The sequence below is a fragment of the Desmodus rotundus genome, chromosome 2 (assembly GCF_022682495.2).
Source record: "Desmodus rotundus isolate HL8 chromosome 2, HLdesRot8A.1, whole genome shotgun sequence".
Classification (NCBI taxonomy): Eukaryota; Metazoa; Chordata; class Mammalia; order Chiroptera; family Phyllostomidae; genus Desmodus; species Desmodus rotundus.
Genome location: NC_071388.1, coordinates 159,672,389 through 160,249,104, shown reverse-complemented (window position 1 = coordinate 160,249,104; position 576,716 = coordinate 159,672,389). Strand labels below are relative to the sequence as shown.

Genomic DNA, 576,716 nt, shown 5'->3' with positions numbered 1-576,716 from the left:
TAACGGGGTTCAGAATTCAGGGTGCCCAAGGATCTAGGAAAACCCCCCACTAACTTGGTTTGGGGGATGGAGAAGCAGATGACAGCTGTTAAGAGTTACTTTGCATTACTATGGCACTTGGCTAGCTTCATAGTTATGTTAAATAGCTGTGCTTGCTGTGCTCAGGGCCAGGGAGATGGGTGTGACTTTAACCCATCATGTAGCTGGGAGTTTACAGAGCATGTGTTAAGCCAGGACGTAGTTCCCCAGTTACAGTGCCATGCGGGAAGCAAGGGACAGTTCACTCTGCATCACAGGGTGACACCTAGCTGGCCTGGGAATGGCAGCTCAATGAATGTAAGATGCCAAGAACTGTCAAGATGTAATGCATTGTGGGAGGAGTGAGAAATAGGTCACACCGGAAGCTCTGGGCCAGGATTTAAACTAGACATGGCAGCCATTCGCTCTCTTGGCCATGTGGGTTGAAAGGGTACAGAAGGACACCCATAGGCCCTCAGTGAGGTCCACCATGTGGAGGTGCCACAAGGTTTTGGATTGAGAGCTGGAGAACACGGTGACACAGATGATGGTGCTGAGAACTGCAAGACCTGTCCAGCCAAGCACAGATTAATGGGAGATGCCTGAGATACTAAACTGTGACCGGGAATGCTAAGCTCAAAACTTCAGCTTTTTTTTCTCTGAAAGGCAGCACCTCTGACTGGCATGTTCTGAGACTGGCCTGATTTGGCAAAAGGGAAGCAGGAGTATGTGTGTGTTTGTGGGTGTTTTAAAAGGAGTGGGACTTAACAACAGAACTCTGCCATTATTCTAAATCTGTGTAACTTTTAAATAAACAATTCCATTCCTTTTTACCAAACTCCAGCATTGGGAGTCTTGGTGGCAGGCGATCGGGCCCACACATCTGGTTCAGAATTGCAATGGCTGGGTTTCTGTAACAGGCTCTCATCCAGCAGAACTGGTGTCCTTACAAGAGGAGAAACAGACACCGGGGTGCACGTGCACAGGGAAAGACCACAGCAAGAAGGTGGCCATCTGCAAGCCATGAAGAGAGGTTTCAGGAGAAACCAAACTTGCTGACACCTTGATCTTGGACTTCCAGACCCCAAAACTGTGAGAAAATCCATTTCTGTTGATTAAGCCACCCATTCTGTGGCATTTTGTTATGGTAGCTCCAGCAAAAGAATGCACATGCCTATCTAAGATTTTACTTTCCATTATAAACCCCAGACTTAATGTGTTTATAGACATTGAATGCCATCATATCTGGGTACATTTGAAAGAGCAGCACATGGAGACAGGCCCGCCACCACTCTTCACTGACTCTGTATCTCAAACAATTTTTGTAACCCTTTGGAGCCTCAATTGCCTGACCTGGCCAGGGGGCTGAACACATTACCTCAACACTCTATGGAGCAAAAGCAGGGGAAGCTGCTCAAATTCAGCAAGGCTTATAGATCACTTCTTCAAGCACTGGAGTAGCTGCATCCTGCCAGAAGTAGCTCCGAATGACGAGTGGGCACGGGCCTCCCTGCTCCACAGAGCACTTGGCAGTTGCCATCAGACTAAAAGGAGTCTCTTTGTTTTCCTTGCAGGCTTTCAAAAGGAGGAGATAATTTAACCACTGTTAAAAGATATTGGGCTCCGTGGGCAGGTCACTTAGAGACAGCTATATACTTGCTGGCAGAGCTGTCATTCTCTGGCACAAAATGCCTAGTCAACCTGCCATATGTTTGCAAAACTGTGACTGCTCTGGGTGTGTACGTGCCTGGAGCACTACCTCCCTCTGTGGCCTCAGGCAGTGCACGGGGGTGTGGATGTGGAAGAACCGGCTCACCACTGGGGTGGCTCTCCAGTCACTCTTGCCCTGGGTATGGCTCCTTGAATCTGTTAGCCAAGGCCTCCTATAGGCTCTGGGCCTTTCTGGTTTAAATTGCTAAAATCAAAGATATCAAAGATAGGGGTACATGAAATGAAATTGAAACATATGAAAAATATGTTAACCTCAAAAGCAATGCCAACAATATATTAATTTGATAGCTGCTTGCAATTTAACTATGTTGAAATTAAAATACAAACACATTATAAGCTAAGTTTATTATGGCTCTATTTTTTGTTCTTTTAATGGTAAAAACTGTAGATGTGTTGTAACCAGATTTACAACATAAACATAAAAAGACACGGGGCCCTAGCCGGATGGCTCAGTTGATTGGAGTGTTGTCCTGTACACCGAAAGGTTGCAGGCTGTCTCCGGTCAGGGCACGTGCCCAGTTTGTGGGTCTGATCCTTGATCGGGCCATGTACAGGAGGCAGCTGATCAACGTTTCTGTCTCACATTGATATTTCTCTCCCCCTCTCTTCCTCTCCCTATCCCTTCCTCTCTCTCTCTCTCTCTTTCCCTTCCTGTCTCTCTAAAAATAATAATAAAACCAATAAACATATCTTCAGGTGAGGATTAAAAAAAACACTGAGAAAATTTAGGTTTTCTTAGAAATCTATTTACAAAATGATAGATAGATAATAAAATCCCAGACCAGAGTAACCTATCAAGCTGAACTACCAAGAGAGATAAAGGAAAAGAAAACTAAAATTAATTGAATTTCTTATGTTTTCTAACCCTACGCTCAGTACTTTACAGCTAGTGTCTTATTTAGCCCTCACAACAACTCAGTCAGGTCCTTACCCTCAAAAGAAAGATGAAACCTATACTGGGGACTAAATAATTCGTGATCCCTCTATTTAAAGGGGATAGAAGTGGAGTTCGAATCAATGTCTTTCAGCTTAAGGTCCATGGCTTCTTAGATTTTTGAATGAATGGTCTATGGCTATTATGGTGAAAACAAAGACGACAAATTAACCTCAAGCTATTTGTGACCTCAATTAACCAAACATTCATCATCAACTTAAGAAACACTTTAAGATAGTGTTTCCCAGAAATACTATATGCTAGCGTAACAGTCTTTGTCAGTGTCCCAAGTCTTGTTTTGTGTTTTTTAAGGGTTCTATGGTCAAATATGTTTGGGGAAATGCTGCATTTTACATCCTCCTCTCGCAGATTCACAATGCTCACCACCTTATTAGAAGCTACGAGAAAGATTACGTTTTCTCCTGTGGCGCTCTTGCCGTTTCAGGAACCCCTGCTCCCGGGCAGCATCCAAACAGCGAGAATTCACACTCCCACCAGCGATGCTCTGCAGTCCAGAATGGAGGCAGTGAATAGCGGGTTCTGCTGTTGGGGAGAAGTGGAAGTCCAATCGCAGAAATAAACTGGATAGCTGTGTTGGAGTTTAGGGGAGGGTACAACAGCACTGTGAACCAACCGAATCGTGCGGAGTTTTCTGTTGGAACTGGAACTCTATGTAGGCCTAGGGGTCTAGACAGGATGCCAGCCCCGGAGGTGGAAGGCGCTGTCCAACAGCACTTTAGCATGCCTAAAGTTGAGACTGACTTCTGAGAAACAGCTGGAGGAGGTGAGGTGCGGAGACGAGAGTTAGCGCACAGGCCGCTTGCCGTGCGGGTTGGAGGAGACTGCGACTGACCTTATTTATCACAGGGTTCCCAGCAACGCCCTGTAAGTGCCCAAGTCTGGACAGTTTTCAAAGTGCCCTTTCCTGCGTCATCTCCACACACACAATATCACAGCCGTGGACAAATAGGGGAGGCAGGAATGGGGGTAGTGGGGCTCTGCTCTTGGTATCTCCTCCCCCAACCCCTTGAAGAAAGGAGTTTTGTAGGGAGAGAGCTATTTACCTTTGGTCACTACAGGAACATTCTACAACTTCCAGGTTAAGGATCAGTCAATAACATATTATCTGATTATCTAATCCAATTATTATCTCATTCACTACAGTACTGGGAGGCGTCAGCACCTCACATATGAGGTGACCAAGATTCAGAGAGTGAAGTGAAAGTGTTTAGACTCTCGGGTAGTCTGGGCCGGAATCACATTGATGAGAACAGTGAAGGCAAGCAGAGGAGTGAGTTGTAAGTATTTGGAGTTGAGGGGAAAGAGCCAGGGGAGAAGAAAAGACTGAAAAGGCCACATGGAAAGGGAGTTAATTGAGACAAAAGGGAGTAGTGAGAGGTGGGGGAGGCTGTCGGGTTGTCGGGTTGTCGGGTAGCCTTGGTGAAGTGAAGGGACAGCACTTTGCCTGAAACTGCGAGCAAAAATGAGGGATAATTAGAAGGAAAGAAACCCCCTGAGGGGAGGGTAGATGTGGGACCTTCTGGTTGGCCTCAGTCTCGTTGGCAAAAGAGGAGATGAGGTACTCTGCTGGGATTGAAAGGACCAGGGGCTTAAAGAGAGTGGAGAAGTGTGGGATACTTTCAGCGAGGCGTTATCAAGAGAAGAGGGATGCTTTGCCCAGAAAGGTAAATGGCAGGAATGCACACTGTCGCCAGCAATGATCTCTAGTTTTTCCAAACTTCTGGAAAAGTAAAAGGAGTCTACAGGTTTGTGAGTGATGCCAACAGGTGCTTCTGTGCTCCTGTAACTCCCCAAGCAGCGGGTGTCACTGCATTTACACTCCGAGCTGATATAGACAACACTTCAGGGACGTCTGAGCTCCTCCAGTGTTCAAGTTCTGTAAGCCCCGGACGAGAAGGGCCGAATAATAGCTACAGTTCCTTACGCCGTGCGGACAATACTCCAAGTAGTTTCCCACAGCTCACCGAGCTCTGTGTAACCTTATCTCAGTCATACACACTAGCGTGGACTCAGAATTCAAAAGAAATTAGAAGAGATCCAAGAAAAGTCAAGTTGTGGGAAATACAAAGTTTAATGAAAATTCACAATCTTGCCCAAGGGCCATCTTCATCCTCAGCCTGATGGGAACTACGACATTAATGAACATAAGATTTACACTGGCATGGCCGAAGCCGTCCTGTGAGGTGAAGGGTTTTTATGCTCATCAACAGCATGGCCACGTGCCAGCAGTTCTCACAGGCTCTGAGACCCAGCGATCCAGCAGCGTGTCTGTGGTGCAGCCTGGCCTCTGTGTTGCCTCACTAAAGTTAGCCTGTGAAAATATTTTATAGGCAGATAATTTTGAGTGAAAAAACAATGCTCCATTCAAACAAGGGAATGCTCAAGAAAAATAAGAGATAAATTATTAACCAAGAAGTGTACATTATTAACACAAGGCGATGAGGTGCATTAACCCAAGAAGAAGTTTGAGTGTCACAAGTAGTTCAATTTCTACTAACTCTTAAAATCTACACGGCAATTTCAATTCAAAATGGGCATTCTGAGATTTCCTGTTCCACTAATTTAATTAAAATTTTAAATTACTTTTCTTTTATTGATTCTAGAGAAAGGGGGAGGGAAGGAGATAGAGAGGGGGAAAACATCAATGGGAGAGGGAAACATCCATTGGTTGCCCCCTGCACACGCCCCTACAGGGGACAGAACCCACAAGCCAGCCATGTGCCCTGACGGGCAATCAAACCAGCGACCTTTACGTTGGTAGGATGATGCCCAACCAACGGAGCCACACTAGCCGGGGCCCATTTAAATTTTAAAAACACAGTAAAATTTTTCAAGGAAAGTATGAAATACCTTCAAAAATTGTATCAGAGTTAAATTTGGCACTTTAAAAAAATCAATGTATAATTACTTATTTTTGAGTAACACTTAAAGTTTAAAATCTGACATTTCTTTATTGCATTTTTGTAATTTGATGCCTCGGCAATTTATGGTCTGTACACAATGTATTATAATGTCAGAATAGTATGTTCAAATTTAAAATTAAAGTATCTAACTGGATCACTCATATTCTCTACCAGAGTGCTTAAATGTTCAAGGAATTCCTAAGGGAAATAAGGAATAAGTTTAATAGCAATTTATATTCCTACATCTTAAAGATACTTCTGGTAAGTAAACATTAAATTCTGACAGATGAAAATTCAAGTTAAGTGATACGCCAAGGCTCTTCAGTAAAATGTGGCTAAAAATGTATAACTGCAATGATGAATTAGTGGCCCTGACACTCATATTCTACTCAAAACAGTAAACTTTTGTTAAGTGGTAGTTTGAAGATTAAATTCAGTATGTCACTAATTTGACTTTGTAACTCCAAAATAATACTAAAAACAGAAAAATTTCATGCTCAAAGATGTGGACCCAGCATTACTTGTAACTGAAAAATGTTAAATAAGTAAACACTTTAGTCCAATGACATTTGGGGATGGAATACTGAGTTTGTCAACTCCACGGAGCGCTATGCAGTCCTCTCTGCACGTCAGAGACACAGGGCTGGGAGGTTCCAAGGCCTCGTGTGAAGGTCTTTCTCTCTGGACACGTCATTTCTTCAAGGATGCCTGTAAGAGTCAAGGACAGCACACCTTTTTTTTTTTTTGAAATAGCAAAAGGTAATATCTTGATGTTTAAGCCATTTCTCCTGTGATTTATTCCCTCCCACATGTTAGTTTTGAAAGTATGATCAAGTAAGTCTATATGTTTAACAGAATGCCTGGAAATTTTGCCAAAATGTCAGTGCATTATCCAGTTGACTCTGTGGTTAACCAGAAGAAAAGGAATGCAGCGAGAAATTGACAGTAAATTCTCTTTTCTCAAATTGTTTATGCTCTCGTTGGGCCAGCACACTAGAAAAAAATTGTTGAAAACATAAGGGCACTTTAAAACATGGTATAAATGAGGTGCATAAACACTGAGAAGCTGTAGCTAACCAAAGTCAGGTGGTGCCAGTCCAGGCCGGCGCCGGAGTCGGACCGGTCAGGGCCCGCACGGAGCTTGCCTCTGTCAAGTTTTAAAGGACATGAACAAAGTACAGTCACTGATCCAGTCGGTGGCATATTTGCTCACTTCATAAGCTGCTTCTTACACAAGCTGATACTGAACGGGAAAACACAGGCAAACGCATCAAGTCTGTGAACAGACGGTGCTTCTGTCTGATGAAGACAAAAACGAGGGAGAGAGGGACAGCAAGTTTAAAAGAGATCGCCCTCTCCCCTTCCCCCTATTGTCTGTCTGGTTTCCTCCAGACCTCCTCCCATCAGCCTCGTCTTTCTCTTCAGCTCCTCCTACCTTTGTTAGCATGAAAGATGTTACAGGTTGGAGAGATAGAAGATGAGGCTTAATCCTAAATCTCCTTTGTGCGTTTTAGTCAAGCCCTTGTCTCCCAAAGTAAAATAAAGAGGCACAGGCAGCTATAAAATGGCAGCAAGATTGTGCACAAACAGCAGAGGGCATATGGTGACCTTCCTTTGTCCCAGCTGGGTTGAGGCTCCATTTGCTGGGGAGTGGGGGCTGGGGGGTCTTAAATATCATTTGGACACTATTATTTGTCTGAAGCTTAGAAAAATGTGACTGTCTTGCTGAGCTGGAAGGAAGAATCATCAAAAGAAGGATTTATGGAAATGCCTGGAAATTTTGCCAAAATGTCAGTGTACTAATTGTCAGTAGAATTACATCTGAGGCAGCTCCATCACTGCGCATGGGTCTGAAAGTGGATGTGTACTTTCTTATTGTGCTTTGATTCTTTTTGCCTTGATCAGGATTCCTTAGTATTCCAACAAGAGTGGTGTGTGTGCGTTACACGGAGAGTGCCATGCTGTAGTGACAGTGACCACACACCCCTAAAAAATCTTTTCCAGGGTAGCTCCTCTTTCAAACATTCTGTGTCTGTGTGTCTATTCAGTACTTTCCTAGTTTTCAGACCATATGTTACCCAGGTTTTTTACTCCAAAAATAAATCATTATTGGTCCCTTGTTTATTATGAAACAAATACATAGTAAGCATGAATAAATATTGCAGGAAGGAAGGAGGAAGGGAGAAAAGGAGGAAGGGAGGGAGGGAGGAAGGAAGGCAGGGAAGGAGGGAGGGAGAGAGGGAAGGAGGGAGGGAGGGAGGGAAGGAGGGAGGGAAAGGGAAGGAAGGAAGGAAGGAAGGAAGGAAGGAAGGAAGGAAGGAAGGAAGGAAGGAAGGAAGGAAAAAGCAAAGTGCCACACGCGGAGGGGTCGGGAGGCTTAGACTTCAGTTGTAACTTCACCACAACTGGTCTGATGGCACTTAGGTGAGAAATGTAAACCTCTGGGTCTTCAGTTTCTTCATCTAGAAAATGTCTGGACAAATGTAATTTATTCCTGAGATACAACCAGACCCCAAAATCTGTATTCTAATAAAAGAAGACTTCTTAAGCCCTTTTTCTTGGTTCCCAGTATGATGACTTCATTATGATTTATCAAATTTACCAGTCCTCTACATAAGCATGAGCAATGACATGTAAGTTTCTTTAGCCTGCGGTATGTGGCAAGCTCAGGACTGGAAATCATTAAAAGAAAAATCTATAATGGGGCAAATATAAGCAGAAACAGAATTATTTAAGCCTATCACATTTCTTTAAGAAAAAAACAAGTATAGCTTTAGGGCAGAGGAGATATCAAGGTGTGGAGGCAAAACTTAAAGGAAACTTAGTTAAGAATTTGAATACGTGATTGAAGAATAATATGCTAAGTGAATCGAAAGATATAAAAGTGAAATATGAGCAATCTGGGGCTTGCATAAGGCTGTTCTGCAATGAAGACAAGGCATCTGCACTCACAGCCAAAGAAAGGATGCCTGTAGTTAACTGCCCTCACTCACAATGTGGTACAAGTTGTAAGAGAAGTCATGAGAAGCACTTTTGAAAATAATTTTTATTCTACTATTTCATTTTGCTGGAAAGTGTTGTAATCTAATGCAGTAGTTCAGTAAAAGCTGATAGAGATGTAAGAAATTCATTCCTTCAAAGGCTGGGGTGTCTGAGGAGATCTCTAAGCTGGGACAGGGGGAGAAGCCCTGTGGGGAAGAGCCAGCAGCAACCAATCTTTCTCTACACACACACACACACACACACACACACACACACTCCACATTCTGCAGCATGCTAAAGGATTGCTCCCAGAGGACCAGGAAGAATGGAAGGAAACTGGGGGAATACACCTCGGCACATTTCGGGGTGATGGGGGTGGGGTATGTCTCCAAGGGAGGCCACCCAATCCTAGTCAGTATCAGGCACCAGAATACCAATCCTGAGCGAGTAGTATGTGCTATCTGCTACAAGAGCAACACAATGAACTCTTTAGTTACTTATTCTCTTCTTATGCAATGCTTTTCATCAATCAGTTGGCAAACAGGTAAGTTTACATAAAGGGATTATTTTTAGAATTGATAATTTTTTAAAAAGAAGAGAATGAGAAAGAAAGAAAGAAAGAAAGAAAGAAAGAAAGAAAGAAAGAAAGAAAGAAAGAAAAGGAAAGGAGGGAAGATGAAAGAGAGGAAGGAGGGAAGGGAGATAACATGCTGCAGCCCCTCTGCTCCCCAATGTAAAAAAAACTTTGTATTTTCTAAGTCCAGCGTCAGAGGATGTTCTTTGCTAAAATCCCCGGTTATATTCCCAGCCAGGAAAGCAAACAGCTGGTCACCGGGACATAATTCTGAAAGTGTTTTTGTTATCTGTTGATGTTCCCAAGGCAGCATCCAGAGACAAAAACAAAACCACCAAGTTTTTGTGTGGCACCGAAGCAAGGAACGCCACTAGTCACTCTCCACCCCCTGCTCCCTGTCCCTGCAAGCTCCCTTCTTGCTTAGAAAAACTCATTAAAAAGAGAGAAAAATGCACTTTAAAACATAGGCTATCTACATTAGACTTTGCACAATTTTACTAGCTCTGCCATTGATCTAAGTATTTATTCCATCTAGAATAATAATAATAATGATAATGATAATAATAATAATAGCAGCTATCACATATGAGCACTCAAAATATGGTCCATGTGCCAGGTAGTGTCCTAGGCACTTTCCATGTATTAACTTATTTAGGCCTCACAGAACTCTATCTGGAAGTTAACATATATTAGTCCCATTTTGCAGACTAAGAAACTGAGGCGAAGTGACAAGTCCAGGTCACATGACCAGGATCAACCACAGGCACTGTGGCAGCCATGTCTGTAATCCTGACACTGTGTGAAGTTGAAAGGTTTTTGCTGGAATTAAACTTCCTTCGTTCACGTATCTTCTTCCTTTTTAAACCACAAATAATACTTCAGCTTTTATTTTTTCAATGAAAACTGGAATCAGAATCAAGTTTTTCAAAAAACCATACGTGTGTGTGTGTGTACATATATACACACACACAGATACACATACAGAGTAGTTCAAAGAAATTCAAGTCTGAAAAAGCTCTGGAAGCATATTTGTTCATATTAAAGGATTTTCAGCAAAAATTCTAGTGTTTTTAATCTCTACTCCCATATGTTTAAAATCAAAGGCTTTTATTAGAGCAAGTCATTGAACTAAGATGCAAATGTTTTTAAAAAATAGAAAGAAAGAAAAAGACTCCTGAAAATGACCCAGAGCCATTGTCTTGGAAGAAAATAAATAGGACCACAGATATAACCTGTTTTTAAAAACTCAAAGAGTTTTGGGGCTCAGTTTGGATATTTGTTACATGTACCTCTAATCAACAGGGATGGCCATTGTTAGCATTTTGGAGAATTTCCTTCAAAAAGCATTAATATTCTAACCACAACAATATTGCTTATGTCACTTAGCTCTTGGGTTATGAGTGTGTTGTTGTTTGGGGCGGGGAGAAGGCTGGCAGGCAATGAAGAGTTTTGTGCCTTATAAACGGCCCCCATAGCTTGGGGAAAATAATGGTATTAATGTGTCAAAAGAAAGTGTCCACAGCACCCCAAAAGCAAAAAGTTTCACGAAAAAGTTAGTTCTGATTTAATTATAAGTGCATATTTAATATCATTAGGTGTTACCATTTCCCATCTACAGAATAGACCTCTGCAACACCAGAACAACTTACCGGGCAAATAGCCAGACTCTAGCTATTGAAACAAACAAAAATCCAGTCAGATAAGAGTTTGAGACCATGAAAAGGAACAAAAGAAATTAACCACTGGCAATGTCTAAGTTATAAACTTGAACCCAATTTTTGACACTGTGGTCAAAGATACAGCTTCATTTAACCATTTCCTTTCTTCAGTTCCTACCATAATATAGTTCAAAAAATTTATTGAAAATGTCTTAAGATGCTCATTGAATTGGAATGAAAAAAAATGAAACGAAACCGGCCAAAACAGTTTGAAATCTCCCTGAGAAGTTCCTAATTCATGAGGAGTTCGTAGAAATGATTGATAATTAATTGTGTTCAAGGACATCCACTTTTTCTAGCACATCCCGCAGCATAGATGTCATGATATTTGCGCACCGTGACCTATGTGGTTCAGGTCAATGTGAGTCAATTACAGTGGGATGGTAACTTCATGGGTGTAACCCAGTGGTTCTTAGCCCTAGCTGCTTAGTAGAATCACTGATGCCCTGGCCTCAGCCCAGACCTACGTCTCCAGACTCTGTGGGTGTGACACAGGAGCAGGGGTGTGCTTGCAACTCCCAGGGCACACTGCTGGTGTCAGGCACCCTGGTACAGAAAAACTGCACTGCCTTTGGAGTCCGCTGGTGCTGGATTCAGAGACTGGCCCTGGCCCTGATTAATTGTGCAAGTTTAAATCTTATTTCCCCAAAGAAGACAGACAGATGGCCAACAGGCACATGAAACGATGCTCAACATCACTAATCATCAGGGAAATGCAAATCAAAACCACAACGAGATAGCTGTCAGAAAGGCTATTATTGAAAAGACAACAAAGAGCAGGTATGGGCGAGGATGTGGAGAAAAGGAAACCCTTGTGCACTGTTGGTGGGACTGCAAATTGGTGCAGCCGTTAGCCACTAAGGCAAATAATATGGAGATGCCTCAAAAAAATAAAAATGAAAATACCATACGACCCAGCCATTCCACTTCTGGGTATTTATTCATAGAAAACAAAAACACAAATTCAAAAAGATCGATGCACCCCAAGTTCATTGCAGCATTGTTTATAATAGCCAAGATATAGAAACAACCTAAGTGTCCATCAATAAGCAAACAGATAAAGCAGATGTGGTACATACACACAATGGAATATTACTCGGCCATTAAAAAGAATGAAATCTCACCATTTATAACGTAGATGGACCTAAAGGGTATTATGCTAAGTGAAATAAGTCAGGGAAAGACAAATATTGTATGTTTCACTTATATACGAAATCTAAAAATAAAACAAAACAGAAACAGACTCATAGATATAGAGAACCAGCTGATGGCTGCCAGAGGGGAAGGAGGCAGGTGGGTGGTGAAAAAAGTGAAGGGGATTAGGAGGTGCAAATAGTCATTATCATCATAATAACTTTGTATGGTGACAGATGGTCACTAGACTTATTGTGGCGATCACATTCTAAAGAATATAAATATCAAATCACTATGCTATATAACTGAAACTAGCATAATATTGTATGTTAACTGTACTTCAATAAATAAATAATAAAATAAACCCCATTTCTTTGTCTGGAAAGGGAAATAACACCTACTTCATAATGTCATTGTAACTTAGTTGAAAAATATGTAGAAAATGCTTGTTAAACAGTAGATACTCATTAATGCAATGCTCTATCCCTATATATCTTCAAATTTTTTAATACTCTGAAACAAACCTAATTTTGCTAAAATGTGGTGTGAAATGGGAATCTGACCCAAGGAGTTTTCTTTAAAATAAGGTATATTCCCTGGCTGGTGTGGCTCAATGGATTGAGCGTCAGCCTGTGAACCAAAGGGCTCACTGGTGGATTCCCAGTCGGGACCCATGCCTGAGTTGCGGGCAGGGTCCACCGTGCAGGGGGTGGGGTGGGCGCATAAGAGGCAACCACACACTGATGTTTCTCTTCCTCTTTTTCTCCCTCCCTTCCCCTCTGTATAAAAATAAATAAATAAAATCTTTAAAAAGAAATAAAAATGAAATAAGGTATATAATGTGGTCTTAAGACCACAACAGTTCTCACCTTACGGACCTTGAGAAGCTCATGCGCTTTGAGAGGAAGGAGGAGTTTGCAAGTGGGCCTTGCTGGGGAAGTCAGAGGCTGTCCGCATGCGCTGTGGGCCTTTCAACAGCAGCCCGCTCCTGGCAGCCTGATGCAGGGGCCTGCGAGGAGGTAAGAACTGATGAGCCCTTCTCAGCAGTGCTCTTTTCTCATCTGCAGTTCAACTCTCAGGCAGTAAGATTTCCCGGATTCAGGAAAGGATCCGGAATTTTGTTGACTTCTGTGTTCACTTCAGAAAGAGAGAATTCTTTCCATTTTCATCACCGTATTTCAATGGCCTAAGTTAAATACTATCCTCTCTTCCTTAATATTCATTATTTTGCCACGAAATGATATATACAGGTTAGGGTTCAAGTTTGAATTTTCACCAGCTAGAAAAAGCTCACACTGTATCCTTGGGTCAAAGACAGGAAACTTTCAAACAATTAGCCATGGCAACTGCATCAAAAGGCCACTGTACTTCTGTTTCAAATAAGCCTGCACTTCTTGTTACATCTGCGGTGCACTGCAGGACTGAAATCTGTAGCTTTTCAACACAATATATGTCTAGTTCAAACAGTATTAAATAATCATTAAAACCTGCTTTGTCCTTCCTGAAGAGCTGCTCAGAGCCTCGCATTGTGCTGCGGATACTAACGGAACATGGGATGTTATAGAGAACGTGAATGGCAACTGTCTTGTGTGGTAGACAGTTTACTGAAGTATTATCCAGAACACATGCTATCTGATTTACTAACTTATTATCCATTAAAAAAAATCCCTGGGTAAATAAATGTGTAACTAAAAGAATTGTTACTCTATATAATCAGATGAATAGATACAAACAGGGAAGATTGCTGTCATTATGTTGTATATTGTGCTAAACAGATGCGCATGATTCTTGTCAAAGAGTTTGCTACAGCAAACTGCTTCCTTCCGTCTAGGCTTTGCTTTTATCAATAAGATGTTTTATATTTCCAATCAATCGTTGTTCTCGGAGAAGACCATTCCTCTCCCTCTCCGCTCCTTCTCCACCCTCCTGCCTTGCTACCCTGCCCCAAATCCTTCAGCCAGGGGGGCTTGGTACAAAAGTAGAAAGGACTGGAAACACCAGGACGTGACTGTGTTGCTAAGCACGGGGTCTGCCCTTGCCCTAAGGAACATATCATGCCACCCAGCACAGCAAATACCCAATTCTAATCACAGTGACCAGAAACTGGGTCCTTGGAAGGTTGCCACTGCCCCAGATATATCTGCTGTGACAGTAATGAGCAAAGCGTATCAACATCGTTTGTGTTTGGGATCCTTCCGCGGATAAATGCGGAGCTATACCAACCCAACCATTCCTCATTTGTTCTCTCCATTGGCACATATATTTGGGGTAATTGGTAGCATTCTCAGAGCAGTCAGGAGTTTGGGGAAAGACAATCCCTGGCCTTCTCCTTCCATCAGCCTCCTCCTTCCATCCCATTCATGCCAGAAACCTTCTTGGGCGCCTACAGCATCAGGTAGCATGCGAGGGATGGAGGTGGAAGGCCCCCAGAGACCTGCTAGCAGGACATCGTTTATACCATGGAGTGATGAGCGGTGCCTGGCTCCTGTCTGAGATGCTTTCGGAGCACGGAGGAGAGGCACCAGACCCACACTGAGGCCCAACCACGGTGCTATAGTTGGAATCAAGGGAAGGAGGTAAACACTAAAGTGGAAGAGGTGGGGAGGTCGGGGTGAATTCCAGACTCTGGGTTTGGCAAAATGGGTACAAAGTGGTGGCATTTATCAAGATAGACAGTTAAGGAGGATATGGCGTCCGCCACGTCTTCACCCCTCCTGCACTGCTCAGTGGCCAGAACAAAGCAGGGTAGACCCTAGAGGATGGCTGAGCAAGGTTAACAGTGGCAGCCAGGAGAAAAAGCACACCAACACCTGGTATTAACGTGGCAAGAGCTGCTCTGGGTCCCACTTTTCATGACCCACTGTGGTTTCTCTTCTCCCGAAGCCTGGCTTTATTTTATTTATTTTTTTGTTTGTTTGATCGTTTGTTTCAGCTTTAATAGGTTTTCTCACATATGGATCCTTACAATAATACCATCATTATTTGAAATGGTTCAAATGAACTTAAAACAGAAAGCAGCTAAGAGGGACGAGGGAATGATGAATTCAGTACAGGGTGTGCTTCCCACGAGGAGTGGGGCTTCCAGCGGGGTTGGCGTCGGGAACAGAAATGCCAGCAGGAAGGCAGTCAGGGCTGTGAACAGAAGCCTGCAAAGGAGAGTAAGCAGGGGCAGTCAGAGAGCTGGTTGCAGAACCAGGAGACAGTGACTGTGGACCAAAGTCACAACTCTGGTCTCGTGTTCCAACCTAGATGCCAGCAACCTTTGCAGTATGGCTGCTGGCGTCTTCATTTATTTCTTCCACCCGCATAGGAAAACAAACTGATTTCCTCACTCTGAACGTTGATTTCCATTTAACTCAATGAACAGTCATTGAAGACCGATGGATGCTGTAAGCAACATCGGCATGAGGGCAGGCAGGGTCGTGATTACGTCCCTAGACTCAAGGTAAAGGAGAGTCCTAGTGTTTATTGTGAGCTTACCAGGGGTCAGTGTGACACCATGCAAGATACTTGTTTGTTTTCTTACTTAAATTTCTCAACAACCAATGCAGAAACTGTGAGCAATCATGGGCTAAAAATAGACAAAACATGGCTTCGGACCCAAGCAGCATCAATCAGTGATTGAAAAACCTTGCTCTAAGCTCCATGCAAAGTGGGATAATAACAGATGCCTCTGATGCCTCTGGGGTTCCTGTGAGTATTACATAAGTTCTATAGACTGAATGATTGTGTCGCCACACAATTCATATGTGGAACCCTAATCCCCAGTGTGATGAGTTTTGGAGAGGGGGCCTTTGGGAGGTGATTTGGGCATGAGGGTGGAGCCCTCCCGAATGGGGTTAGTGCCATTATGGAAGAGACCCCAGAGAGCTCTCTTGCCCTTTCAGCCACCTGAGGACGCAGCTGAGAAGATGGCTGTCTGGCTATGAACCAGGAAGCAGGCTCTCACCAGACATGGAAGCTGCCATTGCCTTGATCTTGGACTTCGCAGCCTCTAGAACCGTGAGAGAGAAATTTCTGAAGTTACAAGCCACCCAGTCTGTGGTATGTTGTTACAGGAGCCTGAAGAGAATAAGGCACTAAGATAATATGTGTGCAATTCCTCATACATAGAAGTACTGAACACATGGAAGCTATTGCTGTCACTATCACTACTGCTTGTAAGGGGCACACCTAGTTTCAGCCCCGGGTTTCCAGACTGAATTGTCCACTAGCTGTATTTCAGGCTATGCGTATGAGGGACGTGTCCACCAATAACCACAACACAAAGCAGAGGACAGGGCGGGGGAGTCAGAAGAACCAGCTCTGACCCGGCCACCACTTCTGCACACACACTCTTTGTGCAAGTCGTCTGCCTGTCTCCCCACCACTCCCCACTCCCCCACTCCACCTGATTGTTTGATGGTTCAGCTAACACCATGCACAACAGCATTCTGTGTATTGTAAAAATGTGCAAAGGTTACAATTTGAGAAAACTGGGAAGGACCGGCCAACTCGGGCTTTGTGAAGGACCTCTGGATATTCAAGATCAGTTTTTCATGCAAGCGTATCCTTGGGAGGGGTCCCACTGTCATATTTATCAGCCCCCACCTTACATAGGCAATAACCCTGTAGGAGGGAACACCCAAGTTGGACCCCGGGATACACAGAAGGGTGAGGATGCCAGGAGAGGGCAGAGGGGGCGGAGACCAGCGTCCACACCGTGGGCGCTCACTTCCCTGCCGGTCTTTCTGGAGGAGCCCAGGCCCCACAGCCCCACAAATCCTCTACTAGGCCACCTGGGGCGTTGGTGCCTTCTGTGGCTACAACGAACTGACTGAAAGCCTCATAATTAGCCACAAACTAGAAAAACAGAAAGCCAGGAAAAACACCACATCAGTGGAAGTTGCCTTTGGAGATGAATTCAGACCACCCAGAAAGGCACTTAATTCTGTGGGGTTCAACACATCATAGTGCACAGCATGTCGATAACAAAGAGTGAGAAGTAAGCCCCAAATCACTCTCTAATTCCAAAACGAAGAGAAACTGACACACAGACAGTGGACAGAGCACGCAACACACACCATCAGCCCCAAACACATCCTGTAACTCCGAGGTGTGCAGACCTGTCGTCTGAAGGATTCCCAGAACCCTGCCGTGACTCGCTGAGGCTTGGTGATTTGTATTTAGAGAGGCACCACAGGTAAAGAAAAGAATGTTAGGATGTAACCCCTGGTTTTGTGAATATGAACCCCAGCAACAAGGCAGGATATAATGAGTGCTAAATTGCGTGACCTTGGACTCTAAGAGTTTAGCAGTCGGCAGATACCAGTGAAGGCTGGAAATGTCAGGGAGGGCTCCAGAGAGGAGCCAGAACTTGAGCCAGAATTTGAAAGGAAGATTTTCTACTTGATGGGAATAAGCGCCCGGCACAGAGTAGGTACTCAGTTAATTTTTGTTGTATTTTTTTGATATTGTTGAACAAGGACACACAGATGGCCATGAGCAAGACGGATGCCCAGTACGATGTCATACTGCGGAACCCGGTCCCCCGTTTCCGTATCTTCTCTCTGATGCACCTGGCCAATAACCCCAAAGAAAGGCGCTCAGGGAACTCCATCCCCGAGGGAAGGAGAGGTGGGATTTGGGGAAGAAGCAGCAAGGCCCTCCTAGCACAGAAGATCTGCTCACTCCAGCCGCGTGCCCTTGGAGCTACTTAGGAATAAACCTTCAGGTGGACGCTTTCCAACTCACACCCTTTCCTTAACGTTGTTCCTCACTGCCACCAGCAGGCACTTGTTCAGAGGAGCCTGTAAGTCCCTACAGTCTGTGGAATCCTGTCAAAATTCTGGGTAAATGTCCTCAACAAGTTAAGTTCATTTATTTCATGAGTGAAAACAAAACCCTTGAAGTCTTGCACGTGAACAGCAGAGAGCCATGCATGCAACTCTGCCATCGAGTGAGCAAAGGGACAGATGAAGACAGAGAAGTGGCCACAGGACTAGTGTGTTTTAGAAGCCAAGTACAAAGAGAAATAGTGCTTCCCGTCGTCATATGATTTTCGTCCATTTTGTCTGTTCCCAGACCAACTTGACCACTTACTTTCAATACATATATGTGTGATCAATTTCCATCTTCAGAAGCACAGGTTTTAGGAACCCAATGTACCCGAACATCTGGTGTTCCCCTTCCAGCCAGGAGCCATGTGAGTGTGTAGCACCGGATGACTCTTTACTTCACAGAAGAGGAAACAGGCCCAGACCGGCTAAGTGGTCCTTCAAAAATCATAGCGACAGTTAGATTCAAAGCCAATCCTCAGACACACGCAGGTTTCTTCACCCCTCGGACATTGCTCTCGCATCCGTGCTCAGCATTCCTCAGAGCACGCTGCAAAGACCACAGTGCCTGGGTGTCAGGGCTCCCTGGAGGGGGAAAATATCCCACGGCCAGATCAATTACGGAAATGCAGGGTTAAAGAAAATTAAGTGGTTTTTTTTTTCATTTGTTCATTTGGACTGTAGAATTCCTAGGACTTGTACCAAGCTTTCTGGCCACAAAGAATGGGGGGAGGGGGGAGTAACTGTACATGGATAATATGTACAGTCTCTCAAACTGTGTGACTGCAGAACTTTTTGCCGGAGATACCTGGGGGTTCCCTTGGGACCGCAACGCTGCACACAGCTCAGCTTGGAATATGCTGCTCCAGACCTGCTGCCTCTCAGATATTTCACAGGCTGCAATGGTCTGTGCAGTGCATGGCTGGTGTTGTGGCGCTTCCCTCCTCCTTCTGCAGAACCAGTTGCACCAAGCACAGACGAGATGGGAAGTGGATCTCTCCGCCTGATACAGTTACCACTTAAAGGTTTTGTGTCACCTTCCGGGAAACCCACAGTGAAAGCAACAGGGACCCAGAAGTGACCTACAGCTGGTTGAAGGCATCGAGTTACCTGGTTCATCCCAAACACAGGCGGCTCACACAACCTGGGCTGGACCCCCCGATTAATGTATCTTCAGAGTGTCCTGTCAGACTGCAGTCCCTGATGGAGAAACAGAACTGTGCCTGGGGATGGAGGAAGGGAAGAGAAGAGGCAGAAGGGGCTTCTCCCGCCCTTCTGTTTTTGGAAGACTTGGTCACTCACCTCTAAAATGCCTCCTTTGTATAGCCAGGGGCCTCAGTTTCTACAAAGGTGTTAACTGCTTTCCTCGTCCTGGGACAGTGCGATGTGAGATCTCTTTTTCTGGTTCAGCAACATCACCTGTGGCTGTTGTTACCGACCTCTGCGACCTCAGAGCGCTGACAGAACTATCAGGTCCAGACCCGGTGAACAGCTTTCAATGACCGTGGACGGGTTTCCAGAGTTAGAGCTCCCCCTGCTGGCTACCAAAGCACTTCGTAACCTTTCCTGGAATCCTTTTATTTCTGCAAGGGTGTGCAAAGCCCTGACTGAGTGAGCTTTCAGTCAACCACTTTATTCTCATGTTTTGACATTTTCCAAAGACTCGAACTGATATCAGTGTTCAGCCATCTGATATTCTTCCTATCCCTTTGCTATTTCCCCTGAACTGAGAGACACTCATTGTTTCCAGCCCAAACAGAATTGGACTCCTCCGGGCTGGGAATTTAGGGTTGGGCAATTTCCCCGATTAAAACATGGAAGTCCTTGTACGACAAGTTTCTCGGTAATAAAATTACATTTCTCAAAGATCAGAGCCTTTGCATTGCCCATCTAGATGGAGAAAGGAAAGAAGGAAAGGAGGAAGGAAGGAAGGAAGGAAGGAAGGAAGGAAGGAAGGAAGGAAGGAAGGAAGGAAGGGAGCCCTGCTTTTCTATCAAGGTAATAAGACATGTCTAAAAAAAATGTTTCCCTTAATTGGGCCCCAGGGGATGAAGGGTGGAAACATACCTCGAGAAAGTTTCCCTTTGGAGTGAGGTCTATAGCACGAACTCGGGGAATCTGATTTCACTCTGCTCTGATTGCTCAGCCTTTCCCTGCTATCGGACCCTGTGGTTTCTGCCGAGAAGAATAAACAGTAAACCTTCCCTCATTTCGAACTTCATCGTCAGAGACCAGACTCTCCAGGATCCCTGGTGGCTGAGTAATTTCATGTTCCTTGATGTGGGGAATTCCTGCTAGATAAAGCTTTAATAGACACCATCCTATTTAAAATTGAGAACTCTGTGCCTCTTTTTATTTTCCAAAGGAGAAAATGAAGGGAAAGAAGGAAGGGATGGCCTGAAATGTCTACCCGCCTTTATGGTGCAGGATAGGAGCAAGGATTTCTACTGTGTATGTGTGTGAGTTTTAATCAAATGATGACATATTATTGGTACAGCATCTGGAGTCTCGAGGACCTTAGAATGAGAGAGCATGTTTGCTATGATTCCTTCTTCTAAAGGTGTTCCGTGTGCCCATTTGGGGGCTCATTGAAAATAGGAAATGGAAAGACAACAAATGCAAAAACCTAAATAAAAGCATACCTCCTTCAACCCAATGAATAATTATTCAGATTTACAAAAATGAATAATAAGGGAGTAAAGCTTCATTTTACAGAAGGCTGCACCATGGGATTCCTTTACATTCCAAGTTCCCCTGATGCATAAAACATATGATTAGATTTACAAAAACTTGATTTACATGGTTTTTTAGGAAAACATCTTTGCAGAAAGATTAGGTGTGATTAGATGCAAGAGCTCTTCTCTCAGGAAGGAAAACAAATGAGCTTAGCTTGCAGGAGATGGTTAGGAAAACTCTTCATGTCATTTTGGAGAGTTGATTTCAATTTTGTGAAAAGTTCTTAGAGATTTCTTAGGCACCTCTTATGGCTGCTTACAAGGATAGGAATAGGACTCTTCTAATGGACTGACTCACACACTGGGTGGTGTTCAACCTTTTCTGAACTCGTAAGTTCTAGAAAAGTATGAACATCGCAGCTGAAAAATTGTGGAATCTGTCCCCCTCTGAGACAAAGGGACTCTGCGCATTGTCCTTGATAACTGAAATACTCCCCTCTCCTTCTGAACTGTTGTTCTTCCATTGGTGTGAGGCAAAACACGAGAGAGAGAGAGAGAGAGAGAGAGAGAGAGAGAGAGAGGGAGACTTGTGTGGCTGAGGCTAAAAGGAGAAACTGTTATTCTAAATTAATCAGTTTGCTGAGAGGGAGGTCTCAGATTCTCAGAGCCTGCAGAATAGAGTTGGGTTTTCTAGTTGCAATTTCCATTATTTCCACAGACCGGTCTTCCCATGAAGTCCGGCCATGTAAAGGGCAAACAAAATGGCCAAGTGGGTGATACGTATGTAGGATGATCTCTCATCTTGCTCCTTGGATGGTCAGAATCCACTTCATTTTTAAATTTAGATTCAGGATAATTAGCCATTCTAACCTTAAATGAAAAAAAAATATTCAGTTCAGATACTGTCTTTTCTAATACAGAAATGCTACCCTGGAGTTCCTGTCACATGGCGGTCTCATCTGCTTTTAGCCTTCCAGTCTGAGCAGGAGCTGTGAGAATCTATATCCAGGTTTCTTTCTCTCCTTTTATTCTCTCCACGGCGGCACTTCAGGATTGTTAGGAAAGGGAGTGTCCTCTCCTCTCTCTCTCTCTCTCTCTCTCTTACACACACACACACACACACACACACACACACACTCCAGGCCTCAGTAACCGTGAAGACCAACGCAGACGTCCACGTCCCTTAGCTCCGTCTCTGTCCATGCCGCAGTGTCTAGGATTTTGCACCGCTCCTGGTGATGCAGCACATTTGTAGCTCATGAATATTTGATACCGAATTATACCATTTGTCATCCTATTACATAAAGAATACAACTTAGTTCAGAGCAAACCATTGAAAGAGAACTCATTATTACAATACCACAAGTTTATTTTATTTTATTGGAGTGTTTTGATTGTTAAATAGACAATATGTCTTTTCTCTCTTATAATGTTTTTTTGTCTAAAAGAAGAAATCCTGCCTTTTACTTTGCAAACTACGTTGCTTGTTTTCATTTAAATAAGAAAAAGTATTTTTCTAAAATATCATTTGACTTGGAACAAGTGGAATAATAATGTTTTGCCATAGACAGTGCTTCAAAAATTAGAAAGGGAATATGTACCTCCTTTAAAGAGAAAGGCCATGTATTTAATAACAATTCAGCTAGAAGACAGTTCAGAGAACCAGCAGCAGCTGAGTTAGAATGTTTGTCAATGAAGAATCCATAATTGAGTTTTGTGCACATTGTTTTGATGAAATGGATTCATTCAGCTATGCACGGACACATTATAAATGTTGGGTCATTGTCAACGTGACTGCTACAACAGAATCGCTGGCTTGTGCATCTGATCAGGACATACTGTGAGCAATGACGAAACTAGGGTTTTGTTAAGTGAGCTGGACAGGCAACGGGTTCCTGCCCTCCCCACCCTGCTTTGTGGTAGTTTCTTGCAGGGAAGCTGACCTAGGTGCATGGATCACAGACTGCATCAGGAGGACCTGACCCTGCCTGCCCTGTACCCTCAGGCAGAGATTGACGTCCCGACAATGACATTGGGTAGCCTGTTCTACAGCCTGTGTACCCAGCCTTGGTGAGAGGACATCACAGGCAGGAAATAGACATGCTCGGAGACAAAGCTCCGTAAACATGCAGAGATGGAAAATTGTTCACAGCCCCGACCTGTGTGGCTCAGTTGGTTGGGTGCTGTCCCACAAAGCCAAAGGTCGCTGGTTGGATTCCCAGTCAGGGCACACGCCTGGCTTGCAGGTTCAGTCCTCAGTTAGTCCATGAGAGAGGCAACCAATCAATGTTTCTCTCTCACATCGATGTTCCTCTCCCTCTTTTTCTCCCTCCCTTTAGCTCCCTCTAAAATAAATAAATAAATAAATAAATAAATAAATAATCTTGTTTTTAAAAAAGAAAATTGTTCACAAAAACGGCAAGGCTTATGTGTTCGTTGATGATGGTCATCGATTTCACTTAACATAGCTATTGTCTTGTGTGCATCTGAATTGATAGAATATAATGCCCAGATCATTGTAATTGGTGTTTTTATATTAGTTGCCCATTATTGACCAAAAGGTAGATTTTATTTTTTTAAAATTAGTAATAACAAAAGCTGAACTCATAGAGTCAGTTAAAATGAAATACTGTGTTTGCACTCTTTGACTATATTTTTTGTTTTGTGGTTTGGTTGGTTGGTTGGTTGATTTTGAAAATTTGAGGACTCAGAGTCCTCAGCTGCAAAATGAGGTATCACCTGAACTCTGGGTTTCTTATAATTCTGTTTCAATTTAAGGGCTGGCTTATAAAGCAAAACTTTTTAGGGTAAAATAAATAACTTAAGCTAACTCCTCTGTGTGCACTCAGAGCCGCCCGGCATCACCGTCAGATCACCCAGCGAGTGGGACCGACCTCACAGAGTGGGGCGCAGGGCTCTGCTCTCTTGGCTGTGATGTTGCTGTTTGCTTTTTGTTGTTGCCTCTTTTTTTTTTTTTTTTTTTTGCTTTTCCACTTATAATTTGATTAATTTGATTTCTTTCTTAGCCTTCTTATTCTCTCTCTCTCTCTCTCTCTCTCTCTCTCTCTCTCTCTCTCTCAGTACCCAATGCTGGGTACTCAGGCAGAACAGACTTTCTGTTCATTCACCATTTTCCACAACTGCCTGTTTCTAAATCACTTTAGATGTACACCCTCCTGAAAATTTCCTGGTTTGCCTCACGACTCCCGAGGGCTAAATGGTCTCATATCCTGTCATGGCATCAGGCTGCTGCCTAGGGTAGAAAAGGTAGAGTTGGACTATATTTGAAAAATGTGGCTGTCTTTGGTCGTGAAGAGGAAGAGCAAGAGAAGACTAGAAGATATCATTGTAATGTCTTCATAGGAATTCAGACATACCAAGAAGCTTCATAGCTAAAGACTGGCCCCAAAGAGAAAGAATGAGTTTTTATCCCAGAAGTCACTTAAACATGGGGAGACCCAGTATCTGCTCCCCTCTGTGGGCTTGCTGAAGGCTTCCCAGCATCTTTGAAAGCACCAGATTAGTGACTGCGTCATCTGACCATGTCATTCCTGCCAACAAGATACACAGACGGAGCTTGTCTCATTGTTCATTGTGGTCCCTCCGTCACTATGAGTGAAAGGGTCATTGCAGCCTCCATCAGTCATCCTTAACAGTACAGCTTTAAATGAAATGGAAACCACTCAGGGGTTAAAGATTAATCACACCTGCCTTGGCCAGGTAGCTCAGTTGGTTAGAGCAATGTCCCGATATGCCAAGGTTGTGGGCTCAATCTCTCTCCAGAGCACGTAATCGATTTCTCTCTCCCTCTCTCTCCCTCTCTCTCTCCCCCCCTCTCTCCCTCTCTCAAATCAATAATTTTTTAAAAATTTAAAGGTTAATCACGCCAAAGTTCACACTGCTTTGAGTCTTAGGAGAAAGCATAGCACTTTAAAAAATAGTGAAGTAGGTCGTCAAATACGATGTAGTAATAGAGGCCAGCACCTATAGAGCAGTAAGAAACACTTTCTAAGAAATCAAAAAAAAAAACCCTCCCATAGTTATTACAGGTATTTTATACAAACCATGCTTTCTACCAACAGAAAGTTATTTCCCACCTAGTCACTGCTCACATGGTTGCCAGTGCATGAAGCTCAGACGACTTTATCCTCCACCGTTGCTGGAACTTGGCCTTTCAGCTGCACATGTAAGAACCTGTCGTATTCACTGGGTAGCCCACAAAAGCCGAAAGATAGCTGGTGTGAGTGGGAAGCAGTGGCAGAAATCCTGGACTTGACTGTGGCATACAGAGTGAAGACCCAGGCTCAGACAGAATCCTATTCTTTTTTTTTTAATCTTCAGGGATTGATCCCACAACCCTTTGGTGCACAGGGCGATGCTCCAACCAACTGAGCCACCCGGTCAGGGCCAGAATCCTACTCTTGAGACGCACACTGAACAAGACCTCCAGGGCCCTCAGGGCCTCTGGATTAGCCACGCTCAGCAAGCATTTGTTGAAGGCGCACTCCAGGCCCAGACCCAGAGGAGACAACCTGACCCCAGGCTCAGCAAAGGCATCAAGCCCTAGAAATCCAGAGCTACCTCTACCCAGGCCAGAGGAGCCTTGCCACCTGCTAGACATTGTCCATTCTGCCGTGGGCAGGAGACCCTGCAGTGGTACTTTGCGGGGGCTGGGAGTGCTGCAAGAATGAAGGGTCAGCAAGGAGAAAAACAGCTGCTACCTACAGGTGCTGCGTGGACATCAGCTGCCTGTCAAATGATTTTCATCTCCAAATGCAACCTTGCACTGCACTTCAACTGCCACATACTAGCTCTGGAAAGAAGCGTGTGACGATGCCCCGAAATCACTTGAAATTGGCATCTCCCCACAATTAATGAAGGGTAACAGTGGCTGCAGTTGTGGATAAGGCCTCCTGGGGTCAGTTCCCATTTGGATGCACTCCCGTTCATCCGGTTTGCTGCAGAGCCACAGGATAAATGCCCTCTGCGAGTCCGACACACAACGCCATTCCCGGGGCTCTGCTGGACCCAGAGCCCACTCCGGGAGTCGTGGGGACGGTAGATTTTTGCCAATTCCATTTTGCTCCATTGTAGACTGTGTCTTCTTGCGCAAGTAATCGGTGGTCATAGCAAAGCAATGAAGGGAAAGGAACGAAAGGGGGGGAGGCATATGATATGTCAGATGTCTCCTGAAGCTGTTGACCACATGGGTTAGAGAACTGACGTTGTCATCTGCGATATCCGCAGGCACTTTTGTGGTTCAAGCAGCTCACCTTCTTAAAATAAACAAGCCTCATCAATTGTGCCAGCTGAGGTTTTCTCGGCACTTCGCGATTTAGCTACCTTATGTGTTTTTATGGCAACCTCCTTCCCACCCCCACCCCTCCATTTATCACGTCATCTTATCACAGTCTCTCTCGGTGAGACGCAAATAGCACACTAATGTTTCCTTTTGTTAGGGTGAGTTGTCAATCTCTTCAGAAAGGGAACAACTGCAGACAGCTCGCTTTTGATAATCTTCCTGACACTTGCAAGAGCCCCGGCTGATCCATCCATCGCAGGGAGCCCGGCTCAGTGGAGAGGCGCATGCCCACAGTCAGTCAGTATGGATGGCACTTGGTGTCCATCAAGAAAATACGGAATGTGAATTATCGTGTATTTTGTTCTAGTAAATAGCCTCCTTTTTCCCTAAACCTTGTCTGTTTTCATGGGCTGACGGCACAAACACAACACACAGAATCTGCCCTTCTGACATGCAAGTCCGAAAGCTGTCCTCTCTGCAGTTTTCAGCTTATCGACGTACTCTGTTATTTTCGATGACAACGGAGGGGGAGCACAGATGGGAGGACTCAAAATGCCGTATGCTGGGCTCACGAGCACCTTGTTGGAACTGGGAACCCTGGATTTGGTGTGAAATTGCTGAGAAGTTACATCACCAGCCATAACCCCCCAGTTACTGGAAATCTTCTCATAGACAACAGTCATTGCTTCCCAAATGCGAAACAATCCAGAGAACTTGTAGGAGAAAATGAGAAATATGAGGCCAGAAAAATATAGCACAGTCATCTCTTCAAACGAATTTGTGTACATCAGACTCGTGCGAGTCCAAAACTTTCCCTTGAAATCTTTTTTTTTCTTTCCATCTGACAGGTGGAGGATGGAAAAGGAGGAAGAATGAGACAGCCCAGGGGTTTGGGCCCTGGAATGAAAAAATAGCAGGTGTCCCGGAAGCCAAGATAAGACCAGGTGGCCAGAAGATGTTGAAGCCATTGTTCCACATGCACAGCTGATCAAGGTTTGGCCACTGTATGACCTTCCCCGGGTGGTGGTGAAGAGCAACACCAGCACCTTGCCCCCACAGGGAAGGCCTGGAGGTAGTGGGCAAGCATCCCTATAGAAGAAGGATGTAACACCACCTGGAAATGGAAAATTTCACTCCCCAAACTCTTCACAAGCCCCACTTTTTGCAAGACCGCTTTGTCCCCAGCTTGTGAAAGCAGCCAGGCAGACCCAGCCCCAGTCCCATTCAGAGGACCTTCCTTTCCTCTGTGCTGCCTCCCTTGTGCTCAAGCATGAGCTTAATAAAATCCGTCTGGAAATTTCTCTGGAGTTGCCTCTCGATTTCTGTCTTGAGGAACCCAAGAACCCTCATGCCAGTAACAAGAAGAGGTTTTATATGTACGTGTGTGTCCTGGGTAGGCAGGCCAATCACTGGCTGTGGGTTGTCCCATTCCTTCTTTTCTGGGGACAGAAATGGGTAAAAACAATTCCCAACCAATTGTGACTGTCCCCAGCCTGGCTTAGGATCTGTGGCTAGAATTTTAACTGGACCTACGAAATACTTAGATTCAGTGAACAGGCTTTTAAATAGAAAAATCTGTAGCAAACCTAGATGTCCATTGATAAAAAATGATTTAAAAAATTATAGGAATTTGTACTGTGGGAACTTGTACTGCTATTCAAGAATGAAGCAGGTCTTTGTGTTCTGCCACAGAGTCGTAGTACGTAGTGTAGTGTGGAGGGAAATGGCTTTTGGTGTTCTGCTACGGATAACGCAATCCCATCTTTTATTTCTAAAGCATGACACAAACATCAGCTATTAACAATGATTAGCCCTGGTTGGGGCGGCTCAGTGGCTTGAGCATCAGCCTGTGAACCAAAGGGTTGGCGGTCGGATTCCCAGTCAGGGCACATGCCTGGGTTATGGACCAGGTCCCCGGTAGGGGGCATGCGAGAGGCAACCACATATTGATGTTTCTCTACCGTTCTCCCTCCCTTCCACTCTCCCTAAAAACAAATAAATAAAATCATTAAAAAGTAATTTAAAAAAAACAATGATTAACCCTGAGGTAATGAGACCATGGGAGGCAAAGTTTTACTTTTTAAATTTTACCTGAAAAGATGTTTGTTTGAATTTTTTAAAAAAGGAATTTATTTGCTTGCCTCTTCCTTTTATGCCAGTAAGAAATATTTTCTTTCTTTCACACACACATAATTTCCAGGCCAGGAGGGGTTTGGGGAAAGAAACTTCACGTGCTTCTATTGCTTTGGAGAAGGGGACGTCTTTTTTTTTTTTTCTGGATATACTCTCACAGAAATTAAAATCATTTTTTTTAAAAATCCATGTTTAAAAAATTCCCAGGCAGATTTTGCTCTCCTTGGCTGAGAAGACTAAGGTGTTAGTGTGCTCTGCCAATGCGGGTGGATGGAACTGAACTTGTTTAAATGGAAGAGAATCTGGTTCTCTTGGGCCTCCCACAAAGATCTAGGGGTCCCGTGACAAAGAACTAATAACCCCTGTGGCTTCCAGACTAAAAAGAATTCTGTAGAGTTGTAAACAAACACCTTAATAAAAACCCCTTTTACTTGAAATGCATATCTCCAAGAATTATTTTTCTTGTCTCTTTAACTGAATATAAAAGATATTTTTTAAAAATAAATTTACTGACCAGGAAAATGAACCGCTGATTTGAAAATTCAGCAGACGTGCCAGCCCACGGCATTGGAGTTCCAGAGAGAATGTAACTCCTACTAAAAATCATGCGGTGTTGCGCAAAAAGCCCGGGGTGGGGGCTGAGCACCAAGAGCAGTGACATTCATGGATGAGAACGGACAGAAATGAACTGTGCGCATTCATGGAGGTGCTTTCCAGGCAAGGGGAAGGGGCGACAGTACAACAATTTGCAAGTATCAGAGGATTTGAGTCAGATGCAGGAGTTTTGTTTGTTTTGCCCCTGTGAATTGAAAGCATAGAACAATCTGTGAAGAAATGAAATGAAACCTGATGAAAAGTTTTAAATGGCTTTTACAGCCTTATGACATGGTGCGTGGGCCCAAACATACTTTCCGCTTCCTGCCCCCAGGCCGGGCTGGCCGGGACGTCCAGCGCAGCGGTGACAGCGAGCACACACGCTGTTCCGCAGCCTGTGCGAGGAGGGCCCTGCCTGCTAGACAAGGAGCACACGCGCCGGAAAAGAGGTGGACGATACACGAACGCAGTTAAGAATACTCACCTTAACAACAATTACACTAGGATTACAAAATTTTTAGAGTGGATTTGCTCAGAGATGTTGCCCTAATGGTATTTCTTAAATATAATCACAAGGGAACGATGCTAAATCCACATCATAGGAAAGTAGTTTACAGACTAGGCTACATGTGATAATGCAATGCAGCCATCACAAGTGGTGATACAGTTTTACATTTACTGACATAAAAAAAACTATATAAAGTAATAATTATATAATTATACATGTGTGTGTAATATAAATGTGAGATTTCATTGGTGTTATATAAAGTGATTATATAAATATTTATCATATAAATATCACACAATAAAATGTTCATTTTATTATGTTATATAAAGTGGGATTAGATTGCAATGTTCTATGAAGCGTTCAATCCATTTTGGCAAAAATGTATGGCATACACAAAACAAAGGTGAAAGGTATAGTACAGAGAGAACAAAGTACAAAACTGGGATACGTGTATTACATACGCCAGGAGAGGAGGGACCTCTGGGAGTGCGCTGACTGGAGGGGACACGCCGGTTTGCTATGGTATGGGAAAGTTCTGATCAAGGGGGCAGTGACATGAATGTACACTACCTTTAAAATGTTTTAAAATGTTTACATGTGTACTTATGATCTGTGCACTTTTCTATATGTATTTTATACTTCAATGTAAAAAAAAAAAAGCATAGGACCAAGATAGTAATAATGCTGTTTTTAGAAAACATGGTTGATTTGTATTTTGCTTAGTCTTTCTCTATTAAATGTTTTATAACAATTACATCTGGGGGGAAAAAAACCCATGAAGTGGTTAATTAGAAAACAAATAAAACTGTAAAGACCAGGATCGTAGTGATTTTTCAGCATCAAGATACAGTGTCCCCCTACAAGTTGCATTTCTCGATCTGTGGTAGATACATATTACCCAAATCATGTTTTCCATACACTGTACAAATTGCCTCCAATCCCAACGAAATCAACGGTTTTTCCTTCCTGGTGGAAGGTGTAGGGAACATGGAGACCTAATCCTCCTGCCTCGTTAGGAAAATATCCAACCAAAAGAGGTCGTAAACCAGAGCAGTGTCCAGCCCGGGAGGGAAGTGAATGAGAGAGGAGATGAAGGAAACCCTATCTCAGCTTCCTGCAGCTCTGGCCTCCAACTTGAAGGGCTCCGTTGAGGTATGTTGCTGTGTACGTGCCAGGCTATGTTTATTTCATGTTCTGAATGATTCCTTTTTAACCTACCAAGTATTTATAGCCCATAGAAACTCAGAGATGAAAGTTTTTCCAACGTGCAAAAGCCACAAATGACAAAATCTTGTTAGAGTGGCCGAAGCCAGGAGGGCTCTCAAGCCCATGTGTGTGTCTGTCCGTCTGAAGCCCCGTTCATTACGACTGAGCTTTTCTGGGCTGGTCCTCAGTGGAGAATGGGTGACCCTAGGAAACCATTGCAACCACTGTGTTGTGAGCTGAAGGAGAGCCATTGAACACAACAAAAAGAATGCTTCAAGGACGCATTGCAACACAATCAGAACCATGCCACAGGCTCTGATGGCTAGGAGGTGACAGCAGGAGTGACACAATTAGGGACAGGAGTGGTTCAATTTAGGGGGGAAAACCAATAGAAGTATGCTGTTTGCGGGACAAAGAGGCTGAGTTCTAACATACCCCCAATAAGCAGCGTCCACAAAGAGCTGACCATGAGCGTGTAGCAGCTCTGCAGATGGCTCTTTCAGCCACACTCAGACCTGGCACTCTAAAAAGAGTTCAGGGGCAGCAGGCTGGCAGGCAAGGGAGAGTGGAGCTGCGTGAGGGTGTGCGTGTGCCCTTGCGTGCCACAGACAGTCTGGGCCAAACAAAGCCACACCTGGCAGGACTGGTGAGTCTCCAGCCTGCTCCTGCTCTCCTCCTGCTTCTTCCCATCCTCCCCTCCCAGAACGCCCTGGTTTATGCATTTTAAAGTGATAAGCCAGTTTAGAAGTCCCACATCTGATTTGTTCAGCCATTTTGGTTACAAATCTCAGTCAGCCCATCAGTGAATGCTTTTCCTTTAGACAAAAATTCTTAGAAAATAAAAGCTTTATCATCTTCTGGAAGGACAGGTTGGAAAAAGCTGCATCTCATCAAGCATGAATACTAATGATGTCAATGATACCCTCAGTGACAGTGACTAAATATCAAGGATAAGTAGGGGGATGATATCGATGAAAAAGGGAAGCGGGAGCCCTGGCCGGGTGGTGCAGTTGGTAGAGCACCATCCCCATACTCCAAGGTGGCAGGTTGGGTCCCTGGTCAGGACGCACACCCAAATTAACCAATGAATGCATAAACAAATGGAGCAACAAATCAATGTTTCTCTCTCTCTCCTTCTCTTTCTCTCCCCCTCTTCCTTTCTCTCTCTCTAAAATCAATTTTTAAAAAAAGATAAATGGAATAAAATATGCATCTAATCAAATCGTTCCCCTGGAATACCAGGCCCAGGTTAATCTTATAAATGCGTCCACAACCCTCCCGCTCCAAACGAATCTCCCCCAGCATTTCCTGTGCTCCTGTGGTAGGGGCGACGAGGAAACTCTCTAGCACTTGATGCTACCACACGGCTCCTGAGTTTGGGGTGGCAGAGAGCCAACCGTACATACTCTAAACATCGATATTTTGACTTCTGGGAGGGCCCTGGGTACAGATTTTTAACTTCTTTTGCAATTCTTGTGGGAAAATTTCCTTCTTCAAATATGCGTGCAGTTTACAGTAACACTAGGAGAGAAATGCACGTGCATCTTTTAGAAAAGTTAATCCCTGTAAGTCCTATCAGTTTGAGGAAACAGACTTTCTGTACTAGTAGGCACAGGAGTAGTCTCCCTCAGGAAAAAGACAGACTTCAAATTTACCATTTTGTCAGCATTCGAAGAACAGGATGTGGGACTCGAGGCTTCTCGTTGCTTGCGCAGTTTGTGTTGGGAACAAATAAACTATCAAGTGCAAGCTAACCTGCCACCTGTGGAGGTGTTGCCTGAGGCAAACGCAGTAGATGAATGTTCATTCTGGGATATTGTTTATCCTGAAACAGGCCAGGTACTTGCTCTTCTGGTCTCTTCTGCATCCTAGCTCAGGTGTGATGGCAGTGCCTGCCTTCACAAGCCTTCACTTCGTCTATCCTATGCCCCCAAAGTCCATCTACCAGAGGATGAGTACTGGGCGTCTTCACACTGCCGCGCAGCAATAAACTCACCAGCTGCCCTGGGTGATGGTAACGATTGTACGCACGCACTGGATTTCTGCGATCTGCGCGACTGCCAGGGCCTGCGCGGAGGGCGTTGCAGATGAGAGTACTTAGTCCCTCACAACTCAGAGAGACAGACTGGCCCAGTTTCAAACTCAGGTCCGTCTGTTCCCGGGGTCACATTCTTTTACACAGTGACCGTAGGGCCGCTGCTTCCCTTCAGTCCCTCTGACCATCCGCGGGCTTCACGGGCTCTAAGCACTCTCCCACCCAGGGGTGCAGCTTCCTGTGCATCCAGTGCTCCTCCACCCTCCCCACCTCCCTCTCGTCATTTCCATCCTCTCCCCTATCCTTGGATTTTCAGCTTCAGTACCGCTTCTCCAGATCAGTTAGGCTTCTCCCTCCCAGCACGTATCTCACACAGACGCTGGGTGTTAGTTTGCACTTGTTTTATTCACCGTCTGCACTGCTGCTCTGACGTAGGAGCCTGGGGCCTGGAATGTGCCTGGAATACTTTAGGGCTGTTTAACATCTGATGAATGAATGAAAGAATGAATGAAAGAATGAATGGCCAAGGAAGACTTAAGCAAGGCAGACGCTGAAAATAACACTGCAGCTTCGACTGAGTCCTTTTCAAATTGCTTCTAGTTTAGCCACATGTGATTTTAATTGTGAAGAAAACTCACAATTACCATTTACTCCTTCCTTCAAAAACCATTTTCTGAGCACGTATCGGTGCTTCAATCAGCCTCCCTGAGGAGCCCCTGAACAGCCCTGGGCTCGCCAGCCTCGCCGCTGCTGCACCAGCCTCTCCAAAGAGGCTTGACCTTCCCTGGATGATGAAATTCCAGGCTCACATCCCACAGCAGGGCCATCTTTCCTAGGTTCTCCTGGTAAAATGCAAGGCTGCTCACCTTTTTTACTGTTAATGTGACTCAGTCCCACCACTAAGTACAATATTACTCATTAGTTTCGTGTACAATGATCATATTATAGTGGTATAATACACTGTGACAATCTTGATACTTTAGTCTGACAAGCCAACAAACCTGACAATCTCATTTTAAGGCATCTGCAATTTAACGAAAAAACGTACACTCTAATGTCATCACGCCCTCCCCACGAGAGGAGGGGTCGAGCCCACTTGGAGTACGACATTCTGAGATGCTGTCAGAATTCTTAAAGTTAAACAAAAATCCTCTTGGTGTTACAAGGGAGGAGACAATAGCAGCCACTACCTGAATAGATAGCTGTCACTTCAGACGACAGGTTGCCTGCTATTCAGACATGTTGTTTTCTGAGGGGGAGGCTGTGCTGAGGCTTGGCGGGCGTTTCTGCCGGGCGACCAGATTCCAGCTGCTGGCGGATGGGAGGCCCTCACCTCGTCACCCAGCCGGCCAGCTGTGGTTCTGCCTGGGAAACAAAGGCTGCCTTGTGAATCCACAGTGTAGCCCTGTTCTGGGGTAAGGCTGTTATCCACCATCAATAAGATTAATGCAGAAAACTGCAGTATGAAGCCATGTTGAATCACATCTTGTCAAGGTTTAATGTTACCACTTAACTCCGTGAATGTATTTTTTAAAAACTCTGCCTGCCCTCAGATCAATATATTCTGACTTTTTACATATAGGCTCTCAATCAAAATTAATTATAATAGCCTAGCTCCATGCTATAAATAGAAGAGCAAAAATTCTAGCCAGTTCTGAACCTTCAGCGGAGGAAGAAACCAAACCCCCCAGGAGCTTGGAAAAACCATCAGCTGAGCTTGCATTACAGCAGGCACCAAGCTCAGCGGCTGGTGTTCAAAGCACGAGCCGAAACTGCACCTCCGTGGTCAGAGTGGAGCCCCCAGACTTGAAGGGCGGTGTGTGTCTGGAATCATTTCCCAGCCTTAATAAGAAGCTCTGTCCTTCCCCGGCATCGGATTAGTGCTCCTCTGTGACCCCAGCACGCTGGCAACTCCAAGGCGCTAAGATGATGCTCACCTTTGGGGAAAAGAATGCTCTAATCTTGATCCTGTTCCAAGAATCCCCCCCTGGTCGCCTGTCCTTGGTCTTTTTTTCTAGTTTGCTTTTGTGGTCTGGGTACACTGATCCTTTCCTGCCTGGGTGAGAGAGCTGCGCAGGGCCTGTGGGGCTCCCTCCCTCGCATCCTCATCTGGGTAGCAGGCTTTTTCAACCCCCAGTCCTTCTTCACAGGTAGGAAGCACATCACAACTCATTAGTAATTTACTGCTACAGTAATTTTTATAATTACTGCCAGGAGGCCTCATTAAATTTGATCTAATGAATAAATATTGTATTTTTCAACGTGATTACCAGAACAGCTTAAGCTGAGTGCCATAAACAATTATTTTCCTCACTACTCAGGATGTTGGTGACTATTGATTTTTATTTCAGAAAGAATTTTACCGTAGTAATACCTATAAAAATGACTTCAGAAATAGACAATATCCCCCATGTCAATTTGCAAGCAGCATACAGCCCCAGAAAGCAGCCAAAGGGGAAGGCTGGGTGTCAGAAGGAAAGAAAAATCGGTCTGGAATAAAGGTCTGCTGAGGTTTGTGGACAAGGGAGGCGAGGTAGGGACAGACTGGTGCTATTCTGACTTGTCGTGAGCCGAGATCGAACTTGTGACTCCGGACACGGGGGTAGTGAGCTCCTGGGCAGAACAATAATGCTGGCAGTTGATTATTTTTGCATTTTGTAAAATAGTTACTAAATTCCGCTCAGTTAGAAATGTCCGAAGTGAGATATAAAAATCGGACTATAACAGAAGAGACCTGCACGGAACCCGAGTTATTAGCTTGTGCTTCTTCACCTCCCCTGACTCTGCTTTCCTGATTTCTCTTTTTTTAGTTTGTAATGGTGAGTAATGGGCTTCCACCTAACTAGTGAGATGGGTATTTCCCTACATCTTCTGGTTTTTATTGCACTTAGCACTCTATCCTCTTCATACCTAAGCTACTGTGAAACATGAAGGGATTCTCTGCGATTTTTTCTCTTCCTCTAACCAAAGCAGCACTTAGCTGCCCCAGGTGACCCTTACTCTCCCCTGGCCCATCTCTCCTCACACCTCTCTTCCACCCCAGAGCAGTCTCCCTCAACCCTGGCTGCGCATTAGAGTCACACAGGAACTTTTAAGACATGCTGATGCCTAGGCCCTGCCCCACAGATTCTGATTTAATTGATCTAGGGTGGGGCCCTGCTGCAACCATTCTTTTTGAACTCACTCGGTGACTCTGAAGTGTGGCAAAGGTTTAATCCTACTGCCCTGGAAGGTAAATAAGTGAAATCAGGAGGTAGATAAGATGGGAGCCAGAGCTCCAGGCCCAAGACAACCAGAACTGGCCGAGGGTAGTTGTTACAGGCTGAATTGTGCTCTCAAAATTCGTGTTGTAGACCTAATCCCCCTGTACCTCAAAATATGACTGTGTTTGGAAACAGGGCCTTTGAGGAAGTAATTGAGGTAAAACGAGGTCATATGACTGGGCTCTAATGCAGTATGACTGGTGTTCTCAGAAAAGAGGAGATTAAGACACAGACAGGCACAAAGGAAGACCACGTGAAGACACAGTGAGAAGGTGGCCATCTGCAAGCCAAGGAGAGAGGCCTCAGAAGAAATCAATCCTGCCAGTGCCTTGATGTCAGACTTCTAGTCCCAAATTGTGAGAAAACACATTTCGGTTGTGCAAACCACCCAGTCCATGGTACTTTGTTATGGCAGGCCCAGCAAACAAAACAGTAGTCTTCACTGACTGTGGAACCTAGTGGCTAAACGCAGAGATTCTGGAGGTAGGCAGAGCTGGGTTCAAACCCGAAGTCTCACTTACCAGTTGTACAGGAGCGGGCAGAAGTATGTTTACAGTTGACCTGGCTGGGCGGCTCACTTTGTGGCAGTGTTGTCCCGCACACCAAACTGTGGGTTCCATCCCTAGTTAGAGCACTTACCCACGTTACAGGTTTGACCCCTGCTGGGGTATGTACGGGAGGCAACTGATAGATGTTTCTCTCTCCCTCTCTCTTCCTTCATCTCCCTCTAAAATCAGTAAATGTATCCTTAGGTGAGGATAAAAAAAAGTAGATTTACAGTTGTGAGTACATAAAATACAGAGTTAATAAAGCTATTGTAATAAGCAAAACCTGCATGTCTTTTTCTTTTTTAATTTTGCTTAAGATTATATTTATTTATTTTTAGAGTGAGAGGAAGAGAGGGAGAAAGAGAGGGGTAAGAAACATCAATGTGTGGTTGCCTTTCACACACACCCTACTGGGGACCTGGCCTGCAACCCAGGCACGTGCCCTGACTGGGAATTGAACCGCCAACCCTTTCGTTTGCAGACCGGCACTCAATCCACTGAGCCACACCAGCCAGGGCTGCATGTCTTTTTCCAAATGAACAACAGTAAACCTAGTTTTGCCCATCCCTGTATATGCCTTGATATTCTGGTGACCTATACTATGTATTGAATTACCTTAGTGGCATAAAACAACTCTTTATCACACTCATGGGTTTTGTGGGTCAGGAATTTGGACAGGACATAATGGAGACAATTTGTCTGTTGTAAAATGTCTGGGGCCTCAGCTGGGAAACTGGAAGGATGACTGGCTCTACAGCTGGAATCTAGAATCACCAGACAGCTTCTTTTCACATGTTTGGTGACTGATAAAAGCAACTGGCCGGGACCTAAGTTGGCACTATTAGCCAGAAAAGCTACATGTGGCCTCTTCATGGAGTCTGGGCTTCCTCACAACATGGGGTTGGATTCCACGGGAGAGAAGCCACAGGGAGACAGACACTAAGAAGCTGTTCCGCCTTTTAAAACCCAGCCTTGTAAGCCATGCAGCAGCAATATTTCCATGGCATTCTACTAGTTGAGGCAGGCACAAAGGCTTCCCAGGCTCAAGGAGAAAGGAAATAGACTTGAAGGCAAGGGGGAATGGTAGGGTTCTGGAAAAGTGAGGGGGACCCGAAATAATTGGTGTGGCCATATTTTGGGAAGTGTTATCTGTCACACTTGGACAAGTTTCTTAACCTCTTTGAATCTCTGTTTCCTCATCCTTAAATTAGAACAATGTAAACTGACTCCTTTGGTTGTTATAAGGATTACCATGGCAATTTCACAGCAGAGTGCCTGGCACATAGTTAAGTGCTTAGGAAATTCAAGTTGCTCTTAATACCTGGGACCAATGTGCTTATTCTGGTCAGGCTTTGAGGGATGATGAGAAAGAGGGGGGGAAAAGATAGGGGGTCAAAAGATAGTGTCTAAAGTTAATAAATCAAGAAGTCTCAGGAAAGAAATATTGAGAATATGGAGACTATTCCTCAAAAGTTATAAAAACTTGAGTTAAAAGTTGTCCCCTGGAGAGTAGGACTGGGGTCCTAAGGTTCTAGAAAAGTGGGGGAAAACATCTGTGTTTTTGATTATGAATCCTTCAGAACTATTTGATTGTTTTAACCAAATGCATGTGATACTTTAACTTCAAAAAAGAAAAAGAAGGACCCACAAAAAAGACATGTCAAAGGTGGCTGTCCAAAATAAATGTAAATAAATTACTATTATTTCTTATTTTTGTAGTGTATTTAAATTGATGCATTCTAGCAGTCATTGTAATTTAGATGTAAATACAAAGAAAGGTTAAAAATTATATAGAAAGTATGATATTAGTAATATTAACAATACTCAGGTTCAGCACTGAGGAGTAACCCAATTCTTTACTGGTTACCTATGAGTGGAAGGATTATGGGTGATTTTTTTTATTTTATTTGTTTTAAAGATTTTATTTATTTATTTTAGAGAGGGGAAGGGAGGGAAAAAGAGAGGGAGAGAAATATCAATGTGTGGTTGCCCCTCGCACACCACCCACTGGGGACCTGGCTCACAACCCAGGCATGTGCCCTGACTGGGAATAGAATCTGCGACCCTTTGGTTCACAGGCTAGCACTCAATCCACTGAGCCACACCAGCCAGAATGGATTATGGGTGATTTTAATTATGAAATTCAAATTTTTCATAACAAATAATCAAAAGATATTTTATAACCATCAAAATATATCAAATAAAATATATAAGATAAATTTTACAATAATGAATATAAGCTTATTTCTCATCACTCTTTTGTCTCCTCCCTAAAATTTCTGTCAGCACTTTTTTATTATTTATTTTTTGTTTATTTTTATTTTTTAAATTAAATTCAGTCAGCATTTTCAAATGAAGTATTATCTATGTTTAATTTAAGAGCAGGAACTTCTTATTAATAAGGAAGTGTTGAAATGCCCATATCAAGATGAGTAAGACTAAGGAGGGTGATAATATCTTTTAGCATTTGGAAAGAATGAGAATCAGAAAGTGACTGTTAACCCAGAGAATTAGAAAAAGTTCTCAAGGATTCACTGGTATGAAAACAGTTTCCTTTAAAACAATAGTAACTTCAATGTACAAAAATGAGTTGTATTTCTATATATAAGCAATAAACAATGTGAAAATAAAATTAGGAAAACCTAATGGACAAAAATAAACTAATGAGCAAAGTAGAACCACAGATATGGAAACATGGAACAGACTGACAGTGACCAGAGGGAAGGGGGAGGGGAATAATGGTGGAAAGAAGGGGAAGGGACTAGTCAAAGAGCATGCACGAATGACCATGGACATGGACAACAGGGTGGGAATTGACTGTGGGAGTGCGGGTAGGGGTGGAGAAGGGCCAAGAGGGAAAAATTGGGACAACTGTAATAGAGTAACAATCTAAAAATCTTAAAAGAAGAAAAAATAATTTCAGTTATAATATCATCAAAAATTGGGATGTGGGTATGGATAAATTTAACCAAGGAGATGTAGAACTTGTACACTAGAAACTACAAAACATTGTTAAAAGAAATTAAAGACCTAAATAAATGGAAAGACATCCTGTATTCATGGATTGGAAGACTTAATGTTACTACTATGTCAATAATTCCCAAATTGAACTACAGATTCACTGTAATCCTTATCAAAATTCCAACTTTCACTTTTGCAGGAATGGATGAGCTGATCATAAAATTCACATGGAATTGCAAAGGACGCTGAAAAGTCAAAAGAATCTTAAAAAAGAAGAAAGTTGGGAGGATTATATTTCCCAATTTCACAACTTATTACAAAACTGTGGTAATCAAAACAGTGACAAACTGGTATAAGGAGAGACATAAACATCAACGGAATAGAACTGAGAGTCCATAAATAAACCCATACTTTATGGTTAATTGATTTTCTTTTTTTTTAAGATTTTATTTACTTATTTTTAGAGAGGGAAAGAAAGGGAGAAAGAGAAGGAGAGAAACATTGATGTGAGAGAGAAATATCAATTGGTTGCCTCTTACACATCCCCAACCATACAACCAAACCCACAACCCAGGCATGTGCCCTGACTGGGTATCGAACCAAGGAACTTTCAGTTTGCAGGACAATGCCCAACCCACTGAGCCACACCAGTCAGGGCTAATTGATTTTCAACAAGGGTGCCAAGATCATTCAATTCAATGGGAAAAAAAGAGAGTATTTTCAACAAATGGTGCTGGGACAATTAAATATTCATCTGCAAACGAATGAGGCTGGATCCTTACCTTACACCATATACAAATTAATCATTGACCTAAATGTAGTAGTTACAACTATAAAACTCATAGAAGAAAAACATAGGAATAAATCTTCATGATGTTGGATTTGACAATGGATTCTTGGATATAACACCAAAAGCAAAAGCAACAACAAAAAAGTTGATAAATTGGACTCTATTAAAATAAACTTGTGTGCATCAAAGAAGACAAGCAAATGAAAAGAAAGTCTGGCAGTTACTCAAACAATTAAAAATAGTTATTATATGACTCAGCAATTCCACCTAGGTATATATCAAACAGAATTGAAATCAGGTGTTCAAACAAAAACTTGTAAACAAATGTTCATAGCAGCACTATTCACAATAGCCAAAGGTGAATACAACCAAAATATCTATCAACTGATGATGGATAAATTGTGGTATATCCACAAAAGAATATCATTTGGCCATAAAAAAGAATGAAGTACCGGTATCTACTACAAGAAGAACCTTGAAAACATTATGCTAAGTGAAAGACACAAGATACAAAAAGCCACATATTGTATGCTTCCAAATGTCCAGAATAGGCAAATCCTTAGAGACTGAAATCCATAAAGGAGAGAAAAAATGGGAAGGTAGTATTTAATGAGTATCTGCCTTCTTTTGGGGGTGATGAAACTGTTCTGGAGCTACATGGTGGCAGTGGTTGCAAAACTTTGTGAATGTACTGGAAGCCACAGAATTGTATATATGGTTAATTTTGTTATATGAATTTTACTTCAATTTTTTAAGTTAAGAAACAAAATGACAAAAAACTAAACAGTAAACAAAGACCTAGCAAGCTTGACATGGATTATTTTCAAAACCCAGTGCTTTTCTAAAGCAAACTAAGTTGCAATAGAAACTCTCCCTCACCAGAAGCAGCTCTCCAGTTCTTGAGTCCTACATCTCGCTTTGCTGAAATCAATTAATAGGGCTCTTGGTGTCTGCCCTAATCATCATGCAAACAGATAAAATATAATTAATATCCTTTACTCCCTCCCCAACACTGAAAAATAAGATAAATAGTATCTATCTCCATAATTTTACTTAGTCATTTATTTCAGTAGCATCTGTTTATCATGATTTACAAGAATTTGGCTGGCAACAAGAGTTGCAGGAAGCATTTGCATAAAGGAATTTTATTTACATATTTTCCTCCTTAAGCGCTATGGATACTCAAAATGATCATGTCTTGGAAATTCAGGCTAGTTCTAGTGATGATTATTACTTTTTTAAAAGCCATACTGGATCGTCTCCAAGAAGTGAAAAACATTTACAGCTATTCAATTTAGAAGACAAACTTGAGAATCAGTCTATTAAAGAATGTGTAATCAAATAAAAATAAGAGAAAACTGAAATACTGGTTCCCGCTGATACGGCTTGCCTACCAAGCGTGGGAGAAAAAGATTTCTACTTCCTTGGCACAAGCTTACAGAACAGTCTGTCCTTGGGCGTTTGAGTAGGAGAAAAAACCGTTTTCCACAATATCTTTTCCACTAAAACTTTAAATCTTAGTTCCATGTTAATATATGTGAGTATAATTTATTATTCTTTGTATGGTCATATCAACTATGCGTCTCTCCCATATACTGTATATAATATAGTTAAGTAAAAAAAAAGGCATAATAGAGAAAATTACGCAGTATGTATGATGCTGCCATTTATCTGAAAAGGAAAGAGAAGGGTACAAATATATACACACATTTTCTTATAGTTTTTGAAATTCAAAGTATAAGGCAAAACATTTTTTAAATGTTTACCTATGGACAGGGAGAAGGATCAGGATGGGAGAACAGAAATATCATCTAGACTTCTCTAAAAAAAAATCTCATTTGTAAGCTTGACTTTGGAAATATATAACTGTTTTACATCATTATAAAACAAAAGTTTTTCTAATTTTTAAAAAGGCGGTCTTTAAAATCAAATGCAAAATAAAACAAATGAAACTAACAACATATCAAGTTGGTGACTTAACCACATAAAAAGGAACTGTTTGAAATGATTTTAGAAACAGTAATTTATACCAAAGGACTTACACTAAGGACTAAAACAAAAAAATTCTAAACTATTTTCTGTAATAATATTAATATTTTAGTAATGATATTGGTATTATTATTTTGAAACCATCTACATGTCTTATATAATAATATTAATATATTTAGATATAAACACTAATATATAATTGCTTATATATAAGCATATTTATATAAGTTATGTATATGTACAGGGGTCTAGCACAAATAACATCCCTTTTTTATTAAAAAATCTTTTATTACAAAATCATAAGCATGTAATTCTGTAACATAATATTACACTCAAGCACATCATATGACATTTTTGGTGAAATGTTCAAATTAAAACTATAAATTATTATACCCATATTATCACCCTACCAACCACACTCAAGCAGGCATTACTTCTGCCAGATCTGTAATATAAAATACAGAGAGATAATATACAGGAAAGAAATGTGTTTTGAAAACAAAACACTTTGGAGAAATGGTTGATTCTAGCTTGGGACAGAAAATGCATACACTGAGCCTGGAACATTTTGTCTTAGCAGAAACAAAGGAAACTATCAAAGACCCCTGGGGTCATATCAGAAGGATGCAGGAGGCTACGTGAAGAGGCTCCCATTGGGCCAAAATTGGGTCTCAGTAATAACAACTGGGACTTCTGGCCAAGATGGTGATGTAGGTAGACACACTTTGCTTCCTTGCACAACCAACAGAAAGACAACAACAAACTTAAAAACAAAAAATAACCAGATCTGCCAGAAAATTGAACTGTATGGAAGTCAGACAACCAAGAATGTTAAAGAAGAAACATTCATCCAGACCTGGAGGAGGTGCGGAGACGGGCAGCCAGGGTGGAGAGACACATGGCAAGGCGGTAGCTGGAGGACCAGGGTGGGTGAGGCAGTGGCTGGCAGAGCAGACAGTCCCACGTTTGTGTGCGGATAAACCGGGAGGAACAACTGGGCAGCAACACAGATAGTGCAACCCACGGTTCCAGCCTGGGGAAATAAAGCTTCAAAATTTCTGGCTGTGAAAACCTGTGGGGATTGCGGTGGTGGGAGAGACTCCCAGGCTTACTGGAGGGTTTGTTGGAGAGACCCACAAGGTCCTAGAACATACACACCCACCCACCCAGGAATCAGCACCAGAAGGGCCCAATTTGCTTGTGGGTAGTGGGGGAAGTTACTGAAAGCTGGCAGAGAGCAGAACAAGTGGCATTGTTCTCTCTCAGACCCCTCCCCCACATACAGTGCCACAACACAGCCAAGTGGGTTGCCCCACCCTGGTGAACACCTAAGGCTCTGCCCCTTACTACATAACAGGCGCACTGAGACAAAAATGTATGGCCCAGTGGGAGTGAGTCTTCTCAATGTATATCTCATTATATTGTTTTGCTAACTGTACCATATGAATGTAATTACCTATTCAAAACAAAAAATAAAAACTTCAATGTAAAAAAAGAAAAAAAAAAGTATGGCCCAAATGAAAGAACAGATCAAAGCTCCAGAAAAAATATAAATAAGTGATGAAGAGATAGCCAACCTATCAGATGCACAGTTCAAAACACTGGTACATTAGGATGCAACAGAAATGGTTGAGTGTGGTCGAAAAATAGAGGAAAAAGTGAAAGCTATGCAAAGTGAAATAAAGGATAATGTACAGGGAACCAACAGTGCAGGAAGGAAACAGAGACTCAAGTCAATGGTTTGGAGCAGAAGGAAGAAATAAACACTCAACCAGAACAGAATGAAGTAATGAGAATTAAAAAAAAAAATGAGAAGAGGCTGAGAACTTCCAGGAACAACTTTAAATGTTCCAACATCCTTGAATCTTAGGGGTGCCAGAAGGAGAAGAAGAGTGAGAAATTGAAAACTCATTTGAAAAAGTAATGAAGCAACTTCCCCAATCTGGCAAAGGAAATAGACTTTTAGGAAGTCCAGGAAGCTCAGCAAGTCCCAAAATGTCCAAAAGTTGGACCCAAAGAAGCACACACCAAGGGACGTCATAATTACATTACCCAAGGTGAAAGATAAGGAGAGAATCTTAAAAGCAGCAAGAAAAAAGGAGACAGTTACCTACAAAGGAGTTCCCATAAGCCTATCAGCTGATTTCTCAAAAGAGACCTTGCAGGCAAGAAGGGGCTGGAAAGATGTATTTGAAGTCATGAAGGGCAAGGACCTACACCCACGATTACTCTATCTGGCAAAGCTATCATTTAAAATGGAAGGGCAGATAAAGTGCTTCCCAGATAAGGTCAAGTTAAAGGAGTTCATCATCACTGAGCCCTATTATATGTTAAAGGGTCTTATCTAAAAAAAAGAAGATCAAAAATATGAACAGTAAAATGACAACAAACTCACAACTATGAACAACCAAACCTAAAAAACAAAACCAAAAATGAACTAAGCAAACAACTAGAACAGGAACAGAATCACAGAAATGGAGATCACATGGAGGGTTATCAGCGGGGAGGGAGGGCGGAGAATGGAGGAAAAGGTACAGGGAACAAGAAGCATAAATGCTAGGTACAAAATAGACAGGGGGAAGTTAAGAATAGTATGGGAAATGGAGAAGCCAAAGAACTTAGATGTACGACCCATGGACATGAACTAAGGTGGGGGGGAATGATGGTAGGAGAGGGGGTACAGGACAGAAGGAAATAAAAAGGAGAAAAAATGGGACAATGTAATAGCATAATCCATAAAATATATTTAAAAAATAAATAAATATTCTGAATCTATAAAAAAAGAGAAATTGCTACACAATATTCTCTAGCATGAATACACATCAATTTATTTATTCATCTCTGGTTGATGACCATTTTATCTCCTAAATTTCATTACTGCAAATAGGTTGCAATGAATATTCTTGCATACACTTCATTAAGCACATGAGGAAGGATTGTCGGGTAGATACAACATAAGAAATTAAAGATTCATAGAGTATATATATTTACATTTATTGGAGTGTCAACTTGACCCCTAGAGGGAAGCTGGACTCACTAACAGCCACTAACATTATTACACACCCACAAACAGCCTGTTGAAACCGTTGTCTTGATATTGTCAAACATTATGTAAAGAATTTCTGTTGCATTTCTCAAGTTTCTTACTGATGCTAAACATTTTATACACAGTTGTTGGGCATTTCTGTTTTCTTCTTTTAATTACATCTTCATGTCTTTTTCTTTAAGTTGTTAAGATTTTACTTAACTTTTTGATACTCCTTATACTCTAGATAGTAATTCATTGTCTGTTACAAATGTGTTCTCCCAGTGTCTCACTTGTCTTTTATAGTATCTTTTATTGTACCAAAGTGTTTTATTTTGATGGAATAAAATGATCAATTTTTAAGTGAAAAAAGAGAATGACTTCAACAAACTGAAACACATCAAATATTTGAAAAATCCAAGAGTTAATATGATACTTTAGGGAAAAAACCTTGATAGGCACCATTAAAGATATTAGAAAACAGATTTTTTTTTAATTCTGAAAACTGGGGGGGGAAATGAGTCTTTTCTGTACAAAGTCTATTTAGGATAATTAAATAGTTGATATGGGGAAGTTTCCACCTGATTAAGGAAGAGGGAAAGAATTTTCAGGAAATGTTCACCAATGGCCAGTAGAAATACGAACAGAGAGAGAAGAGAACAGTAGGAGCCTTCTGATGTCAGCACACAGCACTGTGGATAGAGGGTTGTTGCTGCATCTGAATCAGATTGAGCGTCCAGATCTAAAATGACACCATGGGGTTGCAATTCATAAAATGTGGGAAACTGGACAGAAAAATGACTGGTTTTTCAACAAATAAACTGCAAGGGGTGGGGGGGAATGGAGGGAAAACCAATTAATTAAAAGAGAGTTTAAAGAAAGGAAGAAAGAAAGAAAGCCCATCAGTAAATGAGTGGATCAAAAAATTGTGGTACATTTACACAATGGAATACTACACAGCAGAGAGAAAGAAGGAGCTCATACCCTTTGCAACAGCATGGATGGATCTGGAGAGCGTTGTGCTAAGTGAAATAAGCAAGGGGGTGAAAGACAAATACCGTATGATCTCACCTATAAGTGGGACCTAATCAACAAAACAAGCAAGCAAGCAAAATACACAGAGACATTGAAATAAAGAGCAAACTGACAGTAAACAGAGAGGAGGGGCAAGAGGGATAATAGGGGAAGGGCCATCAAGGAATACATATAAAGGACACATGGACAAAGCCAAAGGGGGTAAGTTTGAGGGTGGGAGGCTGGGATGGGTGGGGCATGGGGACGTGGTGGGGTGAAAATGGAGACAACTGTACTTGAACAACAATAAAATAGAAAGGAAGGAAGGACGGAAGGATTAAGACTCCTGAATTCAAATAAACCAACTATATGAATAGAGAGTGAGGAGGAGGGTAGGATAGTGAAAATTTGAATAGTGACTAAATATTGATATTAAGGAGCTTTTGTTAATTTCAGTAGGTATAATAATGATATTTTGGTTATGGTTTTTGAAAAAGAGTCATTATCTTTTAGAAATACTGAGGTGGTATGAATGTCATAATGTCTGGTATTTTCTTCAAAATAACTTAGTGTGTCGGGGAGTAAAGGAGTACAGATGAGACAGGACAGACCATGAGTTGATCATGCTGAAGTTAGTAATTGGCACATGGCTGGGGGTGGGAGGTGGGGATGCGGGAGGCTTTTCTCTTTAAAAAAAAAATTATTCTGAGGTCACTTTCCAGTGGGTGGCAGAGTCAGGCTGGAGTTGTGAGGGTCAGGGGCACCATGGGGACCCAGCCGGGCAGACTCCAAGGGTTCCTGAGAGCTAGGAACCCTTGGCACATAATATAAAGCACTGGCAGGTGCAGCAATGAGGCTGCTTTTCACAGATGACGACGAGTTTCATAGATCCTGCCATCTCCATGGACCTCTCCGGAACTGTGCTGCACCCTAGCATCAATGAGGACATCCAGACTGTCATCGACGAGGACTTGAAGTTCTTCCAGAAGGCAGCACTGAATGTGCAAGACAACCCTGGGGAAGATGTGGATGCAGAGCCGCTGATACAGGAGGCCTGTTGGAGCTGCCTGGAGCAGGCTCAACTACTTTTCCAGATGGAGAAAGTTATACCCAGATTGACCCATGAGCTTCCAGGAATAAAGCGTGGTCAGCAGGCAGAAGAGGAACATGCCCATCCAGGAAGCCCAATTCCCAAAACGAGAAAGGGACAGCCTCCTGTACATATCCTGTCAAATGGCAGGGCGGCCACCAGCATGGTGTGGAAACTAAAATCCTGGGAACCAGTCCACCAAGAAGGCCCCAAGTGGGACCTGGCTCAGCTGAGTGAATCTACCACCTTTGCATTGGGATCTCCGGCCAACAAAGCCCTGGGGATGGAGAGTCTACATCAAGCACCCATACCTCTTCAAGTATGCAGCTGATCCCCGGGACAAGACTGGCTGGCCAGGCAGCACCACATGCAGGCAACGCAGAAAGATGGGCTGTCTCCTCATCAAGGAGGACATCCTGGACCTTGCTGCCAGCAAGGAATTCAGAGGACACCTGGACCTGCAATTGGAGGAGCTGAAATCCTCTTTCCTACCCTGCTGGATGGTTGAGAAAACGCAAAAGCATGTGGAGACACCACGGAGAGAGAATGAGCATCGTGCTGTTGAAGCCGGTCCCCTGGCTCCACTTAGCAGCTCTCCCCCAAGACCCTCTCACCCACACGGCAGAGGCCACTGCTGAGACTGCTCCTGGGTGGAAGACAATGGCGTTAAGCTGTGCTTGGGCTAGTTTGTAGCAACTCACTGAAGAGCACTCTCAGACTGCCATGTAGTTCTATATTTGTAAAGTTACTAGGGTAAGAAGCAATTAAACAGTATGTAATAAAAGTTTAAAAAACAATCTTCTATACACTAAATTTTTATCACCAAAGTTTTTCCCAACAAGTGGATAATACTTGGAGCTACTATATCTAAAATTAATCTTTGTGTAGCTCATTTCTAGCTCAATGATATAAATGAGAATAAAGGTATTCCATTACAGTTAGTATGATGACCTAAATTGTATTTTCCCATTGAAAAATACATTATTAGAAATGTATTTTTAAGGAACTGACCAGGGCAGCTTCATAGCAGGCTAGGCGTTGGGTCACAAAGACAGGCTTACAGGCTCGTGAATCAGTGCTTTCAATGTTGGGGTCTACCTTTACTTCTCCACCGTAATGTTACTTCTCTACCCAAATCCCAGGAACTTTCCTACCCAGGACACTTGACTTATCTTTTGCTAACTATTTAATAAACATTCATTCAGTATCCACTATATAATAAGGGTATTTGGATCAAAGATAGTCTTGCTTTCAAGGACTTCAAGGTCTAATGAGGGGAAAAAAAGCTAAAATAAGCTGTGAGTGGCAGATATATGGGTCATGATCAAGGTATGGAGCCAGATCTATCAGAATACCTTAGAAGGCCCTGGCTGGGTAGCTCAGTTGGTCAGAGCATCATCCCAATATGTCAAGGCTGCAGGTTTAATCCTCAGTCAGGACACATACAAAAATCAACCAATGAATGCATAAATAAGTGGAACAACAAATCGAAGTTTCTCTCTCTCTCTCAAAATCAACAAATTAAATAGAAAAAAGAAATCCTCAGAAGAGTGTTTGGCTCTAACATGTCTCTTCTCGGGCTAGGAGATGGGCTCGAGTCTTCAGAAATCACTTAACCTCGCTGAACCGCCTCATCTCTAAACTCCCTGCTATGAAGGACTAACATACACTGTGCCTGGTGCGTAGGAGGTGCCCAACTAACTCGTTGCCCTTCTCTGTCAAATATTTATAATGGTGGACTGAGCACTGCTGCAATCATGCATTATCAGCAGGTACTTTCACCTGACAATGAACTTCCAACAAATTCAAGTCATGAGATTACACAAAACAGTGTTTCTTAATTTGGCCAGGTATGCCCATTTGCAATGTTACAGGATGAGCCACCTACTCAGAGACAAGCCTCCCATGTGGGTTTCTAGTTAAGGAGCTCCTCTCCTCTCCCTCCATCCATGGGCTGCAGCCAAGTTCACCTAGAACTCTGGGCAGTTTAGGTCTACAGACCAGGCCCGCATTCTGCAAAATCCCAGCCTCTTACCTTCCTCCATCCCTGTAATTAAGTTACTGTACTTTCTAGAAAGCTGTTTTAACCCAAGATGTAGGCACAATAATACTAATTACAGCATTACTCATACAAGCAAGAGACTTAACAATCCAGATACCCACAAGATTGGAAATTATTTAATTATGGACCATCCACATAAACAAATATCGTATAGCCATTTAAAGTGTTTTGACGTTCTTCATGCTAAAGAAGTTGTACATTGTGCCCTGGCTGGTGTAGCTCAGTGGATTGAGTGAAGGCCTACAAACTGAAGGGTCGCTGGTTCAATTCCCAGCCTGGGCACTGCAGGCCAGGTCCCCAGTTGAGGGCATGTGAGGGGCAACTACACATTGAAGTTTCTCTCCCTCTTTCTCTTTCCCTTCCCCTCTCTCTAAACAATAAATAAAATCTTTTTTAAAAAATTTGTACATTGTACATATAGTATAAATGGTACCATGTAAAATAAAATGCAGGGGAGGCTGATAAAACCCAAATGTTAAGGACTTTTACACTTAGATGGTGTCTCCTTTGTTCTTCACTTTCGCCTTCAAACGAGTCTTGCATCTTCTGCATGTCATCATGGGTGAAGTCCTCTACCTGGGACATGCCAATTTCTCTGCCACCAGCCCACTCCTTACACATACCCAAGCAAAGATCCTCAGCTGCCCATTGTCACTCCAAACTTCAGACCCTCCTTCAGTCACTCATAGCTTCACCACCTTTGAAGATCCTGCCCTCCTCTTAGCTGCCCCCTCCTTCCCCAGCTTTGTAGGAAAATAGGAGTATTCTCCTACCCACAGAACTTTCCTGCCCCAGTTAAAAAGCCTGAGTGTCCAACATCTATGCTGATTACCCAATACCCTCATTTCCTACTAGCCCACTCTCAGCGCCTCCTGACCACACAGCCCTTGGCCCTCTCCCAGCCCTGCCTGTCTTCCTGCTCAACAGTTTTTACAGAAGCTATTCAGCCAGGCTTGCTCCACACCCAAACCCGCCTGTATTCTCACTGACAGAACCTGATTAACCCCCTCCTCTGCGTTCCTGACTCCTAGGGCAGGCAAGTTCTGGTTAGTTTAAAAAAAACAAAAACCTAACAAAATCGTTAACATACCAGTTTCTCTCTGCCACTTTATATAACATCTGACAGTTGTTACCTTCTCTGGATTTATTTCATCTTTGAGACATGATCCCAGGAATGTATGGTTAACATTAATAGAACGGTTGCTGTCACTTTCCTCTCAAAATGTGACTTTCCAGCCCAGCTCCAAAGTTCTCAACTCTTCCTGCATTCCCCTGGTCTGCAAGTAACCCAGCTTTCTACCTGACCTGGAGCCATCAGCTCCCTCTTCTTTGTTCTAAAAACACAACACCATGGACCAGGCCCTGTGTGGTGATTAGTGGGGGGAGGGGGTAAAAGAGAACTAAATGGTAATGGGGGAAAAAATACAAGATTAAAAAATTTAAAACCAAAAATAAAACACAAACCCTTCCTACAGTACCTTTTCCCCTCTTCATTATTAAGTCCGTTATAGTTTCTATTTTATTTCTCAACCCCATAGTACTGTTATCAACCTCAGAGAATCGGGGTGGAGACAAGTACAAAGGCAATTGTTGGTTGTTTGGAGCATGACCACCATGACACAATCTACTTGCATCTAATTGTCAGAACTTTTGAGTTCTCTCAACTCCGAGGCTGGTCTGTGGAGCTTTGCAGTGGGGTGTGCGGAAGCAAGGGGCTCCCACAGCCAAGACTGGGACTGAGCAACCGATCTGAAGCTTCCTTGTCAGCTGGGAGTCATTACAAAATCCATGGGCCCATCAGTGCTAGAAAATGCTTGGTAATGAGAAAATCCCAGTTACTCCCCCCCTCTTCATGCCTACTCAGGTTGTTTATAGATAGGTTTGTCTTAGTTCCTCCACTAGATGTACACCCTGTAAGAGCAAAGGCCTTGGGAGTCAACTGTTAACTAATCAGTATTTCTAATTGAAAATTATTAGTTTCAGTAGCGAAATATGGTACCTCCACAATGTTCCAAGCTACCACCAATTTTGAATAATCCTACAAACTTAAGCTTCCCAATTATACACCTAAAATTTTTGGTTGATTCCAGTTTATGAAGATACCCATTTCTTTTAGATCTATATAGAATATGAAACTTCAAATGATTATGTATTGGGTAAGGAGGGTTTCTCCTATAACTCTAGAGCAGGCCATATTGCCTGTCACATTTTTTACCACCCTCCAAAAACGTAAAAAAAAAACCATACTTAGTTCATGTGCCACAGGCACACAGGCTGCAGTTTGCCAGCCCTGTTCTGAAGAACTGGGTTAAGAGCTTTCAGACCATGCCTTTGTCTTCTCAGTCCTGGAATAAGCTTCAAAGCACAGTGTGCCTTTAATAAATATTTGAGTGGCTGATAAAAGCAAGCCAGGTGTGGTGAAATTGCCGTTAGTGCTTCAGTTGGCAAATGGTGAAGGAAACACTGCAAAACTTCATGGGAACATATAATTTCCGGTGACCTGGCTGCCTTGGTTGACTTTCTGATCATAGCCACTAGTCATATAGCCGCGCTTGTCCCTCTTCAAAAGAGCTGGTCTTTGACCTTCTTTTGACCTTCAGGAACTTAACACAAAAGGGAGACTCTAGAAAAGGCAGAAATGGTTTGCTGTTTAAATATGAGAAAAATTAGAATTGAGTACAGTAAGATTGAGCATTAAAGATTGAACAGGCAGACAATCTAGAACAAAAGGTTTTATTATCAAAATAAAAACTTTGTATAAAAGCATTACAGATCAAAAGCTCTATTTACACTTATTGATCCAAGGTCCAATTCTGCATCTAACACTGAATAGGATCAGCGACTGGCTGCACATGCAAAGTAAAATGGACAAACACTGAAGCTTCCACCTCTACTGTTAACCGTTTTATGATTAATGCAGAGTGGGGGGAGGGGGAAACGACACACACAATCTGCCCAGAAACTCAGAGTGGCAGAGATGTCAAGTTAACAAACTGGAAAGTCAGCCATCTCTACAAAAAGGCACTTCTCATTGTTCTAAAAGTGCTTAAAACCTCAATGCAAACTTCTGCCTAGCTTATTTCTTCAAGAAAGCAAAAACTGCAAATTGTAGTTAATATTGGTATCAATTTTCCATGCAAAATGATCAAGAATTTATTTTAAATACCTTACATTTATGAACAGAAATAAACTTGGCAAACTACCATGACACCTAAGTTTGATACCGTGAATTCAGACCCGCCTATTTCTGAAGCCTCGCCATCCTGCCTCCTTTAGATAGATGTCTCTTCTGCGACGACTGCCAAGTACAGCGCTGCCCACAATCCTGCGGGTTGTGAGGGGGGGGGGGCCCAATGCACCACCCAACCGCACGGTGGGAAAAATCAGCAACTAAATCTCTGTGACACCAACTTGTGCAATAAACACAAGACATGGAATTTTCTCACGACACGTGTCCAAATCCACATGCCCCATTTTCCAACAGTTACCTCATCCCTCCACAGGGCTTTAAGACCTTTCCACCTTGATTCTGTTAAAAATGTCAACTAGTGTGACAACCGTGCCCCCAGTTTTTGTAGAGACCAGGTAGAGGGCTGGTCTCAACAGCCGTATTTAGTTAACGCCACTACTGTGTTTCTAAGTGCTTGGTTTTCTAGGTGAATTCCAGAGCTATTTCAACACCAATTAAATCAAACATGCTTTCATGAGACTGTCATTTTAAAAGAATTCAGAAACTAGATGGAGAGAGAGACCCCCTTGTAAAAAGAGGGAGATAGTTAGGGATGACAAGCAGGGAGGAGCAAAGGAGAAATGGCAAGAGGGCAAAGCGTAGCTAGCAATAGGCCTTTGGGATGCTTGGAAACCCATCTAATGAGATTAACTTGATTTGAGTTTCCTGTAAAGCAGACTGATCATCAGAATTCTTAGTTCAGGTTTCCACCACAGGACAAAACCGAAACTTTAACGAGAAAGACTGGTGCAGTGGAAGGCCGGCAGTAGATCTTCCGAGTATCACGCTTGCATCTCGAACTCGTGCTTCAAACTGAAAAGAGAAAACGGAATGTGTCAGGGCATCATTTTCAAACTGAGAAGTCTCTTTTGAAAGCCTAATTCACTCTTTAAAAAATGTCTTCATTGCCCCGGCCAGGTAGCTCAGTTGGTTAGTGTCGTCCCAATGCACCGAGGTTGCAGGGTTGATCCCCAGTCAGGGCAGGTACAAGAATCAACCAGTGAATGCATAAATAAGGGGAACAACAAAGTGGTGCTTCTCTCTTCCACTCTCTCAAAAGAAAGTTTTTATTGAGTTATAACATGTTTTAAAATAACACATTAAGTGTACAATGTGAATTTTCATAAGCACATATGTGCAGGTGAAGATGTAAATGTTTCCACCACCCAGATGAACATGTAAAATGTTTCCAACATTCCAAAAGACTCTCCATGTACCCCTTTCCGGTCAAAACCTGCACCTCCAGCCAGAGACAACCACTACCTTACTTCTACCATACTTTTAATCAGACACACAAACGCATGTAAGATTCGAGTGTGGAGGAGAACAACCCACCATCACCTTTTCAGGTAAGCATGCACATTCCCAAAGCCATGGTACTTAGCCAAGTACACAAGGACCCCAGTCGCACACCGCCCATCTCGCTGACGGCAGAAACTGCAATTGCAGATTCTTCGACAAGGTGGGCAATGCCAGTTCTAAAGGAGAATTGTGAAAAGGCACAATTAAACCAAATCTACTCCCTCCCTCTCCCTCTTATTTACCTGCTTCTGTTTAAATTCTAACATGAGTATCATCGACTGCTTTTAAATCTTTATTTTTTTAATTAAAAAAAAAAAAAAACTTCCCATGGTTAATGTCCATTAGTTATGCCTAATATTCCCTTAGGTAATCCTGCACAGAAAGCCTCACGGCAATTACCAGACTGAACGGAGAATCCGACTCCCCTGAACAGCCAGGTACCCAGCACCCTGGAAGGGGCTCACACCTCCAGCCCCAACATCATGAGTTTGCCTGCTTTTCAGGGAATGAAAGTGCCACAACACCGAGGGCTCGACCCTTTCGCCGATGGCATCTCTCTGGCCCCAGCTGGTGCCTGACCTTCAAGCCCACAGAGAACCCCCCCCTTCACGGCACCTACTGGATCCAGCAGAGCATCCTTGACCTCCTCTCCGTAACGGTTTCGAAGGCAGGGCCCGCAGAACTGGCCTCGGACGCCCCAGCACTCTGGGTTTCTGCAGTTCGTTTTGGTATCGATGGTTTTCTGGCGGCACTGATGACAAGTAGATCCCTACAAATACAAAAACACCGTGGCTTTTTGTAAAGAAAAATGGCACATTTAAAGAACGTCCTTTATGGATATAGTCTGACGTGTTTGATATTTATTTCATAGCTTACATACACATGTATATGCTAGGGCATAAAAAGTATCTCAAGCATGGTGGTTTCATTCAATTGGCAAACTCAGTATTATCAAAACTACCTTTCTTCAAGTAAAGATCTTATCAGGCAAAACCCCCTGCCCAAGTCCTTTATCTTCAGCACACCACCTTGTCCCAGTGCCCATCTACGCAGACACGCAACATAGATACACAGTAAATATACGCTGGATGAATCGATTTCTAAATTCAGAGAAAAGACTTAATACTACGGAAGACTTGTTTAGCTTGTCAGCCAATCTCTAAGGACAGAAGCCATCCATTCTCTCTCACAGACCTGTACATCATCAGACATAAGGTAGAGGCTTTTACCAATGAACGGCTATATATCTTCTCTCGAGAACTGTTGCAGATGTTGTCCAGCTCCTCCTCTGTAATTTCTTCCACCGGGCGAATCACGTGCGGAAGGGTCATGGATCCAGGGCGGCGACCTCTGCGTACATCATCTTCCTGCAAAACCACAAGCACGGAGCAGTGTTCTTACTGGCCCTTCCCAGATCTGAATCTCAGACACCTGGTTTATAATTTCTTCAGAGAATTCAACCTGGAAATCTTTCTTATGGAGAGGAGGCAAGTCCAAAGTTTACAGGACACTGACATGGAAATGATTCCTGTAACTATGACAAGCCAACAAAAAAGAAAACTTTGACTTCCTCACCTGCTAACAAAATTCATCAAATATTCCAGACATTCACAACCTGGAGGCACAAGAGAATCATATATAGGAGAAAACTTAAAAATGTAGTGAGTGTGGTAAAATCTTTAGACAGACTTCCAGTCTTACTCAACATAAGAAATTCTATAGTGGAGAAAAACCTTACAAATGTAGTGTATGTGTCAAAGCTTATACCCGATTTGCAAGGCTTACTGAGCATCAGAGGACTGAATAGAAACATTATAAACCTAGTTTATATGACAATGCTTTTAATCAAAGCTCAAGCTTTGGGGCTCCCTAAGAATTCAAACAGCAAGAAACCTTACACATACGATGGAGATAAAACTTACAACTGCTCAAGCCTTACTCAACATCAAAGACTCCACCGTGGAGAGAGACCATGTATTAAGTTGGCAAAAAAGTCCATATGGCTTTTTTCATAAAGTAAAAGACACGTTTTTCATTTTCACCAATAACTGTTGATTTGGACATTTTGAGTATGTTGGCTGTCTCCCGAGTGGTATAATGTTGATTATTCTCAGTTAATGTCTCAATTTGATCACTATCAACTTCAGCGGGTCTACCTGACTGCGGAGCCCCGTCCAGCGAGAAATCTCCAGCATGCAACTTCGCAAACCACTTTGACATGTTCGATCAGTCATAGTACCTTCTCCATACAAACCTTTTTTTGCGTTTCAGTTGTGGTTGTCACCTTTATTGAAATAGTAAAGCATAATATGCCAAAAATGTTGCTTATATTCTTCCATCTTCACTATTAAAATGGCGACACAAAAATTCACCAATTTTGGTAAGTTTTTTTTAATGCACACTGATAGGACAGCTGTCACCATACAAACCAACAAATTGTTTCAAATGAAGTTAAAGACATCTAAGCACTACTGGAACCATCTTACAGAAAAAAACAAACAACCTTTTTGGCCAACCCAATATAACACATGTATGTGGCAAAGCCTAGAAACCAGGGCTCACACCTCACTTGCTATCAGAATATACATCCTTGAGAGAAAATACACACAAATGGCAGGGCTAACCCCAAGTTTATGCCTCCTGGAACCTAACAGAATTCTTACTAGGGAGAAACTTTACAACGGTATTGAGTGTGACAGCTTTATCAAAAATGTACAACTCTGTGGTCACAACAGAATTCATGTAAGATGGGAACCATACAAATGCCTCAAGACCTTTAGCAATGACCTGGATATACCAAAGAATTCCTACTGACCAGAAACATTACAAAGGTAATTCAGATGGTAAGTTTAATTATTCTCTCAATGAACCACACAAGAAAATTCATACTAGGGGTCACCAAGTCTATTACTTTTAACCAACATCAGAGTTAAATTCCACAGAGAATTAAAGTTAAAATTATTTAAAACTCAGGAGAATGCCGTGTGTCAATGGAGCAAGGAGAACTGTGTGTGGAAAGGTCTAATTATCTTCAGTTTATAAAATGTTTTTGTGTTTACTCAATCATTTGAGGTTTCTTGAAAAGGCTACATTGTTATTGATGACATTCAAAAAAAGGAAAAAAAAGCACCATCAAGCCCTGGCCAGTGTGGCTTGGTCAGTTGGAGTATCGTCCCGTAAACTAGGGGTTGTGGGTTCAATCCCCAGTCCAGGCACCTATGGGAGGCAACCAGTCAGTGTTTTCTCTTTCACACTTATGTTTCTCTCTCTCCCTTCCTCTCTCTAAAAAAGCAGTGAAAAGATGTCTTTGGGTGAGGACAAAAAAAATTTTTTTTTAAACATCAAATAAGTTGGTGTGACATTAACAATTCTGAATGGGTTGAGAAGAATGTTTACTGCGAATCATTCGGAGTCGAGGCCGTGTGTGCACCTGCGTTGTGTATGTGACACTGAGCCTCCAGAAGATGCAAAACAGAAGAGCCAGCACAAATGTGCAGAACTCACGTGCATGTAGCCGTCTGCGGTTCTCCTCTTTCTCACCAACATGTATTTGTCCTCCTCCTCTTCCTCCTCCTCCTCCTCTGTGGGTAGAGCACTAACAGACCCAAGGATCCGGGACCTTGACCTGGTAAGAGGACGCCCTCTCCGATCAGGGTTTCTCCTAAGAGTAACACCTTGGAACGTACGCCTTCGGGGTGTCTTCAACTGCTAAACAAAGCACACGTTACAGAACCCATTTATGCCGGAATGAAGAAAAGCGGCACCTTCTCCTTCTGTATGTTTTTAAGTAAAAGCAGAGCTCCATTTTCTAATCTTCTTTGTGCTTTCTATACCGCATAGAACATGAGCCCCCCCAACGACAAAGCCATTGTGCTTCTGCTTTTGTAACACCAAGCCAGTTTCTCTCAAACTGAGAAATAATTTACTCATTCATCTACATAATAAAGATGGAAGAACAAATCTCGTTTTCCACAACAACCTTTGCTACAACACCTCTGCAGCCCTGGCACATACTCACTGTTTCTACATTGCACAAGAGAGAAATGTATGCATGGTTTTCCTTCTTCAATTCCTTGTTCACTTCTTCCCTTTCTCTCCCCAAGGAGGGATGGGGAAAGAAGGTCTTGGCTTTTGTACCACAGCAGACACATCAAACTCCCTGAGTTGCATCAGCTTAGTTCCTCAGAATATAATCACACACGTATTAGATAGACTATGACTTGGTTAAAAAATCGTTTTTCCCTTTCAGATTCTAAAAACATCTATTACTACACATCTACCATGAAAAAGCAATGTGCTAATGCTGGGAATACAGGAAAAACATTTTCCTATCTTTATTCCTTGCCCTTAAGAGGTTCAGTCTAGTTGGGAAGAGAAATAACAGATCAAAAAGGGGGTTGAGACTGTGAGAACACGGCTCGGGGAAGCCACACCTTCCCCAGGACACAAGGAGGAGCTCCCAGAGGTCCACCCGAAGGTTTCCGCTACTTCCTCCGTGTCTATAAGACCACACAAAATAAGGAGACTGGATTTTCTCAAATATCGTAACAAATCTTCTTTACACCTGCCCAAAATACTACTACGGAAGGAGCAAGGATTTGCACTTACGGAACTGGGGCCTGGGAAGGAATGCCGTCCAGGGAACGAGCCCGGAAAACTCTCTAATTCCGACATTAGTTTTGCAAGCTAAAGAGGGGGGAAGTGAAGCAGAAATTATTGGTTTAGGACAACTACTGAAAATTAGCAACTACTGGAAATTGCTGTAGTACATCTCAAAGCGTTTCCGATTTCCTCTACACATTTACCAAGATTTTAATAGGTGTTTTTTAAAAAAGGAAAGTTAGTTTAGGGAAAGAAACATTTTAAAGCATACCTTGTAAAGACTTCATAGCTACACTGAAAACAATTCTTGACACACATAAGCAACAAGTGGCTTAGATAAAAGCTGGGAAGAGTTAATTCTAACACGTTCCAAGTCAGATACCTACCATTGCTTTGTTTTGCTTTATATTTAAAGCCCTTTTCTCCAAAAAACTCATGCCACTTTCATCTTCTGAATCAGAATTGGGATCAGTCACAGATTTCTCTGCAGGTTCCGGGGCTGCTGCGCTTCTGCTGGCTGCTCCCCTGGTCCTTCGAGTTGGAAACGCCATGGCCACCCGGAGAGGTCCAGAACGCCTGCACTGGCTGCGGGTCCTACAGCCTGCAGGGTCTGACTGTGACCTCTAGTTAATCAGAACAATTGAGTCATTAGGACTTGTTTGTGGAACAGGCTACAGCAGCAATGACTACAAAATCCCCCTTGAACAAAACACATTTGCATCAAATATACTTTAATTGACCACTTTAATTGTCAATTTTCATTGATAGCTCGGGATAACAAAATCAGGAATTAGAAATACACGCAACGATCTGCGTGTCATTTAATTCAGGCAGCCTATCTGGACACACTGTTAAAAGCCTCTTCACAGCCCCTAGGCCAGAGGCTCTGAGCCATTTTTTTTGAAATGTGAAAATTCCAACTCTCTTTTTTAATTTAAAAAGAGGTTTTTATGTATTTTAAAAGAATTTCTATAGGAACATTCTTCCATAAACATGGTTTCGGTGCTTATGGCAATGTTAAACTATATTAAAGATGCCTCGCCCTGGCTGGTGTGGCTCTGTGGATAGAGCGCTGGCCTGTGAACCAAAGGGTCATTGGTTCAGTTCCCAGTCAGGGCACGTGCCTGGGTTGCAGACCAGGTCCCCAGTAAGGTGCATGCGAGAGGCAACCATACATTGATGTTTCTCTTCCTGTCTCTCTCTCTCCCTTCCTCTCTAAAAATAAATACATAAAATCTTTTTTAAAAAGATGCTCAAAGCTTTAATCTACTCTTTAAGAAAATTGGGGTGAAATATACATAACATAAAATTTACCATTTTAACCATTTTTTAAGTGTATAGTTCACTGGCATCAACTACATTCATACTGTGCACCATCATCTCCAGAACATTTTCACTTTCTCAGACTGAACCTGAGAAAATGAAAACCCATTAAACAACTCCCATGCCCTCTCCCTGCAGCCCCGGCAACCACCACACTACGTTGTCCCTCTGAATCTGACTACTCTACATGCTAATAGACTTTTTAGAAGACTAAAATTTTTAAAAAAGGTAATATTTTAAAGTAATAGATTTCCATCATTAAATATGTACTATGATTAGCCATTGGGGAAATGCAAATATGAATTACAAAATACCACTTCATACCCACAAACATTGCTGGTTGGAATGCAAAATGGTGCAGCCGCTTTGGAAAACAGTCTGTAAAATCCTCAAAAGGTTAAACTGAGTTACTCTATGAGCTAGCAATTCCACTCCTAGGTATATACTCAAAAGTCTACGTTCAGCCCTGACTGGTGTGGCTCAGTGGATTGAGCACAGGCTGTGAACCAAAGGGTCGCTTGTTTAATTCCTAGTCAGGGCATGTGCCTGGGTTGTGGGCCAGGTCCCCAGTGGCAGCCACGTGAGAGGCAACCACACATTGATATTTCTCTCCCTCTCTTTCTCCCTCCCTTCCCCTTTCTCTAAAACCAAATAAATAAAATCGTTAAAAAAATTTTTTTTTTAAAGTATACGTTCACACAAAAATTTGTACATGAATGTACATAGCAGCCTTATCCATAATGGCCAAAAGGTAGAAACAGCCCCAACATCCATCAGCTGATGAATGGGTAAGTAAAAGGTAGTCTACGAACACAAAGGAATATTACTCAGCAATGAAAAGGTATGAAGTACTGGCCCATGCCACAAAAGGGAAGAACCTAAGTAAAACAAGCCAGTCACAAAGGCCCACACGCTATGTGGCACACTCACATGGAACGCCCAGAACAAGCACACATCTACAAAGGCAGAAAATGTGCCGGTGGTTACCAGGCACTGAACGTGCCGGGAGAGGGTGCAACTGGTTTCATTTGGGGGTAATGAACATACCCTGAAATGGATTGTGGTGATGGTTGAGAAAAACATAAACAAGAAACAAGAAAAAATATCCCCCATAAAGTTCCAGAAAGGCAAGACCCATTGTTAAATTCAAATATTTCTAACATCCCCACCAGCTTTCACTATTCTTCATATACTTTCAGTGCACATGGATCGAGAGACTACAAAATGACACAAAACTTTATGAGTCCTGAAGACTTTAATTGATTGACATTTTATTGATTGCAACAATCAGCATCTACAAAGAACTGAAACAATGCCCAGAAGTGATTCAGGCTGTACACAATGTTTGGGTCACATCCAGATTTTCAGGCCAGCCCTTGCAATAGCTCCAACATGCACTGATTTAGACCAACATTACCTATCACAGGAAATATTATTACATTACCATGAAGTCAGGTAGGATAAAAATATTCCCCGGCCAGGCACTCTCACGTATGTCAGTGTCACTCAAGTGTGAGCCGGGCAGTCAGACCACAGTGAGCTGAAGAGCATGCACCTGACTGCAAATCAACACACTGCTTCCTTTGTCAAAAAAGTCTTGCTAACCAGAAAACATCTGCAGAACTGAGCAGTATGTTCAGGGAGAGTGTGGGACCGAGGGGCAGCAGCAGCAGTGGCCTGAGCAGGAGAGGTTACAAAGGTAAAGCAGCGTGCACAGGAAAAGCAAGACCCAGGAGCCAAAGTGGAAGCAGGAAGGGCCCTAATTGTCATTATCTGCACTCAAGTCCCTGCACATGAGTCATCACAGGTTTTCCAAATGCATAGGTCCACATGGAAACGTTTACCAAAGGCCTGGTCCATGCCAGGCAGTGGACTGGGACTTAAATGCAAATATAACTCATCTTGAGGACACGATGCTTCTCCTGATTAGGCTGAATTTCTTCTGTAATGGAAACCTGGAAGTTGGCCAATTTTATCTTACCAGTTTCCAAGATTTTCAGAGCCTACAAAATGTTCAGGCTTTACAAGTAGGACTACTTCAGTAAAAATTGCTTTAAGACATAAATACTCTTTAATTTTAAAAAGATTCACAAAATCTCTGGCATGACTAAAATGAAAATTACAAGAAAAAAAAAAGCTTTTTTAAAGCAAGTATGTCATGCCTCAAAATGTACTTTACTTCTTGATATTGGTGAAATTTTCAAACTCACCATTCCATCTTGTATCTCACTCTCTGAGAAACCGCAAAATGATTCATCGTCAGAGTCGGCGTGAAAAATACTGGCCAGTTCGTTAGTGACATCTGGCCTTGGTTTCTGTAAAAATCCACAATGGTCTAACACATCTTGCACCTCACTTTCTGAAAAGCCGCAGAAAGATTCATTATCAGAGTCCTCATAAAAAACATTTGCCAGTTCTTCACTGATATCTGACCTGAATTTAGGTTTCTGTAAAATAAATAAATAAATGTGGTTGTGCATTTCCCCCCTTTCCAAGAACCAATTTTCCATAAACCGTGCAGAGAGCAAATCACATTCACAAGTGCACTACAAGAGAATAGCTTTTGTTACAAAGAAAAATGGTTCAGAGGTTTACAAATGATTTCTGAGTTGTTATGGCAAATCATCAAGCATGTTAGGTTAGGCGACATTTCAAAAGGATAGAATAAGTAGCTAATCTACCTCCACCAATTACTACCTAGAACCACAGCAAAAAGTGAAATGAAATTACAGTGCATACTATATTTTCATAACGGCTGTATAGAAATGTAGGCGAAAAGCAAGCAGTTTTAATCACGCACAAAGCATTTGGGGCATTTTGAGCACTGCAGACCCAATTCTGTTTATTCTCAGGCAGCACTTACCGTGTTTGCAAAATTATCAGAAGCGAAGCTGTCACAACTGTCATCAGAGGATGACAAGGTTTCCATGGAAATCAACTTCACATAGCTGAATTTCTTGAAGTTCTTTACTCTGCGACCCTTTTGCTGCAAATGGAAATGGCAATACTATTCAGTGGATGCTCACTACTGTATCTAACTGAGGACACCACTTTTTAGTTTAGTAAATTCAAACAGCGCAGATATGCCCATTTCTTATGCCCTATACAGACAAGGGGGAATTTGCAACTGCTACAAAAAAATTTTCAAAACTAGGTACAATCCTAAAAAGGGATCTCTTTGAAGGAAAACTGTCATATTTATCAACTTATTCAAACATGTGTAGAGCTACCCCTGTACCCACCTGAAGAGCCCCCAAGCTCTTAGCATTATACTGAGCTCCCATGGAGTTGAGTGCCTAACTCCTCAAATCTGGCCTTTAAAAAAAAAATTAGACTGTACTTCTAATGTACAAAATGGTGGAATGATTTCTCTCCCTCAGCCAAAATCAAGTTAATGAGGTTTTTTTTTTATGTAAGCTTTAGGCTATGTAATGTGATGCTAAGTTCCCAGACTACAAAAACGGGACAGTACCTCCTCTACTTCAAGACGGCAGGCTTTCAAATAGGCCTTGTTCCATTTGAGGTTGGGGCAGGGGGCAGGGGGAGAGTGATTTCAGTACAAGTCCTTATAAACCATATATATCAACCCAGTGAACAAATGTACAAGGAGCCAAGTTAAAGGTCAAACAGCACTCCAAACCCAGGTAGAATGCCTGATTCTACTCCAGCACTCCATTAGCCTGGCCCGACTTTCAGCTCTTTCGCTGTTCCCTTGCTACACAAGTCTTAAGAATCTAGAAGTACTTTCACAGGGCACAAATTACTTGTAGATATGAAAATACTTCTTTCACACATCAACACTTTACAGCCTGGCACTGCTCATCAGAAAATGCAACTGGTATCTATCTCATGTAAAAAAGATAGCAGTTCCTGGCATTTAAAATGTAGTGAGTTTTCTCAATGTTTTATTAGTTCCTATATTTTTGTTTCTTAAATATGGCCACGGAATAGAAGTGACGCTTTACAGTGACAACTTTGAAAGGGTAAGCACTGCTACGGGTCCTTCAAATAACACAAGGTGTGAGGGTTTGGTGAAATGCACCTAACATGCATTTCATTGCAGTCTCTTACAAATAAAATTATTTCCATGATGATGGTACCCAACCACCACCCTATGCTCCTAAGTAGACTCCATTCTTCAATCATCTTAGGAAGTGTATGTCCTTTGCCCTTTCTTCAGAAAGGCAAGAAAATTTGATAAAAGGTTAAGCTATACTACCTATTAAGAGGGATCTCATCTCAGACCCTGGCTGGTGCGGCTCCGTGGATTGAGCACCAGCCTGTGAACTGAAACATCACCAGTTCAATTCCCTATCGGGGCACATGCACTGGGCCAGGTCCCTGTCTTCCTCCATCCCTTCTCCTCTCTCCGAAAATAATACATAAAGTCTTTTAAAAATAAAAAAATAAAAAATAAAAAAGCGATCTCAGAAACGCCCCATTTTCCACATGAGGAAATTAAAGGCTCCAGGGAGATGAAACAGATTATCCAAGATCACAGAGCTGGAAGAACTCAAACCTGCAATCTCCTAAAGCGCAGTGTTTTTGCATTTATGCTGGAAGTACCACCATTTACTCATCAACCTATCTGCAGAGGCCCAAGGCAGATCAAGGGAGGCATTCCACTGCAAATTGTCAGGGAAATACTCGTATATGCTGGGCTTTTAACGTGTCAGCACATGCCAAGAGTTAAGTTACCAGGCAAGTGTTCTATTTGGAGGAAAAGTCATAGAACAAACAAGCAAATAGTCATGGTTGAGATAAATTTCTCTGCCAGGCAGGTAATAACTAATAGCGCTTCATAGGTGTTTTTTGTGCCAGGCATTAAGTATGCTTTCACATTATAACTGACTCCTTGCGACAAAGGTGTTTCATTATTCCCATTTAACAAATGGGGAAACTGAGGTTCAGCGAGGCGCAATGGATTACTGAAGTCACACGATGGCTTAAATTTGAACCTAGGCACGTCAGATTCCAAACTCAGGCACACAGGGCTTCTTCATCTAGAAAGCCAAAGCCTAGTTCCAGCGATTTCTGAAACCACGCCCCCAACGCGCTCTCCCCAGCCCCCAGCGCCCCCACTTGTGAGCCTTACCCTAGATATTTATTTTAAGCTTGTCAAGCTCTTCCTTTTCACCCAACCCCCATCTTCTAACCTCTCAGAGGGCAGACCCTACGTTCCGGTTTCCGTTAAGAGCAAAAAAGTAACGTTCCATTCAGGCAACATCCTGCAGTTTTGAGAGTAAGGTTGGGGGCTGGGGAAGGGAATGGGGAAAAAAGCGAATGGCTGGAAACAGTTCGGACCGCCAAATCCTCCAACTGCACTTAATCACCGCCTGGGACTAGAAGCACCTCCGCCTACGTGCTCAACCAAAGTGTTTGCAGGACCTTTAAACTTCAAACCCATCAACTTGAGCGGTTAGAAGCGGCATGGCTGAGGCAAAAGCGGATGGGGACCTCACCAAGGTCCCCACAGTGCGCGCGGGTGGAGCCGCCCACCCGCCCTGAGCTAAACGTTGTAAAGGGTTGGTGATGCTGTAGGGTAAACTCCGAGGGAGCCCTCTAAGTCCCACAAGCCGGGATCGGCCCCGCCGACAGTGAGGAGCCCGCAGACACACTGGGGAGACAGGCCCGCCAGGGCTGCTGTGCCGCGCGCGTGCACCTCGAGCACACGTGGCCGTGGTCTCCCCAGCGATGCCAACTATCCCGTAAACCGCTCAAATCTTTGAGCCGCCGGCGCATCGGTTGCGCACGCCCCCAGACCCTGAATTATGCCAAGTGCACAAAATCCGGGGCTTGCCTAAACGCGCGCCGTCCTAGACGGCCACCAGTTGATAAGAAGCCCTCAAGTCCTCGGAGTTAGACGGAGTCGACCCGCGACCAGCACCCACCATGCCCGCCCTTCGGGTTTGCCCGCCAAGCCCTCACCGGCACGCGGCGAGTATCCATGCTGGCAGCCGGGGCCCAGGCCCGAACTTGCAGAGGGGAAATCAGAGTTGCCGCGCGCGCCGCCGTCCCACCAGCAGCAGAGTCGGATGGGCTGGGCGTGCAGACCGTGTCCCCGAAAGGCGGGGCTCCGACCCGCTTTCCCGCGGTGTGGCGCAGGTCCTGCAAGCTGTGGTAACTGCCCTCCCGGGCGCATGACCGGCTCAGCCTCGGAAATAAAACCGAGCCCCCAAATATTGTGAACTCAGGTGATTGCCTTGGAATTCCCTAAAATCAGGCTGAAAAGGTAGCGTTTTTAGAGCTTCAGAACTCCTTTTTTTACGTTACTGCCCGGTCCTGAACGAACGGCGCGAAAGTGGTTCGTATTGCCCGGGGGTTAGCAAGCTGATTTGCATGAATTCTGGGGTTGGGAGAAGAAATGTGAAAATGAGGGTAATGGAAAGCACCGCGAGGGTCCTGTGGGTCTCTGTACTTAGCACTTTCATTGCGGCCTGCAGTTTACATTATTAAAGATAAATTTCAAAAAATCAAGCACGAACTCCACCGTTTATTAGCTCAGGCACTGTCTCTGGGCGTAGCACTTATTATCTGGCAGCCACGCCATTATCTAAAGCAACAAAATGTGTTCAATCCTGACCTTTCTTACAACAAAGCACAGGAAGCCGAGTTGTTTTTACCTGCCTTGAGGTTGATTACATTAGAAACCCGCCGCTGTTGTTAAGACAGATCTATGGGACAATTACCTCTTTAGAGATAATCTGTTGTGGATAGAAGCTAAAGACAGTATTAATGTGGTTTGGAGATCTTCCCCCCGCCCGTCGGAATTTAGGATTAATCAGTGCAGAGTGAACGTGAGCTATTTTTCAGTGCTCTTTTACTCAAATCTGACATTACAACGAAATAAAGTGTGAAACAAATGTTTGTAAAGGGCAGGAAAAAAGTTTTTAGAAGGAAAAGTAAAATAAACTGAGTTGTTTTAAAAAGACTCTAATTATAACTTAACATTTAAAACAGGTGCTTGAAATGAATACACTCCATTTTCTCCCTTCAAAACTTTTCTCTGGAATAATTCCCTTGCAATAAGAGCACGCGTGAACACATAGTGTTCCTTTTCCGATGCAATTGATACAAAGACTTGTGAACAAGTAATAATACATGAGAACAATGATGGGAAGAATTGGAAGGAGCCGGCTCGCCAGGTCTTCCACCCTTTCTAAAAACACCTGCCCAGGGCCCCTGCGCCACAGTGCAAGCAACAAAGAACTCATGGTGTATAAGGTAGGCGCGAGCAGAGGCCGTAGGTCTGTTTGGTGAAATTCCCGGCAGTGGCGGGAGCCCTCAATATTTGTTGAGCAAATAAGCAACTATCTGAATGGTGAGTGAACTAAAATTGTTAGTGCTGTGTCCTTGGGGATACAACCTTGTGCCACTACAATTAAATATATGAGAATTTGAAATTGTGAAATGCATAAAATGGGAGGAGATTAAGTCACTTTGTCTATGAAGGTTCTGACAGGAAAATTCTTAGCCCTCCAGAGGCACTAGAAAATAATTTGGTTGACATACTTTTTAAAGGATCAGATCAGATCTGACAGTCGTTTTAGTATTCAGGCAAATGCAAATTAAAACTAGGAGATAGTTTTCACTCAGACTGCAAAAATTTAAAACCCAGGTGTTGGCTAAGAATATGAGGAGATTCTGACAATGATGTTAGTAAAGCGCAATTCAAGAGTGATTAGTGAAACACCAAAAAACACTTTCAGGGTGTTTTTTTAAGATTTTATTTTCTTATTTTCAGAGAGGGGGGAGGGGAGAGAGAGAGGTAGAGAAACATTGATGTGTGAAGGAAACATCAGCTGGTTGCCTCTCACCCGCCCCTAACTGGGGACCTGGCCCACAACCCAGGCCTGTGCCCCGACAGGGAATGGAACGGGGACTTTTTGGTTCGCAGGCTGCTGCTCAATCCACTGAGCCACACCAGCCAGGGTTAAAACAAAGTTTTTCATACTGCAGGCTACACTTTGTAGTTGCATCTAGCATATTTTTTTCTTCTATCTTCCTTTTTGAAATAAAATTAAAAATAATAGTGTGAGTATTGTTTCCTGAAACATTTGTGTCACTTGCATGTTTGTGTGTATACCGTATCTAAACTGTATTTCATGTTGTACTTCACCATCAACAAAGTTTTCAATGTGCTGTCCTGGAGCATGTGCATAGTGAGTCTTGTACTCATGTTCTCTCATTCAGTCAAGGGTTGCCGAGCCGCACTTGCACGAGGCACAGTTCTGAGTACCAGGACGCAAAAGCCGGGGAGCTTTACCTGCTAGCAGAGAAGCAGAAGTGAACAAATAAGATAAATTCAGGTGTAAAACCTGCTGAAAAGAAACATTAAAGCAGCATAAGGAGATAAGAAATGAAGGAAGTACCAATTTAGATAAGAAAAACCTCAAAGACTTTTCTGAGGAATGTCTGGGTCAGGAACCTGAACGAAGTAGGAGAAGGAGATGAAGAATGTGCCGGCTTCAGCATGGACAACTGGTTCAGGGTCTCTGCGGCAGTGACCAGTGGAAGCCCCGTATGCTAGACCAGAAAGAGCTAGGGAAAGAGAGGGAGAGGGGACAGGTGGTGTGGGATCTTCATGGCCATAGGAAGACTTTTAGATTTTATTCCAGGTTGGATGGGATGGATTTTGATGAAGGGAAGACCCCATCTGACCTTATCAGCTAAGTGAGCTATAAAGTGAAGGGAGTGAAAGTGGAAGCTGGAGACACAAAGGAGCCCCTGGAGGAGAAAATGATGGCTTGGTCTGGGGCCCTTGTGGGATAAGGAAAAGTGGTCAGATTTGAGATATATTATTTTGAAGGTAGAGCTAATTAGACCTAAGGAATGGGTGTTCATTCATAGTAGCATTGTGTATCAGGAAAATACTGCAAACAATCTAAAAGCCCTCAGAAGGGAAACGGATACATGACCAGTTTGAACAGTAGTTCAAATGAATGGTGTGGCTTACTTGCATCAGTGTAGATAAATATCTTTTTTGGCAGTTCTTAGTTTATTAATCCTCTCGTGACAAATCCACACAGTCACCACAGATAAACTCACTGAAGAGCCTGTTCTTCTTTCGCCAGCACCACCCCTGGCCTTTACAGTCCCCCCAACTTTCTTCATTTCTTTCCCGTGTTCCTTTCACTGTTTTCTTGAGGTCTTCATCTTGACAGGCCATGCTGTGCAAGTCTATGTTCGGGTTCACTTTTCTTTGCATAACCCAAGGAATCATAAATCATGCCAAAGCCAGTTGTCAAAATGCCACCATCAAAATGGGTTCTGAATCCAAATACGAAGATGACATCTGGTACGTTTTGGCTAGTTTTTCCCAAATTTCTGTCTTAGGTACTGTTGCCTTCCCAGGATGAAGGCTGTCAATCACCATTTGTTTCTGCTGAGGTCGTGCGTTGGTCATGAACTTCCTGGTTCAGACAGTTACTGTGTGTCATTCATGAAGCCAGCCATCCTTAAGCAGCTGGGTGGGGGAGGGGAGTGGTGGGCAAAGAAGGTGTAGATCAATCTCAACAATGTTGAATGAAAAAGCAAATTGAAAACGTGTCTGTAAGGTATACCCCTTAGGCAAATTTTAAAGACACAATACATACGTAAGTTGTGAACTTACAAAAACATGGACAAGCAGCGTAGGGTAGCGGTAAACTCTGAGGGGAAGATGGAGGAAAGGGGACGGTAATGTCTTCAACTCTATTATTAATGTCTTCTTTAAAGATGAATGGTATGAAGCAATATGGCAAAGTATTAAATGTGTTAAATGTGAGGGGTCTTATATTTTTACTTTCCATGGGTTTTTTTTTGTATCTGTAACATAATACAACATTTCCAAATTTTGAAAAATTTGTCCTGTCAATCAAGACATATATATATATATATATATATATTTGTAGTGTTAAAGTATATAATCCTTTTATAGGGTCCTATAAATGGGAATACACGTTTGTCCTGCAATTTTAGGTACCTCATAAAGGTTTTAAGTCACTATGTTAATCATAGGCTGTAAATATGTTCATTGTGAATGAAAGATACAGAATGAATAAGAATGGAAATCCAGTGTGTGGGGAATGACGGGGGCCCAGGCCACAGCCACAGGTGACGTGACATTTCGTAAGCACACACCTGACGTACACTGACAGTATTTGATAGGAGGTCTGTCGATACACCAGCACTCGGCAAATACTATCGGCTAGAATGAGTGAGATGGAATTTTAAATCTGGAAAACATTTTAAAATATCAGTCTGCTGTTCAAGAGCTTTGAATTCCTCGGAATGGTATGAACTTTAAGGATTGTGTTGTTGTCCTGTGGCTTTTATTCGCCTTGCACAAAGAATTCCATTTTGTTACGATACTAAGTTTGAAACTTGGCCCTGAGGTTCTGAGAACTCAGCACTTACATAAAGATGTGAGCTGAAGTCAGACTTGAACTGAAGGTGATCGGTTTTCCAACAAAGAATGCAACTAGTAAGATGTGTCCGTTTTAGATGCAATTTCAAAGTAAAGTTAATGTCCCAGTAGATGTGCGGCTCTAAGCCCCGCGCACCCCTCCAGTCAGACAACATCCCATGTAACAGGAGCCCAAGCAGCTCTGTAACCCTCAATAGACCGCACACACCCCGAGACAAAGGGCTGGAGAGAGTTTCCATTGTTTATGGACACAGGCAGATTACAGTCTGTCAGGTCGCAAATCTCTATTTTAAATAAACCCCTAATTATAGATTTACCTCCCCCGTGCCGGCTTTTCAGGGGGCACAAAGGCAAGAAACCTAAAAGGCCTTAAGTTACCCAGCCACTCTGTGGGAGGGCACAGCCCCTTACCACCGGGGTTCAGTCTGGTGTAGAAATCCAGCCTCTCCAAACTACATCGGTATGTTTGCTGTTGACCACGTGTCAACAGTCTTTTAAGTAGGTCAGTTTGCTGACATCTGATACTTGATTAGTGAAAGATGTATGGAAATGTGAATGCAAATGTAGCCATTTTGAACAAGAGAAAATATTTGTGTTTTTTCCTGGATCAGTAATGTTCATTGTGAAATCTTGAACTGCTAGTATTAAATAAAACATCATTAACACTGGATGAGATAAAATTGAGTCTTAGTTACTAAATCAGTCAGTTCCAATTTTATGGAAGCTAAATTATAACTATAACCTAACTCTGCTTCTGCTTCACTACCCAAAATTCCCCTCTAACTTCTCCTTCCATAACATCTTTTAAAAATTTGCACCTGGCAAGATTTTTTATTGTGATGCAGATATCTCTTTGAGTTAGTGACTTCATTTCCTTTGGATATATATACCCAAAAGTGGGGTTGCTGGGTCATACGGTAGTTCTATTTTTAATTTTTTGAGGAATTTTCCTATGTTTTTCACAGTGGCTGAACCAATTTAGATTCCCACCAAGAGTGTACGAGGGTTCCCCTTCTCCACACCCTCACCAACACTTACCATCTCTTGCATTTTTTCTCTTGTCTTTTTAATGATAGCTATGTAACAATAACTTTTTAAAAAATACAATGCAAGGAGGTAAAAAAATAAAGACTAGAAAGATACATGACAAAATGTTAGCAGAGATTTCTTCTGGGATGAGGGAGCTGTAAGTGATTTTTCTTTTCTTTCTCCCCTTTCTGTTCTTTCCAAATGATCTAAATTAGCACAAATTATTTTGAGGCACAGGAAGAAAATACAAAAGAGCGGCCCCTGTCCTTAAAATAACAAAAACTAACAACGCAATGGGAGAGAGGCTGAGGTGAGTCAGTGTGACTTGAAGAGGATGAAGAATTAGGGGGAGCAGTTGAATAAGGGAGCAAGACAGGAAGATGGGGTCAGGGAAAGCGAGGGCCTGCTGCTGGGGGCAGCCAGCCCTGAGGTGCTTCCCAGTTGTCCTGGGGGCTACCCTGAGCAGGCTCTGTACCGCTATCCCATAGGCATCTGGCAAGATTTTTGTTTGTTTTTACTCAAGAGCTTTGTGTTTTGTTTTTAATTTGACCATGGTCCCCTTTAGAAACAACTATGGTATACCCCCCCCCAAAAAAAAGGTGTGAAAAATCTCTGTTCATTGCACAGGTAAATTATTCAAAACTGTCCTAGTTGTGAAATCCCAGGTCACTGATTTCTTCATCAGATCTGTTCCCTTTAAGCAGCTCTTTGGAAAGATAATTGTTGCAGAGAGGAAGTTTAATATTAGCTAAAAGGAGATTTACGGATTGTCTGTAGATTGGTTAATTTCTGGAGTGAACAAGATTCAAGATGTTGGTGGGGGCCTGACCTGAGAGAAGAGCTGATCTGCACTTGACCTGTAGTGTTCAAAACCAGTCTACCAGCAGTCCTCAAAAAAAGTAAACAGAACTACTGTGTGATGTCAGTTGTACTGGTCAAATGGCTGGATTTCAGCCTTTCCTTTGTTTTCTGTCTCTGGGAGTTCCCAAAGGTAACTGTGAATAGCAACGGTTCATCCTAATCTAATTGTTTTATAAGCAGCTTTCCATCATCCTCAAATATAAAGCACACAGACAGCCTTACCAGTCGCTCTGGAATCCCATGTATCCCAACCTACAGAATCCATTAAACAGAAGAAACTGACAGAAACCAGAAAGCTCACCTTTCCTTAGGCTTTCAGAAAAACAGTTGGTACCATGCCCAGCACACCCATAGTGGGTTGAATGGTACCTCCCCCCGCAAATATATATGTGTCCTTGTCCTAATTCCCAAACTCTGTAAATGTTACCTTCTTTGGAAAAAGGGTGTTTGCAGATGTTATTAAGGATCTTGAGATGAGACCATCCCGGATTACAGGAGTTGCCCTAAACCAATGACAAGTGTCCTTATAAGGGACACAGAGAAGTTTACACAGAGGATGGAGGTGGAGGTTGTGGTGAGCAGCCACAAGCTGAGGGATGAAGACGGCCACCAGAAGCTGGAAGAGGCAAGGAAGAGACTCTGTCCTCGAGCTTCTGGAGGGAGCACAGTCCTGCCAATAACTACTTCAGACTTCTGGTCTCCAGAACAGTGGGAGAGTCCATTTCTGTTTGTTTTTTTTTAAGCAGCCTAGTTTGTGGTAATGTTTTACAGCAGCCACAGGAAACCAACACAACACCACTGGCTTCCAGTTTGTAATACGAAAAAGAGGAGTCCAGACAGAGCCAGCTCAACCAGGCACTTATCTAGAGACAGGATTGCCATCACAACTACAGTGACAACCTAGACTAGATCTTTCAGACCTTTACTCTGAAAGGAAATAGCTAGAATAACTAGGCTTTGCCAATTTCCAACTAGTATTCATGACTTCAGAACCGGTGCTGTGGACTGAATGTCTGTTTGCCCCCTTGGCCCCCCTAGATTCCTGTGTTGATGTCTAATCCCTAACGAGATGGTGTTTGGAAGTGGAGCCCTTGGAGGTGATCAGGTCATGGGGATGGAGCCCCCATGAATGGGATTAGCGCCCTTAGAATAAGAGACGTGAGAGAGAGAGCTTATTTCCTCTCTCTCTCTCCGCTCTCCACACAGGAGGATACAAGGAAAGGACAGCCATCTGCAAACCAGAAAGCAGACTCTCACCAGACACCAGGTCTACCAGCACCTTGATAGTGGACTTACTAGCCTCCAGAAATGTGAGAAATAAACGCTTGCTGTTCACGCCACCCAGACTACAGTGTATTTATTATAGCAGCGTGAACAACTGCTGTAACTGTAAAAACCGAACAGCCACCTTTACCTTTCTAATTTTCCCAAGTTTTGGATAATTCTTCTTAATACTGTCTTACTGGCCATTTAGTCTCTTGTGCTTCCTCATAGCACTGACTCACAGCAAACTTTGATGTGTCATGGACTCAGAGCATCCTTTTGCCTTTGATCTTACCATTGACCAGCATTGTCTCTTAGTATTAACAAGAGATTATTAACTAAGCCAAAAGAAAGAAAATGATTGGCATAGTAAGTTCATCTTCTGTACATGTATATGGGGCCTTAGATCCACTAAGTTTTTGTGGATCTGCAGACCCTATGTCAGGTGTCCAGTCTGTGGTGGCGGGGAGCAGGGGACATTATCATGTGGTATCAAATGTGGGGCTTAAGCGATGGGGACTGGGTATTCGGATGCTGTCTGGCACAGTATAAAGGTAAGGAGTTTGGATTCTCCCCACGTTCTAATAGTATCTCCGACATCCACCACATGCTTTATGACCTCAGGCATGTTAATTTCCCCTTATCTCAGTTTTATTCTCTGATCCGTATAATGGAGATAATCATCCAAGTCTGCCTCATAGGGCTGGTGTGTTGGCATATAGTAAGTGCTCAATACATCTGAGCTATTATTAGGGCTCTAATCTGCCACTTAAGCTATTGACCATATTTTTGGACCATAAGACGCACCTAGGTTTTAAAGGAAGAAAATAGGAAAAAAGATTTGAAGCAAAAAATGTGGTAAAATATTTAATAACCTAAATAACATAGTATTTCACCAATGTAAATGTAAGCTACATTTGGACTATAAGACACACCCCCATTTTCCTCCCAAATTTGGGGGATAAAAGATGCATCTTACAGCCCAAAAAATACAGTAACATTTTTCTTACATTTTTTTGTTTCTTTTTTGTTTTTCTGCCTTCCTGTGGGTTACTTGAAACTTTTTTAAATTCAATTTTGATTTATTTATAATATTTTTAGTGTATCTCTTCATTGGTGTTTGCTCTAGGTATTACATTATCATAGGTAACCTATCAAAATCGGCTGGTGTTTTTCACAAGTTTAAGCCACTATTATTGAGCCTGATAAGCTCATAACTTTTCCCATTCTGCTGTTCCAATGGTATCTTAGACTGACTAACCTTTTTCAAACATCAGGTTTCTAATCATAAGCTCACATTTCTATTCCCAATTATATATTTTTTAAAAGCTCCTAAAATTACATCCAGCTACTGTATCTAGAGAGGATATTATGGGGTAATATTAAAGGTGCTTCTCAGTCTTAGAGTTTGCAGCCTGCTATCCACGCCATCTGGTTCTGTTACAGTCCTCTCCTGCCATTCTACAACCTATGGAATAAGTGGTACCTTTAACCACCATCAACGCTGCTGATACAACATTTATTAAATATTTATTATTAATACACTTATTAAAATATATGAAAACACCAAAATATTTAAGTGTAATATTAAGTATATATGTCTTTATTAAATGAATGAGGAAATTTAAAAAATAAATTTCTGAGAATCAAATTAATTGTAGGATGAGCTCAGCTTACTATGAGCCTTGCTCCAGGAAAACCATATCCTGCATTTCCCTGCCTTCTGTTAGTAGATGTTATCATAGCGCTGAGTACTCTCTACAGAAAGAGCAGGTACACTGACGTGAGATCTTTGCTATATGTTGTTATCACCCCAGTAATTACATAATTTCAACTAAAGATCAATGTTGTACTTTATATTTCTAGCTTCTTTTGTTAGAGTCATGGTTTTTAGTTTTCCTCCTAGTTTTCAATATATATATATATATATATATATATATATATATATATATATATATATCCAAACTTTTATAGCATTATGAATGTAGTTCTTTGGCTCGCTGTTGAGGACACCAATTAGATTCTCTTCCTTTTAACAACAGTGCTCCCAGTCTCTTTTTTAATTCCATCATTTTACACTCCTCTCCCACTGGTTATATTCTTGCTCTCTCTGACCTCCTAAATATCTCTTATATCCAGTTTCATGCTCACCCCTTCCTCTGAACCTACCTGAACAATATTAATTTAGACCCTCATCATTCCGTGACTGGAATAGCTTCCAAGCTACTTCCCCAGAACCAGCTTTCTTTCTCCCTTATTAAAATATATAAATAAATCTCAAAACTCAACATTCATCTGCTGCCAGAGTGATTTTTCTAAAACACAGATTTTATTATATTGTTTCTTTGCTCAAAACCCTATTGCCTTCGGGTTATAACCCAAACGCCTTAATTAGTTAGGCCTTTCAAATTCTAGCCCAGGAGGCTCCTGTGATCTCCTTTGTTTCCATGAAATCATCCCTGGCGCACCGGCCTGGGACTCTTCCCTGCTCCCCTGCTTGGTGGTCCTAATCAGCAGAGTACCTTGCCATTTCTACTCTCAGTGCCTCGTCATCCCCTCAGTCACTAATGCGGGTGTTTGGTGATACTTGTAGCTACAGATGCTGGTCTTGCTGAGGAGGGAAGAGCCTCTCCCCATCCCTATTTTTACAATTCTTTCATTAAATCACAAAAGGAGTAGCCATTCTGAGTGACAACTAAGGAGAGACAGGTTTCACCAGGCCTGCTGGGAGACCATCTGAGTGGAATCATTGTGTTCCTCTCCAAAACAGCCCTCTGGGCCCCAGCTTCACTAGCGTCCTCAGACATGCCTAACCTAGCCTGAGTGTCCTATCAGAGTCATCGCCTTCCCACTGGGTGATGTTTATGGAGGGAGGAGGATGCCAGATCTTCCAAGGCTGCATCTGTGCCCCTGGGCCGGATGACATCCCTGGATTTCTTTTCACTTGTTTCTGACGGCTCACGCAGTGAGTACATGTTGGTGGCCATAGAGCTTATATGCTGTGATGGTGAAAAGTGCTGTTATTTTGGTTTATCAGGTGTAATTATTAAACACTGTTACAGCAAAAAGGAGCTGTGCATGATGATGGCTGCGTGGACTACCAGTAATTCTATCGCACTTCCAGCAGCAATTTCTTCTCTCTGGAAATCTGGGCGAGGGCGGGGGCGGGGGGGGGGGGGAATGTGGTTCTCCTCCTCACTTTCACCATCTTACACCTGACCTGAGAGTTCTTGTGGAACTCAGATTTCTGGTGAGCTGGGGTTTGTTTTTTTTTATTGTTGTTGTTTTTATTGTAGTAAAATGTACATAAAAGTTACCCTTTTAGCCATTTTTAAGTGTACAGTTCAGTATCACTAAACGCATTCACCATGTTGTGTGACCATCACCATTATCCATCTCCGGAACTTCTTCCTCGTCCCACACAGAAGCTCTGCGCTCATGAAATAAGAACTCCCCTTCCCCTCCTCCCCTGCCTCTGTCCCCCACACTCCACCCCGATAAACTCCACTAATGAAATTGAGTGTGTAGTTTAAAACCCCCCACAAAGGACACATGCAGGCCCACGTGGTTTCACTGGAGATTCTATCGAACATTTAAAGAACTAAGACAAAATTAATTAAGCTTAATTAAGACAGTTTGGGAGAAGATATTTACAAACTGCGTATCTGGTTTTAAAAAACAGTATCTAAAATATATAAATAAATCTCAAAACTCAACATTAAAAAAGCAAATAATCTAACTTGAATGTGTACACAACACATGAAGAGACATTTTACAGAAAAAGATAGATCTATGAGATTTTTAAAAGCACATAGAAAGATGTTTGATATCATCAGCTATTAGGGAAATGCAAATTAAAACCATAACAAGATGATCACTATACACCTCTCAGACTGCGTAAGGTGAAAATGAGTGATGCCCCCCACCAAAGGGGGGTGAGGGTGGAGAAAAGCTGCGACCTGCGCGTGTTGCTGGTGGGAACACAGAACAGTAGCACTGCTCTGGGGACACAAAGCAGGCAAATGCCAGGTGGCCCAGCAGTTGTGCTCCTTGGGCACTTATTCTAGAGAAATAAAGACATGTTTATACAAAATCATCTACACGAATTTTCATAGGAACTTAATTCATAACAGTGAAACACTGGAAAAAATCCAGGTTTTTTAATGTATTTTGTTTATATTATTTTTAACTTTTATGAAATATAGAAAAATCAGATGTCCTTTAGTGGCAGAATGATTAAACCAACTGTGGTATACCCATACTTGGGAATACTACTTAGCAACAAAAAGGCACAAACTACAGATACATACAACAACCTGGATGAATTACGCTGAGTTAAAAAAAGCCAATCCCAAAAGGTTACATGCTGTATGACTCCATTTATTTTTGAAATGACAAAATTGTAGAAATGGAGAACAGATTAGTGGTGGCCAGGGGCTAAGGAGGGGATGAGGGCAGAAGGGAAATAAGTGTGGCTATAGAAAGGCATCATGAGGAACCATTGTGATGATGGAAATGTTCTGTATATTGATTGTATCAGTGTCAGTATCCTGGTTGAGACATTGTACTAAAGTTTTGCAAGAAGTTAACCTTGGGAGAAACTTGGTAAAGGGACATGGGGTTTCTATTATTTTTTTACAACTGCATGTGAATCTACATTTATCTCAAAAATCAAAAGTTTAATTAAAAATAAAGCTGTCAAGCATAAAAATACTGGTTATCTATAGAGTAACACTTAAAATAAAGCTACTGTTCCTAAAGCAGGCCAGTTAATTTTTTTTTTCAAAGACATAGAGACAAATCAAATCAAATAGCCTAAGAAAAAAAGCACTTGTGAGGTTCTGCTCCAATGTGGTGTAGAAGCTCCTATTGGACCAACACTCAGACAAAATATAAAAGTCAGTTGCCTGAAGGTACTACAGAACAACCAAAGCCAGCAGAACTGCAGAGTTGAAAGGAGGAAATAGCTCTGTGTGAGTTTCCCGTTTTTATGACTTTTCACCTGAGGGTAATCCTTAGCTGGCATCAGACAGGTTGGCTAAAACTCGTACAGAAAACTGCAGTCTTACTGGTTTGAAGAACCAGAGTTTGAAGTGATCATAGCAGCTGGAAACCAAGGGGAAAATCTCAGCAGGAAGAGACTCATAGAAGGTTAGCCTCAAAGTCTGCACATACCTTCTGCCCAGATCTTTGCCTGATTCCTCAACTACACGTGTGTCAGATCCAAGAAGTTCATCTACGGCTAAAAGAACTAAGCAGAGATTTCAGCTGTTGCCAACTGCAGGGGAATCTGAATTTGAAGTTCAAAGCAGGCCTAGTTAACTTTCTGTTAAAACAATCAAGACTCTTTGAAAGAATAAAACAAAATCCAGTGTCTCTACAATGATTATGTATACTATCTGGAATAAAGTCCAAAATCACTAGACATGGGGGGGGAACAAAAGAAAACATGAGTCACAGGCAATCAATGCAGACCGACACCAAGATTCCCCAGATGTCAGCAAACAAAGAATGTGAACCAGCTATTGTAACTACGCTCAATGACATAAATGATAATGTCTTGAAATTAACAAACAAGAGATCATAGAGAAATCAAAAGTATAAAAAATGAAAATTCTAGAGCTGAAAAATAACTTAAATGCAATATTTTATGGATAGGCTAAATAGCAGATTGGAGATGATGTAAGAATAAGTAAACATAAAGATAGATGATTAGAAATTATCCAGCCTGAAGAACAGTGAGGAAATATAATTGGGGAGAAGGAAGGAAAAGATTAGAACAGGGACTTAGTGACCTATCAGACAATATAAAAAAATTCTAACCTTTGAGTAATTGGAGTACTAGAAGGGAAGCTGGGGAGAGAATGGGGCATAAAAAATACTAGAAGGAATAATGGCTGAAAATTTCCCAAATTAATACATTCAAGAAGCTCAGCAAAACCCACACAAAATAAATACAAAGAAAACCACATCTGTGATATCCTTGGTAAATTTTCTGAAAACCAAAGATGATGAGAAAAATTTAAAAACAAATTTTTAAAATACATTATATGCAGAAGAATACAGTGCAAATGACCATTAACTTCTCTTTAAAAGTATTTGTTATTTAAGTATTCCAAAATCTGGGTTTTAGTGTAATTCAATTTTCATATACGACCAGCCAAAACAGACAGTAAGGACACGTGTTCACGAAACCAGGCCCTGAGCAGCATCATCAGGAATTTTTTTCTTCAGTCCCATCATTCAAAATAGATCAAAGACCAAGCTACTCCACAGTGGACTAACTAAAGCCTAGCTACTTGAGAAAATAAATTTTACCTTCATTATATAAATAAGTATTTGCACCATGTTGTCATACCAACCCTTGAAAAGCCAGGGTAGAAAGGACTGGTAGCAGAGCCTGCAGAAAGGATAGCTGATTAATTGGATTATCGCCCTGACAGGCCCTTCTTCTAATCTCTAGTCAAGCTGTCTTCCTGGGGGTTTATTTTCTTTATGTTCTTTGGATAATAAAAGTGTTACTATTCAGGTGATATTGACCTGATCCAGGACTAGAGTCAGATGACTTAAAAGAAAAAATTTATAACTCTCCTCAGGATCAAGATCAATGTAGAAAAAAAGAAAGGTATTCTTTTATATAGATATACCTGAAATTGGAGTTTCATCAGGCACATTCAAACAAATGAACTTACAGTGGCGTTTTGAAGCTACCTTCACAATGGTTGGAAATAGAAAGTAAAAAATGAAATAAAAAAAAACATAAATCAGAAGTGGAATTGAGCAGGTTATATTGATTCTTACAAAATTTGACAATCTATAAGGATAAAAACATCTCAGGGAATCAAAGATAGAAGAACCTCTTAGAATGGCTGTTTCTCAACAACGTTTACATGAAAGTTGTAAAACCTGATTCTAACAATGGCAGTGAACTGAAGGCCTTTGAATTCTCTAATCTCTATTTCCTTCTCTACCCAGCTCTAGACTGCTGTTCACCACTGTCTCTCGGTCAGAGGAAGTTTGTTACTGAACAGTATTTTTCTGACTTCAGGCACCCCATCACTGTTGTCTCATGTTTTGCCCGAACTGTATAACCCTTGTACCATTAGTTCTCATTACATTTCTTTATACTGAAAAGAATGTTTCATGTTTACCTAGTCTTTACATTTAACTTTTTTTTTACATGTATAAAACTTAAAATTATAGCTATAACTGGCATCAATAAAATGACAGATGGATAAAATATATAAAACATGAAAAGGCCCCACATAGCAAGAATGATCCCAAGAAAGAAGAACAAAGTTGGAGAAATAATGCTAGCTAATATCAAACTACACTATAAGGCTATAGTAATCAAAACAGCATGGTGCTGGCATAAAAACAGACACGTAGATCAGTGAAACAGAAGAGAGAGCCCAGAAATAAACCCACACCTTTATAGTCAGTTAATATTTGACAGAAGAAGCAAGCACATACAATGAGCTAAATGTAGTTTATTCAATAAATGGTGTTGGGAAAATTGGACAGATACATGCAGAAAAATGAGGCTAGACCACTTTTTTACACCACACACAAGAATAAATTCAAAATGGATCAAAGACTTAAATGTTATACCCCAAACCATAAAAATTCTAGAAGAAAACATAGGCAGAAAAATCTAGGATATTGCCAGTAGAAATTTTTTATTGGATGTATCTCCTCAGGCAAGGGAAACAAAAGAAAAAATAAACAAGTGGGGCGACATCAAACTAAGAAGTTTTTGCACAGTAAAAGAAATCATCAACAAAATAAAAACACAACTTACAGAATGGGAGAACATATTTACCAATACATCTGATAAGGGATTAATATCCAAAATGTATACAGAAATTACAAAACTCAACACCAAAAACAAACAAACGACTCAATTAAAACATGGGCAAAGGACCTGAATAGACACTTCTCCAAGGAGGACATACAGATGATCAATAGACATATGAAAAGATGCTCAATGTCACTAATCATCAAAGAAATCAAATTAAAACCACAATGAGCTATCATCTGACATGTGTCAGAATGGCCATCATCAATAAATCAACAAACAACAAGTGCTAGCAAGGATGTGGAGAAAGGGGAATCCTTCTGCACTGTTGGTGGGAATGCAGATTGGTGCAGCCACTGTGGAAAGCAGTACAGAGATACCTCAATAAATTAAAAGTCGATCTTCCTTTTGACCCAGCAACCCTGCTTCTGGGACTATATCTGAAGAAACCCAAAACACTAATTCAAAAGAACATAAGCATCCCTGTGTTCATTGCAGTGTTTACAATCGCCAAGATATGGAAGCAGCCCAAGTGTCCATCAATAGATGAGTGGATAAAACAATTATGGGAAATTATACAAAGGAATACTACTCAGCCATATAAAAGAAGAAAATGTTACCCTTCATGAGAGTATGGATGGACCTGGAGAACATTATGCTAAGTAAAATAAGTCAATCAGAGAAAGACAAATACCATATGACTTCACTCATATGTGGAATCTAATGAACAAATTGAACTAACAAGCAAAGCAGAAACAGACTCATAGTTGGAGAGCAGATGACAGCTAGCGAGGGTGGAAGGGTTATGGGGTTGGAAGATGGAGCAAAAAGGAAAAAGGACTCATGGACACAGACAAAGTGTAGTGATTGCTGGCAGGAGGGGTGTAAGGGGACTAAATGGTAATAGAAAAAATACAATAAAGATTAAAAATTTTTAAATGATTATTAAATTTCATTTAGGTGTTATTGTCTTCCAAAATCTGAGCCCTGTTATTTCTTGGATAAAACAAAAAGTGTCTGACATTAATATCAGACTGAGGCTTTCTTCCTGATATAATAGGATTTTTAAAGGATTTAAAGAGGACCGAGAGTTATGATGTGGCTAGTGGTGGAGTGGCCAGAACTAGGCTAACTCTCCCACAGATAACAATTATAAACTCCGGGCAGAATGTAGCCAAGCAACAACCTGAAGACACTGGAGAGGGGCCAAAAGCAGACAGAGACTGGAGGGGGATTCAAGCCTTAAAAGAGGGGAACCACGACACTGGGTAAGCCCACAGTTACGCAGATGTCCCCATGTCGGTGCAGCATGGACCAGCAAGATCTCAAACAGAAGTCTGTAGTCCCATCGGCTTGAGGTTCCAGAGATAAAAAGCCAAAAGAGGAACAAAGATTGGATATCAAAAAATGTTTGATTTACCAAACAGAAGGATGGAAAGGAGAAATAGAGGAACAAAAACCAGTTGAGATAGATGGAAAACAAGCAGCAAAACAGTAGAATTGAATCCAACATACCAATAACTACATGAAATATTAATGAACCTAACACACCCATTAAAAGGCTGGGATTCTCAGGCTGAATAAAAATAGGAAGACAAGTATGTGCTCTCTAGAAGAGACCCGCTTTAGAAGTGGCCTTATTAATACTAGACAAATTAGACACCAAATCAGGATGAATCACCAAAGAAAAAGAGGAACAGTTTATAATGGCACGGGGATTACTTTACCAGGAAGACATATCAACCTTAATGTATATAAACCTAATAACAGGACCTCAAAAACATTAAGAAAAATCTGACAAAATTAAAGGGAGAGACAGAAATTTCTCCTTATAAATTGAAATTTATAACCATAGTTGGAGACTTTAATACTCCATCTCAAAAACTGATAAAATTAGACCCCCAAACCCCAGTTAAAGCAAAAACCAGGGTATAAAGAATTAGAAAAACACAACAAAACAGCTTTACTGAATTACTCAATTGACATTTATTAAACATTTCATCCAATAATTGTAGAGTAGCAGAATACATGTTCTTTTCAAGAGCAAATGGAACATTTATCAAGATACACTTTATTCTAGGTCATGAATAAGTCTTAATAAATTTCAAAAGAAATTGCAATTATAGTATGTTTCCTGACCACAAGAGAATTAAATTAGAACTCAGTAACATTAAGGTAGTTAGAAAAGCCTCAGGTATTTGGAAATTAAACAGCACACATCTAAATGATCTATGAGTCAAAGAAAAAAAATCGCAAGGGAAAAATATTTTGACCTCAATGGTGATGAAGGCACAACATTAGAGCAGGCGCAATGAAACGGTGAAAACAGAAACTGGACAGTGCTGGCCTGTGGCTGTGGGGGTTAACGAAGAAGTGGCCTGAAGGGTGACATGTTCTTAAATTAGCCCAGATGTGACCTCATCAGACTGATTTTGAGAAACAGATAACATGAACCCATAGCAGTAGTGCTGTTGTACCCTATAACTCCCAATATTTTACCTTTAGCCAAGAATTTCCCTCTGAACTGCAAACTTATACATTAAACCAGTTACTTAATGGCATTTTGAATGTAGTATATCAATAATAAATCTGTTGATTACCTCTTCAAAATCCATTTATCTGCAAATCATTCCACTTCACAAAATATGATTATTATTTACACAGTTTCTCAAGCCCTAAACCCAAGTGCTACTCTTGATTCCTCACTGTCCCTTATTTCTCATTCCAATCAGTCACCACATACTGCTACTTCTACTTCCACAAGTATAACACAAATCTATCCACTTCTCTCCTTCTGCACTGCATTGTTCTGGTCTAAACCACCATCATCTCTTTGGACACCAGTGACTGCCTAGATTATACTGAAAAAGGTGAAAGGGGTTAAGAAGTACATATTGCTACCCTGGCTGGTGTGGGCCAGTGGATTAAGCGCCAGCTTGTGCACTGAAAGGTTGCTGGTTCGATTCCCAGTCAGGGCACATGCTTGGGTTGCTGGCCCGGTCCCCAACTGGGGACATGTGAGTGGGGGCATGCAAGAGGCAACCGATGAATGTACCTCTCACATGTTGATATTTCTTTCCCTCTCTTTCTCCCTCCCTTCCCCTTTCTCTAAATGTAAATAAAATATTTTTTAAAAAAGAAAAAAAGAAGTACATATTGACAGTTCTAAAAACAGTCACGGGGATGTAAAGTAGGAAATATAGTGAAAAATGTTGTAATAGCTGAATGTAAGGTGTCAGCTGTATGTATCATACTAGACTTACTGGGGTGATCACTTCAAAAATCGTATAAATGTCTAATCACTACATTGTACTCCTGAAGCTAATATAATACCGTATGTCTACTGTAATTGGAAAATAAATTAATTTTTAAAGATTTATTTATTTATTTAAAAACAGGGGAAGGGAGAGAGAGAGGGAAAGAAACATCAGTATGCGTTGCCTCTCTCACACCCCCTACCGGGGAATTGGCCTGCAACCCAGGCATGTGCCCTGACTGGGAATTGAACCTATGACCCTTTGGTTCGCAGGTTGGCACTCAATCCACTGAGCCACACCAGCCAGGGCATAAATTAATTTCTTTTATAAAAGACAGATAATTTCACAGGCCTAGTGAGAGTAAACGACACCCAGAAGCAGTGCATTTGTTTATACACTCTCTCTGCAAGCCAGGCTGCCCTAGAATTTAATTTGCAAAGGCTCTCCAGTCTTTGCAGTGGGCCCCATAGATTTGTGGCCCAGCAACAAATGTCTCACTCTGACCCTCTACTCCTTTTACTCAGTTAGCCTAGGCTAACTCTTCTTAGAAAGTAGACCAGAAATAGTGGCCAATGAGAAATAATATATACTCTTTGTTTTAAATGGTTTATTTGCATTTTGAGAACTTCCTTCTTAGGAAATACTGGTGTCAAAGAGCTTTTGCCTCACAAAGCAACATGCTCTGAAAGGGCAGGTTCTTTCTTAGTTTTCTAGACTTTGTAACTGCTCAGAAACCTTGTTTTCTTTAATCTGTCCCCCACCCCTTTTTTTGTTGTTTTCCTTTCACTCAAACTGCCCTTACCCAGTGCCCTGAATCACCCACCTCCCTCTCCCTTGCTTAATGGTTAAGTCCTCAGCACAATGAGGCCCGGGTCAGCATCTAGTAGTCGTAGAAACAAGGGCCTGGGGCTACTGACTACAGAGACAGGGATTTCTATCAAACTCAAGATAATGTCTTGGCCTCAGTGGCATCTCCAGGTCCAGGAAGGCAGAACGATCCCACCAAAAAACCCTGGCAAAGTCAGAAAGGACAACCCCGTGGCTGACATCAGGACCAGAAGCAATGATCAGTCACCCCCTACCCTAGCACCAACCAATCAGTAAGACCACACCCCCAACTCTCTTAGTCACTGTGATTAATGATTTTTCCTCTGTACAGCCCATCCCCTGGAAGCCATTGGGGAGCCAGGTCTTCGAGCATCAGCTTACCCATGACTCTGGGCTTGGTGCCATCTCCTTAAAGTCCGTACTTTCTTGGCTGCAGACTCCTGTTCGTGTCTTACTGGGCTTTGATGCACACAGGCAAACGGACCCCTTCAGTCCAGTAACAAGTTCATTAGTGTGGACAGAAAGGGGTTTTGGGGAAAGTAACCTCACAGGGTGAACTGATGAAAAATTCCTGGCTGGGGAGGCCATGGCAGGTAGTGATGCCCAGGCCTATAACATTTTAGTAAAGGTTTATCTTTGCCTTAAGCAAGCCCTGCCAGTCGTTTCTGTGCAAAGGTTAACACGCCTTTGAAATAAACTGTACCTCCCCTCAGTGGAGCACATCACCCTGTTAACTATCCTGTCATCCAATCCTCACCTGGCCCTCTCCTACCTCTATACAATCTTCTGTACGTTCTCCTTAATTCTACTGCATAAAAGAAACTGCAAAACTGTTATTCTCCAGGGCATTTCAGATTTTGCTCCCCGGCATATGTAGCCAGTTTGACTCAAACAAACTTACAAAAATTCTCTGCAAGTTCGTCCAGCTACATTTAGTGTTTCTTTTCTGAGCCCCCATCAAGAAGACTATGTCATCCCCTCAGCTGATCTCACCCCACCCATTAGGATCCTTGAGAATAGGGACTGTGTGTTCCTGATGCCCAGCACAGGAATGGCAAGGGAGTTTCTTTTTTTTCTTTTTCCTTTTAAAAGGTAATGTATTTGATGTTGTTTGATGTGATGAAAGCCACGGAGTGGAGTTTGAATGCTGTTAAAGACAAGGCCTTCTTCTTTTTATTTTAATCCTCACCTGAGGACACGCTTACTGATTTTAGAGAGAGGGGAAGGGAGGGAGAGAGAGAGAGGGAGAGAAACATCAATGTGAGAAAGAAACATCAATTGGTTGTTTCTTGTATGCTCCCCAACTGGGGACCGAACCCACAGCCTAAGCATGCTCCCTGACTCAGAACTAACCCGAGACCCTTCAGTTTACAGGACAATGCTCCAGCTGAGCCACACCAGCCAAGGCAAGAGTTTCATTTTTTGAGTATAAATTCTGATGAACTGGTAGTGGTTGCCTGGAGCACTGAGAATGCTGGTGACCTTGGGGTAAGAGAGGAGAACCTCAGCCACTCAACTCTAGCTTTCTAGGAATTACTAAAGTAATGAACTAATGGTCACAACACTGCATTCTCCCATGAGTCTTCATCCTGGCTGAGAGCTGTCTCAGTGTCTTGTGTACCAAAAACAACCCTGCAGACCTCCGCCTCTTCAGTGAGAACTCTCATGGCCCTTCCATCCCTACAGGAATGACTCAAAGCAGCTTCCAGTGCCTGTAAGTCCTGTCGGGCCTGGCCCCCATCACCACCACCTGACCAACTCGAGTCTCCAGATGACGCCCATCTGCTTTCCACACCACGCCTACTACAACAACAAAGGAGCTGGTGTATGAATTCTCTTAGCTCTCGTTTCAGCTCCCCAGTCTCTACCTTGGATGCAAAAGCCGCAGCCCTTTCAGCCACAGTGGTGCTGCCCTACCCACACGCCACTCCTCGGGGAGCTGAACACTGCTGTAAAGACCATGATGGTGAAGCCTAGTGTCACTCTAAGTTCATGATGTCTAATTTAAGGTGGGTTCTCAGTGCCACTAATCAATGCTTTCTACGGTTCCAGGTCAGTTCCTCTATTGAATCCCACGGAGACTTACCCAAACCATTCATCCTCCCTCTGCTCTTAGCTTCTTTTTTGCTGAGGATTCTACCTCTTACTAAGTAGGAAATAAAGATGCAATTTCTTGCCTATTTTCCACCTAACAAACACCTCTGCAGTTTTGTCTCTTCGTAACTTGCCTCCTTATCTTCTGTTGTTCAAGACAGTCTCCGTGTGTGGTTCAAATCAGTGCCTTCTCAGTGTGGTTCCGGGCCCATGGTTTGATTTTAGCTGGGGCCTTGGAACGCGTTAAAAATGCAAATTCTTATAGGTTCCCGCCCCCACCCCCCCAATCTTTCACTCTAGGGATGGACGCAGCAGGCAGCTGTAACAAGCCTTCTAGCTGCTCTGAGGCAAATAGTTCGAGAATCTCTGGTGCAGACTTCGTGTTCTGAGGATTTGCCTGTCCTTTCATCAACCTTTACTCTCTCTCCTTTTCACATAACGTTTTCTCTTCTGGAAATCTATCCTAAAGACATAATCTAAAATAAAGACATGGTTTCTTATACAAAGATGTTCATTACAGCATTATTTGTAACTGGGAAAAATTAGAAGCAAGCCCAATGTCCATGATATGGTGAGAAATTACTAAGGACAATGGCATATAAGCATTAATTAAAAATAATGTTCAAGTTTTTAATTACACAGGGAAATTATGCCATAATACTAAATTTTAAAAAATTTAAAGAAGATATGAACATACATACAAAGGCTAGTTGAAAAGGTTTTATTTATATATTTATTTTAAAGTTTGGGTTTTTTAAAACAAGACTTCATTTATTTATTTTTAGAGATGGGGGAAGGGAGGGAAAAAGAGAGGGAGAGAAGCATTGATGTGAGAGAGAAGCATTGATCAGCTGCCTCTTGCATACCCCCAGCGAGGAGTGAACCACAAACCCAGCATGTATCCCAAACCTGCCTGGCCGGAAATTAAAACCTGCTGCCTTTGACTTTGCAGAAGGGTGCCCAAACCGACTGAGCCACACAGGTCAGGGCTAAAGGTCGGTTTTGATACCAGTAATTAGCTACTGTATTTTGCCAGGTAGAATGCACACTCTTTTTGCCCAAATTTCAGAGGGAAAAATAAGGATGTGCATTATACATGGGTAGTACTAATTCCATATCTACATAAAGGCTTTTAATTCTTTTATTCATGCTTATGCATTAAAAATATAACTTTAGAAAGCAATAACCATCTCCATATGCAAAATAATACCCTTAGAATACAAAAATCAATTTTGTTTCTAAATATAAATTTAAAAAACTGAATTAAAAAATTAAAACAAAAGATTTTTTTCCTGAAAGTCTGGGTCAAACACGTGGGTGTACATTATACACAGCAAAACAGGTATGTTTCCTTAGCAAACCCCACCCAACTCACAGTAACAGGGCTTTCCTTTGCCTTTGTTTTTGTTTGTTTTTAAAAGAGAAAACCACAAGATCAAAGAGATTAGGAGAGGAAACAAATGCAAACAGTTTAGAAGCTGAAAAAGAGAGTAGAATGTTAACCAAGTGGAGAAAATGGGTTCCTTCGTTATGTATCAGTGCAGAAAACACAGAAACAGACCTGTTTACGGTTACGGTTACGGGGCCGGAAGGAACTTTACTTTTGGGTTCTCTCAACTGGTCTGATAATCAGAGACACAAGTCAGATTAGCAAGGGCCAACGGCCAAATATAACTACATGCACACATATGGGAACCCGGCATACACGAGGGAGTCAGGGAGCCCGGGAGCCCAGGTGCACTGGAGGTTCTGAGACAGAAAGAGAAACTGTGTTCCATGTAAGAGACATTCCAAGCTAGGGATGAGGCAAGGCAGAGGAGCTCCAGAAGGAATTGCAGGGAGAGCATAGGTTCAGTCACCAGTTTGCCCTGCCATATAGTTAGCTTATCTCTGATAATCTCTTACAGGCAAGGCCCCTAATTAAAGTTCTTCCAGGTAGTTAAAGGGGGGAGGGGGCACAGAAATTTGTCTTGAGCTCACAGGGTCTTCGTCGTCTTTAGCTCAAAAAAATCCACACACAACAAAGGCACATCTTGGGGTGGTATGTGCTGAACCCCTACACAGGGCAGAATTCCCAAAAGATTGAGGAGCAGATAACATTGTATTTCTTTCTGAATAGAGTACAAGTGAGCTACAAACAGGAAGAATGATTGAAACGCAGGAGCAGTTGGAGCTGCAGCCCCTCCCCCGAGACGGGAGGGTTTTGGTCTGCTGTGCGTAACACAAAGGGCCACCCACGGAAGTGAGGAAGTCCGCACCCGACAACAGGTGATTAATGACGGTTCACATGGGGAATATCGAAGATCAAGGCCTCCAGCTTCCACCCCTATTTGACTCCCAGAGCTCTGGCCACCAGACATGAGGGCCAAAAGGGAAAGTGTTTTCAGTGTACTTGTCAAGAAGGTCCAAGGGATAAGGTTTGGCCAGGGAATCCCCAAGAAAACAGGACAGCTAAGTCACCTCTACCAGTGCTTTTCAAGCTACGGTGACAACATATTACTGCATCATGAAATCAATTTAGTTAGGTCATGTTCATAAAGTAGAAAGGAGAATGTGAGAATGTATGCCATATAATGAAGTATTGCTCAAGTATTGTAAAACTTTTGTTTAAGACACACACTCACATACAAAGGGTTATTATGTAAAGTGAATTTCTTAATGTTCACTTGGCTGGAACGGCTCTGTGGTGAGATCACAGCTGACAAGCCACACTCCTGTGTTCTGAGCTTCCCATCAGCTCTTCTTCCTCACTGTAGAAGCTGTCATTGGAAGAAAGCATGCAAATGAAAGAGACAGAAAACCAACAGAAAGAGAGAGAGAGAGAGAGGAATCAACTTGGTGAAAACAGAGACTGCAGGGAAAAATAAACATTAGGAAAAATGACATTAATATCCTCAGAGAAATGAGAAGATATTAAACAAGAACAGAGTGCGATAAAAAAGAAATGAATATTCAGATAAAACAAAAGGAAAGCTTTTCAAAATAAACAATAAATTAGAGGAATGACAACCCCAATTATATGTGTTAGAAGATAGATTTGAGGAAATTTCACTTACTACCATTGTATCCCTTTCTATCACCAAGTCTTTGTAATTCAAATAATAATGAAAGGTTTGTTACATGACTGACTCACTGAACTAATGACTGTAACACAGATAGGTTAAGTAATTTGTCTGAGGTCACACAGGGAATTTGCAGGTATTATAAACCAGGTCACCAGGTTACCATACCACAATAGTATATAAATATTTAATATTTAACTGTATTTTGTTTTCTAGAAGGACATGTTTTGCTTGCCTTTTGACATGTGGCGAGAAAGAGGAGGCTGCCTGGTCTGACATGGGCACACTGGTGGTGTGATCTGAATTCACGGTCCTGTCAGTCAAGTTGATAGCGCCAGCTCCTCTGTGTCTATTCTGTGGAATTACTGGATGCTCAAAGGATGTTATCAATGACCAATTATCAGGGGATCAGGAGAGAGCTCTTGTGTAGTGAGAGAGATCAACCTATAGAAACACTGAGAGCATTTTAACACTTTATTACATAGTCTGTGTTAAAATCTAGTGTTAAACCGCCTACCCTGGAATCTACGGAAGCAGCAGTTGGACACCGGGCTGCCCCTGTAGTCCTCAGCGTGCCCCGTTCCGGCACGTTGCAGCTGGGGCTGACAGTGGGCCTATCCATTTGCCACACCAGATGTTTACACGTGGTTAAATGTGATCTCCACAGACCGTTATGAACTTTAGACATCTAAAACTCCTCCTATATAACCTCCAATTTGTCACAGCCAACAGCGGAATTCTCAGAGCGCTGGGAGTTCACTAGAATAAAAAATCAGACAAACCACATCTGGGCTCCACATCATATAGCCCATCACCAAATATTTCAGCTGATCTCCATTTCTACCCCCCCCCCCCCACTCCCCGCAGCGAGAATGGTTTTTTCTTCCAATTTATCGATACAAAATGTCAGGAGGTCTTTCTGGCTCAAGTTTTTCCTCTCAATTGGAAAATCCTTACCAAATAAAGCAACTTGTCTTTTCTAGCTCAGGGTAATAATAATAATTAGGTCATAGGGCATTTCACTATGGAAATAAAAATTCAAATGAGAATCTTTGAAGCACATCCTCAGTATCTTTGGGAGTTGATTTTGCGGAAACTATAGGCTTAAAAGGCAAAGGTCTGATCCTCAGCAGTATCGTTTATACCTGGTAACAGAACCGGCCGGGTGCTGGTGCAGAGAGGTCCTTGTTGTGAGTGACTGCACACAGAGCGGAGGGAGGAACAAAGCCTGTCTGAGACACTCGGTGCCCTTCAGTCAGCTCAGCAAGTTTCCAGCTAATGGTGAGGAGTAGTTTTGATGTGTCCACTTGTGGGGTATGCTTCCGCTGGCCTTCCCCAAGTACTTCCACAGGCCTGGGGACATCTACTGGGGGAGGCTGGAATAAAGGGAGTAAAACCAGGGATTAAACAAATAAAAAGAGACTCAGCATTCAAACACATCTGAGATGACTGAACTGGACCGGTGGCAGTCAACCAGTTATTACTGTATTTTCTTTGGGGAAACCCCCAAACCAAGTTTCTCTGCGGGAGAGAATATTGTGCTGTCACTCAACTTCCGGTAACGTCTGTCATGCAGAAATTACTTGAGACTGTCTGGATGCTGTGTTCTCTTTACTATGACAATTGTATGCACATTCAATGCTTTTCTGACAATGGTTATCATTTGAAACAGAATAGTGCACGTAGGCAGTTTTCTATTCTGACGGACTGATGGCGTTGCAAATGTTTGTGAAGTCTATTTCACATATAGTAATAGCTACTTACTATATGCTGGGCTCTCACCATTCTAAGCACTTTACCTTATAAGCTGGGATAGGTAGGATACCGCTGAGGACACTGAAACACAGTGGGGTTAAGTAACCTGTCACATAGTTTGAAAAGGTGGGCTAGAATTTGAGCTGAGGCAGCCTGATTTGAGAGACCGCTGGCTTTTTAGCCTTAAGAGTTTCAGAGGCACAGACTTAGAATCTTCTTTTAAAAAGATTCAGAGTTCTTGAAAAATCTGAAAAATCAACACTGGTCAAGAAGTATTTTATCAACTTAATTATTTACAGAGGGAGAAGCTCTTGAAGAATATAGGTGGTTAATAAAGGACAAACACTGAATTATTTAGGGGTTAGCAGTAACATTTATGATTTGGTAGTCGTTTTAACAGCTGCTAAATCACTCTAAGCAGCTGAACTAGAGACAGACTTAGACAGGTATGCTCCCGCCTGTGTGTGAAACAGTAGTATCTGAAGAGGGGCATGCATCTTCATCTTTTCACCACCAAAGGATGCAGCTGGTTCCTGTTCACTGGCAAGGCTGGCTGTGTAGAGGAGGCCCTTCCTTTCAAAGACACTCACACTTAGGAGGTGGTGGAAAGGGCTGTTTTACCTACAGAGAGGAATTACAAGAATGGTTGCCATGTGTTGAATGGTGGCTCTTGCCAGGCACTTGGTATGAAGTTTTACACTCATCTCTAATACTCACAAATCTCCTGTGAAGTCAGGATCTTGTGTTACCATGGGCAGTGAGCTAATTATTAATAATTAATGGGAAGAAATGGAATTAAACATTGAGCTTAATAAACTGGGGAGCATAAGCCTGTTTGCTTCACAAGGAAGCTACAGCCTCACACCCCAGAGGATCACAGCATTGCTGTGCCAAGGGGATTCACACCCTCCCTTCACCACCTCCAGTACCTCAGTACCGTGTTGTTGGGGGCTACATGGGGTGGTGTCTGACCACAGAGGCCTGTCAGTCTAACTAGGCAATGAACCTATCAAAAATCCTGCAAAAGCTTGGGAAGATCATTGGTTACTTTGAAAAGCACCTGGTCTGTCCCAAGCCCAAGCCCATATAATCCCAGGGGAACAAATAAACTCTCTCACTTCCTCTCCCCCTCCTCTTGCTCATCCTCTCAGTAACACACTCAGCCCATGGTTTGCCCGATCTCTCCTGCCTGGCAGCACGGGACTGTGACCATGTGGGCCTAGCAGCTACCGCGGCCCACAGCAGATGGCGTGGGCTCTGAAGGACTGAGCTTTAATATGAAGCAGAAACTCTGGACCTTAGCTTTTGTTTTGGCCTTGCTGAGGACACAGTTGGACTTTTTCCATGGCAGGACAGACAGATAATAGGACATTGGAAACCAAGGAGGCATCTTCTATTTCCACCCAAGTAAACCATCTTGCCACACCACACCTCCCATGTGTGGGTCCTTGAGATATTTTCCTTGCGATCCCATAGAACAAGCCGATTTCCACCAACAGCACTCGTACCCATTTTTTAGATGGGGAATGCGTGTCTAACATGGCACAGCTCCCAAGTGACGGATGAAAATCTGGGCATGTCTCAATCGCAAAGGTGAAATTGATAGAGCAAGAGCTCCGAGCACTTTTCAGTGGCAGGGCGCTACCTGCGTAAGGGTTGTTGGCTGCCCCTTGACAACGCCCGGCTGGCCTCAGGGGTGCAGCCAGCGCACTGGGCTCATCAGGAATCTCTGGTGTCCCTCCTTCAGAGCCAGGTGAGATCCGAACAGAACCCACCGGGCGGAGGAGATGGAAAGCTCTCTCTCGTAGATTTACCTAACGATATTAGATTATAATATTTAATAAGGACATTTTCAGCTAACTAAAATGAGATACAGGTAATTTACCTTCAAATTTTGAAGTAATCAACAGCAGCAAAGACAAAGTGCCTGGATCCCACCACCCAGAGATAGTTAATATTTCACTGCATTTTTCCACACTTTGTTTTCAACACACACGGTGTTTTTGTTTGTTTGTTTGTTTAACTGTAGTTTTTGGTGTAATAATATCAGATTGGAATCTACCAAAATTCTACGGAATTGTATTTAATTTACCAAGCCACCATAGTATTTAGTGTTTAGGAAACTACAAACTCTTGTATAACCAAGTCCCTGATATACAACCCTCTTAAAAGAGCCAGGGCCTGGAGACAATAGGTATATTTATTTGGGGGGGGGAGGGGAGAGAAGTTGACTACATGATAAAATTTTAACAAATTTAAAAGTTAACCCACTACTAACACGGAGTCTTAAAGCAATACAAAAACAGAAGAAAGAAAAGGCCTGCGAGAAGGACTTAAACCAAAGGGATGAACGAACAGACTGAAGCAAGTGTGTCAGTGCCCACCTGGGCCACAGACGCGTGCAGCTGCCTCGTTTCTATCGCAGGCTGGCCGCCTGAGTTTGAGTTCTAAGATCGACTAAAATACTCCCAGCAACAGTGATAAAGGTTATGCTGTACTGAGTCCATGGCAGGCGCCAGCCCTAAACTGAGTAGTTAATGTATGTATCTTTTCATCTTTTAAAGATATTTATCTCACTCTTTCATTTTTAGGGCCTAGTATCTGATATTTTATTTTTTATATTGTATTTTTTTCCATTACTATCTAGCCCCTTTTGTGCCCCCTCCCCCTAGCAATCACCACACTGTTGTCCATGTCCATGAGTCCTTTTCCCTTTTTGCTCACCCCCTAACCTCTCCCCCCGCCCCCCACTCTTATGTTTGGAGTTATCTTAGTAATCTTAGGCTAACAAGAGAAAAATAAAACAATTTCAGTTACTTACATTGTAACCCACAAAAAACCTGAGACAGAAAGGCGGCCAGAGGGTTGAGATTTACGTGCCGTTCAGAGCTAAGGACCTGGAGAGGAGCTGGCACTTCAAAGGGGGAAGCAATTCAGAGCAGGCTGGGAAGAGGAATGTTTGGTTAGCAAAGGTTGCAGTAAGTCCCTCAGGTGAAAAAGTCCCTGGGGACAACTCCCTTGGGGGGGGGCAGCCCCCTTTCTAATGTAAATTTCCTTTATAAATGTAGATTTCCCTTACACAATGGTAATTTCTATTCTGTTTTCAGAGCTGCTTCTGCATCTGCAGTTTCTTAACAATAATTAGCTTAAAGTAATCCTTATACCAAAGAGGTGTATTTTGGGGTGGCACCTTCATTTACCCTTCAGTAAGGAGAAGAATAATTATCTGCAGAATGTCCTTTTAAAAATTAAAATCTTTATTTAGTTTGGTTTTAGTCTTCTCAGTTGTGTTTACTTTGGTGAGTGAGCCAGAATTTTCAGCGTGGGTCCAACAACCAGCTGGGCTAGGGGAGGCTCCTGCGTACCCTCAACCCAGCTGCCTTTGGTACATTCACAGATCTGCCCATTGTTAAAGGTCAAACCCTGGAAGGGCTGACATGATGGGATTTCCTTTCCTTTCCTTTGCCTGTTGCCTGTTAGTGATAATGTTTGGTTTTCAAATGCTGAAATCAGCAAACTCAGGAATGAGGATTTAAACAAGAGACAGTAAGTGTTAATAACAATTGCTTTATATTTTTGTGTTTTCATTTTTATTTTTTTTTAAGATTTTATTTATTTAGCCCTGGCTGGTGTAGCTCAGTGGACTGAGCACAGGCTGTGAACCAAATGTCTCTGGCTTGATTCCCAGTCAGGGCACACATAGGGGTTGCAGGCCAGGTCCCCAGTGGGGACTGTTTGAGAGGCAACCCCACACTGATGCTTCTCTCCCTCTTTCCTTCCCTTTCCCTCTCTCTAAAAAATAAATAAATACATTCTTTAAGAGCATTCTTTAAAAAAAAAGAAAAAAGATTTTATTTATTTATTTTTATAGAGAGAGGGAAAGGGAAGGAAGGAGAGGCACATCAATGTGGGGTTGCCTCTCACACACCCCCTACTGAGGACCTGGTCTGCAAGGCATGTGCCCTGACCAGGAATTGAACCAGCAACCCTCTGGTTCAGAGGCAAGCACTCAATCCATTGAACCACACCAACCAGGGGTGTTTTTGTGTTCTTAATCATTTGTTTTAAAAGTAAACTTATTACTTGAAAGGGCACCTGGCCCTGAGCTGGTCTGCCTAGGGTTGGCAGGTAGTGTGTGGGTTCTTGACTTCGTGCAGGAAAGATTTCACAACAGGGCGATTTTTAGGGGACTTTCATTAAAGCTGGGGACAGTGAAACAAGGAAGGGCTTAGGGATAGAAAAAGCAGCAGGAGAGCCTAGGCGGGGCTGTTTTGGCTGTCTGGAAAGTCAGAGAAAAGGGGCTTTGGAGACAGGGTCAGGGGGTTAGCCCAGGAGGAACTGCCACTGCCCATTGCTTTCTCCATTGAAGCCTCATAAGGTCCCTTAGAGTTTGGGAGACACGTGAGCCTGTGGGGGAAGGAGAGCGGAAAGGAAAGCTATGCCCGCTCCAGGGAGGGAGAGGGCTCACTGGGGACCTTGGTTTTGAGGGTTTTTAAAGGCTGGGGACTTAGGGGAGGTCCTGGGGAGGTTCTCCATAGAATATTCATCAGCTTTATGCTGATGAACTAAAATGAGATTTATTCCTTTAACTTTATTTGTCCTTGGGTGTGGTTGGCAAATGGCACTAACTGGATTTCTGCTACCTATCTTCCTGATAGGGTGATCTAAGCTATTTACCCTCTGGTTGGGGAGATGTCCTGGGTTTAGAGAGGACAGGATTTACTAGATGGCTGCAAACTGCTTGTTTAACTGTTTCCCTATTACACTTGTCCTGGTTTACTAGCCTGACTCAGAATTAATGTTGGTACTTTTTAAAATGGTATAACATCTATGCTAGGGAGCTGCAGAACAAATATATCTTGTATTTTATTTTTTAAAAGGACTTATTTATTTATTTATTTTTAGAGTGGGGAAGGGAGGGAGAGTGGGGGAGAAACATTAATGTGTGGTTGCCTCTCGCACCCTCCTTACTGGGGACCTGGCCTGCAGCACAGGCATGTGCCCTGACTGGGAATCAAACCAGAGACATTTGGTTTTCAGGTAGGTGCTCAATCCACTAAGCCACACCAGCCAGAGTCAAATATATCTTTTAGAAATGCCTAGACTTTATTTAGTAAATGACTTGTTAACAAAATTTGAGATACCCATCCCATATGATAGAGCAATTGGCAGGGGGATTGTTTTTCTGGGAAATTCTCTTTTAAGATATGCATACAATTAAAGAGGGAAATATTTCCATTATTATAAATTGTATGCTTTTCTCCTGTTTATCTGTCTTGGTCAGTGTAACTTTCCGACCCAGGGATCCTCATACAGTCAAGGAAAACTTGTCCTCCAGCTGCAATTTTTTCTTCTGTTGCTATGATTAGAATCGGTCTTGCGACGACAGTGTTGCCAGTGGGGCCGCCATGATCTGAACTAAGGGCTAAACCTGAGTTCTTCTGCACTCCAATTTGGACAGCACTCTGGATGTTTGTCGTACCTGTGTTCACACAGGGGCGACTCCCGGTTACGGGGCCTGGGCATTGGTGGCTTGGTTGTTGCATACTACATAAAGGAAGAGCATTGTCACATTTGATACTTTCCTTGCTTGGGTTTGAGAAACCAGGAAGGTGGACGTCAGAGTCAAAGTGATTGATTGAGTGGAGACGAGAGGGGTGTTTTCTTTCAAGGAACCTGGCTAAGGGAAGTAGCTCACAGCAGAACACTCAAAAATACAAAGGTTTCCACTAACATGTAAAGTGTCTTTTCCTGAGAACCCAACCACAGTCATTTCCCGAGTGAAATGAGCTGCCTCTCTTTAAGAACAACAAAAAGCTCTCAAGATAATGGCTGTACAAGTATTATTCATTCATGAATCAAGTAAATAGACACAATAACCTGATTCAGGTTGAAAGTGACACCCTTCGGGGAGACTCAGGAGCCATTCATCTTGAAGGACTGCCTAGCTGAGGAAACTTCTTCAGCCAGACAAAGGCGTGGGAAACCAAATGGCAAACAAAACAAAACTGAGGACAATTCAAGATCTGAGGAGTCGGATCCAGCATTAAACCAGGTAATGCTGGTAAAGCACTGAGTACATGGTAAGCTATAGTTAAATTGGAGTTATATTTATTGCTGTTGTTTATATTTGTGACTAAGAATGGGAGGGAGCTACAGTAAATTGGGGGGAACAATAATGGGACAGAAGAAAGGTGAGAAAAGTTGGAAAACCATAGACAGCAAATGGGCTGTGTTGCTCGTAGAAAGTGGGGCTCCTTCATGGGATCATGAGAAAGGCATTTCACAGACAAAAGCATTTCACAAACCCACACGTGGGAGGTTGTGGTCTGAGAAGATTTATTTGGGTGGAAATAGAAGGCTGTCCCTGTGTCCCACCTCTGTGTGTCCCACCTCTGTCCATCCCACCTCTGTCCATCCCACTGTAGAGAAATCCAACCATGTCTTCAGCAAGGCCAAAACAAATGCCAGTGTTCAGAGTTTCTGATTCACGTTAAAGCTTATTCCTTTGGAGCCCACAGGCAGCTGCAAGGAGGTCTCAGTCCCCATCTAAGTAGCTTGGTGCTATTCCCCTGGTGCTGCTGTGCCCAGACTCCCGCCTGGAGGCTGCTTTTGGAGTCTACAAGGCTGCTAGGCCTGCATGGTTGCTATGGAGAGAACTTTTGCACAGGTAGGGCCAGCTTGTATTCCTGTATGAGTGAGTGTGACAGAGAGAGAGAGAGGGAGAGGGAGAGGGAGAGAGACCGCTTATTTGTTAAGCTGAGTTATATTGGGCATGGGACAAACCAGGTGCTTTTTCAAAATAACCAGTGAACTTCCCAAGCTTTCACAGGCTTCTGATGGGTCCACCTCCTCATCAAACCATCCCCACCCAGGCTCTACCAACAGGCTCCTATGGTTGCCGTTTTGGCTCCTAGAGTGCATGTCTCATAGATGCACCTTTGCCAACTCCCCCAACAATCTAGTACTGGAGGGTGGGCTCTCGCTGTGTGGGGGAGGAGAGGGACAATGCTACTATCCCCTGGGGAGTGTGTGAAGATGTAACTTCCTGGTCAAACAAGCTTATGCTCCTCAGTTTTATTATATTATGCTTAATAATGTCTGATTCCCTTTGCTTCCTTCCTTTATTAATATCTAGCTACCTATGCTAACAGAAGCTCCTAAATAATTAATTAAAAATAGATCTACCAATTCCACTTCTGGGTATAAACCAAAAGGAAATGAAAACAGAATACTGAAGAGGTATATATCTCCCATATTTACTACAGCATTATTCACAATAGCAGATACGGAAACAGCCTAAGTGCCTGCCAATGGACAGATGGTTAAAGAAGATGTATGTAGATACAATGGAATCATGTGCATCCATAAGAAGGAAGGAAATAGTGCTATTTGAGACAATATGGAGGGACCTTGAGGACACTATGTTAAGTGAAGTAAGTCAGACAGAGAAATACAAATACTCTATGATATCACTTACATGTGGAATCTAAAAAAGTCAAGCTTATAAAAACAAACAGTAAGATAGTGGTTACCAGGGGCTAGAGGGTGGGGAGAAAGGAGAGATGTTGTGTAAGGGTAAAAGCAAGTGGTAAGTAAGGCCTACAGATCGAATGCCCAGTATAGTGACTATAGACAACAATATTATATTATAATCAAACTTGCCAAGAGACTAGATCTTAATTATTTCAACCCTTAGAAAGAAATGATAATTATGTGACATGATAAAGGTGTTAATTATCATTACAATGGCAACTATAATATATATATGTATTAAACCAATGTTGGGAACCACCCTGCCTGGTTTCAGACACTGTAACCCCCCATGGTTAAGGCTGAGTCAGAGACCTTGGGACCATAAGCCACTAAGGAGACAAAGCTTATCTCCCTGGCAGGGGCACCGCCTCTGCCCACTTTACTTCGCCTTGCCTGGCCCCCAGTGCAAGACCGTTAGCCAATGACAGATAAGATCCCTGAAGGGAGGGACGACCAAAAACAGGCACGGTCGCAAAGAGGCCGTCAGGGAAGGACTTGGGGGGCTATAGAAAAAGGGGGTGATGGACCCTTGCTCCTCAGCTTTGACATAGCCTGGGTCCTCATTTTGTCTGCAAGAAATCTCCTAATCGCTTGGCTGCCTTACTTCCCCTCCCTGACTTAAGCCTGAAACAATGCCTTAAGCTTGAAACAATGCCGGAGGTGGGTGCAGCCTTGTGCTGGAAATGGTGGGTTCCCTAGGGCAATCAGGCCTAAGAAAGAATACATAAAATCCTAAGAAACCTACTTTGCTAATTCCCTCAATTTTCTGATAAGGGTCCAAGCGTGGAATGAGTTTGTTCCTGAAGTTTTATGGCCCTTTAACTCTCTGACCCTGACTCAGAATAAGCACTGAGTTCTTTGAATGTTATCTATTATTTGGTCATTTCTGCCTGACAATGATTGATCTACTCTACTGTTTGCCCTGTATTCCTATGCAAATTAAACCCAATAAAAGCCCATTGAGGAAAAGTCTCCTGGCCCTTCTCCTTTGAGAGATCGGCCACCTTTCCTCCCCAAGCAGATCATGTCTTGGTAGACTCATTCTCATCTGTGGCGGATGGGGGGGCCCTGTGGGCGGAGCCCCCCCACAAACCAACATCTTGTACACCTGAAATTGACAATGTTATATGTCAAATATATTTCAACTAAAAAAAAGTCAGGAAGTCACAGTCAGGTGATTCAGCTATGCAAGGACTGACAAGCCTCCCAGGGTGGGGTTAGGAAAGAAGACAGGTGTACAAAGCTGGTGCTGGCTCTGTCACCAGCTTGCTGTGGTCCTGGGCACTTGAATTCAATAACAGTTAACCGAGGATCTAAATTCCTGGAACTTGGAATGAATAAGTCACCATTCCTGTCTGAAGTAGCTCACAGGTTTCTTTATCTTTCAGGGTCCTATGTCTGCCATCTGAAAATTAGTAGGGCTGACCTAAATCAGTATTCTTCAAACTTGAGTAATGCATGGTATCCTTTTAAAGGGAAAAAATTAAGTTCTGTCAGTATTACTGAATTATGGTGTTAATAATGGTACTTTAAAATAAACACAACCACCTATAGAAGCATAAACCTCTTACCTTATAATTGCCGTTCAACTATACAATTGAATCAAATTTGTAAATTAAATATTTAAAACAATCAACCTTGAGAACATTAATTGGTTTATGAAGAACGATGTTTTTTGAAGTCAAGTTTCTGTTCCCATTATGAATACAGTGCCTTCGCTCGCTCAATTCTGTCACCCTTTTCTCCGTTCAAACTACTGGGAAACCAAACCACTCCATGGAGTGAGTTTTGGCATAAATGCAGTTCATGTTGTTGGGGAGGGAAAAAAAATCTCCTCTGTCCTTCTAAGTTCTTCCAGCTGTGGTCTACAAATTAAATTGAAAACAAATTCACAGGAGAAAATCAAATTTCACTAAGCCTAAGGGAATAGTTCCATAAATATTTCCTCCTGCTAGTCTAAATTTAGAAAGAAAGAAGAAGGACTCACCGCTTTTGTTTCCACCCTGCCCACAGACAGAGGTCCAGGTCAGAGGTCCCAGGATCTCTCAGCTAAGCAGCCTTGTGGGGGCGTCGGGTCCAGCCATTAGAGTTGATTTGGCCAACTACACCAACTACACTATTGAGAAGGAAAATTTTCTCCTTTACCCTTCTAGGTTCTTCTAGCTGGTCTAATAAGTAAATTGGCATGAGACAGATTAATAGCAGAAAAAGCAAATTTAATTTCATATATACAGAGCTCCATAAGAATACGGGGGTCACCCTGGCTGGTGTGGCTCAGTTGGTTGGAGCATCATCTCGTAGACCAAAAGGCTGTGGGTTCTATCCCTGGTCAGCACACATACCTAGGTTGTGGGTTCAATTCCCCCCACCCCCAACATCGGGGCATGTTCCAGAGGCAATCAATTGATGTTTCTCTTTCACATCAATATTTCCATCTATCTCTCTTTTTTCCTTTCCTCTCTCCCTAAAAAGCAATAAAAAAAGATGTCCGTGGGTAATGGGGAAAAAAACAATATAGGGTCCACAAAGAGTCAGGCCATTTGGGCTTATATGCTATTCTGAACTAAGGAGAAGGGGTAGGTGTGTGGGACTTCACAGGCGAGGAAGAAAATTCACATGAGGGTGGAAAAACCTGTGCTTGGTAAGCAAATGTTTGCTGGGCCATGCAGACACAAGACACAGAAATGATTTAGGCCTGCCAGCCCTGCTGAGTCCCTGCTGGGTTGCCCCTGTCACATCTAGCCCGTATTGTTTTGCAGTGACCTCTGGTGATAGCTTTTCTCCTTGGAACAGGCCCTCTATCTATATTCTTTTAGGTTGTTAAGGGGGAGGTAAAAAGCTCTTCCTGTTTTGGGCGGTCTCAGTTGTCTTTCACTTAAAATAATCCGTATGCCAGGGTAGCACATTGTGGGAAGACTTGTTCTGAGCCTATACAATGTGTATTACTAAGTTCTCCTCTTTTATCGTTAGCCCATCAAAATTCATGTTGATGCTACTTAGCATCTACAAAAACAGACTCACACACTGAAATTGCGTAGGTTTGAGGAGGCCATACAAATGATCCAATAGGCTCGTATTTGTTTTAGATTATTACTGGAATACAAACACAAAACTTAAAACATTTTTCTTAAAAATGTGTCATGTTTAGAATATATCTACCCCAGTTTGAGGAAGACCGAGTGATTCCTAAGCCCTTCCTAGCCCTCAAATTCTACAAACTCTTCCTACTTATAAGAGTTTGTCCTTGATGTTACTCATAGTAGGAGCTTGATTAAATATTGGTTGAGATTGATTACACTTTGGTAGTAAAGCTATTCAATTTGTGAAGCTGCAGAAAAATTGTGTATTAGTCTTTGCTCCCAGTTCTTGGCACAGAGATCCTAAAACCCTTGTAATTTCCTAAGCAATGAGTACCTAGGAACATCTTTTGTTCTAATATTTGGTCTTTGATTTTGGTTCCTGGCTGGGAAGCAAAGGCTCCTACATCCCTTGGGATTCACTGGGTGATAGGAATGTCTTTTGTTTCAATGAGGTAACCCTCGGTTGGCTCCTAGATTGGGGGCTGGTCACAAGAAAGACCAAGGCATGATTAGAAGCTTGGAACTTTCAGCTGTACCCCACCCCTCATTCTCCAGAGAAGGAAGAGGGTCTGGAAATGGAGTTAATAATTGATCAAGCCTATGCAGTCAAGTCCCCATAAAACCCCAGTAGTACAAGGTTTGGAGAACTCCCCAGTCAGTGAGCATGTGAAGAGCTGGGAGAGTGATGTGTCTGGAGAAGGCATGGAAGCTTTGCACGTACCTCGTCCCACGCACCTCTTCCTTCTGCGTGTTCATCTGGATTCTTTATCATATCGTTTTATAATAGACTGGTAAACAATAAGGAAACTGCTTCCTGAGTTCTGTGAGCCTCTCTAGCAAATAAATCGAACCTGAGGAGGGAGTCAGGGGAACCTCCAGCTTATAGCTGATTAGTCAGAAGCACAGATGAGGTAACAACCTGAACTTGGAATTGGCATCAGGTGTTGCGGGGGCAGGGTGGTCAGTCTTGTGGGACTGAGCCCTTAACCTGTGGGATCTGATGCTGTGTCCAGGCAGATAATATCAAAATTGAGTTAAATTGTAGGACCAGAAGCCGGTGTCACAGAATTGCTTGGTGTGGGGATAAAAGCCCACATCTAATATTGTTAGGAACGTGATAGTAAATAAGAAACACAGGAAGAGTTTAGGTTTCCTACTCACAATCCAATATTTTTTAAAAAGCAGACATTTTTATCTGTATACTTTTCTTGGTACAGTTCGTATAAATGCCACATAAAAATATTTATTAAATTAAAAAAATTATTAAATTCAGCAAATTTGTACACTTATGCTCTTCTAGAAAACAGTGTAGCTTAGACATTAGAGGATAAAAACATGCTGGACAACTATGGCTTTACTCTGTTCTAGGAGAAACCATTGCAGCTGTGCTCCCCTGCAGCCTCGCTGGCCCCACTTTGCATCCAGGCCATGCTCGCACTCCTCTCATCATAGGCCACAGGACAGGGGCACGGGGCAGCCTGGGGGCTGCTGGGCAACCTGTGACTTCTCTGATCTGCCTCAAAAAGAGGAGCTGGGCCAAGTAAATGCTCTCTCTTCAGAGACTTCGACACAAGAAACATGGAAGGAATTTACCAGTTAAAGGCGGGAGCTGCAGCAGAAAGTCCAGGAGGCGGCATGAGAGATGGGAGGCTCTGCTGGTGCAGGCTGAAACGTGGGAGAGCAGCAAACCCCGGGCGTGGGGGGCCCTCCGAGAAGCAGCGGCTAGGCAGGCGTAGCTGAGTCACAGCAATGGTAGAGCATGGGGGCAAGTATCCAGCAGCCCTGCCCAGGCCTTTAGGCTGATCTCGACTTCTGAGCCCCCCTCTAGCACCAGCTTTTGTGAGGTTCTTCCCTGTTACAGTGCCATTTCTTGAATTACCTTGGGGAAATAACCAACCTCTTTCTGCCTCAGTTTCCTTAACTGTAAAATGGAGATAACAATAGAATCTACCTCATACGGCTGATTGTGGAGATTAAGTGAGGGAGGGGCTTAGAAGTGGGCTTGGCATATAGCGATCACTGAATAAATGTTAACTCTAACCATTTCTCCCAGGATGTATGTGATATTACATTACAATAAACGTAACTGTGTTTGAACTAGCTAGAATGGGACTCCGTTTCTTATAGTGAAGCTTCAGTAAAGCAGGCAGGCGTTGTAATTTTCTTTGTCAGTGTCCTTGGAGCTTCATCTGTAGCAGTAAGAAGTATGGGATTTCTGAAAAGCAGTCACACGGAAGTGGAGCTCTCATTTTTCGTGCCCTCATTGTGATTCTCGGATAAATTAAGACTGTGGTTTCCCATAATGGTTCACATCTAAGGAAAGATCATTATTGAGTATGACATATTAAATACAGGAACGAATGAATGTTTGACAGTTTTTTAGAGAAAGTCAAAGAATAATTGGGTAAACTAAGTCATGGAACTTCAGGTTCAGAGCCGCAGGTTGCCCAGGCAAGAATGAAATGCATCCGGTGAGAGGAAAGGAAGGGACTGGGGTGGTGTGCAGAGGGGACCAAAGAGCTGGCGATGGAGTAGGAAAAGAATTATTTCTGTCCCACACGACGAATGATTTTTCTTTTTCCATTTTCCATTTCTATTTCTTTCCAAGTTCCCAACTTACTCTAAAGGAAAACAATTCCCCCTACCTCTGAGGCTTGTTTCTGAACTAACAATGGAAATCAGAGGGACGGCAGGGCCAGTGCCTAACACGCGGTAGGAGCTCAGCAGATGTTTGCTTGCCTGAACTGAGCATTAAAATGTGCTTTACAGACAACTTTGTTCAAAATACTTATTCCTTAAAGCAAATGCTCTCGTGAAAGCACCACGAAATCCAGAGGAGACCAACACAGTCCTGAGGAAAGAAAGAGCAGATGCAATTGTCTTAATGTTTGATTTTTAGAAGCAATCAGTCACACCTCATCCACAAAGCCTCACCCAGTCTCCATGGAGACCCAAGAAGATTCAACTGTAAAGAAGGTTCGACATAAAGTAAGTATTAACTTTGAGCTTCCAGACCTCATGAATGCCAAGTTCGCGTGTCATTAAACATTTCACAAAGCATTGGGCTTCCAGAAGAACAGTGTAAGGAAGGGCTGAGTGGCCCTGAGCATCGCTTTTGCCTGTAACCCACTGGGTAACTGGACATGTACTTCTCCCCTACAGACTTTGGTTTTTTCAACCGTAAAATGAAGACATTAAACTTGTGGAGACAGCCTTTAAGGTGTCTTCTGGGCCTGGCTGCTGTGGCTCAGTGGATTGAGCACCTGCCTGTGAACTGCAAGGGTGCTGGTTCATCAGGGCACACGCCTGTGTTGTGGGCCAGGCCCCTGGTTGGGGGCCTGTGAGAGGCAACTGATTGATGTTTCTTTACCCCTTTTTCTCCCTCCCTTACCCTCTGTCTGAAAAAATAAATAAATAAAATCTTTAAAAAAATTTTTTTAAAAGATGCCTTCTAGCTCAAACACTCAATTGAAGTATGCTCGAGTTCAAAATTTAGGTTGTGGGAAATGTAAAATAAGCAGAAAATCCAAAGTTCAGGAAAGAAGACATCAAATTACAATTGGGGAGTGCAGGATTCTGAGGAGTCTGTGGTAAATCAACCTCCCCCACCTCGGTGATTCTGGCCTCCTGGTACTCACCCCTCCCATATGGCCTAGGGCCCACCCGTGTAGACAGTAGCATTTACACAGTCACTTTTAGAAGTGATGGTGTGTGACTTCTGAGGCTAGGTCATAAAAAACACTGTGGCTTTCACTTTATCCTCTTAGATCACTCGGGGGGAATCTAGCCACCATGTTCTGAGGCTACGTTAGCCTGTGGAAAGAGTCACATGGGGCAGAAATGAGGACTCCTGCCATCAACCAGCACATGGCAGAGAACCATGTTGGAAGCAGACCCTCCAGCGCCAGTCAGGCCTTGAGATGAATGGAGCTCCAGTGGACACCTAGATGGACACTTTATCAGAATCCCAAGCCAGGAGCAGTCAGCTCAGCCATCCCTGAATTCCTGAACCATAGAAACAGTGTGAGATAACAAATGTGTATGCTTATTTTAAGCCACTCAGTTTTGTTACATAGCAACACATAGCTGTTACAACGAATGTAAGAAAAATACAAATGTTTTTACAATAGGCGCTGGATGTTTCACATTCACTCCTTAATTTATTCACTCATCGGAAAATTTATTGAGAACTTATTTGTGCCAGGCACTGTGCCAGGTGGTAGAAATTCAGGAAAAAAATTAAGTTGTCTATCTTTAAGCAGCTCATAATCTGGGAAGCTGGCGGTGGGGTGAGTGGTGCCAAACCATAAATGCTTGTGACAGTTGCCACGTAAATATCTCTGCTGTAATATCTCATATTCTCTTTCTGCCGGTGCTTTGAGTACATAAACTTTGGCTGTGACTTCAGTGGTTGAAGAGAATGCCTCGTGGTTGTTTGGGGTTTTAATAAGAGTGATCAATACCATCAGCTCCCCCTTTAAATGCTAACGGATGCTTTAACACAGCAGATGCAAACGTACAGTGTGCTGCAGATTAAAATTAGGCACAAAATTCAATTGCTTACACATAGCAAAGGAGCCAGTTTGACCATCTTGATAATCAGTGACAACCAGCTGACAAATCTTGAATTGTCCTTGAACCTACACTAAGCCTCCCCCGGTTGGGCGCAGCCAGAACAGGCATCATCTGGCATAGGAGTGCCTGGTGTTCTGGGTCCAGAAAGGGAAAACAGCCGGGTCAGACCTTCAGTCAAGCTTTGGACGTGGTCACAGCAGGGCAGTAGAGGGCACTAGGGCTAGGAGCCATCGACATCTGAAGGGCAGCAGAATTTGTTACCCCAAATACGCCTCTTCATAAGGATTATTTTAGGCTGATTATTTTTAAGAAACTGAAGACCCAGTAGAAGCTCTGAAAGCAAGTAAAATTACCTGTTTGTAAGAGGTGTAAGAAAAGAGAAAGACGTAAAGGAAGAGAAAGATGACCAAATCTCTAGAAACTCATCGATGGACAAGGCGATGACTAAAATCTGCCTAACGGCCTTGCCCTTGTCTACTGTGCTTTTCCTGATCACCTGCATCAGGGGCTCCCCACCACCACCCACCAACACGTATGACATGTGGGAGTTACTCCTTTTTCCTGGGTATTTCCTGGGTGTACAGGAGGCATACATGTTAGCAAACTTCTGTTTGTTTTTCTCCCATTAATCTGTCTTTTATCATGGGGGTGGGAGTGGGGACTCTGCCAAGTTCCTAGAAGGAGAGAGGAAAAACTATTTTTCCTCCCCCACATATTCATTACACAAACAAATGAATCCAGAACTTTGGGCTTCTGGAAAGTGAGAGAGTGAGATTCTATAAATACCTAAGAGGACGATGTCTATGTGTGAATTTCTTGAACATACATAGTGTTTCCATTCGCTTTTACTCCCCCAACAAGTGTTTATTGAAAGCCTGCGTGTGTAGTGCTATACCAGGTGTAAAAATTCAGAATGAGGGAGTGAAAGTTTCGAAGACAAGAGAAGCCTGGCGGCTAATTCAGTGGGGCTGCAGTGCGGGGCTTATTGCTATGGGGAGAGGCAAACGGAGAGGCAGACAATGTAACAGGAGCTGGATCATACGACCAAGTCCACAACAGGTCATATCTCTCTGCCTGGGTGTGCTCTCAAGTCACTCTGGGAGGGGCTCTGCTGGACAGCACTGTCCTGCTTATGGGCCTCCATGCTGGTGCCCTGCACGAAGACCCAGCGTGGACAGTCCAACTAACCTTTTCCTTTGTGGATCATTTTATTCTGGGCTTCCAAGGCTGACCACCCCAAACCCGCCCATAACCCTGCCACTGCCTCTAAAAGACTCATGCTGTCTTTGGATTGCTTCATACCTCCCATCTGATTTACAAACGTGTACTTCAGGCCTGGGAGGTATTGCAGTGTTGCGGCCATGCCATCAATTCGTTCTCGGGACTCAGGCTTATTTTCCTTATCATCAGTTTTGTGCGCATCGCTGCACTATTCTCATAGAGCACTTTCAGGGGTGGGGGATGGCAGGGGTTAAGTAGTGGTGCAAGGGAGTGTGTGACAAAGGCCCCCAAGGGGAGCACAGAATGCAGAGAGTGGCTGGACTGTGAACTGTATGGGGAGACCTGTGGGGAAGCAGGGTGTCAGCTGAACCTTGAGGGCTGAGTGAGATTCATCTAGGATGTAGGGAAGGAAATTCTTTGGGACAGTTGAGTGAATGACACTGGTTATGAAGAGTACATCTTGATTTTAGTTTTGAATGAACCATGAGGTCGTAAGTTGTTTTCATTGTTTAACTCTCATGATTTGGTCATGTAGCATTTGGCCAGCTGATTACTCAAAGGGAAAGGGCAGTTGCCTAAGAAGTCACTGGTACCTGCAACACAAAAAAGCCTTCATAATTTGACCATGAACTTGGCACTTTTTATACTGTGACAATCTCATAAACCAGATCCAGTAATAGCAGGCAGAGCTGGGTCCAGGTTTTATACTCTGGCTTCCCCAAGGCATCTGGGCTTTACTGCAGCTTTTCAAACCCAATGATGGCAAGAGATTATGTTTTTTTTAAGATTTTATTTATTTATTTTTAGAGAGAGGGGAAGGGAGAGAGAAAGAGAGGGAGAGAAACATGGATCCATTACCTCTCACATGCCCCCAACCAGGGGACTGGCCCACAACCCAGGCACATGCTCTGACTGGGAATCAAACTGGCAAACTTTTGGTTTGCAGGATGACACCCAGCTCACTGAACCACACCGGTCAGGGCAGCAAGAGATTTTTTAAGCCTCCTGAATACAGCGTGTATAATTCCAAATTTCAATAATGCTGCACCCTGAACGAGCTGGCACAGCCTACATCACGGCATCTCAAAACTGAGTAGTTCCTGAGAGGCAGAGTTTCAGACGCGTGCTGTGGCTGTGCCGGCTTGTGGAGGAGAAACGGTAAATTACAAAGACGGTACTTGGGAGGCTTCCAGAAATATTTGGTACTTCTGAACTGAAACAGTTGCAGTTAAGTCAGAATGCCCCGAGCCGTGGGCAAAAAGTTTTGACCCTGCCGGTTGGTACCGGGTATTTTGATCTTGCTACTTTGACCTTAAGACATTTTGACTCTGTGTCTGTGGACAAAATATTTTTTATCACAACTATATAACTATTGAGAAATGTTTTTGTCAAGAAAGAATTTCATGGAGTGAAAATGTCAGTATGTCTATTTAATTTTCTAATTTTTTATCCAACCTAATTTTTTCTCATTTTCATATTGAACTTTTTCTTGTACTGATTTTCTTTAATGAGATCAGTTCTTTTCAGTTTCAATTTTACAATGAAGATTTTTATATATCCAACTCACTTTTGTTCATAGTAAATTTGACCAATTGTCACCTGTGCCATTGAAAGTTTTGTTGTGTGTGTGTGGCCATTGTTTTTTATCTGATTTTGCTCATGTCAGATTCTCCTGTTCAAATTTTACTATGAATAGTTTTAAACACGGCAGTATGGTTTTTATTTTTATGAAATAAATTAATGAATTGGTTGAAAACAATTGCCAGTTTACATTTATGTCTGAAGTAATCCTTGATAAATAGACTGCAGTTCTCCATTACTGCATATTTGGGATTATATGTAATAATTATGTAATTATTCAGGTTCTTTTTTTTAATTGACTTTTTGGAGAGGGGGGGACTGAAACATCAATTTGTTGTTCCACTTATTTATGCATTCATTTGTTGATTCTTGTATGTGCCCTGACCTGGGATCAAACTCACAATCTTGGTGTACTGGGACAATACTTTAACTAACTGAGCTACCCGGCCAAGGCCTCAGGCTAGTTCTATAGCATAGAAATGCTAATCCAGTGACTTTGTGCAAGAGCAAATTATCCTGCTTTGTCTGGGCTGTGCCTGGAAAAGTGACTGTCTCTATAGTAGCAACCGATATGGATTTAGCAGTTTCAGACTTGATCAGAAGCATATTTAGGGTCCACCAAATCCCTACATTTAGAGATGCCTAACCCAAGCTATACTTGCTTAATTTGCTCCAACTATAATTTTTTCCCTAAAATATCCCTTTGTTTAGGGGAGGGGGATAATTAACCTCCGCCTCTTGAGTTTCTCTAGTTGGCAACTGATTTAGTTGGATGGGAAAAGAAATCTTGTTGTTTTGTTCTAGATTTACATTCATCTTTCTACCTGGCAAGAGACTTTTGGTGAATAAGCATCATTAGGGGAAAAAAAAAAGGAAGAACATCTAACTCTTATTATTATTATTTTTTACAACCAAGAGGCAGACTTTAGATGTTCTTATTTTGGTTTTGACTGAGAGCAGTGATGCCGACAAGTATTTTCCCATGAGATACTATAAAGCAGCCAGTTTTGTGGACTGTTGGAATACCATCTTTGTGATCAGCTCCTACACTAAATAGAGCTGAGGTCATTATTTTACTGCTGGCTTGGATTCTCCAACCCCAAAAAGCAAGAAAGGAAAAAACAGCGTGACACAAGCAATCATTTACATAGCACCTTTATTTTTTCAGTTAAAGATTTTATTTATTTTTAGAGAGAGGGGAAGAGAGGGAGAAAGAGACAGAGAGAAATGTTGATGTGTGAGAGATGTATTGACTGGTTGCCTTTTGCAAGCCCCCAACTGGGGACCTGGCCGGCAACCCAGGCGGGGAATCGAACCAGCGACCTCTCAGTTCACAGGCCACCACTCAATCCACTGAGCCACACCAGACACAGTTACATAGCACCTTTTAAAACCTTTTCAACTAGTCTTACATAATTCCCCAGAATTCACATTTTTGTTTAGTTGTGAAAGCCATACTTTGTGTTCCTCTCATAGGAACTGACTCAGTTAAGATCCCATGTTCAGCTACTAACCAAATTCTAAACAAAGCAAATACTTTGCTGCATTTGGAAGTAGCATGCCATTAAGATAGCATACTTTGTATTAGGACCCTTTTCTTTACATTTAAATATGGACAAAGGACAAGGGAAAAATAATTAAAAACAGACTGTGGTTGATGAAAGCTTAGTGAGAAAGGATCACAGTGGAGCTTAAAGCCGCAGAGAAGGAATCGAGATGGAAGAGAGTACCTCACTCTTTGGTCTCACCATTTCCCATTGCCTTTGCTTGTAAATGCAGACGGCAAACAGTAAGACACAAAATCGAGTTGTTGATGTGACGTTTCGATCTCGGCTTCCCTCATAAATGGAGGTCATTTTCTACGGCCTTGACTTGAATGCTACCCAAACCCAGTTTTGCCCACCAGGCCCCCGCATGGTGTTAGAGCAGGGCAGCCACTCTGGGAACAATGGGCGCACGGACTTGATGACTCGCTTCTAGTAAAAGAGAACTCAAACCCCCAAAATTACCAGTGTGCCGTCATGGTGCCTACAGGGCATTGTGACCCTGCACAGGGCAGGGGACACTCGATGTTCAGGGTGACTGAACATTGGACAGAATCTCAGAATGTATTGAAAGTGACATTTATTTATTTGACATGTACTAAGTTTGTTGCCCCCTGCCTTTCGGTTTGTAAAATATGAGGAATTTCACAGGTTGGATCCCACAATTCCCGTCCTAAAGGGCAGGCAGTTTCCTCGGCACCCACACCGGTCAGCTCTTTACCCCCAGCTGCGCAGTGCTTTCTCGCCGCAGGGGTAGCACCTGCTGTCTTGCTGGAGCAAGGATACTTTAAATCTCTCTGGCTTTTAGCTTGTGACATTATTATCCTGCTCTGTGTCAGTTTTCTTACGGATTTTGGATTTCTGATATCCCAACAGGTCTTTATAGACTGTTATTCTTCTTCCTCTTTGCTCCTCTTCGGTAAAATGTAGAAAATAATATTCAAAAGCCCCAGGTGGCTTAGGAAAAGAAATAACCACATATCTCCTAGGCAGTTTGGATCCTTGGTTTCTGCTGAGTCTTAATGAATGAGATATGCATTGAGATTGGCATCATAACCACATTAAGTTCAATAATACCTTTTTTTAAACCTCATCAAGGACATTTTTTCATTGTTTTCAGAGAGGAAGGGAGAGGGAAGAGAGAAAGGAACATTGATGTGAGAGACAAACATGTATTGGTTGCCTTCTCATACACTCTCCAGCTAGGGATTGAACCTGCAACCAGGGATGTGCCCTGACTGGGAATCGAACCTGTGACCCTTCAGTCTATGGGATGGTGCCCCAACCAACTGAGCCACACCAGCCGCGACAATAACATTTTTTATTGCTTAAAAACGACAAGCCCAATCTGTTCATCTCTGCCCATAATAAAAGCCCAAATTATTACTGAAATAAATACTAACCCGCAATGTCAAGACTAGGTGAGGCAAGTGAGGCACTTGCTGTGGGTACAAAATTTAGGGGGGCATCAAAAAGCCCCCTTAAAACCAAACACCTCAGTAATTAAGATATATGTTATTTTAATGCAATATTTTTAAAAAGAAAATTAATGCAAAAAATTCATGATGAACAAAATATCAAAATTTGAAATAAAGACAGGATCAGTAATAGTACCTTGCCAAGACATCTTGGAGCCTTAGACAAAAAGAAAAATCATTAATATTGATTTTGTCTTTAGGATTTTGATTATTTTTGGTCACATATTTTTTGCATTAATTTTCATTTATTTAAATATTCATTAGCATATGACTTCTCTTGATTACTGAGCTTTTGGGTGCTTCCTTAAATTTTGCACCCAAGATGAAGGCCCCACTTAACCTCACCCTAGCTGAGGCCCTGCTAACCAGACCAGCAACCGTTAGGGTAATACAATGGCATATTCCCTCCTCTAAAAGTGTTACTTCAGGGGAAAAATATGTAGTTATGATTTAAGTCAAGTTACTATCATTGGTCAACCAACACCCATAATTTTAGTTGTAGTTTGGCAACAGTTTCAATTAGAAAGTTTTCCCCAAATCTAAAAATGGGAAAGCTGTCTTTTTGTCAGTTCTATCTGAAGGCATCGTATTATCAAAATCCATTCGATTAAGAAAAAAAGCTTGCTTAGGACAACTCATCTAGTTCAATTCATCAAAAGGTTCTCCTTCCACGGTAGCTTCCTCTGGCTCTTTCTCTGTTAGTCTTGGCAGGAGAGCGCCTGTGGGGCTTCTTCCGGTATTCCACTTTTGTCCACCCTCCTTCACTGGTTTTGTTCTCTTCTTCACTGGCTCCTGAGTCAGTGTTAGGGTACAAAGGCATCCCTGGTATGGTCGGGGGTCGATGGTGGTCATTTGGATTTCGCTTGAAGTCAGATGACTGATGTGTATTGGGTGCTGACTGATTAACTCTGTAGAATTTTTCAGAATATCTCTCTCTGGAAGGAGTGAAATGCTGACTCTTTCCCCTGTACCTTCCTCTAGAAGATGAGCTGAGTGATGTACTACTGTGATTGTATTTGTTCCCACTTCTACCCGAGGACTGAGCCCTCTCTGAAGAGCTGTCAGCAGCAAGAGTGGAAAAGCCACTGTCCCTGGAGTTGAGATGTAAAGAGGAGAGGTTTTTGGTCAGCCCATACTGTGTAGGAGAGGAGCTTCTGGATTGGTTTATAGGTGTGATCTGTTGATACTTAATGGGCACTTGGGTCCGCCTCACAGCAGCAGCGTAGGAATCCTGGTCATTGAAGTAGGGGAAGAATTGTGACCCCAGAATAGGATTGCTCTGGGAACGCTGTAGAGAAGTGTTGGATGCGATCTGCCACATCCTCAGAGTGTCTAACCACTCGCAATCAGCACCTGCAGAAGAAATGCAAATGAGCGTCTCTTAAGCCATAGCAAAGCTGCAAAGCTTCATGCCTAATTCATAAGCCTGTCTCTGGATAACTCAAGCCTGTTTGGGATGCTCTAAGCTTTTCCATTCATAGAAATTCTAGGTTAGGTGTAAGGACATTACCTTTTTTATTTTAGAGAGGGGGAGGGAGGGAGAAAGAGATGGAGAGAAACATTGAAGTGCAAGAGAAACATCAACTGGTTGCCTCTCACATGCCCCCAACTTGGGACCTGGCTGGCAACCCAGGAATGTGCCCTGACTGGGAATTAAACCTGTGACCTTTTGGTTCACAGGTGGATGCTCAGTCCACTGAGCCACACCAGCCAGGGCTATAAATACTTATTTAAAAAGGTATTTGCAACTTACTGAGTATATGCTATGTGTCTGGCCCTGTTCCATATACTTTACTTATATTATTTCATTTAATCCTCTCAATAATCTTCTCAGGGAAATACTAATAATCTTATTCTATAAAGGAGGAGAAAGTTTGGGAAAGAAGTAACTGGCCCAAGGTCACACAGCTAATAATACCAGATCCTTCTAAACCCCATCTTCTTCCCACCTCACCATATTGTCACTTCTGAAATTGCTGGTTAAATGTGTTTGGATGGCAGGGGCACATTTAGTAAATAAAAGGCTTTTTGCCAGCCAGCACTTTTAAAGCCTCGAGAACTGTAAATGCAGATAAAAGAAATTGGATTCCAACAGTTGAGACAGCTAGAGAGTGTTTGGAAGAAAGGCAGTTCATATCTCCAGAGGAGAGATTCCTGAGGATTAGAAATAAGAAAAACACATTTTTTTTTTTTTGGCATGGAAAAAATGAAGGTTCATGGCAAACAGGAAGAAGTTAAGGTAAAAGAAAAGGGTCAATTAACAAGAACCATTTAGTACATATTTCAGTGAATAAGCAAGTTCCTTGCTCCCAGGATCTTTTCTGTCTTCTCTAGGGCCCGAACTAGGTCGCCCACATTCCTGAGTCCCTGGTGGTCCTCCCTGAGCTCCTCAGACCCTGCGCATCAGATGGAGCTTCTGGAGAAGATCCGAGGATGCCCATTTCTCTCCAAGCAAGTTGCCTCCCTCACTGCTCTGCACAGGCGAGTCACACCTCTGCGGTGACTGTCCAGATGCAGGTGACCTTTTATGTCCAGACATTCCTCACGGCCTTCACCCACCACAATGCCTTCCTCCTTTCACCCGGACTGCTCTGATCTTCAGCTTCCAGCAGAACCCTGATTTTGCCTGGCGTTCAGCCCCCTGCATGGAGCCACGTGCATCCAGGAAAGCCGACCACATTCTGGCTCCAGTGGCAGATTTAAATTAGCTCAAGCCACACATAGTAATGCCATGTTAGGGAATGGACATGATGTTCCGTTTTGGCCAAAGTAACCTGGGGCGTAATCTGCTGGGGGTTTCTAGGCAAGTCTTTCTCATTCCTAAACATGAGAACAAGGAAGGGATGGGCCTCTTGTTCCCTCTGTGCGTTGTCATGCCGTGTCTTTATGTGATAACTGGGGACATGAGAGGGTCTAGGATGAGGGCAAAGGTGACATTAAGGATGGCAGAGTGGAAAGAAGGAAAGGTTTATTCCTCATCCTTAATGTAGTTGAGCTGGCTTTTCTTACTGCACCTGGACCCCAGCCTACCTTTGAACTTCTTGTTATGGAAGATTTTAGTATGTTAAGACTCATGGTTTAAGAAATTTAGAATGCCTCTGAATCACCTGGAGGGGTTATTAAAATGCAGAGTGCTGGTCCTTACCCCCAGGTAAGTCTGGGGTGGACTTCAGAATTTGCATTTCTGACAAGTGTCCAGGTTCCTGAGGCTGCTGGTCTTGGGACCATGCTTTATACTGTTGGGAAGGAGTCCGTTGAAGTTGGATTTCCTGTTACTTGCAGCTGAAAAAATATATTCTCACTGATCCAAATGGTCTTCTGAGCTTTCACATCAAAAGGCAAAAAGAAACACAAGGGTGAAGGGAGGGAGGCAAACTAGCTAAAACTGGAGTAAGTCAAAGGGAGGTCAAGCCCCCTTTCATCCTTCAACCTCTGCAGTTAATAATCAGAGGAGAAGGTTTACCCACAGCCACTCTGCTGGGAGACTGAAGGGCACTGACTAGTCCTGTGTACACTCTTAGAGAAATAATTCGCTTTCTCCCAAAAGACTGAGACTTAAGAGAAGTAGAGGACACCTATTAGATGTCTGCCCATTGCTAGCTTTTGGGAATGTCTCCACCCACATGGTTACAGTATCTTGCACAGTATGTCCTCACCACCCACCACTACCTGCCCCTCTGGACACAGTTAATTGGTCCAGAGGAGGATGCTTGAGAACAATAGCACCAATAAGTCTTACCCCAGGGAATCTGGACTTGGGATGGATAAAGTATCTCTTTGGTGAGCCTCAAGTGGTGGAATTTGAACAATGTAAAACTTGGAAGCAGCTGGCAGGTATTGTGTGTTGGCAGGAAAAATTATTATAGAAAGAAGTCCTTAAAGGCATGATAGTAAGCATGCAACACAAGATTGTTGAATTAACAAAAGCAAGAACTTAGAAACAGAGTGCCTTCTGTACAGAAGCTAGTGAGGATCACTACCTACTCTATGGATTAATCGCGTGTAGAGACAGCATGCTCCAAAAGACGTTTGAAGATGTGTTTGTGGCTGAGAAGGCTGGTTAAAGCTCAGGCCCAATCATGGTGGTCAGAATATCTGCTCGATTAATTGTGAAAGAAAATAACCAACTACTGTGTTGACAGAGGAAGGCAGGTCCAGCATGCTGTCAAAGAATTTGTTGGTGGATTTGAAGTACTGTCCAGGATTCTGGGCCTCCTGGCTGGTGGACATTTAAAAATATCTGGTCTGGTTGGCAAGCCAGCCCTTATAGTAGAGGACATGTAGATTGGGTCTCATAACTCAGAGACATTAGCCATCAGGGTACTTTGTCTCCACGCTGACCCAAAACCTTGTGATACGGCTTCTCAAGTATATTTTCTTACAGGGACAAAACGCACTGATCAGAAAACATTTATTTCTGGTTTGTTTGCAGGTATATTTCTCATGGTAAAAACCAAATTGCATGGGGTTGAGGAATCCACCTCCTGTGTGTTTTTTAGCTTGTTACAGTCCTGCAGGACCTAACTCTGGGTTGTATTCAAGTTTCTGGGCCTACAAAGCCGAAGATCAGAACCTCTTCCCTGAATCTACCAAATGATGACCAATTTACCATCAAGTCAGCCGACCTTCCTCCATGTTCTTTCTAAATTGTTTCTTTACATCATCCGTAATTGCCATCACCACTATCCATCATAAGCATTTCAGGTTTTCCCTTTTCCTATTCTCCCTTACCTTTATTTTCCCCTTCCCTCCCTCCCTCCCTTCCTCCTTCCTCCCTGCTCATGCCATTCCTGAGCTTTGGTGTATCCACAGTGTTCAGGACTCAGGAAGTTGCCCCAGTGATAACAGTGGCTTCGTAGGAATGTTTGCTGGACATCAAAGATCAATATCTTTATCTACAATTTTGAAAACTAAATATATATGTGTATAAATAGACATACATGTTTTATGTACCAATATAACATAATCAACCATCAATTTTCATCTTTTATCATAGTTATCTAACTATTGAAATTTATTACAATGTGCTCCTAAGTCTATAAATACCATTTAAAACCAATACTCAAAAACAGAAGAGGGAAGTGTCATATCAGAAGGCTGTATCTATTCACAGGCTGGCTCTTGTCCCTGGTGGGAGAATTTGGAAGTTAGGTGTTGGAATCTAGTCCAGTACACATGTGACTTACTTGAGTCCGACCTGCTTCTGGGGTTGTCCTCTGAGTTGGGGAATAGTGTCTGAATGGCAAGTTGGACAACTTTCACTGTATCCTTAGGTTTCGTTCTATTCCACTGAATCGAATGAACATGTTTAGTGCTTTTTGGAGTTCTAACATCGCTCTGTAAAAAAAGCAGAGAAACCCACGACCAGGAATATACACGTTTACAAAACAGGAAGGAAGGAAAAGCAGGTTATCATATCACTTCAGCTGAACTCCTTAGGCTGCTACTATCGTAAGTGCATTAGGCGACATATTCGTACCATTTACTTAAACACGGTAATTTGATTAAAAGGCAAATTTTAACCACTTTATTTCGGATGATAGCACTTCATTCCTTAGTGGATTATAGTCATTAAAAAGGTGGTTGTCTTCTCCCAGAATTTATTATATTTGGCAAAGCTCAACTTACCTCCTTTTAAATAAGAAATGAAAAACAATTTCTCCTGTTTATAGTACTTGAAAACTGATCCTTGTTGAATAAATAAAAACCTGACCACCATTTTGCCTAAGACTTCCTCTGCTCATCAGAGTAACTGGGTAAGTGTGGGGAGCCTGGCGGGACTAATTGCCCCACCGACAGTGCAGGGCAGCAGATGCAAAGTGAGGCAGAACAGAGTTAAGAATAGGGTTTGAAAAAGGAGAGGACACCAGAACAACACATACTCCTTTTTTGTCCTGAAACCTCCCTAACCACCAGGTGTCACAAATCAGAGTGAAGAGCCTCTCAGGATTTAGTAAGGTTATAAAAATATGTTTAAAAAGTCCTGAAGTGACAGTCACAATCACCAGTGGCACGTCACCATGGAGTCTGAGAAGAAGGAGGAGGAGGAAGAGGAAGGGGAGAGAGCAGGGCAACAGAAGAGTCTGATATAGTGTGTCTCCCGACCAGAGGCAGAGATGAAACTTGGCTGTTGTAACTGTCCAGTTTGTAAACAGAGGCTTTTCCTGGGTGGTGGGGACTGGTCATTCAGAAGAGTCTAGATTCCTAGTTCCTCAAAACCAATCAACCTCCTTTTTTAGATTTTGTGTCCTACAAGCAACACTTTGCAATTAATGCTACTTCTCAGGTGCCTCATCCCTGAGAAGCTGGCACGCTGGCTGGTGAGGATAAGTGACTGCTCTCATCTACTGGCTTCCAGCATCGGGCCACCCTGGGAGGTGAACTGGGCAGGGTCTGGATTCTAATGCCGGAAAGCCAGACCCCGGTGGCTCGGAAGACCCACACAATGCAGTGGATACAGTCCAATTTGAGGCCGACTTCCTACATCTCACTGCTGGGAAGGGAACGATAGGACAGCTGAAGAAAAGAGAGGCTGTGTTTACAGTCAGAGGACCCGGTGGCATTCCACCGACTACGACACTGGCTGCTCCAAACCTCAGGGCTACCTTTCATCTCTCCGAGCCTGTTTTCCCTAGCTGCCCACTGAAGGTCATGCTACCTGTCTTTCCAAACTGACACAAGATCAGTGAGATAAAACAGATGTCAGCTCCTCTTATGGTGCCTAGTTCATGGTCAATCCTTACTGCGTGTTTCTTGGACGAACGAATGAATGAAATACATGTCCTGTGGACGGTAGGTGCATACTAATACCTCCATGTGTGCCGAGACCGGGCTATGGCTGTTCCCCTCTGCCCCATCCCTGCAGGGCTGCTTTACCCTGCATGTCCCACCAGTCACGGAGTCTTGCCGATTTTCAAAACATAATTAGATTATTTTAAGCACTTGACTCCCCACAGTACTTATAATAAATCCCAAATCCTCACGTTGGCCATGAGGCTCCTTGTTCCATCCCTGCCCACCTCTGTAGCTTTGTCATTGTCCTCTGTGCTCAGGAGCTGGCACTTGCCTTTCCTCTGCTGTTCCCTGCTTCCTCCTCCTCAGAGGAGAAGCCTTCCCTGGTCAAGAGATCTCATGCCGGAGGCTCACTGTTTTCTGGTTAGCCCTCATCACTCCCTGACATTACCTACTTATTTGCTACCTATTTATTAGCTATCTACCCCTACTGAAATATAAGCCTCAGGAGAGTATAGATTCAGTCTATCCTAATCACAGAACAGGCCTCATCAGTAGGTATTTGCTAAACATATGAATTTTAATTTTAATAGCGTATTTTTAAAGTGTAAGTGTTTGTAATTTTCTGTATAAAATCTATGGAGTACGTTTTTGATAATAGATCCCCCCCCCCATCCCCAGGTGGTAGTATAGGTTGAGTCAGTCCTTGGGAAGAATCACTGATCTACCCTCACGCCTCAACTCTAGGCACCCTGTTTCCGTCACTGGGATCCCCGGTACCTAACACATTGTGTGGCATAGGAGGTGCTCAGTCATCAACTGGTGAATGAATGAAAAGTACCTCAATCTCTGTCTAGGTGAGTGTATCCTATTCTCTTTCCTTCCCAACACTTTGCATAATTATATTGATCTTCCCATACTCATGTTGTTTAAATAAATTTTAAGCGCTCTGAGGGAGTAAATAAATCCCTATCGAGAATCTGATGGTAAAGCCACCAGCCCCTCCGCCCCGCCCTGCCCCAAGCTTACCTCATACGTGACAGTACATTCTACGGTCTGATTCTCCGATATTCCTACAATCCACTTCTCCATCACAAAGGGGGGCTGAAAAACACAAGTTAAGCGCCCGTAGGGCGGTGACGCGGCCTGGCCTGTCTGCCGCAGCCCCATCTCACTGACGCCAGCTGCCCCCCATGCACCCGGCAAATGGGCATAAGGTCAGATTCTCATGAAAGTATGTTATTCACATGTGCTCGCTCATCACATGCTAATGTCTGGGGTTTCGTTTTTCATAAGACATCCTTTCATATATTTACAAACATCTAGTCCTGGTCTCTCCCACAATTTTCTCTTTCCTGATGTATTACTCAATCTTATCATTGGGTCATTAATTCATGCTAATGTTTTGAGGCATCAGCAGAAAGCTTTCTTCCAGTGAAGAGAAACCCTTAACAATATAAGGGACTCAGACGTGTCTTCTTTGAGTGCAAGCCCTGGCTGGTTCAGGGGTTCCAACAGCCAGTCTGCTTTCCACTACGCCTGGCGGTCCGACTAAGCTGTGTGTGCGAATGAAACCGGAGTCATTTCCCCGCTGTATTAAAACAAAGGATTAACGAAGAAGTGTATGTATGGCTTGGATCCTATTCTAATTTTGATAAAAATGGTCATTATTAGAAATGAATCTCTCCTCTCCTCCCCCCACCCACCTTTATGCCAGGTTAAAAGCTGAAAATGACTTAGTGGCTGTCAGCTGGGTACAAGGCAAATGCAGCTGAGATTTAACTGGGCTAGTGGGGTTGTTTGTGTGTTTTGTTGTTTTAATTTGAATCGTTATTGCTGCTGGTGGTGTTGAAAAGTTCTCCAGATTTTGAGTGGTCTGCCACCAGCCTATTTTCCATATAAGGCCTGTTAATGTCGGTGTGTGATTTTGTAGATGACGTGGTTCCTCGAGGATGCATATAAGGCATTACAATAGAAACACCTGTATCCGGTTTTCCACCTCCAGCCTGTTATTTCTGCTGTGAACCCCTTCCAGCTGTTAGCAGGGAGCGGCGTGGATCCTGCTTCTAAATGACACTGACGCGATGGACAACCTGCTGCGACCGCGAGACGGCACAGGTGGGGGGAGGAAGTACCTGTCCAGGCTTCAGACGTCACACCAACATGTCCCAACAAAGTAAAGGGCAGTTCCGACCATATCATAACCATCACAGATAAATAGCCCCACTGGCACAACTCCATTACTCAGGGAAACCAAACAACGAATATCAAGTCAGTCTACTTGATGAGCACACGTGTCAATTAAAAGGACTTGGGTGTTTAGCAATTTTATGCCTGGGAAGGGAACACATTTGCAAGCCTAATGCTGTAGCTTTGAGGACTGTTTTCCTTTCCCCACGTGTGCACATACCCTGCTTCTTCTTTGCTACCAACCCCATTTTCTTCACCGAAACCAAATACGCACTTAATAGTGCACGAGAGTTCATGGCTCGTGTGGGGCTCGTGGTGACAGTCCTATAGACACTGCGCTTATTTACCTGAAGCCGCTGACCTGCTACAATTGAAGTCTCGTATGTATTTTTCCAGTGTGATTGGGATGGAATCGAATTTACTTACTTATTTTTATCTTGGGGAGAAGCTAAGCCTTTCTCTAAGTCTTTCTTCCATGTTTTAACGGGCAGGCTCCCACCACTGACCTTACGTAGGAACACGCTCTCTGGTCACTCCAGGAATTCATCCATGTGACGTCCAGGAAGCAGTGACGACTTCAACACATGCCTGATCACTAAATTCCTCGCTGTCTTTCAAGAAATTGAACCCAACCAAGAAATCCTCCCTCCTAAGTTTTTCAAAGTTTAACATGGCCCAAAATTCGAGGTAAATATTTTCATCTTTAGCATTTTATTTTCTTTAGTAAAAGACAGAATATGCATAAAGAAAGGTAGAAAAAATGAAAAAAATTACACAACACTTGGTGTAGTACTTTTTAGCTCACACAGCATAAGTGGAATTTTAACAAAAAAACTATCATGATCTCAATCTGCTAAATAAAATGTGCCTTTCAACAGCCAGCTAGAAGCTGAGCTGATGTGAGCGTCGACAGCACAAAAGCACACTGCTGGGGTATTTTAATGTCTTTGTTTGATATCCGTGAATTCAAAAAAGCTTTTAAGCCGTAAATAGAACCCTACCTTTGTCATCTTTACCATCTCTGCATCAGGTAGGTTAGTGTTGAATGTCACGTCTTTGATGTAGGTTATTGCAATTTCATCCCCATCCATCTCCATATACATTTTCCACTTGCAGTCCTGGAATTAAAAGCAAAATTATAGAATTTGAGAGAGTGAAACAAATTTCAGTCTCAATGTTTTATAACACAGGAAGTATTCTAAATGAAGTATTATTGAAGTGTTTCTTTTTTTCCCCTTTTTCAATAAAAGGACATGGAATTAGATCTCTTTATATAGCTAAATCACCCCCAGTTAGGGCAATCTTGAGACATAATTTATCAATTTAAGTGCTCCATTATAGGAGTTGCAAACTCAAAATCCTAAAAGGGGCCGGGCAGATAATAAAAACGAGTAAAGCTAGGCAGTTTCATTATAGAGCCTTAAATTGCAATCTTTCAAAATCGACCCATTTAATTTACATATTAAACGTTGTAGAAATATTTTTTCATTGACACAAAGAGATGCGGTCTTCCCACTTTTTTTGAAGTTTAATAAGGCCCGCTTGATCTACCTCCCACTTTTCTGGTATTGATAATGCCATGGGCTCAAGTAAGAGCTCGCTTTCTTCTTAACAGGAAGGAAAACAACCCTGCTAATGTGATGATGTATGGCAATTGGTAATGGGCCTAAGTACTGGGGAGTAACTGGGAGGGTAAAGGACTGTGGGGAACTAAAGGAACAGCCACCGCTCAGCTTCTGTTGATTGCCCCCATGTGGAAACATAAGCCCAGTCTTGCTAGGTCCTTTAATGTTTCATGAAAAGCTGGATATCTGAATTCTTATGTGAAACCTCTTGGTATTTTAAGTGATGATATGCTAAATTGTCAGTAAAAGTACCATGTAATGATAAAGTGCTTTCCACCATTGGTCACCGGGGGAAGTTAAACTGAAACAACAATGAGATACTGTCATACACCTACCAGACGGCTCAGACTGAGAACATCATATGTTGGCCAGGATTTGGAGCTACTAGATTATTGGTGGGAGTGTAAATAGTACAATCACTTTGGGAAAAGTTCGGGCAAATTACTATAAAACTAAACATCCACGCATTCTATGACCCAGAAAGTCTACTCCTAGATATTTACCCAAGAGAAATGGAAAAAGTCTTGTGCAGTATTGTTCTGAGCAGCTTTCTCATGACAGCCACAAAACTGCGAGCAGGGCAAGCGTTATCAGCAGGAGAAGGGATAAACTGTGGTGTATCCGTAAGATGGAACATTACTCAGCAATACAAAGGACCAATCACCGATGCATGCAATGGCGTGGATATATCACAAAAACATTATAGTGAGTGAAAGTCTGCCATAAAAAGAACCTACTAAGATTTCCATTTCTATGGCTTTCTAGAACAGACAAAGCCAACCTAGGGTGGAAAAAATTGAGAAGAAGAGCGGTTGCTCCTGCAGACAGGGACTGAATGGGAGGGGGCACGAGGGGACTTCCTGCCGATGCTCTCCTGACAGGGGTTTGGGTTACATAGGTGCATGCATGAAGTAAGCAAATGCATACTTGAGACATATACATTTCCTACTGAACTCCAGCATACTGAAATACTCAGGAAGAAGTGTACTGATGAACAGCTATGTGATAAGGCAAGGAGAGTAAAATGTTAATTGTTGAATCATGGAAGTGGGTATATGAGGGTTCGCTGTAAACTTTTGTCAACTTTGCTGTGTGAAAAATGCAATGAGTATGTTGGGGGATAAACACTGTGTGTGCAACTAAAAGGAAAAATAAACTCATGTATTTGTATTGGATTTCACTCCTGGACTATAAATTCACCTTCCCTCTTACGTTCTTTGAAGAGATTAAGGATAATGTACCAAGTACTTTACGTGCTGAAACTAGAAAATGCTCTCGTCGCACTGGGCCTGCAATGCTTCCTGAGCAAGCCCAGACAAGATCATTACGCAAGAGCACCAACAAAGAGGCTGTGGAAAACCCGTTGGCTTCAACAGGAACCTGGGGGAGCCTGGTGTTTTGGGAAAGCTTCTAGAATTGCAGAGCCAAGAGGGGCCCAGGCCTGAGGGGAGTAACCCTCTTTCCCCAGCGGAAGGCAGGAGATACAGAGACAATTCATGAAGGAAAAGGTCTGTTCAATAACGTGAAAACCCAGCTCCTGGCTAACATGTCATAACAGTGCTCAGAATGGACAAATCTCTCCAGGTACTTTTGTTGTGGAGCCACGGCTTCCCTGGCAACAGAGGCCCGGAGATAACTGGGCAGGACAATGACTCTTTGGAGTCACGATTTCTCTTCTCGGAAACAGCCTCGAGGCAGTGGCTGGAACAAAAAGCCTTGGACAGGCTGAGTTTATTTAGTTCTGTTTCTTTTGCCTGTCAAATTTTGGAATTTCGTCCAGAGCACAGTTAAAAAGATCTCGAATTGTGTGCAAATGTCTGTTTCCCTGTGTTTGGCTCTCCCTTGTCACCACCTAGGTACTCCTCCACGACCTCATTCCCCAAAGTGCACGTGCTCCAAGCTCTGGTGACAGGAAGGGATGGAATGCTCGCTATGTGCTGGGCACGCTGCTGGGTCATTCTGCCATGATATTTTATTTAATATCCACAATAATAGGTGAGTGAGAAAAATGGGGCTCAGACAGATTAAGGAATTTTCCAAGAGTTTCCCAGCCAATAAGTGATGGAGGTGGAAGGCAGCCTGGCTCCAAAGTTGGAGGAGATGCCAATGGAAAGGGCGACTGGGAGGGGTGGCAGGCCCGACTCGCTGGATGGTGTTCGGAGCTCCATAATGGGCTCTGCTATGGACAACAGGCAGGAGGGAGAAGGACCACAAATTATTTTGCTAATACAACCTGAAAACCAAGGAGCCCCTGGTTCTCCCCTGTGGCAACTGCTTCTCTGTTCCCCAAAGTACAACTTGGAGAAACAAAGATCTACTTAATAGGGTTGCAGAACTTTTCCTGGCCAAACTCCCATTTTCTCTTATCGGAAAGAAAGCCTTTCACCTGAACCATAAAGGAAGATAGCTGCAGAAGCAATAAAAGTATAATCAAGGACGTTGTAAGACAAGAGTGGCATTCTCTATTCACTAGAAAGTAGGTACTACTTGTTCCAAAGCTGGATGAGAAAGAAAGAGAATACGCAGTGTTCATTTGAATTATTACCGTAATCTCTCAATGCCTTGCTATAACCCTTAGGGAGTCTGTGATTAAATTGTTGTCTAGTTAAGAAAAGTAACCCACAAACTAACAAAATGCTTTAACTTTTGCTCAACTTCAAATTACACTGAGGCACCCCTTGTATTTTTGTTACGCGGTGAGTCGCGAGGTGTCAATGAGCATTCTCCGCAACTACCAGGGTTTAAACACATTACTGAAGTCCACAGGACCCGGCTGCAGATGGAGCTGCCCTGTAAGGGGCTCTTCGTCAATTGATCACTGAAAAGGTTTGCATACAAATGAGATGAAATAAATCACCAGTTGCTACCTTTTTAGTTTCTTGGTAGTGACAAGGACAAGATCATGGGAATGAGGGCTCTGTTTTAAAAGCCATTTACTTTTACCAGGGTGAACTATTGATTTTGGCTTGACATGAGTGACAGAAATGTGGGTATTGATTTTTGAGTCGGAAACAATTCAAGAGTCACTTTGGATGTGTGAGAACAACTGTAAATCCTGACAGGCAGAAATCAAGAGCACATAACTCTATTTTGAGAGAGCCCGTGGAGCCTCAAAGGACTGCTTTTCCAAAACCATTCCACCCTCGGCGATCTGAAATGGCCCTGTTATTCACTCATTTGGTTTAAGGTTTTGAGGAGTCCTATTAAAATGGAAACAATACAGAAAAGGATTATACCTTAAACCATTCCTGGGGGAGCTCTGTAAGTGTGTGTGTGTGTGTGTGTGTGTGTGAAATATCACAAGTGTAAAGTCCAACTACATGAGTTTCAATTCCCCTCACTTGCTTCCCTCCCAACCTTAGCCAAATTGTATAACCCGTCTTTGCACACAAGTGACCTGTGCTGTGTGAGAATAAAATGAGGTAATGTAATTGAAGTGTCCAGCATTCTGCCAGAGCCAAAAAGGAAGCTCAAAAAGGAGTAATTATGATTGTTACCAATACTGGTCACTAACAGAGCTCCAATTTGTTACGGGTCTAGGGAATGGGTCAGGAGGTAGTGAGCTTTCCCAGGCAGAAAGATAGAGAGAGTGTATAGACTAGGGACCCAGCCGGCAGTGAATAACTCCAGTCTCAGGGAATGAGCAGGGTTGGAAAACAGAAGGTGCAGCCAGGTGGCAACATACCAATGACTGATTTTATGAAATAAATCGAAGGAGGAAACTTGTATCTTCTTACATAGATGGATTGTATAAGAACACCGATTCTGCCCTCTCCTGCATGAACGGACCCTGATGCGGCCCTACCAATAGGAACATCAGATGTCTGGAGGTACAACGGCTAAGAAATGAGGTTGACAGCCACAGAGCTTTACCTCAGATGAGGAAACTAAAGCGTGGAGAGGTGAGGTATTTGACCGAGACAGAATTGAACCAAGGTGGCCTGTTGGTGCTGTGAGGGCAGGTTCCCTCTCAGTCTCTTCCATAGCCCAAACTATGCTTGTTACGGGTTAACAGGAGTAAGAATTACAGTACAGAGTTTTATCTTCTAAAGCCAACAACTTGTTCAAATCATCTTTTTTTTTTTTAGTGTATGTTATTGATTGTGCTGTTACAGCTGTCCTAATTTTTCTCTCTTTGCCCCTCTCTGCCTGGCACCTGCCTTCCCTCCAGCAATCCCACCCGCCTTAGTTCCTGTCCACGGGCCATTCATGTGAGTTCTTTGACTTCTACCTTTCTTATATTGTTCTTGATATCCGCCTATTACCAATTATCCTTCTTAACCCTTGCACCATTTCCCCCATACTCCTCCTTTCCCCTCCCAGCTGATAACCCTCAAAATGATCTCTCTATCTATGATTCTGTTCCTCTTCTGGTTGTTTCCTTAGTTTTCTTTTTTATTTCTGTTTTTGTTTTTTAGATTTAGTTGTTGATAGTTCTGTGTTTGTCGTCATTTTAATGTTCATAGTTTTGATCTTCTTCTTTTTCTTAAATAAGTCCCTTTAACATTTCATGTAATAATGGCTTGGTGATGATGAATTCCTCTGCCTTGTCTGGGAAGCACTTTATCTGCCCTTCCATTCTAAATGATAGCTTTGCTGGATAGAGTAATCTGGGTTGTAGGTCCTTGCTTTTCATCACTTTGAATACTTCTTGCCACTCTTTTCTTGCCTGCAAAGTTTCTTTTGAGAAATAGCTGATAGTCTTATGGGAACTCCTTTGTAGGTAACTCTCTGCTTTTCTCTTGTTGCTTTTAAGATTCTCTCTTTAAGGTTTGGAATTTTAATTATGATGTATCTTGGTGTGGTCCTCTTTGTGTCCATCTGGTTTGGGACTCTCTGTGCTTCCTGGACCTGTAAGTCTATTTCCTTCACCAAATTAGGGAAGATTTCTTTCATTATTTTCTCAAATAAGTGTTTAATTTCTTGCTCTTCCTCTTCTTCTCTGGCACCCCTATGATTTGAATGTTGGTACATTTAAAGTTGTCCCAGAGGTTCCTAGCCTCTCCTCATTTTTTTGACTTTTTGTTTCTTCTTTCTGTCCTGGTTGAATGTTTACTTCTTCCTTTTGTTCCAAATCGTTTATTTGAATACTGACTTCATTCCCTCACTGTTGGTTTCCTGTATATTTTTCTTTATTTCATTTTGTGTAACCTTTATTTCTTCCTTTATTTTTTTGCTGTACTCAAGGAGTTTTCTGAGCATCCTTATCACCAGTGTTTTGAACTCTGCATCTGATAGGTTGGCTATCTCCGTTTCATTTAGTTCTTCTTCTAGGGTCTTGTTCTGTTCTTTCATTTGGGCCATATTTCTTTGCCTCTTCAATTTGGCAGCCTCTCTGTGTTTGTTTCTGTGTATTAGGTAGAGCTGCTTTTACTCCCTGTCTTAGTAGCATGGACTATGTAGCAAAGGCAGCTGTAAATTGTGTGAGGCAGTTCCTTACGTAATTGCCAGGGTGGCACCACCCACTTCACTGCTTTGTGGCTCTTCTTAGGGCAGGGGGAGGGTTGGAGAAGGGACAAAGCCACCACCTGGCCTCCAGAGGTCCACCTGGCACTCGCCCCTGTTTCCAGTCACTTCACCCACTTCCTGTATGAGATTGGCACCCTTCCAGCTGCTGCCCTGGGGTTTGTATATGTTCTAAGTCCACATGTGCCTTTTGTGCAGAGAAAATCTGGCAGTTTCTTCCACCGCCCCAACCCCCACTGGTTTTTACAGGCAGAGGTAATGGGGATTTATCTTCCCAGTGCTGAAACTCTGGGCTGTGTGGTCTGGCCGGGGCTGGGATTGCTTGCTCCCAGGATATCCCACCTGATTTTTATCCATCACATGTGAATGTGGCACTGTCTGTTCTGCCACCACTCCCACTGCCACTTATCCACGCCACACCACCTCTCCACCTCGTCTCTGCAACTCTGCCTCTCCTACCTCTCTGGATGAATGTGGCTTCTTTAAATCCTTGGTTGTCATATTTCCATACAGCTCAATTTTCTGATGATTCTGGGTGTTATTTGTTTTTGAGATCTGGTTGTAATTCTGTCTATGATTGTGCAAGGAGGCAAAGCATGTCTACCTATGCCTCCACCTTGACCAGAGGTCCCCAAATTTTCTTAATGAATTCCTTTATAGGGTTCCATGGCAGAGATTGAAATACTGAGTCTCCAGTAAGTCTAACATAGCCCATTTTTCCTCCCACTATTGAAAAAGGTCATTGTTAAATGTGCATATGGTGCCACTCCACTGTCTGTACGCTCCTTCTTGATCACCTTAGCCAATATCACAATCACAAACACTTCCCTCCACCCCTGGCTTAAAGGGGGTTGTAGCTAGGCATGACTTCTACCCTCCAAAGCAGAAACAGCCCAGTCCTGTCTAGTTTCACAAACAGATCATGGGACTGGTCCTGACTACCATGAATTTTTATTTCATGACTAGATTCCCACTCAAGGGAACATGCCCACTGTCCATATCTGCATCTTGGTGCACGTTACTAGGGAATGCCAATTACTGACCACTAGGGAAAAGACACTGATGACAGGAGCAGAGCTGGGCCCTGGGAAGTTCTTTGTCAGGGCCCTGAACAGCAGAAAGCAGATATCCAAGCCTTTCCACTAGCTAGATAATCTGCCTCGCGATGCAAATCTACAAGAAACATGGAATTTTGTTGAGGAGGGGAGAATTTTTGCATTTGAAACTGATGAAAAAAATGCCAATTCTGTTGGGAGCCCAGGATATGCAGCATTTATCTGGGTAGCTGCTGAAGTTACCTGGATACTTTTAGGAGCAAGTGCCTAATGGTTAGTGGAGGATGAGAACGCATTTATTCTGTTTGAAATGCTTCAGCATTGCCGATTATGTGAAAATTTTTTCTTATTTAAGATTACTGGCCAAATATAACAGAAACTCTTAACACTGTGAAGATAAAATCCTAAATAACACTCAGTTAATGCTGAAGTATCTCTTACTGAGAAATCACTATTACATTCTCTGCAAGCTGTTTAAAATTCTTTGGAGTTCCAAGCTAGTACAAATGATGCCAGATATCCCTGCTCACACCCACACACACATGCACACACAGGGAAGGAAAGAAGAGAGGAAGGAACAAAAAGAAATAAAAATCAAGATAGTTGTAAATTTTTCAAATAGGAAGAGAAATTGAAGGTAGTACAAAAATTAAACTTTGACTGGCTGGGGTGGGGTGGAGGGATGGGGATAAAATGCAGACAATTGTAACTGAATAAAAATAAATAAATTAAAAAAAATTAAACTTTAAATATTGTTTCCAATCCTTGGCAACTCAGAGACACAGTCAACAATCTCTCTCTCTGTACTTTTTTCCTACCAAAATCTTATTGCAAATATTAACACAAACCTTTAAAAATCTAAGGCCAAGATTATTCAGGACAGTTTAGGAGGAAACAAACCCCAAATCAGGGCTTCAGGCTCCTACAGATCACCTTTCCCTGAAGGTTACAGACAAAATTTTTTTTGATATATCTTTTTATTGATATATCAAAAAAAACTATACAAAAAATTGTATAATTTGCATACAATAAAATGCACATATTTTAAAGTGCATACTTTACACTTGATCTTAGCCAAGAGCCCGAGAAGCGATAAAGTGCAGTGAACCAATGCAACCACCCAAACAAGCAAGTTGTTTTTACTACCCTAGAAAGTTCCCTCATGCCCTTCCCAGTGGATCCCCCTGCACAGCCAGAAGCACCCACTGTTCCAGTTTCTATCGCCATAGATGGATCTTGCCTGCTCTAGAATTTCACAAAACTGGAATGTACGGTACACACTATACATATCCAGATGCTTTCACACGGCACCACGTTTTTGAGATTAAGCCATGTTACTTAATCCTCCCAGATGTACCCTGTTAGAGACACCATTTTACAGATGAGCAGACTGAGGCTGAGAAAATGTAGAGGTTTGCAGTGAGTTCAGTTAGCTGTGCTAGAATTGGAAGGTACATACTGGGCCTGCCCAGTCCAGTGGTAGAGACACTGATGTTTAAAGTCCCCACCCCTGCCCCGTGAACAGAGGAAAAGTAAAATCATCAGAGAGCGCTCAGAATTCTAGCAAAGAGGCCCCTCTGCCTTACAAAGGCCTGTACTGAGGAAACATTTAAACATATATAAAACACAGAGGTCTGAATAAACTTTTTAAGATTCAAGAGGGGGAAAAAAGGGAAACAGTCTCATAGCAGGCGACTGTTGTGAAATGTAAGAAGTAATGTAAGATGAGATAAAAATATGATAGAAATGTTGGTCATGCTGGTATTAAAAGTAGTAAGATGTTGATGATTTAGGTCTCCGAAGGCGCCTTTACACGCGTTGCTATTATCTAGCTCAGCTGCTGAAACCTGCTGTTTTAAAGGCAGGAGAGTGGAGCATCCCGTGATAGCACCTGGGTTATTTATCATTATGTATCACCCTGCTACACTCTATTTTATTATGCTGCCTTTAAAAGGAAGATAATGCAAGTATGGTTAATTTGCTTCTCTTCTTTATCTATACAGTGTCGTGACCCACCATGGCTTTGTCCCACGAGATTTGTTTTTCAACCAAAAAGAAATCCACAAGAAACTCTCCCTAAAAATTCCATTAATAACCTCTTTCAGCGCATATAGGTTGCAAGGTCTGGAACTAAGAATGTTTTAATCTGTTCAGCAAAACAATGTCTCATAATGATGTACAGGACTATTGCTGTACTGATGAAGAATCATACATAATTCAGCACCTTTCACTTGGCACCACTGTGATGTCCTCATTAGCTGTGGCTCACAGTGTCTGTCAGATGGTGTCCATGCGAACGCAGGCATTATATTGTCTTTGAGATGTGCAGCTGCTTCCATGACACTGCCAGTATATAAAAACATGACGCCAGTTTGTTTTATTTAGTGCTAAACCTTCCAGTTTGTAAAAACAAGGCTGACACAGAGCCTGACATGAGGCAGTGAAAATAATTAGCTCTCATTTTCTCAGCCTCCTATTTCCTTCTCCCTGCTGTGTTCTCTTTCCACTAAACCACCACATGTCAGTCGAAATGGGAGGCAATTAGTGGGCTCATTTCAGTCCCCACAACTGTGCTGAAAAGAAAGTATTTATGATGGCACAATGAACAGCTGAAAGATTAAATAACATTTGCCTTTTGAAAAGAAAATGACTTCTAGCTAAATGGGCAATTTTTGATTATTCTCAAACAAGCTTAGAGTAGTTGGTTTTTAAAATACAAGAAAGGAAAATGAGTCATTTTTAGGTGAAAGAATCAAATAAAACTTGACACAGTAATGCAAATAACTGATGTTTTATTGCAAAATATGTAAATGCGTTATAGCCTTAACAATGCTTGTGTCTAAGGTCAGGGCGGATTGGTGCCAACTAGACACCGGTGGCGATAGGTTGTTAGGTTGCGTTTTGGGGGGTTGTTATTTGAGTTATGTACGAAGAAAAGGGGCTGGGGATGATGTTGAAATTACGTGAGATCAAGTGAGACATACTTTCATACGACGTATCAGACACTTGGCTACCTGAAAGGGTTTGGATGCCAGCTGACATGTTTGAAAGGAGCTTTTTTATTTTCTAAAAACTGTACTTGAAATGGGAAGAAGGCACTAGGTATACATCTTGGAGAAAAAGAACAGTAAGTCTTGTTATTGGTTTTTGAATAATTAAGAATCTATTGTATCTCAGACCGAGTTTCTTAACCAACATGGAAGGCGGTGGTCTGGCTGCCCTAATTACTGCTTAAAATTTTTTTATACTGAGAAATGGGCTGCAAATAAACTTTTACCCAGGACCCTCAAAATATGAAAACAGCCCTTCAACATACTAAATTGTCCTCCCACCTCCCATGACTCCAGAAATAACTCCAAGAAATAGGATTTTTGAAAAGCCACGGACCTCCTTAGTAGGCATTGTTCCCAGTGGAGCTACTCGCAGTCCACATTATCGGGGTCCTCCCTCTTCAGAACTTAACAGTAAACCCCTGAGGCTTTGGAAAACCTGCAACTATGACTGTTCCAACATTAGAAAGAAAATCACAAATTAAAATTTTGTTTCTCTTTTTCATAAGTATATCTTTACTCTTCACAAATTCAAACCCGAATCTTTGCCTCATACAACGGGGTCAGTGCACCTGGATGAGCCGACGGCAACTCAGGAGACCTGGGCCAGCCATGGACTCATTGGGAAGCTTCAGCTCTCTTTGACCTAACTACGCATATTATTACAGCTGGAAGCCAGCAATGATGGGCTTGGAATTTGTTCAAACCTAGGTCTTATCATGTATACTTCCTTGCTATTAGCTATTTAAAAGGAATTGGTAATCTCGATTAAGAAGCCTAAGAAAAGCGATCCAACACTGTGGTGGAGTCAGCTCTCAGGGTATCAGTGCTTCTTACTTCTCTTCCCAACTTCAAGTTCAGTGATGTCAGATTGGTCACTTAAAATTGGCCTTGGTGGGAGTGTTTACACCGTGGAAATCCTCAAACACTGTATGTCAGGGCTGCTTTTTCCAGGTGTTAGCCATTCCCTGGCACGCCTTCTCCACACATCACTGTCAGTCCAGCAGCAGGCACGGACTGGACTGAGCACCTCTCCCAGGCCGGCTCTAGCGTACGGACCGCTGCCCGACCAGTTCGAAGTCTACCGCCACACTCTAATTAGAAATCAGCAGCAAGTCGAGTAGTCAAATTCTGAACTGCATTTGTTCCTTTGCTGTCAATTAAAACTTGATTTCTTATAGAACCCTACCACTGCAAGCTTATGTACTCAGTCACACAAACACATGTGTGCATATATTTCCCCCCCCAAAATAGCTGATCTTGGGAAATAAATTTCCCTACACTGAATTTTTAATAAACACAAGATATGTCAGAGTAAAGAAAAGCACTGGATTTAGCTGTTCTGAAATTTACAAAAGGTGTTGACTTTTTTACTTCCTTACAAAATCCTTTTCTTTGTGCCCTGTTATTTTATTCATGTTTATCCATTTATGAAAATTACACAATAGGAAAAAAGCCCTATTTGACCGTTTTTGATATTTATAGTGCTCTGAGAAAGGACCTGGAGATTCAATTACTTTTATTAAATGCACCATTTTATAAGCAATCTAATAAAGACCTAAAAGTACAATAGGAAGTGAAAAGTATTTGTAAAAAGCAGCTTTTTAAACAAATAGCTGGAACAACTGGAGAAGACTGACTGAATCTCTCTGAGTGGAGAGGAGAAGGGACCATGACGGGGTGGGAAGAGGGCGAGGGAGAGTGGACAGGAAAGCCTTTGCTCTGATGGGGCAGTAAGTGCTGCTTCCCCCTCTTCAAAATGGCCCTCTTATGTTCTCTTCCTGGTTCACTCGCTCCTTCAAATTACTGCTCTAGCCCTGGCTGGTGTGGCTCAGTGGACTGAGCGCCTGACTGCGAAACAAAGGGTCGCCAGTTCAATTCCCAGTCAGGGCACATGCCTGGGTTGCAGGCCAGGTCCCCACTGCAGGGTGCTTGAGAGGCAAATGCACATTGATGTTTCTTTCCCTCTCTTTCTATGTCCTTTTTCCTCTATAAAAATAAACAAACAAAATCTTAAAAATAAAAAAAGTATTATAAAAAAAGAAAAAATCCAAAATACTGCTCTAAAGGAAACCAGAAGGGATGGTCATCTGGCGGGAGCAACCGGGGTCAGGAAGCCAGCCCTACATAAGGGCCCGCGGAGGCCAGGGTGCTGGGGGAGACAGGGGTTTCCACAACCCCAGCGTCTTCTCTATGACAGGGGATCAACTCAGACCCGCAGGAGCCCCGTGTCGGCCAGGTTTCCTCGCCTCACTGGCAAGAGGAGGAAATAAGGACTCGAGGGACAAAGGGTGTGGCTATCTAGCACTCACAAGGAATGGGAGGGCTCCCAAATAGTTCCTTCATAAAATTCCTTTTGAATTTTTATGACACAAAGCCTCAAAAAGATCTTAGTGAGAAAACTACTGGACTGCTGGGTGATTTGATGGTTATTCCTTGGCAATGTGGGAATCAATATTTCTGACTGGTGAATTTATTACAGATATATTAGTAAGCTCTATGCAGCTGAATATGCCCATTAAGAACGGTGGCTGCCGCCCTGGGGAGTGTCGGACACTACCTGGGAGTCTGGAAGCCCCTTTCCTTTGTGCCAAGTCAAAGGCCTTAGATTATCAAACACAAGGCACTTTCCACACAAAACAAAAGGTAATTTAGTATTAACTGACCCCCCCATTTTTTATTACATTATACTTATTTGGGGGGCTGATGTGCTTTCCAAAAAGGGGCAGCGTGACAGTATGGTTCGGCCCTAGCCCTGGATCTGCCCTTTACTAGGTGGAGACTCTGGGTAAGAAACTTGACCTCTCCCCTTCTTCAACTTCCTCTTAGGGATAATACAGGGATAATGCTTCTTTGATGGGGGGCAGGGGACAGGTTTGCTTATGTAACAATTACATAAGCAAAGTGTCTGTAAACTTCTTGCCACAGTGCCTGTCAGAGGTATAAAATATTATAAGTATCATGAGCATTTCAAGCCCCCAGCACAGGACACTTGAGCTGAGAAAGACCCAATTTCTGCCAATTCCATTCTCATAACTCCAAGGCTGCCTCAACATACGATGCTCTTTAAATTAATAATTAATTGTACTCTTTGGAAATAGGTCAAGAAAATGAGGAAAACTCATTCTCACTTATTATTTATTTGATTTAAATTTTCAGTGCATAAAGCCTCTGGCCCACTCATTTCCTCTGCCAGGCTGTGGGAGGAAAGGAAAGGGGAAGGCCGTTCTGTTTGTGGGTGACACTGCAGTGTGTGTGGTGCTGGCATCGCGGGGAGGCCTGGTTCTCCAGAGGAGTGTGTCAGACCCGGGCAAGCCCGTGGCTCCGCACCACAGTAGCAGGCACAGGCTCCCAAACGTGAGTGGCTTTGCTCGGCTGGGCAAACCCACCTCACTTTGGTGCCATAATTCATGTGGTGGTAAAATGAGGCTAAAACAAAAAAAAAAATTAGTCTGACTTCTTAGACCGAAAGTTTGTCAGGTCTTTCTTTTAATGAAAGGTTTTTTCTTCTCCATAGATTTATACATTTGTGTATAAGGTAATATTTTCTGCTGTTTCCTCTTAGTAGGTCAGGTACTTAGCTAACATACCAATTGTAAGTGGTATTTAGCTGGTGGTCCTTCTCAGATGCAATGGGAAAGGTAGCTACTATTTCCACGATAGAGTTGCTGTCATACATTATCCCAAAGGTTGTCATTAAACACATCTTTCATTTTGTTTGTAAAAGAAAAGGTGAAATGGGCAAGCAAATCTCCCTGATATGCAAACTCGGGTTTGGAGAGAACTTCTGAAGCTCCAGGGTCCTCTTGTCACTTATTCTGGTCTTGGAGACGGGGCTACAGGCTTTACCTTCTCCGCGAAGACGGGTGTGGGAAAACTCAGTTAATTGGGATTCTGAGGATGTCTTTTTTCCTTGAGGTCTACCTTTAAGGGTCAAAGTAACAAGGCTTCATGTGGGGAATTGGAATTTCTATTTAAAGCACATTTGTGAGGAAATATTTCATAATGTGAGGGTGAAGGCTGGTGTAACCTGCTGGGTTAGAACTGGACAGAACTAGGATGATTTCATGAAAGTTTACAAGTGGCTCAAAAGTCTTGAGTCGGGGATAACAGCGAGCACATGTGTAGTACAAAGGAGAGAATAAAGATGTAATTTCTGGTCTCAGCTCTATCCTCGCCTCAGCTGAGCTGGTAACATACTTTCACTTTCTATCAGTTTTCTAATCAGTGATGACAATACTGTGCCTTGTGTATCTCACAGAAATGCCAAGGGAATAAATGAGATGACATTTATGAAATAATCTAAGCTGGTTAGAAAGAAGTACTTTGTAAGCATGAGCTTTAAACATTATATTCAGGAAGTTATCTGCAAACACCACCACGAACCCCTTCAAACCCCGTTTCAAAATTCATCCCTTCCAAAAAAGCTTTTCCTGGTTAAACTCACCCATTTCAGTTGCTTTTTTATATTTTTAGCACCTTGGCATTACATCCACTTTGTGTATTTCACTCTTTGGCCACTTATAACATCATCTGTCCTGCAGCCGCCACCGCACTGGAAACCTCAGCGACAACCTGGCTCCTCCCTTTCACTCGCCCATCTCCAGCTAGTGACAAAGTCCGATTGGGTCCGTCATAGACAGCCCTGGAACCCGTGGCACTTCCACGGCACTGCCACACAGCCTGAGAAGCTATGGGTTCCTTGTAAGCCTCAGTTGTACTTTTAGACTTTGTGTTTTCAGCGTTTTGCCTCGAGCCAGGCACATGGGAGGCCCTCAGTAAATGCGTGCAAACGAATGGGTGAAATTATTAGTGTGCACGGGTGACCACGGATCCGCAGGAAACCAAAAGTTGTGGTGACTTTGGGCCTGTGGGTAATCAATGACTCAAGAAGTCTACACAATTATGGTCAAAAACAGACCATTGTATTTGGCATTGAGTATCATTTATAGCTTCTAATATTTACTAAAAATTTATTTTTTAGTTTTCCACATTAATAAATAATTTCTTTGTTCGTTGAAAAGTGTTTTCTTGGTTGAGACTACTCTTGACCAAATCTCTTTCAAAAAAATTCTTTCCTCTTTTTTTTTATCACCCACAAGCCATAAAAACGTTTAAACACAGAGTACTCATAAATTAAGTGCCATGGAGTGGAGGATATCAAATTAAAATGTGCATGCAACGTGTTTACCGTGAGATGGGCTGGGTGGTGCTCACAGCTGCAGAATCTCAGGGTTAGAAGGGTCCCTGCACACTGTTGGGGACAGAGGAACTTACTGTCCTGCCTCCTTTTGGTGTCTGCTTCTAACAACAGGCATGAATAGCCAATGACCCATTTGCCCAGGGTGAAACAAAAAGTATTCATATGCAGGAAACCTGGAGTGAGAGCAGCTCTCACTCAACCAAGTGGCTAAAACAAGGGAGGTGAAGATTTCCATTCAGCAAAAACATCAACATACCCGCAGCAGTGCAGGCAAGACACTCTGTCCAGTGTGTAGAAAGAGCATCTTTGGAAGCCCTTGCAACAACTTCCACTCATCCCTAAGCACTGGTTCTGGGAATGGCCTGGGTAAGCCTCCTCTAATTAGTGAAGGGCCGGTGGGCCAGCGGAGCTGACACCGGCTCTGCCAGAACAACTGGCTGCAGGCTGGGAGGAGCTGTGTCTACAAGTTGTCCTGGCTGCCTCCAAGGAAAGGTACCAATCGAGCAGCAGGTAAGGGCTTGGTTCTGGGGTCTGAGAGGCCTGCATTCAAATCCCGATTTTGCTACTTGCTAGCCGTGTAACCCTTGGACAAGTTACTTAACCTTTCAGAGCCTCGGTTTCTTCATTTGTAAATGGAAATAACATCAACACCTCATCAACACTATATGCCTAGAACGCAGCAAGTGCTCAATTAGTAGCAGTTATTGTTATACTAGTTCCCTATGGTAATCCAAAGGAACACAAAATATTATGGTTCCAACTTGTATGCCACCTAGGCCAAATAAGTTTTCCGGACTTTAAATATAACATAAAGTGAATGCCTGACAGAATGAATCTCCGTCACGTGTTCAGCTGCCCTACTTGGAGTCTGAGCTTCCACATCACCTACTGTTCCATTCTCAATGTCGTTTTACTTCTGGTCTTAAACACTCGTTCCCCTACACAAACAGGAAACAGGACGCTAGGAGCCAAGCAGCATAAACACTTGCTCTGGTATTCACCGCCCCTTCCCCATACATTCTTTGGTGTGAGTTTCCTTGAGGATCAGGGTGGCAAGATAGTAAGATTCCTAGATTGGGTTACAGAGGCAGCTGGCAGCATTTCAACTAAAGTCTACTTTATAAAGTCTATTAACTTACTCAGAATCAAGCTGAGCAGGGGTAGGGGGAGGGGCAGTATATAAAACCATGGAGTTCTAGGATAGAAAAAGAATAAATTAGGTTGACATTTTTATGTTTAGTTTATTTTTAAATTGGATTTCTTGGAGTGGCATTAGTTAATAAAATTATATAGGTTTCAGATGTACAATTCTACATCATCTGTATATTGTATTGTGTGTTTACTCCCCCAAGTCAAGTCTCCTTCCATCACCATTTATACCCCCTCTACCCTCTTCTTAAATTAGGTTGAAATTTATCCAAAAGATTTAAAATGTGATTTACCTTTGGGCCAGTTCCTGGTTTCAAATGAAAACCAAAAACAAGTTCAAGGTTCACTATTTTCCCCTCATTTTCTTCAGGTTCACCTACTGAGTCCTAAAACAGAAGACCAAACACCATTTTATTTTAGACAAATTTTTACTTTTACTTCTCATGTAAAAGAGATGATTTCTCAGCACTAGTTTTTCCATTCTAATCTATTGTTTAACTTTTGGTTATTTTTGGATTAAGCTTCAAATTCCAATTACTTAAAGCAAGAGAAATTACATCGCATGCTTCTGAGAATGTTCCCAAACACAGTGCACGTCATCTCACGCCCTACAGATTGAATGTCACCATCCGACAGTTTTCACGGTGCATCTTGCATTGTGCAATTTTACCCTAGAAATACACTTAGCACCTGGAGATGCCCTGAGAGACTGTGCCTGGAGAGTTTCACAACACTCAACTATTTACAAGCTGTTTCCAAAGAGGAAGTACGCAGTTCTGAGAGCGTATGTGGACAGAGGACCAAGCAGAGGAACAAATGAACCTTCTAGGGCTTAGAGATGGAAAACTGTAATTGTTAGTGAATGAAAAGAATTCTGTGTATGAAGGGCAAGTATCTACTAATTTTATAACAAAGTCCATCATATACCTTTCGACTATATTTAAAAGAATATATCACATATACTAATATTTGTTCAAACAATAAGCCTCCCACCCCAAAATGCAAGTGAACATCCCGAGCTCTAGTGTGTGAATTCCTTCAGTGACTCATGAGTTAGACAAAGGTCACCAGAGCCAGGTGGGAGGCCAGAAGTTAGCACTTCCATCCTCTATCCACTAAGGTCACATGTGTGGTTCTTATCATGAATGTACTGTTAATATTTCAACTTTCAGGGTATACGGGTACCCAATTTCGGCACAGTCCAAGCTTCACTCAAAGGGCCTTTTGTTGGGCAGATATGACTAAATTTCACTTCAAACCACAGTTCCCGACGTGGGCAAATTTAGGTGTGGAGGTAGCAGGTGCATATGCCAATAAAAGTAGCATATTCTCAGTAGGAAAAAAAACTTACCTTGATCAGTGGTGGGAAGTGAAACAGGTTTAGATAATCATGGGTTAATTTCTCAATGGCCGACTGTAAAAAAAAAATCACATGACTCTATTAATGATCCGATAGTGCTGAGAGGATTAAAATTATTGTGCACATATAAAGGCATTCTTTATTTATGTAGTTCGTAAAATATCTTGGGGATGTTAATATCCAACACCTATTGAGAATAAACCTGATTGTTCATGGTATTATACGCAGTTTGTAATTATTTAATGGGAAAGGAAATACTTAAGAACTTAAATCTCAAACTAAACAATAAATAAAATCATTCTTCAAACACCGGTATAGTAGTGACATGTTAATGTTCCAGCATATAGAACGCAGTTGTCACCGGGGTAACTCGGAAAAACAACAAAGAACATGAATATGTCACCAGAGACTTTTCACTAAGGCTGAAATCTCACGAAAGGGTTTGTTGCATTGTAAGGGCTTTTCCATGGGTACGTGTCCAACTCTCCCTCCCCCAATGACGCACAAAGAACTCTTAAAGGACAGGAGGACAATTTAAATTATGATTCTTTTTTACACTCATCAGGTATAATCCAGCTTTTCTGTGAGCTGAACATACCATGTAGAGAATAAAAAAGTGCCAATGGGAGAAAAATTAGATGCATTTTACAAAATGCAATGAAAGCTGTTGACACTTGACAATGTAATGAACACTTGCTGGATGTTCAGCCCTATTCCTTGTACGCGGCCCCTCCACACGAGGGCTGCCAGGCGCGGGAAGAAGGGAGCCCAGACAGGCTCGAAGGGGCCACTGAGTAGCAGAAGGGTAGGTGGAAGGACTGCTCCCGTGGCTGGTTTATGACCCACCGTTTAGGGCTGAGAGCCTCTTTGAGAAGGCATGCAGCAATGCTTGTGCCTCAGTGAAAGGGCAGAGAATGAAGGGCTCATCTCCCCACGAGTGTGTGGGTGTGTAACACCTCCGACAAGCACCGCCAGGGCTCCTCTATCTGGAGATATGCATCCAGTATCCCATCCCAAAAGGCCCAGCTTGAAGCATCGTTTATCCTCAGCACCCCAAGTATGTATGCAGGACCCTCGGAGAGCAAGTTTCCATGACTCTTTTTCCTTAATATCCCGTCTCGTATAAGCTGATTGGTCCAGCTGAGTTTAATGGAGTGTCACCTGTTGACTGAGCCCTTACTACGTGGCCACTCTAATACAGCCGGGCTCTGGCAGTTAGGGGGAGGGTCCACATGCCTGACTTTTGTGACTCACCTCTCTGAGAACCAGCTGTCTTTATGTGCACGCACAGACTCATCTGGGGGCTGGAGGGGGTCCTGAGTACCCCCCCCCCCCGCCAAGAGATGCTGCTCACACCCTTTTTGGAGCTCAGGATCAGAGGCCACCGCACTGACCCCGCCCCGCCTGGCAGCATCCAACAGTGGCTTTTTCTCTGGGCAAGTGTTTCTTGGCGTCTCAACAGCATGGACCCTGTTTCTATAAAGCTTTTTCAACCTTTGGCTTCGGTGATCCTATTCTCTGCTCCCTGTGCCCCTTCCTACCTGCAAGCGGCTCTTACCTCTGGTGCCCTTCCTTCTCTCCATTCTCATTTTCACTACACTAGTGAGGCCTTACTATTCTCTATACTACAGCCTCTGAACTGGTCTTGCAAAATCCAGCCTTTCCTTTCTAACACACTTTACAACTTCCAGAAGCAAAGTTTTAAGCATGTCAATCCCCCAGACTTCCAACACTCCCCACAGATCCCTGATCCCAGGTCAAATCCTGGATCCCAGGCCTGCGGTCGTAAGCTGTCCACCTGCCTCCTGCTTTCTGTATCCCGAATTCTCCTGTGCACCTAGGCTTCCATCAGACGGAGACACTCGCTGTTCCTTTACATTCTCTCTGCTCTCTTTTTCTCTTAATGCCTGATTCTCTGTCTGGATCAATGTTCTTTCCTTTCCCACTCCTGTCTACATTCCAAATTCTGTGCTTCCTTCAGGATCCAGCTCAAGGGCCACCCACTCCCTGTTGTTTTCCCTCTCTGCCTCCCCCGCTGCCCCTCCCGAGCAGAGGTAATGAAATAGCTCCTTTCTCCCGAACTGTGAAGACCCTATATTATCAGAAGTTGTGTGGACATGTTTTATCTCTTCTCCGGGACATAAATTCCTCTGGGGAGAATTTTTCTTTGTGTCCTCTCAGGCCCAGTCTGGCAATTAGTAGGCATTTAGTGAATTTGTTGAATGAGAACACATTTGCTGGATGTTGCTCACGTGAGTGATACCAGCCGGCATGGAGGGGCGCTTTGGTTGTCCTAGGCCAGGTCGGGGAATATTTAAATCACGGTGGGTTTTGGTGAGGTGTCACAGCTTGCCACCCCCTTTCCTCCTGACTGCTCATTAAGGAACGCTGGTCTTTTTCCAAAGCCAATATAGGTGGGAGCATCTTATCAGGCAGCTGCCAAATAACGTAAGATTTACCAAATTTCCCTTTTGGAACTCCAAAACTTCTCTGTACCAGAGAAAATAATTTTTCCTACTGTAGTCCACCTAAGGCAGCGTAGATTTTGGGGATGAATCTGCCCACACTCAGAGGTCGAGATTGAATTGTTTGCCAGCCTGTGAGGCGTATATCTATGTACGAGGTTTCCTACTCAGATTCTGAGAGGGAGGAAACATGAAGGTTAAGGTCAAGGTGAAGCCATCATCCAAGGGGTGCGCAGGGCTGTAAGGCTGTCCCTTACATGAATCCAGGGCCCACAAGATGCAAGTAGATGTGTTCTCCTTGGACGCAGGGAGATTTCCCTAGAAAGGCCAGTGCTGGGAGCTCTAATGGAGGTGACGGGAAAAGTAGTTGGCATGTTGGTTGAGGCCTCGTGAAGATGTGAATCTGGACGGGAAGCTGCTTTTCTACATTTCCTTCTTTATTCTATTTCTCTTTCTAACCTGTGCCCGCCCCTCATCCACCCACACTGGGGCTGAGGAGGTTTGGGGAGCAAACGTGGTTTTATCCTAAGATCTCTCTCTCTCAATGCCTGTGTCCAACACAGATGCCAGCAATTCTTATTTGGTTTGAGTAACTAAAAAACAAAACAAAACCAAACAGATCTGGTTGCTAAACTACAACAAAAAGCAACAACAAAACAGGTTTAGCTCTGAGGCTGTTCAAGACTGAGGTCGTGGGGGCAGTGGTGGAACTGCCTGAGAAAATGAGGGGTTAGCGTGTAAGTACGGTGGTGTCTACCACAGCTCAAGATTATGAAGGCTGCAAATGGAACCCAGACTCCCATCATTTTAGGTGCTGCCAGGGCTGAGTTGCCACATAATCCATGGACAAGTTCCGGCATCCTTAGGGATTCCTAATGGATATCTAGCCTCTCTGGCCTTAAACGAAGTTGCATCCTGCTGTTCCGGGGTGGGATGCCAGTTCTGCAGGCACCCCGCTGCCTCATTCCCAGGTCCCCCAGCACACTAAGCTCTCCCCCACCTGGGGCCTTTCCACAGGCGTGCTCTCCCCCTGGCAAACCTCTTCCTCTATCCCCTTCACTGGGCTAACACCTGCCTATTCTTCAGCTCTTCACTCCTTCATAATTCTTCACAGAAGCCCTTCCTCAGTCCAGCCTCATCTCTTCTTTTTGACATTTCTTACACCTGTCATTTTACCATCATTGCAGGATTAATACCTGGATCTTCTCCACTAGAGACTTCCTGAGGACGTGGGAGTGATATTCAGGTGTATCCAGGCGACTTCTGCTGTGTCAGGTATTAACCCTTTTGTTGTGGATTGTGAGGACAAAGGAGGGTCCCATGGGAGCAGCAGCTAAAAATCAACTGGCGTGGACACAGTTCCGCACAGCCAGTGCGGCCCTGTGCCCGTCCGCAGCCGCCGCGCAGCACGGGACCTGCTGTGGAGCAGAAGCTCAGGGAGGAGTTGTTGGCCGTCCTCCCTTTCTGAGGTACCTTTATATGAATGATATGCCCCTTGGAGACAATGCCCATGTCTTTCAAGTCTTCCTCCTCCAGAAGCAGCAGTCGCTTTCCCGTGATGTTGTTTTCCTTAAACAAGCTTGCGTACGTGCTCATCTCTGCTGAAGAGTCACCTGAAGGAAGTGATGAGAAGGCAGAATAAAATGAGACTAAATCGTATCCAGAGCAAAGTTAACTCCATGAATTAAGAAGGTAAATTATTCCACTTGCCTTTTCGGACGAGCTGCTGAACCCAAAAGTACTGTGAAAGAGAGGACACACACAGTTTTGACGATTCATACATACTCAGTGGCCAGACTTAACAGTAACACCTATAGCTCTTGGTAGAGAAAAATATCTTTGATTCTTGTAAAATAGAAAATTTTCTCTTTATGATATTAAAACTTTAAGCTTCCAAGTTGGAGCTATCCCTCTCTTTGAGGCTCTCAGACACTTGAGGGACATCAGTTTTCCTTCTTATTTGGGAGATATTTAAAAATCCTTTCAAAAAGGTTCTTATAATGACTTTCCATTTGTGTCCCCAGGGCGATCGAGGAGCACTGGTTTACCCAGCCATTGTATGAGTAACAGGGACCCCACGGCAGTGGACAGGGAAGTGGGTAGAATGTGTCCTCTGTTCTAGGCCAGGTCAGGAAGTAGCTACGTGGACCAAGACAAGTTGAAGCATGGAGCTTCCTATACACACAATGAGGCTGGACGCAGTGACCGTCAGCCCTTTAATTTCACCTGGTACACATTTACTGGCAGCTTCTCACAGTACCCTGGTCAAGAGAGATTGAAGGGAGGCCAGACCCAGTCCCACCAATTCTCTGGGGTGCCCTTGATCTTGGAGTTTTATTTAAAGGGTTTGAAAACCACTGAACCCCAGGCAGGGCAAAGACTGAAAAATAGCCTTTAAAAATTTTTCTTTTCAAATTAGATACACCAGCTTTGCAACTGGGGATAAAGGCATTATATCCATGCCCGTGAATAAAGGAGATCCTAAGTCCTCTTTCCCTGTTGGGCAGGGTTGGCAGGAACCTTAGAGTCACTGGGGCTCAGCGAATGGGGCGCAGTAGACACAGCTGGTGCCAAGTTTCCTTTCCCTGTAGAAGCCAGAGGTCAGCTAATGTTGAAGGCAGTTTTGCTTCACCTGAATACAAAGGGCAGGGAGGGAAATGCCTTGGCGCAGAAACCAGGTTGAATTAGGCAAACAGACCTTCCCGAGAGTGTCTAGCAGTGAGTGTGTACCTTGTGGCCCCTGGCCCACTCCCCAGGGTGGGAGCCTGCTGAGGATGGCATTACAGCTCTTTTCTTTCTTTTCATTAAATGATACCTGGAGCACAAGCCCCTGAGGCCTCTGGTCAAGAATTCTCAGACCCGTTTTCCACTAAGGAAACAGATACAGAGATACAACGGGCTAAGTAGGAGTCTCCCCCAGGTCACTTCCCGAGTGTAGGGTGAGGACCTGGTTTAAGTCTGTCTATATTCTCTCAAAAACATGGGGATTCTCCGGCTCCACTTGCAGAGAATGTCTGAGAGCTCGTGTCCATCCTCCTTGGGAAGGGCAGAGGAAAGGTGGCAAAGGGAACCTGTCACGTTTGAACTGGCCTAAGGCGGGGAGGAGACCTAGCTCAGCGGAGTTGCCTTTACCGGGTCTTTCTCCACCGTGGTTCAAGTCCATCCCTGGTGATCTTAGGAAAATTTAAGATAAAAAATCTTAAGTGTGTTCATTTGGTATTCTGGATAAGCCCTTTAGTTCTGTCATTGGAATTCACTGTTGTATTCTGGAATAACTTTCTGAGCAAATCAGGAGGTAGAATCCTCTTGTAAGATTTGAAGAGATACTTGCTTTGCTCTTCAGGCCTTATTTTAAGCATTACTGCATTAAAAACAGAAAAACATGGAATCCGTCAACTTCTAGTTCCTAAGGCCCAAGCCTCTAGCTGTGTCTTTAACTTGTGGACAAATTTATGAAATACCTGCCCCTGTCATGAGGCGTTAGCAGGAGCTGCTTACCACGTCATCTTCGGTCCATGAGCCAATCTCAAAGGAAGGCAGCAGCTGCATGGGAAATATGAACGAAATTTTTAAAAAGTAATATTGTCATTGTCTTTTTGGTTTATCCTGCTGTCTACTTTAGCTGTCAGGTGCTGCTCTGGCTTGTCTCCTCTTGCAGGTGAGGTCGGACGGAAAACAAGTTTCCTGACCTTAAGAGGAATTTTTCAGTGCTCCGAGGGTTTTGCCCACAGAAACCAATCAGGTGCATCAACCTCTCAGTAACAATTCATTGCACCTTTTCCTTTACAGGTTTTTTTTTTTTAATTTTAGAGAGGGAGAGAGGAAGGGGGGGTGCATATCAATTTGCTGTTCCACTTATCTATACATTCATTGGTTGATTTTTGTATGTGCTCTGACCAGGGGTTGAACCTGCAACCTTGGCGTATCAGGATGACACCTGAACCAACTGAGTCACCTGGCCAGGGCCCAATTCATTGCCCTTCGTGAGCTGCTGTAACCGGACACTTGAGATTTTTCTCTCTTGGTGCTCAGCACAGGAGTCCTTTTATAGCCCACAATGGGGCTTGGCAGCCAAGGAATTTTTGACATTTGTCAGATTCCAGTCTTCCTTGGAATTCTCAGTCAACATGAGGATCGTTTGATTACTAATGAAAATTTCAAAGCAACCATTTGGTAACCAGACGATTCATGCCTGTTCTGTACGGGAGAATTCCTAAGTGCTTAACTAAATGTTCTGCTTGCTTTATGTATTTAAAGCCAAATATTAGGATCCACGGATGAAGGGCAAGTGAAAGTGGAACTGTTCTATGAAGCCCAGGTTGCAAATTTGCTCTAAAACAAATAAAAAACTCCCTCTCTGGGGGTGCACAAACACGAAAGGTAACTTTGCAAGAGGTGTTCAGAGCCAGAGGGCTACTCTCTCCAATGCGTGCCCCCGGCCAGAGACTGAGTGATAAATGCCTACACAATTTGAAAAAAAAACCCTTGGCTCTCCTGTGACTTGGTTTAGAGTTTGTGATAGCTGTTAATTTAAACTAACTTAACTTGTCAAAATGGTTGAATTGCTCATGAGATAATGCGGCAACGTGCTATTTAACCTCAGTTAAAAATAACATTTTTTGTGGGTAAGTTGGGAAAAAGCTGAACTTGGTTATTTTTAATACTAGTGTAAAAATTAGAGGGTGGGCGAGTTAATCCTTTTAATCTGCAGACATTTTGAACTCACATACCCAAACCCTGCCAGGAAATGCACGTCTCTGCCTTCGATGAGCTTTTAATTGAAATGGTGTAAAACAGGCATGAATTACTCATGGAGGAGTTCAAGGCCACCTTCGTCTCTGCTTACACTCAGTGCCTGGCAGAGTGCTTGGCATACATGACCTGGTAAATTTTTGTTGAACAATTTGTTGAATGAATGAAACTGAAGGGTGCATTTATGAAAACGCTAAGTAATCTGGTATAAAGTTCAATGTCTATGGGCTTGCCAGGGAAAAGGGAGGGTTTCGGAGGCTAAGATGGGGGGAATGGAAGGCACAGTGGCTTGAGCTGGGCACTGCAGGGCAAGGAGAAGGGCAGGGACTGCAGGTGAGGAGAAGCACCAGGACAAGACGCTGGCCGTGGTGGGGGGCAGGGAGAAGAAGGGTGGGCAGGGCACGTTTGCCCAACCAGGGTACCAGATGCAGTGTGTGTATGTCTAAGAATAAAGGGAAATTAGGCCGACTCCTGGGGGTCAGGCAGAACTAAAAAAAAAAAAAAAAATCCACTAGTTACAATGACTGTGAATGTGTCAAGTTTGAGTAATGAAGGTGCAAGGGCAGAACTTGCTACCACTCTCTACTCTGCTGCCCCCATGTGCTCCATTCCCTTGGGATGGCTCCTTCCCTCCTCTGAAATACCTGGTATATGGAGGAATCAGTGGTCACATGCACTCACCTGCTTTAATAATGCAGAAAGGAAAACGATGTGAGGAATAGGATCTAAAACTAAACTCCATCAAAGAAAACACATGACAAGTTTTATTTCTTCCCAGGGCAGCTGGGTACAGCTGCAGAACCATGCCATCTCCCTTTTCCATCAGGGACACAATTGTGAAGTAAGGACTTGTTCCAGAAACATTTCCCTGCATCAGGGCTGGCTTTTACGGGGAAGAGAAGGATGTGCAGCATTTCGGTTTATATACCATTCGCAAATGTTGTGCTAAACAAAAGTGATAAAGAAGTGTTTCTTGATCCCTGGCTGGTGTAGCTCAGTGGATTGAGTGCCGGCCTGTGAACCGAAGGGTTGCCAGTTCGATTCCCAGTCTAGGGCACATGCCTGGGCTGCAGGCCAGGTCCCCAGTAGGGGGCATGCAAGAGGCAACCACACATTGATGTTTCTCTCCCTCTCTTCTCCCTTCCTTTCTCTCTCTAAAAAAAAATTAATAAGATAAAAAAAAGAAGTCTTTCTTGATAAGAATAAAGGTTGTCAGTGAAACAATGAATCAATAGCAACACCTTTGGCTTTCATGTCAAAAGGAGAGTTTTGTTGCACTCAGGATGGCTCATCAAGATGATGCCAAGGGAAAGGTATTGGGTTCCGGTTGATACTTGCTGTGGCAAGATTTTTTCTTTTGTTTAAATCCTCACCTGAGCATATGCGGTATGTTTTTATTGATGAGAGAGAGAGAGAGAGAGAAACATTGATGGTTTGCATCCTGTAAGTGCTCCTACTGGGGACCAAACCTGCAACCTCCTTTCGGTGCACAGGATGATGCTCCAACCAACTGAGCCACCTGGCCAGGGTGTGCTCAGCAGGATGCTTGCCAAGGCCAGTGAGAGAAAGGCACTGTGTCAAGACAGCCTGGATTCGGCAGGACAGGGGATAGAGGTGATGACCTCCAGCCACACAGTGGCTCACCATTCCCTTTCTGTCTCCTGTACCTTGTTAGCATATCAGTGTATCTGCTGCAGGGTGAGTCCCAAGCCTCACCCTCACTGCAGGGTCTGTCTCTCTTTGGAGATTTAAAAAAAAAAAAAATCCAACTTGTGACTGCCCCATCCATCACTTTACAAATTCATTATTTACACTCCGACTGATTTCAGGGGAGAAAAGCTCACACTCGTGTGCGTGCATGTGACATCAAAGGATGCTGGGAATCAAATCTAACAAAGATGTGATGTACACAGTAACACATAACAAAGGGATTTACTGTCAAAACGTTTATTGTAAAATGGAGTCTTAAAACAAAGGAAAGCAAAGTTCACATCAAAATGAAATTTATGACACCAACTTGGATTTCTGAGTACATTGTGGACTTTGTGCTGGAATATCAAATTCCAGCTGTGAAGTCAGAAACTGCACAGCCCTGCCACACAAGTCGTCCTCCATACAAACACTGCACAAGATTTTGGCATAGAACTTGCTCAGGATAACATTGCAATAGAATAATTGAGAAAAAATTTTGTTAAAAAAACAATAAAGTGATAATACCATCTATTCAAAGCTCACACTCAAAGAATATAAATATTTTCTATTATTTAGTACAAAAATTTTAAAACAGTGTAAAGGCAATATGTGCACGGTATTGTGTCTGACATTAAAAGATTTATTATTCTGCACACAATGTACAATATTTAATGTGGGTACTTGAAACTCTACTTTGAAGTAAATAATCACGTGCCAGAAAGCTGCTCACAGGCCATAGAGTGCAAAGTAAGTGGGAATCAGAGGAAACATGGCGAGTCCTCCCGATTTCCTGGTAGACACTCATTTTTCATCACAGGAAAGGTGCACCTAGAGCTGGCAGGCTCTGCTACAGTCCGAGACAGACCAGAGTCTTCTCTCTGGCAGTGCTTACAATCTGAGCTGGAAACAGTCTTACTCAAAAGCAGCAAAAGGTACCTGATTATAGAAAATTATGCTCTGTTATATATGTGGTTTGGTGAGATGGCTGATTTCAAAAGGCTGTGAACAAGTGTAGTGTATCAACAAAATTAAAGTATCAATATTTAACTCAGAATAAGTTTTAAAATGGTCTTTCATGAAATTACCATTCCAATGAAAACTCCAAAACTAAAGTTATGTGCCTCATAGTGCTACAGAAGTCATTCTGGATCGCTCCCAAATCTTGCCCCCACCCCCAGTCCCATGATTTTAATGGGGATTAAGTTTGAATTCTTCAGCTGGTGTTAAAGTCAAACAAATCTGCTGCATGTTAAAAATCTTAAAAATCATGGGCTAAAAACTGGCCTTCAACAGTTCCACAACTTTAAAAACAAGAGGTGCCTCTTCACATTGGTTACTCATGTAAAATATTAAATCGTGACTTTGCTAAAAAAAGAAAAAAGACTGTCAGGGAAAGGGCCCTTTTAAACGAACCTGGCTACTTTGCAGAACTGTAATCTCAACGATGTTTTTCTTTATTAGTGTGGCATTTGCGTAACAGGAGAGTAAATTGAGCTGTTTCATAAAGTTTCCACCAGCATTGTCACGGGGAAAGAAACCATTTCCACAAGCGGGGGATTTAAGGTAAGTGCCCCAAACATACAAAAATCAGATGGGGTAGTTGTCGTAATTGTGCAAGTGCATCTTTCGATTTGGGTGGTTTTTGTTTGGGGGGGAAAGTTACACATGGAACTCTGAAACTGCCAGGTTTATTAGCAAGCTTCTCAGTGGAGGAGGGGAAAACGGGTGTTTTGGATGGAATTCTTCCTGGGGTGTGGCTGTCCCTGGCACTTGGGATGTTACTATTTTTGGCACTGGGCACTAAATATACCCCAGCCACAAGGACGAGCAGAACTAAGGCTAGCACTCCCCTCACCGTAAGGTGCCAGCCCTACCTCCGGAGAGAACCACCAGCAGGGTGTCACCGGATTCCACAGGGCCGCCTTTATGGGTAAAGGGAAAGAGCTGAAAGAATGGTGTATTTGCACTTGTGTGGCTCTGACAATTATTACTACACTTTAGAGTCTCAAGTTTCATTGTGAATCTTCAAATTTCTGTTTCTTTCTCTTTTATAAATGCCCCTTTTTGTAAGTGAAATAATTAGAAATAAATTTAACAGCAATAATTTCCATTTCTAAAACTGATCTGAAAAGTGAATTAGAAGCTGCACAATTAACTTCAGCATCAGATTTTATGCATATGGACGATTACCGTTTCTTTTTAAACTTAATAAAACTAATAACAGAGTCTAAAGTCTTCTAATCTTCACAGAATGAGACCACATTAAAATTCAGTTTTATGATGCAGGCTTCAGGGATGTTCAACAACTTAGGAACTGATTTGGAATGGAGAGGAAATAGCCAGGACCGTATGGTAAGGGCCTACGGCCTAATTCTCGGTGGAGAGCAATTTGAAGCTTATCACTGACGTTGTCAATCTGCTGTGTCCTCAATCCTAGCAGTTTCTTGATGGCAGAGTATTGAGTTATAACCATCTCTGGAATATTGGTGGGAAACGGCAGGCATTGAAAGATTAACAAAATATTACCTAATTCATGGTAACTCAGGACATGGGTACAGAGTCCTATTACCTTTATCTTTTGGCCCTAATTGACTGGTTTTAGTAATGCAGCAAAACTTCATGTATAATCATAACAGGTTTATATGTAGAGAAAAAAATATCAGTTTCATTCAGTTCCTATGTTCTGAATTTATTGCCGATTCTCCCGAAGGAGGGGCGAGGCTTCCACCTGTACATGCAGTGCACAGGCCCCAAAGTCAGCCCACGGAGATGCCCTTGTTGGGAGGCCCGTCCTGCCCACACACGAGATGAACGCACACTCCCGGTGCACCTTAGCCTCCTCCCCTGCTTTGCTCTTCAGCAGGCACTTCTCAGACGTGTTCAACTACATTACACATTAGCTCTATTTATTGTTGATCTCCGCTCTCTAGCACGTAAGGTCCACAAGTGCAAGTATTTTTGTCTTGCTGTTGCCTAGAATAGTACCTGGCACAGAGAAGGGGCTCAGTGAATATTTGTGGAACGAATGACTTTACCTTTGCCTGGTAAAATGTGCAAGAGGATTACTTTTCAATTTATATTTTTATTCTTTTGTATTTTTCCCCCCATTATCATTTAAGGCCCCTTACAGCAAGAGGCTTTTCACTATCCTCTTTGGCTCTCTCCTTCTGGTTGCTAACCTATAGTAGCCCAGGGCATGCTGGGAAGTCAAGAGTTGAAAACTGTCCCTTCAGCTCCACTCCCAGATTTTCTGCTCGAGTGGCTTGCCTTGAGTCAGGGAGCAGAGACAGGATGTTTGGGAAGGTGCGCGCCTACCTGTCACCAGCAGCATATGGTGGGGTGTGTTTATCTGTATCTGCGTATCAGATTGGGTAAGTGGGGAACCCATATTCTAGGTAAGAGGCTTACCTTCTCTTTCTGTGTTTACTTAGTCTGTCGGCAGTCGCTTCAAAGAGCAGCAGAATAAATCTACAGCTCACATTCTTTTCTGAAAGCGAGCCACTTTTAATTTCATGTCATATTAAGCAATTATCACTTGAAGTCGATAGTTTGGTTTTCCAGAAGGTTACTGAAACCACTTATTTTTCAGTGCCTTTTCACTGACATAATTACAGTAGGTAATATTAACTGACCATCTACCATGGGCCTGGTACTTAAGGGCTTTACATGTGTTATTTAATAAGAATAATAAATAATAATAATAATAATAATCCTCACAACAATCTTTGAAGTAGGTACTATTATCATTCTCATGTTAAAGCTCAAAGAGACACACAGAGGTTAATGATCCGCCCAAGATGGTACAGCGAGTAGACCCAGCGCTCTGAACCGCGATCCGACTTCAGGTCGCTCTCTTCCTCCCTCCACGTACACAGGCTGTTCGACATCTCACACCCACAACGTTTTATTCGTCACTTTTCTCCAAATAAAGATGGAACAGTGTATTGATCATTTTGTGTAATTTTCAGCTTTTAATGGGGACTAGAAGCATGCCACGCTTCAAATTCCAGGAGGCTTTTTATGATCAAATATATTTAGAAATAGTACTACATAATAACTATTATGATATCCTTTCTTAAATCTTCCGTAAAAAGAATCACTGAAAGCACTTCGATTTAATAGTCAAATGAATGGCACTGCCCTCTAATTTAGGCTGAAAAAGTCTTTGTTCTTTAGTCTTTTTTTAATATAACTGTTCCGGAATTTTTTTTTTTTTCAAAGAAACAGTGTTTAATAGGTTAAATGAGCTTTAACAAACATGCGATAACATTCGGAGAACCTCTCTCTGGCTGCCCGGGTTTTCAGAGCAGCGCCGACAGCTACTTCTCTGTAACCCCGGCATCACTTAGGGTTCGAGAAAGGCAACTCTGGAAGGCCATATTCAAACAAAAAGAACCCTTCATCTTGCACTGTTGCCTAAGTAATGACAACTTATCTTTGCCATTCCTTTTCTAATATTTCCTTCTTTAAAAATCTGTACGTGTGTTTAGAATCCGAGATGATCGGCCCCTCTGGAAAACAAACACACATACCGGCAGCTCAGAGCAGGTCTGTATCGCACTCACACCGCTTAGAAAGTGTCCCTCTAAGACCATCCCTTTAGGAAAGGGAAGTCTCTCTCTCTCTCTCTCTCCGTACAGGAAAAGGTGAGCCTCAGATGGCAGTGTGCCGTCGTCCAGAAGCTTCCAGGGCCAGCACTGGAATGGAAGCCTGTGACATCTGCTGTTTTCGAAATAGACTATTTCTCCTTCAGCTGTACTATTGAGAACATCTCCCAGGTTTTACTTTGAATAGTTGTGCTCTGAAGTATTGAAAATTCTTGGCATTTAGGTATTTCTGAAGAGGTATTTGTTATAACCTTCTTTCATCTCACTTTTCTTATTGTTGGCTTTTGGAGTCACTATCAATTATTTCTGACAGTACAGTGTATTGCCACGGGAAAAAAAGCAGCATGTTATAAGAAAATCAAGTGTCAAAGAAGAATTAAGAGTTAAGAGTGCTTGCTCAAAATGTAAGTTTTCTTACACAATTGAGTAAATGAAATCAAATAAAATCAAATACAAGCTATCAAGCTATTAAGCTATTCATTAAAGAAAAAGCCAGAACGCCATTAGTTAAAAATACTATACTGTATATGGAATCACCAGTTTCTATAATCAGGCACCACATTTGCTGATTCATATACCTTTTTGTCTTGATTCCCCCTCCCCCATTTCTCTGTAGCGCAAAAGCAAATCAAAAGTAAAATCAGTAAAGAAATGACTGTCATATAAATGTACTTGGCCTACGAATGCCATGCTTGGCTTTCTACCTCCTTACTCGTTTTTGTACAGACTGAGATAACAAGTTTCTTTTGTTTTTCCAAACATTTTCAACTTTATTACTTTGCTTTCTGCTTTCATTCACTAGTATTATCCATGTCATTATCCTCCTCATCACCGTCATCATCGGCATCGTCACCTTCTGACAAGTCAAAATCACTGAACCCCAGGGCCAAGTTCACCTTCTTTCCCTTTCTCTTAGATGTGGTTTTGGAAGAATTCTGCTTGGCTTGCATGTTTATCTGCATCCCAGAATGCAGCACAGCTCCTGCTTTGTTCATTGAGAAGATATCCCCAAAGCCCATCAGCATCATGGCCTGCAGACTTGGGCTCATGCCATGGCCCTCCCCGTTACTTGTTGCTGTGATCTGACATGACATCTCTGCACTGTTTGACTCCTCTGTCTTAGATTCAAAGTAAGACTCCTCAGACATTCTTGCAGCAAGAGGCAAGAGAAGCTATCACAAGGGAAGAAAGGACAGAAGCAAAAAGAGAAATTAGGACCAATTTAAATAAAGGAAACCGATACCACAAAATTAGCGGGCAATGCACGGAAGGTAAATGGTTAGGGAAATAAATGAATATAGGAAATTACGTGAGAATTTATTTAATGGCAGATTTGGCTCCAGGGTATTTGCCATAATTTATAAATGACAGAATAAATCACAGCCAAAAGTGTGCAAGCCAAATTTCAAATGGGAAGGACGTTGCAAGTTTTAAGCCCTCCTTTTGCTTAAAACAAAGTAGATTTTGGGGTTTTTTCTTATTTTTTCCCAATTTCACTTTCACAGAGAAATATTAGTTAACTGTCATATTAAAAAAGAAATTAAGTTGAAATGCAATCTCAAGTAAAAACCGAGACAACTTGTACCAAAGAAGAAAAGCTCAGCGGGAAGCATGCGAACAGCTAGCAGTCCATATGGTTCTAGGGAAGTGAGGTCATTAGTACCCTGTTAGCCAAATTAGTATCTGACTCTAAACTAAATGAGTCTAAAACTCACTTGTTTCCATTTATTATTTATTACAGCCAGAGAAGATATAATACTAGTTATTCAATTTATGAAGTAATTTACTTGTGAACAAATTCTAGATCCTGTCTCTAACATTTATGTTATAAACAAGTACATAAATACATATGGAAAGAGAGGAAAGGAAATTACTATTAATTTAGATTATTACGTTTTTCTCTCCTCTCTATAAGTTTTTTTCTTTTAGCAGAACTTTTTTTTCCTAGGAATTCTCCGTTTCATAGTGGATACAGATATTTATTTCCTGCCTTATGTAATTATTTTGAACAGTAATAGTATTACCATAAATGTTGGTCATATTCATTTTGGGAGTAAAACTGGCTCTGAGAAGTGTTACTGCCTTTTTTTTTTTTAGAAATAAATTAAGGCTTATATTTTTGGTGTTGTTTAAATGTGGGTAGATTTAAGACAAACAATGTACAAATATCAAACAGTGGGGTGACCTTTACATTCTGGGTGTAAAGATCTTTTTTAAGGGACGATTTTCCTTTTTTTAAATTAAAGTTGGAGGTAAGTTTTTAAAAATGTATCCTACTCTATTAAGAAAAGACTGCTGAAGTTGTTGGTTCAGTAAGACCATCATCTAATTCAGCTAAAAAAGTACCAGTTACATAGAAGAAACAATTGCTTTAGATCCTTTAACACTGAAAACAGGATATTGTTTTCCGGGCAGTCAAATTTCCAAGCTTCTCAAATTTGTTTTCAATTGTAAGATACTCTCAGGAAACTCTTTACTGCTTATTCATTTCATTACTTAATGGGCCCTTCCTCACGTTATGTTAAGATCTCAACAAATGTCTCCCAAATAAGCTTTTACTGTTAAGTTTGTTTTTACATCAAGCTACAATTATAATTTTAAAAATAAACATTGTTTATATTTATGCATGGAGAGTTCATCTTCCTAAATATTCTTAATCTTTTAATTTCAGGGAAGAAAATAGATGTTCTTCCTTGAAATAAATCCAAAAATACCATTTTAAATGAAGTATGTCAATGTTAAACTTCCATAATTAAGATGAGGCTACCTACAGGAAATTTAAGCCTCCGGCCACTTCCTTTTTAAAAGGTTTACTTTATTTTTCTCTCAGAACCCTTACTGAAAGTCATCTAGACACGGATGTGAGGATAAAAGAAAACACCTATTTATAAAATACCTGAGCGCAAACTTTCTTTCCTTCTGAAATACCAGCTCTAAGCAGAAGAGACATTACAAGCAAGTACGGAGAGAAAGGAAACGTAGCCCTGCTAAGTGCCAAAGAGGGAAGAAGATCTCGGTGTGATGGTGCTTCACGCTGTCCGTTACTAGACGGCAGCCCTCAGCGGCTCCAGTGCCACGTACAACCCGCTGGGCACTCAGCGTTTCATTCTTTATTACACAACTACGTTACTGATAATAGCAAGGACGTGTGCAAGGCAGCCCATAAGTTCTTAGCAAAACTAATGCCAGTAAACCAAAGAAAGGTTCTAAAGCGTACTCCAATAGGTGGCTTAAAGTTTTTTCTTACAATGCTACATTTAGAGTCAAGCCATGCAATGCTTTACAGCTTAAGATTTCAATGTATTAAAAAAAAAAAAAAAAAAACCTCTCAAGGAAAGGGCCATATATCTGCCTCTCCTCAGCTCTGGGAAAAGCAGTGCTCTCTCGCACATCCTCTGGGGAATGCTTTCTGAGTCTGCCTGTTGGTATCAATTCAACCAGAACAGGAAACTTCCCTCAACATCCTTCTTGGGAGCCAAGTTAAATTCACTAAACTTATAAAATGTGCTACTTCTAAATATCCATGATAGTCTTATGTATAGCAATTCAGTTCTTACTTTGGGATTCCCTGAAAAACCAAAGTCATTTCTGAAAAAGTTAAATCTAATAATAAACATTTGCCTTCACTGTAATTTCCCTTTTTTTGGATATCAGGTTGCTTCTCCACATACACTGGAAAAGGAGGCAAACTATTTTAATATTCAGACACTGGAAAATATACTTTGTAATTGGGCATGGCTACTTAATGGAGAGTAAGGCTTTTAAACATAGGAAAGCTAGTTGAAGGTCACCAAGTGAAGGGTATTTGAGTACTTTTTTGGTATAACTGCCGTAGCAACTATCAATAATAAGCTTAAAATATGTAACAAATATACTTTAAATCTTACCCGTACTTGTGATTTTAAAGTGGAGAAATATGACCCATTAAAAGCCCTGGCAAAACCATGATAAATTTAACTTTATTTCCAAAATGATAAATCATTTAGATTAGAAAAGAATGCTGAAATTTGATCATACTTTAATATAGCTTGTCAATATATAAGCTCAAGGTAAGTGTATAAATAGCACAATCCTTAAAGAAGATTATCTTCCTCAAATTACAAAGCTTGGAAGAAACCAAGATATTTCCCAGGTGTAATAAATATTGGGAGCTTGTCCTGAGAGAAGTCTTTTTCCAATCTTTTACTGCCCGTGATGATAATGCTAAACTGAGTAAGGAACATTAATGCTTGTCATTTATTAGCTTTATTAAATGTCATTAAATTAGCTTTCTTTTAGAAGAAAAACTTGGTTAAGTTCTGACTCATCAATGACTTGCTGAGACACCGAGCTGCCTTGGTGTTAGGTTTTAAGTTCCTGATGAACTTTAAAGAGTTAAACAGCATTCAGGCACATGTTCTGGGCTTCTAGCAGATGGTGTGAAAATACGATGGATTTTATTTTTTAGTTCTAATATGCGAACACACTGACAGAATAACAGTTCCTAGGGAAGAGCCAGAAATAGGATAAGCTTTTCTTAGAAATTCCTGGCACTTTGTTAATTGATGTGAGACACGAGCTCGTTCTACTTGAGTGTAAGTGTGGGCCCTTTATAATACACAGGTGTTAGGCAGGAAGTGAGGAGGTGGCAGTGGGAGGGGGGAAGCTGCCATGCCGCCATGCTCAGCCGCGCCTTCTAAGTGGGGGCGGGTGGGGGGTAGGTTAACCCTGCAGGGAACACTCACCGGGGTGTTGGACTGCTCCGTTAGTTTTTGCTCCCACATCTTCAGACGTCTTTCTCGTTCTTTGAGTTCCTGCTCTTTAAAGCTGAGATCCCGTTCTAGTTTCTTCAGCCTCTCGAGAGTTGCTTCAATTTCACACCTGCACAGAAATAACTGGTTTAAGTCTCAACTTTGCTCGAGAGGTATATTAAATGCTTAGTGGTCCATTGGAATGCTGAATCAAGGTAAGAGGCTAAAACTTGTGCTTTTAAACCAAAGAGCAAACTATCAGAGAATAACAACCCTTTCATAGCCTTCAAAATCAATGGGTAGTTTCTAGTTTGGAAAAATAAGCTCAAAATACTTCAACAAAGCATTGAAGAGCCGTGGGTCAGAGCCAAAGCTATACGGCCAGTGTAGACATTTAATAAAGGCTTACATTCGCCTGGCTCCTTACAGCTCACAACGGACAACTACACGACAGCTCATCCACTCTCGTAACAGTTCCAAGAAACAGTTCCAAGAAACAGTTGCTAGTCTCATATACAGAGAGATGGGAAAATGATACTCAAGTTAGGTGATCAATACCACACCGTGAGTAAATTCTCGTTAGCCTGTTCACCGGCTGAGTAGCTCGAATAATTGATCAAGCTGTTTCCTCGGTTGTAAGGGATGATGGTTACCTTACATCAGGGATTCCCAACTTGTCTGATCCTAAAGATTACCTGTGCAGCCTGTTAAAAAAAACCAAACCTGAGATTCCTAGGACCCTGCCTTAGAGCTCACGATTCACTAGTGCTGGACAGAGCACAGGAATTTCCATTATTTCATAAAAGATCTAGATAATTATTACAGTCAGGCAAATGTAGGAAATCCTGGGCCAGAGGTACCCTAAAGTTCTTTTTAACTCTAATACTCTAAAAGAAAGTTCCCTCCTTAGTCTCTACAGGCTGACCAACCTCACCGCTTGGAACAACATGACCAGTTGTAGAAACCTGTCCTTTAGAGAAACTGAAACTGGTTAAGACAGCTCAGTGCGAATTTTTTCTCCTGCAGGGCTATCGTCATGTTGAAGTCTAAATTTATGTTCTGAGAGCTGGAGGTTCTTTCCCTTGAGTTTCTGAAGAGCCCCCGAGAAAAGCACAGTAATGCAAAAATGAGAGAAAGGACAGAGAGAGAGAGAGGTGGAGGGGGGCAGGGAGAACCTGAGGGAAGAAGGGCTGGGGAAGGCACACAGAGAGAAGGAAGAGGCTGGAAACTGGTGACCTGTGGATTAGCTCTGGAGTGCTGCCAACGGCTGCTCCCAGGTGCCACTAAGGCAAACCTGCATGGCACACTGGCTATGGCCCCAGGTCTAAGTTAGTGGATATACGCAAACACAATCTGCCTTTTTTTATTTCCAGGGGAAATCAGAGTAAGTGGACAGCTTATTCCAATGCCCTTGAAAATGAGAACAAAATGAAGGGAAACAAAACCAATTCTGGGCATTCATCGGCAAATCCCAACTCAGGGAACAGCTAGTGAGGGGGTCTGGATTTGGGCCTGACACTCTACCTCCCTGGTGCCACTTGAATATTATAAAACAATAAAGTCACACTACAGTCTCTCAAGAAAGGCACTGAATCAGCTATCTTCCAGAATTATGACTGTATCATAAAATCGAAATTTTACCCCTGGTATTCCAGACATAAATATTACACCCATTCATAAGTGTTTGTCTTTAATTTACAAATGGAGGATTGAAGGGGAAAATCACTGTGAAGAAGCTCAGGTTCAACCTTCATCACAAAGAAAGCAAGAACCATCTTCAGTCAGTGAGGGGTAAGCGGGCGACACTTGGTGGCCAGAGCAGCGGGTCCTGCCAGGCCGCGCCTGACTCTCCTGCCCGGGAGAGTGAGCTCACAGATGTTCCGATCAGGGCAAATGACCGAACGTATGTGATTTCACTTGTAATTTAAGGCGGGGATTCATCTCAAGCTCTGGCTCTGGGACCCCACTGTGATTTGGCACCCTTCTGGGAAGCGGATCAACAGTTAGGTCAGCTGAAAGCTGTGACATAGAAAAACGAACACTGACAGTAAGTATTTTCCTCCTCAATCTCTTTCCCCCGGCTCCAGCTGTTTCTCAGACCTAGCTCCCAAAGTCGCTCTGCTAGACACCCTGGACCGACACAGTGTTTGGGAGCACACGCCATGAAAGGGTGGCCCGGACCCAGGGCCCTGCAAAGACAGCCGCTCCCCTAGCCGTTCCCCGTTTGGCTGATGCATTGTTTAGCATCCAAATGCATCTGCTGATGCATTTATATAACTTTCCTGTTGTAAAAAAAATATGGTTTAAATGTTTCAATTGATGAAAATTACAGTTTTACTCCTAAACAAAACCTAACCAAGGCTGACTTTGACTAGTATCAATTTTTCAAGTGCTAAAAACAGGCACTGAACCATAATTATCTTCTTTTATTAGATAGCAACTTACTTTGAAATAAAAGGTCAATTAGTAAAAAAAGAGTTTTATTATATATATTACATGATAAGTATATATTGTGTGTATTATATTTGGTCTTACATATTAAATTTGTGCCAATACCCAAATTGCAAAGATTGCATTTTTTTATCTTTATTTTTCATTTTTAAGCAGCCACGCCACAGTGAGAGTATGCTGACCACCAGGACAGACCACGACCAACAGTGTTTTGCCAACAGACAGAGCTCTGAGGGCTCCAGCTGGGCAGCACACAGCCCACTGAGCGTGTACCGCCGCGGGCCACGGGCCGTCCCACGGGGGCAACAGAACTGAAACAGGAGGACACAGCTCCTGTTCTTAATGCTCACTGCTGGTGAGTCAATAGGGGGAGAAATGAGATTTCCTTCCTATCATTTTCTACGTCAGAGTTAAGAACATAGTTTAGGTGGTTTTCAATAACCTGGTTTTAAAAAGATTTTCCAAAATAATCATTTAATTTTCTAAAACTAGATGTTCCATCTGGTCTTTGTGTAGAGGAAGCTCAACCAGAAAACAAGCATTTGCCAGAAACAGCAGAGAGGCACTGGAATCTGACTTCACTGAGGCCTTAATCCACAACACATGCTTTCCTCGACCTTCACGTATTTCAGACGCCAAACCCGGGGGAAAAGGAGGCGTGGTCTGAACGTGTTGTCGTTTGAAATATTCAGATGATCTGACAAAGCACTTAATGCTTTTCAGTACCTGGTATACTGAGTGAGGTAGCTGTTTTACCGTAATCATAACCTAACACAATCATGCCCTATAATGTTTCTCTTCACTAAAAGGCATCTAGTCAAGTGAACAGTGTGTGCTGAGAAGTGGGTGGCATGACACTGGCCGCAGGTCCCGGCACAGCACTGCCCAGCATCTGTGCTGCTGCAGGCCTGTGGGATCCGCCAACCTGGCTCCCACCCTGGCTCTGTCTTATATGGCTCCGGGCTCCGGCAGGTTACTGACCTGTCCAGGTCTCGGTTTTGGCATCTGTGGTGTCAGGGTTGCTATGCGGATTAAGAAAGATAATCCAAATACAGTATAAGTATCTGGTAAGAATGTAATACGTGATGGCTATGTTTATTATTGTTATTCTAATTAATATTGTCATTACTCTCTAGGTCTTTAACCAAGGCCCGAGCTCAGATGAAATAGCTCTGCTGTTATTCACACAGTGGTTTATGCTTCAGGTAAAGGTCTGCATTCCCTCAGCTCTCAGGATTGACTGGTTCCTGAAAGAAAGCCAACGAGGCCGCCCCGTAGGCAACTATTCACCTTTTACAAAAACACCTCAGTGTTGTAGCACTTTTATTCCCCTCATCTTTTCATCTTGATGTGTTTAAAACATTCAATTTATTATTCAACCCACGCGGGTTTATTGTGGAAAATAAAAATATACAAATAGGAGACATTCTTCCAGAACCCCATCACCCAATGACAACAACGATCTTTTGATACTCTGTGTGCACACATATGCACATACATATACGCTTCTTTTATAAAAATAGAGTCATTCCAGAAATACTGGGCTGTAGCCTCCATTTAAAAAAAATTATCAGATCTCTTGTGTCATGAATGGTTCCATACTATTCTGTAAATGGAGATATCATAATTTTTAAAAACCACAAACCCCCCCAAATCTCCTTTGATTGCTACTTCCAGTTTTAGAATTCTAACGATGGATGTGCCATCTGTTCTTGCACAATCTCCTCGCTCACGTGTGTAGGAACACCTTTTTTTAGGAAGGAAGTATTTTCTCACCAGCAATGTCCGAGAAAATTTATAACTGGGTATTTCCGTAATATAAATTTTTGCCAATCTGTCCAGTGAATTAATTCCCTTATAATATTTGATTGCTAAGTGAAGTTGAATGTATTTCATATGTTTCTTGGCCATTGGGTTTCTCCTTTTGTGAAATGCTTTTCCATGTTCTTTAGTGTGATATTTTAATTAAAATGTTAGTGTAATGACAGTAACTGTCTATCACAGTGGTTTTCAAAGTGCAGTCTGGGGACCCGGGAGAGCTTTTCAATGAATTCAAGAGGTTGAGCAGGTTTTCAGAGTAACATGAAGGTATGATTTGCTTTTCCTACCCTCGCTCTCTCACAAGCACGCTTCACGGAGACTTTGTGACAGGCGACAGGGCCATAGGTGGAATGCAGAAGCAGGATTTATCATAATCTTTTAAACAAATCGATAAATACATATTTACATTTTTCCCAGTTCTAGTTTTGATAACTACTGACAGATGCAACATTTAAACAAATTTTTCAGAGTGTAATGAAGTCCTGGGGCCAAAACTTTTAGAACTGCTGATCTAGCGTATAGTACGTCATTTATTCTGAAATTTTATTTATGAAGGAGCATATTGCTCTTGGTCATATGGAGGTTTTACATTTTTACATAGAAAACTTACCAACTTTCCCCTTCTTTTCTAACTTTGTTGATACACTTCAAAAGACTCCCACCTCAAGGGTATCAGTAGTAGGATTAAAAACCTCCAAATCCTTTGGACAGAGATCAAAGAGCATTTCCTCAGGGAACCCTTTAATTATGTCCTCAACTAGATTAGATTTCACAGTTATATCCTCTCAGATGTCCACTTCTTCATTGACCTAATACTTTTCAAAATAGTAACGAGATAATTATTTGTGTACGTATATTTAGCAGTTCGACCCCATGCAGTCCACTGTGCGTTGGGACTGCTCTGCTCCCCCCCGAACCCCGACACCTGGAAGGGCACTGTGGCCCCAGCAGATGTTCAGTGGAGATCTGAATGAATGTGTGAGAATGTATTTGGTGTGACAAAGTAACTTGCATATTTATATTCTCTTGTGTAATATCATATTGTTCTTTTTGTATTATTAGCATCATTGCATTCCCTTCCCCAAATATTTATTGAGCAACTGCTATGGTCAAGGCACATTCTAGATGCTGTAGGTACAGTGATGAGCAGAAGAGGTTATCTGACCCCGTCCCGTTTTAGCCTGTGAGACACACACTAAACAAACTGTAGGACTACTTATTGATTCCAATAGCAGTAATGGGCTACGAAGGAGATGCTCTCCAAACCTATGAGGCGGAACCTCTTGTAGGCTGGGGCCAGGAAACTCTTCCTCAAAGGCATGTTATTTTAGCTGCTTGCTCTCTGGCGTCAGGGGTGGTGTTTTAAAAAGGGATGGGTTTTATTTTATTTTTTTTCAGTTACATTTTTATTGAAGTGTAACATATGTATACAACGTGTACACATCCAAAGAGTACAGCTCAATAAATTTTCACTAAGTGAACACACCTGTTTAACCAGCAACCAGGCAAAGAAACAAATGATCAGCTCTCAGAAGCCCCCCTAATGGCTTTGTCAGCTGACCCCCGACACTGTACAGGCAATGACACCATGACTTCTGGCACCACATCAGGAATGTGATTTTTAGTGTTTCTGCTAATAGTCTATGCATAGACCGATATTTTATGGAACCATTCCCCATTTTTCTAATGTTGGCCCTCAAAGATGCTTTTTATTTTTAACCGTGAAACCCTCTGGGCATATGTCTTTGTCCACATCTCTTCTTCCTTAGAATAGTTTCCCAAAAACACAATTTCTGGGGCAAATAGCAGGAAAATTTTAAAGGCTCTCGATTCTAGTTGCTGGCACCGATCCCCAGTTCTGCTATGGGCGTGTGCAAGCGCCGCCCCATCCCTCACACTCAGGGGGTGGGGGGATGGGTCAGGCCTTTTTCTGCCTTCACCAGTTCAAAGGGTAAAATAACCTTATCTACTTGGTATACTTGGCATGTGCTAAATGGAGATAAATTTTATACAGAACAAACTGCATCTTATAAAAACTGAGAGAGGGAGAAATACTGTTGAGGGAGTGAAAAGGCAAAATTAAGGACTGATACTCTTAAGATGTGGCTGCTGAGGCCAGAGTAAAGCGGGTCTCATGAGACTTGCTAAGTATTTTTGGCCTCTGTCCTAGAGTAATGGGAAGTCCTTATATGGATTTGAAGGGGGCGTGATCTGTTCAGATTTGTGCTGAACTCTTATTGTAGGAAACAAAGATTACTTACAGGTTTTGCTTTGTTTATTATTTCAGCCTAGAACAAAGTCCTCAGACCTAGACTAAAGCAGACAGTATTACCTCTTGTCTCCCTAAGTAAAAATTTATTTAACTCGCTAGACTTTGACAGAGATTTCAAAAGAATAAAAATAAATAAAGTTATTGTAAAACACCAACCAAATAGCTCAAAGACACGTCCAACAACAGGAGAAAACAATCCGTCTTTTTCAAAGTGCGTGCAGTATTCATTTGGCATCAGCAGGCGGCGCAAGGCATCACATTACCGCCGAGGCTCTCAGGAGCAGAGATGCGGTTACTTAAATCTCTGCTGAGTCAGGGAGGAATAATGTCAGCTCCCAAACATGCTATTTATATTCCCGCATCATGTGACCTGGCTCAAATGTCTCATCCCAAGCTTGCTTCTTCCACTTACACGATACAATTTTCTCATTACTAAACTTGTTTTACACTTGACACAATTTAATAGGATTTATAACATCAAAAGTTTTCTTTGAAAAGTGTTTTTATAGCCTCTCTACCTCCTCCATCAACATATGGTGCTCTCTGCAAATTTCCAGGCAAACAGCATTTTTATTTCTCACTGGACAGAGGCCAAAGGTTCCCGACACACAGTGTACACAGAGCAATGTCTGGTAACTGTCTTTTGTCTCAGAAGATATGACTTCAATAATCTTCCCACATACTCATACTATGTGATAAGACAACAAGCTTAGAGGAGCATTTTTTTTGCTAACCTATGAAATGGAGGAGTTACTAGATCTCCAAAAATTTTTAACACAAAAACAAAACAAAATAAAACAAAAAGCCCCAACTTCTAAGCTATACTTAGAAATCGGGACTGTCACCAAGTTTTCCGGTTCTCTGCTTCGCTTAGGTTAGTCATGGGCCTGTAAAGCCAGAGTCCGTGCCTGCTGCACAAGGCCCGCCTACCTCCACTCGGCCTTGTTGTGCAGGAATGAGTTACACTGGTCAGGGAGGTTGGTGTCATTTGACATGGAGTCCAGAATTGAAATGATTTGCTTGAAAGATGGCCGTTTCTGAAGGAGAGAAAAATAAATAATCACTTGTTAGAAGTTAAGACAGTGGATCTTCAAGAGAAAAATCTACAAGCATAATAATAAGCCCAACTCACCGTAACAAAACAAAATATGATGTAATGTCCTGATCTAGTTATTTTACAACCGTCAGACCCCTGAGGTTTAGGGAGCTGTACTCCTTCTTTTCAGTCAATTAATTATTCATAAGAATAGTCTCATGTCATTTTTCTATTGTGTGGTCTAAGGCTGGAATCATTACAATTTTTCTCCAAGTAAGGAAAGGTACTAATTCTCCTTTTTGGGTATGATTAAGGACTCCTCAAAGGCAAAAGTTAAGTCCTTTAAAAATCTACCCATGTGATAAAGCAAGTATGTAAAAGTTAATGGTAGAGTCTAGGTGGTAGGTATACCAGTGTTTACTGTAAAATTCTTTCAACTTTTCCGGGTGTTTGAAAAATTTTATAATACAATGTTGTGGAAAAGAGCTACTTATCAATTTACCAGAACTAATAAAATTTCCTAAACCAGTTGCTCAGAAAAATTCCCCAATTTTAAAGCCATCATAACTTCATTGTTCTCAATATTTATTCTGCATTTTAACTAACTTTGATGCTGGGAGACGCTAAGGTACTTACTGTTTACTAGGGATTGAAAAAGCAGTGGTCGGGTGTATTTCTTTAGCTAGCAGCAACTACACTAGCCTATCTCTTTAGACTCGAGCCAAGGTGGGAGAAAAGGTTAAAACAAGAATGGAGAAAGATAATAAAAGGATGATGCACATTCTCTCTTCGTGCCTCATAATTATACCATTCCTGAATAAATTACAGTTGCAGCAATTAAAACATGCATTTTAATTTAGGAGCACAAACACAAGAAGGAACAATGTCTAAGTGGCTTGCTCTCAGGACTTGAATGCTTCCTACATTAAGGAAGGCATTTTTTCTATTTCTCAGGAGTATAAAACTGAGATATTTATTCTGAGTTCTTTTTTTCCCAAGTTTCTTAAAAGGGTGTGTGTGCGTGTGCTTTTTTTTTAAAAAAGGAGGGAAAAAGTAGCAAAATGTCACCGATGTACACCAAACCTAATAAGCAAAAAGAAAAATGCTTTAAGTAGGAAATTTGAAAAATATTGTTTGTCTTCTTTTGACATTATTCTCATTTTAATTTCCACCACTATGTGCCGGTTGCAAAACAAAAAATATTTTAATTATTTGTACAGGAACTGATTATTTAATAAACATAGGATTTTCATTTTGCATTAAAAAGCTGTACAAGGAATTAATAAAGCTTTAAATAATATTTTTTCTACATAATCATTCTTGAAATAAGGTGAAATTCATTTGTAACTGGATGACAGATATCCTTAGGAAAAATATATTGCTTTTACCATTAGGATATGCTCTCAGATAGAAACCAGCAAAGTGAACATTTAAAAAAAGTAACAACAATGCAGAATTTCGTGATAATAATATTTTATGTGTATTCTGAATACAGAATACAAGATCTGGCCTAAGAACTTACATAAGTTCCACTGAAGGAACTTAGTTCCCTTTTAGGTATTATGTAGACTTTGCTTATTTAAAAATCACAAGGACCCCTCATTAAGCACCTGCACACAATGTTGGTTATCTTCATTTTATAGATAAGGAAAATCAGTCTCAGAACAGTATAAATTGCCCAGTACCACACACGAAGCAAATCACAAAACCAGGGACTATGCATTTAAACCCTTCAAAATGTTTTATTACGTGATGGTAAAATAGTACTTCCTCTCAAATTCACAGCTTTAACTATTAATTTTTTCATTATTTAGAAATGTCACTTTAGAACTTGAACCAATACTTACCTTTACTTCCTTCTTTTCAAAAAAGATTTTATTTATTTTCAGAAAGAGGAAGGAATGGAGGAAGAGAGGAGGAGAAACATCAGTGTGCAAGAGAAACATCAGTCGGTTGCCTCTCACACACCCTCAACCGGGGACCTGGCCCACAACCCAGGCATGTGCCCTGACTGGGAATTGAACTGGCAGCCTTTCGGTTTGCAGGATGACACCCACACAACTGAGCCACACCAGTCAGGGCCACTTTCTTCTTTTCTTTAATAAAATATTTTGAGCACCTGGGGTAAGCCACTGGAATGACTTGACATTTTACCTAATACTAGCTTTCTCTTGTATACATGTCCTCCTCATCATTCCAAAAGAAATTTTTATAGCTGAATATTTTAATCTATGGGTTAATATTCTGAAGTCTAAAGACTGAAAAAATTATTTTAACCAACCATTATATGTGCACGGGTTTGGCACGTTCTGGTTGAAATGTAATATACTTCTAGCCCAAGAACTAAAATGCGCCTCTCACGAAGTAAACCTTGGTTGGCTACTTCGGTCCACCACAAATCGGGCATCTTCCTAATCAATTTTTGTAAGGTGCTACAGGAAGATAGACATCAAAACTAGCTCTATTCTCTTATAGAGCCTGCAATCAATTTAGGAAGAAAATATCTTTTTAAAAATACGACAGTACAAGGCAAGGCACTAGCCAAGATTGTGGTTTAGAAAAAGGAGCACTAATTATGAGCCGGGGTAAACAGAACAACCAGGGAAGCCCGACGATGAAGTAACCAGGGGAGAAAAGAAAAGAGGAGAGGGCATGTTTGGGGAACAAAGATTTGTTCCTTCGTTCGAAGGTATGTCTGGAAGAGCTCAGCAATGAGGGCTGCGAACGTGGGCTGCAGCTGGGTGTATAACTGGGTCAAGTTCAGTGGCCATGTATTAGTTTTGTCAGAATGAAATGTCATGAATTATAAAATGTCTTTATAATTCACACGGCTAGAACACTAGCTTCCTTTGGTCCTAAGGAAGTTCAGCTTCATACACGCTAAAGACATGCCAACTTCATGGCACCAACCCTGGGCCTAATGTCCTTGTGGTGTTTACACTATCAGTTAATTAATACACCATAAATGTATATTCTTAGAATTTTAATTAAGGTACCAGAGTTTCTGATTAAGAAATTCAAAACCTGCTTTGCATACTGAAATATAATTACAATTACAAAGATCTAGTTGCACTAATCTAATTCAATGCAAATAATTTCAGGTGAAATTTCTATGTAAATGTCAGAGAGGAAAATACTGACAAAATTACTGTATATGCCCTAATGGACATAAGACTGGTAGAAAGACTATGAGAAGGGTAGCATGATACCATTTTAACAGTATAAAATAAACGTTTTAGTGAAAGCTTGCAAATAGCCACTTAAGAGTTTCTACCGGATGAGTCACAAAGGGCAGGCATTTCTCTCAATGCTTAAAAGTCCCCATGTTCTGCAAAATCACACTCTAAAAGAACAGGGCCCAAGCAGGGACAGGGCTGACCACTCAAAACTTATGCAGCTTTGTCATAGAATACTAATAAAAACAATATCTAACCTGAATAAAAATATTACTAACACAGTTTAAAAAATTTAATAAAAACAATACTAAGTAAATACAGGTCTCTTTTAAAAAGGGTGAAGGCAGTTTGATGAACAGAAGTAAAAGCAAAGATTGAGGCTGCTGGTTATGAAAGGCAAGGCAAAATGCTCAAGGCTGGACACAACCAGCAACAAACCCTTCTCCTAAGGCAAAGCACTGGGCGGCCCCGCCGACAGGGAGCACGTGGGACGAAGGGGCCTTGCTGGCTCCCTTGTTGGTTACACTGTTGTACCTGATGCTCAGCTGTTCTCACTTGGTGGTGCAGAACGACGTGTGGGAAACTCTGTATATGATTCATTGGGAATTCTCAGTTATACCAACACAATTCCCATTCTCACCAATTGTTTATGAGTTATTCCCACTCGAGAAACATGTAGAAGAGACTATATGTTATTGTTCATTCTTCTTGAGAGTCAGACCAGAACTGATGAAGGTCAGACTGGAGCTGATTAAATTAAGAAATTCCATTCTGAAGTTTTTATTTTCAGATCTCTATTTAAAAGATCCAGTTGCAATATATCTATTTCCATGAAAAAAACTGGACAAATTGAAACTATAAAATTTTAGCTCCTATCTTGAGTATAATTCTCTTATTGTAATGTCTAATCTGTGAGAATCTTTATTTTTAACTTATTATGGAAAATCCCAAACCACAATGGTAGAAAGAATAATATAATGAACCTCCATAAACCTGTAACTCAGCTTCAAAAATTATCATGGCTGACCTTATTTCATTTATACCATCATCCATTTCCCTTTATTTTGAGGCAAATCGAAGACTAGCCTATCATTTTGTCTATGAATATTTCTGTATGTATGTGAGAGTTTGTTAAAATGATCTTTGTAGGGAAAGGAAATGAGCCATTCATGCTCAAATGTGATAACCACATGAAAGCCTAAGTTTTGGAATTTCTCCAACTCTATTGTGATGGCCTAAAAAACATCACTGAAAGTGGACAGGAAGTGTGTGTCAAAATCTCATGAAGTGCTACTTCTGGTCTTCAGTTAGAAAGGCAATAGAGTATAGGGGTTAAGAGCAGGGACTTCCGTCAGATGGCTTGGGTTCATGTCCAGGCCCACAACTTAGCAGCAGTGTGGCCTTGAGCTCATTACTTAACCACTTTGTGCCCTGATTCTTCATCTATGAAATGGGGATCCCGACAGTACCTATTTCACAGAGCTATTCTGAGGAATAAACGAGTTAATATACATAAGGTATTTGGAACAGTGCCTGACACATAACAAACACTGCATGCTAGTCATCTTTATAACATGAAGGTGCAATAGTTATTATTAAAGGTTAAAAAGAAAGAAACAAACTTCTCTTTATTGAGTCAAAAATATCATAGTGCTATAAGAAAGAGCCAATATTATTGAGTTTCTAGGATCAAGATAAGCAGATACCAACAAAAAGCCTGAACAGTCAACCTGGAGAACAGAGGCGGCAGTCCGGCTTTGCATTGCAATGGACTGTGTTATTAGCCCATTTTAAAAATTCAAAGCCCAACAAACAAGTGAAATTTCAGAATTCTGAACAACAGCGGCAACAAAAAATATATACATACCTTGGCATCAGCTTCCCAACACTGATGTAACAGTTCAGCAAAGCTTCTGGGGCAACTGCTGGGAATGGTTAATCTCTACAACACAGAAAGTATAAACAAAATAAAGTGTAGAGATTTATTTATTAAGGAAAGCAAATACTAATTAAAGGGTCATAAAAGAAGGCATTAAGTTTAAATTTTCCATTGATTAATATATGGCAGGTGAGAGTTTATGTTTGGATTCATAATATCTACTCTCTAAAGATACAGTTTTTTAAAAAATCATATTTTATTGATTGTGCTATTACAGTTGTCTCAATTTTTCCCCCTTTGCCCCCCTTAGCCCCAAGCCCCCCACTCTCTCCGGCAATCCCCACAACATTGATTACATCCACGGGTCATGCATATAAGTTCTTTGGCTACTCCATTTCCTATACTGTACTTTACAGTTCTGTGACTTTCTGTAACTAGTAATTTGTACTTCCTTTTTTTAAAAAAATTCATTTGTTTTTAGAGAGAGGGGAAGGGAGGGACAAAGAGAGGGAAATAAACATCAATGTGTGGTTGCCTCTTGCATGCCTCCTACTGGGGACCTGGCCCACAACCCAGGCATGTGCTCTGACTGGGTATCGAACTGGTGACCCTTTTGTTTGCAGGCCAGCACTCAATCCACTGAGTCACACCAGCCAGGGCCCAATTTGTACTTCTTAATCCCCTTACCTCATCACCCATTCCCCTACACCCCATACTCCCCACCCTTCTGGCACCCATCAAAATGATCTCCATATCCATGAATCTGTCTCTGTTTTTATTTGCTACGTTTGCTTTTTAGATTTAATTGTTGATAGATATGTATTTATTGCCATTGTATTGTTCAGTTTTAATCTTTTTCTTAAGTCCCTTTCACATTTTATATAATAATGAACTGCTTTCATTTTTTCTTGTCTTGGAAGCTCTTTATCTGCCCTTCGATTCTAAATCATAGCTTTGCTGGGTAGAGCAATCTTGGCTGTAGGTCCCTGCTTTTCCTGACTTTGAATATGTCCTACCAATCCCTTCTAGCCTACAAAGACTCTTGAGAAATCAGCTGAAAGTCTTATGGAAACTCCCCTATAGGTAACTAACCTCTTTTCTCTTGCTGCTTTTAAGATTCACTCTTTATCTTTAACCTTTGGCATTTTAATTATGATGTGCCTTGGAGTGGGCCTCTTTGCATACACCTTGCTTTGGACTCCGTGCTTCCTGGACTTGCATGTCTATTTCCTTCACCAAATTAGGGAAGTTTTCTGTCATTATTTTTTCAAATAGATTTCTAGTTTCTTGCTCTTTCTCTTCTCCTTCTGGCACCCCTATGATGTAAATGTTGGAACGCTTGAAATTGTCCCAGAGGCTGCTTACATTATTATTGTTTTTTTGGATTCTTTTTTCTTCTTGTTGTTCTGATTGGTTGTTTTTTTTTGCTTCCTTATGTTCTCTAATATTGATTTGATTTTTGGCTTTACTGGTGTTTCCCTGTAAATTGCTTTTTATTTCAATTAGTGAATCCTTCATTTCTGACTAGATTTTTTTTTATGCTATTGAGGTCCTCACTAAGTTCCTTGAGCATCCTTATAACCAGTGTTTTGAACTCTGCATCTGATAGATTGCTTATCTCCATTTCATTTTGTTCTTTTTCTGGAGTTTTAATCTGTTCTTTCATTTGGGCCACGTTTCTTTGTCTCCTCGTTTTGGCAGCCTCCTCGTGTTTGTTTCTATGTAGGGCTGCTATAACATCCTGTCTTAGTAGCCTGGCCTAATGTAGTAAGTGTACTGTAGTGTCCAGTGGCACAGCCTCTCCCATCACCCAAGCTGTGTACTCAAGGTGCACCCTTTGTGGGGGCTGAGTATACCCTCCTCTTGTAGTTGAGCCTTGGTTGTTGTTGGCAGGTCAATGAGAGGGATTTACCCAGGCCAATCAGCTGCAAGGACTGGTTGTGACCACTGACCATCAACCTCCGCCCTCTGTAGGGGATCAGCTGTGTGGGGGCAAGGTGGTGGTGCTCCAACATGGTCTGTAGCTGTCCACTGGGTGTGCAGGCTCTGAAGTTTCCCAGGTGGTGCAGGCCAAGGTCTGCCCCTACCTGTGTTCTGGTTGGAGACACCCCGCATGAGCTATAGAGTAGTCTGAGATGGCTGCTACTTGTGCTGGGCTTGGAGATTCCCAGGCAAAGCCAAGGCTGTGAATCTAGGCTGGCTGCTGCTAGTGGTTGGGCTGGGGCCACTCAGCAACAGGTACAGGGATTGGGGGCTCATTGAAGCTGGCTGTTGCTTGAGAGGATTTAGGAAGTTGTTGAAGCATGAGCCAACACCAGTCATTCATATGGAAAAGTCTCTGTTAACAGCTTGGGTGGGCCAGAGTCTAAGGGGATCTTCAGGGCAGGGCAAACAGTGTTAGCCAGGTTGATGAATCTCAGATATGACACCTGCCTGCCAGCTCTGTGGTTCTGTGGGGGGAGGGTTCAGAAAAGGGACAACGGCCTCTGCCCACCCTTCTGTCTGAGAGAAAACTGTCTCCAGCTCCTGCCTTGATGTGAGACACTTCAGTTCCTCCCTGTGTTCCACTGGTGCCTTTCAAGCCACTACCCTGGTGCTGGAGCTCAGAGGGAGTAAATCTGAGTAAGTCTATGTGTGGGTTCTTTAAGGGGAACTGCTTGGGATTCCATTAGTTTCTTCTACCGATTCAATCCCTGCTGGTTTTGCAGCCAGAAGTTATGAGGACTTATCTTCCTGGCACTGGAACCCTGGGGTGTGGGGCCTGGTGTGGGGCCGGGACTCCTCACTCCTGATATATGCCTCCTGAATTTTTATCCACCACACATGGATGTGGGACCAGTCCATTCCACATCCTTGCACCTCCTACCAGTCTGGATGAATGTGGTTTCTTTAATTCCATAGTTGTCAAAACTTCCATTTGACTTGATTCCTGATGGTTCTGAGTGATGGCTGTTCTATATTTTAGTTGTAATTTTGATGTGGTTGTGCAAGGGGGTGAGCTGTGTTTACCTATGCTCCCATCTTGTCCCAGAAGTCTGTGTTACTATGGACACTTATACCTCTAGAGAAGAATCACAGTGGATGGAGAATCAGGTTCAGCACAACAAATACTTTACATATAGAATCAAGTCTAAAAGAAAGTATGGTAGGAAGGGGGCAAGTTTGAACTTAAATACAAAATCTAAAATCACAAATCTATCACAGCACTTTTTATAGACAATATTGTATAGTGAAATATGCAAACAGGCCAGGCAGCTCAGAAACTAGTTCAGCTTTGGAGGCAGACTGGCAACTGTGAGAACATAACATCTTCATTACAGACAATCACGGAGATAATTTCAATGAAGTGTGCCTTCTGCCGCCGGTAAACAGGACATTCTGAATGTATGATTCATTATGACTCAGTTTTAGTCAAACTCATGAACTGTAAGGACCTGATACAACAAAGATTATAATGTAAGGATCAGTCTTGTTCTAACATTCTACAATAGTATTTCTCATAGAACATGTAATGCTCATAGGGGCTATTTAGAAATCTATAGAGGCATTTTTGTTTGTTTTAAAACTGGTAGGTTGCACCTGGAGTAGGTCAAGAATGTCTGCCTTCAATATACAGTAAAGTCCTCCACGAAGAACTCTCTTACATTCCATCAAACTTCAAAAGCCCCATGTGCATTCATGTAAGTCCAATAAGCAAGCAATGAGGTTTACAATTTTCTGAGCCTAGAATCTAACTCTGACTTACAAATAAACACGAAGTATATTTTGAATGGCTTTTAAATACACTGAACTCCTAAGAATGCAACTACCAAATAAAATAAATCAAGGGCCAATTGAGTTTTGCATTATTCATAACCTAACTAAAATTTTGGAAATCTGTTACCAACAACAATGTTGCTCACGCATGAGAGTGAAGTCATTAACCCAACACTACTCTGCAACTGTAGCTGATGAAGTCTACTTACGCAGAGGGGCAAGTGCCCAAAACCGCTCCATAATCTACTGTGGTCCTGCCTGAGCATTTACACATTGCAATACATATTTCATTAATTTCTTCTTTATATGGCAGTTAGAGCATTATACTGACTTAGAATACAATGTGTGTAGGTAGGTTGTATTACCTCTGAATTCATTTCAGGCAAGTAGATGGGGTGTAAACCGGCTGCTACAAAAAGGACACTGAGTGTGATGGAGTTGAGATCTGCTGCATTAACAAGGACTGAGAACATCTATTCCCCAGTATTGTTTGCCAAAGGACTTTTACAAATAAGAAACTTAAAGCTTAACTGAGTGGGATTTGGGGGAGGCGATGTGTAAAACTAGAAAAACAGTTGTCTTGGCAAGAAAACAGGCAATCTATATTTGGAATTACAGATAACTTTATAAGCAAAATAAAACAAAATAAAATTAAAAAATCCTCTCCATGCTAAGCATTTTTTAACTTCTAGCCTTGTTATTTCATAGAATAGCATACAGTGGAATAAACTATATTATTACTTTACTGTAATGTGAACTGGAACCTTTTGATGGAGGTTAAAAGAAAAATCAAGTGTTTACTTTAAAAAAATATAAGATGGTTGGGAGAGGCAACTATTAAAACAAACAGTAGTTGCAATTATGCAACTGAATGTACCTCATGTGTAATGAATAATAATATTTCATAAAGGATAACATTTGCAATACTACTTTATCTGAACATTTTTTCTGAGAACTGAAATCTGAAAGGATGAATATGGATATTGATCATTTCTACCATCTTTTCTTACTGTTAAGCTTTTAGACACCGTATCTGAGACATTGTGCAGGGAGACATAATTAATTTAAATGACCTGACATGGCTGTCAAATACCAGTTAAATCTAGACTGAGACACTTTATATAAGTGATTATTTTGGTGCATTAAAAAACACCAAAGATCATAGTCTCTTTTGCAGACCACTTTCTATATAAGATGCAAAAATTATTTTTTCAGTCAAGCTTACTACCTTTTTCTAAAGTATAGCCAAGAACAATTACTTAAGTTTTTTTGAGGATTTCCATGTTAAACAAGAATAGTAGTTTTGCTACTTAGAGCAAAACCCATTTTATATGGGAGTCTAAGCATTTATAAAGATAAAAATTATGCTGCCAGAACATTCTGAATGACCTGAGTTTTCTGTTAATGACGAAGACAAATATATGTATCTTTTACATTTAAAAAATGTATTAGTAATGCTGTCTCGATTTCATGCCCTCTATAAGGGTTCGCTGTTTGCTTTGTCAAATTTAACAGTGCTTTATGCATCTAGTTTTAACACTATTTAACATTAGTTAAAATTATTGTTTAAAGATCTTCATTATGCCAGGTTTAGAAGCAAAGACCTTCAGATATAATTTTTAGAAAACACTGATTTTCCTATAGATGCAAAATGCAGTCTTAAATGGAGGAACCAAATAAGGTCTACAGTGTAGTTAAGAGTAATGTATCAACGTCAATTCCCAGGTTTTGTAGTATACTGTACCTACGTGTCACCAGTGGGGAAGCTGAGGGAAGAGTACACAGAATTCTTTGCAATATTTTTGTAACTTCCTGAGTCTCATTTTTTTTTAGAATACAGTGTTAACATGAAAAGGTAACCCTAATACTTGGATATCAGTACATTCTAGGGTGACGGTTCACATTTGAAATGTCTCTCTGAAAGTTTAAACATACAATCCTTTGTTTAAATGGGGCCAGTTAAAAAAAATACAGCTTTGTCTTTTTAACTCAATAACCCAAGACATCTTCTTGAATGACAATGGAAACTATATTTATACCTAATTTTCATATATTTGACAAATAAATATTATTCAGAATAAGAATAGATAGGTAAGTTTCCTTGTAATACCCAATTTTCCTGAAGTTCATTAGGAAATTGAGAAAACTTATTTCACCATGTGGGGTTTTTTTCCAACTTACTGGTATATTTAATAAATATAGTATGGGAGATATTTGAGTAGCCTACATCAGTTATTAGCTGATCTTAAGATAGATCACTTCATGGGTAAAACAGTGCCCTCTGCTTTAGGGGATCCCTGGGGAGAAGGGGGAGATGGCCTCCTTGCATACATGTTGAAGAGGTTCTGAAGGTTATTTATGGGTGATTCTCAACCCTCAAGTCAATTATCCAAAGGTACCTTCTCAATTCATTTTTCTCTTCAGCTTTAAAATTCCTTGATGGACACTCCAATGTTTTGAAAATGCTTTAGAGTTATACCTATTCTGCCATCCCTTAGATAAAATGTTACTTAAAAATATTATTTATTGTCTTATACATATTTGGAGGGTCCAGTTAGCTTTAAAAAAAAGTTTATCTTGACACAAGGTAGAGGGAAAAAATGTCAAGTGCTCTGCCCCAAAGTCAACAGAAGGTCAATAATTTTCTCCACTCTCATTTGTAAACCTAGAACCAAGTAACTAATCATTTCACTGGCAAAATAAACAGAACAGAAACAAGTGGTTCTCATATCATGAAAATATCAGTTCTCCTGCATGTGAGGTCTGATTTAATAGCACGCCAGGAATGACTCTCACATCTAATTAAAACAGAGCAGCTCCTGTGAAACAATGAGTAAGACACATTCTTGAATATAACTCCTCATTTTCCTTACACTGGCAGCTCTCTCTCGTCAAGTTCAGCTATCATGAACATCTCATCCATCCTCAATGGCTCAGAAGACAAATTAATAACTCCAGATTATGTGGTCTAAAATATGGAAACTTGGTTTCTCTTAGTCAATAGCAGCTGTTTGATTCATCTCGTTTGCTCCTGCACATGGGGAGCAGATCAATCTAATTCTTTTAAAGCATTAAAAAGGGACTGTTTCTCTCTATATATTCACCTTTTGCAAATTATTTTATCCTCAGGTTACACTCTGACCTTTTGTGGAGGGCACAGATATGGTCTGGAAATGAAGAAGTTTTGTGAAATCAAGTTGTTTTGCATTGCAACGACAACTGTGTGCTTCCACGACGTGATCTAAGTTCTCATAATACCTTGATAGTGGATGCTTCATCCTTATGCTGAAAATTTCCATGGCTGTGCGTTTCAGTCACAATTTTAAACCTTTCAAAATGTAGTTGCTCCCTTTGATATGAATGTACCATGTTCTCTGATGTAGGCTCATAGGTCCAACTAACTGAAAGCCTCAATTTGTGGGAAGAAGAAAAGCGAGGCTGGGGACACAGCACAAACGGTGTTTACGCCACTGAAGTTCTTTTGAAATGGAAAGGCTCTGCATGAAGAAGCGAACAGTTATGCCACTGCCTCGCCAATTCCAGTGAGGAGCTCATCTTCAATGTAGTGTTCAACGTAGGTGGCAAAACTGTAATTTTTCCCTTTTTTGAAACTATTTTTTCTTCTTTTATTTTTGAAATTCTCATCTAAGCGACAGTTTCTTGTACTATAGTGACTCCTGCTGGGAGAGGTAAGTTGAAGTAGCTGAAGGTCTCTTACAGATATATCGACTCCCAGCCAGTAAAAAAGATGTCCTAAACGCAGGAGATGGAGTTAAACTGTTCCCCTACCTTGGACGCAATGGCTTCTTTCATCACTAAGAACAAACCCCTAGGTTTTACAATTGAGACTGAGAAACTAGTACAGTACTTGTACAATTTTTGATCTACAGCATCACGACGTGAAGCTGCAACAATTAGATGTAAAGGGTCCATTCATGAGGAATAACATCACTTTGACCCTTTGTGTTAGCTCCTACTGCTAATCTTTCCATAAGCGTGAACTTACTTTCAATTTGAAGAAGATGAAAAAGTCTTTTGCAAAACCCCAATACTGTTTTCTGATCTATGTACCTGAATGGAGAATCGTAGTCTTACCTCGTTTTTTTCCACTACAAGCCAAGCTACTTGTAATCCTTCCAAACCTTTAAAGGGGACCTCCCTTGTTAGCATCTCCCAGAGAACCTGGAACAAAAAGAAATGGAATTTTTATTCTTGTACTTTATATTTTTGGCATATTACTGAAACTTTATCTAACATTTAACTGCATCCAATTACCAGACACAACCAATCCCATCTGTGGGAACTTGGGCAAAACATACATATTCATGCACAGAACTCCTTCTACATATTATATACATTTTTAAAAATAAAAATTCCAGTTTAGAAATCAGAACATCTACAGCCAGACTTAAAATTTTATGAAACCAATGAACCTAAGTGATTACCTTCATCTTGTAAGTTATTAGAAGTCTCACATATTCCTATAGAAAAATTAGATTTTATATTTTACTAGACAAAGCTCTTTCTACCTTCAATCCCTGAAAAATTTCTCTATAAAATCAATAATAACTGTGAATTCAACCACATTTTTAGAGGTTCAATATGGTCTCATCATAGAAAGAAATAATCAAGCCCCAAATCCAAATCACTGGCGAAACCACTTACCCCATAATGGGCGTCCTTGCAAAATTATACCATTTAGATTTTGTGTTTAGGAGAAATCTCAAATGAGTTTGTCTCAGTGACTCATTTGTATCCACCTACAACATAATTTGTTAATACGATATTCTAAATGTAATACATACTTTATGTACACATACGGCTGAGTGTGTGTGTGTGTGTGTGTGTGTGTGTGTGAACTCATGTGTGTGTGTTCATCTCCCTGCAGCCTTGAGATCAGCATGATTAACAAATCTGTGCTGGCATGCCCAAAGAAAGCAAATTGATTTGGGGAAAGCTGAAAACAGCCAACGTTTTTGGTTTCATTTTAAACACTGAGTAATGGAGATTTTCACACCCAGTTACTTCCTCTATTTATACAAATGAGCATCAAAATTGGGTCTTCCAATACTTTGTGAAGTGCAAAAACAACTATGATTTTATCAATAATAATAAGAACCACTATCATTCATTGATTGATTATGTTCTATGTACTGTTAAACACTTTACACGTGTTATCAAGATTTGTATCAACCCACTGGAGAGATATAATTCTCATTTCATGGAAAAGGAAGCGAAGTCTTAAGGAAGTTAAATAAACTTGCCCAAAGACACCCAACTATCCAGCTGTCAAGGGGCAAATCTAGAAGAAGAACTTGCTGTCTCACCCTAAAGGTCAAGCTTAACCCCATCTGACTCTGGAGAAGGAAAAGCTGAAGCACAGGAGAACGTATGGCATGCCACATTTTAGGTATGGGGCCATGGCAGAAACAAATTCAGCAGTTTTGATTTAGATTTCTCTGGTTCCAAAAACAGAAACAAAAACAAGACCTTTCCGAGTAAGAATGTAGACTGAAGACACATACTGCGCTCAAGCAAATCCTATAAACCTTTAACTCTGTACCATTTCCTCAGCCAATGCTATTCGAGGCGTACATGTTATTCGAGTCATAACTTGTTAAATGAATTCTGGCAAATATGAAGATAATTAGCAGTAAAAGCAGGGAAATTGGCAGATGCTGCTCAAGCAGGATTAAAAAAATTTCACTGAAGCCTCTTTGGGCTTTTAATCAAGTGTGTAAGGTACTTCTTTCGAGGAGCTACTGAATAATTCCATTTGAGTAACAGAAGTGATTAGGAAAAGGTAAGGGGCATCCCAGAAGGGGACAATTCTAGCGAACACTGTAAGTAAAGGAAGGACGAGACAGGTAAGCAATCACACCTGACACACTGCCTGCACAGGGGACACTCTGCCTGAGACGGCTGAGCAGGAAACGCAGCCCCTCAATTTGTTGCAATTACCGCTCCCCTGGTGTTGGGGTCGGGGGTGGGGATGGGATATGAAGAGCAAGTAAATTAATGGACTTGACATTCCTAAGCAGAATGGGAATAGTGAATCAGCCTCAAATAAATCAAATGCACCAGACCCAAAACGTTCAGGTGAGCAGCCCTGCACCCCCTCCTCGTGGAGTGTGGCCTGCACGCACGATATATTGTGCATGTCCACACATGAAGATTGATTGGGTTTTGTGAGGTAAAATGCAAAACCAAGAGCTTAGGGGATAATACCAGAAAAAGATTTATGTCATTCTTTATTCCAAAATATGCAGCTGGAAAATGTCCAAAATCTAATAAGATCCTAGTTATATTTCTCTAAGAGTTCCAACTCTGGAAACGTAAGACGGTTTCATTTTGCCCCCTCTCCATGTGCTAGAGATCTACCACCGCTGAGGGAGCCACATGATGGAGGTTAGAATGGTCGGTCAAGAATGGCGTCATTAACCGCCTGGTTCTGAAGCTCAGATGAGGTCTCCAGGTTAATTCCAGTATCAGCCCATTTCCTGATTTCCTATTATTAATTCACCAGATTCAAGAATGTAAAAAAGTAGATGATATGAGATAGGACAACAGCTTTTTCTACACTAAACACAATGACATGAAGCACAAAAAAGTAACTCTGTTGAGGAAATCATTTGGAGGCCTAAAAAAAACTATGCCTGAAAATATCAGTTACGGGCATGCAGTCCAAACACTGTGATCTTTCCCCCTAAAAATATTTCCAACTTGTTTTATATTGAGACGTCCTCACATTCAAACTGCTCCCAAGGAAATTTTCTATTTTCAGTTTACGGAAGAGAAACTCGGGCAAGGCTGTGTACTTTCCCCGCCTTTTCCTCTACAAACAATGGAAAGGCGTTGCCTGAGCCGGGCCTGCTGCCGCACGGGGCTCGCAGACGAGTGGGGCAGAACCGCTCTCGTAAGCCACTCGATTTTTCAAACCTGGTTTTGGCTGAGAAGTTTCCAAAAAGGTAACGCTTTCTGCATTGTCAGGATAGCTTTGTTTTCAAAGAGTGTGCTCAGAAGGCTATTTCTTCCGATGATTTTTGCTTTATTTAAGTCTTTTTTTGTGGGTAACATATTAAACACTCTGAGTTTGGTCCCTTTAAGAGAAGTCACCAGAAGGAGGTAGAAACATCTCCCGTCTTACAAAATGGAGAGGGAAACAATTGCCTGCCTAGCAAAGTGTGCCAGCTGAGAAGGAAGGATCACAAGACCCATTCCTGGCATTTGCAGTCCATTTATTTTAGGGCTGGTTAGTCTTTCCATGTGTTAAGAAGCAACAGGATAAGCAAGCTGGGGAGGGCTAGGGACTTTCATAATAGTAGGGGCTAAATTCCTACAGCAAGTCTTGAGAAAAATAAAAAAATCAAAAGCAAAAACATACTGGGATTTCTGGGGTGGTTTCCAAAACTGACACCTTTTAAAAATGGCCTTACACATCTGTGTGTGATTTCTCTGTGTGTGGCTCCATGGGCAGGACAGAGTTTTAATAAATTATGGGATGATTTATGCAAAGAGATGTTCCTACTGAGAAATGAGTCCTGGCTACTCACCTATTTTTGAAAGGACATCAAAAATTCTAAATCAAAAAGTCTAAATAACCACACTGCTTTCCTAGCTAGGTATCATTTTCAAAGTTTGTACACGACACACTTCTGACCCCAAACCAACGTGGCCCCGACCATACCAATGTGCTGTCCTGCTCTGTTAGGCGACACCCACTTTGAACATGTGATACATTCTTTGTTTTTAATAAAAATTGTGATTGTTTAAACAAAAAGCCTGTGGAAAGCAGGCCTTGTACTTTTTCACTAATTGGTGTTTATCTAGAACAGAATGTGAGAAAGGGTCAAAATTAAATAAAATCCGGAATTTCCACTTATAATTGAATTAGGTTTTGTGCACTTTTCTGAACGGAATTCTGCCTATACAGCTATGGGGTAACAATAACCAGCACTCTCGTCAATACAGTAAAACAGAAGCTGTTTTAGAAAAAACCAGATTCACTGAAAAGGCATTTTTTGTTTTCACCAGCTGAAAGAACACTCTAACGTGGACATGGACTTGCTGTTCCAAAGCACGTGACTGGGGCAAACGGGGCTGGAGAGCAGCATCTGGTACGGAATGGAGGGCAGCCTGGGAACATGCAGGCACTGGCCATACAGTTTGCGGGAGTAAGTTACTTCACTGAGCCACGTATTACGCATGTGTTAAATCCCTCAAAACAAAACAAAGGCAGGGTCAGTAAACAAGTGGGAAACCCAATTCCCAAAGAGAACTGCTGAGGCCCGCCTGCTGAAAAGCAGGGCACAGTCACTTAAAAGAAAGCTTTTAACTAACCTAAACTAAACATTGGCAGCTTCAGAAAGGTGATTCAAACTATGTTTAATATGAGGCATCAATGGAAATGAGTGAAAAGGGTTCTAAGTTAATATAGGAAAAAACCACCTCTCAACGTCTTTGAAGGTTTACATGTGAAGAGGGATTTGTTTTTTCTTGGTTATTGCAACTAAGATTCTACTTTACCTAAGGAAAAGCAGGTGGGTGCATTTCACACCAGAGTCCTGGGCAACTTTAAGGGTTTAGAAGAGGCAGTGCGAAGTCTGTTTTCATAAACGGAGTAATATTAAGACCAAAATTTCACTCTATACAAAACTCACACTTATGTCTTTCAGGTCATAAACTCCTGAGATCAGGAAATTCCAAGACTTGGAGAGTATTTTAAAAATAAAAGTACTGCATGAGAACTCGAGGAGCGCTAAAATCAGCCTCAACAGTCTTAATTCATGTAAGTGTGCGAAATAATTTAAAAACTTTAACCACCTAAATATATTTAAATATACAGATATGTATTGATATATATTTATATGCATAGGCACGGGAAAGCAGTGAGGCTGCGTCTCCCGTGGGGTCACGCTGCGCTGTTCTTCGTCCGTGTTGCTCAGCTTCCAGTCCCCCTTGTTCCACAGAGGGGTCTGCAAATTGTGGCCTGCTGAAAATGCAAACTGGGTCTAACATTTTTATTTTTATTTTATTTTATTTTTTCATTCTAACATTTTTAAAGGGTTGTAAAAAATGCAATAAAGACTATATGTGGCCCTCAAAGTCTAAAATATTTACTATCTGGTCCTTTATACACAAATTTTGCTGGCTCCTGTTCCACAGGATACAGTGAGACACTGGTTCCAAGAAGCAGGCAAAGTCAAATTGAAATTACCCTAAGTTGATGGCTAGCACAGTGTCCAACACAATAAGTAGATTTTTGCTTAAAAACGAAGGACCAGGCAGAGTTCTGGCCAAGATACAGGTGTAGGTAGAAATGCTTCGCTCCCTTGCACAACCAAAAGGAGGATAATGACCAATTTAAAAACAATAAACTACCAGAACTGCCAGAAAAATCAAACTGCATGGAACTCCCGACAACCATGGAGTTAAAGAAACATTCATCCAGACAGGTAGGAGTGGCGGAGACAAGCAGCTAGGTGGAGAGTACCTGCGGTAAGGCAGCAGACTGTGCAGGAGAGGCAGGTCTGGCTGTCCTGAAACTAAAGACTCAAAACCTCTGTCTATAAAACCCTGTAGTGGTTTCAGAGGCAGGAGAAACTCCCGGTCTCACAGGAGAGTTTGTTGGAGGGACCCACGGGATCCTATAATATATACAAACTCACCCACCTGGGAATCACCACCTGAAAGGGCACAATCCTCTTGTGGGAAGCAATGGGAAGTGACAGAAAGTGGGGCTAGAGCAGAGTGAGCAAGTGGCATTGTCCCCTCTCTGAGCACTCCCCCACAGACAGCACCACAACGCAGCAAACAGGGTTGCTCTGCCCTGACGAATATCTAAGGCTCTGCCCCTTACAACATAACAGGTTTGCAGAGACAAAGAAATATGGCCCAAATGAAAAGAACAGATCAAAACTCCAGAAAAAAGAGCTAAGTGACAAGCAGATAGGCAACTTGTCGGATGTAGAGTTCAAAACACTGGTAATTAGGATGCTCATAGAAATGACTGAATTCAGTTGCAAAATGAAAGAAGAAATGAAGGCTATACGAAATGAAATAAAGGAAAATATACAGGGAACTAACAGTGAAGGGAAAGCAATCAGGACTCAAATCAACAATTTGGAACAAAACGAAGAAATAAACATCCAACCTGAACAGAATGAAGAAACAAGAATTCAAAAAAAATGAAGAGAGGCTTAGGAGACTGTGGGACAGCTTTAAGCACTCCAATATCCAAATCATAGGGGTGCCAGAAGGAGAAGAGGAAGAACAAGAAATTGAAAACTTATTTGAAAAAATAATGAAAGAGAACTTCTCCAACCTGGCAAAGGAAATAGACTTCCAGGAAGTCCAGGAAGCCCAAAGAGTCCCAAAGAAATTGGACCCAAAGAGGAATACACTAAGGCACATCATCATTAAGTTACCCAAGATTAAAGATAAGGAGAGAATCTTAAAAGCAGCAAGAGAAGAGAGTTACCTACAAAGGAGTGCCCATTAGACTATCAGCTGATTTCTCAAAAGAAACCTTACAGGCAAGAAGGTGCTGGAAAGAACTGTTCAAAGTCATGAAAGGCAAGGACCTACATCCAAGATTACTCTATCCAGCAAAGCTATCATTTAGAGTGGAAGGGCAGATAAAGTGCTTTCTAGATAAGGTCAAGTTAAAGGAGTTCATCATCACCAAGCCCTTATTATATGAAATGTTAAAGGGACTTATCTAAGATATAGGAAAAGATCAAAAACTATGAAGGGTAAAATGACAACAAACTCACAACTATCAACAACTGAACCTAAAAAGCAAAAACAAAAACTAAGCAAACAACTAGAAATGAACAGAATCACAGAAATGGAGATCACATGGAGGATTATCAGTGGGAAGGGGGTGAGGGAGGATGGGGGGAAAGGTACAGATAATAAGAAGCATAACTGGCAGGCATAAAATAGACAGGAGGAGGTTAAGAATAGTATAGGAAACAGAGAAGACAAAGAACTTGTGTGTACGACCCATGGGCATGAACTAAGATGGGGGAATGCTAGAGGGCGGAGGTGGGGTAAAGGGCAGAGGGGGGAAAAATTGAGATAACTATAATAGCATAATCAATAAAATAGACTTGAAAAAATGAAGGAACTGTAGATGAGTGGATAAAACCACTATGGTATATTTACACAATGGAATACTACTCAGCTGTAAAACAGAAGAAAATCTTACCCTTTGCAACAGCATGGACGGACCCAGAGAACATTATGCTAAGTGAAATAAGCCACTCAGAGAAAGACAGATAACGTATGATCTCACTCACATGTGGAATCTAATGAATAAACTGAACTAACAACCAAAATAGAGACAGACTCATAGACAGAGAGCAGGCTGACAGTTGAGAGGGCTTCAGGGGACTATTGAGGGATCAAGCAAAAAGGAAAAAAAAGAGAAAGAGCTCATGGACACAAACAACAGTGTGGTAATTGCAGGGGGGAAGGAGGAGGTGGGTGGAGGTAGAAAGGGGGTATAGGAAGGGATAAATGGTCATAGGAAAAATACACTCAAAAATAAAATTTAAAAAAGATAAAATAAAAATTATGGCAACCCAAACAAAAAAATGAAGGAACATAACTTCATAAAAGAAAATAATCTCACAAAAAGTCTTAAACTGCAACAAATTCCCCCATTTTCAGGCTCCCTAGCAAGTGATTTGTAGGATGGTCAGAACGTAGTTACTTTTAACTTAGGGACCAGTTTCAGAATCTAGTCTCTTCAGGAACTTATGGTTTTTCCCACTTCCTTCAATGAGAATTATTTGATCATTGTTTATAATGGTTTATAGCCTTCATTCTTAGAAATACACAGAACCAAGGGAAAGCAGGTATTTGGCCTGATGCTACTATTGTCTTCCAACCTTTATAATTCTAGCCTTTGTCCAAAACATGTATTTCATTCTTGAAATGATTTTTTCCAACTGCCAACAAACTTCATCACTATATTAGATTAATTTGGTATTTACCAGATGTATTGTGATTTAGAAAAAGCTAGCCAACTGAAACAAGCCTAAAACATAACTAGTGAAGCTGGCAGTAAATACCTAGAAACTGATGAACTCTAAAGTAAAAGAAAGGAGTTTGACAATTTTGGTCTCCTCTTCTGCCTTCAGCTATCACCTTCATTTGAAAACAGAAGTTCAGGAAGAAGAAGCATGTTGATTTGGGCCAAAATTTGTCTGCATCTTTTCCCATTATTATGAAAACATCATTTTAAGAAGTAATAATATAAATGGAGAAAGCAGTATAACTGAAAGATGCGATGTGAAGACAGGGAGTTCCAAATACTATTTTGGACTTTTTAAAAAAGGATATACAACATTTTTAGGGATAACAAACTTATCCTCAAAAAAGGGCAACAAATGAATTCTTCCACCACCAGAGAACTACCCTGCCCATCTTCCTCTCGCATCCCACTACTTCCACCATTCCCCCCACTTCTTTCTCTGCTAATTCAGATATAATTTATTCCCCAGTCTGAACCTCCCCCTACCCCCAGAAGCCTCTGCTCCTTAGCTGATTCATTCCTGTGGTTTCTATTCCTTGAGCGTTCCCCCTACTCCTACATAATTCTATTCTGGTAACTACGTTGCTCTGTTGTTATTCTTGATCTCCTAGATTCGTGTTTCAGAGAGTCAGTCCTGCTTTCTAAGACTTGCAGCAGACACAAACAAGGCCATGTGCTAAACGCTAAGTACATTTTCTTCTGTACTTTCCAGAAAGTCACTGATCAGTTTAATAGTTGGCACTCAAAAATTTCCTGTTAATCAACAGGCTCTGTTTGGCAGATCTACTACTGGTTTTTAAATAGCTCATTACAATGAAGTCCGCTTCCAAATAACCCACACTACCACTGACATAGAGAGATATTCTACAGTCACGTGTCCACCCAGGAGAGCACTCTCCATAGGACTGCATCAGGCCCAACACCAGTTTAGTTCCATCTAAGTTGCCTCCTAGAAATGGCATTTTTTTTCTAACATAGGACATAATAGCTAAGATGCATAAAAGTGATCCAAGGAAACGTCATTGCCAAGTGTTCTCTCTGCTGCCGTAGCTCCTGGCGTTCCACCAGAAACAACATCATTGTCTTAAAACTGTGTTCAATTGTTGCATCCCGCTTCTGTAGGTGGTTTGCTTTTTGCATTTCTTTTAGCAAGCAAAAAATGAGACATGAACTCACCACACCGTAGGAATATGTGTCACAAGTTTCAGATACAGGGAGACTTTGGATAACTTCTGGAGCCATCCACGGGAAAGTTCCGACCAAGGACATGTGTGTTGTGTGGTTATGGAACCGAGAGGCACCAAAATCGCAGATCTGAGAAAACAGAAGTAAGTACCAACTTTATAATTAATGACTAATAAAAGACAGTCATAAAAAGCTACATCTGAAGTTAACAATTTTTTTTAAATTAAAAGAAACAGACCTACCTTCAACACCCCATCGGCAGCTATAACAACTAAAAAAAAAGATAAAAGATAAATTATGACAATCATCTCCTTTGAGTTACACTGAAAAAAATCATGAAGTTCTACTTCTGTCTTCTATATGGCATCGGGATAGGTAAAATCAAAGTAGTTACTACATTGAAAATTTTGAATAAAGGAGCTGACATTAAAACAAAAACAACTAATTCCATGAGGTGCTTAAAAAGGCTTCCAAGAGATTTATTTAAATCAAATGTAACTAACTGCCCAGCAAAAAGACATAGATTAGTACTAGTAAGGAGCACTGAATTTCAACTTGGATTCTACCACTAGACTGCCAACACGATACTGAGGACGTCGTTAGCATTATCACTGCACGGCTTATGTGTTTTTTCCTCACTATTGAAGAGTAATTTTCTTGAAGGCAGTGGCAATATTTATTCATTCATTTATTCATACATTCATTCATTTAACAAGTATTTGCTGAGTAAGGCCATGTCCTATGTCCTGGAATAAAAAGGTGAGCAACACTGGCATCGTCTCTGTGCTCTTGGAGCTTACAGCCTAATGGGCGAGACGATCAAACACATATCTGTAATAAAGTGGAATAAATTCTGTGGTGAGAGACACGGAGATTGCTGTGGAACTAACAAGCGGGGAGATCTAAGCCTAAGGAAGTCGGAAGAAGTTTCCTGGAAGACATGATGCTTAACCTAAGACCTGAAACCCAAACTGAGATTAACCAGAAATTGGAAAGCTGGGGGAGAAAAAGTAGTTTCCTCGGCAGAAGGAAGAGCCTTGCAAAAGGTCAGCAGAGAAGCTGGCACGCAATTTTGGAAGACATGGGCCAGCTCCAGAACAGCCTTTGAGAGAAACGGAAAGCCAGTGAATGACTTTTAGCGAAGGAACAAACGGTCCAAAGTGCAGCAGGGAGGGTACTCGGGAGAAGAACCGAACTAGAGGCAAAGAGATCGCTGTGTGTGCCGGCTGTAGTCCAAGAGAGGAGATGAGGATGCCACAGTAAGGCTGTGGCAAAGGACAGGAGACAGGAGAGAACTGGACCAAAGTCAAGAAACATGTAGGAGGCAGAATCAGCTGGGCCAGAAAAATGGGACATGGAGGGAGAAGGACTCAAGGATGAAATCAAATAAGGAGGTGTTACAGCATAATGGTTCGAGCTGGAGCTCTGGGATGGAGCTGTAATTTCTTTTCGTCTAATCCCTGGCTTAGGCAACTGGTACTGCCACTCCCTGAGAAAGGGAATACAAGAATTTTTTTTAGGGGGCAGAGAGAAGATGAAAAGATCAACTTGGACGCAACACATTTTAGGGTCACACAAAACGTCTGTGTGGCCGTGTCCAGTCAGCAGAGAGCTGTGTCATTTTGAAGCTGGGATCTGGTGGGAGTGTCACTATATATATGGGGCTTTCGTGGGAGAGAGGAATAAAAACGAAAAGGGAGAGAGGACCAGGACCCCGACAACTAACGGTTTTCAGCGTTTCTTCTGTAAGCCACACAGTGCCTTGAACGTGGCAGGTGATCAGTACTTACTAGCTGTTACCAATAACCTTGATAAGTGAAGGGAAAATAATCTTTGCATGATCTAATATACAGAAACAGGCTAAGAGTAAATGTGATACTATATATAGGCTATACACTATTTCAAATAAGAAATATAAATATTGTTAATACTATATTCAGTTATTTAAAAAAAACCCTTTACCTTGTCTCATTATAAAAGTGCTCATTTTTAAATATCTAAGATTATAAAAATATATAACACATAAAATAGGAGTGCTGTTATTCCCTCTCCCAGAAAAAATTGTTAAAAAAGGTCTATATTGTTTCAATGTGTTTGTATTTCCCCATCAAATAACTACACAAATTGCAGTTTAAAAAAATGGGGACAGTCTCCATTGTTATTTAGTTTTCACAGTGACAGCATGAGAAAAAACCCGTAATTTAATCATTCTCCTCTCACGAAATATTTAGGATATAGAAATAAAGCAGATTAAAAGGAGAGAAGTCAAATAATTTGTTTGGATAGAAATTCTGAGCACGAACTGAAAATTTACAAAGCCATCAAACTCTAATACATCTTACAAGGTTCTAGATGATTTTTTAATGACTTCCTGTTAGCCAACTATATGTCAAAAGTATTTAGTTCCTGAAAGTTTATGTCTAAGAAGAGGCAAAGGATAAGTGACAACCTAGAAAAAGGGCAGAACAATGAGCCAGAGCCAACCGGTAGGGCCGGGCTGGTGGTCCAACCTGACCACTGAGGAGTGGCAGCTGCCAACAACTTCCCTGTCTCCACCCCGCAAACCCCTCAGCCCTGGAGTACGAGCGAGGGCGGCTGGTCACTTCCCCTCTCCTCTCCCTCCACTTACCATGACTACCCATTCTAAGGATAGCACTATTAGTATATACCTATTTTAACTGCAGTGATTTAAAGATTTCCTAAAAATAAATAGCTCTCTTCCTCCTGACTTAGAAGAATCACTTAGAAGGCATGTAAATAATTAAATGAAAGCATGTAATTGAATTGATAGCAAGATCCTTTTTTAAGTAGCAAACTGCGATGTTTACTTCAGCTAGTGTTGGTTGGCAAAATAATCCCACTGCCTTTTTCCATTAACTTTCAAGTGACGTGATGGAAGGAGCATTCTGTTACCACTCCTACTTGAAGGCAATGTCTAGTCCTGCAAGTCATTTTAAAATGCTCTCTCTCCAAACTATACAGTATCATTAATAAAGTTTAGAAAGCACTGAAGGAGAGAAAGAAGGGGAAAAAAGGCTTTAATTTCCAAACTCCTGAACGTGCTGATCAGTTTTGGGCACTACTCCAGGTAATATGACAGACATAAAAAATTTACACCAAATAATTCAGAAGTAACGAGAACAAAACTCAAAACTGCTAGTACAGAGAACCATCTAAAAATAGGAGACTAGAAATACATGTCTGTGTGCTTTGATCTGGCAAGACCTCTTCTAGAAAATGATTCTAAAAATACAATTAAGGATGTGTTGAAGAATTTTGCTGAAAAGTATTAAGCTCAACATTTTTAATCATAGAAAAAGATGTAAACAACCCAACTATCCACACTCTGTGCTATTCATCCAGTGAAATACTAGGTAGCCTCTTGAAATAATATGGGAAGTTTGATACATATTAACAGTGGAAAACTTTTCATGGTTCCAGTGGTTATTCAAAAGAGCAGGCTCCAAACGACATGGAAAGCATGATGCCTATTCCTATAAACAGGTGCAGGTGTTTCGTAATGAAACAGGTAAAACAAAAACATTAGACTACATTACCATTTCTTGATTTGAGATCTCTGTGAATCACCTTGACAGGAGCTTCCATGTGTAAATAGTGCATTCCTTTTTATACGAGAAGGAAGAAAAGTGAATTAATATTGCTTTTCAACATTGTATCAATATTACCTTCCTATTTTAAACATCAGTAATACCATTCATATTTTGCAAAGGGTTCAATAAAATAGAGACAAGATGTGTCTACATTAGGACAGATATAATAGAGAAAAGATATGTCTGCATAAGGAAAATGTATATGCTAAGGAAAATTTATGTGCTTTAATCTCTTAGAAGTTGGAATTCGATTGTGGGTAAAGCTACCTCTTACAATACCTAATATGGACGCCTTAATTTTCTGGCGTCTGCACGAAAATAGCACAGTTACAGCTGGAAGAATTGCTCCGATGACTAAGGTATTCCACTACCAGCTGCATTCTAAATCGGTAAGTTCTGACTGAGGTGTTCGGTTTTCATTTGGATGTCTGCAGCCACCCAGTTAGAGGCAGCTTGGCTTATTTTCTCAGGACTCATTCCACTGAGACCCTGGGGGTGGAGGTGGGGCTGTGGGCTGAGAACTGGCTGGATTCATGAGCTGTGGTTGCTAAAGGGTTTTATGATCCTTGGATAGAAAAAATACATAGTAGCTACAAAATATTTTATTCTTTTTACAACAATAAGTCTTTGAGATAATCTTTATTTATACGCACTCTGAAATTCTCTCCAACATGTTTAGAATATAAATCAAGTTACTTCAGTAAATTAGATGCATATAAACTAGGTAAGAGTCTTACTATTTTGAAAAAAAAATGCTTTGAAAGACACATATTTCACACTTACCCCGTTAGTAGTGTTTGACTCTATTTTTGTACTTATGTATTGCCTACCCCCTTAGAATAAAGAAAAAGGAATTTCCTACTGTAAATTTCCTCTCTTCTCACACTGTCTTTTCTAAATAATAAAACAAATAGCCCCCACTCCTTCCAAATCAGACAGGTTCCTTTTTAAAATAAATTATCCATTAAACACAATTTAATAACTAGGCTTTGGTTCTTAAAAGTACACAGAAAATTTCAATTTTATGAAGATTAATTGTAAAATAATCGATTATTTTCTACTATTCTGATTATGACATTTTGAAGAATCACGAAAGAACAAAGAATATAAGAAAATTTAAAGTCCTGCCATACAAAGTTATTTCTGAAAGGAGTCAACTTCACAAAAGTATTAATAATTTAAATGATCTTAAACAAGATGTAATTGGGATAAAGGAAATCTAATATGAAGTTCTGCATATTCCAAACTGTGAAAATTCAACTACAACTTGGGTAACTTTGAATAATTTTTATGACTGAATTTCATAGTTATCTTTCTCTTGCTGTAAGAATCAAATTCTTGAATTACTTTTTTTTTTTTCAGGTAGAACTAGTTTAATTACTATTAGAGGTAGAGCTAGATAATTTCTATACTGGTGACAAGTAAGGATTTCAGAAAAATAATACTCAAGTACAAAAGCTTTTAGATACGGGCACTTTTTCCCCTCATGGCAGATATTATGGGAAGTAGCACAAACTATTTGTATGTCATGCACTGCATACACAGAATACTTCGTGTTCATAAACACAGTAGTGATCACAATCACATACAATTCTATTCAATTTGTTTTTATAGAGCCATCTCTAATTCTGCCTTATTTTATTGCAAACAATTAAGAAGGCTGAAAAATACCTTCATCAGTTTTTAAGAATTCAGGGTTTTGACTGCGTCATTTGGGAGAAATCTGGCATCAGAGATGACCACTTAGACTGGATGCAGGTGCATCTGCTCCAATTATTCCCCTTACACGCTGCTGATTGACCTGCAAAATTTCAGATATACTTGCTGGCCTGCCTTCCTCCACTCCTCTTTCCACCCAGAAAGAGGAGAATCTTTTGGTTTTGAGGAGATATTTTCTCTGCGGTTATGTTAAGCAGTATCTAGGTCAAAATGTATGAACCAATTCTTACTTGAAATGAGTTACTCATTCTTTGATTTCTCAATATCTTGTTGCTACATTGGCCTCAATCTTGGTCACACTGAAAGGTACATAGCTGAATTCATAATGGAATCAATGAAAATCAAGCCTTCCTATTTAATCCGCAAGTTCTACACATAGCTTTATCAGAGAGGGTTGAAGTCATTCCAATAGCATTGACTTCTTCCTTTTATAGGCCACTTTAAATATGAAGTATTACTTGTAACTATAAACAAACAAGTCTCTTCTCTGCCTCACTCTCCTAACCCTTGGCTAAACACATCAGAAGTTGCCTTTCAGGTCAATTCGCCAGTCACAAAAAATATGATCTTACTACTTTGAAGTTTTGGACACTGTCCCATGGTCTCCCCCCATTCTCTCCATTTCTATCCTTTGCCTCTGGTTCCAGTTTGCTACTTAGTGCTGTTTCTTCTCTTCTTTGTCCTCCTGATGCAGAGTGCCAGCGGTCTTGAGAAACCCCAGAATGACTGAGCTGATCTGGAGCCAAGGGACTAGCCCTCAGACAGGGAAAATGCAGGGAAAGAGGCTGGGAGTGTGGGGTTTACAGGCTGGGGGCCCGGCAAGCTTAAGTAGAGTGTGCACAGCAGGAGCCAGAGTCACTGATGTCAGCTGATTTATTTGCTGTCCGTCCATCCTAAGTGCTGTTAAGTAATAACATAGGTGTTATCGGCAGAGCACCCGAAATGCAAACGTCTGTAAGGTGAAGTGTTTTCAGCCAACGGCCGCTTGTGTATGTATTTACATTACATCAGTGTATTTCCACAACACTGCAGGCAGGTCCCAACAATAGCACATCAGTCTGCTTACGAACAGGTGGTCCCCTTGTACTACTGACACGCAGAGAAATGACTCTGATGTTGCATGAAAATATCTTGAAGAATGTGAAATTTTAAGGCTGATTTGAGATGCCTGATGCATGAATACACAATTAAGTTAATTAACACAGCCAAAGCCTTAAGTACACCATCCTAAACATAGAGCTTATTATTCTTATAAGATAATGAAGTATCATTCAGCAGCGGCATTTAGCATGAATCTTTAAAAAAAAAATTCACTTTCTTTAGTTGAAGAATTTGGCAGGTGTTGATGAAACTTAAAACAGACAAGATAATTCCCCTAAGAAAAGGCTATTACTTTTGGAATTCACTGTATTACTTCCCAGTGAAAGCGAAGTAGGAGTTGCCCTCCTTAACGAATTTTAAATATCCTTATATTTGCTTTTTAAAGAGATGCTTATAGAGTCTAGACTAGCAAAACGTAAAGCAGTTCATTGCCCAAGTTATATTTGGACACACTTGCTTTCTAGGGGTTGCTAGAATACAAATGTAACTATCAGTGTTCATTATTTAGATTATGTTGTTTCCAAAGCAACTTTGACAGTTATAAATAAAATTCAGAAATGTTCAGTTAGGAAAATGGAAAAAAAAGATAAAAATAAATGGAATTTAAATTGCTTTAGAAAGCATTAGTCTACGCAGGAATTTATGAGGGAAATAGAACTGGGCACCTTGTTTACAGATTTTGTGTATTAAAATGTTTTATTTCCAAGGGTGATTTCCAAGTTTACATTAAACATAATAGAAAATCTGAATTGCTTGTACATGGTAGGACAAATAAATTTTTTTCAAGTGGTTACTATATTTAGTATATTATTAAGTATATAAAATGAATAGACCTAATCCTACAAAAATCATGTTTTCTGGATACTGAATCTAAGTAGAGACTTGCAGAACAATAACAGAATTATGACTTTTCTGCTTAATGTGTCAAGTAAGCTGGTCAATTACAATGGCACAAAATGTAGAAATGGCTGTCCTGGTTTTGCTGGAACTTGGTTTTAGGGGAAGAAATAAGTAAAAAAAAAAAAAAGAGAAAGAGAAAAGGAACACATGAGTGGAAAGGCAATGACCTAAAAGTACAGTAAGTTGCAGAATTCTTGCTACTTTTGGTCTGAAGAAAGAAGAACATCTAAAAGACACAGACCAACAAATCTTGTGACTTAAGCCACCATGTCCTGGTGGGAAAATGCTCCCCGCCAACTCTGCATGCATTATTGTTACCTTTGGCTACGTCAGTGGCCCAGGTCATAATGTGATCCATGTCCATCTCTTCACTTCTGTTACTGTTAATGTAATCATACAGTGATCCCAGAGAGGCATATTCTGTTTTTAATGGAAAGATACGCATATAATTAAAACTAAGGTGCATTTCATAAACAAGACTTCATATTTTCATTGGGAAGATAAGAGAAGGCATCACAAGTATATCAAAATTGTTCCATGTTGTGGTTTCTAAAAGTTAGTGTTATCCTGGAGAGAAAATTGTCGAAAAGAAGCACTAACCAAGTGAATAGTAAAACCACAGCCAAGGATAAAATCAGAAGCCATTTACATGGAACTCAGAAACACAAAGGTGTGTTGGAAGAATGTATTTGAAACAAAGGCAGGCATGTAAATAGGTATATGTTTTAAAATTATTATTCTTATGAGCTAGATAAGATTAAACAGTCAGGAAAGTTCATATGACAATGTAAACAAATCAACCTTGTTGCATCAGAATTTGGAACAGCCCTTAAAGTTTAGCACAAATGGCCAAGAAAGTGAGAAAGTGCCCTAAAAAATGGCTTTGAGGTGTAAATTACATACTGTAAGATTCATTTGTGATTAGTGTACAACGTCATGATTTTGAGTAAATTTACTGAGTGAGCAATCACAACCACCACCCGATTTTAGAACCACTCCGTCATCCTGAAGAGTCCCCTGTGTCCGTTTACAGTTGATCACCACCCCACCATCTGCTTTCTCTCTGCAAACCTGCTTTCTCTGTGCCTTTTCTAGAACGGCCAAATAAATGGAGTCACACAGTATGTGGCCTTTTTGTCTGACTTCCTTCTCTTCATATAATATTTATAAGGTTCATTTATAGATGTATCAGCATTTCATTCCTTTTTACTGCTGAATAATATTCCCTTGTATGGATTTACCACATTTGATTTATTCATTACCACTTGATAGACATTTGGATTGTCCAGAGTTTAATGTTGCTTTAATATTATGAATAATGTTGCTATGAACATTTATGTAAGTGTCTTTGTGTGGAAATATGTTTTCATTTCTCTTAAGTAGATTCCTAGGGGTGGGATTCTGGGCCCTACAGTAAGTTTAACTTTTTAATAAACTGTCAAAGTGCTTTCTAAAGAAGTTGTACCGTTTTGTATTACCACCAGCAATGAATGGGGGATTCAGTTTCTCCGCATTCTCAACGCTTGGTATAGTCTGTGGTTTTGATTGCAGCTCTTACGTCTAATTCTAGTGCTATTTCATATTTTAAACTTGTATTTTCCCAGCGACTAATTCAGTTGAGCATCTTTTCATGTGTCTACTAGCCCCTTGTACATAGCCATAGGCAAAATGTCTGTTTAAATTGTTTGCCCAGTTTTAAACTGGGTTGTTTCATTAATATTGAGTCCTAAGAGTTCTTTAATTATTCTGAATGCAAGTCATTTATCAGATTTATGAGTTGAAAATATTTTCTCTCACTGTTATTTGTCTTTTCATTCTCTTACAACTTTCAAGGAACAGAAATTCTTAATTTTGATGAAGTCAAATTTATCCACTTTTCTTTTCTGGATTCTGCTTTTGGTGTCGTACCCAAAAAGTCTTTGTCTAACCCAAAGGTCTGAATATTTTCTTTTTTTCTTCTAAGAGGTTTAGTTATTTTTTAGTTTTCTTTTTCCCTCCTGCATTGAGTCTATGACCCGGTTTGAGTGCATTTTTGTGTGTAATTTGAGGTGAGGGTCTAAGATAATTTTCACATGTAGATTTCTAATTATCCCAACACAATCTGTTGAAATGACTATCCCTTACCCATTAAATTGTCTTGGCACCTTTATTGAAAGCCAGCTGATGATCAGTGTAAGGTTTTTTTCCTCCTAAAATCTTAATTTTGCTCCATTGCTCTATATGCCTATGTTTGTTCCAATAATGCACTATGTGGTTACTGAAGATTTGTAGTAAGTTTTAAAGTGAGGCAGTCAAGCACTCAAACTTAGCTCTTTCTTAAAACCGATTTGGTTATTGTAGGTCTTTTGAATTTCCATGTGAATTTTAGGACCAACTTGTTGATTTCTGACAAAAATTCTGCTGGGATCTCGATAGGAATTATTTTGAATTTATAAATCAATTTGGGGATATTTGCCATGTTCACAACATCAAGTCTTTGAAACCATGAACACATGATGTCTCTCCTTTTATTTAGATATTTATTTTTCTCTCAGCAATGTGTTGTACTTTTCATGTACAAATCTTATGCTTCTTCTGTTAAATTCATGCCCAACTATATTTTACTCTTTTTGATACTATTACGAATACAACAGTTTCCTAATTTAATTGTTCAGTTGTTCATTCCCAGTAAACAGAAATATAATAGATTCTTTAATATTTATCTTGCTAACTACGTTGAAAAGTTTTAGTAGTTTTTTTCTTTCTTGTGCATTCCTTGGGACTTTCTATGTAGAGAATCATGTCACATGAGACAGTTTTACTTCTTCCTTACCAATCTGTATGCTTTTTGTTTTCTTCTCCTTGCCTGGCTGTAATGTCGAACAGATGTGGCAAGAGCAGACCCTCATTACCTTGTTCCTAATCTTAGGGGGGACACATTCAAATTTTCACCATTAAGTATGTTATTAGTTGTGCACTTTTGTAGATGCTATTAATCAAGTGGAGGAAATTCCCTTCTATTCCTAGTCTATTCAGATTCCTTGTTATAAACTGGAGTTACAGAATGCCAAAAGGTTTTTTCCCTTTTATTCTATTATATATCATGCTACCTTTCATTAACTGATTTCAGATGTTAAACCAACCTTGTATTTCTGGGATAAGTTCCATTTGGTCATGGTGTATAATTCTTTCCATTGGTGGCAGGATTTAGTTTGCTGATGATAATAACATTGTAGTTGAGGATTTTGCATCTATGTTCATGAAGGAATTTGTTCTGTAGTTTTCTAATTATCTTTTGGTCTGGCTTTCGTATCAGGCTGACACTGGCCTTTTAGAATGAGTTGGTAAGTGTTCTTCCCTTGCCTATTTTCTGAAAGAGTGTGGGTGGGAGAGATTGGTGTTACTACTTCTTTTTTCTGTAAACAGTTAATAGAATTCACCAGTGAAGTCATCTGGGGCTGGGCTCTTATTATGGAAACAACTGAAACTTGCTAATTTAGATTTCTTTATTTGTTATAGGTCTATTCAGACTTTGTTTCTTCTTGAATCAGTTTTGATCATTTGTATTATTTTAAAAATGCACTCACTGCATCTAAATTGTTTAATTTGTCGGCATAGAGTTGGTCCTAACGTTCCCTTACAATCCTTTTAAATCTCTGTAGGGCCCACCGCGCCGTCCTCTTTTTGTCCCTGATTGTGGTAATTTGTGTCTTCTCTCTTCTTTCTTGGTCAGTGTAGCTAAAGCCTTGGTCAGTTTTACTGATCTTTTCAAAGATCAAATTTTTAGTCTCACTGATTTTCTGTTATTCTTCTCTTTTCTGTTTTATTGTGTTCTGCTCTAATCCTTATTTCCTTTCATTGGTTTGCTTTGGGTTTATTTTGTATTTTTGTAGTTTCTTAAGGTGATCAATTTCAGACCTCTCTTTTTTTACATAGCTGTGTAAAGATATACACTTCCCTCTATCTGCACTGTGTAATTTTTTAATGTGTTGCATTTTCACTTTCTCTCTGTCCAAATATCTTTAAATCCATTATGATTTCTTCTCTGATTCACTGGGTATTTAGAAGTATGTTATTGAATTTCAAAATATTTGGGGATTTTCTAGATTTCTTTCTGGTATTGATTTCTAACTTAATTCCACTGTAGTTGGAGACTATATATTGTATTGTTTCAATCCTTTTCAATGTAATAAGATTTATCTTGTGGCCTAACTCATGACGTATCCTGGAGATTGCCCCACGCGCACCTGGAAAGACATGTGCCCGTGGCTGGTCGGTGTGTTGTGCATATGAGTCAGCTACAACTGGCTGAGTGTCAAGTCTTCCTTATCCTTGTAATTCTTGTTTGGTTTAGTACTAGCAGTTATTGAGAGTGGGGTGCTGCAACCAGCTGAATTGCTTATTTCTCCTTTAAATTCTGTCAGTTTTTGCTTCAGGTACTTTGAGGACTTGTTAAGTACATACATTTAAAACTGCTATATCTTCCTGATGTATTGATCTTTTTATCAGGATAAAATGACTCTTGTCTTTAGACATATTGTTTTAATCCTTACCCGAGGATATGTTTTATTGTTTTTTGTGGGGGAGGGATGGTGGGGGAAGAGATATCAGTTGCTTCCAGTATGCACCCTGACCTGGGATGGAACCTGCAACCTAGGTATGTTCCCTGACTGGTAATCAAACCCACAACCTTTTGGTGTGTGGATAACACTCCAATCAACTTACCATCTGGCCACAGTGACATATTGCTTTTTTTGTCTATTTTGTCTGAAATTAATATAGTAATTCCACTTCTCTCATGGTTATTGTTTGCATGGCATTTGATTTTCCATCCTCTTACTTTGGAATTACTGATGTCTTTGAACCTGAGGGGTGTCCCTTATAGGCAGTATATAGTTGTTCTTGCTTTTTAAAATCCAGTCTGACAATTTCTCTCTTGACTGGGGTGTTTAGAATCTTCACACTCCATGTAACTAACGAAATGTTGGGCTTACGTTTGCCATCTGTTTCTGCACGTCCCCTACCCTCGGCCCTCTAGTCCTTCTTCTGTGTTAATGCTTCTAATTTGCCATTTTCATTCCTCGGCTGATTTTTTACTAAACTTCTTGAGTAGACTTTCTTAGTAGTGGCTCAAGGAATTACAAAATCCATCTTAATTTAGCACAATCTACTGTAGATTAATATTCTTAATTACAGTAAAATATAGAAACCTTTCTCCAAATTAGTTCCGTTCCTTCCTTCGTTCCTTAGGCTATTACTGTAATATGTATCTATATATGTTTCAAAGTCAACAGGGTTATAATTATTGCTTTATATAATCTCATGTTTTTAATTATGTTAAGAAAATGAGAGCAAATATAATATGGAGCCATTTATATGAACCCAGATACTTGTCATTTCCAGCACCCTTTATTTCTCTCCATGGATCTGAATGGCTACCTGTTGGCATTTTTTCAGCCTGAAGACTTCCTTTAGCATTTCTTGTAAGGCAGGACTGCTAGCAACAGTTCTTTCATCCTTTGTGCAAGAATGTCTTTATTTTAAGTTCATTTTTACAAGATAATTTTGCTGGATAGAGTTTTTTCTTTCAGTACTTTATTGCCTACCACCTTCTGGCCTCTATTGCTGTAGATGAGAGTCAGTCATTAATCATACTGTCATTCTCTCGTGCATGAGAAGTTGTTTTTTCTTGCTACTTTCAAGAATTTTTCCCTCTGACTTTACCAAGAGTTTGACCATGATGTGTCCAGGTGTACGTTCTTTTGCCTTTATCCCACTTGGAATTTGTTAGGCTTCTCAAGTACGTAGATGAATGTATTTTATCAAATTCAGGAAGTCTTTCTGGCCATTATTCCTTCAAATAGTTTTCTATTTTTTCATTTTAGATTTTTATACCCTTCTTCTCTTCTTTGTTTGCTATTACACATGAATTGATATACTTGATGTTGTTCCATAGGTCTCAGGTCCTGTTCATTTTTCTTCAAATTTTTTCTTTTTCAGATCAAATAATTTCTATTGATCTGGTTTTAAGTTCATTAATTTGTTTTTCTTCTTTTATCTCCTATATGCTTTAAGTCAACTTTAGAGAATTTTAAGTTTTAATTACTGTTTTTTTCAATTCCTAAATTTTGACTGGGTCTTTAAAAAAAAATAATAACTTCTATCTATTTGATGTGACTCTTTAATAGTTGATTTACTGCTTTCATACTTTCCTTTAATTCTTTAAACAGTTTCTTTTAGTTCTCTGAACATAGTTATACTTTGATATTTTTGCATGTTAAACTCAATGTGTTCACTTAAAGAGGCGGGAGAAGTTTTGTCATCCCCAACCCATCTCAGCTCCCAAACTCGGCTCGGTTATGCACAGAGTATGGCTTCATCCTAATGCTGGAGAAGGCTCGTTGAGAAGCTCACATATGTCTTTGGCAGATACTTGTAAACAGACAACACTAGCATATTTAGGAGTAAAGGCAATCTTATCAAATTGATACATACTAAAGCATCAAAACTTGGCTAAGAGGAATCTTTAACAATCAACCTCCTAGGCCAGTAAAAGAGCAATTCTGAATTTACTATTCCTCACAATTCTGAAACTTGTGTGGTTTTAAAGAAATGTTTAATGCTAACATTTAATGTTACTTATTGGCCTTACAGGGAAATGAATATAGCTCTAAAAGAACCAGTTACTGATAACCAAAGATTTTGAGTAGGTATAGGTATTAGCAGAGAATATTAGAAGGGTACACAAAATAAAGGACTGGCTAGGCTATTAGAAAAAACTAAATAAAATTAAAAAATACTCATCCAGCTGCTTGGATTCCTTCTCCCTCATTTGGATGAGAAGACCCAGTTTGAATATGCTGGCTAAAAAAATGACTATGTTTCATATCCTCCTAGGGACTGAGTAAACTCTTAGACAAAGGATTCATACCATCACGCAAGTCTCATTTTCTAGTCTTCATCCTCACCTCGAAAGAAACTAGAAAACTTCATGAATAGTCCACTGAGTGGCTTAAAGCTAAAATCTTATCCTCAAAAGCATTAAACATACAGGGTACAAGACAAAAAGCAGAGTTTCTAATCTCTTCGGAGCATCACACTTTCATCTGCTAGATAGGAATAAATTAAGTTACAAATGAGAATCAGAAAACTGGATGCAGATTTACAAGTAACCAGTAAAAAGTAAATATAAATATGGACTAGGAAACAAAGAGCAGTACGGGAACTGGGTCAGAGACAGGGTTTAACTTTAAACCAGATCTGACCTAGAAGGTTAAGCATGGCATATACCCTAACAATATAACCCATTTCTTGGGTATTCTAGTTAACAGAAAATATATAAGCTCAAGATAAAAACTTCCACATACCTCATTTCAGGCACAGACCTAAAGGTAGCTAAATGGGGATAAAATACCCACTACTTAAGAACTTAGGTAAAAATACTACTTATCAGAGTAAAAACTTGTTAAAGTGCCTGCTATGAGAAGATGGAAATAATAGCAATCACGTCCCTTTGAGCTTAAGACCAGTGTAATCACAGCTTGCATGCAAGGGGAGGAACTTCGGTATGGACATCAACCTGAGACATTTCCACCACTCTGGTTCTACCACTAACTGGGTGACCTCGGGAAAATTACTTAAGTTAGAGTCTTATTTGTAAAATAGAAATTATTTTACTTGTCTCATAGGGTTATTGTAAGTATTAAATGAGATCATTTATAAGAAAGTATCTAATCCGATCCTTTTTACTGAGGGTTTTAGATGAGATCGGGCGCATTCAGGGTGATAGGGCTGTAGACTATTGAGGGTTTTTAGTTGTTATTTTCTACATATAAAGACAATCCAAGTTCTAACCACTATGGTAGAAGAAGATAGGGCTAATCTATTAAGGTTTTTGTTCTTTGTTTTGTTTTAATCAAAGAGCTGCCCTGATAAAGAACCTGATCAAAGTTATTTACTGCAAAATTGAACACTATACTTATTACAGACCCTAAAGCTGCTGATTGGATTGTATAAACATGAGTATAAAGTATTTAAAAAACATGTCTGTGTTTTTATATGGCAAAATTTTCTGTGTGCTCCTCTTTGGAAAGGACATTCCTACCAGTTATAAACCACTGTTCCAAATTACGTGATAATTTAGACCAAGGTCATTACCAACCCAGATGACCAAACCTGAAAAATATTGTTCTCATGTCCGACACCTTGAAGAAAGAATGCTCTAATGGGAATAAAACACCTTGCAAAGAATTACAACATGAATAGCTCAAGAAATCTTAATTTGTAAAAGGTCACAGACTTACAAAAAACATCGCTCATTTCAACTAATTAAATGAAATTTTAGTTAAACGGCACCTTTAAATATTGGTATTGCAGCTGCGAGTGTATTTAAATAGCATTTATGCAGATATAATTAGCACAATTAAACATGGGTAGAAGTGGAAACACCATTCTTAATTATATTGATATAATCAGTTTTATTAATGCTTGATAGCAACAGAAGTGACATCTGACAGTAGCACACAATTCATGACTGAACCTAATATTAAACATTTTAGCTTATTAAGGAATCTAAAGCTAGGTAATTGGGGAGAGAAAGTCAAATAATGAGTTCCTACCTGTGACGATACCGTAGTTGGGAGGTTCAAGAATTACTCCGTAAAACTGGATGATGTTTCTGTGACTGAGGACACTGAGTATTTCTGCCTGTATGAAAATAAAATACAAAATTACATAAAATTCCATATTTATGAAAGTCTAATATAACAGGTTTCCTATTTAATTTTCTTGTACATACATTTACAAAGATATATATGTGCTCAACAAGCATGTGATACTGAAAAAACTGTCTTCGGCAGCATTCTTCAAAAGCTTAAGAATTTCTATGGAAGCTTCCTGAAAATTTAAAACAGAAATGAGGTTGAAGTGGCGACAAAAGTCGGCCTACCTGCAAGCACAACTGATAGCGGAGGAGATGGAATAAAGAGGGAGCGACCATATTCATTTACAGTAAAAGTTGTCTTCCCAACAGTCAAGTACATTCTTCTGCATCGTGTCTCTTCTTGAGAGGCTGCAGCAAGACTATCGGTCGGATGACTAGTCATGATAAAATTAAGGTAGGGGTTTTTAACTATTGATGAATGGATTCAGGAAATATTCAGTGATACTATTTATCTAATAATTCATTAAAATGTTATCTCTGGCCGTGGCCAGGTAGCTCGGTTGGTTAGAGCATCGCCTGCATACTCCAAGGTTGCAGGTCGATCTCGGGTCAGGGCACATACAAGAATCAACCAATGAATGCATAATAAGTGGACCAACTAATTGATCTCTCTTCTCTGTCTCTGTCTCTCTCTCTCTACCTCTCCCTTCCTCTCTAAAATCAATAAAAATAAAAAATAAAAAATGATTTTCTGTTCTACTGCATGCAACAGGCACTGTAAAGGATATAAAAGTGCATTATTGACTTACAGCAGTGACTCGCTGCGGAGGCCATACTTTACACTCGGAAATGTATTAAATACTAGAGAACTGTGCTGTGGAGTGACGTGGTGAAAAACAAATTGTATTTATTAAACTTAATTTCTGAAGTGAAAACACAGAGATAGTACAGTTATATCTGCTAATGTCTATAGGACATTTTCTACATACCTTAAATCTTTTATTATTGATAAAACATATGGCTAATCAAGAATTATAACAATTAAGTACAAAGTCATGTAAGTTAAATATAGTAAGTGTTTAATATTTTTAAATGAAAGGCATGTTACTGGCAGTAAGTAAACAGGAGATCTGGAAGTCCACACCTCAGAAAGGGGTCATGAAGAATGTCGGCAATGGACGAAAATGGAGAAGCCTTGCTCAGAAGGAAGGCCCCTTTAGGAATCTGCACACTGAATTAGTGTTATTTGTTCAACTTTTGTTCATAGTTTAAGAGTTGAGATTTCATTTAAAAACACTGAAAAACTTGTTTGGAAGGTGGTATAACCACGTACAAAACAGAAGTTTGAGGGCTGGTGTGGGTTCAACATGGAACTGAGAGAAAAGAAAATGATCATTGACTGGATGAGGCGTTTATCATGGTGGGTTGGACCACGTTTCTCTGTAGGTGCCGAAGGGCACGATCAAATGATTCCTTGATGCTCAGAGTGCCTGCTGTGTGCAGAGGTCCTGTGCTCGTCAGACAACCTTCTTCTCATAGTCTGGTTTTCCAAGTCAGAAGGAAATGCATTAACTGGGCAATGTAATTATTCACCCATGTGGCAACTGTATTTCTTATTAAGAAAGAGTAAATGAGCTTTGTTGTAAAAAACAAGAGTGTATATGAAGTTTGGAAATCATACTTCTCCACTACCCCCCAATTTCATATTTATAAAATTTATAATTTTATATAAGTGGCAGATCAACTCTTTGTGAGTAAAGCATTAGACTTTTGGGCCAGTATTTGTCAGAATAGGGGAATGTTGTCCTTTGGTATGTTTTTGGTATATTCTTAGCGGTATCTAAATTTTGTGACCGTCAAAAACATTTTTATCAATAAAGAGTAAATATAAGAATATTCTGAATCCTAGATGACAATTTTAAAATTCACCATGACACAGGATTTTCAGTGTTCCAGCTAGTTTTTATGTATATACTGAAGATTGCAAAGTGATGCCTTGGAGAGGCGGAATTTATCTTTTCAAGCATTGGTAAGCAACCCTAACAGCTCTTGAGTAGGAATATGCTAATGTCAAAATGACAGTTATTCTCTGTGTCCGACTGTCATGCTCACATTTTATTTTCTTAGTTATGAAAAACTATACTCTTCCAGTATCATTTGCAAAAAAAAAAGACATTTTCATGGAGTAAGACTTCAGGTCCTAATTCAATAAACTAACAATTTGATTTACTATCAAGAAAACATAGTATTTTAGAGTACTATTGTACTAGTTTCATTGGAGGTAGGCTAATAATAAACAGAGGTAGACTAAATATATAAGTGGCATTTGCAACCAAATTTAAGTTTAAGGGAAATTTTAATTCCCTTCCTTTAAAGTACTTTCATCAGTTTTATAATAAGATTTTAAATTAATCAGTATCTTCATCCTCAGAGCAACCACTTTCCTTCAATTTAAAACTCTTTTCAACCTAATCCTAAATTTAAATTTCTTTAATTTTGTAGGGTTGCCAAAACATCATTAAAGATTCTGTATTTTAAGACTTGTTTTATATTTTTAATATTCCACTGCTATAGTCTATGTTATTTATGTGATACATGCACTAAAATAAAATTGAGTTCACTTCCTTCTGGGAAAGAAAGTCACTGAGAGCACTCTGTTGGTCCCGACAGCGTGAAAGCAACAGTTTATGCAGCACCATGATCGTTAGGCTGGCAGGCTCCATCTGTGTCTTCTTTTTACCCTCACCCAAGGACATATTTACTGGTCCCAGAGAGACAGAAAGTGGGTGGGGGTGGGGAGAGAGAGAGAATGACAGAGAGGGAGAGAGAAACATAGATGTGAGAGAAACATCTATCGGTTGCCTCCAACATGTGCCCTGCCCAGGAACCAAACCCACGAACTAGGCATGTGCTGACTGGGAATTGAACCTACAACCTTTCTGTTTATGGGACAACACTCCAACCAACTGGCCACCTGGACAGGGTTCCATTTATATAATATATGAGGAACAGGCTTTTTTCTCCCTGGTTGTCAACAGCAAGAGCAGCAGGAGTGTGTCTCACAGGGTCCTTCCTGTGATGTGGTACCACCAACCCAGACAGTAGGTACAGAAACCACAAGTATCAAATGCTTCTTTGTGCCCTGTGGTGTGTGCAGTATTAAACACTACTCCACGGACCTTGATCTCTGAGGTCTTCACCAGTTCCAAGATTCTATGATTCCTTGAGAATATGATAGCAAAAGAAAGAAAAGTGGCTCATCCAATCAGTCAGAGGAAGCAGTCTCCTTACTGCAAAGTGCATTCAAGGTCAAAGCCTCTCTCTAAAGACAGTTCTGTCTCTTAAGTATCAGTATGGTCCAGGGTCAGTCTATTCCCCAAAAGTTCAAGAAGACATGAAATGATAACACATTAAAAAAAACAGAAGATAAACTGGGAAGAAATAAAACAAAATATTGACTGTGGTTATCTCGGTGGTGCTTGCTCTGGGTTGGGGGAGGTGGTGGTGGAGAAGTAGAAATGGAGGAACTTGCAAGCAGAAGGCAGTGGTGGTGACCCAGCTGGGGTGAGGTCAGGTGCCCAGGTTCAGCATGGAGCTGCCTAGCTGAGGGGTGCCTCTCCAGGGTCTGCAGCACTGAGGAGTCTCTCCCGGGGGTGGGCAGGCAGGAAGAGACTGAGCAGGTTGATGAGCGGGAGCAGCAGGAGCCTGACAGGGAGTACACCTGCACCATCCTGGTAGTATTTCTTTCTGGCACCTTGAGGTTCTGCAGTTTTACTATGGGACTTCTGGTCAAGAGGGAGGTGTAAGTAATCACGGTTCACCTCCTCGCACAGCCACAGCAAAAATTACAACTACATTACAACACAAATATCACCCAGAATCATCAGAAAATTGAGCTCTATGGAAGTCTGACGACCAAGGAATTCAGGAAGCCACATTCATCCAGATGGTTGGTGGGGTGAATATGTAGAGACATGCAGAGAGATGCATAGACTCAGACACACGTGGAGAGGTGCAGAGAGGTAGGGAGAGATGGAACAGGCAGTCCCACACTCATATATGGTAGATAAAAATCAGGAGGAATACCTCTAGAGTGAGGGATTCCAGCCCCACAGCAGACCACCCAGCCTAGGGTTCCAGCACCAGAAAGACAAGTCCCCATAACTTCTGGTTGTAAAAATCAGTAGGAATTGGGGTGGCAGAAGAAACTGCAGGATTCTCAGGTGTCTCCTCTTAAAGGGCCCGCAATAGACTTAGGACTTACGCAGACTCATTCCCTGTGAGCTTCAGCACCAGGGCCACTGCTGGAAGGGCACCAGCTGCATATGGGGAGAAACTGAAGTGTCTGGCATCAGTGCAAGTGCTGGGAGACAGCTTCCTCCCAGAAAAAAACTCCAGAGACCAAGAAGCAGCATTGTCTCCTCTATGAGCCCTCCCCTCACAAAGAGATACAGAAAGGCAACACGGATTGCCTGCCCTGGCAATTACCTGAGGCTCTGCCCCATCCAACTAACTGGTGTGCTTTTCTACAATAGGCCACACTACTAAGAAAGGGAGTCAAAGCAGCTGTACCTAATACACAGAAACAGACACAGGGAGGCTGCAAAATTGAGGAGACAAAGAAATATGGCCCAAATCAAAGAACAGAACAAAACTCCAGAAAAAGAACTAAAGAAAATGGAGATAAGCAATCTATTAGATACAAAGTTCAAAATACTGGTTATCAGGATGCTCCAGGAACTCATTGGGTACTTCAACACCATAAAATAGATCCAGGCAGAAATGAAGGTTGCACTTAGAGAAATAAAGAAAAATTTACAGGAAACCAACAGTGGAGTGGATGAAGCCAAGAATCAAATCAATGATTTGGAACATAAAGAAGAAAAAAACATTCAATCAGAACAGCAAGAAGGAAAAAGAATGCAAAAAAATGAGGATAGATAAGGAGCCTCTAGGACATCTCCAAATGTGCCAGCATTCGAATCGCAGGGGTAATGGAAGGAGAAGAGAAAGAGCAAGAAATTGAACTTATTTGAAAAAATAATGAAAGAAAGCTTCCCTAATTTGGTGAAGGAAATAGACATAAAAGTCCAGGAAGCACAGAGAGTCCCAAAAAAGGCGGACATAAGAGGACCACACCAAGACATATCATAATTAAAATGCCAAGGGTTAAATATAAACAGAGAATCTGAAAAGCAGCAAGAGAAAAGCATAGAGTTCCCTACAAAGGAGTTCCCATAAGACAGTCAGCTGACTTCTCAAAAGAAACTTTGCAGGTTAGAGGGGACTGGCAAGAAGTATTCAAAGTGATGAAAAGCAAGGATCTACAATCTAGATCACTCTATCCAACAAAGCTATCATTTAGAACAGAAGGGCAAATAAAGTGCTTCCCAGACAAGGTAAAGCTAAAGGAGTTCATCATCACCAAACCATTGTTATATGAAATGTTATAGGGACATATTTAAGAAAAAGAAGATCAACACTATAAACATGAAAAGGGCAATAAATTCAAACTACCAACAACTGAATCTAAAAAACAAATTAAGCAAACAGCAGAACGGAAACAGAATTATAGATATGGAGATCATTAGGAGGGTTATCAGCTGGGAAAGAGAAGAGGGAGAAGGAGGGAAAAGGTACAGTGATTAAGAAGTACAAATTGGTAGGTACAGAATAGACAGGGGGGGTGTTAAGAACAATATAGGAAATGGAGAAGCCAAAGAACTTACATGCACGCCCCATGGACATGAACTAAGGGGGCATTGCTGGAAGGCATGGAGGGTACCGGATAGAGGGGAGCAAAGGGGGAAAAATTGGGACAACTATAACAGCATAATCAATAAAATATATTTAAAATGTGTATTTATTGAATAAAATACTGTTTTGTGACTTTGATAATAAAATAAATAAATTCTAAGTTAAAAAAGTTGTGGTTATCTCTAGGTAGCAGAAAGACCATAAGTGATTTTAAATGTTTATATATTCCTAAATTCTTTATAATAAGTCTATATAATTTTAATCAGAAAAAGGAACTCATGAATTTTATATGTAATATATATGACTAGAATATAGAAATTTAAGATTAAAAATATTCATTTGCACAGAAATTCTGCTTTTCCCTGGGGTAGAATCAGGAAGAAGCAAAACTATTCCCTTACCCTTCCAGGACTACCCTAGGTATATAAAAACTAGGTTAGTTATTCTCTGGGCTATAAGTTCCTGCCAACATGGCTCCAGAACAAACCAGTGCTCACCTGGTTTCTTGGGAAGGCCATAGGTCGTCAGGGGCCATAAGACTGAGACCAAAGATGTGGGTGCTGGTAACTGAGTGCACTCTATCTAGACTGACTGCCTTCTCAGTGTCTGGATCAGTATTATATTAAACGATGCCCCCTTCTTTTGTTACATGGGCTCCTACTGCCTGCTGCCCTTCACGGAAGTCTTTCCTGCTTTGTTCGTCTTGCAGAATGGCTGGTCTAATACCACATATGGGAGAAAGGTCAGATGCTTTATACACAGGAAGCACTCAATGCTATTCTGAGGATGAGTGAACAAATAGTATTTAATGATAATGATATTTAGTGTGTTTAAATAATCGCTATATAGCATCCGGGTTCGCAAATGTTTACTCTGAACAGTACGGTGAAAGGAGTAACAGGCTGGTGGGTGGCCCTGGCTGGTGTGGCTCAGTTGGTTGGACACCACCTCACAAAGCGAAAGGTCACTGGTTCAATTCACGGCCAGGGCACTTGCCTGGGTTGCAGGTTCGGTCCATGGTTGGGGCGCATATGAAAGGTGGCCAATCGATGTTTCTCTCTCACATCAATGTTTTTCTCCTTTTCTTTCTCCCTCCCTTCCCCTCTTTCTAAAAATAAGTAAATAAAACCTTTTTAAAAATGCTGGCGGGTGTCGATTTGCCTCAGCATTCCTTCTGTTCTTTTTACATGCAGAAGGGCTACTAAGGCTGTATTTTCACAAGAATGATAGTCAATTATATAACCACAGTAGGAGCTACATTAGAAATTTGTGCTCACCAGCTCACTGCTAATTTAAACTTTCAGACTGAAGACTTTGCCTGTTGCAGGCTCTGCTGTCCGTGGCAGTTAAATGAGCCCAATTTCTTGACAGCCTTTTCCTGCTTTGGCTGTTCTCCAAGCATGTCCTTGCCTTGCTATTGTACTTTTTCAGATTCAGAATGTAGAGGATTGCTCTGTCTCAAACCTTCCATTTCCAATTTTATATCTAATATATTTAATCATATATTTCCAAAATCACCTCCGCAGGTAAGCCAGCCTTTCATCGAGCCCATGGTTTCCATACCCACTGTGGCAGATGCTCCTCTACCAGCCACTGAGGAATGGAGCCCTGACTCCGAGCAGTGGAGCTGCATTTCATGCAGACCCCCTGCTATGGACTGAATGTGCTCCCCTAAAACTGATGTGTTGAAAACTAACCCCGTGTGACTGTATTTGGAGTTGGGACCTTTGGGAGGCGGACATCAAGAGGGTGGAGCCCTCATGAATGGGATCAGTGCCCTTATCAAAGAGACCCCGGATGCCCCCTCCACCCTGTGAGGAATCAGTAGGAAGACAGCCATCTATGCACCAGAAAGCAGGTTCCAACCACAAACCAAATCCACTAGTGCCTCGATCTTGAACTTCCCAGGCTCCAGAAATGTGAGGAATAAATCTTGTTTATAAGCCACCCTGTCTTCAGTCTTCTGTCAGAGCAGCCCAAATGGGCTGAGATCTAGGACCCAGACCTCTTCCTAGGACTGGGCCGGCACCACGAAAGTCCACAGCAACTGAACCAGGCCTCTCCTGCACAGGACAGGTTAGAAAAGACAATGCCACTGGTCTTCTCGGAATGGCATACACCTTACTGCTGTCACCACGGAGCCTAGGACGGCTGCACTTAGTTAGCAGCAGTTGTAAAGGACAAGGGGGAACTCTTGATTTAGGAACTCCTAAAACAGTGCTTACATGTCTGTAAGGTCAAAGTACCTAGCTCTTCCCGGCAGGGTGTGGGCAGAACCTCCCTTCCTTTTTCTTTCGTGTTCTCATATAGAGACAACGGAGACAGAATGCTCAATCTCAGGAATCAAAAGATTTATATGCACCAGACCACAAAAATACATTCAAAAACAAGAAAATGATATTTAGCCCTGACTGGTGTGGCTTCATTGGCTGGGTGTTGTTTCACAGACTGAAAGGTCTCCGGTTCAATTCCCGGAAAGGGCACATGCCTGGGTTGCAGGGTTGGTCTCCGGTTGGGGCGCATGTGAGAGGCAAACATTCGACGTTTCTCTCACACATTGATTTTTCTCTCCCTCTCTTTCTGCGTCCCTTCCCCTCTCTCTAAAAGTAAAAAACTAAAATCTTAAAAAAAAAAAAAAAAGAAACTGCTATTTAATTCATTGTATTTTTACCCCAAGAGTATCATGGTGGGGGCATTTTCCTAAAATAAAAACTTGATTCTTACGTGTATAACAAGATGGAAAACCAGCCCCTCCCCTCCTAAAAACACAGCACTACAGAACAACTTAGACAGTAGGTTGATGCTTTTCAGTCCTGCACTTGAGCACCAGAGCATCATACACAGGTCGTGCTTGTTGAGTCACTTCAGGCTTTAATGAGACCCATTCAATACCACAGTCACATGGCAAACAGCAAACCGCACAGTTCTGTAGGTGCTCTTTCAAATGCTGCCCGTTAGGTATTCAGGGAAATAAAGAAGAATAAATGAACGGAATTCAGGTTCTGTAATGTAAAACAGCCTATATTCCTAATGATGCTTCACATCATGAAAACTTTTCTTTGAAAGGGAAATGGCTGGAAACACTAAGAGAAAAATAAACCAGTCATTCTGTTCACTCCTGATGACCAACTGAGACGGAGCCATGTGGGATTTATTACAAACATCCCCACTGCTGGGAAGTGTCTGTTGCTCAGTGGTCTCCCTGGTGGGCTGCAGCAGCATGTGGCCGCTGGGAGAGCGGCCTGGGCGCCCCTCCAGGACTCAGGCTGCTTTCTGGTGAAGCACATACCCAGCTAAGGGCAGGCTACCTGGCAGGATGGAAAGCTGGCTAAAACTGAATGAAACAAACAGCAGAGACTTAAGAACAGGGATCTGAGAGATGCCTCCAAATCGTAACAAGGCTAAGAGACTTTACCTCCTTTGTGCTCACAACACAGCGTCACTGGGACGTGAGAAAAGTCAAGCATATTGTAAACAACCTGTATTCAGTTTGGGTGACAAGAGCATGTACAAAACCCAGCTTTCCACTAAGCACCTTAGGTAACTCGGTCAAAGAGGTAACTTGGTGCTAAAATTACAGGGAAAACCTCCCCAAAGAAAGGCTGTAAGTCTCATAGTTAGTCCTCAAGTATAAATTAATGAAGGATTAAGCTTTAAAAAAACTGAATAGCAATAGAACTTAATCAAATTCTGAACTACATAAGTGGACATTTAAATTCTAGTTCCATAGATGGCCCTAAAGCCACCTGGTCACCTGGACCTTGTTTTCTTAGAAAATGACTTGGTTGGACAAAATTATCTGTCAGATTCCTTCATGCTTTAAATTGCTATCCATTCCTATAAAACAAATTAAGGTATTAGTACCAGTAATTTACACCAGTGGGTACTTGATAAATATTTGATAAGCTGAACTGAGGTAACTATCCAGTGTGTTGGGCCATCCTCTGGAGTCAGAGGCTTAGCACGAGGCTTAGCTGTGTGAGTCACATAAGCTGGGTGACTCTGAGGAAGTTACGTAGCCTCTCTGGGCCTCAGGCTCCTCATTTGTAAAATAGGGACAATAATCCTACCTCAGTGCCCAACAAATGCCAGGTGCTCAACCAAGGCTACCTCCTTACTCTGACAGCTCCCCCTTCCTTTGTAGTCGGTTTGTCATCCAGAGTCATGTCAAGCTCACGGAAAATTCAGATCTCTTCTAGCAGTGGATTCCACCTTTGTATTGTGCTTATTTCAATGAACTTCATGTATTTATCACATTGGACCCTCCATGTTTATCTATGTTTTGACATAAATATACCACTTCAACATTCCGAAGCACTTATCTTCCTTGACTCTCACAAATAAGTTAGATACATTATCGTATTTCAATTTTTGAAAAACTAGGTCTTTGATATGGTTTGTTCAAGCTCACTTTCCAGGAGCCTAGTAAATGTCACTAATAAAATCTGAATCTAGGTTTCCTACCTCTGCCTCTTTTTATATATTTCCCCTTCTCTCTCTTTAAAAGAAAAGTCCAATAAAAATATGACTCCTTTCATCTACACATTTTTTTTTATTAAAAGCTGCCCTTGTTCAGAGAGATTGCAACTTACAGACTCCTCTATACTAACAGCTAATATTTACTGAGTGCCTACTATGAGGTCGGCCAAGAACTTCATGGAGCGCGAGCCTTTAAAATCTCACAGCAAATCGTGAGCTCGGGCCTACTATTATCTCCCTTTCGTAGGAGCAAAAACAAACCTCGGCGCAGAGAAATTTAAAAACTTGCCCAAGAGCACAGTAAAGAGCAAAGCCAAGTTTTTAACATAGGCAGGTATGTCTAACCCCTGCTTCTAATCACTGAGCCAGCCCACTTTCCTTTTCAAACCTAATGTAAATACCGAATGGAATGTTAGTTTATACAGCACCCCAAATTACACGCCGCCTAGAAAATTCCAAAGCTCCCTGTAGTTAGTTGCAGAAGCATCAGAAACAATTCCTCATCAGCTCCCTCGCAGGGCCTCAGCCACTGCCCCACTGTCAGACGGCCTGCCTTCCTGCACTCAGCTGCGCAGCATCGAGTCAAGAACCACCATCCAATTCTCCATAGGCACTAGGCCATCAGGCCAGCTAGCAACAACCAAATTTATAGCTAATAAAACCAGGTAATTGCACAGCATGAGGCACCCTCTCTCTATGCAAAAATTACATGGTTAGAAATTTTGAGCGACTCTCACAATCTGATTAGCTAAGTGCTTTATAATATTACTCTACAGTGCAACAGAGCTTGATTATTTACATCCCATAGGACAAATGTTTGCCACATTTATTATGGAAATCTGCAAAATCATTTAGAAGAATTCAGGCAAATTTAATTTTAAAATACTCTGAAAAGTCCTTTAACATCTCGTCGACTCCAATTAGTATCTTGCATACCTGGATTCTTCAGCTAAATTAATGATTTTACCACTTCCGGGTTCTGTCAGCATACTCAGACCACGACGAATGGCAAAGGCAGGTATGTGACATCTGCCAGACTACTGATTTTTTTAAAGTAGCAAACCCTAACAACTATATAGTGAAAATAATCTGGGAGACAACTTGATCAAGAGTATTAACATATTTAATGAAGTTGTGTGTGGTCAGTGGTGGTTAGGGATGGTCAGCCTTAATAGGCTAGACTACAGTTAAAGAGCTAACAAGGACTGGCAGGGAGAAAGGGTGGGGTGGGGTGTTGGAAGGCATAATAACCTCCTCTGTGAGGCCCTCCTGGTAAAGGGAAGATTAATTGGATTCTCAGCAGAGTGTAGCATCAGAACATATTTAAAGCCCATCCCTAACTCCCTCTGTTCTGTATCCACACTCATGAAGCAATCTCTTTATAACTTTGTTTTCCATATAACTCACCTACAGATAGGCTTAAAAAATTAGCAAATTGATTTTATTCTTGAGTCTCAAGTCAAATGTTAGTATGATTTAGCATCCTGAGGTCACTCAACTCTGAACTCTTAAGACAAAATTTCTGAACACAGAAAGCAGAAGCTACGATGCTAGGGACCTCTTTGGGCAGCTGGCAGCCTTCCCTAGGGGGTGCCTTCACTATACCCTTGGGAGCCTCAGCTCCACAGGAAACTACTTTTCAAGACAGCCTATTCTGTTGTCTCAAAATATACTACAGTTGACCTACGTAGCTTCCTGCGCTCCTGACTCGATCTTGCTATATCCACTTCAGCTCAGATTTTTATCTCATTTCCAAACATTGCCTCGCCCCAAATTCTGAATTTTCTCTTTGCTTGAAGAGTCAGTGGGTATCCTTAATTTGACTGTGACTCTACTTAATACCTTGATCCTTATAAGCAGAAAGAAAAGAAAAAAGCCCCTTTGAAGGCATTTGCTAAATGGTATTTAATGATTCTGTAACGGGACCCATCCTTCCATGCCTGTTGACTGGATTGGTGTTTGTGTAACAGATTCCTTTTATTGAGTGCAGCAATGCTTGGAACCCCAAAGAGATCAGAGACAGGCCTCAGTTTATATTCTGAGTTCTCTAGGTGGAACTCTCCTAACACAACAGATGGTCATCGTTACTAAAAGTCTCAGAGACTTTTTCTATTCGTTTTTCTATAATACTGCCTATCCATTGCCTATGACCTTCAAGAGACAAGAACCATTTTGCCTGTAAAAAAAACCATATACACCTGGAGATGAGTGATGCCACATCCCAACCTGCATCACAGCAACACCTCTGGCGGCCCCCATGCTGATTGACAGAACACACAGAGAGTCACTGCTGAATGATGCTGAAAGGGAACAGTGAGCCCACAGACAACGGGTCTCACCAAACAATGAGGTCCGATAATGAGCTCGGAGATAAAGAAGAAAGTAAATTAGAAATCAGCATGTTTTCTGGAGACAGATGAGAGTACAGACCTGCGAGGGGCTACAGAAAGGCGTACACATTTCTCTAAGGCTGGGAGAAAGGGATTTGGTACAGATGGACCAGATTGCATTGACTTGTCATCATCATTCTTTTGCAATAGTGAAGGTAATAACTACTGGGTTTCAGGAGCTGTAAGCTGAGCCTACCCTCACTCATACAATTACCCAACACTTATGAGAACTTCCTGTGTGTCAACACTGTCTCATCACTTTATACATATGAACTCATTTACTCCATGAAGTAGTTATTCTCATCCCCAATTTATCTCTAAGAAACTAAGGAACAGAAAGGTAATTTGCCCATGATCGGATAGCTAAGAAGCAGTGAAGCCAAGATTCAAACCAGGCAGCATGACACAATACTGCCTCTCTCACCAACGAGTGTCAACTTTTAAAACCACATAAGCATACGTGTCTATACATGTACAGAGATGTACATGCACACACATTTCTATATATCGCATGCAGACAAACAAACTCATCTGTGACTATACATATGCCTAAGCCTTTGTACACAGTAAATATTCTAACTTATTTGATCTTGGTGTGGAAAGAACTCGTGTGGAAAGAACTCTAGAATCAGAATCAAGAGACCTACATTCTAGTCTTGGTTCTGACACTTGATGGCTATGTGATCTGGGGCCTCGGCTTACCTAGTGCTAGAATGTCAAAATGTGGAGGTGAAAAGGAAAGAAGGAATGATCTAAAAAGTCTCTTCAGCTCTAACATTCTGACTGGCATCTGATTGGGACGGGGAGGGGTCCAGACATGGGTGCTTCTTAGAAGCTTCCCAGGTGGATATAATGTGCAGCCGTGAATCAGACCCGCTGGCCTAGAGCGCTTCTGTGGCAAGTGGAACGGCAGCCTCGTTGCTTTGGAGTCAGAAAACACTGGGGCCACTTCAGCTCTATCATGTAGGAGCTGTGTGGCCCTTGCAAGCCTCAATGTCACTGAGCTCGCCCACTCTTCATCTAGAAAGAAAGAAAACCAGTATCTACTTAAAACAGCTGTAACGACTAAACACACATGAAAAGTGCATGCTAGGCACATGGTTTTTTCCCCAATAAATGTTAGCTGCTACTAGTCGTACCTACAGTGAGCAAAGAAAACATTTTTTAAAAGACACAAAGCACTGAACTCCGATCTACAGAACAGCAGCTGGAACTGCGAGTTGCTGGCAGACAGACCCAAAGACCGACAGCAGGAGCAGGGTGAGACTCATAGAGACGGGAAGAGGCCAAAACTCAGGTGTGGGCAGGACACTGGCCACCGACTGCACAGAGGCCGGTGAATGCAGCAGCAGGAAGAGTTCAGGCACAGGTCATCATGCAAACTTGGGGAGTACTGCGGCTGCGGAGAAAACCTCTAAATTCAAAGACCAAACTACGCCAAGATGACCACAAGCTGTCCAGCCTGGTTCTTCAAACTTCCAAATAAACCTCTTCAAGGGCCCTACTACTTTTAAAATCAAGTGCTAAGCTGAAACAAAGTGAACCTCACTTCTCATTTCTGGCTTACCATCATTAGCCTCACAGTTACGGCATTGGAGGGGGATCTGGATTTGACGGGGCAGTTCTTGTGTTTCTGTTTTCTACTCATTCTTAGATTTTTGTGTCAGAGGTCACGGAAGACCACATATACCATCATTCTTTTTCAAAACAACTTTCTTTGGCCCTGGCTATCATCATCATGATGAGGTTTCTGTTGTATTGTTTCAAGCAAACGAGACCCAAAATATGAGCCCACCCAAATATGGAAGGACTATAGACCTGAAGTCAATGGGAAAAATATTTTTGAGTCATTTTTCCAGTAGGGAACATGGATCACAATGATCTATTATCTGTGCAATGAGGACATTACCTCCCAAATCTCACAAGGCTATTGGGCGATGGCGTGGAAAGCGATGCGTTCTTACTGGGGCAGCACCGAACGCAGGCCTGAGCCAGGGATGCGGGCACTAGGGTGTGCGTTGGGGTTTCGCACCACCAGCAAGTTACTTAGCCTTTCAAACAGCAGAAACTGGGGGAATGGGGGATAATAAAAATCATTAAATCAACTTAAAAAATAAACTTTATTTTGGAATAATTTTTAGATTCAGAGAAAAGCTGTGTTTTAGACTATGTTTAGAGTCAAAGAAAAAGATAACAAAGTCTCTGCATAGCCCTCACGCAGTTAACATCTTCTGTTGCCGGAGTGCACTGCCATGAGCTAAACTGCAGGCTCCGTTTGGGTTTCACTAGTTTCCCCATAACGTCCCCTTTGTGCTCCAGGAGGCACTTGGGCACCACTTCACAGTTAGTTGTCGTGCTTCCAAGGCTCCTCTGGCCTCATGTCGCAGGACTTCGATCAGAATCAAATAAATGTGAAAACGGTTTATAAAACAGAAGGGAGCATTAGAATATAATTTACTGTTGTTATGCATTAAATGAGTTCCTGCATGTAAAGCACCAAGAAGACTGCCTGGAATGCACTAAGTTCAAAATATGTGTTACTAGCATCATCATTACAAATATTTATACCTACCCTACGTCATGACCAAGTCTACGTCTTCAACAGTTGCTTGGGGTTCAGAATTCCTCTACGACTGTGGACCTTATTTTCTCTGTAGTCAGCTTTAGAGAGTTTGCCCTTGACATAATCTTGAAAAACAGCTTACTCTAACCAACTGAGTTAGCTAAAACAGCTCAATCTTGGGAGGCAAGAAAGACAAGAAGACAGAGTTTAGGCAGAGGTATTAATGGAACCTCAGGAGCCACCCAGATTTCATTTCATCATCAAACATCCGTCTTGTGTCTCAGAGCTGCGCAGCCACAGACACCAGGAAATTCAGGAGGGCCTCTCCCATAGAAATCAGCAAAGTAACCGTTATCTGCACATCTCCTGTTAGACGATCTGCACACAGCTACCAAGCACCATTAGGGGGTTAAAAATGATGACCTATGGTGATGAGGAGGCAGGAAAGTGATGCTTTTCTTTATCCCTCGGCTCATTGAGCTTGTTAACTTGCCTGGGAGAAAGCTCCACCAGGATCCACGCTACTCAGACAACTCATCCTAACGAGATCAGGACATTGTGCGTATCTTCCAAGTCGCTTTAGAAGAATCAAATGAAGGAGCAGCTCTGGAGCTGAACATGTACTTAAAATCGCTAAACATTGTGCCTCTCACAGCATAAAATTTTACTAAGAAGTGTTCAGAAGTTTTTATGACCCAAGAATGCTAAGGGAGAACACTAAGAGTTGTTTTTCCGTAGAGAGGCCCACATGTCCAGTTAAGGGTATGTTTTTCAAACCCATTAAATATAATGTAACATTAGCTGATAAAAAGCATGTGAGAGAGAGAGAGAGAGTGAGAGTAACAGCAAAAGTGAGAGAGAGAGATGGTGAGCAAATAGCTTAGTGGAGGCATAAGAAAGAGTGAAATACATTCTTTAATTGTAACGAAGAGCAAGCCCTTTCAGCTTTCAGCATTATCTTCAGGAAAACCATATAACAAAAATTTTTGAAGCCAGTTATAGGAGGCTTTTGGATCAAATTTATATTTCAGAGTGGTTAAGATGATTCCTCAGGAAGTCTGGTGGTATGCTATTTTGAGCCAACTGTAAAAACTATATATGCTGTGGCAGTGGTTTAGGGTAGCAGTGACCCCAACCAAACTTTCATCTCCCTACCCCCCGTAGCTAAATGTGGCCATATGACACAATTCTGGCTACTAAGGTGAAATAAGCTATTATTCACATACAAAAAATTAAGTTGGGCCCCTCCTTTACATCATACACAAAAATTACCTCCAACTGGGTCACAGACATAAATGAGCCGAAACTACAAAGCTCTTAGAAGAAAATAGAGGAGTAACCTTACTGATCTTGGGACTGGCAAAGCCCGCTTAGATATGACACCAACAGCATACGCAACAGTAGGAAAACAGATAAGTTGGACTTTATCAAAATTAAAAATATCTGTGCTTCAACAGACACCATAAAAAACATAAGGAGACAATTCACAGAGTGGGGGACTGTATTCCTAAATCATATATCTGATAAGGGACTTGCATCTAGAATACATGAAAACTCTTACAAATCATTAATAAATGACAAATAAGCCAGTTAAAAATAGGCAAAAAATCTGAATAATTCTCCAAAGAAGATATACAAATGGCCAATAAGCATATAAATAGATGCTCAACATCAATTTTGTTTTGAGTATTTTGTGCATAATCACATCCTCTCTCTTTTCCTTCCAGAACTCCAATTATATATACAATTGTATATTGATTGATTTTATCTCACATTATCAGTGTTCAATTTTTCCAGCCTTCCTTCCTTGTGCTGTCCAGCTCTGACGCTTCCCATTAGTTTGGATCCACACACACTGGCTCCTCCTCGTGTCTGCCCTCATCTGCTGTCGAGCTCTACCTAAAATATTCCCATTTCAGAGGCTACAGTTTCACCGGTTCTGTAGTTTCCATCTCTGGGCTGAATTTCCCATTCTGTTCTCTCTTTATGGCCATATTTCCCTTTAAGTCCTTTAGCATGTTTATAAAAGCTGCTTTAAAGTCTTTGTCTGCTAATTACAGCTGAGTCGTCTTGATGTTTCCTTTGAAACACTTTCATGTTTCTTCGTATTTCTAGTAATTTTTATTCTACACTGGGCAAGAATATAATTTAGTATAAAAAAGTAAGGGTAAATGAATAAATACTACTATTTAAACACAAAATATAGAAGTCTTTCAGAGGAATGAGTAGCTCTATAAGTAGTCACATGGTACCTCAATATACTAAGTTAAAAACATAAGTGCAATATTATACATATATATGCATGTATATATGTTCTATATATTATAGCATGGCCCAATTTTTTAACTTTTCATTTTGAGATAACTGTAGATCCATATGCAGGTTTAAGAAATCATACAGAAGGCAGGGAGGGCTGGGGTGGTGGGGAGGGCTGGGGGGAAAAGGCAGAAAACTATACTTGAACAACAACAACAACAACAAAAAAACAGATACCATATGATCTCACCTTTAACTGGAACATAATCAACAAAAGAAAAAAGCAAACGAAATATAACCAGAGACATTGAAATTAAGAACATTGTCACAATAGCCACAGGGGAGTGGGGAGGGCATAGTGGGGAGAGGGGTCTATAGGAGCTACTATAAAGGACACAAGGACAAAATCAAGGGGAGAGTAGAGGTGGGGGTGGGAGGTGGGACTGGCTGGGGTGGGGTGGAGGGAAGGGGAGAAAATGTAGACAATTGTAACTGAATAAAAACTAAATAAATAAAAATAAAAAAATAAAAAATAAATAAATGGCAAGTTTGCAAAAAAAAAAAAACAAAACAGAGATCCCATATATTCTTTACCCAGCTTCCCCTAATGTCAACGTTAACTATAGAACAGCATCATAGTCAGGGACCCGACGCAGATACAACCCATATACCTTATTCAGATTTCAGCAGGGGCGCGCGCGCGCGTGTGTGTTTAGTTTAACACACTTTTATCATATGTGTGTTCAAGTGGTCGCCACCACAGTCAAAACACAGACAGTTTTATCACAAACTTCTCTCATGCTATCCTTTTCTCTATGGTCTATTTTTTAGGAGGGGGGGTAGCATTAGTATAGTTATACATGCAGAGAAAAAATCAATCTGAAAAGTCATTCACAAGCTGGTAAGTGTTAGAGTATAGGATTGCAGGGAAGAGCGAAGTGTTCGCTTTTTTTACTTTATACGCTGCTGTAAGGTTTGTTTGCTTATACAACAAATGCGCGTCACTTTTATAATATGAAAATAAAATGTGGAAAATAAACATAACATGGAAATGTCTGGTTTTAAGTATAGCAGGGTCACAGAGAAGTAGATAAAAGCAGGAACTTAAAAAGAAGCATGATACTTAAGTGTATAAAATAAAATATTTAGGAATCTACTTTCCTTCTGTTTTCCATTGCTTTCAGAAAGAAAGGGAGAAAGCAAGGAACAGAGAGAGAAACATCGATGTGAGAGAGCAGCATCGACTGGCTGCCTCCGGTACGTGCCCCCACTAGGGATCGGCACCCAGACCTGGGATCGCACTCACCCACACCCGGACTTGGGATCGAACCTGCAACCTCCGTATGTGCCCTGACAGGGAACCTCACCTGCAACCTTTCAGTTATGGGACAATACTCCAGCCAACTGAACCACACTGGCCAGGCCTAGAAATCTACTTTTCTACTACTGTACTAGTATGCTACATACAAATTGGGTTTCTTAAGTAAGAACCGGTCACTTTTAATGCTAGGAAGAGATTTCAAAAGCAAGAAAAAACTTTTAAAAATTCACAGAAACAAAAAAGCTACAATAATGGAATCACGTTACTTATAAATAAGAGGGGATAATTAGGCACTTAATAAATATCACTTGGTAAAAGTTTTCTGAGGAGTATGATCTCGGTTTTTAAAAATCACATGAGAGTATTCCATCATTCCTTTTATGCTTGGCCAAAGATGTACAGTGGGCCTTCGGTGCAGACTCAGAATAACTTAGAGGAGAGCTTTCTTACGCTCCGTTTTTCAGAGATGAAACAGATTGTCCCAGGAGGTGAGTAGGTTCTCCGTGGTCAGCAGTCAGAATTCAAACAGAAGCTACCTGCCCGCTTGTATCAAGAATGTTGCAGAGGAGATTCAGGCAACAGAAATAGGATCGATTAAGGTCTCTTCCAGAACTGAGATTCTATTAAGGGTAAAGAGCACTGGACCCAGAGCCAGAAAAGCTGGAATTAAGCTCTGGGTCTCTCATATTATTTCAGGAATCATACTGAATCTGTTTCATCATTTGTAAGGAAAATAAGATAAGTACCAGTACTTTGTAAATGGTAAAAACACTATGTGCATATCATTTATTTTAAGTTGAGGATAATGCCCAGGATGCTGGGTTAAAACCTTAACACTTTACTTAAGCCACCCATTAGGCAGACTTCTGAACAGTAAGGATTGCAGAGACCATTTCTCCGGAGAGGCTGTGGAATTGTAACAAGAGATATATAACTCTCAGTACCTGGGGATGATTTAGATATAATCTTGATCTGGATCAAGAAGCTGAATTGTGATTTACGTGGCACTTTATCCCTAGTTGCTAGAAATACTATGAAGGAAAGTGAAACGACCTTTTGTTGTGAATGTTAGGATGATACCAAATGGCTATCACTCCAGCATGTTTAACCTGCTCTGTTGTAACAAGCGCAGGGTGGGCAGGCATGCCATTTACCAGTCACGGATGCAGCAGGAACTTCACAGTGTGCCCCAGACCAGAGCTCCGGGCTGGCACACCGAACACCTGGCCTCACACCTGAACTTACTGCCCGACGTAACTGTCCTGAACTTCAAATTACTGATTTTCTAGAAGGGGGTTTGGAAATGTTGAACTAAAACAGCTGTTAAAATTTCAGTTTGAGTATTGCACATGATTTCTGATACACACCTTTTTAATTATGTGCAAACCTACCCACTAAGCAAGTCACCTGCCACAGTATCAATTCTTTATCATCTTTCAAATCCCCTTTCTGTTACGATATTGATGGGACTACGTACAAAACAGCCAACTCTTGACCCATCCATAATTAGGAGTTCACAACACACCGAAAAGAAGAAGTTCCATGGCCCATAATCATGCGTACTTTCACATTTTAAACACTTTCTAAAATTAAAAATATTTATTCATCTATGTATCTTTTCAAATAAGCTATTTATCAGGAACAAAGGGGGACTGTTAAAGTAGAAAAAAAATGCCAGGTAATTGTTTAAATAGATTTTTGTAGGTTGGTTGGTTGAAGGGCACTTTTATTTTCTTTTATTGAAATCTTGATGTCCAAGAGCCAACGGTCCTGGGGTTAGGGAATTTTATGTGGGTTGCAATTTAAGTCAGTACTTTTAAATACTAGACAAAATAAAATCTCCTTCTGTTTCCGCTCATGGACTCCCAGTTCTTTCTTAGGACCCCAAACTGTCCACAGAATATAAAATACAGTATTAACAAGACACTTATTCACTGAAAGAAAGGAAAAAAGAGACAAAAGAAAACGCATTTCTTTTTTACTATTATACATGATTACTAAACAACCTCCCTTACACATAAAATTACTTGTCCTAAAAAAAATCTTCTCAAGATGACATTTTAATTAAAATGGATGCTTCTGTCTTCTCTTGTGCCCTCACACTGATGCCTGCCTCCCCAGAGGACCTAGGGTATTTCTAATGCTCTTCTCTGCGCACATCTGTACTAGACCATGTGCCTCAATAACGAGATGACTACCGAAGTACCAAAGACTTAATACAGCCCCAAGCACTAGTATTCTTTAGCATTCGTTAGGCCAAGTGTTTTGGCAGATTCCTAATCTAGATTCTGATAGTAAATGGGGGCCTCTGCGTATAAATGTTATGGAAAATCATTATCATATTTAAAACCTAAAAAAAAATAATGAAGAGCCTAATAAATACCCCCAAGGAACACACACAGGAAATCATGTTTTCCCACACAAAGTTCACAAACACGGCCACACATCCTTTTGAGGTTGAGAGAGAAACTGGGAAGACCAATCTGAATATTTTCACAGCTACTGCTCCCGAAAAGTGGTGCCTCTTGCAAGAAGGAGATGGAACAAAGATCGTAATGTTGCGGGTCTGAAAGATATCCACATCAAAACCAGGTACAGCGGTCCTAACCGACGCAACTGGCAAACTGCAGGACGGATGTGGGCACTCTTCTGCCTAATAAAATCTGAATCAAACACTTTGCATCTGATTCTCCATGTGAGCTTTTATGCAAACTTCTAAAGTGCAAGGAATCCTGGGGTGGAAGAGCTATTCTGAGAGATTTCACATAGTTCATGTAATTAGGGAAACCACTTCCTTTGATTGTAAGTGTTCAAAACAGCTGAATTTCTCCTATCAAAGGCACTCTGTGATTTGGGTCACCTCTTTTACTTTCTCTTTCATGTTTCTCAGGATGAGAGGTGAAGCTGGAGAGCACATTATTTAGGGGAAAAAGAGATTCTGCTTTTTGTTTTAGAGATTGAACTTACACTATATAAAAGACTGTCATTTAGAGTCTGCCTTTCTTTCTCACCCTCTGTCTCTGTCCTCCTCTATCGAGGCTCTTCGGTAACTACAGAGAACACAATCCAAAATGCCAATTTAAGGATGATGGGAGACTGCCATATTGTGTGTAAAAGGATTCTGGTTTTCATGTTTGGGCTTAAAACATATTTAGAAAGAACGGCAATCTGCAGGATCTTCATCTCCACATTGTGCATTCTTGTTGCTGTAACTAACAGTTGAATAACCCAGAGACGGAGTGAGACAGACAGGACTGGGATGAGGGGACTTCTCTCCCCTCCCAAAAAAAGCCAAAACCACCAGCAACAAATAGTGTCAAAGAAACTGACACTCTAGGTTTTTGCTATATATTCCCAGAGCATCCTTTTTCCCTACAAGTGGAACGCGCTTATTCAATGAGGTGGTTCATGCTGCTTTTGCTACAGCTCATTTAGCACTGATGCTGTTAAGATATTCAGTACAAATTATTCTCAAATACCTTGGTCAGTTTAGCACACAGATTTGTCAGTGAGTATACAAACTAAAAATGAATATACAAACTAAAGTAACTCACCATGTATCAACCAATTTGATGCCCACATTTTATTGACTATAAGGCAAGACAAAAAAACAATGTATATTCTATAATCTCTAAGATTTTAGTTCATTTAAATTGCAGTTAATTAAAATTCTGGATGGCTAAAAATTGGTGATGTCAGTCATATCAAGAAAAAAGGGGTTTTCAACCACATGAATAAAATATGACAAAATTCTCTGAAGTGACAATGATACCACTTGCATTTGGTCTTTACATTTCAAAAGGGAAATATAATTAAGCAGGAATATCCCCATTTTACAGGGGAGGAAACTAAGTTCCAGAGAGGCTAGCTGACTTGTCCAAGGTCCCAGTTGATAAACAGCAAAGTAGGAGCAGGCTGAGGACTTTAAACAGAGCAGAATAGGCATGGTCTCCCTCGTTCGGCACCCTAAACTTCTCTTACCACGGTTTGAAATTCACATTGGCTTTTCAGACAGTGATGTCACACTGAATCGCATAACAAGCCAAATATAAACCATCCTTTTGTTAAGCCGTATCTTCATTATCTTCTGCCCACACTTAGCTTTCCAGAGTGTAGGATGGTTCATTTCCATCTGTTGGCTTATTGCTCTAATCTGCTGAAATCTTTTCAGGTTCTTGTTCCTATTGTGCCTTTAACATGTCAACTACTTGTCCTACTATCACATTAACTGAGTCAGATGCTACCTACATTATTAACGTAAGTGTTAAATCAGACATGAGTAAAATTATTTAATTTAATTCCACAAGGATTAAGTGCTCTTTATTTACTTGTAAACATAGGTATGAATTCACCTAGTTTGTACACGGAAACTTTTTTATATTTTTATATCAGTACCAGATAAACTTTGCTGTGCAGATAGTAATCCATCCTCTTTGTCCCTAACACTATTGTGACCCTTAGCATATTTTGTAGCCCAAATGTACTGAGCACTTACTATATGCCAAGCATTGTACTGCAACCCTTTCATTCCCCCACAGGTATGCTCAAGTAGGTCCTAGTACGGTCCTCACCTTGGAAATGAGGAAACTAGGGCATGAGGAGCTTGCCTGAAGACTAAGCTAGTCAAGCGGCTGAGCTAGGGATTCCAGCACAGGTCTGGCTCCAGAACCCACTCTTCGAACCACTGCCTCTGCACTGAAGGTATCTGTTTACAGTTTGTTTCTTGCAGTTTAACTGAAGATTCTATGGCCTTCCAAGTTCCAGCATGGGTCTGGCACAGCTTAAATACCTAATAAATGGCTTCTGAATTAAGTTGAAACCACAGCACAATAAGGTGGCAAAGGCTCTACAGAAAGAAAGTTTAAAGTAAGAAGAAAGTTTAAAGGGCATCCTAGCTGTCTCCAAGTATCTGTAGGCCGCCAGATGAAGGAGGTATCAGACTCAATTTGTGTGGCTCCAGTGGATAGTACTAGAACCAACGGGCAGAGTTAAAGGGTAGCTAATTCTAACTAAAACCAATTAAGGCCTGTAAAAGAGAGCAATGCAAAAAAAAAAAAAAGTGTCTTAATATACGCTTCTTATTACCAGAGGTATTTCAAGTGTCCAGATAACCAGATAACATAGACAAGAATCCCATAGGAGAATCTCTGGCTGGGGCAGATCAGGATTCCTAAATGCCCGTCCACTGACCTGCTAGACTCTCCTCTGGAACTGCTAAATCTGAGCTTTGCAAGTAGGGCCGACTGTGTGTATTTTAACAAACCAGGCAATTCTGATGTGCAGCCAAAATTAGAATAACTGGACTTGTGAGGTCGGTCCTTTTCAACTTTAAATTTCTATAGTTTTATGAAGGCATGCTCTCAATCATCTCTTTAAAATTCTCAAGCACTACAGCTGCTGTCGTCCCCGAATGATTCTCGCTCTCTGCACCAAACTCTGGCCTCATCTCTCCTTCCACTGTGTTCTTTCTGTTAGTTATTGTGAAAGAGCTTCTTCCAGGAAGTTAGTGGCCAAATTGTGCGTCATCTCTCCCTGTGTTACCCAATCTGTTTTCAGATCATGTCCACTTTTATTCCCATGGATAAAAACAATGACATCAGCTCTATGGGCAAAGGACTCTTAGAAGTTTACACTGCTTTGTTATTATATATTGTCCTCTAAATTCAGGAGTTATAAATAAAATATGTATTCCTCACCATACTTCCCTTCTTAAAATACATAAAAATTTAGGTAAAGCATTTACAAATACTGCTCTGTAAATTTTATGTATTTCCATTACCTGCTTTAGTAGAGAAACACTTATGGAGGATGCTACAGAAATGAGCCAGTTTCTAATTAATAAATATGTTTGAGTACCTACTATATATTAAGCATTGTTGGGAGCTGAGAAGTGGAAGAAGTGAAAGGATATACTCATTATGTTTCTAATATTTGTTTTGCACTTACTATGTGCTAAGCACTGTGTTAAATGCTTCCTGCACTATGCTGAGTAGGTACTTCTAACCACTGCACTACCCATCCTGATGAGGGTAGAGGTAAAGTCTTAAACAAAAGCAACTTAGGACACATGTTGGGTACATGCTGGGTGTAAAGAGTTCTATGAAAACACAGAGGGAAAGCTGACCTCCCACAGAGGGCTGGAAGAGTTGTAAAGGAGGGGGATTTTAAGGACAACAGCCTTCTGACCTGGCAGGAGCTGGGAGAAATGCATTTTGGCAGGCAAGTCCACCGCCTCATTGGAGAATGTTCTGTCCTCTCATGAAGGAAACGTAGCAGGAGAAGGGGTTGAAAGCTTTGCTGGGGGTAACTTTATTTATTAGAGGTTAGAAGTTATTCTATAGGTAATGGAAAACCATCAAAAGTTTCTGGTGTAGAAATGACATGATCTTGATCTGTTTTTCTTTTTCAAGTTGTCCATATGGCAGATGGATCAGAAAGGGGAAATAGCCAGGTGCTGAAAGGAGAGATAATAATGACCTGAATTATGGAAGCAGAGATGGAAGTAAGGCGGCACCAATTCTAAAATTTCTATTGCCAACCAAATTTACATGGTTGAGAATCCAGCTAGATGAACACCCATCTCCTTAGGAGTCCTAACCTTCTGTTCCAGGGGCCTTGTTTTGGAATGCATTTGATGAGAGGTGAGAATTTCACTGGGGAGGTTTGGGGATGAGATCAGGAGTAAAACTACTCCTAGGCACAGGGGAGGATGTGAAATCACATCAAACTAGCTGCTGCCCTTACTACTGCTTCTCTCGCATCTTACTAGTCTTTATAACTTGCTCCTTTCCCAAATCTCTGCTTCACAGTCAATCCAAAGGCTACCGTAGGGCTCACCGCTCCGAAGGCGCGGGGGCAGACCCTGGGAGAACTTGCTTCCCCCTCTCCTACTACCACCCTTCCAGATTTCCACACTTGATGTTTTGAGTTTTCTTCATGTCTGATTAAAATGTTTTTCTCTTAAGAATATCTATATCCCACATAATATCCTAGCTAAACTGAAGAATTCTGCCCAGCCTTTTGGCTCACAAAACAACAGACAGTATAAAATAACGTCCATTAATCAATACTCATTCTGAAACATGGTTTCCTTTTAATTGACAAGTTTGAAAACAACTATTTGCATATGTGACTGGTTTAATGGTTCCTATTTCTGGACAGTGTATTTTTCACAGTACCTCAAAATCAAATTGCTGAATTCCTAAGCAACTCTTTCCCCATCTCCATCACACTGGGTATCCATGGCAACATGTCCTGAAGAAATGGTACACTGTGCCACTGCATTGTTTAATGGGGCACCTAATGTCAATTACCACACATGTAACTTTACATGCATGTGTATTACTAATCTACTTTATATTCTATAAGGCACATAGGACAGTCTCTGAAGATAATGCATTATCCCCTCTAGTGTGTAAGAGCCAGCATAGAAAAACAAAACAGTGTATGCCGGGATGATTTAAGATCTTTGGGCTGCGCTTTTCACCAAGTTAGAAGACACAGCCAAGGGCTTCATCCAGGCAGACGAAAACCCGGCACAAACGCCACAGCTGTGTGAAGTAGTCATAACACCTGAGAACTCACGTGCACGTCATTTTCTCAAGGTTCTGACAGTTCAAAACCTGTTTTTGAAAGCATCTTGTTTTAGTCATGGCCGTGCTTCAGTAGAACTTTGGTGGGTTCTACAATCCTGCCAAACTCTGACTCCTGGTGCAGTTCAAGTTTTTGTTTTACAAGGACTTGATGATATTCTGGTAGCAGTGACAGTCACCAGCCTGACTTGCCCTCTGTCACTGCTAATCTCATGTTACTCACCAGGCTGTGTGCCAGGAGCAGAATAGCAAAGCTGCGGGCTCCCAGGTACCACAGGTGGGAGAAATAAAGAAAGAGATGAAGAAAGACCATCTCTCCGGCAAAGCTCCAGAAAACCCCACACACAAAGCATCCAGGGAAAGAGCTTTGCTGTCCTCTGAAACAATCCTAAGAACCCAGAAAAGAGGTATAAAAAAAGAAGAGCGAGCCCCCTCCCCAACACGAACCAAAACTAGCAACTTCTGGGTTAATTCTGCCAAATTTTGAATAGCTGAAAAATTATATGGCGATTGCCCTGGGTTGTGTGTGGGTGTGTATAAATTTTGGACCTACACACACACACACTGCAATTAACAAGACAATAAGTATAATAAAGGGAACTAATAAAAATATTTTTTACTAATGGGGGAAAACCAAGTTCTTGTTTAGCGGAATTTAAAGGAAATTCTATTTGAATAGGAAGTGATCTATTATTTCGTACTTCCAGGAAAGAATCAGCTCAGTAACACCCTGAAATCACGATCGCATACAGGCATGGGCGAACTAACGCAAGGAACAGCCTGGAGGCTCGTCACTAAAGTCAGTGCAGCCATGTTTTCCGTCTGCTGCTCTGCGCGGCGCTCCTGCAGAGGTGCAGACCCAAACCAGCGCAGCTTCTTGGGAGTTCTAACCAGGAAACTGCCATGAGAAATGCTGGAGAAGCATCAAGCAGGAGTGTGAGAAACACCCAGTATTAGAGGGAAACATAACTTTCTCTTCTTGTTTCAATAATTTTCATACAGGTTTAGCCTCAAAGTTAATTCATTTTATTTCTCTCATTAGAGCCCAAAAGCAATTTAGACCTAGGCACTGGGAAGGCTTCGCCTAGGTGTGCCTCAGTTGGCAGAGGCACAGGTGAGAGAATGTGCACCTGGGAGCCAGGAACGCCTGGATTCAAGTCCTACCCCTTACTACGTGTCCCTGGGCACGTAAGTCAGCGTCCTCCATTTTCCACCCGGGTGCTGGTGACAACAGCTAGGGCACAGAGAGCGCTGCGCGTGGGAAGAGTTCCATAAGGGACTACGGTAGTATTACTAGTTGACGTGTGTAAAGTCAGCAGTCAGGGCTGCTGACTGCATCTCTTCTTTCGCCCTGACTTAGGGTAAGTTTTACTAACTATGTTGCAGCCTGTCAAGGCCAGGCAGGTTCACACGGGATTCCGGCAGATGGAAGAAAATTCACAGACCGTCCGGACCTGTGACATGCCTTCATTCAGGCACGGGGCGATCCACGCACGCGCAAGCTGCGTGTCACACGGCAGGGAGTCCCAACTCCCTTCTATACTAAATGCACACAAAGCTGGCAGGGTGCCAAGATATTGTATAACAAAGCATGGATCCACGGGCACAGGCCCACTCAAGGTCACGGGAAACTGCTTCCCTGAGCTGCCCAGACATCTGGGCGAGGGAGCCTGACTGACTCCATTCACCCTACAAACATTATATCCCAAACCAACACACACATTTCAGGGTTGGCACCTTCCTCCCTGTCCCCATCCCCAACTCATTTAGGAATTAGGCAATTTTTTCAAAATCTTCCCCAAGAAAGGTCTGCTTTGTTTACCAGAAGTGTAGTAGTACAGTTTCGCTTTTTCTCATATCTCATTTCCCATTGTCTTTCTTCTCCACCACAAAGTCTTCACAATGTGAGCATGTCTGTTTTTAGCTGGGATCCTAAGTTTGAAGGATGCTACTGATTCCAACAGTCACCTTGTTACACAGACTCTTCGAAAAAGCAAAATTGCTGTTTCTAAACAAATTGTTTATGAAAGTATTTTTTGTCTCTCTCCCCATTATGACTAGTAGGACAAGTCTTAAGAAAAGGGGTGAGAAGGTAGTAAATGGTTATTTAAATATTAACAAAGGTTTACATGAGGTAGGAAACTGAATGGGGGGAATGGGAACCTAACCTTCCCAGATTTTACATTCAGTGTACATCTATCTATCCTTTTGGTCTTTCTTAAACTCACTGAGGTAACGAGAGGGGAATGGCCACTGGGTTGTCCTCTGCAATGGAAACTGGTTGTCTTATTCTTTGCCTTATTCACTTTCCAGTTAAAATCCTTTTGTGTACTACTAAGTTGTCATAATGCTAGTCCCTACTTCCTGTTGCATGTTCGAAGAAAACCACAAACCAACAGGACTGTGCTTTGGCGAGAAAATGAACGTCCACTCTAAAACCACGTGGCTGTCACACACGTTACCAACACTTGCGGGCTCCACTTCATTTTCTAAACTCCAGAAAACACAACCCTCTTACTTGCTGCAGTGGCCAACATCCGAGTCAAATGTGTGGGTGCTGCCTAGCTGAGCGGGGGTTCTGCCCAGGACAGTCTGTAAGAGCATTCTGCAACTCGAGCAGTGCTCACTCCCCTTCTCTCTGGACTGACAATAAAAACAGGAAATGAGCGTTCTCTTTGAAAAGAAGCACGTTTTGTTACTTTAGACACCACCCTCTCCCCATCTCACGGCTGGGATACTATAGTGTTGTCTGTGTCTTGCCCCAGGCAGGTCATTCTCCTCTTTGCCTCAACTACACAGTAGAACCCGAATCCCTGTACCCACTCTAGTCCACGCCCACGTCCACATCCACGTCCAGCCATCTATACCCACATACACAGAGAGACAATGTCTCGTTCTCTGCATTAAACCTAATAAAATTCTGTAACAAAATTTATTTATACTGCTGCAAAGCATGTGTTTTGAATCATTCTAGTGGTATAATTTTCTGTTCATTTATAATGTACAGATTACTGGAAAACAGAATTAGAAAGCATACAAAGTATACATCCCTCAATTTAGGAAATTGAAAGGAAATGAAGGGAAAGAAGCCTTCTGAGAGAGCTCCCTGGCATGAAATGCATCTTCTCTTCACTCCTCCGTCTCCTGACACTTTCAGTGTCAGGCAGAAATACTAGCAGTACGATGTTCAGTAATGTAAGGTTCTGCTTTCAAAGACCATATCTGAAATTTAACTTCATTTTCTATTTTCAAACTGTGAGGCAGAGGCTCTAAGCAGAGAAACACAAGTAAGTGAGGTTGCTATGACGGTAATCTGGGATCCCTGTTTTTGCTGTGGTGAGGGCTCTCACCGCGCCAAGAAGCCGTGAAGCAGGGTATGTTCTTTCGATCTTTTCCCAGGACACACAGATATATTAATGATCTGAAGACTGAAATACGTGGACAAGAGTTTACTGCACAAAGCCCTAGCCCAGTAACTCAGTTGGTTAGAGCGTCATCCTGATACACCAAGGTTGAGGGTTCGATCCCTGGTCAGGGCACATACAAGAACCAACCAATGAGTGCATAAATAAGTAAACAACACATTGATGTTTCTCTCTCCTCCACCTTCCGTCCCTCTCTCTAAAAATCAATCAATAAAATTTTTTCAAAGAGTTTCTTCCACTGAGAAAGTACTTTCTTTTAGGAGGTAATGTACAGGAGATGCTACACGTGATCTTGAAAGGTGAAGTGAACAAAACCCGTCTTCCACAAAATACATAAACTAATGATGAGGCTATTTGTGTATCTTCTTTGGAAAAACATGGGTATTTCCTCCATGTTTTATATACAAGTTATTAGAAGTTAACTTTATAGTTTAGTCTTTAAGTAACAGTATTCAGTGGGGCCATGAATGAGTTTGAGGAGAAATTAATAAAGCCAGCAATGGACACAATGAGTGCTGGGATTGTGTCTCCTTAGTTTGGGGAAAGAGCGAGAACTTCTCCACTTGTATGAGGGGCAGCTGGCGCTGGCTGGCAAAGGCACAGAGTTGTCTCAGCACTACCTGGAGGTTCCAATGTGTGTAGAGGGCGCATAAAGAGGCTGAGCAGCCAACGGAGTGGGCTGTGCCAGTTAATCGGTTGTTGTCTCTCAGCACCACAGCTATTGTTTTCGGCCCTGCTTTGTGAACTGGAGCTAGACTGCCAGCGGGCGCAATGGGTAGGCTGTGTCAACAAAGGGCGAGGGAGGGACACTGCAAGGCACAGCCGGGGAGGAGACTTCCCTTTCGGTTTCCTGTGTGACTTTTCCCGCAGTGGCTATGGTTGCCAGCAGCGTCATTCACCCTCGAGTGTTTTACCGGCACCTCAATGGGAAGACGCCTGCAGGCCAGTTTTAGTCTGCCAGCACCCCGGCAGGTGGCCTCCTGCCCTCCAGCACCGGCCCGCAGCACCCCCGAGAACTTCACTGGAACCCCAGCAAATGGCTTCTTGTGGACCGGTTTCAGTCTGTGACACCAGAGCTAACCCGTGGTCTGGTGGGCTGCAGCCACATGCTCTCCAGGGAGGTCTAATTTCAGCCTGGGGGCACCCTCTTCCAAGTCTGCTCCTTGCTTTACTATTCTCCCTGGGCTCTGGTGGTGGGAGCTGCGCCTGTGTTTGCTATTCCTCTACTCTCTAGAGGCTCTTACTAGTTAATGGTAGTTGACCTTTTGCCAGTTAATGATTTTTATATTGAATTTTCACTGTTCCAATTCCCTGGTGTTTCTGTCTCCTGAACGGACCCTGACTGATACAATCTGCTGTTCCATACTAAAGGGCCTTCCGTGTACGGCACTGCCCACCGCACAGGACTTACTAACTGTGCAAACTGTGGACCTTTCAAACTACTGGCAGCTGCTTCTAAAATCATTACCTTGATAATATTTTAAGTAAATAACAGGACAAAATTGTAGTTTCTTGCCTGGAAGAAGGCAGTTTGAAATCAAGCCCAATACACCACGATGATGTAGATGCAAAAAGTGACAGTGAACTGACAGAATCACTACCAACTTCTGAGTCAGGCTCGCCGGTAGGGACTCTCCCGCTCAGGAACCCGGGGAGTCTCTCTGTCCAACACATTCCCCACGCCGTGCTTTACACTGTGAAGTCTTGTGAAAACCCTAGGGGGAGAGAGAGTGGGGGGGTGTTGTGTACACCTGTGTGCTTGTGGCTCCTCAGCATTCCTCTCTACAGGGATGAAAGTTAGACAGATAGTCAGTCGAATAACCACCACGTAAAACACTCACGTGCTACATCTTTTTATCCACTGCTTTTCTAAATCGCTGCCCCACCACAAACCCGTAACACAGAGACAAGAAGCTGGCCATTATTTTAAAAAGGTAGTAGGTCCACACAACTGTGTGGATAGTTCTCGCTCCCCAACTGGACTCACACACGTTACTGACTTTACATCTCATTCTTTCAGGCACATCTATTTAAAGGGTTATTTTATCTTCTTCAGTGTAAAAAACACAATAAACTAAGAAATATTCTGATCGGAGGAAAATGGAATTACAAATAGAGAAGAGATGAAACATAATCTTAAATTCTTCTAAACGGCTACATTTCTCCATTTGCGAAACAAGGGGAGCAAAACCAGCCGGCCTCAGGCAGAACGTTTTCAGGGCCAAACTGTTCTGGTTGTAACTGTAGAAAGAACAGAAAACCCCGTGGGCTGAGTCTCCTGCCACAGCTGAGACTCAGACGCTGCCCTGTCTCTCCCCCCAGCACCCAGCACCCTCTCCCACCCTCCCTACCCTGACAAATGGCAGGTACATCACTAAGTGAACAGAGAAGGCCTTTCTATGACTTAAGTGTTTTTCTAATACGCATACACCTTAGGAGGAAAGAGGGGAGTGTTTATTGTATTAGGGGCCAGCAGAGATTAACTAAAATTTCTGTCGCCAAAAATTATTTGTATCTCTTTAACTCGCTCAGATCCATTTTCTAGATGACACTCCCCTCCAGTACGCTAACATTTGTTCTGTTCTGCGTTGTGCCACCTTGGAAAGTATTAACGGATTCTTCTTGTGCAATGAAGGATATTTAGGTTACAATCTAAAAAGAGAAATTTTATTAAGGAAATAAGTGGCAAAATAGATGAGGTGTGTAGGAGCCTTCATGTTATTTTCACTAGTGGGGACATCATCAAGAACGCAACTCATATAAAATTTTATGTTTTTATTGTTACAAGCATCATTTTTCTAAAAAATCTCTTCAATAAACAAAAAAATTAAATATACCACTACGCTTAGCATTCCTTATATTTTTGGTAGAAGCCTTTACATGGAATGGAAATGTCAGCTAATAAAATACTCTACTCATAGTAGAGTACTCATGTATTAAATGTTACGTATTTTATTTCTTTTGCTATCAGAGAAGTAAAAAAAAAAAAAAAAGTAAAAACAAGAGGAATATGCACGGCCTGTTCATTCCAAACTCTCAGAGAAAGCTCTCTTCCTTCCTCACAAACTGAGGACGGGAGGGAGAGCTTCATATGGAAAAAGAAACTGAAAGAGAGACATTGATCTTTTCATTATCACTGTTCTTGGTGTTTGTCGCACCCCTTCATTGCCACTGTTCAGACTGAAACAAAAGAATCACTCACTGCATTAACACTTCATCCCATAAAGTAATCACCTGTATCTGTGGTTTGGGAAAACGAATAGGGGCAAAGAATAATTTCCCGAATTATTTCTGCTATCAAGTCAGAAATAATTCAGGAAATATGGTCACAGTATTTGAGTTCAGAAATACTTCTTCTTGCCTAAACATACATTGCAGCTCAGGATTTTTACATTTTGTTTTTGTATTGCTACTTGTAACTTTTGCACCAAAAGTCCATTCCAAGAATAAATTTCAGTATGTTTCATTAAAATGTATTATAAAATTAATAAGGAAGTTTAAAAGTTTACAGAACATAACCCTACTTCATAAAAAGAAACTGTGCATTCTTAACAAATTTAGCTTAATATTTCTTCATCTTTCAGAAATACGTTACAACTAATTTTTAAAAGACCAATTCTCTTATTTATTTTACTGATTGCATTGTTAAGTACTAACGAAAACTGCATGTTATTATGAGACAATGATGAAATTATAATAGTGATCTTTACTAACACTTTTAAAACTGACACTTCACGTGAGCCTCGCCCTCCCCGGTGAAGCCGCCAGCGCTACCAGTCAGCAGCAGGGACCCGGCGTGCTCCTTTTTCAAGGAAGCCAGAAATCTGTATTTTCATGCAGATCTGACCTAAGTTTTAAATGTTGATGATAAATATTTTACAACTAAAATGCTGGGTGGACCAAACAGCGCATGTCTGCAGGACAGACACACGCCCGAGCCACCGCTTTGGACGCTGTTTTGAACGATGACCACCCTGCCGGACTCAGCTGGGCCAGTGCAGGCCGCCTTCTCCCCGCCCCACGGTCCTCGCCACTTGCCACGGTGCGGTGCCTGGCTGACCTGACTCCTTCAGGTGACTGTGCGTAGACTCTGACGTTTGTAGCCTAGGTTTAAAACTACAGGCCTTGTAACTCCATTCGTTCGGTTCCTCAGTAGAGCAAGCATTTGTCCTCTGAGGGTGGCCTTAATTTCTGACACAGCCAGAAATGATTACAACTAAACCTGTGAATAGGTAGGTTAACATTCAGTGGCCCAAGAAGAGGAAACAATGAACACGGAGCCAGGTGACGCACAGATGCAGAAAGCCACGTGTCTGTCTTCAGGGGCTAGAAGAAGATCAGAGAGACAAGACAGGGGCTTAACAGGACTAAGCGACTTGGAGACAAGTGGATCCGAAAGCTAGTGCTGAGTCTGGAGAATAAAAGCTGGATGCCAGGGTAAGGATGAAGAAAGGCAGAGCTGTTGGGAGACTGGGTAAGACAGATGATGGGCAGAGGAGGGGTGCTCAGGCTTGCTGTTTTGAGGGAAGAACAGTTCCAAGCTATGAGATATTGACGGGTTTACCCGGAAGTGGCTGAAGAAAGGTGCGGCCGACCATCAGAGTGGCCGTGACTCTAGTCTGCAGTCAGCTCAGGGGTCCTTACAGAAGACCCCAAATTAACTCAGAGTGATGGCTGAAGACAGGATGGAGACCACAGCTGAGGCAGGCACTGAGGTCAAGGAAGGTAGGGATGTCTGCAACGTGAAGAAGTGAGGCTGCGCTGACGGTTTAGGGAGCTGTGTGGAAGGAAAGTCCACACAGAGGGGTGGGAGCAAACGAAAACACAGGTAAGTCTCTCATGTGGCTGATGAGCCGATTCGGTCAGAGAGGACACCACTTATTTTGATCTAGAAGCTGTATAAAGAAGGACTTTGTTTCTTTTTAAAGTAAAAAAGATATTCTTTTTACTTATGTCATCTAACTTCTTACTGAACTGAATTAGTAATATCTTAAAAGGAAGATCATCAAGCATTTCTTTGGAGGAGACAAATACATGGCTCTGTGCCTCCCCCCAGCCCCCCAAACTGGACTTCCTAATATCCTAGGACGAGAGAGACATTTTGGGGACCAAAACTGAAAGGTAGTTTTCATTAAAGAAAAAAAAGTTCTAAACCCTGAGGTGTGTTTCTGAAAATGTATCATGGAAGTATCTTGTGAACATAAGCAGTTCGGCTGGGTGAGCTGAAAGAGCAGCACAGATGGACTCAAAAAGGAGCAATGCAGGAGGGGTTTCCGTCTGTAGACACGAATGGTGGGCCCCCCACCTGGCTCTGAGCACTCTCTCTCACCCAAAGCTGACAAGGTGGCAGGATACTCAGAGGTCCCCTAAACTCTTCCCCAAATGGAAGGGTTAATGGAGAATCTACCTTCCCCTGTCTCTCTGCAGGCCCTGCTAAGGTAAACAGGTGCGAAACGTTTTCCTGTTTATATACAGACCTTAAAAAGGAAAATTTCTACCTAACTCATCCTGACAAATGGCTGTGGGTAAACACTGCAGAGCCTTTATGGGTTTGCTAAAACAAAAAGAAACAAACAATCCAACAGAATAAAGGAAAAGAAATTATTTCAATTGCCACCGAAGTACTGGATTAGGTGTTCTTCATAGGTTCTCACCTACAGAGCAATACAGATTTCCCCTTCTTATAATTACAGATCTGGAGCAAGCTAGAAACAAAGGCACAATTCTAAAGCCTTATTGGTTAGTAACTAAATGCTCTATTTGTATTCCTAAAGAATACTAACAGAAGGTGCTGCGTGCCCAGATAGATGCAAATTACATTTAACTTGAAATGTCTGCAACGTTTCTTCAGCTAACAAGTAAGGCTGGAGAAACTGTTAAGTAGAATCTGTGTTTATTTTATACCACATGTACGCAGACCTTCATGACAGCAAAGAAATTGGGAGGAAAAAATAAGATAAATGAGAAGATTAAAATTCTAGGCCATCAATGATAATCTAGGGGAGTTGAAGCAGAAAATATAAAAAGCATATGAATATACTTTCAAATCACTTTGCAGGATTCAAAACTAAATGGAGGGCAAATTGCCTTTGTATGTAAAACACAAATTATAAAGATGCTTTTCCCATCCACATGCTGTAAGATTCCACGCATTTGGTTAGCTTTGTTGTTTTTTTCTGAGGATAAAGGTAGCGTGTGCCCACTGTTTCCAATTTTTCATGGTTATACCCAACTCCTAATATATATGAGTGTTCGTTTTTCCAATTATTTTCATCGAACAAACTCTTAAGGATGAGGGTGAAGGGCCAAAGGGCATTTCATTTTGTTTTCTGTCAATCTCAACTGCCCTCCAGAAGGCGATGCCATTTTAGACTTCCGGGGAAAATCTGAACTTCCCTCGTGTTCCCTCGCCTCCTCCTCCGCAGGCCTCTCAGCAGCAGCGGTGTGTCTCCTCCAGCACCCGCCCCGCTGGGCCTGGAGGTGAGGCAGCTGTCCTCCCCGTTTCTCATTACCACTTCCACACAGCTCTCCGTCCCTCCTCCTTCCACACGGAGTCACATGTCTTTAGACTGCTCTATTCATTATCCTTCACTGTTGCCACAAATACTGAAAGATCTCATTATGCCATCCCCAGCACTGAGTAAGCCATTCCCCTTCAGCCCCCCCACCCCATCCGCGGGGCGAGGTCTCCACCTGTTCTAGTATGCAACCACAGGATCCTACAGGTCAGCGATGCTCCAGCAGGAAGAAGAGGGCAGGGAAAGGGGAAGGAACGTGTTCCGTTAAAAAAAGGTAAAATATCCTACTTCATAACACAAAATATAGTCAATTCATGACCAAACATTGTTGGCTGGCGAGAAAATAAAAATAAGATGAGAAAGCTTCACGGAAAACATGGATTTTAAAAGATTAGGAAACATTACTAGTTATCTATAAGCCTTTTCTAAAATTTAATTTAATTTTATTAGTTTTTTAAATTGAACTTACTGGGGTGACACTGGTCCACAAGACCATACCATCGGCACCCTGCATCGTGCGCCCCTCGCCCAAAGTCTGCAAGTCTTAAAAAAAGAAAGCCATGTTGAAATACGTGTTAACAAGCCACAGGGGAGAGTATAAATATTGGGCATGTTCTGACGATAAGTTGCTCAAATAGCAGTAATGACGACGGTCACAAATGCTGAAAGCCGATGGGTGCCAGGGAGGATGTCAAGTGCACTTACAGGGATTACCTCATTTGGCCCTTGCAATGGCCGTCTGAAGTGGGCCCTGTTATTACCTACCTCTCATGGAAGAGGAAGGGAAGACGGGCTTAGTAACTCGCCCATACAGCTAATGAGCTGTGGAGCCAGGGTTTTAACCTGCACTGTCGGACTCCAGAGGGCCAGCCCTTAAACACCGGGCTATACTTGCGTCCTAGAATGAACGCCTCCATGTCCAACGAGACAGGAGACTTTGTTCAAAACCTGCCAGGGAAACTCCATCATAAGTATGTTGACTGCTACCTTTGCCAGTAGACCGATTCCCCTCTAAGGACGTGGTGGCAAGAAGGCTTCCTCCGTTGCACGATTCCTAGTTGCTTCCAATCATTTCATATTTTTGCTATATTGTAAATGGTGTTTTTTAAGGTTGTTAATTCCAATTGTTTACTGTTTATATCAAAAATGAACTCCTGACCCCTCTCACAAACCTGCTCCATCCATCATGTTCTTCCCCATGTCACATGATGGCAAATACATCCTTCCATCTCTTTGGCGCGAAACTTGTGAGACTTCCTTGACTCTGCTTTCCCAGAGCGTGTCTGATCAGTGAGCAACTCCAGTTAGCTCTCCCTTTAAAATATACCCCAAATGCAACCACTCCCTTCTGCCTCCATTTCAACCTTCCGGGCCCCAGCCACAAACATCTCTTGCCTGGATTCTATTCCTAACTGGTCTTTCTGCCCCTGCCTCCGCCCCATATAGTCTTTTCTCAACAGAGTGGTCACATTAAAACATAGTCAAATAACTTCACTTCTCTACTCCAAAGCATTCAGTTGCTCACCATCTCCTCCCCATTTAAATCAGAAGCTCTTACAATTGCCTACAAGGCCCTACACCATTTGGTCTTGGTACCTCTCTGGTCCCATCTGCTGTTTGTCCTCCCCTCACGGGCTCCACTCCAGACGCAGTGGCTTCCTCGCCGTTTCCCCAGCACAGCAGATATGCTCCCACCCGGCATCTGCCTGCGCCTCTGCCTGGAACACCTACCCTTGTATGTTCACGTGGCTCCCTCTCTTCCCTCCTTCAGGTTTCGACCCAAGTATCACCTTCTTGTTAACCGACTAACCTACTGAAATTTGCAACCCTAGCCCCTTCTGGCACATTTTTATACAAACTTTTTATTTTGGATTAATTTTAGATTTACAGAAAAGTTGAAAAGATCACGCAGATGGTTCCTCTTCCCCTGTCTTCCCCTAATGTCTACACGTTGCACTACCAGGGTTGATTTGTCAAAATTCAGAAACCGTCATTGGTTCATTGGTATTAACTAAACCCCAGACTTTACTTGGATTCACTGTTTTCTCACTAAACCCTCTTCTCTGTCCTAGAATCTAATTCAGGATACCCTCCTGTGCTTGGTTGTCAGGCTTCCTTAGTCTCTTCCGCATTACGACAGACTCTCAGTCTTTTTCTTTCTGTTTCTTTTTCAGTTTGTTTGTTTCTCTGGACCTTCACAGCCTTGAGGAGTCCTGGCCAGGTGCTTGGAAGAACGTCCATCACCTTGGGATAGCTGAGGTGACCCTCAGGGCTAGGCTGGGGTTATGGGTTTGGGGAAGAAGGTCACAAAGAAGTGCTTTTCTCCTCACATCATATCGGGGTACATGCCACCAACATGACTCATGCCACCAGTAGTGACATTAGCGCTACTCACTTGGGTAAGGTGGCGTCTGCCAGGTTTGTCCACAACAGAGCCATTAATTCTTCCTTTTCTTTAATCTTTGGAAGTTAGTTACTAAGTTCAGCCAACATTTAAGAGGGATAAGGATCTTTATAAGGTTTAATAAACTATTAACTTTGTTTATTCCCCACATTCGTAGGTAAGCTCTAAAAGGACATGCATTTTCGTCTATTCTATTAGTGGATGTGGCTCCAGTGTCTAGGACAGCGACCTAGCACGTAACACACACTCAGCACTTGCTGGACGACAGAATACAGAAACGGAGGTTTCCCTGTAGTTTGTTCAGGCCACACTGTCCCCCAGCATCAATTATGCCTCTCCCCACCTGGAAAAGTATGTGCTCAGGAGTAAAATCACACATGTCATCTACTCTGAGATATTTCTAACACGTGGACTTACCTTTCTCAGTGGCTTTTGCAGTTTTATTAGGGGAAACTACCTTAAAGAATGAAATTACAATGCTAAAATTTGAGACATTAGCAATAGGATTAAATAAGGAATATATGTAAACTGTTTAGAATAGAGGCTATAAATAGCAGGAACTCAAGAAACGTTCATTTTATTTTCTTACCTTACGTTCAGGTGAGAGAGATTGGGGGGGGTTACCTGGAACCCCCAAAATATACTTATTCTACTTACTAATAGCCTTAAATTGTTTCCAAAACAAGGCAGAGTATAAAATTTTAACACTCCATACTCCCAAATCCAGTTAATATTCATTTTTTGATCTCTTACTAAAAGCTCTTAATTTCTTTCAGTGTAAAGTTTGTCCCAAGGAAAAATGTAGGTTACACTCAGGGATCTTATTTTGTGGTTAAGAAATTATCCTGAAATTTTAAGGGGAAAACGTTCTCCACATTCACAACTCCAAAAATTTGCTCAGCAGCTAAATAGTTTTGGAGAAGTTAGTTTAGATGCTACCTAAACTATGTACTACCTTTTAAAATGCCTACCCAATGATTAAAATAAGAATGTATACATATTTCTAAAAGGTGGGCTTTACGACCACAGTTCCAATAAGAGAAATTCAGTTTCTCACTAAAGGAAGCAGTGTTCTACGTGCTTTTTAAATTTAGTGGGTGGAACTGGTTCCATGCATTAACTGCTTCCCATAATCCCTCCTCCAGGGCAGAGCAGCCATACAGCCCCTCATCTTTAAACGGAGCCCGCACGGGCGCTGCCCAGACACTCACATCCTCCCCAGTGCGGCTGCTCTCCCGCAGCCAATTTCACCAGGCACTGTTTTCCTGAAGAACAGTGTCAGGAATAGGAGTCATGTTTTCATGCCACTGAAATCCCGGCAGTCTCATTTCATTTAAGACACCTTCATTTTTCTCAGACCGTGAATCGGTGAACATCTGATATAAACAGAGATAAGAAAAAGCATCTTAGATTCCTTTTTTGGAAAGATGTTTGAAAAACAAACCAGAATAAGAAACATAGCCAGGAAAATCCCTCCCAGCTGCTAGGAAACAGAACCTTTCATTCAAAGACAAACTAATTTATTAAGAGCTAAAAAAAAAAAAAAAAAAAAAAAGTCAGCCAAACATGGAGAAAAAAAGGCTCTGAAGTTGACTAGGAATGGCAAGCTGTTTTCTTTTCTGCAGGTTTAGAAGAGCAAAACCTTATGCAAATGTTACAAAAGAAGAGAAAGTTGAGGTGCTCACTGTTTATTATTTTGTTTATTTATGCCCTACGCACTTATTGATTGCTTACGGTGGGCCAGGTACCAGGCTGAGCTCAGCACAGAGCCAGGTCATTAAGATACAGATCCCGTGCTCAAGAAGCTGACACACGGAAGAGGGTACGGTTTGGCCCTGAAGGCGGAGACCAGTATCAACAGCTGGAAGTTACACTGTAAGGAACTTCCTAAGAATGAAACTGTTCCCAAATCGAACAGCTCACACCTCACAAGTTATCAGTGGCAGTGTTGGCACAGAAACTCATTGTCCTGACCAGGAGCAGGAATCAAGCATGAACGGAAAACTGATAAGATGGTCACTATCTTGGGTAATTTCACGTCGGGTGACTTCCTGTCTACACTCAGAAGAGAAGAAAATTCTTGGCAGCTTTTTAACGTACAAGCAAGATAATTGTATTCTGAAGACTGAGAGCAAATCATGTCTACTTTGAAATGATCACAGCTATTCATGGGTGGCTCTTCCTCTCTTTTTAATTGTCTGTCTATTGGGCTTTGAGTTTCTCAGAAATTCAACTTGTGCCTCATACTATTTTTCTTCCAGCAGCAAGAGCCTGGCTTTGTAGAAGACCAGTCAGAGTGTAATCTTTAAAGTATGTTTTTATTGTTGTTCGATTACAGTTGTCTCCATTTTCCACCCATTACTCTCCTCTGCCGGACCCACCCCTCAGCTCTCACAGTCAATCCCCCCGTTGTCTTAGTGCACGGGGCCTTTATACATGTTCCTTGACTTGACATTTTCATTGGAATACATGCATTCCAGCACAAGGGACTTCAGCACATGGCTGGAGAACAAGTGTTAACTAACTGAAATGTTTATTGCTTAACAAAACGAGATCAATACTACTTTAATGAAAAGCTGAAACAACAGTTGCAATGAAGTTCCTATGTGACAAACCAAAAATAACCTCTGCATGCGAGTAAACATGTAATCTAACAAAGCTTTGAAAGGATTTTAAAAATTTTAAATGACTAAGTAACAAAAACAAGAATGATAGGAGCTTTCTCTTGCAAATAAAACATTCTTTTAGTAATAAAACCCGCAATTGACCACATTTTTCAAAAGTGATACAGGCACTTCATGTACATCATCTCACCACTTCTACATAACGACACTGAGCTTTGTGAGATGGCACAACTTACAATCGGCAGAATTGAGATTCAAATCCAAGATGCCAGACTCTAAATCTATCCCTTTCACTTCACCGTACTGGCTCAATTCACAGCTTCTCGTGCGGAAGGACGTTACTCCTGCCACCTTCTGGAAAATGTGGGGTCACCGAATGTTACACACGTGGTTACCAAAATGAACTTCCCACCTGGCACGTGACTTCCTTCCACAGCAGAGAGGGAGGCCTGACCACCTCAGCCGCGCTGTTCCTGCCGCAGCCCACGCACTGAGTTGGCCAGCTGTGCTGTTCAGGAAGTGTGTGCTTACGCAGAGTGAACTGGCCACGGCTGCCTGCCTGCCCGCTGCTCGCCCCAGCGCAGCTCTCGGGACTGACTGTGCACCAGTCGTCCAGGTGGCCGCCCTGCAGCTCTTTAAGACAACATTCTGGCCCTCACCCCTTTGACTCTTGGCTGGGCTGAGTATCTTCAGTTCTCCCACTCTTTTTTTAAAATGTGGTATAATTTTCCACACCCTTCATCTGTCCTATTCTCCTTACAGTGCTCAAATTGCCATTTTCCCTGTAAAATCTAATATCCCAAATTCAGAAAACTGCTGAGCTGTGTCCCAATCAGTAAAAAAACATGATGAATTTTTTTTGCCAAGTTTTATATTTAATTTTTTTGTATTGTGGTGCAGGTTTACACTTTGGCTTTTATTGAACTTAGGGTTCAGTGAAAACCTCAGGTCTATTTTTCACAGGAACTATTACCAAATCAAGCTTCTAAACATTCATCATTTAAACGTTTTTTGGGGGCTTCTATTATTTTAGTTGCTAGAAATAATTTTGAACTTATTTTGCCAACGCTCCCCTATCCTGTCAAACTAAGGAACTCTGTATTTGCTCCGTATTTGGTATCTGCATCGCCTTTACCCGAGGCATCGATAACCACGCTGAACAGAAGTGAGACAAGGCCAGGGCACTCTGATGCCTCAGATGACCAGAGGGTGGAGTAGCCCGGAGCCCTTTCCTGCCCTCTGGCACTTCTGTTCTCTAGATTTCCTTACAGAGCCACCAGGAACAATAGAAATCACTCACTGCTTTAATGCTAGTTTGGCCGCTTTTCGCAGTGATCATAAACACCAGCTGAAGTCTCACTAAGGACCTGGCGGAGGACTGACAGAGGAGACATTAAGTCAGGGTTTACAGCTTAGTTCACTCTGACTTTCCCTTTATCTCCTGCTGAAATAAGTGATGGCATATCGGTGAGCAACCCAGTGTTCTCTGTAATCCACTCGGATGTTCTTTATACTTTCAATAAAAATGTTCCAAATTGAACTCATTATCTTACTTTTGATCCTTTCTTCTTCTTGGTCATGCAGTTCACAGCCTTGCTTTCTCTCCGACAGTCGGTTTCTAAATCTTACCCTCGTTTTTGCACTCCTTTCTATTTCTCACATTATTCTGTGGCTGCATTCCTCAGTTTTATTTCTAAACATCTCCCACGTTGAAACCTTATTCTTTATTCTTTTCTTAAAAATTTTATTGTTTACGCTATTACAAATGTCCCCATCCCCCCCCCGCCCCCCCCCCCCCCCCCCCCCGCCCCACTTCATCTACCTCCACCCAGCCCCCGCCCCCTTCCCTCTGGCCAACACCACACCCTTGTCCCTGTCCCCGGGCCATGCATAAACTTCTTTGCCTAATCCCTTCACCTTCTTTCATCCCATGCCTCCCTTTCCCCTTCCCTCCGACAGCTGTCAGTCTGTTCCACGTATCCATGCCTCTGTTTCTATTTTGTTCATCAGTCTATTTTTGTTTATTAGATTCCACATGTAAGTGAGATCAAATGGTGTCTGTCTTTTACCAATTGGCTTAAAAACATTTTTATCTGAAAAGTATAATAGAGTGACGTTTGTCTTAATGTAATTGCACCTCACATAACATAAGAACTTTATTTACGGTTCAGGAAATTTTCTAAACTCCCCCTGGTCCCAGAAGAAACCATTCCTATAGCTTTTCCTCACTGGAAAGTTACCTCTCCCATAAGGTGCGTGTTACCTTTAGAAATATCAGTAATATATGCTTACTCGTTTTATTTACTTATTTGTTCAACGTGTGCCAAATTTTCTATGTTTCTTTATTATTGTTTTCACATTTTATTTTTCAATTACAGCTGACATTCAATATTATTTTATATTAGTTTCAGGCATATAGCATAGTGGTTAGACAACTATATAATTTACGAAGTGATTCCCAGATAATTCTATTACCCACCTGGCATCAGACATAGTAATTACAATACTATTGACTAGATTCCCTATGCTATCCTTTACATCATAGTGCTATTCCGTAACTGCCAATTTTCTATACCTCTTTGTAGCAGTTCACGTTGGGGTATCTTAGATTATAAGCCCCCAGTAACAGAAATATGTCATAAAAAAAAAGCTGAGTGACAGACAGCTGTTCAATATAGACTTCTGGGTGATGACTGCATTAATTATCAAATACAGGAATTCATTATTTTAAACTGCTTATTCTCTAGTTCAAATGACGACTTATATGTGCAGCACACAGTCGAAGCACAGCACAGGGGAATGTTCAAAATTCCTTAAGCAGAAATGGCAGGCCAGTCCTGGAGGTACAAAAGCTAGGGCATTTATAAAAATCCAACACCAGGTAAGCCAAAGGTAAGTACCAAGAGTTCTGTTACTACGCAGTCGAATGCAGGTCACAACCAGAGATACAATAAGGACAGATGTGCCCTACCCTTTTCACAGCTCACAGAGCAAGTGAAGACAATGAAATACAGGATATCTTTCCTGAATGAGAATGAAGGGCTAGTCTGCTGTGGCATGATACCAAGCATCAAGGAGCAGAAACTGCACTGGGAGCGAGGCGCGGCGCCGGGGGCTGTGAGGCAGGCAAGGGAAGGTGCTGTTTGTGTTAGCCAGGTTGCTTAACTCCTGAGCCTTAGTTTCTGGTCTGCCCAATGGAAGTCATAGTCTTGTAACACGGCTGTGAAGAAGAGGGCAGCAACGGAAAGCCCCCAACGAAGCACTCGGCTCACAGGGCATCTGTACTTGGCACAGTGCTGGTGACTGGGGATGTGATGGCATCAGCAACAAAGGCCATGGCAGTCCTCGCCCTCGAAGGGCTCACCACCTACGTGCTTGCCCTTCCACATCCACGCTGAGCCTCGTCATGCCTCTCCTGCTGACGGGAAACGTGGCCTCTGACCCCTTCCCACCTAAGATTCTAGGAACCAACCAGCTGAAGTTCTCACGACACCCATGTGCCACCCTGACTTCAGAGAATGGTTGTGAAGGTGCATCTGCTAGTTACTATTACCCAAGTCTTCCTAGGTGTCAAGCACTCTTCTAGATACTTCACACGTATTATCTCGTTTAATCCCCTCAACAACCAAACCCTGTGGTGTAGGTTCTGTGATTAGCCCCACTTCTCAGAAGAGAAGACATGGCACGTTCACGTGAAAGTTAAGGGGCAACAGCTTAGAGTAAGTACTAGAGTTAAGTAACAGCTTAGATTAACTAGAGTTAATCGCAAGGCAGTTTAATCACAAGTCAGATTAGTGGTATGGGTACTAACTGGTATCAATTCAGGAAGAAAAGGACAACGATTATGCTGGTGGGGCCTGAGAGTGTTTCCCAAAGAGGAAAGAAGTTAAACCTGAAGAATGAGTAGGATGTGCCCACAGAGAAGACAAAGGTGTCACGGGTGAAGGAAAGGATGTGAACAAGGTCACCAGGATGGGAAAGCAGGACAGGGGAGCGGCTGAACAGGAGAGGGGGATTCAGGTCAGGAAATGAAAGACAAAGCTGGGAAGTCAGGTGAGAACCAGACTGGGGCGGGCTTGGAGTCGGAAGGGGTTTGCCTGAGGTTTTCGGGGATGTCTGCCATTCCCAAGCCTGCCTTTAGATCATCAAGCTCGATGACGCTGCCAAGCAGGGCCTGGGCACAAGTGGTCACCGGACCACAGTGACTTTAAAGGTCTAAACACCCTCTAACAACAAATGTCTCTCCACCACCATTTTGACGAAGTACCTAAAATTCCAACCCCTTGTATTTGACACGTCACTGGCGAGGTACAACAGAAAGCAGTGGTTCTCAAACTGTAGGGGCATCAGAAACATCCGGAAAGCCTGTTACAGCATAGACTTCCCAGCCCCACACGCCACAGTTTCTGTGTTAGCAGGTGTGCAGTGCGGCCCAAGAATCCGCGTTCCTAACAAGTTCCCCAGCGATGCTTGATGCTCCTGGTTAGGGACATACTTTAAGAACCACTGACCTAAAAGAACAGAATCCAGGATGGGTCAATTCTGACTGAAGAGAGAAAAATTTGACATGGGGTTGTCCTAATTAACTCAAGAAGGGACTCCTGAGTGAAGAAGAGACTAGGGATGTGGAGATGCTGTAACAAACAAGTTCGGCGCTGCAGCAACTTCAAATGTCAACGCCAGTAGAATTCAGCTGGCTCTCCTGAGGCTTAAACACACCAAGTGGTCCTTCTGGAGTACCATTTTGGACAAATTGTCACAGAAACTATGCCAGGATTCAAGTATCCATGATATTTAATTTTTGTCTGTACTGGTCCCATCGATACTGAGAGGATTTACTAAGAAAGTAAATGTAGTATTCTTCTTCATTGTGTTCAGGGGAAAACATTAAAACAGCATTCCTACGTTTGAAGCAAATGCAAATTTAAGTCAGCTACAGAACTACGAAGCAGAGAAAAAAGGGTCTCTTGTGAACTAATAAAGTGGTAACAACATTAACTAGCTTCTACGAAGCACTAAATGTTGCCATGTTGATGAAGTTTGTGTAACAAAAGCTTTTAGTTTTAGTTCTTTCCTAGCTCTGTGTCAAAATTGAGATTGTTTTCTGGGTCATGGGGATATTTTCCCCTTTATATAAAAAGTTACCGATAGTTCCTGTTCTTATGATCCGTTTTGACATTTTTGATCTTCTCTCTTTATAAATATTTACAACGTGGGGCAGTTTTGAAACTCGAACTTATATGGCTTTCAACATTTCCACGAAAACTCAAATTGGGGTAGAAAAAAATGTTTTTAAGTTAAGAGAGTGAGAGTAGTGCAAAAGGCAAGGCAGATAAAGAGAAAGCCTCATATTTTACCTCTGGAGGATTCTGCTTCCTTTCAATTCTTTTGGGGAAATACAAAGCGATCTTGTTTCTTTCACATCTCAGACTTAAATCTGGTTTCCTACTATCGGGTGAATATCAGCAAATCAAACGCTTATAGGTTTCCATCTCTCAGACAGAAAAAGAAAATCATGTACAGACACATCTGGTCTGCATATCAGGAAATGCACTGTGAACGTTAAACGACGCCGTTCTGATGAACCCTCTCTGAAAGCCGCTGGGATGCGGGGGGACTACGTGGGCAGGGACTGATTTCTGGGTCCGCGGCAGCTGGCAAGAGGACACAGTGACCCACAATGCCCTCCTTTTCCCTCCCCTCCCCTCCGGGCTTCCATTTCTGCCTCAGCAGTTTGGTTTGACCTCAGCTCAACTAAAATTTCCAAAAAAGATACAATCACGATTTCTTCTCATACCTTTGGTATATATTCTGCAGATCATATTTTTTTCCTGTTGAAAACTTTTTAAAACAAAAATAAACAGTGCACGATAAGTAAATCTTCAACTAACACAGAAAAGCTAAATTACCACTGAAAATCCTATAGCACTGCTATGGGGAAGTAAACACTCAACATTTTAGGGATTTAGGACGTACTAAGCATGTTTATACAACTCAACTCACACGACCGGGCTTAGAAAGTGCCACAGACTGTCAGAGCTGCAATTTTTAAATGAGCTTTTTCTGATTATACAAGTAAATAGGTGGGTCCCAAGGCGTTCACATTTGTCAAAACTTAATGATACATACTTAATGATTGCATAAGGATTATATGTAAAGTTTACCTCACAAGGAAAGAAAACTGTAAACACATACTGAACTCTGGTAATAGCAGCTATGCTTTAAAGGGTTTCAGGGGAAACGTGCTGACGCCTGTCACTTATTCTGAAATGCATCAAAGTGGGCGGATGAATGGAAGGCTGCACAGCCGGGCACACACGCGATCCAGCAAGTACAGGTACTCATGTTAACGATAGACCCTGGAAGGGAGGTACACGGATGTGCGCTATAAAACCATTTCCACTTTAATTTTGAAATTCGTCATAATAAAATGTTGGGTGCAGGACAAAAATACGACGTGATCATAGAAAATTATGAAAACAAAAGACAGTATAAGAAAAATAAAAACACTATAGAGACACCAAGCAGACACTTCAGAGTACAGTAAAATGTTTTGGAGCTTGCTTTTACTACTTAGCAGTATATTATATGCATTTTCCTAACTTTAAATATTCTTCCAAGGCGCAATAGAATTCTGTTATACAAATGTAGCATAATTTTTTCAGCTTTACTGAAGTATAATTGATGAATAAAGTTGTAACATATTTAAAATGTACAACACAATGATTTTAATATACATATATATTGTGAAAGGATTCCCACAATTGAGTTAATTAACATATCCATCACCTCCCATATTTGCCTTTTTGGGGGGAGGGGAGTGAAATACTCCGTAATTTAAAAGATAATTTGTTGCAGACACCCGGGTTGTTTCTACTCCTGCACCTTCAAACGTGTAAGATGAACAACAAACAGGGTTTCACATTCCTCTTCCTGCACAGCTTGGATTCTTCCCTACTTCCTAGGAGAAAGTCCCCAAAGGGGAATTTCTGTCTCAAAGGAAGTGTATGTTAAGACTTTTTGATACATTTTGCTATATTCTTCTCCAAAAATTTTACCAATTAACATTTCTAACAGGAGCATATTACAGATCATAGCTCTTCTGATCCATGATGTTAAAATTTTAAATTAAATGCTTCCATAAATAAAATTTATCTATACCCATTTTTTTCTCTCAAAAGAACAAAGGCTCTTTTTTAACAATCTATAATAAGCATACCTAATTTGAAATCTTGGCTTCTAAATATCACACTCCCAAATCATGTAGCCAGAAACAGGGCTCTTAAAAGAAATGGCTGATCCTGGAGTATCTTCTGTGCCAAAAGGTAAGGAAATGCTAAAAAAATGGTGATGAAGACATATCAAAAGGACACAGGAGCCAACCTGAAAGGATTCTTAACTTACTAAATCAGGGACAATTTAATCGTGAAAGTGGAAAAGCACAAAAATGGACTGTAACATTTTGAGTTTGAAAAGAATATCCGTAAGTCTACAATGAAACGATAAATAAATTAAATAAATGAATAAATGGATGAATAAATAAGTGAAGGAAGGAAGGAAAGAAGAAAAGGACACTCATTTATGCTAGAACTTTGTGCTTTCTACACAATAACTGTCATTATAATACGTGATTCAGACAGGAATCGCCGATGGTGCAGTAACACAGAGTAATGTTTGCTGAGGGAAGATATTTTACAGAGCCTCAAAGTACCTACCAGCAGCTTCATCATTGGTTACTAAGGAAAAGGAGGGATTTTTACTGTGAACAAGTTGGGTGAGCCCCTCCCTTAATCAAGGGTTCAGTATGGATACCACCAGTGATGGAGCAAACGGGCATCGGTGGTCTCTCATTAAGATACGCCCAGGACACATGACCTGAGTAGCATTCCTACCAAAACGACATGGCCTTAAACTAGGCGAGAGGAGGGAAGATAGGATAAAGCCCAAAAAAGGAACATTCTAGAAAGCTACCCTGCACTCTTCAAAATGCCAGAGTTTAAAAGATTTTAAAAAGGCAGAGAAATGGCTACAGATTAACGCAAACTAAGCAGCGATATTAACTAAGTGCAAGACGTGAGCCTGGATTGGATCCTGGGTCGGAAGAAAATTCCCGTAAGAGGCCATCATTGGGACGACGGGCAAAATTTGAGTATAGACTGTATTTTTATTAAATCGATGTACTGTTATGGAGTCAATGTTAAATTTTCTGAATTTGACAGCTGTATCAAATTCAGTTGTATGGTTGTGTTCTTGGAAGATGCCCAAATATTTGGGTATAAAGGGACACAGTACCTGCAACTTACTCTCATGTTTCAGTAAAAAAGTTAAATATATATAAATACATGTAAGTAAAAATATTATAGAGAAGGGAATATTGCAAAATATTAGTAAGCGGTGATTTTAGGGGAAGGATATGCTAGAATTCAAGGTACTTTTCTTACAATTTTTCCCTAGGTGTAAAAGTTTTTTAAAAGTAAAGTTTTAAAGAATGACTGGAAAAACAAAAAAGGAACTACTGAGATTTAAAGTAAATATCATTTTCATCTTTTTCTAAATTAGAAAAGTAATATACACTCACTAAAGCAGAGGAAAGTAGTAATACATACTCACGAAATTAGAGGTCTACAAATAAAGGAAAAATGAATAGTCTTCCTCTATCTTCTCAGATAAGCAAAGTTAAAGAATTTGGTACATATTTTCTCCATCTTTTACTAAGTTTATAAAACATATATTTAATCAGATATCAGGTCATTCTTAAAGAAATACATGAATGAGCAACAAACATATTATTAAATATTCCATTGCTTCTAAAACTCATTGGCAAAAATGACCAAGTGACATACGAGTGAATCTATAAATTAAAGGAAAATCTAGAGGTAATTGCTTTTATCTTACCACTTAGAAAGCCAATATCTAGCAAACCAATACCTAGTTCATAGAATATAACATAAATTTACAAAAGAAATGCATATTTCTTTTCCAGCAGCTGCCAACCCCTAGCAAAACTTTTCTACATCTTAAACTCATGTTGATTCAGTAAGTGTGGGGACGCACTATTGCTCTGCAATAGTTTACCATGTCTCTTTGTCACTGACAATCACTGACTGAACCAAGCCCCAAAGCTGAAACAAAGTTTGTTTTTCCCTACTTATAAGTTAATGAGTTATGTCCCTGCATTTTACTGTAACCCACTCAATATTTGCATGACGCAGGACACCCAGGTGAGAAGCCTACACCAGACTTCTGGCCAAGATAGAGGTGTAGGTAGATACACTTTGCCTTCTCATACAACCAAAAGGACAATAATAAATTTTAAAACAAAAAATAACCAGAATTGCCAAAAAATCAAACTGTATGGAAATCCAACAACCAAGGAATTAAAGAAGAAAGATTCATCCAGACGGGTAGGAGGGGTGGAGATGGGCACTGGGGCAGAGAAGACTGGCAGCAAGGCAGCAGCTGGCGGAGTGGGCGGTCCCACATTCACTTGCAGATAAACTGGGAGGAACAACTGGGGAGTGAGACAAACTCCACAGCCAGGGTTCCAGTGCAGGAAAATAAAGCCTCAAAACCTCTGACTGAAAACACCTGTGGGGGTTGAGCCAGAAAGAGAAAACTCCTAGCTTCACAGGAGAGTTCGTTGGAGAGACCCACAGGATCCTAGAACGTACACAAGCCCACCCACCCGGGAATCAGCACCAGAAAGGTCCAATTTGCTTGTGGGTAGTGGGGGAAGTGACTGAAAGACAGCCAAGAGCCAAGCAAGGGACACTGTTCCCTCTTGGACCCCTCCCCCACAGACAGCGCCACAAAAGTGGGTTGCCCTGCCCTGGCAAATACCTAAGGCTCCTTACTAGTAACAGCCACGCCAAGACAAAAAAATATGGCCCAAATGAAAGAACAGATCAAAGTTCCAATAATAAAACTAAGCAATAAAGAGATAGCCAATCTATCAGAAGCAGAGTGCAAAACATTGGTAATCAGGATGCAACAGAAATGGTTGAGTGTGGTCACAAAATAAAGGAAAAAGTGAAGGCTATGCAAAGTGTAATAAAGGAAAATGTGCAGGGAACCAACAATGATGGGAAGGAAACTGGGACTCAAACCAATGATTTGGGCCAGAAGGAAGAAATAAACATTCATCTGGAACAGAATGAAGAAAAAAGAATTTAAAAAATGAGGAGATGCTTAGGGACCTCTGGGACAACTTTAAATGTTCCAACATCCAAATCCTAGGGGTACCAGAAAGAGAAGAGGAAGAGCAAGAAATTGAAAACTTATTTGAAAAAATAATGAAAGAGAACTTCCTTAATTTGGCAAACAAGACTTATAGGAAGCCCAGAGAGTCCCAAAGATATTGGACCCAAGGAAGCACACACCAAGGCACATTATAATTAAGTTACCCAAGTTTAAGGATAAGGCAAGAATCTTAAAAGCAGCAAGAAAAAAGGAGATAGTTACCTACAAAGGAGTAACTATCTCCTTTGGAGTAACCCATAAGCCTATCAGCTGATTTCTCAAAAGAAACTTTGCAGGCAAGAAGGGGCTGGAAAGAAGTATTCCAAGTCATGAAAGGCAAGGACCTGTATCCAAGATTACCCTATCCAGCAAAGCTATCATTTAGAATGGGAGGGCAGATAAAGTGCTTCCCAGATACGGTCAAGTTAAAGGAGTCCATCACCACCAAGCCCTTATTATATGAAATGTTAAAGGGTCTTCTCTAAGAAAAAGAAGATCAAAAATATGAACAGTAAAACGACAACAAACTCACAACTATCAACAACTGAACCTAAAAAAAAAACAAAAACAAAAACAAACTAAGCAAACAACTACAACAGGAACAGATTCACAGAAATAGAGATCACATGGAGGGTTATCAGAGGGGAGGGGGTGGGGGGAGAATGAGGGAAAAGGTACAGGGAATAAGAAGCATAATTGGTAGGTACAAATAGACAGGGGGAGGTTAAGAATAATATGGGAAATAGAGAAGCCAAAGAACTTATATGTACAACCCATGGACATGAACTAAGAGGGGTGGGGAATGCTGGAAGGTGGAGAGGGGCTACAGGGCAGAGGGGAATAAAGAGGAAAAAAAATGGGACAACTGTAATAGCTATATATTACAACTGTAATATAATCAATAAAATATATTAAAAATAAATAAATAAAAGCCTACACCAGAGAAGCACCTGGCACTTATCAATTCCTACTTTCACACCCCACCCTCCTGTGCTTTCCTGTGTCATTTTCTGGCTCTCTTAAGCTGGTCAAAAGGTATTAAGTATGGGTGGGGGTGGAGGGAGTGGGTTGCAATTATTGTTTTCCTATCAAAATGTGCTTCATGTCTCATAAAGTCTCACATCCAACAATCACATAAAGGCAGGGTTGTGGTACTGAAGTTGCACGACCTAATGTATAAAAATATCGGCCCACTTACACACTTCCTTGACTGAAGTTTGATGGAACTGACTCATTTTCTATTCTTCACCATGTCAACCAGAGGTTTCAGAGTTTAAAAAATAAACAGGGGGTCTGGTCTCCCGGATCTCACTTGGCCCTCCTGCGGGAGGCACCATACATTTCTCACAGCTCTACTTCCCCACCCTGCACAAAAGGTATAAATAATGCTTCTTATAAAGGCTTTAAAAGTTCACTAGATAAAAGAAGCTAGGTTCAGTCCAGAGGAAGAAGTGGTTTTATTATTGGGCTACTATTTAAAAATGTGTTGATAGAGAAACGAGGAGAAGGAAACTTGTTCTACCTAGCGCCCTTCCGGTTCTGTGCACACGTCGGCTTTAAAGGCTTTCACTGCCTGAGCTTCCACAACCTGGAGATACCCCGGGGCAGGCCTATCTCAGGCCTCTGACCTGCTTCAATGACCGGAAGCGCTGCTGGTGGCGCACAAGTGTGCGGCACTGCCGGGAGGAGAGGCCCCCCGGTGCTGCCTTTTGGGTCGCCCTCTCTAATCAACTGCCACGGTTTACCAACAGCAAGTAATGGGGGGGAAAATGAAGTCACTCAGGGAGATTAAAAGGTATGACGGAAAAGTTCACTTTAAAAGGATACTGAAAAGTATCATAACTAGCTAAAACAGGACCAGTAGAAGTAGAAATAGAAAAATAGAAATGACCAAAACAAGATCCAGAGGGTCAGCTCTACAATCCGTTTTGCTCTCAGCCGAGCTGAATGTGGGGGTGATGTTGTATCACATTCCTGAGCACGATGAAGGGCCCGTGAGTTCTGAGCTGGACTACCACCTGCACGTATCCCAGACTCTGAAAGCCTTTTCTGGTTTTGTAAGTAGGGCAGCTCTGTCTGGCACCTCCTAATTCTTTTAGAAAACCAAGTCCATCACTTTTGGCTTCAGGCAGAGGCGAAATCCAAAACACTGGTAGTGCTTACATTTCAGTAGGATATGCTGTTCATTTTTTAAAAGACAACTCCCAATGGCCACAAATTCACCCACAGAAAATGGAAAGGGGATGAAAACTGGACACGTTACTCTTTACTGACCCCTCTTGGCCGATCTAGGGAAAAGAAAAGGTCTGAAATCTTACCTCTCCTCCAGGAGAGTTCAGAGAACAGTCGGTCTTTCTGCCATGGAAAGAAATCCTCTCAGTTCAGATGACCCCTAGCAGAACTCAAGCCTAAAGCACACGCAGCAATAATTTCTATTTATGGGGCTCCCGGAATGGAAATTGGGAAACGGCCTCGCGGATCAGCCCCAAAGGCTTTGCTAGGTCCCTGGCAGCCTGTGACCTCTGACTCTAGCTGAAAAACTTACATAAGTGCAATTGTGACCACTTCTGATAGCAAGAAAAGACCTTACCTCTTTCTCTATTTTGAGTAGCTTCTTCACAGCCACCTCCTTGTCCTGTGATATCCATTTGGCTCGATAAACACTCCCAAAACTTCCTCCGCCGCAGTTTTCAAAAAACTGCAAGTCATCAAATTTAATTTGCACAAAGGAGGGACCGAGAGACGACATCGCATAATGACAAAGTATTATACTTCCACAAACTCTGCAGAGAGAAAGAAAAACGTTGGATTATAATATATTAGAATGAATCCTCTGAATCCCACTTTAAATAACGTATAATAAGTCCTGTGAAACTGGCAGAAAGAATCTGGGATGACTCAGGAGAAGGAAAACCAGGACTATAAACAAATCAAAATGAAAACACTTACTCTGGCAGCCCGTGCAAAATTCAACAGCAACTTGCCCAGACTCTGCCACCCAGCTGTCCACAGAGAAATGGCTCAGATTTCCCCCCGACAAAACCTGCAGCTGCACTTCCTGCACATCCCAGGAGCTCTGCCGAAAGGCTACTGTGTCACCAGGTCTCCTATCACGGAGCCCTGACAAACGGGAAGCATGCTTTCAACAGCACGCTTGCATCGCTCTCCTGGTATGTGAGGCACGCCATCTCTCCATGTTGTGCTCACTTCACACAAAATATACATTGCCTAAGCAACTGAGCATCCTGGCCCACGGAGAGCCACAGTGCTGCAAAATGAGCACACATTCAACGCTGATTCCAAAAGCAAAAACATTCGGCCTAGGGATGACAGAAAAGCTGGCCAAGCGTTTTCTGAAGTGGTTCCCCGGACTATATACTGTAGCAGAAAGTTAATTAAAGAGTAGAAGATTTGCCCTTGATTACAGAATATTAAGTCATCCAAAGACCTCTGCCAAGAATGTTTAAAAAAAATATTATGCCTGTTTCCAGAGGAACAGATTTCCCCTCCCAGAGATCATTAGAGTGACATTTTGCTGCAGTCTCAGGTGTTTACCATTCACCAGGTAAGTGTTCACCCTTCACACCCCACGCCAAGCTATAGATTAGCAGGAAAAACAAAACACACACAAACTGGAAAACAAAACACTAAAATTTTCAACTGCATAAAAAGCAGGTGGATACAGAAGTTCGTACGCACATGCTTGCCCAAACTATAAACCAGAATGGTGTGACGAGGGAGCAAAAAGACAAATACACGCGTGCAGAGCATTCTACAAAACCACCGGCCAGGGCTCCTCACGACTGCCAACGTCGTGAAAGAGGCTTTTTTTTAAAGCGGGGAAACTTGTAGCATGAAGAGGATTAAAAAATGGTGACTAAATGCAATGCATGATCACCGGATTCTGGATCAAAAAGGAAATCTACAGAAGGTGCTACTGGGATTTTAGGGAAATCTGAATATCAACTCTGTATTAGGTAATAATAAATTATCTATGGCAAATAATGGTACTTTAGTTTTGTATGAGGATGCCCTTGTTCTTGGGAGATGTATTAAAGTGTGATATCTACAGCCTAATTTACAATGATTCAGCTTCTCCCCACTTTCAAAAAAAGTGTGAACATACACAGAGAGAAAGTAAATGTGGCAAAATGTTAAGACCTGGCAAATCTAGGGGGAAGTTCATGGACATTTCACTACTCTTGTCACTTTTCTGTGGGATTCGATTGTTTTCAAAATAAAAAGGTGGAAGGGGCAGTTTGTATCTATACAAACTGACAACATGTGTTTATAGACAACTTGTAGCTTCGCTGAGTGATGTAAACAGTCGGCTCCGAGATGTCAACGTGCAGCTGACGAGCAACTCCATTTTAGGAACATCAGGTCACTGACGAACGCTGATTTCTCACGTGGAGTCAAGCTCTGCTCAACTTTGGGGAGAAGGTCAGAGAGAAGGCCGTTTATCCTCTGAAGTTGAAAAGATAACTTGGAGTTTCCATAAAAATACAGTCAGAAAAAAACTATAGTATCTAGGTATAGTCTAGATACATACTTGAGTCAATATTTACCTTTATTAAACTTTGCTTCAATTTTTAATTAGTTAATCATAGAAAAGAACAACATATGGATAAAATTTAGGAATGTGCCAAAGGTAAGGCACACAAAATATGCAAGTTAAAAAGTTTGTGCAACAAAATGCAAAACACCACTTGCAAGAGTCCCTCAGTGTTACAGATACTGGTTCAATATTTCTATCAAAGTCTAAAAAGTAAAACAGAATTACAAAGCCAACAGTAAAATTAGAACTGCCCTGCCCCGCCCCTCCCTCCACTCAATTCTCTCTACAGAGGGAACTACTTTCAACTCCTTTAGCGTTTTCTTCCAGGATTTCTCTCCAGATTTCGTTCTTTCTTTTTTTAAATCCTCACCGGAGGATAGGTTTAGTGATTTAAGAGAGGAAGAGGGAGAATGAGAGAGAGAGAGAAAGAAACATCAAATCAATTGCCTCAGGTATGTGACCTGACCAGGAATCGAACCCACAACCTTTTGGTGCCTGGGACAACACTCCCACCAAATGAGCCACCTGGCCAGGGCTTACCTCTGTATTTCTAAAAAAATGTGTTTATATTGTTATTTATTGGTTGTTCCATTATAGATACTATCTATTAATGTCGCGCTGTGGAAGACAAGGATTTAGTTCTCATATACTACCCTTAACCTCTCTGCGTACAAGGTGTCACATCTGCCTAATCCTCCCAGCTTCCAACCACGTGGTAACATTTAATTAAGTCAACAGTCACGGCATACAGTAGTCGACAAGGTGAGTGTTATTCCCAGGAGTGCTTTGTAGGATTCATAAGTTTTCCTTTCTCGAATAACTTCTGGTTTCTCCTGGAGTTATTAGTTGCTCTGCTTTTGCTTCTGTTGTTTGCTTAGCTCTTTATACACCTAACACTTACTAACCTTATCCAACTCTCCCAAGAACAGCAACGCTACTCTTAATAGAATAGAAACATCATGTAATTTTTTTATTCTATTTTTTTCTTGGGGACATTCCTCCTATACCCTTCATCTTGGTTCAGTCTGGCTGGAACGGTATCTCTCAAGGCCTGACTTGGACCGAGACTTCCCTTCACGCCATCCTAATAACTTCCTGCACGTTCTCCTCTGTGGGAACCCCTGTCCCTGGACCTCCTGGCTTCTCTTTCCTGGTTTGCCTTCTTGTTTTGATGGTGCATGTCTGCCTTTAGCTACCTGATAAGAGTGCCCTGAATGTAATTTTTTTGAGAATCTGTGCCTTAAAATGCCAACTGGTAGCCTGGCTGGGTATGTCATTTTAAGTAGGGAATCATTTTTCTTATAATTTTGGAAGTATTACTTCATAGTCCAGTTTCTAATGTAGCTATAGAGCAGACTGATGCTACTTTGGTTACGAATCCTTTTTACCTATCTTTTCCTTTCTGAAAGCTTTTAGGATCTTATTCATGGCTGGAATCCTGAAATCAACAGCATGTGCTTAGAGGTGAGTCTTTGGCATTCACTGGTAGTGCCCTCAGTGAATTCTGTCTGTAAGTCTTGTCTTTTAACTCTGGGACATTCTCTTGTGTTCTTTCTTTACCACCGACAGCCGCTTTCACTTCCTGTCTTTCCACCCCCCCCCCCACACACAGGAGGAACCACTCGCAGTTCCCCGCACACGCCAATCTCTCCCCTATCTCCACACCTTTGCACCTCGTGTCTTTGCTTAGAAAAGCTCCTGTTTTTTAAAAATAAACTCCTGTCTACAACCAGCTCCTTTCTTTTAATCCTCACCTGGGAACATTTTTTCACTGTTTTTAAAGGCAGAGGAAGAGAAAAGAGAGAAACACTGATGTGAGAGAGAAACATCAATTGGTTGCCTTCTTGGATGTGCCCTGACTGGGGATCGAATCCAAAACCTAGGTATGTGCCCTGGCCCGGAATCAAACCCACAACCTTTCGGTATATGGGACAATGCTCCAAGTGCCTCAGCCACACTGGCCAGGGCCACCACTAGCTCCTTTGAGCCTCATGAGTAGAGTTACAATTTCCTTCTCCTGTGCCATAACACCTTTCTTCACCCATTCATCTTTCCCCCTCAGTTCCCACCAGACCGTAAGTTCTCTAAAGGCAAAAGTCATTTCTATTTATATCTGGATCTTCAGCATCCAGTACACAGCCAGGCATATGCCCCGTTTCCATTAAAAAATATTTGTTGAATGAATGAACAAATAAATAAATAAGTAAATAGTTTCTGGCTATTCTTCCATTATACCTTTTGCAGCTGCAAAGATTCCAACTAGATTAAGTACAACCTGAGACCTATAGTATTTACAAGTCCCCCCATCTCACCCCCAAAGGATTCTGAAGCAAATGTTTATCTGGAAAGTGCTGCCTAGGCTTCTTGGGAGACTGAAAGAATATATGGTTTGGGACCTTCAGAATTGGGTGTCTCTGAGTCCAAAGAAGAAGAAGGAAAAAGAGGGGGAGAGGAAGGAAAATCCTTTTTAAAAATAAATGTAGATTCTGAACCAGCATGAGATCAATATGAATAAATCTAAACCCTCTGGTGCAGAGCAGGTCCAGGGAATACGGACGCACTGAGGCAGATGAGTCACATCTGAAACTGGCCCAAGGGAGCCAGAGAAAGGTGGGCCTCTGAGACGCACAGACCTCCACGCTCTTTACCCTCTGAGACGAGGCAACTAGTCATGTTCTCCCCAGAACCACGGTTACTCATTCTGTGATACATCCTGTCACTTAGAAACTGGCAATGTGATTATGTGAAGTTTTACCGAGACCATACGAGACCACACAAAATGAAGTCCCTTCTGATGACCAAAGAGACTGACAATGCCGGGGTCCACAAGGACCGGTTTGAACCCCAGTGAGCTGGGCAAAGCCTTGTGGGTTTGCAAAGCCTGACTGAGATTCCCTCTGCTGTCTATGAATGTGGGACCAAATATATTTCTTTTTCCCCTGGAGCTTTCTCTCCTTTAATTTTAAAATCACTATTCTAAGAGGGTCAACTTATGACCAGAATAATAAAAAACCTGAGTTGCTGATTAATCATATTTACAGCATCTTAGGGAAGACTGCTACCTAATCAAGTTATGTTCTTATTTTTCTGATGCATTCTCCAGTAAATACACCAGAACTTAATGATAAGTGTCATCTATGTGAACGTATTTACACAGAATATCCAGTCATGTGATGTTTTCATCCCACCATGTTGAAATGAATGCTTTTACACAAGAAAGGCAACTTTTCTCCACGCAACTATTCCCAGTTCTAACTTTGTAGTTTTCTAACTTTTGCTTCATAAACTCTCAAAGTTATTTTAAATATAAAGTATCTACCATACAGGCTGGGGGGATGTCGCCTGACAGAGTGTCAAAACTGTGAAAATGCTGAAAACCACTAACTTGGTGGTTGAATCTGATCATTTGAGGACTGTAGTAAGACAATGTTTTTTTTAATTTTAAAATCTTTCCTTAAATTAAAATCTGAAAAATTTAACTATTAACTAAATTTCTGAAAGCACGCACACACACACACACAGCACCATTGGCTAATTATTAAAAATAAAACCACATGAAGATAGAAAACTTTAAAGGGAGCATTACATTGCTTTTTAAAGTTTTCAGCCTTGTAGTCCAAACAAAGGGACTTCTGCCCTGAATTAAAAACAACGAAAACAAGAAGGGCCCCATCTAAGTTCTAACGACGACGACGTTTCGAACAGACAGGTGTGAGTCTGTGCTCCACCTCTACCGCTCAGTGACCTTCAACCAATCGCTTTTTCCCAGATCCTGGCTTTTCCTGAACCAATAAATACAAAATTTCCATTTTATTATCAAATGTCTCAAAGTTGATAGTCTAAATGTTAAGTTTGCACCGTATGATTTGGCTTCTTTGATAAATCTTCCAGATGGAGAGATCTAATAGCAAAGCTGAACCTAGCAGCTGTGAGGCCTTGGACCAGGCCCTGTGCCTCTCTGACCTCAGTTTTCTCTTTGGCAGTAGCACCACCCACTCTGCACAGTTGTTGCGAAGTGGGAGATGCTGCGATAGGGCCTTGCACAGTGTCGGACACATAATAAATGGGAATTTTGACTCTAATAACCTTAATGGGTTTTTTTTAAAGATCTTATTTATTTTTTAGAGAGGGGGGAGGGAGGAAGAGGAGAGACACATCAATGTGTGGTTGCTTCTTGTGCTCCCCCTACTGGGGACCTGGCCCACAACCCAGGCATGTGCCCTGACTGGGAATCGAACTAGCAACCCCTTGCTTCACAGCCTGATACTCAATCCACTGAGCCACACTAGCCAGGGCTAGTTTAGCAAGTCTTGATGTCACATGTAGCTATCGACTCCTTTAGCCTTTGTATTCAAGTATGCTTTCCTCAACAGTTTTCCTCTCTCATTTTCAGATTTGCTTTATATTGTGTCTCCATGAGTTTTGCTGAGCAATTATTAATAGATAAACATACTATTGATCTCTTTTTATCTGTGTTTCTTTGTGTATTTGTCTCTCTTCTCTTTTTACTGCTTTTAATTTCTGGCCATTTTTGCCAGACCTATCTTATTAGTAAATAATTATAATTTTCTTTCAATCATTTAAGAAATTAGCCATACTTAAGTTATTAAGAGACAACACTTTTTTTAGACACTAGAGTTACTAGGACCTGTTTGTGCAATGATGGCACTGGCCCCGGTGGGGACCGAGCGCACCCTGCTCCCAGGGGTGGCCACTGCCTTCTCTCAGGTCTGGTCAGCCACACGGCAAACAGACGCAGGGAACTGCAACCAGCTTCACCAAGGACCTGCAAACCATAACTTTTTAAAAAATTCAATCTACTTGATAAAGGGATTAACTTCACTAGAAAATAGGACTTTGGACTTTTTCTGAATTTTTCTATCTTTTAGGTTTATATGGGCCTATTTCTGAATTCAGATCCTTCATCTTCCTCTTTCCCTAATTTACACTTTCCTTTTCCACAAAAGTTACAAGTTTATTTGTAATGCAATATAGAAAAACTAAGTTCATCATGACCTGAATGTGACCCCCCCCCCAAAAAAGGCTTTAGCAAACAGCCCTCCACAAATTCTTTTATTCGCCCTAATACTTATTTTTGAGAGTCTGCACTAATACTTAGTATTATTTTAGCCTCCTTAACACAGATTAGTGAATACACTAATAAAAATGTCCTTTATCATCACATGCATTAAAACACCACCACTTGGGCCCTTGGCCGGGTAGCTCAGTTGGTTACAGTGTTGTCCTAATACACCAAGGTTGCAGGGGTTCAATCCCTGGTCAGGGCACATACAAGAAGCAACAAATGAATGCATAAATAAGTGGAACAACAAGTCAATGTTTCTCTGTTTCTTTTTCTCTCTCTCCCCCCCTCCCTCTCTGTAAAATCAATAAATAAAAATTTTAAAAAACAGCACTTGGATTATGGTTCTGCAATTATTTTTTTCCAAGTCTGTTCTTCAAAAAATGCAGAAAGCTCTGGCTTGGTGTTCATCACACCAAAGTTAAAAATGTAAATATTCTTTTCCTCAACAGGACTGTTGTTCCACTGTGTTTCTGTTTTTCAATCACTCAGAAAAAGAGAAAAAGATCTATACTAGCAAGAGGAGACTAGGTGTGGGAGTGGAACTAACCAGTTGTTAGTTACCACAGATAGCCCTTCCTCCCCCCGAGTGCAGGGGGAGAAAAGCAGCGTATCTTACATAGAATAGGTCGGGTTCAGTGAGTAGGGTCATTAGTCACAGATACGTGAAAGAATTCGATCTTTAAGAATCTTCAAAATAGAACCACTATTGTTCCCCCCCCATGCTTTACTATATAAGTGACATAAGTCTCTAGTTAGAGCAAAGGTTAAAATGAAATGAGCTAGTTAAATGAGACAGCCTTAAAAATACTTTACTATTTCAATTAATGAGAACAGACTGCCACAATACACCTCCTTGCCAGAAATGGTGTTACGAGAGGCAAAACATAGGACGCAGGTGCACTGATGTGGCAGAAATGCTGTGTGGAAAAGTGTCTGTGCTCACACCCCATCGAGGACACGAGGAACAGGCACGGTCCATGACCCAGGTCATGCTGTGTCGAACGACTGGCGGCGGGAGGAACAGAAATCCAGACTTTGAATAAAGCGCGGGAGCACTGCCGGGCGCGCTGCTGCGGGTGGCTGGAGGAGGAACGCACAGGCGTCCGCAGGTGGGGTGGGGAGAGAGCAGCCGCTCCTCAGTGAAGAAGGCTGACTGCGGTCCGCAGCCCCACACCTACCTAGATCCTGCTGCTACTTGGCTTTTGTTTCTACCCCTGAACCCGGTTTTCTGTCAGATAGGAAACACCTGACCATACTGGCTACTGCTGATGAATAGGTACAATTTTTGGATTAATTACGTAGAATGAATGCTCACTGAGAAGGGCCAATATGAGGGTTAAATTCTGGTGATCTGGATGTAAAGTGAAAGAAAATTGGGGTGCTAAAACTAGAGAAGCCCAAAGAAAGACTCTAAATGATGCACCACTGATCCAGAGGAAAAGCCATCTGTGAACAAAAATTATAGAAAAGAATTTCCGGTTATTAGAGTTGCCTAACAAGAAAATACGCCACCTTATTTAACAGTGAGTTCCCCAGCACTGAAAGCATTCAATGGGAGGCGGGCCTGTACTACAGTAGGAAACTCCCGCATCAGCCTCGAGAGCGGAATGAATGGTTTTTTTTAAGATCCACTCCAACCGTTTGAGTAAACAATGGCTAATTAACCTACTATAAAGTATGAACAGTCCCCTTCTCTTCCCAGGGATAGTCAAAACCCCGACACTAAGAACCCCTTGATGTTACAGAGGGCACAGTTAATGACACCAGTGAAGGACACAACCGAGATAACTGGTTATCCTTCTCAATTTCTCCTCCCGAACCTCTGGGAAGGTGAAAGCCACATGCCAGACGCCTATCCTACAACTGTCCTCCACCCTCCCCTCCACTTCCAAGGCAAAGAGCTCTTTTCACCTTGAAAGCCACAGTAAAACCGCAGAAAATGAACTCTTCAGATGATGATCTACCCCTATTATTTTCTCAGCAAGATGGAACCGCATTACCGCACGCATTGGGCTGGGCCATGAAGCTTTATGGCACAGCATCACTTACCGGAACCAGGCCCGTAGCCCTGGAACACAGGTATTCCCACAGGTGGAGCACCCAGCACTCTGCAGAAGGCGTGTGAATAAACACGCATCCTACAGCACTGATTTTACGTTTTAAGCTCTGGGGGAATAAAGATGCTTAGTATCTGTTTGTATGGGTTTGTTCAATAAAGTCAAACAGTACAGGAGAGAATGCAAACTTCACATGAATTCTCATGACTAAATAAAACATTTTAAAGAAAGTGCCTGCTTACATTGGGGGTGTTTATGGCTATATTTAAAAATCCCTGAAGGAATACATTCTTCCCCATAACAGGACACGTTGGTAGAGAAGTTTAATAAGCAAAGATTTACTCCATGACCTCTAAACACGATTCCTGCCTTCTGTCCTCGGTTTTCCTATATGGAGTCCAGAGATAAGCCCAGGAAGAAGAATGTTGGTACCTGGAGATACGCTGTGCTCAAAATCACCTCTAAGAAGATTCTGGTCTTAAGCTAATAACCTTCTGCTATTCATGCAACCCCCAAATTCTTCAAACTTCTCATATAGATATTTAAACGCATGAATTTTCAGATTCACCCCTGAGAACATTACAAAGCTGTATGTAAACAGAGATACACAAATCTGCTTTAGAAACCCTTATACTAAAAGCAGGAGAGTAGCTATGAAAACCGCCTAGCCCCACATACACATGCAGGCATGACCTGGGAACAGGGCAGGCTACAAGGGCAAGCCTTCGCCGAGGGTAGGTGAGACAGGCAGCTCTCTCTATGGATAACTTGAGAATGTGGGAAAACAGCCTTCCCTATTACTCAGTTATGGCAGCTGAAATTTCAGGCACGGGTTCAAGCACTTCCGTGTGCTATCTCACATGCTTATAAAGCAGGTATTACCCTTCCCAATTTACATGTGAGGAAACTGAGCATCAAAGGCATGAGAGTTGCCCAAGCCGACTGCCTAACTTAAAAGTGACACAATCGGGATTCAAACTCAGGGCTGACCCCAAAGTCACACCATGTCTCCCGCCACACCATGTGTCTTCCTTCCACTGTGTCATCCTTCTTCTTCCTTCTAATTTGCTTTTTTCTCCCTCTTTAAACAGACACTTTTCTTATTATAGTAATTACTGGATTGCTTACCATCCACCTGAAATTCAGTCCAAGGCTTTCATTTCCTATTAGCAATCCTGATGCTGGGGTTTGGGTGTCAAATGTGTGGCTGCTTTGTTCTCACAGAATCTCCCACTGCGCTGGGATTATTTACCTGCATTACAGCATAAGCGATGCTTCCGCTGTCCGTTGGAGGGTCTGACCCAAAAGCACAGTCAAACCAACCTAAGCTGTAGCATTTATAGCTCTCTTTCCCTAACAGGTGCAGTTTTCTGTTCACAGCTGGAATTCTGCTGTTTGGATGTAGCGGGGCAAGGTTATGAGCCACAGAAGATGTGGCCTAAATCTTCCCTGCAGCAGTACACAACTTCCTCCCTACCAATCTGTCCAGGGTAAAATAAAATGGAAACCGGATGATCCCAATAGACTTTTATTTCCAACATCTCTGGATACAGATGTAACACTATCTTACTCTAAGAAGTACTGTATCACCACAAATACCTTTTTCTGGTTTTTTAAAAAATCACTGATTTAAAAAAAATCATTTGGATTTCTCCAAATCCATCAATTTCTAAAACCAGCTGTCCATTTTCCTCTTTCGCTCCACACTGATAGCTTCACTCTACGTCTGACCTCTTTTCATGAAACATCATTGTCATTTTGCCAGTGTTTTCTATGATGAGTAGATTATTCACTCCACGCCCCTCATAACTCTGTTTTTATTTTTGTAGCCCTATCGAAGTCAGTTTCACCGCTCGTTCCAGATAGGCACTCAGCCAAAATATTGCCAACGACATTCACTCGTGTGCTAACTTAAAATACACAGCACAGCTTGCCAAGTTTCCTTATTTGGCAAGAAGGCCCCTTAGTTCCCAAGATCTTTGACCATCCATTTTTAGATCCAAATCCTCACGCTTAATATTTGGTTATTTCTCTCTCTCTCTCCCCTCTCCTCTCCTCTCTTCTTTCTCCCTCTGACTCCCTCACTCTTCAACTTGTTCCTATGTGTTCCCTGAAAGAATAAGGGACAAGATCAATCACCTATTTGTTTCCCTGGACAAAAAAAATAATGTCACATTATGGTTATTTACTCTGGAATTATTAGCACTAGAACTTTTGATTTAAACAATACCTTGCAGCTTAAAAAAAAAACACTCCCAAAACAATTCCAAAAAAAAGTTATCGTAAGAATTAAATTGTTTAGGATTAAAATAAACAGTACACATTGTTCTAAAAGGCCTTTTTTCTTTATCTTAATTCTTTCCAAACAAACTAAATTTATATTCATTTACAATTTCCCAAATCTCTTGCTATTGTGGCAGGAATTTAAAACAAAGGCTCTACAAATCACCAAAACCATAATCAAAATGCAGCCATCACATATTTTTTTGAAAATCAAAACCATGAAATTTCACTGTGGAGACAAAGAGGACATTAACTGTCTCGAATCGCTCGTTTATTTTTGTCTTTAAATGTGTTGGCAGGTTTGGATCCACTGAATTCTGGCTGTTGAATTCAACCAAGTTCAGAAAAGCAAGAGGATTCTCCTCAAACAGCTTTGGGGTTAAAATATGAATATACTTTAACAATCACTTTAGCTCAAATACGCCCGAATTCATTATGTAAGTTGATTCTAATACACCATTACTGGTGAGAGAGCTGCTTATTGTAACATTTGGCATGTGCCACTAAATGGTGTTGCTTTCATTATTAAAGAAACTGACAAAAATAGTAATTAAGTTCTCCACAAACAATGTTTTCGCAAGATCTCCAGGCGTACCCGAAAACATACATTTTTCATCACTCTAACAATGACTGCCCCGTTTTATTTTATTTTTTGGCAGTTGGATGTACTCTCGCCAGTTCTGTACTGAAGTTTTTCTGCAGGCTGTCAGGAGCAAGCGAGGCGTGGCGGCGGCCTCAGCACTCGTCTCCAGGTCTGGGGCTGGTCTCAGCGCCCAGGAACCCGGGGACGCCGCAGCGTAGGCAAAGGGGTGATCCTCAGCATCCGTGAAAGGAAAGAGGGGACGCTGGAGAGTGAGGGCTGGTGCTAGCTCCACGCTGCCCAGGGCCGGGCAGGAAGTCGCCACTCTGGGTGGCAGATAACGCGCCCGGCCTGGCAGAAAAGCAGAAGTTTGTGGTCTCCCTTCGCACGCACACCAGTCTGCTGGAAAGTGGCTTGCACCCTGCCCTGATTTGGGAAACTCGTGTTTCGTTTCCCGAGCGGGAGCCGGGTCACCCACTGCGAGGCCGGCCCACTGAGGTCGGGTGCTGCGGGATCGGTGGCGGGGGGAAGCTGCCCGGGAGGCGGCCCGCGCCGCGCCGCGCGCCCAGGGCCGAGAGAGCCGCAGACGCTCCGGGCTGCGCCCCGCTCTCCGCGGCGCCAACTTCTGCGTGGGACCGGCCCAAACTTCCCCGGCTGCTCGCGGCCAGGCCGCGGCCGGGGTCCGGCGCCGAATCCGTTAGAGCCCGGAACGCTCGCTCCCGCGCCGCCCTGGCGGGCTCCCGGTAGGGGCGGGGGCCCCGGTGGAGACCCCGCGGGCCGGCCAGGCCCCCGGGTCCGACCAGGCTGGGCCGCGGCCCGAAGACGCCGGGCGACTCGCACCCTCTCCCTCCCGGGCCTCCGCCGGGCTCCTACCTGGCTCCCGGGCCGGACGCGAGCAGCCGCCAGGCGCGCTGAGGCCCCGCGCGCGGCGAGGGCAGGGGCGACAACCAGGGGTCGAGGGGACGGCGTCCCGTACGGCTCCCACGCTTCCGCCGGAGTCAGGAGTTGAACATTCCGCCTCTCTACCCCGCGCCAATGAGGAAGACAGTCGCGACAACAGCACCACCTACCTCCGAGCGCGGAACGGCCGGGCCTCCCTGCCCGCGCCCCGCAACCCGGTGGTCGGGGCCGCAGCTCGCACGCGCCGACGACCGGGGCGTGGGACGGCGCTCGGGCCCCGCAGGCCTGCAGCCCGAGGGGCGCCATCCGCCCCCGCACCCTGGAACCCACCAGGCAGCTGGCTGCCGCTGGCGGGGCGCGGTGGGGGGCGCTCAGCGGGGTACACCTGCCGTGTTGCTGGGGGCGCAGGGAGAGGGCCCATGCCTCTGCGCCCTTTTGTGCCTTCACATACTTTTAAACGTGTTACCACCACCTATCCCGACAACTCAGTCCTTTTCCACAAACAGTAAAAAGCGGGAAGGTTGCTTCGTGCCCTACAGAACTTATTTATCTAGTTAGGAAGGAGACAGACCTGTACAGATATTTCTGAGGAGTTAGGACCGAAGACTGCCTCAGTGGAACCACTCGCAGATACCTACCGAATTTTGAGGAGGGTCATGGTCTGCTGCCCTGGTTGGTGACTTTAACAAAGCTGAGTTCAGATAAGGACACTAAAATCCATGTCAGATGTGAGCAAAAGGTGGAAATAGATACTGGAAAGGATGGTTCTGTGGAGGAAAAGTCGCGAAGGTATGGCGACATTATGCAGGGGGTTGAGTTCGGAGTTCATCATCTAAGGACACTGGGGACAAGTGAAAGCTAGAACCAAAGGTGTCGAATAGGTCTTTGTCTTGTTAGTTTAATGGTGATTTAGAGAGAGCAGGCCACAGTGGTTGTTGGATAGGTTGCCAGGGCAAAACTGGGAAGGAGCGTGAGTGGTCCATATTGCCACTACCGGGGAATGGGATTGTGAAAACTGCACATAGAAAAGAAGGAATGGAGTTGGGAGACGTGTTTCAGGAGGAGGCCACAGGAACCATTGACCAACTAGATGTAAAAGAGAAGAAGGAAGGAGAAGGAGTCAGAGATGATGCCCCCGTTTCAGACCTGGCTAGCTGGAAGAGCGATGGTGTCATCGACAGAAATAGGGGTATGTGGAGGAGAAGCTGGCTTCCTGTTAAGCTGAGGTCATGGGAAGAAAAACAGGTAGGGATGCAGCGGTTGAAATATGAAGCTCAGTTTCAGAAAAAAGGTCAGGAGGGAAATATATCGTAAATCATTCATATAGTTAGACATGAAAGTGGAGGGATGGGTAAATACAGGTCAAAAAATAGCTTTCTAGTCTGTTACTCAGATTCATTATCGAATTTTCCCTTTGATAAGAGAAATTTTAGCATGGATGGATTTTACTTCAGTGACTGAGAAACTAGGATTGATGAAAACTGTCATTCTAAAAAATGTCTTAACATAGCTAATCAAATAATTCTAGAAACCATCTAAACATTCAAGGGAAAACTAAGACTCTTTAGCCCAGACCCAAGCATGAGGCCACACCAGTCCTTTTACCTCACCTTCGAAGGCACTAACTGCACTGTGGTGGAGAGGATGCTCCACTGGGGGTCAGAGGTTGTGGCTTCTGGTCTTAATCCTGTCACTCAACCAGCTGGGTGCTTTGCTACACAGACCTGTTTTCTCCTCTCCAAAATAAGAAGGCCCACTTAAACATTAGCTACAGGTTCCAGCTTTAAAACTATCAATGTATTGCTTCAAATTGGAACATATGTCTAAAGAGACAATATTTTTAGCACCATTCCCCTTCTTTCCCATCCATTTTCCTTCATTCTATTTCGGCCTTATAACTGGCTAAGAGAATAACCGGCAGGAACAGTGAACACTAAAGAGGAGTCTCACAAACCTGCCTAAATGACAATCAGGCAGACATTCTCTTGTATTCCCAGTTATGTTGTAAGCTCCGTGAGGTCATCTCTCATATTCTATTGCATGTGTTCAAAGCTGAAACATATACATAATTGTGTGATGAACTGATTGCCATAAGTATAACTCTTCCTTGCTCAAGTTGCTGGTTTCTTTATGGCTATACTGATCTCTTTAATCTCCAGAACTAGTAACTATAGTGCTTATTCCTATGGCTGACTCTGCTTTTTCAAGCTTTCAAATCTTTTTGGAAGCATATTGATTAATTTTCACCCATATAGGCTTACACACGTAAATAGCAATAGCAAGAGAGACTTAGTCAAACCTCTCTTATCAAGTCTTCCCATTTTTTTATTTCAAATGTCTCTATACTAAAAAAGATGTACTCTCAGGAGTGGGGTGGATTGGTGGTCCTTAGCACCCACTTACACCCAAGAACACCCTCCGAAATAAACATGCAATGACATTAAAAACTGTGTATTTGCTGTGCAAATTTAGCTTAAGGAAAAAGTCTCCTGGGCTCTCATTCAATGAGATTGTTGTTCCTAAGACACTCTTTTTAAAGAGCTTATTTATTTATTTTTAGAGAGAGGGGGAGGGAAAGAGAAAGAGAGGGAAAGAAACATCGATTTGTGAGGGAAACACCCACAGGTTGCCTCTTGCACGCACCCCAACCGGGGACCAGGCCCACAACCCACGCTTGTGCCTGACTGGGAATCCGACTAGCAACCCTTTGGCTGGCACCCAACCCACTGAGTCATACCAGTCAGGGCTCTAAGCTACTCTCAGATAGAAATTCTGGAACTGCCACCAGCTATCGGTGGATCAGAGAAGGGCAGACAGAAATCCTCTTAAGGATAGAAGGAAAAGCAACTTGAAAGGAAGAAAGCATTCTGTGTATCCTTCCCTCCCCTTACTGTGATAAGAGCTATGATGAGAGCTGGTACCCAGGAGCATTTTCCTAGTCATCTCAGTTCTGCATCTCAGATGATGAGTAGTCTCTGTGTGGATCATAACTAAGAATTAACCACCTTTTATCTTTATCTCCTGCAACACTCTGGATCCCTGGGAAATTCAGGCACACAACCAAGTATCCTTTAAGGTATGTAGCCATTACCTTAAAATCACAAATGAAGACCAGGTCATTGTTTGAGCTTCGTTTTCATATTGAACCGGAGGACTCAAGATTCACAAGAATATTTTGGGTACCAAATTTGCATAGGTGTTCTAGAGCATGAATGGAGCAGTAGGGCAATAAGAGAAATTGGGGACTTTTGCAAAATGTATAGAACATTTACTGGCTGGCAGGCACTGTGCTGAGCTTTGTGATTATAACAGAGACTCAGGCATGGTCCCTACTGTCACTGAGTTTTCAGAGTGCAGTGGAAAAGCCAGAAAAGACACAGGAAATTATACTGTGATGTGCTCTTACAGGGCAAAAGATGGGGGATTACACCAGGGCGCCTGACAATTTGGGGAGGTCAGTGAAGGCTTCCAACTCAAAGAACCTCTAAGTCCCTACGAGAAGAACAAAGAGAATTTGCTGGACAAAAAGGAGGGAAAGGTATTACAGCAAGAACAACAAGAACAGAGACCCAAGAACATTTAACAAGTTCAAGGAATAAATCCCTTCAATATCTGAGTAAACACAGTGCCAGGAGTAACAGTCCGCATGGTGGTGGTAATAGCAGTAGCGGTAGCAACAGTAATAATGACCGCCGTCAGCACCGTGAGTGCGGTCGCTAAGATTTACTGAGTGTTCCTGTGCCACCCACTGAGCTGAGAGTCTGACACTCGCGGCCCCTTCGTTATCCACGCTCCATTAGACAGACAGTACCAACACATGGGCGTGCGTCTTCACTGGCCGTTCCTTTCTCTTCAATCTGGTTTTCTGTTCTGTTTTGCTCTGTTAAAGGATATGCCTGATTTCTACATTTTCTTCATTTTGCTTGCCTCCAAAAAGTCCACAGCTAAGCAATATAGTTCCGATCTGCCTAGAGAGGGGCTAGAGGGGAAAAGGAATGGCTACTGGCCAGCAGCTGGCCCAGGCCCTCTCGGGAGTGGATTAACTAGTCTATTGTAATCAGAGGATCCTGATCAAATTCCAGAGTCATCTTTTCAGTCACACTTCTTTTGATTATTTTTTCTCAAGTTCGACTTTTCCAATGAATATTTTTATAAGTTCTATTTGCTGCTCTTTTTTGGGGGGGCCACTATTGACTTTTACCAAATTTTTTAAGGTCCATTTGTATTAAGCCCCTGTCTGCATTGTTGTTTGTAACACCTTCCAATTTAGTATCATCTGCAAATTTCATTAACATGCTGTTTACTCTCTCTTCCAGATCATTAATAAATGCTATTTCTTATGTATTAAATTTTGTGGTCGAATAGATTTAATTTGCTGTTGTAATGTCAATGCCTGTTTTCTGAAGATACAGTGTAGTTAAGAATGGTCTTAACACCGGCTTAAATCCATACTCAGTTTATAGTTATTTTACTATTATGCAATTCATTTGTGTTCTCTAATCAGCACTGTTGTGAGCTTCACTGAAGCAATAATCTATTGACTCTGTCTTCCCTCTTTGTCAATACAGTCATCATCCTGGCTTTCAATGCGCAGCAATAGCAGAGTTAGAACTATTGTATTCTAATCCCTAGCTATTTATAAAAGGAAATTAAGTCTTTTTTTCTCAGTGGATATTCTTCCAATGATATAAGAAATATTCGACATTAAAAATTATTTCATAATCATATTTCATTTTCCTATTAATGGTCTCAATGTTTTAAACAGAAATAGATTTTAGATTGGTTTTTAAAAAGAAATTTCTTTGTTTTCTTTTAAAGATTTCATTTATTTATTTTTAGAGTGAAGGGAAGGAAGAGAGAAAGAGAAGGAGAGAAACATCAATGCCTGAGAGATACATCCATCAGTTGCCTCTTGCACACCCCCTACTGGGGGCCTGATCCACAACGCAGGCATGTGCCCTGACTGGGAATCGAACCAGCAACTTTTCAGTTTGTAGGCACTCAATCCACTAAACCACACCAACCAGGGCTAGAGTTTAGATCTTCTTAAAAGCATGTAAATATAATATATATTATAATTATATGTTAAATAATATTGTGAATATATGTCTATTAATATAATACACATATATTAGGGGTATGTGTGTATTTTCTTTTCTAATAAATCTTCTCCCTGCTTCCCTGACTCCCAGAGGACCTGGAGTGACTTTGTTTTTATGATAGACTTGTACACGCCACCTTCAAATCAGAAATGAGACTCGTTAAGCCTTTGCTTCACTCTAGGTCACACATTGTTCTTCTTATTAGACCTCTGTAGGCCCAGTTTTTTGGTTTTTTGGTTTTTTTCAGTGAGATAAGCCTTCCTACACACCACCTATTTCAGAACTTATGTTCACATATTGCAATTTTAAATCATTATGCATGAGGTTAGTCTTCATGGTTCTACATAATATTTCCAGGAACTATTTTTTTTTCCTTATCACCAATACCTCTCTCTCTCTCTTTCTCCCCCAGTGTTAACTGAATATAAGCCCATGGTAACCTTTTCTTTTCCACTGTGAAAATTTTATTTAACCTCTAAATCTCAGTTTCCCCACCTGTGAATTGTCCCCTCATAACTTACCTGTCCATCTCAGCCAGTTGTTGTCAAATTCAAATGAGATAATTTATGAAAAAAGTGTTTATATGTGATAGAAGAGCAAATAAAAGGTGTTGTTTTTATTGAAATGTAGTAAGGGCATATACAGGATATTGTTTTCATTGAGAAATAAAATCTTATTTATGGAAGATTTTCTATGTTGAACTTTCAGTAAAAGTCTATTTTTATAGCAAAAGACATGCTATCTTTTCATAATTGGCTTTCAATGCAATTGAGTACTAAATCTAAGATTTGAAGAGAAAATTCTGCATTTTAGAATTTCTTTAGCTAAACAACATGCAAAAATTTTATATGGGTCCATAAATAACTCCACAGTAGACCTCTGAGTTAAAAAAAGATAAGACATCAAAGAAAAAAACCCCAAAAAACAAAAACCCACAGTAAAATTTGTTTTACTATGGGAAACTCTTTTTCATTCTTTTTTCTTACTTTTGAAGTTTTAAAGAACTGAACTTAGGCCAAAAACAACAATGGGTTATTTATTAATTTAATTTTTCATCCAGAGCAACTGGTCTTATGTAAATTTTTGGAGATTTTATGAGAATTTATTCTTGTGAAGGACGCTTACTGGTTCCTCCTCTCACTAATTTATCCTCCTGACACATTCCAGTCCTCTCATTACCAATCATGTTTAACGATAAATCTCTGTATTATCCTCCCCGCTTTTTTAAAAAAAGATTTTATTTACTTATTTTTAGAGAGAGGGGAAAGGAGGGAGAAAGAGAGGGAGAGAAACATCAATGTGTGGTTACGTGCCCCTCACTGCGACCTGGCCCAAAACCCAGGCATGTGCTCTGACTGGGAATCAAACTGGCAACCCTTTGGCTCATAGGCCCGAGCTCAATCCACTGAGCCACAACAGCCAGGGCTATTATCCCCACTTTTAACTTTTTCTTTAGAAGTGGTCTTAGTCTTCAATAACGATAGAGTGGATTTTTCGCCCCGTGGGGAGTGAAAAATCAGACACTTGCAGGTGCATGAGAGGGAGATTTCAGTGGAAGAAATGTACTATCAGAGTGGTGCACACACGCAGGACACGGTAGAGAGTTGTATGGACTGAATTGTGTTCGCCCAAAATTCACTGACTCTGTAAGCCCAAGGGACTGCGTTTGAAGGCAGGGCTTTTAGGAGGTAATTAAGATGAAAGTAGGTCATAAGGGTGGGGTCCTTCTCTTATAGCATTGGTGGCCTTTAGAAGAAGAAGAGGAAAATTTACCTCTGTCTCTCTCTCCACTCATGTGTACTGAGGAAAGGCCACGTGAGGACACAGCAAGAAGACAGAAATCTGCAAGCCAGGAAGAGACCCTTCATCAGAGCCCAATCATACCAGCACGTTGATCTCAGACTTCCAGCTCTGGGACTGTGAGAAAATAGCATTCTGTGGTTTAAGCCACCCAGTCTACAGTATTTTGTTATGGCAGCCCAAACTGACTAATCTAGAAGTACTTCATTTAAAAAAAATTATTGTGCAGGTACAGTTGTATCTATTTTCCCACCACTTTCCCCCACCCCACCCACCCCCACATCCCACCCTCAATCCTTCCCCCCTTTGGCTTTGTCCATGGGTCTTTTATACATGTTCCTTGATGACCCTTCCCTTTCTTTCCCCCATTATTCCTCCCTCCTGCAATCTGGTTACTGTGAGCTTATTTTTTATTTCAGTGCCTCTGGTTATATTTTGCTTGCTTGTTTGTTTTGTTGATTAGGTTCCACTTATAGGTGAGATCATATGGTATTTTTCTTTCACTGCCAGGCTTATTTCACTTAGCATAATGCTCTCCAGTTCCATCCATGCTGTCGCAAAGGGTAGGGGTTCCTTCTTGCTTTCTGCTTCATAGTATTCCATTGTGTAAATGTACCACAGTTTTTTGATCCACTCATTTACTGATGGGCACTTAGGTTGCTTCCAGCACTTGGCTATTGTAAATTGTGCTGCTATGAACATTGGGGTGCATTAAAAAGAAGAAGAAGAAAACATTTTTAAAAAATGAAAATGACAGGAGAGAAAGAAGACAAATTTTGTACTCTCCTGACAAGATAAAACTGATCTTCAATTCATGGCTGTCTCCTCCTAGTTTATAAGATTTAACTAAAGTCGATTAAAGGGGACAGTGAGAAGTATTTGTCCTCTGTCCAGAAAGCTGGCCCTTCTTCTTGTATCTGATGACTTTCCCGACCCCTTTGCCTCTGGCACAGGGCCCTGGTGTGGACCATGATAATATCCCATTTCCTTGGCCACAGTAATTGCTCTATGGGTAAGAAATGTGATACAAATAGGGTCAAATTCCTTCCTTGAGATTTCCGTATAGGCTCCATGAGAGGTTCCCTGGAGCTGGAATAAATTAAGGTTCTTTGATTGTAAGTATTATAAGCCAATGCTAACGACGTTAAGCAAAGAAAAAAAGTTTTTTGGAAGGATGTAGGACAGCTCTCAGTGTTGAAGGAAAGCTTAACAACCAGACCTTGTGAAGGAAGGCAGCTTTCGGAATGTGACAGCAAAAGCTAGTAGACAATTTCTTCAGTGGCCAGGACCCAACCTCCAGGGTAAATCATCTGGAGTCTGATTCTGCTGCCCTTCATTCAACTCAGCTCAATATTCAAGATCCTGAAAAAGAGCAAGTGATTGGCTCTGCTGGTCACAGCCTTCCCCTGAGTCAAGGGGGAGAGGGACAACATGGTCCACAGTCCCACAGGGCCACAGTGAATGGGTGGGGAACCTTTCCCCAAAGCAAAATCATGCTTCTGTTACCCACAGGGGGAAGTGGTGTGAGCAGGCAGAAACAGATGTTCACTCTAGACTGTTAAGCCAGGGCAGCCGGAGATCTTTCTTGATCTGGCCCTGCAATAGCTCAGATGGCACCGATTGGGAAAGAAGAGCCGAATGAGCAATCCAGGAACCCCACGCTCAGCCTTCCTGCCAGCCTTCCCAGCGCGTCGGTTTCTTTTCTTCCTGAACCAATTTCATTTTGCTTTCTGCCACTTGCAGCTAACAAATTCCTGAGCAATGCCTAGTTTTTATATGATGAATTTTAGACTTAGAAGTCTCTAGAATGTCCTTTTAAAAATTAGAATCACCCTAAATTTGTACATATTGTATAAGTAACATTTCTTGGGATCTTTGTGCAATAAATCCCTAAGTTTTGCAGGGATTCCTGGAGCAGTTGCTTGTCCTTGAGGGAACTCCTGAAATCAGTGAGAAGACTTTGGCTTTGGGGTTCTATTTCAGAAAGCAGCTCTATTTCAGGGAGACTTCAGTGGAAAAAGAAAAGACAACAAAGACAACCTGATAGGCAATCACTGAATGAAACCAGGAGATTACGAGGATAACTACAAGCTATTTCTATGAGGTGGTACCAAAGCTCCTTAGGGACTTGCTACACTTAGAAAGCGATCCTTGACGCACCACTCCGGTCCTCTCTCATCTTCCCTCTTGTTCATTGCTGGTGTTTATTGGTTCAAATGTAAAATATCCCACCTTGGAATAGTTTCTGTCTCTGAAGATTTAATAAATGCTTAAAACCCTTTTCTGCAAACAAAACAGAACAAAACAAAAAACCACAAAAACAAAAAACCCTTCAAAGGAAGAAACGTCCTATCACAGTGAAGTAGAGAGTGGAAATAATGATCTAGCCCGTGCATGTAACTGTAACCCCCTCCTCCCACACACATACGCACACAAATACATTTTGCTCAATTATTTGTTTTATCAAAATTCTACTTACCACCAGATATCAGGAGAAAGTAAAAGAGTTGAAATAACTAGGTAATTGTCATAGTGTTTCAATTCATTAATATAAAGTAAACCTTATCAAATTTTTGTGGTAGGTACTCCAAACTAATTATAAGTCAGATTTGCAAAAACCTACTGAGTTATTTCCATTGATGAGTAATCAAAAGTCAATCTCATTTAGCCAGCCTTGGCCTGCCTTGACAACCAGTTTAGCTAGATCACTTTGCCATGCGAGTTAGTTGCATAAGCCTCTTTAACGAGTTTCAGTGTGAGAGATAGCACAGCAGGATATCCATGACCAACATCCCCGCCTCTAAGGAAGCTGCTTTCGATATATCTCTAGACAGATGTCTTTCAGATTCTCCTGGTTTTAAACCAAGTTTTAGTGTTGATATCCTGTTTCAGAACGAAGCTCACAAGTATTTTTGAAGTCCTAGGCCTGATTTCCTAGTGTGATCTCCCAATGCGTATGTGGAAGGCAACCAGATTCAAGCTCTCACCCTTTCCCAGACTTTCAGGCAAGTCAGTATGGAATTTGAGGGGTCTTATAAATGAGAACTTGATAAGCGGATAGGTCCATTGGGTCAAATGTTTATGAAGACTTCAAAGTGTCAAAAACTCCAAGATGAAGGCTTTCAATGCAATATAGCACAAAAACAAAGAACATAGGCTTTGGATTTGGATAACCTGGACTGAGGTCTACTGCTTATGAGCTGTGTGACTTTTGGTATTTTACTCAGTTTCTCTGAGCCTCGGTTTCTTCATCTGTAAAATGGGGGTTATAATAGAATCTTTGTTTGGATTAAATAAATTAATATATGGCCCTGACTGGTGTGGCTCAGTGGGTTGGGCATCATCCCACAAACTGAAGGTCGCTGGCTCAATTCCAGGTCAGGGCACATGCCTGGGTTGTGGTCCAGGCCTCCAGCTGGGGTCGTGCGAGAGGCAACTGGTCAATGTTTCTCTTGCACATCAATGTTCCTCTCTCTCTTTTTCTCCTTCCCTTCCCCTAAATAAAAAGTAAAATATTTTTTAAAATAAATAAACATGCCTCAGAGTTCGTGTTCAGCAATGCTACATATTATTATTGTTATTACTGGTCATGTTTCGCATGCTAAATGTTTGCTATTATAATTATTATTCGGTTACCTGAATTAGTTCTATTTTCTCTGGAGTCAGTTTTTCTCCTTATTTTCCTTTATTTTTCTCTTTTATGCTACTAGTTTTCTCAGAAATTTCTGGTGATTGTTAGTTATTGTTTATATTTTAAAATGAAAAATTGTGCTGACATTTTTCAGTGGCTGGCATGGATTTTCTGTGCTGTTGTGAAGCAGATGTTTCTTTTCTAGGACACCTCACTGAGTAGGAAGATGCACTGGGAACCTCAAGTTGATGGAGAGACAAGCTGGCCAGTAGGTTTGCTTTAGGATGCACTTACCTCGACTACATATTTTCATGGTTGACTCAGCCAGCACAGTGCTAGTAGCACTCTCATGTCTTGTACTTTTTTGTTTTGGGAAGATATAACCTATTATGGCTAATGAAAAAAAATGTGAGAAATAATGCTGGAGGTGACCAAAAAAGTGCCCAGGAAGAGTAGCTCACTGGAGAGTTAAATGAAAGTTTCCTCCAACTTCAGAGGCCAGTTATCAAGAAGGTGAAATCAGGAACAAATTGGGAGTTGGTAGAAATCCTTTGATATTATGAAGGGCATTAAAATTATCAGTACAGCGTGTGAGGATTTGTCAAAAATACCAGGGAAAAAAACTATTCCCTAAGCTTAATGTGACTAAGGGGACCTTAAGAGAAAGAAAAGTGACATCAGCATATGTTCTGGGAATATAGCTCCATGAGGGAAAGTGAAGGCTGGGTTACACTCCTATTTCCATGGATGTACCCCCATGCCAAGCGTGTGCTTAGGCTCAGTAGAACTGGGTGGGGCTCTGACGTGTCAGTCTTCCCTTTCTGTCCTCACCAGTCTCTGAAACAAAAAGTAAGAGGAGATTTCCCTGATGTGAATTATGTCCCCACCCTTAGGAGACAGGGGGCACTGTAGCCAGTTTGGTTTTAAATAAGACCGTGTTTCCTACTTTCTGTCCTAACAATTTTTGCTAATTTTTTGTCCATTTATACTACCCTCCTAAAGAGAATGACCCTGGTAATAAGACACTATCTTCAACCTCAGGCAGAGCAGATATTTTCAAGTTTGGAGCTAGAGCTATGCGAAAATTAGGCTGATTTGCACAAATCAGTAAGAAAATCCCAAGGATCTGTAAACTGGAAGGTGTGGGGAGAATCAGGAACAGAAAGAGGAGACCATATGATTGGCAGCAAAGAGGAGAGATTTGGAAGACAAAGGATGTCCAATAAGGATTTTTTAAAGAAGTATTGTGATGTTCCATAATGAGACCCCTTTCATTTTTTCTGCAAAATATTCAGTAAATCTACATAGTTCTACAATGCTTCGATTCTACTGAATCAATTTTAAATGAAATAGGGATAAAGAATAATATGGAAACAACCACTCAGCTTAAGCGATAAAGCATTTCAAACACAACAGAAACCCCTCCCTGAATTTGAGTGCTTTCTGTACGATGAATGCAGAAAACTTTGTATCTTGTAAAAATGAAGACTTCCCATGGCTTATAAATGATACATGGGACATCTATGAAGGGACGCACACATACACTTATATTTTAAAAACAAAACTTTATGGAAAATAACCCCAAATCTCTTTTCTAAACTTCACTTAGAATATTTTTGCAAAATTAATCTAGTGTTTAGTTCCTGAACTTTTTCTGTTATTTTTAGCTTGTGGCATCAAAACCCTGAATACTCAGTGCTCTTAGGGACAAAAAGAGAGGTAGCCAGGGCAGCCTCGTACTTAGCAACAAGTAGTTTGAAATTGGATACACTTGGTTTGGAAGCCCAACGCTGCCATAATCCAAGGATGTGACCCCGAGCCACACAATTTTCTAGTTGTCCTCTCATCAGTAAATAGCGAGACCATTCATCTCTTGGGTATTTAGGATAAATACTGTGTATATGTATAGGTGTTCAGTAAATGGCAGGTGAACTGACGGGTGAAAAGCATTGATGATTGAACCAATCAATATATCCCAGAAAATTATCTTTCAAAGTCAGCATTCAGAAACCTTGTATTTAAAACACCGTATTCTTTAGTGACTTTTCTTTCCTTCCAATTTTAAATAGAAGTAGAAAATGTTTTCTTTTTCTCCCTAGCAGTCATCTGTGCTCAAAAGATTTCCATGCCCGGTGTTACGACGTTATCCAGTTGCTCCATAAATGTTTTTTTCTAATGCATAAGTGACTCTGCACACCAAGCTTACAGCACAACCGCATGTCTCACTTAGTCCCATAATCCCCTCCACCTGCAACTGATTCAGTGTTGATTGAATGCTATTCATTTGCTTGCATTGTCATTGAAAGTGAATTCTTAATTAAATGGCCCGCATCACCTGGCTCACACAGAGTGCCACAGGCAATAATCCCTAATTTAGTGTACACTTTGACTCATGCCTTTAATTTAATTTCTGGTCATAAATATAAATGGATTTTATAGGGTCTGTGAGCATCACGTGAGAGGATATTAGAACCAGTAATGAAGAGCTACTTTCTTAGGAGGAATCTCAGAACAGTGCATAACTGTTTCTAGGCTGTATGGACTGAACGTGTCAATGAACACCCAGTTTCAGTGAAAAGTGTAACTTCTAGTGTGACCCATGGGTGTATGACTTACGTTAATCTCTGGTTTAATTTCCGATCTACTCTGTCATGTACGAACATTTTATTTGTTGGTAAGAAGCATGAATCTTTTATTCTATTTTCTTTCACTTCTCCCCTTTTTCATTCAGTAATGTGAAATGTTTTCTATCACTGTAAATAACTTTTAAGTTGGGTCTCAACAAGATAACAGTAATCCTGTTTTAATTACCGCAGCAACAGCTTTTCAAAATCGGTGTAAATTTGGGGTGCAAAGGATGAGGGTAAGGACAAGACTCTTGAACTGCTCCTCCGTCCCAAATCAATTTCCATGACTCAAAGCCACCGTATAAGTTTCTTTCCTTCTCCATCCTTTCATAATTGGTTTGGCCAGAGACTCTCAGGCATCCTCGAATGTTCTAAAGTGCTCTCTACTGTGGCCTCTCATAGGCACTAATAGTTCTTGATCGCCAAGCACTCAGTATGCTGGCCGTTTTATACATTAACTCACTGAATCCTCACACAGCCCTTGGGAGGGAGGCATTGTGACTCCCAGCAGCAGAGGTGGAAGTGGAAGCTCAGAGGTGAAATACATTGACCAGTGTTCATGGCCAAGGGCTACCGCACACACTGGTGCAGGCTGCGTACCCCCGGGCACACACACAAGGAAGCCTGGCTGAGAGCGGTGCCAGCTGGAGAGATGTGTATTATTTCCTAATACACATGAAGGTGCCATATACCCTGGAGGTGGCTCTGATCAGGTCGTCCCCAGATATTCCCGATTTTAAAGCTCATTCTGTTTCTACCATTCCATGTTACTTCCTCAAGGGCAACTAGCTTCACCTTGGAAAAGCATTCTAAACATGCAGGAACCCCAGGGCCTCCCCAACTCCCCCCAAACAAGAGCAGTGTACCTTCCAGCCCCTCACCTTTTGTGCTACCATCCCTCGAGTAGGCTGTTTGCAAAAGTGGCAGTAACTTCCTTCCCTATATCCACAGTCTTGGCCATGTGACTTAGAAGCTCTGCGTGTGAAGAGACGGTTATTTCTCCACCCTTGAATCTTGGCTGGCCTCCTGACCCGCCTCGGCCAGCACAGTGCTGCAGAGGTGATGGTGTGCCTGTTCTGAGCCCGGGCCTCAGGAGCTGTTGCTTATCCACTTACTCCCTGGGAAGCCTTCACAGCCCACACGTGAACGAGCCTAAGGTAGCCTGCGGAGGACAGTGAGGATGTGGAGCTGACTGCAGATGCACGACGGAGCCCAGCCCCGACCCGGCAAGCCCGGCCCGGGTTGGCAGCACTGCCTAGTTGACCCACGGAGCCACCTTTTTTGTTTTAAGGTGCTAATCTTGGGGTGGTTTGCTGCACAGCATCACGATTAATTTTCTGTGTTCACTCAGAGCATGTTTGGGGATGGGATTACCATTTAAATTGGCGGGCTTTGAGACAGCAGATTGCCCTCCATGACTGGGTGGGCCTCATCAAAGCAGTTGAAGACCTACTAGAACAAAAAGACTGCCTTCCTCAAGCAGAAGGGGATTCTCCAGCAGACTGATTTGGATTTCCTCTGCACCATCAGTTCTCCTGTGTCTCCCACCTGCTGGCCTGCACTGCAGATCTGGGGCTTTTTGGCCTCTGAACTAACATAGCTGCACAGAGGGTCCGGCAGAGGTACCGCTGTTGAGTGTGGGTGCTAGGGCACCTGAATGTTTCGCAGAGATGGACAGCGGTTTGAACGTTTCACCTACAATGTTATATGGTGTGCTTGAGGGTGATATTATGCTACAGAATTACATGCTTATGACCTCGTAATTAAATATTTTTATGTAATAAAAAGGGGCTTATTTGTGTTGGATGCTGTATTAGTGCTGTTTGTCTAGAGAACCCTGCCTAGTACACACAGCCACTGGTACACGTACTAGGTCGGTTTATCCAACCGTCTGTTTCTTCATCCTTCTTGAGCTGCTGCATCATGGCTGGTGCAGCGCCCGTCTACCCCCCGCACTGCTGTGACTCCTCGCCTCGAGCCCTTCTCCTTCCTGGGGAGACTAAACCTCCTCCGCTGCACGCACATTTTAGGACTCTTACTGGCACCATCAATCCTCCGTTCCTGTCTGGTCCCTGTTGTTATCACGCTAGAGACTCTTGCCCCTGCCTCTCGTTAAGTGGTGGAGACCTCATGAGCATCTTCTAATCCACTTTTATTCACAGGGGCTGCGAAAACCTGTTCTGAAGACTTTTATGCCAACTTTTTCTTCAATTATTCTCTTGGTCCTCGTGTTGTAGAATTCCACTCCTCTTGAATTTCCTGGCCTAGGAAGAGTCTGAACCCTTCCTGCCGGTGCTGAGGGAAGAGAACTATTGCAGAATCGGGCAGCTCTCACATGTGCTGGCCTCAGCCTCTCCTTATTCCTCAAGTCTGGGGTTGCTCCCATGTCTGCACCCAGGAGCTCCAATGCCTTGTGTTCACTTCTATTTATAGCACAGCTTTGGCCCCCATCTTTCCAAATTTCAATTGCCCAAGAACAAAGAGCCTGGCCTCCTGTTGCATCATCCTTGACCTTCCCTGGCTGCCAGATGAGCATAGGCAATGGCCAGGCAGGGGCTTTCCTGTTCCCAGGCCATTGTTCTCTTGGGATTAGTAACATTTCCTTCTGTTCTCCCATCCTTAAGTGGCAGGCAACGGGCAACAGTAGTTTGACACATTAACCAACAGAGCAGCAAGGACAGACCAATGTTCTAGGGCTGTGACTGCCTTGTGGAGCCATCATGGCTTAAAGGAGGGCGCAGAGGCAAAAGCAGACTTTCTACTCCCTGCCTGGACATCCATACACCAAGCCTGGGTCCCCTAGCCACTGCTTTTTGCAGCAGCCATGCCATACCTTGGCACCCTCAGTCTCCAAGGGGATGACATAGGTAAGCATGGGCTGTGTCACATGTAGCCCATAAAATGGTACAGCAACTGTGGAAGACAGTGTGGCAGCTCCTCGAGGAACTAGATATAGAATTACCATAAAATTCAGCAATCCCCTTTCTAGGTACATATCCAAAGAATTGAAAGCTGGGACCTGCACAGGTATTTGTACACCCATGCTCACAGCGCTGCTATTCACAATGCCAAAGGGGGAAACAAATTAGTAATGGATGAACGGATAAACAAAACATGGTATATATTTTCAGCCTTAAAAAGGAAGAAAATTCTGACGCATGCTACAACGTGGGTAAACCTTGAGAACATCATGCGAAACAAAGGGACAAATGTAGTGTGATTCCACTCACACGCAGCAACCTCCAAGGTCTGCGGGCTGCAAGCTGGGGGCTGCGGGAGGCAGAAGTGAGAGCCATTGTATAACAAGGCGTTTCCGTTTGGGAGGATGCAAAGTTCGGGAGATGGGCGGTGGTGGTCACATCACGATGCAATTGTACTTTACGCCCCTGGCCTGTACAGAACATGGTTAAAACAGTAAATTCTATGGTGAGTACATTTTTGCACAACAAAACATTAACAAGTGGCCCAGCACAGACTAAGTCGGGAGGAGGAGGGGGGCTTGGCTCCACGTGGGTAGCTGGGTCCACCACTTTTAATATTTTCATTACACACACCTTTTAATATCATCCACAATTTCCTCTGTCCGACCTCTGAGCCTGCGTAATAAAGTGATTAAGGAATCAGGGACGACATCATGTGTCATCTGCTGTGTGGTGTCATGGAGCGACAGCCTCACTGGGATGTAATGCACGGCATAGGGAGCATCGTACTAACTATGTAGGGTGACAGATGGTTACTAGACTCATTGTGGCACTTGTTTGCTAAGGTATATAAAAATGTTGAATCACTAGGGTGTATACCTGAAACCAATATAATAGTGTGTGTCAACTATAATTAAAAATAAAATTTAAAAAATGCATCATTAAAAAAAACCCCAGGAATACAAAACAAACAAAAATAAAGCGATGACCTTGCTCTCCAAGGGCTACCATTAGAAGTGCAGCACCCTGCCTCAAAGACTTCGATGGCCTCCCACTGCTCTTGGGTAAAAGACGACGCTCCTTTAAAAGGCCTGCAAGACCTCGAGTGCTCTGAGCCAGTCTTAGGTCTCCAGCACATCTTGGAGCATGCTTGTCCAGTTCTCTCTGCTCTGCCACAGTGAGCTTCCATCCTTCACACTGTCAAGGTTATTTCCTGCTTAGAACATGTTCTTCTCCTCCCTGCTGAGTTAGCATTTCCATCCTTCCCAGTTCAGGTCAACTGTCACTTCACAGGAAACCATTCCTCACTCAGATCAGGTTACATCCTCTTGTTACATATTCTTGCAATACCATATCCTCCTTTGGAAATGTTTTTATATTTATTCTGAGTGTGATTATTGGGTTAATCTTCTGTCTCTCCCACTGGATGATAAGCTCCAGGAGAATAGGGACCCTCTAATTTTCCTCATCATTGAATCCTGAGCTTATAGAGGGCCTGGCATTCAGCAAGCTCCTCAAACATTATTTGCTAATGAATGAGTGAATGAATGAATGAATGAATAGAAAGATGACAAATAATAGTTAAGTTAAAGGTCCTTCTCCAGCTTATAGGCAGATGCTGATGTGGCTCAGTGGACTGAGCGTCGGCCTATGAACCAAAGGGTCGCTGGTTCCCAGTCAGGGCACATGCCTGGGTTGTGGGCCAGGTCCCCAGAAGGGGACGTGTGACAGGCAACCACACATTGATGTTTCTCTTCCTCTCTTTTTCCCTCCCTTCCCCTCTGTCTAAAAATAGATAAATGAAATCTTAAAACAATAAGGCAGGGATGCTGTGACCGACTCATCACACTCTTCTCTGTGTAGGACAAATAGAGAAAATTAAGATTACTCTGAAACAAGAGGCGTAATACATTTTAGACTGAGAGTAAAAAAAAAAAAAAGATATTCGAGGTAGCAGTTCACTTTTACCACACTATATATTCTATCCTGATTAAAAACAATTATAAGCACAATTTTAAACCAGAATGACACTTCTTTTAATTTTCTCACACTGGTAGTCATTGATCTGCTTTCATATTTCACAGAAAATGCCATTGAATTCAAGAAGAAATCTGTTTTACCTGCATGGTATTCAAAAATTGCTGAAAAAGCTTGGCTCCTGTACACTGTACCAGTGACCTTGCTAAGCAGGTATGTTAAACACTTAAATGTATAATTTTTTACTGGCGCCTTCGGTAAAAACATTCTTTCTTCTTTTTCATGTCTTCTGCAAACCTCATTATCCTTCTTGTGACCCTGTGGGCATCTCATTTTCTTTTGGCTTGTTTGCAAGTTTGAAAATATTAACTGCAGCTCCTGCTTCAGGAAGGGTTGCTTGGCTACTCTTCCCCATTTTTAGAGTGTGAATTCTAAAGCCATTTCACTTAGCCATTGCTACCTTGAATAATGGAGTTTAATGCATTTTCAAGGAAGACAGATGTAATTAAAAATCTCTTATCTTTATTAAGTGCAGCAACAGTTATTCTCACTTGGAAGACCAAGGAGAATATATGTGGGAGAATATGTATTAACTTTGAATAATGTGGAAACCAAATTAAAATAAGGTCATATATAAGGGGTCACAGAACTGGGGGAAAGGAGCTGCCAGACATAGGAGGCCAGCTTTAAGTAAGGTAGGAGTAAAGAAGAGCAAAAGAAGTGCAAGGAGGCCCAAGGGCTAGGCTTTTGGTATTATTTGTCTTCTTTAAAAATGACCTAGAGAAGGAAAACATGTAAATGAAAACCTTACAGCTGGTACTGAGGCCTATGAGGCAATGAAATGCTGAACAATAATGACTTCAAGCAAACCTACTCAGGGACCTTTGTTTTTTCTCTAGTAAATTCCAAGCACCGTGCTCTACGTGGGGTAGGAGGCATGACACTGTGTGGAACAACGTCGCCGCTCCCTAGGACCTCCCTGGCTACTGTGTGGTGGGCGCAGAACGGCGTTGGCCTGCTCCAGCATTTCTCCAAGGGGGCTTGGCTGTGGGGTGGGCAGAAGGACTGCAGCGGGACTTCTCGGAGCCTTTAACACATTCACGGAGAGGAAGAATTATTTCTGGGAATGGGGCAAGGACACGGTGGGTCCCAGGTTTATTTGAAGATACTGTGTGGGTTACGGTTCTTGCTTTGCAGTTGTGTGTCAGCTTTTGGATAAAGGGCATGTGAATTTGTGAGATTAGTATAGCTTGGAACACACTGCGGCAAGTGCGGACATTAAAAAGTAGAGATGTCTGGAATTTAAAGAATTTTGGAGATCTCTTCATCAAATACTTACTAAGTGCTTACGTCACTGAGAAATCGGATGAGGCCCCTCCCCAGGCTGCTTTAACACCCAGTGCCCGTCCATACCAGGAATATTCCTAATCGCTGAAAAGCAGGAGCAGCCTAAGTGTCCAACCAGTGAATGGACAAATGGCATGTGGTGTACCCGTGCAAGGAATATTATTATTCAGCTATAAAAAGTAATGAAGTGCTTATACACGCACTAACATGCGTGAACTTGAAAGCGTGTGCTAAGTAAAAGAAATCAGATGCAAAAGGCTACACCTATGATTCCATTTATTTAAAACCATGTCCAGATGAGTGGCTTCCAGGGACTGGGAGGAGAAGAGCATGAGGCATGAGGAATGACCACCAATGGTGCGAGATTTCCTTTAGGAATGAGGAGAGCTCTGGAATTAGAATGTAATGGTGGTTGGATAACCTTGTGAATATACCAACACCCACCGAACTGTACCCTTTAAAAAGGTGACTTTTATAGTATGTGAATTTTATGTGGATTTTAAAAAGCCAGGACCCCACTATACCAAGCAGTTGTATCTCCCATATTTGAGGAATCGAGGAACACAACCACCTCTCGTTGACAGTTGTATTTAATGAAGACACTAGCTGTTATTTACAGGAGATATACACACGACAAGTCCGCACACTAGATGCAGCCTAACTGTGACACCAGAAAAAATGTACCCCAAATCACACACTACATCAAATAAATAAAAAGTAATTATTTGGCACAATAGCTATTATGTAGCAAATAAATAACTCTATACCATTGATTGAATGAACTATTTACAATCTATTTGAAAGTGCAAAACAATCGCTGAAAATTAAGATATTTGTAATAACATTTAAGTCCAGAAAATATTCTTTTAATCAGTAACAATAATTAGCCAATAGTAAAGGTGTTTAATGCCCAGGAAAATATTTAATTTTGGAAAATGTTCTGTGCATATTGTGCTCTTCTGAAATTTTTTTTTATCTTAATGCTGGCAATTTTAAGAACCTTGGAGTTTCTTAGTGGAATTCTTATATATGTAATCCTGATTTGTGAGTTTAAAAAAGTTACATTGTAAACATAAATATTATCCTATATATCATTTAGAAATTATAGACTGGTCCTCCCTAAATTACCTAAATAGCCATAATGTTTCATAATAATATGGTCTGGTTCAACACCTCCGAGGTGAGACCCTAAAGATGGAAGAAAACAACCTATGATGTGGATTTATACTGATTCCTCGACACCTTCCAAACACCTCATGCTCCAAATCAAGATGTTAAGTTAAAAATTATGGAACTATATGACCAGTGATGTACTCAAATAAATCCCTTGCACATCTCACCCTGTAAACGGTCTTAGAAAAAATGCCAAGGGTTTGATAGTTCTCTTGACGATGGTATTTCTACCAAACTCTTCACGTGGGTCTTATCTTCTGTTTCGGCGAAGATGACGGCACAGTCGGAAATGAAACTGGGTGTCTGCGAATGGGGGTTCCTAAGCTAGGGAGTGCAAGCATTATGCAAACCAAGGGATTTCTTCTCTTGTCGTGACGCTGGTAAGCTGAGTGCAGCCCCGAGATGTCTCAGGTGTGTTTTTGCTTGTGTTGTAGAATTCTCTAGTGACAATGCAGTCAGTGGTAGCATAAGTGCCATTCCTGAAAGATTGTGGGCTGAAGGCAAACCATTGTTCTGGACACTTTAAATGTCTATGGCCGGCGAGGTTCTAATCGGTGTGACAACTGGGATAAAGTTCTCTGGTTGTCAATCACATTTAATTGCCGCACATAACTCCGGACATCCTGATGGTTCTTATTAGCTTGAGCTGCGTCAAGATCTGTGGGAAAGAGAAGGCTTGGCATTGCATAATATATTCCTATAAGATACAGCTTTGTTCTCTCCAGCTGCTCATTACGTTTATCTTGGATTGCTGGGTTCTGTCAAGACCTTTCAACAACACCATATTCATTGAAATGTTTCCACTTGGATGGCCCATCTCCTCCCTCTCACCCTTTTCTTCCCTGGAATCACCTATTCTGATCATTTTCCTTTGCATTGCATGTTGTAAAAAAAAATGTCACTAAAAAAGAAGTGAAAGCATCACCTGACAGTCCCTGGTTATACATCAAAATTGTTTCCCATACCATCCCACCTGTGTCTCATACTCTGACCTCTGCCCCTCTGACCCACATGTGGACTAAGGACAAAAGACCATTGTCACTAGCTCCTACCAAAAGCACTTAAAACCCGGGCCAACCCGAAGCAAGCCAGTGACACTAGCACGCCCAGCCCCCCTTGTGACCTGCAGACAACACGCAGCACTGTCGCATGGGCTGTGCGTTCCTAGAGACGTCCAAATTCAGGGGCAAACCCAACCCACGCGTTGGAGTCATGGCTTCTGCTAGACCTTTGATTCTCTGACATAACTTATTCTGAAACCCCAGCTACCCTTCTATCCTCACTCATCCCCACACATATGAGCAACAGGGCTCTCTGATTGACTGGTTCCCCTAAAACCAGGCTGAAAGAAGACGCAAAGGCTTCCAGCCCCACACGGGGCATGCACAGGAGTGAGGAAGGCTGCGTGTGACAGCGGCAAACTACACACACAGGTCCCTCCGGAAGTGGCCACTCATCTGCATCTGCAGCCCGAGTTGCCAGATTTTTCCTCTTTTCTTAGTGATATGAAAAATCTCAATTTCTTCCTTGGGGATTCTCTCAATTATTAAATGGTACCATTATTTTAAAATGAAAGGTTAAAAAATGCTCAGTATAGACCCAACACTTCTCCTGGGGTCCTTGGGCCACCTCCACCCCGTGCATCACTGGCGCGGGGCTCTTATCCAGCAGTGGGACACCAGGAGTGGCCAATCCAGAGTCTGGACTCAGACCAGAGTCCTTTCTGCCACAGCGCAGGGCTCTGCAGTCCAAATGCTCTTCTTAGAGGCCCACGCCACTCCCAAAGACAATCCGAATGCCATCTGCCTAGGGGCTGAAGGGGAGTACTGCAGGTCTGAACACAGAGAAGCAGAGAGAAGATACAAAGGCCCCTACTCGCTCTAAGAAGAAACTCATCAGTATAATTATCACATATAAATAATACCACAGTGTTTAATTTCCTCGCTTCTCACTGGCAGTGTACTCCACATGTACAATGTACTGTAATTACATTGTACATATTCCCACAATGTTTATGAATCTATTCCTATAGCTTTATCTATAGATTGTTGACTTCAGAGCTGAGCAGCTGTTGTTTACCAGCAGTTACTGATAACTTCAACAAATTCAGTGGAGAGTTACATATATTTATAAAAATCCCCCCCACCCCCAGAACTCTAGAAGAAAATGTAGGCAGATGGGGGTTTACTTCCAAAGAGGCTTATGGAACAAAATCCATTTTATTGTGGTTCTTTCATTCTTGAACCTCATCGAGACCCTTCTCAAGGTTATGAACCCTCTTCAGCACACAAAATTTTGCAAATGATTCCAGGAATTTCTTGGACTGCCCCCCCTTGCCCTGACCCCACTTCAAAGGCCCATGGATTCTAGATGACAAACCCTTGTAGGCTGGCGCCAATTATATATTCTCCTATTCACTCATCTAACTGCTTAACGACCAAGTCTTTATACACACAGTGAGCTTCCAGATGAGGAGGTATGAGACACACTTGAGCTCTGGCAGAAGCCACATGGGAGCGGTTGACAACGGGCAAGACTATTTCCACTTTGCAAGGATGAGAAGGTACAACCATTTCAGTCAATTTTTGAAAGGTCTACTTGCTCCCCAAATCAAGATCATTTTTCCTGGATTCTTTCTGCTGCACATTTAAAAAAATGAACAGTCAGCAATTCCTGGCATCCCTTGTTAGCAAGCCTTCACCTTGGCCAGTCTGACGCTCAGAGCTCTGGTTAGCAAAGCGAGAGCTCTTTAGTCTCCTAGCAATGGGCGTAGTGGTGGGACGGTCCTGGCAGCCTCACAGTCGTGTTTGCGTCAAATCACCGTGCTGAGCTAGTGAGCCAAGTGACTTCAAGTGACTCATACAATGAAGCCAGCAAAAAACTTTACAGGGGCCACCTGCTCACCCCCGGCCCCATTTGAGGGAGCCAAAGCCTCACCCCCTGCCCCAAATCCCAGCCCAGAGGAGACAGCAGCACTGGTTGGCATGCTGATCTGGCGCTATGATGCAATTGAACTCCAAACAGGTCAAAATTGCTGTTTATTATTAGCAATAGTTTCATATTAAAGCATTGTGCTACACCAGTTATTCTGTTATATATTCTGATTTAAGAAGAGCCCCTTAAATTCACCTGGGAATATTAGAAATATAATATGAATTCCTGCTGTGGAACAGTTTACAAATGTGCTATACCCATGAATGGGTTCTTGCAACACAGCAAGAAACAATACATATTATCTTTCCCAGTTTATAAACGACAGACCGGCACCATCAAGAGCTGATGTGAGTTTCTCAACACCAAGCAGTGAGTCATAAGGAGAGTTGGTTTGAGGCAGGATTTGTTGGCAATCATGCTTTAGTTGTCTCTGGCCACAATGGGAAGAGCAAATGAATTCTCTTTAAGTTCATTCATAAAGTAATATTCCTATGGCTATTTTCTAGTTTAACAACTAGAAAATCCTGAAACTCAGGCTCTTGATCCCACGGATTTCATGGTCCAACGTGTCTCTGACACAATCAAATATTGTCCAGGCTTCTACAATGTCTCATAGCCCCATTTAAAAAGGACCCGACCCCCATCCATCCATGTCACAGCAATGAACTTACTGAAAGGTTGGCTTCTGCAGTATCTCACTGTTCTGGCAGTATTTGCAATCATGCGCTAAAAAGAATAAAGAGAAAAGATTGAAATGCAAGCAAGCTTAGTGTATAATCCAGGACGGAAAACAAACCATTATTAATTTCGGCAATACCTGGGACCACGTAAAACAGCCTGTTCTGAGGTGCTCACTCTCTGGAGGCAACCGGCTGAGGTCCAACCTGTGTAATCACTGGACAGAGGAGCCACAGACACGCAGATGAGGCCCCTCTCAGGGGCGGAGGACTGGTGGCGTGATGCCACTCTGTCATCCGTTTGTTCCTCAGCTCAGAAAAAGCAGTCTGCTGTTCCTGAGGCCACCTTACTCCTGAGGACGAGCTCTCGCCTTTTGGAAGTCATTGTGAATTTGTTCAGAGAATTTGTAACTATCCTGGATTTGGAGAAGGGTTAGCTAGTTAAGTTCCTCCACACAGAGGACTCAGTAATGAGGTGTTAGATCAAATTGACTGAACAGTCATAGTCAAAATATTCTACTTGTATATTTTTCTACATGCTACGTATTGCTTACCTCTCTAATTTCCAGCAAAAGTGTGTGTTTTAATGTTAATTTCCCTCCCTTCCTCCTTCTTCCTCTCTGGTTATAACACTAACAACACATGTACATTTTAAAAAATCAAAAAATAGAGAAAATGGTAACAGCCGAGTAAAAACCACTCAGAATATCACTGCACTGGGGAACCTCACTGATATTTTGGTACATTTGTTTCCAGTACTTTAAAACTAAATCTATAACAGCATATTTTTCAAAAAATTGAAGACATATGCACTTCTGTTTTAATTTGAATTTTTCACATGGCATTGCGACTATTTTCGATACTCTTCATTTTAAAACATTTTAAAAAAATGAGTAGGTATTTAAGAATACGGATGGATCATAATTTAGTTAGCCTTTGTTAATTTTGCAATTCAGGAGCCTTAACTTCTTTGTAAAATTTTGTTGACATAAAGACTTATTAGGAAATCTTTTGTACTTTATTTGACTTAGTTAAAAACAAAAGGAGAAAGGAGAAAAAAAAGAAGGGACAGAAACACGAGGAAAAACATCGGTGAGAGCTAAGCACCATTTCTTGGCCAGGACATCCATCTCTTGCTCACGGTATCTGAAGACTCGCTGGGCCCCCAGCCTCTGCGCACGGTCTCAGAGCCCCGCTGCCGCTCACATTCTAAAGGGGGTCCTGCAGACATGGTGGATTAATTCTAACACTACGAGAACATTGATAAGGCTCCAGTCCAGAAATGAGACTTTCTAATCTCGGAGTGGCTATGTAATTCCATTCCTTGCTATCTTCTTTCATGCACCCTTGGCTTGCCAAAGTACAGAAAATGACTTTGAGAAAGCTTATGTAGTATTAAAAAAAAACAACCCAACTAATTTGGCAGGACAAAAATCCCTAGCAGCGCCAAAGCTTTAGAAACACATGTATGTGGACATTCATAATACTTCACTGAACACTCCAGCTTCAAGGACTGGCAGGCGCTGAGTGACACGTATCTGCATTGGATGACTTCTCATACACAAAGAGGCAACTGGAAAACTCTGAACTTCACTTTCATAAAGGATCCTAAAAACCAGCATGTCTGTTGAACAGCACGAGAAATATATTACAAATACCTCCAAGAAACTGTAGCGTACAATGTATAATTAGCCTCTGATATATGGAACCCTGAAATAAACAGTAACTATGATAATTTTCCTGCTAATTTACTTTAAGTTGTTTTTTCACTTCTCTAAAGGCTTTGCATCTAAAGGCCACAAGTATATTCCATGTAGAATTATTGTAATTCAGATGTTGAATGGAGTGTAATTACTGGAAACCCTGGGAAATGCTGCCAGTATGCCTCTCTGAAGAATAATAAAACAATTAGCAGGGGTCAGAACCCTCTTCCTATACCATTTTTGTAGGGAGTAATTGTTCTGCTTTTTAGTTTTGAAAGCTAAAACATTTCATTCTGACTTTAGTTTTAGATGACTCTTTATAGCTGTACTCAGAAGCTTCATAATTTTTAGCTCATTATGTAGTTTAAAATGTGAGAATAATGGTTTAAATCAGTAATTTCCAGCTCTGGAGTTCATTCTACCTTTCTAAATCTTTGATTAATTTTCACAATAGTTTTAATTTTGACGTATTCTTTTTAATTGTACTCAGAGATAACTCTGAAGTCTAAACCTGGTTTTGCCGCAAGGTCCATTCCTTTTCTTTGTGAGGCCCGCACCGCGTGCTGTGACACGTGAACCCTCAGAAGCAGGGTGTGAGCCCACGAGCCTGGCTGGCCCATGCCTAGTCACGGAATGCTGGCACAAGGCCAGACAAGGGTTCACTTGATCTTCTGACTCTGCCCTCTTTGCCCTCCTGACACCTGCAGTATTTAATATGCTACTGACAACTACACTCAACTAACTAGAAGGCACATTCCTGGGAGGCTGAAGGAGACCTCAAAGTCCCCTTCTTCAACTGTCTCCGCGGCACATATGACTTTTATAACTTGCCTGCAACCAAGGGCTTCCCACTGTTTAAATGCACAGAGGAACTCTAAGGAAGGCTGACCCTCTAAGGAAAGTCCCTCTCATTTTTTAATACTTTTCCGATTACTACAGATTTCTTTATTGAGTCAACATTTCTTTTTCTCCCTTTGCTTTTCACCCGCTGATTCTAGTTCTGAGCTCAGGAGCTCCAACAAACACATTTAGCTCCTTTTTTAACAGGATAGTCCTTCGAATACTTGAAGGCAACTCTCATGGACATCTCCCTACACCCAAATCTTTCCTGGTCAGCCTAAATATTGACAACTTCTTTCACAGTTTTTCATAAGAAAGTTTTGGGTCTCTTCTGGACAGTCTCTAGTGTGGCGCCCCAGACTAAGCACATCCCAGAGTGCCGAAGGTTATTTTTTTCCTTCTTTGATCTAGACAAAGCTACATAGCTGAGCCCACCATTAAAAGGTCCCATCACTGACATCTGTTGAGCTAACAGTGAATGAAAGCTCTCCTCTGACGTCACCGTGCTGCTGTTTGGACTCAGCTTCCTCCTCTGTACATGTGCAGCTTATTTCTTGGGCCAACATAGAAGTTGTTGCGTTTATCTCCACTAAAAGCTGTGTAGTTAGAGTCTTCCTATCCCTCTGCGGACTTAAGCTTCCCATGTAATTCACTGGTGTTCTCAGTCAAGGTTGGCAGAAACTAAGGTTGAGGTGATTTAGGCTTTATTATCCAAATTTCACAGCAGGGATGAAGACAAAAATTATACCCTAGGCTCCGGGGTCCTGCCGGAGCAGGTTGCCCTGCCTAGAACAGGCCAGGCAACTTTCCTGCAATGCCAGTGGGCAAGTACCCGAGTGCTCCAAAGCAGATCTTCTCATCTTTTTTTCCCATCTCAGCAAACCTGAGGTTTATGACATACTCCCATTAGCAACTGGCTTGTTAAAACAGCGATTTATAATTCAGGGGTAAACGCGAGGAGAACGCGCTCCTTTAGAAGGCGCTCCGACTCAGTGTAGAGGACAGCGTGAACGCCCTCTCCACACCGGAACTGATTCTGATGTCCCCCCACTCCCCATTAGAATCACCGCTGTAGGGTCTGCTCATCGGACGGCCCTGAAGGACTCTCCACAAGAAAAGAGCCCACAGTCTTTCCAAGTTCAGACCAGCAGGTCGTCCAGGCAAGGCTGCCTTGCACGGTTACACTCCCTGGGCCACCCACTCCCAGACAGCTGCCCACACCTCCTCTCTCAGGCTCAGCATCCATTTGCCGACTTCACACCTCTTCTAAATGCCTGCCCGCCACAGTTCTCTCCTTCCTTCTGTTTTCCCTCGAGGTCTTTGCCATCCTTTGTTCTTAATGCTTGCCGGATTTCCTTTCTTTTCTTATTTCGGCCCCTACTGATTTGACTCTGCCCCTGATCATAGGCCTATGTATATAGGCCTACGATCAAATATAGTTAGAATCTCTGTCAATGATTTCCACATTTACACCATCTGATATATATATATATATATATATATATATATATATATATATATATATATAGTTCAAATATGTATATATATATAGTTCACCATATATATAGTTCAAATATAGTTAGAATCTCCATCAGTGGTTTCCACATTTACACCATCTGATCATTTCACTCGGACCTTCGTATATTTAGGACAGGAAGGTTTTTCCACAACAGCATCTAGAAATATACAGTCTCTCCGCTACGAAGATTGTGCCCATGATAGCCACTAAGTAGAATTAAGTGCACGTAAGGGCCAGAGATGAAAGACGAAGAGGCCCAGGAGCTGAGCCAGTCTTCACCAACTGCAACATTGAGGAAGAACGCTGGGCCCTGTCCCCTGGCTGTGGATCCTTACTACCCAAGAGGTATGTGACACACAGACACGTGTGTAACATGCATGATGGTGTGCTGTGCATGCGATGGCCATGGGTCGTGGCATTCCGGGCACGTGCAGAGTGTTGTGCGCGTCTGCCCTTGGGGAAGGACCCTGAAGGACAGACGTCATTAGCACCACAGGGAGAAGGAGAGACAGAATAATGTCCAGTTAGCAACAGATGGCTAAGGGAGTCATCTCGCATAAAATAACAGTAATGTAAAACGCTTGGGACGTTCTGCTTAATCAAATTTCCTAATAAAACAGAAAATACTTTTCGATTAAATCTTTGTTACATAAATCCTTTAAAAATGTTTTAGTGTACTGTCCTATCTCACTAAATCCAACACTAGAATATGATTGGGTTATTCTTTAATTCAATAAATAGTTTCTGCATACTTTGCTATGCCAAACACCTTTTTGGGTGCTGGAGATATTAGTGAACAAAACAGATGAGATACTTGGTCTAGGACATTTACATTCTAGTGGGGGAGACAAACCATGAAGAGGCAAGCAGAGATCATCGCAGACTGTGAAACCAGCTAGGAAGACAAGGTTATCTGTCTGAAAGTGCAGGGAATGGAGGGTAGAGGAATGTTTGAAGGGGGTCAGGGAAGACCACTCAGAGGAGAGGACACATGAGCTGAGACCTGAGTGATGAGAAGGAGAGGCAGGTGAGGACGAGGGGAAGACAATTTCAGACAAAGGTAATGGCTATTGCAATACCCTGAGGTGGGAAGGAAAAGAGAGCAGTGGGTTTGGCCAACTTGGACTGAGAACAGTGAAGACGAAGTGGGAGAGGCTGGATGGATGTGCACAAGAACACGTCTGGACCTGACTATATTGCGTTATTGTATTTAACATGGTCTTATTTTCTTCTGATACAGCTTTCCTTACATTGTGTGCTTTGACATCTTTTTTATTGTCATTGTGAACTTGTTTTTGTATTTTTGTTGATTTTTAATATTTCATGTCTTTATGTTTTATCATCTCAACTGTGTACAATCTCCTAGGGATTGAGGACTACTTTTGGGATTTCTTTATGCCTTCTAGCAAAGTTCTCTGCCTGGACACTTTACATATATGGTATTGCTTTGAAACATGCCCTTTGGAAAGTCTGCACTCAGCCCAGTCTGTGAATTTTATATGAAGAAGTAAACACTCAAAGTCCTCTTACAGATTTCTATTGTGTTGGGAAGGTCTGGGAATTAGGTGGACTTGAATATCCAGATTTGTACTTGGAGACTCTTTGTGGCATTGGCCCCGTGCTCTCTCCATGATCTTGTAATGATATTATGGGTAGCAGAAAACACATTGTTGCTAATTATATAATGGCATGAAGGGGAACATAGTTTGCCACCCCAAAATAGGAATCTTTGGGGCATTATTTTAAGGCCCAGAAGACTCAGGAAGAACCTCCCTCTAACTGCCTAAAAGAGTTTAAGATGGAAAGCCCATTCCAGGAAGAAGCTCTCTCCATAGATAACAATAGTTGACCCTTGAACACGTGGGGGTCTGGGATGCTGATCCCCGTGCAGCAGAAAGTCTGCGTGTAACTTTTGACTCCCCCAAAACTTCACTACAGTCGTCCAGCGGTATCCACCAGGGATTGCTTCCAGGGCCCACGTTGATACCGAAATCCAAGGATGCTCAGGTTCCTTATATAAAATGACGTAGGACAATGCATCCATCCGGCCCTCCACATCCACGGAATCCCGACTGCAGATCAGAAATACTTTTTTAACCTGCAGTTGGTTGAACCTGCTGCTGGAAACCTGGGGCTTTGAAGGGCAGACTGCATGTTTATTGGAAAAAAATCCATATATAAGTGGACCTGCACGGTTTCAAACTCACGTTGTTCAGGAGGCAACTGAACAGTTCAATCCGAACGAGGTATGACACACACGGAGGAACCTGGCAAGGCCCCTTTGGCCAAAGTCCTCTCTCTGTCCCCACACACATTTGTTTACTAAACATGAACTCTTTTCATGTCCCTGTGAATGGCTTTGGTGCCCTTTGAAGTCCCAGGCCCTTGCTTCTCTCTCCTTAGTCCAGGATGATATATGTACCTTATTTTGCTTTACTGTCTTTGGAATTCTCCATGCTTATGTGAATTCCCGTATGTGTACATTAAATTTGATCTCCTCCTGTTAATTTGCCTCATGTCACTTTATTTATTCCACCAGCCATAAGCATCAAGAAGGGAAGGGGTAATTTTCCCTTCCCCCACATTACAAAAATTAAAAGATTCAAAACGTTTCTCTTCCTTCATGAATTAGCTTCTGTTCATGTTTCCAGAAGTACAGAACTTTGCCTGATGCATCTCATTCCAAATAAAATGACTACCTTAAAATAACGTCCATAAATACATACACCTAAATATGGGTACGTCTGAAATAGAACCAACCTCCTAATACAGTAGCAACTGTGGCTATCAGCATGCTCTGTGCAGCCTGGGGTAGTGGCAGCCGGCCAGCACATTATCCTCTAATCCACTGCGAGTCTACCTCCTAAACGCTATAAATATTCATGTATGCCATAGAAAGCTACAAAGGGCTTTATTCAAACAGTTTTTTGAATACTCCTTTATGTTCCCCCCAAATAAAAGAATGTCTGCCTTTTTTTTTTTGCATGAGGATCAGAGTGTGAATTCTCTTTTGTTCATACTTCATAAATCCTGAACACCAATATGCAACAAATTCTCTAATCCTCAAATCATACCTCAAGGGTGAAGAGGTTCAAAATAAAAATGCTGAGGGTTGGCATGGTAGTTTGCTATGGCTACAATGCTGCCACCAAGAAAAGGCATCTGTGTTCCTGGCCACCCTGGTGACTTTTGCCCCTGGCAAGGGCTCCTTCTGGGGATATAGACTACCACCCCCACAAAGGCTGCCAGCTCTGCTCACCGCCCTGGCCTTGCTGATGATTGACTGGGAAGCAGCGTGAACACCAACCTGCAAAGGGAGATGGTTCCTTCCTGAAGACACACAGTAATAACAGCAGCCCCTAGGGGGAGCTGTAAGTGGTAGTGGTGGAGGCGTGGGGGCAGGGGTGGGCTAGTTTATAGAGAGCAGGAGTTGGAAAGTTGACAAGTGCCAGGTTGGTCAAAGCCAGGTTTAAAAAACCATAATCAAATCTTTTTGAAATTCTATTTCATTTTCCAGTAACACCTAGCTCATGGAAGGGCAGCTGTAAAATTAAACATTGTCATGATATGATTTACCAAATGAAATAAAAGTTATAGTTGCAGGAGCAGAGAACTAACAGTACTCTTTCTGTGTCCTTTCTCCCTTTCTCTGCCATAGTAATAGAACCCCCTGATTTTTAGTGGGGCACGTGGATACCCAAAATAAGGGCTACATATTTTACCTTCCCTTTCATGGGACTAAATTTCTGGCCAGTAAAATGGAGCCAAGTAGTGAGTGCAACTCCAGGTCATATCCTTACAGGGAAGAAGCTTGTCTCTGCCTTTTCCCTTTCCCCTTCCCTTCGGCTGGAATGCGATCTGAGTGGGTCTGCCACCTTGGACCACGTGGGAGGAAGGGGAACCAACAAGAAGAAGACTGGAACCTTGACTGCTTGCTGGAGGAGAGCTACCATGCTGGTTGAAGCTTAAAGTCAGATGGAAATACACTCACCTTGCCTAAGCCATTGTGAATTTAGGTTTCTGTTATTGCAGCTGAACTGCTATTATAGCCATTGAGTAGCTTTAAGTAAAAGTGGACTCTTTCTGAGAGCAGGGTGTAAAGGACCTCTCTCCTCACTGCTGGGTCTGTAAGAACCACTGTTGTGGGCACGAAGGGCAGCAGTGGGGGAGGGGAACTCCCTCGATGTCCACTGAATACAACCTTGACGTTGCCTTTGTGGGTTACGAGTACAACACCAATATCGACAGACCCGGATGGAACAACTATCATCCTCCTTGGCAGATAATTTTGTTGTTCTTGTTTGCTCTGTTTAGTTAACTTTAATGATCAAAAATTCTAAAAAGCTCAGTCGACTCTTCAGGAATCCCTGACTTCTACGCCTCTACGCCCATGTATACTTCACGGAAATGGTTGCCTTCGTCACCCCTCAGCCTGCATTTCTGCATAAGTGATCCAGAAGGTCCTTTACCTATTTTCTAAATCTTTCATTTCTGGAAAGTGGGTTTTCTTTTGAGAAATCAGGGAAACATATTTAATTTTCCATACTAAGGAGTGAGCAACAATTTTTTTTTACTTTGAAAAAAGAATTATGAAACTGACATGGTAGTGGAGATGCTCACACCCTTGGGGGGAGGGGAGTGTGGGGAAGGGGGAATACCGAGAAAATATTTGCCCTCTAGTATGGAGTGTCTTTGAGGAGTGTGGACTCATGTGCTATTTCTTAGGAAGCATAAGATTTGGGAACCTAGTGCCCAGCAACTGTGGCACTTCTTTATCAGACTGGGCTTTGCAATGAGCTCATTTCCAAAGCTGAATGGTACGAGCCTTATGAAATTACTGCAGGATGTTTCAAATTCTCCTGGTGTCATAGAGGTGCAAGAAACAAGCAGAACAGTTTTCTGATAAGACTTCTATAGCACTGTACGGCTGACAGGAATACTTATATGTCTGGGCCCACTGACAGTCTCCGCGGACAGATGGAGCAGGCACGATCCCCGTCTTCTTTTTGGGAAACTGACCCACAGAGAAGGGGCAGCTGCAAAATGATGAGGCTGAGAACTGAACCTCATGTGTCCTGTACTCCAAGTTCTGAGCTTCTGCTGCAGGAACCACATCACCTCTGCAAATCGTGGCCCTGGGCAGATGCTTACCCACACATACAACACTGTAGCACCTCATCCATCCAGGCTGCAGCCAAAGGATTTAGAAGACAATGGAGCATGCCATTAACACACACTATGTAGCTAAATTTCTTTCTTCTCAGAAGAAAAGAAAATAAATTGCAAAGTAACTAATGCCAAATAACACAGCTTTTTTTAAAAAAAATTTTTAGGTGGGTGGGGAGGACTGGCAAATGCTGAATAGGTGCCAGTTCTATATCTGTTCCTTATAAAAATTTTGGTTTTAGATAGGGAGATTCTCAAGGCCCCTCTCTGAACTTCGGTGAACTTTATTGGGATGAACAATACACACTTAGATGAATAAATAGTCCATAATAAAGAAGGGCTATAAAGTTGCATTTTACCTACATGCACTAAAGTCAGGCTCAGCAGATAAACATTTCAAAGGCCTCCTGGGGCAGTCTAGCACCACAAATCTTAACGGCGAAACAACAACACAGAAGTCACTGTGGAGCATTCATGCATTTTAGCAACAGGCAGCCAAGGACGAAGCACTGGGCGTAAGAGCCGGCGGCTGCTGTGAGCGGCAGCGTAAATACCATGCAGTGTCACAAGAGAGAGCTGCCAGACTGAACCAGGTAGCCAACTTGAACCACGCATTTCAAAACTCCGTTATGTGTAACTACCTTTCTAACATGGCAGCATATACGAAAATTATTTCCTTTATTAGTACAAATGCAAATTTTATTTTTTTTAAAACAATTGTGGTTAAGGTAATAATACTGCACATACCATTTTTTCAAAGTTTACTAGATTGTCAATGAACGTCTTGTTCCCCTCATGAGTAAATGTCATATCTGCAAAGAAATAAAAGTTACATTCTAATCACTAACAGAAATATGTCATATAAGAAATCACAATAGGACCATTAGCTTATGCAGGAGGATTTGCATAACACTGCAGTTGAAAAAAGCTGACAATAGTTCCTTTTATGTTAGGTGTTTGACTTTCTAACGCACTTTACCTGAGGTTAGTAAAATTTCCCAATTAACCCTCTGTTATGTTATCAAGTCTTCCAAATTGTGGATTCCTGCTCCTCCCGTAATCTTCCCGACCCTTTCAGAAAAGTCCGGGCTGAGGGATGATGACGAAGAAGGTGGAAGGATGGGATCACTCTTCCCAAAAAGATCAGCCTGACTAGGCTCTTGTTCATTTCCTCCCTGGCACGCTCATGGCTGGCTTGGCCTGTGCATTTCCTTAGAATTACCTTTGATGAGCAAAGGCATGAAGGGGATTAGCGGAGGCTCCAGCTTAGCTACTGTCAGCCTGTAGGCCCTGTGGTTTCTTGAAGGATCCTTCGGGGAAACAGAGAGACTGATGAACAATTAATGACACATACACCACCCCCTTTACCTCCTAACACACCCAGCCTTGTCACCCCACAATCACGTAGTTTGGAATCAAGTGCAGCTACGAAAGAAAGGTAGACTTAGTGAAACAAATTGATTTGGGTTTTAGAACAATTTTATGTGACATGAAAATAATTTGCTTTTTGTTTCCTTTTCTTGTTTGAAAGGGAGATTTGCATACAGAGAACAAGGGGAGAGACTCCTTTGATAGCAAATATAAAACGTATAAAACAAACAGCAGCCACGAGATTCCCTTCTCCGGAAGCCCTGCTCCTTCCTGGGGACTCTCCTCGGGTCGCCCTCCTTCACCAGGCACGGCCAGTCCTGACCTGCCCTCTCTGCAACCATCCCATCGCTCCTGCCAAGTCCTACGCACTCCTTTTCCGTCTGTTAACACCTCCCAGCCAGTGGGGAGAAATAATTTTGGCAAGCCAAGAAAAACGCAGCCTCCAACCCAGAGTCAACCTGTGCTAGCTGGAAAGGATCCTATTACGCTGCTTTTCTTAGTTACACAAATTGACCTTATGTGGGACATAAGTCCTCTTTAAGTTAGTTCCTGAGGGTGCCATTCATTAGTCAGACATGCTTGTTTTAGCAGCACTAAAACGGGATCATAAACTTCTTAAAGTCATACAAGGACAGATAAAATTTCTGAAACGAGGACTTCAATTCAGCTAATCAGAAATTGGATTAATACAGACGGCGCACAGAATAAAGGAGTCACTGCCACTTACCATTAAACTTTCAAACTCTGCATAGAACTTCTTGAACTTGCTTGGAAGTTTCTGTTAATGAAATGAAAATGCCACACTTATCTGTCAGATTCAATATCTAGGTATGTATCGAGGGTTACCATTTTTAAAGGAAATGTATTTCTTTTGGCTCTTAATCAAGCACCTCTAGGAGAGGCCAGACTATAATCTGTCTTGTCATTTGAGGATAATCTTCTGGAATATAGAGAATTCACCTTTTAAAAGTCTAAACCTAGCCCTGACCAGGTGGCTCAGATGGTTGGGGCGTCGTCCTCTATACCAGAAGGTCAGGGCACATACCTAGGTTGTATGGGTTTGATCCATGGTTGGGGCATGTACAGGAGGCAGCTGATCAATGTTTTTCTGACATTAATGTTTCTCTCTCTCTCTCGATCTCTCTCAAAATCAATAAACACAACCTTGGGTGATGATTGAAAAAAGAAGTCCATTTAGTCGAACCAGAAGTTACTGTGGATGCTGTGGCCTTCCTGCTTTTATAATGTTTGCTGAAATGGATTATTCCTAAAGAGGACTGCATTCCCAGATTACAAATGTTATGGAATTAAACTCTTTGATTCCTACAATTAGGAATCTAGACGAGAGAATATTAGGACTAAAAGTTTTAAAATGTTTCTACTTTAACCCTTCTCCTCTAACACTGCAAGCTACATGAGAACAGGAATTTTTACCACTTTTATTTACTGCTATATCTTCAGTGCCAAAAAGAGTCAGGAATTCAGCAGGTGTTCAATAAACATTTATTTGGCTAGATTAAACCTTTATTTCATAGATGGAAGAGACTGAGTCTCAGTTTAAATGAAATCCAAAGTCACACAGCTGATCATGGTCCCAGACTGGAACTCACATCACCTGCTTCCTTTCCTATTGCCTCTCCTGTATGCTCCATCTGTGCCCTCCTACACAAGCGTTTCTCCCCGTGCTCTCTGCCCTGCTGTGATACAGAAATTGACAGTTCCGCCAACTTAGTAATTTCTTACGTTTATGTTTTGGCATACTATTCAACACCACTGACTACCCTTGTGTCTACACCAGTAGGCCAGTACTGAAGCACTTTTCAATCTGGGGGTCTCACTGTGCTTAGGTTCTAGGCTTTTAGTAGAGCTGAACTTTCCTCTTCTGACTGGGCCACACTGAGAGAGAGCAGTGAGACATGTTTCCCATCTTGAGACTCTGGAAGCATCGCCCGAGTCCTGGGCCTCAGAGATTCCCTGCGCAGCTCCGTTTTGTGACTTCAACAACCGTTGTATGTATGGATTAGGCCCCTGCCACCCACAGAAAAACTCCTCCCTTCTCCGTCCCCCTCCTATCAGAAGCCACTTACCCATTCAAATATTTCCACTTAAACATTGTAAAATATCTGTAAAATATTTGTGTCTAGGAAGCCAAATCCATTTTCCTAGCACCTATTTTCAAGGTGGTCTTCAGGGAAACTTGCTACCCGGGCTTAGAGGGGATGTTCGCAGGCAGGAAAGCTGGAGGGTATCAAGAGACGTAAGGGTCTCATCCCACACAGAGCCCGAATCATCCTGTTAGGAGATCGCTTTACATGAACAGAGATCGTTTAAGAATGAGGCGTGAAGCACATTTTTGGTCACGCAGTTCTCTTTCTTGACTTAGCTGGCTTTGGGTCAAAGGCGCGAGGGCACAGGGTAGAAAAACCGCACGTCCAGAGCAGTGGGGCTCAACTGGGGGCACTTCTGCACCGTTCCCCAACCCGGGGAATGTTTGATAATGTCTGCAGACATTTTTTGTTGTCACTGGGGTGGGGTGAGGCGACAGGTGCTGCTGGTACACAGTAGGGAGAGGTGAGGGATGCCGCTAAGGGTCCTGCAATGCACGCGATAGCCTCCACACCAAGAACGACCCCTTCTCAAATGTTAGTACCGCTGGGGCCAGGGGCCTGCTCCCGGCTGTCATCCCCATTTGCTTTATTTCAGATGGGCCTTTCCCTGCTATTCTGATCCACTTCCTTTGCCATGTGGTTTAACTTGCTTTTCTGTGTTGTTCATGGACAGTTTCACATGGTTCTGTAGTTCCTGAAGGTCGGGCCCCATCTCCCACTCAGCTCATGGGGCCACAGGGCTCTCGCCAGAGCTGCGTGGGAGGCCCTTGGGAGGTACTTGGCAAGTACAGGTAGATAAACCCAAATCAAAGAGCTTTCTACTGCGTAATATAATTATATTTACCTTAAAAAATAGAGGCTTATACGAGATGAAAGGTTAATCTCTTTTCAACATGCAAGGATGAAAAAAGAAGCTCAGAGAATGATGGATGCTTTCCTATTCCCATGAGACTGAGGACTGGCCATTTAACTCTCTGCCTTTGCTGACTGCAACCAACCCCCTCCCCTGAGCAGCCTCCATTCTCCTCCTTAGACCAGGAGAGGGCACTACCTAGTGTTGCCCACACGCTGCATCCTCGATTTCTGGCTGCTGTCCTGTAGGACCTGCACAGGCCCTCCTGGACCCTTGTGAGGCTTCGTACTTCTCTAATCATTCCAACCAACTCATGTGGACTCTGCAGGGATCAGAAGCTGAAACAGGCTGGGAAAGCAGATTATCTGAGAGGACACCTGAGGTCTCCAGAGATCCCTGGAGCTGTGGGCCCAGGACAGGTGAGCCTGCACTGCGCTTCACTGCGCGGTGGTGCTGGCAGCACTACCCCTGTCCTCTCTCCAGGTGGAAGATGATACAGCTGCGTGGCCCGTGGGCCTCGCCGATTCCCTCACTCCTATATTCGGGGGATGAGCTGCTGTGTGCTGCATCTGCCTGGGAGTTTCAGAGAAAGCCGAGACCGAAGGACTTGTGAGGACCTGCCCTATAAACAGTGTTTCCCTTGAGGAAAACAGTTTCAAGGAGGACTGAAGGACATGTTCCAGGGAAACATCTAGTGGTGCAAACAGCTGCCTTCACCGCTGCACATTAAATCTCTGTTACCTCCTTCTGGCCCTCTTTTTGCGTCCCACTTACACATACTTTTTACTGTTAGTAAGAGTCTATTTTCGTGTGTATGTTCTATTAGAGGTTAGTATTTCTTTGACTATGTACCACATGTAAGGGGTCAGGCGCATTTTGAGTACTTAGCTACTGAAAAATGAAGACGTTCTCTGGCACAAATGAACAACTATCAACAAACCACTCCTTGCATTTGCTACAGAAATTCATGACACACCTGCATGACTTTTGTCCCAAACTGACCACTGGCCAGCTGCTGTTCCTCCAGACTCGCAGAGGTCTGCCAGGCAGCTACGAGGTACTTCGTACTTGGCTGGGCCGAACAGTTGGCCTGCTAGCTAATTCTCCCAGAAGCAAAATGACTACTTGGGCGTGGGGTGAGGGGAGGACCTTCTGTTGCCTCTTAATTATAGATAAGGTTTATCGCACCAGCAATAAGCAGACAATCCAGAAAACAATGGAATCTATGAACACAACCTTTGAAGTCACCCAGGCAATGTTGTTGATTCGCATTACAGCCAGGAACTAGACTTGCTATTATTTACACTGTGGAGACCAAGAAGCCGAGACCTCCTCCCTCCCGGGACCCATACAAGACAGGGACAATACCTTTGGAAATTCACACTCTGAGGCCACTAGAAAAAGAAGGCAGGTCACCTCCCTCAAAGTGTGCCACCTTTCCCACTGTGACAAGACTGTGAGTGATATTTCTCTACAAAAAGCTCACTGGTGTGCCCGGGTTTTTATTCATAAGGCGACAGTCACAGCTGGATCTCCACAGAAACTCACCTCCCATGTCAGCGCCAAGCGGCTCACGGCGACGTTGCTCAGCCCCATGACGATGGCGAAAAAGGAATTCAGATTTTTGTACTCCTTACAGCTGAAACGCAAGAGGCACATGCGTGAGTAAACTGCCTCTCTGAGTGAGAGAAGAAAAACTGGAGTTCTGTTTTCTGATAGTGATTAATATTCGTCAGGACCCCTCATGAGGACAGGCAGCAACAGGTTTAAGGTACTGGGTGAGTTCCTCTCTGGCTGTCAGTTCTGCTGGTTGAGTTCTCACTGCGATTTTAGGACGGCGATGGTTTGGGCCTGCTCAGTCCAAGTTTGGAGAAGGAACTTAAAGACACCTACCCTAGGGATCGTTATTTTGACCCTAAAGTTTGCTAAAAGCCCATGGAACCCAAGGGAAACATCTCGAGAGACAGGAAGAGAGAAAACAAATACCCTTCACCAAAGGCCAGACCTTTACCCGAAGCTGGGCACCTCCCGTGGCAGCTTGAGAGGCAACAAGGAGACCGCACAGCTGGAGAACCGCGACTTCAACCTGCCATGTGAATGCTTCTAATCTATTGAAAAGTATCAGTTTACAAGTCTTGATTCTTATGGACTCAAGGAGTTTTAAAGCTGAGAAAAAAACCTAAGCAATTGACAAAAAATAAATAAATTTTAAAAAGAACCTTATTTTCTCTGTGTTTTACTGATGTTAGTGAAGCTGATCATTTTGAATCTGTACCTACACCACTATTAGCTTTTACAAATATATATTTGGGAATAAGCATATGGTGGAACAAGGACAAAGATTCTTATTAGAATGGCAATATTTAGCCTAGGTACTTGGGTTAATTTTAAAATAAAAGGGAATCCCCAACTTCATACCACCTCCTTGAGAAGGGAAAGAATTCATTTTGCAGTAAGTGCAAATCCTTCTCCCCAAATCAATGTGATTATCTAACTTGACTATATCATAATCAAATCCCATTTGGATGAACATTCTTGTAAAAGCTTAATTAACTTGTTACATTTGCTGCCCCTCTTCTTGCAGAGGGAGCAACCAGGGGTGCTTAAATGGTCTGTGTGGAAATGGGGAAATGGAGTTCAGAGACTCTGTCTAGTGCATGTGATCTCACCAGTGCAAAGGCAAGCAAGGCCTTTGCTGGGTGAGGACCGGGGCTCTCAGGACAGGGGCTGAAAGCAATTCAGAGGCCCCCAGGGCTGACGGCGGTGCGTGTGACCATGCACAGGTCTGCCTCTGTCCCGTCTGTACGGCTTTGAATGAACACATGCAGGACCGCAGACTTGCCTGTCTGGTCACTGTTACCAGCCGACCTTATCTCCCTAAGTTAGTCATGAAATTTCTCTAAGCCTCAGTCTGTTCATCTGTCAGAGGGGGTGATAACACTTGGACTCCCAAATTCACCAACTTCTGGGCAGGTCAAAGAGCTGAAACAGAGTATGTTGAAGTTCTGTAAAAATGCCAGACAGCACACGCTACACTTCTGGGTTCAGAACTCAGTCTCATAGATCTCGGCGCATGAAAGTCTGCAGTCCTCCCCAGCTGGGCCGCGTAAACAGCGCCACTGTGGGACAGTGTGGATTAATAGTGGTTAAATGATATAAATCAATTAACACCAAAGGCCAAATCCACCAACTCACTTATATAATCAGACAGAAGAGAGATAAGAAAGGCAAAAATATTTTTAAAAATTCCTGAGCTCTTGAAAGGCTCTCCTGTGTTGCCTCTGTAAAACAACAGGACGTGGCCCCACGGTTCCCTGGCCTCCCATGTTTGCGAGCAGTCGCCCCCCTTGTCCCCAGGTGGCACTCCCCACCGCCTGGCTGTGATGGGGAGGGAATGGGCTCCTTGTGTGGGGAAGGCACGTATTGTCAGTTTCAGAGATCATCTCCTTCCAAGCAGGGGAAGGCGCAACAGTGCTGTTCTGGCTCCTAGGGAAAGTGGTTACACTCTGAACCAGAAATTCACAGGCACCATTCTACCAAATCTGTCTGCAAAGGGCAGCTTTTCCAAATTAAGAGAAGCAGCATTTGAATCCAAGGGATTTGGCTATCCAAAAACCCTCAGATTTTTGGCAAAAAATTCAAAGCATTTGGCAAGCCGATATGCATACAATGTCAAGCAGTATTTACTTCTTTGTTTAGCTCTGGAAATCCGACTCTATGCGGGATCTAAGTCATTTGGCTGAAGAATTGCCTAGCAAGGATCGCTTGTGCTCCCCACCTTCCTGTGCTCCAGCTCCCTGCCTTTAGAAAGGAAAGAAGTCTCCCAGCCACAGGCCGCATTTAGCATTTTATTTTTAGCATTGTGGCAATACCAAAAACATGGGCGTCAACAGGACGTCGTCAGGCATATCTAAATGGCAGAAGATTAAATTCATGTCAGGGAGATATCTAACTGGCCCCTGCAGTAATTAAATTGTTTCCCATTTAGTGCTGTTAAATAGAATATGTATAAGATGCTCGCTTTTTCTGATGTTTATGCACATGATTTTCATGTACCAGGTTAGCTTGCTGTTACTCATTTTACGGATTTTATTCTGGCTGAGTTAGAGGTGCTGTTGTACACACATGTACTCACTGCCCTCTACTGGTGAGAATGTGTCACGTTGGACATGACTTCAAGAGCCTCCTAAAACAGAACTTTCTACAGCAGAACTTTGCTGAAGGACTCTTCCAGGGGTGTCCAACCTTTTGGCGTCTCTGGGCCACACTGGAAGAAGAAGAGTTGTCTTGGGCCACACATTAAATACACAAACAGTAACAAAACCAAAAAATACTCTTAATGTTTTACGTAAATTTATGATTGTGTTGGGTCATCCTGGGCCATGGGTTGGACGCCCTTGCCTGAGGGAGGCACAAAGTTTGAGGAGCTCAGAGCAAAAAGAGGTCACGATTTCGGCTCCAGCATGGATGCTGCAAGATGTTGATTTATATGATGATGTCAAATATTACAAAAACTAGACAAAATTAATCTTTTACAAAGTGCGGTTATTCTTAAGGCCCTGTGGTCAGTCCTTGTGCACAAGGAGATCCTGTATCTTGCTTTTCTTTCTAAGATGAAGTCTGAGAGAACAAAATGAAAACACAACTCAAACGCTTTTCTCTCCCCAGGCTGATGATACTTACTGTGCTGCTATCTTAATAAATTTTTTTAAGAGCTGAACACGCTTGTTGGGCTGGGAACAAAGGCAAATCTCAGTGGCAACCCAAAACTGAATTTCATTAAATCTCCTCAGGAACAAATCCAAGTTTGCTGTGGTCTTTTTAAAATTATGCCTTCCAAATGTGTGATAGATTAGCTCCAGCTAGAAAAAAAAAAAGGAAAACAATTTCACTTCTTTGTTTTTTAATCAAAACACCAGCGAGGCCTCTCTGTTTGTTCAGACAAACCGACAGTGGTCAGCAAATGTGACTATTATCACTGACCAGGGTTCGACTGGCACTCTAGGTCTGAAGGGCTTCGGTGAGGCTCGTCAAATACTAACAACAAGCCAGGTGCTGTTGGCTTAATACTCTCAGGAAGACATAGCTTACTGTAAATCACCAAGATGTTTCTCTAGCCCTCAAAGACTTTGACAGGCTTTATTAATAAACTCAATATTTTAAAAAGATCATGTGGTTTCCATATTGCAGCACGTCCTAACATTTGCAGCTGAGCAACGCCAGCAGGCTCCATCCAGAATTGCTGTGGTACCTACTAATGCTCTCAATCAAGCAGCTTACCTCATGCACACAGTTGAAGAGTTCCCAATCATAAATTGTCATCTGGTATGCTAAATCTTTCGAGCTCATCAGTTCAAAAGTTCCCACTGTTCCAACGGTTGGGCCTTCCTGTTCTGGCAAAGGAGTCTATGAATAATCATGCAAAAATATATCAGAATCTCAAAACAGACAAGCACTTAATGCTGACTGCTTTAAGGAGTTGGTACGGGGAAAGGATTCTGGAAATGCTTTCGGGAATATTTTGAAACTTTGATTTTACCCAGGGGAGAAAGATGCCTTTACTCTTAATGCTCACTTGCTTTGGTGCCAACTTTATAATCATCATCACTATAATCAATTCCCACTGCCTGAAAAATGTGGACCGTGACAAATAAGATTCAGAGAAGAGTGGCCTGTGGCGGTTCTCTTCTGCCTGGGCCTGGGAGCTCCCTGGAAACAATTTATTTTCTCTGGTAAAGACGTAAGGAGTTCGTGGAGACCTTTCCCTCCTGTTTCCTGGGGAAGCTGTTCCAAAGCAGGCGCGGCGGTTTGGGACGGTTACCCACGGGACTAATTAATTACTACTTACTCTGCCAGGCAGCTGACTGTGGTCAAGTTGCCACATCGCCATCTCTTATGACACATTGCCTGGGGTTACTGGGTGACAGGCCCTGTGCTCTGCGACTCATCTGCTCCCCGGGAGACGTTGGTTAAGAATGACTTCCACGTGGTCGTGATGTTCGGGTGAGGCACCAGAAAGCCACACTCTGCTACTCTCAGAACGCTCCGTCCAACTTACTCATTTCGTTGTGTTTTATGAGGAAAGATTTACGGTGCTCCCCTTTGCAATGAATGATTCACACACACTGGAAACTTGTGTATAAAGTATTAATACCTATCTATATGCACAAAGTTATAGAAGTCACATGAATTGGACAAGAACTTCCCTAATACTAGGGGATACCGTATTTGGATATTCAATATTTAGATTGGAAGTACTAATATTGTACAAGTTGCAGCATCATCATTATTATCCTTACCCATAATGGTTACACTTTATAAATGCCCGGTCCACTCTGGGCACTAAAGAAATAACACGTTCAGGATGTAGGTGGTCCCTGCATCTGAAAGTTGGCCATTAAGAGAGGAGGCTGCCCGACTAGCAAGTGCCACACTGCACATGGATGAAGAGTCAACTGCCAGCATCCGTTTGCACGTATAAAGGACCAGACAGAGGCATCAACACACTCCTGAGTCTTGGACACACAGATGAACAGGTGGGGGAAAGTGAATAGGCTTTTTGGAGAGTTAGTGGGCATTTAGAATGAAGTATGGCCTGAAGAGTTTCTCAGATAAACAGCTGGGCTTTGAAAGATGAAGCAGACAAACTTTGGGTGGGTTAGAACAGCCAGGGTTTCTCCGAGCTACCAGGGTGGCCTGCTACAGGTTAAAAGATGGCAAGAGGGACATGAAGGTGGGGAAGCTACTAGCCTTGTGTACAGGATCACAGAGCTCAGGGGCACCAAATGGCCAGCTTGGCCAGCTTTTAGAAAGCCCTTGAGTACCAGATGAGGAATGGGGGAGTTTGTAATACACCAGGTTAGTGCCAGCTTTAGGGAGTAACAGATTCTAAAGCTAAACTGCTAACCACAGGCTTGGATTGATTCCCTAACCTCCCGAATGCGTGTTGCCAGCTCTGGTAAGTTGAGATCACAGTACCTAGAACCTAGGCTTGTTGAGAGGATTGGATGGGAATAATGTAAGTGTAGCACATAAGCACAGCACCTGGCACAGGGGTGGGGACCCCTATCCTCCTCTCCCCACCCCCATTAGTTCCCGTCCTAGGTGTGTGGAGCATTGCAAAGGTATGGGAATGCGTGATCAGCCCAACACCTGGGTGTACGAGCTAAATGCTGTTGTTCCTATTCACTCTACACAGGGGACAGAGAGCAGGGAAGAAAAACAATGATGTCAAAGTTTTAAACCTTAGGGAGCCAACCTGAAGCTGATGGGCAAGTAGCTTATGAAAGTAAATAAGGAGGATGGTTCCAGCAGAGTAGGTCTTAGGTCGAAAAGCTGGGGAAGCTTTCAAATGCCAGGCCTGAGGACCCCTCTCAGGCTCAGACTGCCCCTCCACATTCTCCCTGCCCTCTTGCAGTTGCTACTGTGACCACAGTCCCTCTGCTCCTCTGTGGAACTGCCCCCCCATCTTTCCCATGGGTCTGCTCTCTCCTCAGTCTGCCTAGCTCCCATCTCTTTTTCTTGAGTCCTTATAGCTTTTCACAGAGAGGACAAGTCAACCCAATGACTGCAGGGAAGATGCCAATATAAAGAAATATATAAAATTGTCTAACTTATGGATATGGTCTATCGTTCCTGCATCCCTTTAGAGAAAATAATGGGAAGCCCTGTTGAATCTTTACTTTTTTTTAGTGGGCTGGACTCACCAAGCCTCCTCCCTTTTTGGCAAAGGGCAGGCTGACCCTTTCCTAATGTGAGCGGCCACGGGTGCTCCTCTCTCTGAAGTGGGGGGTGTACTTGCTGACTCTGGGCCCCACTGAAGCTTTTCCTCAGGCCAAATTCACAGAGACAACCCTGTGGAAATTTCCTACAGAGGAGGCACAGCAGAGCTTATGCCAGGTCTGCATTGTACAGACAGAGCTGAAACGCCCGCATAGAAGCAGAGCTCCCGGACTCTCTCTCTGCCCTCTTTTTGAGAGCTGATTTCCTTGGTAAGCCTGGATGGTGGGGGCTGAGAGGACAGCACTGTTACCTTCCCATTTTCCAGATGAGAAAATGGAGACATAAAAAGGACGTGCCAATTGTCAGTGACAAAGAGGCAGTTAGCTGCCACCCTGGCGTCTGTCCCTCTTTCCTTGTGCTCCCACATTCTGTGCCTAGCTCTGCAATGGCATTTGTCACCTTGGGTTCTCATGACACTCTGGTGTCCCTCACTACCCTATGAGTTCTGTGAGCCACAGAGGCAGTGGTGCATTCATCTTCAAGACCGTCCCCGAGCCAGAGCCGTCTACAATGCCCGCAACGACACAGTGAGCACTTAAGAAAAGTCGAAGGAACCGGTGAATGGATAAAAGTAGAACCAAATCCCAGTACAATGGGATTTTAGTGTAATTTTTTCTGTACTAATATTTATGCTTAAACAGACTGTCAAGAGCACTTACAGACCCGGAATCCAAGTCCTGCACTGCCCAGGATCAATTGTCGCACGCTCCTAATTCTAGACAACACAGTCTAGCCCCACAGTGTGCTCTCTTCTAGGTTGTGTGTGTGCCAGCCCTCGCCTTAACTGGACCCTCCCTGTCATAAGGGATGCCAGCCTAGTGTCACACAGGAGCTAGCACAGCACTGGGACAAAACACACACTTCTTAACTCCGCGCTGACAGACCAAAGGCTTTGGCCAGCATCCTGGACTGCAGAGTCATCCCGTGTATGACTCTTCCTAGAAGGATTGTCTTTGAAGAAGTTTTTAGAAAGTCGGAAAAGGAGCTGCATGTTTACAGTTTTGTGAGGCAGGTAAGGCCTGACAACGGCAACATAACTTGCAGCCCAGTGAACAGTAGGGAAAAAGGGAAACAAGTTCATGTCCGGGGTACTTGTTGCAAAGTAAATTCCTTTCAATTGCTCAGGCCTTAAAATGGAAGACTAGCGAGAAGGAGAACTTGCCAGGCTGTAGGATGCTGTGCAAATAAACAGAGGCTTAGAAGTTAGTATCTGCCCCACAGGGAGCTGGAGGCCGTCCCCACGCTCCATCCGAGCGCCGCACACTGCAGCCAAGAACCAGCTGGCAAGAGAGGCCTGATGATGGCAAACACATCATGCAGCACCTCCCACCAGGCTCCACTAAACTGGCTTCTGATGGCTTCCATTGCCAGGGGAGGGCAGCATAACTCATTTACGCCATAATTTTTCCCCAGTCCCTTGATGGGAAATATTTATTTTTTTAAATGTATTTTATTGATTATACTATTATAGTTCTCTCAATTTTCCCCCTTCCCCACCCAATACCCCCTTCCCTCCAGCGATGCCCCCTTTAGTTCATGTCCATTGGTCATGCATTTAAGTTCTTTGGCTTTTCCATTTCCTATACTATTCTTAACACACCCCCCCCCCCCCCCCCCGTCTATTTTGTACCTACCAATTAGGCTTCTTAATCCCTGCATCTTCCCCCCCACACTCTCCCCCGTCCCCGCTGATAACCCTGCAAATCATCTCCATATCTATGATTCTGTTCCTGTTCTGGTTGTTGGCAAAGTTTGCTTTTTTGGATTCAGTTGTTGATAGTTGAGAATTTGTTGCCATTTTAATGTTCATAGTTTTGATCTTCTTTTTCTAAAATAAGTCCCTTTAACATTTCATGTAATAACTGTTTGGTGATGATGAACTCCTTTAGCTTTACTTTTCTGGGAAGGACTTTATCTGCCCTTCCATTCTAAATGATAGCTTTGCTGGATAGAGTAATCTTGGATGTAGGTCCTTGCCTTTCATGATTTTGAACACTTCTTTCCATCCCCTTCTTGCCTATAAGGTTCTTTTGAGAAATCAGCTGACAGTCTTATGGGAACTCCTTTGTAGGGAACTCTCTGCCTTTTTTTTTTTCCTGCTTTTAAGATTCTTTATCTTTACCTTTAACCTTTGGCATTTTAATTATGATGTCTCAGTGTGATCCTCTTTGGGTCCAACTTGTTTGGGACTCTCTGTGCTTCCTGGACTTGCATGTCTATTTCCTTTACCAAGTTAGGGAAGTTTTCTTTCATTATTTTTTCAAATAAGTTTTCAATTTCTTGCTCTTCCTCTTTTCCTACTGTAATCCATATGATTTGGATGTTGGTACATTTGGAGATGTCCTAGGAGGTCCTTACACTATCCTTGCTTTTTTAAATTCTTTTTTCATCTTGTGGTTAAATGCTTATTTCTTCCTTATGTGACAAATCGTTGATTTGAATCACAGCTTCCTCCCCTTCACTGTTGGTTCCCTGTAGATTTTTCTTTATTTCACTCAATGTAACCTTCATTTCTTCCTTTATGTTGTTGCTGTACCCAATGAGTTCTTTGAGTATCCTGATCACCAGTGTTTTGAAGTCTGGATCTGATAGGCTGATTATCTCAGTTTTATTTAGTTCTTTTTCTGGGATTTTGCTCTGTTCTTTCATTTGGGCCATATTTCTTTGTCTCCTCATTTTGGCAGGCTCCCTGTGTTTGTTTCTGTGTATTAGATGGAGCTGCTTTGATTCCCTGTCTTAGTAGCATGTAGAAAAGGCACCTGTAATTGTGTGGTGTGGAGCCTTAGGTAATTGTCAGGATGAGGCAACCTGCTTCACCACTTTGTGGCTCTGTGTGGGGAAGGAGGGCTTGGAGATGGGACAGTGCCACTGCCTGGCTTCTGGAGGTTTGCTCAGCATTCACCCCATTTCCAGTCACTCCACCCACTTCCTGTACGTGACTGGCACCCTTCCAGCTGTTGCCCTGGGGGTGGATCCCAGAGTGGGTGGGTTTGCATATGTTCTAAGTCCATGTGGGTCCTTTAAACAGAGTCTTCTGAAAATCCAGCAGTTTCTTCTGCCTCCCCAAGCCCCACTGGGAACTTTTACAACCAGAAGTTATGGGAATTTATCCTTCCCAGTATTGGAACCCTGGGCTGTGTGGTCTGCCTGGGGCTGGGATTGCTGGCTCCCAAGGTGCCCCTCCTGATTTTTATCCGCTGCATGTGAGTGTGGGACTGTCTGTTACTCTGCCACTGCTGCCTCTCTGCACCACACTGCATGTCCGCGCCTCTCCGCCCACCTGGAGGAATGTGGCTTCTTTAAATCTTTGGTTGTCAGACTTCCATACAGCTTGATTTTCTGAGGGTTCTGGGTGTTATTTGTTTTGAGATCTAGTTGTGATTCTTTCTATGGTTATGCGAGGAGGTGAAGTGTGTCCACCTATGCCTCCATCTTGACTGGATGGAAATATTTATTTTTTAGAAAGCGATGAATGTAGATGACCAAAAATGTATCAAAAGGATGGTGAGCAGACTCAGATCTTATAACACCGGTGGTTGAGGAAAGGCAAGGGTGCTCATTGGTCATGATGGGTGAGCACTTAATGTAGTTAAACATCCCCCCCAATGCAACTCAGTTCACCTCTAGCCCCTGTGTCGCAGTTTTCTTAGTAAAGGAGCCCTGTGTGTCCAAAGATGGACAAAAGCTAGTCTTCTAGTCTCCGAATTTGCCCCACAGGTGTTCTAAGGTACCTTAACAGCCACTCACCTCTATGTCCAATTTTTATAGGATAAACAGAAATGAACCCTACCCCCTGCATAAAAGAGAGTAGGCTACTCAGTCATCAGCAGGAGCCCATTAATCCTGTATTCACAGAGAGCTGCATGTGGCGGGGAGCAAGTATTTTGGAGACTTAGGGAAGGTGGTTGGCCCCTGGTGTCTCCTACACAAGACAGAACACTTTCGGGAAGAGCGTTTTTCATACCGGAGCGGGGCTCTGCCAGTGTAGTCTACTACCCCCTGTAGAGTATGATAAATCTGAGCAGCTCGTCCTAAAATTATTCCTATCCTGGTCTAACTACTCATATTTTTAATATTAATATTTAAATTGGGGACATTGCAAGGAGGTGAATTCCTACAAAGAATTCTGAAAGCCGAATTATGCCCCAATAGGGGTGCTACTTAGCTTATTCCACAAAAGAAAACCTAAAGCTCAGAGCATCTCAGATGAACACCTGGGGCTTGCCTAATAGACCACAGAAAAAAGAAAGAACCGGGAAGCGTTTGAGATTTTTTTTTAGCAACTAGGTTCAACATAACTGCAAAGTGAAGCTCTAGACAAGTTTTTCTGATTGCAGGCGCTGCTCCGAGGAGCCGCCCACACCTACCAGTGAATCGAATTGCTCCCGCGGGCAAGCAAACAGGCGTCCATTAATGGTGAGCGTCGTAAACACTGAAACATCATTAGGTTTGAGCACCACCTTTTCTGTGAACATAAAAAGCATGAGATTGCCTATTAAATGCATCTGAGATTTGCTGCACTGCCCTAATCACACCAACAAATTGCCAGCTCGGTGAGTTACCAGAACACACAGAGCGACTGCATCAAATACAGCGCTGAAGGGCCCACTGAATAAAAGAGACGCAGCATTCACCCAGGCTCGCGGCATTCAGGATGCCATCGGAAATGACCACAAAACAGGCCTGCAAATACCCGAGGGTCAATTCACCCAGTTCTGTGCTGCAACTGTAATTACATACTGAACAACACTTGCTATTCATATAACAAGTTCTCTCTCCAGATGGTCATGGTGCCCAGCACTTGGGAGCTCGGAAGATGAGTGTTAGAAAACTTGGGCAGGGTGTTCTGAGATCCCATCTGACCTTTGATGCAACATTTATTATTATTTTTCACTTATTTCCTGATTTGATGGGCAATTGTATTACCTACATCAAGCCTTCCGTATTTTAAAAATTAATTCATTCAGAAAATATTTAACTTAGACTTTACTACATGCGGGATACTCTCTAGGCAATGAGGATACAGAAGGGAACAATAGAGAAAAAGGTCCCAGTCTAAAAGGAACTCACACCCTAGTGGGGAAGGCGGTGATGAACAAACACGTTGGAGAGCGAGAAGTAATGAGAAGGAAATCCAGCAGGGAAGGAGGCTAGGCAGCGCATGAGGGGGAAAGTCACAATTTTAGAAAGGGAACCAAGGAAAGGAAGGGTCCTCAGTGACCCACTGCCATTTGGGTGAAGACCGAGGAGGTGAGGGAGGGACCCAGGAGAGCTGGGGAAGGATGTCCCAGGGGGTTATCGAGGGCAGACATCCCGGAGCCTGTGTGTGGCTGGGACAGAAATGGAAGGAGAAATCTTGGGAGTATCCAGCATGTATTTTAACATCCTACATCAGTGGAATCATTTGCCTTCAAACACAGCAGAAATGGCTCACCTGAGTCTGAAAGATCCCCCAAATGGCCGTGAAATCATTACTGGATAAGCAACCTCCTTCCTACTCCTTCCTCGTGGCTCCCACTGCCAGACATGCTGGCCATCCCTAAACTCTGGAGGGCACGGATCGTAATGGTTTATTTATTATTTACCTCCTTACGGGCCTGGGAGCAACTTGGGGACATGGGCTGTGTCCACCTCATCCTCTCCTGTCACAGCCACACTAAGTGGCCAGCAAATATATGATGAATGAATAAATGACATTACAGGAAAGCATAGAGCAATCAAGTAATCCCGTGGGGAAAAGACTCCTCATTTCTCTTGATGACCTGGGTTCTGGTGCTCTCTACTTAGAAAGGAGGGGACCACTGTCAGCCAAGAGAACCAGCCTATGACCACCTCCAACTTCAGACTTCAGCTTGTCATGCTAGATACTCTCTTAGTGTTGGTGCTTCTCAGAGCTCCAAGGCCTTAAGTTTTTCCTTTTTTAGGGTTTGTACGAAAAGAACTCCAGGCTGACGTCCACATCTGAGTCCTCATTCCCAGCTGCCTCAGAGTGACCCGTCACTTCCTTCTGCTTTAGAGCGGGCACCTAACAAGACAGGGGATACTGGACACTTACCAGGCTCACTTCTAACTATATGCTTTCTGTTACTCACGGGAGGACATACACGGCACCAACTTGTCACTTTGCATCAACTTGGAAGCGCCACACTGAGTCCCGGAGGGGTTTCTGATTGGCTGGGACGCCCCATTTCACAGAAGCGAGAAGCACTAAGTAAGACTGTTACCTCCTCCGGAGCTCATCTTGACTACGATCAGGCCTTCCCCAGAGCCCAGTTTGTCGGCAACTGCGCTGATGACTTCCTTCACCGAGGCGGCCACCGGCACCCGAATGGTTGTGTAGGTGTGGTCTATGCAATAGACCTTGAACAGAACTATTGGGAAGGCAGCAGCAATGTGGTTAGTCTTGAGTTCCTAAGAAAACCGTAAGCTCTGAGAAATGTTTAGACATCCTCCAGAATTTGCATCATCTTGCCATTCTTACTATTGTACTTACTTGGATTTGTCTACACCAATACATACCCCCCTTCTAAAACTATTACCCTTGGCAATGGTCTGAGAATAGGCGCACACTTCACTGTCATCCCCAGTTGAAAAAAACAACAACAGATATTTGGGAAAAACCCACAAATAGACCATGGGAAAAAATGAGAAGTATGGTTCGGTCAATTTTCTGGGTCTGCCCCTGTCTGCGAGCCTTTCTTTCCTCACAGCACTGGGAGTGCGGTGTCACAGGCTGATGACTAAGTTCCCGCTGCCTGGCGTGGCAGTGGGAGCTGGCGCTCACACGTCCGCAAACAGGAGTGCCTGTGCCGGGGCACCCCATGCATGCTGACATGCCGGCTCTCTCGTTCACTGGTTCCCGTACGCTGGGACCAGGCCACATTGATTGGGTGGCATTTAGGTCAGCAGATACGTATGTGGCCCCTGCAGGCTCACCTCTGAACACGTAAATCCTGGAAGCAGTTCTGGCTGCTGTAATTCTTGGGCTTAGAGCCACTCCTAAGTTACAAGACTCATTTGTGGCTTAAAATTAAAAAAATTATCATTGTTATTAGTTTCACTTTGGTTTTTGGTTTTGTTTTTAAGAAATCTTCCACAACCAAATAATAACGGCCAGCACCTGCACTTCCCTGATGGCTGCTCATGGGGCTGTGCCCAGGGCCAGAACACACTCCCTGGGCAGGAGCCCTGCTCTGCAGATGATCCTGGCCTCCCCCTTCTGCTAGGCATCTGCAAAGTCCCAGCTACTTTCCTGCCAGCTCTTCTAGAAGTGAGTGACCTTCACAACTGATCCCTGAGATCTTTTTGTTCCTGCAAGGACAGGTGGTAGTGAGAGAGAGGCAGAATCAGGGAAGAGCGGATGAGCACCTCAGCTCCAGGCACAGAGTCCAAGAACGTAAATAACTAGAATGCAAAGGGGCACCCCCCAAAAGCTGTCCTATGGATCCAAGGTGACAGTTCCCAGGGGAAGATTTTATTCAAATAACCTAAACAATCCTGACTTGTAGGAAGAGTCTCACCTTCATCAGAGCCCCGGATAGGCTGGCGCTTCTGGGTTCTCTCATCGCCTGTGTTGAACTGTTGCAAAAGAACTTTGTGCTGTAAAAATAAGAACAGTAACCGCCTTAAAGGGTGAATCTCTGGTGCACATCTGCAACTCAAAGGAAACGCTCCTGAGAAGTAGTCAGGGTCAAGAAATGAAGAAGACATATTTGGTATTGATGAAAACATCACTTTCTCGTGTTGCAACATAACATTGCTGGAGAGCTGTCATTTTGTAAGGCACAGACAATTAGAGAATCCCAGTCCATTGCCACTTACCTTCTTTTGTGGATTCTTTGCATCTTCTGAACTACGAGAAACAGAGAAAGCACATTAGTTAATACCATTGGTGCTACTATTTGAAATTGCTGTATTTGTATACAACTGTAACCTTATGTTAGAAAATGAAATACTAGCATCTCTTCAGGAGGCAATATGAGCCTCTTCACTTTAATACTAAGAGACCAAAGCATGGAAGACACAGCCAAGAGATCAGTTTCCATCACAGGCAGATCCCTAGCAGAACCCATGTTGAAAGCCCAGGTTTCTAGCCCTCGGTGTGGCTCAGTTGTTGGAGCATTGTCCAGTACACCAAAATGGTGGAGGTTCGATGCCTAGTCGGGGCACATATGGGAGGCAACCAGTTGATGTTTCTCTCTCTATTCCTTCCTCTCTAAAATCAATAAGCATAATTAAAAACAAAACAGAACAAAAGCCTAAGTTTCTAGCTCTCAAAGTCTATCTAGCAGCATACCCTTGCTCCAATGTGTAATCTATGGCTCAGGAACAACGTGTGAAAACCTTCTATCTTTTCATTGAAACAACACAAATGTTTACCATCAACAGCTTTGGCAGCACAAAGTAAACTTTCCATGTGAGTAATTCCCTTCAAACTTTCTTTAAATGCCACTGACCATTTTATGACTGGGTTCACTGCTTAGTCCAAAGGGACCCACATTTACTGAGTTACATGCCCCGAAGAAAGATCCTTTCCTTCCCAGGCTTCCCCATGGCAGCTGCTCAGCATGGGAGGCAGCTGAACAGAATCTCAGTCCTTTTGTTCCTCTGGCCTCAGCCTACCACCCGCACCCCCGGCCCAGTGCACTCATATCAGGACACTGTGTGGTTGTTGGAAAACCAGCTTTCACCGTCTGGGGACAAAGGACTTGGTGGAAAGGATGAGAGCAGGCACTTGTGTGAGGGAAGCACACCCCCAAGCCAAGCCCTTTCTTACATTTGCTTGACGATCTTCTCTAACTCGGGCAGCTGCTCCCGGAGGGCGGCGGTCATGCGGGCGTCATCTGACACAGACACGTAAAACTCCTGTAATGGGGAAGTGCACAGGCTTTTACGGAGAACCACAAAAGGTCCACAAGTCTGTGAAGAGCAATAAAGGCGTGTGCCTGTGTCATCTTCTCACTAGCATCTCCAGACCATGGTTTCACGGACGGGAGACAAAAAAATGAAAATGTTGTCATACGCCTCAAGTCAAAGTTGCAAGTGAGAAAAACTTTTGAAAGTAGAGGTGAGGGTTGTGTAACACTGTGCTTGTGCACTTAACATGGTTAAAACAGCAGATTTTATGTTGGGTACATTTTACTTCAAAAAATTTTTTTAATTGTAATTGCAAATGAATTGTTTATATGGTGTCTGTATGAAAGGCAATGTAATACAATGTTTTGGAATGGGTAATTTTATATTCTACCTTTGAAGAGCACTCTTTTTTTACCTCAATACTTTTTCAGGGGGATTTAATATTTATTTTGATATTATTTTATTGTTTATTGTTTATTTACCTCTAGCTGTAGTTAATTGTCGGTGGTAAAAATGCAGGTGGGGCCTTCAGCACCACACTCCTGTATTTTGCCACGTATAATGCGCACATTTGTGCCCAAATTTTTGAGGGAAAAATAAGGATGTGCATCGTACATGGGTATAATGATTACATACCATGGGTATAATAATGGGCATAATAATCCCATGTATAATGTGTACAAAAACGGGGGTGCGCATTATACACGGCAAAATATGGTAAATTTATGTTGAGTTTGTGCCGCCCACCCAGGTCTCTTTGCTGAGGTTGTGGGAACTGGCCTGGCCGCTGGGCAGCAGCTGTGCACGCTCTCCTCAGGAGCGGGGGCCCCCACAGCAGGGCAGCATGGCTGTGCCCGCCAACCTGCCACGTGGGCCTTTACTCCATGGGTGGGGGCCACAAATCAAGTTATGATTCCAACCTATTAGTATTCTTTTACATTTTCAAAATACTTCCTTTCCCAGCTTTAAAGGACTCTGGGTCCACCCTTCCTCCCTGCCTCCCCTATCTCTGCCTGACAAACGATATGATTAAAAAGAAAGTGAGGGGTAAGTTTCTTTGGGACAATTCATTCTTGAACACACAGACTGATGAAGTTTGAAACAGAAGCCACGTTGTGTTTTGCCTGCACCAGGGTGAGGTCCTTATCTGAGTTTTGGAGGACAGAGTGAATCATCAAGGATTAAGTGCCAGGGTCAACACTATAATGTGGAGGAAGGAAATGGGAAGCTCAGTTTAAAAGCAGTGCTGACAAAATAAATCATCTCTCTTCAGAACCACGTCATGGTCCCAGTAATTTCTCAGTAAAATGATCTGCTTCACTCCATTCACAATCCGCCATTTGACTTAGCGATCCCACATGCGGGAATGTAGCCACGGACAGACCTATAGGCGTGAACACGTTCACTACTAGTCTAAGATGGTGAAAATGGACAAGACATACATAGTTGACGATATGGGACAAATACATATACCTATGGCAGAGCTACTCAAAATTAGAAAGACTGTACCGACATGAAAAAATCCTTACATGATGTTAAATGGGAAAAGCAGCCTGCAAAACAATAGATACTATGTGATTATAACTATGGAAAATATACAAAGAAAAAGAGACCAAATGAAAATATGTTAAAATGCTACCAGTTACTGAATTCGAGTGGTAGGATAATGGATGATGTTTTTCTTTACTTCTCTTAAAGTAAACGAGCATTTCTGATAAATGAACATGTTGACAAAGTCTAGAATTTGCAATTACAGCCTCTCCAGGGAAGCTGCCATGTCTAGGGGCAGCATGTGTATTGTAGGATGAAGATGCACTCCTGGACGGAAGGACCCCACGTACCTCCAGGAAGGCCATGGCCACGTCATCCTCTTGCAGGAGGTCTCCATACGTGGTGGCCCACTGCAAAACCAGGCGGACGACTCGCCTCTTATTGTTGAGGGCATAATCCATTTTCTCCTGCTCTGTACCTTGTGAAGGCTGTGCGTGGTAAGTTCCGAGGAGTCAAGGAAGACATTAGCCATTTCACACTCATTCGACTGTGCTGCTTGCCAAGGCAGAGAGTGACAGAGCCCGGCTGCAGAGAGCCAGCCTTCTGAACCGATTCATTCCTTCCTGGGCCCTCAAGAAAATCTCCACCCACATACAAGTTCTGGACCTAATGAACACAAACCGTTGTTAATGACTGCTGGCTTTGACCTGACGGTTGCCCGGGAATTAGACTGGTAGGCTCCACCTGGACTTGTGTGTTGACAAGGATTCCTGCGCCCAGCCCTAGCTTTCACCAGGCCGCATCGCGTCTCCTGCCCGCCCTCCACCTGGTGCTTCACTTCGAGGGGCGGAAATGCTCCACTGTCACTGGTCTCTGGGGGCCTTGCCATCTCTAATTGGTTGCCATAATTCTGTACCCATCGCTTGAATCCCCTTCATTATATGTATTTATTTTTTGAATTTATTTTTTATTATTTCTACTTTTTTGTTTTTTATTCTATTACAGTTGTCCCAGTTTTTTTCCCTTTTGCCTGCCTCCACCCAGCCCACCCCTCTCTCCCACAGTCTCTCCCCCCTCTCCCTTGTCCATGTCCATGAGTCACTCATACATGTTCTTTGACTAGTTCCTTCCCCTTCCTCCCACCATTCCCCCACACCCTCCTCCCCTCCTACAGCTATCATTCTGTTCCATGTTTCCATGTCTCTGGTTCTATTTTTCTCATTAGTTAATTTTGTTCATTAGATTCTGGTTATAGGGGAGATCATATGGTATTCATCTTTCACCAACTGGCTTATTTCACTTAGCATAATAGTCTCCAGTTCCGTCCATACTGTCGCAAAAGGTAGGAACTCTTTATTTCTGCTGCATAGTATTCCATTGTGTAAACGTACTTCAATGAAACCCTTCCAAGAGGTCAGCTAGTAATGCCAGGACTGTCACTGATACAGAGTGTGGGTTTGGGGGTTGTACAGGGGCAGAGGGGGAGGGGGAGGCTGCAGGAAGATAAGCTTGTCCAGTACGAGGAGGAAAGCCTTCTGCTGTAGTGACCTTCTGGTGAGGGGCTCAGACAGTTTTTATACCGTTTCTTCTTCTCTTGTCTAGAACCACAACTTAAGTCACACTGGCCTTTTGTGCATTTACACTGGCCACCTTAAATCAGCTGTAGGCTCTGTGAGGCTGCAGATGACATATTATTCATCTTGTATTCTATACAATGCCTAGCACAATGACTTTTATCTAGAAATTGTATTTATTTTTTTAACACAACAAATCCTTAATTGAGTGCCTACTGTGTGTGTCAGGTAAAGGTCTCTACTCTCAGTGTTCATTCTTACATGGATTACAAAAAGGGAAATATAGTATGTGATCAAGAAAGATTTTAGGCTAGACACACTGTTCCATTTTCAGTGATGCATAGTATCACATGTTACCAACAATTTCACAGGACCACGTCCTCATTACAGCTTACACCGTGCCTTGCACGGAGTACCACAGTCAAGCTCTACCTTATAGTCCCGTGATAAAAAGTATCGTTCCCTTGCTACAAGTGAGCACACTGACGGTAAAGGAGCATAAATGGCCAGGATTACAAAATGAGGATGCAGAGTTGGCTTTGAATCCAAGACTCCTAATTCCAAGCAGCTTCCTTCCATATCACACAAGAGCCCCGGGCCTCAGAGCTGCCTAGAGACTGGCCCTGCCTTAGCTCTCCCACTGCAGAAAACTGCCTGCTGGCTGAGCTGCGCTTGAGAGCAACCCCAGGAAAGGGCCTTTTCTAAAGGGATTATAAGTACTCACGATCAAGGTAAATGACAGAATCTTAAAGCAAAGGTGTACTGCATGTAAATGGGTTGCAAAATGGCTTTCATAAATTGAGCACGAGATTCATAAAAAAAGAAAGAAAATTGCTCAACCTGTATTGCTACAATTCTCTCTGAACTTACGATTAAAAAAATAGGAAGAAAGATCACTTTATGTGAAAATTATGTCTTTTCTGATTAACCCTTTTGTCTCTTGCTTGTATGTACACATAACTCGGGTTTCTTGTGGTTTTTTCCCCCCAAAAAATTGCAACGCTGGGCACTACATTTTACGACTTTTTTTATGGTAACTAGCAGCATAGTCACACATATCATGGTTATCAAATGGATAATTCCTGGCAGATTATAAAAATATGTACTGGTTCATCTGAGAGTCGGTGAGAAAAAGAGAGACTTTCCTACTTGTATGGGGCTGACAGGGCCATAATTCTAACTTTCCATGTTATTGTATTTGGATTTCACAAAACAACACAAATGCTTTTGTGTTGGGCACAGAAATACCAGCGGCACACCTGTGGTTGACCTCTAGGGCCCTCATATAGGGTAACTAAGTCAACATTGTCTCTGCGGGTCAAGACAGATTTTTCTTGTCTTCCTTCCTGCTGGGAAAATCTGTCTTTTTGCAACAATAAAAGATAGAATACCTGATCGGAAGGATTAGCATGATACCACTTCAAATGTATAAAGAACATGACAGTTTATAATAAATATTCTTAATGTGCTCACACGATCATGTAACGCTGTCTACAAACATGGGGGGAAATATTTACAGACAAGAACTTGGGGGCCGGTGCGGGGGGCGGGGGTGGGGGGGAGGGAGAGATCTGCCCAGCACCGTTCAATGAGTAGATGGCAGGGTTGACATATCCAGATGAGGCTCGTTCCAATGTCACCACTCCCACAGCCCCAAACAGCAGCTATAGTGACAAGACATTAGTGCTTGGGTTCATGCAATTATTAAATAATTGTATTTGGGAAGCAAAAACTCCTAATGGAAAAGATTTTTTCCTGTTTTTGCCGAAGTTCCAAGTTTCCTGGAGCACAGCTGACTCAGCATGCTGAGTGCCTAAACCAGAGCAGAGTGCCTAACTCCAAGCCTCCTGGGAGCTAGAACTGGCTGAATCTGGGGGTGGGGGGCAGGGGGAGGGGCTTTCTCTATTTTCTGATTAAAGTTAAGTATTTTTTTTGCCTCTGGGAAAAACAAAAGAAAGCACTGATTTGTTTCACAAAGCCTTGCCTCTCCCCTTAGGAATGTTTATTTACTAAAACAGAAGGGTGGGTAGTTCCACTCTAATAGCTGAATCCCAGCCTGTGCCCAAGGACGCGGCCCCTCCCTAGGCAACTGGCTGTTCCATCCTGAGCAGTCTGCTGAATCAGATTCTCAAAGGACACAGAGACTTCATAATAACTGATTATACCCGGAATGGTTACAGGTCAGGTGCTGGGGCTTCTATTTAGTTCCATAACAATCTTCTCAGGCTTTTAGAAGATTTCTGTGATTTTTAGATTTTATTACACTCCTACAAAAAAGGTGGGGAGAGGGAAAAAAAACTATATTCCCTTTACATATCAGCCAAAGAATCAAGAACATCCCACCAGGTCCCTTGTCTCAATATAATGTTAAAATGCAATCTAAAAAGAGTAATATTTCAAATATAGTATGTTCATAAATTTAAGCAGATCAGGCTAAAACTGGAATAGCATTATCCACTTGATGGAGAAGGTTCTATTTGGGATAAAAACCTAACTCTTTTTCAGGATGAATAACAATTTAGAAAGAATTATCAATGCATACCACGAACACAAGATATTTTTAACACCTGAAGAACACGATCTGAAATAGGTAACTGGTTAATGTCTATGTTAAGAGTAGATTAGGAGAGAAAATAAAGATATAATAATCCAACAATTTTCTCAAAGGCCCTGGAGACACTTGCATTGAATGGGACGGTGCTTCCTGACATCAGGACAGTCGGGTTCTGGTAGGAAGTGAGACGGCTGTTGGGACTCGCAGGGAAAAGAGCCTCAGAAAGAGCATGTTCTGACACCTCATGAGGTGCTAGGTAAAAGCCTATAAGAGAATCTAGAACTATTCACTGAATTGGTATTTTAAACACAATTTTTAAAAGGCCATCCTGGTCGAAGTGGACAAACTCATAACCGACACTGAGTTCATTCCAGAGGAGTCACAGAATCATAGAAAGTACGAGTCGCAAAAGCCCTTGGATTGCATCTCCCTCAACGCCAGCAGTTTGGAGGTAAGGAAACTCAGGCGGAATGAGGTCATTTTTCCACAGTCATCAGTGGAATTTCTGGGACTAGAACTCAGTTCTCTTATCCTCCTCCCTAGTACTCTTTTTATCTGTTTATGCTGTTGTTTTATCTGACATTAATATTTTTTATGCTAACACATGTTATACAGCAGAATCAGGTTAGATAACAGGGAAATCCATCTGAGATGTAGAAATTGATCCCCCCAAATTCTCAAAGACAACAAAACACATGCAAGAAATCAAGACTTAATTGGGCAGCCTTGACAATCTGATATCAGGGAGCACAGAAATGTCCGTGCCCGAACTAGACCCTCTCTGCTATAGTTTTAACCGGTTCTCTTGTCCAGTACCTGTAGGTTTAGAAAGCAGTAACTCACCAAACACTCTTAAATCTACTGACCTTTCAGATTCTAACTCGAGGTTTCTCTTGTGATGGTAATAAGATTCCTTACCATCTCACAGCATTAAGTTTGTATCTTTAACAGAACGACCCCTGTGTTAAACTCCTGAATCTTTACATTTTCCAGTCAAGGACGGGGCACCTGAAAACACAAAAAGCCTCAAGTGTTTGTCAATTGACTGCTTGCCTTAAAGAATTCAATCACACTGTTTGGAGTGCTATATATAATGCAATTTTCTGAAAAGCTCCTCCACCTTGTTGAAATGTCAAATACAGATCATAGATACATTCTAAACAAGATGATACTCAATGTCACCAGGTTGACCAGGTCCACACAAACACCACATTGCCTGGTACCTCTTTTAAACTGGATAGTGTGGTTATCGAGTAGTTAGTCTAAAGGACCACGAACTTTGAGTGACTAAATCCTCATTGAATTGGACCAGCTCCTTCAGCATCATGTAGAGGCGGCTGGATCTGCCTTCAGTGAGGCATTGGGTCTGAGAGTCAGGAGAGGCGAAGGCCATAGTGTGGGCTCCGGTCTTCCCACCCTGCCAGCAGCAGGCTCAGTATTCCATTGAGTCATTTTCCTCACGCCAGCTCTGCCGTTCAAACACTGTAATTATTTCATATATTTTTACCTAGTTATTATCTTACCCACCACAGGCACCTGTAATTTTTCTGTATTTTTTTTTACTACTCATTTACTTATTCTTAATTCAGCTAATAATGGTTCCATGTATTAAAATTATCATGGAGAAAGTAAGTGAAAACCTCCTAGGATGTAGAGGCAGCAGATTCATTACAGCCTACAACAGGGAATAAAATGTTATGTATACTTTTTGCAGTAAGTATATGCTAATTATGCAGCTATTTATAAAACACTTATCAACATTCAAACTGATACTCTTCAATGTTGTTGTTTCTTAAAGCCCTGCTTTGCATACAAGATCTCTGCTTGCAGCTGAAAATAAACTTTGGGGGGTCATCTGCCCACTGCCTAGACAAAGCTTTGTGTATTCTTTACAACAGACCACATACCTCTCTGGATGGCACAATAATTTACTTATACGGGGCAATGTGTTTATATTTATCATGGGCTTTAAGGTTTATAATGTGCTTTCATGCACATGGCCTCATTTGACCTTCACAACAACCTGGGGAGGTGGGTAGACAGGTACAACATCCCCTGTTATACAGACAGGGTTCAGAGAGGTCCGGGTTAATAACCGAGGAGTAAAGCCTGTAAGACGCAGGCCTATAGCAGGCCTTTTGACTTCAGACTCCTGCTTCTCCCACTACACACACTATGGGCCTCCTCCTCCCCTGCAGGCCTTCGTGGAGCATCCCAGCATTCTGCGCAGGGAGCCTCCACTTCCTTGATGCCGCCTGTCCTTGGGAAGGCAAGTTCCGAAATTAGACACCCTGAGTTCGTATCCCGGCATGCCCACTAATAAACTGTGAGACCCTTGGTCTGTTAACTCACCATCCAAAGTTGTTAAGGACGAGATGAGACAGTGTTGGTAAACCAGGTATAGAACAGTATCTGAGACATAGTAAGCGCTCAGTGGAAGTTAGCTATCATGATTATCATAGTTCCACTTCTGGAAATCATTTAAAGTCTTTTAAATGGTTGGTTTTAGCATTTTTCTTTAGAACTGGCCTTTCTGGGTTTAACTCTGTGATGCTATTCTCACCAATTTTTTCTCCATGCCAAACACTGCTCCTGCATTTGTGGGCCCCTACTAGCTCTGAGCTCACAGAAGCCATTTCTGTGCCATTGTTTTCTTTAGATACCTCCAGTTCTGTTGTTCAGAATATGTACCCCCCCACCCACACACACTGGGTTCAAATCTTGTTCTAACACCTACAAGCTATGTAACTTGGGGCAAGTTACTTAGCTGCTCAGTCTCACTTCTTTTTTTAATTTTTTTCCTTTTTATTGCATTTATGGGGGTGACACGGGTTAAAAAAATTATACAAGTTTCAGGTGCACAATTAATTCTACAACACACTGTATTGTGTGCACGACACTGTGCGTTCACCACCCCAAGTCCATCAGCCTCATTTCTTACTATAAAAAGAGTATACCTCTTGTAGGATTGATAGGAGGAGGAGAAAATTTGTATAAAATACAGTACCTGGTAGAATATCTGATAATACAGTCACTTTTTTTCCAAGAGCACATCGCTTTCATCATCAAACCAAATCCCCCTCCCTCCCTGGAAGTGCACCCTCACACTGCGGGCCTGCAGAAGTCAGTCTCCACGGCGGTGCACACGGACCACACGCTTTTCCGAGCCAGATGGAGGCTGCAGTGGTTAAAATTTAGCTTCAACAACATTTAAGACAATAATTCTCCTTAAAAATCTAAAATATATTCCTAAAAACATGGCTTCATTCTGGAGAATAAAAACCTGATACTGTTTTGTAAATATTTCATCAACAAGAAAAGCAAATTCTGAAAAATGTTCCTTTTAGAGAACCCAAGACAACTACAGAGAACACGTCCAGTTCGATTTCACAGAGAAATTGATGGCGGAAGGCTTCGGTGTTTATTTTGTTTCTGTATAAGGGATATAATACATATAAAAATGGTTTCAGCTAAAACTTAGCGACAAATCTGTATTCTAGTTTTCCTTTTTAATTCATGAACCTAACACATTTTTTCCATGCCAAAAGCAAAGAATTTGTGTTGAATACTAAGTCAAAAGAAATTAGGACAGTAAGAGAAAATATTCACCCCATTATACTTGTTACAGGCAAAAATGTGGACATAATCTAAATATCTAATAGCAAGAGGCTAAGAAAATAACTTGGACACATCTGCCATATAAGATACTGAGTCATTAAACACGATAACGTGTTTTTCTCGTGCATCTTTGTCACCTTGTTGCCCACCACCATATGACACGTTTTAGGTGCCCAATTAATGTTTGTGGAGTTATCTGAAAAAAATGATATAGTTTTATTTATATGTATTGGTTTGAAAAGATATCCACAACACACCATTAATAGGAAAAAATATATTACAAAGAAACCCACATATAACATGATCTCACTAATCTGAAATTATAGAAAATTCCTGAAAGGTTTTTCATAAAACAGTGGTGAGGTGCCACATGAATTTTGCTCTCTTCTCTTTTCTTGTAAATTGAATTTTTTTTTTACAGGGAGAATGTTTCATTTTTAAGGATGACAAAGCTATCTATATTTAGAAAAATGGTGTAGAAAAGTATCTAATGGTAAAGAAAGATATTGTTTTATGACAAAACATACACAATTATTTGTAGTATGATCATATTCTTATGTTTTTATATTTATTTATTATTTCACTAATAAAAGATTGAATTGAATTTTAAGTGCAGATTTAAAGAAGATTTTAAAAACTGGAGATGAAATGGACAGAACCTGGACAAATAAAATTTTAAAAACTTATTATAAAGCACTTGTATTCATCAGGCCAAATCATGTCTCCAGCGCATCTAATGAATAGAGTCTCTCTCATTAGCACATAAAAGGTCTGAAATATTAATGCTCAACAGTTCTACCACTTTCCTCCTGCTAAAAGCAAAATTGGAGGAGACATACAATGTGGATTAAGGACAGAAGTAGGTGTCAGCGGCTCAGGGCTTAAATCTTTTCTGCACTAGTAATTACCTTTCTCTGAGCAAATCATAATTTTTCATTATCCTAATGTATTGATTTGGAAAAAGAGGAGTGGAAATACTGACTTCTTTGTAGGGTTGCTGTGAAAAGCCACATATTAAGTACTTTGAAGACACTCAGCCACAGCAACTCACTTGAACGTGGGTGCTTTCATGGAATGTGGCTAAGGATTTTAATCTCCCTACACCCCATGTTAAGAACATGGGGGTTAACCCACTTGCTCGATTTTACATTATCTTTCCCTGTCACTTGTGCATGTAGTGTTATGCAGTTGATGTGTATGCTGTTTTTACCTGCCCATCACCTACTTCTCCACTTTCTCTGCTTTTCTTTGTAGGCAGTCTCTGTCCAGTACAGTGCTTTGCCTTCTTCCCTTGACCAAGATGTCAGCGGTGACCCAAGCTAGGCCAACTAGACCCTCCTTCGCAGAGATATGGAGATGAGGTGAGGGCCCGGGATGCTTGGAGCAGAATTGCCCCAGTAGCGCTGCCTTTCGTTGCTGCCCTGAGGCCCCTTTCTAAGGCCTGGGCCCTTCCAAACTTCCTTCAATTCTCCAAGTTACACCACATCCTTCATAAATTCCTTTATTTGTTAAGTCAGTCACAGTTGCGTTATGTTACTTACAACCAAAAAAAGAGTAGCTTATATAAGAAGCCTATGTAACATCTCTCTGGAGGGAAAGGGACTAAAAATTGAGTCCTTAGCACAATATAGAAGCACTTAGACACATACGACCTTCAGGGATAGAGCCTTTCCCGTTTACTTGCATGCAGCAGGATAAGCCCTGGGCCTCCCTGGCACTCCCTCCCTGGGCATCACAGGACGGGACGGTAATTCTTGTTCGAGGCTCTTACTCCCAGGGCCCAGGGACCAGACTTAGGTTGTCCAATGTGGTGGCCGCAGGTGGCTATTTAAATTAATGAAATTTACATACAGTTAAAAAATTCAGTTCGTCTGTCATAGTAGCTAAACTTTTAATTTTTTATTTAATCTTTATTGTATTTTATCCATTACCATTTAGGCCCCTTATGCCCTCCTGCCCCCAGCAGTCACCACACTGTTGTCCATGTCCATGAGTCCGCTTTCCTGTCTGCTCAATCCAATCTCAAAGCTAGTGGCTCCTGCACTTGCAAAGATACGGAACACGTCCGTCACTGCAAGCTGTTCTATTGGACATTTCATTTATTTTGTTTCAACAACTTAGGCCTACTTTGGTTTTAGCCACCTCAATTGTACAATACGTTGTCAAGAAATGTTCTTAAATGATAAGCTTTTAAAGAAATAAGTGGTAAAGAAAAGAAATGCTACACCCCAGGCTTGGAATCCTGGGGCCCAGAAGAATCATGGCTCTGTCACTTGCCTTGGGTACATCACTCCATTTTTTTGAACTTCCAAGTCCTCATTTGTGGGGTAAAGCTAATATTAACCCAACAGACCCCTGTAAGCGTAAGTGCTATAATTCAGGTCCATGCTCTTAGCGTGGTGCCTGATGCACAGAGAACGGATTGCAAATAGAACAACGAAGGGACTCCAGGTTCCTCCGTGGCCAGGTGTGAGGAAGGTGGTCTGAGGGCAGTAGGTGGTGTAGGTGATGCTCAGCCACCCTCGATTCCCTCCTTCTACTGAGAAAAGAATTGAGATCAGATACACAGGTTTCTCTTGAGTCTATTGTTTACTTCCCTGCCTCCTTCTCCCCATCTAGGAAGGCAAGGAGTTCACTCTAGGAGGATTTATTTTAAAAACAGAGGTCAGTGATAACAAGTGTTCTCCCTCTACTCTGCTGGAGAACAAGCTAATTAATGAACAAATCAGAATTCAAACAAACAAAACAATAATAAGCTCAGTGTTTGGCCCTTGAGTTGTGAAGATGGCATGACTTGGTCCACTGCTCGCTCACTCTTCTTTCGGTTTGGTTTGCCTGAAGCTTATCAATGTGCTGTTGAAAAAATCAGTGTAAACTCAATGGAGGCTTTTGTTTTTCCTTTCAACAAATCTCAAAGACCTAATCATGACTACCGTGTATGGAGTTGAAAGAGCACAGTGATCCCGAATGTGTTAATTTTACTTGAGAAAAACTGAATATGAGCCAGAAAGAATATATAATATATGTAAGACTCATTAAGCTGTCTTCACTCAGACAGATAGTTCCCAGGCAAATAAACACCCAAATCTCACTCCTGCAGCTCCCTCTGAATAACACATTCAACTCAAATCTCCTATCCTCACGCATGCTATTTACTTCAAAGAGAATGATGGGTGAACAAGAAAATGAGAATCAGGTAGGGCAATTATAATTCTGAAAAAGGAAAGCATGCCCAACATTGATTGGATTGCCCGGAAAAAAAGGAAGCTATTCTCCTCCAATATATTTAACTGCTCACAAAAGGCCAAAGTATTTTGGGTTCTAAATTTTTGCTGCTTTAAAAATAAAGCAGGACCGGAAAATACACTTTCACATGCCCCCCAAATTTGAGGATGTACTCATTAATAATATTTACTTCTTTTATTCAACTTGCATTTTCTGAATGTTCCCTCCGTGCCAGACAGTACACCCACCGGTCAGTTCAATAGACTCCTGAAAAGCTGCCGAAAACAAGCACAGCTTTCAGACTGCCGAGAACTGCCACTAGAATTTCAAGTTTTGCATCTTTTATTCAAGTAAATGTAATGAAAATAAAAACTGCAATGAAGGAATAAATTTTGGTATCTAGAGGAGAGGATGGACTAGGACACATGTAAAAGAAAAGCCAGCCCACAAAGATAACTTGTCTTTATCCCAATGGGTTAGTGGTCTGGTTAACACTACGGCTTAGAGGAGGAACAGAAGCAGGCCACAACCCAACCCGCCAGGCACCCTGAAGGACGTATAAAGTCTGTCTCCCAGGTTAGGGAGCTATCCCTAAAAATACTCCTTAAATTTCTCCAGCCTACTGCCCAGGTATGTATATTGCTAACCAGTCTCAGAAAGGTGAGGAAGGTAATGAGGATAATGAGGAAGAAATCCTCACATTTCTCTACACAGGTAATGAGGAAGAAACCCTCAAGCATGGCACAGCGGAACCATGTCAAGGGGAGCTGGGTCTGCACTGGGAAAACCGCTGATGTTTCAGGGAGACAGGCGAAAGCACAACTCTGCCTGGGCCGTGACTTACCTTCAGGAGATGGCGCGGGATAACGGCCATGTACATGTGGGCTGTCTTCAAGGGAATAGAGACTTTTCACAACAAAAGGATATTGGGCCACCAGGGCTGGACAAAGCTGGGTATTTGGCATAAAAACACAGTGCATCATAACAAAGTCATTTAAAACAGAATCTGCAGGGGAAGACAATGCAAAGCAGAAAAGGAGATTAAATTCTCATAGAAATTTTTAGGAAAGCAAGAGCATCTATTCATTGGTTCTTGACCAATGTTGGCTTGGAGTATTGTGGTTTTACTGTACATAGAAGTACTGCATACACAAATAACTTTATATATGTATATATATTTAAAGAGCCACCCATGGATAGTACCGTGTGTCCAGAAAAACAAGGTTATTTCTTTGTCAACTTTACATCATGTGTCTTTTGTCAATATCACTTTTTTCTTTAACTCTTTTTCACCTCTTATTTCCAGAGGGAGTGATGAGGGGTGAGAAGATGATGGAATCACAGAAAAAGGAGGTGGTAAGAGCAGAGAATTGGTGAGGGACATAAACTCAGGGGAGAAAAAACCAGAAAAGATTAAGGCTGTGAGCAGCAACCGAAGCAAAACAAAGCTCCCCAGTAAGTTAAAATGGTGCTTTGCTGTCCTGTATTTGAACTGTTTTGTAAGTAGGCGAGCAGGAAGATGGCAAGGGAAATGAGGTAAGTCCCAAAGACAAGCTTCAGGTGCTTTGTTCTGAATGCATGCTGGTTCTTCATGGCAAAGACAACACTAACTATGTGGTCACTCGAAGCCTGGGAAGACAGACCGCAGGGCCTAAGGAATACACCTGTTGAAACTTGGAATCAAGGCATTATGGGAAGTTTCAGCTGAAACACGAAGTACACTGGCTGAGATTTGTGAAACTCACATAACTTTTCAAGCAGAAAAGGGTGAGAAATATGAAAATTTCCACTACATAAATTAGATAAACATTAGTGTCTATATTTTAAATTCACTTATATTGGCAAAGTTGGAAGCAGCGATTAAGGGTTTAACCATTATACTCATTTGAACAAATCAAGATATAATTGACACACACTGTGCAAGTTTAAGGTGCACAGCACGTTGATTTAATACACTCGCACACTGCAGCATGGCTACCACCGTGGCATTAGCCACCACCTCTACCATGGCGCATACCACCGTACACGCGTGCAAACCTGAGGGATGCGAGCAATCCCCAGCTGTCGTCCTGTCCCTACTGCACGTGACCAGTCATTCAGCCCCATTACACTGGGCCACAGAAGGTGCAGGGAAGGTGCCAGGCAGAAGTCATATGAACTTTTTTTTAAGTATAAAAGGACTTCGGCTCATCTGAGTTTAACATCGAGGGTCTCATTTATATGTTTTAGATATTCTCTGAGCACGGGGTGGGTGACGCTTGCTTATAAGGCTCCCGGAGGCCTTTGCTATACCGTGGTTTACATTTTGCTAAAGCAGAGATTTCGGCAGAGGACTCAAAGGATGGGGAGCTGGTCTCTTAGCACGGCAACTATGCATGCAGCACGCACATTTCACCAGTTTTCTTGTTCTCTCCTCATGTGAAGTAACTCTTTCTGAACATTGTTGAGAAATGATTTTTAAAAATCATTTCCTACTAGAAAATGACATCCCAAGTCACTCAGTGATTCATGCTGGTCACAGAAGTTCAAAGTCTAGGCAAGTAATAGGTCTCCAGGCCAGCAGAGGTGTCTGGGTACGTTAAGAAAATGTATTGACGAACCCAGAGGCGCCCACTTCTGTGACGGAAACCACTGTCACTATTAACTCTGATGTTTCTCACTGTATTGTACACTTTCAAATGCCAAGGGTTTCCCACCTCACTGCGTCCTTTAGTTTCTTATCCTGGGCGTCTTATCACTCTCCTTGCTCAGATACCTTCAGCCACTCCCCAGTGCTTAGCTTTGCATTTAAGATCCTCCAAGATGTGCAGTCAAACTCTTAGACCTTACCTTTCTGCACCACTTATGAATATACAATAGTCCAGCAAAACCAAGCTGCCTGATCTCCCGTGACCATTTCTGGGCCAGTTCTAATGTTGTACCTCGGAATGGAAAGCTTTGTCCCCAGTCTCTAGTTACCAGACACCAGCCTTTTTTCAGGGCCACTCCTCAGGCTACACTATCCATTACACGTTGCCTGGGTCCCTCAGCTAGTCAGGGCTCACAAAGCTCTGACCGCACTAGGCTTTATGTTCAAGCTACTGGCAGGTTCCTTTCCGTCCTCCAGCAGGTCGTAAACTTCCTGACGCCAGGGGAGCGATTTCTTGTCCACAGTGCCTAGTCCAAAGCATCCCCCCTAGTGCCTGCCCAAGAAAATATTCAGCAAATACTGGACCATAAATAACTGCCGTGCAGCCAGAGACCCTGGCTTTTATAACAACTACTCCGCAATTAATTTGCTAGAAAAAGAAATATCTCAGATAATCTATATAGAAAGGAGGAACTGGAATGAAGAGCTAAAATAAGAAGTAAATCAGTACTAAAATACTTTGGAGGTACATAAAAATAATAATGTCACCTTGAGTGTACCGCAAAGTTGATAGAAATGGACTTTGAACTACCATTAGGTTTTTTTCAGATAAATCTTTGAATTTCTTTTCATGAGAAATCTTCTCCCATGGAGCTCAGTGTGCTTAAAATATTAACCTTTTATTCTGAGGGACAGGCCAGTAGCAAAGGATTTTTTTTAAGTTGAATGGAGTCTGTTCCGAAGTCACATACAAGATAGTTCCTGAAGTGAATGATAGTACAACTCGGAACACTCTGTTCACTGGTGAGAGCGCCTCATTCATCCTCGAAAACCTCTCTTACGGGTTTACTTCCGTTCTCCCAAAAAGACACATTGAAGTCCTAGTCCCCATTACGTCAGAACGTGACCTTGGCTGGAAATAGGGTCCTTGCAGGTGTTGGCAAGGCCACATGTGGTCATTAGTGCGGGCCCTAACCCAACATGACTGGTGTCCTCATAAAAGGAGGACATTCGGAAACAGAGCCAGACGCACAGAAGACAGACTGTGAGGAGACAGAGGGAGAGCACGTGAACGCGCAGGCAGACACTGGGGTGAGGCGTCTATCAGCCGAGGAACACCGGAGATCCTGGCCAAACGCCAGACGCCTGGGGAGAGGCTCGGAACAGATCCAGCCTCATTGGCGTCAGAAGGAGCCAGCCCAGCCACCGTCCGAGCTCAGACTTCTAGCCCCCCGACCTGTAAGACAACACATTTCTGCAGTGGAAGCCTCCCGGTCTGAGGTGCTTTGTCACACCAGCCCCAGCAGACTAATACAGGTGGGGTTCGGTCACGCTCTGGGGCAGCCCAAGGATCTCTGACCACGTTTTACTCCCGTTGGAGCAAGGTTGTGCCTCTTTTGTAGGCAACAGCAACTCCGTTTGGGAACAGGTAGGATTTAAATGATAACTTAAGAGATGCCTACGGAAGGCTAATCCTAATATGTACGAATGAGACTGAGCCATTTATGAAGGACAGCCCGGAATGGAGGGGGCAGAGCAGGGTCAGAAGGATTGCTCCCTGAGCGAGCCATGCGGGGATGCTCTTCCAATGTGACTACGCAAAACCCCTTTCTAAAGCTGTACGGCCTACACACACTGAAGATGAATTCAGGATTTTCTTACAGTGCTCTGCATGGTTTAATGTATCCACACACTGTTCTGGGTATTTACCTGTTGCTTCATTTAAAGTTGGCTCAAGGCGTATAGTTTCTAGAAAATGCTCTAAAATTTTTTCAGGTGTTCCTGACATCACAGTATACCTGGATAAAAAAGAAAAACACCATTAGCTTTTCAAAGGTGGGCAAATCTTTAATAAATAACTTTTCACATAGCTAAGACTTTTTTAAGATCCCAGGAAACCATGTTGACTGAACTTGTGGCCCATATGCTCCTTTAGTAAGAGAGCCCTGGAGCCTCACCAAAGTCTCATAGGAAGACAACAAATTGAAGTAGTTACTAAAATGTGACTCTTTTTTCCCTACATGGAACTAAAGTAAATTTCTTGGAGAGTGGGGGCTGCAGCAGGCTGGGAACTGAGCGACTCCAGCCTTGTTCCACGGGGAATGAAAGGAAACATGGGAATCCCAGGGCAGCTCAGGTCAGGCGCAGGGAGCTGGGGATGGGAAGCGACAGTAGACTGGGTTACCCATATATGGGTTACTTGTAGCAAAATCTCAGTCCCACTCTAGATTCCCCTGCCTATTTCTGGAATGCTCTGTCTTTCCCAACTGTACACTGGCATGTGCTTTGGAAATACAGCTAAGAATAAAACAGGAGAGGAAAAAACAAACACCGATGAGCAAACAAGCAAACCCCAACAGGACCTGAGCAGAAATAAATCAGCAACAGAAAATTCACATAATTTATTTCAATGTCAAATATATATTATTGGGGGGGCTTCATCATTTCAGATGATCCCTCCATGCAGCTCTTTAATCAACATGAAAGGATTTAATTTTTAGATTGTGGGTTATTTCAAAATCATATTCAAGATAGGAACAAGACAGTGAATGAAAACTAGAGACAAAATCTATTAAGATGATATGGGAGCTCCTATTCCAAACCTCAGACTTCGCTGTTCTGCTTGGCACTTCACCTGAAGCAAAACGACAGGGGAGCGAAAGGACCATGAGAATGAAATTCTCCTGTGCTCAGCAAGCGTGCATTCTCTTATGTTCGGAAATCTGAGTTCTCTTCTGGGAGAGTCTAGACCTCTTTGCCTCCTCATCAACACCTTTTCTCTGCTTGTTTGAGACCTCGGAGGAGGTGCCTGGAGATCCGAAGAATATCCCTAACACGTTAAATCTCAGGGTCTTCACCTCGTGCCCGAGGGAGTGACGAAGAGGCACTTGAACAGGTGACCCTCTGCACGTGAAAACGGAGAGGGAGCGTGCGTGAGGCAGCTCTGGCATTGAGTGAGGTAACCAAGGCCGTCTACCTGGTAGGCAGCCATTCGCTCGAACTATCCTGTGTGTGTGTGCACATCCACACGTGTGTGTGTGCACATCCACACGTGTGTGTGTGCACATCCACACGTGTGTGTGTGCACGCAGGACCTAAAGGAAGCTGGAGAGTTAAAACTTCGAGGTAACCTGGCTTTGGAGACTAGAGAAGAAGAGGGAGAATAGAAAAAAAATAAAATCTTTAATCTTGAAAACCTGACCCTTTTCTCAAAGTAAATACAGTAGAAGACAATGGTTTTTCCTGTCGTAGGCATTGAGTATCGGTAGAAAAGAGAGGGCATATCTATACGTGACTTGCTACACTGAAGTGGAGAAAATTGCCAAGTTCATTTAATAATTCCTGGAATACATGATTCTTTGATAGTGCTCAACAGACGAGCTGGAGAGGGAGCAGCATCGGCCACATAATAAGGAGTTGAGGTCGGAGAGGGCACTCAACATCTGTCGAATGCTTACTGTGCCCAGACAACTAGCTGGGCCCTAAACGACATCCTCATGTTGACTCCTGCTAGTTCAATACCATCTTTATTCTGCAGGTGGAGAAACTGCTCTGTAAGGGGAGGCATCCGGCCCACGGTCACACGGTCAGTAGACTTGAGATCTCCGCAGTGAGCCGGGGTCTGGCCTCAGGGCATGAGTGCGAGTCCCCTATCGCCGCTCTGCCCGTGCAGCCAGACCTTCCAGGCAGAGATACCTCTACATCCTGGGAGCTCACTCTGAACAGGAAGTCTGCTGTGCAAAGGAAAAACCTCCTTTGAAGAGAACTCGTTTGCTTGTTTCTGAAGAGTTTTACTTAAATTAGAGTGTAGCTATATTACATTAAAAACTTGTTATTTACTGCAGCGTTGGGCAGCCGCTGCTAGCAAGCAGCATGGGGGCTATGTGACCGCTACATCAGATTGGACCGTTCCCTTGTCAAAAATGTCACTCTGATGGAAAGTTAGCTTCACGGTCTGGTGTGCTTTGTTTGGACATCCCTTGGTTAGGGTGTTCTTATCTGGTCAAAAAGAATAAAGACCAGGGCAGCAAGCCAAGTATCCTATCATTTCACCAAGAGAAGTGCCCACCTACCTGGTCAATGAGACACCAGGGGAAAATCCTTTTGCTACCAAAGGCTCCCTCTAGTGGTGCAGCTGCTGTGGCTGCCTTACGGGTCCTCCCCCTCTTCCCAGCTCCACGGAAGGCTGTTCAGGTGCTGACCTTCTTTCACCAGGGGAACTCTGAGGAGGGAGGGCCAGGGAGCTGCTGGTCACACATAGCCGTCTGCTATCTTGCAGCTCTGGGTTTGACTGAAACATCGTGTTATTTCTTTGTCCTAGGCTGGACACTGCCAGGCGCCTACTGCTTCACATTGTTTAAATGAGGAATTTGAAGACAAGATGGTTTGGCTCTTTTCAGATTATTGCAGGAAGAAGCCACTTTAGTCCAAGTTCAAGAGAACCCCGATTGGCTATATTATGCAAGTGGTGGGGTTTCAACCGTGTGACAGAAAGTCTTTTCCTAACATCAAGTGTGGAAATGATGTTAGGAAAAGAGACACTTCCACCTGTACTGAGAACAAAAAAACAAGTAGTCGGGGGGCTGGGGGATTCCTGAAAGAGACTCTGCAAACAGGATGGGGTGAGGAGGGTGGTCTCTGTCCAAGCAGCACAGTGCTGACAACAGGAAGAGCCATTTGAAAGTCTTTCTTTCTTACCCAAACCACATAATCACAGAGCAGAAGACAACCACAGTGATAAATTTTTCAGGGCTCCATAAAGTTTATCCATCATGACAAATACTGTCTTGCAATTGACATGTTACTATCACACTCATAGCTGGGTGACTTGGGCACAGTCAGGCAATTTGGAAACTTCTGGATTTCTAAGGGGAAAAGTGAATCGGAAAAATAAGAGACCCTCTGTAAGGTCAAAAAGGACAATTTCTGAGGAGATAGAAGCCCTAAAGGTTCCTAGAGTTTAAGTCCCTCCACAGACATGAGTGCTGCCACGTTGTCGAAGCTGCCCAGAACATCAGCCAGAATGTACTTGCATAGCCTCCCACCTTCAAGCCTGCCCTGGCTTGGGAAAGCTTGCCATGGAGAACCGCCGCTTCAGAGAACGGCCTTTTATTCTTCAGGAAACTGACTTGGCATGGTGCATTATTTTGTACTCATTGATATTTCTTAAATGGCGTGCTGAGAACACGCACAGGTTTTTGAATCACAGAAGAAATTTGGATTTGTCTAGAGGACACAAATGAGATATAATAGAAATCAGATCCAGGCCTAAAATAAGTTTCATGCACATGGCCTCTCCTTTTCTGTTCCCTTTAGTTTGATGTCATGAAAAAAATCTATATTTGGAAGGTGCTCTGAACGGAAGATGTTGTAACAAGCAAATGCTTTTGATCATTCTGCCATGAAGATCAAAATGAAGAGGTGAAGGAAGGGGGCCTCCGGGGGACATCTTGGTCGCATGCTTCAAGGTTAAGGAGAATTATCAAGGCTTCCCTTTTCAGGTCACAAAATTTTCCTGAGACATCCGAAGCATTGTTAAGGAATGCAGATGATCACCATAACATGGCCTACTTATGTTAAAGCTGTATTGAAGAGCCCTGAGGAAAATCACTGGGGATAGTTCGAACCTTCACATAAAAAATGTCTTAATTCCCACCCTCCTCTGGAAGGACAGCTGATAAAAACACGTGAGCAAGAACATTTTCAAGAATGAACAGTAGTGAAAAATAAAAAAGAAATAATGAAGAATTTTGGAGTGAAAGAGTACCATATTTTTTGGACTATAAGACACACCGCACCATAAGATGCACCTAGGTTTTGGAGGAGAAAAATAGGAAAAAAACTCCCGCTCCACCCCCCCACCCCCGCCAACCGTGAGCCAGGTAAGCTACATTCGGACTATAAGACGCACCCCCATTTCCCTCCCAATTTGGGGAGTGTGTGTCTTATGGTCCAAAAATATGGTACTTTTTACATCGTCTATTTTATGTCGGTCCTGTTGAAATATATTGGTTTGCAATGTTTACCAAGTAGTGTTGAGGATATAAAACTTAAATTACATGTTTTGCTATAGTCATCTGTGAGGCTAAAGGAGAAAAGGCACAGAAGTTGATCGAGTTGGACCTGAATCCCAGCTCTGTCATTACAAGCTTCCTAATCTTGGGCAAGTAACTAGTTTCTCTGAGACTAACTGTTTCCATCTGTTGAAAGGGGTTGTGATAAGGGATTGCATGAAATATGCAAAATATGCCATGGCTATTCAATAATAACACATTTCTTCCCCCTTCCTTGTAAATATGCCGAGTCATCCAGATGAACGGTCCGAGCCTTAGACGTTTAGTCTAAACAATAAAGATCCATCCGTATGGAGAGTGCGCTGATGAAAGGGAACACCCCATTCGCATGGCAAACAAGGGAAACTACTGGGACGCGTTCTTTTCAACACGTCATTTGGTGACATTTCTTTAGCTGCAGCATTGGTGTTTTTATCATCCTAAGACTGAAAATTAATCTTTATTTTAAAAATGAGATTCTATAGTTTTCTATTTCTTGGAGCTACATTTCCCAATTCTCCCATAATACCATTCAAATGTTGGTACATTTGATGAAAAAGCCTCAAGCAGGAGGTTGCTACAAAGGATGGAACTGAACATAATACATACTCTCTAAAGACCCAAGTTACACAGGGGCCTGAGAAGCAAGTACGCTTTCGACGTGAGCAGGAATAACTACGGGTGAAGCCACACGGCTGCTTCTGGGCTGTATTCAGCAGACTGTCTTGCATTTGAAATCGGGGTTTCTGTCAAAGAAGCTCATTCTGATAACAGGATGAAACCCCTTCTTGAGAAATCCTCCATGTGGAATTCAAACACCAAAGGCTCTTATTACCCAGGGCAGTGGTCTTCAACCTCTTCCATCTGACGGCACACCTAAACTAATTACTAAAATTCTGCAGCACACCAAAAAAAATTTTTTTCCAATCTGACCCCCCAAAATAGGTATAATTTTGATTCATTCACACAGGATGACTATTGTTGTGTTGGCTGTTGTCATTTTTTTATTTGACAATATAAGGGAAAAGAGGTCAGTGCCCCTGACGAAAGTCAGGTACTGCATGGTTTAAAAAATTCTTGCTGCACACCTGTTGAAAATCCCTGCCCCAGGGCCTCTGTGTCCTCTGAGCTGCCTGGCATTCCTACCTACATTGTTCTCTCCAATGCCTTCTGTCCCAAAGCTGTTACAGTCCTACGCTGTATCTAGAGAGCATTTTCAGAGTAGGGGAGTAGTCTCCCCCAGATTACTCTAGGCAGCACCAGGCTAAACACAGTGCCAGAAATGGATACATTATACTCCACAAAATGTGTGATTAGTCAATACAGAGGAAGAAGTCACACACCGCCATCTTCCATAGAAAAGGAGAACACGCTATTGTAGAAATGATGATACCATGTGAAAAGGTTAATCATAGTCTGGCAATCGCAGTGTTGGATGCAAACCTACTTTTGCTGAGGCTGTGCGTTTCCTTGATTAGAAGCCCTGTTCCCTGCTGGGACCTTCTCCAGCACCAAGACATCTTGGTCATGTTCTTTAAGTCTGACTGTGTTCGCCTCAACGTCCTGCAAATACAAATTACACCACATACAGATGCTGCCATTTTCTCAGACAATGAAAAAAATTTCAAATGCTTCAGAAACTCATTTGGTGCTTGTGATGCTAATTGTTGTGTCTACAAATTAAGTCATTTTCAGAGTCAAGGGCTGGAATGGTCAGAGAGAGGAGTAGATGAGGTTTAGGCATGTGGTTTTAAAGCTGTGCAGATTCAGAAAATCAGCAGAGTAAAGAGGACTGTGGCTGTGCTCCGAGGAACCTTTGGGGAGGGTGGTTAGTGGGACATAGGGAAGCAAAGCATTTATTCTTTATAAAAACATGTGGTAAATAGCACTCAGCTTCGACAAAATTCTTTCATTCTGATTTCCTTCTGAGGGTATTTAGTTTTCTGAGGAGTAGTACTTTTTCTCTCTAATCAAAAGACTGTTTACTTTTTTAAAAAACCCAAAATCCATTTGTAATGTGTTAAAAACATTTTTCAGATATTTTGAATAATTTTGTAAATCACATCAATGATATGGTCCTAATGTGATTCTTTCAAAGAATTTTTTTGCTAAATGCAAAGTCCATATGTGCAAACTTCAAAGAGTTAAAGTTTACCTCTAAGTTTCAATGTCATATTAAATAATTAATTTTAAAAATTTAATGTGCTTTTTCTCATCATTTGGTCCCCATTTTAAAAGAGATTAGGTAAGAACCAAGGCAAATTCCATGTGGTATATTGTTCAATGGTATGTATTCGATGGTATAGTTTTTAACTGAACTTTCTCTGCATTAAGAGAATGCATTCCTAAGACAAACTTTGCTGTCAGAAATTTTGCCACCAAAGGCAAATATTTAAGGCTGTGTAGTGATAGGTGTCTGCATATAAGGAATGGAGAATGACGTTGTAAATGATCATTAAATAACGTAAAATGTTCCAGAAAGCATAGAAGCTGCATTTTGGACTTTCAGGTACGATGCACAGAGATGCTAAGGGTAGGAGAGGCAGAGAACAGAGTTCACTCTGTCAGCCAGCCGGGAGGGAACAGAGCAAAGTGATCCTGGAGGGAACAGTGTCTCTGCGTGACCTCAAGCTAGGGAGGGATGGAGTAAGAGCCACCTGAGAGCCCAGGGGTGATGGGACACTGTCATCTATAATCAGGCCTCTACCTGCTAAAGCAGAGTTGTTCCTCCCCAGGGACCGGGGACTGCATGGGAGGCAGAGAAGGGCCAGGGACCACCTCTTCTAAAGATCACCCACCCTCACAAATGCCTTGCCAGGCTTAAAGGAGGCCCATCTGCAGAGCCAACTTTAAATGCAATTATTCTTCACCTACTTGACAAAGTCTAAAATTCCTTCAGTGTGAATCAGTTAGACATTAAGCACTTGAAATAAAAATGCTTGGTTAGAGTAACCATGATTAACACTAATTCCCACTAAAATGTAATCATTCCATAAATCAAGAGAGTGGGTGATGTTAAAGAAAGGTTCAGATTGGGAAGAGACTGGAGGTGGAGACTAGGAAGGATAGAGAGAGACATGCGTGCGGAAGGGCACAAAAGTGGAAGCCTCCGGCTGCAAAGAGAAATGCCTGGCGTTGACGTTTGCCAAGGAGTCCCACTATGTCTTCAGTTCTCATGGACTGCGCCAGGCGTGAGCGGAGCCGTTTGGTCGAGCATAGCGCGCCGCTTTTGCCGTCTTCCTGGATATCCCCTCTGGGCCCCAGAGTGCACCAGCACATCGAACACCCCGGGTCTGTGACCGGGGCCCTTTGTTCCCAGGGCCTTCATTAACCCCAGCGCAGCTCAATTCACATGACGCTCAAACCTTTCATCTGGCCAAAGGGAAAATGGGATGCCCCTCAGCCACAGTTTGCCTTGGACTTACCCTCAGAATCCGGTTGAAATCCTCCTTGTCTACTCTTAAGAAATGGCAATTATCTTCTCGCAAGACGATAGAGGCGGCTCTGGGGGCATCATTCACTAATGCCAACTTGCCAAAATCATCTCCTTCGTGCAGGGTGCAGACCACACCCTGAAGAGAGCAGACATTCGGATATAGGTGATCCCTGAGACAGAGCCGACACCCACCAGCCTCCCGCCACAAGACCCCCTTTCCCCTTACACACGGTGTATATAAATGGGCCGTGCCCAGGGATGCCACCGAGGAGTTATGGGATTAAATTCTAATGTTAAATCTTCCTTTCATTGAGTAATATGGGCTGTGGAATTACTTAAATGTATACATTATAATCTATAAGGAGATGTGCCTCCACAAAGTTCAATAATACTACTCTGAGTATAATAATTTAGGTAATTTATGATTAGAGATGCTATAATGACTTTTCTACACTGAGTAACAATCTCGTTGCAAGTTTCATCATAGCACTACATTGTTAATACTGAGAGCCACACTAGTAAATGGAGCATAATGAAGACTCAAAAAGAAAAAGATACACATACCTTGCCATAAATGACTACATTCACTGATCCTTTTAGAATAATGTACCAGGAGGTGCCTTCTTCTCCCTGGTTAAACACTAGATACGAAAAGATAAAAAGACTTACAACAAGAATAGAAGCACATCAATATAAATTACAGCTTATCAGATCTTCATTTTAAGTTCCCAGAACTCCACATTTATTCCAGAAGGAAAAAAGATACTGGCAAAGACTAACTTATTCAGGTGGAATACGATTTCCTTTTCTACAGAACACAGAAGGAAGAGAAGCACTGCCCGGCTTGCCCCTCCCTGAAAGGTCCATTTTTACTAGCTATGAATTCACCGGCAATCCACTCCGGCAGGTGACACACCTTCACCCACAATTCATCAGAACTTTTTATGCCATAGAAAATAGTTTTTAAAAGTAATCTGACCAGTAATGTGAAATTTGAAAACATGCAAATCAGTGCTACTTATGTTTATGGATATAGATGTCTACATTTTTTTTTAAATGGGTTGGAATGGTAACCACTATGTATAGGAGAGAAGGGACCTTGGGGAAGGAAAGAGAAGAATGAGACAAAGGAGGAAACAACTGCACCTATAGCTTCATTCTTTAGAAAACATAAAAAGTGCTGCATGTTAGTGCTTTACAAAGATTAAACGGGTGTGTGTAATAATCTCTATTATTTGTTTGAAATATTTAAGTATTTCATAATAAAATGAAAACAATCAGTAAGTTTGAATGAAAAGAATAAAAGACAAGTTATAAATCACCAGTGATCAAAAAAATTTTTAAAAATACTAAAGCAAACCTTTAAAATTTCAAGAAAGGCCATTCTTACTACAGTAAGTATCAGCGTTAGAGACACCACTTTCGATGACTGGAAAACACCTTGATGTGTAATTTTCATAACTTTTTGCGTTTACAATTTTTGCCGCCTGCTTGTTTGACTAACATAACTGGCCTGAAGAAAGAGCAAGACTCGTCCCAGAATGTCTCCTGAAACACTCACAGGTTTCCATGAAACAAGTGTTCTACGTCTCACTGGGTTCAGGAAATGTGAGTCTAAACGGAGTGAACGTTTCTTTTTATGGCAGGACGTCTGAGAACCTTGCCGATGCACGCACTTCTCCAAGAGAGGTTAGAGAAGGTGGCATTTCCCGACCAGTGGACCCCTTTTCAAGAAGGACTTTGCTGATTAGTGGAAAATGCTAGCCTGAATAATTTTATTCACATTTATTGATACCAAATTTCATTTTTTGCTTCCAAATATAATCACAGAACTAAATTACAGTCTGGATTCTGGAGAGCTCCTAAATATTAGTACCGTGTAAATATTTGGGTCAAAGAAATTCTTTCAGGCTTGGAGCTGATAATGGAAGTGAGAGAAGAAAAAGAAAACAGGGTTGTTTATCATTCTAACTAGCACTCTCAAGAAATGGGTTAGTTCTTCCAAAACCACCCCCTGGAGTGAGGTCACTGTGAAAAGCTCCTGCCTGAAGAGCAGCTTCATCCCACCCTCCTTAAACACCACCCCGAGAAGGTGGGTAGGGAGTGAGCAGAGACTCAGATGGGCAACTGCTCCCACGCTGGTCCCACGCTGGTCCCAGAAAACCACTGTGCTGCAGAATAACGGACACTTCTTGGGAATGATCACAGGTCGCCAGAAACAAAAGTGCCACAGGACGTCTTGCCAAGTCTGACCCGGGCCCAAGAAAGAGGAGTATTTGCAGCCAGGCTGCCGTGACACATGCTGGCGAGGGGACCAGCCAGGCGCAATGTCCGATTGCAGCTTTTACTTACAGACGGTGCCTCCTTTGGCATGAGACTCAAAAATGAGAACACCTGCTAACTCCCGCTTCACCTAGAAGAAGAAGAGAAGGAATGTGGAAAGCCCAGATTTGGGGCGGGGGGAGGGACACCTTCCCTTTCTGAACAGTGCCAGCTGTACCCTTCTTCCCTCACCGCCATCTCTGCCTCTGCTTGCTGTTAGAACCTCTTTCACTAGATTTGCCACTAGATTCTTAAAGCTCTTACAAAAGCTCTTTCATAAGCTAATTCATACAAGACAACCTCCCTGGAGACCCTTGGAAATGCGGTTTCACATATCTGCACTAGCCAATTCCATTGCCTAGCTTTTGTCTTGGATGAGAAGGTGAGAACATCTACAATATCCTATGACTCTGTTGCTATTAGAGACTCTTTCCTGCAACCCACGTAAGGCATCACTGCAAACATGTTGGAAAATGCAATGAGTTCAAGTTGAATAGTTAAGTTTAAATGTGTGAGCAGATTTATATTCCAAGATAGCTAAAAAAAACACAAAAACTAAGTTCCCAATTATTGTCCCAAATTTTGGCTCTATCACCCTAAGAATCAAGTAACCTGAGACTTTCCCACAGTGCCTGGGTACCTGTGGCTTAAGGGAGGAGAGGAGACTATCCACAGCCCGCTCCATTCCATCAGGACCGGGAAGTCAGAACAGGGGCATGCTGGGGACCTGGACTGCAGGTAGGGAAAGGGGACTTCCCTCGCCTCCTCTGCAGTGATGAGGAGCTCACAGTGCTTACATGTGCTGGGGCTCCCCAGGTGAGGCTCCCAGGCACTAGACCTCCTCCCTGCTCCCAAGGATGTAGTGACAATGACAGGGCAGTGGTGGGTGAGAGGGGAGGCTGGGCTGGACCAGACCCCTGGTTACTCCATGTAGGTGAGCAAGCATCTGGGCCCCCGGCAGTGCAGCAGGGAGAAATGTGAAGGCAGCTCTGTTGGGGTGAAGGTGGAAGGGTCTGGAGTCCTTCTGCTCGGGGCTCTGACAAATGCCTCACTGCTCTCTGCAGAGACCCGAACCTTCCCCACCAGCGCAGGGACAACAGAGAGGCTACCATGTGATAGCTCACTATCACCTAGCACGCTGGGAATGAAATGCAAATGAGGAATGCAGGTGTTGCTGAGAGGCCTTGGTACAGAATCTGTGAACACTGAAACAACTTATTATTTTTGAATTATTATCATATAAGAGGTGTGTGTTGTCTGGAAATCCTGTTCCTATGTTCCTTCTGTGGGAGGAGTCATTTCTGTCCCTACTCAGAGGCCAAATTTCTGTCCACTACTTTCCTAAATATCCTAATCACATAGAAGTTTAGAGTCAGATATAGCCACTGGGCCATTTTTCACTACTGGGTACTGCTGTTGGGCCCTAACATATCTGAAGTAACGCTCTCTTGAATCTCCTCCTTCCTTTTTCAATAGGGCAGCAAACCTGGGCAAAGCTGGCCACTTGGGCCAGGACAGTTCATCTTGATTTCTCTCCTTCCTCCCTCTGGCTCCGTATTTCATAGAAGGGACTCGGGGCCCCTTTTTAAGGCCTGGCTTTTTTGTCTAAGTGTGTAGGTTCCAAGGTTCAGATTTGGAAAGATAAAGGTTATGTTCAGTCCTGCTTACATCACACAACTGCTGTTCAGAGGGTTCACACAACTGGGGTTCAGAGCACATGGCACCCACTAAAGATGTGACAATACGCGATCCCATTACAGTGATTGTTCTTGGGTGTAACTTACTTAGCATCTCATGAGAAAGACTAGGGATGATTAATGAGGTAGAATCCAGACACTCCTGCCCTCCGTTCCATATCAGACTCCTCCCGCCCTAACAGCGCATTAACTCAAAGTCCCCCTGACCACACTCAACAAGGGACAACTTACGGTGGTAGAAAGATGGGATAAGGCTTTAATGTGAAGGAGCTCCTCATAGATAATCTCTAGGTCATCCATAGTCCTCTGGCCAGGTCTACAAAGGAAAAAGTAACAAGGAAATAATGAGAAAAAATTAATCACTAAAGCCTGAAATAGAGAAATAGATTCAAGGCTCAATACTGCTTTCACAGATTTCTTAGGAATAATCTCTATACAAAGGTGTTGGCAGAGGGCGAGACTGTGCTATTATAACCCCTGATGGAATTTTGAAATGCGTGTGTTCTCAGTGAAAGAATGTGCACGGAGTCCCCTTCCCCTCCAGTCTCACAGGGAGGGCCATCTCCACTCACACTGTATATAGTCGGCAAATCCATCTCCCACTTTGTAGATGATCGCTCTTACAAATGACTTTTCATTACCATCTTAATCAATAACAACAAAACTTGTCTTTTAACACAACTGGAAACAATTGATTTTATCAACTGGATGATTGATCCAAATTCCTTGGGATCCTGTGTGATATCTTGGCCTAACAGAATAATAATGCAGCTGTCACTGTGCCCCAGGTTATGTAATATGCTTCTGCCACAGGCTTTAATAAAGGATGTACAGAGACTCCATATTTTCTTGCCTATCCTGGCATAGGTGAGGGCATGAGATGGCAGAAGACAAATAGTAGCAACTTGGACCAGGAGGAAAAGTAAAGAAGAGAGGTATGTACTTACACTTCCCAAACTGTGTCCTGGATGACCACTGTTCCAAGAGGTGTTAATCCGTGTACTAGTTAACTTCCCCCCTATAATTTATTATAAAACTGGTATCCAATAATCTGCCTTTCAGGATAGGATATGTGGATGTTACGGACATTTTGGCATGGGAGGACAGAGTAGATTCCTAATCACCTTTCATGTCTATAATTGTTCTGGAATCACTCACAGCATTTAATTAGAGATCAGTGCGAAAATATAATGGCTCATAATTTAGATTTTCTTTTTTAAGATTTTATTTATTTATTTTATTTATTTATTCTTTTTAGAGAGAGGAGAAAGGAGGGAGACAGAAAGGGAGAGAAACATCAATGTGTGGTAACCTCTTACATGGCCCCAAGTGGGGACCTGGCCTGCAACCCAGGCATGTGTCCTGACTGGGAATAGAACTGGCAACCCTTTGGTTCACAGCCCGCGCTCAATCCAGTGAGCTATAGCAGCCAGGTAATTTAGATTTTCTACTGCTCCCTACAATATAAGAAACCCTGACTAATATGTTATTGAAATTTTAAAACAAATTGGTTATTAATTCTGAGAGTTCTAGGAAGTTGATCTCCATAGGGAACATTTGCTTGCTGCTAACTTCTACACTCATGTATGTTACCTATTACATAATCATCAGTCTATTTTATGTATTTTGTCCTAAAATTTGCATTTGCTTGATTTATAGTATTATCATATGATCTCACTTATATGTGGAATCTAGTGAACAAAATGAAAAAAATAGGAACAGAAACGTGTATACATGGAATAGACTGACAACTGTCAGGGGCAGGGGATGAGGAGCACGGGATGAAAGAAGGTGAAGGGATTAGACAAAGAAGCTATACGGATAACCCATACACACAGACAACAGTGTGGTGAAGCCCAGAGGGGAGCGGGGGCCGGAGTTGGGTGAAGGTAGACAAAGGTGGGGGTAAGTGGGGACATCTGTAATAGTCTTAACAATAAAAATAAAGTTAAAAAACTCAAAAAATTAATAATTTATGGTATTATTTAATGTTACTATATACTAAACATTTAAACATTAAATTAAGGATGGCATTCCAACCTTAAATCCATTGTATTTTTATAGTGTTCCTTGGGACTTCTGGTCAGGATGGCGGCACAGGTAAACACGGCTTGTGTCCTCGCACAGCCACATCAAAATGATAAGTGAAATATAAAACAACCATCACTCAGAACCATCAGAAATCAAGTTGAATGGAAATCCAAGACCTACGGGATTAAAGAAACCAAATCCATCCAGACTGGTAGGAGGGGTGGAACATGGAATGAGCTGGTCCCATGTCCAAATGTGGTAGATGAAAATTTGGAAGGGATATCTTGGTAGCAAGGAGTCCCAGCCCCACATCAGGACCCCCAGCCCAGGGTTCCATGCCAGGAAGATGTCCCCATAACACCTGGCTGCAAAAATCAGCAGAGATTAAGTGAAGGGAAACTTCTGGAGTCCCAAGAAGTTTTTCTTACAGAATTCACACATGGACTTTCTCAGATTCATTTCCTCTGAGCTCCAGCACCAGGGTAGCAGCTTGAAAGGCACCAGTGGCATAGAGGGAGAAACTGAAGTGTCTGGCATCAAGGCGAGCTGGGGGACAGATTTCTCCCAGATAGAAAGGCAGACAGGCCAATGACCTTTTCTGAACCCTCACCCCACAAGCCACAGAGCTGGCAGGCTGGTGCCATATCTGAGACTCCATCAACCTGGCTAACACTGTTTGTCCTGCCTTGGAAATCCCCAGAGCCTCCTTCCTACCTAACTTATGGGCCCACCCAAGCTGCTTTTACATATGAATGCCTGTTGGCTCATGCTTCATTACTTCCTAAATCCTTTCAAATAAGCAACAGTCAGCCTCAGTGAGCCCCCATCCCCACTGTACCTCTTTCTAAGTGGCCTCAGGCCTGGCACTAGCAGCAGCCATCCTTGGAGATCCACAATCCACAGAGGGCTCTATCTATCCCACCCAATTTATGGACCTACCTAAGCTGCTTTTCCATAAGAATAGCTGGTCTTTTAAAAAAAAAATTATTGTTATTCAATTACAGTTATATGCCTTTTCTCCCCATCCCTCCACCCCACCCCAGTTGAACCCACCTCCCTCCCCCACCTCAACCCTCCCCCTTGATTTGGTCTGTGTGTCCTTTATAGTAGTTCCTGTAATCCCCTCTCCTCACTGTCCCCTCCCCACTCCCCCCTGACTATTGTTAGATTGTTCTTAACTTCAATGTCTCTGGTTATATTTTGTTTCCTTTTTTTTTCTGTTGATTATGTTCCAGTTAAAGGTGAGATCATATGGTATTTGTCCCTCACTGTCTGGATTATTTCACTTAGCATAATGCTCTCCAGTTTCATCCATGCTGTTGCAAAGGGTATAAGCTCCTTCTTTCTCTCTGCTGCATAAAATTCCATTGTGTAAATATACCATAGTTTTTAGATCCACTCATTTGCTGATGGGCACTTAGGTTGCTTCCAGTACTTGGCTATTGTAAATTGTGCTGCTATGAATATTGGGGTGCATAGGTTCTTTTGGATTGGTGTTTCAGGGTTCTTAGGGTATAATCCCAGCTGGTCTTGGCTCATAAATCCTATCAAACAAGCAACAGCTGGCTTCAGTGAGCCTAGCAGCAGCCAGATTAGAATCACAGTTTGGCTTCACCTCGGAATCTCCAAGCCCAGCATAGGTAGCAGCATCTCAGATTGCTTTACAGCTCAGGCAGGGTCCCCTGGACAAAACACAGGTAGGGACTAACCATGGTCTGCACCACCCAGGAAACTCCAGGGCCAACGCACACAGTGGACAGCAACACACCACATTGGAGCACCTCCACCCTGCCCCTGCGCAGATGACCCTCCATGGAGGGTGGATGTTGATGGTCAGTGATCACAGCTAGTCCTTGAAGCTGACTGGCCTTGGTAAATCCCTCCCATTGACCTGCCAACAGCAATCAAGAATCAACTGCAAGAGAAGGGTGTACTCAGTCCACACAAAGGGCTCAACTTGAGAACCCAGCTTGGGTGATAGGGGAGGCTGTGCCAATGGACCTCACAGGACACCTACTACATTAGGCCACACTACCAAGACATGGGGTCAAAGCACCTCTACCTAATACATAGAAACAAACTCAGGGAGGCTGGCAAAATGAGGAGACAAAAAAACATGGCCCAAATGAGAGAACAAACAGATCAACACTCCAGAAAAAGAACTAAGCAAAATGGAGATAAGCAATCTATCAGATGCAGAGTTCAAAACACTGGTTATAAGGATTCTCAAGGAACTTAGTGAGGACCTCAATAACATAAAAAAAATCTAGTCAGAAATGAAGGATTCACTAATTGAAATAAAGAATTTACAGGGAAACCATAGTAGAGTGGACGAAGACAGGAACCAAATCAATGATTTGGAACATAAGGAAGCAAAAAGCAAGCATATTGTAAGCAGCCTATGGGACAACTTCAAGTGTTCCAACATCATAGGGGTACCAGAAGGAGAAGTGAAAGAACAAGAAATAGGAAATGCATTTGAAAAATTAATGAAAGAAAATGCCCCTAATTTGGTAAAGGAAATAGACATGCAAGTCTAGGAAGCACAGAGAGTCCCAAACAAGGTGGATGCAAGGAGGCCCAGGCCAAAACACAGCATAATTAAAACGCCAAAAGTCAAAAACAAAGAGAGAACCTTAAAAGCAGCAAGAGAAAAGCAGTTAACCTACAGGGGAGTTCCCATAAGACTGCAGCTGATTTCTCAAAAGAAACTTTGCAGGCTAGAAGTGATTGGCAAGAAATATTTGAAGTCATGAAAACCAGGGACCTATAGCCAAGATTGCTCTACCCAGCAAAGATATAATTTAGAACTGAAGGGCAGAAAAAGAGCTTCCCAGATAAGAAAAAACTAAAGGAGTTCATCATCACCAAACCATTATTATATGAAATGTTAAAGGGACTTAAGAAAGAGAAGAAGATCAATACTGTGAATAATAAAATGGCAATGAACACTTATCTATTAACAACTGAATCTAAAAAACAAACTAAGCAAATGAGAAGAACTGAGACAGAATCATGGATATGGAAAGCATTTTGATGGTTGCCAGATGGGAGGGGGTGTAGGGTTATGGGTGAAGAGGCGAGGGACTAAGAAGTACAAATAGGTTGTTACAGAATAGCCATAAGGATGCAAAGTACAGTATAGGATATGGAGTAGCCAAAGAACCTATACACATGACCCATGAATACGACCAATGGTTGTGGGGATTGCCTGAGGGAGTGGGAGTTGCTGAGTGGAGGGGGGTAAAGGGGGCAAAATTGGGAAAACTGTAATAGCATAATCAATAAAATATAATTTTAAAAATTGTTCCTTGGTCAAATAACTTTGGGGAGTGTTGATGTATTGATCACAGCACTGGACTTTGAGTCTGAAGATAAGGTTTTAACCTTAGTGCACCACTCACCAGCTGTGTGACATCAGAGCCCCAGTCTCACCTGTAAACTGGGGACATGCCTTCCTGAGATAGATGTGAGAGCTAAAGGAAGCAGTGAATGTGAAGGCACCTGCATACTTACTTGTGTAAGTGGGAAAAAAATACCCAGCAGAATGATTTTCAAAACTCAAACCTTTGCATAAGAAGTTAAACTGACAAAGTACAACATTTGGGCCAGCAAATTACACCTGAAATTTAGTCAGTTATAGATAAGTACTCTGAGCAACCAAAACTGAATCGCAAATATTCTAAAATAGTTCATTGGATTAAATAATTTGCAAGCATTTATCACATGGGGTAGATGACAGATCAAGTGAGGCTAATCGGAGGAAGAAAACTCTTTGCACACCCTGCACACCACCTGCTCAAGGACAGCTTTGATATGAACAGAAGAATATGATATCCCTCTCTTACAGCATCAACGGAGAATATACGTCCTAACTTTGACTATACCGAGACAGGTACTAAGTGCACGACCCGGGCAGATGCCAGCCGGGCTCACCTCCTGCCAAAGATCACCACTGTGCATCAGTCCAGTGCTTAACGATGCAACTCAGAAAGTATGGGACCCAATACACACCAAAGGAAAAGCTGTGGCCACAGGGTATGGAAGGGGCCAGGCCTTCTTAGCAAGGGGCCTAATCTACCACTTGACTTAGACATGGGATTTTGAAAGGAGGATCTGTGGGGATTTAAAAGTCAATTGGGTCACCTCAGTCCGTCTGCTTCAATAGAGGCAGCTAAGGTGAAAGTCTTAAGGTAGGCATAATAGGATTATGTCTCTGCAGCCAAGGAGCTGCCCTGCTGTTCCTGCTACTTGACATCGGTTGCAAATAGCATGGGCCCCCCTAGAAGCCTGGCTAAAGAGAAAACAGTCTCTGAGAGTCTCGTTCTCACCTCCATAGGATGGGCTGTTAGGGGAAGGAGGAGAAAAACTCAGCACTTAAAAGGGCTAGAATTTAGTTCTAAAATCTTAACAGATTCAAATTTGGTATTTTGGGAGCAGACCTATGAGTTTAGGAAGAGTGTTTTTACATAATGTCAACATGAAATCCTTAGCCATGCAGAAGCAGCAGAGAGAAAGAAGGAGCTTATACCCTTTGCAACAGCATGGATGAAACTGGAGAGCATTATGTTAAGTGAAATAAGCCAGACGGTGAGGGACAAATACCATATGATCTCACCTTTAACTGGAACATAATCAACAGAAGAAAAAAGGAAACAAAATATAACCAGAGACATTGAAGTTAAGAACAATCTAACAATAGTCAGGGGGGAGTGGGGAGGGGACAGTGAGGAGAGGGGATTACAGGAACTACTATAAAGGACACACAGACCAAATCAAGGGGGAGGGTTGAGGTGGGGGAGGGAGGTGGGTTCAACTGGGGTGGGGTGGAGGGATGGGGAGAAAAGGCACACAACTGTAATTGAATAACAATACAAAATTTAAAAAAAAACATGAAATCCATACTGATCAACTCTTTTTTCAAGTTTAATTGATTCTTTTAATTAAAAAAATTTTGTATATTAATTCTTACAGATTAAAAAGGTGTTGCCCTTAGAACCTACACATCACATTAGGATTGATTACGTGTTATCCGAGAGTTAAAACCTATGAGAAAGAACTCTGTCAGATCCCCAATGCGGCATATTAAAATTGTGGCACAGCTGGCTCAAGGTGGCCTGTTGAGCCATTATCGGTAGTCTGAGGACTGGCACAAAGTGTGCGAGGAGAGAGGCAGAGATGGCAACATCCAGGCCAGTTTTGGAACGTACTCAGTTCCCGCGGCCCAATGCCAGTGAGCCGTGACTGAGGCCCTCTCCCTCCTGGCTCTCTCTTCCAGTTTTCTGAAACATTTCCTCTCAATGTCTTTTTTGGTCTGTTCTGTTCCTCCTAAACTGTGCTGCGCCCCAACAGTCTGCCTTCAGCTCTGTTCTCATTTTGTTCTGATTTCTCTTTCTGGGAAAAATTGCCAGCTTTCATCTATATAATGCCGAGACCTAAATCTTTATCTCCAAACAGATCTATTTCCTGAGCTCTGAGAGCAACCTGGCCATCTCTTCCCAGATAACCCACAAGCCCCACAAGCTCAGTGCGGCCAGGGGTGTCCCCTCGTCCCACACAAGGCCCTTTAAAAGCAGATCTCAGCGTACTCTTGCAGACTCATCTGTCTTCCCTCTCTTCATTTCTTCCCCCATGGCTCTGCCATCTCCTCCACCCATGCCAGACATTTCTCCGTTCCTCAGATACGCTATGCTTTTCCAAATCTCCAAAACTTTCCACATGCTCCTTTTCTCTTTGCCTAGAAGTTCTTTTCTGCTTTAATCCCAGCTCATCTCTCTCAGGTGAAACTGGTTTTCCATCCTTTATTCTTCTATAGCCCATGGTTCTAAAACCGTGGTATTTACAACCTACTGTGAAGAATGATACTTGCTTAAATATTCATAACTCCAGACTGCTCTTCTCAAGAGAAGCAGCATCTGGAAGTGCAAAGCGTGCTGGATTGGAAGCAGAACCTGGATTTGAGACCTAAATCATCACCTTCCTGGGTGCCCGGAATGCCTTTTCTGCATCTGTACAATGGGAACAATAAGCAGGATTGTTGTAGAGATCAAATGAGTTAACATACACAACTCGCTGGAGCTGTGATACAAATGTAGGATGAGTTGTTATCAGGGTGGAGGTTCACTACAGTTTATCAGATGAATGAACACGCTAGTTCTCACAGTTCATGCTGAATTCAGGGTCTGCCCGAGGGCTCTGTGGAAGCAACATCATGAACCAGTTCCCGTTTTGTGGCCTGAGAAAAATGGGGGCTTATGCCCTGTTATCCTTGCTATTCAAGGTCAAATAAGACAAGGTGGCCATGACACAACTCACTGTGTCGTGACAAATAATTAACAGAGGGAGGAGAAAGGATGAAGATGTTGGTCCTCGCCTCTTCCTCTAAATCTGCTAAATGATGGAAAAGATCTCTTTCCTAAAAGATAGATTTATTCACCCAGCTGCAGGGAAGTAATTAGACCGGCTGAAGTTACTCAGACTAACTCAGTCAAGATCAGGGTGGCCTGGATGGAGGTGACCATCTAAGACCGTGTAGCACCTGTTGGGCGGGGCCCCTCTCTGGCCAGAGTTTTGTCTGCCGTGCTGCAGGTCCGATGGGAATGACATCTGAAAATCCAAATCAACGCAGAAAACAACCAACCATGAACCACAAACCATGGAACAGCACTGTCGGCTGGTTGGAGAGTTGTAGGAAGTCCTGGATGACAGAAAACAGATAGGAATAAAATGCCTCAGGGATAACTGGACGCGGCCACAACTCAACACTGAGAGAAGAAAACCAGCACAGGAGGAAGACAGCATCGCTGATAAGACAGGACAGGAGAGGCTCGCAGGGTTCACTGCAAGACTGCTCCACTCAGGCCCTGGGGCAGGGCCCGCCCCACACGGAGCACTAGGCAGAGGTCGAGTTCAGGGGCCCCCTCCCCCACCCCGCAGGGAGCAGTGGGCAGTGGCAGAGTTGCTAACACTGGAGACCTGCTCTCTAAGACAAATGCCCAGCAAGGAGCCTGCTTCTGAGAAAGAAGCAGAACAGAGCGTGTGAAAGCCTTGGCCCTCCTGCCAGACACAGAGGAGGACAAGGGGTGGCAGGATTTCTAGGAGGAAAATAACCAGAAGGGCTCCATTCCTGGGAAATTCTCCTTAGGCAACTCGTGGAAGGAAGAGGGGGTTCAGCATGCCTGCTCCGCAGGTGCCTCTCAGAAAGCAAAGCCTGCCAGGAAGCATGGCCCCACTGCCTTCAGAGGCAGCTCTGTGGGGAGAGTGACCACCACACCTGCCCAGAGACCCACGAGGCAGCTTACTCCACCCCCGGGTGCTCATGCATCAATAATAGCCACTGTGGAGAAATAAAGACTTCCCCGGGGAGCTGCCCGGATGCTGTGGAGAAAGCTAGGGTAGCCGTTTGAAACAGAACGGAACAACGCTTAAAAACACTTTAGTCTCTGAGCCCCAAATAACATTCAAGATGAAAGGAAAAAAGCAAAGAAAAAAACCAACCCTGAGGTCTACAGTAGTCTAGTAATCACAGGGCAGGCCACTGTCATTTGGCAGTCCAGCCAGGTGGCCATGAACTTTTTGATTCTGTTTACAGAAAATTTTTAATGAAGTGTAAGAAGTCAGCACTGCAAGGTATGAAGAGACTTACTTTAAAAAATGAGAATATCGCAGTTAGCAAAACAACAAAAGCACTCGGGAGAGGTTCGCTACCAGCAAACTCACTGTTGCCCGTGGCCTCAACATGTCATTAGGACTGAAAGTTGACGGAAGTCCCCGGGAAGAGGCCAGACCTGTGACACCACACTGAATGCACGTGTGAGCCCCTCTGCCACCCCGGGGGATCTTCGTGTTTCTGGCTTCAGGGACAAGAGTACAGGCCCAGCCTCTCCCAAGGCCACCAGCTCAGAGCTGCTGTGCCATCTAGTGACTCAGAGAAGACTCAACTCTCTTCTCCGGCATTCGACAAAGGTTCTCCTCTTCATCCACCCCATGCCTTCAAAGGGCACCTGACAAATCTACAACCGAGCACTCCCCCACACAATCACTGAACAAAGTCGCATTTTAAAAGCAGGTTTCTCCTGGCAAACAGTGGCATTAAGCACCTCCCCTGCTTTGGTCTTTACAGGGGTGACAGGGAAAAAAATGGAGAAGGGATTCTGTAAATCAGCTCCCAGCCTGTTCAGACAGGAATGAAAGGGTCCCAAGGACTGGAGGCAATTTGGCTTTCAAGAGTCGAGGGAACACTGTGCCCAGAGCAGGAGGAGGGATCTCCCAGGCACCTTCACAGAGTAACCGACGAGGCTGGAGAACTGAATTGACTCTCGGGCAGCTCTGAGTGGCGGCCGGTGAATGTACCTGGTCTTTACTTGTCCTTCTCCAGATGTCACAGGGAGAGATGTTAGGCATCCCTGCCTCTTTACAAATCCGCGTGGTGCCGCATTGATGTGGATTTGTCGGAGCCTGCTGTGGAAAGGCCTACTTTCCGCAGGGGATGCATTCTGGCAGCAGCGTCTACTTACAGACCCGATAATAAACGGGGATGGATGGAGCAGCAGTTTATACATTAAAGGATGGGAGGGCTCAGGTGCTATTGGAAGCTGCTGGTAAATACCGTTTTATCAAGGAATTTATCAAGGTCAGAGACAGAGAGATCCTCAGTTGCTGGAACGTGGATAAAAGGAGGGATCCGTCCGGCCACCAAGCAGCACACTGACACAGACAGAGGTGGAACATGCAAGTGAGAAAGCAGATAGCCCAGTTCTTCTGGGCCTGTCGCCCAGTAGACCTGTTCCCTGGTGCACGGGCGAAGTGCGGAAAAGTCAACATTGTAAGCATCTCCGTAAGCCGCAGTCAAGCTTAAAAACAAGGAAACGGGTCACTATGTTTTTCTGGGGGTGGGAAGGCTTTCTTGTGCTGCAGTACTGCTCCTCAGCCAAGCTGACTTTACTGCTTACAAAGCCACTTCTCCAACTTGGGTCATTTTCCAACATGCCTAAGATCTTCAGAATTCACCTCTTCCACTTCCCTTACTGGTAAGTTTGCTGCGGTTTCCCACCCACTTGTAGACAAACCAGCAAATTGTGTTCCTTTTCTTCACTTCCCAGGACCTTTGATTCTTAACAGTTGGATCTTAAGTGTTAGAATCATTCTAGGAGCCTGGTGACTTGACATTTAAAGTGTTCTGCCCAGCCCTGGCCAGGTGGCTTGGTTGGTTGGAGGATTGTCCCCCACACCAAAAGGTTGTGGGTTCGATTCCCAGTCAGGGCACATCCCTAGGTTGTGGGTTCAATCCTCTATCAGGGCACATACAGGAGGCAACTGGTTGATGTTCCTTTCTCACATCAGTGTTTCTCTTTCTACCTTTCTCTCTCCCTAAAATCAAAAAACATATCCTCAGGTGAGGATTAAAAATAATAAAATAAAAATGAAGCGTCCTGCCTGTTCTGTCTGCTCACCTCCCTGTCATGCCACCACCCCTTCACCTTATTTTAGTCCAGAAAAGAGCATTTTAAGTCCAGATGCAATTATGCATTTTTTAGTTCTGACAGCAAAGCCTGTATACATGGGGATTCTTTCCATCCTTGTGAAGTTAGAAATGAATAGTTTATAGCTTCTGTAAAGGGCAAATGGTTTATGAATATTTGTGACAAGTAAAGTCACCCCCATCAGAACAGGGGGGAAGGGTGACATACTTCAGGGCTTCTGAGTACTAAGTGTTTTTAGGATAACATGACTTGAGATTTTTCAGTTTTAGAAAATGAAATATTCCCAACATCCTTCCAGCAAAAGTATTTACTGTGAGGACATGCTAGATGTTTAACATCAAACCATTTAAAAGGTACAACTGTAAATATTTTCCTTTAAAACACCTAAGCAGCAAGTTGAAAAAAAATTGGATGGAATCAGCTGGTATAGCTACCTGCCTTTGTGTATGAGGCACATATATATACATATATAATATATATACACACATAATATATATATTACATATATACACACACATATTAGATGAAAATGCAAACTTTTTTGAGACGTTAGGTGCTTACAAGAATGCATTATTACATTTTCCTTATAAAAATTAATTCTTAACTAATCAGGGACAGAGGGATCATCCCTATTTCTTTGGATTTCACTGTTTGCTTAGTAAATCCACCAGAGAGGACAAAGTTGAGGCAACCTAGTAGAGAGGAAAGAATATTAGACATAAAAAATGAAATTGGATTTTGGAGTAAGCAGACAGCTCAGTTCCCGCTTCAGCCGCGTATGCTACTGGGTGAGGTTAAGAAAGGTACTTGACATCTACCAAGGTCAGTTTCTTCATTTGTAAATTGTGGGAAATAAGGCCTACTCAGTTCACAGAGTTATTTTGAGGTTTATAGAGGTGCTGTATGGGAGGTTACTATATAAACTTTAGTGTGATTCACTTATTAATGATTGATTCTTATTTGTAATTCTGGCTAGGGGGTTGATGTGAATATTTTCTACAGTAGATGGTACACTTGTACTCCATTCAGGTCCATATGGTAATAATTGAATGAGATGAGATTTGTCTGTAACAATTTTTTTAAATCGGATTTCCTCAACATATTTCTTCCCCAGTGGTTAAAGGGTAAACCAAAGAGGCCCTTTTGAATCCCTTTGGCCCAGGACAGGGGGTGGAGAACAGTAACGCACACAGGCTCTGGAGTCAGACAGACCTGGACCACATCCCGGGTCCATCACTTCTGGGATAAACACAGGCAAGTGACTTAACCTAAGCCTGTTTCCTAGTCCACAAAATGGGGGTAATATAAATAACTACTGAATAGTTCTGTTGAAAGAATTGAATTAGATCATTGTTGAACGCAGTGCCTAGCACCCACGAGCTCAATAAATGTTGGCTGTGACTGAATACAATCCCCTTGTGAAGGTGAGAGAGGGTAAATAGATATTATTGACCCCAGTTTATAGCTTAGGAGATTTGTCGTCTGGAGTTGTTGGGTGATTTATTGGTAAATTGGTAAGACTGGAATCCAGGGCTCTTATGCTCAGGATTTCTTTTACTTTATTGAGCAGACTCTTGGGTCAAACGCATGTTTCTCATATGCTGTCATTAAATTTTCAAAATATAATTAATTTTAATCCACAAAACTCAGTATCTGACGTTCTGTCTTTGGTCTCAACCTCTCCAACCCATTCTTCACAGACAGCAGAGAAGCCTACCTACTACAAAGCTGACCGTACCACACTTCCTTTTAAAATCTCCAATGATGCCCCAAGTGACTAATAATATCCAAGGTACACAGAGGGGTAGGAGACCCCTTCAGTCCGACCTCAGCCTAACTCTCAGCCACATTTCCTAGCGTTCCTGGTCTGGGCCCTCCTCCAGTGAGAAACAGCTTATTGTTCCCTGATGGAACTTGCCTGGCATCATCTTGCTTCCTCCTCCCACCAGCTCCCCACCAGGCTAGGAGTTCTTTCTTTGTTCCAGGAAGAAGAGCACGGAACTACTGTGCTCTGCTGCTGTTAGGAAGAAAGGGCTCGATAAAGTAAAGTACAGGGGACACAGTCAATAATACCGTAACTATGTACGGTGCCAGGTGCGCACTGGAAATATTGGGGGATCACTTTATAAGGTGTGTGAATGTCTAACGGCTTTGTCTTACACCTGGAACTAATACAAAATAATGTTGAATGCAAACTGTAATTGAAACATACAATTTAAAATATAAGAAAATAAAAGAAGAAAGGACTTGAGAATTAACCTAAACACCCAGCAATGACAAGCTGAATGTATTAAAGAACGTTCAGAGGGTAGATTACTACACACCTATTAAAAAGCCCATCTTTAAGGAATATTTAAGGTGAAGGGGGAATGACATGACATGTTATTAAGTGTAAAAAGATAGGAATAGAAATATAACCAGAGGGATAAACACCAAAATGTGAATAATAATTATTTCTGGGAGGTGGGATTGCAAGTATCACTTATGGTCTTTACCTCTTTTCAGTTTCCAAAATTTCTACAGGGAACAGATTGACTTTAACAATCAGAAGTCATTAAAATCTTGAGGTGACCTTATAATGAACCCTAGGCTGTAAGTGGGAGCTACGCAGTCCGCCTTCCCCGCTCCCAAAGCTGAACCCGAGCGGCAGCGCTCCAACTGCTGGCTTCTGGGGCATGTCCACATGAGGGAGCAGGGGGAAGTGCTTTTACACAGGGGAGGCAAATCTCACCCCAAGAAATGGCCCACTTAATGCAATCCTTTCTTCTGGTAGATTCTACAAGCTTTCACTAAGGCACAGCAATCTTTCCGGGGGAAAAACAATGGCAAAGTTTGTCCTGCTGGGAAGGGAAAGATCCGCAGAGAATTTATTTCATTAAGATTAGGATCTTTCAGCCATGCTTCTCTTTTCCTCTCCTTTGCATCTGAGAATGGACTTTACGACCCTGAACCCGTTCTTGGCACACACCAGCAAAAATCAAAACCCCGGGCACTGCTGACTGTAAGCCTGCTAATCTGGGTTCCGCTGAGGAAGCAAATTTTCCTGTAATTAATCAGGATTTCAAATTCCACACCCTCAAAAACAGCTTGGGCAAATAAAGACCCTATTAAAACAGGCTCTGCTAATTAAGAGAAAATACACAGCTTCTCGAGTGCCCTCTAGAGCAAGTGTGTGGAACAGCCAACACCCCCCAAACACCACCCCTCCATTTTTATGTCATCTTAAATTGTTTCCTTTCAACCTGATGCCCTTATAGACTATGCTAGAAAATATTTTCACAGAAAATAAATGAACTGATGTTTCTGAATTTCCGACCCATTTGAAAGACTCCAGAACCTGCCACAATTCTCTTGTTTTATATATGTAGTAAACAAACATTTTATATAATATATTTAATACATAATAATAAATGTTAAAAATTCATATTTTGTCTGCTCAGGTCTCACTGACAATCTGCTTCTGAACTACTTCAGCTTCTAGGTTTTTAGGGAATTTCAGAATCGCAGACGTACCCAGAATTAGATTTGAAAAATGGCATCTACTTCATTTCTCTCCCACCTCTAGGCTGTTTTCTTACAGATCATTCTACATACTGGAGCATTACATCTCACTTGGCTTGGAAGAAGAGGTTGGGAGGCTTGTACGGCAAGAGCCTCCACTGTCCCCTTGAAGCCTCCTTTATCCAGCTGGCTTCAAGTTTACACCACCTGCTGACCTGGTCACTCCGCATCCTTTTGCCCATGGCCCCTATCCAGAGTCTGTCTGCTCCAGGTTAGCCAGAATGTACGTTCTACTGTAAGGGTCTCCATTGTATCTATTTGCTGTAGGGTAACCTCTTGTTTGTGGCCTTGTAAACGAAGCAAAATCAAAACAATAAGCTCCAAGTCCTCGTTCTGGGTTTGATGGCCTTGTCTGCGAGCTGCAACAACAGCACCGTCACACTGTCACTGTTCTATGGCACTTGCCCCCAGATAGCATCCAGGTCTGCACCTGTGAAACCAGCACGGGCATTGTGAGTCACTCTGCCTGCCACCACATAAAAAGCTAATTTCACATTCAGAATGTATGTTTTTTTTTTCCCAATACCAATAGCAACAAGAGTGTGCCAAAAAAATTCCCCTGAAGCTCTATTCTGTTTTTTAAACTACAGAACATTCTTTCATAGTTTGACAGTTAAAATGCCGCAGTTAATGTAATAAACAGAGAATTTTTCTAAGTAGCCTGTCAAAACAAGTGACACTTTTTTTTTTCCGCTAGCGAGTCTCAGATTCAGAACAATAGGAAGTACCTTTCAAAGCAACATCTTCATTATACAATCAAATTCTCAAAGTAATCTTCTCATCAAAGAATATTGTGTTATTTCTTTCCCAGTAATTATCAGAGTTCTGCAACCTCCCTGGCAGCGGTGGCTGTTATAAAATGCAGCTGTGCTGAGTTAAAAAACCGGGGGTCCTGCTCTGGTCGATGTAGAGCCAATGCATCTCATGCCTCCACATTTCTGAATGACTTGGCAGTTGGGGTAAAAAGTCAACATTTTTAAGACCTATGAACCCACTCTCAAGTTTCCAAGAGCAAAGTGCTCAGCTGGTCTCTTCGAGGATAGCAGTGACACTGGAAATTCTTGATCAACTAAGCTTATTTTCTTTGCACTTAAATAAAATAAGGTAGAAGCTCCAAAAGTTATCAGTTTATTTTTTTTTAAAGTGTGTGTGTGTAGAGTTTGAAAGTCTGTCTCATTAAATAATATCCTTCTCTTTTAGTTTCCCAGCTCTTGGGGGCTGTCTTTGCGATAGAAGGAAAACCCAAGAACACAGACTCAAAGCGGAACCACCAGCCCACTTCCAACGTTTGCAGTTTCTTACAATCTGGGAGGTGGGAAATCCCAAGGGCGCCCAACATAATTCTGGTGAAACCTGCTCCTTAACAACCAGTGATAGGCTGGAAAATTTCAATCTTTGCAATGCAATTTTCTCTGAAGAATCTTTGGGCTGCCAAGGATCATGCAATTCAACACTTCGGGGGAGGAAAAATGAAGCACAGGAACAGAATTCCATTTCAAGGGTGACTCATGAAACCAGCTCTCAGGCTCTTGTGAGGGTAAATCAAACAATTAGCATGAAGCTCCCCAGCAGGCGCCTAGCATGTAGCAGGCACTCAATAAATGTTTGTTGCATCAGAATCTAATTTGGGAGTGCTACTGCCATGGGATTATAAACTCCCCAAAGGCAGGAACCATTTTATTACTTTTTAAAACCTCTTTGGTATATACTGAAAAATCTTTTTAAATAGAATGACATTTCTGCCTCCCTTGATCAGAGTTCGAGGGCTGAGGGAACATTAGCTGGGCTGTGAATTCATGGAGATATGGCCTTTTCTGACTTCCACAACAGATGAAACCCTCCTCTGCATATTATATTCTGTGAACACCCATTGCATTTTCCTTTGTCATACATAATGCAGCTGTGATAAAATGACTGCTTGCATAACTAGGTGTGTAAGGTCTGTCTCCTGCACCAGAGGAAAGCTCCAGGAAGGAGGCGCAACCCTCTTGTTCAATGCTGCAGCCTTAGCAGCTAACATAGTATCTAGAACAAAATAGATGTTCAATAAATGTTGGTTAAATGAATAAATGAATGAATGGAGTAAAATGAGGTACGTTTTTGTCTTTAAGGAACTCATAGTTTACAGCAATGTTCAACAGGGGCATTCTTTCCAGGACAGCTCCTTCTTTTGCAGGGTTCTGGTGTTGAGGTGTGTTTAGCATCCCTTGGTCCAAGCCACTGGCCAATGAATGCCAGCAGTAGGGCCCCTCACATACTGAGACAACCAAATATCCCCCCATATTTCCAAATGCTCCAAGGGGGCTGTCCCATCTTGGATTCAGAACCCTGAGTGGTGCTGGCTTTAATGAAAGTGACATCAAAAACAGTAAGAAGGGGATGGATCCAGGAAATGATGAAGAAGTAAAGACAATGGGGAAAAGGGGTGTGGAGAAGAGAGGGGAAGCAGCCTGACGGGAAAGAAAAGCATGGCTTAGAAAGGTGGTGTGTGTGTGAGTTTTCCAGGCCCTGGGGATTCTCTCATGTCCCCTCAGCCGCTGCCCCTATATCTTTCAGGGCAGACAGAACGAACCTTGCTTGGGAAGGTTTCTTGGATGCTACTTATGATTATGTCTGTGAAACTCTAGCTTTCTGTTTGATATTTGGGATTTTTCTAAGAAAATTTTTGTTTGAAGAAACAAAATTTTGAAGCACAAAAACCAAATTGTGCGTGTTGGTTTGCAGCTAAAGCAAAACCATAGAAAACCATATGAAAACCATAGACCTAGAGTCAGGGAGGGGAGGCCTTTAAACACATGGCAGGGGACATTAAGACCCCGGAGAAAGTCTTGACAAAGGGGACATGGTGTGATAAAAAGTGAAGTATGCTGAAAAGCCTTGTGCAGCACTGAGTAAGGGCAAGTCAAAGGGGAAGAATCCTGGGGACAGGAAAGGCAGGTGAGCCGAGAGGCTACTGTGAGTTGGTGTGAGCAGCGGGCACTGAGGAAGCTGGTCTGAGGGACACCTCACTTTTGGAAAGCGCCCCGTAGACACAGAAGACATGTGAAATTCAACCCTCCTGTGGAAACCCGCTAATAAAGGGAGGCCTGCCAAGGCAGTGACTCAGCACTGACTTCCACAGCTGGCTGGCACTGGCTGCAGGGTGGAGAACGATTTCATTTCCAGCAGGAAAACATAAGCCTGTGCGTGGTGCTTTCAGAACCAAGTGCCAAGCTATCTCTCATCGAAGAGGTTTCCCTGAGGTTGGGACCATGGCATATGCTTCTGTGTGTGCCCCGTAGTAATTCGGAGAGCTCCCTGAAAGGAAGAGGGGCTCAGTCCCTTCTTTCTGAATTGATCTGATTAAACAGCTGAAGTCCTCAACTTCAGCTGCTCCAGGAGGGAAGGTGGGTTTTGGCTGAGAGAGAAGGGAGAGGGTGCCTCCCTGGATGAAGGGAGGCCCAAAACCTTAACAGAGTAGTGTGGTTCTCTTTAGCACATGTCTTTAAGGTAAAGAGCAGAAGGCTCAGAACAGGGTGAAAGGATGTTATGAATGAATGAATGAATGAATGAATGAGATCAAGCACAGGCCTGACGTCTGCGGTTCTGACAGCCTCTGCCTGATTGCATTAGGAAGAAAGGGGCTGCGATGGTCTGGCATAGAAACAGAGCAGTTTGTTGTCATTGGCCAAAGGTCGGTTAACGTGTGCACTCAGTTTTGATCCTGAGCCAGCCTCTAAAAAAATCACTATATTTTTAATGCATGCAAAAGGGAAATGAAATTATCTGGCTCAAAAACAAAAGAGGAAAGAGACATACACTGCTGTTTCACCCTTCAGAGTCTCTCCTTTGGCCCTGGATAAGGCCAGAGCTTTTGAAATTAGCCTGTCCTCCCCCTGCCCCGAGTGTGTGCCTGCGCACCCAGTGTCCCCGGCGACACGCAGCAGGTGGGCGCCGCACTCTCACTCACGATTTGCGGAGGATCATCCTCATGTGGGCATCGGGGCCCATCTGTGACAGCAGCAGCATGGTGTCCTGGAACTCCTCATCACACTCCTTCTTCTCCTCCTCAGTGGGCAAAGGAGCATCCTCGTGCTCATCATCCAGAAATCGATAAAATAAATATTTGTCTTGGAAATGATGCTCCTGGTCCACTGTGGGAAACATGGAGGCAAGTGTCAGCTGGTGCACCTCTGCCTCCCAGCCCTGGTTACCAGAAACAAATGAATGATGTCGGGCAAGACAGCCAAGCAGTAGCAAAACAGTGAGACTGCTCAGCCTTCTCACTCTGCCTGCCTAGGGCAGTGCAGCTGCAAGATGCGGCCTCCCAGCTGTAGCCGGGCACCTCACAGCTCCCTCGGACCCGCCTGTCTCCTGGACCACCCTAGGACTCTTGCAGGACAACCTGCCAACTTGTCTGAGATGAGCAAAAATTACCCTGATGACATTTTCTGGCATGTGGTACATCTGCCCCAAACAGGAAAATAACCAACTGCCAGATCATGCTCTAACTTGAAAGTACAGACTTAAAAAAAAAAACAACTTACTTTGTTGGGATCAGAATTCATGTTCTTCTTACTATATGTACTGTTCATAAACATGTTTATCTACACTTTAAAAAATTAGAATAAAATTGTTTGAACAAAGCTGACTAGACCAAGCTTCTAAGTCACATACCCTTCACCTACCCCTAGGAAGATTTTACAGTAATTCCCATCCAGTTCTGATTGTTTAAAGTTTTTTCCCTTGTTTCCTCCAAATGAAAAGATTTAGATGTTGGAAGGACTGAGTCAGGGAACATAGCTCAGAATCCCTCATCTATATGTCTCAAAGCTTGTAAGCCCCTTCTCAGGTCAGGGCATCACCACTGACAAAAGATAAAGAGAAAGTGAAAACGTGATCCCAGAACGGCAGCCTCTGGGCGGTGTGTTGGAAATGCATTCAGAGGGCCCGTCCTGAACCTGCTGCATCAGAATCTGCATTTTAGCAGGAGTCCCAGGTGGCTGGTATGTTCACTAAAGCCTGAGAAACACTAGCAAGGCCATCGGTAGGTTCCCAGATGCTGGTGAATTAAGTGAAAGACTTTAATAGTTGGGCTGTTTGGAAAAGTGGTCTTCACGCAAATGGCACACACGGTTCAGCCACAGTCACACTCCAGGCCCAAACAGCTACTCTGCAGAGATCGGGGGCTGCCACCATGGAGCCATTCCTGATTTTAAACTCGGTCCTCATGTGGGTGTGCAAATTGGCCCCCCAGACAACACCATGGTTAACAGGCGCTTCGGGACTCATTCCTTTCTTCCTTGTCATCAGCCCAGCCACCCATTTCACTGCTCTTCCTTCTGCCTCGGCAACAGGATTGCCGCGCAGTGCTCAGAGTACAATCACACTATCAATGAACCATGAATGCAAACTAATAAACATAATTGGAACTGCTGCACTCGGGTTGCAATTTCATTTTCCTTTATACAGTCTCCCAAGTTAGGAAGGTACAGCGGTGGAACGCAGCAATCAATAGCATCCACTCACTGCATTTGGATTGCTAACTGAAGATGCTGAGCTTGGAGGCTCCCTAAGGGGATAGTAATTCTTTCTTGCCCATTTGGGAGTTCAGCAACAACTTACCCAGGGAAATGCACTTAGCATTTCTTGAGGGTTTTCCAGGGACTGTGGCTCGTCTTACCATGGTTGAGGACACCGTCTTCCACCAGAACTTGCCACATGCCGACAGCCTGAGTTCGGGAGTGAACGCACGGTGTCTGCTGCAGCATCCAGTCCACCAGCTCGGTTCCCACACAGCATTGTCTAGGGGGAGGTGGGACCCAAAGAATGGGAGATCAACCCCTCGTAGATGAAGATGTCTCTTTTGAGAGGAGACCCTCTAAAGAGCTTAGTGCTCTTCCATCACATGGTGCAAGCAAAGCACCGCGTGGTGTGGTCTCAGGTTCTCAAACTCTTGTACAAACCACTAAAACCACTCTGTGCATGAGAGAACCTGCTAAGCAGGGCTGGCTGAACACAAGAGCATTATCAGTTGCAGCACCAGGGGAGACCAAAGGGCTGCTAGACAGGAAGCATTATCTGACGAACTAAACAGTGCAGGGCCAGAAACTCTCATCTTGCACCTGTCTCAGAAAACCTCAGTGTAAAATGAAGACAAAGCAAAATTCTGACTTCCTTCACCCAAGCTTTGTGAGGAATGAGTTAATGTTTGTGAGGCACTCGGAGGTGCTCCATGAAAGGGGCTGTGTAAGTGCAAAATTATATAGCACTTTATATTTTCAAGTAATACTACTGATCTTCCTCAGAGGGGTGTTGGGAGAAACAAGCAATTAGTGATGCAAATCTCTCAGAAATAAGTTCCATGTAATGAGGATCAGCGCTTCTACAGAGCCTGTTGTCTGAAGAGCTCCAAATGCTTCCTGTACAGTCACACATTCGTCCCTAAGGTGCCCCTCTGCGGTAGGTTGGTCAGGATGGGCAAACTACATGCATTAGTTAGGAAACATATAATCACACACACGCACACACACACATACAGAACAATCAATAAAGCCTTCAGTGGGGTGATAAAGAAAGGCAGGGGTCTGTGACATCATGGTTCAAGGGAGGAAATGGAATCTTTTTAAGTCCTAGGGATGAATCCCAAAGGACAATGGAACAGACAGGGAGTCACGGAGCAGCTGGGTCTGAGTCACTGGTGGCCTCCCTCCCCTGCTAAGGGTGTCACCAGCTCTGGGGCCTCGGGTGAGCCTGGGTCAAGCCCAGGGAGCAACTCTGTAGTTTCAACTGGAGGAGATTTTTGGTGCTGTTGGCACTTTAAAAAGAGGCTTAGCCTGGTAGGACCGGGTCTGCGACTTCTTAGCTATATGACTTTGGCTCTATTGTTTGGCTGGTTCTGAGTTTTCTCATCCATAAAAGAAAGGAGGAGGAAAAGATGTCCTCTAAGGCCATTTCCAGTTCTGTTGTTCTAGTAACTGGAATTTATCAGAGCTCCTGGGATGTCCTGATTCAGGGCTGACCTTAAAATATTTCACAAGGAGGATGTCCTGAGAAGGCTGTTAGAGGCCCAGGACTGCACTGATTATGGTCTATACCCCCCACACTCTCCATTCTGAACCAAACATACGATCTTTCAAAATATTCCTCTTCTAATTTGAGAATTTATCAATGGGCAAAGTCTTAAAGAAGTATAAAAAAATCAGTCTCATGTGGTTTTTAACTCAATGATTACCTTTACTAGCAAGAGCACATGGAATTAAGGTGATTCCAGATCATCTGGGCCCTGGTACAGGGCATGAGAATCCTGTGGTCAGAACACAGGATGAAGACACCGAACTGTGTCACTTGTAGCTCATGGAGTCACTGGGTTTCCTCTCTGTTAATGATCCCTAGCTACTTTAGGGGTGACAGCAGACCACTCGTAGAGTGATTGTTAGGGAAGATACTGCATCTGGGGAGACTTCCACCCCCTAATACTGCAGCAGTGATGTAATGGGGTGAGGAGCAGGAGGGAGGGTGAGGATGGAACTGGGAACAAGATCTGGAACAAGGAACTCAAAGCATGTTGCAGAAAAAAGAACTCATGCCTTTGGCTTCCAGTTGAGTCTGTGGGTAATTCCCGACAGATCATTAATTTGTGCCGTAGGGCGTGGGAGAGACATTACACCTATATTTCAGGGGTGTAAAATGTTAGCGCTATGGAGCAAGAAGGCGATTATGGTTTCTGACTTCCAGTTTCCATGATTTGTCACCAAAGATGACATATTTTAATGAAATTTCCCTAATGCAAGTCAACACCACTTGGGAAAACATAACCAAATTTTAAAATGAAAAAGGTCCTTTAGACATATGAGATCTTGAAATTCACTTAATGAACTAAAGAGGTTAAACTCTGTTCTTTTTAACCTCAACTTCCTTTAAAATCACAGCAGTGTGCAGGGGCCACAGACTCCCAGCATGAGCTGCCAGGGCTGGAGGCGAGGACGACCTGTCTGAAGGGATGGGCTGTTCACTAAGAGGAATGTGCTCCTGATAAGACTAAAGTGTTCCTCCAATCCCATCTCACTTCAAAAATTCTATCAAGAAGAGGCCAATGCAACAAGTAAACTATCCATTTTGGTATTGCAAACACTTTGGGATCTAAAGAATAAAAACCAACAACAACAACAACAAAACAGACTCATAGATACAGCCAACAGACTGAGGGTTGCCAGAGGGGCGGGGTTTTGGGGGACTGGGTAGAAGAGGTGAAAGGATTGAGAAGTACAGATTGGTCGTTACAGAATAGTCATGGGAGTATAAAGTACAGCATAAGGGAATACAGTCAGTAACAGTGTAATAACTGTGTATGGTGCCAGGTGGGTGCAGGGAATATCAGGGGGAACACTGTAAAATACATGATTGTCTAATCATTATGCTGTACACCTGAAACTAATGTAAAATAATATTGAATATGAACTGTAATTGAACATAAAAATTAATTAATTAATTAATTAAGCATTCATGACAAATGCAAGCAGAAGAATATTGGTTTGTGTAGAGTGCAAAAAAAGTCATTGGATAGGAAGAACTTGCAATGTTTTTCCACCTCTGTCCTTGGCAAAGAGAATCTTGAGGCACATATGCTTGAAGGTTTTCTATAGGGCTGACCAGGTATAATTTTACAGGTTCTGTCAGAGTTGATAGTCACTAGAGAGATATATACCCTTCGTGGTGACTTGAAATGTGTGTTCCAGCTTTTCACTGTCTTATGAACTTGGTTCACGTGAGTCCAATGGGTTTGACTCATGCCAAGTCTGATGCGTTCTGAGGTCACGTCTAGGCTGCACAGGACAGTGGGCCTGCCCGGTGGCTGGAAGACGGCTGCGTGTCTGAGCACGGGAGCGGGAAGAGAGCGTGAGGCTTGTGCGTCGTACACAGGCCACCCCAGCCCCTAAACCCTTACAGAACAGATAAAATCCAGAGGTGGAGACCAGACCTAAATTCTGACATGACTCAGCATGGCGCAGTCATCCCAGGAGGGTCACGCAGCTCCAGTCGTTATTTTTTTAGCTCCGGTGACAGCTACAGTGAGTCCTCAATTCTATGCCATTATAGCTGTGCCAGTGCCACATATCTTACTATATCCAAAATAGAATAAAATCTATACTGACTTTCTCAGTAAAATCTATAAGCGACATTACGTATATACTTCTCATTCCTGTACCCTTAGCTCGTGGAACACCATAGTGCCTGGTGGCCAGCAGGTGCTTAATACGTTTGTGGGATGCGGGAATGACAGACTGAACGAAAAGATCACTGAGCCAGCCCTGGTTTAAGTCTTGGCTCTGCCACTCATGAGATCTACGACTTGGACAAGAAAAACTATTTGATGTCTCTGGGCCTCAGTTTTATCATCTGAAAAATGGTCATACACCTACCTAGCAGGTTATCGTGAGGATAAACTGAGAGAATGTACAGGAAGTGACCTGGGACAGGGCTTCAAGCATAAATAAATGCTCCGTACATATTAGTTGACTCTTACCTAATATAGTTTTCCAAAAAAACCCACCTGTAAACAGAAATACAAAAGTTTTCCTCTCTTTATTCATCACAATTAAACTGATGGTCAAGCAAATCAGTTTAGGAGTAACTGCTGGGGATATTAAGGATAATTAAAGTTATGCAGGATCCAAGACGAGCTTAGATCTGCCAGAACCAGGAGGATTATAAAACATGCTGCCCGTGTGTGAAAACGGGGAAATGCAAGTTTGTGTCAATTTCACTAGCCATGAACCTGAGGGGCTCACAGACTTTAGAATTACTGCACATACCTGTATGTCTTCAAGTGGTATTTTCTATCTCTTATCATGTGAGGTGCTCGAGAGAGAATAGCATTTCGTAAAATTTTTCCAGCTCTGAGGATCTTCTCTGAAGGGACCTGGATTTCAATCAGGAGGAAAGAGGGGAAGAGAAAGAAGGAGAGTTTAAGAGGCAAAACAAACCAGGTGAATCCTTACATCACTTTCCAATCTGACTCTGGCTTGAAAAATACAACTTATTCATACATTTACATTTTTCACATGTGTAACTGTTTCGTGTTGAGAACCAAGGCCCACTGCGTATTTATCGTCTCTGGAGAGTGTGCCTGAGGCTGCCTGGTGTGATGCTCTGCCATGAGGACCACCTCCGGTGGTTACTGATGGCTCATCAACCCACTGACATCCCATTACCTTGGTAATGGTGTGAGCAGGACGGAGAGGAACGTGAGGTTCAATGAGAGGTGTCTGAAAAATAAAACGTTACAGCAAAAAGAAATTAAACAAAAAGTTCACTAAAGAAAATTATGGGTTGGGGGATAGTAAGAAATGTCCATTTTTATAAAACTTAAAATAGAATTTTAAAGAAAACCAAGAGATAAAATCTGCCTGCAGAACTTGAATGCATAGGCATTCAAAGGGCAAAGTTAGACCATTCAATTTGCCAAAATTTAAATATAAATTATTAAAGATGAAATACAGATAGGAATGATGAAATGTCTGTAGGCTCAATGAGAAGGGAACTGATATCTACTGAAAGCATAAAAACATCAGAGCAGAGGAAAAAAGCAAAGCAAGATAAACATGAATAGACATTAAAATGACCTCTCTCAGGGGCTAAGGCTAACGTATTGATTTAGGATGGAAATGAGTGACTTCATCCTCCATCATGTAGTAAAAATCTTTTTTTTGAAATTGTATTTTTAGAAAGGAATCTTAGCTTTTAAACAATGCTTGGCAGTTGTATGCGTTCAAGTTCCTAGAACACACTGGGGCAGCTCGTGTACCTTCGCTCTCATTTGCACGGTAGTATACATCTTTCGGGATTCTGTGACTGCCAGCACAGCTCTAGGATCTAGATAAAGCTCTGTCCTTATCCACATTCTTCAGATCAGGGCGCTGAACTGAAATCCCAGGGAAATGACCTGCTACACAGCTACGCAGTTGAGCGCCCTAGTCCTACTGAAATCCCGTCTAGTTCCCTGAAATATTTGGTAATGGCATTTCCAAAAGGAGGAGGAAGACATGTCCAGCCAAAGTAGTAGTGGACCCATCAATACTACACTGTTTATGACACTTCCAGAAGGTAAGATGGTAGGGTCATTTATGGGGTTGCAGTTGGCAGAATAATGGTCCCCCAAAACACGTTATGTCCTCATCCCTAGGGCCTGTGAATATATTAGATTCCATGGCAAATGGACACTCTAGCTGTGATTAAATTAAGGGTCACAGTGGGAGATTATCCTGATGCTTCAGGGTGGGTCCAATGTAATCACATGGGGCCTTAAAAGGTGGAGGAGGGAGGCAGAAGAGTAGAACCAGAGAGGTAGCAGCGTGAGTAGGACTCAGGCCAATTTTGCTGGCTCTGATGGAGAAGACGCGGAGGGCCAGGGAATGCAGGCAACCTCTGGAAGACGGGAAAGGAGAAATAAGACATGGACCCCCTCCCAGAGCCTCCAGGAGGAACCGACCTGCTGACAGCCTGCCTGCAGCTCAGTGAGACCCATTTCAGACTTCGAAACTTCCGCACTGGAAGGTTTTTAATTTGTGTTGTTTTAAGCCAATAAACAAACTTGCAGCAGTTTGTTACAGCAGTCGCAGAAAACTAATACAGAGGTATTATACCTTATACTAAAACCCGTGCATTTTGCAAATAGAAGTCATTACATTGAAAATAAGTTGGTAGGTATTCACTCTAATCCTAATTTTATATAGGATTATACAAATATAATCAGTGGGGGAAATAAAAGTCAATATTAATTTTAAATACTTTACCTAATACAAATAGATATGTATAAATACAGACCTATCTTTTTATCAATGATAAATTTCAGGTGGGTTGATTTTTTAAAAATTGTAACAGCATAAGGAAAAAGTGAAAAGACTACTAAGCTTTAAGACAAGAATAAGTGGGACACAGATTCACTTAGCATGACTGAAACCTCACTGAACTTTTACACATTTTCATCACCATGTTGACATGTAGCAAACTTTTTTTTTCCTCTTGAAATCACTACAGCACAGGTGTTGGGCAATATTATGGTATTTTAGCAGCACACTGTTTACAAGCAGCACAGACCAAGAAATGTCAGTCTGGTCCCATCCAATAGTAGCTTTACACAGAGACCAACTTCACCCTGAAATAACCTGTACTCCCTTATGGCAGACCTTTCAATGGGAGAGGAACCATGAACTTAAGGCGTCCCCATGCTTGTCCCACCTCCTCAAAGAAGACAGACAGAATTCTGACGTGCCAACTCTCCTGAAAAAATATTTGACAGTGCCAGCCAAGCACGTCCCAGGGCTCTGGAAATGTGTGCAGTTAAAACATGCTGATGGTTTCTGAGTGGTGAGTTCTCAGTACTCCTGCCTCCTGCCTCTTTACATTTCACAGGTTGGTTTATGCGTCTAGGACTATGTCCGGTTATACACTCAAATTGTAGAAGCCTTTGGTTATTCTTGGAACTAGTAGTAGAAACCTATTTCTTCTTCCTGTCTTGGAAGAAAGAGTAGATGGTTGTGGGATTAACTTCCAAGGTAATCTTTTCTTTCCTATAAAAAGAGCTACTTTCCTTTGCATTGGTCTTTGAGAGGCTGGCTGAGAAAGAGGTCAAGGTGCCGTGCTTCAGGATCACTGACGAATGTTTATTCTTCAGCAGGTACAATGAAACGCCATTGGAAAATTGCATCTTTTTGTTTGTTTCTACAGAAATGGCTATAGTTTAACAAAATGCTAACAAGTGGTGCCTCGGTTAGTTTATGTTGGAGGATAGTTTTCTTTTTGGTCCCTGGGAACCCTGAAAAGGAAGTATTATAGAAGCAGGGAGAAGCAGCGGACTTCCACCAGAACCGCGCCTTTGATTTGCAGCCTGTACAGGGGCAGATGTACACAAGGTTGTCTTTCAGCTGGATGATCCTAGTAGCAGTTCCAGGACCTGCAGGCTGTGTAATGTGTTGAAAGGCAGCATTCTTAGAACCTTCCCTGGCTCAAAGATTTTAGGTTTGAGGGCAACAGAATGAACTGATGCTTTGAGAAGTCTCAGCCCCTTTATCTGAATAAAACCTCCAAGGAACACATGCAGGGTGAAAGCAGGGGGAATTTTATTTGGGGGGAATAAAAATTATTTGTCTTTGAACGAGACACCCTACTCAGTTAGGCAAGCTCCTGTGTTCTGAGAAGCACACTGGTGCCCAGAGCAGCCACACTGTGTGAGACGGCATTTGTGACAGGTGGGTCAGGTCCCTGGAATGGCCACCTGCTAATGCTGGTTCAGGAACTCCCCCATCATGAGTGGGACTTGATTGCTTCTATGTCGGCTTATTCATTTCCTTTTTGGTTTCCCCTGGCTTTCAAAAAAGTTCTTTTGAAAATTTCACCTTTGCTGCACTTTAGAGAATAAGGAAAAGCATTTCGTTTTATAAATGATTAGGTTCAACAGGAGTAGGTTTAACATTAGGTTAAAATGACTCAGGAGAGCAGCAGCCTGGTGATATTCATGAGGACGAAGAACGGCAGCCCTAAAGGCAAGACCAAGGCTTTCCTGTCACAGGCGCTTTGTACGTGGTGTCTGCCCATGTGTGCTTACACGTGTCATCTCCTCATTCTCTTGTTACTCTCAGTTCTTTACTGAGAAAGCGAAGGGCAGAGACACATAGGGACCGGGCTTCCCGCGAATAACTGGAAAGCTGGGGGCAGGATGGAGTCCTGTGTCTGTGCAGCAGGTACTAAGACCCAACCCACCTGAGTTGTCTTTTCTTCTAGAGACAACTGCGCCCACCCTTTGGAAGAATTTGCATTCTGTTTGACTCAAGTGCATTGAGAAGAAAGTATTTAAGCCCTTCTAGGCCACCAGACATCAGACTTGATCTTAAAAATTTCCAGCAGTAAGTATAGTGACCCACTGAGATGGCAGCGCCATGCATCGTGCTTGGTCTGACGTAACTAATTTTGTAAATGAATAAATCCAACGTCTAACATTGGATGAGTTTAAGGTATACAGCAGTGTTACTTTGACACATTTATATGTTGTAACAAGATTGCTGATATAGTGATATTTATCATCTTAACTACCTATAGTACAATGTCACTGTCTATATTCGTTGTACTGTGCATTATATCTCTATGGCTCATGTACTACTTGTTACAAGTCTGTACCCTGAAATACCATCCCTCTTAGCCCCCTGCCCCACCCCCAATAGTTTCCATTTTACTGTTTTTTATCAGTTGAACTTTTTCAGGTTCCACATATAAGTGATATCATGCAGTACTTGTCTTTCTTTGTGTGACTGTATCCCGCTTAGTACAATGTGCTCAAGGTTCATCCATGTTGTGGCAAATGGCAGAACATCCTCCTTTTTCATGGCTGAATAATATTCCATCATGTATACGTACCACATCTCTTTTACTCCCATGTTTATCTCAGCATTAGTCACAATAGTTAAGATATGGAAACAACCCGAATGTCCATCAATGCATGAATAGATGATTTAGCTTTTTAAAAAGCAAATTTGTGACCATAAAGCACTTGTCACTGAGAAACACCAGGAACATGGGTAGAGGTCAAAGTCTGAACAAGAAAGTGGATACCACTCAGTATTTCCCACAGAGGAAATTTAATGCCCAAACTGGCTTTGTCAGTAGTGGAAGAGCTAAGCCAAACAGATGACTGGGAGGTCACCCAGATGTTAGCAAACCAGGAATCCTCTGGCAGAGAAATAGAAGGAGAAGGAGGCATGACCGGAGCCAGAGCCTGGTGTCCTGATGGAAGTTGGAACCCAACCCAGGGAGCCCCCAGGTCCAAGAGGTGTGGCGACCGCTAGAGATGCTGCCTTACCCTCCCTCTCTCCCACTGCTGAGAGGGAGGTGACTCCCTCCTACACCCATTTCCCTCCAGTCAGAAGCCAGGGAAATAAGGAACAGAATTCCATTTTATACATTATTAGGTTAGAAGTAGCCTGGCAATAGCAGTGAGATGATCAAGGCAAGAAAACTAGTCTTAGGAGCAAGCCCAAGGGCAGAGGAGTCTGGGAAACACTCTGTAGAGGCCAGCCTCCCTCAAAATGCATGGCAGAGCACCGGAAAGGCCAGAATTGCTCTGAGGACAAAGAGGGCCAGGACTGGCACTGCAGGGTGGCCGCAGTGGCCACAGAGTGGGAGCCGGCTGTGGCATCTCTCTCCCAGCACTCTCACCCCCTCACAATTCCATATTGCCTGGGCACTCTCTGTGTTGGGCTGCAGACAAGAAAGGTGGACAGAGGATGAGCACAGAGTGAACCCTCACTAACGCTTCCTTGGTTTGTTTCGTAGGGTGGCCCTATAGTTTGACCTACAGTCAGAAAACACATTACAAATGGGCGCTAAAACGGAATGGACCCTTCTCCAATTAAATTTCATACATTTCCACACATCAATCATGTGTTGAGAATAAAAATTCTTCCTTCTCACCTAGGCATGAATGAATCCAAATCGGCTATGAAAATATGATCCTAAAGAACTGGGCCGAGAGAACAGATAAAGGCAGAGGTATTCAGCTTTCTGTCTGCTTTTCTTGGCTTTCTCCACTGAAGACTTCCCTCAGGATTGACCGTAATTGATTTTTGTTTGTTTCTGGAGAGCAGATGAATTCTACTGCATTTTATTATGTTTCTATTACTACTGAAAAGGAGAAACAGTAAGGGAAAATATTCCCTTTTGGCACCAGAGCCAATTCAGAAATACTAATCAGGTGATGAAAAATATGAGTTTAGCCTCCATTACGAGACCCACAATAACTCCCCAGCAGATCACAATGAGGTCTAAGGCACTGGAATAGGCTTCGCGAAAAACCATATTCAGGCCTTTCTGAAAGCGGCTAATTCTTTTTACTCCAGTACTTGCTCACAGAAGCCTTTTGCGAGGACAACATTTTACACCAACCGATAAGAATAACAAGGGAGATTGGGACACAAAGCTCGGGGCAGAATTCTGGCAACCCAGCGCCATACAAAGTCACAGAAGTCCATACCCAATGTAATTCCGATATTTAATGAAGGCCTATTGTGTGCGGAGCCACGTGCTAGGCTGAATTAGAAGAGGCTGACAAAGTGCTGGGTCTGCGTGAGCTCTTGATTTCCTAGGGAAAGCAAAAAGTCTACGGGCTAAACAGTTAGTGAGACAATCTGTGTCAAAATAAAAGCAACAACACTCTGGATGTCACATTTTCTCTCTCTTGCTTCAGGTGAGAAAAATCTCTAGAAAGTGGGGAGAATAATATTTAATTTTTTTTAATTGAAAAAGAGAAACTTTTAGGAGTTACATTTCCTTATTTTGGCATTTTGGAATGATACACTAAGATTGTAATAATTATCATCAAAGTCATCAATCTTGGGTTGACTAGATAAAATTAAAGTAATGACACAGTCAGACTCATGGGCAGATTTCACCACTCTGAAATAATTGTGTAAGTTTTTCCATTTATTAAATGGAAAAATCATCTGCAGACCTCTTTGGCTTCTATCTGTAGGCTTTTTAATTTTTTAAGTCTTTCCTAGTTCAAAATTGGCTTATAGGTTTCCAGTTTCAGCTCCGTGTATAGAGCTTAAAAGTTGTTACTCTGATCCTTACAACAAGAAAAGCAGAATGGAGTGAAAATAATGACTTCGCTCGGGCCCATCAGAGACGTGAGGTTGCAGAGGAACTGCCCCCCACTCCTGAGGTGGGGCGAGACAGGGGAATCCAGAGGGCCCCCAGCTGAGGTTTGGCCACCTGGAACAGAAGCCACAAACTGGTGGGAACGCCTGAACGGTGTTAAATTTATTACACAAGAGGCAGTCAGACTGAGGCGGCTCTGATGCCTGGCAGCTTGTGTGAGCGAGCCAAACTCTGAGCCTGTACATGCCTCAAGGGCATGAAATTGAAACCTAAGGACAACCAGTCTCAACCAGCCAACCAGGCTAGAAGCTATAGCCACTTAATTTCCCTGCTTTGCTTCCACCTTTCCCCTATAAAAGAATCTCCTTGAGCTCCTGTTGGTAGAGCACTCCTAACCCCTTCCCATTGGGGCCTGCCAGATTCAAATCAACTTTTGCTCAAACATAAAATGTTTAGTATTCCTCAGTTTATCTTTTAACAATGGTAATTTTGATGAATTGCCACAGAGACTGAATGTAGAGTAGCGTGAAAGTGAGAAGCTCCTGAGGGGTGGTCTTAGGTGGGCCCCCATACTTTTGTGAGTTATACCTCCTAGAACCGTATCAGGTTTTCTTGAGGAAGAGCCAACAAAGATCTCGTGGCTCTGGCAGGGGGAAGGAAAGAGAAAGTATTGTGAGACACACCCAGGGCGTCCTCTCTAACAAAGGAAAAACCCTTCACTAGAGTCTCTCCCCACCTGGGGGAGGGCATTTCTCTGCCTCTAGTCCCCTCTAGCCTTCCCATCTCACTTAAGAGAGAAAAAAGGAGCCAAGAAATAATTGCAAAGATCACAGTGCAGGGACACATGTCCACTAAATGACTGAGATTTAATCACGAGATTCTAGGACACTTTCCTTCCATTATCTGCCCCAACCATGCCAGTGTAAAAATCATGGATCACATCTCAAAGAGCTGCAAGAGGCAGACTCTAAGTTACGAAATAATCAGGGAAATGTAAGGAAAGCACGGGTAATGCAGTGAATAATGTTGCAATAACTCTGCATGGTGCTAGTTGGGGTACTTGAAATCTTGGGGTACTTGAAATCTGGGGTATTGTGTAAAGGATACAATTGTCTGACCACTAAACTAAGCTGTACACCTGAAACCACACAAAATGAAATTGGAAGGAAAAAAAAAAAAAGGGCGTACACTCTACCTAAGGAGAAGTTCTTAGGGAAGCCCAAACACAGCAGACAAAAATGAGGACAGTACAGGAATTTGAAGTCTCTGGCATCTATAGCCACAACAAACATTAAACACGGCTCAATCCCTAACCAGACTGACATAAAGAAACCTCACACAAAGGCCCACTTACCTCAGTTCCTCTTACCCAATACATCATATCTGGCTTCCAGCCAAAAATTACAAGGCATGCTAATGGCAAGGAAAACCCGAGTCTGACAGATGACGTAAACGTCAGAGCCAGACCCAGATATGACGGAGTTCGGAGCTGTCAGACAGGAAATTCAAGTGGACTATGATTAACACGTTACTATGGAATCGTACTCCATTAACAAGACTAGTAAAAAAGTAGACAATATGCAGGGATATATTGGGTAACGTAAGCTGAGAGATGGAAACTCTAAGAAAGAAATGTCTTTCTTCCCTCCCCTTCTTCCAGGGACCAGCAACAGAGATGGAGGAGCAGAAGAGGGTGGGAGTGGAAGAAGGCAGACCACACCCCTCCACCAAGTGCTGCAGCCACCAGCCCGGGGTCTGCAGCGATGCCACTCCAACAAAAGCTGGAAGTTAAAAACTGGAACCAGCCAGTTATTTTGTAGATATTAACAAACTGATTCTAAAGTTTATAGAGAGGTAAAAGACCCAGAACAGTCCACACGACATCGAAGGAGAGGAATGAAACTGGGGGACGGACGCTGCTCCACTTCCAGACTTACTGTGAAGCCACAGGAACTAAGACAGCGTGGTGTTGGCAGAATAGCAGACACGTGGAAACAGAAGGGAGAGCCAGAAATACACCCACATAAATGGCCCACACAAAGTGATCTTTGACCAAGAAGCAAAGGCAACAGAACAGAGAAAAGACAATCTTTCAACAAATGGTGCTGGAACAACTGGATTTTCACATGGAGAAAAATGAATCTGGACACAGAACTTATACCATTCACAAACAATAATTCAAAAAGGGTCACAGACCTAAATGGAAAATGATGTAGCATAATACATTTATAATAACATACTGTATATAATAATGTGTAATATACTGAGTTATCAAGTTGTATAATTCTAGTTGGAATAAAAACATGTATAAGTATTAACTTATTCCATGGACTTTTTGAGAATGTCCTCTGGGCTGTGCTAACACTGATTTACTAGAATTCAGAGGGGATCATTGTGGCAAATGATGCTCAATTTGGGTTACAATGCTAGGTTGGGGCTACAAAATGTTTAAAATGAAACTGATCTAATTAGGGTCATACCCTCTCACACAATCTGAGAAGCTACAGAAACTACTTAAAAATAAAGCCAGCTCACTACAAATGATTTTTCTCACCCTTACTGCTTTGAAGATTCATGATTAATGCATTAGATGAAACAATTTAAAGAACCACTTGAGGAGTTTAGTGAGCAAGCAAGGGTGGCCCCTGAATTTCTTCTTTTGAGGGGTGTACAGACTATTTCCTACAGATATCCGCTGTGTCCTGAGCTGACCTTCGGGCCTCTCCGTGTTTCCTGAACCCCACTGCTGTGGGTATGTCTCCGCTGTGACACAGCTATTTACGTTTCTGCAGGAACAACATGAGCTCCTTAAAGTCAAAATTTGTGTTCTTGTTATCTTGGAATCTCTATGGCACTTTGCTCCTAGAGATTATTCATTAAACATTTACTTGACTAATATGTGGAGAAATCTCTGAGGAGCTTTCACTTGGCAGAGGTATAAAAAGACTGGAAAAAATTTTCATCCTTTCACTCCTGAAATTTCAGTTTTGCTCTTCATGGTTAGCTATGGAGAGACTCAGGTTACTGGCTGTTGGCATATAGTTTGTGGACTACTTCCCTTTGGCTCCTTCTTTCCTAGCAATAACATTTCTCTTCAGCTCATATCTGTAATGAGGTGTTTTAGATTGGAAGGGAGAAACATTAATTTCAAGTTGACACTTTTGCATTTCTTTTAGATCAAGGATGTTCTCAAAAAACAGACGGTCCCAGAGAGACGTGAAATCACGCCTCGCCATCACCTCGACTTGCTCTCATTTGCTCATGATAGGCACAAGATACGCTTTGAGTTCTCGCTGTTCGAGTGAGTATTTCTGAATGTTTTATGGACAGTTTTGAGAATTCATACAACTGGCGGAACCCTCAAGATGCACATACACACCTATACCCAAAATCCTGCTTATAATTTCGGGGGTTAACGGAATTTATAGACTTCCAGAAGTCCTCACACACAGATCCCAAATATGAACATGTGTTTTCCTAGCACCCCAGAAACCCACTATATAAAAGCCCAGAACGATGTGCATATATATTCACCAAAAGACATGTACTAGAATGTTCAGATACAGCTATTCACAGTAGCCCATCAACAACAGAATGGACAATAGAGCATGGTAGACCCCATAATGGAATGACGAAAACAGTTCACAGCCATAAGCAACAATGCGGATAACCTCACAAACGTAAGCTGAATGAGAGAAGCTGGGTACAGAAGGTATGTGCCAGGTGATTTCGTTAACCTAAAGTATAAAAACAGATTACCCTTAGTTGGAGCAGTGGCCAGAAGGAGAGCTTCCTTCTGGGGTGGGGGTAATGTTCTGTTTAGTGATTTGGGTGCTGTTCACATGAGTGTGTTTGTGAAAATGTACTGACCCAAATGACATGTGTACATATTTACATGCATTTGCTAAGCTTTAGTGAAAAGTTAAAAGAAAAACCCTACTTTAGAACATCAAATGAATGAATCTCCTTATGCACTAACCCTCCATCACACGTAGAATATGGGAAAGAAGACCTCAGGAATCTGAAAGTTAACACTGGAGCGGCGCCTGCTCACCTGTGTTCCTGACACACAGTCCGCAGTCTCCGGTAGCAGTTTGTCACCTGTAATTTTCCTGTGACGGTGGCCCAAAGGGAATCGGAGATAATGCCTATTTTATGTGTGTACACCGAAAAAGCACCCAGCAAAAACGTTACCACCACCGACCTCCACAGAGGGTGGCGTTCAGGAGCACCTCCAGTGAGAGCGTGAGTCCAGATGACTACCTGGCCTTTTACACGTGTTCGTTCATTCAGTGATTCCAGAAAATTTTAGAATGCTGATTGCCATTGTCAAGTGTCCTGTTTCAACACTAATGATGCCCTCAAAGGTATGTAAACATGTGAAAAATTAAAACAAGGAGTATTAAAGTTGGTATGTAATTAAATGTTTTACAGCTATTTCATGTAAATATTTGCTATACCTGGCAAAACATGCCTTTTTCTAGCAGATCATAATAAGTATTAATATAATATCAATGTACTTTATTTATGCATATATTCCATTCTAAATACAACACAATCACATTCTTCTCAGGTATTACTCATAAGAAGCCCAATGATATGACTCTAGAGAAAGTGAGAAGCAGTTTTCTTACAGCCAGATACAGGTTTCTGAAGACGTCAGTTAAATCCATCAGAAGTCTCAGAAATTCTTACAAATAGTTTTAGGTAATGTGTTAAATTCAAAATAAGTGACACACATTCAGTATTATGTGTTGTGGAAACTCCAGCACTCACTCTGCAAGTTGACGAGCAGTCAGCAGACACATGCACTCCTCCAGCCAGGAGGCGCTGGGGACCGCGCAGGGGGGCTCCAAGGTCAGAGGGGTGGATGCCTGTGCTGCCGGTGACGGCACCCACAGATAGAAACTACATTCAGCTGAACTCTGTATACCCGTCATAAATGTTTTATAGAGATGCAAGGAGAAGGGGACAGCAAGAGCCATCCAAGGCAGAAAGCCTTTCCAGAGGAGGTGGGATTTGAACAGGATCTTTAGGATGAAAGACCTAAAGGCTAGAGTGCAGCGTAGGCGAGAGCCCAAGTCACAGAGGTGGGAGTTTAAGGTGTTGTGAGTCTCCTAGTCTAGCTGTAGAACAGAACTGGTTGGAAAAGGGGAGAAAGTACAGGAAGATGCTACATGTGAAGATGTTACAGATTCAACTTTGTTAGGAAGACTTTGGAAAGTCAGATTATCAATTGTAAAGGCATATACTTAGTTATTGGGTTTTTTTAAATCACAAAATAATACATGTTCACTGGACAGTATAAAAATATTTAATCATGTAAACCACCACTCAAAGATAACTATGATTACTATTTTGAAATATTAACATTAATCCCTTTTGTCTAAGTGTGGGTTTCCTTTTATTTTTAACTGAAATGCGATAATACTCTAGGTAAAATTTTATATTTTCTCTTTTTACAGAACACTAAACTACAAACAATTTCACATATTACTACAAATTCTTTGTAACCATCATGTAAAAGTTCCATTAAGTATATATAGCATAAATTTAATGGTCCTGTGGTTGCATCTTTGACTTGTTTTTAATAATTTGCTGGTATAAATATACTATGAATTTGGGCAAAAATTTCCCTCACCCCCCCCCCCCATTTGGAGTTACCTTCTCAGAATCAACCCCCAGAAGCAGAAAGCCCAGGCCATGGGTGCCAGCTCCTGACACATGCTGACAAATTATGGAGCTTACATCAAAGGCAAAGGATGGGACATTTCTTGGAACTGGAGAGCATTATGCTAAGCGAAATAAGCCAGGCAGTGAAAGACAAATACCATATGATCTCACCTTTAACAGGAACCTAATCGACAAAACAAACAAGCAAGCAAATATAACCAAAGACACCGAAATTGAGGAAAGGCCGACAGTGCCCAGAGGGGAGAGAGGCAGGAATTTCAGGGGAAAAGGGTGAAGAGTTTGTAGGAACAATTATAAAGGACACATGGACAATAATGGGGGGTAGGGGGGAACGGGAGGGAGGTGGGGAGGCCTGGGGATTAGGCTGGGGTGGGGGGAAACGGCAGAGAACTGTACTTGAATAACAATAAAATTAGGAAAAAAAAATAAACCCTTGGGAACATGGTGTATCTTTAGCCTCCTGGATGTAGCCATTGGTTTCTGTATTAAGACTAATAAATATTAATGTGGAACAAATTAATCAATTAAGACACAAATTTCCAACAGGAAAACACAAATACATTTTCCTAACTTTTAACTGCATGCTTTGCAAAATGCCCTAAGCCATTATTTTAATAGCATAGTAACTCCCAGTTGGGAAAGGTAAAATAATTACCATTAAAAAAAGAGTTCTTTGTCCTCCACTTTGAATTGACAATCATGCACTCAATTGACTTTTGCACAGTCTTCTGCATGAAGGTATATTTGTATTAATCGAAAATTTTTAAATATTTTTTTCCTGCCTCCAACAACCTAGTAGGCGAAAGCTGCAATAAATACAACTTCATTTATTGGACAAGAACATTCAAATAAACGACTTTGATAACTTTTGAGGACTCAGGAGCCTGAGAGCAACTGTGCATTTGATCTATGTTATGCAAAATTCCTGGAATAGGAAAATCCTATTCACGTTTTCAAGAAGCCTTTCAAGCCTTTACAACGCTCATCAAAACAAAAGTCCTAAAAGTCCTAAAAGCCACAGCATACGAAACATGCAAACAAGGTAGGAAAGGAGCACACACAGGAGATACCACGTCATTTCACACCTGTCTCACAGGCCAGGCTCCCTAAACCCAGTCTTCTTTCTTTTATCATCCAGTCGCCCTGCTGTAGATGGCGGTTTCAGTTAGCTGTGCAAACTGCCTCGCTTACAAAGCCAAAGACGTAAGTAGTGTGATATATCACACTTTTAAAATTTGATTACCCTCATACTTTTCTTTCTTCCCCTTTCTATATTTTTCTAAGTTTCTAGAGAGTGCATAAGAAGGAAAACAAACCAATTTTTATAAACCTTGCTATTACTAGAGGAATAATAAGCTGAGGGGGGCCTAAGCATACTCTTTCTAAAGCTGACATATCTACCTCAGGGTCTCAGTCTGTTTTATTCAAAGTAATTTGAAAGGCTTTAGAACTACTTGAACCATCTGCAAGCATAATGAGAAGAAATCAGGTGTTATTGTATTCTTTTATTAAGAAGAAACTTAAACAGTGGACATAATTTTTTGGGGAGGGGAAGTAGGATGAAGATCACAGCTTACTCTCAGGACAGATTATCACAGCATCGCTTGGAGAAAGGAGAAATGTTTGGCTGCATATAACAAAATGCTAACAGTCCCTTGAAGAAAGCCATCAGCCGGACTGGGATTAATCATTGTAAGATTTGGTGATTAACAGGCTGTTTCCAGAGAAAGCAGCAAGTATCACATTCCCATCTGCCTCAGTTGCGTGAGGCTCCAGATTCTGGAAGGCTGGGTTGGGAAGGCAGCCGGGACTTGATGAGGTGACAGGGACTCACTCCGATCACCTACTGAAGATGTAAGAGGACACCCGGCTGCTTTCCCGTTTTCTGTCTCTACCTCTGTCGGTGTTGGAAACACCACACGTCTCTGCTCCATGCAGCTTAAAAGGAAAGAAATGCTGGGTTCATGTTAAAGTCAGTCTCTTTTCAAAAGAAATACTGAACTTTTAACATGTTACTGTCTTACACTTAAACCCAAAAGGATTTTTGAGAACTCCAAGTTCCATTCCTTCACACAATGGGGTCCCTCCAGAATGCAGATGAAGGCAGGTGTATCCCCAGGAACAGGAAGGAAGGAAGGGGGCAGCCTCACATGTTCATATTTTGGCCAGAAGTGAGCGAAACACTCTCCATGTGATTTAATCTTAGTATTAAAATATTTTATTGCAAAATTTCTCAAGAAAAATGCCTGGGTGAGTCCCTATGCTTGAAAACACCATAAATAATTGATCTGTTATTGGTTGGCACTGTTGGTGCTTTTTCCCATGTTAAGTAGCCATTCTGAGAACTATTTCTCTCTAATTTTCTTTCGGAATTTAAACCTCAGAAATCTTATCACATTTTTTAAGGATGAGCCAGTGGCAGTCTTTATAAACATACAGACCAGAGAAAACTCTGAAACTATACAGGTCACAGAAAACCTTCCTCAGGATATGAAAGCAAATACATATAAGAACAAAAACTGGGGTGAAGGACAAGATAGTAAAACAGGTTTCTTGTCTTGTCTGATTCCAGACTGTGGGCTAGGGGAAGCTGTTCCGTTCTTTTCTCATCTCATCTGTTCGGGTGCTTCACAATAGGTCCAGAAAAGGGAAGAAAGGAGGAGGGTTTGTGGATTCATTTCACGTAAAAATTCCAGGCTCAGACAAGGATAAGATAAACACTTATTAAGTGCTGTGTGCTGAGTGCTTCATATTAATTATCTTATTGAATACTTGCCAACAACACTTCGATGAAGGTCCCCTTATTCCCATTTCACAGATGGGGAATCTGAGGCTCAGGGACGTCACGTCCCTTGCTCAAGGTCAGAGAGCTGATGAACGGCAGCTCTAGCACATGAACCCTGCAGTTTATCCTTTCTCTGAAGTAAGGGTGATTGTTTTTAAAGAGCCAATCTGATCATGTCACTTTTCCATTTAAAACTTTTTGATGGCTCCCCGTTCTTTTGGGAACAAATCCAAACTTCCTAACAGTGTTTAAAAAGCTCTTCATAATCTTATCCTACCCCTTCAGCCTCATTTTCCACCTTTCCCCCTCTTGTACGATTGCTCGGAATGTTTTTCCAGTCCCTCAAGTATGCCAAACATTTTGTCTTGGAGGTTTTGCTCAATTTGTCCCCCCTGCCGATCACGTGCTCCCCTCCCTTTTCCTGACTTTCTCGTTCTTCCAGTCTCAGTTAAATGTGCCGGGTCCTCTATGTATATGCTTCCAGAGCTGTAACGTCCAGTAGCGCAGCCACTAGCTGGATATGACCACTGTGCACTGGAAACGAGGTATAAATGTGAGATACATGCTGGATGTGAAACTAAGTTCAAGAAAAAAAGTAAAATATAGTAGCGATAATGTTTACTATTGGTTATATGTTGAAGTAGGATATATTAGGTTAAATAAGATGTATTATTCAAATTAGTTTACCTTTTTCTTTTTACTTTGTAAAATGTGGCTGCTAGGAAAGTTTAGGTTACATATGTGGCTCATGCTCCGTTTCTCCTGGACGGGGCTGCTCTAGGGCCCCCGCACTCACTTCCTTTTGGCAACACAGTGTTGTCTGCCCATTCCACCAGACCGTGAGGTCTAAGAGGGAGGCTGATGCCTGTTGTATTCCCCCCGGTGCCCCACTGCTGAGGACAGAGGCTGGCATGGCATGCTGAAATTGAATTGCTGAAATCATGAAGGCTAATAAAGGCTGGAAACCAGATGGAAAAAGGAAAGTAGCAAAAATATTATCTCCTTTGACACAAAATATGAATGTGGTTTGTAAATCTTGGTGTTAGAAAGGAAGAAAGGAGATGGTGGGTATGAGTTTGGGCTAAGAGAATTTAAAAGTATGTTACTAGAGATATAAATGAGGCAAATCAACTTGTTTAAAATCAAAAGAATATAGTATCTGTTGCATGCAGTGATGTGCCAGGTACCACGCTCTGTGGACTTTATCTGCAGGCCCTCATTTGCTACTCATGACAAACTGAGGGGGTAGGTTCTATTGCTATTGACCCATTTTTTTAGATGGTGAACCTGACTCTTTCGAGAAGTTAAGTAACGTGCTCAATGTCACTTAACTAAGGAGTGTCGGAGCCAACATCTGAACTCAAGCAGTCTGGCCCCAGCCTCCCTTCTGGTTTACTCCTATGGTGTATCACCACAATACAGCTTCCACGGACACACAGCAGCTCCCCTTCATCCACAGAGGGGTAGTTTCCAAGAACCCCAGTGGATGCCTGAAACCATGGAAAGCACCAGACTCTATGTATTCTGCTTTTTCCTATATATACACATCTACAGCAAAGTTTAATTTATAAATTAGGCACTGTAAGATACTAACAATAATAATAAGTAGAACAATTTTAACAACATACTGAACAAAAGGTGTGTGAGTGTGGCATTACTAAGGGAAACAAGGGCCCCTGGAGCACAAGCACTGCAACGCAGAGACAGCCGATCTGGTAACCGAGACGGCCGCGAAGTGGCCGACGGGTCGGGAGTGTATACAGCGTGTATACGCTGGACAGAGGGGCAATTCACATCCCAGGAGGGACAGAGTGGGTGAGCAAGACTTGATCACACTACTCAGTATGATGTAAAATTCAAAACTTAGGAATTGTTTATTTCTAGAATTTTCCATTTGCTATTTTTGGACTAACACCACGGAAACAGAAAACCACAGGTGGGGGGACTGTTGCATAAAGAGAGATCTCTGCCCACAAACACAGACTTTACCCTGATTTCCCTAGTCATTTATTTTTCACAAACCTTAATAATAGTTTTAGCCAAAAAAGCATTTTATCAAGTGCTTATTTTTTTTAGCCATGGCAAAAATGAGTCTCCATAGATTATTTTATTTTGTAAATGATAAAGTTGAAGATTAAAGACAAACACACTGTACATTCTATTCTAGTTGATAAAGTTTACTTTTCACGGAGTACAGGTAATCAATCTGAAACCATCACACATACACATGGAATTAGATACATAGACGGCAGATGTTATGAGTCAAATTTCCTCCTGTTGGAGTGGGAAGTTAAAAACACACACGGAGAAAAGGCTACAATGATCCACGCGGTGATGGATTCGAGTTAGAAAAGTCAGTATGAACTAATATTTAGCTACATATAGATATAGATAGGCACATAGAAACAAATATTTATAGATACGTATTTATGCTCAAGTTAGTATACCTCTACCTATTTCCTTGCTCCCTCAGCTGAAAGGGCTTAGAAGCAATAACATCCCAGTAGAGACAAGCACACCTACCACCTGGATTTTAGTTTCTAGTACCATTCTTCAATAAAAGAAACCAAAGACCCTCGACAAAGTGGCTGCAACAAAGGGGACAGGGAATACACGAGCATCTGGTTGTGTGGAAAGTTCAGAACATGTCCAAAATACAATGGTGGGGGTATATCAAAGAAACACAGGAGCCAACTGAAAGAGCTCCCAATGGCCAAAGCTGGAACAATTTGAGCAACAAAACAAACATAGTAGTATTGGATTGTAATCCAAAGTACCAATTAAAAACATATGAGTCTACACTGACACAAATAAATGGTTGAATAAATAAATAAATGTGGGAGCAGAGAAAAATCTCCCATGCAGAATTCCATGTAATTTCTGTACTATTCACTCTCAAGGAGATGGAGTGTAACATCCCACTAAAGTGTGGGCAGCGACAGTGACTTCCTCCCAGAGTTCAGTACGGGAAAGGCAGTGGGGAGATGACCTCACAGTGGCAAAACCTGGCAAATACTACCTGAACCAGGTAACCGAGGTCAACATCAATGGTGATAAATCATACTGACAGTATGTATTCTTGATATGATGTGATGAAAATGGTTTGTTATCTCTGTGGTTTTCCCCCCCAAACCCATAATCTGAGTCTAATCTTGAAAAAAAAAATCAGTCAAATCACAACTGAGGAACAATTCTTCTAAACACCTAATCAGTATCCCTCAAATCTGTCAGTCATCAACGAGGAAAGTCTGAGAGTCCTACAAGAGCCGAAGGAGCCAAGGAGACAGGGCTGCAAAATGTAAAGTGATAGCACAGATGGGAACCTTGAACAGGGAAAGGACACCATGTAAAAAGGAAGGAAATCTGAATAAACAATGAACTTGAATTCTAATGTATCAATATTGGTTCATAAAAAATGCTGAAAGATTAAAGCTGCCAACTCATAATTCTCTATCCAGCGAAAATATCCATTAGGAATGAAGGTTAAAAAAAAAAAAGACACTCCCAGATGGAGGAAAATGTAGGTGAATCGGTAGCCAGCAGACCTGTTTTACAAGACTTTCTAGAGGAAGTGCACACGAAACGGGAACAATACCAGAGGACAACCCAGAATGTCAGAAATGAAGGAAGAACAGCAATGTAACCAAAAATAACTCCAAAAATGGCAAGGGGATGGTGCCCAAACTAACTTTTACAAGATACATATTTCTGTTTGAAGAAAATTGTTGCAGGGGAAATTCATGCTCCAAAATGGCTGAGACAATATTAAATAATAAAATAGTCTTTTGAAAACTTAACTGAAAAATGTAGGCTATGAAACTATACATAGAGTGTGCTAGATTTTGTTTCTATATACTAAACATATAAATTCAGAGAGCTCTGGGTGGTGGCATTTATGGGAAATGTTTAAAATAGTTTTATGTTCCCAAATATTCAATGTAAGGTCTACTATAGTTATGACCAGGGAAAGATAACTATTGTTTTAAAAACCCACTGTCTTGCTAGACTTCATTTTAGACTCGTGGCATAAACTGTCCTTTAGAGCACACAGTGTAAGCTTCAGTGACTCCCCGAATGTAAATGTGGCTCACAGACTTTAAAGACTTAACATCAAATAGATACAAAAATTCCTGTATCTAGGACAAATAGGATTGCTTATTTCATCTATTGGTTCAGAATCTACATCTAAGTAGCTCAAAGGACTTAACAAGATCAAATCGGGTTAATTTCCATGTTGTACATGTTAAGAGGACAGTGGAAAAGAAATTAGGACTCTGATTGAATGGAATGCATGGAATTTGTAAAGTACAATGCCTGTTGCAATCAAAGCTATTGCAAAATGTGATGTCAACATTATTCTCATAAGAGCTTCTCTCCTGCTTCTTCATAAACAAGGGATGAAGACTAACCCCAAATGAGGTATTGATTACATTATGCTGTTATCTGAGAACACCAAAGGAAGGGGGCTGATTTTTCAGCAGTCAGCGAAATGTGCCTCCCTGGGGAAGAGTACTGAACAGCTCCTATTCCCTGTTCCCCATTTTTCTGGGCACAGACCTTCTCTCCATCTTCAGAGCTGAGCCCACACTGGCTCAGAGCTGGGGTGAAGGGACCAATGACCCACACTAGCTCAGTCACTGTCCTTCCTCAAGATTTTCTAACTGTAGCTCCCATGGAAGAACCAGAAACTGTTGGTGGCCATGTTTCCAGGCTTGGGAGCGGTAGAAAGAAGCAGAGCCCTTGGCTTCTTCTATTACCTGAAGGCCAGCTCCACCACTGTTCTTCCTGAGAACTGGGGTCGTGAGTCCCCAGCTTACTCTCTTGTTTGCCTTTGACGTGGTCCCCAACTCACTCTCGTTTGTTTTTGAGGTGGCTTGATATGGGTTTCCGCCACCTGAAACCTACATAGTCTGAAGTTACACAGGAACTCTGCATTCTTGCGAAGAGGGAGAATGTTGGTCGGGGTGTGTGTGAATAATGAAACATTGTTTTTTCAGAAATCCCTTGGGTGCAAGTGTTGTGGCTCTTACAATGTGTGAGGTATTTTGGCACTTGACTCTAATTTCTCTCAGTATCACATTCTGATATAATTATCTGTGTACATATCTCTCCTACACTGCTTAAGCTGTTAGGTTCTTTGCTCTTTGAAATCAAGAATTAGTTTTATTTGACTTCGTATCTCTAGAGCCAAAGTATGTGCCTGGAGAGCAAGCACATAATAGGCACTTAAGACATGTTAGTTTGCTCTCGCTTCAGCAGCACATATACTAAAATTGGAAAGAAACGTTAGTTGATTTTTAAAGGATTAAATAAAATTTGATACTTTTCCCTCCTGTTACGAAATTACTTCCCTCCTTCAAACTTTATTAATTGGAAATTGGTGGCTAGGCTAGAAAAGTTAATTTATTTAAGAAAAGAGGGGTTATTATCCTATTAGTAGTATAAGAAGTTATAGAGAATGATTAAACTAATTAAGAAAACAAATTGTTCCAAGAAGACCATCGCCTTTAAAATCACCAATTCATATAAAAATAAATTGTGGGTTAGGTTACAAATAATATCCCTCTACCTATTCATTAAGTTAGGTCCCCAAGGGCGTCTATTAAGCAACACTTTGTTAGCTTAATTCATTTACTATCTGTATTTGAAATATTCCATGCAGCAACCTTTAATTAATTCAAAAGATGACATCAGCAGTTATAGAATTTACTTACAGACATAAATCTACAAAATATAACAGAGAAAGGTGACAAACCTAATAAAATTCTTGCTGATTTTTGTCTCGGTATTTTTATTTCTTTCAGACACATTCTAATTTCATTCATGCCCCAGGCACATGCTACTTGGTCTAAATACCCAACATAAAACCTCATTAACACTCTCACTAATGTTTGTTATCATTAACTACTGACTGGACCAAGGAGATACAGAGCAAAAGTCTAATCACACCTCATTCCTGGATGCTGTCTGGTACAATGACCTTCAAACTCGACCTCCAAACTCACTTTTTCCTCAGCTTTCCCTTTAGTAGCTGTTGGCAGCTGCATCCTTCCACGTGGTCAAGCCCTCCTTGACGTGCTCCGTGACTCCCTTCTCTCTCTCCTTACAGTAATTCATTAGAAACCCTATGAGCTCCACTTTCCAAATCCATCCAGGATGCAACACTTGCCATCACCTCCCCTGCAACTACACCATCTTCTCTGTCTCCCCATGAGGTACCACACCAGCTGGTAGGAGTCAAAGAATTTGGTGACATTGCTATTTAAAACTACTTCCATTCCCATTTGCTTACTTACATGAACAGGCTTTCCTAGTACTTACCTAAAAACCAAGAAGAGGAATAGAATTAATGTTAAATATCCATTGCGTGTAGATAACAAATTCATTTTTAAAAAGCACGCAATGATGTACTATCAATAATAATGTACTTTAATATTTAATAATTATTTATAACATCTATAAAATATTTATTTTTAAAGTATATTTTATTGATTATGCTATTACAGTTGTCCCATTTTTTTTTCTTCCTGTTATTCCCATCCGCTCTGCATCTTCCCTCCCACCAGCATTCCCCTTACCCTTAGTTCATGTCCACGGGTCATACATATAAGTTCTTCGGCTTCTCCATTTCCTATACTGTTCTTAACCTCCCCCTGTCTATTTTGTACCTACCATTTATGCTTCTTATTCCCTGTACATTTTCCTCCATTCTACCCCTGCCCCCTTCCCACTGATAACTCTCCATGTGGTCTCCATTTCTGTGATCCTGTTCCCTTTCTAGCTGTTTGCTTAGTTTGTTTTTATTTGTGTTTTTGTTTTAGGTTCGTTGTCAATAGTTGTGAGTTTGTAGTCATTTTATTGTTCATAGTTTTGATCATCTTCTTTTTCTCAGATAAGTCCCCTTAACATTTCATATAATAAGGGCTGGGTGATGATGAACTCCTTTACCTTGACCTTATCTGGGAAGCACTTTATCTGCCCTTCCATTCTAAATGATAGCTTTGCTGGATAGAGTAGTCTTGGATGTAGGTCCTTGCCTTTCATGACTTGGAATACTGGTTTCTAGCCCCTTGTTGCCTGAGGTTTCTTTTGAGAAATCAGCTGATAGGCTTATGGGAACTCCTCTGTAGGTAACTGTTTCCTTTTCTCTTGCTGATTTTAAGATTCTCTACTTATCTTCAATCTTGGGTAACTTAATTATGATGTGCCTTGTGTGTGCTTCCTTAGGTCCAACTTCTTTGGGACTCTCTGAGTTTCCTAGACTTCTTAGAAGTCTATTTCCTTTGCCAGATTAGGGAAGTTCTCCTTCATTATTTGTTCAAATAATTTTTCAATTTCTTCCTCTTCCTCTTCTCCTTCTGGCATCCCTATGATTCAGATGTTGGAACATTTAAAGTTGTCCTGGAGGTTCCTAAGCCTCTCCTCATCCTCATTTTTTTGAATTCTTGTTTCTTCATTCTGTTCTGGTTGAATGTTTATTTCTTCCTTCTGGTCCAAATCATTGATTTGAGTCCTAGTTTCCTTCCCTTCACTGTTGGTTCCCTGTATATTTTTCTTTACTCACTTTCCATAGCCTGCACTTTTTCCTGTATTTTGTGGCCATACTCAACCATTTCTGTGAGCATCCCAATTACCAGTGTTTTGAACTCTGCATCTCATAGGTTGGCTATCTCTTCATCACTTAGTTCTCTTTTTTTGAGCTCCGATCTGTTCTTTCTTTTGGACCATATTTCTTTGTCTTGGTGCACTTGTTACATTGTAAGGGGCGGAGCCTTAGGTATTTCCCTGGGTGGGCAACCCACTTGACTGCACTGTGATGCTGTATGTGGGGCAGGGCTCCAAGAGGAAACAATGCTGCTTACTCAGCTTTCTGTCACTTCTCCCACTACCCACAAGCAAATTGGGTCCTTCTGGTGCTGATTCCTGGTGGGTGGAACCTTGTGGGTCTCTAATGAACTCTCCTATGAGGCTGGGAGTTTATTCCACTGCCTTAACCCCCACAGGTTTTTATAGACAGAGGTTTGGGGGCTTTATTTCCCTGTACTGGAACCCTGGGTTGTGCAGTTTTCTGTCTCACTCCTCAGTTGTTCCCCTTCGTTTATCCGCACACAAATGTGGGACTGCCAGGTTCTCCAGCCAACGTCTTGCCATGTGTCCTCTCTGCCCCAGCTGCCAGTTCTGTTCCACCTACCAGTATGAATGAGTGTTTCTTCTTTAACTCCTTGGTTGTCAGACTTCCATACAGTTCCATTTTCTGGCAGTTACGGGTGTTTTTGTTTTTAAATTTGTTGTTGTCCTTCTTTTGGTTGTGCAAGGAGGCAAAGTGTATTTACCTATGCCTCCATGAAATAAACTTACCTTGGCCCGAAGTCTATTTATTTTGTTTTGACAGTTGTTATAACTCAATACTACTAAATGTTATAACTCAATTCAGAAGGAAAAATTTATTAGAGACTTATGATCACAAGAAATTTTAAAATGCTAAGATTTAAATTTATATACTTATTTTTGATAGACAAAAGTGTAAGAATAAGGTAATAAAAACAGACTTTCAATCATAAAAATACATTACAATGCGGGGTGCCACATTAATCCTAGACAGCTCACATTTGGACAGCTAACATGAAGGAAAATACCTTCTATTTCATTTAAGAGACTTATGTTTGGGCCTAGGCTATTGTAGTTAAATCTGTACATTGACTAATACATTGACACAATTAAAAAGTAATCTGGCTTACAAAAATATTAATTTAATAGAATAAAACTCTCTGGGTAAAAAAGAATGGGATTATGATTTAAAGAAGAAAAAAGAACTAATATAACATTGCCAAGTGATAAAGAGCAAATTCATATATTTTTTAAATGGCGAGTAACAAATTTTTCCCACCATGCCTAACTGTGGCTTAATACACAGGAAATATCCTACAAAAACTTGCTTATTAATAGAGTGACTACTTGAGAAAATCTGACAAGATTGGAATTAGATGTCTGTCTATGTACTTGCAGACCACATACTTCTTCATTTCAGAAAGCCAAATATCGACAGTTCATTAGATTAGAAGACATGAATGAATAAATGAATATATGAATAAATGAATTGGATATTTTATCCAATTTGGAGGTTCCCAATTACCAGGCATCTTACAAAAGAAAATAATATTTACTATTAATATTTCCACTTTTACCCCCAAAATTTGTGTAACTAAAACTTCAGCTTTAAGCTTAGACATGCATAAATATTGGAATGACCACCAGAGGGAGCCCAAGTGTTTTTCTGAATCTATCAGACACCTAAGAGAGAGGAAGAAAATACACACAAAATATAAAGCTGGAAGAAGTAGGAGGTTTGGGGTAGGTGGGGGAGAGACCATTACCTGCTTGAATCATTTAAAAGAATATCTGGTTGAATGACAGAGCCACTTTTACATTTGTTATAAATTCCTTTACTAGAGAGTTGTACACTGCAATGCGTTCACGCTTTCCAGAGAAGTAAACGTAATATAAAAATCCTCACATACCCTAAAACTAGAAGGTCCAGGGCAAACTGCTGTGATAGCATCCATGATACTCTGCTGGGCCCCCAAACAAGCCAGGTGCCTTCTCCAGCATATCTTCATGTTCCTGCTCTGACTCTCTCTCCTGGTCCCTCCGCACAGTCGACTTCGGGTGTGGTTTCCTCACTTTGTTTGGGATTGGGTTATCAAATTACAGCACCCAGTAAGCACTTGGTGTGACTTGGGGATTTTTCCTTCTCTTGGCTGAGCCAAATTAATATAGACATTAAGATGAATGGCTTTCCATTTGGCATCCTAAATTCTTCCCAGAACTCCGAACTGGACCAAGTCTTAACACAGGATGCAAGAGAAGCACCTTTATAAAGCACCCCCTGCCTCCCTCCCAAATCTCCGAAGAAACTAGGACCCACTGGCCAACCTCAGTGATCCCCCCAGGCCAGAAAAATGTCCTTGGGTTTAGGCTATGACAAGGGTGTGATCTTATTTATATTTAAGCTCCAGGGAACTTAATATAATTTTTTTTAAGTAGTGTCAAATTTTAGAATTTTCCCCACACTTGATGTTAATTGATCCCCCAGCACTCCCTGTACTGTGCTAGTTTGGGAATCACCTTTTTACCGATGAGAAAACTGAAGCTCATGGAGGTGACTTGTACAGTGTCATTGGCTATTAAGTGCCAGGGACAGAAACTGATGCATTTCTGGGAACACAGACTATAAAAATGAATGAGAATTAAGATCCGTCATACTAATGCCTCCTGAGATAGAAAGAAAATTACTGCCTTCCTTTTCTTCCAAATTACAAGTGATTGAAAAGCACGACAGAAGTGAATGTAATGACTTAGTCCTTGTTATTTACCCAGCATTCTCATGGTATGCTTTCCCAAGTTTCTTCTGCATCTCTGGATGGGGTAATTTTATCACGTATACAAATCAATTAGTGCAAACAAATTAAATTCCACAGAGTTAGGTCATCTGCTGGATGTTGCTAGATTTAACATGCTGATTAATGCCTTGAACATGGAATCAAAAGCATTCTTATTAAATTTGATAATGACCTCCAATTGGGTGGGGGGTGGCTGGCATGCAGGAGAGCTGGGATGAAATTTAAAACGTCCTTGACAAATGGAAAAGGTGAAGGAGGGCGGGATTCAATAGAAAGCTGAGCTGAGTGGTTCATTCGGGAGAAGGGGAACAAAAAGGGGAACACAGGGACAAAGGGGCACTGGCTGCTCAGTTACGGGAGGAAACTAGCTGGGGCTCAGAGCGAACGACAGGCTTCTTAGGCGTCGGCCGTCTAGATCTACCATTTCTAGAAAGAAGACATGATACCGTGAGGTGCAAATAGGGGAAATTCAAGCTAATCCCCCCTCTACATTCAAAACAGATCAGGCTTTACGGGGTAAAATACGTTGACTTGTTGAGACCCGGAAATGCCTGAAGCTTGGAAGCAGATTTTTATGACTTTGAAAGGTATTCTAGAAAGTAGAGTGTCCAAAATAATAAACAGTTTTTGAATTTAGATCTGATGAGATTAGCCTCAAGAAGCTCTGGAACTCTGTTCCTTTGTTCATGCAATGTTCTCCTTTCCTGTTCTCCTGGATAACTTCTACTTTTCACCAAGCACACACGCAGGCATTTCCTCCTCTGTGAGGCCTGCTCTGAGCCCCTGCCCATCCCCCTGGGAGTCACACGGACCTCCATGCATCTCCTGAGAGCGCACAGTGGGCTGCAGCGCTGGCTAAGCACTCGGTGCGATGCCTTTCACTAATCCTCCCGCAAGCGCCCTGCGGTGGGACAGCACTGTTACTCTTCTCTACAGATGAGCAAACGACTAAGGAGGTGAACTAACTTGTCCACCTTCACATAAGTCGTAAGTGGCAGAGCTGGACTTCAACTCAAGCCTGAAGAGCTAAGGCCATGTATGTCCTCATGCCACACTCTCTGCCCACGTGTGCCCATGACGCCTCAGTGTGCTTTTATGTGCACACGTGTTCCTCCACCTGTTACTGCAACTTCCTGAAGGCACTATATCTTATTTTCTTAGCCCCCCGGGGAGCCTGTGATGCATCAACACACATGTGATAGATGAAAGGTTCCTGAGCGAATAGGTGGCATATTCTATGGGTTTTTCCAAATTGTTCTTTGGAAAATAAAACTAAGTTGAAGTGAAGAGAACTTAAGCATTTATGAAAACTGGCAATAAGAATGCCAGATCATATTATTAATGGTAGTTTTACAATTTCCTTTCCCGAAAATTTTAGGGATGAAAATAGTTGACTATAGTTACATAGTCATACACATGTGTGTGTCTATATGCCAAATGTGTATGTAAGGGTACGCACATGGATACGTGTACCTACCATCTCGCTCTCTTCCATGTAATTTTACCTAAAGGTAGAGAGTGACCGCAGGATATTTTAATGTCTACGGACTCAGGGGAGCCTGTCTGACACAGAATTGTTACTATAAAAGAATCCAAATCCTACATGACATGTAATCACTAGATTAATTTATCCAATCTGAGAACACTACAATTTTCTCTCCTAAAAACAAGACATAGTTTGCAAATAATTTGGTCTCAATTTCTCAAAACAGGAGCAATAAAAATTCGAATTCATCAAACATAAATACTATATTATTTTACTCTCACCATCAGTTGAGATAATGTGCCCGTGGCCCAGAGTTACTGGTGATGAGCATGATTTGCCTGTAGCACAGGAAGAAATGTTTCTGAAGACAGGAATACTCTCCCATACCTTCAGACTCAGCAGGAGAGCACCTTATTATCACCATGATGTCATTCATGTTCCTCGTCCTTGCTGATGGTGGGACTGATTCTTGGCAGCGAGCTGATTCTGAGCAGGCTCACCTCAAGGCTGTGCTAGTTTTTAAAGTGACAGCCAGGAGAAGCTGAGGCTAGAGAGACAGGGAATCTCGTCTCTTTGATTATGACGATGTCTAACAATTAAATGCTATTCAGGTTCTCTCTGTTGTCCTGGCCACGTCAAATTCTGACTACAGAAAAGAAGGAGAGAATATATGCAAAGCAATCCCAGAGAACCGTCAGTGACAACCGGAGTAAACTATTAGCCCAGCAGCGCCATTAAGAAGTTCTGTGTCATAAAAGAAAATTTTAAAACGTAAAGGAACCAAAATGGAACATTAAAACAATCACCAAATTAATTCAAAGTATTATAGACATAATTCTAAAATATATTAACAAGGCACCACCCCACTATCACCCAATATGTGCCCTTTGACGGGCAGACTCCCCGAAAGCAGGTGCAGTGAACATGACCGAGAACATTTAGCGGCAACAAGCACACGGTCTAATTGGCAACCGGAGACCAGGTTGTTCGAGTGTTACCTGCATTTACTATTTACTACTCAGCTGAAGGATAACTACCCATTAGCTTAGAAATTCGCTCCATCTACCACTGCAGAAGCTAGAGAGAAGGAGAGAGGCGGTACGGTCAGCTTTCACAACAGATGGAACAGAAAGCAGAAAGAAATTCAGCAAGGGCATTCTGCCCCATATAACCCATAACTCACAAACACCAAAACAAACACGTCCTCAGAGAGCTCAGGCTGTCCTTGGCCCTGTCGACATTAACTCATGGGTGTTCTCCAGGGGGTGGGGCAAACAGGGTGCGTCCTGGGGCACTGAGCTACGCATTCCAACCGGCCCACTGAAGAAAGGAGTATTTACACACTAGACATCGCGTAGACCAGGGCCAGCAAAGCCCTCACTCTAACCTTCACTTGGGCGACAGGCAATCTGTCCTTCAAAATCAAGAGGAGCAGGCTCAGTATTCTCCAAGTCTTCAGCACTGGCTGGTATGCACCCTCAGCCCGTGGCATCTGTGTTGTTTCAGGGTGGTGTTAGCACCAGTGAAACCGTTCTCACCCACAAACAGGGGAAAGGGATGCTGGGCAAGCCCGGGAGCTCTGGCCAAGATGCTTTGTTAAGCTCTGGACTTGCATCAGTCATATTTTAAAGCAGGATTTTAAAAACGTCTGTGTTCTGCAGAAAACTGTTTGTTTGAATCCAGTAGGTGTTCTAAAGGTGAAGGTGAAGGTTTTACTGGGTTTTATGGGATTGTCTAAGTTTTTTACATTTTAAGTTTGTATCAGGATACACACCTCCCTATGACTGGCCCAGAATCACAGCCAATCTAACATGGTAATATAAGATATTGCTATTTAATTGATGGAAAACATTCTAATTTGTTTTCTCTAAACTTGAAAACGAGCAGCAACAGAGATAAATGTTATTATAGTCCCTAAAAATTCCTAAAATTCCTAGCCTTTTAACCCTAATAGTTACTTGCTTATTATTATTCTATTATTCTCTCTCTCCTTAATGAGAATTTTCACAAATTATGTAGATTATTTCCTGACCATTTGCCATGTAAAACCTTCTGTCTTTATAATAATTCCTGAAATTTGTTCTTCATGCAAATGACACATGATTTTTAAAGTTTGAGGAACTTTGTCACCTTCTGAAAATGAGACCTACCAATAGTTTTATAAGACTCCGGAGCTTGCCCGTTATTAATAGCTGGCATCAGTTCTAGTGCTTGGGAAACCTTCGACCTCTGCATCGATAGTGCTTTCTACCGGCAAAGTACGCCTTCCTATTTAGCGAGAAGCTTGCTAGTGATGCTCTCAATACTATAACTGTCTTAAAAAATGAAGACCTCAAATGATCTTTCTGGAAACAAGATGTTTATAAGTCAGGAAATGGAATTATTCTGTAATCTCTTCCTGAGTCTATTTTCTGGCTTCTTGCACACTCAGGAAGAAAAGTATGAACTTCTAAGATTACAAAACTCCATAGCAGTTGCCTCTCAGGAGGATACAGCACAGTAAACAACACAACCTACATAAACAGCAAAAAATTATAGACAAGCTCATTCCTTCAAAGGGCAACTGTAATATTCGACTATAAAGCTCTCTTTTAATTGTGATTTTTTTTTTAGCTTCTGTGTAAAACATGGTCAGTCAGATATGGCACATAAAGACGGAAAAATACAACTTAAACAGATTGAAGAGAAGAATTTCTTTATAAACTCAATAGCTGCAAACAATCACAACCCTACCAAAATAGTCTATTTATTTTATTGGCTCAGTGGCCATTTTTCTGAGGTAGTTATCAATTATTTTAGAGGTTCCACTATCCTGTGGTACTTAGAGTTACGTACTGCCCCTATCAACTACAGCAAGTAGTAAACAAAGTAACCCAGCAAGTTAACTGCCAGCCCATCTGTTTCTACAAAAGTGCAACTTATGAAAAGAAAGTTCTTTCTATGCAAGGTAAGCCTGGGTCTGGAAATAAAATACAGCTGGCAAGGCAGGTACAAACACCACTTGCTGACGTCTGCATATTTGATTAAAAGTTAAACAAAATCAAGAGTAGGACCTGGAAAGGAGAACATATTCTTTCCACAAAGACTCTGTTTGGACACTGAAGCCATAGTCTAAGTGCTTTCATTTCAGTCGCAGGCATATTATTCTGTTTAGAAACACAAAGGGAACATAACATGGCCCAGCGTGTAGTCACAGAAGGTAAGGGATTAAAGGAACCATCACAACACAACTTGTCTGTTACAAAGGAAACACTTCAATTAACACCACTTTAAGGATCTTGGGCTTCTCTTTATCTTTCTAGAGCCTCAGCTCTGCTCACCAATGTCTTTCATCTCCTTTGCTTTACTTTGATGGCGACGGAGAGGTTTCCTAAGAGCACAGGGTGACGTTACATCCACTCTATGTGCCGACAGAGAAAACGTGTGCTTTTCCATCTGCCAGAGAAGTTGACGTGGAACGACCCAGACAAAAGCAAGTGAGCGGCACCACAACTAGCACGGGGGAGACAGCCTGGCCAGCCCGCACAGCGTCCTTTCTAACTTCCCGCAAACATCAAATTCCTATCTTGTCACAAATACGTAACAAAACGCTACATGATGACAGCTGGTAGACTTCCCGCTTAGAGCCGTCCCACTTCAGGGAGGTCCGTCCTAAAGGTGGCCTGGGGGCAGAAGAGAAACAGGGCTTCCTTTTGAAGCTCAGAGCATCTGAGACCTCCTTGGGGTTGGCCATTCTGTGCTTTCTCAGCATCACTGAGAGCCCCTAGAGGTGGAGGCAGCAGGCGTGTTCATCATCTTGACTTGGCTGGCGGCGGGGGCATTTTTGTTGCGGTGTCTCTGGGACATGCGTGTCCAAAATGGTGGCAGGAGGAGATTGTTACCTCAGGCTCTAAAGGCTACAGCTTTGACTCGCCATGCACCTCAGGTTCACTGAAGAAAGGCACTCTAAGGACAGCCATAAAGGCCAAAAAAAAGGTACTTTATAAAGGGCAGGGCATTTTCAGAGAAGGAACAAGAGCTAGAAAATGATAGGAGGCTTGAAAAAATAATTATAATAATAGTCCTAACATTTACTGAGCTCTATTGTAACATCTCTAGGTTTTCCACAGACTGTCTCATTCAGTATGCATAATGGCCTTTTAGGGTGGTCAGGGCTAACATGCGCAGTTTGAAGATGAGGCAAGGATGTTTAGAGAAGTCAAACAGCGTGCATGAGGCCCCCCGGGGAGGAACCAGAATCCTTTGCTGCACCAAGCCAAGGAAACTTTCGGTGGGACATTTGAAGCAGCATTGCTGGGTCCTGAACCCAAATTTGTAGCGGTACCAGGGTGGGCCTGAATCTCCATGCAGCCCTTTAAAACCAAGATTATGGGAACAGGGGACCCAAAGAAAGCTAGAGTCAGTGCTCCAAAAAAGGAACACAGAAGTAATCAACTTAGTTGAGACAATGTCTTAGCCCACAGACACAGGACCAAGAGCAGGGGGAGGAAAGGGCGATAATTCTGTAACATTGCCGCTTGGGTATAGCGACCAAGGAGCACAATGGCAAGGTGACATATCTGAGAGCCACCGAGCATGGCTTCAGACGAACCACTGCCTGCTTCCATCAGTAACCCTTCCATGTTGTTGTCTAAATTTAGATTCCAGTTCATATAATGAAATCATCATTATTATTTACACGCAGAGACAATGACACCGCACCACTTCCATCCTTAGATGCACGCTTGGTGCTGTTTCTTAGGAGAGGTTTGTCCTACACCTTCCACTCTCTCCCCTGCTTTCCCTAAACAACTACGGCAATTATTTGTTTTTTGGCTTCCAAAGAGAAATATGACTTTAGTGTACAATTAGGTAAATTCATCATCTGCCCCGGAATTTCATGTTTTTGTATTGCTACTAAGGAAAAGCAACATGTTTTCTATAGGCTCTTAAACTAATGATTTGTTGTACTGCTACGTATGCATCATGGGAGAAAGAAAACACTAGCACTTGCACCGTTTGTCTCTACAATAACCTTTCTTCAGACCAATTAATGTCAAGGACATGTGATGACTATGTCAGAGCAATCGGCCTCCTCCCCTTTATTCTTCAAAGTGACCCACCAAAGATGCCAGAATAAGATTAGAAAAATATTTATTGCTCTGTTGAATGTGGATAAAGAGCTCTCTGCTGGCAAGGTTACCATGGTTATTTTTTACCTTTTGACAGTTTTTAGAAGCTAGGCAGAGAGAGTAGCTACTCACGTTCTCCTTGTCAGGAATCCCTAGAACAGAGCAAAAAGAGAGAGAGAGAATGAATTATAAGATCGCCCTGTAAAATGGAGCTGAAATCCTTTGCTGAATCAAACCAAATAAAATTTGGTGTTAAAAAAAAAACAAACCTACATGATGCTGCTTTGAAAAACAGCAGCACCTTTCAAAGTCTAACATACATAGATCGATGAACCAGGAGCAGGGCGGTGTGCTAGACAACGAAATCTCCTGCTGATTTTGCTTTCCTACCACACGCTTCACTTTCCCAGAGGTAAAAATTTACCCCTGACGTGTTTACGCCATGTGAGCAACTAATTCCTCTGTCTTTGGCGCCAGAGCGCTTGAAATTTTAGACAGACACATCAAGTGTAAGTGGCACATTTGTGTTTTTATACTTCAAACCACCTCACACTGCTCCAGGGATTTGAACCTAGGGGCAGGTTGCACATTAAACCCACCAGGACACACCTTCCATTTGGGGCAAAGCAAACTCCTGCTGCCTCCAAGTCAGGTCTGAGCTGGGCAGTGGCTGTGTCCAGGGATATCTCAGTTGTCTGAGCAAAAAAGGTTAAATGTTCATCCATTCACTCATTGTTCATCCTTTCGCAAACATTTCATGAGCATCTACTACAGGCAGGGCCCGGTCCTTTGCACTTCCTCTGGGGCTGCTGTCTGACAGACGTGGCGGGTAAGGGTGGTCATATGGGACTATACTGATTTACAATATTGGCATTAAAAGAACTGAGCACCTATCCTAATGGGCAGCGGTACAGCACACAGGAGAGATAAGAATGAAAGAAACTATTTGGAAACATTCCCTAATCAAACTTTGGCTCCCAGACTGGGAGAGCACCAGGATACAAACAGAGAGTACTAAGGGGCAGTTCGCCACCGCTTCCCAGCTCCGTCAGAAGCAGTGAGGGCAGCCTAATGTCCGCACTCTGAAACTCATCTTGACTCCACCCACCCCCCCACCCATTCACCCAACCACCATTGGAAAGGACTGAAGTCGATTGAAAGAGGAGATACAGGGGTATAATGGAAGTTTACTTTCTAGGAGTTTTGATAAGACAACTACAGAGTTGCACAAATCACCAAAACCGAGTGGCTGTACATTAGGGTCCCTGTAGAGAAATAATACTGAACAGGAGATCTGGGGTCATGCAGGAACTTGAAAGTTGGGCTAAGGCATTAGCCATCTTGGAGTTCACCTTCCATGGCAAGGGATGGACAATTATTAAATGGTTTTGAGTAACAGAGAGATTATAACCAGGAAAAGGATGGAAAGGGACTGTTCATAATTAAAAGACATTTAAGACATAAAAACAAGATTCAATGTCATGGTCCTTGACTGAGGTCCAGTTTGAGCAATGAGCTATAAAGATATTCAGCTGGGGAAATCTAAATACGGACTAGATAGTGGGTGTTATTAAGGAAAATCATGCCAGCTATTAGGCATGATAATAGTGTATGGTTATATATGGAAAAGTTTTTATTTTAAAAAATACCTGTTAAAGTACTTAGTTTGAAATACATATGTACAATTAAAAGACATATATGTGGCAAAATATTAATTTTAAAATATACATTAAGTTAATAAGCAAATCCTATTTAAATATTAAAACATTAATTAAGTTGAAATGATGAAAACATAGGTGTTAACTGTATCATTCTGCATGTTTGAAATTTTTCACAACAGAAAGTAAATAAAAAGAACTTCTGTATAAGCCAGAGTGGGGCCGACCGAGAGTGAAACACGGAGGACTCAGAGCCAGCTAAGCCATTTCTGCCCTCAGGTCAAGAGTGGTGAGGCCTCCCGCCAGGTGGCTGCGGAGGGAGCAGAGATGACAGAACGTGAACACAATGAGCGAAGGAGCAAGGGATGGACAAGTGACGCACCTCAGTGGTGGAGGTAAGAGAAAGGAGGGCTCCAAACTGAGTGGGGTTTACAGCCTGGTACGTGCAGAAGAACGGTGGAGTTATCAATGAAAATGCACCTTCGGAGGAAGGATCGGTTTTGTGGGAACCAGGATATGTTCCGTTACTGACATTTTGAGTTTAGGAAGCCAGCAGAACGTCTGGATGGAAAGAGAACCAGCAGTCATTCGGAAAGCTAGGCTGCCCTTTGGAGGAATCAGAGGTATTGGCTGGGGAAGTATTTATATCAATTGCAAAAAAGGATGCAATGGTCAGGGGGAAGTATAGAGAAAAACAGCGAAGGCTAGACTCTTGGGTTATACCTAAACTTTTAAATGAAAAGAAGAAGTATCTATAAAAGAGACAAACACTCAAATAACCAGAGAGATACAAGAAAACCAGGATAATGCAGTGGAGACTGACGCCACAGGAGAACGGAGTGTTGGCATGAAAAGTCTTACTCAACGTTGGAGAGATTGGGAAGCTGCAGAGCGGTTTGAATCATGAAGTATGGGGCAGAAGACAGACTTGGAGGGGTTAAATAGTGGCTGGTGGGGAGGAATAATAGCTGACATCATGTGGATGCTAATTATATGCTTGGAACTCTTCCAAATGCACCTGATGTGTTTTGCTTCATTTAATACTCACAATAGCCCTGTGAAGAAACTGAGGCACAGAGAGGCTAAGTGCCTTGCCCAAGGTCACACAGCGAGGAGACAGCACAGCTGGGATTGCAACTCGGGTACTTGTCATGAGCCAGTCATCCCTAGATCAGCCAGGAGAGAAAAATCAAAACAGGGAAGCAAAGGAAAGGAAAGAAAGGCCTGCCCTTCTCTCCCAGGACAGAGGAGCAACAGAAGGAGAGGGCAGAGGCTGCATAGAAACTGTGAACCGGTGGTGAAGGAAAAATGAGGAAGCTCACTTAGGTCTTGAGCAAGCAGGGAGGAGAATCGCCTGTAGAGAGTGACAAGTCTAGGATTAAGAGTGAGGATTCAAGGTGTGAGGAAGAGGATTTGAAGGGTGACTCTTGGACTCTGAAGATGCTTGGAGTGGAAGGGCTGGCCTCCGGCACTGGGTCTACTTGAAGTACTACAGCCTCAAAAACCCCAGTACTTGGTACCTTGTCACATGTAACCATGCAAGAGCCAAATAAAGGGGCTTAGAGGCGCAATGAGCATCTCCTAGCGACGATAAGGAGGGCTGAACAGATGCCTCTGATGGGCACAAACAGATGAACACAGTCGGGACACAGGAATTCTCAGAGTCTGGTGGGCGCCCACTAGACAAGCGTATCACAGAGAAAAACTTCCTTTCTTTTATGATCAGACAGAGACTGGACTCTTAAAAAAGGCCTGCAGTTTGGAGGGGCTGTGATTTAAGAAGAATAATGATTCACACTGCTTCTCTTCGATCAATAACATCAAAAGGAGCAGGAGGGTGGGGCTCTCAGGTATGCACAAGTGACCGGGACAAACAGTTCGTGAATCCCATTTTAAAAGAGCACAGCAACAATACTGGACTTTGCAATAAAATGAAGAGATTCTGAGAAGGTATTCTAAGTATGCTAAAGTGCCAGCAGTAGAGCATCGGCTAAAGCCATAAAATAATACTATAAGAACATTTTGTAAAATAACCCACGTGGGCTGGCAGGTCTGTTTATCCACAAAAGAGTCTGGAAACTTAATCTGTCGAGCTGGTGTAGGACATATTTTTGTCACATGAAAACACACACGGCACGACATATTTTTAGATACAAATGTTCACATTTTTCACTTACTGTCATTGTTAGAGCCCGTTTCCATAACACCATAAGGAGGAGCCAGAAGTCCTGCCATGTACTGTCGGTATTTCTGAAAGACAAGATTGTAAACTCAATACATAGATATTTATTCACGTGGAGCACTCATTTATTTACGCATTCAAAAGCAGAAACCTTGGTCATCAGGAAGCATCTGAGTCTTGCATTTATAGAGCCTTGAAACGCTGTCTGGGATCCGTGGCCTACAATGAAGATACTGTGTTCTAAAGAGGTCTTCCCGGGCAAGGCTGAATGTGCCCCTGCCCGGGGAGGGGCCTCCGTCTCAGCCCGTTCATTTAGGTAGTTGTGACTGATTAACCGAATTGTGTGGGCTTTCGCCCTCCCTCCATCTCCTGCCCTGCTCCCCACTCCTGCAAACACATGCTCAGGTTTTGGTAGAGGGCAAAGACATTTGGTTTTTACAGCTGCAGATACAAATAAATAGGTGAATGACACTGAATCAGATTTCTTTCAAAGAAAAAACGTCTGTTTTGAAAGAAGCTGATTTGCTTCCATTTACCTACTTCCTTTTATGTCGTACACCTGCCCGTTTGTGACCTCCAAGGCACTGTTGGTACATTGTAAAATAGAAGAGTTTGGCTTCATTTAGTAGTGTCTGGATTCCCCTGAATTATGTCCCCCTGATTTTGGGTCCAGTCATATTTTAAAACCTGGGGCTCAGCGACATGTACTAGCCCTCGAAGTCTGTGCTGTTTTGAAGGTACAAGGCTTGGTGAGCATAAAGCAATCTAGAGCATCCTATGAGAGAGGAGTGGCATTTAGGAAGAATGAAAAATGCCTATTAGGCATCCTCTCTTGTCAGGTAATAATACAGCCTCCTCCCCTCCCAGAATGAAAGCTGGGCAATTTCATGTACTGCACGGTGTCATGTATATTTATGGTCTGTAATTACGGTGGCACACAGACATTAGGCAACATCAAAAGAGTCAGCACTGTATAATGTGCGTGTGGGTTACACAGACGTCAGCAGAAAAGGCTTCATCTGTAGCAATGGGCAGCTGGCAACGCGCAATATTCGAGCAACCACCTGGCCCATTTGGTATATTTGAATGGTGTTTGTAATGTAACATTGAACTTCTCAGAAAAGCCTTCTTCCATTCCAGTCAAGATGTGACTAGCTTTTATTTTTTAAATCCATTTGTGCTCTCATTCTGAGGCGACTATCCCAGCACCTGCATGCAAACATTCAAAGTCATGAGTTTCTCTGCCTCTGAGCTAACTAATCAGTCAAACAAACCCACAGGACCAATCTACCACCCTGAATTCTGGACCTTTCCTTTGATAACTTCCCCATTCTGATTCTCTTCTTTCTTATGACACCATCTACTCTTCCTCCTCACCAGAGAGCACTGATTAAACACACTGCTCGGCATGGTATCGTGCTGAACTCAGAACAAAACAGGCTCAAAGAGAGGAGTCGGGGATGGGGGTATGTTCTAAGAAGCTTCTGTGACCCCTACAGCCTTTTGAGCTATTACTCTCACTGTTAGCAACTTCCTACCAGGCTCCTAAGAGAAATCGTCCGTGTTAAATTAAAGGAGGAATTTTGCTTTGCTTAGAAATGTTTTGGATGCAGAGGATGTTCTTTATCTCTGGAACCCCCATGTCAGTTCCCAGAAACTCCGTGGAAGCACCGTCCTGACCCCTGAGTGGATGGGACTTCACCTGCCTTCAGCTCCATAGCACTTGGTCTGTTGCTCGCTCAATAGCCCATCATCAGGGATGGAGTTCCTGGGAACCGAACCTAGAGCAGTCCTCTGGGAGCCAGAGCACAGGCTGGAGCTCAGGACACAGTGAGGACCTACTATGTGCAGACAGTGTCCTAGGCACAGGGCTCACTGCAGAGAACAAGCTGACGAGGCCCCTTGCACTTGTGAAGTGTGTGTTTCCCATATCACAGAGCACTATGGCTTGCAGGTAACACAAAGTTAACACTCATCTGTTGAACTTCAGAATTTTTATGGCAAATTTCAAATATATGTAAAAACAGACAGAATACCACATAACTAACATCCAGGATCAATAATTATTAACTCGTGACCAGTGTCATTTCATATATACTCCTATCACTTGCCCCTTCCAGAGTTATTTTGAAGCAAATCCCAGATACATTATTTAATCCATTAATATTTCAATATGAATCTCGAAAAGAACTGTTTTTTTCTGAAACAAAACCGCAATACCACTATCACAACTAAGAAATGTAACATCTCTATAATACCTAGTCAATATTCAAATTTCTGTTTCGTAAATGTCACATTGAATTGAATTTAAAAAGTACTATATTTAATAAGACAACATTGGTTTCCATATAACAACTTTTCGTATAATAGAGATTGCAAAACCAGAATTGAAATATTTATGCCTATAAATAAAAAAACTCCACCTTCTAAAAGTGACAGGGCATTTTCAATAAACACTCACTAAAGCAGGAAAACTGATTTCTTAGGTGGTGCCCTGCAGTGCACCCTATGATAATTAGGGTAAACACAGCTAACTGCAATGAAACCTGTATCAGGAAATTGGCATTTCTAAATTATTTGCATATTTTGATCTTTAGGCAGCAGCTCATCTTCCAAGTACCAGTTAAAAAGCAGTCTATAAAATTATAGATCAAATGAAAAGAGGGTGACCCTCACTCATGACAAGAAAGCACATTAAAATGATACTGCAATATCACATTTTACCCATCAGATTTGGAGAAGTTTCAAAAAGTTTACTGACACATTATTAGTGAGAGTGGGGAAGACAGGTTCTCTCACGTGTGGCTCATTGGAGTATAAAATGATACAGCCTCAGTGGAAGGCGATTTGGAAGTATCAATCACACTTTAAAATGTATATTTCCTTTGAGCAAGGAACCTCCTTTAAAAGACAGTAGAGGCCCCCAAAATACCTGAATATGTATGCAAACATACCTATCTGTTTGTAATGGCAAACAAAACAACAAAACAAACATGAAATAACCCAAATGTCCACAAAGTATTAGTAGGTGTCATCTAGGCTACTTCCAGAGAGGATGAAGATGGGGTATTTCCTGATAGATGATGGTGGAATATTATACAGCCATGAAAAAGAATGAAGCCCCACTACCTGTGCCAATATGGAATGATCTCCATGGTATATTGTTAAATTTTTGAAAAGCAAACTGTAGCACTGTGTATAGAGTATGCTACCATTTTGTGGAGATAAAAGATGTGTGTGTGTGAATGTCCATAAAGATTTGTAAATGCATGACTCTTCCTGGATGGATGTACAAGAAAGTAGTAAAAAGGACTGACTTCCTCTGGAACAGAGATCTGGGTGGCTGAGAGTCAAGTGGGAGAGAGACTCGGTGTTCACTGTTCATCCTTGGCTGAGCCAACACTGAGGCCAGGTGATCACCCACTGTGCCTGTCTGCCCAGAGGCTGGACAGGTGGGGTCAGCCTGCGGTGGCATTAAGTGTCAGTCATCTGAATGTGCGTGGAGCCTGGCAGGCAGCAAGGGAGAGTGGCAGCAGGGGGATGAGAAGACAGCTATTCTCTCTCAGTTTAATATGTGGTGGTGGGAGTAATTCCCTTCGACTATGTAATCCTCCAGAGGAGGGGAAATTGAGGAGTTAGATACTGGGCTTCCTTGTAATAATGATGAATAAAAAAAATGACAGATAATTATATTAGTAAATCTAGATTGTGGAGCAGTTCATATCTTCATAGAAGTTTAAAAGCCACTTTAAGTTTTCTGAGAGCCGGAAAAACTAAAGGGAATTAACCAAGGCCATGGTTAGTAAGGTCCCCACATGAAAGTCAGCGTAAGGCCAGCTTAAACCTGAGGTCAGCAGTTTTTCAGAGGTGACTCAGCACATTTTTATGGTGGTTACTCAATGTCCCCCCCACACACCTCCCCTATCTCAGCTGCTGGGGTGTGTAGTGGCCTGGCTGAGTCCCTTGGTAATGTCCTCTTTGGGGTCCTGATTGACATTCCCTTGCAAAACCTTTCCCTGGATTCCAACACACTTTAACACTTCAATAGCTTCAATGGCCTAACTCAATGATTCTTGAATTGCCACATGCACTGGGAAAGAGCTATGCCTTTAACAGCCAGGGGCTCTGGTCTATACCATGGAGGGCCCCTGGCGGGAGGACTCCTCAGCATTCCCAGTCCCTAGCCCTCCCAGACTTCTTAGGGTAGTTAAGAAATCAGCTATTCACAGGACAAGAAAATCACAAGGGGCTTCGAGGGTCTTGGGAGAGTTTGGTAGGCTTCATTCTTAGGATCTTCTCCTGGCTTTGTCACTAATCAGCTGAATCACCTCAAACATGTCATCCGAGTTCTCTGACTTCAGTCTCTTCATCCGTAAAATAAGTGCTCTGAATTGATCTGGGCTTTCTAAACCTTGTTCTTTGGCAGAAACCCGAATTCCCTCAGCAAGGGCACCATGCAGAGCCTTCAGTCCCTATGGCAGCTACAGTGTTTTCACTTTTGTTGTTTTATAAGTTACAGTTCCAAGAGCAATTTCATTTGAAAGATGACTTTTGCTTTTGGAAAAAGAAAAAGTTGACCACCCTGGCTGGTGTGGCTCAGTGGGTTGGGTGTCATCCTGCAAACCAAAAGGGTGCCAGTTCAATTCCCGGTCAGGGCACACGCCTGGGTTGTGGGTTCAGTCCCCAGTCAGGGTGCCTATGATAGGCAACCAATTGATATTACTCTCTCACATGGACGTTTCTCTCCATTTCTTTCTCCCTTCCTTCCACTCTCTCTAAAAAAAACAAACAAAACTAAAAAGTAAATAAAAGTTTACAAACCGCACAATTAAATAATCTCTAAACTTCCAGCCAAACAGAGGTCACTCAAAGATCTTATGAAAATCAACAGAGATCAATTTAGGTTTTGTGTAGAAGGTACTAGGGACTCTATTCTCTGTTAGGAAGACTTCTGAGGTTGTGGATTTACCAGGTCTTCACCAGGTCTTGCTCCACACCTGAAATGTCTATTAAAAAAACACACACACAAACAAAACAAAACAAAACAAAAACATGGGCACTAAGATTTGAACTGAGAGGCACCACAGTGCAATGCCGACCCCCCAGCTGGTGTGCAGACCCCCGGTGCGCCAGCCAGCAGCGCAGGTGGGGCTGTGAGAGGGGTTAACAGGAGCTCTTCCTGGAGTTTAAGTTTTATTTTATGTAAAGTAGTTTAGAAGATTATTTTTATACTTTTACATTATGAAGTAGAAAGCCAAATTTGCATACATTTTAAAGATGAAAGCATGAGACTTCAAAGGAATTTTGAACTTGCTGCAGGCTATGTCTAGCTACAAAGGGTCTAGATCCGAGCATAATGTATCGATTTCATCTGCATTCAGGGAACGTCAATGGGAAAAACAAGAACCTCTGATGTTCTGGAAAGTGTGCTGCCATTGGGCTTGCACGAGAACAAGGTCTTAACTCTAAATCCACCACAGGCTACCTGTGTGGTAAATTTCTACCTCAGTTTCCTGACTACGGGACCTGGGATAACAACACCCATTTTCAGGGACCTTTGGGAGGATGAGCCGTAAAATCTATAAAAGTGCTTAGCGCATAGTAGGCACTTGATAAATGGTTGCTGATAATAGTAATAGAATTAAAAGCCAAGGATTAATCAAGCTAATCACAGTACGTGTGATGGTATCTCCCAAGCAGAGAGTCTCAGTCTCAGAGAGAAACATTCTCTACCTGACAGCTTCACATCACCGGGGCTGCTGATACACACAATATAAAGACCCAAAAGACATCTACTGATCTGCCTGTTGAATGGGGCTGTGGAGAAATAAGAATTTAAACAGTCGGCTTCCTTAAGTAGCTTACAGTATACTGCCCATTTTTATCGTCACAGTCCAAGGAGAAAAGAAGAGCACAGGAGAGCAAGGCCAGAAATAAGTTAACAAAAATTAGCAAAGCCGTTCAGCCCTCAGCCTATATTTTATGAACAGAATCCTTGTTTTAAAAAGTAACTGTAAAAACAGTTGGCCTATTTGTAAAGCAAAGTCAACACCTGTGACACAGGTAGAGGGAAGAGGGAAGGCGGCATGACGGGGGCAGAGCCTAGAGCAGAGGGGCAGGAAGACGTCCCCAGGCTCAGGAGGCCAGATGCCTGTCCCTGGATCCAGGTGGAGATGTGCTACCAGCTGGACTAATGTTTTCTGAGAAGGGACAAAAGGTGACAGACTCAGAAATGTTAAATGGTCTATCATATCTCAGCCAATTCACTCGCCCCACCAAGGCCTCTGCAGAAGGCTGGAGGGAAGGCTGGCAGAGCAACCACCAGGCCAAGGGTGCTGAGGAGGAATCCAGCCCTGGGCCACAGCCTGGAGCCCCAGCCCAGGGCTGCTCCCACCTAGAGCAGGGGGTACCACTCTCTAATGTGCACAGGGGCTCCATGTGGCCCAGGAGCCAGAATACAAAAGTCAGGGGTGTCTGCTGGGGGTAGAGGCATACTAGAGATATGACACATTCTGAAAGGCCAGTCAGTTTGCAAAGCAGGACTCACAGAGAACAAAGGAAGGCTGGCAGCTTGAATCTTGGCGGGACCCTCTATGACAAGAGAAGGAGTCCCAGTGGGGTTGGATGCCCCACCCTAGAAGTCAAGGATTTCCTGACACACTGGGACCTTTTCTGGATGTTCTCCGGCATGCTGCCCGTTGCCCAGGTCTGTCCAGGCTGCACAGGAGCCTCCACTAGGCAGGACAGCATGACACACGACTGTCATCAAATTCCTGCCTGGCCAGCAGCAGCCAGGTGGAGGCCTGAGCTTTGGGCACTCCCCTCCCCAGCAATTGTCCCTGTGACACCCTCTCTACCTAGGAAATCACCGGGTTGCAGGGAGAACATACATAGTACCCCTGCACTGGGATATCAGCACTGAAAAACAGAAACGGGAAGGCATGCGGATGGCTGGCAGGCATTGGTGTGAACACCAGCAGGGGCACACGCTCGGAACGGGGAAACGCTAGTGAGAGCGCGTCCTGGCACCGTCCAGGACTGGGGAAGAGTAGAGAGGACTGTTCTGGGAACGTGAGGCTATGTCTTGTCATAATGTCCCGTTTGTTACCTCTTTACCAGGTCCTCCCAATGTGTTACAGCTGAGTTCATAAAACATAACAGCAAACAGTTCGTCTGTACTTTCTCTGAAAGCATCTTGATTATGTGGTAGAAGAGCTCAGCAGAGGGGTATAAAGTGTAGGTCCCTTTTTTCTATTTCTTGGAAGAGTTCTGTTATAACTTCTGTATGAAGATGTATAAAGTATGGTGTAAAATGGACGTGGCACATTGTTGAAAAAATCTCAGAGAGCTAGATACTTCTTTCATATGTGAAAAGCAGGAAAGAAGGGAAAGTAAGACAACTGTAAATGAGACCCTCCAGCAGAAGTTTCCTGTTTTCCCTTTAAAGCCACGTGGACTGGGACTCCCCACAGCGGGTCGCTGGCTGCACCGGGTTTACCCTTTAAGCCAAGTTATTCTGATTCATTGTTTCTTGGTTTCCACAGCGTGGCATAATGGGGCACAAAGAACTTCCACAGCCACTTCTTCAATGATGTTTAATTACATCCTTCGGCCCTATTGTAAATATTTCTAAATGGAGGCAAAATTCTGCCTGCCAACTCCTGGCCGTTTTTAATTCATGAACAACCTGCGAGAGCTGTAGTCTGGAGTGTGATAATCACAACTGCAGCTCATGGACCGCGTCTTCCAAACCCAAATCCTCTAAGAATCCTAGGCCAAAGCCTGAGTGGAATGTACGAGTAAGCAAATAGAGTCTTTATGAAAAAGCCACCTGTTTGAAATTCTCTCCCCTACCGGCCCGTGAAGGTGCAGAGATCCCCACCAACAGGTGTAGGAAAGGACCCTAAACTACCCTCAAGTGAGAGCAGAATTATTTACTATGAGTGGTAGTAGTTTTTAGCCAGTCCTCGCTCAGTCAGTTATAATAGAGCTTGGTTGGATTAACCCTGAAGGGACAGGAGAGTAAACAGGCATTCACTTGGTCAAGGTGCTAAGGGAGGCCCGGCGGGGTCCTCGCAGTGGCCCCACAGGCATTCCCACGGGACCACACACTCCTCTCAGCGCAGTGGCGCTGGGGGCTGGAGAGGAAAGCAGTACAGGGTGCACCAAGAATGTAGCTGGGTGCAGAGAGTGGGGCAAACTCAGATTTGGGGGTCAGGGTGATGACAGGAATCTGAGGCTAAGGAGGCTTGGGGGTGAGGGATGGGACAGGGAGCACCAGCCTTCCAGGCCGAGAGGGAACACCTGTGGTGTTCAGAGACAAAGAAGGCCAGGCTGGCAGGGGAGTCGGGACCAGGGGTGGGGGGTGGGGGTGGAGAGGGGGCAGGTGGGGAGGCCCGAGCAGGGCAGGGGCCTCACAGGTAAGGCTTGCAGGTCACGGTGAGGATTTGGAACATTATCAAAGCACAATGAGAAGCACTTTCAGCGAAGAAGTGACAAGAACAGATAAGTGTTTTTAAAAGATCATTCTGGCTGCTGTGTGGAGAATAGTTGTGATGGAAAAATAAGGAAGGCATAAGCCCTTAAGCAGAGGGCAGGCCTGGACGGGGCCCATCCAAGGGGCCTGAACTGGGGAAGAGGAAGAGAAAGGGGCTAGCGTAGGGGGAGGCAAACAGCCTTTTTCCTTTTTGGGGGCTAAACCATCTCCAATTACTTGCAGTTAGTTAATGATGTTAGAGACTCAGATTCACTGAAAGGTTCGGAGATTTCAAAGGGCTCACCGGAAGGATTACAATTTAAGTCAGCGCACACGCTCATATTCAGCTAATTAAATTAGCCACGAGCTCCTCTTAGGGAAACTCACGTGGAGAGTCAGACACACACACAGTAGGTCAGTGCTACTCAAGGGAGAGTCACAAAGTCATCTGCCGTGGAGCTGGCACTGTGGAGCACACCCCCACCGCCCTCTCTTCACCGAGCCCGAGCCCAAACCTACCGCTACGGTCCACCTCCTGTACACATGCACTGTGAACAGTAAAAATATAGCCACGGCCTCCTTGTTTACAGAAAAAACAGCTCACTGGCATTTTGTGTAACCATGTGAGTCTTCAAAGAATGATGGATATTAAGTATAGTTATTTTGGATTAAATGATCAAGCCCAGCTCTTATAAAACTAACAGGAATACCAGTAATGCATATCATGGAACCATGCAAATTCTAAGAAAGTCCGTCAGTACTGACAATACAGAATTAGGATGTATCTGTCATTTAAAAACCTGAAATAAGGAATCACTTCACAGGAAATAATCACCCGTGACTGTCCCCCCATTAGAGCGAACTACTGGCATTTTGTTTTTGCTTTCGCGCTCCAGTGTGCTGCCCACAGAGTAGCAGGCAGAACAGGAGGGGCGGTGAGGAGAGATTCAGGAGTTACTATGGTCTGAAGGTGCCCGCACCATTTACATAATGAAGTCCTGTCGCCCAGGGTGAGGGAATTAGGAGGTGGGGCCTTTGGCAGGCGGTTAGGTCCTGAGGCTGGAGCCTCATGAGTGGGATCAGCGCTCTTCTCAGAGACACCCCCACCCCCGCACCAGCTCCCTCATCTAACAGGTGAGGACACAAGGAGAAGTCTGTGACCTGGAAAAGGGTCCTCACCCGACTGTGCTGGCACCCCAGTCTCAGATGTTTCGCTCCCAGAACTGTAAGAAATAAATGTCTTGTTGATAAGTCTGTGGTATTCCGTTATGGCAGCCTGAAAAGACTAATACGGGGGAGTAGGAAGATTTTCCTGGCCCAAATAGATATCTGAGCTTCCCACAGTGGAGATATTCTTTTAGTTTCTGGCTTGGTCTCTCAAACCCTGAAACCACTATGCACTTGTCTGGTTATTTTCTGACCCAGCTTCCCTGGAAGCATCCACCTATAACTCACCTGTCCTGCCCTCTCAACTCCAATCACCCTGTGACCCCCAGCGGGCGTCAGTGCCCCAGCTTTGCCGTATTCGTGCCCCTTGGCCACTAGAATAGAGACCACCCAAGGGCCGTGGCTTTTGCCTGTTTTGTGCAGACAGAACTCAGCAGCCTGGAGTAGGCTACTTCTTAGTTCCAACCATTCTTGACTTTTGGAGAATTTCTACTTTGATGCATTACAAACTCCTGCAGCTTCTCTCCCCACACACATTGCACCTAATTTCTTCACCTCCCTTCATTATCATTTCTACTATTTCTGCTCTAAGATATACACCTACTACACATTTCTGGGGAACCACGGCCGGTCATATAGCGCTGTGTGGTTTTGGAAGCTTCTGTTTATTGTGGGACACTGTACCCCTTGAATCCTTTGAGTGGGTCTTGGTTTCTGTCATCTCTCCGCTCTGGATAATATGAACTCTGTTTTACCTACAGTGTGTTCTAGGGGCCTCACCCAGGCCCCATACTTTCTAATTCCCCTCTATGTCATCAAATAACTGATTAGGCCCCACTGTTCCCAGCATGAACACTGGGAGGTGCAATAATGAAAGTGGTGCTTTAGCCATCTTGGAAAACAGTGTGGAGGAGAACATTATAGTGCCATGTGTCAGAGGGGGCAGAGCCAGAGAGATGGCAAGACTCACACAGTTGGGGGACACAAGCTTTATGATGCAGGCAAGTGTGAGCTCCCTCCAGTTCTGCAAATTTCCACTGGTGCTATCAAGACTTCTGAACCTTCTCATGACCTGCCCTGCCTGCTCCTCCAGCCCCAGTTCCCACCCTCTTCCTCTGGTCACTCATCTCTAGCCACACTGACCCCGTTCAGATCCTCAAGCACGCTGAGCTTTTGCCTGTAGGCCTCCCGCGGCCCGGAATGTGCTTCCCATCACTTGGCCTTGCCGATTTCTACTCCTCTGCACGTATACACAGCTTCCTCAGGGTGTCCTTCCCTGAGCCGCCAGTTTATGTGAGTCTCTTGTTATTCTCTCTCTCTGCATCGTGTCTTTGCCAGGAGCATGCCCAGGCAATGTGTGGTTATGTACTGTGTGAGAATGTGGGCCGGTTCTGTGCCTTTCTCCTCTGCTCCATGACAGGCTCCTAGTGGGCAGGGACCACATCTGTATTCTCCCGCTGCAGACCTAACCGCACAGGGCCTGGGACACAGCAGACTTTCGATGAATATTTGTTGAGTGAATGAATAAGTGAATGAAGAACTAAAAGAAGTTCTTAACCACTCTGAGGTTCAAGTTCCTCAATAATAAACCAGAAATATTGCCATGTGCCTGCCATGGGTGATGGAAGGGAGAAGTGAGACAACCCGTGTAAAGCTCCTCTCAGCCCGGCACACAGTGGATGTTGGTTCCCATTCCCTCTGCACCATGGTTTCTTCTACCAACTCTGCCAAGGGTCACATTTCCATTTTTTAAAAACACAAATGCTTAAAAGAAAAACAGGCCTAATGCATGAAGATCTACAAAAATAATTCTAATGATTTGGAGATATGATGAAAGAAGCTATTTGAAATCATATGATGTTCATGGTCAAATATCTCTGTGATGTTTGTTTGCTCTTTATGAATAAGCTTCTTGCTTTCAGAGACGGAACAGAATGGGCGTGAAGATCAGTTGATGCTGATAAAAACAAAACCTAAATTTAACACATCAAAGCCTATGAAGACTAATCAATTTTGTCATTTAAAAGGCAGTACAGAAGGAGAGAGAAGCCAGTCTGCTCCCCTACAATTAGCACCAAAATACACTCATTAGTGAAAATTTAGTTTTAAGAGACCCATGTATGAATCTTGCTGAAAAACTTGTATATATATATGTAGCTGAAAATAGAAAATGATTCATTTTACATATCCAATTTATTCATAATTCCACTTATTAATTATTGATGTTCCTTTCTAAGCTACACTGTTTTTTAATAACTTTGCCTTTTGGTTTTGTTTTAATTACTATTCATTCTCTCCCTCCTCCTCTCCTCCCCATCTCATCCTGTCTCTCTCTCAAAATAATTCTCACTTGTCACTAATCCCCCACCTAGTGACCTACCCAGTCTCACCGCCAAGTTAACCACCAGTGACACTCAGACCTCTCTGTAGCCCCAAGATGCTCCCATGCACACACCGACACCAAGTCTCCGCTGGCTTCAAACAAATGGGGTCATAGGGCACGTGATGTTTCATCTCTCTTTTCTCTAAGATGATATCTTGGATAACTTTTTGTATCAGAACACATTTCACAGTTGCTTTCTTGTTCAACCCGTCTTTTCATTTATTTATTTACTTTTTGCTATATACCCATTTAACCCAATTGGGGTAAATATATTAAATTTGCATCATCAAAATGTCTTTCCTGAGTCTAAGGCAAAAAGATAGAAATCATGTACATGGGTCTTATCAAGTGGTGTGATTTCAGTGTTATTCTTGAAGTGAGACAGCGTTGTAAAAATTTAATCCCAAGGCAAACAAATATGCAAGCACTTTACTCAGGAACACTCTTTGATCTCTCCGGTGGCTTTATCTGATTGGGGTCATTCTGCTGTAACTCCATCCACTGCCAATGGCACATTTGCACACTTGGCAAAGGCTTCCCATGTGATGCATTTGGGAAAAACTCACAGTGTGCTCTCTCCCCAGTACTGTCAGAAGGTAAAAGAAATGTGATTAAATTTCAGTCTCTGAAAGTTCAAAAATAATAGAACAAAAACTATTAAAACATTATGCATGGCATTTGAATATTATCAGTATTAAAAGAAGTCAGATTTACTAATTTTGATAACTGCATTGTGGTTATATAAGAAAATGTCCTCGTTCTAAAGGAATACGTACTGAAATACTGATATTTAGGGGTTAAGGAGCACAATGTGTCAACTTACAAGTGATTCAGAAAAAAATAAAAGAGAATGATAAAGCAAATGGGCAAAATGCAAACAATTGGTAGAATCAGAGTAAAGAGTCTAGAGGAATTGTTTATACTATTTTTGCAATATGTTTGAGTATAATTTAAAATTATTTCAAAGTTAAAAGCTACCAAGAAATGAACTGGAGTCAGAGTTGAAACTTTAAATGATTACTCTTAATGCATTTATTTTGTCAATATTTGCCTTTCCCAACTCGGCTCAATTACAAGCCCTGCCCCTATTTTGTAAGTCCAGCTGCCTCTGCCTCTCCAACAAGTCCTTAGCGGAGTGGGCACTCTGTCCCCACCAGCAGAGAAGGCCCAAATTTGCCCATGGGTGCCATGTGTTCAGTATCTGGCATGTGGAGCAACGGGTGCAGGGGTGAAGAGCTGAAATGTCAGTTTCCCCCTAACCCTTCATGTGCTCAGCCCCCATATCTGGGCTTTGGTCTTTCCCCCTTGTGTGTCCACTCCCTTGTTGGGCCTACAGCCCAGCCTTCAGTGCAGTCCACAGCCTGTCTTGCCCTTGCTGCCCCTCTTCCCTCTTGTCCCTTATACCTCTAGGTCTAGCCTGAAACACCACCCACCCCATACAGGTGTCCCAACACCACAATGCAATCACCTGGTCTGATTTTTGGTTCTGTCGCTGTTGGCAAATCTTTTCTCCAGGCCCCAGCCAACCAGACCATAGAATCCCCTTGGTCTCAATGCCACCCTGGATCAAGTAGGAATTTTCTGGGCTCTTCTAGTACTGTCATTCTAAAAGTTTGCCACTGACCTCAGGGGTCAGCCTTACAGCTTCCACAACTAGGTCTTCTGGGAAGTGCATTCTGGTTTCCTGTACGCTCCACACTGCACTGCCGTGAGGCCAAGGACGCTAACGTCGACCTCCAGCACTAACAGAGCTGCAGAGTCCGACTGTGCTGCGCGGATTAGGCTTTCATCACACACAGCACAGATTCCGGCGGCAATCTAGAAACCCAGCGGCAAATGTCAATTTCCCGGTCAGAAGACAGCTGCTTTGGGCTGTCCGATAAATCATCTCTACAGTGCTGGAAGGAGAGAGAAAACATCCCTACCAGTCAACACAAAAATCCAAACAATAAAACACAGCTGCGCCATGCTTATGGAAATCCCAGTGTAAAACGTAACATGCAGGTATTCTTGATTTCATTGCAAAGTTAAATAAAATTTCTGATATTTTAAAAATAATATTTGCCCAAGTCTATATACATAGTTTTATATACACATGTATGGTTTTTAAATAACATCTACCAAATACAGTGAGCTATTTTTAAATTGGGGGGGTGGGATTAAAGCCCATTCCATCACTGTTAGAACACTCCAGGGAGGAGAAAACTTGGTGGGGGAGGGGTGCCTTATGAAAACTTCCTTAGAAGCCTCACTGGAAAAGGAAATTTTGTCAACCACTTTCCTACATGGTACACAGCTAATCTGGACAAAAAAAAATTCTTCCTTCCATGAAAGTGTCAAGCTGAAAATGACACCTTTAAGGACAGACATGAGACAGCCTAGGTGGCAGGCAGCCAGGTGAAGGACTTGGAATCTGGACCGCAGGAACCAGGAGAAATCTTGTCTGAACTTTCTCCGCCCACCCCTAACCCATCTAAATGACAGCGTTCTAGTTCCTCTGCTAGCAGAAGTGGGCTGGTCCAAAGCATCTGCATCCCGGGGAGCTGAGATGCCTGCCCAGTACCTGTTCTCTCTCACCTATGGGTGACAGGGGCTGGCTGAAGGAGGGATGGAGTCTGAGAGAGAATGCTGACTGGACGAGCCTGCCCAAACGGGTCCTCACAGTGAGGTGGGCCAAGGAAAGATATGGGGTGGGGGAAGGAGAATTTCAGAGAAGAAAGCAAGGACAAAAACTACTCAGATGGAGCAAAGAAGAGGTGGCCTGGGCAATTCTAAGTATGAGGTGGCATCCAGTGTGGGCAGGTAGGGTTCATTCACAGAGTGTAGGATTCAGCAGCCAGGATGGTCGTCTTCCTGACTCTCCTGCGCTTGCTGCAGCTCCTTCTTCCTCGGGTGTAGACTGCATCCCCACCTGGATGTTTACCATGAACTCCACCTCCCTTTCAGGTCTTTGCCTCCTGTTTGAGAATCTTCCATCTTGGTGTTTGACCCCCAACCCCACAACCTCCTGTAAGGAAATCCTCCTGGTACCCACATCCCTCTTCCCCCTTGGATCCTCTTCTGGCCACTGGCTCCTCTGCTGCCCCCGCCACACACCAGACCCCCCACAGTTGTGCTCAAGTTGCTCAGGTTGTCTGGGTTCCAGCTGGCAGACACACACCAAATAACAGGGTTCCTCTCCTCCAGGGCAATCTCCTAGGAACCTCTCACCCCAACCTGGTATGCCGCCAGCCAAGCCCTTCGGCTATAATTTGACAGAAAGTGCTTTGCGCACTATAAAGTACCGTGCACATTCTGTTATGAGTTTTGAAAGTGGTTGCTATGCCATGAAACGAAGACACGGACTAAAAAAGGCAATTCCAAAGATGAGAACCAACCAGATGGGAGAAGATTTTGCAAACAATACCTACAATAAGGGGTTAATATCCAAACTATAAGAAGAGCACATACAACTCAACAAAACCCCTATACAATCCAATTAAAAACTAGGCAGAGGACCTGAACACTTTTCCCAAGAAGACATACAGATGGACAACAGATATGTGAAAAGATGATCAACCTCACTAGCTATGATGGACATGGAAAATCAAAACCACAATGAGATGCCACCTCAAACCTGTTAGAATGGCTACTATCAAAGAGACAAGAAATAATGGGTGTTAGAGAGGATGTGAAAAAAGGTACCTTCATACACTGCTGGTGGGAATGTAAATTGGTGCAGCCACTATGGAAAACAGTATGGAAGTTCCTCAAAAAGTTAAAAATAGAGCTACCATATGACCCAACAATCCCTCTTCTGGGTATCTATCTGAAAAACTTAAAAACATTTATTTGTAAAGACATACATATGTATCCCTACGTTCATTATTCATTATAGCCAAGACACAGAAACAGCCTGGGTGTCTTTAATGGGTGACTGGATAAAGAACATGTGGTGCGCATATACAGTGGAGTACTACTCAGCCATGAAAAGTGATGAAGTACTGCCATTTGCAACAACATGGGTTGATCTTGAGAGTATCATGCTAAGTGAAACAAGGTAGACAGAAAAGGACAAGGACCATATGATTTCACCCATATGTGGGATGTAAAACAGGAAGCAACAATGAACAAACAGAACAAACAAACTCATAGACACAGACAACAGTATGGTGGCTACCAGAGGGGGAGGGGTTAGGGGGATAAGGGGAGGGAAGAGGGGAAAGGGGGTCAAGTACATGGTGACAGAGGGAGACTAGACTTTGGGTGCTGAATATACAATGCAACGTACAGGTGATGTATTATAGAATTGTACACCCAACACCTATGTAATGTGATTAAGCCAATGTTTCCCCAATAGATTTAATTAACAAGTAAATAAAAGTAGCCTAGAGAATGTTCACCTTCCACTCGTTGAATTAATTTATCCAAGTCTGGGCTTTCAGAAAACACTAACTAGGATGTGGTTTGTTTTGGGGGGTAATAAAAATGTTCTAAAATTGACTCTGGTAACAATTGCAGGACATACTAAATGCTATTGAGCTGTACACTTTAAGTAGGTAAATTGTACGGTATGTGCAGTATGTCTTAATAAAGTTGCTTTTAAAAAGAGAAAACACTGAATGGAGTTCAGGATGTGAACCTTACTTACCCAGAGTATCCACCTGGCTGTCAAAAGGAGGGAATCAGAAAAAGATGCAGGAAAGTCATTTCCCGGAAATTCTGGGTGGGCGCTGCAGAAGCACGCGCCCGGATTTTACCTGCACGGAGCTCAAGTCTGAGCACCGCCCCCCACCGCCCCCAGCAGAAACACTGCACATCAGGAGGGCTGCCCGTGCAGGGTGCTGGGTGCTGGGTGTCTACAGCATGCAGAGCAAATGCTGACTTTTTTTAGCATTTGATTTTTCCAAAGAAAAAGAGAAACCAAGCACATAAAACCTAACAGTGAACTGATGAGCAACTTTGCATATATATAGAATTCCCAGGCAATAAAGCATGCTCTCCAGCAAGCTTGTCTTTGTTTGGAGGAAAATTATGCTTTGCTTTCTCACAATGCCCTCTGCCAAGCCCAGTGTGCTCTCCTAATTTAAATTAGTCTTTCAATTGTATGATCCTTCCAAAAGAAACTAATTTTCACTATGCTCATTCAGGAAACTTGACCAAAACTCAAATTTTTGTTGCAGGGAGGTGGCAAACCCACACAGTACAGTTTTCTGCTTTGCTACAATCCTGAGATTAGGCATTTTTGAACATCTATAAATATTATTTTGATTATGTGAATGGCTTTAAATAACTATTTATGAAAACAGTACTATAAGTCTGCAAAGAAACAAGCCTAATATAAAATGTGAGCAGGAGAATTAAACACAAATTGCACAATTATATTCTAATTTATAGATTGTAACTCAGTGTGCCATGATGGTTTATCCTGAAAATTGTTATCTCAAAGAAAAAAAAGATTAAGAACTGCTTCAGATCAATTTTCTCACAAATCCTAAAGTGCTTCATTTACTGGGTAATTTCATTCTGTATGCCAAAAAGGACATTTCGGATCAAAGTCCTCAAAAGCAAGCTTAATAAATCCTGACAGCTTCGATAGGTTGTTTTCCCATTACACATTAAATTCTGTGTGAAATTCAGCAGGCTATATAATCTGGCATAAAAATGGAGGATTAAAAATGTTTAAAACTTTGACTTCTCAGAAAATGTTTTAATAATATCTCTTTCTCACTGCTGGGTTATTTCCCAGAAAAGGCTTCATTTCCACTATTATTTTCCAAAATAAAACTGATAAAAGAAGATACCAGGGCAATGGAAAGAGTGAGAAATCTGATCAAAAGTGGCTTAATTTTTTAAATTGCCATAAATATACAGCTCATTCTATAATTTCATCATCTGAACAAGCCAATCATTCTGAATGGCTTTGAGCAAATTTTTATTGTTTTTGGTTGTTCTTTTCTTTTTGAGGCAGTGTTATTTTTATCCCTCCCCTTCCCAACTGCCTCCTTGCCATATACTAAATTGAGATACTCATCTCTGAATGCCCTCGGTGACCGGAGCATATATGTTTTGGGGAAAAATTATGTCAGCATAAAATTCAGAATTGTCAGTCTCAGAGAACCAAGTTAGATGTAGACCTGTTATATATAAAATTAGACCATTTTAGTAATAACTAAGTTCACGGAAAACCGCGAACAATAACTCAGGAAATATGCCCTTCAGGCCATGTTCATGTGAGTTACACATGAACACATGCAGTTTGCTGTAGGTACAGCATGCACTGTGATCTCCCTCCACAAGCAGGGAATTCGTTGATAGAAAGCACTCGATCTTGGGTGAGGAGGCTGCAAAGGGTAAAGGAGGGTCTCATACCTTGGAAACATCCACTGGCTCCGTTTTCTAGCAGTTGCCAATGCCAACTTCTAAGAAGCCAAACTTTTAATTAAATAGTATAGAAAAGTTGGATGCCACATGCCTTTCAAAAAAAAAAAAACCCACGAGAATGGCTCACAACAGGACAGGAATCAAGGGTAAGTACTAGAAGCAGAACCCAGCTGTTGTCTTGAAAAGATTAAAAACAAAGAACAGAAAACATTAAAGGGAAAGGGTTGCAGGGATGCTGCCACAGGAGCACTTAAAACAGACCCAGAAAGTGACAACAAATCACTCCTCTCCCCACCACCTTCCCTCACATACCAGAGGCAGTCGGATGCCTTCTAAAGAAAATTCAAAAAACAGTTCTTCTGTTTGATATTCTTTGAAGATACTCAGTGTACAAAGCATCCACCAGCCAATGAACATAGAGAAAGCTCAAGATACTTAAGTCCAATTTTGTGATAATTATTATACAATGTTCATTGCCCACTTCAAAGGCCAGAGTAGTATGTGCAGATGCCCATGTAAGTATAAGTGTCTTTTTAAAAGGATGGTCAAACTGGAATAAACAAACAGATGGCAAGACCTCCATACCATTATTCTGGGCTTCTCTGAAAGGCCCCTCAGAGCACAGACAGATTTCAGCACCCACGTCTCACAACATCAGATGAGTTTTCCCTTCTCATTAAATCCTCATTCTTGCAGTCAGTCTGAGAGCTCATGACAGACTAAACTCCCATTCAGATCGAAATGAAAGTATCATGTACTCTGGACAGAGCCACTTATATGTGCTTCCAAAATAAGTCATCGTCATCGTCTTTTTTTTAACAAAATAACTCTTTTACGCGTTCCCACTAAATCCTTAAAATAGGGTAAGTGTAAGAACTAGAATTGGAATTTTTATTAAGCCAATCCCCAACTTTCCACTTTAAGCCTTGCAGGTAAAAGACGTTTACAACTTGGAAGTCATTATCACAGGAAAGCGCAGTGCGAAGAGCCTAGACGCTCCGGCCAGATGTGAACTACTGTGAGGCAACTGGACGTGAGAGCATCCCTGATGACGCTGCCCACGAGCTTAAAAAGGCCTGCGCACAGAGCTGTGTAAGGGAACCCACCCGGTTCTAAAGTCCTCTACAGGCCCCTCACATCGAACAGGCAGTGAGCATGCTCCTTGGAACAGTGGCCCAGCTGCTTGCAGTTCACCCAGAACCGAGCTACTGGGGCCTCCAGGCTTCCTCCTGCTGTGTCATGCCTTGCTGGATCTGCCCCGCTGGCTGTCACCACACATCCTTCACAACCCCTAACCACACACGCACGTCCACCCATCGCCATTACACCCTTATACTCTGCACAGATTTCTAGCATCATCTCTCTCTGCCAGACCACACACTCCACTGGCAGGAGCCAGACTTCGTTTCTCTTTCTAGCACCAGGCAATAGCGCAGTGCCTGACAAGGAGTGGGGCCTCAGCAAGGTGACCGAGTGGATGATTATGTAAGGAGGTGTCATCTGATGTGGGGAACATTTGCAACATAAGAATATTTTTAATTTTCCAACTTTCTCTTTTAGTCATCAGTTGTAAGTTTGAAGACTTGCAAGGAATGCCCCAGATGGGCCAGGCTGTATGGAAGGCTGGCGTATACGCATGCCAGCCTGGCCAGCCCTGCATCCTATTCCTTTTATGGCCTTCTCTTAATTTGTATTCCTCTGAAGGCAGTGCCTGAAAGTGGGACTTGAATGCAGCTCATTTGGGAAGTGATTCCCAGGAAGCAGGAGTGAAAGACAGAAAAACTGCAAACAAAGAAATCAGAAAAGACAATATAGGTTGTGTTACTGAGCTGGTTATCCCACTGGGGGCTCTTGGGAGATAGGATGCATCTCAGAACTCCCTCCAAAGCACAGGAGTCTGGGGCATTCATCTGCAGACTCCCACCCCCCATTATTTGAGGGGTATCTCTGGAGGCACTAATTCCTCCCTAACATCCCAACCATCTTGAGTTTAAGTTGGATGAGATCTTGCAGTTTAGGAGGAAGTCCTGAGGCAGAGCAGCTGAGAGGCTGGGGACAGTTGGGGCGGGGCACTGAAGTGCACCTGAGCTGCCCATCACAGCTGCCGTGAAAGGGCAGGTAAGCCTCAGCACACGCTGAACTATTGCTAAGGACAGGGCCACAAAAGTAAATAGTTAAGGTCTTACATCATATTTTCCTAGATTATGCAGCCAAATATAAAACTTGATTCCAAAATAAAATCAATGAATCGATGAAAAGAAAGTGCTTAATGGGGCCTGGGGAAGGATGTTCTGGCCGGACCTAGGGGATGGAGCTTCCAGGGAACAGGTGACTTTGCCAGTTGATGCTCAGTAATATCCAAGATTTATACATCTCCTTGCATGCCAACCACTTTTCCTCCCATCCCCTGTCATTCACAGGGCAAATGAAGGGCCGAGAATTGCCATACATCCTTTCTCACTCACTGTGACTTCTCTCCACCAAGTAAATTGGTCTTGATGGTCATTTTGTAAAAAATGAGTGAAGAGATCTGATAAGTTCAATCATTTAAAGCTAGCTTCCCTTTTCCTCTCTTGGGCTCTGATTAGAAAGAATTCCCATCTACTTTATAAGCTGGGGAGACCTACTACAAATGATAACAAACGTATACTACTTAGCTTTCTCCAGTATGCTTGATAAAGCTCCTTGTAGTCATTGTCACTAGAATTTTCTATGTCCATTGGAATAGGGACAAACCAACTGCAGGGCCTGTGTTATTTGTCACCTGAACTGCTGTACCACACTGTTTCTTCATTTAGCAAGGACGATGTCAGGCGCCCGGCCCGTTGCTCCTCCACGCACATGCGCCTCCCGTCGATGCCTCCCATCTGCTTCTGCTTCCACCATGCAGAACTACTGTCAATGAATTTGGCCCTTTGTTTCTCGCAATCAGTCTCACTTTTCCAACATGAGCCTTTTAGCTTAATACCGGCCCAGAATTTTGAGATAAACAGATGTCATGGCAGTGAGATTAGGAAAAGGGACGTAAAAACAGAAATCAAAGCTGGCTTCTAAAGAAACTGTCTTTTAGCAAGAAGCAGGATGCTCAGGGAAGTGAAAATGCTCTGTATGACATCGTAATGGTGGAGGCGTGCTGTTATACATTTGTCCACATTCATGCACTGGACAACACCACGAGTGAACCCTAATGTAGACAATGGACTTTAGGCGATAATGATGTGTCAGATGAAGTTCATCAGGTGTAACAAATGTACCACTCTGGTGCAGGTGTCAATAATGGGGGAGGCTGTGCATGTGTGGGGGCTGGGGGCATACAGGAAACCTCTGTGCCTTCCCCTCAGGTCTGCTCTGTACCTAAAACTGCTCTAAAAAATCTATTTTAAAAAATAAATAGGCCCAGAGACATATGAAAAGATGCTCAGCATCACTAGCCATCAGAGAGATGCAAATTAAAACCACAATGAGGTACCATCTCACACCAGTCAGAGTGGCCAACATAAACAAATCCACAAACAAATGTTGGAGAGGATGAGGAGAAAAGGGAACCCTAGTGCACTGTTGGTGGGAATGCAGACTGGTGAGGCCACTGTGGAAAACAATATGGAATTTCCTCAGAAAACTAAAAATGGAACTGCCCTTTGACCCAGCAATTCCGCTGCTGGGATTATACCCTAAGAACCCTGAAACACCAATCCAAAAGAATCTGTGCACCCCAATGTTCATAGCAGCACAATTGACAATAGCCAAGTACTGGAAGCAACCGAAGTGCCCATCAGCAAACGAGTGGATCCAAAAACTATGGTATATTTACACAATGGAATTCTACACAGCAGAGAGAAAGAAGGAGCTTATACCCTTTGCAACAGCGTGGATGAAACTGGAGAGCATTATGCTAAGTGAAATAAGCCAGGCGGTGAGGGACAAATACCATATGATCTCACCTTTAACTGGAACATAATCAATAGAAGAAAAAAGCAAACAAAATATAACCAGAGACATTGAAGTTAAGAACAATCTAACAATAGCAGGGGGGGGGGGGACAGTGGGAAGAGGGGATTACAGGAACTACTATAAAGGACACATGGACAAAACCAAGGGGGAGGGTGGAGATGGGGGAGGGAGGTGGGTTTGGCTGGGGTGGGATGGAGGGACGGGGAGAAAAGACATACAACTGTAATTGAATAACAATAAATATTAAATTAAAAAAATAAATAAGGAAAAAAGTCAAGGAAAAGCAATAGGAGAAAAAGGAGACAAAATATGCACCAAGAGATTGAGAAATTTGATACCTGTGAAATGTCACAGATTTGCAACAAGGAAAATAGATAAAATCAGGGTCGACTTCATGAACGCGTAACCTGTGCATTCACGCCCACTCCTGTTCAGAGTGCCCTGCGCCTGGTTTACTGCTCTGCAGTTGCCATGTGGAAATTCTTAATAATTTTTAAAAAAGGCCTCCAGTTTTCATTTGGTTTTGGATTCCTGCAAATTATGTATCCAGTCCTGAGTAAAAGAAATTGTGAGACAAGAGCTTTCCTTTGCAGACCACAGCATAGCAAGGAAGTATTTGCAAGGGTATTTTCAAAGCACTCCCTCCTTCCTTTTAACTGATTTATGTGAAATGGTCTCTCTTGGTTTAAACACACTAGGAATTTCAGTCTTTCCTGTGCCTTGTCCTGAGAGCAGGAAGTCTTATGGATAAAGTCGTAAATGGATGAAATTCTAAACTCCCTTCTCTGGTTTCCTTATTTGCAGAATTAGAGAAATAAGAATTCAAAAACTAACCAATGATCACACCTCAAAATAGATTCCCTTGCATAAAGCCTAACTTCATTGTGAAGGAAATGCTTCAAGAGTCTCCTGTCGTACATACAGCCTGATTAGAAATCTGCTTTCCTAAAAAAGAACAGAAGACCCAACCAAAGGTCTCCCGATGGTCCCCAAGGACAACTGGGGAAATGGCTGTTGCCATCATCCAATTCCTGACTCTGCGTCTTGGTTCTTATCAGTCATCGAACTTCCTCTCCTTAAATAGAGCTATTCCAAATGTCACCACCAGCTTTCCTGGGACAAAATCAGAGATTTGGCGTCAGAACCTCAGCTGCCAAAATAAAAACCCTCTAAATTACTTTCAGTTCTCGTTGGACCTTCCTGACTTACATGTTCTCAGTCAACTGGTTATCGTCACGATGGCTGATTAAGTCTTGTTTTCAGTTGGCCCTAGTGGCTTTTTAGCTCAACAGCTGTAAAATATTAAGACATACATTCTTCTTTCTCCTACGGCTACAGAAAAATGCCCAGTGCACCACAGAGCATTCTCCAAAACTGGTGGCTATAACCCCAGATACAGAAACCAACCTTAAACAGTTTTGTATGCTATAGTAAGTTTTCCTTTACAAAATCTGCCAGGAGAATCATTTATCATTTAGAAGCTTAAATATTTTTAATCTTAATTTTATAAAACATTTACCTATATTTTAAATTTTTTTCCTTGCTGAATGACATTACAAAATAATAAGCCAGACACAATTAGAAATGTACTGGTTAGCCTGAATGTGTGTGTGTGTGTGTGTGTATACACACATATAGCTATATATATGTATATACACAGACACAAATATATATAATTATACAATGTATTTGTATAATTATATACATATATGTATTTGATTAATGCTCATCCTTGCGAAGAGACATGTCCTCTTATGAAACCTTGCGCTGTAAGTGGAAATTGCAAGTTGAAATGACCTCCATGCAAGAAGAGGCACTTGTTATTTGGATGCGTTCCTAATTACAAAGTAGCTCAATGAACAGAGATCGAATATTGCCCATTTTTCTAGCAACATGACGTAATTTGGTCTCTCAACAATGAAATCTGTTTGTAAGCAAATAAGACCTTTTTACTGACCTTTTCTCCATACGTAAGTATTATTGCCAAAGTTTGAACAATGAAAATCCAGCAAAAATGGATTTCTTTTGCTACAAAACATTACCCAAAAGATGGTAAAAGCCCATTAACTTGAAAGTGGATGGTGTCATGTGGTCTCTTCCAGCTAAGTAGTAGGGGAAGATGAGTGCCACAATGCTTAAAACGTAACTTTATAAATACTAAAGAGAGGTTCTGGCTTGTGAGTTCCCATTCAAATAGATCTTTGACATGACAAATACAATTTTCCTGGTATTTCAAATTAGGTCCAAACTGCCTCTCAATCTCAGAGGTTGCTTGTTAGCACTCACTCTTTTCTTTCCTCTTCTCCTCTTCTGTCCATCCGTGAAGAGATGTCTAGGAAGTCGATTACAGCTCATCCTCATTACCGCATAAGTGGTTACCAGCCCCAGGAAGATGGACAACTGGGCTCTCCGCCAGATCAAATTCCCCCCATTAGGCAGCTGGAGAATGCAAAGCATCCAGCAGTTACCTGGCTCTAGCAACATGACATCACCATCATTCAGATAAATATAGGAACTTCTTGAAAAGTGCTGCTTTCCATTTTGAATTTGATCTTTCATAGAAAAGGAGAAAAATATAAAGTTAATTATAATAAGCCAGGTAGGTCATCAAGCTGCTATTGCCAAGGCCATTATAGATTTGAAGCAGCTTTAAAAACATTTAAATTTTTCAGATAGAATAGAGACAGTATCGGGGACTGAGAATTATCTTTTTCTTTCCGAAAGGAAAAATTGAGGGAGATAGAAATGAAAGACAGAGCTAATACTAAAATTCTTCAACCTGTGTTCTATTACTGAAGGTCAGTCCACCAATAAATACCCTGCTTCCTTCACCATGGAAATAAGTATTCACAATTTCACTGAGCAGTTAACTCTGCAATTAGCACATTATCTCCAGTCAAACCCACTGGAGGGTTTCTGTGACGTGTGCCATGTGGTTAAAAGGAGCAATGGACTGAGATGTGGGAGGACTCAGTCAGCCTGGACAAGTCCCTGCTTTGAGCATCAGCTTTTTCCCCATCTGTGAGGAAAAGACAGGGAAAAAGTAGGACAAAAGTCATCCCCAAATACTTTATTTTTAAAATTCTATAATTCCTCCAACTGCCGTGTCTCTGATTTCTCTCATGTGCACCAGTTAATAACATGCAACACTCCAATATGCAACAGTCACTTTACGGCATGTACTTGGCGCCGAGCGCCGGGGGATGCACTGAAGATACCAAATTAAATAGCGACATAGAACCCCATCCTCTACAGCTCATACTCTAGTAGGAAATAAACATAAAACCAGGAATTATGATACAAAGAGCAATGATAAGTTCTTTAACACACATTTGTACAAGTGACATGGGAGCTCAGAAGAGGAAATAAAATACATTTGGGAATTCAGAAGTTTTACAAAGGAGATGAAAACCAAGCAGGATCTTGAAAGCTTGAATGAGTTTTCTCATTCAAAAAAGGAGATGAAAACCAAGCAGGAAAGGGGAGAGTGGTCTTCCAGGCAGAAGGAATAGTATGTGCAAAGGCTCAGAGGCATGAGAAAGTTTGGCAAGCAGAGGACATGAGGAGAGTAGTTGGTCACAGTTAACATGAGGGGTTTCCTAGAGCAGGGATCAACAATTTTCTTTCCTGTCAAGGGACAGAGTAAATATCATTGTCTTTGGCAGGTCATTCCATCTCGTCCCAACTACTCACCTCTGCCACTAAAACAAAAAAGACAATATGTGAGTAAATGAGTGTGGCTGTGTTCCGATAAAACTTTATTTGCGAAAACAGGCAGCAGTCTGGATTTGGCCTACAGGCTGTGGTTGTATAGCCCCTATGCTAGAACATTACAGAGGATCAGATTATAAAGGCAAGTTAGAAACCAAACTGGGTGAGTTTCTCTGGGCAGTATAGAGATGCTTAGGAAAATATTATGGGTTGTTTTTTTTTTTACTAAAAGAATGACATGACAAAGTTGTATGCTAAAAATGACAGCAGCATGGAGTACATATGTTTTCACACCCGGTATTATTAAAATAAAAGCTATTAGCTGTCTTTACTTCACTATACTCTGATATCCTAAAATTAAGTCTAGTTAGGGCATCTTTTCCCAAGAAAATGTAAAAGTGGGATTCCCTCTAACCATCTGGAAAATACTTTACATAGTACATCATGTCCCACTTGTTCTGAACACCTGGCCAAAAAAAAAAAAAAAAGCAAAATCTTTACCTCTTTAGTAAGAGCATTGCCGATAAAACTGGTAGATATTACAATGGAGGCAGGAATCTGAACTCTGTCTGATAAAGAGCTACATGAAGATGGTACCACATACTTATCTATGGGCCTAGAAATGTTTTACTTGCTATAAACAGCACTGCCACACACACATGCAAAATTCACAAGACAGGGGGAAATAACAAAAAAGAAATAAGAACAACATTTGCAGAAACTTTGTTCTAGTTAGACAGTAAAACAAAATTTATATTATGGCTGTTTTTGTCAGGGACTGTGTTGGGTGCCAGGTCACAAGAGTGAGCGAGAGACTTTGCTCTCCAAGAGTTAGTTCATAGTCTAGAGGAGGGGTCGGCAAACTGTTTTATAAAGGTCTCGACAGTAAATATTTGAGACTTTGCAAACTGTATGGCCTCTGTTGAAAATATTCAACTCTGGTTGTAGCACAAAAGCAGCCATAGACGCTACACAAATCAATGGCTGCATTCCAATCAAACTGTAATTGTTTGAAGATCCCTAGTCTAGAAAACAGGAGACATTAAATATATCATTGAAAATAACTAACCTCATTGCAAATAATCAAAGCTCTATGAAGAAAAAGCCAAGTCTAGGAACTATGTATTTAAGTGACTGGACTAAGCTTGGAAGGTCCAAAAAGGCTCCTGTGAGGCTGAGGGTGAGGAAAGGAAGGAAACAAGGGAGGGGGAAAGAACACCCCAGAGAGAGGAACAGCAGTACAGGGAAGCAGAGGTGGGGGGCAGGATGAGGGACGAAGAGAAGCCCCATGTGGGTTAACATAGTACATCTCAGGTGCAGCTGAAGTGCAGAGAGAGGAACAGCAGTACAGGGAAGCAGAGGTCGGGGGCAGGATGAGGGACGAAGAGAAGCCCCATGTGGGTTAACATAGTACATCTCAGGTGCAGCTGAAGTGCAGAAGCAGCCAGGACATTCAAGGGCTCTGTGCTGAGGCAGGGACCTTGGCTTCTGTTCTATGGCAGAAGGAAACCACTTAAGGTTTGGAGCTCAGCAGGATTTGATCTGTTAGCATTTCTAAAAGATTTAGAGGTGCTGGTGGCATGAGGCCCTGTAGGGAGAGCAGCTAGGAACCTAAACCAGTGGGTTGGGGAAAAATTCTGTCTTAGTTTGGCTTCCACTGGAAATGGACTCCCATACAAGGTTTTGGGTTCAGAGAGTGTATTTGGGAGGTGACCTCAGGAAATACATGTAAGGAAGTGGGACAGTGAGGCAGGGAAGAGAGAAAGCCAAATATGGGAGTATTAATGAGTGGATTACTGCTGTGGGCAATTGGGGTTCTGTACCACAGGAGACCCCCTGAGGAAGTGAGCAGAACACACCTCAACATTGTCTTGCAGAGGGATGGCAGAGGCTGATGTATTTGTCCACCAACCCTTGCCTTTCATCCATTAAACATTGCCCCAGGGGCATCAAATCCCTGTCACTTTGGGGGTGGCTCATTCACTGGCTGTGAAGAAAACCGTCAGACAGGAGAGACACAGGCGCAGGGGGAGAGGCCACTACAGCTACGGATGAATTCAGAAATGGGCCGATGCTGTACAGAATACGGCATCAATAGGATTTGCCACAAATAACTTTTCAGTTTCACCAGAAAGTAGATAAATCAATAAAAATACAAGTGACTTTCAAATCCTGTCAACACTTCCTAAATAAATTTCTCCTTTTTAAAATCAAAGACTGACGTACATTTTATCTGACAAAATTCATGGCATATCACAGGGGCCATGTTCAAAATATGTAACAACTAAAACGGCAATGGTGCTGACCATTCAGAATGGATCTTGACCTTAAAAACTCTTTTGGAGTACCGCAGTGTGGAACAGGTGAAAACCAGCCCTGCCGGATTTTCTAAAAATGTTTCTGGACTGTGATAAGATCGGAGCAGGCATGACTCAAATGCAAGCACAGAATTTCCATGTAAGAAGAACTGTTTCTGGATCTGCGGCTAGATAAAGCGTGAATAATAAAGGGCTGCCTAACACCGCATGAGAAAGCCAGAGGTGGTCTAGGGTGAGTTCCTTCAAGGAAGAGCGTACTTCTGAGCAAACTCAGAGCTGGCATTGCAAACATTAACCCAAGACCAGTGCGTAGGCTCCAGTGCATGAACACTACTGACTGCACACACAGGCTTTCCAACCAATCTACCTCCCTGCTGCAAATGGATAATAAAAGTGCTGGTTATCCAAATTACAGTCCCAGGTCAACATGAGATTAAGGTCTTGCATCTGAAGGTAGGATATTTCAAACCATTTTCATGGCTCGCAACGTGGAGACACTGCTGTCAGAGTGGCCTCCCAGCAAGGAACGGCCTCATACATTTTAATGGCTTGCTGCCGGCTCCCTGGTTATGGGGTGGAGTTACATGGGTATAATAGGGTCAAAACACTGTGATCACTGGTCACCGTTGTTACAAAATTGCTAGGGCGGCAGTTCAGTTTCTAGAAGAAGCCTAATCAATGAAGACAAAAATTGGTCTGGTTCCACAGTGGCTGTCCCAACTCCATGAGTCCAATTACTTCCCTGACTACACACATCATTCCCCTTGTCTACTCAAAAATGACTCTTACACCCGGCTTATTCTTTTCACTAACCTAAATACAAGTCAGGGAAGGATTGCTGCTCTTGCCTTCTTCTGCCCCATAGTTTGCATCTCATTTTCACACTGCCTGAGGCTAAATTTGGGTTGGGCATTCTGTGGTCCTGAGAAGCACGCCCAAGTGTATTCTGTGGCAAAAGTCCTCGCTCGGCCACTGCTCACTCGAGCAGGCTTCCCACAAAACCCACCTTTTCCGAAAACACCTTCTTGGAAAGTAAAATCATGTTCTGGGTAAAAACTTCACCACGTATTCACCCAGCAGACTTTTTCTTAATGTCAGGCCTTACTTCCTTCATTCACACATGTGACCAATGAGCTGGTTTTTCCTTTAAGAATCTTTATCCATGATCTTTGATATGAATGTTTTTATCCCTTGGCAGAGCAGGTATATCCGCAAGGTCCTCAAGGGTGGGTGAGCTTCTTTTTTATACACATTAAACATGCTGTTCACACATATGAAACATGCTACTTTAAAAGTGGCCTAGTCCTGGTCTCATCATGTGCTTGGCCATCTGCTACCTGGCCCCCACTCTATTCTTCCAAATCTGTGAATAATTAGAGTTAACAAGTTTAACGTTTAATGATAGGACATGAGCAACAATTTGACTCGGAGCAACTAAACGCAGGAAAACGCCTGACGCTCCTAGTAGCCAGCACTGCAGAATTATGGGATCTAGCATATGTCTTTCCAACAGCAGTTATAATGATGACGATGACAATGACAATGATGGCGATGATGATAACATTGGCTAGCACCTTAAAATTTGTAAAGCGCCTTCACATGTTACATCGTTTAAAGTCTACTCAACCTTACAACACAGATAAAACAGATATCCTTATTTTCCCAATGAAAAAATTGAGTCTGTGATGAAGTGACTTGCCCAACATGAAGGGATTCACACAGTTATAAATTGCAAGGCCAAGATATAAAACAGACCTTGAGATTCTAGATTCCATATGCTTCCCTCATATCACATGGCCTCCTCCCTCCTGCCCTTCTGGCAGCTTCTCAAAGTGAACTTTAAACTTCTTTCTGGTTGAAATTAAACCTCCTCTTTCGGATACATAAACTGTAGTCTTAGACATCTCTCTAAAGTTCCTGCACTCCATTAGACAGCAGAGTTAAACAGGCCCTGAGGGGGGCCTATTATCTATAATGAAGGCAAAATTGGGTCCGTACTCAAGGCATCCAGGCGGTTCACTAGCCCCAGAGAACACAGGACTGCAAAGAGGAATTCATTTCAAGGGGATACCCACAGAGGTTAAAGAGATTAGGAAGTGAATGTGAGGGAGAGAAAAAGTGTAAGCTAACCCAAATCCAAAACTGAGAAAAAGAACACTGCCGGTAGATAAGTAATCTCTGAGCATTTCATAGTGTACACGCCAGGGCAGGAGGTTAGTCTGGAACGAACTTAATATATTCAATTTGGGAAATTTAACGTAAATTTAGAAGAATACTAGATGTACTTAATTATTAATAGCCCCTATTAAAACCCATGAACACACCTCACTTGCATGTAACGTTTTCCTGTCTGTATATACAAAAGAGCTGAGTGGCCAAATCTATTAGGAAGAGCGATTTCTCCCCCTCTTAGCTCACTGACACCGCAGGGCGGCATTTTTCACCACCCAGGTCCATCTTCCTCCATCACTCGGACAGCAGCTTCTCAACAGTTTACAAGCAGTTAAAACATTTGTAAAATGTTTTAAATATAAATTTAAATTTGAAAATTTATAAAATGTTTTAAATGGAGGTACTTCATTTAAAGGCCACTGATGAATTTCTCCAATGGAGAATATTATTCCCCAATGAATAATATATTTTCTCTCAATCCAAATGCAAGGAAGTACAATAAAATAAATAAAATAAAACAATATAAACTGCAAAAGCGTTGCAGTAATACTAATTCTAATAATAAAATTTTGGCACCGAATAATAACAAAGCACTTTCACTTATGTTAAACTATACTATCTCATTAGAGCCCTTCTGACAATGGAGGGCCAGTCTTATTTTCCCTGGTAGAGGAGAAATGAGTAGCTGACCCAGGGCTTGAATTCTCTAGCACATGCCGCTTCTCCTGTTTAGAGGACGTGCTAAAAGCACGAGTCCAGTTGAAGGGCATTATGTTGAATTCTGGTTAAAACTGTAGAACAGAAAATAGAATAAAATTTCTTCATGTATGGTAAGACTTCATCTGTTCTTTTATATATGCAATGTTGACACCAAATAGTAGATAATTCAACCAACATGGAAATTGCAAAAATCATTCACTTTATTCATTAGAGAGCTCATTAAGAGCCTCATCAAGTCACTCTTATTTATACACAATTAAAACTTGCTTAGTTGTCTGGTTCCCAAAAGGACAGCATACTGGAAATGGAAATTATAAAGGTAGGAGAAGGTACCAAAAGCAAGCCACTGGGAGTCATCGGAGTTGACAGTTGACCATTTGGGAGAGTCAGGCGGAAGGAGAGCAGCTGGGGAACATGGCGACTGAACACACCTCTACAAGCTCGGGCAGTACTTCTGTGTTACACACGGGACGATAAGGAATGCTGTTGATAATGTTCCCGAGTTAAAGAGTAAGATACTCATTATATTGTTTTAGTAAATAGAATCCATTTTTAAAAGACACATTTCAAAATTAGTTAAGTAAGAAACACTGTGGTGTTTAAAGAGGTGTTCAGAAAATTTGAACAACTACAGTGGTACTAGGTTCTTGAAGGTTCTAGGTAATAATTGCTAATAATAAACATTGAAGGAACTTGTCTCTATGCCAGATCCTGCTGTTAAAGCTTTGTATTAATTATCTCACTGGATCCTAACAACCAATTTGTACGGTGGATAATTTTGGTATCTTGATTTTATAGGCAAGGAAATTGAGGCACAGAGCGTTTGAGGAACTTGCCCAAGTCACCAGCTCGTAAGTGAAGGTGTCAGGATTTGAACATAGGCTGTTGACTCCAAACCCAGAACACTGAGCCAATTGGTCATATAACTAAAATTTAACTGTACCAGTTTTTAACTGCTGTGCTTCTGGGTCATTCTCTTGCATCCAACAATAGGCAAACCTCAGTTTTCGAAAGTGCCTTTATAAATCAGTTGTTTGGAGTTCTGACTTTGCACCATTCATTCAACAGTCATTTCTTGAGCATCAGCTGTGTGTCAGGCCCTGTGTGGGTGCTGGGGGCACAGAGATGAACAACACACGGCCCCTGCCTTGAAGTAGCTTAGAGGGTAAAGAAGGAGGCTGACATACGAATGATCAATCACTATACAATTACCTTGGGGAAGCAGCCCTGGCGTAAGGAAGATACAATGGCATGCCTAGTGGTTAGGACCTAGAGAAGCACTCTCCAGAGTGGGAGCTCCAATAAAACTAACAACAGCCCTGACCCCTGAGCCTCCCTAAATTTCCTTGAGCTCTGAGTTCACCAGAGCTCTGGGGGCAGCGGGGAGGGATGTGGACCTGAGCGGTAATTTTTACCCATCTTTAGTGAGGGACTCTCTGATGCCAATCACCAAGTGCGTGTGACAGTCCTCCGCTCTCTTCCACCTGCTGATGGCTGGCTGCCCTGGCCAGTCATGCGTAGCGCCCGCCTCATCTGAAGGCTATGCAGGTATGTTTTGTGAAAAGTGTATGGAAAAAACCTCTCTCCTCCTTCACTATATAAATAGACCAACCACTACCAAAATAAAAAAGAAACACTTCCATTACACCCACCTTTGGTTTCCTGAACAGTCTCTTTGGGAAGCAGTTCAGTATGCTTTTCCCAGAAAACTTAGTTGCAACTCTCCTATTTTTATATATGTTTAATGAATTACAAAAATAACACATTCTCATTATAAAAATCAAAAGGTCAGAAGTATGCAGAGTAAAAAGTAATAGTTCCACTTCACCTCCTCCCCCAATTCCTCTCCCCTTTCCACTGTTAATTGTTTGTTATATGTAATTACAGAACTTTGTGCATTTGCTTACATATCTAAGTATTTAGGTTCATTTTTTAAAATAAACGGGATCATATAAATATGTATCGTCTTGTAGCTCCTTATTTTTTAATTAACAATATGGCTTGGTGATTTTTCCATATCACTACATATACAGATCTCCCTTAGCTTTTTAAAAAAGTCCTCACCCCAGGGTATATTTACTGATTTTTTAAAGAGAGAGGAAGGGAGACACAGAGAGAGAAAGACAGCCACCGATGTGAGAGAGAAGCACTGATCGATTGCCGCCCGTAAGCACCCCGAGCGGAGATCGAACCCGTAACCTAGGTAAGTGCCCTGACTGGGAATCAAACCCTCAACCTTTCGGTGTCTAGGACAATGCTCCAGCAAACTAAGCCATCTGGCTATGGCTCCCTTAGCTTTTGAAAGAGCTCCATAGTATTTCAAGATATGGATGAATTATAATTTATTTAACCAGTCGTCTACTAATGGACATTTAGAGTTTCCCCAAAGATTTCCCATTATAAACAATACTGAAAAGAAAACTCTGACACATATATCTTTGTGAACAAGTGAAAGTATTTCGGAGAATAAAACTGTAGGCCTGCAAATATTTGGCCCAAATTGTGTGTGCATTTGAAATTTTTATACATTCTTCCAAGTCAGTTGCAAAATATGATTCATATTTGCACTCCCACCAACAGGATATGAGAATAATCTGTCTCCCCATGGCTTCCTCCACACTTGATATTTATCAGTTATTTCCCTTTTTGCTAATCTGATGAGTAAAGACAGCATATTAAGTTGTTGTTTTAATTTATATTTTTCTGACTACTAGTGATAATTACAAATTTACTATCCATTTCTACTTCTTCTTTTGTGAATTACCTGTACATAGAGTCTGCCAACTTTCCTAGCTAGTGATCTTTCCTCGCTCATTGATAAGATACTTGATTTCTTTATGTTAGATGGGAACGTCATGTGGAAGACTTCTCATCCAGGTGAGGCAAACGCAGCTGCCAACCACAGGAGTAATCACACTGCAGTCTGGAAAGTCACCCTGTGCCCCAGCTGCAGTTTTAGTCCTTCCTGAAAACGAACAGACTAGAAACAGGTCTCCTGCAGTAGGTGCACACAGAATTATTCTGGATACAACCTCATGTGAACATTGAAAGGTCTTGGTGTACAAGAAAAGGTGAAAATGTGGATGAATCTCCCAGCAACCACTCAGCATCCCTTTGCAGGTGCATGGGACAAAGAGAAAAGAAAACGACTCAGGGGGAAAACCTTGTCCATAGACAAGGAGGTTGGGGAAGGACCTAGGCAAAAATGATGGAGGAAAAATTGCCACAGCCTCACTTTCCCATCTCTAGCTCTGTTAACCTCCTCTCAACCCTTAGGTTTTGTTTTTCACACAAGGTGGGTGTAAAATTAATTCATTGAAGTGCAAATTCTAATGCAAAGAGCACCAACTTCAGTAATTTGTTCTAATAGATTCAAAGCCTGACTCCCACAGCAAATTAGTAATGCCGGCTGAGTCATGGAAGGGTCACAGACAAAGTTTCTTAGAGTCTATTTGTCTCTATTTTTAGGAATCATCTTAGAGAGAGAGAACAAAAAATAATGAGAATGTATTCATATTGCAGACTCTTAGTATGTATGGAATCACACAGCACCACCATTTCCACAGTTAGGAGATTCACTGCTCTTTCAAGGCAGAAGGTCTCTCATATCTAATTCTCTCCAGGGGCTTTTAAAGAGCAGTAATGAAGAAAGGGCTTCAGGCCAGCGCCTGGCTGGGTGCTTCCCACGGGGCAGGCAGCCAGGGCAGAAGGGAGAGGTCTTTTATCTGAGAGGTCAATCCAGGATGTGTGAGGTAGAAAAAGAAGCCTGGAAGAGCAAGGCTTGGCTGGATCAGGGAGCAGCTCACTATCCAAAAACTCAATGGTAAAAAAAAAAAGGAAATCTTTATCTTCATCATTGCATTGGAATATATCTTTACTGTGCTAAATGATTACATGTTATTGTTGGGTTAGAAAAGAGGATAGTAGCTGAGGGGCCAAGGAGGAGAACCTGGAGCTGTTCTGACATTTTCTACAAAATACAGCCTCAAGACTAAGCCAAGGTGGTAATGAATGTGAGTGTCGAGGTGTCGTGGCTTCCAAAGTATTCCCTAGTAAATTCTCTTACATTTTCATTGTAATCTTAAATGCGCATGTATGCACATACATGCAGCACCCTCTGAATCAAGTTTTCAGTAGGAAACATGAGAATATTTCAAGACAAGATGAAATAAATGAATCTCAGAAAAGGTTGTTAGGACTCCCCCAGTTCCTGGTCTTCAATATCAGCCACCTTCCTTTTATCTGGCGACACTGAGTATGAAATCCCAGACACACTGTGTCCACTGTGAAAAAGTTATTGGACTTGGTATTCAGTGATTTACGCTCTGTCCTCTACAGGAGCATACAAAGAGCCCAATTACCTCGCCTGAGCTGGTGGTGTATCATAACAGTCAATTGCATTTGACTAATGCACGCCAGTAACGGGCATTCGATAGATGTGTTCCAGTCAGTCTGGCCTGCTCAGACGAGACCTGAGTGAGGTGGGGTTTGCAACACCACTGCTGCTTGTGAAGCTGGAAGGAAAAGCAAGTATTTGCTCAGCTTTTCGTCCTCTCAGACAAGATTTCAAGACCACGACATCTAACATGTGGTGAAGGGAGGGCACGTTTGGGGAAACAGCAGCTTTTACGAGTGTGTACAGGACAGCATGTTGCACCAGAACGCCCATAAATATTAAACAGTATGTGCAGCCAGACCTTGGCAGCCAGCAGGCTATCCAGTTGGCTTGAAAAATTCCTTTTCCTAAAAACCGTATTATAAAAATAGGCATAACAGTGCTGCTAGGTTATTCACCAGAAGTCATACACTGTTATAAAGAATAATGCTGCTGCACGCATATGCTTCCGAAGAGTGTCGTTACCAGATGCTAAACACACCAGTAAAAACTATCGATAACTAACAAATGCACTTGATAGAAAAAATAAGGTTGAAACAATACGATAACCTACACATTAAAGAGAAATAGTTGAGTTCAGTAGAGAATGAAGCAAATTTGGAAACTGAGATACAATTTTGAAACTAAATACAGGTACGTCTCCAGTTTTCTCAGAATTTAAATTTATTTTAGATAGAGAAGTTCTATCGTCATGATTTATTAATACCGTATCATGGGAAGAATGCTGGACCCGGTCAGTATTGGAAGAAGACTTGAACCTGGGCTCTCTACTTCCATGCTGTGTGACTCAAAGCGATTTGATTCACCTCTCTGAGCCTGTTTCTTTATTCATAAAATCATAAACAGGACAAAACCAACTGCCACCCAGCACTACTGGGAGGATTAGACAGCCAAGTAAGAGTAAATTGGAAAGTATCTAGAATATAGTAGCTTCTCAATAAATGTTTTTTTGAATTTAAAGGATTTACTCTATTTTCACATATAGTTGCTTTGACTGTTCATTTGTTTATTTCAAAAATGCCATCATCTCAAAATATTGTTGCATCTCCCCTCCAGAATTGCCTTCGGTGCCCAAAACTATTAATTTCCTCTCTTTGTCAAAATGTAATAATATCCCTTTTAATGAGGTCTAGGAAATGGGGACCTTCTTTCCATTTTACAAGCAAAAGCACAGACACAGAGGGGTTAAGTGATTTACACAAGGACATAAAATGGGTCAGAAGCTGAGATAAATCACTGAGACTTGGTGCCTCGTGCTCCACTACACTCCACCTCACCCTGGGCTCTATGAGGCGTTTCTCTGAGTTCTCGAAAAGAAATTCCCTATGATTGCCACATGTGACGTGCGTCAGCTCTCTCATCACCAGGCAGCAGGCCCGTGCCCATCAAAAACTCTGTCAAGAGCCTCTCGCCTCAAAAATTGGGGAAAATGGAAAGCAAGTGAATTTCCAGTTTCCCTTTTGAGCAACATCATGAACCCACTTTGAAGTCATTGGGATAAGAAAGTCTTGATATTCACACCTCTCGTTCCTGCCTGATTAGTGGGGCTTCCGATGTGATACTGTCTGGCTGGATAATGGCAAAGCCCTTTAGGGAGAAGGAACTGTCTCCTTCTTCCCTCTAGTAAATATAGGTGACTGTCTGGGAATTAAAAGCAGTGGGGCACTAGAAAAGCCACATTTAAGAAGGTTATCTGAATCTTAAGATAGACAAGTAAGGTTTAGTTTTCTTAATTCTCATAGAAACAAATACATAAGTTTTATACCAAATTTTAAAATTGAGTTAAAGATGCTATGCCTCTTTTCAAAACATTTCAAAAGTTTTGATCAAAACCTACTCTCAAACTAATGATTCAACTAGTATAATCCCTATTCTATACTTAGGTAGATGGCTTTACATAGGATTTTTGATAAATTCAGATCTCAACTTATAGATAGGATAAAATTGTAGTCGTCTTGAGAATAAGAAACAGGCAGGAAGAGAAGTAACCTCACCCAGTTGTATCCATGTGTGTAGCAGCAGACTGCAGGTGACATTCACGGTCATTCTAAGACACTCCACAGTAACCGAAATGAGCCACTGCCACCTAGAATTAATTACATGGGCTTCAGAACCTTCCTCCTGAAGCCATAGCCCCATCCTGGGGCTCATCTGCAAGGTTGTGGCCTCTCCAGAACAGGAGCAGGAAAACAAATCCTGACATAAACCAATACAGGCTACAGCTGCTTAAGAGGGATAAGAAGCTTAAAGCTTGAGCTGTTATTTTTCCCTCTCCCATGAAACATAAAAGTCTCCACAAGTTAAATTAGGCCCTCATTCCAGAAAAAGACTTGATGGACAGCCTCTCAAATCTATGAATTGGCCTGGAAATACATATCATATATTTTACGTGTGTAAGATATGCATATATCTTATGTATGTATCACACACATATATGTAATACGGTAGAGTGTACAGGGTGATGAGGTAAAGCCATAACAAGTGCTTAGAAAGCAGTGCAGTGGGGTACCCTAAATTCCCCAGCTAGGCAAGCTGCAAAAGCAGCAGTAGCTGTACAGTGGTGACAACAGCAGAGGGAAGTGAGGTCTGGAGGGAGGGAAGTGCGACTGAGGAATGAGGAGGTGACTCGGGCAATGCAGCATCCAGGGTAATTACGGTTGCCAGCACAGCTCCTAGTTTGAGCTGAACACTCCTTCGGTGTCCCCAGCTATTAAGCACCTGTGAATTCTACTGCATTGTTTCCACAAAGAGTATCAGTAATAGTATCAGCTCACGTGCAGCTGACGTAAAAACACTGTTTTACATGTATATTTCATATTTTACATTGTCTGAGCTCGGACTTCTGGATGTGAATTTTAGATATCACATACAATCACTACCTCCAGACGTCTATACCAGACTAAGCAGGTGAACAAATGAATGCCCATTCAATAACAGAAATAGGATTACACTAGGCTGCACGTGTGAAATTGCCATTTTGTAGGACAAAAGTGGTTGAATATCAACAATTTTTCATGGTTGAACTTAATAAAAAATCACCAAAATGCAGTGAGGGGCTAAGCGCCTTAAAGACTGGACGGACAACCTGAAGTCTGAGTTGAGTTGTTTTGAACGCGCTCCCTGCCCTCACCTTCCACACACAGCAGCATGGGTGAAGATATCTAAATATTAGAAACACATTTCCCAAGATTTTCAATACATAAAATCTAGCACTAGCTCTATTCAAGATGTTGTACTTCCTTTGCTTTTTTATGATTTTCCTCAAAAAATACAGGTATAAAATTACCCACAGAGAAAGAATTTTTAACAATAACATCTTCAGTATTTTGAGGGGGATCCAAGATGATGGAGGAGTAAGCGGAAGCTACACTAACCTCCTCCCAGGACAAATCTGTTATTACAGCTAAATTGTAGAGAAATCATCTGGAATAAACAACTGAACAATAGTGAGGGAGAAGCCTAATTATAACCACGGACAGACAGAAGAAACCAGTTCACCACAGTGTGACTGGTAGGGAGTGTAGAGGAAAAGCAAGAGGGCTGACTAGGTTCCCCCAGGTGGCAGCTGAAGTCCTGGAGGAATATTTCAGTGGCTGGGGGGTTCCCCTGAGAAGTGTGGGGTCTAAACCCCAAGTTGGACTTCCCAGCCTATAGCACCAGAGCTCAAAAAGAACCCAGATAATATCCAGCAGGGAAAAGTGGTAAGGTTTCTCTCTGCCAGGCACAGACAGCTGGAGTCAAAGAGCCTATTAAAGAGCCAATGCATAAAATTTCATTTTCAGCCACTTACCATGGGCTCCAACAGAGGGAAGGCAGAGTGGACTGGAGACGTTTTAGGTGAGACTGGGGATGGTGGCTTTGGGAAGAGAACTGAGGGAGCAGACACCAGTATCCTGGTGCTAAGTGACTCCCTCATACAGCAGGAGCCACCTTGCTCAGGCAGACCACGCCCCTCAGAGTGGCATCAGCCTGAGGGAAGCATTAGCCCCATCCACAGAAATTACTCTGCCCCACCCTGTGGTGCTTAAGATGGGCTGCTGTTTACAGAGTGACTAGATTGACAACTGAAGGAGTCAGCCATAGACAGTGGATCCCTGGTAGTCTCAAACAGGCTACCTAAGGCCAGATTGGGACTCTATCTGTCATCACCAAAGGCAGATCCAGAAAGAAAAAACAGTGGCAGATACTAGATGCTACCGAGATGAATTTCACCATGGTCTTCATGATTTGAGGGGTTTTTTTCTCTTCTGTAGCTTTTTAACATTCATTTCTTGTCCTTCAAGTTTGTGCATATTAAGTCACTAGATTTTATATTATAGTTTATTTCAAATCTCATATTTTTCTCCTCTCTTATTCCATTTTACCTTCTTCTTTCCTCTTTTATTTTCATTTTAAATTTTGTTTTCTCTCTTGTTATGACTTGCTTCCATTCTACACTCTTCTATTTCTCCCCACTCCAGTCTCTCAAAATCATTTTTCTTGTCATTGGTCATGTCACATTCTTTTTCCTGGTCTTAAAATACCCTTGTTCTCTTCACCTTTATTGATCTTTGCTCATTGATTGTGGATAAGTCAGTTGTTGTTGCATTTCTTCAATTTCATCTCTAGATCTTCACTATATTGGTATTTCAGATTTCAAATTTTACCGTTCCCCTCTCCTACTCCATTCTGCCTTCCTCCTGCCCTTTCTTTTTTTTTTGTCTCAAATTTTAATTTTTCCCTGGTTTTCATCCCTCACTCTTAGTATTCCTTCTCTCCCTATCATCTCAAAATAACTTCCCTTTCCTCTAGATATCTCTTAAGCTTTTCCTTCTTTCTCTTTCTGTCTTATTCCCATCCCACCTATAATTAACCTTAGCTTATTTGTTGTTGATAGAGCTGTGGTAGATCTTTTTCTCCAATTTGGTTCCTATTTAGTTAGTTAGTTATACTTTTCTTTCTTATCTTTTAAAAAAACATTTTATTTATTTATTTTTAAGAGAGAGGGAAGGGAGGGAGAAAGAGAAATCGAGAAACATCAATGTATGATTGCCTCTCATGTGCCCCCTACTGTGGACCTGGCCTGCAACCCATATATGTGCCCTAGACTGGGAATCGAACTAGCGACCCTTTGGTTCACAGGCTGGCACTCAATTCACTGAGCCACACCAGCCGGGACTCTTTCTTTCTTTCACTATATATTTTTTTGATTTCTGTTTAAATCTAATAGTATATGCTTCCCTTCTCTTGCCCCATTACACCTTCTTCATTCCCTTTTTTATTTACGATGTAAATTTTATTTTCTTTGCCTCTTCACCTTTCCTTGATTCCCTATGTTTATTATTGCTCCTCTACTACCCTCTCAAAATCATTTTTCTTTCAGTTAGTCATCTCATTTGTTTCTTCTTTCTTAGAATAGTCTTAATCTCTTTACACTCTTATTAATAATGGCTCATTTGTTGTTGACTGTGTGATTGTGGGTGGGGGTTATTTTTGCAGGTATGGGTTTGTCTCCTGGGATGTGTGGTTTTGTTCTGCCACCACCTGCACAACCACATACACAACATGGTGGGTGGAGTGACTCTCAGTCAACCAGTTGGAGAGAAGGACTCACCAAAGAAAGACCATCTACAATCAAAACCCAATTACATCCAGAGAACCAACATAAACAGCATAAAGGGCATCCCAAAAGCATCAAGTTCAGGAGATCAAGAAGGCTGCACCACTGGATCTCACAGGTCTCCTACCATAGAAGTTCATACCACAAAGTCAGGAAGTCAAAATAGATCAATTTAAGAAGCAGAAGCAAACAAGAAGAATCTCACAAATAATGGTAATACAAAGAAACAACTCCAAATCAAAACAAAAGGAGGAATTCTCAGAAAGAGTGCTAAATGAAATAGAGGCAAGTCAACTATCAGATATTGAGTTCAAAACAATGGTTATAAAGAAGCTCAATGAGCTCGGTGAGAAATACACAGAACTACAGGGAAGCTACAAGGAACTTAACTGTGCACTACATCAGAATGAAAAAGGACATAGAAACTATCAATAAGAACCAGGAGGAAATGAAGAATACAATTTCTGAATTGAAGAACACAGTAGAAGGAATTAAAAGTAGGCTGGATGAAGCAGAGCATCTAATCAGCAAGCTGGAAGACAACACAGAAAACAATTCCCAGACAGAGCAACAAAATGAAAAAAGACTCAAAAAGAATGAAGAAGGTTTAAGGGAGCTGCAGAACAACATGAAATGTAATAATATCCGTATGATAGGAATACCAGAAGTAGAAGAAGAGGAGCAAGGGATAGAATCCTTGTTTGAAAAAGTAATGATAGAAAACTTCCCTAACTTGATGAGAGAAAAAGTCATGCAAGTCCAGGAAGTACAGAGAGTCCCAATTAAAATGAGTCCAAGGAGCCCCACTGCAAGACACATCATAATAAAAATGGCAAAATTTAAAGACAAAGAGATAATCTTTAAGGTAGCAAGGGAGAAACAGCTAGTAGCATACAAGGGAGCCCTGATAAGGCTATCAGCTGATTACTCAACAGAAACACTACAAAACAGAAGGGAATGACAAGAAATCTTCCAAGTAGTGAAAAGCAAAGGCCCACAACCAAGACTACTCTACCCAGCAAGACTTTCATTTAAAATAGAAGACAAAATAAGGAGCTTCTCGACAAAAAAAAAAAAAAAAAAAAAAAAAAAAAAAGGCTAAAAGAACACACGTCCACCAAACCAGCATTGCAAGAGATGCTAAAGGGACTGCTTTAAGAAAATGAAGAGAGAGAGAGAGAGAGGGCACGTGTGTGAATGCGCCCTGGCTGGTGTGGTTCAGTGGATTGAGTGCCAGCCTGCACTCAAAGGGTCAAAGGGTCCCTTTGAATCAAAGGGTCGTAGGTTCGAGTCCCAGTCAGGGCCCATGCCTGGGTTGCCGGCCAGGTCCCCAGTACAGGGGGTGCAAGAGGCAACCACACATTGATGTTTCTTTCACTCTCTTTCTCCTTACCTTCCCCTCTCTCTAAAAATAAATACAATCTTTAAAAAGAGAGAGAGAAGGGAATGCAAGTACAAAGGGAAAAACTGGCAATGAATAAGAACCTATCAACAATAACTTTAAATGTAACTGGGTTAATTGCTCTAATCAAAAGACATAGGGTAGCTGAATGGATAAGAAAACATGACCTGCATATATGCTGTCTACAAGAGACCCACCTCATAACAAAAGATCTAGAGAGACTGAAAGTGAAGGGATAGAAAAAAAACCATTCCAAGCAAACAGACATGAGAAATAAAGCTGGGATAGCAATACTTATATCAGACAAAATAGATTTTAAAACAAAGGCCATAAAAATAGACAAAGGAGGACACTATAATACTTAAGGGAACAATCCATCAAGAAGATATAACCCTTGTAAATATATACACACAACATAAGAGCAACAAAATATAGGGTCTGGCACAAGCAATGCCTGCTTCAGTGTGGTTGGTAGGGTAATAATTTATAGTTTTAATTTGAACATTTCACCTAAAATGTTATATGGTGTGCTTGAGTGTGATATTGTTATATTACAGAATTACCTGCTTATGATCTTGTAATAAAAGATTTTGTAATAAAAAAGGGGTGTCATTTGTGCTGGACTTGGTATATAAGGAAAATCTTGAAAGACTTCAAGAAAGATATCAACAGCAACATAGTCATAGTAGGGGATTTTAACACCCCATTGTCAACAATGGATAGATCTTCCAAGCAAAGAATCAACAAGGATATTGTGGCATTGAACAACACTAGATAAAATGGATTTAATTGATATATACAGAAACCTTCACCCCAAAGGAGCAAAATATATATTCTTTTCAAATGCACATGGAACATTTTCAAAGATAGATCACATGGTAGGTCACAAAACAAGCCTCAAAAAATTCAAGAAAATTTAAATCATATCAAGCATCTTTTTGGATTACACTGGCTTGAAACAGGAAACCAACCTCAAGGAAAAAACTCAAAAACATTCAAATTCATGGAGACTGAGAAACATGCTATTAAATAATGAATGGGTTAACAGTGAGATCAAGGAAGAAGTCAGAAAGTTTATGGAAACAAATGAAAATAAACACACAACAGAGTAAAACCTATGGAACACAGTGAAGGCAGTCCAGACAGGGAATTTCATAGCAATACAGGCCTACTTAAAGAAGATAGAAAAATTTCAAATAAACAACCTAACCCTACATCTACAAGAATGAGAGGAACAACAACAAAGCCCAGAGTGAGTAGAAGGAAGGAAATAATCAAGATCAGAGCATAATTAAATGACATAGAAACTAAAAGAACAATTCAAAAGACCAATAAATCCAGGAGCAGGTTATTTGAAAAAATAAACAAAATTGACAAGCCTTTAACCAGACTCATCAGGAGAAAAAGAGGACCCACATAAATAAAATCAGAAATGAAAAAGGAGATATTACAACTGATACCACAGAAATACAAAAGATTGTAAGAAATTACTATGAACAACTATATGTCATGAAATTTGACACCTAGGCAAAATGGACAAATTTCTAAAAACATATAATCTTCCAAAACTGAATCAAGAAGAACCAGAAAGCCTGAATAGACCAATAACATTCAATGAAATTGAAGATATAATCAAAAAACTCCCAGCACACAAAAGCCCTGGACCAGATAGCTTCACAAGTGAATTTTACCAAACATTTAGGGAAGAGCTAACTTCTATCCTTCTCAAACTATTCCAAAAAATCCAAGAAGGGGGAAGACTCCAAAACTCTTTTTATGAGGCCAGTATTATCCTAATTCCAAAACCAGGTGAAGACACAACAAAGAAAACTACAGGCCAATATTGCTGATGAACATAGACGCTAAAATACTCAACAAAACATTGACAAATTGGATCCAGCAATACATTAAAAAGATCATACATCATGATCAAGTGGGATTCATCCCAGGGATGTAAGGATGGTATAACATTTGCAAATCAATAAACATAATACACCACATAAACAAAATGAAAGACAAAAATCATATGATCATAACCATAGATGCTGAAAAACCATTTAATAAAGTACAGCACCCATTTATAATAGAAACACTTGGCAAAGTGGGAATAATAGAGAAAGCATACCTCAACATAATAAAGGCCATATACAAGAAACCTACAGCCAACATCATACTCAACTGGCAAAAACTAAAACCTTTCCCCCTAAAATCAGAAAAAAGACAAGGATATCTGCTTTTACCACTTTAATTCAACTTAGTATTGGAAGTTCTAGCCACAGCAATTAGGCAAGAAAAAGAAATAAAAGGTATACAAATTGGAAAGAAGGAAGTAAAACTGTCATTTTTTGCAGACGACATAATAGTGTACATAGAAAACCATATAGGCTTCACCAAAAAACTACTTGACCTAATAAGTGAATTTGGCAAAATGTCAGGATACAAAGTCAATATTCGGAAATCAAAGATATTTTTGTACACCAATAATGAAATATCGGAAACTAGGAAAAAATCCCATTTACTATAGCAACAAGAAAAAAGTACCTAGGAATAAACTTAACCAAGGAGATAAAAGACCTGTACTCAGAAAACTACAGAACACTGAAGAAAGAAATTAAGGAAGATACAAAAAATGGAAGCATGTACCATGTTCATGGATTGGAAGAATCAACATCATTAAAATGTCTGTACTACCCAAAGCAATCTATAGATTCAAAGCAATCCCTATTAAAACACCAATAATGTATTTCACAGATTTAGAACAAATATTTCAAAAATTTATATGGAACCAAAAAAGACCCCAAATAGCCTCAGCAATCTTAAGAAAGAAGAACAAAGTAGGAGGGATCACAATACCTAATATCAAACTATACTACAAGGCCACTGTAATCCAAACAGTCTGGTACTGGCATAAGAACAGATAGATCAATGGAACAGAATAAAGAGCCCAGAAACTCATAACTCTATGGTCAATTAATATTTGACAAAGGGAGCACAAGCATAAAATAGAGTAAAATAGCCTCTTTAACAAATGGTGCTGAGAGACCTGGAATGGTACATGCAAAAAAGTGAAACTAGACCACCAACTTACATCTTACACCAGAATAAACTCAAAATGGATAGAAAACTTAAATATAATCCATGACACCATAAAAGTCCTAGAGGAAATATCCCATACAGCAATATTTTCACCAATGCATCCTATAGGGCAAAGGAAATAAAAGAAGGAATAAACAAATGGGACTTCATCAAATTTAAAAGCTAAAGAAAATATGGGCAAAATGAAAAAGCAACCAACCATATGGGAAAACATATTTGCCAACGATACTTCAGACAAGGGTTTGATCTCCAAAATATATAAAGAACTCATACGACTCAATGACAGGAAAACAAATAACCCATTTAAAAAATGGACAAAGGACCTGAACAGACACTTATACAATGAAGACATACAGAGGGCCCATAGGGATATGAAAGGATGCTCAGTATCACTAGCCATCTGAGAGATGCAAATTAAAACCACAATGAGATACCGCCTCACTCCAATCAGAATGGCCATTGTAAACAAATCAACAAACAAGTTCTGGCGAGGATGCGGAGAAAAGGGAACCCTTGTGCACTGTTGGTAGGAATGCAGACTGGTGCAGCCACTATGGAAAACAATATGGAATTTCCTCAAAAAACTAAAAATGGAAATGCCTTTTGACCCAGTGATTCTACTGCTGGGATTACACCTAAGAACCCTGAAACACCACCTGAAAAGAACCTATGCACTCCTATGTTCATAGCAATGTTATTTACAATAGCCAAGTGCTGGAAACAGCCTAAACGCCCATCAGTAAATGAGTGGATCAAAAAACTGTGGTACATTTACACAATGGAATACTACACAACAGAAAGAAAGAAGGAGCTCCTACCCTTTGTGACAGCATGGATGGAACTGGAGAGTATTACACTAAGTGAAATAAGCCAGGCGGTGAAAGACAACTACCATATGATCTCACCTTTAACAGGAACCTAACAAACAAAACAAAAAATGAGCAAAATAGAATCAGAAGCACGGAAACAAGGAACAAACTGACAGCAACCAGAGGGGAGGGAGGAGGCAGAGAAGAGAGGAAAGAAGGGGAAGGGCCTAGTTAAAAAACAAGTATAAATGGCCCATGGACAAGGACAATAGGGTGGGGATTGACTGAGGGAGCAGGGTGGTGGTGGAGAGGGGAGCAGGGGAGAGCAACAAGGGGAATTGGGACAACTACAACAGAACAACAATAAAAAAAAGGAAACAAATCTTCAATATTTTTATTTGAGAAGTTCAAAATAGTACATATTAGTTTTTTATTTTCTTTTTTAAATGGGTCACTATTAAATAAGAAAATACATAAGAATTTATCAAGGCTTTAGACTTGTTTTTATTTTTTTCCAAGATAAACTTTCTATTTGAATAGAAGTTAATTGTTTAGGAAGAATTTTCCCGTTATCATATTTTGTCCCCCTGAAAGCCCCACAAGGTAAGTATTAGTATTCAAACTTTATAGAAAAGGAAGTAAGTCATTGTAGAGATTCACTTAGAGGGGAGGAAAATCTGTTTTGTTTTTTTAACTTAACCTTTGGATTCTGATCAAGATTCTGGTTGGCTTCAGATTCTGGACCACAGCACTTACTAAGCAGTTACAACATGCCAGGCCCTTGCCTGGGTGTTTGTCCTTGAGTTACTTTTCATCTTTTGGAAAACACTTTAGCAGGAAGTCAAGCCTTTCAAAAGTATGCAAAAGCTTAGGAATCATGATACTCTTTTCAAAAGTAGATAACTCTGCTTTTAGAAAATATTATTGGAAGAACTGTTCCTCTTCATGTAGAGTGCTCTACTTAAGCTCTTCCAAGTGTTATTCATGTTGAAGAATGAGAAACAAGGAGGAGACCTAGGCTGTGTCACTTAAATGTCCTTGTGTAGTCCCAAGTTGAGGAAGCATGTGGGAGTTTATAAACAAAGGACCCAAAACTTTCCGTTCCCTCTACAGCACATGACTGAAACAAAGAAAACTTCAGCTTTCCACAAAAGCCACAGACAATACAAGGTGACAATATTGAGCTCTTTTGTTCATTAAAGTGCCTTTTGAAGAGGCTTTCTTGGGTGTACACTTTACCATCATCAGAAATAAATCTGGCTCTGCTCTAAAGATGGTGCCTAGAAAAATGTCTGCTACACAGTGGGAGTCAATACATGAATGAAAACAAGCAAGTGAATGAAACTTAAAGGGACACCAGTAACTGAAGCCAGTCCCCCAAGGATGAGGATCATGTCAAAGAAAGGGATTCTATAACCCCTCCTCACACCTGAAAGAAATTACTTGGCTAATATTATAAGCTGGGGAATGCTGTGTTTGTTACGCCTCAAAAATGACAAAATAAATTGAAGATCTTAGTTTTATGCTATGAACTGCAGTTGATTAGGGGCAGGATAGTGTAGCCTGTGTTTATTCCCACTTCAGACCAGCTTTCAACTGTTGCATAGATTCAGCAGTAAGGTTCTCCAGCCATCTACCATCCAATTTCCGAACAAACATCAGAAACCCCTGTGAAGGATCACAGTTAGTTCTAAAAACAAAATGACATACGTGAATGATTATAGCATTGTTCACATTTCCAGAAGAACTGCCATCCTTACCAGTGGCCTAGAATGGGCCAAATACCACAGGACTCATTTTGCAACCTTGCAAAATTCTGCCGGCCAGCAGTGAGTGGTGGAGACAAGGTGCCTGTCTTTGTAGTTCCACATGCCGCTCCACTCACTGCAGAGGAGCTGAGGCTGCTGACGGATCTGCGCTGACGCTAGCGTTTCGGGAAGACCACGGCAACAGATCTTTCCTTCCGCACTGCTCCAAATGTGACTTCAGAGAAACAGAATTGTTCCTCCACTGAGTTTTCAAATTTCAGGACTTTTTAAAAAAGAGTTCAAAGCACTTCCTATGTTCTCCTTTTAGAAGAGGCAAACTGCAGAACCTGACTTAGTTAAGATGCTGGAACTGCAATTCAGTCCTCTGAATTCACAAAAAAACTTCAGACAAACAGCTGCCTCCCTTGTTTGGATCTCCCTGCAAGAGGCACTTTTTAAAAAATCCTTACTTAAGGGTACATTTATTGATTTTTTTGAGAGTGAGAGAGAGACAGACAGACAGACAGACAGACAGAACATCGATATGAAAGAGAAACATCGATGGGCTGACTCCCGTATATGCCCTGACCAGGGACTGAACCTACAACCTAGGTGTGCGTTCTGACCAAGAATGTAACCAGCAACCTTTCAGTGCACAGGAGGACATGCCAACCAACCAAGCCACACCAGCCAGGGCAAGAGGTACTTTCATAGAAGGCACGAGCACATTAACAGGAGAAAATTATACACGAGGCTCTTCCCCCACTCCAGAGGTTCCTTCCCCTCTGTCCACCCCCCTCTGTTCTCTTACTGAAACTTGGAGTAAAAAAGGAGAGAAGGTCTGTGCCCCGAAAGAACATGCTATTGTGCAGTCAACTCTAATTCCACAAAATGAAATATAAGACTCGTATTTTCCAGAAGCACTGGGGTTTCAAAACAAATTTCGAGTTCTCTGTGGACTGCAAATGAACCTTGAAGCAAAGGCCTTCCTTTCAGTTAAGCACCATCATTAAGGATATGAGTTGTGTGAATAATATTGATCAAAAAACATTTGATTCGTGCTTTTATTATTCCAGAGATCAATTACTGGGAGGCTGTTCTGTTAGGTAGTCCAGGAATCTGTCCATTTGACTCCAATCTGTTCAAAATGCAATTGCATGCCCAGATAAGAGCTCAACACTGAAGCACGTCACACCTTCTCCAGGTTCCCTGTCATTGAGGAATAGTTAAAATTTGGGTTAACTTAGGTATGACACAATTTGAATATGTGAAACATAGTTCACTTTCTTGTACTCTTGAAGCATTCTATATGCTTCAACAAAAATGGCTTTAAGGATGTTAATTAAGCAACGCAAACATTTATTTGTCTGACCCAAATCACTAGACTTCTTCCATGTCACTGAGACATCTCCAAAATGCAGGGCTTGAAGGTTCAAAACAATTTCTTAAATGTTACCCCCTCACCTTTACAGACTGGCCTGGATGAGCATTAGTTTGTGCCTATTTAGTCAGGATGAAACTGGACAAGGCTAATAGGTTTAGTTCTTTTTCACTACAATTTATTTTATAGACCTGACAAATAACCATACCCTCAGTCATAAATGCATTTAACTCATGAAGTGCTGAAAAATTAGAAATGTCTAATCATTTCTGTCTAGGTGCATTTCAGATGATGAGGGATCTGTTTCAATGAGCAAAGAGGTTACGTTGGACCTTCATGTTTAGGTTCAAGAGTCTTTTCTCTTGGATGATTTCTCACACCACAGGCAAGAATAACTCATCTACCTTTTACTACCCCCCTCCTCCCACCCCGTTGCCTCAGGATCGTTCAAGTACCCCAAGGACATGAGAAGACCTGAAGGAAACAAAGAAGTCAACTGAGTGTCTAAATAGGTCTCTTTTTTTTTTTTTCAATCCAAAGCACAGAAAGTCAAAGAATTCTTTATTTCAATAACCAGCTTTGGAACAGAAAAGGCTTCTGAGTTCCAAAACTCTGGTTTTATTAGGACAAGTTCATACTATAAGCAACAGAGTAAGGAAGAATGTAAAAAGCTTTAAGAGTTAGCGTTTCAGCCCCCAAAGAGATAAAATACAAGAGAATTGGTAGTGTGTGTGGTGGGGGCACAGGCGGCGTGTTGAGGGAGGCTTTTCAGGAGAGAAGAGCAGTTCAGCAAACTTGAAGAAGTTTGGCTATAAAAGGGGAGGAAAAGCTGAGTAGATAAACATGGGCAAGAAAGATGAAGGGTTTGTTTTGTCCTTTAAAAAAAAAAAAGATTGGAGAGGCTGGAGATCATGTATACTCTGACGAAAAAGACCCACCCATTAGAAATGAAAAGTTGAAAGACAGAGGAAATGATGCATAAAGCAAGCGCCACAAGAATATGGGGGTGAATGGGCACAGCACATAGGGGGAGGAATCAGAAGAAAACCTCTTCTATTTTAACCTAAGGAAAGATGGAATGGATGAGTACAAATGGACACTTTAAAACGTATATTTAATTTAGATTTTATATATATTCAATCACCAATATTATCAATGCCTTCCTCTTCTCACTCGGAAAAAGGATAATCTGCTTACTGAACTATCTGTGATGAAGATAAGGAGTGGAAGAAAAATGGCAGGCAGCCAGGTAGACTAGTTTGCTCCGCCTGTAAGGAGTGAAAGAAGGGGTAAGAAGATGAAGTGAATTAGTGTGGGTTAGAGGAGGAGAAAGGAGGAGAATTAACTGATAGCTACTGTGAGGAGCCAGACTTTGGGGAGAAAGATGTGTGAAGAAAATATTTAGACAATCTGGCTACGTGATCTGAAATTAGTTCACAATTTGGTCTTGGTTGATTCCTCGAGAAGCTTTCAGTAAAGGCTTTCTGGAGTCAGATTTGACTTTCACTGTGTTGAACTGTCCTCAAGGCAAACAATTTTATTCGGCTTATAAGGTTAATAGACTTGGTGGCAGGAAACTGAAATCTTGCATGGTAAGAGGTATGAGGGGTGCGGTCTGGCCAAAGATTTGAGGAAAGCAGAAAAGTCTTCAAATAAGTTTTGGGGAGAGTGGCAGAAGAGTATGAGGGAAGCACATAAGGGTTGCTGAGCTATACTAAAGAGTCCAACTGAGACCAGAGGTCATAAATTTATCACATCTTCAACCTGGACTGCAGTACAATTTTCTCTACCTGTGCTTAACAATATGGTTGGAGGCAGGAGAAAGCCCAGAACTGGATTGATTAAGCGTTGGTATCTGGCCTGGTAAGTGCCAAGGGCAGGCTTTGTTCATTTCTAAGTATCTGAAACAACAATACCTGGCAAATAGGAACCACTCAAAAAATCTTTATTGAATGGATGAATGGGAGAACTGAAAGTATGGGTAAGAGGGTGGATACAATGATAGACCATGGTACCCAAAGTGTATGGGGAAGGAAGTGAAGACAAGAGAAGGCTGCAAGGGGAAACAAAAGGAGACCAAAGGTTCCTAGGAGATCGCCCAGGTCTACCATCTATTACCAGTCACGTGAGCACATCACCTACTCAAGAATCAACTTCTCTGAGTCTTGAGCACCCCCTGGTGACTGATCCAGGGAGCTATCTGTCCCAATATCCTCTCTTCAGAACTGTCCTATTTCCCTTCATGCAACACCTTCTCACTCATTCTTCAGACCTGCTCTTTCTCCTCTCTCCTTTGACTTCTGCCCCAGCTACCTTAGGTGCTTCTCCCTCCCACCTTTTCTCTCGTCCTCATTCCCTTTCCTTTCCAATTTGTGAAAACAATCCTGGTCACAGCACCCATCATTAAAGGTAAAATTCATGATATGCCTGAAATAAGGACAAAGACGTCCTTATATTTAAAAATTTTTTAATTCAAAGTCTAGTAAATAGTAAAGTCAGTGAAAGTGGACACACATTTTAAAATAGCCATAGCACACACCATCTTGTAATTAACTTGCATTTCCCCCAGCACTAACATTCAAAACATTTTCCATTCTTGGGATTATGGCTCATATATTTTAATTATTAACCTAGAAGTCCTTTAGCTATTAATTTTTTATTGCAAATGTACATGATTTCTACTATAGGATGAGTTGAGCAGACTTTTAAAAAGTAGCCCAAAGATATTTGCAACATTGTTCCCATAAAGGATTTGTAAATAAATGAGCCTTCTGGATCACAGCTTATTTACCAGTTAGGGGTTAGATATAGTTTTGATTCCTGCTTGAATTTCCTAAAAAATCACAGTGAGTTATTTAAGGAATAACAGTGGCCAAACTTTCTGATAAGTCATCATAATAAGTGGTTAAGTTCTGAAAGGTCAACCAGTCATCTTTTGGCTCCCATCTCCTCTTTACAGCCAAGCTATTTTGGGGATTTCTCTTCCTCATGCTCTTTCTCTTCCCAGCCCTGACACTATTTGTGTCCCCTCGGTGGCATTTTTCCACTCAGGAAAACTGAAATAAGCTCCAAGATTGCAGAAGAGTCTAATTATTTGATGATTGTGGGTCTTGTCTGGGAAAAACTCCAAACATAGATTTGCCATTTTAAGCAATTCCTCTGAATTCTCTCTCTATTGTTAACAATAGTCTTATATTATTGGTTTATTATTGATTTTTTTCTTTCCCTTTACATAAGTTCCCTAGGCACTCCGATTTCCTCTTCTCTCTGTTTTATTAGTTTCTAAGTTCTTGAAGGACCAGATTGTTCTAGCTTTTTGAGTTGCAGAGAACACAGACCTTGCTGTGATCACACACCTGTAATCTTTCCCCTTGGCACTGTGCCTGTTCCTCCTTTATAATCTTCCTCCTTCCTCTTCACCTTACTTTAATATAATCAGCTGCCAGACTCTCTCAATTTTCCCTTTAAAACATATTTCAGATTCATCTTTTTACCTGTGTTCCCACTGGCACCATCCTGTCTCAGGTCACATGCTCAAGAAAGGTTCTTGCCCTGGCTGGTGCAGCTCAGTGGATTGAGCGCGGGGCCTGGGAACCAAAGGGTCGCTGGTTCGATTCCCAGTCAGGGCACATGCCTGGGTTGTGGGCCAGGTTCCCAGCAGGGAGCATGTGAGAGGCAACCACGCATTGATGTTTCTCTCCCTCTCTTTCTACCTTCCTTCCCTTCTCTCTAAAAATAAATAAATAAAATCTTTTAAAAAAAGAAAGAAAGGAAGAAAGGTTCTGATACACCCTCCTAGCCAGCTTTCCTGCCACTTCTGCTCCTTCTCTCCCACCCCCAGCAGCCTACCACACATTCAGTCCATGCGGTAAATCATCTTGCTTATCTCCTGTGAGGGCAGGAAAGCACCTCTCTCTTAATTCTCACAATTCTGCATGATGAGCGTTACTTTCTTCATGACACTCGCAGGAAACTCACTCTCCCACAGGTTACATGTTTCCTCCAAAATTGCCTAATTTGTAAGTGTTTGAGTCACTGCCCCTCAAACCTCAGAAGGGAAGAGTCATCTCTGTTGTAACATAAACAAACAAACAAACTCACATAAAAACATTTGATGTTTAATCTCTCTTAAAATCAAGGAACTAGATAGACTTGCAATGATTACCATATCAAGGCCACTGATTTTCAAGAGACGGATTCATACATGAGAAGTATAAATCCAAGTGTCTGCTCTTAAAAAAGTTTATAATTTCTCTGGTTAGAGTATGTATCTACAACATGCTGGATACACGGTATGTGCTAAACAAATACTTGCTCGAGCCTGGACCAGGGAATGGAGGGAGAGTCCTTGCTGCTGTCTCATTTCGGCCTGCCAGTAATTGCATTGTTTAGTCAACGGACGATTCTTAATATGAACCGCTCTCTCTGACACTTCCTCCTGACCCAGTCCCAAAGACTATCAGGACAATACGACGTTAGGAAAAAAAGACGTTGAGATTACTGGGCTGCCTTCCAACCCACAGGCTTATTTATTTTTTCCTAACTACAAGATAATTATTGCTGGATGTTATTATGGGATTTTTCCATATGTCCTTTAGTTAGGACAGTGATGACCCAATGCAGCCTTTTAATGTACTCTGGTCTCCTGCCAGCTTACCTCATTTCACAACTTTGTCTTTGGTTTTTTATTTTTATGATTATTCAAACTTCCCATTGCCTAATCAATACCTCATTTGGACACTGCTGCTGTAGACTAAATACCTCAACAAAAACTCCTTGGAGAGGGTCTTTTTTGCTTGCACTGGGCTCATTTGAAACAAGTTCTTGCTATGTTCATCATTTTGGCAAACAAGGACAAGTTCAAGGAAATTAGAGGCCAAACTTGACAGAGCACTGGGTGCAGCTGCTGGCCCAGCTGTGCAATGATGCTCAACTGGTCCATTACCTCTAAAACTCAACTATTCAGCACAGCCTCCCCTAGGCCAGCACTCCTGTCGGTCTAACATATTTGGCAACAGCCATTATTTCAGAAATGAATGCTCATGTGTATTTATAGCAAATCGCATGCCTGCTCTACCAACAATTAAAGAGATTAGGATTCAGCAGACGTTGTCCTCTAATTAGGACAAGATGGAAGACGTAGTATACAGAATGCTGCTGTTTGGTCAAGGTTTATCCTTTCTTAACGAGACTGCCATGCTGCTTCACCTCAGTCAAACATCCACCCTCTCTAGGGCCAGGCTGCCCCCTGGAAAACATTCACTTCCTGTGTCTGTCTGATGGAACTTTCCGGAGGCTGATCCTGTTCACAGTGGACACTTCATGTTTCCCTTTCTCCCTCCCTCAAACCACACTGTTGGCCCAACGGACTGCTTTAAGGCTTGTTTTGAATTAACACGTGGACAGCTCTGTGTGGCCTCTAACCTCATTCACTTCTGCCCTTCCCCTGGAGCCCCGGAGTATGTTACGGGCTCACACTTACGCAGCCTCTCCTCTGAACAAAAAGCCCGAACTCGGCCTCTGGGCCGTGAATTCCATCTTGCCCCGCTCTTGCCCATGCATTATTTAAGCTCTCTTCTAGGTGAGCTGGCGTGAGAATTTCCCTCAGAGTCACAACCAGCAAGCGCTTTGCACGCTGTTCCAATGGGAAATGTAGGATATCTGAGAGAGTTCCACCCATTCAGTCTCGATAATGAAACATGATAATCTAATTTGGTAAAAATAAACTGTGAAATCAGAGATTTGAGGAAAAAAACTTTAAAGACGCAATTCAGACGAGCAATCAATGCTTATTCAGTTTTGTACCATCTCAGCTTTCTCCCTGTGCAGATGCTTGAGTGACACTAAATTAAATAATTGACAAATTTTTAAAACGGCTGGAAATTACCATCTGTACTTAATTTTGAAATATAAAAAGGTCCATAGAAAACATCCTTTATGATTATATTGTCCAATAACAGATATAAAACAATACAAACATCCCAGTCACAAAATATAATGTCTTCGAGCAGTCTGGCTCACATATTCAAACACAGTTTTTCAAAACAAAAGACCTCAGGAGGAACGAAATGCTGGGTTACCAACACGCTTTTTTTCAATGAATGGCAAAAGAACTAAGTTTTTAGTTTAAAATCTACCCCTCTCACCCTCACCTCCCCACATAACAAAAACCAGAAAAACGAAACTCACCCACAGGCAGTCCTATAGGCAGTAATGATAACCACCACTTTTCCACATTTCTCTCCTGGATAAACACTGGGCTAAACTGTCCTCTGTTAAGAACTTTTATTAGGTTGGTATTACATTTATACAAAATAAAGGCTACGACTGTAAATAAACATGCTTGCAGCTTCCACTGAAAACAGAGAAAGAGAAACAAGCTCCCTGCGTGGGAACACACTGGTAAATACGTGGATAAAACAAGCTGAAACTTACACCAGACACTTCTCCCAGGTCCAGCACAGCAGTAGCCCTAAAGGTACATTCTAGTGCTTTTTAATCCATGTTCTGCTCTTCTCACTGATGGGACTACTCAGGCACATGGTCAAGTTGCAATCAGCTTCTCCCTCAGTGATGTATGAGAGCTGGGCTGATTTATCTGGTCTTTCTGCAGCATATTAGCACTAATGTTTCTGCGTATGCATCCTACCTTTCTTTAGCCGGAGCCCCGGCTTTATCATTGGTAATCTAAATTAAAGAGCCAGTGAACAGAGCAGGGCTGTTGGCCCCCACCCCTCCCTGTTTTCCATGAAACAATTGCCAGGCAGTCATTCCTGGACAAGGATTCCACTGTTTATTCTAGTGAGCCTCCCCTTCGATATCCCGTTGGGACTGGCAGTCAGTTGCAAAAGGATAGATCGAGCAAGACTGTCTTAGTTCAAAGGTCTATTTATGATTTATTCTCCAAAATGGTACAGATGGCCTCAGGAAATACTAGAGAGAGCTGTCACTTGCCAGTTTTCCAGCTCAGAAGGCAGAATTGACACTATTTACAAAAACAGAGTAATCTGATATTCCACTTACTGCCCAGGGTGCAGTGCACCTTTCGGTGGCTGTTTTTCCCCTAAGAAATCGCTTCCTTTTTTTCCCCATCTTTGTTTTGCTTCTGCAAGTTTAAATGCTTATTTAAATGAGGAATATGAGTGCTATGATTTAGCAAGTTGCATACAAGAAGCATAAAATCCTATTCCTATAAAAATTTGGGAGAATCAATCAAACAAATCATTATTAAACTTGTAACCTTCTGAAAAGATGTGTATAATTCAGGAGTTGTCAATTTCTTTCTTTAAGATGTGTGTAAAATTTCCTCCATCTCCACAAATGTGTGGGAAGAGGAAACACATCAGTACATTTTCATATGAAAATTTGTAATCTCTTGACAATGCTACTGTCTTAGCAGCATCTCAATGCTCTTAACTCAGATTTCCAATGATTCCTTAAATAAGATTAGATTATTTTTCACTTTGAACAACAGAACTTTCTAACAGATGTTAAGCAACAGAATTTGGAGGGTCAATAAAGTATAACAAGTTTCATCTCTATTTTGTATATTTTTTGTTAAAAGAAAACATGATTTTGTCATTTTAAATATATATATACTAAATTTTTAATTTTGTTTTTGAAAATTAACAAAGTATGACATATCAATTTCCATATAAGTGTAAAATACAGAATTGACACTTTTAGTAGCTTTGTAATATTCAATTTTCTAATCTTTGATATTTGCATTGTTTCAAGGTTTCCTTATGAAAATAAAATTTCTCTTGTCATGAATACAAAATACTCACATTCCAGGCCCTTAATCACATTTAAAAAATCAGTGTCAAACTTTCAGTTTTTCAACTTTTTTCAAAATTGCAATCAGGAGAAATAATATTCAAGTGGGCTGCTTGAAGACTATCCAGGGTATCCGTGCTTCTACATTGTATCCCTGGGTTAGACTTTAAACATTAGTATGTTCATTTCTATACTATAGAACATGACTATACTAAACTCCTCCACAAACATCCAGAGTGATTATTTAAAAAATTTAAATCTGTGTTTGTCATTCAGCCGCTTAAAACTCTGCATAGCTTCCCGTCATTCTTAGGAAGAACGCCAAAATCTTTATCATGGCCTTCAAGGACTCAGCTTTATTTCACTCAGAAGGTAAGCCCACCTTCCCAGAACTGACTGGCTGGGATTCAGAGCCATCAATCAATCAAGTATTGAACCCCTGCTTCTGACTAGTCAGTCAGCTCAAGTATGGTATACAAGCACTAGTGTGGTTGTATTTCCAAACAAAAGCAAATACATAGGCCTTTTCCTTTAGTTTGAAGGTAGCACAACCGAAGAGATTTCACTACTTTACAAATCAGTTTATCGACTATGACAAAATCAATATGAAGCAAGCCAGACTCAAAAATACCAAAAAAAAAAAAATGAAGATGAAACCCAAGGATAAGAAGATAAGGATAAGAAATTCATCATTTGATGAATGTTAACCAAAACTGACTTAAGCTAGGGAAGAAAAAGGAAAACATTTAAGAAAGAGTACAAACTCTAAAACAAATGTTGCTCAAGCTTGGTCCTATTGTTATGCTTCCAAGGTCTAAGGTTCACATCAGCTAAATTAATCTTAGGCTTACATTTCTTAAAGGCAACTACCTCATAATTATGGTTATGAGTTTCTTCAATAAACAACTCATCTACATTCATTATACTACTGTATACTACTCTTCTTCAACAGTACTCTTTATTTGAATCACTAAAAGGCCCACATGACAAACTTCACCAGTTTCTAAGTAAGATGGCCCACGGAGCCCAATATCACAGAACCCTGAAAATAAGGGGTGTTTCATAACTAAAGATCTTACAGTTAACCAAAAGTAACACAGTTCTTTCATGAAACTTGTATATAAACTAGTAGATAACATAATGTAAACACCCAAAGACATATAAAGTGTCCACTGAGTGGTAAGATCCTGAGACTGGTCCACTGCATAAGGAATTGACACCTTTCTCCCCACTAATCCCACAGTATTTCCCATACATCTTGCCATTGTCCTGAAATTTTTCACCATTCAATCCTCCTCCTGAAATCCTAAGGATCTGGAATCAAACTGCTTATCTGCCTATGTTCAAGTCACAGACATGACCTTGGGTAAGGTACTCAAACTTACTGTAGTGTGTGTGTGTGTGTGTGTGTGTGTGTAATTCATCTGTAAAGTGGGCTAATAGAGCTCTGCTTCTGGCCATAAAAGTAACTCACATCAAACCAAATTTCCCATGGATAAAAATTATAAACTCTGGATAAAACATTAATGGAAAAAACCTAACTCTCTGAGAGTGACCAAGAACAGGTGGAAACTGTACTCTTTATTCTGTACTCTGTACAATAACTGTACTCTGAGTAATGGAGGGGTGACCCTTGGAGGAATGGCTCTTGATAAATTCCCAATATTTTGCAGCTTCTCCTCTGAGGGCAGGTCCATGAGTCAGCACCACAGCGTAGCTAGATCTCAGATAGACACCCGCTGTCTTACTGGTTGAGGAATCAGAGCATGAGGTTCTGGAAGATGATAACAACTAGAAAATGAGGGTGGAAATTCCAGAGAAAAGGTAGCCACAGAGGGGAAGGCCCAAACTCAATATATAGAACCTGATCAAATCTCTAACTGATTCCAATATTATACATGTATGGAATAGACTCCAACCAGCCCACCTAAGGCAAAAAGACCTCAAGAGATTCCTGCTGCTGTCTGTCACAGCGAAGACAAAATTGGAATTTGAGTTCTGCCAAGTTAAGTGCCAGCTAAAGGAGAAAATCAATACTCTTCAAAAGTATATGACAGAATTCAGAATCTCTGTAACATATGACTGACAATGTCTGAGGTTCATTCTGAAATTGCTAGATATACAAAGAAATACAAAAATATAACCCATCCTCTAAAGAAAAAGTAATCCACAGAGAAGAACTCTGAGATGATACAGATATTAGAATTAGCAGACAAGGATTTTAAAGTAGCTATTATAACTACGCTAAAGAATGTAAAAGAAATATGAGCAGAGAAGGGGAAAATATAAAAAAGAACCAACTTGAAATTCTAAAACTAAAATATACAATATATGAAAAAAATTCACTGAATGAACCTAACAGATTGGGGCTGGGGAGACTATGAGTGAACTTGAAGATAGAACAATGTAACCTATCTAATCCGAAGAATAGGTTAAAAAACTACAAATGAACAAAGCTGAAATGGCTATAGTGATATATGAACTCGATAACAAGGCAATGAGTATTACCAGACACAGAGACATCTTATAATGATAACAGGCAATTTATCTGAAAAAAATAATAAATTCATGAGTTCCAAATAGAACATTTTGAAGCAAAAATGAACAGAAGTATTGAATACACAGACAAATCCACAATCATAGTAGGAGACTTTGTCTATTCTCTCAATAACTGAGAGAACAGCAGGACAACAAAAACGAGGACATAGGAGACCTGAGCATCACTATCAACTACATTGATCTAACTGACGTTCATAGCACCCTGCCCCAGGAACTGCAGAATACTCATTCCTTCCCAGTGCACGTGGTACAGTACCGCGACAGGCAATCTGGTGCGCTATAACCAAGTCTCAATCAATTTCGAAAGACTGAAATCCTACAAAATATGTTTTCTGACCACAATTCAATTAAACTAAAAATAATAACAATAAGATACCTAGAAACCCACAAATATTAAGAAATTGACAAGACACTTCTAAAGAACTCATAGGCCAAAAAATAATCACAGAGAAAACACAAAAATATTTTGAATTAAATAAAATAGAAACATAACTTATCAGAATTTTGTGTGGCACAGTTAAAGCAGTGTGTAAAGGGAAATTTATAGCTTTCAATGTTTATAATAGAAAAGAACAAAGGTATAAAAGCAATGACAAAAGTTTCCACCTAAGAAGTTAGAAAAGAGAGCAAATTAAATCTAAAGTAAATAAAAAGGAAATATTAATTTTTAAAAAGAGCAGAAATCAATGAAATAGGAAACCAGAAAACAATAGGAAAAAATTTTATTTAAGTTGCTTATTTGAGAGATCAACAAAATTGATAAATTCCTCGCTAGACTGATCAAAAAAATTAAAAAGAGGGAATACAAACAACCAGTATCAGGAATAAAAAACAAGATATTTCTAGAGATCCTAACATATTGAAATGATAATAAGTGACTATAATGGACAAATTTCTTAAAAAATAGAATTGACCAAAACTGACAAAAGATGAAATTAAAGATTTTAATAGCTCAATGTCTATTAAAGTCATTGAATATATTATCAAAATCCTTCCCATTAAGAAAACTCCAGTACAAATGGTTTCATGGTGCATTCTATCAAACAAGTAAAGAAAAAAATATTAATCCTACATAAACCTTTTCAGAAAATACAGCAAGGTGGAACACTCCCCAACTCACTTTATGAGGCCAACATAACCCTGATACCAAAATCTGACAAACATACTATAAGAAAAGAAAATTACAGCTCAATATATATGAATATAGACACAAAAATCAACAAACATTATAAAATAAAATCCAATATATAAAGAGGAGAATTATCCTTTAAAAATCATGACCAAGTAGGGTTTATCTCAGGAATGTAATACAGTTTTAACATTTAAAAAATCAATCATTATAATTTACCGTATTACCAGAATAAAATAGAAGAACTATGTGGAATTTTAACACATCCAGAAAAGGCATCTGACATTAAATATCAACTCATGATTTTTTAAAAAAAAAACTCTCAGCAAATTGAAACTAGAAGGAGATTTCATCAATCTTCAGTTAAAATCATATTTAATGGTGACATATTGAACACTTCCCCCTAAAACTGGCAACAAGGAAAGGATGTCCACTCTCACCACGTCCATTCACCCTTGTGCTAATGGTCCTCACCACTACAGTTAGGCAGAGAGAATAAATAAAAGTCATAAAGATTAGAAAGAAAAAATAAGACTCACTATTTGGAAATGACATGATTGTCTATATAGAAAAATCATAGGAAATCTAAAATGGAATAATTATAGTACCTACCTCATATAATTGTCATAAGGATCAAATGACCTTAAATTTGAACTGTATTTAGAACTGTGCCTAATACACAGTAAGCACTATATAAGCATCAAGCAAAATTTTAAAAAATACATAAAATCTGCAAAGGTTACATACTAGCTTATTGATAATACATATAGATTTATTAGTCAGAATAGCCAATAAAGAGCTACTTTTAGGAATAAGATTGTCTTCATTCTGGGGTCCAAGTTATGAAAGAGTTCAGGGCAGGTACCACTGGAATGCCTAGAGAATGGCCCGTTCTCACGGACATTCCTAAAACAGGTCAAGGGAGTGTGTGGATGAAGTGGATTAGTGTGACACTGTCCACAGAGTTACTGCTTTAGATATGATCTAATATGTTTACACACTTATACAAACATATCAAGTTGTCGTTTTTAATGAACACATACCTTGCGATGATCTCATGGCAGAATAGCCATGAAAGACATTTAAGTTTAAAAAACCCCTTGACATCATTGTGTTTACAGTATAACACGATTTTTAAGGCAAAAAGATATGCACACCAACTGCTTTGACATGTGCATAGAAAAATGTCTGAAAATATACGGATAAAAATGTTAACAGCAGATATACCTAAACAGTGGTAGAGGAAAAGAATTTTCTCTTTTTCTTAGCATTTTGTGCATACAGTTTGAATTTTTGATAATATTTATTAACATTTTTACATTATAACTTAAAAATAAAATAAAGAAGAAATCCATTAGTAATGCAAAAAGTATGTCAACGTTTAAAAGTCATAATGTGTAGAGTCTTTTTCTAAGTCAAATAAGATGAAATGAATTTTTCATGTTTCTTAAACCAAAGTAGAGTTTTATTTTATTTTATTTGTTTAAAAATTTTATTTCTTTATTTTTAGAGAGAGAGGAAGGGAGGGAGAAAGAGACGGAGAGAAACATCAATGTGTGGTTGCCTCTCCCCTGCCCCCTACTGAGGACCTGGCTCACATCCCAGGCATGTGCCCTGACTGGGAATGGAACCAGTGACCCTTTGGTTCGCAGGCTGTCACTCAATCCACTGAGCCACACAAGCCAAGGCAGAGTTTTATTTTAGATATCAAGAGTATATTCACCCTGGCTGGTGTGGCTCAGTGGACTGAGTGCCAGCCTGCAAACCAAAGGGTCACCAGTTTAATTCCCAGTCAGGGCACCTGCCTGGGTTTAGAGCCAGATTCCCAGTGGGGGGTGCACACAAGAGGCATCCACACATGGATGTTTCTCTCCCTCTCTTTCTCCCTCCCTTTCCCTCTCTGAAAATAAATAAAATATTTTTAAAAAGAGTATCTTCCAGATGTTTTTGCCTCTAACCTCATTCACAGCATCCCTACTTCCCTATCCCACGTGAGGAGGAGAATTGAAAAGCCAGCTCAGGTCTGGTCTGCGGTTAGGTGCAGGCTCATCAGAACTCAGAGCACTGACAAGGCAGAGAGCTGGATGCCCCTGTGATCCTATCTGCTTCATTCTAAGTCACACCTTCTGGCTGTCCCCAGCTCCTATCCCTGGATGCATGGAGACCATGGAGAGGAATATGGGTCAGAGATAATTCAGTAACACTAGAGGCACAGAGTTTTATTAGAATGACCTTAGAAAATTTCTAATTCACACAACCACTTTCCAGGTAAAGAAATGAAGTCCGGAGAAGTAACTTGTCTAAGGTTACAGGGTTACTAAGTGACCACAGCACGTCTCTGGAACCTCAGGGTAGCATCCTTTCCATCACAACAAAGAGTCTAAAAGGGCATGTCCTATTGATGCTGGACCAGGGCTGTGCCTTCATGAACAAAGAGAGTACATTAGGATGCAGGCTCTATCTGGCGTAGAAGGGAGCACTCTTCCTGCCTTCATCATGGAGCCCCAAATTGGAGTGCAAACATGAAACACTGACGCTGTTATTCATTTACTTCATTACTAGTGTTCCATAAGATGCATATACACTTTCTCTACAAATAATGCATTAGTATAAAACAGAGAATGTTTCCTATTTGAGATATGCCTTCTGGCTACATCATCCAGAGATGCTTTTAGTATCTAACTAACACTAATGAAGGGCTCTTGGTAGAATGTTTTCCACATTTTGGTTATAGACAACAGGAAATATTTAAATTAATGCAATGTGTTCTATTATGTTGCATCATATTTTATAGGGAGAATATAAATCAGCTTATAAAGTGTAGGCTCTGCAATTATTTAACATCAATAAATTAGAAGCCGATTCAAGTTGCCCTGCAAACTTGTCCAAAACGTTAAAGAAATCCCACATTCCTCTCTGCTAAAACAGAGAAGCTACCCTGGCACACAAAACAAGTCAAAATAGCACTCCCAAAGATTATGAGCTAAGACCCATACAGAAAACCCACACTACCTGACATGGAAATAATAAATCGTTCTTACCTCTATATTAATATAAGTTCTCTAAAACCCTCTCCTCTGAGTGGTTACTTATTAACACTGATTAATGATAATAATACATTCAGAATAACAAAATTATTGCCTTATTCTACACATATTTTCCCACTGATACCAGACAAGCCTTCCAATGCTTTATTGTAAGTTCCTCAAATGCATTAGAAATACGATCCCATTACACACGCTCTCGAGCCTGCAGGAAAATATTGTGGGGGTAAGGAAAGGCGTACCCACATTCAGCATAAGAAGCTAAAGGGGGACACCTGAGTGGCAGATTCTGGCTGGACGTGAATGCTACTCACATTTTTCATGTCTCCCTCCCAGACACTTCATTACTAATGATTTTCCAACACTGAAGCTTTTTAAAACTTTGATGATGACAACTCAGTAGGATGATTAAAACCTTCCAGCTGAACAAACAGACCAGGGTGGAGAGACCATCTCCTTAGCATTTGCCACAGAAGGCACCCAGTGCCCCGACTCCACCCCGGTGTTTCATTACAGCGGCGTCCTTTAAAATGTGCCAGCAGCAGTAATAAGGTGACAAACAAACGAATTAGGTGAGCTGCTACAGGCAATTCACTCAAGGTAGTTAAGAATGCTAAACACATTATTATTTTAAATGGCAAGTAAGCTTTAATTAAACTTGAGTTCTATACTAAAAATGAAACTACTAACCCAGCAAAAGGACTGTGTGAATTGAAGGGTGAAGTGTCAAGAAGGTGAAGAAAAATGAACACTCCAACTCTTGATTCACAAGATCAGGACCAGATATCACTGCATTTTCATTGGATGCTGGCTCAGAAAGAAGTAGCTACGGATGTGAATTTAGAATTGAAGGAGTGCATTTGGGGTGCCTCAAGCAGGAGCATGTTTTAAATGGTAAAGATGCTAAGGAAAAACAGAATCAACCCAAACCCAAGATAATTTCTTTCCAACTAGCATCTCACTCTCTCTCAGCCATTAAGGAAAGAAACCCAGCAGGCTGTAGCCCACCCAGGGACTGAGTCTTTCTGTAGGGGGTGGTGGCACATGGTGGTCCATAGCAGAGCCGACACAGTAGCATGACGGCCAACCACCCGTGAAATACATGTGTGTGACAGACCAAACCGATTGGTCCCAGTGCATTACCATAGAAATAAAGATGCCCATGGAGGGATAAGAATCTCCAGAGTTGTCTTGAGATGGACACAGCTGAAACACAGTCCTATTAAGGTAGATCACATGCATGTATTTAGTCCTACAGAATAACAATCTTCTAAATAATTACAGTCTCTTTTGAAAGCTCCAAGTCATTTGAGACTAGACATGTCCATGTCCCTTCTCCCTTTAATATTTTGTCCCAGTCATTTTACTGGGACTCTGATTAGACCCCAGCCCCCAGCACTGGCAAGCAGCAAAGCCCTCCCAGAACCTCCTGTTTTCTTCTCCACCTGCAGCATCTTGCCTGGTTTAGCCTCCTGGGTCTTCCCTCTTCCACCTTCGGCCCAGCGTCCCACCGGAACACACACGATGCGTTCTGTCCCCTTCGCTCTTGGCTTTCTGGTCAGGCAGGATGACCCAGAGCAGGAGTCAAGGAGGAAGCTAAGAGCAGCGCTGGGTGGTGGCAAGATGGAGCAGGGAGGGGCCTGGAGTTGCGCTGGAGAAACCATTCTAAGTCACTACCTCTGGCATCTGGGCCAATCACCCTGCCACACAGGCCATTTTCATATTGCTTCCCTAAATAGTCTGCTCTCAGAGTGACCTTAGAGATACTATTAAAATACTAATGACAGTGGTAAGAAGTCTGTGACAAGCCTGGGTTCCAAGAGCAAAGAGAATTTAGAGGACTGTCTTCTCATCTGTCCTTGTGCCTTCCTCTACTCTGGAGAGGCAACCATGCCACCACTGACTGTGCAACTGCAGAGGGAAGAACCACTGTGTCTAGAACTTAAGAGACCTGAAGCGGCCAGGGTGCCCCTAATTCTCCTATTTGCTCCAGACACTTGTCAGAATAAGACTCATTCATTCATTCATCAAATAACTTTTGGGCACTTTCAAGATGCCTCACCCTGTACAATGCTCTGGACATATAAGGTAATACCAGTCTGTCCTCAGGTTGCTCACCTTCCAGAGAGAGGAGAGCCGTGCAAACTAGCAATTACAAAAATAGTGTGGGAAACTCAGAATGCAGTGGGAGCACATGAGGGGAGCAGAGAGCAGTGAGACAGTCAGGGAAGGGGACAGATGTCTGCGACTGAACATCGGGCCCATTAGAATGTACTTATTTCTTTGACCCACTGGGATGGGAGCTGTGCAAAAGGGCTTTGTCTCCTGCTTAGAGCACAAATCCCAAGAGTGCTGGACTCTAATTCCTGTGTCTACCACAGAGCTTGGTGTGCCATGAGGGCTCAACAAATATTGTTCAATAAATGAATTACCTAAGAATTCAGATCTGCCCCTGGGACTTTTTTTTTTAACAGAATCTTAGAGAATGAGACTTTTAGAGGCCATTTAACAATCCAATCCTCTAGAATTTACAGACAAGCAACTACTAAAATGTTTGCACAGAATAGCAGAGTTGTGCAGAGTGAGTGTGCTGGGCCCCGAAAATATATGCAGGTGAATGGATAGATAAAATGTGGTATATCTGAGAGGGAGGGAGGGAGGGAGAGGGAGAGGGAGAGGGAGAGAGAGAGAGAGAGAGAGAGAGAGAGAGAGAGAAGGGAGGAAAGGAAAGGAAAGGAAAGGAAAGGAAAGGAAAGGAAAGGAAAGGAAAGGAAAGGAAAGGAAAGGAAAGGAAAGGAAAGGAAAGGAAAGGAAAGGAAAAAGAAATACTGATTAACATATACTGCACCCTGCATGAATTTCAAGAAATTATGCTCAGTGAAAGGAGCCAGACATGGAGACCATATATCAGATGATTTGAAGTGTTCAGAAAAGGCACTCATAGAGACAGAAAGTTGACCAGTGGTTGTCAGGGCTGGAGGAGGGGAGATGGGAAGTGACTGCTTGATGGATGTGTGGTTTCCTTATGGGGCAATGAAAACCTTCCAGAACTACGTAGTGGTAACGGTTGCATACCTTACGAGTGTTCTTAGTGCTACTGCGTTATACACTTAAAATGGCTAAATGGTAAATTTCATGTTATATGTATTTTACCAAACTTTTCAAGTCTACATTTTTTAAAAGGCCATGTTTGAGGAATATTTCCATATTTCCCTCCTATCTGCCAAATCCATTCCCTGGTAGCCACAGAGGGACTGGCTGCTGTCCCCAGCCATCTTGTGTCAGGGTGTCTCATGCAGGTGACAACAGAGCCATTTGTTTGCTGCACTCTATCACCATCTCCCTGGTTGGCAAACATCAGGCGTTAATTTTAAAAACTTGGGGCTTGGTTTGCATTTTAATCCTGCCCACTTGAAACTGGCATGCATCATTCAAAACAACAAACACAGGGATGTTCCCCGAGCTGTCAGCCCATCTCATTAAGTGTTGCTGCCATGGCTTGCTGGCTCCCTGACAGTGTAGGAGGCGGCGACTTCTGTCATGTGTACAGCTGTGGCACATTATGAAACACTTGCTGCTCCGTCAGAAATACTGTAGGTTGATAAAGCTCAGGGACTCCCTGTTTCCATATAATCCAAAGTAACTCAGCCTGGCCTGGAATCACCTCCACATGAGCCCTCCTGCCAATGCCCAAGGTCGCCAGGATCAGTGGTGACTGCTGGAGTACCTCTTTTTGCCAATATTATTTGCATATGTATTCCTATCAGACATTCTGTAAGGTTGGTGAAGATATTCTTTCCTTTTTCCCAATAAGAAGACAAGTTGGTAAAGAATTTAATGAGTTGTCTAAGGGTGTCAGTTCATTTAGGGCTAGAACCAGCGTATGAATATGCTTAGTGTTCACAGATTCAATTGCTGTTTTACATGAAAAGTACTATCAGCTATAAAATATTTTCTGCCTCAAAGATGACATCAAACATACTTTCATTCTGAGATTGCTTAAAATATGCTCGATATTTTTTATTGATTATACTATTATGTTTGTCCCTATTTTCCCCCTTTTCCCCCTCCACCTAGTACCCCTCACTCCCTCCAGTGATTCCCCCCTCCTTGTTCACGTCCATGTGTCCTGCATATAAGTTCTTTGGCAGCTCCACTTCCTATACTTGTTCTTAACGTCCCCCGCCCATTCTGTACCTACCAATTTGTACCTCTTACTCACTGCACCTTTCCCCCAACCCCCAGACCCCTTCCCCACTGGCCAACATTCTCCATATCTATGATTCTGTTCCTCTTCTGCTTGTTTGTTTAGTTTGTTTTTTAAGTTCAATTGTTAAGAATTATGTATTTATTGCCATTTTATTGTTCATAGTTTTGACCTTCTTCTTTTTCTTAACTAAGTCTCTAACATTTCATATAATAATGGTTTGGTGATGATGAACTTCCTTAGCTTGCCTCGGAAGCACTTTATTTACCCTTTGATTCTAAATGACAGCTTTGCTGGGTAGAGAAATCTAGGTGGTAGGTCCTTGCTTTTCACCACTTTGTACACTTCTTGCCAATCCCATCTAGCCTGCAAAGTTTGTTTTGAGAAATCAGCTGACAGCTTTATGGGAACTCTTTTGTACATAATTATCTGCTTTTCTCTTGCCACTTTTAAGATTCTCTCTTTATCTTTAGCCTTTGACATTTTAATTATGATGTGTCTTGGTGGGTCCTCTTTATAGCCCTCTTATTTGGGACTCTCTGTGGTTCCTGGACTTGTCTATTCCGTCACTAAATTAGGGAAGTTTTCTTTCATTATTTTTTCAAATAGGTTTCCAATTTCTTGCTCTTTCTCTTCTCTTTCTGGCACCCCTATGATGTGAACATTGGAATGCTTGAAGTTGTCCAGAGGCTCCTTATACTAACCTCACTTTTTCTATTCTTTTTTCTTCTTGTTGTACTGATTGGGTGTCTTTTTCTTCCTTATGTTGCAAATCATTGATTTGATTGTAGCCTTTATCCATTCTTCTGTTGATTCCCTGTAAATTGGGAATCTGTAAATTGTTCTTTATTTCAGTTAGTGTATTCATTTCTGGTTGGGTCATTTTTATGCTATTGAAGTGCCCACAGAGCTCCTTGAGCATCCTTATAACCAGTGTTTTGAACTCTGCATCTGATAGATTGCTTATCTCTATTTTGTTTAGTTCTTTTTCTGGAGTTTTTTCTGTTCTTTCATTTGGGCTATGTTTCTTTATCTACTCATTTTGGCAGCCTCCCTGTCATTTTTTCCATGTATTAGGTAGAGTTGCTTTAACTCCATGTCTTGGTAGCATGGCCTAATGCAGTAGGTGTCCTGCAGAGTCCAGCAGTACAGCCTCCCCTACCCCCACGCTGAGTACTTGAGGTGCGCTCTTCATGTGGCCTGAGTACTCCCTCCTCTTGTAGATGAGTCTTGATTGCTGTCAGCAAGTCAATGGGAGGGACTTACCCAGTCCAGACAGCTGGTAGGACTGGCCGTGACCCCTGGCCAGCAACCACCTCCCTCTGTGGCCTGTGGCGGTGGTTTGGTGGTGCTCCAAAATAGTCTGTAACTGTCCTCTGGGTGCACATTCGCTGAGGTTTCTCAGGTGGTGCAGGCTGTGGTCAGTCTCCATCTGTGTTCTGTCTGGGGCCCCTTGGCATAAGCTATAAAGTGATCTGCACATGGCTGCTCCTACTGTCTGGCCAGGGGCCACTCAGCAAGAAGTACCGGGGTGGGCTCAGCTGTTGCTTGTTTGAGCAGATTTAGGAAGGTCTGAAGCCTGTGCCTAGCCCAGCCTTTCGTATGGAAAAGCCACCATTACCAGCTTGGGTGGGCCTGTAAGTTGGACAGGGTGGACCCTTAGGTAATCATTAAGGTGGGGCTTACCGTGCGAGCCAGGTTGATGGAGATTCAGATATGGTGCTGCTGCACTGTGGCTCTGTGTGGGGGAGAGCTCAGAAAAGGTACAATCATCACTGTCTGCAGTTTTGTCTGGGAGGAAGCCATCCCCCAACTCTCACTCTGATGACAGACCCTTCAGTTCCTCTCTGTATGGCACTCACACCCTTCAAGGGGCTTCTGTGGTGCTGGAGCCCAAAGGGAGTCTGAGTATGTCCATGTGTGGGGTCACCCCAAGAGAAGATGCCTGAGAACCCCACAGTTTCTTCCGCTGACCCAACCCCCACTGGTTTTTATAGCCAGAAGTTATGGGGACTTATCATCCTGGCACTGGAACCCTGGGCTGGGTGTTCTGGTGTGAGGCTGGCATTCCTCGCTTCCAGGACATCCCTCCTTTTATATCCACCACATGTGGGTTTTGGACTAGCTTGTTCAGTGCCTCTGCATCTCCACCTCTCCATCCCTCCTACCCATCTGGATGAATGTGGTTTCCTTAATTCCTTAGTTGTTGGATGTCCACACAGCTCAATTTTTGTGATGGTTCTGAGTGATATTTGCTGTGCAGTTTAACTGTAAATTTACTGTGGTTGTGTGAGGAGGCAAGTTGCATTTACCTACACCTCCATCTTGACTGAAAGACTTTGCTTGATATCAAATAGACTTTTTTAAAAAAACCCTCAGGTTTCCACTTGTGAAATAAAATTTGGAGAGCAAGTACCAAATGCCACATGTCTAAAAAGAACTCCCTAGAGAAAAAACTTCTTTATTGTCAGCCCCAAATCCCAGAGACACACTGTAGCTGAGTTTTTTAATTGTGTTTTTAGATGTTGGATAATTTTCAGACCATTAAGAAGACAATTGTAGCCAAGCCTCACAATAAAACTAATTGAATCTGAGACAGGAGAACACACAGCTGATTCACCATAGGTGTGTAGGAGAGGAAGGAGGCAAATGAGAGGAGGCGAGAGGTCCACAAGTCATTTTCCCTCCATGAAAAGCAGAGCCTGGCTTCACAGTAGAGAAGCCCAGGATGGACGTGTGTCCTCGTCTCCTGAGTGCCTCGCTCTCCAGGCCCCGTTCTCCCATGTGGCACCTAAAACCATCAACAAGCATTAGAGATCTAAACCCAACCTCTGCTTGAGGTCTCATTAGGCCCAGCTTAGGAGGCTGAGATGAGATTTCCGAGAGCGGACAGGGTGAGGCCCCAGCCTTTGTGCCCTTGAGAGATTGAGCCCAGTCTGAGCCTCCCAAGGCAGTGGGCACAGAGCACACAGTTATCCAGTGGGGCACACTGACCAACCACAAAATACAGCCTGATGTAGGACATGTGCAAAAAGGAGCTTTTGCCTTGCATATTACATGTATGTCTATTGATTGTATTCAACATCAAAGGTTAAGCTTCTACAAGTAAAGCAAGTAACACATATGCTACAGTGACCCTGTCTTACAATTTAATGGTGAAAATAGTAGCACTTTTCAGACATAAGCTGGCCAACCACATTTTGTGACAGCAAGACCTACTTCTGCCAACATTCACGTGTACAGCTTTTGAGATTGAGTCGGTGTCACAGAGAACGCCTTCGCAGATTAGTCTTCACAGGTCGTAGACGCAAGGAGAGGAGCCTCGGGGAAACTGATTTTCTGAGAGTCAGTGTTCACATCTATAAAATGGAGATGCAGGTCCACAATCTTAGGCAAACATACAAAATGCCTGCAATGAATTACATGCGTATTCACACTAAGTGGGGTAAATGGAGACTAGAAATAGCCTCATGCCCTTAAGAACAGAGCCTATATTTTTACTGAAGTCATCATCCTTCTCATTCTTTCCCTTTACTCCTCTGGTTTAATTATTTTTAACATCACATACTTCCTGGCAATGCTTCTCGCACCAGTCACCTTTTTCCAGTCTACATGCAACCTAAGCGAAGCCTCATCGTGGCATATATAGACTAATGTGAGAATTTCCCTGGCAGTGCACCACCTCCAACCCCTCCCTCCAAATATCCTTCACTCGATAGCCAGATCATTCTTGTTAACAATCACTGTAATTATTAACAAAGCTCCAACGACTTGCCAGTGTCCGCAGGACCAAATTCAGATTCCTTGACTTAGGTTCTTACCCATTTTCCCATGCTCCACCCAAATTTTACCCCCTTTAACTCTACCACCTCTGCAACCTCTCTCCCTCAATTCCATGCCCTATGTAGCAGACTGTTTTCCAAACTGGCCACAACAGTATTTCCCATCCCACATGCTCTTCCTACAATGTGACTTCAATGTGTTAAAGGTTGAGCTCATGTTCCTTCCCCTTAGTTCTGGGTGTGCTCGTGACTGTGACCAAAGTGGCCATGGATGACGTAAAAGGTAGGCTGTACAATTCAAAGAGCTTCTGACTGGTTCTCTTGGGACACTGGCTCCTGTTACCCAGCCTCTATGTTGCGAGGCAGCCAGGCAGCCACATGGAAAGGCCACGTGCAGGTGTTCTGGTCACTAGCTCCAGCTGGTCCCAACTGACAGCCAGCAGGAACTGCCGGACATGCTGGTAGCGAGTCCTCAGTTGATTCCAGCCCCTAGCTGTCCCCTGAGCTGCCCCACAATGATCCCAAGTGGAACAGAGAACTCTCCCCGCAACTCCACCCCCTGCCACGCTCTATCCAAATTGCTAATTTGTGAGCAAAATAAAAAAAAATTGGTTGTTTTAAGTGACTAATTTTAAGGTAGTTTGTTATGTAGTAATAGATAGAATAGAAGAATATACCCTTCACTTCTTTTTGGCCTTTCTCAAATCCCACCTGCCTTTAAAAGCCCACTGTAGACCTCACCTCCTTCATGATGTTAAGCTTACCTACAAGTGATTTCTCTTTCTCTCTCTCTCTTGCTTGAAGATTGAATAACACTTGAAAGAAAAAAACTTACATGCCTGTATCTTCTTGGGAACTGCTTTCTGTCCTATCTCAGAAAATCTTATACACAACACATGGTCTACACATACTTGTTAGGTAACTAATTTTCTGGCTTCCAGGGTAAAGTAAATACACACATTAGGTACTGAATAAACGACAAACATGATGACAGGTGTTTGATATAAAAGAAAATATGATAGAAAGAGGGGGATAATAAAATGATTTTTAAATGGAGTATTAGGTACTTGTAGGAAATTTAAACCTTTAAGTCTTTAAACTGTCTTTAGATTGAAAGAGGTAGATGCCTTTTTAATTAATAGTTTATATTCAGGAGTATGTGTGCGTGTCTGGGTTGAGCCAACATGTGGTAGATTTGGAGTCTGCTTCAGGAATTGTTCCCTCATTAGTAATTGAATTCTAAATGGGAATTTTGAGAAGTGGCAGTAGCCATGCACATTCGATGATCTTGTGATTACTCGAGTGTAATTAGACTATGGAAGGGTTTAGAAAAACAAAGAATGCTTTCTGCCAAATACCATCTCTATCAGGACTTCTTAAAATGGGGATCCTGAACCCTACATGGCTGGCAACGTGTGAGCTGCATGAAGTGCAGGCCCAACATTCCACATAAAGTTTTGCATGTATGTGCATTTTTCTAAGGAGAGGATCTAAGACCTTTACCCGATTCTCAAACCAGTTTTAGAAACACAGTTGATCCAGGTTTTACCATATCACGTTTGCCTTTAACTCCTATTCAGACATTCTGCTAACAGGGTAGCCCTGGGCCAGCAAGGGGGACATACCACGGCTGGTCTGGCTCTGCTGCTCTCACTGTCTCACGTGGTGGCCTTGGGGAAATCCTTATAAGCTCGCTGGATCTGCTTCTGGACCTCCCGATTGTAAAAATGGGGCCCGCTAGAGCTACCAAGACATCGTAAGACAGTTTTCTCGAGAAGGGTCCTGAAGAGGAAGGAGGCTATCTCACTTGGTGTTTTTCCATTGGATTGTCTTTCCTATAAAAGAACGATAATATTAATTTTCACTAAAATCTGTAAGTGTCTACAATGGTTTATATAATAGACATTGAGTGTCCACAGTGTGACAGTCACTGATTATGAATTTTCCATCGCTCCTTTAAGACTTGGCCATTACTGAGTGGTCTACTCCAAAACTGCACCTATTTTTAGAGGTGAGAGAGACAGTAAAAGTATCAGGAACCAAAGAACAAGGGATTTATCATTTCAGTGGGTGGAATAAGGGCCGTGCAGGCGATCAAACAGAAACATAGTACTCCCTGATAACCAGGTTGATTAGGCTGATCTGCCATATTAGGTGGCTGTCCACTGCTCCTTTACCTTCCAGAACTGCACGCTCAGTCAAGAGAATAGCTTCCCTCTCTAGGGAAAAACTTTCTTTGAAGACATGGAAGTAGTTACACTCCAGCACAGAACCTCTGAAGCAGCTCTCACAGGAATAGAGAGCCATAAACAAACAACAGCCCACAAACACAGGTACTTAATGGAAAATGAGACATATAATGAATAATTTGAACCCAAGTATACAATGACCATAATTCTCCTTGTGCTCAAAGGTATCACTGAAGGAAGTAAGATTTTACGAAAGTTTTGTATTAGAGAGGAAACACGAGACAAAGCACTAAAGAGAAAAAAAGGTTTTCAGCACTTAAGAGGATAAAAAATTTGACATAGATCGTTTCATCATTCCTTGGCCCACTAATTTCCCCTTAATGTCAACATTTTAAAAAAATACTAATACTCAATCTTTCATATGTATATGACTAACCTCTTAATTAAACAATCACCTCCTTGAACCCAAAGCCCATATGTTATATTTTTAGATGTCATTTGAATGATGAGGTGTCCCCTCTAAATATTCAATAAATATTCTATGAACGAATAAATAGGAGTTTCTCCTTAAAGCCTAAGATGGTGGTAAAACCAATGACATGGCTTTATAAGGAAGCTGAGTAATTTCTTCTAACTCACCATAATTAATATACACAATGTACTTCTTTCATTAAAAGCAAAAGTATAAATGGAGAGTCTCCAATTGTTGCTGATAGTTTGGGAGTGGGGACATGGAGATCTATATGAGGGCTATTCTCTGCTTGGTATATGAAGACCAGGGGAAGGGTTAGGAGACAATCTTCTTTCTTATCCACTTTTGGAAATTGTGGCTTCATTAATCTGTGCTACTTAAGAAAAAATAAGTGCCCTAAAGAACAACATATAAGTTGCGCTAAAGAACAACGTATGGTACAAGTAACTGGAGTTTCGTTTTCTCCAATACGTGCTTCATGCAGTTCTCCCCACTGACTTCCCCCACGACTGTGTGCGTACTGTGGCGTGTGTGTGCCATACCATTCTGGAATGTAGATGAATTTGCACATATGTGAACAAGATGCCTGGAGCAGCAAAAGTGTTGGGGTGCACAGTATCTTCAAACTGTGTTAAAAACTACGTAGAAAGTTTCTGGAATCACCTCAAGACCAGGAGAGATCTTACCATACAAAATATATGTGGTAAAAAGAGCTAAGCATGGAAGTCCAACAGCATGCTTAGAAGGATCTTAAGTTTATATGAGATACTCACTTTACACCACACATGAGACTTCCTTAGACAGAGCTGCCTCTGGATTCCTTTTCCCTTTTGGTCATAAATCAAATATCCAAGAGCTGACTCATACAATATCTTCATTTTCTCTAAGTCAATCACTTTAGAATGAAAACAAATTGCAGGGAAAACAAAGGTGGGAAATGGTAGATTGCCTTTTACCCAGATTTCCATGGCATTTAGAGGTGAATTACTTGATCATCTTGACATGAGGGGCCGTTACCACGACTCTGATCCCCCTACGAAGTGTGCCAAGGTTGAAAGGGGGAAGAAAGACATTTTTAGGAGGATGTTCTTTCACATCATGATTTGTACAGAGAAAAAAATACATCTCATCTCTCCGAAAACCAGAGGAAAGACCCTCTAACAGGCCACTTCTTACAAGAAATGATATGTACTAATATGAAGGGCTAAAATAAGAACAGTAGCTTTCTTATGTAAGAGGATATTCTTTTCTTAAGTAGTTCTTGATGTTCACCTCAGGGTGTCACAAGAAGCATGACTAACACAGTAGGCACTTCGTGTTTGTTGAATTTAACTCCACGTTATAGATTCCAACTTCTTCATACGTGTTGGTGACAGTGGAGCACCAATCCATATTTAGGCTACTGCTCTCCAAGTGAGTACAAAAAATTTTCTCACGTATGTTCTATTAAAGGAGGCTGAAAGTGGGTTTTTTAATTGGCTTATTTCCCTATTGGTTTGTTTATTTGGTTGGGTGGCTGCTTTATGCTGACATTGCTCGATCACAGGACAGTAAGAGAGAGCAACAGCAGATACATATTACAAGGTTTCAAGTCAGGCAAGACCAGTTTCGACCCCAGCTCCTTCCCTTGACTAGCCATCTAGCCATGGGCAAGTTTCTTCATCTCTCCAAGTCTCAATGTTTTTATTTATAAAATAGAATAATAGTCCCTACTGGCCAGAATTGTTAGGAAGATTAAATGGGACAATGTATATACAGTGCTTACTTAACATAATGACAAGCCAACAGAAAGCATTAGGCACACAGCTAATTTTATGCGCATTATTACTAGCTCATAAAGGTAATGGCTGGGATTAAACAAAATAATACATATAAGTATTTAACATGGGCCTTGACATATAATGAATGCTAATGCTTATACAGGAACACAATTTAATGTGAGCCATCTTCCCCATATTCCCCAGGGAGATTTCTTGCATGATAGTTTCCCTACCACATTTCTATGTGCCACACATAGGTCTATCCCAAGCACATATCATGAATCTCTCACTCAGAATTAACTTTAAAACTGCTTCCCAGTTGCCAGAAATCACAAGAAATAGAAATAAGCACCGGAACGTTCAGATTTGCAGTGAGACTGCTGGCAAGCATTCCTACTTTGACATGACAGTTTGGGATGTTGAAAGCACTAAATGAACTAAATGACTAGCACCAAAGATGCTGCCACGTAGCCATGAGCTATTTCCAGTCATTCTTGCATTTCCCGGCTTTACCTGGATGGGATATGCGCAGAATGCAGATTTGTCATCCATGTCATTCAAATAATTATGGCCTGACTGATGTCCTGTGTCACATCCTCCAGTCTCTTCACATGACTCACCATTCAGCTGGAAAGCAGGAAGTGCTCCATTTGGAGGAGGAAGTCAAAAGGACACCACGCCTTGGGACAATACCCTTCTTACCCAAGCAGTGTTATTATTCTCATCTACCTGGCAACGCCCAAACAGAGCATGTTTAAACACCATCAGAAAGGAAGATCAGGGCTATGAGTTTACACTAGCATCTCACATCTGAGACATCATAGGAAAAAGAGCTACAACCAAGATCCTATTACACCCACCCTACACCCACTAGACCAAACCTCTAACCTCAAAGCACAGGGACCTAAACCCCCTTCCATTTACTCTGACACATCTCTTGGAAGTGATATTCACTGACATGGAACTAAATGTAGGTAGGCAGAAATGGGTGTGTTTTGCACGTATTCATGCAGGCACACACGTCCATACATGAGAAGGTTTTGGCACCCAAAGAATGTTATTGTGAAAAATCTTTGTTGCCAAGGTTGTCTGCTATTCATCAATTTGCATTTTTTTTTTCAAAATAAGCCTGAATCTACACCAAGATGTGACATCTTTTATTGCATGGAAAGTATATTTCTATTACAATGGGTCAGGCCTTACTTCCCACTTTCACTCAGAAGGACTGGAGTGGCCAGAAATATCACCCTAATTCAAGGCCAGGAAAATGATGCACGATCTCAACCTCTCCAGCCCTAAACACACATTCCAACCTCAAAATGAACACTTCAGAGGAATGAAAAACTGGCTAGCTAGCTCCTTAGGGACCCCATCTTCCACTGCCACTGAGCATTTGACTTCTGAACTGGAATGGATTATGAAGAGCCTTTACTCACATAGTAAAATACTTGCATAGGTATTTTTAGCAATTTATAATTATATTTTTATTTATATATCCATAAAGTTAAGAGATTAATTTACCATGAATACTGAAAATATATTCTAAAAATACACATTTATAAAACATGTTTAATATCAAGTTATATATATATAATTATAATTTAATAAAATTCTTTCCCTCAATGGTTACCCATGCGCTAGACTCTCAGACACTCTACAACCATGCAAGCTATATTTTACCTCATTTTATAGGTGAGAAAACTGGAGTACAAACCTCTGACCCAACACCACACAGCCAGGAAGCAGTAAAATCTCATTTAGACACAAGCCTGTCTGACAACCAGGCCATATGCTTTCCACCCTAGAAACTGCCTTCTTTTTTTTGTTAATGAACTTGCAAGTTATGACATATGTTTGTAGCTTGATGAACAATTTAGAGGTAATATTTTATAAAGATTTAAATCACTTAGCAATACACCACTAATCCAGAGGTCTCCGGTGCAAAGCTCCCAAACAATCTGAACACAATTAATAGCTGCAGGTAGGTCTCCTAAACTACCAGAATGAAGGTGACATTTATTTCACAAATCACAGCGGGAGATGGAACCGCTACGAGGTGCACACTCACTTCTTCGGGGCCTGTTCGCTCTTGCTTTAGACACCATGCTGAAAAGGGGGCTGCACGGTTTCCTACCCTTCAACAGAGATAATGCACCAGCGGAGGCAGAGAAAAGGTATGTAGAGGCAAGAGTATGGACTTCGATGACAAGTCAGAGCGGGCAATTTGGAGCAAGGGGAAAACAAAAAAACTACAGATTCTGTACCATATTGGTGCTATTTAGTGTGGGGCAAAACCCCCCACACAGCTCAGAGGCCTCTGAGGACACGAGCCAATGGAATCCCAGAATAAAATCAGGATGCCACAGACATTATGGTGGAGGAAAACAAAATGAACATTTTATCTAAGAAAAAAAATTGGGTAGCAGTTTTTAAATTTTCTTACAAAAGACATTTTTGATGTTTAATGGAGGAGTATTTCCCTGTATTGGAAACCAATCTTTTGAAGGACTTCTCATTTCTCATAGAGGTTACTGCTGTTTGGTTTTTTGTTTTTCATAAATAAACATCTATTTACAGGGGGCATGTTGTATATTTAAGGAAGTGTCCCAGCTTTGCTGGAAGGGCATCTCACTAACTGTTTTTCTCTTTCAGCACCATTCACCACCAGCACCTTTCACCACCATTTTAGCCTGACTCCAAATTGAGTTTTTAATTATGAGTAGTTCCCTTCCTCTGGTCCATATATACACCCTTTGTCTTAGACACCCCTCTCAGTCTCCTTCCCCTGGGGTTTTTTAAGCTGCCTCTGCTATTTTGTTACACATGGCTATATCCTGTTTTTCTAGAACCACTAAAGGGCAATGCTTCGAGCACCTGGGAATAATCCAGCCACAAAAGTACAATTACTTCATCTCTGCATCCAGGGTTTTTAGCTTCAACCACCAAGGCAGTCTCACTAAAAATATCTGATCTGAGAAGAGACTGATGGACCAAGGACTAAACGACTCACCATTGATCTGGCCAAGAGAAACACCCGGGGATATAATCTGAAAATGCATTTTTTCCCTTTAGTTTCCCCCCAAATAGATAAGGATGAAGTATTGCTGGGAACTGCATTTCATAGCAAACAGGTCCAGAAACTGACTAATTTGGGACTAGCCTCCAAAAGTAGCATCTCTCCAGTAACAACAGAATAGTAAAAAAAATAATAATAAATGGATAAATTAAAATAATTTCTAGGAGAAGTGGTAGACAAAGAAGGTGAAAGGATTAGCCAAAGAATATATATACAACTGCCAAGAAATATTTTAAAAGATGCTTAACCTCACTCATGATTGGAGAAACAAAATAGCAGTAAGATGCCTTTCCTTCCTGGCAAAATTTTTAAAAGTTTGCAACTGCCCACTGTTAAAAATGTGTCAAAACAACTTTACACATAGACACAGACAATAGTGTGGTAATGGCCAGAGGGAAGGCGGGTAAGTGTTGGGGGGAGGTGGGCAAAGGAGAAGAGAGGAATGGGGACATCTGTAATAGTGTAAACAATAAAAAATAAAGAAAAAATAAAAATGTCTTAAAAAAGTTTTGCTTTAGAGTAGTATGTCCTTGGGGATTTGTAACTAGGGCATAGTTCAAGGAAAAGAGATTAGAGGGGGAAAGTTAATGAATGAAATGTCTTGAGAAAGAAAACCATAAGGCAAGTCAGGCAAGTTCTCCAGTCCTAAATGACTGATCACAAAATATATCTCAAAAAATAAACTTGGAAAATACATTTTAATACATATGGCCAAAAGGACATATTTCTTAAGTTTACAAAGTGCTCCTATAATCTTATAAACTATACATACAACCTAATAGACTACCAGACAAAGGATATGAACCAGCCATTCACAGTCAAAAAAAATACAACTGCCAAGAGATAGTTTAAATGATGCTTAACCTCACTCATGATTAGAGAAACAAAATAACCGTAAGATGCCTTTTCTTCCTAGCAAGATATTTAAAGTTTGAAATTGCCCACTGTGAAAATATCTCTACTCACACACTGTTGGGTAGTGTGTGTGAGTGATATTCATCAAATTTTAAATTTCATATAATGTCCTTATAATTCCATAGGCAAGAACTTACTCCATAAAAGTACGTGAAGATATATGTACCAGAATGTCCACTGCGGCACTGGGTTTTTTTTTTTTAAGATTTTATTTATTTATTTTTAGAGAGAGAAAATGAGGGATACAGAGAGGGAGAGAAACATCAGTGTGTGGTTGCCTCTTGTGCACCCCCAACTGGGGACCCGGCCCACAACCCAGGCATGTGCCCTGACTGGGAATCAAACCAGTGACCCTTTGGTTCACAGGCTGTCACTCAATCCACTGAGCCACACCAGCCAGGGCTGCAGCACTACTGATAAGAACAAAAATCAACACTTGCTCATCAATAGGGGAAAAGGTTAAATAAATTACACTAATCCAGCCAATGGAAGGCGCTGTAACATAGTGTGATTAATGGGAATGGACTGAGACAGAAGGATCTCTAAGACACACTAAATGGAAAAAAACAAGATACACACAATATGAATAACACAATTCCATTTGTGAGAGTATATGCATTAAATGTTTTAATATATACAATTATATAGTTGTTGCTCATTACAAAGCACCCCAAAACTTAGTGGCTTAAACAATGACTATGTATTATTTCTCACAAACCTGTGGGCTTCTTGGTTAGTTCTTCTGTTGGTGGCACCTGGGCGTACACAGGCGGCGGCAGTCAGTGCGGAGGTGGCTGGGCGAGGGGGATCCGCTTCTCCGGGGATTCAGCCAATGTGGTTGAAATGACTGGAAGGCACCACATGCATCTCTGCACCGGGGCTGGCTTCATGGGCGTGAGACCAGTGCCTTGTTCACTCAGTTCAATGCTCTGCTGTCACTATCTTGAAGGTCTTAACAGTTTTACCTTTGAACTTGTGCTGTTTAAGGAAAGTCCATATGCACATCGAATGTGTGTGAGCGGAGGAGGCAGCACAACAGGCACGCCCACTGTTTCTTGACGCTCTGTTTACACACAGCATCCACACTGCCTTGTGAGGACAGAATCCTGGTGGCCTCAGTGCGCATGGGAGTTCAGCAGGACTCAAAGAGGGTATAGGGTAAGCATGTTACATCCTCCAGTGATAAATCCAGCTGCTGGGAGCCCTGGGGGTCCCACGTTCTATTCTAATCAGAACCTGCTCTGAACACACAAAGAAAGCCGTGGCATTGATGAAAAACTCTATCATACCCTTTCTTATTCACGGTACTTCCCTGGATTAGCCAACCACTTACACTGCCAATAATGACACGAAGGAAGCTAGGGAAACCCATAGTCCTTTCCCAGTCCTTCCTTACTCAACTGTAAGCAGGAGGTGGAAAGTGTAGGTAGAAGGTGCATGCATCAAGAAGTAAAATACACAGTTCAATTAGTTCTGTGCACAGTTCTCGCCATTCCAGTAAGGATGAAATACATATACGTGTATGGAGCTAGAAAACACAAATTATGTCATTTTGGTGATTCCACATATGAGTTACATGTCCCTTTATTTGCATTTAAAATTAGCATTGCACCACAGAAAGATAAACAGCAAGTTTATGGTAATAATTTAATTTTTTATTTTTCTACTTAGAACAACATTAAACAGCAAATGAGAAACGTGAGTTGCGATAAAGAATGCAGAAGGAAGGAAAAACCTTTGTATGTTAGTACCGTTAATAACACTTGCTCTCTCTGGGGCAACAGGAGACCTCACATTTCTATTTTTCACCAGGCTCCGCAAATTACGTACTTGGCCTTGTCAAATAGAAATGTGACGTCCCTTGTTGCCCCAGAGAGAGCGTTATTAACGGTACTAAAATATAAAGGTTTTTCCTTCCTTCTGCATTCTTTGTCTCAACTCACGTTTCTTATTTGCTGTTTAATGTTGTTTGAACTTGAATATGTATGTTCCACTTTTGTGGATTAGAAAAATGGGCTTCTCTTCACCACACCCCTTTCACTCTTTTATTTCACATATATGAGCTTTATGCTCTTACCTTAAATCATCAAAGATCTGTTTTAAAAAATAACACAAAAATAATGGTAAGATCCAGGGAACTAGCCGCTGAAAGAAGACAGATACCCGAATGGAAAAAAAAAAAACCACTTTGAATACACAAAAGCAGTATTTCACATTATTATTCCAGCTCTTTTTCTTTTGTGGGCGAACATTCCCCCTGATTTATAGCACTAGAACCATAGTCAGCACAACGAAATTAAACAAGAATAATATGTCAGATTACAAAACCCAAACCCAATTTTATGAACTCAGCTCATGACAGCTGCACTGTCAACGTAAATATTCATACTCTCAAGGGCCATGGGTACAAGGTCACGTGCACCACAAGGGATGCTCGCCTTGGTTAGTAGACATATACATCAACTCAGGAAATGTGGAGGGTATCTAGAGGTTATTTACAGGGGTAACTTCCCGGGAAATTAGTGCCCAAACAATTCCCCATGTTTTATTAACTAGCATGGTATCAACATGGTATTTCTTAGCCACATGACTGTCTCTATTCAGGCTGGAAGAGGTAATATTTTTATTTTTATTTCTTATACTTTTAATATTACTAATCATGTATAATACTTTGAATTTTTGACAAACTTACTAGTTCTTAATAACTAAAAAAATAAAATTAATTATACTACAAAGATATTACATACTTAGTTAAAATTTTCTATTTGAACCACAGTCACATTTTGTGATAATGTTTCCCAGGTTTAAAACATCAGAAAATAGCCCTGGCTGGTGTGACTCAGTGGATTGAGCACCAGCCTGTGAACCAAAGGGTTGCTGGTTCGATTCCCAGTCAGGGCACATGCCTGGGTTGTGGGCCAGGTCCCCAGTTGGAGGTGTGTGGGAGGCAACCCAGCGATGTTTCTCTCCCTCTCTTTCTCCCTCCTTTCTTATCTCTCTAAAATAAACAAATAAAATAAAATCTATAAAATTTTTAAAATGTCAGAAAATGGTAGTAAGATATTCAAGTTGTTGATATTTAATAAAATAGTAAAGCAAAAGAGAAAGTAAACTAAATCCTGGTAGGTCTGCTGAGGCCAATTTGTGTGAAGATTGTGATTCTTTTAGAAATTTTAAACCTTTTTTTTCTTTCTCAAAAGGCTGCAGAAAGAGAGTCAATGTAAGCTCTGGAAATTTTGTCTAATAACCAAAGAGAATACTCTCCATAAAATATTCTACAGAAGAAGGTGAGAACAGAGAGTTGAAGGGAGCTGACGGTTAGGGGCTGAGGTAGGAGGAAAGCATACTTTCCACACACACACACACACACACACACACACACACACACACACCCTGTTGCACTTTTTGAATTGTTTTACCAAATGCATAATTACCTAGTCTCAATAAATTATATTTCTTTAAAATAAAAAAGAAGACAATTCTTGCTCTGCATAATGAGCCATTCTATCGCTAATTTTCAAAAGTGCTACTGTCTGAAGTTGTCCAGTTAGTTTTATGAGCAATATTGAATGTGGACTGTTCAGGGGAAGGTATGGAACTGAGAATACAAAACCACACTTCCATGAAAACCTGCTACTAAACTTTAATTGTTTTGGAATTGAGTACAAAATATGAAAATGTGTTCTACTTAAAGGCCAGTGGATCCATAAATTAGAAATATTTATTTTAAAAACAGGTTTTGGTAGAATCTCTTACTGTAAAGCATTTCTCTTTGAGTCTGAAACTGGCATTTTTTTCCTAATGATTTCTTTGTCACTACATAAAGATTTTCTGCACACCAATGACAAAGCCTATAAAGCCACAATGAAAATTATTTTCCTATCTCTCTTCTTACCATCACTTCTGTGCATGAAATTGAGAGAAAATGTTCATCCTTCTCTTGTGAAAAGGGGGAACAGGCTACAGAGTCTGGTAAGGTTGTTGTTGGGGTTTTTTTGGCTCTATAGAAAATGGTCCTCAGTCTTTGGGGGGTAACATATCCCTTTCAGATGAGGATGAAAGCTATGGGCCCTCTTTTCAGAAAAATGTGCAGACATAAAAAAAGAAGAGAGGTTTGCGGCTTTCTCGGTAGCTAATCCATAATTCCCCAGGGCCATGAACCCAGACTGGAAGCACCTGTCATGGACCACTGCTCTTTCCAAATTCCACACATGGACCTACCTGCCAATGGACTAAGTAAGTTATTCTATTACCACAGGACATACTATCACTTATATCACGTTATTTTTCAAATCAGCTACAAAGAAAAGTAAGCTGATATCTTTATAAAACAAACTTTAAAGTTTTTAAATCATGAAATAGCCAGATTTATGGTGAAGTTAATGCATTTAGAATTCATATGCATTAAATATTATTTAAAAATGAGAAGTATATAGACCAAGATAAAATATTTGCTAAAATCATAGCAAAGGGTTAAGGTCTTGATCAAATAAAGCATTCAGACAGATTGATAAATAAATGCCAGTGTATGAATGAGTAACATGTCCTCATAGAGAAAATATAACCAGTAAAGAAACATATAAGAAAATCTTAAGCATCCCAGGAGTAATCAAAGAAACACAATGACAATAACAGTGCCTACTATAATGGAAAAAATACATAATATTATGCTGAGCAAGGCTGGGTGTATTGGCATTCTCCAAGCCTCTTGATGGCTGAATAAAGCTATTGAACATAAATGTGATCATATATATCAAGAATCATCAAAGCTTTCATTCCCTTAAAACTAGTCATTGTTATTCTGGAAATATGTCCCATAAAAGTGATTCTCCAAGTATAGAATGTGGGCAACTGGGGGCTCTCAACCCAGAGGACCATGAGTTCAATACTCTTCATTATAATACCAAGATATTACTTTCCATTTTCACTCTAAATTTTTCAGGAGCTGCAGGTGACAACACCATTTCTCCAAAACCTAAGAGACTGTGTGTTTGTAGGAGGATAGAATTGGGGGGTAATTTTGTAACTTCTTCTCACACTTTCAATAACCAGACCACATAGGCAAATAAATAAATAACCCCCACTCACTCTGTCCCTAAAGTACTGATTGCCATTATCACTTAAACGTGCCAGAGACCCCAATTTGGAAGTAGAATGTCTGTATGAGAAAAAGAAAAATTACACTAAAAAATTTAATACAGACCAGTAAGGAAAAACATATTATTCAACCATAGGGCCTTGACACAGGGCAAAGATGCCAACCAGGTATGTGCAGGAGCAGCAAGGACAAAGAAGCAGAGGGGATCGCCGGAGCCCACTGCCAGGAGACAGGAGTTCTCAGGCCTGGCTGCCCAGTAGGCCCATCTGCGGAGCGTTATGAAGCTACTAATGAGACATATATATAGAAAAAAATATTGCCAAGAGCTATGTCAAGAGTTTACTGTCTCGGTTTTCTTCTAAGAGTTTTGTGCTTTCAGTTCTTACATTTAAGTCTTTAATCCATTTTGAGTTTACTCTTGTATATGATGTTAAGAAAGTGGTCTAGTTGTGTCCGTCCAGTTTTTCCAACACCATTTATTGAAGAGACTATATTTTTCCCATTGTACATTCTTGCCTCCTTTGTCACAGATTAACTGACCGTAGAGGTGCGGCTTTATTTCTGGGCTCTCGAGCCTTGCAGTGTAGTTTGATATCAGGAAGCGTGATACCTCCATCTCTGTTCTTCTTTCAAGGTTGCTTGGGCTATTCAGGGTCTTTTCTAGTTCCATATAAATTTAGAGGCAGTCACTTCATAAAGTATATAAATGTCTAATCACTATATTGTATACCTGAAACTAAAATAATATTGTATGTCAGTTGTAAATGAAAAATATTTTTCCTTAAAAAAAGCATAAATGGTAGGTAGAAAATAGACAGGGGCGTGTTAAGAATAGTATAGGAAATGGAGAAGGCAAAGAACATACATGCATGACCCATGGACATGAACTAAGGGGGAGGACTCTGGACAAAAGGAGGGTAGAGGGGAGTACAAGGGAAAAATTGCGACAACTGCAATAGCATAATCAATAAAATATACTTTTATTTTAAAAGTATATTTAAAAGAAAAAGAAGAAGCAGCTATAGATGCCCATGCTCCATTCTGGTTTCATTGGTTTAGGGAGGGCCCACACATGGGAATTTAAACAGCTTCCCAGGTAATTTTAATGTGGCACCAGTTTTAAGAACTATAACTATAAGTGATGAAGGATACCAATAAGTTCTTCTTGCCTTTGAAATAATATATTTTGATACAATATGACCTGTTGTGCTTGCTATACATTTCCTTTCCATTCACATAACTGGTGGCTCTGCCTTCCTGAATTTGCAAACCAAAAAGGAGGGCACTAAATTTTTCAATTCACCAGGCACCTGGGTGCTTGATCAACATCAACTTGGAGCACTTTATCAGAAAAGCAGGATTAAAATAAAGGCATCTTTATTTTGCCAAGAGATGTCTCAGGAAGCTGGAGCTTTCCAAACAGTCATCCAGCAAAGCTGGGTTAAAGCAAGAATAGATCAGAATTTCAGGCCAGACCACTGACCACATCAATAACCTTTAGAAGGTCTGTCTTGCATTTATTGGCTTGGGCTAGACAGCTCAAAACGCTGAGGTCAGAGAGATCAATCACAGCAAGACGGCAGGAATTCAGAAGGGCCGTCCGTCTTTTTCACAGGATTTCCTGCTGCTCCTTCATTGGTGTCAGATACTCTGCCCCAGTGACTGTGCCCTAACCTCTCCTTGGCAGTCTGGAGACCTCGCAGAATGGAATTTGGCCCCATGAGAGCAGGAAAGTCCCATGACCACAGAACTTCCTACACATAAAGAGCTTAACAATATCCCCAGTCCACACCACGAGTTCCTTCTGAAAGTCTCAAGTTCTTAAAGTTTTCCCAACTAGAACTGCCTTTGCCTGGGGGACCCATTAAAACCTTAGAGTGTATTTCTCCAGACGATGACTGAACAACCAACAAAACACAAAGCCAGGCATTTGGAAATACAACACACGACGCCCTCAGAGGGCAGGGGGACAGACCCATGACCAAACCCACCAGGGCCCCCCAGGAGGAGAAGGCAGAATGCAGGGAGAGAGAGCCATGCCTCTTCTGTGTGGTCAGTCCCTCGGGATGAGGCTGCCTCCAACGCTGTAATTTGGTTAACTGACCCCAAGCCTTTAAGGAAGCTGAAAAACAGCCTTGTTAGCCGCAAGAATTCAGAACCAGATCTCTCTGTCTTCGGATGAAATGATACCCTCCCTGGTGGAAATGAGTCTCTCCCTGCTCGCCCCCATATGTCCTTCAGCACACTGATCTTTCTTACAGTGCTCTCCAGTTCATCTTAGATCCAGGTGACTGCTGTTGATGCTTGTCCGTCTTCTCCATGAGACTGTGAACCAGAAAGACAGACGTGGTGCATTTTATACCTCCACAGGGTGGGAACCAAGGATGTTTGTTGAATATGACAGAAGCTTCTTAGGGATGAAATTTTCAAAGTGGCATCAATTAACATTGAGTCCAGCAGCTCTTTTGCAGGCAGGCAGCCCCGTATGTTAGCTGAGAGGGTGAACAGGGCAGCTCCAAGATAAAAGCAGGGGAGAGGGAGGGGAGAGGTGTCAACAGCACGCTGGCAAATGCACAGCCATGGGAGGAATTTCAGAACCTCTGTTAACAAAAACTCCTAAAAGACCTGAGTACCCCATGCACATTCCTGAAATGAACACCCACAGGCACTCCAGCTCAGGAGGAATGACTGCTGTTACAGCACCCTACCAACAGGCCTACCTGGCAGCAGCTGGCCATTCCTGGCACCTGCCAGCAGAGCCTTGATCTGTTCAGACCCCCTGATTGTCTTCTGAGAAATAGTGAGATCATAGCTGCAGAGCTGGTAGGACTTCAAGTCATCAATAATGTAACAGAGTTCCCATAAACACTAAGAACTTCATAAGGACTGAGAGCTGTAGGCAAGATTCCTACTGGGCGCCCAGAGGGTGAAATACCATCACTCTCAATCTGTTTCCTTGCCCAAAATTTATTTTTAATATACGCCTTTCAAGCATGTCGGCAGATAAACACATATGTTTAATATTAATGTGATAAATATGACTCTGCCTAGATATGAACAACTGTCTTTGTTTATCTTTTAGAAACATACTTAAGATCATCAGGCTAAACAAACGTCCTCCACGATCAGAAAAAGAGGAGCTGCCACTCTGTCCCCCCCACACACACCACCAATAAAAATGAAATCCAATTATGTCAGTGCCGTGGCACATATTTAGATCTGGTGGAACCTCATTGGAGAAGCCAGAGATGCTCTAGAGTATAACTCCTCAGGCCAAAATGCAAACTGTGACCAGTAATGTTTCCCCACTAAAGAACAAAAAATCCAGTCTGACCTTGTAGGGCATACGTCCTTCTTTTTCTGTCTCTCAGAGCTCTCAGTCATCCAGTGAGTATCTGTCCTTTATTTGCACAGCAAAAGGCATCTTCATCGCCGACAATTACCTGCCTGTATGTATTCCCGTTAAGAGGCTCTCAGACCACAGGGAGGAAACTGGTGCTGCTGGTTCTCCAGGGAAGCGCAGGCAGTCAAAGGCAATAGGAAAAGACTTCCTATACACATACATATATTTACACACACATATTCTTTGTTCAATTTTAGTTCCCTCCTAATAACTTCACTCCCTTTCTGGATTTGAATCACTTCGTCTCTCCGCGGAAAAACTTGAGGACAGAGGAGTGAGACCCTGGCGCAGACATAAGGTCCAACTCATCGAAGCAGGCTTCCGCTTGGTTTGAAAGAATCAGAACTGTGAGGAGAGACACAAGTGAGGCAGCCAACAGGATGTGTGTGGCTGGAGTTCCTGGCATGAAGTCTTGGCTTTCATGTTTATTTTTGGATATATTTTTCTTAGCCTTTTGATGCAAATTTCTGGCCTGGGAAGTAACCCTATGGTACAAGATCCAAAGTTCCCAAAAGTAAGCACAGGCTTCTGACTTGAGGGAGCACGGAGCCTTCAGCCTTTGGGCTCCAGCGAATCCTCACAGGAGGGGGTGGGTCCTTGTGCATTAACAGGCGGGCCAGGGACTGCCTGTCTGAGGATGGTGGGTCCTGCAGTCCTACCTCTGCACCCAGGCCCACTGACGCGCACCCAAAGTGCCAGTCCACCTGCAAAGCCTAACAGTGATGTAAAAGTGAAACAACCTGAAATTGCTTGTATGCCAAAGAAAGTAATAAAACCCACCCAAAGGACTTCTGAGATTTTTACATTCTGAGATATTATGTTTTAAGTATATGGCTTTAATTTTTCTGACAGCCCAAGACAGATAGGAACATCAAGCCTATTCAAGCAGGAGCAGACGCCTCTGAAAGATATATTATTCTAATATGGTTTTTAAAGCACATCGGCAAAGACTGAGCTCCTGTTGTTTCAATAATTCCTATTCTCATAGTGGCTTGAAAGATTATTACTGGAAAAGGTCTTTTCTCCCTATCTAGTCCAAAGAGGCAGTAAATAGAAATAACTAAAAAGCTTTTCAGCCCCACAACTACCAACACATCTGGTAGAACTGAGACAAAAAAGCACTCTGAAAATTAGGCACTAGAGATCCTTGAAGATGTAAAAATATTTCTTCAAGAATATTCATTGATCTTAGGAATATCCTTGCTTACAAATCAATTTCTTTTTCTAATACAGAAACATGAACCTATTTCTTATTTTTCCCAGTCAGCTTTATAACCCCATAAAGCATGAAACAGGGTTTTGGTCAGTTAACAACAGTTACTGAGGCCACAGGCACATTTGGGGAATAAGCTTACTTTCTCAGGCATTGCTTCTGTTACAGAGAACAGACTGGTGGCTGCTGGAGGCAGGGTGGGGGGTGGTGAGTGAAAGGGGTCAAAAGGAACAAACTTCCAGTTACAAAATAAGTAAGTCATGAGATATGATGTCCAGCACGGTGGCTACAGCTAATAATGATGCACTGTGTATTTGAAAGCTGCTGAGAAAGAAATCCTTAGAAGTTCTCATCACAAGAAAAAAACTGTAACCGTGTGTGGTGATGGATGTTAACTAGACTCATTGTGCTCATCACGTCTCTATATATATATAAGCATCGAGTCATCATGTCGCACAACTGAGACTAATATGATGTTATACTCAATTATAGATAAAAATAAAAATAATAATTAAAAAATCATTACATCTGAACAATGATCTTCTGTGAAATGGTTTGCCTGGGTTAAAATAAAATCACAGTAGTGTGCCAAGAAGTTTCTGGGTAAAAATTACAGCTTTTATTTTGACATAAGTCAGACTACAAATTTAAAATATTGCTTTTATTTTGAAAGACTGTAGTTGTATTGCTGTCTTTCAAATTATTTGATTTTTCAAATAATTTATTCATGAACATACATAATACAGAATTATTTTGAACATTTTAAAACAGGGTTCATTGTAAAGAAAAGTTTTTGTCCAGAAGGATGTCCATGCAGTTGAAACACTAGTGGACCACTAGTTCATGGTCCTCTCAGTAGCGTCTTACATGGATTTGTTCGAGAGGGTCTCTCTAATTTACTTCTGGAATACACTGGACTCATCTCCTCATTCGATGTTGTGTGTTGAAATAGTCCCCATAAAGACGTCAAAGACTCCGCAAAGCTTAAAGCATCCTTATACGGACTCACTAGACAGAAAGTCAGCAAGAAAACCAAAAAAAATCCCTCGTTTGTTGTTCTAATCCTTGGAAACCTTTTTGTATGGGCTAACAAGAAATTCATGGAATTGGACAGTAAATCAGTCCTTTATTTATTCCAAGAGCCACAGACAATCATAAATACCCATAATCTTGGATCAAATATTAGTAACTGGCTTAAAACTCCCAAACCTACACTTAACTGCTTTACCACTCAACCTCCTTACTGAGGCTGTACGCTTTCACTAGTTTCAAAGGGTTTAAATTGCAGTTGTCTCAAAACTAAAAATGATACTCCAAGACTTTCAAATTAATGTTCTTCTGAATAAAATCCAGAAACATAACTATCTTCTTTCTCCCTCTCTTCCCCCCTCCCTCTCCCTTTCCCTCTCTTGATACGCTACTGAAAAATGACATGTTTTATACTGTAGTTAATATATTTTATTAAGTTCTAATATCAAAGAGGTGTAAAAAGACAGAAGCATCATTGATCAACTCTCAATAAATTTCCTGTAAGTCACTTAATCTAAGAAAATATGATCTAACTTTAAAAGTGGAACATCCCAGCGTCCTCAAATCTAACTGCAAACTGGCAACTGAAATATTGAAAAGGAGGAGAAAAGAAAGTAGTTTTTATTAGAAAACAAATGTAGTGAACAAAGGAAAGCATCAAGCTGCTACCTCAGTTATATTTTGGGGAGTATCTTTTCTATTTGATGCATTTGTAGAGACTACTGAATAATTCTTCTGGTCACATTTATGACAACAATTTTTAAAAATAATTCTGGATGCTATTAATTTGACTTAAAACATAACAGAGAATATAAACCAAGAGGGGCTTGGGATGAAACTGAATAGGATTCAAAAATCTCATATGGAGTTCTCTCATAAGGAGTGTGGATCTACCTGTGGAGAGCCGAGGAAACGTGCCCTTGGTCAGGAAAGGAAGCAGGATCCCCTAGTTTTGTGTTGCCATTGAAGTTCAAGTGTAAGATTTAAAATAGACTATTTGCTCAGCCTATTAAAGAGCTATTTTTAGACTATGCTACCTGTTAGTGATTAGGGACTGTAATTTTCAGAGAAAGAAGTAACCCAGAATCCTGGTCCTTGTGTTTTATCCTTGAGCCCCTTGTAGTGGCAGCAAGGATATAGGTAAGGATAGAAAGCAAAATACGAGGTTGCTCGCCATACAATCGGCCCACCACGGCAATCCTCGAAAGTAAGTAATCAAATGAGGGGAACATGCAAATTTAGGCCCATGATCTAGGTTATTTAATTTTCATTCTTCGGAACCTCTGGCCTAACTCTGAGCTCCTTCCCTTGCTGATGGGAGAGGCTTTACGCAGCTGATCTTCGCACTGCCTCCTACCTGCAGCCTCATGGCTCGCTGAGGCATCTACCTGAATTCTGAAGCTATGCAATCCCTCCATCCACAATCTTTCCCTTTTGGCATTTGGCTGACAGATTTGCTAACAGATTTTTTTTGTTAGCAGTATAATGAAGAGCTGAAATATAAATTCTATTATTTGACATAATCAAGGAATTCCGTTATCAAATATTTTATTAGCAGATTAGTGTTATACATGCCATCAATGGATTGCCTGTACTCAAAGAAGAGAAATAAAATCTACTTAAAGATAATGACATATTGCACCCTGAAACAACGTTACTGACTTGCTGGTTTGTTTTCTGTCTCCTCCAAGTAGAACAGAAGCTCCCGCCCTGAGAGAGAGCAGGAACCCTGTCAGTCTCGCTCACTGCTGTATCTGAACCCGACGCACAGGAGATACTCGAAAGTGTTTGCTGAATAAATAAACAGTAGAATAAATGTAATTCAATCTTTTCTATTTAAGAAGCTCTTTAGCCATGGCCAGTGTGGCTCAGTTGTTTGGAGCGTCGTCCTGTAAACCCCAAAAGGTTGAGGGTTCGAATCCCAGTCAGGGCACGTGCCTACGTTGCATGTTTGGTCCCCAGTCAGGGTACATACAAGAGGCAACCAATCAATGTTTTTCTCTCACATCGATGTTTCTCTTGCTCCCTTCCTCTGTCTCTAAATCAATAAGTATGTCCTCAGGTAAAGATAAAAAAAATTTTTTAAAGCACTTTAGAATTTTACAGTTTCTTAGGATTATCATGTACTACATATGCACAAGTGTGCGCATCAATAAACTTCTGATTAACAGAGATTTCTTTTAGTTAGACAATTGATTGACCACCCAATTTGAGCCCTGTACTTAGGTGCATGAACGAGCAAATAAAATAAAATACTGACTAATCTCTTACTCATGATGAGATTCCCCTCCCCCATCAGTAAAAGAAGAGTTCATGCTAAGGCCTCTATCCATCCTTTCCCATTCAGTGTAGTCACTGGCAGGGGAGATGAGAAACCATGCTCTGAGGTTAAAGATGAGGGATTGGACCCATGGAGCTGTAAAATCATGTGGCAAGGTTTGGGATACCAAGGACCACCCTCACTACCTATACCCCCATTTAATAGTTTTTCTCTAATGGAAATATCTGTGGAAAACAGCCCTAAAATATACTCACTATTATATTATAATATACTCATTATTATATACTAAACTCACTATTATACACTCACTCACTATTATATACTAAAATATACTCACTATTATCATCTAAATCTGACCAGAATCACTAACAGGGAGGCAACCAGACATCATGAGCTTCCCAATGTACTAGGTATCCCCTTTAATGTTTTCTTGCCCAAATCATTTGGCTTAAAGCAATCAAGTCTTTAGCCTCAACTTCCATTTACAGGAATCCCTGGGGACAGGGATACAAAACAGATACTGAAGAAAACAACCAGACAATTCTTGAATTTGGGAGAAACTGACCTGGCCTTTTTAACTAGTCAATGCCATGGAGAGAGAAAGAGAAAGAGACAGACAGACAGACAGAGAAAGAGAGGGGTAGGAAGAGAGGGAGAGAGACAGGGAGACTGACTTAGACATAACAATCAAATGTAATATATGCTTCCTTTTTTGAGCCTGATTTGGGGAAAAAAAAACAGCTATAAAAGATGTTATGGAACAATTGGGGAAATTTGAACTCCAGACTGGACATTAGATTATATTTGAATATTGTTAGTGTTATAGGCGAAATAATGCTATTATCAGAATGTAGCAGAATATTCTAATTTTTCAGGTACACATGCTGTATATTGAGGGTGAAATGTCATGGGTCTGTCATTCAGATTCAAGAAAACAAATACTAAGCAAATACGGTTGCATGTTAACAGTTGCTGAAGTAAGTGCGGGTATACAGGTGTTTATTGTATTGTTCTTTTTGATTTTCTGATAGGTTTGAACATTTTTTAAGTAGTTTTTTCATGTTCACAGGTATCAACTTCTCAGTAACTTCCTTGACAGTGCTGAGGGCTCCTAATTAAAATAAGTTTTCAATATTTCCCCAACATCATTTTCAGCAACTTGGCTCAGTCATCACACAAAAGCGGTTACAACGACACACATCACAGGCAGAAATCTTTCTGTGTTCTTAAACCAGTGTTCTGAATTTCCTCTTAAAACAGAATCTTTCAGTTTACCTTTTAAAATGAAAGATCCAAAAAATGGCTTATTTGCCTCGAGCTTGGTCCCTTTTAATTGACAGAAAACCTCTCCGCACACACCTCATGCAAACCTACTCCAGCTTTGCTTTCCTAAAACTAGCTTTTGTCTCTGAACTTTACAGGACAGCGGGAGCTCTTTAATATTTTCTAAGAGAAACATTTCAAACAAGTAACCCCGCAATTTATTCACTACCGCCAAGAATAAAAGTAACAGGTTTCACTACCAAGCCCTCCAAGGCTTTGCGGGACTTTCAAGGCAAAGCATCACTCATTCACCGGCAGGTTTGCTCCCTCAGTGCATCTGTCATTTGTTTGGCTCTGGAGGAAACTATTTGATTACACAAAATTCTTTTTAGATCAAGTTTAAAATCTTTGCCACACTGGGACAAGTGGCGGAGCCTGCCAACTCGATGGGTTAACACTTGGACATACTGAGCCCAGGACAAAGATAAGGAACAACCACAGGTTAAAATCAGAAGCTTGAAAAACTGAAACGGAATGAGCGTGAAAGATGGAAGGCTTAGCTGGGCCTTTCTAAGTGCTCCATTTGCCATTACTGCATATAAGATGATTTATTCCCCGTACTTCTTACAAATGAGTGCAGTACCCTAAGGGGCGCTGGTAAGCAGCAGTAAGTGCAAAACCCACCAGGCCCAGTTGCATTCATCCACTGCTGTGCCACCTATGCATTTTGAAGTTGGCAAGTAACCAGGCGTCCTCGGGTCCTTCATTTCCCATACCTTATTATGGGACGCATCGTTTTTAAAAGCATTTAAATGAAGCAGATGTTAACCCCATTCATTCCACTTTACCGGGGAACATGTCAGTGATGATTTTTAAAATGCAAAAGAAAATGTCAAAGTATTTTGTTCCCTGGTTAAGAATACATCTGTGGAATAGGAGGGAGGAAATACATAAAACACTCTACGGTCATTGGAGAAATAATTATAAGGTATGTCAAACTACAGAAAATTGAGCAAGCACTAAATTAAAAAAAAAAGGATCTTGTGTCAAAATGGCTTTTTCACTCACTCATTTCAAAAACAAGTTTTGAAATTAAATTCCATTCCCCAGCTCAGCACATTAGGGCCTGGCTGTGATGCCGTTCCCCGTGCAGCAGCTCCTTTTCTCTTCCACAGCCACATTAACTGACAGAGTAGCCTTGGGCTCACCTCCCATAGAGCCTTGAAGTCCTTCTGCTCGATGCGGAGGAGCTCGCTGCTCTCCCTGGTAACGATGGTCGCATGGCGGGGTGTGTTGTCCAGGATGGACTCTCCGAAGGCCGTTCCAATTCCCAGAGTACAGATGGTCACTGCATCCTGAGAAGCCCAAAAACTAGTCATCAGAAAATTAAACGCTTAACAGATGGGTGAGTTGTCTTTTAGTTGAATTGAAGTATAATTTGTATACAATAAAACACTTGATTTAATTGCACAGTTCAACAAGTTTTGACCCAAAACAAAAGATAGAACATATCTGTCACCCTCAAAAATCCCCTCATGATCCTTTCTATTAAAACCCTCCTGTCAGAGGTAATTGGTTTATTTCTAGCACAATAAAGGCGTTTTGGTGGTTTTAGAACTTCATGTGAAAGGCATCCGACAATATGCCCTCTTTGATGTCTGGCTTCTTCTGTTCAATACAATGTCTGTAGAATCATCAAATTGTTGCGTGCACCAGTAGTTTTTTTCTCCTTTTACTGATGAGCAGTTTCCCATTGCATGGAGATGCTACAATTTGCTTATTCATTTTCCTATTGGTGGACATTTGAGTTGTTTCCAGTTTGGGGACATTATGAATAAAGCTGCTAGTAATAATCTCATGCAAGTCTTTTTGTGGACAGGGTTATCTTTGCGTATGACTACTATCTGCTTTAAGAAGAAAGGGGGAAATCTTTTAAAAGCAAACAAAAGTTTTTAGTGAGGAGGGGCAGTTATAACATTTCAGTAGGACTCTGGAATAGGGATGCTGCTATGCCCACCCATCTTGAAGAGAGAAGGAAACTGAGGACCAGAGAGGTGGATTCGCACAGCCCCATTCTCACAGACGCAGTGAGTAAAGCAGACTCCACCCACTGCTGACTGCAGAGTCTGAGCTTTCGGTGCCGTGCTGCCTCCTGCAGCCACAGCAGAGTAAAAGCAGCGTCTGCTTCAGGGCAGGGCGGCTACTTTATAAAATGCCGTCAATCAATGGTTTAAACATTTCTTAAGGTACATTAAAAAAGCAATTTCCTCTCTGCATGCAACATTGGTGATAATATTTGGATTTAATCCTAACTAGTTTCAAATAATACAAATAGCCACTCAAAATCACCTGGACAACAATTTTTAAGGCATTGCCAAGTCCAGATGATACACAAGGGTACGTCTCTGAGTTAGAAAGCACAGTTTTCCTCTCCTGCGTCTGATGCACTAAAATAGGCAAATGTTATTAAGATCAAGTTAGTGACTCTGTAATCACATTATGAAGACAAATGCTTCTAAGAATCCAGCTCCTTGAACCATAGCAAATTGCTTCTGCACAGACATTACCATATAAAATTGTGTTCAGGAAAATAAAATCAATAACCTCTCAGAAAAGAATAAAATATTAGGGGAGAATTTAAGAACAACCTGCTAATAATTTTTCCAGAAAATCAGTTGCAACAAATTCGGTCAGAAACGCATCCCCAGAACTGCCATATCAGTCAATAGTCAGGGAGAGTAAGGTACCTCTGAGTAACTTTCCAATTCTCGTAAGAGACGCAGCGTGGGTTATGAGAAGTCATAGCCTTTCGTGAATCCTCTAGTGTGTTACATTCCCTTAAGCACTCCACTCTCTTACTTCCTTTTACCACATGAACCCTTCAGAAAGAATTTTTCCCCTAATTTGCACTTTCCAGTGTTAAATTTTTATTTAAAAACTTGACACGAATGGCTCGTAAATATTACTCCTGCCACTTTGCACACGGCCTAACTGTCTGAAGTGATGCACGCAGTACAATGAGAAGTGCAGTGGCAATCTGTCGTTCATGAGCTGGTCGTAGGTTTTCATGAATTTAACAGCCGCCTCCTTCTCATCTCCTCTCCCTGACGCATGTACTTTGTCACCGAAAGGCATACCAAGAAAGACGTCACAGGTGTGCACGTCACAGGAGCCCTTTTTCCTGCTAGTGAACAGCCCTTGTAGGAAAGACAAAAGGTTGGCATTTTTCCTGGCTCTCCCCTGCAGAAGGTAACATCACCTGCGCCTCAGCACCCGGAGTGAAATGCAGCTGTGTCAGCACTGCCAACTGCACCTCTTGGTGCGGCCCCGGGTTAGGACCTTGGGGTGGGGGCGCTGAACATTAATCTGCAGACGAGCAGAACGTAAAACAGTCTGAATAATCCCTATTAAACAAGTATTGAGACCTAAGCAGGTCTCTAGAGTACTTGTAAGCTGAAAAGAAATAGAAAGTTGCATTTAGAAATGGACACTTTCAGACACAGATGAGGGCGGGCCCTGGGAGGACTGGGCTCGGGGAAGTAGAAGGTCCCAAGGAAAACATTTTTACTCTGAACACTGGTCACTCTCTTTACAGTCCACGGGCGCCAGGTCTGACTTGCATCTGAATCCCAGGCAGGGCCCTGTGAGGTGCTTAAAAAATAATTATCAACTAAGGTCACTGAAAATCGAACGTTCCCTCATTGAGCAGAACCAGTATGTGTTACTCGGCATGTAAGCTGAAGGTGGATAAACGTGAGCAGATGGATGCGAGTCAAGCACGGCAGAAGCCCTTACGCTGCTCTGCACCTACACGGAGCTGGGAGTGATGGGCTCTCAAGGATAAACGGCCTACAGTGATGCGCCGCCTGGTTTCTCCTCCCAGTCCGATCCAGGGTGCTCTCCTGTAACAGTCCGCGGGAGCGCTCCTTCTACCCTCCAAAACACTTCATTACACGCTTGCCCTTAAGAGCGCACTCCCTCCTGTGCGTCTGTATGCACGCGGATCTCCACGTGTGTGCGTGTCATACTGTGTGCCACGCACCGGGCCGCGTGTGTTGCTTGTGATGCGCATTTATTCCCACAACATTTAAGTGAGAAGATGTATTTAAAGTGCTTTGCATACTACCGGACTCAAAAGAAATGCTTAATAAATTGCAGGCATTCTTATTGGTGGTAGTGTTAAAATAAGATCGGTATTATTGCTATTTTTATAGGTTGAGGAAAATCGAGCTCAAAGACAGTAGGTAATTTGCCCAAAGGATGACTAGTAAGTGGAAGAGCTGAGACTAGAAACCAGTTATTCTAATTACTTCCCATATACTTCTTAAATTGCCATGAAATTTAAGTACCTCTTGCCAAGGCCTAATAGGAAAATCTATTAAAGTGTTAATTTAATCCTTGTAAGTTCTTTTTTCTTCTTCTTTTTTTTTAACCCTCACCCAAGGATGTGTTTATTGACTTTAGAGAGAGGAAGGGGGGGAGAGGGAGAGAGGTGTGAAGCAGAAACATGGATGGGGTGCCTCCCTCCCACCGGCGCCCCAACTGGGGATCCAACCACAACCTGGGCATGCACCTTGACCGGGGCTTGAACCCGCAACCTTTTTGGTGTGCAGGATGATGCTTCAACCAACTGAGCCACGAGGCCAGGGCATAGGTTCCTTCTTCAATAGGCCATTTTACAGATTTATTGAATACTTGATGAGTCCAAATCACCAGGAAAATATAAAACATTTGGCACTGCTCCTCCTCTGGCCCTCCAGTTCCAACATCGGGGCCCATTTGACCCTGACCTGGAGGACCAGTCCACTCCAGGACGGGACGCCAGTCCTTAGTCATTAGGAGAAATGTAAGCAACCATAAGCCAGATACTAAGGACACATCGGCATGTCTGCTGTGCCCCAGTTCTAGTAACACAGTTCCTACCTCAATTGGAGAAACCGAGTTTCTGTCTTTCTGCGTTTCTGCCTTGACAACCTGCCTCGTATCCTAATTCTTCTCATGTGGCTGATCATCTTGTTCTGACACACGCCGCCCCCATGGGTCCCAGTGCCTCTCTGGCACCCTTCTGTTGCCAGAGGCCTCTGTTGCCAGGCCTCTGTCAGCCCACCAGGCTGCCCATCAGCCCTCAGTGGATCTGCTTCCCGACTCTCTGCTCATTACTAAGCCCTGCCCCACCATGTTACCACTTATTAGACCTGCCTTTGTCCTTGGCCATGCAAACCCTGGGAGCTATGTTGCTCCAACTTCCTGCCCAGCTCCTACCCAGCACTGCCTGAATGTGCCTCTAGATGGCTCCCACCTCCACCATGGGCACCCCCCTTTTCCTTCCCAGGCCGTTTCCAGGTTCTCTTCTGCCCAGCAAGGTACCAACTTGAAATCATAAACAATTTTTGCCATGGTATGGGTTACAGTGGGATAGGCAGGGTCTGGTTATCTTCATTCATAAAAGTTGGTATTGGGTCAGTGAACAAACATGTCGACAAAGCTGCCCTGATGGGGGTCAGGGAGCATCAGGCAAGGGATGCACAGCTGGCAGTACCCAGAGTTAGCACACGCCATGCTTAGTGGGAGGTAGCACAGAGAGGCAGGCCTTGCAGACCTGGATTGAAAACCGCTTTCTGCTGATAACTACCGCTGTGGCTTTGGGTAGAATGCTCCCAGAGCCTCAGATCCTCACTTGAGAAATGGAAGCAACCTCTCTTATAAGATTAGCAGAATTTGGTAACCCTTCTGATGGATCCTGCTGTAAATCAAAGAATCCTTTCGTTCTGCTACTAATCACCCCATAATTTATCTGCTTTGTGTGTCAGAACTATGGTATACTGGGTTTTCTTAAAGCAGGCATTCTGGTATGAGGCATTTTATTTGTTTGTTTCATTATAAATATAGCTGCAGTATGAAAGTGGGAATGGTGTTAGGAAAGCCAGTGATTATAAGTCACTGATATCCAAGCTAATAAATATGTGCCGTGCGAATAATGTCTGTTAGCATCCACTAAAATCCAACTTGCACACATTATAGTCTGGAGAAAGTTAAATAATTAACAATAAAATAGACATAAGAATTCTCTGTGATAAGCACATCAAGATTTTTAAAAATTGTCCTATAACTTCAAGGAGTATCCGATCTTTTTATTATGTATTTTTTAAAGATTTTACATGTAAGTGAGACCATACAGGGTTTGTCTTTCTCTGTCTGATGTGTCTCTCTTAGCACAGTGCCTTCAAGGCCCCCCCTCATTGTTCCGGAACAGCAGGAGCTCCTTGCTTTCCAGGCTGAGTGGTGCTTCGTTGGGTGTATATCACATCTTCTTCACCACTGAATGTGGGGGTGCAGATACCATTTCGGTTAGTATTTTCACTACTGTTGGGTGACTTCCCAGAAGCCAATCTGCTGGATCACATGGTAGATCTATTTTTAATTTTCTGAGGCATCCCCATACTGTTTCCCACATGGCTGCACCAATTTACAATCCCACCAACGGTGCACGAGGGTTCCTTTTCTTCCATTTGGTATCTCATCTTTTCGACAATGGCACCCCACCAGGTGTGGGGTGATGTCTCATTGAGTTTTAGATTTGTATTTCCCTAAAGCATAGTGATGCTGAGCATCTTGTCACATACCTGTTGGCCTTTGATACATCTTCTTTGGGGAAATGTCTGTCTACTCAGGTCCCTTGCCCATTTTTTTAATTGGGTTATTTGGTTTTTGCTACTCAGTTGTGTGAATTCTTTATATATTTTTGATATTTGCCCCTTAGCAGATATGTGGTTTGTAAAGGTTTCTCCCCATTCCATGGATTGTCTTTTCACTTTGTTAATGGTTTCTTCCGTTGTGCAGTTACGCACATTTACCTCGCTTGCCTATTACTCAGGAAGGGTTCCTTGTCTCACAGCATATTAATTGTTTTGGATACACGTTAGGTTAACACTAAGGAACGAATTGGTCCTTCATGTGTGTACACCCTAAAACACAAATTTTTACAAAGCAAACATGTTGACAATTTTTATTTTAGGACGATAGGCAATACATGGCATTAAGTTTAGTGGTGCCTTTATTACATGAGCTTGAATTTAGTACTGAATGTATTGAACGCTCCATGTTTCTTTAAATAATAATTTAATGGAACCTAATCTCTGAATTTGTCAAGACATCAGACAGCATATGCTGTTTTAGTAAAGGATGTATTGCCAAGCACAAAGGCAAACAATTCTAAGTCAAATGAAGTGGGTCGTTGTTGTTGTTTTTCTCTAAAGAACAGCAAAGACAAGATTTGTTACTTGTAGAGCACTTCCCTGAGAACGAGCGGAGTGTTAGACACAGCTGCCCGAGATCAGGCAGGCTGGCTGCGGGAAGGCCCCATCAGAATGCACAGGCAGGCGCGTTCTGATCACTGGCCCAGAGGCCAGCCCAGTTTCGGCAGAGCCGGTCTGGTCTGCACTGGGGGTCAGTCTTGCATCCACCCCAGCGAAGAATTACGGCAACAAACCCAACCACAGTGTGCCGTGCAGGGCGCTAAACAAACTCCTGGTCAGTTCCTGACGGGAGTTAGAGATTACAAACGGCCACTGTGGGCTGGCACATTTCAAGCTCTGTGGGCTCCATGAATGTGCTCAGAAAATGTTTCCTGATGATGACGATGTCTCTCTGTGAAAATAATGGGGTGAAATGAGAGTGACTGGAAGAAACAGACGGGTAAAGACAGGAAGAAAAATAGAGAGAGATCCACCTAAAGGGGAAATGTGCCTGTCCCTTAAACCTTATAAACAAAACTCTAATGCTTAAAAATATCTTTGATGTAGACACAAAGAGAGGGTCAATAACAGCACATTTTACTTTGGGGAGAGTACCGGTAAGAGATCCTTTTCCAAAATTAGGCTAAAAATTGCCATAGAATTTCAGAGAGACCGATGTGAGGATGTGTAAAATGATGACCAAGGCCAAGTGCAGCTCTGATTCTATGATCCCAGGAAATGGCTGAACAATACTGTTAAATTTGAAATTGCCAACACAAATACATTTGGGGCTTTTTCTATGCTAGCACTGCCCTCTTGTGATAAAATGACAGCATTGCAGGCATTGCAACCGACAGCATTCCCCACTCTGGCAGTCAAGTTTTCTTTCTGGGAACGGTTTAAGACAAAAACAAAAACAAAGGCCAGAACCCCTGCCCTATGCCAAGTTTTGTACTAAGTACTTTTACACATTAACTCATTTAAGGTGGGGGCTCCTTTCCCAAATTTATAGGTAATCTAACTTGCCTAAATTCACACAGTAATTGTCAGAGAGAGGACTTAAAAAGTCCTTTTAACCACTGTGCTTTGCATTAGGTATTTATTTACGCTTTAAACGAGCAACTGTGAAAGAGATGCAGAAGTTTTAATGAATTAATACACCATCCCACTCTCTATTTTGTAGCATGAGCCTCTGTTCACCCAGCAGCCATCAGAAATTCTTCTTTGATGTGACTGGAAACATATTACTTTTTTTGGTGTAAAGACTAATTAAAAACCTTACATATTTCTAGAATTTAAATCTTTACCATGCTGAAAAGGCCCCTCACCTATAAATTCTGCAGAGAAAAGCAGGAACTTTTCTCTCTCTTTCTCTCTCTGAAACACACAATTGGGTATTCTTGCTTAATATAGTGAAGTTTATAAGCTTATTTATTGCTTTTAAGCTTAGTGTCTATAATTTGTTCCAACCTGCACTTTTCACCCATAGTACTCTTCCTCCTAGTGGGAATGTAAGTCTCTGGCTTTTAGCCCATCCGGTTAAGCAGGCACCCAAACAGGCAGGTCCTTGAGGGCCAGAGTCCAGCTGTGGGCATCTGAAGGTGCCTACTCAGGCTTAGGTAAGAGACTGAGGGGAGGGGCAGGTGTCACTGGAAACTGGAAGGACTAACCCTTAATAGGCTCTGCACTGCCAAGTGCAAAGCTACGTGAGGACCTGAGCCAGGCTGTCGGGATGAGCAGGTCCCCTTGCTGGACATTCCAAATTTATGGGATAAGACAAAGAATGGCCAAGGCAGGAGAAGTGTCTGCAAGGCTAGGGGAGGCACCTCTGTCAATCACACAGGGACATGGGGTAAGAGTGTTTCTGAAGGAGGTTTTATTTTATGGAGTAGTTGAATCAGTATAATTTGTAGGAAGACATTTGCAAGGAGAGTAGTCTTAAAATTGCATCAAAATCATAGGAACAGAATAACCTATGTATAATTTCTCAGAATTCTTAGCACGAACATGGTTTCCAGGTGGTAACAAAAGAAATGAAAGCAACATGGCACCTGCTCCTCAGGGAGGGTCCACTGTCCCTCCCCTCGTCTGGAGCCTTTGATCTCCCCCCTCCAGTCCACACTTGAGGCCTGAGATTGAGGGGCAGGGGAGCTCAGGCAAAGAGAAGACAGGGAAGCAGGACAGAGAGTTGGCCAACTGTGTGTGAGAGAGAGAAGTGGCTCCGACCAGCACTCACAGGGTTTTGGCCCCTGTAGGACTGTCCAGAGCCAGAGGCGGACCCGCAGGGTGAGGCCAAGTCAGCCGGCCAGGTCTTGCGGCCCCAGCCAGCAGGCTTGTGTTTCAAAACCAACCAGGTGGGCTGACCCCAAACACAGCTAGGAGGTGAGCCCTCAGGTTTTCTTTCTCTATCATACTCTTCCAGGAAAGGGCCTGAAGCTTATATTACCACTCACTGGGATGTTTGTATTTTCATACTTCTCCCAAGCGTGGAACGAATGGCTTTTTTTTGTTAGAATCTTAGGCATCAGTGATTTAAGGGGGCAAAGAAGAATCAACACACCACCACCACCCACGGCACTGAAGGAGCTTGGGAGCAAGCGGCCTTTGCAGGCCCCTTCCACATGCCCCAGGCAAGTGGCAGCACATGCTGGCCACCACTGAGGATGGCAGGAGAGAGCTCCGATTGGGCATGGAAGTCACGGTGATTTCCAGCTCTGCGGGCCACCACCATGCCATCTGGTACGAACCACTCATTGCCCTGTGACCTGGGCAAAATACAACATTGTTGTGTCCACCTGAAAGGATGGCTCAGACAAAGGGATGCCAGGGAAACGCCCCGCAATGATGAGAGTCACTACTGCTGTGCTCAGAGATCATCATCCGCAAGAAATGGGGACCCTCAGCCCGGAGCCCAAAGAATTCAAAAAGAACATGCCAAACCAATCACACAGGGAGCAAGAAGCTGCGCTTTCTTAACCCAGTGAGCAAAAAAAGTATGAGGGAATGATGGGGAGGGACAAAAGGTAATATTGTTTTGGAACAGGCAGGGAGATAATATGAATTTATGAGCCAAATAAAATATTTATGCTCTATGTATTCTTAAAAGTTATATATAGTTATATTTTCCTGTAACTATATAAAACAAGTATGGTAATTTTGTTCAGAAAAATTTCATTAAACTAATAATACCTAATACATATATGATGCAAAAACAGTATAGTAGAATCTGTGAAGGTTTTTCCTCATTACGTGTTCCTTATTTCAGTTAATGTCATCGCCATCCACCTTTTCAGGCATGTCAGGCCCCTCCCTTTCTCTCAACTCCCCAGACATCCCCGTACACCCATTCTAACCATTCGGCCTTTACCTTGTACATCCTGTACTTCAGCCTCGCCCTTATCACCCGTACTTATCTACCCCACCCTCTAACCCGGGAGCCTTTTGAGGTGATGGAAGTGCTAGTTTGGCTGTGTATCTCCTAATCTAAAAGGTGCTGGAAGGCGGGCCCACTTCCCAGGGGCAGTCCAGCAGAGCCTGAGGTGTGGGCCTTCCCCAACAGCACACCCCCAGTGGAGCAAACACCTGCAAGGTGAGCTTGCAGGTGAGCAGGTGTGGAGCTCTGAGCTGGACTCAGCAGCGCAGGAGGGTGGTCGCAGGAGCTGTAAGGGAAAAGCCCCTTCTCCCACATTCATTATTCCTTCTGGACGGCAAGTGTACACCCAACGTGGTTAAGAACTTGAGCCCTAGGACCACAAAGAACTGGCTCTGAGACCTAATGGCTGTGTGACCTTGGGCAAGTTATTTAGCATCTTACTTGTAAAATGAAACTAAGGATCACACTAAATGGGGAAGGGCAGTGTGATGAAACCATGCTTGTAAAGTGCTCTGCACATAGCTGCCTGTAGTGGGCGCTCCCTTACCATTAGCTATGCCTGCTCTTCTGGCTCGGCTAACTCCCCACTGAAGGGCTGAAACTCAGAGATGAGTTTGAGAATTTATCACCACCATCCCCTCTAACTTCTGACTCTCAGATTAGAAGTCAGGCATGGAGGGCAGGGAGAGACTTGAGGAATGAAAATGAAGAAGTAGGCTAGGGAGAAACCCTGCCCTGCCTCTTTTCTCTGCCCTTAATTCTTAGTCTCCTTTAACTTTTCTTTTCTTTTCTTTTTTTTTTTTTTTTGCCCTCTGCCACATTTTTTTCCTGTGTGAGCAGTAGGAAGAACATGAAATATGGAGTATGTCAGGCTTGAATTCAAATCTTAATTTGGTCACATACATTTGTGTGGCCCAGGGAAAGTTATACATAATGTTGCTGAGCCCTATTTTCAAGCTCAATCGTAAAATAGGACATGAATACCCAAAGACGGAGTCGGTGAATGGGCCCAGAACCCCTGGCACAGCGCAACACAGTGAAGGCACTTAGCGACGGTGTTTCTGCTCTCTGGGGACAGAAATTCCAGGGCTTTCTTTGCCTCTCCTCCCACAGCCCCGCACCCAACCTCATTTTTCTCCCACTGGGGTACATGATGGTTAATTTTATATGCCAACCATCATAACCAGTTTTTTATTTCTATGTAATTAACAATTATAATCAGTAGACTTCAAGTAAAGCAGGTTGCCCTCCATAATGTGGGTGGGCTTCAGAGTCAACAGACTTCCCTTAAGGTTTCTTTCCCGAAGAAGTAACTCTGCTTCCAGAACACAGCACAGAAATTCTGCCTGAGTTCCAGCTTTTGGCCTAAGACTCTGGCATCAACTTTTACAAGAATCTCCAGGCTGTCAGCTTACTCTACAAATTTAGAATTTGCCAGCCTCCACAATCACATAAATCAATTCCTCAAAATAAATTTCTATCTTTCTATTTCCTGTTGACTCCATTTCTCGGGAGAACCCTAATGTCAGGTAGTACTCTGATTGGCTAACCCATCACCCTGATTTGGCCACATCACTAGTGGGAAGAGATCCAGAGCCCATTACAAGGCCAGCTCAGGTAGAAATAGCTTTTTTGTTTCTCACTTTCAAGAAATTTGCCATGGAAGGAGGTTCAGCCATCTTGCTCATTTTCCTTAGCTTCTTCCTCCCATGTAAAAGCATGTCCTGCCCAGAAGAACTGACTAGAAGGCTGAGCCCTCTATCTATCTCAGGTCCCTCTCTGGAGGGCTAGAGGACGTAGAGAACAAAGTGTTTTATCAGCCTTATGTCTTAGCGACTGTACAAATCAATCCAGACAACCCTGACTGGCCATTGTGGGGTGCAGTACCCAGCAGAGGCAGAAAGGCAGCTTTGATATAGCGCTAAGAGTAATTCTTAACATCTTAAGAGAAGATTAAGCCCAGTTAGGAAAGTTGTCGGCACTGGGTGCGAGGTCAAAACCACAACTAAAATCTACAATTAAAAGTTTGTTAAAAGATTTTGAAAACCCACAGCTAATAACAAAATGTTTCTCAGCTATTCTTTGCTAGGAGCACGTGGTGAGAGATAATTGGTCCAGGGCACCATTCCAAGAGCCTCTGGTCAAAGACTATTTTAATACCATGAACACCTCCCACTGGCTTTCCACATCTGCTGTGTCAGCACATCTCGCTGCTGTGATTAATTGTCCCTTAGGTGCATCTGCTTTGCCTTTTTAAATTATTGTCACTCTTTCCTCATCCGTCTTCCCTCTCTTTTCCTTCCCTTCTCACCGTTCTCCTCTTTAATTTTCATCTCCTTCCCTTTCCTCTTTCCTCACCTTTCTAGTTTCAGCTCCTCCCCTCTCTCCATCATGACTCATTCAGGACCACCTGGAGAAGCAAGGAGATTCGTCCTCCTCAGGCCTGTCCCCTCTGCACAACCGCACAGGGGAGGCCAGGCTAAGGTAAACATCCAGAGCAAAGCCACCGGGACAGCAGTGTGCAGGTGGGAGGTGTGCAGAGATAAGGGACGTGGGGTAATCTGAAAGGACGAGAGGTGGCAGAGTGGGGGCAGGGGGACGGGGAACACGCAGGCTTCCCCATGTGTCTTTTGAGTCACACAGTACAGAGCAGTGGCTAGGAGTGCAGGTTCAGCACCAGACTGCTTGGGTTTTCATTTTAGTTCCCCTAGTGTCTAGATAGATACCTTACTCCGGGCAGGTCATTTAACCCTGCAGTGGTCACGCCTCCGCATGCAGTGTGAGAGGTCGCGTGGATGACGTGTGTCATCCAACTGTCTCTGTCACAGAATTCCAGGGAAACCGCACGGCTTAGGCGCCTGGCCGGAACTGAGGTGAAGCAACAAGATTATTAATCTGAGCGCACGCAGCGTTGCCATGTCGACATTGGACTAAAAATGACGGTTATTTTGCATGGATGACTCTCGTTATCCACTCGACCACTCGAGGGTTAACTACTCAGGGCCTTAGTGTCCTCTTCTGTAACATGAGAACAGTAATGCACCTACCTCCTGGGGTTACTGTGAGGATTAAAGCAGTAAACAAACACCTATTAAGTGCTTAGAAAACCGCCTAGCACACACAAACATGCAGGAGATACCAGCTAGCTCCTCTCAGTGCCATTGGGAAACTGAGGCAGCTTACAGGAATCAAAACCTGCCTCTCACCTTGGCCTCTCTGGCCCTGTGAGCGAGGGGAGAGGGACAGGGCCATCGAGGCCGGGGGGGGGGGGGGTGCCCCGGTTGAAGGTAGTTTCTAAGGTAACTTCTATGCATAAAAAAGCGTACTCCGGGTTAAGCAGGAGTGTGGCGCTGGCCCCACACTAGCCATCCACGACGGTAGGTGTGACACAGGCAGCTACATCCAACCTGCAAACGCCCACCTCGCCAACAGTCTCTTAGGTCACTTCCACACTGTTTAGATGGTCACTGCCTGCAACCCCAATAGGTACGTACATTCCTGCAAAACTCGATCTCAGATTTAGTGTGTCGCGGGCGTTTCTCCCCGCTGCGGGCGCTGCACGTGGGAAAGGCTCAGAAGCACTGTCCTAAACGTGGCACTCGGCTCTAGGCTGTGTGTCCCTTTACTTTTTTTCTTATTTTTCTTGATAGTTCTTTCTGATTTCACAATTCATCAATTCTCTTTTCCCCGTTTTCAACTTGAATCCTGAGTATGTGGACAGAGAACTTGGACCATTTTCACACTGAAGCCTGACGGGGGCCTGTGGGGGCCTTTCTTCTGAGAGTGAAGGCTCTTGGCTCCGAGTGGGAGGGTTCTGCACACGCCAGCCACGTGGGTCGGTGATGTGAAAGGGGACTCTGGGCCCAGTTTTCAATATTCACAAATACTGTGGGGCAGGGGTGGGGGCAGGGAGAAGAAGACAAGTTTTATCTTTTAGGGTGCCAAGCTCCTCAGAGACGACTAATGGAGATAAAGGAAGCCAGTGCTGCACTTTAGGGAAAATGTTATTATCGGCTCTCCCACATTTGAAATGATGAGGTAGAGAAACGGGGAGAGATTTTCAGGGGGCTGGCTTGCCACATTTCCCCGGCATCGCTGGGCACCTCAAAGGCCACAGGGGGTCCCTTCCAGGACACAGAAGAGTCAGGAAACCAGACGGAGAAAGGCTCTGCGGAGAAACCCAGGAAGACTCTCTGCTCCTTCCCCCTTTGCTCGCGTTTCACCTGACACAACAGCAGCTCAGCACGGTGCACGTGAACTGTTTGCATTTCCCACCAGACCGCAAGCTCCTGAGGGCACCAGGCTCCTGCATTCCATGTTCCAACACCTGGCCCCGTACTCAACTCCCAGAACACATTCAATGTCCAGGTTTCTTGAGTAACTTAGTAAAGGAATTCATCAAATGCCTGAACTCCTTAGTACAGGAAAACGGAGAGGAAATGGGCTTGAAAATGGAATTTTGATAGGATAGAAAACATAGGGATGGTGTGTCTTTTAGAAATAATACATCCTACTTAAAAGAGAAACAAGAATAAGGGGTCTTACCTGGTGACTACTGGTCTCAGATACTTTAACGTCCAAAGACCCTGCCAGGACAGCGTACCAGTTTGTTCCAATATCTCCTTGACGAAATACTGGAAAAGAAACGGTAACGTGACTGTGCCGAAAACAAGTTGGGTTTCCTGTATGACCTGACAGTTTCTCACTGGGATTACGAGTGTGACTTGGACCTGGCTGAGCTTACGACCCTTCCTCTACTTTTTTCCAAAAGAACAGGACATATTTTTCTTTTTCTCATCTATCAACAAGGCTATACCCTATTTATTCAATATTCTGTGAAGTAAAATTCTATTTAAATATAACTCATATTTACAGAGAAGTAATAAGGGACAATGACCCTAAATAGTATATGATCCTTTGAATTTAAGAAGAATTGAGTGACGTCCTATGCAATTTATCTTCACTACACGTCGTGTTATGATTCTTGGAAAATCACTACTCTGGATGCGGTACATATTAACGAGGCTGCTGGACTCAACAAAACCAGGCCACTACCCCAACTTCTTACATCTGCATTGAAAGCAACGTGCTTTCTAGGACAGAATGTCTCCTTTTAAGCTCAACAATGAATGGTTAAAAAACTAAAATCTGCTTTAACAGTTTTAATGACTATATTAGCACTGTCCATTTTCTTGTTTGTATTTATTTTTTAATAAATCACTGCTTTAGGCATAGCAGGGTAACTGCTCTTTGGAAATGACTCTCACCAGGCATTTCTGAACCTGACTTTGCTTTGCCTTTGGTGCTCCCAGAGAGGAAACACTTAGATGTTTAGGTAGAACCGTAGTTCCCACATCGGGGTGAGGCCAGGACTTGGGAAAGTCATTCTGAAACGCTGGGTCAATAATCTTACAAACCCAATAATCCTTTTGAATATTCCAGCTAAATAACCAGATGGCATGATCTGATATTTTAAAAGTCTTTTTATGGTTAAAAGAGAGGTCTAGTGAGACCTCGATGAGAAATCACATGACAACCCAGTAGGACAGCCGAATCTGGCAAGGCTAGTGCTCCCCGCCTAAGAGCTGGCCTCTGGGAGCTGCAGTGAAGCTGCCAAGCTGCTCCGAGCTCCCTGACTGAGACGTGCTGAGGGAAGGCAAGAACGACAGTGGCGTCCTACCAAGTGCAATGGTAAGCTTAGCGGGGATGGATGAGCTTACAGCCAGCCTCGCCAGTAACTGCTGTTCCTCGCCTTTGCAAGGGACTTATTTTAGTTAGGGCTTTGCCTTTCGTGAACTTTCTGGGCCCCAAAGATACTATCATTTGCCAATCAGATGATATTAACATGATATATCATAGGAGATTCATTTTGAAAATGGCTTTAAGAAACAGAAAATAGAGTCTCATCCCCAAGGAAAAGAAGTTTCTGATATCAATAGTAGTAGTAGTAGCAGTAGTAATAATAATAATGATGATGTTTGAAAATGGTATATTTGAATGATTTTTTAATAGATGTGTGACTGTGTTTGTGAGTGTACACATGGGAAAACACCTTGAAGGATACATACAAAGTGTTAATAGTAATCTCTGGGTTTGGGAACTACAGATGATTTTTATTTTGTTTGTCTTTTAAATTTTCTACAATGGTGTTGTAACAGACCCTGTTGATTACCCATCCAGAAATATGCCTTCTCTTCCTCTTATCTAACTGAACATTATATATATGAGAGTTATATACATATACAAGTTTCCACCCTCCTCTAAGGGACAAGTGCTCAGAGCAAGAGTTTTCCTCCTAACTCCAGTGGGATAATAATGATCGGTCTAATTTAATCATGGTGGTCCCATTTTCTTTGCAGTGATTGGTTTAGATATGGGCATATGATACAATTCTAGCCAATGAAACAGTACAGGAAGTCTGCTAGGGGACTTCTGAAAAAGAAACACAAAAAGAAATAGCCCTTTGGCAGGATGTTCTTGTATCAGTGTGTAATGCTTCCATCTGCATTAGAACCATTTGGGACAAATGGTCCCAACTGTCTCAGAACCACTTGGGACAAATCTAACTGTCTTAGAACCATTTGGGACAAATCTAAGAACAAAATCCAACACATGAGGCTACATAGCAAAAACAAACAACAAGATGAGAGGAATCTGGGACCTTATTAATGACATTGAGCCACCTAATTAACCCACCCTGAAGTCATCCTACCTCAAGACTTCTGGTATATGAGAAATTGATTTTTCCTCTTGTACGAGTACTTCATTATTCAAGCCAGTTGGAAGGGAGTTTTCTATTACCACAGCATAAAGTATTCCAACAGATAGAAAAGCATTTGTTTTTTTAATAAGAAAATACTTTTTTAAAAAATGTAGCTAACCCTATAAATTGTCTCACTCTCCCTGCCCCTTATTCCCACCTGGAATAGAGAATGTGGCTGAGGTCAAATCAAAACATTACTGCCAGGATTAGCTAAATGACCTTTTATTTTTACTTAACATTCTACTGGGTAACATATTTTGGGGGCTAGAGAAAATAATTATTTGAATTTCTAAAAATACAGATGAATTATATGAGTAAGTTTGTCCTTCCTACTCCACCTGGAAAGCAGGCTGCCCTGGAAGAGCCACTTACATGCTGTGACCAATGGAGTTAAGGAAATGCCTACATGAAACTGAGTAAACAGAGTAGAGGGACTTGTCAATCTAACACCTTCAGGGGAGACTCAAACATTTGGCGCAAGTAGCCCATGGCTATGGATCCCCACAGGGTAGCTGCCAACAAGCACAAGCCATACGTGAAAGTATGCTGTTGGAGTTGGGTTTCTTACGTGTTATGCCTTTCTCCAGATTCTCATAATAACCACATAAACAAATCTGATGAAGGAGATTTGGGTGAAATTTCTCAAAAGCTTTAACTTCTTTCAGCCGTGTGAAAATTATATCCACATCTTCACTGGATCGTTCCAATGGTCTACAAGAAGAGACAAGACACAAAAAGCTATATCAGTAAGGATTTGTTTGAGTCAAAATGCATTGTTTTCGTAATATCGAAGTTTATGCAACTGTCCCAATTTCAAGTTTTTCATTGCAAATGTTACCTACCCCATCACACCCATCACAGGTACTTCCAAGCTTTTGTCAGCTGTTCACCTTAAATCATGGTTACTGCAGATGCTGTGATATTGCAATTTATAATAAGAAATATATATATGTATATGTATTTCTTGGTCTTTGCCCACTGTTTCTGGCTCCGGAAACTTGTAATTTTCTATGTAAGAGCCATAGGGGCATCTTTTGTTATAATATTGGGTCTTTTGCCCTCAGTTCCTGAAATGCTCCAGAGCCATGCAGGTGAAATGGGTGCCTTGTTACTCACAACCTGCCCCTTTCAACTGCAGCCAAGCTTATGCCAGTGAGGTGACTTTTGGAAAGCCCCTAAGTTCCCTAAGGACAGGTGGCAGCTGGCTGCCAGGGGTTGGAACTTTCAGCCCCGTTCCTCCACCTCTGGGGAGGAGGCTGAAGATTGAGTTCAATCACCAAACTCAGCTTTCATGCATTTACTTGGGGGCTCTTCACCTGCACCATAACACTTTCAGGCCCAAGAACACTACACTCAAAGAATATGCCCACAGTCTCGACTGGCCTCCCAATTAACTGTCCAGAAAGGGCTTGAATTATGCCTCCTAGGAAGGAAGAAGGGGAATCCTGCCGCCAAGTGCCCAGTCTACGGGACAGCCAAGTGCCTGCAAGAAAGGGCTGAGAGGTTTGCAGGCTTTACCGGGAAGGTACGGCACCTCCGTGTGTGTGCTGTAGTTTATCAGCCTCTTTCCACCTATTGGCCGGTCGGAGGGGCTTTATAAACTCCCAGCCACATTCTCCAAGTTCAGGGGCCAGAACTTCAGCAGTTGACAAAGAGGTACAGACGGTGGTGCAGACCACTTTCAACAGGAGCCTCTGTGTGTCCAGAGGGAAGGCACTCCACAGGCAGTGATGGCCACAGTGGCTGGCAGCGGTGCCCCTTGGCGAGGAGCCGTGCCAGGGGCAATCTTCTGGACAGCAGTGTCAGCACCAGCGGGGAGCCACCGCAGCCACAGCAAGCAGCCACGTGAACCCCACGGCCGCCGCCACAGCCACGCTGGCACTAACCTGCAGGCCCAAAGCCACGGCAGCTCTGAGACCACCATAGGAGGAATCACCAGGACCCCATGAGGTACAAATTGACTGGACATTGATAGGAAGGGAGATAAATGGACACTAGACTCCATCTTCCATCAAGGAAAGCAGCATCCCATTTTGTTTATTCTCCTCAGAAAGTGCCCCATTTTAGGAAGGCAGACCAGGGCAGCTTAAAAACATTTCTGGCCCAACACCCTCCAGAAGAAACTGGTCTCCAGCAAAAACAGAAAGCAACAGGAGGAAACATGTATGCACTTCCATATAGTCCAAAACAGGCACAAAAGAACTTCAGGATTCATGACCGGATATGGGAGGCTGAGTGACAAAACACACTTGGAAAGACAGAGTTAATTTGAGAAAACCAGAAAAAGTTTGAAACCTCTCTTCCTGATATTTTCTTTGGCCAAGACAAATTAGGTCCTAACAATGTCTCCCATTGTTTAAACCTTTAAACCATAGAAACAATGAAAAGCAGTGCTATCTGTCATCGCTTTTATTAGGTACTTCAGACAGTGGGGGAAATTCCATTCAGCTTAGTGACATCTTAACTCTCCCACCTCTGTAACTCCCACTGGCGAGGACCCTCCTGCTGCCCTTCTTGTCCTGAGAATCCACAATCTCTGAATGCCACATCGATTCTCCTCTCTGTGGAGGTTATGCCTGGCACTTCCCTTCCAGGTCCCACCGTACTCAGTAGAGGGCAGGCCACACATGCCCTGGGTGTGATTTTCTACGGTGACCTCAGAGTGAACTCACCCTCTCTCCCACACCTGCTGCTGCACCTGCACTCCTTATTTAAGTGCAGGAAGAAGGCCCGTCCTCCCTCGTCACATGCAGGTAATTCTGCTTGCTCCGTCTTCTACTTGCTCCATCTCTCAAATCTGTCTCCTCTTCTTAATCTTACTGTCACTGTCTCAACTGAGTGTGAATGAAGGGCACCCAAAGCCAGTGTTGGGACATAAAGCCGAACGGCATGCCAGTCCCTTCCCAGGAGGCCAGAGCGCTTGGGTTCCATCTAATAGTCAGCAGAAGTATTTTTAGCCAGGTAGTGACGTGACTGGATGCGCATTTTGGAAAGATCACCTTGACTGCAGGTAGAGGCAGATGGGAGAGGGTAAAGGCCAGCCACCAAGAGGCCTGTTAGGGAGCTCTGGCACTGTACCAGAGAGGCGAGGTGGGCTTCTGCCATTGTAACCCACCCCTTTCCACTCCCTTAACCACTGCGGACAGCCGGTCCCCTCAGTTAAAATAAGTAAAATCTCTAACCTCAGAGAAATTATTTTCCTTAGCCTGTCACCTGACAGCCAGCGCCCATTTTTTAAATCACTTTTTTTTAAGACCTTCACTTTTAAAACATGTTCAGACAACAACAAAAAGAACCATTTACAAAAGAAGACACTGTGGTGGGCAGGATTCAAAGGTGGCCCGCGCCCTTGTACACCCCCTCGGGTGTGGGCAGGAGCTGTAATCTGCTCTTAGTCAGTAGGACGTAGAAAAAGTGGGGTGATATCACCCCCATGATTATGTTAGGTATATGACAAACGTAAAGGGATTTTGCTATGTAATTAAGGCCCCTTGTACAGCTTAGGAAATAGTCAATAATATTGTAATAACTATGTCTGGTATCAGGTGGATACTGGGAATATCAAGGGGAATCACTTTGGAAAGCATGTGATTTTCCAACCACTACACTGTACACCTGAAAGTAATACAAAATAGTATTACTGTAAACTGTAACTGGAAAAAGTATTCAAACATTTTTTTTTAAAAAACTGAAGATCCCTAATCAGTCGACTTTAAGTTAGTCAAAAGGGAGGTCCCCCCAACAGGGGGGCCTGACCTAATCAAGTGAATCCTTTAAAAGAAGACAGAGGAAGTGGGGGATTCTATTGCCAGCCTTGAAGAAGGAAACTGCCAGGATGCAAGAAGGCTACGGAGCAAAGAATGTGTGAGGCCCCTGGCTGGCAGCCAGCAAGAAAACAGGGACCTCAAAACTAGAACTGCAAGAAACTGAATTCTAACAACAGTCCTGTGAGCTTGGAACAAACAGGTCCCTGAGCTCCAGAAAGGAGCACAGCCCAGTCAGCACCTTAATTTCAGCCTTTACAACACTGAGCAGAGGATTCGGACCAGCCGTGCTCAGGGTCCCACCCCTTGCAAAGGCGAGTCGATAAATGTGTGCTGTTCTGAGCCACTCAGCTTGTGGTAATTTGTTACAGAGCAACAGAAAACTACTACAGACAGGAAGCTATTTTCTCACACTGACTCAATTGCTTATGACCAGCCCAGGGTCCCCTCCCTCAGGGAGCTTTCCCTTATAACACTCTCTCTCATCTCTGAAATCCAACTGGTAACATTTTTTGGCATCTAATTTCATTATTTTATTATTTCATGCATATAAATATTGTCTTCTTGGAGATACTGTCATTCATCTATTCACTCATCAAGTACTCACTCATTTGGGTCTTATTTTTTATAAACCACTAAAATCACTGTTTCCCTACTTTTAGTTTTTTTCTTTTCAGGGTTGTTCAGCTGTTCCGCTCAGCTGACTGATGAGGAGGTGGCCCTCCCCAAGGCAAAGTGATTGCGAATATTGATTATCATATACCTAACCTACAGGTCATCTGAGGGGAGGTATTTCTGTTGATTTTATAGTTATGGTACACTTTTCTCACAAATGCTTATGTGTTATTATTTTGTGTTGTTATTGTTTGTGTTGTTAGTGCTTACTCCTGCAGAAGCTGTGAGGGGCCTCATGGGACAACGGACTCCAGCACCCAACAGTTAGAGCTGGGGGTGCGGGAAGTGAGTGAAAGGGAAGGGCGGGGGTCAGGACTGCGCTTGCCCGGCTGCCTTCCCACGATCACCAACTCGGGCAAGGGGCGGCGGCAACGACAAACCTCACAGCCCTGCCTTCCTGAGAGACGGTATGTAATGCTTCGTTTCCTCAACTACTTCACCTGTATTTTTTAAACTTTAATTTTGATTATAGTTGACAGGCAATATTATATTAGTTTAAGAGGTACTTTTTAAATTTTGAGATGTCTTTTGAAGATAAGTACAGGGTGTCCTGCTAACTAAATACATTTGCATTAAAATGACTTTACAGTTTGTTTGTTTTGTTTCAGCAGCAACTTCGTGCATAAAGAGCTAGTGTCCTCCCCGATCAACTGCTAAATCTGATAATATGTGTGAGCTCTGTAAGTTATAACAGGCTAGAGAAGTTGTTACTAATACAATCTCTTTATCATCATCATTAGCCACAAAGACCTTTTAAAAAAACGTATCTAGTGAAATCAATGATTAAAGTGCTTAAAAACACATTAGAATTCTCGATAGATGAGCATGTGTTTTTCTCTGTTGTAACAACAGTAAGATGCCAAACACTGTGAACTCGACAATCTTGGCCTCTTTGTAACACTGTTAACTTTTCAAAGGGCTTTGAAAATTCTGATCAAACTGTTAAATAAAGCAGGTTTCATGAACCCCATTTCACACACAAGAACATGTGACGAAAGGTTATGTGAGTGTCAGCATGCTAAAATCATGTGTACTTATGACACCAATGATGCCACGGACCTATCAAAAGTCTTCGTAAATCAAGATGTTTACCACTTACCATGTTATTTTAATTATACGATTATTAACCACTTAGAATACTGAAATGTTTACTCTTGACTAATTACAAGTTTTCCCAACAATGTCAACAAAATTCAGGGGGAAAAGGTGCTGAAAATGCACTCATTCAATCTGCAAACATTTACTGAGTACCTACACGCGTGGAGGAGGAAGCCCTCCAGTGACAAGGAGGGTGCCGCCCTGCGCACAGGAAGTTAAAGTTGCATGAGGGAGGTTTGCATGCCTACAGTCATCATCAAGCTGAAGGGTGGTAAGAAGCACAATTAAAATAGGAAAAAAGGGAATAGGAAGTCAGCGAAGGAACAGACATCACTTATGGATGAAAGTTCTACAAAGACTTCCTGAAAGCCATTATCGCAAATTATCCCTAAAATCAGTTCTTTCTCATTTCTCTTTCTATGACTACCGTAACACCACTGTTTGCCCATTTAGCCCTAAAAATGGCCATTCTCCCTAGAGACCTGTTCTACTAAGTCCTCTTCCTAAGTTTCTTCCCCCCACCCCCCCACACACATGCACAGATACACACACAGAAATGCACACACAAAGATATGTACAAATGCACACGCACTCACCCATGCTGACAAAGATTCTTTGTTGACCAGACTGTAGTCAGGCTCTAGCACCTTCTCTTGGACCCATCTATGCACTTCCTTATAAAACCGAATCCTAGCAAGAACCCCACTAAGTCACTGTAACCCAAACCCCCACCCTCAATATCTGATGGACCACCCTCAGGACCTGATCAGGCTCTTCATCCCCCACCACCTGCCAGGTGACATCCAATCACCCTGACCCAGCTTCAGCAAGAATCCTGTTAGGTCAGTTTAGTGGAATCCCCCTTCCCCTTGAAGTTTCCATCCACTGACCCCCGTGCCCACCCTGCTCCTTGGCTACAAATTCCCACCTGCCCATGCTGTATGCAGAGCTGAGCCGGACCTTTCTTCCCCACTGCAGGGTCCGATGACACTGGTACCTGTATCTATCGCCGAGGTCCTGAATAAAGTCTACCTTACCATCTTTGACCAGTGTTACTGAACACTTCTTCTTTAAGAACACATACTACACATACATACTCACACGCATGTATGCAAACACACATAACTCAATCAGTTGCCAAAATTCTCTCTTGGCTCTTGATCCTGCCTGTGTTCAAGGAAGACTTGGAAGAATCCCCCTGCTGGGTCCTGAGACCCCAGGTGCAACTTCAGCTCCTTACCCTCTCAGTGAGACAGACTGTCACCAGGCATACCAAGACCTCTACGACCCTTCCAAATCACAGCCTGCCCATCAACCAGCAGGGAGTGGAACCTGTGAAGTCTGCACATTCCTGGCCTCACACCTCCCTGTTTAGAAATCATGCCTGCTTGCTTTTACATCTCTCTTAAAAAGTGAAGAGAAAACTGCCCCTTTGGGGTCCCAAATAAAATTAGAGAGTCGTGACTGAAGTCACTCTGGACCACCTTTTTGGCCCCGAACAACATGAGGGATCAGAATACCTCCACCTCCCTTTCGCGGACCTCCCCAATCACTGTCATTGGTCCGATGGCAAGAGAGACGCCAGCTCTGGGGCCCAGGGCTATCTGGACAGTTAAAAAAGCTCACCTTCGGGCAGAGGGCAGGAGCAGCCCTGCTGATATCTAAATAATGTGTCTGTTCCTTTGTTAGTGAACACAGAGAGAAAAACCTTTTTAACCAGGCTCAGTGTGTTGTAATTTGTCTCAGTACAATTAAAATGAAAATACAAAACCAAAGTACATCCTTGCCCCATCTTTGCAGACCTTTTTCAGAAATCTTCTCTGACTGTCCAAGGGTGTCTGAACTCAGTGCAGGGTCATCAGGCTGGGCTAAGTCTCTCCACGCCTCTCCCCCAGACCCCAGCCAGATCAGGACACTCACTGGACCCCAAACAGCATGTAAAATAGGACTCTTTCATAATTTTCCCTAGGTAATACACTTCTTCTACCGGCATTAAGTTAAAAATAATTTCTTCTGGTGCCTTAAAATTTTAGAATGGCTTCTAGGATGACTCAGATATCTGATGTTTCTTTAAAACGCTTTCTGGATAAGTTTGAACTGATGGATTTTTTGTGGTTTTTGCTCATTGTTTTATTTTACCTCTATGTAATTTTCACCATAGTAAGCAGAGGCTCTCAAAAATCATTCCACAGTACTTAGAACTACACTCAAATTTAAGATGTCTCTGTTCAAAAAAAATTGCCACTGCTACAATTAAATTTTTGGCAAGCCCTAAGGGCCGTGAGGTTGTGAGGATTAGGGAATAAGAATCTCTTGAGTCAGATTCTTCTAACAATCTTGTTAGCATTCTCTTTTCCTGAGCAACAAAAAGAAGACCCCTGAAGGAGAAAGAAAGTAGAAAAAAAGGAAGAATACTGAGGATGGGGAGGGGAGGAGGAGAGGTACATTATTTTACCTAGAACACTGACTTTCAGTCTTTTACCCTATTATGAATTAAGCCTTTTCTGAAGGTAAAAATCATATGATACCTGGAAACAGGGCAGTTCTAAAGCAATACCCCAGAAACAAGGAAGGGCAAGCACAATTCTTCAGAGACATGTAGTCAAAGAAATCCACTGCACTCGGCCCAAACTGAAAGTGGTTCTAAACTAGAATGTGTAACACGGCACCAGCAACTGCAGGCGGGTTCACTATTCCTGTGTGGAGATAAGCAAGCTCTTCCTGTGGGAACCAGTCTCTCCTGCCCCACAGTATTCCTAATGGACATAAATATATTTAAATGGGGGTGGGAGATGAGCCTGAGTTTTATCCTGACTGATTAGTAACAGACAGAAATAGAACTATTGGTATGCAGACACACTGGGTGAAGACAGGTCTTTAGAGGTTGGGATGAGATGATGGAAGCTTGGGCGGTCAGTCCCCTTGAGGAACTAGAACTCAAGCAGGAGAACTAAATCACAGAAGAATTCCAGGGCTCCAGCAGAGAAGGGATGGAATAAAAAAGTTCAGCATGTCAAAGTCAGCATTATTTTGACCTAGAAGCAAGGGGTTTTTACTAGAATTTCTTTCAACAGCTCATCAGCATGTGATTGACCACACGTAGTAGCCAAGCATCAAAGAAAGCCCTGCAGGCATCTTTAGTTTGCTAGTGAAATTATCTCTATATTTAATGCTCCAGATTGGTCACCTAAGCACTATGTAGGATGGCAATTTATGTTTTTTTAAATAAAAGGAATTTCTACTTATTTTAAAAATCTATTGTTTCAATATAAAAGATGGAAAACTTCTACTTTTGGCTATTATGGAGTAACTGGTACCAAACTAACCATCCCACAGAAAACAATTTCAAAAATTGAACAAAATACATGAAGCAACTGCTTTCAGAATTGGATAACAGCTAACACAGGACTATGATCCCAGAAGGAAGGGAAACACAAGAGTTGATCCACATAATAGACTTGATATTTTGCCTAGAGACACTTTCCGGAACACAGGTGGGCATGGAGAACCCACGCAGAGCATGGCAGTCTTACTGGGCTCGTGTGGCAGAGATAAGAATTCGGGGATGCTGAGGTGGTCAGACTTTGCAGAGAAGTGAATCAGAAAGCAGGAACTGTTCACAGAAAGAGACACAAATTCTACCGTGGGGTCTTCCTGAGTCATTGGCTGCAAATGTGCAGGCCAATACTCCAGAGAGGCCTGGCAGACTACAGTTCCAGGGGAGTGTAAGCTGAACCGAAGGTTTAGAGGTCACACAGGAGACAGCATCTCTGACAGCCAGAGCAGACAGACCTCGCCGATCGTCCTGGACATTCAACTGAGATTCCAAAAATGCCACGTCAGCCCAAGACCTAGACCTATCTTATCAATAAAAAGGCGTGAAAATAAGCCTCAATAAAAAGCAAGCAGGTTAGCCAGGAAGTTACTGCCTATGAAATAGAAGCTGACATTCTTTCAAGAAACAAATCCAGATTCTCAACATCATTGCATCACAATGTCAACCATATAACTAGAAATTATTACACATGCAAAGAAAACAGGAAAATGTGGCCCATGACCAGAAAAAAGTAAACAGAAACAGACCCAGTAATGGCAGATGTTGAAAATACCAAAGACTTTAAAAACAGTTATTATAAATATCTTTAAAGATTTTAAAAGATTAGCATAAGGAGAATGGATACTTTAAATAAGAAGCAAATGGAAATTCTAAAGCTGAAAAATACAAAATATGAAAAGAAAAAATTGTACTGGATGGACTTAAGAGTAGCCTGGGCACTGCAGAAAAAAGATCAATGAACCTTAAGGCAGGCCGTACAAATTATCTAAACCAAAACATGGAGAGGAGAGAGGTTAAATAATAATAATAAACACAGACTCAGTGACCCATGAGACAATGCCAAGAGTTTAATCTACATAAATTTGAAGTCCTATATAGCGAAGAGAAGGAAAATGAGGACGAAAAAATATGTTTGAAGAAAAAAACAGCTGAAATTTTTCCAACTAAAAAGCAGTGAATACCCCAGAGAGTCTAAAATGTTATAAAACGAAACTTCTGCTTGGAGTACGGTGGATTAAAAATGGCCACAAATGTTTTATCACTATCTCCATCAAGAACTAGAACTTATTTCCTCTCTTCATAAATCTGGGCTGGCCCCGGGACCAGCAGAATGTGCTAGACTATGTGACGTAGGGTTAGCATCTCCACTAACAAGCAAGTTGTTTAACTTCCTGGGGCTGCCTTCCCCATATCCAAAAGGAAGCCACGGGGCTAAATTATCTTCAAGATTCGGTCCATCTGTAGCCTATGTTCTAAGAGGAGTTATATATTGAGCCAATAAATAAATAATAAATAAATAAAATCGGGGTGCTATGTCAGAGTGTTACCCTGTAATTACTTGGCAGTTTATATCCTGACAATATCTTAACCAAAATGGGGCAGGACCTTCCAGATCTATTGCTAAATAAAAATACACTCAGGGATTTGGTTGGAATAATGTTCTCTGTACAGTATAGCTGGCCATGGCCTATAAATTACATATTGTACAGAATAGGATCTTATCACCTGAATATTATTAGTAAACTAAAGGTTACTTAGGGCACAGTAGGATGCATTTCTTAAGATATTGTCAAATTCTCCTTTCTTTCACAGTTCTCCAGCTTTAATAGGGAGTAGCCAACAAAACGAGTTGGTTAGTAGAGAATATGATTTTTTTAAATAAATTTTTGTTACACTAAAACCTTTTGTCTTCATACCCACCCACTAAGACATCTAATTTTCATAGCTCCAAAACTACAAACGCCAGGAAAAACAGATGCCTTGAATTTCATTCTTACGTCCCCTCAGAGTGTAAAACGGCAAGAGCAGCCCTCACCGACACAATTCCCAGCACGCCTCACTGCAGAGAATGAGACGCCCCAGGCAGCAACACGATTTGTGCCAAGGACATATGGCAGGGAGTGTGATTAGTTAGGGATGAAGATTCAATTTGACAGTCTTTCTTTTTACTGTTAGTCATTTTGGTTTTCAAAGTTATCAGAATTAATATTCTAGGCTAGGAAGGGTGGTGTATAGAATGCTATAAAAAAGAAAGTTGGCCTTGCATGAAGTTTCGGGCAATGTTTGATTTATCACATCCAGCAATTATGAGTACCCAAGCAAAAAAGATGCCTAGAGACAGAGTTCCCTCAAGGGCCAGTGGCTGGCCAAAGGCAGTATCAGAAAGGGACCTTGTTGTAGTCATGTGTGGTCCATTTAGTAAATAGATGTTGTGACTCTCGTCTATGTAGAAGACACAGCTCTAGTCTGACAGAGTGTAACAGACTTTCCAAATGCCAGACGCTGGTCCACCTCTTAGTCCCTCTGTGAGGAATGGGAAGCTGCTCCTCAGGGCCAACAAGAATCAGACGCTCACATGCATCCCAGTCCCAAGTCTCTGAGCAAATAAAACAGGAAATGCCTTTGTCCCCCACCATTTCTTCACTGAAGCAGAGATAAAGGGCACGGCAATTCTGAAATTCAGTCTCTAACCTCTGTCATTCAACAAATCTGTTGCATGGCAACCATGTGCAAAGTACAAGGAAAAATTCTTTGAAAGTCACAGGAAGAAGAGGACTTTGATTCTGCCCTAAAACAACTTCTGATTGATACGGGGATCTAAGACCTCTAAATGATGGGAATGCAAGGATGAATACAGTCATACGGGTCCATATGAAGGTACACAGAGGTCCATATAAAAACTCCTGGCGGTTCAAAGATAGAGGAGGCAAGAATGAGTACAGAAGTTTTACAGAGAACTTTTTTCTTCCAGCTTTCAGCTTTCTGCAGCATGTTAGCTGGAACTTGAACTGGATCATGAAGAGTAGGCAGAAACATATAAGCACAAACAAAGGTAGCAGATTTCCTGGCAAGAAGATGATAAAGCATAAGCAGAGGCAGAGGTAGGAAACTGTAGGCCAGGAGTAGCCAGGAGTTCCAATGATCTAAAGTTCTAGTGGTTTCTCAAAGGGGAAAACTGAGAAGAGACACTGAGGCCCTGTGAGGGCCGGGCTGATGCGTGAGCCAGTGAAGGTGCAGACTTCATTCTGCCCACTATGCTGGTCAGCAGAGATCTTAACGAGACTGAAAAAAATCACAGCTGTTCTTTTGGAAAATCAGTCTTCTATCAGGGAATGAACTAGAGGAGAAGGGGGAAAAAGATATGGAGACTAATTAGAACAGAGCTTTACAGCTCCACATATCATACTTTTTATAGTATCATGAAGACTTCATTTCTATAACACTTACAAAAACTTCCACATGCTCATCCACAGGCGTGACAATAAGCATAACTCTCCTTCTCTGTCCAATGCCCACTTAGAAGTGGTGTGACACTGGGTCCAGTGTGCCCCAGGATAGCCACGGCTTACCTTACAGTCCCAGTGAGATGATTAAGAGTGCCCCCGCTCCCCCTCAGAAGTGCCCTGGTTTGGACAGTAAATCATACATGCGCCTTACTCAGATAACCTGTCTCCTGCCCCTGCTCTGCAGGTGCTCCCCTGGGGGTCAGGGGTGTGGAGCCAATCTGTACAACTCGCGGCCCACTCCCTCACTTACCATATGTGTCAGCGTCCATGATTCAACAGTTATTGCCTTCTGTACATGCGGGTTTTTATTTTCCTTTGAGACATGACAGTTTCTTTCACAGATTAAATGTGGACTTTTATTTAACCTTCACTGTAACAATTGTTCACAATATAACAATTTTATCTATGTTATAACATTGTTAGGAGTTTACTTAATAGCCACATATAAATTAACATTTTTAAAAGTAGCACTTAAGTGTTCCTTTTTAATCCTCACCGGAGGATTTATTTGTTGATTTTTTTTTAAGGAAAGAAGGGAGAGAGAGATCGATCATTTGCCTCCCACATACGCGCTGACTTGGGATTGAACCGGCAACTTTTTGGTATATGGAATGATGCTCCAACCAACTGAGCCACCCGGCCAGGGCTACAATGTATTTTTAAAGTAACACTCGTGAAGGTTTACCGTTTCTTAATTATAGAAATGCATTTAGAAAAACATTAGTGCAAAAAATCACCCACAATTACAATCTCCTCAAACATACTCAATTCCTATGTCTTTCCAATCTTCATCTAGCTAAAACCTGTTTTGTTTTTCAAAAACACAACTATATGTATTATTTAGTGACAACTGTACATTTTACATTTCAGCCTAGAGCAGCGTCTTCCAACCTCGTTTAAAGTGATGGCACTCATAGAAAATTACTGGGACAAACTGAGTCATGTCCCCAAGCCCTCGATGAAGCTCAGGCCACCCCAAAGGCCAAGGGAATCGGTCTCGGGTTTTAACAGCACTGCACTTCAGTTGGGAAGTTCTTCCCAGAGAACTGGTTCTGTAAGTGTGACGGCTCAGGGCCCAACCGGACTCTGTTTCCTAAATCCATGGAACAATAGATGTCAACTTCTCCAACTCAACAGACGTTCACGCAGCACAGTGCCTACCGAATGTCGCCATGCCGCGCTGCCTATCAAACGTGAGCGGGAGGTACCCCCTCTCTTCAAGCTGTGTGCATCCAAATAAGAAATACCCTTGGGTAAGTGACTATAGCACAGCCCAGCAAGAACTACGTTTGGGGAATTAGAGTAAAAAGAGCAGCTGGCATTTACTGTGTCCTTATTAGTGGTCAACGAATGTGCTTGCTTTACACACACAGGGTCCAGCAGAAGTAAGGCCTGCTGGAGTGTGGAGGGTAGGGAATAATATGGGTGTAATAATTTACAGTGTTAATTTGAACATTTCACCTAAAATATCGTATGGTGTGTTTGGGTGTGATATTGTTATATTACAGAATTCCATGCTTTTTTGTAATAAGAGATTTTGTAATAAAAGGGGGCGTTATTTGTGCCAGCCACTGCGTTAGCTTTTGTTTCCTCCTACAGCAGTCTTACAAGGTAGGCATTACTATCCTGCAGACGGGCAAACGAAGCTGGCAGGTGTTTAGTGACTTTCACCAATCTCAGTCAGTGGGGGCAGCCCAGAACTGGACTCCTACCCACCACATTTTTAACCGGGGCCGCTTAGAGACGTGTGGCTGCCCCAAGCGGCTGATAGTGCAGAGAGACTCTGAACTTCTCTGACTAGTGGTTCCTGTTTCCTTAACAAAGAGGCTGAGCACAGCGGAGGGGCAGGCGGAGGAGGAGGACCAGCCAGTGGCAGCCCTCAGCGACTCCTCTCTCTTCCCTCAAGCAGCTCAGCCAGGGCCAGATTTGCTGCCCCGCTTAACAAACAAAAGCGGCTGTACATACACACCACCATCAACACTACCCACAAAACTAAGCCTGCATTTAATGAGCGCCACCCTCTTTAGGAGAGTTCAACAACCTGTGGTTAGCCATAAGCACCGTATTAAAGTGGATCTCCTTCTAGAGCATTCTTTGTATACAGAGTGGGGTAGTCTAGAATTGCGTCGTTTTGCAAATATAGATACAGAATAGCACTTAAATTTGAATTTCAGATAAAGAATTTTTTAGTATAAGTATATCCCATTGCAATAATCATGACATACTTATATTAGAAAAATGTTATCTTTTATCTGAAATTCAAATTCAATTGGATGTCCTGTATTTTATCTGGAAAACAAAGGTAAGGCTAATTTTCTCCATGTCTTATTTTTGCTGTTTTAGAACCTCTTATAGACTGGAGCCCCAAGACACTTCCTTTGAAGTCTCACAGCTTAGCCCAGCTCCAGTTCCAGCGGCTCCACAACATGATTTGTTCTACATTTGCACACAGGAAATGGAAAAGGTGAGCCGAGGCCTGTGTTCCTCGCCCTTGTGTGAGCCCTTGTGTGAGCTTCGCAGGGCACATGCGCCCCATCCCTGGTGGCATTCAATACTGCCTGAGAATGCAAGGAGGGCTGCAGGTGAAACAGGGTGCTCCTACCAGAGCATAACTTCTCCAGAAGGATTTTTCAGAAGAAAAGGTTTGCAGTTTTGAGTTTTTTGAAGAATTTGCCACATGAATATTCTGATTTTCCATCTTGGCCCACGTCGCATTTTTGCATGCAGACCAGTAGGTCATAAATATCTTTATATGCAGTAAACGTATTGCGCATTTGCCGCTGTGGAGCTACACGGGAATCCCCAGCCTCAGCACTGCAGTGCGGAACAGTGAGAACTGATTCTGCTAACGTCACCAGTGCGTCCAGCTGGCACTCTTCCGCCTAAGTGTTCACGCCAGGAAGTGTGATTTCTTGATGAATCCATAGAAGCTTTTTATTTTTTTTCCTTTTGGCTGCAAAAGAATCTACTGGCTCCCACAAACTACTTCCTGCTGAAATTGCTAAAAAAAAAATGTGATAAATCAAATGTTTTGTTTACAAGCATGAGACGACATAAATAGCTCCATTTTCTGTTTTAGTGAAAATCCTTATAACAAACACCAATCAAAATTAAGAGTTTTTAAATGATAGATGTATTTTTCCTCTTTACGTTTTAAAATAGCAATGCATTTCTTGTATGAATGACTGCTGGAGCATTCATTCATTCAAAGACTTGAGCTCCCTGACTTTAGTAGCTCCCAGGGTGTTACCTGGTAGAGATTTGGATCTGTCTGTGCACGTGAAGCACATACATTTTGTCCCGGTCAATAAAAACAAAACCAAAAACGCATGCGCCAAACAACATGAATCACTGAAGACCAGAGCTCCTAGTGTCGGCCTCTGAGCTTCCCACAGTAAACTCAGCAGCGCCGATGCCGGCAAACCTGGGTACCACAGGCAGCTCGGTGGTACACGCAAAAGTAAATCTGAAAGGCATAGGATGTGTTTCTATTTTATTCAGGTAGAGGTTTTATCTATGTGGAGATACAAATGAGCCCGAATCTTTTTATATCTTAAGTGGGAAAATCCTGAACTATAACTGTACAAAACTATGACTCTTATGACAACACCCAAAAGCCAATTATACACAGCTTGAAGGAAAGTTGCCAGAATTTTTTTTTTTTTTTTTGTAGCTAAAGACAGTATACTTGGTTCTAAGCAGGGTGATTATTTTTTTTTAAAAGAAAGAAAGAAAATGCAGAAATTACTTGAAGCTTTCCTTGAAGATGGTTTCAGAACAGTCTTGGAAGTGAAATTCATAGAAGAGAAGAAAATGTAATAAAAACACTGCCCAATAGTTATGTCCAAATCTTTGGGCCAAAAAAAAAAAAGAGGTAGAGAAGCTGAAAAGATGTTTCTACCCAGAATTCTATCAAACAACAAATTCTTTCTGTACTGTGTTCAGAAAGCGTGGCTGAACTGGCTGAAAGACAGAAATTAACATGGCTCTTCATCAAGCTGTCGGATAAAAGCAGGAAGAAAAAGCATTTTCCCCCAACACTTACAATGGTATATAGTAAACATATTCACATGGACAGTAACGAAGGGTTAAAAACAAACACGTGAACATATAAAACTTGGTCATGAATTTTCAACAGCATATAGCTCTTTTTTCTGCTACCTTTAGAAAGTCTTTTAAAATTGAATTCATTGGGGTGACATTAGTTAATAAAATTATATGTTTCAAGTGTACAATTCTATAATACATCATCTGTGTTCAATATGAGTCCAAAGTTAAGTCTTTCTGTCACCATTCACCCCCCTTAACCCTCTTCTACTTCCCCCACCCCCCTTCCCTCTGGCAATCACCACATGGTCTGTATCTATGAGTTGTTGTTTGTTTCTTTGATTTTGCTTAATCCCCTCACCTTTTTCACCCAGCCCAACCCCCTCCCCTCTGACTGCTGTCAGTCTGTTCTCTCAACAGCTTGTATCTTAAGAGATAAGAGAGCTATCAGGAGGTCGGCAGAGCTGGGCTGGAGATTCAGACTCGGGAGTCATCAGCAGACACCTGTGAGCTGAGTCTTTGTGAGGAACAAAGATTGTTCAGAGGGAAAGCGGGCTAATCAGAAAAACAAGCTGAAAAGGGAACCCCATGGAGCACTTTTTGCTTTTTGCTTTTTCAGAAAACAAAGACAAAAAGTGGTCACGTTGCCAACTTTTCTTTTTTCTTTTTATTTTCAATGCCTTAGAAATTCACAGCCATAAATGTGGAAGGTGCGAGAATTTTCAAATTTTCATTTCAAAGTCAGCCATCAATGAATTTCAAACACAACTGGGGCAAAGAAAGAGAATGCAATAATCAGTGAGAAGAAGTTTGAAACTCCAAAGAAGGAAATTACTAAAAGAAAAGGAACACACACGAGTAAGCACTGACGTGAAGACAGGGAATGAGTCAGTGTTCGCTAGAGAAGAGTTAGAGGAAACAGAGGGATGGAAGCTGAGGGCAAAGGGCTGTGCCGCAGGGAATGGTTGAAGGGAGAATGACGCAGGGGTCCTGCAACATCTCACCCTAAAAGTCTTACCTGGATTCAGCCATCACCAACTCACAGGTAACCCTTGCCAGAGCAGCTTCTCTGGAAAAGTGGGAATGGTATGGGTTCTTAGATGTACTAATTTTATTTTTGTACCTGTCTATGGTATAGCTGTTTTTATATAGGGGTAGGCAAAAGTAGGTTTGCAGTTGTGGGTACACAAAACAGTTTATTCTTGTATTATTATGTATTAGTTACTGTATTACTTGTTTGTTATGTAAACCTACTTTTGCCCACCTTGTACAGTTTCACATGAATGTTCATAGTAGTTTAATTTGTATCAGCCAAACACTGGCAATAATCCAATGTTCATCAGCAGATGTTCGGATAAACCAACTCTATATGTCCGTGCAATAGAATATGACTTGGAAATGAAAATATATAAGCTGTTGAGATTTCCTGATGTTCAGTAAATCTCAAAACAATTGTACTGAGTGAAGAAAGCCGTCCAAATACACTTTGTTCCCTTTATTGAATGATTCCACTTACATGAAATTCTAGAAAATGCAAACTAAACTCTAGTGACAAATCAGTTGTTGCTTGGGGATGAGGTGGGGCAGGGGCTGGAGGCAGAGAACATAAAGGGCCACTGGAGACCTGAGGGGTGATGGATAGTTTGCTGACTTGATTGTGGTGATAGTTTCACAAGTATACACATAAGTCACAACTTAACAAATTGTATAATTTAAGTATTTGTACTTTATTGTATGAACTTCTACCTCAGTAAAGCTGTTTTTGACAAACACATAAATAAAAGTGGGAATTTCACTTCCTCAGTTGAAGTCAAAACGTTATAGGATTCATGGAGTTTGTAAAACATCTTGTTTAATTAGAAATCATAAGCCCACTATAAAGGGACAAGAAATCTAATTTACATATGGCACCAGGGGAAAAATGACTTTCAGATCACAGTCCAGGAACACCCCCACCTTCCGCAAGTCTGTCTGCACTGAGCTGGCAGCTACGTCATGTCCTCCCCTGAGGCTCAGAGCCCAGAACGCAGGGTCTGAAGATACACAACATGCAGATTCCCTGTAAGCACCCGCAGCCCCTTTAGCTGTCTCCACCACTTCCACCTCCTACTATAGTGGCAACCAGAACTAAAGGGAAGGGAACCCAGTCCACAAGGAGTAAAGATAAATTATGTCTGGGTTCTCTGGCCAGACATGCCCACATCTGATACTCCAGGTCATCACAAACTATGAGGAAGTCACTGGCTGTGGCCGGACCCAGACACATATGCGTAGAACTTGAGTACCCAGCACCGTATACTCAGCGTGGGCATAAGCGTTTTTATCTCAGCTACCAGCCCCCTCAGTGCGACGATGATCTGGGTCCTCTAAGATGACAAGGTGCTGGGGACAAAAAGACCACCCTGATGCTCCTTCTCCTAAGATACCTGAACCAGAAGTTGGATATGTAGAATATTAAACAGAGATCTTCAAAATAGTTCAGGCAAATGGAACAGGTCAATTCTTTTCTGGGTTTTTCTATTACTGTCCTTACTGGGTTGAATGGTGTCTCTCAAAACTTCATGTCCACCTGGAACTCAGAATGTGACCTAATTTGGAAATAGTATCACTGCAGATGTAGGGAGTTAAGATGGGGTCCTACTGAACTAGGGTGGGCTCTCAGTCCAATATGATTGGTGTCCTTATAAGAAAAGGAGAGGACACACAAAAAGAGACACAGAGGAAAGGCCATTCATGATATGATGGAAGCTGAGAGTAGAATGAGTGATGCAAGCCACTGAATGCCAAGGACGGCCAGCAGCCACCAGAAGGTAGACAGAGACAAGGAAGGATGTTCCCCTGCAGCCTGTAGAGGAAGCAGGACGCTGCCAACACCTTGATTCTGCACTACTGACATTCAGAACTGTGAGACAAGGAATGTCTGTTGTCTTGAGCCACCCAGCTTATGGCAATTCGTTATGGCAGCTGTAGGAAACTAATACATGGTCACACAGAAGTTCACAGGCCCATGTTCAGTACTGGCTCCAACTCTCTGATAAAGCTGACCGAGTTGCCCAGTGCCGGAGTTTCACAAATTCGCTTACTCCACGAAACTGAAAGCATTCTGGACAGATAACAGGCTTTTTGTCAGTCTCCAAGACCAAGGAGGAGGCACCTTAGACAGGTGCTGTGTCCATATATCATAGAATAGAGTATGGCTCCCCAAAGGAGTCCCCATAAGAGGGGCAGGTCAGTGCTTTCCAGAATTCAGCCATGGATGCGCTAAATTAAGGTCCTTTCTGCCAGCATCCAAACTGAAGGCTCCAAGCTGCACCTGACAGGATCTGGGCTCACTGCTGCCCTTGTATTGGACAGATGAGATCATACCTTCCAACCACATCCTGCCACACCCATCTCACCTGAATTTCCATTGAAAAGCCAAACAAAATAAAGGCAGGGAATTCACCCGCCTGTGTAGGACTGCAGGATTTTAGGATGGTTTAAGTCTGCAGGTTCCATGTTTATTCAACCATCAAATAAAATTTTACTTGGTGCCTACTTTGTGTAGGAAGTATGAAAGGAGATAAAGTGTATTTACTAATGAACAAGAAAGGCTTGAATCATGAAATGGTAGTACTATTTTTTATAAGTTGAGTGGTATTTCCATTAATTAGTGTACTGTTTCTTAGCATGACCAAAAACTATGAAAAAAGGAAATATGAGTATGTATACATTTAAAATTTTATAGCATATACCACTATACAAAGGTTTTTTAAAAGGGACAGACTAAACAATATTTTCCGTACATAAAAGTGGAAAAGTCAACATTATTTATAATAAATTCCTTCTAAGGATGTGCTTGTATTATCCAGTCACAGAAATTTATGGGTCACTTTTTCCTAATCCATATATCACTGAGTCAAAATAATCAATTCACAATTTATGTATTCCTGGATAAATGGGGGCTTCCCAAAAGCAGGGAATTCATCAACTGGATGACACAATAAGCAAACGTAGAGAATACATATGACCCTCTGCTCTTCTCTCACCTGCCCTGCTTCTGTTTACTTCCTTCGCGGGGAATCTGATCTGGCCTCTCAAACTCCTAAGTGTCTTCTCATAACCTGACCTGGTCCTTCCCAGCTCATATAAAAATACATCAAACACTCCTCTGACTCGGTCGGTGTCTGTGTCCCGGGTACCTTTATTATGTCAGGCTCTCTGTTCCCTTTCCAGGAACGAGCCCCAGCCTCAGGGTCACACGTAGCACACTGCCTGGTGTACGGTTATTGGATTAATATGCATCACACAAATGCTCCTGTGTGACGTAAGACAAGGAAAATGGTTTGCATGGTGAGATGATGGTGCAGCAGGGGGTGTGCACCATTGAAAAAGTTATGGGGAAAAAGTGAGATTCTGGGATTTGAGGCCTTCATTTTCTTCCAGGATCTCTTCAACTGATTGACTCATTCTGTTAGATCAAGGTTTACCTTGCCATCCATGCAACCATACCAAGCTCTGATTTGGGGGATATCGGTTTCAGAAAAATAAGTGAAAGTATTTCCTTCTTTAATAACTAGGAGGCAATTCTGACATTTACCACTCAACTCTCATAATAGCACACGGGCCTCCATGGCCACCTCACTGTGTATCCCACACCATTCAGAGCAGAGGACTCCCAGGGCTAAGAGCTGTGTTTTGTCATTGGTCCACTTCTCCATTCTCTGTCTGCACAGCGACTAAGACAGTTGCACATGCAAAGTTGTCCACTCCCCAATTTACGTCATGTGATTCCTTAGCTATATGACCTTGTGTTAGACAGTGATGGGGTCAAAATGCAAGGTAGAGATACGGGGAACCTGAAGCCAGGGGAGATGGAGTTGTTAACAGCTGGGAGTGTCCATTGTTGGCCACCTCTTCTTTTTTGTCCTCTGTTGCTGATGGTGGACACGTGGAGCACCAGTCCCAGAGGAAAGGCTTCTTTATACAGACAAATTCAGCCTCTAGGATTCCAAAAATCTGCAGTAATTAATAATAATTAATAATTACCAACTGAAATGGAAAAGTGAGAATGAGGGTTTAGTGGAAGGGATACCCCTTGACCAAAGAACTTTTTAAGAGCACTTTTGGGACCTTATAAAGAGTGTAGTTCACAATGATAAAGGTGTGGCCCTTCTCACAATCTGGCTGAATTGCTGCAAAAGGAGAATTGCTGGATATAAGAAAGGAACCAGAAGAGGCTGTATGCACTCATCATTGAATATCACTCTTGTACCCCAAGTGGGTAGTTCAAGAGCATTTTGAGGTGGCATCTTTAAAGGATGGGATTCTGGTGCATAGGAGGAAGCAGTGTATTTTGTAAAGACAATGGAAGCAGGAGGGCACTTCCACTGAGAGTTATCATCCTCGTATCCACTGATCTCCTTGTGCATTTCTGTGTTTTAGGTTATACAGTTTTAATTCAATCTTCTTCCTTTCCTGTGCCTCTTATTTTTACTATTTTTCCATTATTCCTTCTTCCTTCCTGATATTCTAAGATTCCTTCTTTTCTCAGCTTCCTTTAGCCATTTTTTTTAAGAGTAACTCAGCTGATGACAAATCCTCTTTGTTTTCCTTTCTTCCATTTCCATCTTCATCCCTAAAGGCTACTTTTACTGAGTACAGAATTCTAGGTTGACAGTTCTTTTCATTCAGTACTGGAAAAATGTTCCACTTAACTCTGGGCTCCATGATTTCTAATGAAAATCCATTGTCATTCTAATTGTTTTTCCCCCATAGGTAAGGTATCATTTCTCTCTTGCTGCATGTAAGTGTTTTTTATTTGTCTTCAATTTTCAGAAGTTTGATTATTGTGGCATGGATTTCTTCAGGTTTATCCTGTTTGAGATTCACCTTCTTGAATCTGTAGGTTTATTTCTTTTGCCAAATTTGGTCACTTTTCAGGCATTATTTATTCTAGTACTTTTTCTACATCACTCTCTCTCTCCTCCCCTTTCAGGACTACAGTGTTAGATCTTTTGCTATAGTTCCACATGCCCCTAAGTCTTGGTTCCTTTTTTCAGTCTATTTTCTCTGTTGTTCAAACAGGGTAGTTTCTATTGTTTTATCTTCAAGGTCAGTGATTCTTTCCTCTGTTTGAATCATTCTGTTGTCCAGCCATCCATTCAGATTTTAATTTCAGTTATTTAATTTTTCAATTCTAAAACTCCCCTTTGGTTCTTATTTCTTGTATTTCTTTGCCAAGGACTTCTATTTTTTGCTTAGACATTCTATTTTTTCATTGTTTCAAGTATGTTCATAATTGCTCATTGAAGCATTATGATGGCTACTTTAAAATCTAGGTGAAAAGGGCTGCTTCATTATTAGTGGAAAGTCTGGCTCAAAAGGGCTGCTTCATTACTCAGGCAAGGGGAAAAGTTTAGGCTCCGCACTTGGCCTTCACTCGTGGAGATAGAAGTGAACTGGCAGTGTTTTCTGTAGTGTTTGGTTAAAGCACAGTAGTTATTATCTAATTTTTTTTTCATCTTACTAGGCTGTCCCTTTGCTTGTTCTCAAGAGAACAGGCTTTTTCCAGCATCCAATCTAGGGTATCTAGGGAAAAAAATCTCACAGGGAACTCACCACTATATCACTCTTAAGAGAGAGAAGTCCCAAGCCAGTCTGCCTTCTCTCCACCTTTCAGAGTCTTTTTCTGTTGTTTTATGTAGAATGCCCAGGCTTTACAGTTGTATTTAGTGGGAGAAATAGGGAGAATTAAGTCCATTCATCCATAAATAGAACTCCATAGTTGTCCTTTTAGCAGCATTTTTCCTTACATAAACTGGCTAGTTACAATTTCACAACTGCTATATGTATCAAAAGCAAATGTGCACCAACCAGAAACTCATTTACAGAGACACACTATTTCCTGAGAGATGTTTCCAGGGACATGGCAACCAATGAGCCATATGTTGTTTATTTGTTAATCGCTTGCCAACCCTGGCTTTATTGATAATATCACTTCTGAGTTTCACAGCAGTCCACATGCCTCAGCTGTGATAGTTTGCTTCCTTGCTGTTCAGTACTTATCACGGGGATATTGACTCCCTGTTCTTTTCTCCATCTGTTACAGAGAAATAACACCCTATGTTTTCATAAGTGTATTCGTGCTATCCTATCTCTTGTCCTCTGTACCTGTATACCTTAATCTTTCATCCTTCTGTACCTGGACTTTCCCATGTACCCACATTTTTTGGTGGATGATCTCATGATCACATTCTAGTTGAAGCCACAGGTTATGTATTTGCCCTGTGCCATGTGTGGGGGGAAATCTTATTTTTGTGTCCAGTTTTACCATCTTCCTCATAACAACATTCCAAGATCTAGCACGGAGTCTGCAACCCACCCAACCGCCAAGTATGCTTGAGAAGTAGACCTATTAGCAGTGTGATCGGTAAGATATGAACTTCAAATGCAAACCCAGACTGTGGTCTTTCTTCTCCCCAGTGTTTCATCAACATGATATGATCTATCTGAATATTTAGAAAAATCTTCACTTGCCTTTCAAGACACGTTCCACATTCCCTATTTCCTTTACCTCACTGTGTCACTCCTACACAGCTGCTTTTGCTGGTTATCCCCCTGCCCCTGAACTCTTGTTGGAGGATGGCAGGGCTTAACCCTTGGTCCTCTTTAACACTCATTTCCTTGATGCTCTCCAATCTCACAGCTTTAAGTACCATCTGTGTATTAATGATTCCCCAAATTATACCTTCAGCTCAGACTGCTCTTCCAAACTCCAGATTCACATATCCAATTTCCTACTCAACACTTCCAAATAGATTTGAAATAGACATCTCAAACTCAAGATGTCCAAAATTGAACTTCTCATTCCCTATCTCTAGCCTTCCCCACCATAACAAATAACGTCGTGATCTTTCCAGTTGCCCAGGCCCCAAAGCCTTATAATTATCCTTGACTCCTGTTTCTCACATATTCCCACATGCAATTCATTCAGTTTGGGTCTACCTCCCAAATGTATTCTACTCCTTCTCACCATCTCCACTGCTGTCACTCTGATCCAAGCCACCATTATCTTTTACTTGGGCTACTGTAATAGCTTCCTAATAGGTCTCCCCTTCCCCACCATTACCCTCTCCTCACAGTATCTTCTCAACAATGCTATCATAGCAACATTGTAAAAATATAAGTCAGATTATACCACTTCTCTGCTCAAAACCCTTCCGTGACTCCCTACTTCACAGAGAGTAAAAGGCAAGGCTTTTATAATAGCTGTCTAGTCCCTGCACAATCTGTCCTCATTTTCTGTCTTCTCCTAATGTTTCTCTTGGTCACTTTACCCTAGTGACAATAGCCTCATTACTATTCCTTGAGTGATCCATATATGCACTAACCCCAGGGCCTTTGCACTGGTGGTTCCTTCCCATCGCCAGGATATTCTTATCAAGAACATATACTTGGTTAACTCCCTCACCTCTTCGCTTAAATCACTTTCCCAGTGACCCATATTCTGACTGACCTATGTCACAGTTTTCACCACTCCTTCCTGCACTTTTTATCACTGAGTTCTACTTGTTTGAGTTGTTTTTTTTTCCCACAGCACATACTACTTTCAAGCATAAGATGTAACTAATTTATTTTTTATGTCTGTTGTCTTTTATGTATTTCCTCTGTCAAAATGTAAGCTCTAAGAAAACAGGAATCTTCTGTTTTTCTCACTGAAGAATCCTAACCACCAGAAAGTGTTCCTAAGCATTCAGTAAATGTTTGTTGCATAAAAGAATTAATCTAACAGTAATGCCTCAATTATTCTGAAGGTATTTATCTTGAAATTTCAGTTATTAAGAAAAAATATCATAGAAGTGAAATTATGTAGCAAATAAATTTAAAGGGCTTTTTATAACCAAATTGAAGGCCTTTAAATACTAAAATTCTGAAAATCATCTACTGTATTTTGCCATAAATAATGCACACTTTTTTGCCCAAATTTTTGAGGGAAAATAAGGATGCTCAGTATACATGGGTATAATGATTACATACCACGGGCCTAATAATGGGCATAATAATCCCATGTATAATGCACAAAATGTAGGTGTGTGCACACGGGAGTGTATTATGCACAGCAAAATACAGTACTTTCCTCAGAAGAGAAATCCTCAGGGGCAAAGTTCATGCACTCACATTATACACATAGCTGGAGGCAGGACAGACACCTAGCAAGCAAGCAAGGAGCAACAGCTTCTGAGTAGTTGGAAGAGTCAAACAAAACAAAAGCAGGCAGAACTTACACTATAAAAAACACGGGGGCATTTGGTGTTGAAACATAGTCCATATACTTCAAAATTGCCATATTATAACACAGGATACTAGTTTATGTTGAGTACACTGGGCCTCAAGCATCAAATACAAGAAAAATGATACTCAGTATGCTTTAGAAAAGCAGTCATATTCAACGCTACTTATAAATACTATTAAAGTACAATTTCTATAGAATTATTAAATTATGCCAAGTTTAGAAGATTACTTGTGATAAATTTGTGTAAAATTAACTTCTCTATGGTGCTGGATAACTAAAAACTCACTGTAAATAACTATACTGTTTGGCTCTCAGCTGTTTGCTGTGTATCCAGAAATTAATCTTACGTTCTAAAACAGAGAAGCCTGATCAGCTTTAAGATTTCAGCAGGTTTTCAGCACTCTGGGTAACTTGAGGTTTTTATAATTTCAAAACCATGTACAAAAAATCTTTAATTGGCCAAAATGCTTGGGAGACAGTATGTCCTGGGTAGGTGTGGTAGGATGAGAGCTTGGTTAGAAGGCATACATCTGGACCACATGACTCAAAAGAGCCACTAGGCAGATATTCTCACTGTGTGAGTTTCATCTTGATTTTCTTTGGGTTAAGGCTTTGACATCTCTAGAAATCCTTTATTAAAACACAAACATTTCCACAAGGGATAGCACATTAAACTCTTTAGTACATTAGCCCCAATTACTGTATCAATGGTTAGGAAGTTTATGAATGTAAAGCTCTGAAGAAACAGATGCAAAATAGAGAAGTACAAAGTAACGCCCTCCCTCCCCGTCTGTGTCTGCCTCCAGGTGTGGGCCAAGGTGGTCTGTCCTGCTTGTCTTATTGAAGAGATTGGCCTCTGAGAGAGGTACAGGACAGGGCTCAGGGAAGCAATGTCAACCCAAAGAGACTAGAGAGAGAGAGAGAGACTAGACACAATCAACTAGGAATATCTGGCTAAATCAAATGGGTTAACAATGGCTCCTTACATGGCCCCTGGAAGCTCACTCAGAATGGGAAGAGCAATGCTGATGTGAGTGTTAGAGGAGAATGCCACCCTGACAACCCCACTCAGGTATCCAAAGAGCATTCAGGCAGGTAAGGTAGAGTGAAGTGAGAGAGTGGAGGGCTGCAGGAAGGGGCTGGAACACACAGGTCTCTGGCATTCTGCAGCCACAGATCATCTTTATGGTAATGTCCAGGGCTCTGAGTATTTTTGAAAAAAATCTTACTTAATTTTAACTTGACATTTCCCAAAGTTTTTATCGTGAGCTTTTTTTTTCTTTTTTCTTTTGCCTTGCACTATCTATTTATATTCCAAAGAATATACTTGAAACACTGTTACAGAGAAAAGGGAATGGCTTTTCAACCCATGTTGGTCCCTGGCACTTAATAGCTGTATGACACTAACCAAACAATTTAACTTTTCCAAACCTCAGTTTGCTGATTTGTAAAACATAAATAATAGCAGCTACCTTACTATCCTGATGAAAAGTTACTTCAAGAAATGTCAAGATGGAGGCAAAGGTAAATACAGCTCACCTCCTCACACAACCACAGCAAAAATTGCAAGTAAATTACAAAAAAAAATCTAGCATCCAGAATTGTCAGAAAATCAAACTTCATGGAAGTCCAACAACCAAGGAATTAAAGAAGTCACATACATCCATACGGGTAGGAGGGGTGAAGGCAAGGAAGCACGGAAACACGGAGGTGTGAAACAGATGGTCCCACACCCAAGTGTGGTGGATAAAAATTGGGAGGGATACCACAGGAGCAAGGGATCCCAGCCCCACACCAGACCATCCAACCCAGGGTTCCAGTGCCAGGGAGATAAGGCCCTATAATTTCTGGCTACAAAAATTATTGGGGGTTGGGGTGACCAAAGAAACTGAGGGATTCTCAGGAGTCTCCTCTTAAGGGTCCACAATGGACTTAGGACTTACGCGGACTCACTCCCTCTGGGCTCTTACACTGGGGCAGCAGCTGGAAGGGCACCAGTGGCATACGGGGAGAAACTGAATTGTCTTGCATCAGGGCAAGTGCTGGGGGACAGCTTCCTCCCAGACAAAACTCCAGAGGCCAGGCAGCAGCCATTGTCCCTTTTCTGAGCGCCACCCACCCCCGACACAGAGCCACTGAGTGCAACACTATATTTGAGACTCCATCAACCTGATTCACATGGGTTACCCACTATGGCAATTAACTAAGGCTCTGCCCCATCCAACGTACAGGTGCACTTTTCTGCATTACACCACATTACTAAGACAGAGAGTCAAAGCAGCTGTACCTAGTACATAGAAACAAACGCAGGGAGGCTGCCAAAATAAGGAGACAAAGAAATATGGCCCAAATGAAAGAACAGAACAAAATGCCAAAAAAAGAACTAAACAAAATGGAGATAAGCAATCTATCCAATGCAGAGTTCAAAACACTGGTTATTAGGATGCTCAGGGAACTCACTGAGTATTTCAATAGCAAAGACCCAGGCAGAAATGAAATTTTCACTAAGTGAAATTAAAAAAAAAATTCACAGGGAATCAAAAGTGGAGTGGATGGAGCCAAGAATAAAATCAATGATTTGGAACATAAGGAAGAAAAACATTCAATCAGACAGCAAGAAGAAAAAAGAATCCAAAAAGCTGAGAATAGTGTAAGGAGCCTCTGGGACAACTTCAAAAGTACCAACATTCAAATCATAGGAGTACTGGAAGGAGAAGAGAAAGAGCAAGAAATTGGAAATATATTTGAAAAAATAGTGAAAGAAAACTTCCCTAATTTAGGGAAGGAAATAGACATGAAAGTCCAGGAAACACAGAGAGTCCCAAACAAGGTGGACCCAAAAAGGACCACACCAAGACACATCATAATTAAAATGCCAAAGGTTAAGGATAAAGAGAGAGAATCTTAAAAGTAGCAAGAGAAAAGCAGTTAGTTACTTGCACGGGAGTTTCCTAAGACTGTGAGCTGATTTCTCTAAAGAAAATCTTCAGGCTAGATGGGACTGGCAATAAACATTCAAAGTGATACAAAGCAAGGACTTAGACCCTAGGTTACTCTATCCAGCAAAGCTATCATTTAGAATGGAAGGGCAGATAAGTACATCCCAGACAAGGTTAAGCTAAAGGACTTAATCATCGCCAAGCCATTATTATATAAAATGTTAAAGGGACTTATTTAAAAGAAGAAGAAAATCAAAACTATGAACATAAAAATGGCAATAAATTCACAACTGAATCTAAAATCAAACCAAGCAAACAAGCAGAAAAGAAACAGAATCATAGATGTCTGTGATCATTTGGAGGGCTATCAGCTGGGTGGGGGAAGCAGGAGAGTAGGGGCAAACACGCAGGGATTAAGAAGTACAAATCGGTAGTACAGAATAGACAGGGGGATGTCGAGAACAGTATAGGAAATGGAGTAGCCAAAGAACTTATATGCAGGACCCACAGACATGAACTAAAGAGGGGATTGCCAGAGGGAATATGGGGTACCAGGTGGAGGAGGGCAAAGGTGGAAAATTGGGACAACTAATAGCATAATCAATAAAATATATTTAAAAAAACTTATTTCAAGATATGTGTCAAAATCTTAAATCTCTTCACACATTAATTTTAGTTCAATGAATATCTCTATCCTAAGGAAGTAGTCTAAAAATAATATATATATACACACACATAAGTCAATAGCAGTATTGATAAAAGCAACAATCATTTTTAAATGTCTTAGTGGTCCAACAAGAAGGAAAAACTTAAGCCATATGATCCATATGATTTCAGCCAATAAAATTATATTTACAAAGAATTTTAATAACCTATAATTTAATCATAGGTTAAATTTGTTGATTTTGTTAATCAACAAAATTTAAATCATAGTCCATTACCTTTCACAAGCGCCTGTCACATTCTCCTGGGAAGGAGAAAGACACGCAATACCTGTCAACTCGAAACACTCTCGGAAAGAAGCAGGGGGCGTGTGCATGTCGTCAGCTCTCAGCGGCAAGCTGGCACAGCGCTCACAAACCCAGGGAAGAGGAAGGGACAGGGCGGTGGCAACACGTCATGTGTCATGCCAAAGAGTCTTGCTGCTGTGTCTTATTACTGTTTTAGCACCTAAACATCAGTGGGCTTTTTCTAAAAATGTTTTCCTTTTCTCCTACAATTGCCTTCATTACTCATTTTTCATTTTTTAAAAAAATTTAATTCCTCCAATATAAATCCTATGAGATAATACTCCCATCAATAAAGTTGCTGCTATGTAACTATAGAAATAAGTAGATTTCAGCACATAAAATCAATTTTATGCCTGGGTTGCTTGTCCAGATTCAAAAGAAATACATTCAAATGCTATTCTATTTGTAGAGCCATTCTTATGTGGCAGAATTTGAACTTCAAAACTCTTAACAGGCAGATAAAAATCAATAGTAGGTGATAAATTAAAGAAAAATCAATAAAAGAAAACCAAGGTTAGAGCAACTAAAATGGAAAGAAGTTCTCTTTTACATAATTTTTCAACCTTTTAAAAATCATTCCATTCTATTGTTTTAATTTTTTATTGTTCATTCTCCCTTCTCCCTAAAATCTATACTCTTCCCCTAAAAATGATGAATAAAATATACATATTTTTTAACTATTTCCATTTTGCAATTTGACTCCTTTAATAATTCTCTTTCAGATAACCCAAAATAATAACGTGCTTAAGTAAGGTCCACTTTTTATTTCTGTAAGCTCCTCTGAGAAGTTTCATTGCTCATTTGGCAATTTGGATATTTAGGGTTAGGACTTCTAATGGTAAAGACAAAAAATATTAATCATCTAAATGCAAAAGTCTTTTTAAAAATGAGCTTTAGTTTGCTATCCATAATCTGTTGAATGTTGAATTCAAAAATGAACCTCTAAAATTGTTCAGATAAATATCCAATGACGTGCTAAAAAGGCAAGCAAAGCAAAAGAAACAATTTAAAATTCAATTGAGGAGAAGATAAGGTGCAGTCACAAGCTGCTAATGCACAATGACAGCACCGGGAGAGGACAGAGCACAGTAAAATTGTGTTCCCATCCAACCAGTTAGCGTCCAAGTTTGGCCGTGCTTCGGAGATCTGCTGCCGAGCTAACGCCGCCTTCTTAAATATATGGTCCTGTTGGTATTTCCTGTATCAATAGAGGGCTCCCCTGTCTATGCTCTGATTATCTGGATAATTAAACAGGGTCTCCTGGTCTAAGCATTTAAATGCCTTTTAGTAAATACAAAGTAAAACCTGGTTACTGGTTATAATAGCCTTTACTCTACAAATCAGATCTTTAGGTACCACCAGGGAATATTTACAATGAGTCTGCTGCATGCATGGTACCTGAACATTACCACAAAGACTTACTGTTCTCAAATTGTTTTCAATGTTTAACATAAAAAAATTTATAATCATGCTGCCATAGCATTTAATTAGTTGATGAAGAGAATATGATAAGTATTCAATATAAAAACATTATCAAAAGGCAGATGGTGAAATAATGATAGAAAAGTTGTTTAAGATAACGAACAAATCCTCCAAATGAGAAATTGCCAGAGCTTCTAGGTGTCCTGGACCATTTTGTTGCTCTGGTACATTTGTTTGAAGGTCGGTCTTAGAAAACACTGACCTGCATGGGTGCCAAACTCATCACTGATGAAACTAAACTGGCTAAATACAAACCCAAAGTCCATCAGTAGGATGGAGACATTGGTACCACCAGCAGTCAGCCATCAGCATCCATAGTCAAAGGCACACACTCAGTATCTTTAGAACCTCATTTAAATAATAGTACTTTTCCTAATCTGGATGGCACTCAAAAGTTCTCTAAGGGTAGCTTTCCTCCTCCTCAAAAATTACCGTAAAGACAAACTAAACAGTATTTTAAATATCTTTTAAAAATAAAATTTCAAAATCAAAATTTCAAAATGTATCCCTTTCAAGCATTTTCTGAAATTACCTGTGTCTATTTCCTCAACTTACTTCCAATAGGCCTTGTTACAAAAATGAAAAAAAAAAAAAGTGGTACCGTATTTACTCAGCGTGTGTCCTCACAGAAGGCACTAGCCCAACACTTGTTGCCTAAAAAGCTCATCTGTCTTTAGTAAAGCGTGGATAACACCGATTTAAATTCATACTAGGTGGCCTCTCAGTTCATTCAAGGTCTTTGATCAAATGGTACTTCTGCAGAAAGACCTGCCCGCCCTCTCTAACATAAGACCACCCCTTGCTTTCTTCTCCTTTTCTCCGCTTTGTTTTCCTTTATTGGTCTTATCACTATTGGACCTGGTAGCATAGATCGATCTGTCCCCCTACTCCATCACTCTATATCTTCTTACCTTTGGCCTCCTAGCGTTTATTACCACCTAACTTTTCCTGGTTTGTTTGCCACTGTATTCCTTACCACTTGGAGCAGTATCCAACACACAGTAGTTACTCAATACATAGTTTTTTGAATGACTGACTGAAATAACGTTATGTCTTCCCAATCACTATTTAAATTCATGAGGTCATGGGCCCTGACGATTCTCACTCACCTGTCCCCACCCCAGCAAGCCCGTCCAACGCGTGGAAAACAGAGTATAAAAGCTCTGAATGAATGAACTGAAGGAAAGTAGGTGATTAAGACCAGATCCTTTTCCCACGACACATCTGGGTTGCAGAAGGAGGAAAAGAGTATGAGGCAGGGAGAAGGAGACAGGATAGAAGCAACAAAGGAGTGAGTGGCAAGGGACACTGAAGATAAAACTTTCTTATATCCCAAAAGTTTGTTTAAAAAGTCGATAAAGAAAACATAACACTCAAGAACTCAACCCTTTTCTGCAACATGTTCAATAAGCAGCCAGTCAATGACTAAGAGGATAAAGTTGTCAAAGCCTGAATACCAGGCAAGACATTTGTACCTTCACGTGGTATTTCAGCAGAATTGAAATTTCACAAACAATATCAAGAATCAAATTATTAAGTTCCAAGTAATGTCTGCTTCCCATCAAAGGTCCTTTGCATTTGTTTTCAACATCTCTAACAAACCATTTCTAGGGGCCTTTAAAATTATTTCCCCATTTATTAAATAAAAGAGAGGTTCTGGAACTTTTAACCAATTTATAATAACCCTATAGCACATATCATACCATTTGATATGCTCACATTTTACAATTTTATTCCATGAAAAGATTTTCAGAAAATCATATTACTTAAAGATAGGCATTTTGATGTTGTTTCAGTGCCATTAACACAAGTTGCTGGTTTCTATGGTAACAGTTTTAGGGGCCATGCTCTGTGGCATAAGCTGTGGACTCTTGGCCACTGTTTGTCACAGTGGTGCCATCATCACCCCTTGAGAAGAAACCCTTGCCCCCGCACCCCCACAGAGAAGGGCTACACCACCATGAGGTCATATATTGTTGCTTGGCTATCAAATGAGCATGGAATTTTCCCCTAGTAGGTTCAGTCCAAAGTTATATTAACCTTTATCTAACCAATACAGAAGAGCAGGACTCCAGGTATCTACTGGGAAATATTACTTCAAACTCCTTGTTGCCCAATTTTAATAAGTATCAACAGCTCAGATGTGGAAAAAACATTTAAGGAGGATTTCTTGAAAGAGAAATGATCCATTCATTTCTAAAATATCCTAAAACATCAGAAAGCTATTATATTGGCCCCCTAGCTCCTTTAATGTCCCTCTGGCATTAAGCTGTCAAGATATGTTTAGAGTCCTATGAAGCCCATTGCAAATTTCACTGCTGAGATCCTATTCATCACATGGCACAGGATTTTCTCCACGAGGTTAAGTAGGTTAACAGGTCCCAGTATTGGCTTGATTGTTCTTCTCTTGCAAAGAATAGGGTTTTGGTTTTTTTTGTAAACACTGAAATAACTGTGTTTCCTTCTTTGTGCTGACCCTGAGAAATCATAGCAATAATGCTCATATTAGAAAAGAGAAAATTTTAAATTAATCATCTAAATTTCCATTTGAAGAAGCCAAAAAAAAAAAAAAAGAAGTTAAACCCCAAGTAAGTAGAATAAAGGGAAAAGGGGGTGGAAATCAATGAAATCTCAAACAATAATGAAAATCAGAAATGAAAATGAGAAATTGGTTCTTTTCAAATATTAAGAAGCTCCCAGCAAGACTGATCAAGAAAACAGAGAGCAAACACAAATTACTAATATGGTGTATAAAGCACATTACTACATATCCTAAAGACATTAACAGGGTAATAGCGAATACTATGAACAATTCATGCCAACAAAACTGATAATTTAGATGAAGTGGACAAACTCCTTAAGGCAACTTGTAAAAACTGACACAAGAAGACATAGAAAATCTGAGTAGTTATCTATCTTGAATTTGTCATCAAAACTCCCCACAAAGAAAACTCCTAGCCAGGTGACACCTATAAAACATTAAAAAAAAAATAACATCAATACTACACAGCTCTTTTAAAAAAGAAAGGAAAGAAAAAATAGAGGAAAAAAATGTTTCCTTATTCAACAAATTTCCATTCTCACTCCTTTTTTTCAGCTTTGTCCTGGAAATTCTAGCCAGCACAATAAAGCCAGAAAAGTAAAGAATAAAATACAAAGATTTGAAAGAACAAACAAAACTGCCAGTATTCAAGACAGGACTGTCTATATGAAAAACCCTGAGGAATCTACAAAGCAACTATGAGAACTGAATAACCTGCCTAAAGTTGCATCATTAGTAAAATCAAAACTAGAATTTGAACCAATACAGTCTGGCTCCCAAATTCTTAACTTCCACACTATACTTTCAACTTAGAGAAGATCATGCAGCTACACTTGCATTAGCCCCCACACACAGCAATTACAGTAGATCTTTGGAGCTTCATTAGACAATTTGGAAATAGAGGTTCAGAAAAATTAATAACTTCACCAAGACCACATGGCTAAGGGTAGAGATGACAGAATTTGAATCCAGGTCTGGCTGACCTGAAAACAAAGCTGATTTGACACCCACGTGCCTCCACTCCAACCAGTCAGTTTGCTTTCTTATGTTTGACCGGGTCTCTCTGTGTCACGCTTCCTGCCCAGATATTTCCATCCTCCTTTCTTTTTCCTCAGTCTCTCAGTACCCCCAAGGCGGTCTCTCCTCTCCCTTGTCTGTGAGTTGAAGTACTGCAGGGGAAGCTCACTCGTCCCTGCTACTGTCCACCATGCATGAAGATGGATTTAAATCCGACTAAACAAAAACTAGCTGCCCTGTGGTTGGGATAAGCAGCTAAATTCATAGGATGTTGGAACTGACAGGGATCTGCCAGCCCTGCCCTCCTTAGACGAGCCAGAAGTCCATGTGAGGAAACCCAAGCTAAGACAAGGAGGCAGAGTCTGCTTTGCCAAGCACCACGTGTCCTCTGTAGACATCTTCAAGCCCCATGGTGGCTGTGTTCAGGGGCCCAGGCTGCAGGGCTGAGGATGTGGTGTGCCCACTGCACATGGGCACACGGTTTTCCATGTGCCACCGGTCTGAGGGAGTCCAGCTCTGGCCGAGACTCCTAAACTCCAACAGCAGGTACAGTCAGCACCACAGAATGTAGCCCCGATTATACATTAGGTTGTGCTTCCTCTAGCTATTCCTCAAACAGAGGTTACGTGTACCCATGTATTTGGGGCTACAGTGAGATACCCCACAAGAAGGTGCAGAGAAGATAGTCACCAAGCATTAAGCTGTAAAAATATTGCAAACATCGCAAAAAGATCACTTGATGTTACACACCTCATGACGGAAGTCTATACTTCTATGGATTCTTCTTGCCAAAAAAGAAAAAAAAAATCATATCTAAATCTGATCAAGCTCTAAATCCAAATATCAATTTACAGAAAATACAGGAGACAAAGGGACATATTAAAGGTCACCATGGGGTGTAATTACAATTCAGACCGTAAAAAATACCTGTTTCTTCAACAAATTTATTGTAAGATAAAAGAGAGAGATGAGAACCCAGATTTTTTTTTAAACTTAAAGATACAGCTTATTTCAATCCTGATACAAACTGCAGAAGGAAAAATTTATGAGAGAAATGGAGAAATCTGAACACTGACTGGATATTTGATTATATTAGAAAACTAATGTCAACTTTTTAATGTGTGAAAATGATGTTGTTTCCTTTACAAAGAGTCCTTACTTTTTTTCTTTTCTTATTGTTGTTCAATTACAGTTGTCCCCAGTATCCTCCCATTACTCTCTTCCTTCCTACCCTCCCCCATCTCCTACATTCAATCCTACCCACCCCCTTGTCTTTGTCCATATGTCCTTTATATATGTTCCTTGACGACCTGGGATTACACCCTAAGAATCCTGAAACACCAATTCAAAAGATCCTATGCACCCCAATGTACAAAGAGTCCTTACTTTTTAGATATACACGCTGAAAAATTTAAAAATGAAATAATACTATGGCTGTGATTAGTGTCAAAATAATCCTGGGGGTAGTGGGAGTGAATGGAATATAAATAAAACAAGACTGGCTGTGAGCTGATGACTGTCGGAGAGGGGAAGGGAAGGTGCAACAGAATTATCATACTGTTATCTCTTGTTTTTTTACATTTTGAAATTTTCCATAATAAGAGTATTTTTAACGATACATTAGACTAGAGCTATACAATGTCATTCTGACAAAAGTGTTCACGTCACCAAGGAAACACAGAAAGAGCAGCAGGGGCACGCATCCATGGCGCTGTCCCACCCCTGTACAAGGCAAAGGGCACCAGTGAAAGGATTTGCCTACAAGGTTGCTGATGCTTCTGTCCCTGCGGAGAAGGATGCATTTGGCCATCTCGCCCTCAGCCCATAAGCACCTCCTACAGTCAGGGCTCTGCATGCAGCTGGAGATAAAATGATGAATAAAATACAGGGACTGACGTCAAATGATGCACCAAGAAAAGTCAGTCAGCAGTTGCAATGGAGTCTGACACGTTACTGCAGTGTGGGGCAAAGCATGCTATGGGAGTGCATGTGACGGCCATCTACTGGGAGAAGTGGCAGCCACACTGTCCTAAAGTACTCCCAGAACTGTGTTCTGATGATACTTCGATTCCTGGGTTCTGCCACTCTAAGAAGGGGATGAGCTGGCAAGTTGTAAGCATCCTGATCTGGCAGCTTTGCGTCTCATTGTAAATGCACAGCATCGACCTCTCACGATAATTGGGTTTCCCATAAGGCTTGCCTAGAGAAGGCATACATTAGCCAAAATATGGGTGTTCACTTCTCTGATGTTATTTCCAAGTTCATGAACTGTCTTTCTGGTTTTTACAGTCTCCGAGAGTTTAGTGCCTGTGTATCTGTATCTGAACAATGTATTAATTCTTGATGTGCTGACAAGTCAAAGTTCAGAGACTGTAAGACCAGCCCTGAACCCTGAGAACTCACCAGGGTAATGTCATCCCTTGGGACCTGCCTGGGTAGACACCAGCCTTCCCCAGTCTTCCTTCTGCTCCACATGCTTCTTTGATCTTCTCTGTTCCTCAAGGGGGGGCCTGTGTGTGTGATGCTTCTTTGATATTTGAGTCATCCTCTCACCATGCCTGCTACAAAGCATTTCAGTTTTAAACAAATTTGTTCCTTGATTTCTCTCTCATTCAATCACATCAAAATAGCTAACTCAACATTTATTTGGGGATTAAGTCAGATACAGTGACACTACGTTAGAGGCACTTTTAAATGAAATATTAATAAATTTAAAAGTTCCTCAGCTGTTTTGAAAGATGTCAACCTTTTTCACATATCTATACTGTGTTAGCTTTTTTTCCTGCTTTGGCCCATGATCACTAGTGGTCCTCAAATAAGCCAATCAGCTAAGGACCTCCCTCCAAGCTATGCTTCTAACTGAAGAACAAGAAACCAAATATTGTGAACTCCTACCCAGACAAAGACAATTTCTTTCACCTCCAGTAGGTTCTCTGCCAATCACTTAACTAGATCTTTCATCTATAACAGGGGATGGCAAACATTTTCTTCAAAGATCCATGTAAGTAAATGCTTTAAATTCTGTAGGCCTGTCTCCATCGGTTGCAGCTACTTAACCAGGCCATTGTAGCACGAAAGTAGCCATAGGTAGTATGTAACCAAATGAGTGTGGCTGTGTTCCACTAAAACTTTGCTTAGGGACATTGAGATTGAAATTTCATATAAATTTTAGGGATCATGAGATATTAATCTTCTTTGGTTTTATTTCCAACCATTCGGAACTGTAAAAAGTATTCTTAGCTCAGGAGACACACCACCAGATCTGACCCATAAGGCACAGTTCGCCAACTCCTGCTCCCATGAATATCAACAGCCATGAATAAAAACCAGCAATGATTCACTGTGTATATATATATATATATATGAATATGTGCGGCAAGCACTCCCTTATCAACCTGAAGAATTATGACTTATAAATGGTTCTTAAATTCAGTGGTGGTAAACCTAAAATCTTATGGTAAAAATATTTTCACTAAAATTAAACAATGGTCAGCACAGTAAAAAAAAAAAAAAGAAGAAGAAGACATGTTACATATTTTAAATCCCAAATAGTGGCTACTATGTAATACCTTTCTTGTTAGCATCCCTGCTCAGGAAAAAATTGTAAGATTTATGAGATGTATGTTAGTTTTGCTTTAACAAAGTCTCTGCTGAGAGTTTTTCCAATGTCTTTTTTTCCATCCAATTTTTCAACACCTTTCTGATTTTAAGATTAGTATTTGTATACTCTCATCTCCTCAACCCCACCACGGCCCAAGAAATTGGAGGCTTGATACATAAGAAACTTTGGATTTTCTTTCTTCAACCTCTTCTCCCACGTGTGAGCTTATATAGTATTGTCTTACCTGTGATAACTTTCTAGGCATGCCCAATGAATATTTCTAAGGCTTTATTTTCCTAGCTTTGTGTGTTTCAACTTGCATTGCATACTTCTTTACTCCTGCAGACCTTCTACTCAACTCCCTTTCCATTTCCAACTCCGGGGCCCTCTTCTTCTAGCGGTCCCCGGCAGTTACCGCTCGCAGGGTGCATACATCCCAACTACTTTTCCCAGCTATGGAACAGGTCCTACGTCACACCCCAATTAGTGCAGAGGAGGTCAATGAGCCATTCCCTCTTCTTTGTGTGTGTATACCTAAAAATGCACATAATCAAAAGTTTCAGAAAAATAGAGCATGTATTCCTATACACTAGATTTGGTCACAAGAAGAACTGGTAGTTGGGAAGACATTGCCAGCATATTTAGATGCCATTCCTGTGTACCTTTGTTTACATTGCTTTCTCTGCCAGGCATGCCCTTCCTGAATTCTCTGCCTGAAAGAATTCTGCTCAGCCTCCACGGTCCAGGCAGGAACCTGGGGGAGGCATCTCTCGCACAGCTGTCACCTCTCCTCTGCATTCCCAAAGCACTCCATACATCTCTATTAAAGCACTTATCATTGCATTGTGGTTAGCTTTTTATGTAGCTGCCTGACCCTGACCCACCCCTCCCCCACACAAGTGAATGTGCAACTTTTTTCTTCCTCTTCTTTTTTTTCTTTTGCATCCACAATGCCCAACACAGTGCCTGGAATAGGGTATCAAGACTGCATTTTCAGAAATGTTCAGGGCGGTGTGCCACTAAGGAGTGATTTCAGTGGACTTTCCCAGACCACTTCCATCAGCAGCCTTAAATTCCTTCTCCCCTAAAAAATTAACAGGCACTCTAAGTAAAACAGCAACTTCAGAATAAGGCCCTCTGGCAGTTAGATTACCAGTCCTAAACCATTCTTCAAAGGAATTCCACCATCAATGCTGCCGAAAATGCAAGGTTCTCAACACCAATACTTACATGGCACCCAACAGTTTTCAAAGAACTTTCCCCATTCTTTTCCATTTGACCCACTAATCCTTAGTAAGACAGACAGTTCTATCCTCATTTTTCTGACAGTCCAGTGAATAACAGTGACATGTCCAAGATCAGAGCTGGTGATAGCTCTGGGCCTAAAAGCCTTAACTTATGGGTCTGTCCATTCTCCTATACTGTGCAAATGCTAGGCTCAGTATTTGTGAAGGGCTGAGTTTCTCTTCCCCCGGTGGACCTTTTCCCCGTTATGAATGGTGATATCATACTGTGGCAGTATGTTCTAAAACTCCACTCTAAACAGAATCATTTAGGCAGATACACATTATGAAAAGACAGAGTCAAATATGCCCACTTGTGTTATTATTGCTCCATGATTTTCCCATGAGCACTTATTGACTGAAGAGTTTCCAGTGAATTACTGACTATTCAAAAAATGGCCCGCCATGCATTTCTGCAAATAGAAATACATAGTCTATTATCTAAAAAATTCACTCATGAGGAAGTACTACTATTTATAGGCTAAGTACAACAGGCTTGATTTTCTCTTCTTTTATAATTCATCTTTCCTAAACTATTAAATGTAGATTACTAATCATATTAGCAAGCTCTTCCCTTAAAAATGCTCTTGCTTCCTCTATTTATAATTCTCTATGATTTAACCATCACTTCAATTCTCTTACTATTTATTGCATGTAACTCCTCTAATATTAGTACATATCATTTCATACATAAATAGGGCACTGCCTGAGCAAAAAAAAAAAAAAAAGAAATCGGGCTACTGTGTGGTAATTCAAAGTAAAGATTATTTTCAGTATATTAAGTTATGAGCCACATTTAGCTTTTCTCAAATCACTTAGTTTTTTTTTTTCAACAAAGGCCTATCATAGTGAAGTACACAGAGCATGTCACACTAAGATTTTCAAGTCTGATCTGGTCACAAATCTACTAATCATAAAAATACCAATATGGCAGAGAGCAAAATATATCACACAAATGCAAACAGAGATACATGCAGATAACTGCAAGACATGAATCATTGCCCTGCTGCATCAAACTCAGAAATGCAGAGGCTGTCACTCTGCCAGATTCTTGCTCAGTTTTTAAAAGTTCAGATGCATCACTTTTTAACCAAGGTAACAATAAACTATAACTGCTAATATACTGAGTCATGTTTACTGCCAAACCCACAACCTGGGCAAACAGAAAATGATGCCGTTCGAGCCTGGAAACAATTGCAGTCCACTGTTACTCACGACTCCTTACACAGAGCCGTCGGCGGGAGTTCAGTGATTTATGGTTTTAATTTTTTTACAGTAACGTCTTTACCCCGAGAAGCAAGTACTGAGATGAAAGCACCTCCGGCGTGACCTTCCTAACACAGACCTTGAGCAAGCGACTGCAGGGGCACAGGCTCGAAGGTAGAGGACAGCTCCACTGAGTCCCTCACACTTTGCTTTCAGGAACAACAAAAAGAATGTTTCTCTGCACCTGCCTATCCCCCAACCCTCTCCTTAAAACTTAAATTATACTAGGAAGTGACCTGAACAGCTGGAAGAAGATAAGACTATATATTCATCTCTCCGGTGATGCCCAGAGAAAATAACCCGCCCAACCGGGAGCGGAGCCTGGAGTCTGAGGGGGAAGGGGCGAGGAGAGAGTGGGGGGCGCGGGGGTGGGGGGGCTGGAGAGGCTACTGCTCTCCCCCCACCACCACCACCACCTACCTCCACACTGCACTGCATCTTCTCTGCCTCACATAACAATCTCGTGCAGGCAGCTCCCCACCAGAAGCAGGGGTCTGCGTCCCCATGCATCCTGGCTGAGGCCCCTCAGCCCCTCCCCCGCCCCTGGACCCTCCTCCTGCCGCTAGGCAGGCTGAGCCCAGGTATGGGGCTGAGGCTCTGGGTGGCTGTCCCCGCGACGGTCTCGGGCAGGGGCAGCAGGGCAGAGCCCCGGCCAATGGACGCCCTTCCCGAGCTACCTTTTATCCAGGCAGGCGATCCATTCGGCGGAGGAGGAAGAATGGGCAGCGTGCGCAGCGACCATGTTGGGCAGCGGCGCGGAGCCCCTGGCTGCAGCGACCTCCCGCGCTCACTCTGCCTCCCTCGTGTGTGGACGCGCCACCCAGCCCGCCTCGCCACCAGTGCGGCTGTGACAGCCGCTCTAGGCCTGCCTGCCGAGTGGTGGGAGGGAGGGGACCTGCGGGGCGGGACGCAGGGACGGGGAGGGCCCGTGCCGCCCGCCCTCCGCGCTGCACTGCGGCGCCCGGGGGTGGGGAGCCCCGCGTGCGCCCGCGTGCTGCGGGGTGGGCGCGGGGTGGCGACCCTGAGTGGCACGCCACCTGCGACAGGTGGCCGCTGCATCTCAGGGAAACCTGGGCCCCACCCCGCACCTCAGGGCCTCTGAAACAGGAAGGGAGAGAACATGCCAAGAGTGGGGGGCGGGGGGTCAGTCTCTCTATATTTTCCATATGGCAAATGCCACTAAAATGGCTGCTGCCTCTCCGTTTCCTTAGAAACCCATGAGACTTCCTCAGCAGCTTGTCAAAACTTGCTGGCGGTTTCTTGCTCACCTTTCTTATTCCCCTTATAAAAGGAATGGAGGGGAGGGCTCTTATGGCTTGGGAGGGGAACACCCACAGCTGTCCCTGAGTGTGGAGTGCAGGGGACGGTTTCCCCTGAACCGGGAGGAAGGGCTGGGATGGCAGGGACAGGCATCGCAGTCGTGGCTCGAAGCTGGGAGGGAGGCCAGTGGGCCAGAATGGTGACCAGTGGTGACTGAGGGGATGACAAACTGGTCTAGGACCTTGAACCTGCGACCAGCTGAGGCTTTCATCACCTGCATGATGAGGGGAAACACAAAAGCAGGGACAGCAGTGTGGCCACAAGCAGAACTGAGGCTCAGGCGTGGGGGCCCAGGATCCCAAGGCTCTCGGGGTGTCAACCTGAACGGTTGGCACAGGTGGGGTGCTTTCCTTGGCTGGAGTGTTGAATGGTCTGTCTGCCGTCTGCCTCTAGTAGGCGTACACAGCAAACGCAATGCCGAGAAGTTGTTTGGTTACATTCTGCCAAAAGTCAACATTATGCTCTGATGGTTGTTTAGGAATTTGGAGACAAGTTAAATCTTTTGGACTATTACCAAGCAGTGTGTTTGATAATTATGGTGCTCATTTGGGGATAGACAATGGGGACAGAGACACAGCATTGCTTTCCTCACTTTGTGTCCGCCCCCTCCCCTCCCCTGCCCTTCCCTCCCCTCCCCTGCCCTTCCCTCCCCTCCCCTGCCCTTCCCTCCCCTCCCCTGCCCTTCCCTCCCCTCCCCTGCCCTTCCCTCCCCTCCCCTGCCCTTCCCTCCCCTCCCTCTCCTGCTTTCAGGAGGTTTAAAGAGACTGGAGGGAATGAAACAGCAGGTGTGTTCGGCATGCTTTTACCCTAATAAAACTCATCCAAACAATTTGCAGTTTTCCCTCTGCTTCGGAACCAGGATCTGATTGCAGACCTGCTAGCATTCCCTCAGCAACAAACACACCTCCCTGATCAGTTTACCTCCATCTTGGCTAAATTTCTATCATTTTTTAAGGTAAATAAAATTTAAAATGTTATACTATATAATGATTACCAAAGAATTTGTCATTCCTTTTTTTTTTTTTTCTAATTCTCAATTGAGGACATTTTTTTCCTCATTGCTTTGAGAGAGAGAGGAAGGGAGAGACACAAACATTGATGTGAGAGAGAAACATCAACCCGTTGCCTCCTGTACCCACCGGGACTGGCACCAGGGATCCTACATACACAGATCCTACATGCCTGAATCCGAACCTGCAACTCAGGCATGTGCCCTGACCAAGAACCGAACCCATAACCTTTCGATTTCAGGAGGACTGCTCGGAATGGGAGAGAACCCCAAGGTGTCTAACGTGTGTCTTAAGGCACATAGGTCCAATAAACTGCAAAGTCTTTGTTTTGCTGTATGGCTACCCTGCCTTTCCTCTAAATGGGAGTTGAAAATTATTTGAAGAATATCCTTTGGAAAGAGCATCAAAAACCATTAGCTTATCCAGAACCCACACATGTCCCCATCCATCCCTGGAGGCAGGTTCTGTAACCCCAATATGTTCACTAGGACACTGAGCCACAGTGAAGATGGATGCCTTGCTCACTGAACCCCAGCTACTCGAGCCAGTTTTGGGTCGGGGGGCGGGGTGCAGAGTGTGGGGACCGAACCGGATTCAGGTTTGTCTGAGTTCAAAGCCCTTGCACCTCAGTAAAGGTGTCTGGTTTGATCAATAGGATGAAAGTACAAGGTGTGTCAAAAATGACAGTCCAGATGATAAGAACACAATGGTTATAATTTTTATGTAAAAATAGAAAAACCTGAGAGGAAAAAAGATAGAAGAGATCCTTGAAAGTCAAAAATAACTTTACTGTTCTACAAATTACTCTTGTAGTCTGAAAAGGACTCGATCATTGGTCAGGAACTACAGAAGCAAAGGAAAAGCTGTTAATGATTATCCTATGATAAAGAGGAAGAAAATAAGAGATTTTGTTTGATTTTGATGGGAATGGCAAAGAACAAAAGAATATTTATTCTCTTCCTTTCTTTAAAAGAACATATAAATCGCCAGACCAAAAATGATCACATAGTATATGATTCCATTTATATAAAATAGCCAGAAAAGGCAAGTCTATAGAGACAGTAGGTTAGGAATTGCCTGGGGTGGGATGGGGGTGGGGGTGAGAATGGGGAGTGACTGCAAATGAGCTCACGTTATATTTCTGGAGTGATAGAAGTGCCAAAATTGGATTGTGGTGATATGATGCACAACTGTGTAACTTTAACACCAATCACCAAATGATATGCTTAAAATGAGTGAATTTTGTAGTATGCAAATTATATCTCAATACACTTTCAAAATGTAAATAATAATTTAAAAAATTATAAACCTGTCATGGGGATAAGAACATGTATTGATCTTTTAGGGGGAAATAAAGAAAATTATAGAATGAAAAATAAAAATTACCTATAATTTTATCACCTAGAGATATCACTGCTAATATATTTGTGCATTTCATTTTTACATTTTCTATTTTAAAAGATATGATCACATGTACACCCATAAACACATGCATATAATGGCCCACGTTCAACTATACATAGATGTGCGTAAATACGGGCACAGTAGTCCCCTCTTGTCCACAGTTTCTCTTTCTGGAGTTTCAGTTACTCAGGGTCACCCAGCTAATCGCGGTCCAAAAATAATACGTGGAAAATTCCAGGAATGGATAATGACTAAGTTTTAAAGTGTATGTCAGTCTGAGCAGCATAATGAAATCGTGCATCGTCCTGATCCATCCTGCAGGATGTAGATCATCCGTTTGCCCAGAGTATCCACGCTCCTTTCTCTCCCGGCCCATTAACCACCTACAGCCCTGCTGGTTACCAGGCCGACTGCTGCGTTGCCATGTCTGTGTTCAGGAAAATAAAAGCACAAGAGTAGTGATGCAGAGGCAGGCAATTCGGATATGTCAACGAGAAGCCATAAAGTGCTTTCGTTAAACGAAAAGATGAAAGTTCTTGATTTCGTAAGAAAAAAATTGCATGTAGAAGTTGGTAAGGTCTATGGTAAGAATGAATCTTCTACCCATGAAATTGTGAAGAAGGAAAAAGAAGTTCATGCTGATTTTGCTGCCACACCTTCAAGTGCAAATTCATTTCATCACATGGACATTTTGTCATGTCATCACAAGAAGAAGGGCGAGCACAGCACAGTAAGAGTTTGAGAGGCAGACACATCCACTTATAGTATGTTGTCGTGATCATTCTATTTTATTATCCGTTATCATTGTTCATCTCTTGCAGTGCCTAATTTACAAATTAAACTTTACCATAGGTATAGACGTGCAGGGAAAAAACAGTATACATAGACACACACAGTTCGGTACTACCTGTGGTTTCAGGCACCGACTGGGGGTCCCCAAACACATCCCATGTGGAGAAGGAGGGACTACCATATTTATACATACTTAAAACCATTAATATTTTGTAGGCTACTTTTCTACTTGGAGTGGAAAAGTTCTTTATATATGTTTAAAAAGTCCTCATTAAATTTTTTTACTGGCTACAAAATATAATGTATAGATATAATTTACTTAAATTGTCTTTTGCTTGAGGTGTAATTGACATAAAACATTATATTAGCTTCAGTTGTACAACATAATGATTCGATATTTGTGTATATAGTGAAATGATCACCACAATAGTTTAGTTAACACCCATCGCCACATACAGTTACGAAATTTTTTCTTGCATTGAGAACTTATATACTCTCTTAATGACTTTCAAATATACAATACAGTATCATTAACTATAGTAAACTAAATATCTTTTGAGGCCTATTTTCCTCATTGGACAAAATAGTTCTGTTTAATCCCCTTCCTCCCTAGTGAAGTGAATTCTCTATGAAAGCCAAAGATCTCTACTGAAGGTTTCCAATGAGGTGAGGATGAGACACTACAAGACACAGGTCTGTTAATATCGATTATTACTACTTGTAGAAACTTGAATGAGTTAACTTCATGTCCAAGCTCCATTTTCTTCATCTGAACAGAGGCTCAAAATTAGGAATTTGGAGACAAACAGCCGAGTTCAAATTCCAGCTTCCTCTTCTACTGTTCGACCTTAAATGAATTACATAGCCTAAGAGCCTGTTTCATCAGCTGTAAAGTGGAGGTACTGCTGGCATGGTCCATGAACATGCTGCTTACAGAACATTCAGCATAAGGCCAGATGTATAGGGTGCACTGGATACCTCCTAGCTGTTGTTATTACTCTCTCTACAATGCAGACAAATAGTGCATGCCCTCTGCACTTCACAGGGCCCTAGTAACAATCAACGAAAGTCACTTGCACTAAAAGGCCTTGGCATTTATAAATTGCAAGTTTTGACTCCAGGATATAAGGGATGGATCTGCCTTCCTGAGGAACACTACATCTTTCCAAGAACTATTTGAGACTTGGTCTCACAATCTTTTCTCCATATACTGTATGTCTAAATCTGTCATTCTTCACAGCAGAGCTACAAGTACATACCCCTGGGTAGCTATTGCAATATATCAATAACGCGATGATGGAGGCAGAACAGGGCCCTATGTTTTTCCATCCCTGGGAATTCGATCATAGAGTGAATTCATCACTCACCCATATCAGTGTGTGGGGAGAATCATACGCTCTGTGAAGAGGCTAAGTGCCGTTACAGTCCCTTGTTTTACAGAGTGGTAAGTCAAACAGTCAAGAGGCATAGTTAAAATGAAACTTCTCCCCCTCGAAATATTACTCAGGGTTAAAATTTGTGACTTTGTTATGGGAGCAAGTCCTAAAAGAAAAGAAAGGTCTTTTGCTCCAGAAGTAAAATTATATTCTGGAGAAGCATCCCGACCTCTGTAAAGGAAACTGGTGGTTATTTGTGTTAGCTCATACAACACATGAGCTCTCTGCCAGCAGGGAGCTCGCTGTGAGAGAACTGGCCACCTTTGCAGAAAGGAAGACTTCCTCTGGAGCTGACCACGTTCAGCACTCCACCCGTGCCCGTCTCCCTCGCTGAGCCGCAGGCTGCCCCACATGTGAAAGTGTCCCGTCTGCCACCTCTTCAAGTTGACGTGGTAAAGTGGCAGTAATGAACTTGGGTGAATAATTTGGGGTGAGAAAAATTTCACTGCATTAGTCTCGGGCCTATTTTCTAGTGGAGTATATCTATTTTGGTGAAATAACAAGCTGCCATTGCTGTTTTACATTGTGTGAGAGTAGCATAGTATGTTGTTCAGCTCAGAAACTCTCTACCTGTGTTGGTATACACATTTTCACATTAATAGAGAAAATGGCCATAAAACAATTTTGAATAAATTATAGTCACCTAGCATTTGTTAACAATATCCTTCTCATCCATAATCCAATATGGGCTCCTACCTATTTCAAAAGTGGAGTACTTAATATAGTGGATTCTACAGGAAAAATAAGCACAGAAGGGAAAGAATATGACTAAAAATCTTCCTGATGATATTAAACCAGAGTACGCAGGATTTAAAGGAAGTAAAACATAGAATCGTCTTTTGAAGTAAGACAGAAAATCTTGACTGGGTAATAAAATAAAATGCAATTGAGCTCTTTTGGTTAGGTAGAACCAGTTTTCACATTGCAAATACAGGAATACCACACTGCTAAGGGAGATACATTTACTAACCTTTCTGAATTAAACGCATAAGTTGGTTCCAGAGGTAGAAAATAACTCAGGAGGTTTATTTAGGAAGAGATCAAAAAGCAATGACCTGACGTGGTACCTTCTGTGACCCTGCAGGGCAGGGGGACCACCCCCTTTCCGCCCTCCAGGTTCACTCCAGGGAGATTCCTCTGAGGTCCCCTTTTCCTCTCTGCTCAATGAGCCAGAGGCCTCGCTGCCCTGGTCCTGCCATCTCCTCACCTCCTCTGGTTGCTGCACAATTTAAACCCTGGAAATGGAGCCCTCCCTTCAGATGAGCCTAGGCCTTGACCTAATTATGTCAGGACTGTCTGTGCCTAAGGTGTCTCCACAGCCATCCACTGAGCCAACCCCTGAAGACACTACGGAGATCTGGCCTTTTACATTTCTTTACACCCGTATTCATTCATCTGGTCATTCAGTTCGGTAAATATCTGAGGTCCTTCCACGTGTCAGGTACTGTGCTAGACACAGAACAGAGGACAGGTTTCCTGCTTGCAGGGGACATTGCTGCGCTGGGATGAGAGAGAAGCAAATAAGCACATAAGTACAGGGTGGGGCAAAAGTAGGTTTACCTACTTTTTTTGTATGTTTTTATGGAAAATAACATAATAATAAATAATAATACAAAAATAAACTCTGCTTCACGTACTCACAGCTGTAAGCCTACTTTTGCCCTCCCTGTTTATCATGTGTCCGGTGGGGATAAAAGCTATGAAGAACAATTAAGCCAATTAAGGGAACACAAAGATGGAGTGGGGCCTTCCATTTGGGATAGTCAGAAACGGCATCAGTAATAAGGTGACACTGAGCAGAGCACCTGGCCAACTATGCACCACCTGTCTCGTGCCCGGCCGCTTGCTCCTCCTTTCGGCTGGCAGACTCCAGATGCCA

General features: G+C 42.1%; 3 protein-coding genes, 3 long non-coding RNA genes and 1 pseudogene across 23 annotated transcripts; 4 read left to right on the top strand and 3 right to left on the bottom strand.

Moving 5' to 3' along the window:
- The first annotated feature begins 46,639 nt into the window (after window positions 1–46,639).
- Window positions 46,640–47,602, top strand: LOC112305741 (deoxynucleotidyltransferase terminal-interacting protein 1 pseudogene; annotated as a pseudogene).
- A 4,152-nt stretch (window positions 47,603–51,754) lies between these two features.
- CDCA7 (cell division cycle associated 7) lies at window positions 51,755–65,537 on the bottom strand. 4 transcript variants are annotated; one of them, XM_045196351.3, is made up of 10 exons: window positions 65,411–65,537; window positions 62,346–62,468; window positions 61,693–61,929; window positions 58,546–58,782; window positions 58,166–58,243; window positions 57,062–57,265; window positions 54,787–54,924; window positions 54,177–54,326; window positions 53,591–53,733; window positions 51,755–53,068 (listed from the first exon to the last, which is right to left on the bottom strand). In XM_045196351.3, the coding sequence occupies exons 1-9, from the start codon at window positions 65,429–65,431 to the stop codon at window positions 53,593–53,595; spliced, it is 1,329 nt and encodes a 442-aa protein (XP_045052286.1). In that variant the 5' UTR covers window positions 65,432–65,537; the 3' UTR covers window positions 51,755–53,068; window positions 53,591–53,592. The 4 variants fall into 4 exon arrangements, with proteins under 4 accessions (XP_045052286.1, XP_045052285.1, XP_024417325.1 ...); XM_045196350.2 differs by having other exon boundaries at window positions 51,756–53,068; window positions 53,597–53,733; window positions 57,062–57,262; XM_024561557.4 differs by having other exon boundaries at window positions 51,758–53,068; window positions 53,597–53,733.
- A 47,937-nt stretch (window positions 65,538–113,474) lies between these two features.
- MAP3K20 (mitogen-activated protein kinase kinase kinase 20) lies at window positions 113,475–271,712 on the bottom strand. 3 transcript variants are annotated; one of them, XM_053918785.2, is made up of 20 exons: window positions 271,525–271,712; window positions 258,678–258,870; window positions 204,476–204,563; window positions 196,197–196,298; window positions 192,105–192,170; window positions 188,790–188,818; window positions 188,539–188,676; window positions 179,415–179,501; window positions 171,552–171,626; window positions 166,403–166,509; window positions 158,923–159,058; window positions 146,646–146,690; window positions 144,858–144,888; window positions 144,621–144,760; window positions 140,674–140,736; window positions 139,616–139,708; window positions 122,776–122,892; window positions 120,614–120,688; window positions 118,039–118,189; window positions 113,475–114,205 (listed from the first exon to the last, which is right to left on the bottom strand). In XM_053918785.2, exons 2-20 carry the CDS (start codon window positions 258,834–258,836, stop codon window positions 113,505–113,507), a joined length of 2,403 nt encoding a protein of 800 aa, XP_053774760.1. In that variant the 5' UTR covers window positions 258,837–258,870; window positions 271,525–271,712; the 3' UTR covers window positions 113,475–113,504. The 3 variants fall into 3 exon arrangements, with proteins under 3 accessions (XP_053774760.1, XP_024417251.2, XP_053774761.1); XM_024561483.4 differs by lacking the exon at window positions 271,525–271,712 and adding an exon at window positions 259,037–259,473; XM_053918786.1 differs by lacking the exons at window positions 113,475–114,205; window positions 118,039–118,189; window positions 120,614–120,688; ... (4 more) ...; window positions 144,858–144,888; window positions 146,646–146,690 and adding an exon at window positions 154,949–155,370 and having other exon boundaries at window positions 271,525–271,706.
- LOC123479814 (uncharacterized) lies at window positions 143,826–149,850 on the top strand. Its single transcript, XR_006655565.3, has 4 exons — window positions 143,826–143,884; window positions 144,335–144,422; window positions 144,670–144,839; window positions 146,770–149,850. It is a non-coding gene; the product is annotated as an uncharacterized lncRNA (long non-coding RNA).
- LOC123479812 (uncharacterized) lies at window positions 159,058–169,307 on the top strand. 3 transcript variants are annotated; one of them, XR_006655563.3, is made up of 4 exons: window positions 159,058–160,975; window positions 161,533–161,734; window positions 162,516–162,584; window positions 168,398–169,307. It is a non-coding gene; the product is annotated as an uncharacterized lncRNA (long non-coding RNA). The 3 variants fall into 3 exon arrangements; XR_006655562.2 differs by lacking the exon at window positions 168,398–169,307 and having other exon boundaries at window positions 159,058–160,719; window positions 160,858–160,975; window positions 162,516–163,786; XR_006655561.2 differs by lacking the exon at window positions 168,398–169,307 and having other exon boundaries at window positions 162,516–163,786.
- LOC123479813 (uncharacterized) lies at window positions 182,198–184,433 on the top strand. The gene is made up of 4 exons (XR_006655564.2): window positions 182,198–182,287; window positions 183,354–183,493; window positions 183,995–184,107; window positions 184,195–184,433. It is a non-coding gene; the product is annotated as an uncharacterized lncRNA (long non-coding RNA).
- Window positions 271,713–291,528: 19,816 nt separating the features above from the next.
- Window positions 291,529–569,741, bottom strand: RAPGEF4 (Rap guanine nucleotide exchange factor 4). 11 transcript variants are annotated; one of them, XM_024561474.3, is made up of 31 exons: window positions 569,553–569,741; window positions 528,603–528,745; window positions 525,817–525,905; window positions 511,872–512,018; window positions 415,771–415,843; window positions 412,068–412,087; window positions 380,024–380,077; window positions 379,625–379,731; window positions 375,493–375,614; window positions 373,780–373,963; window positions 354,988–355,072; window positions 353,090–353,150; window positions 351,302–351,378; window positions 350,727–350,873; window positions 348,749–348,864; window positions 342,959–343,047; window positions 339,328–339,406; window positions 327,780–327,930; window positions 325,859–325,947; window positions 324,904–324,934; window positions 324,603–324,681; window positions 323,307–323,453; window positions 321,450–321,547; window positions 314,581–314,706; window positions 313,984–314,162; window positions 310,849–310,939; window positions 307,067–307,117; window positions 306,191–306,278; window positions 305,716–305,780; window positions 295,735–295,789; window positions 291,529–292,787 (listed from the first exon to the last, which is right to left on the bottom strand). In XM_024561474.3, the coding sequence occupies exons 1-31, from the start codon at window positions 569,615–569,617 to the stop codon at window positions 292,660–292,662; spliced, it is 3,036 nt and encodes a 1,011-aa protein (XP_024417242.2). In that variant the 5' UTR covers window positions 569,618–569,741; the 3' UTR covers window positions 291,529–292,659. The 11 variants fall into 11 exon arrangements, with proteins under 11 accessions (XP_024417242.2, XP_024417243.2, XP_045052186.2 ...); XM_024561475.3 differs by lacking the exon at window positions 380,024–380,077; XM_045196251.3 differs by lacking the exons at window positions 511,872–512,018; window positions 525,817–525,905; window positions 528,603–528,745; window positions 569,553–569,741 and adding an exon at window positions 504,809–505,211.
- Window positions 569,742–576,716: the final 6,975 nt, after the last annotated feature.

What these genes read in the sequence shown, in the direction of transcription:
- CDCA7 (XM_024561557.4), bottom strand. Translation starts at nt 65,431, where the DNA reads ATGGATACTCGCCGCGTGCCG. An exon ending in CTGATAATTTTGCAAACACG is followed by an intron (nt 61,930 to 62,345) that starts GTAAGTGCTGCC and finishes TTTATTTTACAG; the next exon opens with AAACCTAAATTCAGGTCAGA. An exon ending in TAAAGCAAAACAAAGCAATG is followed by an intron (nt 58,244 to 58,545) that starts GTAGGTATCTGA and finishes CCCCCTCTTTAG; the next exon opens with CTTGCAAAACTAATGTCGGA.
- MAP3K20 (XM_053918785.2), bottom strand. Translation starts at nt 258,836, where the DNA reads ATGTCGTCTCTCGGTCCCTCCTTTGTGCAAATTAAATTTGATGACTTG. An exon ending in AATGTACTGTCACGTATGAG is followed by an intron (nt 118,190 to 120,613) that starts GTAAGCTTGGGG and finishes CTTTTTTTACAG; the next exon opens with AGCGATGTTAGAACTCCAAA. An exon ending in CAGAAGCAGGTCGGACTCAA is followed by an intron (nt 114,206 to 118,038) that starts GTAAGTCACATG and finishes TTTCTTCTGCAG; the next exon opens with GTGCTGATTGCGAGTGGTTA.
- RAPGEF4 (XM_024561474.3), bottom strand. Translation starts at nt 569,617, where the DNA reads ATGGTCGCTGCGCACGCTGCCCATTCTTCCTCCTCCGCCGAATGGATC. An exon ending in CTGCTCACACCATTACCAAG is followed by an intron (nt 379,732 to 380,023) that starts GTAATGGGATGT and finishes ATTGAAATCCAG; the next exon opens with GTCCCTTCAGAGAAGATCCT. An exon ending in TTTATTAAGATAGCAGCACA is followed by an intron (nt 310,940 to 313,983) that starts GTAAGTATCATC and finishes CTTGCGTTTCAG; the next exon opens with CTGTAAGGAGTACAAAAATC.